Source organism: Callospermophilus lateralis, chromosome 1 (assembly GCF_048772815.1).
Source record: "Callospermophilus lateralis isolate mCalLat2 chromosome 1, mCalLat2.hap1, whole genome shotgun sequence".
Taxonomy (NCBI): Eukaryota; Metazoa; Chordata; class Mammalia; order Rodentia; family Sciuridae; genus Callospermophilus; species Callospermophilus lateralis.
This window is the reverse complement of record NC_135305.1, coordinates 94499677-95076326: the sequence shown is the minus strand read 5'-3', so window position 1 is coordinate 95076326 and position 576650 is coordinate 94499677. Positions and strand designations below refer to the sequence as shown.

At 37.8% G+C, this 576650-nt stretch overlaps 1 protein-coding gene across 2 annotated transcripts; it reads right to left on the bottom strand.

Moving 5' to 3' along the window:
* Positions 1–99361: 99361 nt before the first annotated feature.
* Positions 99362–569849, bottom strand: Pou6f2 (POU class 6 homeobox 2). Of its 2 annotated transcripts, XM_076864071.2 has the most exons (10): positions 569745–569849; positions 466286–466457; positions 356039–356130; positions 352841–353069; positions 220934–221352; positions 149406–149546; positions 125358–125564; positions 113102–113270; positions 103371–103539; positions 99362–99866 (listed from the first exon to the last, which is right to left on the bottom strand). In XM_076864071.2, exons 1-10 carry the CDS (start codon positions 569847–569849, stop codon positions 99362–99364), a joined length of 2208 nt encoding a protein of 735 aa, XP_076720186.1. The 2 variants fall into 2 exon arrangements, with proteins under 2 accessions (XP_076720186.1, XP_076720189.1); XM_076864074.2 differs by lacking the exon at positions 569745–569849 and having other exon boundaries at positions 99362–99758; positions 466286–466451.
* Between the last annotated feature and the right edge of the window lie 6801 nt (positions 569850–576650).

The following is a 576650-nucleotide window of genomic DNA, read 5'->3' as shown; positions in this document are numbered from 1 at the left end:
ATCTGATCCCTGTGATAGGGAAGGAAGGTTGAGGCAGAATCGGGCAGAGGGCCTCAGATTGTAATATAGATCTGAAAATGTCTTGGCCAATGTGTTAAGGATCTCTGGAGCAGAGCAAGAGGCATCCTGCATTTTCCATGCCTGGTTGGTTCTGACTAATCCTGCCATACTCAATTATTGGTGGAGGATGCTCAGGAAGAGTGTGGCCTTGGTTAGAGATCTGAGGCAGATCCTGTGGACATTAACAGTTGGAGGCTACTACTAACTTTGCCTTCAAGAACCAGATGATATTTCAAGGTCCTTCTGAGGTTCTTCCAAGTGTGTGATTCTATTTCAAAATAGCATTTCTCTCTCTCTTTAAAAAAAAACAAAAAAGGACTGTAAATAACTATGACATCGCCTGCATAAATTTTGGTGTCACTGTGTGAACTTACTCCAGAGTATTTAGTAAACTTATCTTGCAGCTCAGTGTCTCTTATATTAATACTGTATAATGGGGTCAACCTTTAGGATTCATTGTATTTTCTCCTCATTCTTTGGCTTATCATTCATCCTTGTCTTTTCTTTCGAAGGCTTCAACAAATCTTTTTTATGTCCTATTTCCTATCTCCTGCTAAGTTTCATTCTTTATCTCAGTCTTCCACACTTTATTTGTGTCTTTTGCAAACTGTTCTTTTGTAGTTGACATAATAAACTCTTAAGAGGGCACAGACCTTCTCTCAAATCTTCTTCAAAGTTTCTAGCATACTGACTTTAATCATTCAGTCTTTGGCAACCAGCCAGCAGAACTGATTTCCATATGCCAAGGGAAATAGTTTTCCCATTTTTTCCTTGTCCCATCTAAACTTTCATATGTTCTATCCTTAGTGGTATTCAGCAACTAATTCCTTTGGTACCATCTTAATTGCTTATATCGGCTTTGCTCTCAGGCTATGTAATATGTATTAGAAAAATAAAATTGTTGCTCATGGTAAAAATAGATGAGAAAGCATTCAAAATATAGCTTCTAAAGAGAATACTTTAGAATAAGAATAGTAGATTTCTGGTTAGCATTGCGATCCTTTATTTTAAGAGTATTGTGTCTATAGAAGACCCCATTTATAACACAACTATCAAATCTAAGAAGAAAAGCATTAGTCTCTTATGGATTGCTTGTTGAATATTAAACGAGATGAAGTAGAAATTTTAGACAGGAAGACTGATTAATAGTCTATTAATCAGGGACAACTATGTCTAATAGCATTTAAGCATGTTTATCTGTCTCATCTTTTCATAAAGACCCTTCCTCACCTCCAAGCTCTCTTATAGCTATTGCTCTATGCTTCTCTTTCTCTTTACAACCAAACTTCTTCAAAGAGTCACTTGTGCATCTCTCACCTCTACTCATGTAATTTGACTTCCAAACCCTCTGTCATTTAAAATGGGACTGAGGAGGTAAAGGCAATTTCCACAATATTTTTGCAGTTGATTCTCAAATGTCTCCCTCCTTGCTCTCCTCTGTGCAGTAGGTGAATGTGTCTAACTGCCTGCAGAGTACCTCTGCTCAGATTTACCATAAGAATTTTAATGTATCATATTTGAATTTATCCTTGTTTTTCCTTCCAGTGTTCTTCATTCCCCTATGTTCTCTACTCAGATTGTGGTGACAACACCTATGACATCAGCATCACTTGGCAGCTTGTTAGAAACAGTCTCTGGTCTCAACCCAGAACTATTGAATCAGAATCTGCATTCTTGGGTGATTAGTATTCATAATTGAGTCTGAGAAGCATTACAACTCATTGAATGGCACTACCACCTACCCATTGCCCAAGTCAAGAACCTGACTCCTTTTTTTCCTCTTTATGGACACAGAAGCTTGTTTGCCATGTCTTAAATGTATGTCAGATTTGTCCATTTTCCTCCAATCTCACTGCCACTTCCCTAGTTCAGGGTTATAATAGCTTCCTTAACTGATCTTTCTGCCTCATGTCCCATCTTCCCTCCATATCATTTCTCTGGTCAGTCAAAAGCATTATTCCTAAGATGAAATCTGATAGGGCTATCCCTTGTTTACTTATCTTCAGCACTTCCTGATTGTGCTCACGATAAAGTACAAATGCCTTTGTGTGGCCAACAATGCCTTGTGTGGTGGAGCTCCTTCTCTCTGGCCTCACTTCTTGCTACCTTTCACTGGTACACACCTATTTTCAGGCATTTGTTATGTGATTTTTCTTCTGTCTGGAAATGTGCCCTTTCTCTCTACCAAAGGTGACTTATTTTTCAGTTTTTAGCTTAGATGTCATTTCATTTCAAAGTTTTCTCTGATCATTTGGGTTAGTTGTACGCTTCACATATGTACAGTCTTTACCACTTTCTCATAAATACCTAATTGTCTACATTCTCTACTATACTATATGCCCTATGTGTTCTAGTTATCTATTGTATTCCTAATGCTTTGTAATAATAAATCAGTAGAAATAAATACTTATTAAATGAATTATTATTTAATAATTTATTAATACTTAAATATTAAATAATTATTAAGCATAATTTACTAAATAATTTAATTAAATTCTTCAAATACCACATTTTAAGCAATTTCAAGTTCCAGTTGTAAATATGCAATAATAAACTATAAATACAGATTAAGAATGATACAGAAAAGATGAATAATACTTTCAAAATCTTTTATGAATTTTCAAACTTTTCCTAATCTATTTTATAGCTATGTTTTAACATTTATTTTAAGGTTTGTATATTTAGTTGATTTCAGTATGCATTGTTAACATTCTTATTCTTGGTTTTTCCCATATTATTTTTCTAGTTTTAATTTCCCTCCTAGTTTTGAAGTCTTCAGTTTTTCTAAGCAGTGACTCATGAGTAGGATGTTTTCTGGGTTTGTGTATATCTGATGTCAAGGTTGTTATTCTTGTCTCCTTTTTCTTTGATTCCATAACCCATACTATTACTTTAAACTTTTAAGTCACGTTGTTATAAGCTTGTTCTTTAAACAGATATATATTCCACACAGACAGGTATAATCTGAGAGTCCTTTAATGGGGATATTTAGCCCAGAAACATTTGTTAAAATTTGACCATGTATTAGATTAGAAGGATGAAGCGATATGCAAAAAAGATTTATTTATTCCTTTCATGAGGACAGAGAAGAGGGTGATAGAACTCAGGGGAATGGGGGCGGGTCCCTAGGAACAAAAAGGTTGAAGAGTTATATGGCTGTCAGGAGACAGGTAGGGTGTTAGTGATGATTGTGGTAGTGATGGCGTGGGCAGTGGAGATGAAGATCGTGGTGGTGATGGTGGTGGTGGTGGGCAATGTTGGTAGTGGTGGCAACAGTTGAGAAAGCCTCTGGCTTCGAAGAGTATCAATGAACTCTTCCCTCATTATCAAAGGTGAACAATCAGGTCTGACTCCTTTGGACCCCGAAAATACCCCTTAGGATTTTTAGGCATAACATAGAAAAAGTCCCTAAGGGAAAGACTGATGAAAGGAACTCCAGGCAGTTTTGATTATCAGTAATTGTTTCTCTCCCACCCCATGACACATTTAATACAGTGAATAAATCACAGGCTAGGCACCGTGACAGGTATGGTGACAGAGATAAATGAAGTTTAGCTTCTTGTCTTCTTCCCATCTTGGTCTTTTCTTCCCATCTTCCAGATTTCTCTCTCTTTGGGCCTCGTAGAGGAGTCATAAGGGCTTCCCATTTTCCACAAGATCCAGCTTCTGTGCAACTGGAAATGTATTGCATTATTTTTAAGTGACTCTTGCTGTGAAGGCCATGTAGCCTGTTAAGGTCTTGGTGTTATGGGGCCAACACTTTCCCATGGGATGATCTCTTGAGCTAGTTTTCTCAGTACATCTTTGGAAAGGAACAATTATGAAAAGGCCCTGTTTTTTTTCAAGGAGTTTGTCTGGAAGATTCTCACTTTTCACCCCTTCCAGTGTTATCAGAAAGATTACTTTGGAAAGAAATGTAGATCTGTTCCCCACTAGAAATATAGTACACATTGCTAATACTATTGCTTGGTTCTTGTCTCCTTCCTGGCTACCCACAATACTATAATTCCTAACCTGTTAGAACATGAGTAGGGCCATATATGACTTATGCTGGCCAGTGACTAGTAAGTCACAAGGATACTCTTCACCTCCCACTTGGGCCATAAAGCTCTTGCCTGAGCTCCAGCTTTCTCTCCCTCTGATGTAACAAACCTAGTTGTCACATAGAAATGGTGGAGCCACAGATAGGGACAGCCTGGATCTCTGAGTTACTTCCCAGAGGAGCTGCCCTGGGAAGCTGCTGGATCTGTGGTAGACTTTGTAGGTAGAAGAAATGAACTCTTATTAGTTTAACCATTATGATTTAGGGGTTAGCATGCTACCTGGCAGAGCCCTACAAATACAGGTACTATGTGTGCTCTGCCTGATCTACCTGGGTGTTTCCCCCATACACTCCATGGCTTCAAACAGTACCTCAGTATTTCAGCTCTTTCCATCATCACTTCTGAGGTTTAGACTTGCATATTTAACTAAAAAATGGATATCTGCACCAAGAGGTTCAATAGGAAGCTTATACTTAATATGTCTAAAACTGAACTCATTGTTTTTTTTTCCCCAACCTTGATCTTTCTTCTGTATTCTTGATTCAGATAGTTCTACCACCATGATCTCTTTCTTTGACATGCAATATTGCATGAATAGTTAAACACAAGATGGTCTATCTATGTGAAAATATCTACATAATATTACTCAGTCATAAACATAAATGTATTATTGATGCATGCTACAACATGACCGGACCTTGCAAACATGCTAAGTGAAATAAGCCAGTCATAAAAGGTTATATAGTGTATGATTGCATCATACGAAATATCCAGAATAGGCAAACCCATAAAGAGAGAAAATGTGATGGTGTTTGTCAAGGTTTGTGGGGAGGGTGAAATGGATAGTGACTACTAATGGGGATAGGATTTCTTTTTGAATAATAAAATATTCTAAAATTAGATAATGTTGATTTTTGCACAACTCTGTGAATACACTAAATACCACTGAATTGTACACTTCCAAGGATGAATTTCATGGCATGTGAAATATCTCAGTTTAAAATAATTACAAGTGAAGAAGAAAGAAATTTTGAAAAATCAATAGATTACACTTCTGGATAAAGTAGAATACTGAAAATCAATTTTGAAGATAGACTTATTTTGTTGTACATATTTCACCTAAAAAATAAAATGCACCATCGAAGTTTAGAGAGCATAGTTTCTCTAATACTGAGCGAACATTAGCATTCATACCAGTAAAGCCATGTTCAAGAGAACAATTTATGTTAAGCAATATTATATCAAGATGGCTAGCAGACATTGCTGGTGGGAATGCAAATTGGTATAACCACTCTGGAAAGCAGTATGGAGATTCCTCATTAAACTTGGAATGGAAGCAATATTTGACCCAGTTATCCTACTCCTTGGTATATTTCCAAAGGACTTAAAATCAGCATATAATAGTGATATGGCCACATCAATGTTTATAGCAGCTCAATTCACAATAGCTAAACTATGGAATCAACCTAGATACCCTTCAATAGATGAATGGATAAAGAAAATGTAGTACATATATGGAATATTGTGCATTAGCCATAAATTAGCCATAAAGAAGAGTGAAATTATGGCATTTGTGGGTAAATGGATGAAACTGGAAATTATCATGCTAAGTGAAATAAGTCAATCACCCCAAACCAAAGTCCAAATATTCTGATATGTGATGCTAACACACAATAAAGGGGTTAGGGAGGGAAGAATAAAAGTTCATTGGCTTAGACAAAGGGGAATGAAGAGAGCAAAGGGGTTGGAAGTAGGAAAAACAGTAGAATGAATCAGACATAACTTTCCTATGTTCATATATGAGTACATGACCAGTATAACTTCATATCATGTACAACTACAAGAATGGGAAGTTATACTCCATGTATGTATGATATATCAAAATAATACTCTACTGTCATGTATAACTAACAAGAACAAATAAAAATAAAAAATAAAAAAATGAAAACAAGTAAAAATAATAACAACAACAACAAGATGGCTAGCAGAGTGAAAGTGGAGAAAGGGAAAAAGCTCTAAAAATGTAAGTCGAAGTGTACACAAATGCAAGATTGAAAATACAACATACAAACCTGGAACTAAAAAATGGTTTTTGAAACCTTAAAGTTGTTATATTCACCTGTGCAATTATTTATCTTATAATTAGAGTCTAACTTGTTAAAAAGAGAACAGATTGTGAGCCCTGATAGTAGATTGCTTGTTTTCAGTCAAAATTCAGCCCTATAGTTTCCAGCTGTGTGATCTTGGACTTAATGTTCCAGTGCTTCAATTTCTCATTCATATGTTGGGGATTATGCTATAAATTATAAGATGTTCCGTTTCATCTTGGACCACTTAAAAACACTGCAATAAAGCTGGGTGCAGTGGCACATGCTTGTGATTCCAGCAGTTCAGGAGGCTGAGGTGGGAGGATGGCAAATTCAAGTTCAGCCTCAGCAACTTAGCAAAACCCTGCCTAAATAAATAAATAAATAAATAAATAAAATGAAATGAAAATAGAAGGGTGGAGGTTGGAGACGTAGCTCAGTGATAGAGTGCCACTGGGTTAAATGCCAGGGACTGCAAAAACAAACAAACAAACAATAAATGTAAAAATGCTGCAATTAATTCACAATAAAAAAGTCATGCTAATAGGTATATTTTACCTATTAGCATGGCTATCTTCAAAAACTGACATCTAGTTAAGTGTTCCAGTATTTGTTGTTATTGTCTCCCCTTTTTTTGTTCTCTTTGCTTACAACATTTTCTTACAGTTTTATTTTTTAAAAAACTGATTTTCTCAGTTTGTTCTTCTAGTTCTCTATTTTAGCTTATTTTGTCATGCATTTTCCTCGAAATCAAGCATTTCTCTATTCCATTCTTTTTTGAGATCAGCTTGAGGTATAATTGACCTATAATAATTTATATATTTTAATAGTGTATAATCTGATAATTTTTGACATATATATCTACCTGTGAAGTCATCAGCACAGTAAAGATAATGAACATACCAACCATCCCAAAGTTTTCTCATGTATCTTTTATTTTGTGGTGCTGGGGATCAAACCCAGGGCTTCATGCATGCCACTCTACCAATAATCCACATCCCCAGCCCTCTCATGTGCCTTTCTAATAATTTCCTCATGCTTCTCTTTGCCCTTATACCTGCCCATCCTCAGGCAACCATATATCTACTTGCTGACATTGTGGGTTAGTTTATTCTAGAGTGTCATAAAAATGAACTAATAGGGTATGCATTGTTTTTTTTTTTTTGGTATGGCTTATTTCATTCATCATACAACAGAACCATACAACCCCCATAAGAACATTCATGTAAAGGCCTTTATATGGGCATGTGTTCATTTCTCTTGGGTTAATATCTAGAAATGGTTGAGTTATATGGTTGGGTTGTTGTTGTTTTTTCTTGTTTTAGTACTGGGGATTAAACCCAGTGCCTCGCACATGTTAGGCATACGCCCAACCACTAAGCTACCCCTTTATGGTAGGTTTGAAGAAGTTGTTAAACTGTTTCATGAGATGGGTGTAGCATTTTGTAGCATGTGTCATCATCCAGCAATACAGGAGAGTTCCAATTCCTTCACATCCTCACCAATACTTGCTATAGTTGGGATTTTTAATGAAAACCATTCTGATAGGCGTATAGTGGTGTTCTAATGTAGTCTTGATGTGTGTTTCCCTAATGACTAATGGTGCTGAGAATCTTTTCACCTCTGTATCTTTGATGAAACATCTGTTCTCTTTCTCCCTTGTTTTTTTCAGTGTTGGAGATTGAACTCAGGACCCCACACTTGCTAGGCTAGTGCTCACAACTGAGCTACATCCCCACCCACATTCTAATCTTTTGTACTGCATGTTTTTATAATGGACAGCCTTCCTTCTCATTCCCTTACAGAATCTAATTCTTTTTAAAGAAACTGCCATTTCAATACTGTGATTTGTTGTTGTTGTTCTCAACCGAGTTAACTTCTTTCCAGGAGTCAGGAAGTGATGACATTTGTGAGATCAAACTATTGATGGCCAGATTGTTGTTAGGACGCTGTTTATGCTATCATACAGAGCAACCTCTGTGAGATCCTCTGGGAGCTGATTTCTCTTTGGATTTTAGTGCAGGAATAGTTGTGTTTCTATAGAGTAAAGATTTTGTTTTTATCTTAAGTTTATATGAGTCATGTAACTGATTGTATTTTGCTTTCTTTGTGAACTGCTAGAATCCTTAGACTTAAATTTGTGGCTTACCTCTGGTAAGTTGGGTTTAATGGCTTATATTGTATGCATAAACTTCACTCCTCCATCCATCTTACTTTCTTACTCTGTTATGGTTTAGATATGAGGTGAAAGCTCATGTGTAAGACAACACAGGAAAGTTTAGAGGTGAAATGATTGGGCTATGAGAGCCTTAATCTATTCAGTGTATTAAACCATTGATGTGGATTAACTGGTTGTAATTGTAGACAGGGTGCAGCTGGAAGAAGTAGATTATTAGGAGGGTATCTTTGGGGTTTATATCTTGTCTCTGGTGAGTGGGGAGCTTTCTCTGCTCTCCTGTTGCCATGTCCTAAACAGCTTTCCTCTGTCTCACCTTTCCATCCAGATGTTCTCCTTCATCTTGGGCCTAGAGCTATGGAGTTAGGTATGGATAGACTGAGACCTCTGAGACTGTGAGCACCAAATAAAAATTTTCTGCTCTACATTGTTCTTGTCAGGTCTATTGGTCACAGTGACAAAAAGCTGACAAAAACATACTCTTACTTTCCCTCCATATTTTTAATTGATTTTATCTTGCAGTGTTATGTAATTTTGAAAGATACCTTCAATACCTGTTTGTGTGCATGTGTGTATGTGTGAAAAGGCAGGGTACAGAAATACATGCTAACACAGGCTTTTATTTTGGAATAATGTTAAATTTTTAAAAATGTTGCAAAGATAGTACAGCCTTTAGTCTGTATAGCCTTTAGCCTGTTTCCCCATTGTTAACATCTTATATTACCATGGTACATTTGTCAAAACTAAGAAACAGAACATTAATACATTACTATTAAACTCATGACTTTATATGGATTGCATAAGTTTATTATTATTATTATTATTTTGCAGTATTGGGGACTGAACCCAGGTGCACTCTATCACTGAGCTATATCCCCAGCCCTTTTTATTTTTTTATTTTGAGACAGGGTTTCACCAAGTTGAGCAGCCTGGCCTTGAACTTGTAATCTTTTGCTTCAGCCTCCTGAGTAGCTGGGATTATAGGTGTGTGCTGAGCACTCAGTTTGGATTTCAAGTGTTTTTAAAATTTATGTTCTCTTTTCTTCCAGGATCCAACCCAAGATACTACATTGCATTTAGTTGTCATGCCTCCCCAGATTTCTCTGGTATTAACTTTGTTTTTTTAACTTTGATATTTTCCCCTTGCTTTTCATGACCTTGACAGTGCTGGGGACTACTGGCCAGGTATACTATAGCACAGGTCCCATATGAGTTTGCCTGATGTTTTTCAGAAATTAGATGAGTTATGGGCTTTTGGAAAGAATACCACAGATGTGAAGTGTCCTTCTTTTGTCACATTGTATTAGGGGTATATAATACCACATGACATTACGGGTGATATTAAGGTAGTGATTGCTTGGTTCTCCATGGTAAAACTGCATCTTACTTATTTCCATATGCTATCCTTTGGAAGTGAATCACTGAGTCTGATCTACCCTTAGGCTGCCTGGAAATTTTCCATAAGGAAGATTTGATTTGCCTCTCATCTTCCATTTTTGTGATTATTAATTTTTAAAATATATTTATTTTTTATATATTATCATTTGTTTAATATATTTCTTTTATACTTAAATTTATGCTCCAATGCTACTTTTTTGGTTGTTGATTAAATTGTTCTAGTTTTGGCCATTGACTCTTTCAGGTTGTCTCTTTCATCCTTTTGTCATTCTTCCATAGTGTTTCTCTCTCTCTCTCTCTCTCTCTCTCTCTCTCTATATATATATATATATATATATATATATATATATATATATATATATATCTCAGTTCTAGGGATCAAACCCAGAGCCCTGTGCATGCTAGATAAGTGCTCTACTTAGCCACATCCCCATCATTTTGTTTGTTGAGATTTTCTTACTTTCTAGTATTACGAGATTCTCCAGGCTTATCTTGTGTTTTCTCTACTCTATCCCTTGATTCAACCATTTCCCATTTCTTCAAGGAACTTGGTTCTTTTTATTGCATGCATTTATCAAGCAAGATCTGGGAGCTGGTTGTTCTTATTGTTACTAGGGGTGTTATTGCTTTTAGACTCTCTGGAAATATAGAACTAGAGAGTCTGTGTAGGTAAATATACAAATATATTTTGTATATAATTATTTCTGTGTCTATTCAACTATGTATGTGTTAAGCTAAATGTGATATCTCTGACTGTAATTCAGACCACAGAGTTCATTCTAGCTTTCTTTTGTTGTAATCTATAACTTTCTTGTCCAACAGTGAGAAACCTGGCTCCCACCACCCACCATCTATTTACTTATTTCCTCAACCCTAGCCTACATAAGAATGGTCACAGAATTGTTAATGCATATCTGTCTTTCGTACATTCAAAAAATTTAAAGATATTTGCTCATCTTCACTCTTTTAAGAACAAATATTTTCATTTTATGTGTGTACATGTTTAAAATGTGTATATCTAGAAGGTGGAAAGGGAATTCCGATATGTTAACTTCAATTTGCCTCTAGATTGAAGAATTTGATATTGTTCAAATTCTTTTTTCATTTGCTTGACACTGTTAGGTTTGATTTGTATGAAATATAATGGAGTAAAACATGGTTATTGAACAGGTATGGATATTAGGACACATTAATTGACCGATGACTTACTTATTGAGAGTATATTTTATTTTGACTTGTAGCATGAATATTTAGGTCAGTTTTGCTTAGACTGAGTGTTATCATACAATGTTTGAATGAGCATGAGCTTAGGTCTTTTTTTTTTTTAACCTTTTAGGACACCACTGAGTTTATTTATTTATTTATATTTTATTTATTCTAATTTGTTATATATGTCAGTAGAATGCATTTCAACTCATATTACACATATAGAGCACAATTTTTCATGTCTCTGGCTGTTCACAAAATAGAGTCACATCATTCATGTCTTCTTACATGTATTTAGGTAATGATGTCCATCTCATTCCACCATCTTTCCTACCCCCTGCTCCCACCCTTCCCCACCCTCCCCTTTTCCCTATCTGAAGTTCATCTATTCCTCCCATGCTCCCCCCAATCCCCATTATATATCAGCATCCTTGTATCAGAGAAAACATTCGGCATTTGGTTTTTGGGGGACTGACTTATTTCACTTAGCATTATGTTCTCCAACTTCATCCATTTACCCTCAAATGCCATGATTTTATTCTCTTTTAATGATGAGTAACATTCCACTGTGTGTGTGTGTGTGTGTGTGTGTGTATATATATATATATATATATATATATATATATATATTATATTTTCTTCATCCATTCATCTACTGAAGGGCATCTAGGTTGGTTTCACAATTTAGCAATTGTGAATTGTGCTGCTATAAACATTGATGAGGCTGCGTCACTGTAGTATGCTGTTTTTAAGTCTTTTGGGTATAAGCTTAGGTTTTAGTAAGACTTAGATTTCAAAATCTTACTTATACCATTTCTTAGCTTTGTGCTGCTGGATATGTAATCTAGCCTCTTTGAATGCTCTTGTCTGTAATGTAGGAGTAATTGTTCTTTTTGCATAGGGTTGATATTAGGATTTAGTGGAATTGCATAATTGTCTTCTCAAACTTTGGTGCTTTGCTCAATAAATACTGGTTTCCTTCCCTTTCCACCATCTCCTGAAATTTGTGATTAAATTAATCCTTTTATTCGGGGACATTCATTTTCTACAAAGGAACATTTCTTATCTGGAAGATCAGTGCAGACAATCCCACTTCATTAAAGAGCTGATGATTTAATAATTTACTTAGAAACAAGCTGTGACTTTCATTAGGAAACTCATCTGACATACGTGCAAAGAACCACTATTATTTTCCGACTGGCAAGAAAGCTGATGGAATATAAATACTTTACAAATGTACACTGAACAAGTTGCCTTCATGCAATGTCTGTACCTGAAGAAATATCATAGAGTGCCCCGCAGTAGATGAGGCTCAACATATAATTTGTCACTTTCCGACCACTTGAAATATGGTCCCATTTCTTATACCCCATGCTTATTTGATAATGTCAGTCTGCCTCTTTATTTCAGTCGCTGAAGTGACACAGGCTGGTTTTATAATTTGCCAAATGATTGAAGGTGCCAGGCTATTACCCCAATAACATCTCTGATTTCTAGTTCTTAAAGAAGAAGAGAGGACAGTGAACATTTAGCTCGAGGCAGATGTGTTCTGTGAGAATGTATATTCTCAGCAAGTTGTTTGTGATTTTTTTTTTCTTCTGTACAGCCAGAGGTGCAGAGGGACATATTTCAAATTTCCATTGGCAAGGAAGGGCTCCCTGTTCTTTTATACGGATTTGTAAAATTCCATCCCTTTGAATCTTGTCAGTGATCCCTGGACATCCTCCAGGCTTTCTTTCATAAAGCTTTCAACACAGATAGCTGAGTGGGCCGGGAAGGGAAAGGATATGTGGTGTGTGTTTGCCTGTGTGTGCGTGTGTGCTGTGTGCCCATCTGAAGCTGCCTTGATTGAAATGCCAATATTCTGTCGCTTTCTGGTCTGAATTTACTATAGCAATAAAATGGAAGCGTCTCCCCGCATAGTGAAGTGTAGCAGTTGAGCCTCACCATTTATTTACCTGAGTCAGTTTAATGGAGATCAGTGCTCTGTTCTTTTTGGTTCCTTTTTTGGTTCCTTTTGGTGCCAGCTTCTCATCGGCTGTTGAGATTAGGGAAAAGCATTTCCCCGGAGCTGTGTGTGACAGCTCTCCCTGTGGGAAAGGGCAGGAATCACATTCAATCTGCAGGGATGACGGGTGTGAGCAGAACTTGCCAAGAGTTTTATTGTTTTAAAATGTCTACATTTTTCTAGTTTCCACTTCTTTCGGAAAAAATATATCACAAAATATTGGCAAGGCGAAGTTTTTGCTTCTTCCCAAATCATCAGATAAGGGATAATGGAAGTTGTCAAGCTATACAAACTATTTTGTGGTCTGCAGGTTCAAAAAACACACTTCATAATTGTTCTCAGAATTCTGCATGACCTGAAGCTTCTGAAGTTTGAGAGAGAATGACAGAAAAGCAAAATTAAACAATAGTTATCCTACTATGAGAAAAGACCTTGGATATTTCTTTTATTCTTTGGTGGCATATTTGGATTCAAAAGTTGACTTGTCCTTTAAATCAGGATTCTGAAAAAATAAAATTTTGGTAATAGACACAGCTAAATATAGTCACATGTCACATAATGACAGTTCAAGGAATGATGGTCTACATATAGGATGGTGGTTCTATAAGACCATAATGAAGCTGAAAAATTCCAATTGTTTAGTATTTTTACTGTACCTTTTCTATGTTTGTATATGTTTAGTTACATAAATGCTTACCATTGTATTACAATTACCTACACCCTTCAATATAGTAACAGGCTGTACAGGTTTGTAGCCTAGAACAATAGGCTTTGCCATATAGTCTAACAGGCTATATCATCTAGGTTTTTGAAAGTACATTCTATGATGTTCACACAATGAAGAAATCACCTAATGACACATTTCTCAGAATGTATCTCTATCACCAATTGGACTATAAGTTTGTTTATTACATGACCTCACATGCATAAAGGAACAGAGATATTATGGTCTGGGTGTGAGATATCCATCTAAGAAGTTTATTTTATGCAATGCAGGAATGTTCAGAAGTGAATGATTAGGTTATGAGAACTGTAACCTAATCAGAAGATTAATCCATGTCATGGGTTAAAAATTCAAATGAATATTAGGTGGAACTATAGGCAGGTGGGGCGTGGCTAGAGGAAGTAGTTCATTGGGAGCATCCCCTTGGGGATTATATATCTTGTCCATGACTCCTGTTGCTCTCTCTGCTTCCTGGATACCATGAGTTGAGAAGCTTCCCTGTGCTGTGACCTTCCACCAAGATGTTCTGCCTCACCTAAGGACCAGAGGAATGGAGTTGGCCAGCCATGAACTGAACCTCTGAAGCTGTGAACCAAAATAAACTCTTCTTCTTCTAAGTTGTTCTTGTCAGATATTTTGGTCACAGAGATTCAAACTTGACTATAACAATATTCTTCTTCATTCATGACTTTTTTTACTCTGTACATGCTCACCTTAGGGATTAATTTTACTCTTGAGGCTGGTAGGTTTCATATAGTGAAACCAGTTGACTTATTCATGAATTCTTTCTCTGAGTACTGAATGCCAAATGCCATATAAGATTGTGAATACAACGATGGTTCAAATACATTTCTCAAACTTGACTATGAGCTTCTTGCAAGAAAAGAGCTGAGAGTTAAACTAGGGAAAATACATTATGAACATCAGAAAACCATGACAGACAGAAAATGAACTGCCATTAAAATATACAAATGAAGAGAGATGAAAATGAGTTGTTCCTTGCTGGATGCTGTGGCATATGCCTGTAATCCCAGGGACTGAGGAGACTGAGACAAGAGGGTGGCAAATTTGAAGCCAGTCTCAGCAACTTAGTGAGACCCTAAGCAACTTAGAGACTCTGTCTCAAAATAAAAAAATAAAAAGGGTTGGGGATGTAACTCAGTGGTAAAGTGCCCCTGGGTTTGATCACGTGTGTGTGTGTGTGTGTGTGTGTGTGTGTAAAATGAGTTGTTCTGAGTAGGGCAAAATAATGTTTGGTGGAGGATTGAATAAAATCTTTGAGAAGACATTTGAGCTTAACTTCAAATTTATAGGAAAAAAAGAGATACATTCCAAGTGGTCAAAGATATAGACATGGAAAAGCAGAAGGCAGAATGTATTATTTCTTGTGGTGGTGAGTTGGGGGGACGAGGGAAGGAGAAAAGGACAATTCTGTAGCTCAGGGGCTGTTCTGGAATTAGGATTTATGGACTTTATGGAGCATGTCTGGCGATCCCAAGAATACAATAGGGTAGGCAGCAAGGGGTAGGGGTAGGGAGTTTGGGGCTGTGTGGTGTTTTCTGGTACCATTTCTGACACCAAATGTATGTCATTTTTACACACCATTTCTCTCATACCAACTGGCTAGCTAACAATCCATTTTAATTTTGATACTATCTACCTGAATTAGCATCAGATTCCACAAGTGGAGGGGTTCAGTCCTGTAAGACTTTCCTTAATTCAGGCCCATGCTGACTCATACTTCTGCTCAGCCAACTATAAATTTGGGAATTCCTTTGACTCCACCCCTACCTTGCCTTGGGCCAAGGTAATTCAAGAATTTTCTAGAATGACTCACAAAAACTCAAGAAAGTACCCTACTTGGTATTAAGATTTAGTATAAAGGCTACAGCTCGGGAACAGCCAAATGGAAGAGATGCATAGGGCAAGGAATGAGACGGGGGAATGGGGACAAAGCTTTCATATACTCTCTAGGTATGTCACCTTCAGAGCACATCCATGTCTCACCACCTGGAAGCTCCCACATCCTGCTATTTGGAGTTTTTAGAGGAAGTTTCATTGCATAGGCATGATTGATTAAAGCATTGGCCATTGGTGATTGAACTCAATCTCCACCTCCCCTCCTCTCCCAAATATAACTTGAAGGAGGAAATATTTATTCTGCCTCATGGTTTTAGTCCATAGTTGCTTGACATCATTGCTATGGGCCTATGGCAAGGAAGTACATGGAAGAGCAAGAAGAGCTGTTGATCTCATAGCAGCTGGAAAGGAGAGAAAGGTGCCTGGGACAAGAGCTACCCTCTAGAGCATAGCTCCAAAGACCTACTTCCTCCAACTAGTCTCCATCTCACAAGGTTTCTGCAATCTCTCAGTAGTCCATTCAATGATAAGCCCACCAATGGATTAATCCATTGATGAGATTAGAATCTCCATGATCCAGTCACTTTCCCAAAGCCCCACTTCTGAACATTGCTGTAATGGGGACCAAACTCCATCACATGAGTCTTTAGGGTATGTCCCCAAACCAAACTATGATAGAGGTTAAAAGTTTTAACCCTCTAGTTTTTTTTTTTTTTTTTTGTCTCAGCCTTCATTCTGAGTTACCTCATGAGCATATAAAAGTCTGTAAGTTCCAAAGGTTTTGGGCGCTCTGTGGCAGAAATTTGGGACGAAAGGCTAAACATTTATTTTTTATTATACTCAATGATAGAAACTATTGACTTCATGATCTTACCAAGGAGGTCAGTAGTGTGAGCAGGGAACAGCAGGGAGCTCTGAGGTGACACCAGATGACACCACTCAGTCGGGTTAAGTGTGCTGGTGGCTTCTCTGGGGCGAGGGTGAGGACTCAAATTAAGATTGTAAGTGGGTGTGGGGGAAAGGGTCTATAAGACCACGTTAAACAGTTTCACAGTGTCCTCTGTTTCTGGGCTTTAATTTAGGAAAAGTTAGAAGAGAAAACGAGCTTACTATACATGTCTCTGTTGCTCTTTTTAACAGATAATTTCTATTGTTGGAGCAATGCTCTCAACAAGAAAGGAAACAAGGCCCAGCTACTGTCAGTTCTGGGATAATCATCTGGAGTAATTACTTTCTCCGCCTGGCTGAGGATGATCCATCTTGTTAACAGTCAAAGTGTAAATATATGTGTAGAAAGATTTGGAGAACATGCTGACAAGCTGGCTCGAATCATTTAAAATGTTCTCACTTTTTGCTGCTGCAGAGGCATCTTTGAAGTCAAGAAATGAGCTGAACGGCCCCCACCATCAAAGAAGCCTACTCAGGACTCTACAAGACAGGGTTAACCTTGTCCTTTCCACTCATAGATTGCTAAAACCTAGCCAGGGTGACAACCCTTGAATCCCTGAGAAATCACCTTTAGAATCTATTTTGCAAAGACACCCTAATGCTTTCTAAAGTATGTCTGAGGCCTTAAAACTGCTTGAAAGGGGGTGGGTGGGTAGAAGGTACCTCCCTAGGAGCAGCACAGCAAGAAGAATGGAAGGGAGAAAGGAGCTAACAGTAAGAACACCTGTCACATGCTGGGCTTCAGGATGGGTGCTTCACCTATGTTATCTCTTCAATTTCTCTCCAGAGAGCTGTGAAGTTGGGTTTGCCCTCTCTGATTTACATACAGGAAAGCTGAGGGAGGACATTGTAAAACAGACTAACATGGTCTTGTAGACCCTTCCCCCCACCCCCTTACAATCTTAATTCAAGCCCTCACCCTTGCCCCAGGGAAGCCACCAGCACATTTAACCCTGACTGAGTGATATCATCTGGTGTCACCTCAGATCTCCCTGCTGTTCCCTGCTCTCACCTACACAAATAAATAGGAAAAAATGTTAAGGCCCTAGATTAAAAATATAAAGAGAGAAATTATACAAGAGTTAAAGTATAATTTATAAGAGATAAATTATAGTAAGCATATATTTTAAGAGCTTCACTTTCACAAGTAGTTAAAGCATTGCAAAAGAAAATTTTCATGTTATCATTAATAATAAGAAGTAATATTTAAACTTGATGTAGGAAATGTGTTCCTATACATTGCTGTAGGAGAGCAATTTATAAATTTCTGACATTAGGTCCATCTCTGACATATGGGGACCCATGACATAAGAATAAATGGAGGTGCATATGCCATTTATCTAAATATTTAAAATATGTAATTTTATTCAAAGAATGCACTTGAATATATCTCCATTAAATATGTAAATGAAACTAGAAGAAATGGAAAATTAAAATATTCTCTTATATGTATATATTTAAGGTTAGTTTTCTCCTAAAATATTCAGAATGACCTTTTAGAAGATAGAATTATAATTAATGACTATAAGAATTCAAAAATTATTTGAATCAATTTATTTAAAACAATCCATCTTTGTTTAATTTTTAAACATTTAATTATATAGTAATTAAAATTTTATAAAAATTAAAATTAAAAAATTGCTCAATGTCAATGTGATTTAATTGCTAATGTAGGGAATTGTACCATGCTTATGCATGTTAGATCTACATTTACAGAGAAACAAATTTAAGTGTCATATAAATTGCTGCTTCTCAACTTTTATAAATACATCACAGATTCCTGAGTAGTTTAGGAACAATGAATTAGAGCATGAATACATTGTTTTCTAAAAACTTGTTGCATTTATGTTGAGAGAAAGGGCTTGTCAGGTTAATTGATCATCCTCCCTCTTAGGTACTTCCTACTTCTCTGAAGAAGTGTCCTTTGATGTGGCAGTGACATAGTTCATAATCTGACTATTATTTAGAAGCAGTTACTTTGTGTTTTAAGGACATCAGAAAAAAGGGGTAAAGCTGTCTGTTCCTGGGCTCTGACTGGTCTCATTCACGAAAGGGGATACTTAGAGTTACGGGTTTATTGTATAGATTGCATCCTTGTTGTTTTCCAAACATCCATGTGTTAAAGGCCTGTTCCCTTGAGTGGTGCTATTAGGAGCTTGTGGCACCATTAAGAGGTGGGACCCAAAAAACATGAGCCGAAATGAACTTTTCTCTTTATAAGTTGGTTATCTTATGTAATGACGTAACAGAAAGCTGACCGAAACACAGACAATTACGTGCCCTGCATCTTGGTTGATCCAGGCACCCGTGTGTTCTTTAGCAAATTCATCTGTGTATGCAAGACTGCATGTGGGCATGCGCACGCACACATGCTTGTGGTTTGTGATATAGGTGAACCTATAATGTGTGGGACTTAGGGCAGGATTCCACGAAAAGTGGAATTAGAGGCAGTATTAATACATATCAAAAGCCTTAATGATCCCTTTGACTCAATGATTCCATTTTTAAAAAAACTAAGTAAATAAAGAGTGAATGCTAGGAAATATGGACAAAGACTTATATACTACATTGCTTATTACATCATTTTTTAAAATGTCCAAGAAGAGGGGGATGGTTAGATTTATTGTGATATCTAGGTGGTAGAATGCCACATTGGCATTAAATATTTCTGAGGATTATTTAAAAACATGGAAATAATATTTACGATTATAGTGTTGAATGAAAAAAAGCAGTTTACAAAACTATACTATATAAATATGATCCTAGTTAAAAAATTATTTACTATGTAACTAATTTTAAGGAGCAACAACAAAAACCTACCAGGAAAAATTAATTCAATTATTTAAGTATTTTACATTTAACATTATATATACTTACACCATCCCATACAGCCCTCACTAAGCAAATGTGCCCATTTAACTTTAAATTCACTAAAATTAAATGAAATTGGAAGTAGAGTTTCTCAGTTGCACTGGCCACGTTACAAGTGCTCAATTGCCACACGTGGTTTGTGGCTATTACCCTGGACAGCAGCTCCTTTTTCAGCATGGCAGGAAGTTCTGCTAGAGAGTGCTGGTACTAGAGAATATCTGGATACATAGATATTTTTGAAGGTAGGTAATGGGAAAATACACAGATTAGATGGCTGCATCCTAAGCAAGCAGGTTCCAGAATTCTCTTCCCTGCTCTCTTGTTTGCAAAGACAAGTACTAAACAGGTAAGCGCACAAATAAATATATAGCAAAAATAATAAGAGGTGCCTTGAGGGGAAAACCAGAGAACAAAAGTGATTAAGGTGTATAGGGCCATGTGGGTGGGATGAGGGCATCAACTGTTAGCAGGAGCATGAGAAGGCAACAGTTAAATCAATACCTGAAGAGTGAAAATGAGCTAGCCAGGTAGACGAGGAGGTACAGTGGAGTGTAGAGAGGGTGGTGGTGGGGTTGTGTAAAGGCGTGTGGCCCATTTTGAAGTTTGGATTTTACTTAAATCCATAGGAAGTTCCTGAATATTTCTAAATACAGGAATGAATCTATCTCCTTCAAGTTTTAAAAAGATTACACTGACTACAATCTGGAGAATGTGTTAGAGGGATGTCAAGAGTGAGAAGAAATGATATACCTCACCCTTGGTTAGGAATCCTTCCAGCACTTTCTTAAAACACCTGGTGATTATTTGAATCTAGTACAGGTGATCCTGTATACCCATGGGTTATATATCCATGGATTCAACCAACTGCAGATGGGAATATTTAAAAAGAATTGTATCTGTGCTGAACATGCACAGACTTTCATATCTTTTCATTATTTCCTAAATGATGTAGACTAACAATTATGCACATAGTATTTACATTCAACTAGGTATTATAAGCAATCTGGAATTGATCTAAAGTATACAGGAGGATGTATGTTGGTTATATGGAAATACTATATCATTTTATATAAGGGACTTGAGCATCCTTGGATTTTGGTGTCTATGGGGGTCTTGGAACCAATTTCTGATTGATACTGAGGGACAACTGTATTTATTTATTAATCATAATTACAGTTTTCTGTTTCCTCTGCCAGCCTGAGAGCTCCTTGAGACGAGGGATTGTGTCTTTTATCTCTATGTCATATGTCACATAATAGGTGTTTAACAAATGTATTTTTTGAGCAATGAAAAAAAAGTAAATGGAACTGATAATCACATCCAGCTTTTTTTTCCTCTAAGTCTCTAGTTCTCTAATCTGAAAAGAAAAGTCTCCATTAAAGAAATATACAACTATAAAATTCTATAAACCATGTGTAGTGGAGAAGAAAGGTAGTTTTGATCGATTATCTATCTATCTATCTATCTATCTATCTATCTATCTATCTATCCATCCATCCCAAGGATTGAACCCAGAAGTGCTTCACCACTGAACCATAATCCGAACTCTTTTTATTTATTTATTTTTTTTAAAATTTTGAGACAGGGTCTTTCTAAGTTACTTAGGGCCTTGCTAAGTTACTTAGGGCCTCACTAAGTTGCTGAGGTTGGCTTTGAACTTGCAATCCTATTGCAGCAGCCTCCCAAGCTGCTGGGATAAAAATGCATCTGCCTCTACCATGCCTGGCAGAAAGGTTGTTTTCACTAAGGCACTGCTGTCAGAATTCTGAAGGGAAGAAGGATGAGCAGGGTGTGCCATGTTCTGAAAGTAAGTGTGGATAGGAGATGAGGTGATAATTGCGTGGCTGGAGCAAATTGATTCAAAAGCAATTTTTAATATTGGAGTTTTTCTGAATCATGAAAAAAGATTCTAAACATAGAGAGAAGATAGTCAAATCTTCCCATGTTCCTCAGTGTAAAGATAAGGCAAAGCTCCCTTGGGGCAGCACCACTCTCAGAGCCCACTTTGACATGGGTACCTAAAGCAAGGTGCTAGCAAGCTCGTAGCACTCAAACATGGTGCAATGAAAATTTACACATCAGGCACTGTTTCTACAGTATAGTGTGAGATGCAAAATACAAATGGGGGCGAATGAAATTAAAGATAGGTATGATAAAACAAATTCGGTGTTTCATATAGTCATTTTGGAGAAGGGAAAAGTTTTTAGATTGTAAACATGAATCACAGTGAGAACAGGGTCCCTTTGGCAGAGCATCACTCACTGAAGAGTAATTCTGCTGTTGTCGTGGGGCTCTGCGTGGAGGGTGAATTGATGATGATCCCTTCTTTATTGAGATTTTGGGCTCACATCTCATTTATGTTTATGCCTGCCAGATGGCAGAGCCTTTATTTGTCATTGTATTTCTTTGATGTTTCTTGATCTCTGAGGCTCGAGTGCACAGATGCCGAAGTGGTACAGTAAGTATGTACCGGAAATGCATTGGTAAGCACTAAGAGAAAAAGACAATGCCAAGGGCCGGAGTTTATTCTGCAGGATAACAGGGATGAATCGAAGAAAAGGAAAGACTGATGTTCAATATCTGAAAAAAATATCTTGACCATTCAACTTTAAGAATAACTTCCCGAGGGAAGCTGTGAAAATCCCACTACTTGAGGCATTTGAGAATAAATTGCATGCTGTACTGGAGATTCTCTTGCAGGGAGTCAAATGTACTGTGGTCCAGGGAGTGAACTAAAACAGTCACAAAAACTTCAGAAGGATCTTTTGTGGTTATGATTCTGGGAGTCAGGTCTTGATTTACTGAATCTTTTGCTACAACCAATATGATTTCCCCCAAGCTGATCTGAAGATTGAATCTGAGCCTGAGTGCATCTGTATGCCCATGGTCTGGGCATCTAAGAGGCTGGTCAATGTGGCATCACTCTTACAGAAATGCACTGGCGGATGGTTTTACCTTTCTTTCCTCTCTCTTGTCTTCCCTTTCCTCTCTCCCATCCATTAGATGAAAATAAATCATTCTGGTGGGCTTTTTGGAGTGCCTGCAATATGCTGCTAACTGCATTGTGGTTTAGCATTCAGAAAATATGGATTTAAGCCCATCAGAGTCAACATGCGGCATGGGAAATGCTGAGGTCTGCTGACTCTTCCACAAATGGATAAGCTTCACAACGTGTGTGTAGTTGCTATGAAAATCCCTCCCTGCTCCTGTATCAGGATGCCTAGAGATGGGTTAGGTGTTTAGTCTTTTTTTTTTTTTAATGGCTTTTGCTAATGATATGATGTAGGAGAATGAAGGTTTTAATTCCTTAAGCACAGACCAAACCTGTCATTCAAATTCAGCTCTGAGAGACTCCAGAGATAACATGTTGAAGGCTCAGGACTCATTCTTTTTTCTTCTCCTTATTAATTGCAATTCACCTACAAATGTATTTGGGGAAAGTCTCTGAAGCTGGAGTTGGACAGGTTGCTGAAATAGCCACAGAACTGGATCTAAGGCAAGCACAGGGGCCCAGGTCAGTCAAGAGGCCAAGAAGGACTTGGAAGTTAGTTCTTAGGGAGTTTTCTCCTGATTAGTTCAATTTATTCCATACTATCTCAGTTGACTTGGAGGTATAGTCATTTCTGACATATTAATTTGGGTCACTTATGGTTGTAATATTTACAGTTGCAGTCACTTGAGCATGAACAGGAAGTCCATTCTACAAGGGAACATGCATAATTTCACTGACACAAGAATTTGAATGACCAACACTTGGAGGTAGATGTGCTTGAGAGTCAGTTACCTCTTGAGCGACCAGCTGGTTTCCAGCCTCTACCTAGTGTAGCAAACCCTTTTTACTCTCCTTTCTTCTAGGTAAGGTTTGAAGACATAGCCTTGGTACATGCCATGATTTCTTAGATGCCTCTTGACTGCAAGCCCAGCCCCACGCAAGTATGCATGATCATAAAAAAGACCCTGGGAGTAGTTAACAGGACAAATTGGAGCATATTCAACCTTATTTATTCATCTTTGATTTTGGGCCAGACCTTGTGTTAGGTATCATAAGAAATACAAGATTAGTATGACCAGTTTTTGCCCTCAAAGGAAATACAACCAAAAGGAGAAAACAAACAAACAAAAAAAGAACAACAAAAACAAACAAATGATCATCATATAAGGCAATATCAGAGACCACTACTTTGGGATGTTTTCCAACTCCAAGGACCAATTCACTGATTCTCTGGACATCAGCTGGGTGTTAAACAATTAATTCAATTCTGTTCTGTGGAGTTAGGATACATTTCCTTCCTTGCACATGTGTATATCCAGCAACCCAGAAGCTCTCTTAACCCCATTATTTAGGAGATTTTATGGAAACTCTACTATATAGGCACAAATGATTAAATCATCTCATTCTCTCCACGCTCTCCCTTCTCTCCAGGTTGGAGAGTGAGGCTGAACATTCCAAACATCTAATCAAGGCCTCACCAGCCCCAATCTTGAAGTTATTTAGGGGCCCAAGCCATTAGTAATCTCATTAGCATGCAGAAGACACTAGTCACTCTGGAGATTCCGAAGATTTTAGGAGCTGTACCAGTAACCAGAAAAAGATCAAATATTATTTATTATTTATAACATAACCACCATAAAGATATTAACAAAGAAAGTGATATGTGGCTTTAAAAAGAAGAAAGATCCTAACCATTTTAAGACCTCATATTGCAATATCATGTAATGCTAACTGACTTTTCCTGCCCTGGGTTTCACTTCTGTGGCAAATTTCATAGGCACTCTTCTGCCTCTTCATTGGTATCCTCAATCCATGAAATGGATGAAAGTCAATCCCCCTACCCACAACGCCAAGAAGAGTGTAAAGTACTTCAGATCTCTTGCAGAATAGGAGTTTCTTGCTGTGGAGTCTTATTTTGCTTGCCGTTCTGTTCAGTTCTTTATAGAGCTTAACGCTGTTGCCATTTTTTTTGTTGTTGTTTCTAGAAACCACAATAAGATGAGGAGATTACTGTTTGAAACTTGCAATCCCATTATCTGTCAGTATATGAAAGATAAAAAGTGCCACGACTGTATCCAGAAAGTCATTTTTCAGTGGCCATAGGTGACAAGAATTACATTTCTTTACCAGGACATCTTGATGTGGCACATCATAAATATTCAGGTTCTGTAGACTTTTAAAAAAGATATATAATATCTTCTTTCCTGTGTAACACTACCTTCAAGGTCAGATTCAGGATGACTCAGAAGCAGGAACCAAGAATTCTTATACATGAGAAAAAAAGGTGCACTTGGGGAGTGGGCTGGAGGAGATGGAGGAAGTAGAAGCTGGAAAGTGAAGTAGGCTTGGCTACTTCACACACATACATACTTACACTCACACACACACATATACTCACACACACACATACACTTACACAAATACACATACTCTCACAACCACACATTCACAATCATACAATCACACACACACACTCTCACACACCCACTCACACACATATGCACTCACAAATACACCCACACAAATATACTCACACACAACCACACTTATACCCACTCACACACTCACACTCAGCCATGCATGTACACTTACACACACATACTCATAATCACACACTTGCACTCACACTAACACACTCACACATTCACAAACACAAATACACTCACACACATACGTACACTCAACACATCTCACAATCATACATGTACACTCACATACAGTTACACTCATGCACACTCAAATACTCTCACAATTGCTTGCATTCACATATATTCATATCACACTCTCAGGCACACCCACAGACACACACACTACACACACTCACACACATTTACACATGTTCACACACACTTATACAATCACGACGCTCACATATACTCACATACTCACAAATCATGCACACAAGTGCACACACACAAACAGACACACTTTTGTGCACATACACAAACACACTCTCACACACACAGTTACACATGCTCACACACACTCATACAATCACAACACTCACATATACTCATACACTCACAAATCATGCACACAAATGCACACACACACAAACACAGACACTCTTGTGCACATACATAAACACTCTCACACACACACTCACACACATACATAGTCACACATGCACACTCACAAAACACACTTTCACACACACATACACTCACACGAATACACTCACACTTATACACACTTACACACTCACACGATCTATAAACACAAACTCACATCACTCACAAGTACTCTCACACATCTACACCAATACACACAGACACACACATTCAAATGCACTCAAAAAATACACTCACATACCCATACCACTCACACTCACACACACACATACACACTTAAACTTATACCCCCCACAAACTCAGAAACTCACATGCACACATTCACAGATACACACATATACACACACTCCCATACATATGCAGTCACAATCCCAACTTTCACACACACATTTACATGCATATGCACACTCACATACTTACACAGTTACACCAACACACACTCAGTATAATCACATACTTACACATACACTCACTTTCACAATCACACATGCACACATAAAATACACACACATTTACACACACTCATGCACATTCACACACACTCATACACACATAGTTGCATATACTCACACACACTCAAACTCATGCATACACATACAATCATACACACATATGCACATAAACACACCCCACACAGACACACACTCTCACAATTACACACACTAACACACACACACTCCCTCACATACACACCCACACACTCCCTCATACACACTCATACATATACACTCACATATACTCACGCATATACACCCACACACTCCCTCACACTCACACATACACACCCACACACTCCCTCATACACACACATATACATTCACACACTCCCTCACACACACTTACGCATATACACCCACACATTCCCTCACACTCACACATACACACCCACACACATATACTCACACCCACACCCACACTCTCACACACTTACATTCACAAACTCCTGCTACACACTCACTCAATACATACTTATACACACTCTCCCACTCTCCCAATCACACTAACACACACACATACTCACAAACTCAGGCACACATAACTACATTCATACATACACTCAATACATATACTCAACTATTCACATACACTTAATACATTCATGCATGCTCATACACAGTCACACACTCACACATACAAAAACTCACCCACCCACACTCTCATAATCACTGCCCCCCCACAAGCTCATACACACTCACACATGCTCATACACTCTCACAATCACACACACACATACACATAATCACACACACTCTCACAATCACACACATGCACACACAACACACACCCACACCAACACACACCCACACATCCCACTCACTCACTCACACTCTGGAATCATGTTGAAGGACATCACTGTTACACGCAGGCAGATGGAGCACTGGCTCTGGTCCTCATCCAACAGTGCCTTGCCCACCAAGGGTTGTGCCCACCTGGAGCCCAGCCCCATACTTCTGGACCATGCTCCAGGAATCAAGGACAGTGGAATTCCTTGCCCAAACATCAAGGTCTGCCTGAGTTTCCTCCTCAGGGCTTTCCTTCTAGGGATGATCCTGGGACTTGTGTGTTCAATGAGTGGACACCAGGTGGCTGTGTGGCAGGGACTGGTGAGGAGGGATAGCTAGAGTGTGGCTGGGTAAACTGGGGTGCCCATAGGCACATGGAAAAGATCCTTTACAAACTGGGCAGAACCAGGAGAGACAAGAGAGCAATGGGTACGTTGTGGGCTCCTGTACATCTGCCCTAGGACCATACATGTGAGCAGTAGGTTTGTGTGAGAGTCCAGGCTTACAAGTTTTCAAACAAAATTGCTGAATGTGCAAATAGTTCCTGATAGAATTGAGCTGGCTTGCCCCACGCTAGGTTTCACCCTAATTGCTTTTACTTCTGTCAGGTCGTTCATAGATAACTGGTTGATGGTAGTGTTAGGTGGTAGTTACTGATGAATGGTGGAATGCTTGGCAAGGTCATGGGTTTACTTTAAGTTACCTGTGACCTTAAGGTTTTCTTTAAATTATTGCTAAGGCAGATGAACAAATAACTTGTAGTAGATAATTTGTAGAAAAACATCAGATACACAGACCTTTACCGTAAGCAAATAGAAGCAAGAGGAGGTAATAGGGGAAATGTGTCAAGAAAGAGGGATTAGTGGGATTAACTCTTGACAGGGTCTGATGAGGTCAGGGTAAAGATAGGAATTATGGCCATAAGTATCTCCATATATTATAGAAGGGAGTTTTCTTTAACAATGCAGGTATACTAAGGTAACTTCTGACCAGCCACTTACTAAAGGACCCACATCAACACAGGACTGACTTGTGGATGAACTCCTCCCCCCCCCCTTCCCCCCGCAATAGGGCCACCTGACAGTTCTGGAAAGGAACAATTAGGATCAAAAACTCCAGCCTGAAGCAGTGAAGCATGCCTATAATCCCAGCAGTTTAGGAGGCTGAGGCAGGGGGGATTGCGAGTTCAAAGCCAGCCTCAGCAATTTAGCAAGGCCCTAAGCAACTCAGAGAGATCCTGTCTCTAAAATACAGAAAAAGGTTGAAGATGTGGCTCAGTGATTAAGTGCCTTTGGGTTCAGTCCTCTGTCCCCCAAAAACAAGACTAATAACAAAACACTCCACTGCCCAATGTGAAGGAGAAGTTGAACACCTGATTGGCAAAGAGTGTAGAAGGTGGTCCCCAATTCTCAAGACAAACATCAAATAGTGATAAATTTGGAAACGGCATTGTTTCCTATGTCATTCTCTGCTCAGAGATGACCTGCTCTCTCTCGAGGGTGCTCTTTGCTTGAGCCTGGCTTTACTTTCACTCCTCTGTCACTTAAAGTAAAGTTCTCTGGCAGGACTTTCAGTGTCTGACTTTAAATTTTCTTTCATCAGAACACAAGAACCAAGGTTTGGCACTTCAGCTCCCCACTGTCCCGTGAGTGGTAGCACTTGACCTCTGAGTCCATTGCCATGGTCCTTGAGATGCTTGGATAACAAAAGCAGAGAAAGGTTGGCCTAGAATTTAGGCCGCGATGTCTACACATGTTATGAAGGAAGAGGGTGATGTTCCTTTTGACTCAGAGAGAAATGTTCACGGAAGCTTTGGAATCAAAGGAGACCTGTCCTAAGACTTGGGGATACTGGCTCCACACCTCAGGAGGCTCCACTCTTTGAAGCACCTTTCTCAAACTTCACTACCTCCCCGTCTTGTGCTGGGGATAGTCAGGAGTCAGTAGTGCCATTCTGGTGGGACTCTCTGGCCATATGCTGGGCTGCAGTTTGGTCCTGGTAGCTCTTTCTCCCATGTGGGGTCTTTCTCCATCCTTCACTGCAACACATGTGGGGTCCTCCAGGCATCTCAGGAGCTCTAAGCCTTGTGCCTATCATGTCACTGGGATAATGGCCAGAGGCCCTATTCCAAGAGGGCAGCCTGGAGAGCAGATAGCTCCTGCTGGCTGTCAAGTATTTCTTTTGAAAAATTGGGCTGCCAGCTAGTTATAATATGCTAATTTTGGTGACTCTAATCATAGACACAGAAATCCTGCCCTGACCGCAACAAAATTTGCTACATGCCCTAGTCCAGTGCTTGTGCAGGTATCAACTTCTCTCCCCAACAGTATTTCTTCTAAATCTGCAGTCTTCCGTAACAAAGGTTCAGATTCTATAAAAAGCAGAAATCAAGAATCAGGGAGGGAAGTGCTAGGTTTAACTCCTCTGTCTTTTTTTGCAGGGGGCAGGGGAGGGATTGAACTCAGGGATGCTCAACCACTGAGCCACATCTCCAGCCCGATTTTTTTTTTTTGTATTTTATTTATTTATTTATTTATTTAATTTAGAGGCAGGGTCTTACTGAGTTGCATAGTGCCTCATTTTTTGGGGAAGCTGGCTTCGAACTCACAATCCTCTTACCTCAGCCTCCAGAGCCACTGGGATTACAGGCATGTGCCACCATGCCCAGCTCCTCTGTCTTCTTCAACAGAGATGGCATAGTGTCCTTACTTCTTGACTGCATGCAGCCTTGCCTTCAATTTCCATACTCAACAGTAGTCTGATTGAACTCCACAGACAGGAAGGTGTGGAGATGGCTCGACAATACGGGTCGGTCATTAGTAGTGACTTCAAGAAAGTTTGTGTCTGATTCCTGGCAGAAGCTAGGGGAAGAGGTGCCTTGAAAGGAGCATCTGTCAATAAAACCAAGTGTCTGGCACATTCTGCTAGGTCTACAATGAAATGCCCCTCACCACCCAAAGCATTGGTTGTTTCTTCCCTAAGTAAGGGTGCATGGAAGCGAGGTGAACATATAGCCGTGGAGTGGGTGATGCTAATAGCAGCTGCCAATCATGCAGAGAGTTGCAACTCATGTTTGCTGGGCATGTTATTTTTGTTATCTGGTTTAATTCTATTGATAAAGTTTGAGGTGGCTCCTGTTATTATTTCCATTTCACAAACAAGTGATTTGCTTAAGATTATGTAGCTAGTTGGTGGTGAAGTTAGGATTTGAATCCCATTCCATCTGACTCTTGGTGACTAGAGGGCTATCTTTTGCTGTGGGGAGAGAATGATCTGTCCTGGAAGGTTAAACTTAGGGCCTAGAGGGCATCGCTGGGGCTCAGGAGAGAGACCTCTTGGATGACTCCAGCTGTTTTTAAAAAGCCTTGATGTACTTTCAGCGAGCAATTTCTTATTCCCATGTCTTATTCAGAGTCAGTGGCTTTGGAGCACCACACCCTTCAGTGGCTCTTAAAAGGTAACTGAAAAGTGGGTGTAAGTTATTGACATTAAAAAAAAAAAAAGTGTATGTATGTGTGTGTGTGTGTGTGTGTGTGTGTGTGTGTGTGTTTAAGCCAAACACTTCAAAAACCTTTCTAAAATTCCTCATGGGAAATTCTGTTATCACACTTTACAGAGTTACAAGGAACCATGCTCATTCAGGAAACCATAGACAGGTCAAGTTTGCTTTAGAGAAATGAAGACAGCTTGGGAGCCCTCCTATGGATCAGATCCAAACCAGTCCACAGTCAGCCATCAATGCAATTGGGTCATGCTGGTCCTAGGTGATTTGGAATAATATGCCTTGGGTTGGAACATTTAAGAAAACATTAATTTGTGTGTGTGTGTGTATATATATATATATATATATATATATATATATATATATATATATATACATTTTTTTAAAAAAGGAGGCTTATTTTGTTAAATAGAGATTTATGGAAACTTAGAAGAATACTTAAAATATGGCTAGATGGCATAGGAGTATGAGAAAGAAAGAAAAAAAAAGAGTGGAAATGAAATGGAATCCATTTCAAGGCAAACACAAACACCAACAAACTTGGGAGTTCCTTATTCTGTGGTGAAGTCCCAAAGAAGCCCCAGACTCATCTTCACGTCTTCCTGGGAACCCTGTGTAATCTTTACACTTAGAAAGAACTAGCTTAGCTGGTCCTAGGGACTCCCTCCCCCATCACACAGGTACTTCTTAAGTCCTTTTTCAGAAGCAGAGAGGTTCGGTTCAAATCTGGGCTAAGATTTTGCTGTGTACTTTTTAACAAGTTACTGATTCTTTCTGAGCCTCAGATTCTCCAGAAGAAGAAAATGAAATTCCATTTCTTCATATAGTTTTGAGGCATACCAAGAGAATATACATGAAATCCTTAGCATAACATTCACACCTTGTAGGCTCGGAGCGAAGGCTGTCTTTCTTTTTTCCTTCCTTATCTTAAAAAAAAAATATATATATATATATATATATATATATATATATATATATATATATATGTGTGTGTGTGTGTGTGTGTGTGTGTGTGTGTGTGTGTGTGTGTGTATTTTAGTTGTAGATGGACACAATACCTTTATTTTTATTTATTTATTTGTATGTCGTGCTGAGGATTGAACCCAGTGCCTCACACGTGCTAGGCAAGCGCTCTACCACTGAGCTACCACCCCAGCCCTCTTCCCTTTATTCTTCTTCTTTATTTCATCAAAATCGTTACAGTGATTTAATCAGTTTGATCCTTCCTTCCTTCCTTCCTTCCTTTCTTTCGACTGGTCCAATCTTAAACTGCTCTGCTAGAAGGATACAGAGGACAGAAATATTTACCTGGGGGTGAGTGTGTGGGATGGTGGTGGAACTTCAAGGTACTGGGTGCAGTTCCTGGTAAAGATAAGCCCCAAGGTGGATGATGTAGCACATGGCCATAGATGCTTAAAGGCATGGGTTTTAGGGGTGGCCAAAGGAGAGGGTGAGTGTGTGTGTGCGTGTATGTGAATGTGTACTGGTTTGGGTATATCTGTGTGTGTGTGCATGTGCAGGTATGGATGTGCAATGAGAGAGAGAGAGAGAGATAGATAGAGAGAGAGAGAGAGAGAGAGAGAGATCGCTTAGAATCAGAAAGAAAGGTCTGCAAGACTTGCTGCTCACACCAGAGGTTAAGAAAATAATTAAGAGAGTCCTTCTCAAACTTTTGGTGTTCATTGAAGACCGGAAGCTTCTTTTCCCTTCTCAGAAATCCCTTGCGGGAAATGAGGATGTAAGAGAAAAAGTGCAAGGTCTCCTTTGAGAGAGGTCCCTTTTCTTCCAGTGTGAAGGGGCTCCCCAGGAGTTCTGGTGAGGAACAGGCCTCTCCTTTCCCTCCCCCACTTCTCCTTCCATTCCTCTTGATCTCTGTTCTTTCTTCATCCAGCTCCCCACCCCAGCCTCCCGCCCTTTTTTCCTTTCTGTTTCCTTTCACCCTCCTCCCCACTTCTCCTCTTCCCTCTCACCGTGTTTTGCTTTTCATCCACAATGAGGGATGCTTGGTGGATGGCATCTCTCTTTCTCTTTTACTTATATTCCAGTAAGACATCCCTGCGAACGCTGAGCCACGTCTGTTCCTTAGTCTCCTTTTTCTGGAAACCATGATTTATTTAATGTTTTTCTAAGACTTAATGAGGCTCCTATTCTCCTGTGGAATAGTCCCACAGACTGAGCTTCAAAGCCTGTTGTTTAGAGGCGCTGTAGTTTTTCCTTCTATCACCAAACAATTGCCAGCCTCCTTTACTTTAGAGGAAATGTAAAAATAAAATAAAATAAAATAAAATAAAACAAAATGAACAAACAAACAAAACTCATAAGGACCAATCTACAACCAACCTACAAGCCCTTGCCTCTGGGCTTGTGCCTCACTGTCATAATACAAGTGTAGCTTTAAAACCTGAAAAAAAAAAAAAAAAAAAAAGAAAAATTACAAGAGGTATTATTTGTATTCTTGTTAGCCATAGCCTTTATATAAAAGAATGCCTCCATAATAAACGTAAGATGAATTGGAGTCCAAACTGATTTCCAGTAATAAGCCTGGACAGGGATTATACTTTTAGATTATTTACAGCTTGTCAGTGCCTGGGGTGGTGAATTATTGATGCCATGATTGCTACAGTTGGTGAGACAAAGCCCTTCCTTGAAGGCAGCAGCATCAATAGCAGCCGGGAGGTTGCAGCGCTTGACACCCAACCCCAACTTTCTCCAGCAGAGGAGCAGTTGTCATTGCTGTCTCTTCAATACTGGTCGTTGCTGGGAGAAATGTTCATCCAGCATGCTGCTAGATGGTTATCTTGTTTCTTTTGAAACAAGTGAGTTTAGGGCCAAACTTTGCTATTAACCAACTGTGACACTCTGGGCCAGTCACTTAGCTTCTCTAAACACCAGTTTTCTCTTCTCGAAAATAGGGGTCGAATACATACACAAAATTGTAACTTCTGTAAGTATGTACGTAAGTGAAGAGCTCAGTGCTGGTCCTTAGGAAATGTTTAATAAACAGTGACTCTGCAGCAGATGCAACATACATGAAGCCATCACCTACATCTGGCCCTGAGCTAGGGTAATAAGGCAAGTGTTCCTAAGACTGGACTCTTTCATTTTGGGAAATGAGGAAACTTTCTCTGAGGTTTGGGCCCAGTGGCTGAAGAGGCCATTAGTGGCCCTGAAGATGGTTGAATCCATATCTTGGTAGTGAAGAGGGGTTCTTCTGCTGGCAGAAGGTAGGTAACCTGCATCCAGATGTTGCACTCACGGAATGGGGTGATTACATGCACAACTACTGAGATTCAGGTAGACCTGAAGCTAAGTGTTTTCTCCTATTCCTTCACCTCCTACAATAGGTCATTCACTAAGTCCTGCCTCTTGTTTCTTCTTTCTTTTTGATACTGTTTTTTATGGTTTGGATGTAAGGTGTTCCCATGAAAGCTCATGTGCCAGACAATGAAAGAGAGTTTGGAGGAGAAATGATTGGGTTATAGCCTTAACCTAATCAGTGAATTAATTGCTAATAGGATTAACTGAATGGTAACTGTAAGCAGGTGGGGTGTGGCTGGAGTAAGTGGTTCATTGGGGACATGGCTATGGGGTATATATTTTGTATCTGGAGAGTGGAGTCTCTCTCTGCTTTCTGATCACCATGTGAACTGCTTTCCTCTGTCACACGCTTCTGCCATGATGTTCTGCCTCACGTTGAACCCCGAGGAATGGAGCCGGCCTTCTATGGACTAAGACCTCTAGAACTGTGAGCCCTCAAATAAACTTTTCCTCCCCTAAAATTGTTCTGGTTAGATCTTTTAGCCACAGCAGTGGAAGAGCTGACTAAGACACTGTTCTTGCATTTGACTCAATCCCTCCTGCCCAAGATATCGCCAGAGGCTTTCCCCACCTTGCTCCATTTTTAATCTATAAAATATTTAAAAGTAACTTCAGTTACTTTAAACTATAGAACTTTTAATTATAGGAACAAAGGAGATCCATTGTAGTAAAGTGGGAAAATAAAGAGAAGTTAAAAGGAACAAGTTCAAATAATGACTCTGTTTAGAGATAGCAATACCTGTGACGTTTTCCACAAAAGCATGGATACATTTTAAACAAAATGGATCACAGGGTGCAGAGTGTTTTGCCCCTTCCTTTTCCACTTAAGAATATGGCTATCATGGCATAAAAAATTACCCCCAAATCTTAGCAGCTTAGAGCATTAAACATTTGTCTTCTCACCTAGTCTTAGGGACACCCAGGAGTAACTTTGCTGGGGTCCCTCAAGGAGTGCAGTCAAGAAGTCAGATGGGCCACAGTCACCTGAAACCTTGTTTAGGGTGGGAGGATCTGCTTCCAAGCTTCCCCTGATGGCTGTTGGCTGGAAGGCTCAGTTCCTTGACTCGTGGACTTCTTCCAGCATGGCAGCCGGCTTCTCCAAGGGTGATTTGGGAGACAGGAGGAGCAGGGCAAAAATCACATTGTCTTTTTTTCCCCCTTAGGCAGAGTTTTGAGATATGATTCACATGCCATGCAATTAACTCATTAAAGTATACAATTGAACAATTAAAAAATTGTTCAGATGCCCCTGGATTTACTATGAGGTTACATTCTAATAAACCCAGCACATGTTGAAAATAAAAATTGCATTCAATACCCTGCTAAACCCATGGTAAAGTTGAAGAACTATAAGTTCACTATGATAGAACTAAGTCCAGATAAACCCATCACCAAGTGGAAAAAATCATTGAGTTGAACCATCACAAGTTACAGGCCATTTGTATATTCATACGATTGTGTGGGTATCACTATTTTTCTAATTCTAAAATTCTTTTGTCACTTCAAAAAAATGGAACAGGGGACTGGGAGTAGAGCTCAGTGGTAGAACAGTTGTCTAGCATGTGAGAGGTTCTGGGTTCAATCTCCAGTACCACTGTGTGGAAAAAAAAACTACACACAAAATAGTCACTCCCTATTCTCTCCTCCCTCTACCCTCTGGCAACCACTAATCTATTTTCTGTCTATACATTTTCCTGTTCCGGATATTTCATGTGAATTGGATCATATAATATCTAGTCTTTTGTGTCTGACTTCTTTCATTCAGCATAAAGTTTTCAAGGGTTACTTATCAATACTTTGTATCAAGCATGTATCAAGACTTTCTCTTTATTGAAACATTGTATGGATATTTGTTTATCCACTCGTTACTTGATGGACTCAAATTGATTACTCAAATGAGCCGTTTCCACTTTTTGGCTAATAGGAAAAATTTGCTATAAACATTTATGAATAGATTTTTATGTGGAAATTCATTTTCATTTCTTTTACATATATACCTAGTAGTGAAATTTCTGGGTCATATGGTAACTCTATGATTAACATTAACTGCCTACTATTTTCCAAAGCAGCTGTGCCATTTTATATTCCTACCAGCAGTGTATGAGGTTTCCAACTTTTTAACATCCTTTGAATATGGCCATCGGTGTAGGTATGAATTGGTATCTCACTATGGTTTTGATCAACCTTTCTCTAATAACTAATGATGTTGAACACCTTTTATTTCTTATTGGCCATTTGTATATGTTCTTTTGAGAACTGTTTTTCATTCTTTGCCCATTTAAACAGTAAAGTTGTCTATTATTGAGTCGTTTGAGTTCTTTATGTATTCTGTTTACAAGTTCCTTTCAGACAAATGCTTTGAAAATATTTTATTCCATTCTCTGTGTTATCTTTTCACTTTCCTGATGATAATGTTTGTAGCAGGAACATTTCTGATTTTGATGTCATCCAAGCCATGCTGTCTGCTGTACAGTACATACATGCAGCCCTTTTCTATATTTTACTTGTTAGAATGAGTGATTATGTTGGGCCCACACTCAAGGGGTCAGCAGGGAGAAATTTCTATTTTTCTCTTTCTTAAAGATTTGTGGTAAAAAAGCTGGGTGTGGTGGCACACATGTGTAGTTCCAATAGCTTAGGAGGCTGAGGCAGGAGGATAGTGAGTTTAAAGTCAGCCTCAGCAGAAGTGAGGAACTAAGAAACTCATTATCATCCTGTCTCTAAATAAAATACAAATGGGGCCAGGGATGTGGCTCAGTGGTTGAGTGCCCCCGAGTTCAATCCCCGGTACTCCCCAACAACATTATGGTAAAAAACACAATATTAAATCAACCCTACAAAAAAAAATTAGGTACACAGTACACTATTGTTAATTTTATGCACATTACTGTACAGCAGACACCTAGAATTTTTTCATTTTGCATTACTGAAACTTTATATTCATTGCAAAGCAACTCCATCCTGCCCCCTCCCCACACTCCTAGCAACTACCATTCTACTTTCTGTTCCTACACACCTCATGTAAGTGGAGCCATGAAGTATACTTTATACCCATCTGTGATTGGCAATTTTCACTTAGCACAATATCCTCCAGGTACTAATCATGTTACAGCATATGGTGGAATTCATTTTTTAGGGCTGAATACTATTCCATTGTATGTATATACTGCATTTTCCTTATCCATTTGTCTATGGATGGACATTTGGGTTGTTTCCATCTCTTGGCTATTGTGAGCGATGACGAAATGAACATGTGAGTGCAAATGTCTCTTTGAGATCCTGTTTTCAACTTTTTTTGGATGAATACTCACAAGTAAGATTGTTAGAACATATGGTACAGTCAGGTATCATGTAACAATGATGGACTGCATATGTGCTGGTGGTCTCATAAGATCATATCATTTAGTGACTCTGCAGCCGTGAGTACACTATGATACACAACTATGAAATCACCTAACGGTACATTTCTTAGAATGTATCCCTCTCATTAAATGATGCATAACAGTAATTCTACATTCAGTTTTTTGGGGATCTGCCTTTTGCAGAGTAGCTGCACCATTTTCCATTCCCACCAACAGTGTACCTGGGTCTCCATACTCTCACCAACACTTGCTGTTTTTTTTTTTTTTTTAATTTGTCTGTCTTAAGGTATGAAATGATATCTCATTGTTGTTTGGATTTTCTGAGCAACTTTAAATATACCTATTGGCCATTTGCATGTCTTCTTTGGAGAACCATCTATTCAAGTCTTATGTCCACTTGAAAATTGAATTATTTGTTTTTTGTTATTTGCCTATACATTTTATTATATATTTTGCATGCTAACACTATCAAATGTATGGCTACAAATGTCCTCTGCCATTCTGTAGGCTTCTTTTGCACTCTGTTGATTGCTTCCTTTGCTGTGCAGAGGCTTTTAAATTTGATGTAGTTCCACTTGTTTTATTTTTGCTTTTGTTGCCTGTGCTTTTGGGGTCATATCCAGGAAATCATTGCCAAGACCAGTGTTATAAAGCAGATCACACTCTGCCTTTTGGAGGAAAGAGAATCAAAGAATTTGTGGACATATTTTAAAACTACCACATCTACTAATATTCATTTAAAAATCATCTTTAGTGGCCACTGAATAATCTTATCTGCAACCAAAGTAGATTTAAACTGTGACTTCACCATGCAATTGTCTAATGATCTAAGGTTTCTTAAATTCTTGCTTCCTAAGTCTTCTTAGGTGTAAAATGGGGATGATGATACCTTTTTTTCCTGTTCTAACATCACATCATACATTCATGTTCTACAAAATTATGTACTAGGATTGGGCCAATCACGTAAAGCCCGTGGAATTCTATAACCAGATCACCAACAAAAACAACAATCTTCCTTATGAAAGTACTGCACAGGGTTGACACCTAGAATATGCAGATTGCTGTACAGCAGATCTTTTGCCCCTTTGACACTGGGGCTTGTGCCTCCTCCTCCAAGTTACAGGTGCTGTAGGGCATTGCTTCCACTCTTCATTAATCTACCATTGGAATAAAGAAGATTTGTTTTCTTAGTTTTTTCATCTGCACTCATAGCTTTGCTGAATAGAATTACAAAGCAGAAAACCTAGTGATTTTTGAAACCTCTATACCAACCTTCATTTGTACTAACGAAATGTACTTTGATCCATTTTTTCTTTTTCTTTGAAGTCTTCATTTACTGCTAAACCTTGTCTTTTATTTGGAGAAAGCTTGTCCCTATCACTTTAAAACATGAGTGTATTTAAATTAATACTTGATTTAAAATGTTCAATCAAGCACAGATCATCACTCCTATTTGCCGACTGTGTATGAGCTAATTCATACAAATGAACAGGCTCTGCAACAGCCTCATGAGGTCGTGAAATTGAGTCCATCTAAGACACCAAGTACAGTGCTGGGCGAGTAGTAAGTGCTTAAAAAATTTTAATTATTTTTTTTATTCTTTATTTTTTATACCTTTATTTTATTTATTTTTATAGGGTGCTGAAGATCGAACCCAGGGCCTCACACATGCCAAGTGAGCACTCTACTGCTGAGCTACAACCCCAGCCCCTAATTATTTTATTTATAAAGATATTTGCTTCACCCATCTTCCCTTAGTTTTCCTTCTCTATTTATACCACCAAAGAACTTATTTTTAAGATGATATAATTCTCAACTTGGATGGTACAGAGACTTCCTTAATGTTTTTTAGGCCTTGAGTTCTTAATTAGTTATATGTGAGAATTTACAAATATATTCATTTATCAAATGCATTCCTATGTAGCATAGTCTCTCTTTAATGAATAGAAATGTTTAGCTGCAATCATTTTTTGGTACTAGGGATTAAACCCAGGAACACTTAACCATTAACTACATCTCTAGCCCACACACACAGACACACACACACACACACTCTCTCTCTCTCTCTCTCTCTCTCACACACACACACACACACACACACACACACACACTATATTATTTTGAGACAGGGCCTTACTAAGTTGCTTAGGGCATCACTAAATTGCCAAGGATGGCTTTGAACTTGTTTGTGATCTTCCTCCTTTACCTCCTGAGCCCCTGAGGTTATAGGCATGTACCACTGTATCTGGCCACTGCACTCAATTTGAGGAAAAAGTATAATGATAAAACACACACCTAATATTTTAGGTATGTCCTGGATTCTGAGTAGATATTTACCTTCTGCATGTACTTTTATTTTCAGAATAGCTTTAAGGAACCTAGGTAATTCTTAAAGTATCAAAACTTCTATTATTTTTTTGTATTTTTCTCAGGGAAGGGTGGTCACTAACATTCCTGTTACATAGGAATATTCTAAAATATAAAAGGGATCTTGGCACTTTGGTTAACCCTGAGTTATGGATAAAGCCCAAATAGGGAGTGTATGTCTTTCCTCAAGCATTTTAATTATTAGATTGCACATTTTTAATAACAAACACTATATCTATTGGATTTTCAAGTAACTGTTATTTTGGCTGTATGAAATCCAATTCATTGATATTTATAAATCTATCATATCTTAAGACACTGTAAATTTTTCTAAATTTCCCTCTTGAGTTTTTTTTTTTTTTTTTTAATAAAATGATAATAAAAACAACACCTAAGATTGTGCTGGTATTTACAGTGTTCCAAAGACTTGTGATTCATTGAATGAACGGCAATGCCCCAGTTGTTCTTTAATCTGAACATTACCTACATCTATGAATTTGAATTTGGTGCTCTGTTAATGGTACTTTTGTGTAGTTAGGACTTCAAAAAAAAAAAAAAAAAAAAAAAATTCACAGCTTTCATTTGGCTAAGAGTGATTAGAGTAGTCAGCACCAGGTGGCGCTAAAGGACTGAACTTGGAAATAGACCACTTGGTCCTCTTACCTGAGCACTTGGAAAAGTGATGCTCTCTGTATTTGAGAGCTGTGTTAAAAGAAGGGCAGGCATTGTCCTTACTGTGCGCTGTTACCAGTAAATGCCAATGACTGCCTCTGTCAAATTCTCTTGGTGGTCCCTTCTCTGGAGAGTTTCCACTCCCTACATGTATGGATCACATCATGATTTTACTGATTTCTCAAATGGGGAAAAAAATACTTACAGTTTTTCCTAAGGGAGAAATGAAAACAAATCTCACATGAGGTGGCTTTTCATAGTGGCTTCTGTCTTGCTCTCACCATTGTTGGTATGCTGGGATGTAGATTGGATAAATGTAGCAAAAAAGAAAACATTCTCCCAAATACCTTTGCTCAGGAGTAGATAGTGCAAAATCATTCCCACCAGCTTGGGTTTTATTATTTAGTGCAACTTTCCTTTTCTAGAAGTCTCCAATGCGCTCCTAAGTGTTTTTCTCTAGGGCGGTTGCCAGAAGAGTAAAATCTCAAAATGGAAACCATAGATTTAACAATGAAAATAAAATCTTTCACTGGCCTTCAAAGGGGATAATAGAGCAGAAAGTGAACCGAAAAGCCCTGCTACAAGAGAATGTAAACCCAGGAGCCTGAAAAAAAGAGGGAACCAAATTAAAGAATAACAAACATTCCTGGAAGGAGTCAGTATACAGGAGTCTGCTCCATTGGGCTGAGTTATTGGAACATTGAGAAGGGTGGGACTTTGGGGAAGTGACTTTTAGGTGGGGAGAAGAACAATGTTTAAAGACTGGCTGAACTTTCCATCTACAGCTCTTCCTTTTTTGAAAGTCAACTCAAAACACAAGCCAGTAGTTATGCATCTTGCTATTTACTTGATTGACATGAATCCCTTACAAAATGGGTATGGGCACTCCCTTGGTGGAATGGTCTATATCCCCAAGGGCTAATGTGGAGTACAACTTTTGAGCAAAGTAATTTATCCTGTATCTGCATTCCACCATCTTGGCTAACTTGATTTGACCCAGGCACCCACAGTGTGTTGTCACTGCAAGTCCTTGTGGATGGAATTCTCCTGCCATCAAAGGGAGGCTTAGGGTGGAATCTCCCAAGTGAGGTTTCCTCAGAACTGGGTGAGGGGCTTAGAGTGAAATGTCTTATTCTTCTGTCACCATTCTCTCTTCTTTTCAAGGTCCTCTACAAGACAAAGGAAAAGAAGAGGTGGTGGAAAGGGTGAACTGCCCACTGTCTTTGGCCAAATGATTGTCATTTTGCTAATATAATCTTGAGGATCAGGTGATTCCTTGGCCAATAGGAGCGGCTTTTTCTCTCAGGCCTCTGTTTGTTTGTTTGTTTCTTTTTTTTTTTTTCTCTTGAACATTTTTTCTTGAAACCACTGGTTTAGGACATTTTGCTATTGATTGAAACTCATTCAGCCTATGAGAGCAGTAGGAACAAAGGGGGATATTATTAGCTTTTTCAGAATTTGAATTTAAGGTTAAGGATATAATTAAGATAATCTTATCTTCCCATGGGTAGCCAGTGATTCCACAGAAATACATATATTACTCTACATTGCTAGGTTACCTTTCATTCAAGATCTCAAAAGGATGCTAGAAACGTGGGCTCATAGAAACAGAAGTATAAGACAGGTTTAAGGCAGGAAATCATATAGAAAAACAAACAGTATTTTCAGACCAAAGCACAGATCTTGACATTGGCAGTGATATGAACTCTTTGGGTGTGTTTCTCATCAGCAAAATGAACATAATGTAATAAATGTGTCTGTCCTCCTCACCCTCGTTGGCCTTGGGACAGAGGAACAATTCTTCCGTTACTGACAACCCCTTATTTCTCTGTGCTAAAATCCAGACTTTCTAATATGACCCAGAGAGTTTTCATTCACCGTTTGTGTATGTTACCCCAATACTCCCTGGGTGTTCTCCAGTAAGTCTGTTCCCCACAAAAGACTCCTTCATTTCTCCAGTGAGGAGTGCCCCAGGCCCTCCCCACAGAGAGGAGCTTGCAGGTCTCCTTTCAGGGTGAATTTTCAAGGACCAACAGTAATTCTTGGTGCTGGAGGGACCTGAACCCAGAGAGGAATCCTTTCCTCAGTCCTGGGACCACAGCACAGCTGCTGTGCTCAGGGTGGCCTTGGTGTCTCAGGGTATTAATTTAGCAGTTAGTCTTTTCTTGACTTTGTAGGATGATTTCCATTGAGGTAACTGACTGTTTGGTGGTTACAAAGAGGCTGCAGGGCAGGAGAAGCCCTCTGTGGGTGTTATCCTGAGGTGGTTATGGTGAGCTGCCTCGTCTAAGTCTATATTGCTAAATAACCAGGGTGTGGACGCAGACACTCCGGAAAAGGCCTCAGGATCCAGACTTGGTGTATGCCTGGGCAAAGTCCTGCAGACAGCACGAGGAATGTCTTTTATTCTCCTTTCAAAGGTGACTTCCTCCTGTGCCTGTAAGCTCCCCGACAAAGGCCTGGATCCTTTTGTGAACTTCTGAGTAGATTTCAGTAAAGGTGTGACACCCGGGGCATGTGAATTAATACTGTACTAAAAACACCCCTCTATGTGGGAGGAGATTTTGGGCTGGGGCACACCAAGAGCCCCCGGTGCCTGCCTTCTGCCCATTCCACACTGGACAGAGCAGAGACAGGTGCTGTTCTAGTGCACAGCAAAAGGTACTTAGGAAATATCTAACATGCTGAAGGAATCACTATAATTTAAAACAGTGCACTAAAATGAGGCTTTGAGAGAATTTGTGTGTCTTCTCCAGGTTTGTTAATAACTGTGAAGTCCTAAATGCAATGCGCTACTTAAAAATCTCCATATCCAAGCTACTGTGTGTGTGTGTGTGTGGGTATATGTGTGTGCACACCCGCTCAGTGCTCACTTATTGTTAAGCTGTTTGTATTTTAATGAATGTATTTGTAATGGCAGGGGGCATATTATAGATGCATTTTTCCTTCCGTCACTGGAAGCTTTTAAGGAGTCAGAAAATTTGAACTAATAGAGATAATGTTTTATGTAGTCCCTCAGTGCATCTGTTCAACATGTAGTCAAAGGAGTTCATTGAAATAAATGCTGTGGTTGAATTTTTAACAACGGCTGCATAAATATGCAGCCATTTATAACCTTTATGCCCATGGGAGCCAGGAAAATGATCTGTGTAATTAACCCCTTGATTGATCTGGTCTTTCAGCTGTCAGGTTGGAAAGTCTGATTTCTCTCATAGAGCAAGAGGTATCTGTGAAGCTGTAGGTCGAAAATTATTTTTTTTTGTGGCGGGGGGGGGAGATTATTTTAGGCATCAAGTTAACATTCATTTGACAAAATTCATAAGTTTTCTATTTCTACGAATGGATAAGAAAATGTGGTATATATACACAATGAGCTTTAGTCAAAGAACAAAAATATGTCATTTTCAGGAAAGTGGATGGAGCTGGAGACCATAATTTTGAGCCAAACATATCAGACTCAGAGAGGAAAGTATTGAATATTTTCTCTCATATATGGAGCAGGAAAGAAAGGGATGTCATGAAAGTAGAAGGGAGGCTATTACGGTAAAGGAAGGGAGGAGGAAAAGGGGGAAGGAAGTAAAATTGATCAGATTACATTTTATGTGCATATGAATATACTACAAATCCTACCATTCTGTATAAGTAATATGCAACAATAAAAGAAGGAAAAAATTATTTCAGCTCCTTAAAAGTTTTCAATATATTTTGAAAGGATTGGGAGGCATGAGGAGATCATTTGGGATCTCACATTGGTTACTGGAATTCAGTAGGTATGACAAATTAGAATTTGTAGGTGGCTCATTTTTTAGTTCATTTTCTGGTGCTACAACAAAATACCTGAGACTGGGTGATTTGTAAAGAATAGAAGTTTATTGGTCCACAGTTCTGGAGGACAGGAAGTCTAAAAGCATGGTGCCAGCATGTGTTCAGCAGCTGGTTAGGGCATTTTGCTGGCTTAGGGCATCCCATGTTGGGGCAGAGTAATTGTGCCAGCTCAGGTCTCTCTTCCTCAAGTTAGAAAGCCACTAATGCCATCATAAGGGTCCCTATTTCATAAACTCATCTAATCCAGTTACCTCTCAAAGGCCCCATCTCCAAATGCCATATACATAGGAATTTAGGGAATAAGTTTCCAACACATGTAAGAGTTCCCTGCCACCCCCATACACATCTTGGGTAATCTCCTTCCCTCAAGTGTGGGTGGAGTCTATGAATATGATCAGATGTCAGTGTCTTGACTGATTCCGATGGGATCATTATCATTTCATTCTGTAATACTACATTATATTATCAATAGCTTCATTTTAGCAGACTGGAGAGATTCAAAGCCAGATAGATCTCCTTCTAGCCTTAAAGATCCAAATTCCCATATTATAGAGAGGGTCATGCAGCAGGGAATGATGGACAGCCTCTAGGATCTGAGAGTCACTCCAACAGAGAGAGAAAGTGAAAGCCTCAGTTCTACTACTACAAGAACTAGATTTTTCAAACCACCAGTGATCTTGCAAGAGGACTTCAGGACTCAGGTAAAATTACAGCCCCAGGGTCTCACCAGGCAATGCAGTGATTTCAGCCTGGTGAGACCCTGGGCAGAAGACCCAGCAACCTGGGTCCCAACTCCTAATTCATGGAAGCCTAATCCTGAATGATAGTGTATATGTGTTGTTTTGTGGCAATCTGGTATACAGAGAGCAGAAACAAAATCCGTGGTTGTGGGGCAGGATCTAAGAATTAACACTGGAAAGGTGATGCTGAGGCTGCTGGTCTGGGTACATCTTTGAGAACTACAATTATAATTCATTTCCCCTGGTAGTTGATTTTATCAGTGATGTCACAAATGGACACTCATTATACACTTCTGGAATATAACAAGGGTTAACCACTAGGGACTTCATAATGTATTATAAGCCACACAAAAAAATAAGCCCTATGATTTAAGACTTTACAAAATAATTTAAGTGTGATAAAAAAAAGTACAAAATGTCATATTGGAAAAAGCAATTAGGTTCAGGGCTTAGGAAATGAGGGTAGGAAAACAAAGCACTATATGGTGAGGTGGAGCCTGACGTGCAAGATTCATGCATCACATCTTTGTGACAAGAAAGACAAATATTTATTCCTCTTTTTGTGTGAATTCAGCCCCATTTATGCTGATTATGAATGAACTTCACGTTATGAATAAATTTCATGTTATAAATGCATCCCAATTAAAAATTAAGTGAAAATTTCTAACATCACATAGGCTTTTGACTCATAATGGGGTAGGGAGGGGGAACATGGGACGAATAGATGAATTCTAGATAGGGAAAAGGGGAGGGAGGGGATGGGAGGGGGCAGGGAATTAACAATGATGGTGGAATGTGATGGACATCATTATCCAAAGTACATGTATGAAGACTCAAATTGGATGTTAACCTACTTTATATACAAACAGAGATATGAAAAATTGTGGTATATATGTGTAATAAGAATTGTAATGCAAAAAAGGTACATGTATAAAGACATAAATTGGCGTGAACATACTTTATACAAAGATGTGAAAAATTATGCTCTATATGTGTGATAAGAATTATAATACATTCCTCTGTCATGTATTTTAAAAATAAAATCAATATTAAAAAAACCCAACATTTTGAAACATTGAATTCAGAAGATATGAGAATCCAAATTATTTTTATTAAGCTAAATCTATTAAGCAAAAATCTAATAAGCCATATTTATCATATAATATTAAACAGTTACCCTTCTACTATTTTTATTTTGTTTTTTTGGAAAACAAATTTTTCTATAAAACCATGTTATGTTATATATGTATCATATTATAAGTTTTCTGTTTATAATGTATTTAAAATTGTTATCTTCAAGTAAATAAATATTTTTCAATTAAAAAAAAAGAGTATGGAAGCGGGCTGGGCTTGTGGCTCATTGGTAGAATGCTCCCCTAGCACATGCAGGGCACCGGATTCAATCCTCAGCACCACATAAAAGTAAATAAAATAAAGGTATTGTGTCCAACTTCTACTAAAAAAAATATTTAAAAAAAAGAGTATGGAAGGCGAGATACACATTCATGATTCTCCAAAATATTGGCAAATTCTCGGGTGTATGCATATGTGTATGGTTATCAAGAGCATCTCAACAGTAGGCAGAAAAATGGGTCCTGTGCTTCTAACTCTGTTCTAACTCTTTCTGTGACCAATGCTCCCTCTCTGTCTCTGTTTCTCCTTTCCTTTCTCTCCCTCTGTCCTTACTTGTTTTTGTCGAGTAAATTTTGAGGTTAGGAACATTCCCCTCCATTGAGGTGTTCTTAGTAGATCAGAACAGCGAGAGTCTCTCTCAATCCTGAGGCATTTTATTCTCTTAGTAAACTTGGTTTCCCTTACTCCCCTGGCCCCGGGTGTAATATAAGCTTACTATTGTGGCTCTATTAGCTAAACCATCTGGATTGTTGATGTTTTATTTAATACTCTGCCTATTACCCAAATATGATGATTCTGCTCTCTCCATGCACTTATGTTGCTTATTCTAATGATTTTCTTGTTCTGTTGGAATAGGAGGAAGGAATGTGAGTGTGTGTGTGTGTGTGTGTGTGTGTGTGTGTGTGAGTGTGAGTGTAGGGGACAGGGTGGTGGCAGTAAGGAAGTGGAGGGAATTGAAATAACCTTGTGGTGGGAGAGAAGGCCTGAGGCACTGTGGAGTCATTTGTACTTCTGGGATGTATATTACTATATTACATTCTTTTATTCAAAGCCACATGCAGATTACCTGGATAGGATATTTTTTTTGTTCAGCCTTCTTGTAATGATAACTTTACTTCTATAACTTTTTTTTTTTTTAATAGTGATTCTTTCCTGTAGCTCAGACACCAGACAGAAGGTAAGTCTTTGGGCTTTTCATCCCACTGTGGCACCCTGTGATTTTATATGCCGCAGTGGAGGCTCATGTCTTTGTGAGTCAGGCTAGTAATTAAATTTTTTACTTTTCTGAGTGAGATGGGAGGTAAGGAAAAAAAAACAACATTTGTTACATATTTTTTTTCATTTTAATTTTGTATGTCCTTCCCCATTAGTAAACCTTTCCAAAATATAAAATAAAATAAAATGAAAATTTTGTGTTTGGGACAACTCCTGGGGTCTAGGGAATCATATATAATCATTCCTCAGTATCCATGAAGGATTGATTCCAGAAACTCCACAGATACCAAAATCTGTAGATGTTTATGTCTTTTGTATAAGATGACAGTATTTACATAGAGTCTATGTACATCCTCTCAAATACTTTGAATAATCTCTAGACTATTTACAATACCTAATACAATGTAAGTAGTTGTTATACTGTAATGTTTATGAAACAATGACAAGAAAAAAATCTATACATGTTCAGTACAGATATAACTGAGAGTGTTTTTTGAAAAATATTTTTATGGGTTTATTATAATTATACATAATTGTATTATTTGTTTCTTTTTGGTAGAGGGAAACCAGTAAAGTAGAGGAATTGGGGAAGAGAGGAGGAGGTAATGGGAAGTGAAGATGACCAATGATATATGTGCATCTACTGATATGTCATAATTGGTTTTTTTTGGTGATAAATTTTTTTTTTGAATTCTTTATATGTTCTGGATGTTTTTGTTTTTTATCCCTTTGTTGGAAGAGTAACTAGCAAAGATTTTCTTCCATTCTATAGCACATTCCTTCATACTCTTGTTTTCTTTGCTGTGCAGAGCTGTTTAGTTTGATACTATCCCATGTATTAATTCTTGGTATTATTTCCTGAACTTCAGGATTCCTATTGAGAAATTTGTTGACTGTGTTTATATTGTTGAAGTGTTGGTCCTATGCCTTCCTCCTCCAGTTGCAAAGTTTCTGGTCTAATTCTTAGTTCTTTGATCCATTAAAAATATTTCAATCATGGTTGTTTAAATTCAGAAATGTGGAACCCACAGATACAAAGGGCTGGCTGTATAAATTTGTCAGGCATGTGCATGATTCTTCCTTGGAGCATTTGTAAAGTGATTGGATTGTTTGTGATACTCTCTGTTTTGTAGCTTAGGAGATGGAGGTACAGAGATATTGTCAGGTTCCAGGTTAGTGATGGTGATACTGGTCCATGTTGTCAGTTTTCAGACAGGTATGCAGCTTTGTAGAGAAGATTAGAATCTAAATACTGTGTTTTTTGCATTTCATTGTGAATGCTCATATAAATGTACAGGATTAAAGAGCCTGATATTTATGGCTTAGGAAATCTAATTCCATTTCCTCTTTGGTGCAATTATTGGCCCTTAATAATCATGCTCCTTGACAGTGATGTTTGTCTAGAAAGTCTATATTCAAATTTAAAAATATCATGTAAAAATGTGGATGTGTAACCTATGTGATTCTGCAATCTGTATTTGGGGTAAAATTGGGAGTTCATAACCATCTTGAATCTAATGTATGAAATATGATATGTCAAGAGCTTTATAATGTTTTGAACAACCAATAAAAAAAATATCATGTCCTAATGAATTTACTTGTTTCACAGTGATGATTTGAAGGCAAGTAGAGTTAGGTTCATGGTTGGAAGTTAATAGAAATTTAAAACTCTACTGTGAAGTTTTGGGTTTCTATAAGTTCAACTTATCTAATGGATGGAGATATATTCCCTGCAGGAGTAACTTCTCTGATAATGACTCTTGTCAACCCTGGTCCAGACTAGTCAGGCAACTGTGACTGGAAATATGTAACCTGCTGGCTAAGAAGGATAATAGGATATCTTTATTGTGAGTTGATGTTGGATCAGGGATCTGAGGTTTGGGTGTAATTATTAATTAGTGATAATTAATTACCCTGAGCACACCTTATTCAACCTTGCACTGGTATTAGATGATCTTGTACATTTATCCAGGAATAGCTTTAATAACTTTTCTGCTGCTGCCTTGGCTGTGGATCTGGGCTCCTTCTGAATGAGTATTAGACAACATCAATAAACCTGCTCAGTAACTCCTAGGTAGATATGGATGTGGTATAGCCTGGGGTAATTACCTTGAAACTAAGGGGAGAAGAAAGATTTGGTATCCTGAAAAGGGTCTGCAGCACGAAGGGAGACACAATTTCATGAAACCAGCATAGGATTTCAGCTTAGTCATGACGGGGCTGCTTAGGCATGAAGGAGAGGCTGTGCAGGAGAACTAGTGTCTCATTTAAATCTCTCCAGGGCCAAATGTCCTGAGCTGCACTTTATCAGACATTAGGGTTTCTCAAGCTATCAAGACTTTTCCAAGGTCAAGTAAGTACCACCAACACTCCATGTAACATCACCATTTTGAAATTCATAGTGAATATTGACTTCATATTGATTTTAGAGAGTATTCTTCAGAATAGGATATAATTAACTTAACTGAACATTTGTTTCATATTTGACTTTGAAAATGCTCTTAGTTGATTTGTTCAATGGGTGATGCAGTCATATCTGGTTCAGACTCACAGTCTTGTGTTTTACTTCTCACTGTCTGTAGATGAATTGGTGACCTTAGGTATGTGGGCTAATTTATATTTTTCAAAAGCCAGCTACATTAGCAGGAACACCACTGTTCTTTCTTCTCTCTTCCAATTTTTCCATGACTTGAATTTTTTCCTATCTCTTCAGGCTCTATCAATGAAGAAGATGAGTAAAATATTTTTTAAAAACCCTGGAATCTGTTACTCTAAGATGCTGAATAAGAATATCAGGAAGAAATCATAAAGACCATTAATATATCTAGGAAAACAATTTCAGGTGGGAAAGAAACATATCAATTTTTAAAACTCTTGACATAAAATGCAATTTAAATATTACCCATTTATGATAGGGATGTCTAATGTTCAATGACAGTCAGTTCATTTCTCTTTTAGGGCACACAGATGAATGACACATCCCTGCTTGCAATGAGGGGTCCAAATGACTAATTCTGGACAATGCATTGTGAGTAGAAATGACACATTTAGTTTCCAGGCCAAAGCATTGATTGCAGATGTAAAAATCTCCAGCTCTTTCTTTCCTAACTTCTGTGGGTTTTTGAGGGTTTGTGATCCAGATAATGTCTGGATTCCAGAGTGTTTTCTGTGTGGAGCACAGTGGCCATGGAGAGTCACCTGGATCCACAATTGACTATGTGAATGGAAATTTTCTTTTTGGCGATACCAGTGAATTTAATAGATTGCAATTTTTACAAAACCCAGCCTATCCTGAGTTATCATAAAGACAGAAAGCAATAATCCACATTTACTTTTAAGATTTAGTGTTCCTTTTTGTAAAGTGTGGTGACTATTTTCTAATTTTCAGGGATTATGAAGATTAAGTACCACAGAGCATGTAAAAAATTTAACTGTGTGTGTCTCTAAAAAAAAATTGCAAATAACTTTTAGGAGTTAAGTATTATAATTGTCTGTTGGTTTATTTTCCAGATATGTCTTTTATTTGGCATGCAATTTGCAAATATTTTATCTGTTACTTGTCTTTTCATTCTCTCAACAATGTCTTTCAAAGAACAGGTTTTTAAATTTAGTTTGGTCATTTGTTCTTTTATGAATTGTGCTTTTGGTGATACAACTAAAAAAATCTTTGCTTAACCAAAAATTACAAGAATGTTTTCCTATGGTCCATTCTAAAAGTTTTATAGGTTTATTTTACATTTAAGTCTGTGTTCTATTTTGAGTTTTTTTAAAATATATATGACATAGGTGTGCATCTGGTTTCACTTTTTTGTACATGGATATTAACTTATTCCAGAACTATTTGTTGAAAGGCTATTGTTTTGCAACCAAATTACTTTTGCACTTTTGTAAAAACAAAACAAAACCCCCCCCCCCCACCACCAACAAAAAAACACTTGTCCATATAAGTGAAGGTCCGTTTCTAACTGTCTTCTCCCAATGATTTTAATGTTAATGTCACATGGTCTTTGTTACTATGGCTTTATAGTAAATCTTGAAATCACCTGGTATTAGTCATCCAAATTGCTCAACTCTTTTACAGTTTTTTTTTTTTTGTGTGTGTCTATTCTAAATCTTTTGTAATTTCATGTGAATATTAGAGCCAATTTGCCAATTTCTAAAAAAGAAAGCCTGGTGAGATTTCAATTGGAATTGCTTAGAATCTATAGATGTAGTTAGGGAGGCTTGATATCTTAACAATATTTAGTCTTCTGATCCTTGAACATATTATCTCTCTTCATTTATTTAGGTATTTAATGGTCCTCACTAATGTTTTATAGTTTTTAGCATACTGGAATTTTAGAACTTTTGTAATATTTGCACCTAAGCATTTTTATCTTTTGAAGTTGTTATAAATATTATTTTAAAATTTTAAGATGTGACAGTTAATGACTAGAATATAGAAGTAAAATTGTTCTCTCTATATTAATATGGCATTCTGAAACTTTGCTAAATTCATTTACTAATTCCAGTAGCTTTCTTGGATGGAATCCATAGGATGTTATGTATACATGAACAAGTTATCTATAAATTAAAGAGATTTTACTTATTCTTTTCCAAACTATAGACCATATGTTATTTGTCTTGTCTTATTGCACTGGCTAGAACCTTAAGTACAAGGTTAGGTGGAAATGGAATAGATAGAGGTTTTTCATAGTTGTCTTTTATCACAATTAAGAAATTCATTTTTGTTACTAGTTTATTAAGATATATATATTTTTAAACAAGGAAAGGATGTTTGCTTTTGTTAAATGCAATTTCAGTATCTATCAGTTTTCTTTAAGCCAATAGCCAGAAAGATAGTTAGCTTCCCTTTCTAGTCTGCAGAAATGATATTCAATTCTTTGTATGGATGCCTCTTTTCAATTGCCAAGGACATTAATTAGAGTCAATCAGAACTGTTATCACAAGTTTTGCTTATGTCTAGACTTTTCTGACATATAAAAAACTAAATTATATTACCTCCTGAAATTCATTTCTTACCCTTTCCCAACCTACTTCCCCCCTCATTCTCTTATTTTTGTTAACAACACAACTATTCTTCCAGTTAGAATAAGTTGAGTCATTCCTGACTAAAATAGGAATTCTAGCACGTAAGGTTTTTAATTTAGTATAATCAACAGTTAGTTTTGTCACTTCAGACAAATGATGTTACTACTTGCCTTACCGGTTAATTGGGGTCCTTTGAGAAGCAAATGCTAATACAGAGTAGACATGCAACTATTGATTGTTGTAAATGATTGTGAGGGATGGAGGGAAAGGAGCAGGAGAGGATTGGATAGTCTTTAGAGTATGATGCAGGTCTGACACTCCTGAAAGAGATCAGGAAGGAGGAGAGATTGTATAGGAAGAGGCTCTTCAGCACAGTTCTACAAAAGTTTTATTCAGCCTTCTGGGAAGTTCTTGAGCTAAAATTACCTTTAAAGAAGCTCTATTTATAAAGGGTGGACCTTTCTTAGTACCCTCACTGTGCTCAGTCATTGACTGGGAGCAGCTTGGGAGAAAGATGGCCCTTTTGTGAACTTGGCAGCAGCTGAAACCATTAATCATTATGCTCCTTGCAACAGAAAGTACAAGAAGTCCATTTGCATTGTGGAAACATCTCATTTGTTCATTTGTGGAAGATGGCAGTATTAGACTTCAAAGTTTAAACTGACAGTCTACAAATACGTTTGTATTTGGGGTACAGCACACTTTAAAAAAAGTTTAACTTAAAAAATTAGTTTCTTGAATATAAAATTCTTAAATTTAATCTAAAACTTGCATGTCTAGATTCTGGTTACATGAGTCATATTCCTGCATGGCCATAGTCAACCAGAGCTGCATAGAAGTCATGTTCTTTGGATGAGTCTCTTTATTTTATGTCTGGCCCCACCCTTCTGCTTCCTTCATTTAAATGTACCAGCTAAGCTCCTTTAGTTAAATGGTAGGCTGTTCATCAAAGGAAGAACTTGAAAGCCAATTTGATAAGGGGTGTGAGAAGAGAAGAAATATAGAAAGTTACAATTGAAAAGGGAACAATAAAAATAGTCATAGGACATAGGACATGAAATAGTTCACAAATGCATGTTAAGTGGCTGCATTTAAAACTACAAAATCTTATGATTAAATTTTTATGTACACCCTCAATTATTTTCCTAAGGTAATTTCTTTTTAATTTTTTTTGTAGTTGCAGACGGACAGAATACCTTTATTTTATTTATTTTTATGCCGTGCTAAGAATTGAACTCAGTGCCTCACATGTGCTAGGTAAGCTCTCTGCCACTGACCTACAACCTCAACCCCTAAAGTGTTTCTAAAAGCCAAAGTGTTCAACTTTGAAAAGATTGAGAGGTATTGGTAAATTTAAAGATGCACAGTAGCAAGGTACGAGGGTACTATTTCCCTAAAACTCTGCAAATCCTGAATCATTTCTTTGCCCATTTGAGAGGGCACATCTTCTCTTGTTTTGCTTTAATCTTCACTTATTCTATGACTGAAGGTCTCCTTTCAGTTGCAATAAACCTTATTTGCAACATCTCATTTATTTTTCATTATTTGGAGAGTCTCAAATTCATGATGTTGTGATATTTCCCCTGACTGATAGATGTCCCACCTTTGTCATTAAATCTTTAGTAGTGTAGCAGAGCCCATTAGTCTAAGTTCCTTTGAGAAGTAGAAGCTAAGACAGGACTATAAGCATCATGACTCATTGGGGAAAACATCTGTGTGAGAGAAAACAGAAAGGTACTGGATAATGCTGGAAGAACCATCAGGTTACAAAGCACATTTGATCCTGTGTGAAGGAGAGAAGGAAGGAAGCTTGGGTGAAATGCCCTAGACTACCATACACTCCAAGGAAAGATTGGCATGGCTGTTTAGGTGCCTTGAGCCAAAGTTGTTTGTAAGAGGAGCCCTGTGTCTACCCCAAAGAGGCCTGTCTTAGTGTTTCTGCTGTGTGGAGGTGTTGGCTGAGGGAAGCCCATGGGAAGTGTCACCTTGGCAAATACCATGACAAATCCCAGAGCATGGCAGCTGGGGGCCTTGGTTATGTACACATCCTTTATGAAGATCTGTGTGGTTCCTCTCAATTCTTGCTTACATTTTTTCACCCTTGGGAGTTCTCTAATTCTCTAGCAGGCTTGTTAGAATATTATTTGTAGGAGTGACTAAAGAGCCTCTTGAAGAACTAACTCATCCTGGGGGGAGGAGATGGCCAGGTTCAGTGAGCTGGACACAGACATGACTGGGGAGCAATTCCGAGCATGGCTTCCTACCTAGCTCAGGCCCAGGGAGGGGGAGAAAAGTGGAAAGTCACAAGCAATAACTAAAAGATCTGATTGAAATTCTGAAAGATGCAAGCAACATCACTGTTGTTTCTTCTAATCAAGTATAACACACACACACACACACACACACACACACACACACAAGGATATTCTTCTTATTTATGACTCAGAATCCTAAACAGCAGCTGCTATAGGGCTTGGTGGGAAGGGAATGAAGCTAGAGTGGTGTCCAGGGATTGGAATCCCTCAGAAGGAGAAGTACTATTTAACCCAGAGGGAGGGGAGGGAGAGAGAGAGAGAGACAGGGGGGGAGAGAGAGAAAGAGAGAGAGAGAGAGAGAGAGAGAGAGAGAGAGAGAGAGAGAGAGAGAAAGAGAGAAGGAGGAGAAGGAGGGGGGAGGTGGGGGGAGGTGGGGAAAAGTGACTTTTACAGGATTCTGATGAGCCACAGTCGTATTCCCTGGGAACTCTCAGAGATAACTGTGGCTGGGTTGTGGGTAAGAGTTCTGGGAGGCCGGTTGGGTAATTACTTTTATTTAGCCTTGGAGTCATTTCAAGGTGTTGCTCAAGGCCTTTGTATCAGTCAGGCTGGGCAAAGTTATGTCATAGTAACAAGTAACTCCAAACACAGTGGTTAAAACAACAAAGGTTTTTTCCTTGCTTATGGTACATCCATGGTGGGTTTGGTGAGGGACTTTCTTCTTCATCATTACCTTCTTCATTTCATGATTCAGTCTAGTAGAACAATCATTCTGGAACACGGCAGGCGACCTGGCTGAGGGGAATGAGAAAGGATGTGGTGAACTCACAATTCGACTGTCAAAGCTTCTATCTGGAAGTGGCCCACATGACACATCATTCCAAACCACTCACATGCCTGCACCTGGGTCCAGTGGGGTGGAATTAGTTCCCTGGGTATGGAAAAGAACACTAGTAAAGGATAACAAGTTCTATTACAGACACTCTTTAGGAACCCCACCTCAGCTATATTCAGGCTTCAGGGGATTGACATGAGACCCTAAAGGAAGGAGGCAGTTCTCCAAATTAGTTCTAGACATCTCTTTCCTCTTCTGCCACCTCAGCACAATCATGCTGAGTTTATTTTGGTTTTAAGGACATCAACTAGCTGGTCCCTCTTTCTAGGTAACTTCTCCCCCAGATATTTGGAAGATAAGCTTTCTCTTGTCATGTACATACCATCTTTAAAATCACCTCCTCAGAAATGTCTTTACTGACTTTCTAATCTCCATGGCCTACTCCACCCATTTAAGGGCTCTTCTTTTTGCTTCACCATATAATATTTTCTTTTTGGAATTTCTGTCTATCAGAAAACACACTCTGACTGACAGTTTTGGTTTATATTTTGGTTTATATTTATTTATATTTTGCCTGTGTTCCTTCACTAAACTATAAGCCTCATATTTATTACTATTTTTTTTTTTTACTAACCAGGTCACAGGCTTTTATGATAAAGCAGAAAGAGATTGGATTCGAGTGGTGTAGGGGAAGGAGAAGGAGCCGGAACTAAAGCAAAGCCTACTTAGATGGCACAATTGTCAAGAAGACTTGGGGCACAGAATTAGGAGAAGGAGGTTTAGAGAATGAGCTTTTCTGAGAAGATATGTGATAAGGGAAAAGGTAGCACTTTCCAATGTTGAGTGTATTAATTTCCTTTAATACAAGAAAAGGTTAACGTACTACTCTTGAGTTAATTTGATTGCAACAATAATGTATGCATTTGATCATAATGGATTGAAAAAGTAGTCTGGATTTTACAATCCAAATTGTAGCCATTGTTAGAACGTTACCCTCTGCTGAAAGGCTGGTTGCATTTGTGGCTGTTATTAAAGGTAATCCCTGGTGTAACACAGAATGATTTTTGGGTCATCTAGCTAGGTTTGAGGATTTGGGTATAATCCCTCATTCTACTGCCCATGATTCCAGAGCAATACTTGGCCCTTTATGAGCACTGAAGAAATGTGAGCTTCTAGGAAGGCCACAGTGTTCATGGGCCAAATGGGGATAAGATGGTGTTGGAGAGGTGAGCTGATGTGCTCCTTCACTTCTGGAGATTGTCAGTAAGCAATGCTGGGAGTCAGGGAGAGAGGCTGTTATTCGAATGAAGTATTATACTTGGACTTGCTTTTTTTGGAGAGTACAGTAAAAAGAGAACATTCTAGAAAGCGACAGAATAGGGACAGAGGCCCTGGTCCCTATTTTTGTAATGTGTGAAGTTACAGGTTAATATCCTGTCCTATAAATTGTAAGGTTACCCAGGGCATTTTTGGTGGTTAAGTGCTAAGTAAACTGCATTGAAGGCCCAGAAATGGGCTATTAAGAGAGACGTGACTGCACAGATGGATCTCAGCCTGACAGCCTTGTGATGAGTGAGTACCTGCTTTGGCAGGTGGCCAGGCAAAGGGTTCAAAGTCTGAGCATCTTTGAAGGAAGCATCACATTATTTGAGATCAAAATTCCAAGAGCAAAACTTAATTGGTGTCCCCTTTTGTGTTCCTAGTTGGGATAGTGCTAAAGAAGTGGGGCTTTGTCTAACCCACTTAAACTTTGCTTTTCCAAGAGATCTTGACCACAACCTTGATAGCACTTGTATACTCTGTACAGATTCTTGCAGACCACTTTCAAGTAGGGAAATCCACATTGGGAGGACAAACTCTCATTTAGTAATTAAGACATGACCAGGAATGAAAAAATGTGAAAATAAAAGTCATATGTTGAACAGTTGAAGGAAAAAATTATTTTAAACTCTTTTTGAATAATAGCACATTCTCAAGAAATCCCTAGAATTAAGTATTTTTTTGGTCAATTATTTAGTAAGTGCCTAATTTGCTCTTCTGGGAAAGAAAATTACATAGTTGTTCCTAAATTATTAAACAATATTTTGATGGCATTGACAGAGCAAGTAGCGAAGTATTGACCAGTTACTCTGCTATAGGAAAACTTTGGCTCAGCTCTGTTTTATTCTGCAAGGTGAAATTGAAGAGAGAAAAAAAAAAGTCATTAACTTCTATGAACTACATCTACAAACTCTGATGGAAAGTCACACATAAAGTTCACTGTCCTTTATAAGATGAAATAGAAAAACCCACAAACTAATTATTTTAAGAAATGCCTAAATGAACTTCAAAACTGAAATCTGATTATCATTCAAAGTTTCATTGTTCTGGCTTCTGAAGGGAAATTTAGTTTGGGGGTAAGATTTTTTTTTTTTTTTTTTTTTTTTGGCTACCATGGATTGAACTCAGGGACACTCAATCACTGAGCCACATCCCCAGACCTATTTTGTATTTTATTTAGAGATAGTGTCTCACTGAGTTGCTTAGTGCCTCACTTTTGCTGAGACTGGCTTTGAACTTGCAATCCTTCTGCCTCAATATCCTGAACTGCTAGGATTACAGGTGTGCATCACCATGCCAGGCACCAGATCTGTCTTACTAAAGTTTTTCTTTATGGGATTTCATACTCCAGCCAATCTTTTTTGACATTGTAAATTCATCTCTATATTTTTTCCAGCACCTAGAATACTGAATAAATGAATGATCTTTTTCATTAGGTCGCCTTCCATATTGCATTCTTTAAGAAGGAAGAGTTTGGGGAGGAGAGAAATAGAAATTAGGAAAATAACTGTCTTTTGGCTCATTGAATTTCTGCAGTCATTTGGTTTGGACTGGTGTTTGCCTTGTGGAGTTGTTCTCTGAGTCTGGGACCTGCAGTATTTGATGAGTGAGGAGATATGATATTTTAGGAGAGTTCTTGACCAAAACTTGAAAACTGGCCTATTTCTCTTGGTATTAAGAGCTATCCAGAAGCATTATTTGGACATAGAACCTTTATTAGAAAAAAGACAATTCTTTTATGGAATACCTACCAAGTGCCTGTAATGTGTCAGGTATTTATGTCCTTAGTTCTTATGTTGACTCTATGGGGTGATTATTAGTTCAGCCCAGGTTGACCAAATAACTTGTTCAGACTCACAGGAAAGGAGAGGATTGGCAGGGAAAATTGGGATTTATAAATAGTTATCTACCACATCAGTTATAGGAGAGTGCTTAGTAGGGAGAGTGATCACTCCATTTGAGGAACTCATGTTCTAGTTTGGAAGACAAAGAGGATGCATATGGAGGAGGATTCTAAGTGCTGGGTTCTACCAGTACCAGTACCAAAGCTCATCCTTTTGAAATAGGATCTCTCTTTCAGATGGCTAATGGGCCAATATTGCCATCTATCCTAGATGGTGGCCTATGCTAGATTCATAAAATCTGACTGTTCCAATAACTTAAGAAAACGGTGAAAGAAAGCACAAAACCACACAGAACTACCTTTTCAAAATCTGGGGATGGCTCTGTGACCTTAGGGGTCTGTGGAAAGAGAGAGAGCTGCTGGAATTCTTTATTCTTATTTAGGGGACACACAAAGGGAGGTTTCATGGAACATTCTATCCCTAAAAGGGCAAAGGGGTAGGATTACAAAAGAACAGATCAGTGTAACTCAACTCTACATGGTGATGCCCACTCCTGGAGCCACACCTCATTATCTGAGTGGGGGTAAAAGTCCAATGTATTGCGGGGTGCAACCCCTTTACTCAGGACCTAAAGGTGTGTACATAGTTCCTGTCCAGAGCAGCTCCCGACGGGCCAGGAAGACAAGCTATAAAAGTTTAAGTAATTTTCCTAAGAATTCCCCAATTAGATCTTGATCCCAGTTCAGTTCAATCTCAAATCTTATGCCTCCTTATGTGCTGTTGCATGCTTTGACGCACAGCAGAGACCTCCAAAAAATATTTTCAATAAATAACCTATGTCAGCATACCTGGTTAGGTGTTATTGAGATGGAAGAAAGGAATGGATACTGAGAGCTGAGTGTATTGGCAATAAAACTCTGTGAACCAAAGTAGAGGTGGGAAGGACAGGGTGAGGGTGAGACAACCTGGAATTCAGCTCTGAGAGGCGCAACTATCATTTCTACAACTGAGAAAGAGCAGGGTTGTGTGTGTGTGTGTGTATGTGTGTGTGTGTGTGTGTATGTGTGTGGTGTGTGTGTGTGTGTGTGTGTGTGTGAGAGAGAGAGAGAGAGAGAGAGAGAGAGAGAGAGGGAGAATGTTTATGAGAAAGGAATGTCTTGGTGCATCTGGGTGGTCTCTGTGGTAGTCCTTCTTCATAGTTCTTTGGTGGCTTCCACGACTTCCAGGCTTCTGAGTGTGTCCAAGAAGCCAGAGGATAAAGCAAAGGGGCAGGTGGATTCATGGGTTCTCTTCACTGAGTTCTAGGCTGCCTGCGCTCATCCCTAGGGGTTCCATCTCTGTAACTCTCACAAAACAATGCCAAAGATGGAACATTCTAGACCTGCTTCATGGCAATGGCTGCCTTGCTGAGTTTTACTGCCTCTCTTTGCAGCCAGTTAATCAGGCAGAAGCTCATTCAAGTGACTCAATACAAATGATTCAAATAATTCAGTGACTTTTTCAGAGGACACATATGAACATTGCTTAAGAGTGGTCACAGGCTTTTACCAGAAACTATCTGTCCATTTTGGTAGGCTTAAAGCTCCCACATTCTCAATATATTATTTGAATTCTCTTCTTTTAGAATGTTTAAGGTACTCTTTTAAGTTAGTGGCTGATGTATCCTGAATATCTTCTTTCCCTTCCATCATGGTTTCAAGGCTGATTTGGTTCAGTTTATTCCAGTCTAAACAAGGGCTACGCACAGGTACTATTATTTAAGCTCTGTCAGCAAACATTATTATTCAATGGAAAATTTTGGCATCAAGTGACTTAGAGTTAAAAAAGTCAGAGGGGACCTAACAGTTGTATTGGGCAATCCCTCACCCTTTAAGAGCTACCACATTTGGAGACTCCTCAGGACTTTCCTCAAATATCTCTTCTTTAATACAGAAACAAAATACTTCATCTTCATTGGGAGTGGTAGCACACACCTATAGTCCCAGCAGTCTGGGAGGCTGAGGCAGGAGGACTGCGAGTTCAAAGCCAGTAATTTAGCGAGACCCTGTCTCAAAAAAAAAAAAAAAAAAAAAAAAAAAAAAAAAATATATATATATATATATATATATATATATATATATATATATATATATATATAGGCTAGGGATGTGGCTCCTTAGTGCTCCTGGGTTCAATCCCCAGTATCAACAAAACAAAACAAAACTGAACCTGCATCTTCAATGTCTATATTTATATGAAATACAACCTCCTCCCTCTTGTCTGCAAAAGGGAATACCATGTACTCTGAAAGCATGATCTTTCCAATTTTTGAAGTGATTTATGAAGTCCTGTACTTCATAAAAATACTAGAAGAAGTAGAAGAGTTGACCAAAGGATCCAAGTTTCTGGATCCTTTATCCAGTGTTCTAGTTCCTATATTGTACTATAGCAAGGCTTGCTATGGGAGTGTGATATTCTAAAATAGAAGATAGAAGGGTGCTTTTCAGTAGATCCCCAATATTCAAGATCTTTGCATGAAAACAGAAATGTTTTGTCATAACTCATTACAATGCCAACATTCTTCAGTCTTCATTTGCTTGGGAAAGATATCAGAGATTGTGGTCTTAATTCCATTGAAACTGTTCTTTCACGTTTAGAGGGGCTAATAGTGACAGTTTTCTTCCTATTTGTTTAGAAGCCTTATTTCTACTTTATGGTAGTTCTAGAAAATCTTCAACCAGGCCAAATAAAAAGCATGATTATTATTTGTTATTAGAGTGTTTTGGTGTTTAATGTGGTTTTGATATATTTCTCTTCATTTGCAAGCAAGAGTCAGGACAACTTCTTATGTAACTGTGTCATCATTTATTTAGTTTCTCAATAATATATGCTTTTTAAAAAGAGAAGATTCAAATAATAATATTCTAATAATTATCTTAATAATATAACATTCTAATATAATTGCATTTTAGGGTCACTAGTTTAAATACCCAAAGGGTTCAAGCTTTTCCAGAAAATTGTTGTATGGGAACTAGATGCTTTTGGTTGGCCCTCAGGCTAGTGTGTACCATCCTTTTGGTGCTGGCATCTGCCTTCTCCTCTAAGTCCCTTTCCCCTGAACATGGACTATTGTCAGGGGGCGAGCTGTTAAACTGGGATAACAAGGAGATCTCTGAGTCTGGAACACCAGCCCCTGCACGGCAGTCTTGAAGCTTTTCTTTTTATAAATGCAGGTTTCAAGATGATCTCCTGCCATCTCAATATACTCCTGAGTAAGGGAATTCTAATGAAGTCACAATGGGGGATAAAGCTCAGTCCCAAGGTCCTCTCCTGCAGGGACAGTTTCTGCCTCCTGGTAGCCTGGTTGTGTGAGCTGTGTGATTGATGCCTTTGTTGTTGTATCTGCAGGGGAATGGTGCTCCAAAGAAAGAGGGGAGCTTCACCTTGGCGATTTCTCTCCCAGCCAAATGAATACAAACATCTAATGTCATGACCCCCCTCCAGTTTCTTGCATTCAGCATGTTTGACACTGTTCGCAGCCCCTGTGTGGATCCAGAGTACATCAGCAAGTAGATTAAAATGTTCTTTTGCAGGGCAGATGAGGCCTGTGTCTTGGTGGGCACAGGCAGAGCAGGACTGGAAGCTTGGGTGGGGATGCTACAGGACCAGACCTTCAGGGCGTCAGTGCACATATGAATTATCAATGTTACGTGGATTTTGTTTTGTTTTAATTTCCTGTTCCATTCTTGAAAAGTGAATCAAGAATTTTTGCACTCTTTTTTCAAAAAGAATGGACAGCTTGCTGTCTGAACAGAACTCCTTCCCTTGTGTTGGTTTTTGCAATGATAAGCTTATTGAAGAGACTCCAGGAGGAGAAGAGAGAGGTGTGTGTCTCTTAGGGAAGAGTGTAGATGAGTAAAAATCAGAAAAGAGAAGGAAACCTGATCATTGGTACCAAAACTCCACGGTTGACAAAGTTTTCTGTACCTGTATAAAATAGAGGAACTACCTGCCCTCAGGGATGGGACAGGCTTGAACTATCAGGCCTTCAGTGGTGACCAATACAGAAAGGTGTCCCTGGATATTTACTTTGCTGAAGTTTCTGGGGCCTTTTAATCCCTGTGTGTGTGTGTGTGTGTGTGTGTGTGTGTGTAGAAATACTCCTAATAATAACTAATAGTCCCAGAATCAGTTTTAATTTGATATAAAGAGATTAGGACAGTGACTTTTATATATACTGTAGAATTAAATTCAACCCTACTGCTGATCTAACCAAACAAGTCAGGAAAGGTCCAGAGACCCACAATATTAGTTCAACTGAAGAGCTGGCACTTGGCCTCTTGAAAGTTTTTGGTTGAAGAAACCTAACAAAGAGGAGTGTGAAGAGCGTTACTTTATATATGACAAAGAAATTACATTTCCATTAATATTGCAGGTCACTGCTTTGAGGGAGGGGGAATCCTTGTTTTATTTTAAGATTTGTAGTAGGGTTTATTCTAAGACTTAGAAAACTCAAGAGAGTCGGGCCTTCCAGACAAATGCATTTGCCTTGATGAAACACATTTGCAATAGCTCTCCAACAATGGCCTAGAGACTACTCCCAATTCACATTGGACTTTAAAAAAATATATATTTTTTTATCCTGTTTTGAAAATGGACCAGGTTTGGGGCACTAATTCACACAGCTACCACACCCACTCTTTCTGCCCAGAGAGTGAGGAGAATGAATGGGTCAATCAGCTGACATATTTCCATCCAATTTCAAGGATAGAATGTGTTCATTTTCTGACTAATGGCATGTCATTTTGCAGAAGGCTTTGGTCGCGAATTAATCCTGGAATCAAAACAGATTTTCCGGGGAGCAATCTTCCATCAAGTATTGATTTTTTTACACTCATGGAGTCTGTACTCCCTAATTTAACCTGACAATGATTCTGCACAATGGCCTGGGAGCACCTTGGCAGCTCACTGAAGGAACTTTTACTGTCTTTTCTTTCTGAAAAGTAGAAGGGAAAAAAACCTCACCAGCTAGTCTGCTCAGTCGCTGGGGGACACTTACGACTTGATACTCTACTTCTGGTGATTTGGAAGGGGCAGAAAGCTGCCTTCTAACTTTTAAAACAGGGCTGGGAGGAAAAGCTTTGCCTTGCACAGACCCTGTTCAAAGTACCATATTTTTTAAACTGCCAATATTACATCAATCTGTAATATATCGTTCAGTCTTGGCTAATATTTTCAAATAATGCCATCTTATTTTGTCTACCAAACATGAGAAAATGGGACACATTTTTCAAAGAGGAGCTTTTGCTTGTGAATTTCAGTAAACTTTTTTTTTTTCTTTTCTATTTTCTCAAAGACACTTTTGGATCCCTAAATTCCTTGGCCCTTATCTGATCTTTGTGAACTTAGCTAACATTTTTGAGCTTTAAAGGGGACCTTTGAGAGCTGAATAAGACATAGCCCCTTGCTTCAAGGAGCTTAAGGTGAGGAGAGCCTGGATAAAACACATTCTGGATAAATAAATGTGGTATAAATGTACAATGGAGTATTTTCAGCTATAAAAAAGAAAAAAATTCTGCCATTTGTGGCAAATCTGGATGGAACTGGAGGATATTATGTTAGGTGAAATAAGCTAGGCACAGAAAGCCAAATACTACATGTTCTCACTCATGTGGAAACTTAAAAAAAAAGTTGTTTTCATGGAAGCTGAGAGTAGAATAATGGTCACAGTGGTTAGGAAGTATAGGGGAGATGGGATTAGAGGGAGATCAGATAGCAAACTACCAAGATACTATTACATAGGAGTTATAAATTCTAATATTCCTCAGCATAGGGCAACTACAGTTCACAAGTTATTATGTATTTCATAAGAAACTAGAAGAGAGAAGTTTGAAGATTTCCAACTCAAAGAAATAATAAATGCTTAAGGAGAGGGAAATGCTAATTAGCCTGATTTGATCATCTCACATTATACACATGTATCAAATCATCTCACCATACCCCATAAATATGTACAATTATTTTGTGTCAATAAAAAATAACAAATAGATTCCATCTATGTCACAGACTATAACCTATGGAAGACATGGACATGAGTCAATGTGGTGGTGAGAATTTACAGTGAAGATGAGACCACATCTCTTTGGGGAAGCTTGGACAGAACTTTCTGGATAAAAAGACTTTGAGTTGGATCGTGTGTGGGAGACCATTAATAAATGCTTACTGAATGTCTACATGTTCCCCTGTACTTCCTAGCTTCCATTGCAAGTGGGTTAGGATCATGTGACCATTTCTGGCCAAAGTACTATGTGAGAAAGAGAAAGGAGTCCCTCCTAGACAAAGGTAGATTTTCCTCTTCCATCTGCTCTTTTCTCTTGCCACAGTGACTGGATAGAGAACAATCTGATCTCCAAAGTCCAGATTTGGTTTTGTGAGAGCAAAACATAAACTTGTGCCTTATATAATTTCTAAGAAATTTGGGTTTATTTGATATCACAGCATAGATTAGAAAAATGATAGGATGGATAGGATTACTTAATATGGAATGACACCAAACTCCAGAGTTGTGTAATTAAGAAGGCTTTTACATAGACAAGAATTTTGATGGGCCCAGAAGCACTGGGTTCATAAAAAGTAAGTGCTTAAGTACTTCACAGAAACCAGTGGCAAGTTTTAGTGATGCTGAATGAGCTTATACTTAGTAAGATTTTATTTGAGAGTAGGGGACGGACAGTTATTACAGATGGAAAATAGAATCAATAAACTGGCTGAATAATGCATTAAGCAGTTTAAGGGAGTCCCTGAGTCATGGGTAGCCTAATAGATCAGTATGATTTGGAAGTCATATCCTTGAGGTTCTATATCTTCAACCTAAATAAGAATAACATTATCATCAGTGCATTCATTTATTAGGAGAAGTAAAAGTAGAATTCTGGCCCATGGGGAATGTCTAGGTGGGGAAAGATGCAAGGATTATATGGAGAGAGGAAAGAAGGCAAGTGAGGGAGTGATCGGCATTGGGTTAGCAGGTCAGAAAAGGCTTTCTGAAGTCTGAGATCTGGGTTCAGGAGGAAGTGAGAGTTCTAGGTTGGAGAAGAGGAGTTGGGCAGATTGTCCTGCTTGAATGAAAGAAGGACCGAAAGGCCTGAGTTACGGATAGATAGAACCCCTAGAGAGTTTGTGTGAAAGCAATCCCAGGAGTCCTAATCAAAGGGGAAGGAGTGGATCTAACTGGGGGAAGAGTGGGAAACTCTTCTAACACACAGTGATTCCATTAGGCCAACTATTCATCTTATCGAACCAAAAGGTGGGCTTACCAACCCATTGTGTTGCTGCCTTTGCTGCCATCTTCATGAACATTAGTTTGTTCCTATGTCAAGTCAGAATTAAATTAAGTGAGATCAGTTATATAATTCAATTAGTATGATATTGGCCTTTGGTAGATTCTTTTTTTAAATTTCATTGATAACATTATAACCACTCTTTTGTTTTTATCATTAAATCATTATACATTTTTATTCATAGAGAAAACTCTTTTGGTCGATGATTAAAAAAAATAAGAATTGACCTTGTCTTTGTCTTAAACCATTTCAGGCCATGTTTGTTTGTTCTCTCATAAATCCAAAGTTCTGAGGTATCTGGTGATGCATCCCTGCAATTCTAGCGATTTGGGAGGCTGAGGCAGGAGAATCTCAAGTTCAAAGCCACTCTCAGCAACTTAGTAAGGCTCTAAATAACTTAATAAGACCCTATCTCAAAATAAAAAATAAAAAAGGCTGTGGGTTTGGCTCAAGTGGTTAAGTGCCCCTGGGTTTGATTCCCCGTCCCCAAACAACAAAACAAAACAAAAAATAGAAATCCGAAGTTCCAACTGTTGAGGACAAGGCCATTGCTAATATTTGTGGCTTTTAACAATTCACTTTTGTTTTTGCCATTCTTCTATCATCAAAGGAGTTGTTTACATATGTTCCACAAAGAAGCAATGAATTTACCAATTCATGTTTAATAATTTTTCAGAAATTACAATTTTTCACAAATAGGCCAAATACATTAAATACTATTTTGGACATTCTCAGAGGTCTCCATCTTTCTGTCTTAGCACCCCAAGGGGAGAGATTATGCAGCTTTTTCTCTTCTGGAGGGAAACTGCAATTATTATGCCTGATTGTCTTGTATTTTTAAGATTACAGTTTATTAACAAAATATTCAATGAAGAAAATAGATCAAGGGGCTGGGATTCTGGCTCAGAGGGAGAGTGTTTGCCTGGCATTCATGAGGCACAGGGTTCTATCCTCAGTACCACATAAAAATAAAAAAATAAAATATTGTGTCCACTTATAACAAAAAAATAAATATTTTTTTATAAAAGAAAATAGATCAAATTTCATTGGAACAAGTGAACAGTATAGAGGAAACTTTACAGAGGCTAAACCATAAGTTGTAACAAACAGTCATATAAAATCCCTTGTATTTTAAGCAGTGATTGAAATAGCAATTTCAACAGCTTTACAAGTTTTAGAAAGAACTGTTTTTTCTTTCCTACAAATAAAAAAAAAAAACTTCGCTTAAGTTGAAAGAGTGTCACCTTTTTTTCCCCATCAAAGTGCTTCTGTACATTAGTGAAGCACGTTAACGACCTTCACTGTTCGGATTACGGAGTGCTCTATTATATATATGTGCGCAATAGAGGTAAATAGCACTTTTTATGAATTTCAAAATTTCTCCTTTTTAAAAACATACCAGTGATTCTACTGCACAGAAAGATATTTAGACTTGAGTGAAACCTCTTTCTGATTCTCAAAAGACAGTAATATTTTATTGTATTTGCGGTCTGAGCTGCATTTTTTGAACCAGTCTTCAAAACAGCTAGGGCAGCTAATTCCTCCTGCAAATTTGTCAGTGGGAGAATTTTGCAGAAGAGTAACCACTGGTTGTTATCATTTCCTTCCTTCCTTCCTTCCTGGCTCTCAGGGGAGATGACCTAGGATCTGAACTGTCAGAGACATGATATATTGTCTTCTTTGCCTATGGTGATACACCACTTCTGGAAATTCTGGAAGTTTCTAAAAGCTTAAAACTTGAAGTTTTGTGTAGGATTTTAAGTAAAGAGAGGACTTACACTGATGATTCTGGGACTTGGAGGCCATGTTGTTGGATGAGAAAAAATAAGATTAAGACAATAAGCATGGACCTTTAGCAGAGAGATTAAAGTGTGGGTGGCTTTTTTTTTCTTTCTTTTTGAAATAGGGTCTTCCTGTTTCACTGAAACTGGCCTCAAATTCTGGGTTCAAGTGATCCTTCTGCTTTTGCCTCTAGATTTTGGAAATGCACCACTGCACCTGGCTAGGTACTGAATTCTTAATTATGCAGGCTGAGTTTAATTTCTATCTCTGATATTTTCTTGGGTAAGTTACTTAAGCTTCCCCAGATTTTTTTTTCATCTTTATGATGGAGGATATTAATGAGGTTATTACGAAAACCAAATACACAAAAATACATGCATATATACACACACACAGGTTTTTTTTTTTTTGGTAAAGCATTTAATTCAGTTGCTGGCAGAAAGAGCTTAATAAGTGGAAGTTATTATTCTTGTTAAAGCTAAATAACTTTTCCCAAACTATTATGATAGGCTGGAGAAAGAAATATTATACACTTGTTCCTCCATCTTCATAGATCCTGCATTTGTGGATTCAACCAACTATGGACCAAAAATATTTGGAAAAAAAAGTTGTATAAGTACTATATATACTGAACATATACAGACTTTTTCTCCTTGTTATTATTCCCTAGACAATATAGTATAACACATGTTTACATAGCATTTACATTGTATTGCAATCTAAAGATAATTTAGTGTATACAAGAGGATGTGTACAGGTTATATGCAAATGTTACATCATTTTCTATAAGGGACTTGAGCATCTATGGATTTTGGTATCTGGATTTGGTATTCAACTCCCCCATGGATAACAAAGAATGACTATACTCAGATAAAATACAAAAATCCAAACAAAAAAATGTGATTTCCTATAATCTAGTCCTCTGTTAAAACAAAATGGAGAAAAACAATGCTTCAGTTCCTCTTGGTCAGGTCCCTACTGTGGGCCTAATAGAGTGTGGGCTGGTTTGTGTTGTCTATCTGGACATTTAAAACAAAGACCTGACTCTAAATAGAGACCTCTTTTTTTTTTTTTTTTCCTGAACATCTGCATCGAGTACTTCTTGTTAGTTGTTGAAGAAATCTAATTGGATTTAGATTTTTAAATAGAAAATAACAGGTAGAAAAAAATGACATTGTGAATGAAAGCCAAGGATCAGTTGGACTGTGTGTGTCAGAGTTTTAGCTAGTTGTCAGAGGAACGAGGGTTCAGTGTGAGTTAGTTATAGCAGTGGGAAAAAAAATTAAAACACATTAACACATAGAATTCATTTGCATAATTTACAGGGAGAAGAAAATAAAAATCAAAGAATTGTATTTTATTTTGATTTGGCTATTTTTTGGGGAAGGGGGATTGGAATGCACGGTCTGTTTAATTCATTGTTTTCTAAAAGGTTCACCTATTCTCACTAAGTGATAGGCAATGATCATTTTAAATGGTAGATTTAAAATTTTATATTAAAAAATATAAACAGCCACACAGTAGAAAGTAACATTAAAAAAAAAAAACAAAACACAAAGCTCTATATCAGAACAAGGAGAAAAGTGAACCTAGAAAATATACCTAAAGAAAAAAGACTAACAGGTATGGTTTTTAGTCTTTCAATATATACAATACCCAATAGTAATTACACAATAAAACATTTGCAATTGGCATGCCCCTAAGATGTTTGCATTTTAATTAGGGGATTTTGATCCTGTCTTATCAAATAAAATTTTCCTAACAAAATTTGCTTGACTTGGGCAAAATGTCTGTTGTGCAATGGGAAAACAAGAATCTCCAATGTTAGAAAGAAATCATCTTTGTGGATTTAATTGTCATTGACAGAAAAAGGCCATTGGGCTGGAAAGATAATCATTGTTCAGTCAAAAAGCATTATATAGTTTGAAATTAAGGAAAAAAATTCTATTAAGTTAAAATAGCTGGAAAATGAAATCTAATAAAGAAAATATTTAATTTAAATGTTTATTTTATTTTATTATCTTTTTGGTCAGTGAACTTTTTCACTGCACATGTATGACTAAATATCACATGTCTAGGCCAGGTAGAAATTGATATTTATTGATAAATGTCAATCTTGAGAGAAAAAAAATAATGGATCTACTGCTTTTAAGTTTATTGTCTTTCCATATCAATCCATGTTATTTTTTGCCTTGACTTAAGAAGAAGTCTTGTTCATTTTACCTAGAGGCCCAGGAAAGCTCTTCTCTGGTAAGATGTTTGGATCCAACAGTTAATTCACTGGCAAATTTGGATGAGATCACACCAGGGAACATTCCCTCTCTTTTGGACCTATCTCAGATGAGCTGTCAGCTCCTCTCCCTAAGCTGAAGCTGCTACTATTGCTTGGTTTCATTTGTGAGTCTACTCTTTTGTTTTATTTTCCTTTCTTCTTCTTTTTCTCACTTCACCAGTTTTGAATGGTCCTTTCAAAACCCAGCCCACTGCCTATGGGCCTACCACTCCCTCCTAATCCTCACTCCTCACTCTGGAGGACCATAACAGGTATGGCTTTTTATTTTCTAGGCCATTTGATTAAAAAATATTGTGAAGTGTGGATGTAGACAGTCTGGATTGGAGTGGGCTTTTCCTTCTTTCCCTGAATCTGAGGCTCCGTGCTGAAGATAGGCTTCATCTCTCATATTTACATTCATGGGTCTAAATGGAGTCCCCAGGTTACTATTATTTTAGTGATTGTCTTAGTCCATTTGAGCTTCTTACATAGAAAAAAAAATCACCTGGGACTGGGTAATTTATAAAGAATGGAAATATATTTCTCACAATTCTGGAGAGTGGAAAGTCCAAGTTCAAGGCACCAGCAGATTCGATATTTACAGGGAACGTTGCTGTCTGCCCCCAGGGGGGTGCCTTGTAGCTGTGTGCTCACATAGTGGAAGGCAAAGGAGCAAAGCAAGGAAACACTCTCTCACATCTGTTTTATGAGGACACTAGCCCTATTCATGAGGACTCTTCTGTTGTTCCTGTGCCAGTGACATAGGTCAAGAATTTAGCCTGAGGTATTTGAAGATGAAAAAAATTGTGCAAAGCCATATCTCATGGCCTTGGCTTTCTCTGTGAAATAGGAGGCAAATTCTGTGCCTCAATGCAAGGCCAGGATGAAGAAAAGTAGAACAGTATACCTCAGGCCACTCTAGCTCTTTTCACTAGGTCTATCACCCCTCAGAAAGCTCCCTAAGTACTTTTGGAGTTACCACCGTGTCTTTCCATGGTCAAGGATACTCCAGACCTCTTGCTCCTATGGATGTCAAAGTCTCCATAATGCTTACTGAATACCCGGATTCCTGCCCTGGCCCTAGTGGTGGCTGCTGCTGCATGACCAGGTATAAAGTCTTCTCCTTTGATCCTTAGCAGCTCCTCTGGGCTGTAATCCTGCTCACTGCTCCTTCTGTCCTGGCAGTTTCCTGCTGCTGGCCCCTCTGTGTGCTCTCTATTGGTATGCTACAAAACTGTTACCCAGACCTTGATGAACTTCAGAATGAAGAGAAACAGCTCCATCAGTTTTTGTTCTCACTCTTCTTTCTCCTTTGTGTACACATAAGCACAGAAAGACTGGCTTAGGAATACATTTTAATAATAGCCACTGAATCCCCACCAATGTTCCAATGACTGAGGCTTTGTTACAAGCTCAATACCACTGTGCCTTACATGACTTCTGTTTGAAGGGATCTATAGATTCCATCATTCTCCCTATTGTGCAGTCTAAACCCAGTTACAGATATAACCCATGTCCCCTTATAAACAGACTTCAGAGGACCCTCTTTTAATAGTTCCCTTGACATATCCAGACACATCGGAACATGACAGCAGCAAACTAAACTTAAGTTAAACTCCATGCCAGGTAAAATTTTAGAACAACTGCCTAGGGAGTAGAAAGTGTACAGACCAGAGAAAGTTACAAAATTGCTGAACTCCACTCATTGCTCCACAGAGACTGAAGATCTTCGATTGAAATGGTACTGTCCAGCATCCATATGCAATTTGTACAGCTCAGCTGGGCAGCCCAGGAAGAAAAGGGAGGTTTGAATTGAATCAGGGCTGTGGATGAGCAGGGCTGGTAGGGCATAGTAATACAAAGCGTGAGGGGATTGAGGAGGTTTGTAAAAGTGTTTTTGGAATGATCGATTTTGAAGCTCAGCTGGGTGGAGCAGAGAAGGAAGGGGAGTTTGAGAAGTTGAGAGAGTCATTTGTTTAGCAAGTACTTATTGATCACTGACAACGTGTCAGACCGGCATAGGCATAGGTTCTGGGAAAACTGCCCTTGAGAAACTTACAGATTAGTTGAAGAGGTAGATAATACATCGTATGGAGCATTAACTTCTATGATAATCCAGGGGACTGGAGGAGGGCAAAGGAGGAGCATCTAACCTTGTCTTGGAAGATTGACTGAAGGAAATTACACCTACATGGGACCTGGGAAGCAAGAAGAGTTAGCCAGGAGAAGGGAGGGGAAAGTATGCTCTCGGGTAGAACTACCAGCCTGAGTACCTCTTATCTTAGAGATAAGAGAGAAAGAAGATGGCAAGGTCAGTGCAGAGTGGCTAGAGCTGAACTATTGTGGAAGAGTGGTAGGGATAAGGCTAGCCAGGTAGATGAGAGGGCAATTTCAAAGCTATCTACCTAATCCAGTCCTTGGCCTTCACCATACTGCCTCACCATCAAGAGAGAGCCCACTGTGCAAGTTTGTGTCATATTGATTGTTCTCCACTGACCATAGCTGATTAGACCTAAGGATCATGGTCATATTCACAGAGGAGCAGAGAGACCTGATTTGTAGAGAGATGGAACTGAATCAGAATGTGAAGAGAGAAGGGGAAGAGATGGAGTGAAGGGGTATTGTGTGTGGGGCAAATTTATTGAGATCCTAACTCCGTTTTTAGATCTTGGGCTCTTGGACATTCTTCTGTCAAGTTGTAAGTAATTCCCCGCCTTTTGCACTCAATCTTAGCTCAAGTGGGTTCTGTTTGTTGCAATCGAAGGAGTTTTGATTAGGCTCACCAGGGAGAGAATAGAAAATGGAAGAAGAAGGCCTAGGTCAGAACGCCATGAAGCACCAGTATCAATAGTTCCCTTAGGGCTAGCTGTCAGTCACAGGCTTTTCTGAGATGTGGTTTCCTTAGCTATGCAAGTGACTTCAGATCTTACTAGGCTTTTCGTTTTGTCCAGAGATCAGCAAACTATGGTCTATAGGCCAAATCTGGACTACTTCTTATTTTCATAAATCGAATTTTATTGCAACATAGAGATGTCCATTTCTTCACATGATGTCTGTCTAAAGAATTGAGTAGTTGTAACAAAGGCTCTGTGGCCTGCAAAACTTAAAATATTTACCATCTACTCCTTTATAGAAAGAATTTACTGACTCTTTATCTAGTTGATTTCTCTCAGGATGGTGTTGCTACTCCAGCAACTCTTTGATAGATTTATATCTTAGATATTTCTATGATTCTTTGTATTCTTATCCCCAAACCAGTTCTTTCTTTGACTCTAATTGTCTGGCACCTTGAGCTTGTCAGGTTTAGATGGAAAACTTACAGTCTCTATTGACTGAGACATTTCTTCTAACATACAGGATTTTCTGGGCATCCCATTCTTGGTTCACTTAGAGGCATCTTAGCCTATTCAAAGACTTTTAACAATGGGTTGGTGGCAGTGGTCTTGAAGTGACCCTTAGCCTCTCATTGCTCAGAGGCATTCTCAGTATTATCTTTTACCAGTGGGGGCTGAAAAAAATTTCCTCTTTCAGTTTGCAAGTCCTTAAATGTGTGGATTTTCTTTTCCCTTTCATTCTTACTGGGTCAATCAGCTTTCTGTCACTGTGATAAAATATCACAGGTAATCAACATACAAGGAAGAAAGGCTTACTGTGGATTAAGATTTCAGAGGTTTCAGTCCAGGGTTGTGTGGCTCCATTGCTTTGGGCATGTGGTAACATCATGGTTGGTCGGGAGCATGTGGTGGAGCAAAGCTGCTCTCACTCATGGCTAACAAGAAACAAAAGAGTGAGAGAAGCCACAAAAAGGATCCTAGGCTCCTAATATCCCTTTTAAGGGTATATCCTCAGAGTCCTAACTTCCTTCCACTACACCCCACTTCCTAAAGGTTCCACCACCTCCCAGCAGCACTGTTGACCAGGATCAAGCTTTCAACACACGGCCCTTTAGGGGCCATTTAACATCCAAGTCATAATACTAGAATACACGCATATACTTTTATGAGCTTATCCTTTCTCATGATACCACGTCAAGAGCAGCTGACAAATAGTCATTGAGTACTACTAGTGTTGTAAGTACAATATTTACCTTCCAGACAACCAGAAATGACAATTTTATACATTTCACCACTTCATGATGTGTATCACCATTTTTCTGGTCTACGATAATGAAGTCCTCAATTCCAAGTGATTTCCTACTAAGCCTAAGCTATGTATTTTGAGTATTTGATAGAGCGGTACCTTACTTGTAGGTAACCACTGAAGTCCGTCTACAAAAATCCACCAGAAACACACATATAGTCAACAAAATTAAATTTACTAATTTGCTGCAGTAAGAGAAATTGCACACCAGGGGAGTCATGAGGTGGGAATCTGGGTAAGTGGAGTCAGGAGAGACGTGTTTTAGGATCTGGGCTTATGCTGGGTGATATTGAGGAAGGCTTGAGGAAGTGAGAGCTTGACTGAGTGCTCTCAGGTATTGGGGGTAATTTAAGGATTGGGGAATTTTAGTAATTTTAATATAGAGGGTAAGAGGGACATAGCGGGGTTAGGATTATCACTGGTAGTAAGCAGGGGTACTTGTGTGGGGTAGTATTGTGTCCTGTCCATTAGGATAGTCAGAAAGGAAGATGAGGCCTCAGCATAAAGAACGGATGGTGAATAGCTACTGCCCCAGGGTGTAATCACCTTGGTCAGAGACGTTGCAGAGAGAGGGGCTCAGTGGAAGATTTCCCACACAAGGGTGGGCTCTGTACAGATTGGCTCTAATCATGTCAGGCCCGAGTCACACTGTGATGTGAGAACTATCTTGTCTCTAATTTCTTCTCCTTTCTACTGTTCTAGGGGGCAATGCAGAAACAAAAGGGGAGCAGAGAACATAAGACCTGCTTTCCTTTCCTTCTGAAGACCCTAGTCTTTGGAAGACCTGAGCTGAGAAGGGGAGAAGATGTAATGCTAAATTAGTTCCTAAATTGAGACTGTGTGGTATAAAGTGACCATTGGACTATCCTGGACAGGGAGCAGGGATTCAGAGGGCCTCTGGGGCATGGGGGAGACTATGTCCACTGGATATGGCGGTGAGTTGTGTTTGGTTTGTGCACTCTCCTGGTGACTCCTTTACTGTTAAGGTCTGTAAACAAGTCAGATTGGCACTGTTATTTTGCCAGAGAAATGTTAGAGTCTGTAAACAAGTCTGCATGGTGCCTGGCAAAATGCCAGAGGGAGTGGTTTGTGAAGTAACAAAAGCGAGCCATTAAGTGTGGAGATTCCTTATTGGTTGACTGCTGTATCTATTTTATGCTAATTAGATAAGCTGTGTAAAATGTATAAATATCGCTCAGATCCTACAATAAAGGGCTCCCACTCCTGCTGCATCAATCTACACAAGTTATTCGTCACCCCCTGGTTATTTTGCCCAGCCAGCCGGGCTGTTGCACTTTACTATCTTTGGCCACTAGAAGATGAGCCCTATGAGGATAGAGTGTTGATTCTTGTGTAATGCTATATTCCCAGCAAATTTATGTGTCTGGGGTGTAGTAGGTGACCAATAAATATTTCTGTGAGTGAATGAATGAATGAATGATGTTTACCCCTATCTTCTCACTTAGTCCCCTCATTTTTATTAAAGTCATAGCTGGTTATATATTTGGTGGTAGCATCCCATACCTAGACTAGATTTCTTACCAAGAAGATGCTGATCTGGATATTGGATGAGCCAAGATTCTCCATTTACTTAGATCTGGCTTTGGGTCATCAATAATTTTTTTGTTAATCACTGACCTGAAATGGTTACTGTGATGTAGTTCTTTGCTTCAGGCCCAAATTACCAAGGGAGCCTTGGCTATGCTTGCTCCATGTCTGAAGTTAATTAGGTCCAGCCTGTGAAGGTTAACTAAAGATACCTTGATATAGGTTACCATCATCTGGGGAGTAATTATGTATATCTTCGTCCCACTAAGAAGCCGTTAAATCATAATCTATGGATCCCAAGGATATTTTTACTTATCTTATTAAAAGGAGTTAGGCCACACCGTGTATTGTCAGACTTGAGTGATGAATCTTATATGGTGTGAGCTATAAAAGTCACATATGGTAGGACTACATATTGACCTATGAGGAAGGTGAACTGGTTAATTACAGGAAGGCCAGTTACATTTGAATTTCAGTTTAAAAAATGTTCTTATGATACTGTTAAAGTTATTAGTCCTGTCAATGCTATTATATATAAGAAATACATTATATGTTGTTTATCTGAAATTTGACTTAACTGAGTTTTCTATATTTTTATCCTTTAAATCTGGTAATCATATAGGAGGAATTAGGAAAATTAAGTAATTGCTACTTGACTATAATTTGAGAATCCATGGATTGGAATACCCAAATGCTGATCAGTGCTAATTTGGAGCGGGTGGTTTCTAGTCAGGGCTATTGGCTGCAAATAGCAGAAACATACTCTGGCTAATTGAAACAGAAAAGGAGTTTGTTGGTGGGATCTAAAATAACTTGCAGAATCAATGGGAAGGATGTAGCCCTGGATTAAAAAAAAAAAAAAAAGGTAGGAACTGAGAGGGCTGGGAAGTCAAGGGCACAGTCAAGTCCATACTGCAGAAGGATCTTTTTGGGAGGTGCCTTTGTAGTCATCTGCTCTTCGTATCTCTATTGCAGGCTCTTAGCTCTGTAGCAATCTTTACTGGTCTCAGCACCTTCAAATTATTTCTTCAATGTATAAAGTCCCTGGTGGGAACATCTGTGCTGCCTGGTCTGGGCCATGTATCTAAACACCCCAGCTGCCAGGGAATGGAGAAAGTAACTCCCACTTTGGCTCTTTGGTGTTCGGCTCTCTCTCTCACCAAGACATAGACAGTGGGAAGAGAGCCCCCAAAGAGGAAAGAATTTTAAATTGAAATATCAATCAATGACAAATAGCCACTACTGAGGACTGAGCTAGACTTCTCAGAAGCCTGGAAGTTTAAGAGAGGCAGCGCAGAGTGGTGGGAGTTAGATTTATCTCTCCATCCACGCTGGGCCAGTAAATGCCTGGGCCCTTAGGGTCACTTGGCCTCTCTGAGCCTCATTTCTTATCTGCAAAATCAATGGTTTCTGGATTTTGATTTTCACTAATAAAATTTCAAAGGGAATATTGGGGATTAGCATAATATCTTGCCAATTTTTTTCTTTGTCAGTGGGAATATTATTTAAAATAACCATTCACTGCTATCACCAACATTTTATCAGATAAAGATGTTTTAATACCAAAATTTAGGAAGGATATCATATCAGAATATAAATTAGTTATTTAAGTTGAGTTAGTGTTTAGGAAAACTTGAACAAATAAAAAGCTATACCCTTGGGTTAGTGTTTAGGAAATACCAATAATGACTTTTAAGATCTTTTCCAATGATGATTCTGTGAATTTCTGAAGACCAGAGAAGGGATTTTGTATAGATTTGTGGCATTGCAAAGTTTTTCCTTTTGATCCTTGAGCAAACTTTGTTTAGATGACCTTCAGTGCATGGCATAAATCCTACCTTTTAACGTGCATTAAAAACAAAAACAAAAAACTTCTTGAATGGCAAGAGGAAACCTTTGGGACAGGGAAACTCCTCTGCTTTATATTTCTTCATGTTACTGTCATAGAGGTGCCGAGAGACCTTGGCAGTGAGTACATTTCTATAAATCCTAAAAATCAATCAGCTAATCAATATTTGGGGAGGGCAGGTAGATGTGCCCGCTTAGGGGACTAAATGCCTCTTCCAGCTTGGCCTTTCTTATTATTGAGGAGACATTGATAAACTGGGGATGAGCAAAGGATCATAAAGAGAACCCTTGTCTCTCTCTCCTTCCCATTCTTTTCAAAATCATGCATTTTGAAGGCAGGAATCCAGGGAATTGAATATGCATGTTCTGAAGGAAGAAAAGCACCTTTGCATCTATAAATACTGAGGAATAATCATGGAAGAAAAGGGACAAGTTATTGACTGTAGTTACAGTATAGTGGAGAATAATGGGCCCCATCAGAATGAAGGAAACTTTTAAACTCTAAGGATACAACTTTTTTTTTTTTTTTAACAATAGGAGTGAGGAGAAGCCCCTTTCTGGATGTTCAGAGCCAAGCAGATAAAAACTGAAAGGGGTTAGCACGGTGGGTGATACTGCCTTCACCAGGGGCTTTATATGGCCCTACTGGGTTGTTGTCTACAGCCCTAAGATCTATGATTCTATTTTCCTTTGTAGATTCTGCATTGAGTCATTTTGATTTCTTCATTTCCCCGCTCCCTTTCCCTCCTGTGCCTGTGGTTGTTTCTTTAAAATGTTATCTTCTGAGTCCAGTTTGCTTTTCTCTTTGTGCTGATCCTTTTGGTCCATTGAATGCATAGCTACGTTGTTTATTCTGATGTTTTTCCTTGCAACTATCTCTTGCTGGCTTGGATGCTGGGCTATTTGAACATGACATCTTTCTTTTCCTCACTTTCCTTACCCCAGGTCACCTGTTGCTGTGTTTTGGAAAGTGCACCACTAAGAACATTTGGTTGGTTGTATTGTCTTTGTATGTAAAGAATGGCTTGTTAAGTGTGGGGACATTTATCCTGAGATTGTGAGGTGAAAATACTGTTTCCTAAATGAAAACCCCAATATTGACATACAACAACAACACCGTAAACAGAATTGTCCATCACCATAGCCTCTTTATTCCAATGTTAACTGCCAAATGTCAAAAAAATTTTCCTCTTCTGGTGTTGCCTTTAGTGCTCATTCATAAATCATATCAGAAAATTGATCTTATTGCTTAATAATCACACATTTTTATGTGACTAAAGATTGTATTACCATTATTACCCAATTTATTTAATTAAATGAGTTTCCTCTGACTTCAAGTACAGGATCACAGTTGACGTATTTGACAACACAGGCTCAACGGTAGAGATGCCCTTTATGAACAACAGATGTTATCTGTGCAGCAATATCATTCCTCTGAATATCAATTCTGCTTCCAAACATTTTTAAAAACAAAAATACCCTACTTTATGCTTTAGATATGGTTTGCACATGTCACCCCAGAATTCGTGTGTTGAGGTTTAATCCCTATTGTGAAGCATTAGAAGAGGAATCTTAACTGTGTCTAGAGCTGGGGCTTTGGGAGGCAATTAGGATTAAAGTCATTAGGGTGGAACTCCCATGATTGAACCCTGTTGACTTTTGATATGAGTTGGATATTTTGGATATGAAGTGTTCCCCAAAGGGCCATGTATTAAAGCTTCTGTCTCCAGTACACAAATATTAAGAGATGGGGCTTTTGGGAAGTAACTGGATTATGGGGGCTCTGTTCTCATCAGGAGATTAATCTATTGATGTAGTCATAGCTACAAGGACTATTGGGAGGGGGTGGAACCTATAGAAGGTGGGACATAGTCGAAGAGACTGAGTCCTTGGGGGCTCTCTCTTGTCCCCAGCCCCTTTCTGTCTTTGCTTCGTAGCGACCATAAGTTGAGCAGCCTCCTTCACCCACATGTTCCTGCAGCCATGATGTTCTAACTTGCCTCAGGCCCAAAGTAGTTGAGCTGGATGACAATGAACTAAAACCTCTGAAAACATGAGCCAAAGTAAAATTTTCCTCCTTTGAAGTTGCTTATCAAAGGTATTTTGTTCTAGTCAAATAAATCTCATTAACACAAATTTATAAGTGGAACAAAGATCAGAAGAGGAACAGAGATCAGAAAAGGTACACGTGTCTCTTTCATGTGATGCCCTGTGTTATCTCAGGATACTGCCAGTGAAGACCATCACCAGATGCAGTTTTTCAACCTAGCACCTCCAGAAATATGGCCAAAATAAACCTCTTTTCTTTATACAGTAGTGTGCCTCAAGTCTTTTGTTATAGTAATAAAATGTACTTATATATCCACATCAGGTAGAATTTGATTTCTTTTTTGAATTCTGGTGTCCAACTATAGCTGCTGTACTGAGGGCATGCCCCATTATGTGTAGTCTTGATTATACTGTGGATAGGGCCCATCTTCTCACTATTGAAGGTAAAAGGCCACCATAAGAGTTTCCTTTCCGTAGTTTCTGACTTCCAAGAACATAAAAGAGGCTTGGCTAATCAGATACTAACCTTGAGCAAATTCAAACAATGCAAAAATCTTTTAGTGTGTTCATTTAAGATACAAGCAACATCAGTGTTCTGGGTTGAGGGTTATGGTATTATCATTCTCAGAGATCCTAATTGCCTTTCAATAAAACTCATTTTTTATTTAGGAGAGTCAGAGATGATTTCGGTAATTTGAGGCTGAAGGCATTTACTTAGAATCTTCAAAAAGTTGGCCTTAGACTTTGAGAACAAGCAAATGTCTTCATTAAATTACAGAAGCATTACTGAGAAGCACCTTGGCAGGCTAGAATGTGGGCCAAACCAACAAAATTATGCATTTGGATTAAAAACTAAATTGACTTCATAAGGGTAGAGATCTTTTTTTAAATTAATTTTTAAATATATGACAGTGGAATGCATTATAATTCTTTTTTTTTTTTTGGTTTGGGGCTCGAACCCAGGGCCTTGTGCATGAAAGGCAAGCACTCTACCAACTGAGCTATATCCCCAGCCCTACAATTCTTATTACACATATAGAGCATAATTTTTCATCTCTCTGGTTGTATACAAAGTATATTCACACCAATTCATGACTTCATACATGTACTTTTGGATAATAATGTCCATCATATTCCACCATCATTTCTAACCCCATGCCTCCTCCCTTCCCTTCCCACACCTCTGCCCTATCTAGAGTTCATCTATTCTTCCCATGCTCCCCCAGGTAGAGATATTATTTGCAATAGTTCATGTGACAGTGTTCTATGTTTTAATTTTTGCCCAAAGCTCAATGTGAGAGTTTTGAGAGGTAATATGACTGCCATCCTTGGAGAGAACGTGACTTGTGCTTGAACCTTGCATTTCCCCCTGGTAAACCCAAATTAATTTTGAGAGAGTTCAGTCAACTTTCTCTCCTTATATTATGTTTTTTCTACCTCTAATAATCTGTACAAAATTTAAAAATTTGTTTGAAAAAAAATGTATTTAAATCCCTTAAGATTATTTAATACTTTTGTGTGTATCTTCCTTTATGAAATTAAAAGATATTATAAAAAGAACTATAAATAAGGAAACAAATGCCTTATGTGTAGTAATTAGATGTCCATAGGATGGCATTTTATCATTGGCACATCAGTTTTGTATGAATTTTACCGTTTTAGCCTCCAAGTATATATACACATATTGTGTTAATCAGCTTTTCTGTGATCAAAACACCTGAGAAAAACAACTTAAAGGAGGAAGGATTTATTTTGGCTCCTGGTTTTAGAGGCTTCATCTCATGGTTGACTGGCTCCATTGTTTCTGGACCTGTGGTGAGGCAAAGCATCATGGCGGGAGGTCATGGTAGAGGAAGCTGTTCACCTCATGCAGTCAAGATGCAGAAAGAGAGAGAGAGAGAGTGAGAAAGGGCTAGGGAAAAGTTACAGTCCCCACAGACATGTCCCCCAGGACCTATTCCCTTCAACCTGGCCTCACCTCCCATAGCTTCCACCGTCTCCTAGTAGTCCATTCAGCTATCAATGGATTAATCCACTGATGAGATCAGCACTCCAATGATCCAATCCCTTCCCCAAAGCCTTACTGAATATCACCCATTACATTGGAGTCCAAAAGCCTTCAATACATGAGCCTTTGGAGACAATCCAGATCTGAGCCATAACATACACCATTCTTCTCTCTCTCTCATATATCTCTATATCACATACATGCATATACATATAAAAATAAATATATACATATATAAATAAAATAGGTGTTATATATTGCTTTACTTCACAGATGGGGAACTAAACTCAGAGAGGTAGGTTACTTGCTCAGGTAATACTATTTGGTGATACAGCTAAGATCTTAACTGAAGCCTTCTTACTTCAAACTTCATATGGGACCACAACATCACCTGTTTATTGGAAATAGGTATATGTACTGATCACATGGGATTTATTGAATTTGGGAATCAACATTTGAATACTGAAGGTTGTCAAGGCAATGCATGTATTTGAATTGATATAAGTTGATGTCAAAATAGACCCTGAGATTTATCTGAAGCTTTTACCCACTTTTAATAACAATTGGTGCATTGACATCTGGTTTGACATGTAAAAAGCTTGGAAGTCATTACTCTTATCTTCACAAGAAGGAGAAAGCTGAACAAACTGAAAATCAACCACTCTTCTTAAACCCATCAGAGAATTGAACTCACAGGGGAAATTGTTGCTCTGAAAACTGGAGACACGGGGAAATGAAGACATTACAACTCACCAGAGAAGTCTGGAACCTGTACCAAAAGGAACACTGTAAACTGTAGTAGATGAGTTACTGGAGGCTGAGTGGGGACAAGCATGAGGGTTAAAAACTCTCAGTCCTGGGGGAGGGAGGAATTTATAGTTTCTCCAATTTTACTCCAGAATCCCCATTAGATTCTTACCCTGAAGAGAGGAGAAAAATCTCCTCATGCTTCTTGCTGGGGGAGGGGAAAGTGACCATTTTGAAATAACCCTGGCCTCTCTGTTCTTCTTAATGATGCCTGCTCTCAAAGAAAACTATTTTTGTAGAGCGTAACCCACTAGGGTGAAGGGAAGGGAAGGGAAGGGAAGGTGAACTCTTCTAGGACATGCCATTAGTGACATGTCGCCTCCTCCAGCCATGTCCCACCTGCCTACAGTTACTACCCTGTCCATCCATTCATACTAGGATAGACTGATTTGGTTACATGTCTCATAATTTAATCAGCTCAAACCTAAATAATGCTCTATAGGAAAAAGTGGACAACGTGCAAAAAGAGACCGTGAATGAAAACAGAAGTGAAAACACAAACAAAAGATCAAAAGGAAATAATAGAAATAAAAAATATTTAGTAACAGAAATGAAGAGTTTGTTTAACGAGCTCATTAGTGGACTGGATCATGGATGAGAAAAGAACTAAGGAGTTTGAAATATGTCAATGGAAACTTCTCAAACTGAAAAAGTGATGAGAAAAAGGAATGAAAAGAGATGAAAAAGGATATTAAAGAATTATAGGCCAATTACAAGATGTACAATATAGGTGTAATTGGAATATCAGAAAGAAAGAAAAAGAAATAGAAGAAATATGTGAAGTAATAGTAGCTAAGAACCTTTTGAAATTATTACAGATACAAAATCACAGATTTAGGAGGCTCAAAATCTGGATTCATACCTAATCTTGTCATTCATGCTTCACACTGAGGACATATCATATTAAAACTGCAGAAAATCAAAGTCAAAGAGAAAGTTCTGAAAGAATCCAGAGAGGAAAAATACCCTACCTATAGAGGAGGAAAGTTAAGAATTATATCAAACTTCTTTCACTAATGATCCAAGTGAGAAGAGAGTGAAATGGAGAAGTTAAAAGGCTGAAGGAAAAACTACCAACCTAGAATTCTTTATGTAGTGAAATTATCCTTCAAGATTGAAGAAGAAATAATAAACTTTCTTAGACTAACAAAACTTGGAATTTGTCACCAGGAGGTCTATCTTGCAAGAAATGTAAAAATATATTTTTTAGAAGGATACAGGAATGTAGCTCCATGGTAGAGTTCTTAACTAGAATGTGTGAGATCCAGCATTGGATCTCTAATACAGAAAAAAACAAACAAACAAAAAGACATCTTCAGAAAGAAGGAAAAATACTCTGGTTCAGAAACTCAGATCTCAGAAAGAATGTTAGAGAATAAGTAAATAAATAAAATACAAATAATATACAATATTTTATTTTTCTCATTTTAATTGATCTAACAGAAAATAGTTTGCTCAAAATAATAACAACAACAACAATGTATTTAGTTGGTATAGCATATGACTAAATGGAAAGAATGGTATTGGTATTTAAGAAAAGAATTGGGAATACAGGATAATTGACTACCTGTGAAACAGTATATTATTTGAAAGTGGAGTTGTATTAATTATAAATATATTTTACAAACTCCAGGGCAACCACTAATAAGTTAAAGAAAGTATGATTGATATGCTAAGACAGGAGAGGATATGGAATCATATAAAATGCTCAATTAATCTCCATCATGTCGGATTAGGCCCTAACTTCCTTAATAAGACTCCTATAGTGCAAGAATTAAAATCAAGATTCAATAAATGGGATGCATTCAAACTAAAAACTTTCTTGTCAGCAAAAGAAACAATCTGTGAGGTGAACAGAAAGCTTACTTCTTGGGAACAAATTTTTACCCCTCACACATAAGATAGAGCACTAATCTCTAGGATATATAAAGAACTCAAAAAGCTAAACACCAAAAATACCAAATAACCCAATCAATAAATGGGCCAAGGACCTGAACAGACACTTCTCAGAAGATGATAAACAATTAATCAACAAATATATGAAAAAATGCTTATCATCTCTAGTAATTAGAGAATGCAAATCAAAACTACTCTAAGACTTCATCTCACTCTAGTCAGAATGGCAGCTATTATGAATACAAACAACAATAAGTATTGGAGGGGATGTGGGGAAAAAGGTACACTCATACATTGCTGGTGGGACTACAAATTGGTGCAGCCAACATGGAAAGCAGTTTGGAGATTCCTTATAAAACTGGGAATGGAAACACCATTTGACCTAGTATGTATCTCCTTGGTCTATACCCAAAGGACTTAAAAACAGCATACTACAGGGACACAATGACATCAATGTTGATAGCAGCATAATTCACAATAGTTAAACTGTGGAGCCAACCTAGATGCCTTTCAGTGGATGAATGGATAAAAAACCTGTGGCATACATATACAATGGAATATTACTCAGCAATAAAAGAGAATAAAATCATGGCATTTGCAGGTAAATGGATGGAGTTGGAGAAGATAATGCTAAGTGAAGTTAACCAATTCCCCCCCCAAAAAAACAAATGCCGAATGTTTTCTCTGATATAAGGAGGCTGACTCAGAGTGGGGTAGGGAGGGAGAGCATGGGAGGAATAGACGAATTCTAGATAGGGCAGAGAGGTGGGAGGGAAAGGGAAGGGGCAGGGGATTAGAAAGGATGGTGGAATGTGATGGAAATCATTATACAAAGTACATGTATGAAGACACGAATTGGTGTCAACATACTTTATATACAACTGGAGATATGAAAAATTGTGCTGTAATAAGAATTTGCAAAGCATTCTGCTGTCATTTATTTTTTAAAAAATCAATTAAAAAAGAAAAAATAAATAAATGTTTTTTATTGGTCAATAATAAAATCTCCAAATCCTCCCTTTCCTTTTCTTGATAGAGGTCCTCACTATGCAAATCTGATGGCATTGATGATAGAAAATGGGGGATTAATCTTAGAAGAGAATTAAAGAAGATACTGGGTTAGACTTGAGATGTCGCTTGAGTTACTCCTGGGCTGTTGGTATACATCATGAGGTCAATACATTTCCCCATATATCTGGAGCCCATGCACATGTGTTTTCACTTGAGGGTTTCCAAGGATTACAGCCATGAGGGGACCAATGCTGGTGGTCATATTGTACTTCAACTTGGTGGATATTTGTTGATTGCTTAGTATATACTGAGTCTAGGTCCTGAATACTCAACAATGAGTAAGATATGTCCCCTGAAATCCCAGAGCTGGGCAGATGGACATATAAACAAATTACTTAAAGGGTGAAAAGTGAGTTGTTGGATGTCACACTTTATAAATTGTCTAGTTTTTAATGCACAGAGGTAAAAAAAAAAACAATGGTGTTGGGTAGATTTTCTTTGGTTTCTGTATATTTAAACCTGAAAAACTGTTGCCAATATTTATAAGTTAGGAGAATTCACATAAAATAAAGACTTTCACTATTTCTGGAAAAAGTAGATCTGCCAACACTGGCCCTGTCTTCCCACACATTGACAGTAGGCCAGAGTGGAGCTATAGTCATATCTTTTAGATAAAGCACACATTTTCCATTCACCACACTCTACCACTCCCTGTCATCACTGTCATTGAGGCCAAGTGCCAGTTACTTTTTATCCTTTTGCTTATATTGCTTTTCCTGGGTCATCTGACTGATAGATATTATCACCCCATCTCGTTAGCATTCTAGTTTATAATCTCTGTTACAACTTGACTTCCCGAGAAGAGCAATATATACACACACGTCAAATGAGTAGCATTTTATTTATTAACCATATTTAAGGGAAGTTTCAGTTTATGTGTGATGTTCTTAGCAGCCCCTATCAAAAGTGTCCCATTGGTGCATAACCAAATAGTTATTCAATCAATAAATATTCAGATGGAGGGCCTCTGACTCACAGACAAGGAATCAACTTTTTCATGTCTTTCTGGCTTAGAGAAGATTTGATAAGACTTACGATAGTTTTATTGAAAAGGTTCAGCATCCTTTGGATTCCAGACACTGAACTTGTCTCAAGCTGGCCAGGTCCCTGCTTTCTCTTAGAGGTCTGGGCTGGTAAGCATCCATGGAAGGAAGCACTGTGGTGGTTTCTACTTGCAATTGGGGCAATCATGCTTTGTTCTGAGATTATTAGACTGGAAGGGTAAAAAACCACTGTGGCAGGTGCTAGGAGTGACACAGTAATGATGGGAATAAATAGAGAGATACCATGAAGTTGCTCAGGCAAATGCGAGGGCAGCTGGGGTAAGGAGAACCTGCTTTTAGATCTTTCAGTCCAGACAGACTTGGTCTTTTATCTTCTTTTTCCCACTTGCTAGCTGTGCGATGTTGGGCTAGGGATTTAGTCTTTCTCCGCTGCTGTTGCCTCTTTTGCAAAAGAAGCTAAATGGTATCTCATAGCAGTGTTGCATAGATTAAATGTGGGTAAACCTATAACACGGTGCTTGGAATACTGTGAATTGTTCAATCCAAAATGGTAATTATTATTCTTGTGGTTATAACCAGTATGGGTGGTCAGAAAAAACACAGGATGCTGACTTCAATTTGAATTTCAGGTGGACAACAAAAAGTTTCTTTCTTTCTTTCTTTCTTTCTTTCTTTCTTTCTTTCTTTCTTTCTTTCTTTCTTTCTTTCTTTCTCTTTCTTTTTCTCCTTCTCCCTTTCCCTCTCCTTCTCCTTTTCCTTCTCCTTCTTCCTCCTCCTCCCCCTCCTACTTCTCTTCCTCTTCCTCTTCTAGTGTAACAATGTTCCATGCAATATTTGGGATATACTAAACATTTTTTGTTGTTGATTTGAAATTCAAATGAAACTCCTATACTTTTATATGCTAAATCTGGCAATCCTAACCAGTATGCTCCCAAACTTCATTCATTAATTTAGGCAACAAACATTTATTGAGCATCTTCCATATATATCAGGCGCTGTTTGGGGGACTTACAAAAAGAATATCCAACAAGGATCACTAACTTCGAGGAGGTTGCATTCTAGTAGGAAGAGACAGATAACAAACAATGAATATACTAAGTAAATTAAACTACGTACGTAACTAAACTATTTAGTTATACGAGATGATTACAAGTACTATGGGAAAAACAAGAATTGGAGTAGTTTAAGGGCTTAGGGAGGGCTGGGAGATGGTGGTGAAAGTAGTAATATTAGTTTGGGTGGTCTTTTTGGCTACTTTAAAGATTGATTTGGGGGGCTAGGGCTACAGCTCAGCGGTAGAGTGCTCACCTAGCAAGTGCAAGGCCCTGGGTTCGATCCTCAGTACCACATAAAAATAAATAAATAAAAGTATTGTGTCCGACTACAACTAAAAAATAAATATTGAAAAAGGATTGATTTGGGCAACAACTGAAAGGAAGTAAAGGAATAGGAGCTTTCTGGGCAGAGAGCACAATTCCAGGAGAGCTGCTAGGCCAGGGAAGATGCCAGGCCTGTGCCAGGAGAAGCAGGAGGCTGAATCTACTCGCCTCCCACAAAGAGCCCAGCCACAAAGCCGGAGGCTCTGAAACCCCACCAGTAGAGTGAGCAGCCCTCTCTCAGTGAGCAGCTGCTGCTCTTGCCATTATTTCAAAGCTATAAACTTCTGCCCACCTTCTGAACTCTAATCTGGCTGGCAGGAGCTCTCTTTCAGCATCTTGGGACCATGAAACGGGCCAAGTAGGTGAGGCAACAAGAGGCCAAATTGAGATCATATCAGTGACCTGACCTGAGTGACTCCTTGAATTTTGTGCCACTGGGGTCTCACCGCTTGCCTCTTCCTAGTCCTGGCCCTGCATCTGGTCCCTAAAGCGATGGTTCCCTCCTGCTTCTTCCCTTTTGGCACACATTGGATCTCTCTTACAGCTGCTCAGGACTGTGCTGATCCTCTCTGCCAGACCCTTCCTCATCATGGCTATCTTCATGCAAGATGCCCACTGTGGGTTATGGGGGAGCCACGATCTCTTAGATATTCTGCATAGGTTTGAATCTCAATGGTAAGGTGGGTTTGAGGTCTTTCCCATAGAGCTCCTAGGCCTTGTGCAAATCTAGGATGTATCTGAGAAGCTGGTCCAAGGGTCTGTGAATGCTTCATGGAGGCAAGGAGTTTCTGGAACATTCCAAGATGATGCCTGAGGTGAGTTTGCCCAGAGAGATAAGGATGTAATTGTGTGTGATTTATTAAGGAAATACTTCCAGGAAAAACTGATCAGTGTATGGAGAAGCAAGATGAACAAGGGAACAATTTCAGGCAGATTCCCAGGGAAGTGGGTGTAGCATGAGCCCTCAATTTGGATCAACCTGGAGTGTGCATAAGCTTCACAGGTATCCAGACCAGAGGCAGGGTAGTCATCTTCTAGCCCCACTGGGAGGGGGACTAGGAGCATAAACTCCCAGGCAGTTGGGGGGTCTGCGTTTCTGCAACAACAGTGATTCTAGTAGCCTAAGATGTCTTCCGGAAGGATTATAGGTGCTTGATTTTGGAGACAAAACTCCCCCCATCTTGGGGATCGAATTCAGGAGCACTCTGCCACTAAGCTACATTCCCCAGGGCTTTTACTTTTATATTTTGAGACAGGGTTTTGCTGAGACTAGCCTTGAATTTGCAATTCTTCTCCCCCAGTCTCCTGAGAAACTGGGATTACAGGCATGTGCTGTGGAGGCAAAGCTTTTTGAAACAGGTGGAGGACACACAGAAAAGGGGTAAGAGAATCTTAGCAGTTCAGAGGGGAGCTTCTGGGCATCATTACACCCAGAAGATGAAAGGAGAACCTATGAACTTCCCTGAGACGATTAAAGTCTTATGGGAACTTTGGAACCCTGAACCAACTTAACTGAATTGAACAAGAACCAACAAACTACAGTCTGTGGATCAGATCCAGCCGGTAGCTTGTTTTATCAGACCACAACCACACCAATTTGTTTACACACTGCCTTTTGTTGCTTTTGTGCTACAACCATGGAGTGTGACCCTTGGAGTGTGACACATTTACCATCTCTGATCCATTAAAACCTTTACCAGTTCCTGTAATAGGGCCTCATCTTGACCGCAGCTCCAGATAATCAGTTGCATTGTTATTATATTTTCGAGATTTAGACTTTTCATCTGGACCTTGGAGGTGAATCAGGTTTTGGATCTGAGAACAAGGAAGAAGCAATAGGCTGGGAGAACATGAAATGTAAGAAACGTTCCTTCAATCTAGATCAATCTTGAAAAGCTGAGAAAGTTAAGGGGTATTTTCAAGAAACAGCTAATTTTCTTGTCTGGATAAGTGGATGATGCTTCCTCCTCTTCTTGTTTTGGGAAATGTTAAAGACAAAGGAAAGTTAAAGGAAAGAAGCAGAAAGCAAAGGACTTAGAGGACTTAGAAGAGGAGGGACAGGGACCATGTGGTTTCTCTGACAAAAAAAAAAAAAAAAAAAGGGTAAGTGTCATTGGTGTCTCCCCCAGGGTTTTGCTTTCTTTAGAAGTATAAATAGACCCTTTCAGAGGTGGATGCTTCTTCTAAAGGGGAATAATGGAGAAACTTCAGTTCTTCTGCTCTTTAGAGCTTACAGATCTACTCATTTTTCCTTTTTGTTCCCTTTGAGGAGCCTGACCATTCTAGAAGCAGAAATAAAGAATATATGCATATGAATTCTTAAAAACACAATATATTTTGTAAAGACTGGTTGCACTGTGATCTCCCAGGAGCCTGTGGAGTTGCACAAAACTTGCAGTAGGAATTTGAACATTAATAGCACAGTAATAATGTGTTATAAACTACAAGTGAAGCTTGTGCTATTGGAAAGAAGCAATAATTTTTTTTGTTGTTGTTGTTATAGGGGTATCAGGGTGTCTTTCATCAAGATAGAGAGCAGAGAATGGTCTTGATAGGTATAAGGCATTGCTTCATTAGGTACATATACATAAAGCTTAGTTTGTGCATTATGTGGTCTTTGAAGGCATTAGTATGATTTAGATTTACATGAAAATAAAACCATTCTTGAACGTAAGGCAGTGGGTCTCATCTCAAGAAAGAGTTCTTAAGGTCAGCCCCACAAGCCTATCAGTACTAAGATATTTATATTTCCATGACGGAAACCTACTTTTCTTCCCCAGTGCCTCTTGATTGGTTAGCAAAGCCTGTGTGGAAGCAGTCTCTAGCATTATGTTTTCCCAAGACAACCAAGGGCTGTTGGGTTTTTTTCCAAGATCAGTTGCTTGGTGGGTCTCGTTAGGATTCTGGGGAAATAATTATTGAGTTTTGGCAATCCACATACTCGTGTGGTTTATCAGAGAGGTGGGATTTCAAGATATATGAGTTTTATTTTTATTTCCTGATTTACCTGCTGTCTCTGAAGTTTGAGACAACCACTTAAAATAACCCATAAATATCAAAATAGACAAATATAAAGAAAACCAACTGAATATAACATAAATATAATATGCTTACAATGAAAATATCTTTGTTTATTTCTATGCTATAATTTTCCTACAATGAGCAAAGATTACTTGTATAATCAAAGCTATCAACAACAATAAACCTAGCAGGAAAAATATTCCCTAATGGATATGTTTTCCTTCAACTGACATCATAGATGTGGCCCAAGGAGTCACCAGATTCAAAGATATAACATGGACTTGCTGAGGCCCAGTGATCCATTTCAATGATGCATTAATTAAGGAGTTTAGTCAGTCTAAATGTAAGCAAGTCTCAGTGAATCTTCCCCTCTGAGAACATATATTAGTAGCATATCTTGGTGGACCACAGATCTCAGCTAACAGTGCAAAGTTTAGAAATGAGAACAGTATCCATGGTTTCTTTCCTGAGTTTATCTAGCCAGCATCTTAATCAGATGGCTTTCATAACTACTGTCATTGCACATGGTTTTTCTCCTCTTTGAGGTTCAGGTTTTGGAACTACTGTAGCTCTGGATCTGTTTAGACCCGGAAACATCCCCTCTTTCAGAGATGATGTCCCAGTAGTTTAAGAACAGAGCTCATGAATGCATACAGATATCTTCACACAGTTCCCAGCCTTGTAGAACAGAAAAGGCAGTGGGAAGAGTATTATTTGTTCCCAAATGACCATCTCAGCAGGTCTAGTAAAGCTACAAGTTCTTCACCATCAGCAGAACAACTACAGTTCTTAAAAGTGGCATGAGAATATCAGAGAAGGTTCTGAGTAGACCCATTGAATTAGGTTTCAGGCCAGCTTCCCATTTCCACTTATTGCATGTTACTCACTGGCAAGCAGGATTAATCAAATTACATCTAGTATCCACTGACTGTCTCCCACTTTTCAATTGGTTTTAAATTCATTTGCCTTTGGAATGATTGGAACTCTTTGTATTCTTAGGCCCTAAATTGCAGTGATAATGAAATGAAGCCACATAATTAGTAATCCCTAATTTTCTTTTATGCATCTTTTACTATTTCTGCCAAACACTAATAATTTGGGTAAAAATCATTTAAGTCATAATGGACTTGGTAATTAGAGAATTGGAATTTATCATCCATAACAGTAAACTTTTCCTAGATTGCTACTCTATATTGGAGTTTGAACTTTTCACTGGTTATTCAAAGTCATGGTGGTATCAGAAACCATTTCTCTGCCATTTACTCTGTACTTGCAGTACTGAGTGCTCTAATTTCTAATGTATTAAAATGCCAGCTCTACCTATGAACTCTTGGATCTTGGTCGAGACTTTTTATCTTTTATGATTCTTAGTTCTCATCTATAAAATAAGAATTGTCACACTTCTACTGGCTTATGTAAGGAGCAGATAAAATATTGTATTTGAGTTTGCTTAGAAAATTATACAAATAGGAGATTACTATTGCTCATACTAGACAATGAAGATCTGCCACATACAAATGAAGCTAGTTAAAAAATTTATTATCAAATATATTACTGTTATTGGCAAGTCAGGTTCATAGGTCATTCAGACATCCATCCTCTATACTGTCAGTGGATATTCTATGCAGAGCACCATTGAAGAAATTTTAGTAAGTTTGGTGGGGTTAGGACACAACTGCATAAACTGAGAACTGATGAGAGATCAAACTGAAGAACAAGCATGGATTAGGTCATGAAGGGCACTGTGTGCTGTGTTGGGCTCCTTTGTTTACCCTGAAGGCAATGGTAAGCATTGGAAAGATTTTCAACAAAAGAGAAACAACATTCATATTGGCCTTTTAGAATGACTTCTCTGGTGGCAAATATATGACAGGTGAGGAGACCAGAAGGAATGTATTATGGCAATCTTGGCGAAAGGTAGCTGCACTAAGTATTAGCAGTGGGGGATAGAGACAAGGAGACAGATTCCAAAGGAATTCAGGAGGCAGAATTCTAGGATTTTTGGTGACTTGGTGCATGCATATGCACGTGTGTGTGTGTGTGTGTGTGTGTGCGTGTGTGTGTGTGATGTGCATATGTGCATGTGGTGTGTGTACATATGGGTATACAAGACTTGGCGTGACTCTTGGACATTTTTTTTTTTTTGGATGGCTGATATCTATTCATTAACAAGGATAAAGCAAACAGAAGGAGATAGGCCTCCAAAAAGAGGGCAAATTGCTAGAGATGTTGAACATTTTTTCATATATTTGTTGATCAGTTGTATTTCTTCTTTTTGAAGTGTTTTTTTCTTAGTTCCTTAGCCCATTTATTGATTGGGTTATCTGTTTTTTTTAGTGTTAAGTTATTTGAGCTCTTTATATATCCTAGAAATTAATGCTTATCTGAGGTGCATATGGTAAAGATTTTCTCCCATTCTGTAGGCTCTCTCTTCATGTTACTGATTGTTTTCTTTTCTGAGAAGAAGCTTTTTAGTTTAAATCCATTCCATTTACCAGAATGGCAATTATATCAGGAATACAAGCAACAATAAATGTTGGCGAGGATGTGGGGGAAAATTTAGACTCATACATTGCTGGTGAGACTGCAAATTGATGCAACCACTTTGCAAAGCAGTATGGAGTTTCTTCAGAAAACTTGGAATTGAACCACCATTTGACCCAGCTATCCCACTCCTTGGTTTATATCCAAAGGACTTAAAATCAGAATACTACAGTGACACAGCCACATTGATGTTTATAGCAGCTCAATTCACTGTAGCTCAATTATTGAACCAACCTAGGTGCCCTTCAATCCTTTGGTTCTGTAGTATGGTCATCATGAGACTGAGCCCCACCACAGACAGAATGGATAAAGAAAATGTGGTACATATACACAATGGAATATTATTCAGCTTAATGAAGAATGAAATCATGGCATTTGCTGGTAAATGATGGAACTGGAAAATATCAAGCTAAGCGAAATAAGCCAATCCCCCCAAAACAAAGGCTGAATGTTTTCTATAATATGCAGATGCTAAGGGGGGATGGCTAGGAAATAATAGAGGTAGTTTGGATTAGGCAGAGGGGAATGATTGGACATTATGACCCTATGTGCATATATAACTACATGACCTGTGTGATCCTACATCATGTACAACCAGAAGAGTGAGAAGTTATACTCCATTTATGTATGATGTGTCATATGCATTCTACTGTCATATATAACTAAGTAGAACAAATAAAAAAGAGGGTAAATTATATTCATGATCTTCTTTAAGAAAACATGGAAATATTTCTTCTGTTTTAGAAAGATTTTCATCCAATATACTAAAAATCTAGGTGTTATCATTTTCCCTTGATCATGGCCTTCCTCAGTGTGTAGAAGATAAGCCAAATGGATGCTCCTTTCAGAGGGCAGAACAACAAGGAGCCAGACTGATTCCTGTTTGTTAGTGACAAGTTTTATCTATATGTGTGACACATAGCTTCTGGACTCTTTCCAACCAAAGACTTTTGATCAAACTCAACCATTGTCTTGCTACACGTGCCCCTGAATATACTGAGGGTATACAGTTGGTTTATTAGAAGATTATTATCAGAACAGTATTTTATATCATTTGAAAGAGATTCTGGTGGTTGTTTTCTAAGCCTGTGCTATTTCTACACATTCATTTTCTGTTTCTAGAGTCAGCCTCAGGACAGTTTTTCATCATTTTAATTTTGAAATTTATTTTTGTGAAATATTATAGTTTAAGAAACATGGGATGATTTTACTTTTTGAGAAAAATTACTGTTTTTTGTATGATGAGGATGTTTCTTGAAGGCAAAAATTCTATTTATTTCTGAGTCTTGAGCACATAGAATTTTCTGGTACATAGAAAGTACTTAGCAGATATTCGTGGAATATGGAAGGATTAAATTTAAATGACCACTGTCTTTTTAAAGAAGACATGTTAGTATACATAATGGGTATAATCACAGGTAGGACCTTTGCCCAGAATATTTTTAGAATATTTTATTTAGAAAGAATGCTCAAAAATGACTTTCTCTAGTCTTTTCCCCACCTATGAAGGCAGAAGCATTAATATTTTTTGCTCCTGTTAAAGTCATCTTGGAGCTTCCTGCCCACTTTGCCCATCTATAATGCATGGACAGTCAGATTTTGGATTCTGTTTATTGTCCCAAAGCACATCTTATCAATCATAACATGAAGTTGATATATAGATCCCCATGTAGCATAGGAAACGCCTACTAAAGATCACTAAAAGTATGGAGAGTGTGATTCTAAATGTTAGGTTTTTTACTGTTATTTTTAGCAAGATGTTTTGAATTAGTAAATTATATAACATTAACTCACTTCTCCTACCCACATTAAACTTCAAACAGGAGCATATTCTAAATGCCAGAATTTTCCAGAATATGCAATTACAGAGATCACTTAAAAGCTGCAGAACTCTGCCATACCAGGCACTCAGCTGGGTGTTAGCAACAGACTGTGTTGGCACTGTTTTTTTTCTGCCCACTATCATGTCTCATCTTCTGTCTTCTGGTTTTACGGTGACTCCTCTGTCAATCCTTTTGGTCCTGTAGTATGGTCATCATGAGACCCAGCCCCACCACAGACAGGATTGAGGCTGACTTAAGAGCACTGTCCCCCAGCATTGCTGCTTAGTGTAGAGACAGATTCGAAAGGCATGACTCAAAGCCCTGGGGTTGATGGATAGAGAATCTTTCTGAGAAGGAAGCCAAGAGGGACAGGCTGATGACATTCTTTAAGCCTCTGTATCCAGCTGTGCTGATATCCACAAGAGGACTTCCCATTAAGTCCAACAACACAGTATCTTGTCGTTTATATGACTTTGAGTTGAATTTTTATAATGTGCAACCAAAGGAATCCCGATGAATGTGGCATTTCTTTTGCAGAAATAAAATAATCATGATATTAACCAATCTGCCTCGAACCCCTTCCTTTTCTTAACACTTGGGGTTGTAATGTATGCTTATGTAAATTCTTATAATTTAAGTGACATATTTGACTGCAAGACACATTTAGCCTAGAAGCTCATGTCAAACAATTCTTTATTTTTTATGGTACAAATTAAAAGTGACAGATCTGAAGCTGTTAAGAAATACACAAAGTGCAGCTTTACCGACCATACAGATATTGCTCTAGATTAAGTACAGTTTTTTTTTTTTTTAAACATTAAGCAACCTGTGCAGATAAATCAGCTTTGGTTTCAATGTCAGAGCAAGTAAGGAGCTTTTAAATATCCAGTTTGGCTTCTTGGTCACAAGTCTATCATGTCAAGTTCTCGTCATGATGATTTTCCCAGAACAACCCAGTCTGTTTCCCTGCCCTCCCTCCTGCTGCCTGCTCCAGGCATGGAGAAGCAGATCTCTTTGCGGTGCCTCATAAGTGACCCTGGTGACCAGTCTAGATCACAGCACATAGGACAAAAAAAAAAAAAAAAAAAAAAAAAAGAAAGAAAAAAAGAAAAAGAAAAAGAAAAAAAATCATTTTCTTAATAACAAATAAACATATGTGCCTCACATAATTTCAAGTTGAAGACGAGCAAATCACATGACAAAAAGCTCATTACAAAATGTTATCCAAACAGATTTTTACAGTCAAACATGAAAATGAAAATCAATTTTCTTTTTCTCCATTTTTTGTTAAGCTTGATCATTAACTGGGTACAAGTAGAGTGCTGAGGTAAAACATTGATGAACAGTTTGTATTTTTTTTTTCTTAAAATAGGAACAGTTTAGTATTGCGAGATTGTCAGCAACATTTAGCCGTATCTATACAATGTGCATATACCTACAAATATTGAACTTTGGTCCAGCGTAGAGAAGACGAGCAAAGGCAATTTACGATTTCTTTTTGGTTATAGCTTGAGTTCTTTGATATGCCTCTACTTGTTTTTTTTTTTTTTTTTCCTAGCTCCTTTTGCTTTTTTGTTCTCTCTTTTGTGTTGTGTTGTGTGTGTTGTGTGTGTACTGTGTGATTATAACACAAAGAAACAAAACCTTGTAAATTCAAGTGAAACTTCAGCTGTTCAAAAAAATTTTCTTTGGGTGAAAGAGAAAAAAAACCCCACAAACAAGTATAAAATATAGTATCCATTGTCATTTTTTCATCAAATAATGAAGAAAATGAAGAATGCAATAATTTAAACATATGTGCGAAAAATATTGAAGCTTGAAGTACAATCACATATGCCCAAAGTGGCTTTTATTTTTTTTGTTGGTGATAACCTTAACCTTCAGTTCATGGAAACATAAAAGACATTTAAATGTTATTGGCATATGAAGTTGTTTACAAGTGGAAATAAGAAATGTCATAATAAAATTAAACAATAAGTATGGTCCCGAAGACTTATGAGTTACACAGTATAATTTATATTTCTAAGAATCTGTTCAGGCACCTTTTTTTTATGCCTTGTAGCAAAAAATTTATCTGTAAAAAATTAATATAAGAAGCATTACAACACCTTATAAATAATTTATAAAACAATACAAAATTATAAAACTATAAAAAAAATCACTGCACATGAATGGTTTTACGACTGTGGGATGAATGTATTTCTTCTTTGTTCTACTCCGGATGATCACTGTTATTTTATATTTTCACTGTCCTAGTTATACCCTCCCAATTATAGATCTCAGAACTGAGCAGGCCTTATGTAACTGCTGCCGGCATATTTTTAAACATTTAACATCCGTCATATGTTATCTTGTTAACTTCTCTTCTTGGGGAGCTTTTCTTGATGGAATTTGGAACAGGTCCTAGGAGAATACAAAATCTGTTTTAATCAATAAAGTTTTGGGTTTCTGTGTTGTTGGTATTTGTGCAGTTTTTGAGATGGTAAAATGGGTACCATGATGTTGTTGGCATGGAACAGGCTAGTTGTGGTCCAATTAGCATCAGACTGGTGAAATGGAAACACCTTTACTAGCAACTAGTTCCAATTTCAGGATTTTTTTCTCTTTGTTGGTAGTTTTCTGACTGCTGCATGAATCATCTGAGGGGGACAATTATACTGTCCCAGTTACATGACAGTAAAGGAGCCCACGGAAGAAACTAGAAACTCCTAGGGGAAGGGAGTGCATTTGAGGAAGGAGATGGTGTTTCTAATTCATTGGTCAATTTGAGGTGGGGTTTCTCTTTTTCCCTCCCACAATTTACCTCTAGATAGTACATGAACATTATTATTAATGAATCACTCATAAATATTTACATTTTGATTGCAGGCAAATTCACAGTTCTCTTTTGTGTGCTTCTTTGACAGAACACCTACATACACCTTGGCGCAAATATTAGTTGCAGGTTCCAAGTGTTCAGCTGCATAGCCCTCCTCACTTCTCAGCACATTCTTTGGGCTTCTTAGGGTATCATGACCCTCAGAATCTCTTGAGCAAGTTATTTTTAAAAATGAACTAATCCTCTAGTTCTAATAGTGAAAGCTATTCTGATGTGTCATATGAGCCACTTCTCTATATTTTTCTTTTGTTGGAGACACTTAAAACTTCCTTCCTCCTCAAGAGTCAGCCCCCAATCCAATTGTTCAAATTCATCTGTTACTTTTCTGCTCTGTTTATCTATCCAAAGAACAATCGATTCCCCCCACAAGTCTGCCATCACAGACTTGATGAAAGAGATAGCAGAGAAGATGAGATTAACCGGATACTCGATGGCCCTTAACAATGATTTGGTCGCTATCACTTTCTTTGTGGCCTGTTTCTTTGTGTGGGTGTATATGGGTGTGTTCATGCCTGTGTGTACTTTGACTGAAACCTTGAGACATTTCTTTGGCTATCAGACTTCTGAGAGAAATTGCTTTGCACAGAAGCATAACATAGATGTAAGTATTGAACCAAATGTGCAGCTTATGTTTATATTACAAAATTAGTTTTGGTCAGCTCTCCATATACGTGGCCAACAGACTGAGAAAAATCCCAAGCTCTGGTGTGGACAGTGAGCACAATTACAGCTTATGCCAGTGTTGACAGTTCAACGAGCAAAGCCCTAGTTATTTTGGAGTCTCTCCTACATTTCAGTAGGATCTCAGTGGAAAAGACACGGTTCTTCCCCACTTCTGGGGCCTTCCAGCAGACCCCCAGAGACCTTGGAGATGGAGAAATGGAGGAAGAAAGTGAAATGTGAGCTCCATTTTCTTTTCTCAAACCCACAAGTCATAGTGAGAAGAAAGCAACAAATGCTTTGGCACACGATCCAGGATGCCCCCCTTAAACAAACAAACAAAGGAACATAAAAACACCCAGAAAAAAATAAGTCCCTACCTCCCCTCCGGCAAAACAAACCGATAGTGAGCCTTACTGAATGGCTTCAACAATGGTACCCACCCCGTTGGTGGAGACAATAAATGGGAAAGATGGGAGAAATCAGGCTTCCTACTTTTCTGTTAGTACAAATGTAAAAATCTGTAACACAACTTTACACGCAGAGAAGAGTAGACAAAGATCGCTTTGCAATGCCTTGTTTCTGACTTTGGTTAATAGGTTTCATAGTGAATCAGCACTTGGTACCTGAAAGGATGTAGCCCTCCTCCAGGTGGCAGGCTTGTATTCGCTTTGAACAGATACAAGTTTTTGTTGTCGTTTTTTTTTTTTGGTTTAGTTTTGTTTTTCTTTTTTTCCTTAAAACGTGTTCACATTTTCATAATACACAGCAAAAAGTATGTGGTTATTTGGTTTGTTTTAAAAAACTGGCTTGGGGGGGGGAGACAGGTGGGGGATGGGAACTATCCTACCACACACACCCTCCGTGTGGTGTATTCTTTGTTTAAAAATTTTCAAAAAAAATTTTTTTTTTCTTTTTTGGAAAACCAATGGACACATAGAAACCATTCTGTCCACTTGGTAGTTTTCTTAGTCTTTTACATACAATGATGATGGTGACTGGGGTGCTGTTAAATTTAATTTTGATTTTCTTTCATCTTCATCTTTTTCTTATCTTTTTTTCTTTTCTTCTTCTTTTCTTTCTTTTTTTTTTTTTTTTGGTGGAGTCCCAAAGGTGGGGTTTCGTTTCTGTGGATTTTTGCCTCTGATTATGGGTGGACGTCTCTTTAGGAGTTTTCTTCCAGAGAGTCTGTTAGGGGTTCCAGAGGGACTGCCGTGGTGGGCTCGTGCTGTTTTAAGCGTTTAATTGTATTCTTCAGGGCTTGCCTCTTATTGCAGAACCAAACTCTAACTACTTCTCGGTCATAGTTCAGCTTCTCAGCAATTTCGGTCATTTCCTGCCCAGAGGGGTGTGTGTTCTTCTCAAAGTGGGCATTGAGGATCTCAAGGGCCTGGGGTGTGAAGGAGGTGCGCCGCTTGCGCTTTTTGGACGGTTCACTCCCGATAAACTCGGTCAGGTTCTGCATACCTGCTCGATGGCGGGCCTCAGCCTCAGCCATCCACCGCTCAAGCACCGGCTTGATCTTCTGGGCACTTTTAGGGGTGATGTCCAGCTTTTCAAACCTGGCAGGATACAAAAGGCCAGGGTTCAGTTTGGCTGTCAGACTGCTAGCTATAGTGTTCTCTTGGGCTTCCTGTGGTAGGAAAAAGTGGCTTCTCAGGATGGTGTGTCTGGGGGGAGAATTGAGAAAGAACAGTCTTACACTGAGTCCTCTGCCAGGGTGGGCTTCCTGCCTGCCTGCCTGACTGCCTGGCAGGGCGAATTCACTCCAGATTAACAGCCAGCAGCAAGGTAGCCAGCCCCACCCAAGCCAGCGCCCACCCTCCCAGCGTGCTCCATGCCAGTGCATGCAAACCACACGCCGTGCACACAGACTAGGGCCAGGGAGAGGCAGAGACGGCAGGACACCCGCGCCAGCACAAGGGGAACACAGACAACTCCCAGGCTTCCCTCTAGACTCTGAGATCTAAGCTTCTGTTTCAGTTGCACCAGCTTGTCTTCCCCAATCTCAGACTTCTTAAGGCAAAAATTAATCCTACGAAGTGACATCCAGAAAAACAGTTGTCATGTCTTTCATTTAAAATGATTATGATTTACATTTGGTTTTCTTTAAATTCTTCCCAGTTATCTGGGTTATGAAAATATTATAGCTATTAGCATAGTTATGACAACTGGGGTAAGTTCTTTTTTATGGCTCTATTTTTTTTTTATTGTTCTTTTGTGTCTCATTTTAACTTCTCTCTTGCCCCTGCCCCCCACTCTTTGGTAACAATTTTCACCATATGTAAGTTAACAACATGCCCCCTTTCCAGGTAAAATATAGCCCAGTTGCTACTTTACAGTTCTGGCTCAAACAGCTGGACACATTGTAATTACTATGGAATACCCCATCCTGGATGTGCTAAGGCCACCTCACGCCTTCCAATCACTGTCCAGTGTAATGGTGTTCTTTTGCACCAGGGTATCAAGCTGTGTTTAATGTGCGATATCTGCAAACTGTACTTGAATGATATCATTTTCTGTAAATGAGGTCTTCTATATGTCAATTGCCATCAGCAATTCTTTGCTACATTGACTTTAAAAAATATGAAGCATCCTGAACAAAATTATATAGAGTGTTTTAAGAGGTCATCCTGGTACCAAATCCATACTCACTTTCAATGAAAAACAAAAAGTACCAGTTCTTTTTATTCATTTGTTTGTTAATTCTAAATCCAAATTCACAACCCTGCAGTATTAACAACTTAGGGTACATAGAATTCCCCTGTCTTTTAAAGTGTTCTATGTTGTTGAGATACAACAGTCTGACTGCAGAGTGCACCTTATTATAACAGTCAGTTCTCATAGAGCTGAAATGAACCTGCCTTAGTCACAACATGTTTTATGAGGATGCTTGCAAAATGACAATAAAGGATAGGCTTCCTTTATGTGCCATAATCTCATTTTTGGCAATATATTTTTAGATCTCTTACATTATGACAGCAGCACAAATAGTATCGAATTTTAATGCAATTTCCATGGCATTCCCTTGCCTGAACAATTCAAGAACGTATTTATTTTTGAAAAAATCCAACTTCCCTGTACAGGTCAAGAAGGGAAGAAGTATATTTGTTTTCAATACAAAGTGAACTAAGTATTTAGTATCATATAATGAGTTTGTCACTGGTGACAAACAGCTCCCATTGTTAATAATCAGCCATATACTTCATTTTGGCCTTATTTACCAGTTAACCATAAAAGCCCCAAAGCTTGAACTCTTGATAGCATTATAATAAGCTTTACTGCATCGTGGCACCAGGGGGATGGAGCTTGTGACAGCAATGTTCAGTGTATTGGAGGCATCTTATTCTCTGTGCTTCTGATAAGGAGGGACTAGAGGTAGCACCTGGGAGTCACTGCAGCTAATTAGGCAGAAATTTTGCCTGAATGTGCAGGCTCCGGTGCACATCCCTTCCACCCTTTGAATTCACTGCAATTGTTCCAGTGTAAGATCTTGATTTTTTCCAAGACTTTTCTTTATTTGTTCTTGGTAGCTCCTAAAATGACCTCACTGAGAAACAGGAGGCTGAATCTGGAGAAAGGTATCTGACCTGCCCTGTACAATACTAAAAATTGCGAAGGTTTCTGCATTCCAGTTTTTTTTTTTTTTTTTTTTTTTTTTTTTGTGTGTGTGTGTGTGTGTGTGTATGTGTGTGTGCCCTGCTCTGGGAAGACTTTAGAAATCAGCATATTTGATTGGGAATGCCCAGGAAACACTAGGTGTGTGAATTCAAACATTAGACAGCACTTTAATCAATAAAAGGAAATCACATTTTAGGGCTAAAAATAAGCCAAAGAAGAATTTAGCAACAATAGCAAATTGGCAACAACTTGAAAACCTGTGGCTGCCTTTATCATAAGGCTGTCAAGATGAAACAAAATTAATGTTTCCCAACAGGGAGCAACAGTATTCATATCATTGATGCTGCTTGTTAGTGTTGATGCTTCTGTACATGTTGTTTGGAATAACATATACAAGCCTTGAAACAAATTTCCCAGCAGTAGTATCCTTGTATAGACTGAATAAAGGTTATTTTCTACAGGGAGGTATCTTATAAGAAAAAACAGTAGGGGAGACCATAGAAGTGAGAGGATCCTATGGTGCTTTTTGTATTTAACAACAATCAATGGGTTTTATGGAAAATCATTGAGCAAAATGTGAGCTGCAAGCTACTACCCCATACTGATGTTATTTATAACCTTAGTCTTAAACTGCAGGAAAAGTACACTTCCGTCCTTTGGGGAATACATTAAAAGTATAAAGAGCAGATAAAAAGACAGCATTTCATGGATCACCAAGAACAAAATCCACTTAAATGAGTTTAGAGTTGGTTTCTTGGCTTTTCCTGATGGAGGAGGACTCATAAGGCATTGCCCAAGAGGAAAAAGCTCTTACCGAAGTGCCTTTGTTACCTCATGCATAAACATGGGATTAGTGCAACACACACATGCATGCATGGGGTCTGCTTCTGACGACTTAACCCGGATCAACTTGAACACAACCAAGGCTGGATTCTGCCATTTATTTATTTATTTATTTTTGGTGGGGGATGGGCACCATCAGGCCAGATTCTTACTACCCTTTTCTGAGCCATTTAAAGCAGCTGTTGCTTCTTCTTCTTCTTCTTTTTTTTTTTTTTTTTTTTTTAAATGTGCTTTAAAAGCTATGTCTAGGAAGGCAAGTAAAAAGTTCCTTCAAGGTCACAAGATGGTTAAAAAATATATTTTTAAAAGATGTGTATTTTCTTGGAAAATCCTGATAACCACCTCTAGACAGAAGTTGTGGCAGCTTTACAACATTTGCTCAGGATACTCTGTGCAGCCAGGATTCAGTGGCTCTCATGCACAGGAGCAAGGGCCCAGAAGGAAGGCTCCTAGGCTGGGGTAGTATATTTCCAATAAGACCGCCTTGGAAGTTCTTTGTGAGTTGACAGGAGTTATTAAGCCAGAACCCCTCCAATCAGCTTTAGCATACTTCTTTGCATCAACAGCACCAATCCCAACATATAACTACCCCAAACTTTGTTCCCACACTCTGCCCCGCCAGCTTTGCCCACCCAGAGATGAAAAGCTGAGCCGCAAGGGCAAGGGGCCCAGGCCGGCCAGGACAGGTGACAACATGCGGCGCGGGTTACCTGCAGATGGCTGACTGGCTGTACGCGGGGCCCTCTGTAGCACTGAGAGCTTGTCCCACCTGAGTCTGGGTCAGGCCAAGGGACAGGCGCCGGATTTTAAAAGCTTTGGCAAATTCTCGAATCTCTTCCAGATTAACCCCATCCACCTCACCCGCTGCGGTTTGAGGATCTGTGGAGATGTTTTTAAAAATAGGATCAATATGTCAACACGCAACCGAGTAATATCTGTTTGTTAGGGTATACAAGAAAGTGACTCTAACAGCAGAATGGTGGGGAATCCAACATCCCAGAATGTTTTCTTTGTCTCCCAAACTCAACTCATTATACCTCTACAAATCATCCTTCTAGATGTTTCTATCCTGGATAAAGCCACATCCGGCTCACACTGCCACTTCCACAACACAGAAACATGCTTCTTAGGGCTTAATAAATAATAGTGCAGGGAGGCATTTACTAGGGGGCTTGTAACTCCATTTAGCCCATAAATATGTTCAAATATTGTGCAAAAAATATAGACATGTAAAGGTTTCCATTTGAAGTGTCTTAATTGGGATCTTTAAGTGCTAAAAATTGCCCTTGAAGAAAATAGTATTTTGTGTTTTTCCTTTACCTGGTCGCCATGCAGCCAGGCTAACAGATGATAATGTTGCCTAATTTCTTACATTCACATTAGCCCTTCAGAAAAGCATGCTTATGAAGCTGTGAGAATAATATTATCTTTTTTTTTTTCCCCCATAGCAGTTTACTGACACAGCTGCCTTTGTCCCCTGAAAGGGCACATAATAAAAAATGCCTACCACAGGAAGGCTCCTTTGGTGCAGGATAACGCGGTCAATTTAGGACTTATCAAGGGAAATGACACAACAGCTGGAGAATGAAACTTTTCCCCCCCTGGCTACTGATCCCTGGATAAATGAAAGCATACACCAAGCTGGAGACAGCATGGGTTGGGGATGGTGGAAGATTTCAAAGTGCTGCTCAATCCTGCCTGTAGCGAAGCCATTCTCCCTGTGAGCTGTCTCTATTGTTCTTCACCTCATTCCTCGGACTTAGGTGAAAAGTTTCTCTCTTCCTTTTTCTGCACAATAACCCATCAATTTCAGTAAATTTGAGTTCTTGTCGAAGGACTGCAGTAGACTATATTATGCTTCTGTGTTCAGGTGTATAGACACTCCAGTTGTTAGAAAAAGAAACAAACATTTGCATCCCAAGTGACAATTTTTAAAGGACTTCTAAATAAATACGTTAAGATCTGTGGGAGTGGGAGAGGGGGTTGGAGCTTTGTGTATAGATTCTCCTCAGTACTGGGGAGGGATCCTATCAGCCAGTGGAAAATGGTCTCTGTGAATAGAATCTGCAATACAGCTATATATTACACCTTCATCTTTATATTTAAAAAAGAATTCTGGCCAGGTGTGGCAGGTACCTATAGTCCTAGCTACTTGGAAGGCTGAGGCAGGAGGATCACTTGAGCCCAGGATTTCAGGGCCAGCCTATGCCACATAGTGAGACCCTGTTTCTTGAAAAAAAAAAAAAAAAGAGTCTAGTGGAATTTTCATTTCGCTAGTCTTAAATTCATTGTGGGGGGATGGAAAAGTAGTATAGCCACTGCAATTGGTCTGTATTTTTCAAAGTGACTGCTAGGGTTCCTGAGTGGAGAGAGGAATCAAATGTTAGAAACATTTCCAGCCCCTCTAGAGTTGATAGTTTTTTGGGGATTGAGGTTCAATACTACTGCATCAGAAACAAGCAGAGAAGAATCTGAAATTAGTGGTGGGACACCCACTCAGGGTGTGCAGAGAAGGGAAAGGAGACAAGGGGGAGGAGTCATCTGGTCTTACCCATGAGCAGCATTCAGAGAAGGGAGAGACCTTATTCTGGTCAGTGGGAACAGGGTGCTGCTGGACACAGCAAGGTTGATTGGTTGGTTGGTTGGTGGAGTACGAGCTCACTTGGTGGATACTTGAGTGTAGCAAATTCAGACTTTTTGTATATGGGCAGGGGTCCAGGATTTTGCCTATAAAACTGGTTTGGTTGTTAAGATGAATTAAAATCCTACTTTTTCTTCCAAAATTTCCTCCAGAAGTCTGGCCAATATTTACTTAATGAGGACATCCACTAAGTCATTTTTGGGTCATCCCCAGTGGAGATTGCCCTCTGGATCTTGGATTCCACCCACACAGTAGCATGGAGTGACTTCCAAGTTTCACTAAGGATTCTGGGGGGTAGAGGAGGTCACATTCATGTGCACAGCAGCCTTGAGCCCCATTTCTTATTTCTTCATTAAAAAATCCCTAGAAGCAAGAGTTGGAAATGAACAGCATGAAAATAAACCCAGTTTTCTAGTACTTGCAAATTTTTTGAATTACTTGCCAATATTTAAACATTGATTTCTAAAGAAAAATCTGGATTTTCCATGTTCTTTTGGCTGCACTGGATTTCCATTTGCAGTTGGTAATGCTCACACTGCCAGGACTGATTCTCGTTGCCCCTTTAGCCCCATCAGTGTCCTCATCTCCATCCTTCTTCAGACCATGCATCCCATGGTGGGTTCTGGGGAGGAGGTAGGAGGAGTCTTAGCTAATGCAATAGCTGTGACTCCCCAAAGGACCACAGTACATAAACAGAAGAAAGGAGAAAGGAGGGTTATTAGGATAAAAAAAGTTTATAAAGCTTCCTTGCAGGGGTAGTGGGGCAATAATAACATAGCAATCAAGGAACACTGATTTAGAACAGAGGGACAGTTGGTACAGAACCGGTACAGTGTGGGAAAGGCCTGTACAGTCAGGAACGAGAAGAGAGGGGCTTGACAGTTCTATAAGGGTAGATAGTGGAGGTTCAGAAATTAAAAAAAAAAAAAAAGCCAGAGGGAAGCCAGAAACTTTCCTTGTAACAGCATGGCTTTTAGGAAGGTGGTTTTCTTACTTTGGCAAGCAAAAGAGCCACCTGGTGGGCTGGGGTTGTGGCTCAGTGGTAGAGTGCTTGCTTAGCATGTTTGAGGCACTAGGTTCAATTCTTGGCACCACAAGAAACTAAATAAATAAAATAAAGGTATTGGGTTTATCTACAAAAAAAATGTTAAAAAGGTGGGGTCCAGGATTATGCATTTTTAACAGGTCCTACATACAGGTGTCAGTAGATGGCAGGGATCTGCTGACTCATTTGAAGAAATCTTTCTCTGGTTTGCAAGGTCGGGATGTGGCATCCTCTTGGTGCCATTGTTTCTCCTAACCCTTAACTGTTACTGTTGAGCTGCACTGAAGTCCTGCTCTCTCACCTTTCTAGGACTGATAGGCCAGACAGGTCAGGTGAGGGGGACTCCTGAGCAGGGGTTCCTTGCTCCTTCCTCCTGACTCCCTGACACACCTGGCAAGTGGCAAAGATCTGTGAGTCAGCTGGCTGGGAATATCAGTGCAGTCTGTGGTCAGGGAGAGAGTTTGTCTCTGAGCAAAGCTAAACAGCCCTTGTGGGAAATAAACTTTCTGCTTTTATGGCCCCATCTCTAGATCAACTAGAATCAGTTGAGGTGCCCAGCCCATGAGGGACTGGTATTTAATCTGAAAGGATTTCTCTGGTCTGCTTCAGTCCCAGGGCCTGTGCTGCCACCAGACTAAGCAGTGCACTGCAGGACCAGTTTATGACTTGGGTAGCAATTTTATGTAAATGCATCCTATCATCTTTCTTCTCTTCCCCTGCTGCCTTTATTTATGTTTATGTCTTCTTATTGGTTCTTTGTGACTTGGAACTAATTTCTGCAATTGTGTAGGTTGCTTTTTTTTGCAAGATCGTGGACAATAAGAAGAGAAGGAAAAGAAAAGTTGTGGATTCTGAGCTCTCTGTGCCTTGAACAGTCTTCTGTGGATGATCCAACATTTACTGTGAAGTTTAAGGAGAAGTGGGCGCCTGAGCCATGAGCCATGAGTCTCCAAAAAACATTTATTATACCAGGAAGCTGAATTCCTTCTTCTTCCTCTCACACATTTCCCACTCTTGCCTTTTCTCCTGATTTAACTTAGGTGATAAGATAGGAATTCTTGTGAAATTTATACAGGATGATCGTCTGCTAACAAACTCTCCAAGAGGTGGAAACTCAGCATCTCTTTGTGCAATTTGTTGATTGCTGGAGATGAGTTGCTTAGCCTTCTTCAAATTATGTTCCTACCCATAAAACTCGGATGGCAAAATGTATTATATAGGTTGCCCCATGGATTCCAAGACTATAGAAATCTTTCCATCCAAAGAAAGTGTCCACCCTTGTACAAATATTTGCTTTATCTTGATGATAACATGTGGGACTTGTCCTCACACATTGGAAGGATTCCTTAGCTGGTGTCTATGTGTTTGGAACTAATAAAAAGACTGATACTATTATTTCTTTTATCTCAAAATTTGTCTTAAACACTTGAGGTTGTTTCACTGTTGGAACAGTTCCCCTTTCTTAAGGGATACATGCCTTTCTGTTTGAGGAGGGGAAATAACAGGTGAATATGGCTATTGGAGGCTTCCCTGGAATATTACTTAAGCTCTCAGCCTTGCTCATAGTTTGACATTCCATGCTAGGATAGACCATCCTGGGTTTCTCTCTTCCATTTTCCTGACTCTGGGCAGGTTGAGTTACTTTTAAGATGACTCTGAGGTCACCTTGATTGGGATAGCTGGAACTCTCAGATCCCTGCAAGGCAGATCTGGCACCTTTTATTAGGTCTAGTGTAAGTTGGTCTAGAGTTTCTCTGGACTGGGGAGGAAGTGTGCCTTTTATAGAAGTTTGCTTCAGATTAAGTCAGTCCAATATATTAAACACAGGCCCAGAAAGCAATAGCTATGATGGCCAGGGTCCACCCTGAATTTGTAAAGAGGTTAACTGGGTTGGAGATTTAGGATAAACTGGACTTGAAAATTGGCAATGACTCAAAAGTATAATGATGATGTTTCCTATATTAAATCTGGAATGCATGGACTAAAAAGTAAAGAGATTTTTTTAAAAAATGAAAACTAAATGTAAAGCATGTGAAAACAAACCTGTTTTGTAGAATCTGGTGCATGGTTACTGGGCTCATATTCAGCTGAGTGTTCAGGATGCACCAGGATAGATCATTTTTGGTGGTGGTAGTTTTGCTTTTTAAATTTAGCTCCTTCCTGCTGTTAGCCTGGGTACCTGTGTAAGGGGTTGCTAAATAGGCTGAATAGTCACCAATGCACCAACATCATCTATCTATGACCACTTTCTATGACCACTCATTATAGGAGTAATATGCATCTTTAAAGAAGCTGCCAGAAGTCTTATCTAAATATCTTATGTAAATACCCATCTACTTTTTAGAGCTACTCTCACAGCAAATAATGGACATACTTACCAAATATTTCTGAAAAAAATAAGAAATCATTTGGGAATGTGCAAAGCAGTTTGGGATAACGGCAGGCTTGCGATATGTTGACTTCACTGGGTTATGGAAAAAGGAATGAATTATGAATCAGGAGTTTCACTATGCTGCAAGCTCTCACCATCTTATGTCATGGTTTTTGTTTTTCTGGAGCTAGCTATCTGTTTTTTGCTGTCCAAAGATCAAACTTACAAGCCATAGGCTTAGAAAAATTATATTAACTTGTATTAGACAAAGGGGAATGAAGGGAAGGGGAGGGAATAGGAGAGACAGTAGAATGAATTGGACACAACTTTCTTATGTTCATATATTAATACATGACCAGTGAAACTCCATGTCACGTACAACCTCAAGAAGGGAAATTTATACTCCATGTATGTACGATATGTCAAAATACACTCTACTAATGAAGCAGGTGGCATCACTATACCAGACCTTAAACTATACTACAGAGCAATAGTAATAAAAATGGCATGGTATTGGCACCAAAATAGACTTGTAGACCAATGGTACAGAATAGAGGACACAGAGACAAATACACATATATACAGTTATATCATATTAGACCAAAACATATATTGGAGAAAAGCTAGTCTCCTCAACAAATGGTGCTGGGAAAACTGGAAATCCAAATGCAGCAAAATGAAATTAAGACCCTATCTCTCACTATGCACAAAACTCAACTCAAAGTGGGTCAAAGACTTAGAAATTAAATCAGAGACACTGCCTAACAAAAGAAAAAGTAGTCCCAAATCTTCATCCTGTCAGATTAGGCCCCAACTTCCTTAATAAGACTCCTATAGTGCAATAAATAAAATCAAGAATCAATAAATGGGATGGATTTGAACTGAAAGTTTCTTTGCAGCAAAAGAAACAATCTATGAGGTGAATAGAGAGCCTACAGAATGGGAGCAATTTTTTACCACACACACATCAGATAGAGCACTAATCTCTAGGGTACATAAAGAACTCAAAAATCTTAACTAAAAAAAAAAAAGAGTTAATAATCCAATCAATAAATGGGCCGAGGAACCAACAGACACTTCTCAGAAGATGATATACAATCAATCAACAACATATGAAAAAATGTTCAACATCTTTAGCAATTAGAGAAATGCAAATCAAAACTACTTTAAGATTTCATATCATGCCAGTCAAAATGGCAGCTATTAAGAATACAAAAAACAATAAGTGTTGGCGAAGATGTGGGGAGAAAGACACACTCATACATTGCTCTTGGGACTGCAAATTGGTGCAACCAATATGGAAAGCAGTATGGGGATTCCTTGAAACACTTGGAATGGAACCACATTTGATTCAGCTATTGTACTCCTCAGTCTATACCCAAAGGACTTAAAAACAGCATACTAAAGGGACATTGCCATGTCAATGTTTATAGCAGCACAATTCACAACAGCTAAATTGTGGAACCAACCTAGATGCCCTTCAGTAGATGAATGGATAAAGAAACTGTGGTATATATACACAATGGAATATTACTCAGTATTAAAAAGAGAATAAAATCATGGCATTTGCAGGTACATGGATAGAGTTGGAGAATATTATGCTAAGTGAAATAAGCCAATCCCCCAAAACCAAAGGCTGAATGTTTTCTCTGATATGTGGATCATGATCCATAAGGGGGATGGAGGAATAGATGAACTTTAGATAGGACAAAGAGGAGGGAGGGGAAGGGAAGGGGCATAGTGGTAGGAAAGATGGTGGAATGAGATGGCCATCATTACCCTAAATACATGTGTGAAGATATGAATGGTATGACTCTACTTTGTGTATAACCAGAGACATGAAAAATGTGCTCTATATGTGTACTATGAATTGAAATGCATTCTGCTGTCATGTATAACAAGTTAGAATAAATATAAATAAATTTTAAAAATACACTCTCCTGTCATGTATATCTAAAATGAACAAATTTTAAAAAGTATATTAAAAAATCACCAACTCTTCCCCCCAAACAAAAACCAGCACATAATCAAAACCCAAACCCAAACCCACCCTTTTAAAAAAATAGTACAGTTAATAAATGTTCCAATATTTGTTTGAGTTTTCTTCTATACTTTCTGAACATCCAGCTAATAGAAATTATATCTACCTCTGATGATAATGAAGACTAAGAATATTTTAACAGAGACCAAGGTGCATAGGTTTCATGATGTCCTAACAAGTATACTTATTTGGTAATTTGAGCTCAGATGTGGCGGTCTTTGCATATGAAGATGCTGTTTTCATTAATAAGGTATTAATTTGGCATTCTTTTGCCTGGAGTTGACAAGAAATTTGCATGATTTTTTTTTTGGCATATGGTAGGTTGGTGAATGCTAGGATGAGAGTCTTTGACAATGACACGGAATATTCATTGACTATAACGTTAGTCGAAGGTTCTATGATAATTCAAAATAATATGCAACCTATGTTTGGTCTTTTGTTCCTGGTTCTTGGTTCCTCCTAAGACTCATAATTTCTTAAGTACTAGGGGTGTTAGGAGCATCTTTTGTTCTAACATTTGGACTTTGTAGTTCCTGATGCAAAGCTCTAAATCTCTGGGAATTTCTTTGGTGGCAGGAGCATCTTTTGTTCTAATGAGGTAACTGTTGGTTGGATCCTGATAGCTTCAAGATGGGGATTAGTCATCAGAAAGTTATGATGAAAATTTGGGGGAGAGGGGCTGGAGATTGAGTTAATAACCAAGGATGCCTATGTGATGAAACCTTTTATAAAAATTCATGAACTACAGGGTTCAGAGAGGTTCTGCATTGATGAACACATCCATGTACTGGGAAGGTAGCATACCCCAACTCCATGGGGACAGAAGTTCCTGCACTCAGGATCCTTTCAGGCCTCATCTTGCATACTTCATCTACAACTTTGATCATATCCATTATAATGTTTCCTCAAATTCTATGAGTCATTATATCAAAATATTGAACCAGAGGGATATAGTCCATAAATAACTAGATCATACATACATTATACCATTCATTCTGTTGATGGGTTTTGAGACAGAAGATCAACAACTAAATAACAAGCTCAATATCTATTGTAATAAGTTTAGCAATGGGTTTATGCCAAGTCTGACTCCCAGTGGTACTGCCAGACACTCTCATGCAAAGACTCTAGAGCTAGTGTGGGCTCCTAATTCAGGGTCTGAGTGTAAGTTTGGAGTTTTTTGCTTCACTAGTATATGATGAAGAAGCCTCTCTACCTCAAGTCTTCATATTTCAGATCACTCACCATTTACTTAGAACTTAGATGTTTCGCTGGCCACCAGGCAATTGAAATCCCATCTCGCTTATTAAGTAGCTCTGTTACTGAAAAAGCATCTTTCTGGTCTAAATCACCTATACAATTGAATGTATATTATTATTTTCTTTTTTGGAGAGGCTACTTTGCATTACCAGATTTGCCCCATGGCATGTGAGGATCCTACTGATTCTGCTATAACAGGTCATTCTTGACCTTTGACGAAACACAGATACTCACTTGCATGTAGTCTTACTTTATGGCACAGTTGCCTTTGTAACATTATAGCCCTTTAATCCCATAACTGCTGGATTTTTTGTTCCTGGTGAATTGCAATCTGTGTACATGTTCTTTGCTTTATGTATAAGTAAAAATTGTACTAAAAGTGAATAAATGACATTTAAGGAGACCATTACCCCATTCATCTTAACATACTTCTATTTGCATGTGAGAAATATGCTGTCTTCACCTGGGGACAAATACCATTTCTAAAAATTTTATACATAGTACCCAGCTCAGGGAGGGAGACTTGCAGGCTTGTTTTATTTTATGAATGGTTGTTCAGAGATTTCCATCTGATTCCAGCCCATGCAGCTTCCACCACATGCCACTGGAGGCGGCTCATTGTGCACACACACCCACCCGCCCACAGGCACGCTCTCTTTTATTTCCTCTGACACCTACAAACAGAACGGCAGGAGACTTCAAACACACAGAAAAGCAGCTTGACCCTCCGGCTGAGTGCCTGTTGTTGGTTATTTCAGTTCTGAGCTATGTGGCTCATGCCCTGCAAGCTGATCAGTTTCTACCTGCTGGAGGGACAAGACTGACTCAGCACATCAGGAGCCCTTAGGATGGAGCCTGGCCCCCGAAGCACTAATCTAGAGGTGCTCTGGGGGCCTGCTGCCCATCATCTGGCCCTGGGCAAGGACTACATTTTAATATTGGGCAGGATAGAGAGAGAAAGAGAGAGAGAGAGAGAGAGAGAGAGAGAGAGAGAGAGAGAGAGAGAAAGAGAGAGAGAGAGAGATTGCAAATAAGCCAGAAGAAGGCAACCATGATTTAAACCGAGCCAGAAAGGATACTTACTGCTGACTAACTGGCCCACGCTCAAAGCTGAAGAAGAGGAGGATGAGGAGGAAGAAGAGGAAGCCTGTCGGACGGGACTTTGAGACATGGATGCTTGGCCGTGAGCCAGGTGCAGAAGATTGCCTTGGGCAGCTGCTTGACCCACTGACGTCTGGGAGGGTTGGTGGAGCTACACGAGGGATTGTAAAAAAAAAAAAAAAAAATACACAAATGAATGGAAAATTAGGGGGTAAAATGCCAGGAAACAAAAGTTTCACTAGGCTTGAATCATTTTATTTCCAAGAATATACAGTCTTCTTCTTAGGAGGAACATAGGATTTGCAACCACAGGCAGGATTTAAAAAAAAAATTATATACTATGTTGCTGCTTGCCTGACAGGTATTTTGTTAGTAATTCTAAATATATTATTAATTCCATATTTGGCTTGCTCGAGCACCCAATTTTCTATACTCCTCAGCCATGGCATGTGGCTGGACTCTTTCTTCCTGTTTCTACAATTGCAGCACACTTGACAGGCTTCTCAAGTATGTATGTATAAAACGTAACACAATTAATTCAAAATGCAAAACTTGAACTTAAAGATGTGGCCATGCCCTATCATTTTGTCTCAGGGAGCTGGTAATTAGAGGAAAATTCCAACTTAGGCTGAGCATATATGGAAACTTTCTGCTCTCCCAGATCCCAGAGTCTGAATGGATTACTGTGGGGTTGATAAAATGCTCTTTGATGTTGTATAGAAAATTAATAGAGAATTGTGGAAGTCAAGATGAAAATATTCCATAACACCCACAGCTCTCAGTTGTTCCTTTCTTATGTTTTGCCAGTCACTCTTTTGGGGACATTCCTGCCCTCTCTCATTTAATTTTCACATCAGCCTGTGGTATTGGTACAATTTTAACCCCTCACCTACAAACAGGAAGCTGAGGCACAGAGGGGTTAAAGGATTTTATAGGTTCGTCCAATTGGTGCCATATGTCTATAGGCATAAGAAGTCTGGTCCTAGGGTCTGAGCTAATACTCACAATGTCACAAGAAAGAATTAATTTTGATTTTTAATATTTTGTGTACATCAAGAAAGGCTGTCTTTATATCTGTATATTCATTATTCCTTTACTGGTTATTGCAGGAATATTGCTATGAAGAATAAGAGTGGCTCAGCTCAGGAGAAGAAGGAAAAGAGGAAAGGAAGATGACTGCAAGTTCTAGGGCCACTTGGAGAGATCCCTCTCCATCTTGCATTGTTCTTATAAAGACATTGCACTAGGGCAGTCCAGGACCCTAAGCAGGTGGGTAAGTGGCATTAGCAGTAGCCACCTTTGTTGAGTGGATACATGTTGACTTTTTAGTTAATAAAGTGCTCTTAGATTCATCATTGCACTCACAGAGGTGCAGCAAGATTTTTATGAAAGGTGGCCAGCCAGGGAGCAGAATTAGCTGAGGCCCTGAACTTTAGCGGCAGAGCCACCCACAAAATAGACACCAATCTTGGATCATTTTCTCTGTATCTAAAAGCCAGCCTGGGTGGTTCAATTTCACATTTCTCACTGCTTTCCCACTGTGCATGCTCGTTATTTCATTGAGTTTCGTTGAGATATAATTCACACATAATAAAATACACCCATTCTAAAAACAAATTTCATGAGTTTTGTCAAATGAATGTACCTGTGAAATCTCAACAATCAAGACAGAAAACTTTCTTATCATTCCACAAAGTTCTCCTTGTCCTTTGCAATCAATTCTTATCATTCCACAAAGTTTTCCTTGTCCTTTGCAGTCAATTCCCCCTAACTTTCTGCCCAGACAGCCAATACTTTGCTTTTTGTCCCTATGGGTTGTTTTTTTGGCATGGTTCCAGAAATGGAAGCATAGAGTTTACACCCTTGGTGGATCTGGCTTTTTTTTTTTGCTTGGCCTGCTGTTTTCAATCTTTTTGTTGGATGCTTCACCAGCTCATTATTTTTTATTGTTATGTCGTTTATCCATTCTACATGGGGAGGCATTTGGATTGCTTCCATTTTAAGGCATGGGGATATGATGAATAAAGCTGTTATAAACATTCATGTTCAAGCCTGTGTGTCTACTTGTATTTTTTATTCATTTATAAAAATATGCATGATTGGAATTATTGGATCATATTGTAAATGCATGGCAAGCATTTTAAGAAATTCCAAAACTGATTTCCAAAGTGGTTGTACCATTTTCTATTTCTACCAGCAATCCAGGAGAATTCTAGTTGCTCCCCATCATCTCCAACACCTGGGATCATCAATCTGTTTAATTTTCTACAGTATTTTTAACCATCAAATTAACATTTACCTTCCAAGTATTGTTAGTGTAGGGCTACCTTGGAAATATGCTTAAGGAGATATTTTTTCCTCTCTTCTCCCCTTGATAATGATTAATAGTGACTCCTCCAATTCATATGCTATTCCTCTGCAGCAGATGTGCCTGTTATGATTATGATAAGCAAACAACTGGTCCAAGCTCCCACTCCATAGTTCAAGGTTCTTCCCAGAATACCAACCTCTCCCTCATATGGAATTGCCTGCAATTACATTTCAAGTGAACATCCTTATTCAGTTACTCTAAATGGAGGCTACATTATGAACCAAAGATGATCATGATGGTCATAAGAAACCACATTAATATGCATAAAGCATCTGCCTAAGGTAATTAGCCAATCTGCTGAGCACATAATCAGCAATTGAATCCAGTAAATTTTATACTGTAGGGATACATATTAAAGATTAAATCTATTTTTAATTTACTTCATAAAATGTGATGGATATTTACATGTCAGTCTACCCCCTCTAACCTATTGAGTTGTCCTTCTAAAGACTATTACTTGGCAAAAGCTGTTTACAGTTTGAGTTACTTAATCATGAAGTCGTCTTCAGTTTTACCATTCTATCAATGTTTTATTGGCTTTGGGTATAGTAAACTACCATCAAGGAACTGGATAAGACAATAATCAATTTGAATATTTCTTCCCCAGACATGACTCAGTAAGGAAAAAGATTGCTAGGTTGAAATATCACTTAGGTGTCACTAAGGCAAGCTAGGGCTTATGCATGAAGCTATACAGGAGAAAAAAATTGAGAGGAAAATAAAATAGTTCTTTTAAGAATGTGTTTCATGTTTACACAGCCAAAGGGAAAATGTAATCTAAGATTTCTTAGAATGTGAGAAAGATACTTTTTTCCCCCCAAAGTAAATGATTACTTCTTTTTAGGACACTGGGGTCCTGAATTCTCTCTGGAGTTCAACAACCCAGAGAGAAACTACAAAAGTTCTTAACGGTTCTTACTTTCCAGGAATCAAGGAGATTATATTAGCAGTAGCATCATAATGAGCCAGTTGCCAGTGTAGACACATGGTCTGTTAATTCTAGACATGCTTGTAAGCCCAGACAAATGGCCTGCTATGCCTGCCACATCAGCCCAGAGGTGTCCTCTCCCTCACAGCTTCTTTCCTCAGAAAAAGGGAATGTTAGAGGCATCACTTCTTCTCTTTTTGTTCCTCAAATATGAAACAGCACTATGTGTTTGATATTCTTAGTAATTTTGACCTGTTCTTTGGCCATTTTATCTTTAAAACATATTTATCAAATACAAGAAGACAAAGCAGAGATTCAAATTATTTCATGAAACAACTCTGGGGTTCAATATGAAAATTTTACTGACTTTAAGCATCATGAAAAAGATGTTATTTAATTATGTTTCAGATACTGACAATTGTGAAAATCACGTATACTTGTTTTGCATCATTATTGGCAAAAGAAACAGATGAATAAATCCTAAAACAAAACTGGCCACAAACATTGAAATTGTTGGCCAAAAGAAAATTCAGGAAGTTGGGAATAATAAGAGGCATGAAGGAAAAGCTTATTCCTTTTCCATCCTATAGAGAGAAGATTCTATAAAGGCAGTTCTTTTGTTACATTGACTTAATCTTGAAAGACTACATCTATGGGTACCATTTATTGGTTGCTTTCTCTATATTCTTACATACATTATTTTAAAAGTTTTTTTTGTAGTTGTAGATGGACAGAATGCTTTTATTTTATTTGTTTATTTTTATGTGGTGCTGAGGATCAAATCCAGTGCTTCATGCATGCTAGTCAAGCACTCTGCCACTGAGCTACAGCCCCAGCCCACATACATTATTTTTAATCTTGTCAATAACCCTCTTTTTAGGTGCTGGTGATGTTGTTATACAAGAGGAACAGAGATTTAAAAAGCTGAAATGACTTACTTGGGACAACATAGCTCATATGAATCTGGGTAAGTCTGACTCAAAAGCTACCATGCTTGCTGCTCTCAATTCAGGTCTGTCATCGGAGTTGAAAGGATACAAGTCAGGAAAATGGCAGGAAGCTCTTTTTGGGAAGTGTGGCAACAAATGAGATGGGTTCAAACAGATGGATCTTGGCGAGCTACCCTTTAGAGTTGATCATCCCTGGTGTAGATCATCAAGATGTAACCATTTGAACACAGCTTGCTTGCTTTTTTTCCTAATATAAAATTTAAAGTATTTTATAGCTTGAATACTTTTTAAAAAGTATTCTCTACATGTCCAAAGGTATTTAAAATTTCTTATTATTAAGAAAACATGAAACTCTCAGGTGGCTACAGGATAGTCCAAAAATTTATTAGGATTTTAGTGTCATCTGGGGACACATCTCAGATGGAGTTGCCTACAGATTGTCCTTTACCCAATACAATTAATTCTGGTTTTCTGTAGTACTCCAACTTCTTTTTCTCAGCACTGTATCCTTTTTATACCACCATATTTTCTATTTACTCACTACACCCATTAAACTGCAGAAGGAGCCGGAGTTTGCCTGGGTCTGAGTTCACATAATGACTTTCTTGCCCTTTTTTGAGCTGTGAACCAGGTGCAAATAGGCAGGGGCATGGGGAGCCAGCACACAAGGACAGGGAAGGGACAGTTCTCGTTAGCCAGAGGAGGGAAGATGTCCATCCCACACATGGAATGACAGACAGGGAGGACAAGACTCAGAGGCTGAAAAGCTTTATGCTTCCCACTGGCTCTCACAGGCTGGCTCTGTTGGTTTGTTTGTGTTGGTTGGCACTGCCAGGGTGTTTCATGTATTCAATAAAAAGAGATTGAAATAGCACACAGGAAAGGCTTTCTTGATTTTCTGTGCCACTGCTCCCCATGTATCTTCCGTGTGCAATGCAGTATATCCTTAATAATGTTTTTAGTTTCTGGAATAAATCACCTTCCAATTAAACTTCTGATTGATATAAAAATAAGTGGGTGTACCAAGTGTCTTGGAAAATGGAATAAAATGCAGAATGTGCTAGATAAATTGGGAAAGGGAATGCCTATAGACAGTAAAATTCAAATGGGATTAAATATAGAGAAATACATTTTGGGAAGAAAACCTTTCTAAACCTGCAAAGGCAAAAGGGAGGAGGTCTTGCCTTGTACAACTATGCCAGGGAGTCGGGATAAGTGGAGGTAGAACCCTCCGTGTGGTACAATGGACGCAGTAAACAGCCCTGAGAGGTCCCACAGCCAGGGCATTTGGCAAAGGTATTGGGACTCCTGTTCTCTCCCGGCACAGGCTGGCATTTATTTGAGTGATATATATATATATATATATATATATATATATATATATATATATATATATATATTAGAATAGCTTCAAGAGAAACTAAATCAGTGGCTTCAATATTTAGCTTCATCAGAATCACCTGGAGGATTGTGAAAAAACAGATCACTGCATCCCATCCCTAGAGTTTCAATTTGGGGTTTAGGTCAGAGGTGGGGTCAAAGAATTTGTATTTTTAACAATTTGCATTTCTTCTACAACTTCTACGGTTCTGCTGTTGGTGGTGGTTGGGGGACCACACAGGTTTTGGAAGGAGCTTCTCTTGGATAAAGGCTAAAGAGAGTGGATTTATTATGTCTAGACAAGAGAAGCCAGAACCCAGATACAGTAAAAACCTTTACTAAGTTGGAGGATATAATGAATTCCTGAGTCTTACTGAGAAGTTTGCTCTTCTGCAAGCAGGATAAGAGTGTAGGTATTACATTTGCTGAATGATTTGAAGTTGACAGGGGATACTCTTCCTTGAACAATTTTTGGGGCCTGGAACATGATACCAGGAGAGATTGCAGCTATATATGTGGAAAGTTTAAAACAGTAAGGAGGAAGCTGTTTTGTAGCATTTTGAAAACTTATTCCTTCTATTCCATGACTCTAAACTGTGTCCTTAACATTAAGTGGGAAGAAGAGTCCCACATAGAAGTTTCCAGTACATGTACCTATTATCTGGGAATGATGGTGGGGTAAGTAGGTCAGAAAGGCCAATGGCCTAGGGCTGGGGATGTGGCTCAAGTGGTAGCGTGATGGCCTGGCATGCACAGGAATCTGGGTTCAATCTTCAGCACCACATAAAAATAAAATAATGATGTTGTGTCCACTGAAAACTAAAAAATAAATATTAAAAAAATTCTCTCTCCTCTCTCTCTCTCTCTCTCTTAAAAAAAGAAAGAAATGCCAATGGCCTCAAGAAAAAGAGAGGAAAGCAGTGTCCCTCAGTGTCAGGCACTGTGAGGATGTGAGGTAGTGAGGAGAAGAAGAATGAGAGTAGGACTTAATGGAGATGCCCCCAAACAGACAGGGATGACCAAGGCAGTCATAGATAAACATGGAACATACAACAAGGACACATGACAGAATGGAAGTTAGGTTCTAGTGCAGAGTAGAACATTAGGGATTAAAGGAAGCTGAGATAATGAGGTGGGAGAGTGTGGAAAGAGGAAGGGAATGAAGTATGAGAAAGAGACAGAGAAGACAGTACTGCATGGAAGTCCTTCCAAATCTCTCCTGCAAGCACTAATCTGGGACACATTGGCAAATGACAGAAGACAGTGGAAAGACACAGAGTGCCTGGGCTGGGTGTCTCTGGAAGCATGGCTCCAGGATGCTGGTCCCTTAGACAGTGAAATGTGACAATTAAGAAGCAATTAAATGAAAAATAATTGACTGGTCTCCACCTTTTAGGTGTAGACTTTGAATGACGGTACAGTCTGTTGAAAGTGAATGGAGCGTGCAGGAAAGCAGGGAGAAGGGAGAAACACAGGGAAGCTGCCCCAAGGAGGGATTCCTGACAGTGGATCCAGATCACAAAGGATGAATGATCAGGATTTTGCCAGTCAGGGAAGAGGAGAGGACATTCTTGGAGCACAGAATATAAAGAAAGCATGAGCCATTGTCAGCTGAACTTGAAACTGACAAGGTGAAACCAAAGAGGTGAGATGCTGAAATACCTGGCAGGAGGGTCAAAAGGCTGCTTTGTTTTGGGATCACTATGAAGGGAAACCCCTGTACTATTTTAGATCACTTGTGGATGGAAATGCCTCATTTATATCTTTTGTGGGTGGCTCCAAGAAAAAAAATTCGGAGACAGTAACTCAAGCCAGGACTGGGGAAGAAAGCTGATTTTTAAAAACTGATGAGTACATTTTTGCATTTACTTGGAAACAAAATGATGGATTTGGATAATCACACAGCATTTTAAGAGAATTAATTTAAACAAGCCATTTTTCCATTGGCTTTCTATGAACACCAAGATTACTTTTTGAAGAAAAATTGAAGGTCTTCATGGATGGTGATTTCCAAGAATTATAGCTATGGTATTTAATTTTTGAAAAGTAAATTTCAGTGCTATGATTTTCCAACTTATATTTTTCTTTCAAATATTTTTACCTCTTCATGATCCTAAAATCTCCCCTTAACTTTTGTTAGTATTTATTCAAAAGAAGAAGAAATATGCACAAAAATGGGGGTCTGTATGATTTATGAAGAAACTATTAGTTCACAGTCAGAGGACAATCGGGGGAAAATAAGCCAGGGAACTGGAATCCATTCTCTTTCTTTAGGTCTGTTGTCATAAGCGTCAAGGATGTAGAATAAAAGGTTACTTTTGAGCTCCACTAAATATTTTCATATTAAGTAATTTTTCTATGTGCATAGATTTTTATTCTTTTTCCACCTAGTCCTTTTCTGGCTTTTGTCTTCTTGTGTTGCTCACCAAGCATCTCTGATATGATACTGTGGAAGCTATATTCATCTGGGGATTCTGGATTCTATTGTATTTTTTTTTTTTTAAAATACTGTTTGTATTTCAGACAATAACTGCAGGTTTTTCTTTGTCTATCACCAGAGAAATAAAACATCAATAGTGATAGATTCTCCATTCTTAGATTTTATTCAGGCCCCTTTAGTTAATGATAAGCAGATGTAAAATAAATTAAGGATGCAATTATTATTTTTTAAAATTAAAATGAATCCTTTCAGGTCAATTGGTCTTTCAGTCCTATGATTCACTCTGTGAAAGTGGACTTCCTTCTGAGTATGGGTTAGGGGACTCTCTGCTCCTATAATTTATGACTTATTTTACAGTCAGTACTATGCTCTGTGAGATTTGTCATAAATCACTTGAAAAAATAAATTGAGAAACTTCTCCAATGGATGATAGAAATCTTTTCTTTAAGAGTTTGTCCGTATGATATTTCTTCAAGTTAAAGGGTAAAACTGAAAGAAAAAAAAATTGAAATATATATCCTTATATGTCTGGTTCTGAGCCTTTAATTTTTTGACTCTGGGAATTTTATGATCCTTTGACTTACAGTCTTGAACTCAGACTTGCATATCTGTTGATTCATCCAACTCATTAACTTTTCTTATGTTCTAAAGCGTTTCAACCAGAGCCGATGACAAGACATGAAGCCATTCATTATTTTCATCATCTCCCTGATATTTCTGATCAGATTTACCATTGGTTCCTCGGTTGTTCTGGGACTAGGTTAGCCCTCTGATTTAATTAGAACAAGAGACCTCTTGGTGCCTGCTGTGACTTGGGAATTGAAGGTGTTTCTCAAATCTCTCTTTTCAGCTATGCTCGTGTGTTCTCTCGCTGTGCATGCACATATTTGAGAGCGGCATGCACATACATGAGAGGGAATCCACTGTTTAGACATTGTGGCTGATGCGAATTGGATTTGCAAGGTATATCCACAAGAAGGTGGCTGTTTTTTTTTTCCCCAGTTGCAAAATTTCTGATACTGCAGCGAAGAGGACAGGTAAAGGTGGTAGTTAGACCTACAGAGGATCATTGGTTCCCTCCATAGTAACAAGTTTTCATTCTAAGGGCTCACAGGCACAGTGTGAGAAGGCCCTGGAAGTATGTCTGGGCTCATGAGAGAAACAGTGGACATGGGTTACTGATGGCGACTGTGGGCAAGGAGTGAAGGAGTGGCACCATTTCTTGTTTATGCCCTTCTCCTAGAGCAAAAATTATAATGCTTCAAATATGGAGCTGAAATTTTATGTAACAGCAGTAGTCTATCACCCACACAGCTACCTTTGAAATTCAAGGTGAGAGTGAGAGCTACTTTATATTAAATGTTAATGATTTCTAACTAATTCATCACCTTTTTGGCAATTTACAACTTGGCTTTGCTGACAGAAATAATTTTTAGCATACTGTATGAAAAGAGGCAGATCTCCTCATTTTTCTTCCGACAGATAATTATGAACATATTTGGATGAGGTAGAACTAGGCTTAAAAGGCCATGAAAGATAGAGAATCTGGCCTTCTACTTGTTCTAGGTAGAAAATCAAATGGACCTTTGTAGATTGTCAAAGAAATTAGTATCTGAGAGACACAGGGAGGGAAAGTCCTTAATGGCAGTTTGGTAGGGACTGCTTTACTGCATGGGATCTAGGGAAGGAGAAAGAGGTGGTGCCTGGAACTGCTGTATCCCTAACCTAGAGGCTGTGTCCAGGAAGTATACTCAGACCTGACTCTGTTTTTCCTGTATTGATATCCTCATGACACTAGCTGCAGACCTTAGGTAGGTATTTCTGTAAGTCTTTAATTAATGTGCATCTCCCTTGCTAGACTGTTAAACTCCCTGAGGGAAGGACTCCTTTTGCCTTGCTCACCGGCATAGTTGAACTTCCTGGTTCAGAGCCTGACACATGGTAGGCAGTCCATAAATATTTTTATTAAACAGGATTTTAAATATTAATTGAACAAGCAAATGTATTTTCCTTTCATAGCCTCTGAGTGCCACCAAGAATGGACTCTTTTTGTAGTTAGATCAGAAGCCAAATGGAGACAATGGCTGGGGACTCTGGGAGGATTTTTCTGTATTGTTGTAGTTGAATTATGATATTTTTGCGTTCACCCTCCCTTTCCTTTGGAATTTACTTCCTTGCCAACTGCTTTGTATTATTCAGTTTCCCAACAACACATAAAGGCATCTGCTTGGCCACGCACTTGCTGCTGGTGTCCAACATTCCCTTCTGCTGTCTTTCTTTTGATAGTATACCCTCTAGTTTTATATTTGGGTCTTAGCCTTGTCCATCTCTTATTTCTTGACTTATCCATTAAATAGACTACTTGTTTCAAGTGTTTAAAATAGAGAAGACTCACACTTTAAAACAACATAACAGAGAAAGAGTGAGTGATTGCTCTTTTTTTTTTTTGCTGTACCTGATTCCTGATACACAGCATTTAATACTTGTCCATGTGCTACTTTTTTGAAACTCTAGCATGCTAGATCACAGTGCTCCAGGATCCTCTCCGACTTAGTATACCATAGTTTCTCTCCTCCTTTTTCTTCTATCCCTTAAGAGCTGGTGTTCCTAAGATGATGTATGGCTCTGCCCTCCTTCCCTTGCTCCTCATGCTTTCTCTGATGTTTCATTTATTTTCAACTACAACAAATGTACTCATGACTCTTGGATCTGGCTCCTCTGTCCTGAGCTCTTGTATGATCCCAGACTTATTTTCAGCTGTCTAGTACCCACTCTCAATAATTCTTGCTTGTGTTTTATTATCATCTCCTCAAGGGCTTGTTTACAATAGAAGTTTCATCACTTTAACCTTCATAATGCTATCAGAGTTGTTTTCCTGGAAAAGAAAATAAAGCTGAGCATTCCAATCTCCCTTTTCAATGTCTGTTATAGAGTCCTAAGACTGCAGGGTAAACCTTATGTTCATAGTCATCACCAACATCACAACTAAATTAGTGCTTGCTCGGCCAGGTATTATTCTAACCCCTTCATATATGTGAACCATTTCACCTTTATAAGTACCCTGTGGGGTAGGTGCTGATATATCCCCATCTCACAGACAAGGAAACTGGGCCACCAAGAGGACATGTAACATGTTCAGGATCACCCAGAGGACAAAGCCCATCCAGGACTGTCCCTATGCTCCAATCACCTGAACCTTCCTCCTGCTTCTCAACATCCTGCCCTCTTGCCCTACCTTTGTGCCTGCTACTCTCTCTTCCTGGAATGCTGTTAACCCTTCATTTGCCTGGTTGACTCTTGCCCAGTGGTTCCCAAATAATTTTCTCTGGGAGGACTTAAAACTCTGGGGTCTAAGTTGGTCACTACCATCTCTGTGGTCATAACTGACCTGTTATAGGTTATTCTCTGCTTTGTTGCACAATAAAGTATGTGTGTGTGTGTGTGTGTGTGTGTGTGTGTGTGTGTGTTTGTGTCCTCTACAAAATCATGAGTTCCTTAATAGCAGAAATCATTTTTGGGGGGTCTCTGTTTCTTAGAATTTAGCAGAGTCCTACTACTATATAGTATGTTATTAAAAAAATGTTTCTTAGTAGAACCAATTAGCCAGGAACTCCATGAGGCCAGGAACTGTGTTTATCTTCTTCAGTGCTGTATGCCGAGCCTCTAGCAAAAATACACAGGCAGTGCTCAATTGATATTTAATGACAATATGAACCGATTCATCATCGTTTTAGTAAAATCAACCAAATACAACTTCCTATTTTTCATTCCCTCATTTGAAGGCAGTAATCCCAGCATCAACTTGGGTGCTCTTGGTGTTTAATTTTATTCATTTCCAGTTAAAGTGTAAACACTCTTGGTTTCTTTTTTACTTCATTTAAGAATGTCTGAAAATTAGATATAGATAAAAAAACACATCTCAGTGAATTTTTAGGCCACTGTCTGTTTATAATTTATATATTCCCATTTTATATTAGAGAGCAATTTAGTTATTTACTACATTCTAAGAATGAGAAAGTTGTGTGTTACTTTTTAAGTACAGGTATGTTAGGGTTAGTGAGGTTAAATATTTAGTAATGCAAGAATTACTTTTCATTGAGACCAAAACAGAGAAGGGAGGTAAAGAGAGGTGTCTGGTAGGGATGGCAAGTTTGGTGTGGGAACTTTACCTGCTGGCCTGGTTTTATTGGGGAGAGTGTGATGCCCTGGGTGTTGATCACAGGCAGGATCTGGTTCCCGATGACTGTGGCGATGATCTGGCCTTGGGCATTTGTCAGGAGCTGGGGAGTGATAGGCTGTACTTGAAGGCCCTGAGTGCCACTTGCTGCTTGGCTTGATGGCCCTGGATTAGGCATCAGTGGAATGGTCCCAATAATCTGTAAAAAATAAGCCCACATGTAAGGAGCTTGGTTCAGTTTAGGGTCTGCACATACAACCAAAGACCACATGGTACCCTGGGCCTTGTAAGATGGTTTCCAGGAGTAGGTCGGAAGGGTATGGAGTTGTGAAAAAAAAAAAGTAGCAGGGAATGAGTATTTAAAGAAGAGATAATTCCACATAGACTGCGTTCACCACAGGAAGGGAAATATATCTTATTTAAAATTAAAATCAAAGCAATGATAAATGCATAAACATGCAATTTCTTCCAGGAAAGTACAGACATCGGCTTTCCCTCAGAACCAGGGAGAGGATGGTTTCCCAGCAGTCAAGGCCCTGGCCCCCTGGAGGACTACATCTCTTCCCCACAAGGGCCCCACTTGTCCTGACCTCTGGGGCTCCCCTTCCACAGGCTGCTCCCGACATCCTTTCCTCTGCCCTCTCTCTCTCTCTCAATGCTGGGGTCTACTTCCTGCCAGCAGAATGTGGGGCTTCAGGCATCCTGGTGCTCATGGTGGTGGAGAGCTCAGGCTCTGGAGACAGGCGAACAAGATTGCCCTCCCAGCTATGCCACCTACCAGCCATGTCACATTTGCCAATAGACCTAAGCTTTTTGAAGGCTTGAGAAAATCAAGATCATAAATAAATGTTTGAAATTCTTAGAGATGAAGGGACTCTGAGGGGGTGAAATCGGAAAAAAAAAAAACCATGCATTTTAAATGATGCATTTTAAACAAGAAGGGGAGCTAAAGGATGGCGATTTGGGCCTCTGTGAAGGTGACGGGACAGGTTTTCCTTTGCATCTGCCTGTGGCTTCAGGAAGTAAATAAAGGGAACTGACTTTGGGAAGGACCTGCTGGATCCAATTGCTGTGGAAGGATGGAAAGCACCACGGAAGGGACCAGCAAATGTCCAATGTGTCCACAGAAATAAAGACCTTACCCATACATTGTTAAGAAGAGGTTTAATCTGTAAAAACCAAACTATGATGTGTTTCCAAATATGGTGGACTTTTCTAAGGGCAGACTTGGGGGCTTGTTATGCAGATTTTTTTTTTTTTCCCTGCACATACCATATGCAGGATGGTTAGGCAGTTCTGTTTTGTGGGTCATTGTCAAAGATTGCTTCTCAATTGTGACGCATGGTGACCTGGCCTGTGGGTCACCAAGACATAGTCATAATAATGCCTCAGAGAGTGCTTTCACATGTATGATTTCATTTCATTCTGTATTCTTCTGACAATTCTATGAAGTGGGTATTGGTTATGCCTTTACTTCATAGATAAGACATAGAGGTATAGGGAGGAAAAGGAACTCCACAGAATCACTTAATGGAGTTTGTAAGTGACTGGTAGAACTGGAATCTGGGTGTGGCTAGTGCCAAATAATTGCTTTGCCCTTTGTTTCTTGGGTCGCCCATCACCTGGAGATACCAGCTTTGCGACAGTGTTCACATCCTGATTGTAATTTCTCTCTAGGTGATAACCTGCTTGTGGACTGGGTTTATAAGTAATACTGTTTCCTGCCCCCATAGCACCTGCACAGGGCTTTGAAGGTAGTTTCTCAGTAAACAACTCCTCAATGAATAGTTTTTAGAATCAGCTACCACTGGATCTCCATATGCAACCCAGAACCACAGGAGAACCGCTAGACCACATTATTGGAGGATAGGTCATGCCAGAGAAAGCCCCCTCCTCACCTGGCCATTGCTTCCACTACAGAGGCCTCTGAGGGATGGTTCTAATGGAGGAGTTGTACGAATATCAAGTATCAATGGCAGTTGTCAATGGACACTGATAGAGCTCCAGTAATTACTCCAAGATTGTTTAGTCATCCCTAAGGGAGTTTCCAGGCCTGCAGTCTCCCCCAGAAAAGCTTCCATGTCCATACAGCAGCATCAGCCACAAACACGACCCCACTGCAAGCAAGGTCAGGAGTAGTCCACATCAATAGATCACAGCACATAAGTACTTTATTGATGAGTGGTCTTGCATTAAGCTTCCCAGGATTGAAAGATTAATTCCTGTGACCCCCACAGGTGATGTAAGAAAGGCCTGGGGAACCAACCTCCTGTCCTAGGCTACTTTAGATAACTCCCCTTTCCATGCATGTACAGAGAAAACTCAGCAAATGATCCACCCGCTCTGGCTCTCCCCAGTGTTTTAGGCCTTCTCAGACCTGCTCCATCTGATTGGCCTGAGCTGAAAGCCTGTGAATACTGGATGCATTTATGAGGCAGGGTCTGGGTTCTATTTTAGGCAGAATGTCAGTGTGTTTAGGAGTCTGTGGGAGTAAGTAGCCCGAGAGAATGCCTCAGAGTGAGGCAGAGCACATGACAGTTACGGAACACACTGTGATGAAAAGAGAAGCAATCTGCCCCGGGATGATTGACAGGAGTCTGTGCTGCCTCCGTGGTAACGAGATGCGCTTTCTGGGTGAAAGGAGAGGCAGAAAGGCAAATGCAAACGACTCACCAGCCTCTCCTCTAAGTACAGCCTCACTTCCCAACCCTGAGCTGCGACATCACTAAAACATGTGCCACTTATGTCCTTTCCACCTCTCCTCTCTTTTTTTCCTAGGCGTTAGCATCATGTATCAAGGATGGGACAACAATAGTGTCAGAGCTAGAGGAATCTGTAATGGCCTGACTGAAGGAGCCCTTTAATAAAGGGAGTTTGCCTGTGAGGTGAAGGGCAGGGGCAGGAAGGTTGAGAGCAGAAAACCTTGTTGAAGTTATGCATTTATCATTTTTCTCCCCATTTCAGGGATGTTAGGATCACCATGTCAGCATGCCAAAAACTTGGCAGTGCATTGTGGGGAGTTTTGTCACATTCTCTATTGTATCACAATATGCTGGTTTTAATTTGCTTTCTTTCATTGAAGGGTAGAGATGATCACACACTGGATTGTCTAAAAATGTCCTGATGAGTCTATTTTGCTTAGGCTGGCTCTGATTCCTCTTAACATCTCTACATATCTGATCAGAATTCCTCTATGGACTTTGATTTCACAAAGAGTTGAGAGGTGCCCAGGTGGCAAAGATCTGAGATTCCATATTCATAAAAAGTCTGTTTTACTAGTAGAGGTTGTATTTTAAACTAGTCTTTTTGGCAGGAATTAATAAATGGAATGACACCAAATTAAAAAGTTTTCTGCAATGCAGAGGAAATAATTAGGAATGTGAAGAAAGAACCCAAAGAATAGGAGAAAATCTTTATTAGTTACTCTTGTGACAGAGGATATAAAGAGATAAATATATAAAGAGATAAAAAAAACTTTACTCCAAAAAATCAAATAACCCAATTAAATAAATGGGCAAATGAATTAAATAGATACTTCTCAAAAGAAGAAACACAAATAGCCAACAAATATATGAAAAAAATGTTCAACATCATTATCAATTAGGGAAATACAAATCAAAACTATACTGAGATTTCATCTTACACCAGTCAGAATGGCAGCCATCAAGAATACAAATAACAATAAATGCTAGATAGTATATAGAGAAAAAGGAATACTTTTACACTGTTGGTGGGACTCTAAATTAGTACAACCACTATGGAAATCAATATAGAGGTTTTTCAAAAGACTAGGCATGGAACCACCATATGACTCAGCTGTACCATTCCTCAGTATTTATCCTAAAGAATTAAAGTCATACTACAGTGATACATGCATACCCATGTTCATAGCAGCGCAATTCAAAGTAGCCAAACTGTGTAACCAGTCTAGCTAGGTGTCCATCAACAAATGAATGGATAAAGAAAAAATTATACACACACACACACACACACACAATGATATTTTACTCAGTCATAAAGAAAAATGAAATTATGTCATTTGCAGGAAAACGGATGGAACTAGAATTGAAATAAGTCAAACTCAGAAGGTCAAAGTTTATATGTTTTCTCTCAAATGCAGAAGATAGAGAGGAAAAAGGACAAGAAAATTTAGGGGTGATCACATGAAAATCAAGGCAGATCAGTAGGGGAAAGGGACCAAAAGATGGGAGGAGGTGGAAGGGCTGAGGAGTGATATTCGCCAAATTATGTTATATTTCATGTATGTACTAATGTGTAACAACAAATTCCATCATTGTGTACAACTATAATACACCAATAAAAGATGTGGAAAAAATAAAGTTAGGCTTTTTTGGGATTTAGTGGATGTAATTGCATCCACACATATTTCAACTAAATCAGGAAATTAAAACAGGTTTGACAAGTGGATAGGTGATGTCTTATTTGAGGGCAAAGGTAGAAAGAGGATACTTTTGAGATATTTTTATCTGAAAATTAGATTTTAGGGGAGTTTGACTACTCAGATCCCAAAAGTTCAGAACTTACTTCTAAAAGAAGTCCTGATGGCGGTCAAGCTGCTGAACAAATAAGGTGACTGGCTATGACTCATGTTCAAGTCATTCAATACTCAAAACTAATTCATGCTCTTCTACAACACTGAGGATTATGGTGGAGCAGCTGGGTTCCTATAGATCTTCCTTTCTATAAGCATTGCATCATATGCCATGGGGGATACCAAGGAGATGCAGTTGGTACAGGGTAAGGGTAATAAGACATTGAAAGCAAAGATTCTACCAATTCAAGGGGAAAAATGAAAAGTATTAAATGAGTGGACAGGAACTATCTGATGAAAATTTCTATACCTATACAGCAGGTGCGCAGAAGAATATGGAAGATAAACAAGTAACTTCAGAGGAGGAAAGGTGGGGATGGTTTAGGAAGACTCACAGAAGATAGGGAGGTTGAATGGGATTGGGTAAAGCAGCAAGACTAACCTAGAGATGAGAGATAGGGAGGATGGTGAGCTCTCCAGTTTGGAGGCCAGAGGAGGCAACAGGCCAGCATGTGTCAAATTCCATCCAGCCAAGGGGTTATGATGCATGGGCTTTGATGCGGTTGGGAAAGAGTGCAGAAATGGAGATATTCTGGTATGAATGTGGCAGTACGGATAGAAAGGACTAAAGTGGTGAGAGACTACAGACCACAAGACCAGTTCCTGGAATGCTATTGCAGTCATCCAAATGTGAAGCAAAACGCCCCCATGAATCCTCAGCATGGAGGATGCTTCATTCATTGACTTCCACTTCAATTCAAAAAGCACAGCCTACCCTATGCCGAGCTGGCAACATTAGAAATTTTTGAGTAAAGTTATTGCCCCATCAATCCCACAGCAAATAGCTCAGGCATCGTTTGCAATGATCTTCTGTGTCATTGCCCTGACTCTCTACCAGTAATAATTCATCTCTGATGAATACTTTAACCAGACTGAGACCCATACTGATATTAGAATGATAATTTGTGACCTGAAAGAGTTCCTGCTTCTGTGACGGGAGACTTATTTGGTTGTTGCTGTTCATGTCTACCTGTCCCTTTCCTTAGATGTGTTAACAGTATAAACCACAATTTCACATGATGCAAGAAAAGCCAGGTGATTAGTGTTTCATTAGCATCCATATTTTAAAGATTCCTATTTCCATGCGTATTTATGGGTGTCTTACACCCAATTGGAACTAAAATTTATTCAGCAGCAATTATAATAGAAAGGATCATAAAGATTATTTTGTGATTGTAGCAAGTGCTTGCAGTTTAGGGTCATATAGCTCTTTTGGGTCCTCAGGTTATCAAAATGCCCTGATCCACCTCTGCCTAGTTGTTAAATGCTCTGAATGCATTCACCGCTACTATGGGGGTGTCATCTGCAACAGTCTGAGAGTAGTGTCACAGAAGTGCAGGCAGTCGGACAAGTCATCTGATGGGCCATGTGTTGTTACCATCTATGATATGTTGTTAAACTCTGCTACAAGAATGTGATTGCAGATGTCAAATTGACAAGTAATTTTGTTGTCCATGTCTTTAAGAACAGGAAACCCGTCAAAGTTGTAAAATCAGTAGCTCTCTCAGGGCTTTCAATGCATCAGCAGAGACAGTTCCTTTCCAAATATTTGTGTAACCTCAGCACTTTTTGGTCAAGAGGCTTTTGTTAACACTACCATTACTTTGTCCATACTTGAATAAGGAGCTTAAAGCATTTGAGAGGCAGGGAGCTGGTGGGGAGCAACCACCTCTTGGAAGCAGCCAATCACTTTCTTCTTTTTTTCTCCTCTGGCTTCAGCTGTTCTCTTTCTTCCTCCAAGGGATGATTTTATCTTCTTAAATGATACATTCATTATAGGCTCATTGTGCTCCCAGATTTAAGGTTAAACATGCTTGGGATTATTTTGGCAACCCTGATTAGGATATTGATTCTGAGGAGGGTAGGGGAATACCATTATTTCACAAACAAAATTTAATTTCCAAGATGCCATCTAATGCCTTCTTGCATTTGGCCATGTCCAAGATGAAGACCAAGAGAAGTCCAAATGTTGAGAGGGTTTCTGGTGGAGAATCTGAATCAGAGTGGTAAAGGCATGAAGATAAGCAGATGAAAGCCTCCAATTACAGAAGGACATTAAACCAAAGGGAAAAATCATTAAAAAAAAAAGGCATTAAAAAAGTAGTTTTAATTTTGCAGGCTGTGACAATCAGTTGGCTTTGGCTTCCTAAAGCTCTGGAAGTTCCAATGTCAGGAAGAAAGAATGTCAAGATGATTAAGAATATCTAGCACGAGCATGGGACTAGAGAATGGCTATGGGCCCAAAGGTGGCATCATAAAACCAGGACATGAGTTGAATTATCTTAAACTACTTTGTAAGCAATAGATGGCACACATTTTTAATAAGCAACTGTGAGAAAGAACATTTTCAGGTGTACATTTTAATGCTTTTATTGTGGGTGTATGTAGGTACTCTACCCCTGGGAATACCCACCTACTTGATGTTTTCCATTGTCAACTAGAATTAGAATCCCCACCAGGTGTTCTGCTGTTTGATTCCAACTTTAAAAAAACACTCACAGACAAAAGCAAAGAATTGGAGGTGTCAGGATCTTTAAAATGGCATTTTCTTTCACATTATGTAAAGAATAATTTGCATGAAAACTGATATTATAAAAACAGCAATAACAACAATAAAAACAACCCCTCGTTTTTCCCTAAAAGCTTCTTAAAGCCTTTAAAGGTAATTCTCCTTAATAGAGGAAACAAATTCCTTACTGATTGTGTTTAAGCTCAGCTTTCCTATGAACTAGTGGAGATTGCTGGTGAATTACTTTATCTTTAGATTTTTAGTATTCTCATCTGTAAAATGGGAATAATGATGTTCACTGCTTGAGGTATGGTAAATACTAAATATGATAATGCATGTGAAGCCCCCAACACTGGGCTTTGCCAATCACATAGGTGTTCAACAAATGTTCATTCATAACTTATTCTGCTTACATGCGTGTATGGGCATTTTCACAAAGTTGCAAAAGCTCTTTTAAAGGTTATATCACCATGGAAAGAGTTTATTGCTAAGAAGAGAAGACAGTAGCTTAACATGAAACATAATTAAATCTTCCCTGTCTTAAATAGAGTGCTAAGTTGGAAGTTTCCATGTTGGTACCAAGATTCAAAAGGTGTTGTATTTCAAATGAAAGACTAGACTATATGCTGACTACATAGAGGGGGATTCTGAAAACCAACTAGATAATTCCAGAACTAAGGCCTCCACAGTGGACATGGAGAACTTTTGAAATTCTGTGCATCTTCTCCACTTCCAGGGGTGGGAAATGGGGAGCTTTCTCCTTACCTTAAGGTTAATAAAAGAGGTTGGATCAATATCATACTCTCAAATTTGGGGACATGTACCTAAAGAGTACAAAGACAAGACGCTGTGGTTTTTGAGCTGAGAGGGGAGAAGGAAGAAAAAGGAAGAGAAAGGAGAGAAAGAGAGAGAGATTAGAAGGAGAAGAAAAAGAAAGAATGAAAGAAAGAGAGGAAGGAGAAGAGGAGGGGAGGAAGGAGAAGAGGAGGGGAGGAAGAGGAAGAGGAGAAGGGGGAGAGAGAGAGAATGAGCCCTGCATACAATAGGCATTAGTTACACATCCATTGATAGCAAGGGTAAGAATATATGTTTCTCTAGACTCATGAATCTGAGCCATTAGATGGTCTAGAGGACCCTCTGGAGAATAGGCACTAGGACAGCACCAGAGAGGGCTTTGGGGAGCAGATCTGGAGTACAGCAAGCTCTGAAATGGAAGTGGGCAGGTGGAAGAAAACACATGGCCTAAAGAAATGTGCTTTTGGAAAGCCCCTTCCAGACCTGGGAAGAACTCATGAAAGAGTTGGCCTGAGCCATTTGCTCTCCTGGGCCACAGATGGCTGAGGCCATCCCCTCTTGTCTCCCCACTTCAACCTGGTGGATCAGAAGCATCATTAACAAGTGAGGGAGGAGGGGAATCATTCCAACAGGGACAGAAAGAGGGACCTGGTAGCCCTTTCCCACAGTAGCAAGCAGCAGAAAGGAGGCCTAGCTGGGGGGATGCTGCTTCCGTTAGTGGCGTTTCAAATAAGATCTCGAGGTTTGATTGTTGTCAGGAAACTGGGAATCTAATTTTCAATTTAAAGTGATCATAGAAGATTGCATTCCCTAAGAATACAATGGAGCACGGACCTGAACTTCACCTGGAAGGACCATCACCACGGTTAAGGTTGGAAGGAACTGTCCTTCCCTGAAATATTAAGTCAGAAACACTCAGAAAGGTGATTTCACAATGCCAAAAGTTTGTCAACTAAGAATGCTGGAGATATAGAGGAGAAAAGAAAGCAAGGAGTTTGGGAAAGGAGAAAAGAGAACTTAACAAGCTACCAGAGGTAGAGAATTTCAAATTGTGAACAGAAAATGTATTTTCTCATGAACGATGAATTTGATTTATTTCTGAGAGGTAAGTGCCTGCTATCTATAATACTGATTGTTGTGAACAACCAGAGACATGAAAAATTGTGTTCTGTATGTGTACTATGAACTGAAATGCATTCTGCTGTCATGTATAACAAATTAGAATAAATAAATAAATTAAAAAAATAAATTCTACTTAAATGTGTTAGGTGCCAAAGTTTCTCTGAGGCTTTTGAAAATCTTAAAATTATGCCAGGGAAAGCCAGTGCCTGCAAAGGGGACAGTAGTGACAATATCTAAGGAAATGTCAGAAGGAAGAGTCAGAAGCAATTTGACCCGGCCATTTGGCAATTATGTTAGCAAGGTTATTCTCATGAGTAATCAGCAGTATTTGTAAAGTACAATAAAGATGTACTTTTGTGGATCTTTCTTCCCTCTCTTTTCCTTAATTAAATGTAAAACTATCTGAAACTCCCAGACACACTCTTGAACACATTCTTTTATTTGTTTAGTTGTTGAGACCAAAGAAATCTACTGTGTGTGCCTGTATTTTCCAATTGCAAATGATAAGGTGGGATGAAGGAATCCTATAAGATCTTAATGATGTAAGACAGGGTGGATAATGTCAATTCCAAGGTTGCTTTACAGGAACAATTTGCTTATAGGCCACAGGCTGAACCCTAGTTATGCAGCCCATTAGCAGCAAACGTCACAGAAGAAACTCTACATCTCTCAGGGAACTGACAGGCCTCCCAGGTAAGAGTCAACTCGATTGATACAATGATCATCCTTATTGGACCTGAATCTTTCTCAGGTTCTTTGGCAAAATGAAGTTAGCAGTCTCAGTGCTGTTCTGAGCAGGTGACAGTTCCCACTATGGTAATACTACAACTGAATCGGGCATACTCTGCACTCTGGAGACAAGTTTTTTTTTTTTTTTTTCCTTAAAATTTTTATTTTAAGATGCTCCATAGTATCTATACTCACATAGATTACTGTAATTGTGAGGTTTGCTATTTTCTCCCTGGGGTTCCCACTCAAGTGTTAGGAAACATCAATAAAACATTAATCAAAACATTAAATTAAATTTACACAGATGATTCTACACTGAGATGTGAACTAAATGGTCTGTTCTTGGAGGGACAGGTGGGGTAGCAGTCAGTGTTCAGGAATTACATCCTTTTCTTGATAAAAGCATAGATGCTTGCCATTAACACCAGTTTTAAAGTTATGTCTGAAAATTATACACTTACTATATTTAAAAGCACATTGGCAAATTTTGAATTATATAAGGATTCTTGTTTTCTCTATGGTGCTATTTTCCTTCTGCTTTTCTGCATATTTTTTACTCAGCTAGAAGGTAGTATAATGAAGATAGGACAGGAGAGAGTCAATTATACAAAACATTATCTACAGCTATTGTGAAGGTTCAGTTGGGCATTGCTATAGACTGAGTCTTTATGTCTCTCCAAACTTCACATGTTGAAACCTATTTCAAGCATGATGGTATTCGGAAGTGAGGCCTTTGGGAAGTAATTAGGCTATGAGGGCTGTGTGACTAGTGTCCTTATGAAACAAACAAACAAACAAAAAAGAAAAACAAAACACTTCCACTATGTGAGAACACAGTAAGAAAGATGACTGGCTGTGAACCAAGAACTGGGCCCTCTGCAGATGCTGAATCTGCTGGCACCTTGATCTTGGACTGATCCATCTTGAGAACTGTGAGAAATAAATTTTTGTTGTTTATAAACCTCCAAGTCTATGGTATTTTGCTATAGCAGCCTGAGTGGATTAAGACAGGCATGGTGTTAGAATCAATGATTACTGGTTTCATTGATGACTGGGGAGAAATATTCCATAATACAAAGTGGTTCTCCCAAGAGACCAAATAAGCAAGACTCAGAATGGGAAGAGTTTTAGAATTTAGAATTTAGATAGTAGAGGATAGGAAAGGTAGCAGAATACAACAGTTACTATTATGGCATTATGTAAAAATGTGGATGTGTAACCGATTGATTCTACAATCTTTGTAATGTTTTGAATAACCAATAAAAAAAAAAGAATTTAGAATTTAGCAAGAAAACAAAAAAAATCTCAAAATTCTCCAAATTTGAAGAAGTTCAAAGGAATGAGAATTTGGGCAAGGGAAGTGAAATATGGAAGGACTCTTTTGGAAATGAATGGAATTTGCCATTTTGTTCCACGTTTCAGAAATTTATTGCTGGTTGTTAGCACATAGATTTCCCCCTGAAAGTGTATTGCTTATGGTAGCATAGTTAAAGGTTTTGAGTGTATGTTTGGCTAGGTTTGTACAAATATTAATATTTTACATATTAAAAGTATGTCTTATAGTTGTAGATATTGGCAGCATATTCATTGGCAGAACCCCTCTGCTTTATTCCCTAATGGATTCAAAACTAAGAGGTTGTTTTACTCAGGCATTTACTCATGTACAAATTGATCACTCATGTACACCTACGTATTCATTCATTCACTTAGTATATCCTTTCTGAGGGCCTTCTGTGTGCATGGTACAGGGCCATACCACATTGCACTCATGTCCACTAAAAAAGGTCAGGAAATTACCCAGCCATGTGAATTCTGCAAACCTTTTCTTTTGGATTAATAGATTTTTTTCTGTAAATCTTGTTCTCACACGGCACTAGCAACTCCCCAATGAAGACAGCCTAGTCTCCCTGTGGGCAGGATAGTCAAGATGGTAGCAATTTATATAACCTAAAACTTCTGCTGTTGACAAGACTTCTACAGTAAACTACTGCAATTATCAATGACTTTTGGTGGTCTTTGGAGGTCTCTCCTTTTGAAAAATGATTGTTTACGTGATCAGATGTTTCAACTGGACACCTGTGTTCATTGAAATAGTTTCTTATTCTCTCTTGAAAACTGGTAGTTTTTTTTTTTTTTAACTCTTCAAGGAAGGCCAATATTATTGAAAATTCATTTCTGTATTCCACTTAGTGAATACCTACTGTGTATTTTTCTCAGGTACTGTTCTAGATCTTGGGAATTCGAGAAATATGACTATTTTAAATCTTGCTTTTAAACCACCCTGACTACATATGAAAAGAAAGAAAGGAAGAAAGGAAGGAGGGAGGGAAGGAAGGAAGGAAGGAGGGAAGGAAGAAAGAAAGGTTGGTGTCTAAAATGCCTCCAGAGGTTAGGTAACAATCAGAACTGTTTTCCAAGGACAAAAATTGCTGGTTTCCTACAGGAGAGCAGAAATGACAGGCATATGGTTGGAATAGAACCTCCTCAGTGATCAGACTATAGTCATAACCTCTGTACATTTTGTTCTACCTCAAGAATTCTATGGATTTCTTACTTGGTAAACAGGGATTCCATTCCACCATGCTCTCACAAAGCCTCCCCTTCTATGAATATATTTTAATTTTCCTATCTATAAAATCCTAATTAGAATAAAAAAAGGACATTTCAATTCATGGTTATTTATAACAAGAGCACATACAATATTTCATAAAAGCAAATTCCTTCAAGCCTTAGTTTTGATTTGTAGCTTCTCATATTACTTATTCTTTTTTCTCACTTTATTTATTTGAATATTACTTATTCAGTGGGATAAAATGAAAATATTTGTAAAGATGATCTAATACTTCCATTTTCAATTCTCTTCAGTGGTTTTACATTCTCATTATATTTGTCCACTGGAAAGTTCAAGAATTTTCTATGAACCAGAAAACAAAGACAATTTCTTAAGGATGAACTGGAAACATTTTTTTCCATCATCATTTTCCCTTTTATCAAATGATTACAAATTAAACTGTGAGTTCTTTTCATGTTCTCTGTAACTGCCAACATTGTAGAATTGCAAAAACAGTTATTTTTTTTTTCTTTCAAAAGAATATCACAACTGGGGTGAAGCCATCTTTTTTGCAGAAAGACCAAGTTTGTGAGCCTTTACACGGCTTTGCCTAAGACTTTAACTTTTAATATGAGCAAAAAATACTTAGAATTTGGAAAAGTATTTCTGCTTCTGCCTGTTGGTACCAGATTAAGAGACTAAATCAGATTAAAGTTATTTATTGCTTGGGAGAACACCTTGACTCAAGGCTTGTCCTTAGAAGCTTTAACAAACATTCCCAAATGAGGTCCTAGACCTGTGAACTGTTTATTTTATATTTTTTCTCCAAATGAGAGAGAGAAAAAAAGAGCTACCGCAATGATAGCAAAAATCTAATCAGGGACCAGTGATTTCCAATATTCCAAATTCATCCTTCATTGAAATAAATTCTTATTCAATGGAATTGGTGAAGAAAATGTTTGGCAATTGCTCAAGAAAGCGCTATACATATTTAGCATCTCCTAGTTCTGTGTTTATACGCAGTGAGCGCACTCAGGCTGTAAAGTTGAATTTAAATTAGGATAAACAACAAAACAAGACTCTAAGAAAAGAAAAAAAAATAGGGTGGAGAAAGAGGCCACTCCAAGTGCCATTAAAGATGCATCTGTTTATCATCATCCAGTTCCATGAGTCCAAGATGATTCATGTGCTTTTTATGAAGAGAATATCCATTGTTGTGGCAAAATTAAACGTATTTTGATACTTGCATGCAATATTTATCTATCTGTTCAATCAGAAAAAAGTTGTCCTCATCACTCTAACATATATTACTTTTTCAATTTCCTGCAAGTAATGTTTTCTTAATGTTCTTTAGGGTGAGACCACAGATTTTCTCATTTCTCACAACAAAGACCACAGTTCATTAGAATTATGCTGATGAGTTTTTCTCATAAAATTGCATCCCCATTTTCATAGATGATCAATCTGCACCTTTATCCCCAATGATCAGGCAATTTTTGATAGATGGAAGAGGGCCAGATGTACCCTTCCAACTGAATTTCTCAGAGTTTCCTGGCTCTTACTTTAAATGTCCCTAAAAAATATACATTTGGTATTTCAAATTTGGTCGTGAGGAAATGTGATTTATCATCACTAACACAATGATTTCCTGACTGTCCTTTTGTAGGCTCAATGACTTTTAATTAATGCCAATAGAATGAATTTTTGGGATTTTACATTACTTTTGAAGTATAGTTTTATCAGGAATATTTTTCTTTCCAGTCTTTCCAGATGAAATAATTCATGAAGTAGACATTTATGTTATTAAATAGTGGAGAAGTTGATGTAGTGATACTTAACATCAAAAAACAAGTGAGTCATTTAGTTATAGAATCATTAATTTAATCAACATCTCAGAGTTAAAAAATAATATATTTAACTTCTTTAAAATATTTGGAGCATTTCTAGCAGTGTATGTTGAAACAGCTTTAGTTCTTGAGAAGAACAAGTTCTTAGTGCTTTCTGATTCATCTTAGTTCTTCACTGCAGAAACAAGTCAAGGTACATAAAACCATAGATAACATCCCCACTTCTACTGTTTATTTGCATGTGAGCCAAAGGGGCAGAAGCTCTATTTTTATATATCTTAAAAGATATGATTTTATGTTTTTGATTTATCAATAATCAAAATGAGTTCTCAGAGTCCCCAGATTACCATGTCCTGAGCATACGATGCCACTCCCTTTTGTGTTCATTTAAGAAATTTATGTATCACCTTCTAAACATAAGTATTCTTTCTCTCAAGGACACTTTCATATTTAAAAAATAGTTCTCTTATAACCCAGTGATACTGAGAAGATCCTCACATTAAAAAATCGTCTATGTTTAAGTTGCAACCAAATCCTGAACTTCTATGTGAACTTAAAAGAGATGTTTGTTTTTCTCCCTGTACATATCACTTGTTCCCTCCCTTTGATTACCTGGGATGGCTTCCTAACATTACTTACAGATTTATTGAAGGCAGATGGGAATGTTTTTATTCTAGGGCACCAGAGGAAATCAAGGTACTTACGTGAACCTTGTAAGTAATATAATCCTGATTAAATAAAGCATTTTTTACAGAGAAAAGGGTGCTATTATGTCCAGCAGCTGCATAGTTGCGTTAGGGAAGCAGGCTGGACATCATCTAGCTGACTGTTGCTTTAATCTGGAGGAAACAAGGTTGTTAAGTTTACCTGGTTACTAACAGTATGGTCAGCAGATTCAAAATTGTGAAACAGGTCCTCACTGCATGTTGGAGGGACCATGGTTTCAAGAGAAATATGGTCAAGGGACATGCTTAGCATTCACTATTGAAGTGCTAAATGTTTAACATCCTTTATATTGTTAAGTCTTTATAACAACAGTGAAATGTTAAAATAAATTGAAAGCCAAGTAAATAGACAGTTGTCAGTTTAATTTGGCAGGCACTGTATTAGATACAGTAATGCTGTATGGCCCACTTAAAAGCCTTACACATAAAACTTTAATATATTAAACAGACCTTTAGATCTACCACCCTAAGAGGATTAAAAAGTGTGTGTGTTTGTGTGTGTATATGGGTGTGTGTGTGTGTGTATGTGCACACATTTATACATATCACAGGCTTTTTTCTTTCCTCATGGTTAAAATGCCTTATGGGAGCCAAGAGACCTATGATCTGCCTGGGCCAATTCTGGCAAGATGATATGCAGACCTGAGATAGACTTTCTAAGGCTGACGTACTGCTTTAGAGACTTACCTCTCTAATATCTTTGATCAGCAAAAATAATAATGGTGAAAATATAAATAAAATAACCTGATTATTTATAGCAACAGTTTCAAAGATATGTATTTATGTACACCTTCAAGAAAAGTCTGAGATTGAAGGGTAAGAAGTCTAGTTCTCATTTGAAGATGGAGAAATGAAAGTTTTAGAGGTTCTGACATGTCTATGGGCATCCAGGAAGTAAAGTAAGAAAAAAAGAGAAAATCAAGAGAAAATCAGGGTGGTATAAGAGAATGGGTGGGGCCTCTGGGCCAAAATCTCAGTTCTGCCACTTACAAAGGGTTTTATTCCAGGGAGTCACTTAACCCTGGGCATCTTGAGAGTTGCACAGCTGGGATAATCAAACCTAACTATGAATTGCTCCAGGAGGATTATTGATGACACCAATCCCATGGTGCAGGCTTAGCGCAGGGGAGATATTATTTTCATTGTTCTTTTCTAGAAGTTGCTTGGCCCAAGGGAATATCCAGATAAAACTTAGCACTCATCTAAGAGTTAACATGGTTAAAGAACTTAGCATGCTGAAACGAGTCACATGATTATTATTATTAGGGAGAGAATTTTGCCATAAGGATGCAGTAATTGGAGTGCAAATATGCTAGTGAAAAAGCATTCAAAAAAAGGTGGTTCTGACTAGAGCTATAAATGGCATCTTTAAGTTACTACCTGTTTAGAATTATAGCTCTTAATTGGGATCCTTCAGGAGTTAATTGGCCCCTCTCCTATTCTTCAGAAAGAAAGGATGTGCCAATAGTCTTGACAGAGGGGCCTACGTGAGAGAAAAGATTTCCCTATTTGCAAGAATATGAAGAATTAAAAGCAAAGTAAAGAAAAACAAAACAAAACGTTGCTGTCATCAGGGCAGGAAAAATGACCGCACAATATTCTGCTTTAGGTGAAAGACTGGTCCTCTCTACTCAATCTCCAGGGGCAAAATCCACACTGGATTTTAAAAAATTGTATATTCCTGCCCACCCATTTTATTGCACATAAGAAGTTGCACGACTGAGTTTTGCTGGTGAAGAAGGGTGGAAAGAAAGATCTCAGAGGAGGCTTTTAAAAATTAAGTTGAACAGGTTTTTGGATTGAGGATACTTACATGTCGGAAATGGAAGTGGGGAATGAGGGGGTGGAGGGTGAGGCGGAGAGAGGGGAATGCGTTTGGCAGCTCTGGGGAGATCTGGATGAACAATAGGCTGCCTGTTGTTCAGGGATGAGGGACTGCGCTGTGCTTCTGCTGGTGACGCTGCGGGGCTCTGAACCCTGATCAGTACCGCGTGTTGGCTGCAGCCATAGAGCCACTCTGGTGGCCAAAACTTCCAGGAAGTTCAGAGTCCGCAGAATCACTGCTATCAAGGCTCAAAAGCACCATTTACCCAAGAAAGCAAGGACCCAAAAGCTGGACTTCATTGATTCATCAACCACCTCCCTGGACTCCACTTCTGACCTGTCAATTAGCAGATTACAAAACTCCAAAGAGAGCGTCTTTTCAGCATGGGCCTTGGGACAACCACACATTAATCTGCACTCGGTTTGCATATTATGAGTCCCAGGGAGTGCTTGGAATGGTCTGAGACCCCTTATTTCTGAAACATGATAAGTAGGCAACAAAGCAGCAGCACAAAAGCAAAGCCCGTGTTGCAAAGCAAACCTCCTTAGGAGGAAGTTCTTTTCTGATTTAAATGAATATTTCCGCATTTAAAAAACATGGACAAGAATGAGTGTAAATTATTTCCCGTAGCATTTTTCTAAAGCCTGCTCGGAGAGTATAAATTCTGTGAAGTGATAGGTTGGGGAAAGAGGGTTTAAGAAAGTTAAATTCCGCGGGGTGGCCCGATTGCCCATCTCCACCCAGGAGAATAAGCCACGCCAGTCTCTGCAGCGCAGGACCTGAGTTCGTGGTGGACACCAAGCTAGACAGCTGGGCAGCTCATCTAAACCGGGAATCCTGGTTTGTGGAGCCTCTAGAGGGGCTTATAAGGCTCACACTTAAGGAAAATTGCATTAATGCAATTGCTTCTTCTGAAATGAGGAAATAAAACTCTTAATCGGGCTCGAAGGGCAGCTTCGAAATGTTATTAGAAAGATCGAGGTTGTTTATTATTGTTGTTTTATCTTTATTACTTCAATGAAGCCTGGGTAAAATTCTTATAATGTTAGTAACCCCACAAACATATATTTCCCAGTCTCTAGGCAGAGCAGATTTTTATAAATGTTCTCTAAAAAAATGCTACTTGGAATATAATTCACTCAATGGGATTTAAGTTTTACACCCTTTATATATATATCAAACTTCATATGATGACATTTGCAAATGAGAAATTAAAATCTTTTGTCAGACTGTTTGGAGTTTTGGTTTGGAAAACATAGCCGAAACCATTAGTTAAGCATATTATGTAAATAGATTGCTCTGTTCATAATCTTCATGAGAAAACACACAGTTGCCAACTCTGAACTTTGAATAAAATAGGTTTGGTTCTTATTTATGTAAAATGTTTACATATATTCTATTGTTTCTCTGTATTAAAAACAGTATCATTTTGTATGCAGTTTGTATCTTGCTTTCTCAATATTTTGTAGTAAAAAAACCTCAAAACTTGCATGGAAAGGAGTCACCGATTTATCAATGTAATTACTTTGGGAATGGGAGGAAAGGGTATCAATTTTAAGTTTGTCTGTAATTTTGTGGGAGGGAGAAGGGATTGAACTCAGAACCTCATGCATGTTTGGTAAGTATTCTATCACTAGGCTGAATCCCCAGCCCAACTTTTGTTTCTTTTAAAAATGAACAAGAGAAATGAAACTAATATGGAGAATGTAAACAGGATGTTTTGTGGGGTTTTTTTGGTACAGTTAATTGATATACATTTTATGCATGTCACCATTAAAAAAGAAATACAACAATATATGTGAAATTCCCTAAATTCTTTGTCCATTGGCTTTGGCCCATTATGTTCAATGTACCTCTTTTGCTTTGGTCACATGGTCAGAATCACACACTATTTACCACAGGATTGGAAATAGTTTTACACATTCGTGCAGCTATAGTTTTGTTGGTTTTTTAGCAGATCTAATAAAACCTATAGAGGGCTCAATAGACACTTATTGAATACATTCATTTATCTCTCAATCTTTTGGCTGAGAATAGCATATGTTATAACTTTATCTTTGTTCATCTTGTAGTGATTTGCTTTAAAAGATTCCCATCTTCCTATTTAAATTATGTGCTAAATTACTTCAGTGGCACATTGCAGGGTCAACTGCTGGCTTTTCACTTGAAAGGGAATAGGTATAATTTATTAAATGCCTGAGACATATCAGGAATTGTGCTAAGCACTTTTCCTATTATCAAGTTTAACCCCATGACAAATACATGTGAGAAACCTTATCATTTCCCTTTTACTGATGAGAAAAAAAATGCCCAGAAAAGTTATATAACTTATCCAAAGCCACACAACTAAAAAATGACAGTGTTTTGTATTTTGTAGCTAAAACCCATGCTTTTAGCTACTCTGCTGCCCTCTGGAGATATTATTTAGTTCATTATTACAATTCAGAGGAGTATCTGTATGTAAGCATCATGTTTCTTCAATTCTAAGATGTATATTTTAAAATCACATTTTAAAGTGATAATTGGACAGTTGGTGTGTACATATAAAGTGCTAGTGATATTCCTGCTTCTCCATACACCTTTCTCTAGCCCACAGCAGTTGAATATACAGGTAAGTCAAAATCAATGGTTTGTACAAGCCACAATGTATAGGCTATAGGTAGCTTTTCTTTCATCAGCTTGAGATCATTTTAGAAGGCAGCTTCTATCCTGCATTGCTACAGCAAATTCTTCTGTCTCACCAAACCAATTCTGCTCAGCCAACATTTAGTCATATTACAGTTTGTCTACTATTGAATAACCTGTGTGGGTCTCCTTACCTTTTTTATTCTATTTGTAATTAAAAATAATGTTGTTTAGTGTTTTTTTTTTGTTTGTTTGTTTGTTTTTACTTGACTGGCAAAAGGGGAGGGGGTCTTGGAGTTTACTTGCTACCACTTAAGGAAACTTCACAGTGGTCGAGGACTTAATTTCATCAGGAAACATTCTCAGCTTCAGTTAAAATGTAAAATGCTTTCTTTAACCCCAGGATAAAATAAAATTTCATTTGCTTTTACTTTTCTGTAATAATGCCAATAAGGAGATATTGCCAGGGGCACAAGGGAAGCCAATTCTATTGCTGAACAAATCGATGGAAAATCTACTTGCCAAATCCTGAACATACTCACTGAATGTGTATTAGGAACACACACACACACACACACACACACACAACACACAACACACACACACACACACACACTCACACACAAACACATTCACATTCCCCCAACCCACTGCTGAACTATCCAGAATAAAGATGAGATTTCCTTAGAATAACTTAACGCCTTACTACTAACATTCTCACTCTCTCAAATGCCTCACACATAGATACTAACACAGGTTCATGTGAAGTTATGAACTGAAAACACGTATCATCTTGATTAACAGATAGCATTTATGGAGTGATAGCATTGAGAGAAGATTGTAACTCTGACTCCATGCTAAGCACTTTAATCCTAGAGCTGGTGTCATTATTTTTCAGATGAAGCACTGGAGGCACAGAGAGAATATGGACATTGACCAAGGTATCCTGACTAGTGAAGGAGAGTCTGGCTCCAGAACCCTTTCTCTTTACCTATACACTGTATTGCCTCTTGCTGCATATGCAAATCAAATATGGTTTTCTAGAAAATGCTAAACAAAACTCTAAGTGGTGATGAAAAAGATAATTCTGGTCAACATTTATTGACTCTTTACCTGTGTACTCAGGCACTGTGGTAGGCTCCCCCCAACCATGGTCTTATTTAATGCTCCCAACCTAGGGGCTTAGATTTTATCATCCTTATTTTGTAGTCAGGAAGACTGAGGCTTAGAGGGCTCAAGGAATTTGCTCTAGGTCATAGAGCTAGCTATTGGCCAACCTGGGATTCAAAGATTCACTAGAGATGTCTAGTGCTTATTCCATTGCCTACCAATTCTTGCATGAACTCCCGATCCACTAAGAGAACTACTGTCTGTGTTCATAGCAATGCCATATCCAATATCAGTTTTATGACCACTAATAACCAGGAGGACATTTGCTACCTTCCCGTCTTAAAGTCGAGTCTGACCTAGTTTTAAAACCTTTTAACATTCCTGGGTGAGACATGTACTTTGTGACTTAGAATGTAGCATTTCTGTTAAAATGAATAACTCTATTAAATAGTAGTGCCTGCCTTTTGAATTAATGGTACATGAATGGGAAAAGTTAGAACTTATAGAAATGACAGCTTTACTTTCATATTTGCTCAAATTACTGGTTCTGGTGAATCGAAAAAAAAATGGGAGCAGAAATAAAAACCCTTTGATATAGTGAGATTTCCAATCTGTCTAAGTTTATTGGAATACAGTTAATGGAGATTCCAAGATGGGGAAACAAACTGCTAGTCTGTGAGATTTCTTCTGTTGAGAGTGGAAGGCCAGGACCCTGAAGGAAGATTCTGGCATGTCTCCTCACGTGGGGTGGGCATCTGCCCACCTGAGGCAGTAGACGTGGTACCACTTGTGCTGAGTGTCAGGGGCTAGCACAGGTTGCAGGAGGTATGACTGTTTCACATGGCTTCCATTTGAAGTTTAAGGCTGAGAGTGTGGCTTGGGTTGGTTATATCACTGACCCAAGATCATAAGACCAGGAAGAGGCAGTCCCAAGTAAGTCTGGATTCAAAGGCAGTGTTCTTACCTACTGGGCAATCCCATCTTTTGTTTCCAAGTAGCCAAAAGAATCTTAGCAGGTGGAGAGTGAAGATCAGGGCATTTTGGAATAGAATTATCCCACTTGATGCCTTCTCTACACACCTAACCTCACCAATCAGCATAACTATCCACAAAAATGTGCTTTTCAAACATAGGTTTAGATTTTAATGCAAATTTCAAAAGTTAAAAAAAGAAGAGAAAGAAAGAGAGAGAAAGAAAAAAAAACAGTTGACCTCAAAAGCTCTAGTAAAATAGTCTCTAAATTTATAAGAGTTTTCTCTGTATACCTTTTCTTGGAAAATTCTTTGGAGACTTTTAAGAAATTGAAATGGTATAGTAATTCTAGTTTCCATGTTATTTTGAACAAGGTTAATTGTATTAACCTGGTTCTAATGTATTCTTACCTTTTGTATTACCCTTTTATATTACACACACACACACACACACACACATACAACATAAACCAAATAATCTTTGCTTGTATCATTTGGGTATAATTTGACTACAGGCTGTTTACCTCATCTTCAAAGGCTCAAACACGTATCTCTGTGCCAACAGATGCAGGGTATGCACCCTTTTCTGGGAAAATGACTGTGCTTATTCCCAAAGATTACAAAGATTAAGACAAAAAAATAGTGTTTCATGAATGTGGCCAAATCATCTGCTTGAGAGGTATTTTAACTCTAGGACTCTTTCTGTACTAGGAGGTGGATAAGATACCATAGGACACGTGTTAAAACACAGGCAAGATGTCATGAATGGGCATGATTAGTGTGTCTGTAAATGTAATTTTTTTTCTACTTTGAGAGGTTTGTTTACTACATCAAATACCATAGCAGAGTTTCTAATTTTCTCTTGGCTACCTTTGGGCTGGGAGCTATCCCTGGGCTCAGAGGCTAGCAAAGATTGTAATTCTAATCCCTGAGAATTTGTAACTGGCTAAATGATCAGCCATTAAATCTTCAGAAAAATAAACTCCTAAAAATTCCTTCTACATAATAAAGCATTTTACCCATCATAAATACTCAAGTGGTAGAATATGGTAGTGCATTTTACTTGAATGTTGGAACAGAAAAATCAGAGGGAAATACCCATCCAGGGAAGTGTGGTTCCTATCTTAAGCTCTTAAAATTTACATCTCAAGGGCCATGCACCTGGCAGGAGTGAAAGAGGGTGTTCTATTTCTGGGCACAGCTCTAGGAAGCATCTTCCAGGACCGAACTGATGTGAATATGAGTTATAGATATTAAAACCAACTTTTCCTCCACCCCAGCAACCTCATCCCTCCAGAAATCTTAATAGGCTTTTGAGAGCCTCCATTTGGAGCTGGCTGCATAAAATGATCCTTTGATGAAAAGGGATTGGAACAAGGGTTAAAGCAGACATTGAAAGGTTACTGTAGAGGGCACAGTGTTCATACAACCCTCCTTTAATATGTGTGGTTTGCACCTGTGATAAGATGATTCATTACATGGGGCCTGTCTTTGACAAGCTCCATCGTTCAGCCCTCTGGGTTCTGACGGGACAATCCTGTACCCGCCCAGGAAATATAACAAGGTCAGCTTTTTCTTTTACTGGGACATAGATGAAGATGGTTTAGCTTATAATGCATCTTTGTTTACTCTTTATGTAAAATAAAAAACAGGGTTTAAGACATTGCAATTCCTGCTCTCCACATAGCAGGCCAAGCAGAGTACATAAACAGTCTGCAGGATAAATAAATAACTCTGAGAGAGAAAATCTTTATGAGGATGCAAGTTCCCTGTGTTTTGTGATTATAAGCAGCTACATTGGAGAAGCACGTACCCTAACAGTGAAGCTGGGTTCTGGGTCAGGCTTTCCATTGGAAGATACCCCCAATATGGTCAGATTCCACTTGCTTTGTATTTATGCACCTTTTAGGTTTTTTGGGTTATCCGAAGCTCTGGTGAACATGACATGGGCACATTAGCCATGGAAAGGAATGGACTCTTATGATAGGAGGATGTAACTGGCTCTGACAGACTAAAGAAAATCTACACCCAAGAAAGAGACCACCCAGCTGCTAGGAGAATCAGCAAGAGGCCAGGGCCACAGGGCTGACTTGCAATTAGCATCTTTCTAACTCATCCTTTTGTCGCTTTTACAGGACTTCTTCCTTAGTTTCCCCTACACCCAGAAGTTGGCTTTACTGAGATTTGTTTAGAAATCTATAGCAATCAGGGAAGGAAACTTACCAGTTTCCTCTATTATATCCAAGTTTTTTTTTTATTAGTGCAAAATAAAAAAGCAAAACTGAAATTTTATTTTTAAATTTAACTTTTGTTTGTTTGTTTCAAAGAATGCCCCAGTAACGAGAGTTAAATTCTTCAACTAAGGTCATAACATGAGTCATTGTATAAAAATAAAAACAAAATAAAACTTTGACATCCCCGGGGAAGGAAAGAAAAATCTTGCTTCTAAAATATAGAAACACCTCCCAACCCTTCTCCTATTCTTGACATTCCTAGTAAACATTATTTATTTGCCTCAGATAGATGCGGTTACATATCACTGTCATGCAAAAGAAATTCATTTCCTTTCCGAGTTCAATCTGCCATAAAAATTCACTCTTGTTCCCATCTCCCACTCACCTGTCCTTGTGCATTAGTAACTAGTTGACCTGTGACCCCCTGAAGACTGGAGAGGGCATTGCCAAAGGCCTGTGAGCTTGCTATGGAGCCCATGGCTGCTGCAGCCGCTGCGGCCTGACTTGCTAGAGGATTATTAACCAGCTGCAAAGAGAGAAAAGATCAGGGTGAAAACCACCGAGAGGCACAGGCACAGCACACGGACATAACATTCAAGTTGGAGGGGAGATAGTTTTCGCCCCAATTCTTTCATGCAAAGGGCCCCAAACACACTGGCGGGGCCTGATGAAGAATCCCTTGGAAGCTCCAGGCTTGGGGAAGAATGGAAACAAGGCTGGAAGAAAACCTCCACCAACAGTGGGCTGCTTGGTGGAGTGTGTGGGCTTAAAGCTAGTCCCAGGGGGAATGAGTGTGAACCTGGAGGATAGAGAGATGATTTTGGAGGAGTCCCTGGATTTTGTCCTCTAGAGTAAATAAAACTCTCAGGAAATGATCTACTTTTCTTGAGACAATCATGGGAGTAAAATAGGATGGGGTAGGGAGATTTGTGAATGATTTGTCACTTCCACAGGAGAACTGCAGTTTCTTTTAGAGTTGATGGTGAGGCAGATGTCCCAGCCCATTTTCTTCTTTAAGGGGAGTCAGAGTTACTAGAAATGGAAATCTGTGTGCTCAGAGGACTAGTCCAGGGCTAGGACTTTGGGGGGGCTCACTCTGACCATAGGACTCAAGGTCAAGGAGAAGGTCCTTTAGTGAACTGTCAGTTGATCTTTACTTGCTGTGTTAGCTAATATATGGTCTTCTTTTGGCCTCTTTACCGAAACAAGAGTAAAACAAAGAAGAAAGAGAGTGGGGAGAGAGACCAGCTCAGGGAGGAGGTTATGGCTGCCAAAATCTGTTTTTTCCATGGAGACCAATTCAATATTCTTTATCCTGCCAATTTTCCACGCCACAGGTTTTCAGGCCTTCTGACCATGAGGCAGAAGTGTGGCTTGAACTGAAATCTGCATTTAGGTTAATGACTAGATATAAATTCAAGAAACATTTAAACTATTTTCACAGTATTGGTTTTGATACATGAATTTCATTTGTATTTATTCTAGGGTGTTATTTTTTCCCCATATAGTTTCTCTCAAGTACAACAATTGTTGTGTATAATAATGCATTTTCCATCACCAGTTCCCACATCCATGAAATTCCTGCATTTTAGCAGAAACCTGCCAAGGCTAAAACTTGGTAGGAAAAAAAATTAATGCCATACTTAATTCAAGTTCTGGTTGCTCTTCTAAAAATGCTTTTCTTCTTCTTCCTCTTTTTTTTTTAAACTTTTTTTCTTTAATTTCTTCATTCTCTGTCTCAACCTCTCTTTTTTCTCTCCTTTCCCTCTTCTCTCAAAACATATTTTATGACTTAATTCCTTTGGAAATTTTTAATCATCTGATGAGGAAGAAAATACTAATTATCAGAGGAAATGAAAAGGAATCAGAATTTAATAATTATTTTTTCATTAATGTGATATCCTTATCTTATTCGTTTCTTTCCATTGACCTTGCACATTGTCTCAGAAATGGAAATCCACTTTAAGCTCATTATTTTGTCTTTTGCCTTTATCTCTCTCCTAAAGATCAAGAACAATTATATATATAATTATATATATATATATATATATATATATATATATATATATATATATATATAATCTCATTCTTTGGCCTGAAGAGAAACCCTGTCTTATCCCAGATTGCCACCGTGGGATTTAAAATTTAGGTTGGCCTTTGTCTTGGTTTTCTGGCTGTGTTTACAGAGTGTTTACATAGTGAGTAATGGTATGTGCTGAGAGAAAACTTTGTGTTTAGTTCGACCACCGAGAGTGAGAAGAGTTCATATTATCGCTCTTACTTTTGTCCTGGTGTCAGGAGACTGCTTGGGGGACCTGTCACAGGCAGCACAGACACTGTTCATGTGTGCTCCATTCTCAGATCACTTGCCAAATACTGTGTTCACATTTCTTTTATGCAATCAAGTTGAAATCGTAATGAAATTCTTGAGTTTCAGGGAGATCTCAGAATAAGCTTCTCAACTCAAAGAAAGAGTAAATTATGTGCAATATGTTTATCCTGTTGAATAGGCCATTTTGTCCATGAATTTTGGATGAAAAAAATTAAATTCCGTGCGTGTGGAGTGCTCACAGAAGCCAAGCAGTTATCCCTATTTAACTTAGAGAAAATATTTTTAGTAATTATAGGACATTTCTCTAATATCTAGGTCAATCAAAAGCTCATATAGGAAATTATGGAATAATACTCTCTGGATATAATACAACAGTAGAGATTGAGAATTCACCATGTTTAGAACATTACTTCAGCTATGGTCCCTGGTATTTGCTGAAAATCCAGGTATTGCATAAGGATTAAATAATCATTCTGAATATACAGCAAATTATGTATTTAAAAATGTGCTTCTGAATCTTTGTAGGTTAGAAATGGGTACACTTGAAGTGCTCTGGAAGGTTGCTTCAGCAATCACAAATATACAGGGTTTGTTTATTTGTACTGTTGATTCCTCTATATCCTGGTCTTAGGTGGAAATCTAATTTGTTCTTTTTGTTGTCTTTTTCTCTTTATGGAGCAAATGCCAACTCAGATGACTCTCTTACTTCCCATCTGATTTCCTGGTAGGTCTTTGTGAAAGGTATCTGTGATTTGGGGCAATGCCTTGCTGGCCCCTAACTCTAGAGTTAGAACTACAGGCACAGAGTGTGGTGCATATAGATAGTGGACAGTGGATACAAGTCAGTTTGTAGCTGATAACATTTCAGGTGAATCATGGGTGGTGTCGATGGATGTAGCTTCATAAATATCTTTTGGCTTTTCTGTCTGTGACTGCTGGGGCAGGGATGTAATGTGCATTAAGATAAGTGGCAGGGAGGGGGAGGGGGATAGACAGGAAACCATAAGTGTTTTCCTCATCACCTCAGGTCATGTCACTCTGTATTGTCCCCAGTCATGTCATATTAGCAGTGTTCCTATCAATACTTATTCTTGATTGGAGACTCAGGGTAGATTTAGACAGCGGCAAACCCATGCACAATAAATGCACATAATGAGCATGTTAACGTTCCAGGGCCAACTGGATATTTTGAAGCTGCTGCCAGATTTATGCCTTCAGATCTTTCATTGCCAATGTACCTAACCAGCAAAGGATGGCCCAAATGAAGTCTGACTGTATTATACAGTCACATTTTCAGCAGATCAACTCAAAAGACGTGCTGAATTCTGGTGCATGCTTGTTTATAAATGCAGAAGCTCTCAAAGCAAGGATTTGCAGAAGGCAACAGTTCTTATGTTACATCCAAATGGATTCTGGGCTTGAATACATAAAGCTACAATTCTGGAATCTGCAGCTAGTCTAAAAACCCACTCATAGAATCACTGATTTCTTGACATTTTCCCCTAGAATTTTACAGAATAAAATAACAACATAAAATTTTAAAATAGTTTTGTCACAATGAAGTAGAACTCCAAATGTTACCTTCCTCCTGCTCATCCATTAGTATAGCTCTGATGCAAGACAGTCCTGTTTTGTGACTGTAAGTAAACCATGCCTCATTTTCTCATGAGTAAAATGGGTGTAAAAATAATACCACCCACAGGGTTATTATGAGAATTAAATAAATGAGGCCAATTTTGAGAACACAATACTTGGCATATATTATTTTCTTAATACATGTTAGCTAATATTCTCAGAGTTCATGCTGTGCATGAGAATTTTGAACTAATCAATTTATCAATTTATTAGGACTCACCCCCATAAATATCTTCTTACCTTGGTAATTACATGAACAAGAATAATTATTCTGTATTTTTTATAGCAGTTCTATGTTACATTTTTTTTTAAAAGGGCTGCTTGAAGGAAGTTAATAGCCACCTAACACAATAGGTAATTAGATGAGGTGAGTTTCATGGTTTAAAAGACAAATGCTGTTTTAAAGTATTTTAGAATGAAGGGTATTCAAAAACAGTATTTAAAACATGGCTCTCTTGCTTGTTTTGGAGCTTTGCTATTTGATTGGACTTGGTCATTTGTAGAGAAAGCAGTGTTATGATTCTGAGGCCAAGGTTGGTAGTGACAGGCCAGTACGAAAGAACATTGCCTTTTTAATAGTACATTATCCTCAACTTTAGTTTCCATTTCTAAAATTTACATAAGGACATTCATTTTGGAATTTAATTCCTGCTTCATGTCAAAATATTTTGAAATAGTCTCACAGTTGCTGATTTGATGGTGATAGCATTAAAAAAATTTACTAAAAAATAATACCCTTAAGATTTGTAATGAATTACTCTCTGTTCCCTATTCATGTGGATACTGGGTGCTTACCTCAGATTGAGAGTAAGCCCATATTTCCAAATCTATATGCTTTGTGCATCTCTTTATCCCTGTACACATTGCATGGTGATGAGGAAAAAAGAACTTTTAATAAAGTCTCCCCCAGGACTCTTTGATGACATCATATGTATGACAATATAAAGATGTCCCCATAAATGCCATCACGACTGGGCAGAGGAGTGTTCTTCTACAGGTCTTGCCTTATCCTCTTTCTCTGAAAGACTCACATCCTGCATCCTGGCAAAAAACTTAAGTTTTTTTTGAATCTGAACATTAGTATCCATAATATTTTTCATGAAAATATGCTGATCATATTATTTTATTATTATGAATCTCATTTACAAAAATATGACAATACAATGAGACAATTTGGCTGTGATGTTACATTCCTATGTTTATGCCTTTATTCTGGGAGGCCCTTATGAATGCATCAGGCTCACAGTCTTTCTTTGGAGCATAATTGCCCATGATCTATGGTTCTATCATTCTCTTCATGAACTATGTGGATTTTATAGATTATGGATTTTTGAGCAGTTCTTTTTGCTACTAACTTTTCAATTTAGAACTCTGGAACTGTGGTGTCATTTGTTTTTAAATGAGGATATTCACAAATGCATTTATCACAACTTATTCTTCATTTAAGGTTCAAAATGACTCACAGTGGCTACCTAGAAACAAATGGGGCAATTTGATTTCATTTGCATATATAAGACCTTGACTTTTCCTCTACCCATGTGTGTGAAAAAACAAACATTCCTCTTGAATCCTTGATTCTTTTTAAACCAAACCAATTCTTCCACTTCTTGCCCTTAAGTCTTCTTTTAAAAGGTCAAGGAAGGGGCTGGGGAGTAGCGCACTCACCAAGCAGTAGCGCACTCACCTGGCATGCGCAGGGCGCTGGGTTCGATCTTCAGCACCACATAAAAATAAAATAAAGATCTTGTGTCCACCAAAAACTATAAAATAAATATTTTAAAAAATTCTCTCTCTCCCTCTCTAAAACAAACAAACAAAAAAGGTCAAGGAAATACTGATATACAAAAATTGGATAGGTGGACATACTCTTCTCAATGATCTACTTAATGTGTGTTTTATCCTGCAAAGATTCCCCCCTTACTTTCATGGTTGTTTAGTCAGCCAGTCAAGAGTCACCACTGACTCCACTCCACATTGCAGAGGAGTCTCTGAGATTTGGAGTGACTTGATATTTGCAATGATTACTCTGAGGCACGGCAAAATCCTAAATTTCTATCATGTATATTTTCATTTTTTTATTCAAATATATAGGTACACATGATCCTGTAACCCTAACCCTAGCCCTACCCCTAAACCTACTCCCACACCTAACACTACATCAAAACACAAATGCCCTTACAGGTAAAATTATTTACATTTATATGAATATTCATAGATATTTTGATAGATGAATTTATATAGTTACCTATAATATTATATATACCAATATATTTTCACCAATGAATTCATGGCACAAATTTGAATCAAAATATCAGTAGGGCGATAGACTGAAGCTTCTCTGTTTGTGAAAACATATACATTTACATAGGTTTTCTGACATAATTTCATGTATGTTTTCATTTTTTTATTCAAATATATAGTTACACATGTTCATTCCCTAGCCCTACCCCTAAAACTACTCCCACACCCAAACACTACATCAAATTGCAAATGCCTTCCTAAAATATTTTGATTTGTCCATGTAAAATCATATTGACTTCTATATAGTTTTAGAATTAATTATATTTTATTTTTATGGAAAACTACAAGTACACTAATTTGCTATTAGTGCTCCAATACACAGCCATATTGGTTGGCAGAGGAAATTTTTAAATTACCTAATGTTTCTGTTGGGTTTCTCAGAAACAGGATAGGGAAGAACAGAACCCTAATTCTTCAGGGAGTGTTGGACTATGAGTTGGGACTCAGAGTGATCTCACCCCATGGCAAGCTGGGCTTTTACCCTCCACACCTGACAGTCATCTGTTAATAGCTCCTGGGGTGCAGATGAAGGATTGGCAATCCCCAGCCATGGTTGTCTCTTAGCTCTTTTTTAAAATTGGAACTTGGTACCTGAAGGAGTCCTTGGAAAAAGAACCATAGGTGCTGGTTGTTGAAAGCCCAACAAAGGGGTAGGAGTAACAAATGGAAAAGAGGAACTCTGAGGGACTTGGGTGAAACATTATGATTTTGTGGCATTATGATACATCGGTTATCATCCTGCTTTCTGGGCACAGAGCTCCTAAACCCTTGGAATTTCTGAGTGATGAGGTGAGAGAAGCATGTTATTATCCATATGTCCCTTTTAATCACACCTGAGTTTATGCTAATAAAGTAGCTTTTGCAGGATTTGTGGGGGGACCCTGGGCAAAAGGAACCAAGCATGTAATTAGATGGTTAGAAATTTAGCCTTGCCCCTAATCTCCAATAAAGGGAGAGGGGCTGAGAATTGAATTACAATAACTGAAGATCCAATTAGTCATGCCTACATAATGACACCCTACACAATGGGGTTCAGAGAGCTTACATAGCCGGGGAGGGTGGCACACCCCAAACTGCATAGGGGAAGAAGCTCCTGCACTCAGAAACCTTCTAGACCTTGCCCTGTGCATTTTTTCATCTGGTTGTTCATTTGTATCCTTTATAATAAACTGGTAAACATGCTTCTCTGTGTCCTGTGAGCCATTATAGCAAATTATTGTACGTAAGTGGGGTGGTGGTAGGGACATCTGATTTGCTGCCACGTTGGACAGAAATGTGGGTAACCTGGGGACCTGCTACTTTCATTGGCATCTGAAATGACAGTCTTGTGGGACCCAGCCCTTATTTGTAAGGTCTGCATAACTCCAGCAGACCTGATGGGAGCAGCTTAGTCCACGCACATGACCTTGATCAGAATTTCACAGATATGTGGATTGGAAGGAATGGGCCAGTCTGCTTTGAAAGGGAAAGCAGCATAATATAAAGATTAGTAGCTTGAATCCTGAATTCAGATTCCAAGGCTGCTCTTAGCTAGCTGTCTCTGTGTCCCAGTTTCTTTAGTTAAGTATAATGGAAATAGTGGTAATGACTTCATAGAATTGTTGAAAAAAGTACATGAGTCAGGGCTGGGAACACAGCTCAGTGAAGAGTGTGGGCTTTGTATGCAGAAAGTCCTGGGTTCCATTTCTAGCACCATTAACAAAAAATCTTATCTACCCATCTATCTATTAGAGTCAACACATTAGGTAAACACCACAAGAGTTCCTGGCATATCAGAAGCCCCAGATAAATTTTGTTATAATAACTTTGTTACTTCTTGGAACTTTTGGTCCTACTGATGTTTTGGGATTGAGTCCCCTAATTCCATTACTCCCTCCAGGGCAGTCCCACTGGCCTTTTTGCTGATTCTCAACTACCTCAGGGGATTGCATTTGCTGTTTACACTTCTGGAACCCTTTTTCCCATTCACATATCTCATTCTCCCAAATCATCTCCTTAGAGACACTTTCCTTGACTATTTTATCTAATAGCATCCCCTTTCTTGTAGAGATACATGAAAAAACAGTTTTAGAGGGAAGGTATTCATATATGGAAGACAGCTCTTGAGTTGATTATTGTAGAAGCTGGGTGGTTGCAGTGAATGGTTTGAGTTAAAAAAAAAAAATCCTTGTAGTGTGGTGGTGGAGGTGGAGTGGCTACGAAGCCTGTATCCTCCAGTCCAGGCTTGTGAACTGAAACAAAGCCCTTTGTATATGGTGGGCTGAAGCTAAAGGGGCTCTCTCTCCAGATGAGAATGGACTCTATGTACTCCTGGGCATGAGCAATGCTGCTTGGAGTCCAGGTAATAGTGTGATATTAGTTAAGGAGCTGCACTCTCTCCCCTTATGTGGGCTCATTGAAGGTATTAATGAGGGTGTATTGAGCCACTTGGGTATTTAGATGGTTTTTAACTCCTGAAGGTCATTGATTCCAGAGTTAAAAGTAAGGATCCACTCAGGTAGCTTTGCAAAGCTTGGATATCATTGCAGATGGACATGGGTGACTGTCCATGAGCAGATGTGGACATTCTGGGGAGTATTCTAGAAATACACTGGGGAGAGAGTGATAGATGCTGCAGAGGGCCTGGGTCCATGTTATGTGGGATAATTGATGAGATATGCACTGAGGGTGCTCAGGGACACTAGATGGAGAGGAGGAAATAAATAAATCTAGCCGACACACTATGATTTGGTGGCAAGCCGTTAGAAAGCTCTCCAAAGAGATGCATTTCTTTTTTATTTTTAAATTTACTGATAAAACAGTCAAGCCTAGAGCTGAGGGAAGAAACTAGCTTTCAACTTAACCCAATACATTTATTTGATTTTGAAGTAGAGAGGTCAGCATTATGGAAACACACCAACTCTAAATCAGATTTTACCCAAGTTATATGTAGACAAATACTGTGTTACTACAAGCCTGCACATCTCATTTCCTTTTCTGTCTAGTCCTCCATTTAATAACCTGAAAAATCCATCTTTTTATGGAGTTTCATGCTATTTTCTTACTTATATACAATAGTGCTACTTTTACCAATTGCCTATTGTCATGGCACATTAGTTAGGTGAATTTGTTGATATTTTGAAAATTACTCTTTCCGTGTTTTTTATTCTATCATCCAGTTTAAACAAGTGATTGGGAACACTCCTGTGATGAAAGAAAAAAAAGGCAATCCTTTAAAAAAATTTTTTTAAGAAGTAAATTGTTGCCATGGTACAGCAGTTAGTATGATTCTAGTTTTTAAGCTATGGAAAAGTGCAATACACTCTTCACTCACCCATGCCTAATTTACTTAAGGTAGTTCCAATACTACTTAAGTGTCCATAAGGGAAAATAGGTCCTACACAGGGCAGAAGAAAGACAAGAAAGGATGAGGGACTGAGAGAAAGCTGAGGCTGAGTTTCTGCCTTTAGGAGGCTTCAGTAAAATTTTTATCATCAGCTGTTTCCTGGTAACCATGGCGCAGGCTCTGTGCCAGATGCCAGAGGTATGGAGGTGAATAAGACAAGAGTGTCTTTCCTCACCTTCCCTAGCCAGCGCTGTAAGAAAAAAGGACAGGGAGCTCAGACAAGGGGTCCTGTCCAGACCCTGGGGAATATTCTTTGGAAGGGAGTCCTAAAGGATGACTAGGAGTTTATGGGTGGGGAGGTAAGAATTGGAGAGGAAAAAGCTTCTCGACTTCTGGGAAAAGCACAGTTAAAGATGTGTAGGACAGAAATAGGATTTTGTGTATGTGGAGTTGTTAGTGTGGAACTTTTGATATTTGGGGAACTTGAAGTGGAAGGCGGAAAACAGCCGATAATGAGATAAGGCAAATTAATTACTGCTTTGGAGACTCAGTTGGTCTGGGTGAGAGTGGATGAGACTGGAGGCAAAGGGGAACAGGAGGCTGCGAGGAGTGATGACAGAGGGAGAGGTTGCCCTTTGTTAAAAGGAGGGGTTCAGCTCCTGGTTAAATTTGTGCACAGAAGTAGTTTGTTATTCATTCATTTATTCATTTATTCTGTAAACACTGAGCATCAACTGCATGTCAGGTTGGATGGTGTGGTTTCTTCCCAAAGTGCTTTCAGATGTTGGGAGGAGGTAACAGTTATGCAGGCAGATAATTAAGACCTGGTGGCTACAGGCCAGGGGAGAGGTAAACTCAGTGAACCATGGAAACATTGGGGAGCTGGCTAGCTCAGTAGAGGGAAGAGTAGGGGGTGTCAGAGAAGTTTCATCAAAGAATTAACAGGAGGTCAATCCTGCATAAACTGCAGATCAACTAGGCAGATGGGAGAAGACAGGCAATTAGAGCAGAAGAAAAAGTACAAGGTTATGGGTTCATCAGAAACCCCCCTGAATGTCCAGAGCACAGTTAGGGCAGAAGATCAATCTAGGAAAATTCCGAGCTGAATTCTGAAGGCAAAAAAAAGAAGGTAGGAAACAAACTAGGAAGTACCTATGTGAATGTTGTGCATGTGTTATTGCCATGTGTATACACAGCCTCCTGAGCTGTTCTCCTGTGAACTGTTGCTATGAAAACACCTAAACACATATCTTTTTGCAATATTATGAAGATAGCCTCACCAGATTTGCAACCTGTGAAGCAACACCAATTGACAGTCCTCAAGTCATACAATACTTTCATTTATTTTATATAAAGGGAAATTTAAACTGCTGACTGGCCAAAAATTAACAATTAAATTTGAGTAATAAAAACAAAGCCATCATCGTTTAAAATACAGAATGTTCTGTTACAAAAAAATTATGATGATAGATTATAAGGGACCACCATCATATCTATGGCTGGGCTCATATGTTATGACCAAGCCTTGTCTTTATAAATTTTAATTTTATCCATTAACTAGAAAGGCTATACCAGTTGATAATAAGAGCTCAGATTTCTGAGAATCATCCTAGAATAGATAGAAGTCTTTTATTTACTTTGGGATTGTTTTACTTTTGAATATGCATATTTTCCACAGCTTCTATTTTTTTACTGAAGCTCAAGAAATTTCTCATAAGTCCTTCTAATTCAATTTATCACTAATAAAGAACACAACATACGCCTCCTCTTCCTTTCATCTCAGTAATCACATTGGTTATTAAAAACTGCTTGTAACAAATGTTATGCATAATATCTTGGTCTCATCAATCCATGATCAAATGGAAAGCCTTCCTGAAGCTGTTACTGAATTTTATTATTATGCATAATGGCTTGCTTGCCTCATAAAATCTATTTGCTGAACAGCTGTTCAAGAATCAAAGGATATGTTACTCTTCCCCCAAAACAATACTACATTTGGGCCATAAGTTATTTTTTCTCCAAGGACCACTAGAAATCAACCCATATGTTGTTGGTCTGTCACTAAATCTTGGAACAACATCTTTCTTGAATTTGCAGCAAGAATCAGATATACCATTTCTGTTCATGTCACACGCCTCTTAAGTGGATGTTTGTATGCAGCCCTGAGTTAATGCCCATGAAGGCTCACTGAAAAGAGTACAGGGGTACTTTTGGCAGATGGTTAAAGAAGTGACTCTGTACATCACAATAGCCCATGGTCAATAGCAATAAGTATGTGAATACCCAATATTGTGACTCGGCCACAATATTGGATGTGCTGCAGCTTCAGTGCTCCCAAAGAGAACCATACCATTAGAAAAAACAAACAGTCCAAATTATTAGAGAAAATACGACTCTGCAGAAGTTAAGTACATGAAAGAGAAAGCAAAAAACATGACCAGAATGCTCAAAGGTAAATAAAATCCTTCTGTGCTCAGAAAATATATTTGTTATAGGTTGTTCTAAAAACATTAAGCTAACAATAAGAACCACTACCTCTAGGAGCCGTAAGCCAAGAACATATAAAAAGTTGTTGTATAGATCGTTTGAGAAATTCCCATTAATAAAATTGAACATAGGTTAAAAAACATAGAGCTTAATCTCACCAAGAGCAAAAGCAAGGCTGTGTTGAAATTTTCCACATTTAGGGAGAAGAGAGAAGGGAGTAAATAACTGAAGAAGCCAATCTTTCCAATCAGCAGAGAAAATATTTTTAAAAGTTTCTTGCTGATCCTGTCCAATGCTGAGAAATGTTTACACATTCATCAGCAGAAGCTAGATAAGTAGGAATGCAGGGGGAAATGTGGAATCACCTGAAGTCAGGGCACCTGGGTCCTCCTCCTGAGTCAAAAGTTCACAGGTCATTCCACCTGCCCTGAGTAAACCTCTATGTCCTTGTTCTTAAAATGAGACAATTGAACCACATCAGTGATTCTCAAATGTGATCCCTGAAAATGCAAATCAAAACTACATTGATATTTCATCTCACACCAGTCAGAATGGCAATCATAAAGAATGCAAATAATAACAAATGCTAGACAGGAAGTAGAGAAAAAGGAACACTTTTATACTGTTGGTAGAACTCTTAAATTTTTACAACCACTATGGAAATCAGTATGGAGTTTCCTCAAAAGACAGCATGGAACGACCTTCTGACCCAGCTATTATCCCTCCTTGGTATTTATCCTAAAGAATTAAAGTCATCCCTTAGAAGATGGAAAGATCTCCCTTGTTCTTGGATAGACAGAATTAATATTGTCAAAATGACCATACTACCAAAAGCACTATAAAGATTTAATGCAATTCCAATTAAAATCCCGATGACATTCCTCATAGAAATAGAAAAAGCAGTCATAAAATTCATCTGGGAAAATAAGAGACCCAGAATAGCTAAAGCAATCCTTAGCAAGAAGAGTGAAGCAGGAGGCACCCCTATACCAGACCTTAAACTATACTACAGAGCAATAGTTAAAAAAAAAAAAAAAGGCATGGTATTGGCACCAAAATAGACTTGCAGATCAATGGTACAGAATAGAGGACACAGAGATAAACCCGCATGAATACAATTATCTTGTATTAGACAAAGGTGCCAAAAACATATATTGGAGAAAAGCTAGCCTCTTCAACAAATGGTGCTGGAAAAACTGGAAATCCATATGCAGCAAAATGAAATTAAGCCTCTGCCTTTCACCATGCACAAAACTCAACTCAAAGTGGATCAAGGACCTAGGAATTAAACTAGAGGCCCTGAGCCTAACAGAAGAAAAATGGGCCCAAATCTTGATCATGTTGAATTAGGCCCCAACTTCCTTTATAAGACTCCAATAGCCCAAGAATTAAAATCAAGAATTAATAAATGGGAAGGATTCAAACTAAAAAGTTTCTTCTCAGCAAAAGAAACAATCAGTGAGTTGAATAGAAAGCCTACAGCTTGGAATCAAATTTTTACCACTTGCACATCAGATAGAGCACTAATCTCTAGGATATATAAAGAACTCAAAAATCTTAACACCAAAAAAACAAATAACACAATCAAGAAATGGGCCAAGGAACTGAACAGACACTTTGCTGAAGAGAATATACGACTGATCTACAATTAGAGAAACGAGAATCAAAACTATTCTAAGATTTCATCTCACTCCAGTCAGAATGGCAGCTATTAAGAATGCAAACAGGGGCTGAGGTTGTGGCTCAGCAATAGAGCACTCGCCTAGCACGTGCGAGGCCCTGGGTTGGATCCTCAGCACCACATAAAAATAAATAAAGATATTGAGTCCAACTACAACTAAAAAAATAAGTATATTTTTTAAAAAGAATGCAAACAACTATAAGTTTGGGAGAGGATGTGGGGAAAAAGGAACACTCATATATTGCTGGTGGGACTGCAAATTGGTGCAGCCAATATGGAAAGCGGTATGGAGATTCCTTGGAAAACTGGGAATGGAACCATCATTTGATCCAGCTATCCCACTTCTCGGTTTATACCCAAAGGACTTAAAAACAGCATACTACAGGGATGCAGCCACATCAATGTTTAAAGCAGCACAATTCATAATAGCTAAACTGTGGAACCAAACTAGATAGCCTTCAGTAGATGAATGGATAAAGAAATTGTGGTCTATATGCAATATTACTCAGCATTAAAAGAGAATAAAATCATGGCATTTGCAGGTAAATGGATGGAGCTGGAGAATATAATGCTAAGTAAGCCAATCCCCAAAAACCAAATGTTGAATGTTTTCTCTGATATAAGGATGCTGGTTCATAATGGGGCATGGGAAGAATAGATGAACTTTAGATAGGTAAAGAGAGGTATGGGGGTAGGAAAGATGGTGGAATGAGATGTACATCCTTACTCTAAGTACATATATGAAGATACCAATGGTGTGACTCTACTTTGTGTACAACCAGAGAGATGAAAAATTGTGCTCTATATGTGTAATATGAATTGAAATGCATTCTGCTGTCATATATAACAAAGTAGAATAAATAAGATAAAAAATTTAAAAAAGGAATTAAAGTCATAATACTATAGAGATACATGCATACCCATGTGTATAGCAGCACAATTCACAATAGCTAAACTATGGAACCAGCCTAGGTGGAAAAATGAATAAAGAAAATTATATATATAAAATTGCATTTTCCTTATGTATACATTTTACTCAGCCATAAAGAAAAATGCAATTATGTCATTTCAAGAAAATGGATGGAACTAGGGACTATCATGGTAAGTGAAATAAGTCAAACTCAGAAGGTCAAGGGTTATAAATATTCTCTCTCATATATGGAAACTAGAAAAGAAAAAGGAAGAGAAAGGTTAAGTTGGGGGTTCAGCAGTGATTGTGTGAAAATGAAAGGGAGATCAGTAGAGGAAAGGGACCAGAGGGTGGGAGGGGAAAGAGAGCTGGGGAGAGCTGGGGAGTGATATTGGTTGGAGCATGTATGAATGTGTAACAACAAATTCCATCATTAGGTACAACTATAATGCACCAACTTTTTAAAAGTTGGGAAAAATATGATCCCGGAGGGGCAGTGAGGTCACAATGGTTCTTAGGTCCCTGCAGAGAACTCCTGATGAACAGGGGAGCACTGGTAAATCATCCCTCTTGGCACTCCAAGGATGGGAGTAATCAAGATTTCCCTCCTCCAGCCAGAACTCCATATGGATTAAGTTGAAGGCCACTTCAAAACCTCCAGTGTAGGTCAGATAGAAAGGGCTTTCTACCACTGGGCCTCTCAGAATGTGTCCTGAGACCAACCACATTAGCATTACCTGGGAACTGTTAAAAATGCAAATTTTTACCCTGCTTCCCAGATTGCTGGCTCAAAAACCCTGGGGACGAAAGCAGAAATCTGGGTTTTAATGGTGTTGGAGGTAATGCTGATTTACACTGAAGTCTGAGAACCTCTGAAGTAGGTAATTTTTAAAATTCCTTTGAAAGGTAAACATCTATGGTTGTGTCAGTCAGTTTCACTTCACTGTGGAAAAATGCCAAAGACAATGAACTTATAAAGAAAAAAGTTTACTTTGGCTCACAATTTCAGAAGTTTCACAGTTACTTGGCCCTGTTGCTTTGGGCCAGTGGAAGCACAGTACATCATGGAGGGAGTGTGAGGTGGAAGGAGCAGCTCTTCTCACAGTTGACTGATAAGCAAAGAAAAAGAGGAAGGACCAGGGTCCTGGCATCTCCTTTAAGGATACTCCCCCTTGCTTCCTAACTTTTTTCCAGTAGGATCCACCACTTCACAATTGCACCACCAGCTGGCGACCAAGCTTTTAACATAGGCCTTCGGGGGAATATTCATGATCTAAAACACAGCGATAATATGTTAAAATGGAATGAAATTTGGGACAGTGCTGTAATTCTTTTGAGTTCTCCTATAAGAACTAGTAAATAAACATATTAGTTAAATACAATTTTCTAAGTTTGCTTTATCAAGTGGAAATATATGGCTGGAAATAGTATTTAGTGAATCAGGGCTTATAATAAGTTTCCAACACAACTGTGTAGTTCATTGATGGTTCCAACAGCCCATGGTCAATAGCAGTAGGTACGTGAATACCCTTGGGTTGAAATTGGAGTTAGGGGCCTTTCCAACATGATCAAAGCTGTCACAATGTTCTTGCACAAGAACAATAATAAAATTTTAAATTTATAATAGATTTTTAATTAAAAAATCAAATTACCTGATGTTAGGGATAAATAGCTGCAATTCAACCACACAAAGGTTTTTGAAGACCATAGTAAAGACTAAGAACTGACATTTCTAAGTTTTGTCTACATACTGAAGAATACCCTTGTGGGAGGGGGCATAAAAAGGGTTGATCATCATTGTGAAATTTTGGCAGAGAAATAGCTGCTGGGGATTTGTATGACTTTGGTATGAAATTCCAGAATAATTTGAGGTTGCAGGGGTATATATTCTTGGCATGGACGGTGGAAAGTTTTATTCATGTTGCATTTGATTTTTCAGATTAGCATGTATATCGCTTAATTCTTGTTTTAAATGTCACTTTTTAAAAAATGACAGCACCTTTTAATACTCTATGCCTGTATGCTTCTCAATTGCAACACATGAAGGAAAAATAAAGCAAAATGACTCAGTATAAAAAGCAAAGAAAGGAAAAAAAACCAGATAATTATTTTATGGGAAACAAAAAATAGAATAGAAAAAAACTTGGCATGTTAAACATGTTTACTGTTTCAAGATTTTGATTTCAAAAACTTGGACAAATTGAACAAGATAGTCACATGAGGTTTTAAGGAAAAAGTCATCGAGGAACAAAGGGAAATGGAATTTTCAAGAATCTATCAAAATACAATGGAAGGTCATAATTTCTTTAGAAAAATGTATTTTTTTTTCTTATAGGTATACATGATAGCAAGCAATGATATCTTGACAGAACTCTTGAGCAATTGCCAAAGTGTGTTTTGTGAAACCCTGGTCCCAGGATTTGCTCTGTACTGTTTCCGGAATCAGATAGGTCTGGCACACATGGTATGATACATATGCCTTCAGGTGACTTATAATGCATCTTAGCATGTTATCTGATGATCGTGCCCCCTTTTCATGAAACACCACAGGGAAAGCCCCTTAGAACTGTGTCCTATGCTATGCTCTCTGGGAAAAGCAGGGAAAATGTATTACTTTGTTACCTACAGATTTAACAAATGGACTAATGGAATATGCTGGTAATACACCTTGGCTATTCTCATCAACTATTCTAAAGGAAGGACTTTATCTTCCAAATCTAGATGCTCCATAAACCACCTAGGTCTGGAATGCATTTCCTCTGGTGCTTTAGTTAATGTTCATACGAATTGGTTATGATAAGATTCATTGATTTTAAAAAGTATTATGGAGATGCATGAGCTTTGAGGATTCACAAACACATCTGCATTACCATTAAGTGACCATGATGATAATATTTCTGCATTACTATTAAGTGAAATAGAACCTGTAAGTGAGCATAATAGTGTCTGATGGTGTCCTCACAATCACTGCTTGATGTAGCACCTTTTATACCCCACAAAGGGGAGCTCTGAATGAGATTGAATGCGATGGAAAGCAAGCACACATGTCACAGAAGCAACTCCTAGGAGGAACAAACTGGATGATGATTTCCTGGAGGTAGGTTGGAATAGGGCCACGTGTGTCCATTTCTAAGGTCACAGCTCTTTAATTCTCCCTCTGGCTAATTTGTTTAATTCTTGTTCCAGATTAATATCCTGTACTCTTGTCTATTCATAGATGCCTTAGTAGATAATTGCTGAATGGTCATTTAGCCTTATTTTGTTTATAAGCCTCAGTTTAAAAAATAAAATTTGTTTAAAAAAATGAAACTAAAAAATCACATAATTTCATATATATATATAGGATACTAGGGTCATTTTTTGTAATTAAAAAGCAAATGTATACTTTAGTCTTTTATTTTACTTAATTCCTATAATCATAACCTTTTTTTATTAAACCTTAGAAATATTGGTAGATGAATTTATTTGCATCTACAGATGAATTGCTTCACTTTGCAATTTCAAGAAAGAAAAAGCCACTGAAAGATATTGGTTTGGTTGTATCCAAATTTCTGAAAAAAAGTCTCTAACACCTCTAACACAAAATACAGTTATTGTAAATTATAATTAAATCTGACAATGGAAAGCTTGTTTCTAAAATAAATCAACTTTATGTTCTAGAATTGTCATTGCCAAAATTGTGTGGAAGCATGTCAGAATTAAACTAAAAGAATTATTGTTCTTGGAAATAAATTTATTTCAACAGGACACAATTTTGTGTTACTGTATTTTTCCTTAATTTTCACTTATGTGTATAGAAAAGTAATTTGATTCAGCGGCGTGTTGTATATTGCTGAAATAAATGGCACTCTGTGTTTCTCCTGGCCATTGTCAGCAATACTATGATTGCTGTAGATACATTTCTCTGTGACAAACATCTTCTTCAAAAGGGATAGGGAGAATCAATAAACTGATGTATAGAGATGTCCATAAATTGCCTAAAGTAAAACAATAAAATTATGGTAAATAAACACAGGAAATGTGGTGGAAATTGCATTCCATTTCAGAAAATTTTTGAAACAATCCTATAATTTTCTAACCATTTTTAATGCATTTCTCTCTCATGAACTTTGTCACCTGGTATTCAAACAGTAATCAAGCAATACATTATAAAATAGGTTATTTCAAGTAGAAATGATTTCAAATATAACATGGAATTCATGTACTAGCCATTAATTTAACAGAATAGATAGAAGATGAACTTGGCAGTAAAATAAGTACTTTTCCCTGTTTCTGATTTTTGTTTTTCTTAGAAAACTAAGTCAAGGGAATTCAATTCACCATTATAAAAGTCATTCCACAGCAATTTTTCTTTGTTTCAAAATCATGTTTATTGGCTTCTTTCACTTAGCAATATGTGTTTACTTGATTATTTATTTATTCTTAGTGGTGAATATTCCATTTTAATATACATTTGAATGCTCCAAATGTATCACATTTTAAAAAATACATTTACATGCTGAAAAATATCTTGGTTGCTACCAAGTTTTGACAATCATAAAAAAGTTGCTGTAAACATCTGTGTACGGGTTTTTGTGTGGATGTAAGTTTTCAACTTCTTTGGGTAAATACCAAGGAGTGTAAATTACTAGATTGCAAAGAAAGAGTGTGCTTAGTTTTGTAAGAAACGGCCAGCCAGATTGTCTTCCAAAGTGGTGGTACCATTTTGCATTCTCACCAGCAGTCAATGAGAGTTCCTATGGGTCCACATTCTTATCAGCGTTCGATATTGTCAGTGCTCAAGATTTTGGCCACAGCAATAGGTGTATGCTAGTGTTGCATCCCTAAATGGAAGAAGCCAATCTGAAAAGCCTACAACTCCATGACATTCTAGAAAAGACAAAACTATGGAGACAACAAAATGATCAGGGGTTGTCAGGGGTTAGGGAAAAGGAGTAATAAATAGGCAGAGCACAGAGGATTTTTAGGGCAGTGATCTCTGCATGCTACTTTAATGGTGGATGCATGTCCTTATACATTTGTCCAAACATCACCAAGAGTGAACCCTACTGTGAACTATGGGTTTTGAGGGATAATGATGGCTATTATATTATATATTATTAATAATTATTGATGATGATTATTATATTATATATCATATTTGAGGGATAATAATGTAGGTTCATTAATTTTAACAAACATACCCCTCTTGTGGGGGGTGTTGATAATAGGGGAGACTATGCATGTATGGGAGCAGGGATATCTGGGAAATTTCTGTGTCTTCTGCTCAATTTTGTTGTAAATCTTATGCTGCTCTAAAATATATAATCTATTTCAAAAGTCACCCAAAATAACCCCCAAGCTATTTTTTAAAATATTTTTTAGTTGTCAATGAACTTTTTTTTTTTTTATATGTGGTGCTGAGAATCGAACTCAGTGCCTCACTTGTGCTAGGCAAGCACTCTACCACTGAGCTCCAACTCCAGGCCCAACCCCCAAGTTATTTTGAAAATTAAACAATGATATCAACAGGACCTTCAAATAATGGAAGCAAGGAGATGACTTGAATTTACTGTGATCTGCACTGATGCCTGCGGAAATTCCCTTCTCCATTCCTGTGATGGTTACGTTTTCCATGTGAGCACTGCCACGTAACAGTGAAATGCTTAACACGTGGTTGATCCTGCTCTCCACCCACTTTTATTTAAAGATTGAAAGACATCTGCTCTGCTTTTTCCTTGAAAGGCCTTAACCTGAGGATGCACAAAAGGCCATTCACAGTGAGGCCCAAATAGACAACTCCAGCTTCATCTCCACTCTGCCTCAAGGTTAGGGAGCAAGAAAAATGGCAGAACTCTGGAGTCACAGTGAGTTCTAAAGGGTGCCCTGCCACCTGTCACCTTGACCAAGTTCCAGGTGCGTTTACCAGAAAGCAGACTCTAAGGGTGTGGGGTGAAGGGTGTTAATGAAGACTGGACCCTGGATGACCCAGGAGGAAAGGAGTGGGGTGGGGCAGGGTGTAGAGGATTTGAGCTCCAGTGTAGCTGGACCTAACTGCCAATCCCATAGGGCTTATCATTTGTCCTATTATAATTAATTATAGCCTTATCTGACTCCTTCATGGCCTCCTAGGACCATGAGCAACTCAAGCGCAGAGAAGATGTCTTATTTCTCTTTACTTCCTCCCGCTACTCTGAGTGCTGAGCACAGTGCCTCTTTAGGTAAGCAATGAATGTTTGTTGAATGAATAAATCACACGGAAGGGAAAGATCAGTCATTAGTCACACACGAGTAGCTTTCCCATTCCAAGGATTTATAGAACCTATTGTTTCCTTTTCTAACTTTACCCATGGGAAGTCCAGAGTTAAATTTAATGAGCAACTATAGAAATGATATTAACCTAGTCATTTGGTATCTTATTTTCCTTTCACTCTACATCGATTTTGGTGTTTGTTTTATTGACTCTGCTTATGAGTATTATATGTTTTTGATCATAAGCCCTCTCAGATCCCTTTTGAATGAAGGCAGGTTATAAATTATGTGTATGCAAAAATAATATCTTCCTGGCCTTCAAAAACATTTAGTTACGATGACTATAGAATCAGAAGTCATCCCTCTACTTGAAAGGATTTATTTATTTATTTTTCTCATTTAAAGGATTTATTGATAGAACACAAAGGTTCCAAATGTGTCCTGAATCAACTCGTCCAAATATATTTTTGCATATGTTCTATGTTTATAAGAAGTTCAGGGGGAAAAGCATTATAGCTAAGGTATGGTAGAGATCAAGCCCAAAATATGGTCCATGATGGAAGGAAGCCATAGATGCTGAACCAAAAGGGAAATAAGTGGAATCATTCATTCATTCACCCTTTCACTCAGTTATATTTACGAGTCCCTGTCATCTGCCTGTGCTGTTCTAGATGCTGGGGGTATAGAAGGAGCAAGATCAAAGCAGGGGAAAATATACTTTCCCTTTTTTTCCCCCTTGCTTTCTTATGGAAGGAGAGAGGCAGTAAATGTGTAAACAGTAGACAAAATAATTTTAGGTAGCAGGTTGTGCTAGGAAGACTATAAAAGAGGAGAATGTGATAGAGGGACTGGATGGGAGACAGAGAACAGATATGTTAGATTGCATGGTCAGAGATTTCCCTGAGAAGGTGAGATCTGAGGCAAGAATTTAGAGAGGAGAGGAAGCCAATCTTATAAATATCCAGATGCAGAGTCATGTAGAGAGGAAACAGGAAGTACAAAGGCCATGGGGCAAAAACAACCAAGGCTGTTACAAGCCATAGGCTTAGAAAGCATTTATAACTATTTGGATATTTGTTATTTTAATTTATACTTGGTACACATGGCAGATTTATCTTGGTAAAGAATCACAGAAAGAACTACAGGTTCCAACTGACTCTTAATAGTTTTCAACTCATTTGTAGCCATATTAAAATCCTTATAACATTTTAAAAAGTTTCAACAAAATACACTGCAACTCAAAGCATGTGCTATTATTTTTTAGATATGAGGTGTGCCCCAGAAGCTCATGTGTGAGACAATTCAAGAAAGCTTAGAGGTGAAATCATTGGGTGATGAGAGTCTTAACCTAATCAGTGCATTAATCCACTGATAGGGATTAACTGAGCCATAACTATACGCAGGTGGGGAGTGGCTGGAGGAGGTGAGTCACTGGGTGGTGTCCCTTTGGGGTCCCTGGTGAGCAGGCACACTCTCTGCTTACTGACTGCCATATCCCCAGCAGATTTTTCCTTTCACTCTCTTCTTCCATGATATTCTGTCTCAACTCAGGTGCAGAGCAATGGAGTCGGCTGTCTATGGACTGAGACCTCTGAAACTGTGAGCACCAAATGAACTTCTCCTCTGGAATTGTTATTGTCAGGTGTCAGGTTCTTTTGGTCACAGTGGAAAAAAAAAAGCTGATTAAAACCTGTATACACTAATATTATAGTAATATTTAGCCATTACTATCTGAACATCCATCCCTCTATTTATAAAGATTTATTTATAGAAGGCAAAGCTTCCAAATGTGTCTTGATCAACTTGACCCAATATATTTTGCACCCATTCTGTTTATGAAGAGTATGGAAAAAAGTGCTATAGCTAAAATATGATAGAAAGAGTGTGTAAAATACAGTCCACAGGGAATAAAACTTAGCTGCTGAACTCAAATGAAAGATAAATGGGATCATTTACTTATTCATACACTAATATGCACATGCTTTGAGTTGTAGTGTCTTTTATTAAAACTTTTTAAAATGTTGTAAAGATCTTAACATGACAATCTGTCACTACTATTGCAAAAAAGAAATGGCCCACTGTCGTGTCTGGTCCAAGCCCTGGAGCATTTGATCCAAACCAAATACAAGGATTTCTAAGGATGGAGTATCTGTTCTTTTATGAGCCACAACCAATAACATTTCTTCTCCAGACTTTAGTGGAACAAATGAGAACCGCTGGGGCTAGTTTGGATTTATCCTCCACTCCCTGACCTCGAACTGGGCAATGCTTTGGATTATTGAATCAGCCTTTATAGCAAAGATCTTTTGAGTTTCTTCTGTTAGAATGATTTGTAATTCACTACTTACTTAAAGATCCCTGCAGATGGTCCCATTTATAATATTTAAATTAAGTGTTTTAGGGAAAAGATGGTAGAATTAAATCATTCTGCTTATGCAGAAATGAGTGAGAGAGGACCACTAAAATTGAGAAGCATAAAACAGAATTCGGAGAGAGAGGTAATTGACAAATGAAATGGAAGCTCAGAGAAGTTGCCCAGGTCTTCCAGGTACAGGAAACTCTCACTACTTACAACCTGTGTGGCTTTCCCAGCACTCTTCATAATGATGTTTTTTTTTTTTTTTTTTTTTTTTTTAAATCTAATGGTGATCAGTCCTAGCATAGGTTTGCTATATAGATAGCCATACCTTCATATAATCTATCTGGATTTTGGTTTAAAAAAAATGAGCATCTCTGAGAGATTTCTCTGTACTCACTATTGGTTTTTATATTCTATTGGTAAAGACAGAAGTGGCCAAAGACATAGCTCTTTATGTGGAAGAGCTTACACATTTGAGTTGATCTAATCAGGGGTCTTTGATCTCCTGATCAACTAAATTAGCATTTTAAAATAAAAAATGACTAGACTAATGCAGGACATAGTGGTATTGAAAGTTTCCAGTAGCAAGAATTTAGAGTGAGATTTTTATTTGGTATGTCATGGAAAACCTTAGCTGTCTGGGGACCCTAGAAGCATGAAACATATGAGTTTACTGAGACTTCTGGATGGCTGTGGAGTTTTTAAAAACAATTTTAATCTTATACATGAAAATATTAGAAAGTGAATTGCTAGTTGCATGAGTGTAATTCCAGTGGCTCTGGAGGCTGAAGCAGGAGGATTGCAAGTTGGAGGCCAGCCTTGGCAATTTAGCAAGACCCTGTATCAAAAGAAAAGAAGGAAGGGGAGGAAGAGGAGGAAAAGGAGAAAAAAAACACTGGGAGTGTAACTCAGTAGTAGAATGCCTCTGGGTTCAAACTCCAGTACTGGGGTGGGCAAAGAAAATGCATTACTAACTTACTAACTTCATGACTGTTATGGTTTTGGCCTGAAATATTCCCCACAAAGCTCCTATGTTGAAAACATGATACCCAGTGCAGGAGACTTTAAGAAATGATTGAATCGTGAAGGATCTAACCTCTGTGGTGAATTATTCCATTTGCCGGATTAACAATTTGAATGGACAACTGAGTGGTAACTCTAGGCAGGTGGGGCATGGTTTGCAGAAGTAGGTCCCTGGGTGTGTGTCCTTGGAGACTATATTTAACCTTTGTCCCTTCCTTTTCTTTTTCTCTCTGTTTCCTGGCTGCCATAAGCTGAGCAACTTTCCTTTGCCATATCCTTTTGCTGTGAGGTTCTGCTTCATCTTAGGCCTAGAGCAACAGAGCTGGTTGGTCATGGCCTGAAGGTGTGAGCCTAAATAAAGTTTTCCTTCTCTAAGTTGTTCTTTTCAGGCATTTTTTGTCACATCAGTGCAAAGCCGACTAACACAAGGACCTTCTTTAACGTTTATCACTTTTATTACATAAGATGTATGTGTTTCTTATTAAAAAAAACTATAGAATAGAAACAAATAATGTATAAGTTAAAACTACTCTAACCCCCAAGATAACAATGCTAACATTTTGGTATCTGTCCTATTGGACTTCTTCCTGATGATGCATAGATAAGCAAGAATAAGAGCACACTAAAAGTAATTTTGCAGGAATGGGATATTTTTAAATTATTTTTTTACTTATTTATCATGTGTAATTCACATCTTTCCATACCAATATACTTTCATGTCTTTCTGGTTAATGGAATGCCTTATTTTCATAATGACTTCAAAGTATTATGAAAATCGATGAGTACTGTATGAATTGCCAGGTTTTCTGGCCCTGGATTTATCTTCATAAGATGTTTGAGAATCTTGATTTGAAAAGCTTTGTAGTCTTAGAATTACTGTACATGTGGACCTTCTCTGATTCAGTGCCTAATGCCAAGCTCTCTGGGTAGCATCCCAGCTCTTTTAACAGGCCATGATCACATTCTCTCTTGCTCAAGTTCTTTCCTTGAAAACCTGCCAGATTCAGCTCCTTGCAGTCCCCCTTCAACCCTTTTAGTCTTCTCAGCCTTCCAAGGGAGTGTGGCTCTGTCCTGAAATGTTGCTCATCCTCCATGCAGGAGCCTGTATATCCATGCAAGAATTTCTAGGTCCAGTGCTCTGTTTCTTGTCTCTGGGATCTGGGGTTGGGCTGGGGTTTATTCCAGATGCCTGTCTCTCTCCATCCATTCTCCTGCCATAGCTTGTCTAGGTTTTGTCAAACTCAGTGCTGGTGGTGCCCTCTTTGCTATTGGATAATTTGCTTCTTTTGCCTCCACTTCTGATATGCCCAGAAGTTCTGTGCACAATGAGCTGTGTTTCTGCATCTTCCCATTATGACAGGTGATGTCATTTTTCTCAGTGTCTTTGGACTTGCTGCTAAGAGCACCTCTTCCCTTTCTTATTTTTTGCTTTTAATTGGTGGCAGTTTTGCACCAGAAAACCAATCTTATTGGATCTGGGTCAGAGTTTTAATGTCTTCTTTCCTTTAAGAAATGTGCATAAACATCTTGACAAAGATCTAATGTTTTTTGCATTATTATTTTTTTTGTTTGTCTCTTTGTTTCAAAGAGACAAGTTGCTGGACAAAGGAGTTTCCAATACGGGTGTTGTCACCTGTTGTGAGTGAAAAATGTTTTTTTTTTTTTATAGTTTGCTAGGAAATTATGTAGCTATTAGCTCAAGAGAATTCTTAAAGATATATATAGATTCTAGAAGAGTTTGTATAACTTTACTGCAGACATAAATGGGTTGATGAATAGAAATCAGGAATCTAATCAACTGATTATGGGAATCCATTTAATAATTAGGTCATTTTTATGCTTCATTTGGGACAGTAACACTGTCCCCTGCAATCATGCAAATATCCTACAGGGAGAAACACATGTACATACAAATCAGTCTTTTGCAATCCATAGCAAAAGATTTCATTGGGTTGCTTTTTAAAATAGCTTTGGATGGGATAGTGAAAGGCAACCCATGGTGAAATGTCTCGTGCCTGAAATGTCTTGTGCCTCACCAAATGCATAAAAAAGGCAAGAGAAATATGTGAATCATATTTTTCCGGTGTCACATCATGCCATGGATTTCCCACGGGAGAATCTACCTTTTCTGGGGAGTGAGGAAATTAAAGTTTAGGTGAATATTCTTTCCTTCTAGATTACAGGGTGCTGGAGAAAATGGTGGGCTGGGTACCAGTAGAGTTTCTGAATTTGAGGATCACTGTGAAGCCTGTTTTAGCAAAAACATTATCAAGTATCATAGTGAAAGGGCCCAAGAGAGATGACTTCTAGGAGACAAAGGGTGGGAGACAGCACTGCAGCAACTTTTAATTGCTTTGTCTCTGTACAGACGTTTATCATAAAAGCAGATACATTCTAATGTATAATGAAAATAGGTAAAAGCAGTTTCAATTCATAATGATGTGATTTTTTCCAGCATCTGGCATCCTCACACTTACAAATTTTTTATTTGATAGTTTAAAAATCTCCTATAAATTGCAATGTAAGCAGTGAGCTGAAAATTAAAAGGGCAAAACAAAGAATCATCTTATTAGGCAAACATCAACATTCTTAGAAATACAGAAAGAATCCTGCAAAACAGAGTTTTTATACATGGAATAATATTTACTATATAACAGTATTGTCAGATGCTTAACATATACTATCTAACTTAAGCCCACACAACCCTGAAAAATAGATTTTTATCCAAATTTTCAGGTGAAGAAATTAAGGTTTAACACCTTGTCCAAGGGGTACAGGAGCAGCTGCAATTAGAATCTAGGTCTCACTCCCTCCAGGATTTTACTGCCTTTTTAGAGTATAGCAAATAAAAGAAAATTTTGTAGGCCAGGTTTATACAGCTCAAATTAAATGGAGCTATGAAAATATTCAGTGGGAGCATCTATACTTCTCATGTGAATAATATGGCAATTTTTTTCTGAGTTATCTATATTTCTTCAATTGGGTTGGGATGAATAGATCATTTCTAAATAAAACAGGAGAGCATAAAAAAATGAAATGAATGGGCTCAATCCCAGTTGAAGCAAGAAGAGTAAAATACATTTCCCTGCTTGAAAGAAAACGATTCATCTATTTGAGGTTCTATAAATGCCCTCTTTCAGAAAGGCATACAGTGCTGTCTAGAAGGGCATTTTACCTCAAAATGACGAGAGCTTTCATTTTGAGAAGGAATATCCTCTCACACGTTGACCCAAGTGAACATTTCTCTCTGGAAATCAGGGGAGTTAGTGTTGGTGACCTGGGGAGGGGTGGGGGAGGGCACGATGGTAGAACCCAGAGGAGAAATTGGCCCTGGATCTCTTTTGTGTTTAAAAACATTTTTAAAGAAAAAAGGAGAACAGTAGTAATCGTCATGGGAAACCACAGAGAGCATGTAGGATGTTTGTCTCTTCTGCAGGATCACAGAAACTGGGTGGATTTTGACCTGTAGAACTTTCAGTAATGGGTCGTGCAAAAGGAGAAAACCCATTTGTGTCTATTCTTAATATCCAAGTTAAGAGGGTGGGAACTTAAGGGAAGGAGGTGAAGCCATGCTACAAAATTAGGTAAAGGAGGTGGTAGGTAGTTTGGGTACAAAGGGGAAGGGGCTAGCTAAGTACATAGGCTATCCAACTATAATAATGACTAGAAAACCATGAGCATAAAATCAGAGGTTGATTGCTGGACAAAGAGCAAGGTAGCAGAAGCATTCTTACATCAGGAGAGATTTAAATGCAGATGATTCCCTATCAGGATCTATGATTCTAGCTCTATTTTTGCCAATCTTCAGAAAAATCCTAATTGTGTTGTATTTGCATGGTAATGATGCATGGCACCTACAACTTGGCTTGTTCAAAGCAGAACTCCTTTCCTCTGCAGTTCCTATGTATTCATGCCCACCTCCTCTCCCTCCTCAATTTTCAGGGCCCATCAATGACTTAATTTTAATATTGGCTTTGAAAAGGAACTGCTTCTCTTCCTTCTTACCACTGCTGTCAGCCTAGTTTAGGTCCTCATTTCTTCACATTTGGACTATTGCAAGATCATTCTCCTTGAATTGCCTCTAGCATTTTCCATGTTTAATTAGTCCTCCCCACAGGGGAAAACTCAAAGAACTACATAATTCAGACACAACATGACTGTCAGACACTTCTGGGCTCACATCCTTACTAGGAATGGCTTACTTAGTCTTTCAAATGATCAGAAACAGTTTAACAAGGATCTCAGGTTGGTCCTTCTAAAATTTGAAGAGTTTCTTCTACTTTCTGAATGACCCTAAGTTGCAAGGATGATAATGTGTAACCTTGGATAAATGTCACCATGTTGGAGAAAGAAGAAGTCTTTCAGAGGATCTGGAGAAAACTTATTTTTTAGAAGGCTCAAAAATGGCAACAACTCCTATAAGACATGGAAGAGAGGCCAAGATAGGACTTGCTGGAATTTTCTCTTGACTTGTAGGGTTCATCTTTTCCATGTCACATCATGCTACACCAGCTACTCCAGATGACAGCATACCAAGCCATGCCACACCATGTCACCAGAATGTTTCACCAAAGTATCTAGAGAGCCAACTTGGTCTGTAGTATGGATTGGCAGCATCTTTGTGGGAAACACAGATCAGGAAGACTGGGAAGAAGGTGAGTGATGGAACTTCAAGAGCTATTGCATCCAAGATGGTAGCATTGAGGACAGAGAGGAGAGAAGGAATTTGAGAAGGAAAATATGGCTCTGCACCCACAAATCGTTGTTTCTGCTCAAAGATGTTCCTGGGACAGAGACTATCTATCTCTTGAAACATTTTTGTCATTAGAAGAGGTAGATTGTTCTCCAAGGTCATTGTATCAAAGTCATTCATGAGATGCAGCAAAACCTGGGTCTGCTAGGAAAAGAATGTTGAATTATCTTCTTAAGTGTGGGGAAACAAACCCTTCATTTGCTAAAAAATTATGTTTTATGTATAATTAAAATATAATTATGAATATATTTAATATTTTATTTAAATTATTTAACATAATTTATATATAATATACAGTTTAGATTCTCAGTTTTTATTATATTCATATAGTTTGTATTTATATATTATTTACATAATATACAGTTATCCCTTAATATCTGTAGGGGATTGGTTCCAGGACTCCCCATGGATACCAAAATTTACGGATGCTCAAATTCCTTATATAAGATAGCAAAGTATTTATAACCTGTACATAGCCTTCCTTGTGCTTTAAAGCACCTCCAGATTACTTATAATATTTAATACAATGTAAATGCTTTGTAAATAGTTGTTATGCCATACTGGTTAAGGAATAATAATTTTTAAAAAAGGTCTCTGCATATTAGTATAGACTCAACCACATTGTAAACCTCTGCATAGTACACAAGCCAAGGTTGATGGAATTTGCAGATGTGGGACCTATGGATACTAAGAGCCAACTGTATAAATTAAGTAAGTTATCTCATTATAATAAATACTAAATACTAAATATATAATTTAATAAACTAATTTATATAAAACCAAATATATTGATTTTATTAAATGTATAAGTATATTTATTAAATAAATATTAACTATGTTAAGTATATCAGTAAATATGTGCAATTATAGTTAATAAATATGAATTACTTTAACATTAAAATATACTAAAATAATATTAAAATAGAATAAAAATAATACCAAAAAATAATAAAAGCTATGTCCATTATAGAAAATGATATGTTTAATGTGTTGTTTTGAGTTTTTACATCTATTCTAGACACTGGAAGCTTCTAGTACTGTGACTGTGACAATTTCAAGTAGCACACGATGTTCCAGTAGATTCTCTATTTAGAGTTGGAAGAGAACTCAGAAACCATCTACTCCCTGGGCATACATGGATATGTTTCTTGAACATTCCAGACTTACTTTCCTACTCTGTGAAATGGGCAAGCACTAGAATGTTACCTAGGTACTGGGTCCAGACTAGAGAATCTTCAGCACAGTGTGCAGCTGAGTAGGTGACAAGAAGCACCGAGATTGCCCTCTGGAGACTCAGGGCTGGCTGTTGCCTATCTTCCCTGGTGCTCTCCTCCTTCGCTGCTCCTCCTGTAAATCCCCCTCATGACCATTCATTTCTCCAACACTTTGCATTTGTTGGGTTTCACACTTAGTTGTAGCAATCCAGAAAAAAAAAAAAATGAAAAAGTTTAAGACTCAAACCACATCTCTTTACATTTGCCATCCTAGGAGAGATCCAATGACACTTTTCTATTGTACATACCAAGGAATGGTTTGTAGAGTCCTGCACACGCTACTATAAGACAGATTAACCACCAATTTGCAATATACTTAAAATGGGCAGAATTGAGTTAAAAACACAAGCAATAGTTTATTGAGCTCTTTTTGTGGGCACACAGAAGACTTCATGCTACTTGTTCTTTTCTTCTTCAAATAAAAAAAAAGGGTTGTGAGGTAGGCAAATAATATAGCCCCATTTTACAGAAAAGAACATTGAGTTCAGAGAGTTTAGATAGCTTACCTAAGTTCACACATCTAGTGAGTGGCACAGTTGGATTTGAATTCAGTACAGTCATGATCCTCTATTGACTACTTGAAGGGGACGGGGAAGAATTTGATGGCTGGGGGAGCAATCACCCCTCCACCCATCCCCCAATTATTCTTTCTGCCAAAGTGTCTCCTATACTTTGAATACCCACCTGGACGCTCATTCACAGGACAGATTAAGGTAAGTCTCTTGGGACTAAATTTTTCCACTAGGACTAACTGCTTCTCCTGGGATGGGGCGAGATGGTATTTAATTTTGTTTTCTACACTCCCCTCCAGAGAATTTCCATACATGTCCAGTTAACCAGAAACTTTAAATATTAAAAAAAAAAAATTCTAGGAAACATTGGCCTGGGCTAGAGAATTCATTTGTCCATTAACCAGGCAAAGGAAAAGGCAAGGATTGAGCAAGAAGCCAGAAAGAAGAAACCAGAAAAGAGCTTTGCTTGGCCTACTTATGAGGGAGCCTTCCCAGAAGGTGCCGGGGCTTGGAGGACTCCATGGTCTCTTTAGGAAGGGGGGGACATCCCAGACCCCCTGCTCATCACCTGAGTAAGGGCTGGAGAGTAAATGAAAATAGCCATCCCCAGAGAAAAATATTTATTCATTTAATGGCTGAAACAAAATGCCATCTCTGCTGTGATAACAAAAGGTTTAAAGTGCATTACTGTCGTTTCTCAATACACTTGTGGTCTGGCTCCTGGGTCAGATGGTGCAACAGTCCATGTAATCCCCTGAACGGAAAAAAATTAGGCTCAAAGTGCCAAATGGACGCCCACAACATAATATCAGGTAAAACAAGCATATTCCTTCATCCCCTCTGTGCGCCCCCCCCTTCCAAAACCTCCCCAAATGTTAGAGAAATAGAGAGAAATTCCAGTCATTTCTCATTACTGTGAAGGTCAGCCTGGCTGGGAAAATTGTTTCTGCTTTACAATTCCCCAAACTGTAGAAAGCAGTTAGACTTCTGGACAAAAACTAATGTTGCATTCAAAGGGAAAAGAGGCTGAGACGGCATTGCTGCAGTAATAAGAGAATTTTTTACTCTTTCCACTTCCCTGTGAACCTAATCAACTGTGACATGAGAAAATATACTGGGCTCACCCAGCCAGAATCTGACTGCCACCTGAAAATGTCCTCAATATTCCACTGTTTGGGACTTTACAATGATCCTTCCGACATCAATTTTGTGCATGTACATCAAAATGCCATTAGAAATGCCTCTCCACTCCCCGTTCATGGGCCTGCCCTGGGCCTCCAATCCAAGACTGCCAGTGAAGACCCCCGTGTTTGACTGATGGCTTCTTTCTGTTACTCATCTGAAAACATTTGCTTATATGGAAAGGTGTCTTAGGGGAAAACAGGAGATCTAAAGATCTCTCTCTGCTGACTTCTCTCCCCGCCACCCCCAAATCTCTTGACTATTGTTAGATGGGGACTTTAGGAATCTGAAGGGCTTTAAGAATCTGTTTTCAACCCTTGATTAGTATTTGTTGACTTACTGAGTTCCCAACCTTTCCCCCCAAGCCCAGATAATTGGTTAGTACCTCATAGTAGGTTGAAATTTAAGAAAACCTAAACGTGCTAGGTACGGGGGACTGCCTGCGTAATCCCACTGCTGTCAGATGCTGTGCTGTGTAGGCACAGCGTAGGTGGACAGGTACTAGAATTGCTTTTTACTCTTTCTCCTCCACGCCACGTGTGTGTACGTTTTCTGGGCTTGTACACAGACACATACACATGCATAAATGATGCACAGCCAATTTTGACAAGTGCTGGGCATATATAATGAGCTTCTTGCTGACAGTTTTATTATTTTTCAGTTACCTAAAGTTGAACAAATCTAATGTGACTCCTCACAGTGGCATTATCATCTCCTCCCTTCTCCCTAATATTTACGGAAATATTACAAGTGTTTGACATATAAATTCAGCATTTGACTGACTTTAATAACCATGTGATCAATAAGAAGTGATATTTTTATAGTCCAAGTTCAATATTTAAAGGGTCACGGGTGGGAAATCTTCATCAAAACAATAAGGCAAGATCTTTTTTATTTTTCAGGTTTCATCGTTTCTCTTTTTAAAAAACATCTTCTCTGTGGAATGGCTACAATTAATAATTAAGATCTATTAAAAAATTGGCCATATTTACAAAGGGTGTGGATGTTCTGGGAGGCATAGATATGATACATTGCTTCTGAATGGCTTGAGTTTGGGGATACGGAGAAGAAATTCAACACAATGAACATAGATGGAAACTGGATAGAAAATCAATGCATGTAAATCTGGGAGCTTATTCTTTACTCAATAAGGATACCAATTCTCAGCCTCTTTGAAAAATTATTGCTTCTCCAGTAAACTCACACAGTTGGCTAAGACTAGGTAGGCAGTTCTCCATCCCCTGTGTGCTAGGCTTTGAATCATTTCTGAAGCTAAGTAGCAAATTCTTCCATTCCTCATTTCTCCTTGCTGCATATTTTTCCTAGGGTATTGGGTCTTCAGAATAAAATGAACATTAATAATCTTGATTGTTGGGTTACAATTCAAGAGCACATCTCTTGGTTCTTGGAATGCAAGAACGTGTCTCCCAGTTGAGTTGCAAAAGGGTTGGTCAGCCTCCGAGGTCAATCAATCAATTTTCTCGCTGTTCTTACACCCTTAGAAAACACTCAGCCTCCTGGCATCTTTAGGCCTTATCTTCTCTGTGCTCCTCTTTTGTCAGTAACACCACATGCATATCAAGTCCAAGACTCAGTACTCACTGAATTCCAGGCCCTGTTCTGAGAACATTCCAGATCCTAACCTATAAGGTTGAAACTTTAATCTACATTTTAAAAAGAAGAAAATGGAGGAACTGAAGAATTAAATAACTTGCCTAAGATGCTGCAGTTACTTCAGTGAGAAAGTCAGAGTTCAGACCCAAGCAGTCGGGCTTCAGCCTCCTTTCTAACTATACACTAAATTGACTCTCATTATCTTACTGACTCTCATTATCTTTATTTTTAGGGACCATTACTATCATCATCATCATCAACAACAACAACAACATTATTTTATGGTAAGATTAGACAAACTACTGCTCAGGATTCAAATCTGGCCCACAGATAGCTTTCGTATAGCTCACCAAGCTAAGAATGATTTTTACAGATGATTTTTTTTTATTGAGTAGACAATGATGAGACTTGTTTGAACTCTAATAAGCGAAACAATATCCACTTGTATTGGTTAATTTTATGTGTTAATTTGACTGAGCCAGGAAGTGCCCAGATATTGGATCAAACATGAATCTGAGTGTTTTTATGAGAATTTTTTGAAGATAAGAAGCAAATTCTTGAATAAGTAGACTGAGTAAAGCAGATTACCTTCCATTATGTGGGTGGGCCTTGAACAATCAGTAGAAGGCCTGAATCAAACAGAAAGCTGATCCTCTTCTTAGTAAGAGAGTTCTTCTGCCTGTCAGCCTTGGGACTTGAAATGGGACATAAGTTCTGCATATTTTGGACTGGGGGTGGTGGTGAGAGCCTCCATAGTCATATGACTCAATTCCTAATCTCTATACCTCTAGACTGATAGACTGAAAGATAGATTCTATTGTTTCTATTTCTCTGGAGAACCCTGACGAACATGACCCCTCCCCAAATAATTGTATTCTTCTCATTAGTAGATCTGTATTATAAAAATTTTACTTAATAGTTATTATTACAATTCAAATTTCATCCCTAAAAAAACTGGTGGGAATTTGTTTTCTCTTTTTATGTAAGTATATAAAGAATAGTCTTGATTTTGGCTCTTACCTGCAGAGTCTAAAATATTTTCTATTTGGTTCTTTACATAAAATGTTCACTGACTCCTGTTCTGTAGCAATGAGTCTGCGGTTGAATTTAAACTAGCTAGTTAGTTTGATCAATAGTCTGTCTTAAGTGGGTGTTTGGCAGAAATATCCGTGGAATCAAATGACAGAGGTTAACCACAGTGTATCCAGCATGGTTCTCCTCTTGGGTGTGATTGAGGAAAGCCACAGAGCTGGCTCAAGGGGAAAGCCTGTGGGAGTGATGTGAGAACTGGCGAACTAACCCTGAGCAGAGAAGTCAGAGATGAAAGAGAAAACGGGCCTCAAATGTTCTTGGTCAGGTTTCCTCATGGACTTATTTTTTTTTTTTTTTTTGGTGTGGGGGGGTACTAGGGATTGATGAATTCAGGGGCACTCAAGCTCTGAGCCATATCCCTATTGTTTTTGTATTTTATTTAGAGACAGGGTCTTACTGAGTTGCTTAGTGCCTCACCATTGCGGAGGCTGGCTATGAACTCACTATCTTCCTATTTCAGCCGCCCAAGCTGCTGGGATTGTCATGTGCGCCACTGTGACTGATTCATGAACTCAACTTTGAGAACCAGTCCTCAGAATCTGGCTTCTATTTTCCTGGTAAACATAGAGATATCCTTGATTCCATTAATGGTATGAGTAAGCATTCTTTGTTCCATCTGTTGTACATATCTGTACAAAGGAGAATTGTACCCCTTTTTTATGTTTTGGAAATTCATATTACCTATGAGAAAGGAATTATATTAGTTAAGATTCTTCAGAGAAACAGAACTAATAGAATGTGTGTGTGTGTGTGTGTGTGTGTCTCTCTCTGTGTGTGTGTGTGTGTGTGTGTGTGTGTGTGCATCTATGTTGAGAAAGATTTATTTTAAGAAATTGGCTCACATGACTTAGGAGAACAGCAAATCCCAAACTGGCGGACTCGAGACCCAGGAAAGAGCCAATATTGAAGTTTGAGTTCAAATGCTGTCTGCTACAGAATTCCCAAATGCTTGGAGGAGGTCCAGCTCCAGTTTTACTCAAGATTTCAGCTGATTGGATGAGGCCTATTACATTTGGAGGGAAATCTGCTCTATTCACGGTCCACCATTTTAAAATGTTCATCTTACTCAGAAATATCCTCACAGAAACACCCAGAATAATGCTAGACCAAATATTTGGCACCATGGTGCAGTCAAATTGACATGTAAAAATCACCATCACAAAGACTAATTTAGGTGAGGGTGGAGAGTGGGCATTATTGGCCAACGCTGTGGTATCCATTTGCAGCAAGAGAGAAATTATCCAAATGAATAAGTTCTACTGATTCAAACTACTAGGAATGTATTAACTGTGTTCCTCTGACTTTTCCTGGCTTTCTACACCCTGACAAAACTTTAGACCCCTGCTCAATTTCCACCACCTCCCAGGAGTTTCTTGGACAACTGCAGTCCTCAGTGAGCTCCTCTTGGGTCTCTGAGAGCACCTGCTGTCTGCCCATGAGGTTCCATCCTTCATTACATTCTTTTATGTTGGTTGCTAATCTTGCCTTCCTGGAAACATCCTTATAATTTATATCAACAACAATGACTGAAAGTCATCAGGAAGTTGCAATTATGTCCCCCTCCTCCACACTGGGCCATTCACACCCCTGCAGTTGTCCTTCTCACCAATCTGTGAAGTCTGTGAAATGCCTCCTTTCCCAGGATGTTGGATGATAATATGAGATAATGTTTGTGAAAGTACTTTGTAAACCACAAGGCATGATACAAATAGAAGATTTTTATTACTATGATACTCTGTTTAAGAAGGCAGAGGATGGGAGTAAAATGCTTTTAAAACATTTACATTTTACAAGTCTTATAGTGCTAGCACTAAAAGGTTTAACCCTTAGCTTTTCTGGAAAAATTTAGCTATGAAGAAGAACATTTCTTTGAGGGTTATGGATAGCCAAGATTTTTTTTTGAGGGGTTATTCTATTATTCTTCCATTGTGTGCGTGTGTGTGTGTGTTTACTATGCACATTCTTAGATTTTAAAATTACATTTATTTTCATGGCATGGGTATCTATTAGACAATGGTTGTTCAGGTTCATCGTATACTTGAACAGTTAAATTTAAATGCAACTAAATGTTCTGAGAGGAGAAAAGCAAATAATTTCCAAACTATTATTATTGGTGATGATTAAATTAGCTAAGATTAATTTATCGACATTTTTGATTAATCACTTAGAACAGCGTTTCCCATGAGTGAATAAGGCCTAAAGGCCTTGTGATTCTCCAAATATCATCCCTCTCCCAGTCTCTGTCCCTATTTTTGAGAGTAAAATGCACCCCCAAGCTTTTTGTATCCCTGAAAAAATTGCACTTGTCTCTTCTCTGGGCACTCAGAGCTCTCACCATGGTCTACAGTGCAGGCATCAGGGGTAAACCATGATATCTCACGCTGTTTAGCTCAGGAGGGCCAAGGATCCAAGATCAACCTTACACCTGGATGTTTTTCTCCATGTGGCATCTGTATACTCCATCTTCCTCCACCTCCCCAGGTCCAGAGACTCCATCTCTGTAGTCTCTGGAGTTCTTGGTTCTTTGACAGCCAGATTACCCATCTCCTTAACACTTTCTCAGAATATTCTCTGCACGTTTTTGCCCTAGTAGAAGTCTAGCTCTCCCCAATGTCCCTGCTTCCCTGGAGTCTCCTAAGTGGTGTTTTTTTCTCTACCCATTCCTTGGGTTTCTGGTCTGGAGGTGGGGCGGGGTACTGCTTGCCCACCCTCACTACTTTCAGGTCTTTTGCCCTTCCATCTCTTGGACAAACCAAGTGTTTTGAAGTTCACCCCCTTCATTACACTCTTTGCTGTTCTTGCAATAATTCCTGTTGGTTCTTATGTCACCCCACCCCAATCTTTGAAGGTTTTCTTCTGGCTCTTCTTCATTTTCTATGGAACTAAGACTGCTGTGGTTAAGTATGTGCGTGTGTGTGTGTGTGTGTGTGTGTGTGAGAGAGAGAGAGAGAGAGAGAGAGAGAGAGAGAGAGAAAGACTTTTATATCCTTTTGATTTCTGGTCTCTCAGTTGTTGGACCTCTCACCCCTCATTGAGCATGAGCATGTCTTCTGTCCTACATCAGCTCTGGCATTGCCAACAACTGCACTCCTTCTATAGTCTCAGTTGTCAGATCCCCACTCTCTAGCCTCTCTCTCCTGTGTTTGTAGCCCTTTCCCTCCCACCTCAAAGTTCAAACTTTTTTTTTTTTTTAATCCAGACCAGAATGTGGATCCTTGGAAGAATCCATGAATCCTCCCACCTTTCTTGTCACAACTCCCTATTCCCTTGAGTCCTTCCTTCCTTACCCAGCTGAGATTTCTTGGCTCAGCTTCTCACCTACTCTGTCCCTACACCCGTGCAGGTGACCTTGGCTGGAGGAAGAGCTCACTACCATGCCAACAGCTTCCCCTTTAAATACACAACCACGGTCCTCAAGGACTGACTCTTGGTGTCACCCAGCAACCTGATGGCATCTCCCCCTACTGCTGGGATTGTTCTACATGGGTCTCATTTCTCTCAAGACTCCAGAACCTCCTCTTCTATTCTCACACTCAGCCACTGACTTGTTCCTCATTTCACTGAGAAAACAGAATCAAACAGCAGAGGATTTCCACACACCGTTTTGCTGCTGCGCATACCCACCTACAGCATGGGTATTTGTGTTCTGTTCCTATGGATGAGCAGGGCAAGCTCCTCTCTAGAGAAAATCCTCCACCAGTTCAATGGATCCCATGCTTCTTTCCTAGTCGAGAACCTCCCTGATGTGTCTCATGAAATCTTCCACCTCTATCAGATCACTAACCATGAACACACAAATATAAAATTTCAGTTTTCATCTTAAAAACAAATCTCTCTTAAGCCCCGTATCTCCTGTTTTACTATATCATTTGTCCACTTTCTTTCGGAGAAAAATGCCTACACAGAGTTGTCTCATGTGTGTGTTTTACACAGGGCTTTGTGTCAGAGCTCTGCCACTGAGCCACACCCCCAGCCACAAAGCTGCATATCTTTGATGTCTCCAATTCTTTCATTCTTTTCTGAATCGACTTTAATCACTCCAAGTCACTACTTACTTACAGATGATAACACCAATGGTTAATTCTAAACTAGCTGACATAGTTATCATGTTCTTCTTGAAACATCTGACTTATATAATCTTCTGGGTACCCCTTATGACCCTCTGGACCTTGACCCTCTTCTTTGTGTTCTCTCCATCCATTGGCACGTGTCTATCCCACTATTGAACCTATATCAAATAGCAACCTCCTACTTTAGCACTTTATTTTCCTTTGACTGGCTTTGTTATTCTCTCCTAGAAGTCATCAGTGTTTGAAAAACTCTATGTTTAAGTATTTATTTGCATTTTACTTGTATGCACCCTTAATTCCTGCCCTATCTCCTAGTACTTAGTAGATGCTCAATACACAGTTGATGGATGAATGAACTACTCAAAGGATTAAAATGACATCAGAAATGTAGTTAGACACTGAAAGAAAATGGTTTCCAACCAAGAATTGTGTATCCAGTGAAATTAAGCTTCAGGATAGAAGATGAAATTAAAACCTTCCACGATAAACAAAAGTTAAAAGAATTTGCAGCTAGAAAACCATCTCTTCAAAACATCCTCAGCAAAACACTACAGGAAGAGGAAATGGAAAAATAACAATGAAAACCAACAGTGAGAGGTAGTACCATAAAAGGAAAAAATAACCAAAGAGGAAAAACAAACCATGTTAAGTAACATAAATAAACAAATATGGCTGGAAGAACAATCCATATCTCAATAATAACCCTAAATGTTAATGGCTTAAACTCACCAATTAAGAGACACAGGCTAGTAGAATGGATCAAAAAAAAAAAAAAAAAAAGATCCAACAATATGCTGCCTACAGGAGACGGGTTTGATAGGAAAAGACATACATAGACTGAAGGTGAAAGGTTGGGAAAAATCATATCACTCATATGGACTTTGGAAACAAGCAGGAGTGTCCATACTCATATCAAATAAAATAGATTTCAAGCCAAAGTTAATCAAAAGGGATAAAGAGGGACACTACATACTGCTCAAGGGAACCATACACCAACAAGACATAACAATCATAAACATATATGCTCCAAACAAGGGTGCAGCTATGTTCATCAAGCAAACTCTTCTCAAGTTCAAGAGTCTAATAGACCACCATACAATAATTATGGGAGACTTCAACACACCTCTCTCACCACTGGACAGATCCTCCAAACAAAAGTTGAATAAAGAAACTATAGAACTCAATAATACAATTAATAACCTAGACTTAATTGACATATATAGAATATATCACCCAACATCAAGCAGTTACACTTTTTTCTCAGCAGCACATGGATCTTTCTCAAAAATAGATCATATATTATGTCACAGGGCAATTCTTAGACATTATAAAGGAGTAGGGATAATACCATGCATCTTATCTGATCATAATGGAATGAAACTGGAAATCAATGATAAAAAAAAGGAAGGAAAAATCATGCATCACTTGGAGAATGAACAATAGGTTACTCAATGATCAATGGGTTATAGAAGACATCAAGGAGGAAATTTAAAAATTATTAGAGATAAATGAAAACACAGACACAACATATCAGAATCTATGGGACACAATGAAAGCAGTTTTAAGAGGAAAATTCATTGCCTGGAGTTCATTCCTTAAAAAAAGGAAAAACCAACAAATAAATGATCTCACACTTCATCTCAAAATCCTAGAAAAAGAAGAGCAAAACAACAGCAAAAGAAGTAGAAGGCAAGAAATAATTAAAATCAGAGCTGAAATTAATGAAATCGAAACAAAAGAAACAATTGAAAAAATTGACAAAACTAAAAGTTGGTTCTTTGAAAAAATAAATAAGATCGACAGACCCTTTGCCATGCTAATGAAGAGAAGAAGAGAGAGAACTCAAATTACTAGCATATGGGATGAAAAAGGCAATATCACAACAGATACTTCAGAAATACAGAAGATAATTAGAAATTATTTTGAATCCTTATACTCCATTAAAATAGAAGATAGTGAAGGCATCGATAAATTTCTTAAGTCATATGATCTACCAGATTGAGTCAGGAGGATATAGACAACCTAAACAGACCAATATCAATTGAGGAAATAGAAGAAGCCATCAAAAGACTACCAACTAAGAAAAGCCCAGGACCGGATGGGTATACAGCAGAGTTTTACAAAACCTTTAAAGAAGAACTAATACCATACTTTTCAAGCTATTCCAGGAAATAGAAAAAGAGGGAGAACTTCCAAATTCATTCTACGAGGCCAACATCACCCTGATTCCTAAACCAGACAAAGACAATTCAAAGAAAGAAAACTACAGACCAATATCTCTAATAAATCTAGATGCAAAAAACCTCAATAAAATTCTGGTGAATAGGATACAAAAACATATCAAAAAAATTGTGCACCATGATCAAGTAGGATTCATCCCTGGGATGCAAGACTAGTTCAATATACGGAAATCAATAAATGTTACTCACCACATCAATAGACTTAAAGATAAGAACCATATGATCATCTTGATAGATGCAGAAAAAGCATTCGACAAAGTACAGCATCCCTTTATGTTCAAAACTCTAGAAAAACTAGGGATAACAGGAACATACCTCAATATTGTAAAAGCTATCTATGCTAAGCCTCAGGCTAGCATCATTCTGAATGGAGAAAAACTGAAGGCATTCCCTCTAAAATCTGGAACAAGACAGGGATGCCCTCTCTCACCACTTCTGTTCAACATAGTTCTCGAAACACTGGCCAGAGCAATTAGACAGACGAAAGAAATTAAAGGCATAAAAATAGGAAAAGAAGAACTTAAATTATCACTATTTGCAGATGACATGATTCTATACCTAGCAGACCCAAAAAGGACTACAGAGAAACTATTAGAGCTAATAAATGAATTCAGCAAAGTGGCAGGATATAAAATCAACACGCATAAATCAAAGGCATTTCTGTATATCAGCGATAAATCCTCTGAAATGGAAATGATGACAACCACTCCATTCACAATATCCTCAAAATAAATAAATAAATAAAATACTTGGGAATCAATCTAACGAAAGAGGTGAAAGACTTATACCATGAAAACTACAGAACCCTAAAGAGAGAAATAGAAGAAGATCTTAGAAGATGGAAAAATATACCCTGTTCATGGATAGGCAGAACTAGCATCATCAAAATGGCAATATTACCAAAAGTTCTCTATAGGTTTAATACAATGCCAATCAAAATCCCAATGGCATTTCTTGTAGAAATAGATAAAGCAATCATGAAATTCATATGGAAAAATAAAAGACCCAGAATAGCAAAAACAACTCTAAGCAGGAAGTGTGAATCAGGCGGTATAGTGATACCAGACTTCAAACTGTACTACAGAGCAATAGTAACAAAAACAGCATGGTACTGGTACCAAAACAGGCGGGTGGACCAATGGTACAGAATAGAGGACACAGAAACCAATCCACAAAATTACAACTATCTTATATTTGATAAAGGGGCTAAAAGCATGCAATGGAGGAAGGATAGCATCTTCAACAAATGGTGCTGGGAAAACTGGAAATCCATATGCAACAAAATGAAACTGAATCCCTTTCTCTCGCCATGCACAAAAGTTAACTCAAAATGGATCAAGGAGCTTGATATCAAATCAGAGACATGGTGTCTGATAGAAGAAAAAGTTGGCTACGATCTACATACTGTGGGTTCAGGCTCCAAATTCCTCAATAGGACACCCATAGCACAAGAGTTAATAACTAGAATCAACAAATGGGACTTACTCAAACTAAAAAGTTTTTTCTCAGCAAAAGAAACAATAAGAGAGGTAAATAGGGAGCCTACATCATGGGAACAAATCTTTACTCCTCACACTTCAGATAAAGCCCTAATATCCAGAGTATACAAAGAACTCAAAAAATTAAACAATAAGATAACAAATAACCCAATCAACAAATGGGCCAAGGATCTGAACAGACACTTCTCAGTCAATCAACAAGTACATGAAAAAATGCTCACCATCTCTAGCAGTCAGAGAAATGCAAATCAAAACCACCCTAAGATACCATCTCACTCCAGTAAGATTGGCAGCCATTATGAAGTCAAACAACAACAAGTGCTGGTGAGGATGTGGGGAAAAGGGTACACTTGTACATTGCTGGTGGGACTGCAAATTGGTGCGGCCAATTTGGAAAGCAGTATGGAGATTTCTTGGAAAGCTGGGAATGGAACCACCATTTGACCCAGCTATTCTCCTTCTCGGTCTATTCCCTAAAGACCTAAAAAGAGCATACTACAGGGACACTGCTACATCAATGTTCATAGCAGCACAATTCACAATAGCAAGACTGTGGAACCAACCTAGATGCCCTTCAATAGACGAATGGATAAAAAAAATGTGGCATTTATACACAATGGAGTATTACTCTGCATTAAAAAATGACAAAATCATAGAATTTGCAGGGAAATGGATGGCATTAGAGCAGATTATGCTAGGTGAAGCTAGCCAATCCCTAAAAAACAAATGCCAAATGTCTTCTTTGATATAAGGAGAGTAACTAAGAACAGAGAAGGGAGGAAGAGCATGAGAAGAAGATTAACATTAAACAGGGATGAGAGGTGGGAGGAAAAGGGAGAGAGATGGGAAATTGCATGGAAATGGAAGGAGACCCTCAGGGTTATACAAAATTACATACAAGAGGAAGTGAGGAGTAAGGGAAAAAAAAACAAGGGGGAGAAATGAATTACAGTAGATGGGGTAGAGAGAGAAGAGGGGAGGGGAGGGGAGGGGAGGGGAGGGGGAATAGCAGAGGATAGAAAAGGCAGCAGAGTACAACAGACACTAGTATGGCAATATGTAAATCAGTGGATGTGGAACCGATGTGATTCTGCAATCTGTATACGGGGTAAAAATGGGAGTTCATAACCCACTTGAATCAAAGTGTGAAATATGATATATCAAGAACTATGTAATGTTTTGAACAACCAACAATAAAAATTTAAAAAAAAAGAAATGTAGTTAGAAATCTAAACTGCAAATTCAATCAGGAACCTGAAAAAAAAAATTCCCCAGATAATGAAGACTGGGTCATTCTGCTATAGAATCCTCTGTGAAACTAAGTATCCCATGAATCCTTCTGGCTTTACCCTCCTTCTAAACAAATTTGCCCTGAAATAAGGAGCCTGGCAGGTTCTCTCTTGGGTTACTCAACCCTTACAAGGGTTGGGAAAAAAATGATGGCATCCCCTTTCCCCTGGGCTACTGATAGCTTTCAATAAGAAATAAAAAGGCATGGCCCAAATTCATGTTATCTGAATTTTGGTTGGGATTTGAGAAACTCAAGATGTATTTTAGGGGAACTTTTTTTTTTTTTGAGCAATTTAAGACTAGGTTATAGTTTTGTTCATGTTCCCCAATACCGCAGCTGCACATCTCCAGACAAGGTGACAGCAATGGAGGCTGAGCAAACTGAGAGTCAGTGCCACCAGGAGATGGCTCCAGCCCTGGCACTGCCCTGTGTGGCTGGCACTTTGTCTGCAAGCAACTGGGGAAGGGAATGCTGTCCCTGTGTGACAGAGGCACTTTCTGTGGGCTCCTCCCTCTTGTCTGACCCACTCACTTCTGCAAATAACCTCAGATTTTCTCTAGAATCAGAGCTCAAACATTTGTGGGTGTTCTTTATTCAGACTCAAGAACTTGCAATTTCATCATGACCCCTTCAAACGGCAAGAGTGGGGAGAAGCAGTGAGAGAAGCACAGCTTTTAGTGCTGTTTCCTGGCTCTCAAAGTAAGTTACATAAAAAGGAAAAGAACAAACTTTAAAATGTTTTTGAACTGTCATTTGATGATGTGTTCAGCAATCTTCAGAAAATAGGTACATGTTACCACCACATTAGGGAGAAAATAAGTTAAATAAAAATTTCCAGCAGCAAGCCTGAAGGCTATCATATTGTCACTCAATAATCGGTTTCTGAGAATCCCCAAATGCATTTTAGTAGGTCTGCAAGCTTTTAGCCTGTGGATCACACACAAGATGCACACACCCAAAAGAAACAGAGGCAGTCAAATTGATGGATTCTAATTTGGAAACTGAAAAGTGAATCTTCTATTGTTTTTGAAGGTTAAAAAAAATTGACAGTCTTGCCTTTTCTCCTGAAAAGTTAGACATAATTATGCTTTGTGGTGGGAGGAAAATAGCATCCTTGCTAACACTTGAGTTTTAAAAGCTACTTTGGGTTTACTCACTCATTCTTTTAGCAGTGAGTCCAGAAGTCTGCCTTTCAGAGGTCACCATAAGATGAAGCAGTGAATCTTGATTTATATTATAAATCAGGGCTAAGCATGTTGAATACTGGGAATCACCATGTGCAAATAGAAACTAATTTTGTAGCAAGGGCTTCAAGACATTAAAATCTTTTTCCTGTTTGCGGCACATTCTTTCTTTCCTGTTAAATTTCTAAGTCTTCCAGGCCAAATAGAAAACACAGACTCTCCATCTCTTCAGACTACCCTTGCATCTCAGGGGTGCTGAGGGTTTGACCTGACCAGAATCCCTGTGCATAGCGACAATGCAAAATCAGGATCTCCAGAGGAAACAGGGTTCCATGAGGAGAGGTGTGTAAGTGATCAGGCTGAATTCAGTTAGCAGAGAAAAGGGGAGAAAGGGAGCAAAACTTAGATTCATCGAGTGACTATTGTACTCTAGGTACTGAAAAGTGCTTTACACACACAATTTAATCTTCATGAGCATATCATGCAATATTTGACAGTTGGAGAAAATGTCAGAATGTTTATATGACTTCAAATTTTCTACTTAAAATCATGTCCCTGGAGTTTAGAGAAACCATTTATTTTGCACTTAATGTTTCTATGTTCTTTGTTTTTATTTTTTTTTTAATTATAAGTTGACAGTTTATAATTATGTATATTTATTGGGTTCAAAATGCTGTGATACTTTAGCAATGCAATGTAGAATAGTTAAATAAAGTTGGTTTGCATAACTATCACATCAATTATTTTACATTCTTTGTGGTAAGAACAATTAAGATTTACTCAGCAATTTTCAAATGCAAAAATATTATTTTATTAAATATATTTTCAATGCTGTGCAATAGATATGAAAATTTTCTCTTATGTAAGGCTTTGAACTCTTTGACCATCATTTTCCCATGTTCCCCACCAACCCTCAGACTCTGACATTCTTTTATTCTCTGTTTCAATTAGTTTAGTTGTGTAAGATTCCAAATATAAGTGAGAACATGCAGTGTTTGTCTTTCTGTACCTGGCTTATTTTACTTAGCATACGTTCCTGAATTCCAGACAAGTTGTATGAAATGGAAGGACCTCCTTCTTTTTTTAAGGCTGAATAATATTCCACTGTGTTTATATAACAGGTTTTCTTTATCTGCTCATCTGCTAATGGACATCTGGGTTGATTCCTTAATTTGGCTGTTGCGTATTTGAATATGGCTGCAGTGAACAGGCTAGTGCAGACATCTCTTTGACAAACTGATTTCAGATATTTTAGGTAGGTCCCTAGAAGTGGGATTGCTAGATAATACGTTAATTTTACTTTTAATTTTCTGAGAAATTTCCATGCAATTTTCTATAATGGCCATGCTGATGTACATTGTCACCAACAAAGGATCCCCTTTTCTCCACACTCTCACCAACATTTATCTTTGGTCTTTTTGTTAATGGCCATTTGGACAATAGTGAGACGATATCTCACTGTGGTTTTGATTTGCATTTCCCTAATGATTACTGATGTTGAACGTTTTTTCATGTCTTTTGGCCATCTGTATGTTTTCAAATGAGAAATGTCTATTTAGGTCCTTTGACCATTTTTAATTTTTTTCCTTGCTATTAAGTTGTTTGAAGTCCTTGTGTATTTTGAGTATTAATCTCTGATGCAAGGTTTGCAATTATTTTCTTCCAATCTGTCCCTGCACACTGTTATTTCCTTCACTGCTTAGAAGCTTTTCAGTTTGATGTAATCCCATTTGTCCAGTTTTGCTTTTCTTGCTTGCTGTTTTCTTTGTTTTAACAACTGTGTGTAACTTGTATCTCATTTCTCACTCTAAAAATATATTCAGTATATGAATTAAAAAATCTTTACCAACACTAATTTACTAATACCAATTAGCAAAATCCTAATTAATAAATAACTGCGTTGTGAGCACTTTATTTCAAAAGGGACATTTTCCTTTGGTTAATATTTCACAAGTGCTTTAACAGTAGGAAGATGCTATCTGAAAAATGCAATTCTAAATAAGGATGTTAACTATCATCTTGAAAAGTGCCTGAATACTTCACTGCAAACAAATCTTGCACATAAAATATAAAAATTCTTTGTGTTGCATTTGAAATCTGATAAATATTTATTATCAATGCTGTTTGCTTTTAATCTGTTCAGGATATCATTTCTCTGGCTTCTTAGTAGTTAAACAAAAATGGCATTTACATTACAATATTGCTTGCCAACAATCTCATTTTCTGGTTTAGTCAGCAGCCCTTCACGCTTGATTAGTCTTTAATTATACAAATACCTACATATTAAAAAAAGTTTTCTTTTTTCCATACTTTGAGCATGTAATTATTTTCTCTTGCATGCAATAACCTTTAATTTTAGGATTAAGCAACTGACTCTTTTTAGTATGGATGGGCCTTTTCAAGTGTTAAAGCAAATTTGGTTATTGTATTATGAGAAAAATTAACTTTGGGGAACCTCTCATCAGTGCATTTGACAGCTCCCTGATCAACAGAAAACATCCTGGGTATCTGAAAGGTAAAACAAGACTTCATTTCTCCAACTTTTTCCTATTTTTATGTCTTTGGTCTAGAAACATGATAACTGAATCAATCAAAGCCTACAATGTACCTATTTTCCTATTCCCATAAATTAGGGGTAAGAGTATATGTTTTATGTACAAATATTTTAATACAAAGGCTGTTTATAGTTACAGTAGAGAAATCCACAAACTGCCAACTTTTATGATCAAAGATTTTTCTAAAATAAATCCATAGAATATTTAAAAGTAGAGAGATTTCTTCTTGAGCTAGATGATGCTTCTCTCTATGTGCCATGACTAACACTTGGGGCCAGTGAGAAGGACAAACTACCAAGACTTAAAAGTGGCGCTTACCTCTCAAGGCCATGTTTAGTGGAGATGGGGTACATCCTTCCTATACGGTTCTCTGTCATATACTTATTCCTTATTAGTTTCCTACACTCTCTCCTCATACCAAACTCAGAAAAACATAATTTTCTAATGAGAATCATCACAAGGAACAAAGTAATGTGAAAACATCACAATATTCCACTAGTCACATTAAATATGCACCATGTTCTAGGTTCCATATGAAGCAAAGATATAGATGTTACTAAAACTCACAGATGTGTTAAACCAAGCCCATGCAATGAGGCTTTAGCTTGTGTTTAAAATGCCACCAAGACATGTTAACTTTCTTTTTTGTTGTTTTGGTACCATGGGTTGAACTCAGGGGCACTTGACCACTGAGTCACATCCCCAGCCCTATTTTGTATTTTACTTAGAGACAGGGTCTCACTGAGTTACTTAGTGCCTCCCTTTTGCTGAGGCTGGCTTTGAACTGGCAATCCCTTTGCCTCAGCCTGCTGAGCTGCTAGGATTACCAGCATGTGCCACTGTGCCCAGAACAATTTAACTTTTTTCCATTGTCTATTCCAAAGTTTAATTTGCTGGGTGATAAACTCATCTTCCTCTCCTGTCCAGGTTTTTATACAGAAGTCCAACTTCATTTCCTTTTGTTCTGTTCTCAGGAACATTCTATCCCCACAGAATCTCAGAGTTGGACAGGACCAGAAAGCTCATTTGGTCCAACAACACTATAATACAAGAGAACCACTAAAGTGGGGACCGGTTCTCTTGAAGGGTCCCTTGCCAGCTCCCCCAACAGCACACCTTGTCTTTGCACAGGTCTCTTAGGAAGCTCTATTTTATGGAGTGTGTACCTGGTGGTCACAGTTCTACCACAGTAGGCACCTTGGTCATTTAATTGCTGGGATACAGCAATAAATAAGACCCTGTGTTAGTTTTAGTAGAAAATAAATAAGCAGATGATCAGATGATCAGATATGATGGGTCAAGTAGTGGTAAGGGAATTTCAACTCTCCAATGAGACAAAATTTAAGCCACGATCTGAATGAAGTGAGGGAATAAGGTGGAATCTAAGGGAAAAGTTACCAGACAGGGAATACTAAAAGCTAAGTATAGAAAATCTTAGGCACTGAGTATAGAAAATCAAACATTAAAATAGTGTAATCATATCTATATACCTATATAAAATATGACATGTCATATATATGGTAATATATAATATAGGTCATGCATATGATTTTATATATATGATACATATCATCCTCTGCCTCAGATCTCTAAACTTCTGAAACTCCTATCCAAATTCTTCTGGATATTTCTGTTAGTATTTATCTTCATAGTTCTAAATAATAAGCTGATTTTTTTTCCCAGTTTGCTAATTTTGGACCTCATCTATTGACATCCCATTCAAAAGATGAAGACTGAAACTGGCATTGCCTTCTCCTAATTTTCTCAATCCTCCCACAATTTATTATTCAATCAGCAACTATGAAAGGATGGTCTATTGGTACACCATAGCTACATTTCCTTTCTTACCAGTTTTTGTTTTTACAATGCTAATGATTGCATTTTTTTGTATAATTGCTTAGTTTTCTTTGTCTTATTCATAGCTTCCCAAACTCACCCCAGGAACAGTAAAATCTATTTGAACACTGTTTTCTATGAGGTCAAACACCAGGTATTCTCCTAGCTTCTCTTCTGCTTCCTTCTCTCTCATCCCTTCCCCACACCTCCTTTCCAGGGACATCCCTCTTTGGATCCTCTGAATTCTTACTCCAAGCTGGACTGATTGCTTTCTAAATCTGCTGTGTAACTGTCATCCTGGGATTCTTTTTGGCCTCTTTCTATGGTAAATCCCCAATTCTCCTCAGTTTTGGTTTACTCTCTTGCTTTGGTGGAATGCTTCTTCTAGGAGATTGATGACGGAGGCATGACAGATAGATTTGAGATAAATTTTCCAGAGATTCTGTATCTGAGTCTTTAGGATACCCTCCCACTTGATGGATAGCATGACAGTATATAAAATATAAGTTGAAAATCATCTTCCTTTAGAATTTTGAAGGCACTACTCCATTGTCTTTCAGTTTCAAGTTTTGCTATTAAAGTCCAAAGCTATTGATTTCTGACTTTTTTCTCTCCTGAAAATGTTCACTATGGTATGTCTGAGATGGATCTTTTTTAACTCATTAGATTGGACAATCAGTGGAATTTTCAAAAAGGTAAGATCCTTTAAATCTGGGAAATTATCTTGAAAAAAAAATTTTTTTTTGGTAAGTTCATTTCCATTTTTTTTTTCTGTTCTAAGAAGTTGGACTTCTTGGGCTTGATCTGCTATTGTCTTCCATTTTAGTTGTTTTTCTTTTTCCCTTTCTCTGTCTTTTTGTTAAAATCTATTTATTTTGTCTACAGTTTTTATTGGTGCATTAGAGTTGTACGTTATGTTGGGATTTTTTTTTGTTGCATATTCATGCTCACAAAATAACCATATAGTTTAGCCAATATCATTTCCAGTATTTCCTTCTTCCCCCAGTGCCTTTCCTCTGTTCTACTGATCTCACTTCTATTTTCATGAGATTTCCCCTATCTTTCTTTTCCTTTTTCCTCTCTAGCTTCCATATATAAGAGAAAACATTTGACCCTTGATCTTCTGAGTTTGACTTATTTCATTTAACATAATATTCTCAAGTTCCACACCCATTTTCCTGCAAGTGACATAATTTCATTTTTCTTTATGATTTAATAAAATACCACTGTATATATCTACTGCATTTTCTTTATCCATTCATTCACCAGTGGACACCTAGGCTGGTTCCAAGTTTGGCTACTGTCAACTGTGCTGCTATAAACATGGAGATGCATGTAACTCTGTAGTAAAATGACTTTAATTCTCAGGTTAAATATTGAGGTGTGGCATAGATGGGCCATATGGCTGTTCCATGCCTCATCTTTTGAGAAACTTTGTTGTAGTCTTTTTAAATCTTCTAAATAGTCTAATAATTTTTTATTTCTGTTATAAGTATTTTAATTGCTGTCTATATGTCTTTGGAGCACCCACATTCTGTAGGTGCCTAGCCTTCTTTTACGTCTAAATGATATTAATTTTTAAGCTTTCACAAAGTTTTCTTTCCTGTGTTGTTTCTGTTTCCTAAACATTCCTTCCCCTTGCCATTTGTTTTATTTTCTAGTTCAGACAAAGTCATTTCTCAAATATCTAGTGATTCTTTGTTGTCTTTTCATACATGGGAATGAGGCAGGGACTGGGCCATGCTGTTGGAGATCCTAAATACCTATAACTGGGACTTTTTTTCCTCTGGTCAGCTGGGGAGTCTCTTCAGAAAAGAATCTGACAATTTTCTGCCCAGCAGGTGGGGTGGTGAAGAGGTGGAGAGGTGATGGGATGCCTCACCCTTGAACACCTGCACATATCTCTGAGTCATTCAGTGGGGACAGTCTCATTATTTAGGTTACATACTTTCCCCAAATCCTCCTGTAAAAAGCAAATAGCTCTTCCCAGATGTAACCATGCCTTATGTCCCTGGATCTAGAGTGTCTCTCATTCCATTTCTCTCTGCTGGAGAGAGTGCTGCCCATCTGCTTGGGTTGGGGAGGGAATTAACGTTCCAACTGTCCACTCCGCTGTCACTTAGCGGATCTCCTGTTTTCAGCAAACTGCCACCCTCATCACTGTGTTCCGGGCAGCTGGTGTCTCCAACCCCTATGGCTTCTGGTTTCCAGAGTTCCCTTGATCCTTATTGTGTCCCCCACTCATACCTTGGTATTTAGCTTTTTCAGCTCAGTTAACTCTTTCATTGGCTTTTCAACAATTGATTGACATAACTTATCTACTATTATTTTTTTTTCCTCTACTTCTCTTTGCCCTTTTTGGATTTAAACTTTTAGGGTTTTTTTTTTCCCCCTTTAGTATTATTTTAGTTGGGTTTGGTGGGTGTAGAGATAAATGCACGTACTTAATCTGTCCCATTTAATAGGAAATCTTCCCCCTCCTTTTTTTTTCTTTTTTTAGAATTGGAAGGATCTTTATTATTTTTAGTTTTCTAGTGCCTTTTCCATTTTTCCCAGTTCTTCAGATATTAATTCCCCAGTCATTTACTTTTTCAGTTAAAAACCTCAGCTTCTTAAAATACTGTTTCCCAATTCATTAACCATTTTTGTGCGTTGCCCTGAGCCTTAACTAACCTACCTTGATCTAACATGTTATGCACAATTCTCTAAAGCAGTAGTTGTTAAATCCTGTTGGTCATAAAAATCACTGACCCTGCCCCAGAGATTCTAATTTTGTAGTTCTGGGTTGTAGCAGGGGAATTTGCAATATTAAAGAATCTCCAGGTAATAAAACTTTGCTATTTAATTTGTTTCTTTTGGAAAAAATTAAACACAGAGAAAAGAAGTCACTACCATACAACTAACTGTCCTGGACCCACCATCACCCAGTTTCAATAATTATCAACTCATGGCCAATATTCTTCCATCTGTACCCCACCCATCTACTCTCACCTATATTGTTCTTTTGTCTCCATTTCATTTTAGAAAAAAACTCCAGACATGCTATTATTTCATTTATAAGTATTTTAGTATTTATCTTCAAAGGTACTCAAAACAAAACCAAAAATGTTATATATCACCATCACACACTAAAAATTGTAAACTAAACAAGGCCTATTATGGTTTAGATATTAGGCGTCCCCCAAAAGCTCATGTGTAAGACAAAGAAAGAAAGTTTGGTGGTGAAATGATTGAGTTATGTGCCTTAACCCAACTGGTGAATTAATCCCTTAATAGGGATTAACTTGATTACTGGGTTATGTAGGGTGTGACTGGAGGAGATGGGTCCTTGGGGGGCTTGCCTTTGGGGTTCATATTTTGTCCTTATTGTACAGAGATCACTCTCTATCTCTCTCTGCTTCCTCGCACCTTGTTCTTCCCAGTTGCTTTCCTCCACTATGCTCGTTTGCCATAAAGTTCTACCTCATCCCAGGCCCTGAGGAAGGGAGTCGGCCATCTATGGACTAAGACCTCTGAACCCATGAGCCCGCAAGTAAACTTTTCCTCTTATAAAATTGTTCTTCTTGGGTCTTTTGGTCACAGCAGTGAAAACACGGAATAAAACAAGGCCCTACTATGAAATCACTTGCTGTGTCTTTTCATCTATAGGTTCAATTCCCCAGCTCTTCTCTTCCTCCTCCTCCTCCTTCTTCCTTCCTTCTCTCTCTCTCTCTCTCTCTCTCTCTCTCTCTCTCTCTCTCTCTCTCTCTCTTGTTTAAGAAACCTCTCCATGTGGTTTAGAAGGGTGGTCAATCTCTCAAAGCACCCTCAGGGGCCACAGAGTAGGAGGGGAAGCTGGAGCCTCATCCTTGTTTGTGAAAACTTTGGCCCCTTCCTCTTCATGTTACCAGCAATCCTTTTAATTACATTGTATTTTCTAGGAAGAACACAATATATTTATACAAATTATTATTAATTCCATTTTCTCACTAAATTAAAAAGTCATCCAAACTTAGCGTCTGCATTGAGTGGAGTGAAATCAGGGGGAGGCAGTTTGGATAAACACTGGAGGCAGCAGGGTGAGCACAGCTTTGGAGTCAGGTGCTCAGTGCTGCATTCCCCACAATTCTAGGACAATTCTGAGGGGAAGTGGGTGCTATTAGTGATTGCACTGGATGACAGACAGAGTCTGGTCCTTGTTAAAAGGAGGTCGGAGGTCTGTTGTGTGGAAGCCAGACAGACAAATTCAAATCTAAGCTCCACCCTCTCACAGATCTGAGGGCTTGTGATGAATTTCTAGTTTCCCTGAGCCTTGGCCTCCTCACTCCCATAGTGACTGTGAGGCCTAAGTAGGACATGGCACCTGGCACATAGTAAATGCTCCACAGTGTCTTAGGTTTTCAAACTGGAACATCATTTTTGTGCTGGGGGATTCCAGATGTGTTTTTCCACTAACAGTGGAACTGGGGGGAAGTCAGAGTCTGTCAGGTGAGGGTCTCAGGCATTCAATGGTGAGGTCTGAGGGCCACCCAGGTGGACGATCCACTTTCATTTTTCTCAGCTCTCCCTGTCTGCTTTATAATACTTTTATGCTTAGGAAAACATGATTTAACCCACAGATCAATCAGATCTATAAAATATTAAGAAGGTCTGCTCTTCTGTCTATTATACTCCAAATATCAAGAACCATCATGTAATGGCAAGATAGTGGGGAAAAAGAAACAGATTAATTAGAAAATGATGGTCCTTAGTTTGTTGTACGTTTCCTCCCAAATGAAAGAAGCTGATTTAAAGCAGTGTAAATCAAGCCTGCATTTCCCAAAGCCCAGTGGGAAAGCAGTACAGGAAGGATGGGGTGAAATGATTTCAGAGTAATCATAATCCTGATGAGATCTAAGGGCTTTATAACATAGCCCTATGCCAACATTCTAAATACAACAATAAATAGGTACTGTTTCTTTCATTAGTAATTGCTATCTTCATCAAGCAATTTTGTAAATAAATTTTAGATAGTCTGACAACAGGCACTTACATATTTGTGAGATGAATGGCTGCTAAATGAGAAATAACCACTTATGACAATTGAGAACCCTTGGACAGAGAGAGCTGTGGGACATAGTGGCTGCTTTTATAAAAGTAATTTATAAATCAAGTAACAAAACAAATGTGTCCATAAAAAATTAGAGGAACAGGGGAAAAGAAATATTCAAAAACACATGCCAAGTATCCAATGTGTGAGTTCAGCAACAGGATAATTATTGAAGGCTGGAGCACAGAGTGCACTTTGTGGATGGAGCCCGAATTGGGGTGAGCCATGAGGGAACAGTGGCTGGAAGAAAAAAACCTTTCAGGCAACCAGTAGGACACTAGTAAAGCCAGCAAGGCAGACTGCATGGGACACAGCAGGGGATGGGGAAGGACATGAGATGGGGAGAGGCCAGGCTGAATGCAGCAGAGGAGGTAGGTGACAGGGAGCAGGGTTGGGCCAGAGAATCCTCCTAAAGAGGCCAAAGGAAAAGTTTGATCATGGAGGTTGCTGTGGTTTGAATGTGTGCTGGAAACCAAATCCCCAATGCAATGGTGTTTAGAAGGGGACCTTTATGGTTATGAGGGTTCTGCCCTCATGAATGGATCAATGTGGTTATCATGGAGTGGGATGGTTAGGTTCAGCTTCCTCTTGATCTCGGTCTCTCTCTCTTGTCAGGTGATACCTTCTGCCATGTTATGATACAGCAGGAAGGACCTTATCAGATGTGGCTGCTAGAACTTGGGCTTCAAGCCTCCAGAACAGTGAGCCAAAGAAATTGTTACAATTTACCTAGTCTCAAATATTCTGTGATAGATGCACAAAGAGGACTAAGACAGAGGTGATATGAACAAAATGTTCTTTAGGTAGATTAATTTGACAGCAGTGTGCAAAGTGGATCAGGGAGAAAACAGAAGTGGGAAGAGGAAGTCAGGGAGTGTGGTGACCGCTCTGCTCCATGACCAGACGTGGAGGACTGAGAACAGTTCCAGGCACCTGAGTTGTGGAGCTTGACAGTTCCCAGTTTCTCTGACCAGGGACTTGTGGGCCTGACCTCTGACCTGCACCTCCCTGGGGGACACAGCTCTTTTCAGGGACCCAAATTAGTCAATTAATCACTGTGGGATTCTGTGCTTCCTTCCCAAAATTTATCTCACTCTTTTTTACTTTCTCTTTAGAATGGTCTATTCATTGTTGGCAGGACTACTTTATTAGCTTTTAATATTATCAATTAGTCTCTCAATTTAATAGGTTGGTTAAACTATTACTTTGATGTGAGTTTTCAACTATATAGGTAATGGTCTATTGTTGAATCTGCAAAGTTTTGGCAAGGGGTGTGTGTGTGTGTGTGTGTGTGTGTGTGTGTGTGTAGGTGGGGGGATGGGCATTATTTTTTGGTTCTTTTTGACTGTTGAATAGTGTTTAGGTATTCATCATTACATGTAGTAGGTTGGGATACTGTTCATCTTGCTTTCTGACCTGGTATATGCTTAAGAAATCCCACTTCTGCCTACCTGAAAAACTGGATTTTGGGGGACAGGATTTTAAAAATTCTTATGTCCTTGTTGCAGCATAAGAAATACATTTTCCAGCTGAGCACACTGGCTTATCCTATAATCTCAACTACTCAGAAGGCTGAGGCAAGAAGATAGCAAGTTCCAGGCCAGCCTCAGCAACTTAACAAGACTCTGCCCCAAAATAAAATAAAAGGGACTTGGGATGAAGTTCAGTGGTGGAGAGCTTGCTGAGTACGTGTGAAATTAGGGTTAAATTCTCAGTGCCAGCCCCCCAAAATCTTTACATCTCAAGCCAATCCATACTATGTACACACCCACAAATATATATATATATATATATATATATATATATATAATAAATATAATATATATAAATATATATAATATATATACACACACATGCACACACATATATACAATTATATCTTTCAACATGCACGCCTATGTAAAAATATATGTACATATATATACACATATATGTGTATGTGTGTAACTTAAAAGTTTCAAGAAAAAAACACATAGCCTTACTATGTGTATTATTTGCCCCCTGGTATTTCCTGTTCTCTTTTATTATTTTCTTTAAAGCTGGTTACAAACCACATAACTGATTTAATAGTCACTCATAATGTCATGATAGAAAATACCGTATTTTCCCCCAATCTGAGCCTACAGTCCTACCTTATTCATCATAAGAATCCATAGAAAGGCCCAGAAGGCACAAGGCTGCTTTGTCTTCTATTGTCAGCCTATTTTCCTATTCCTGGTTACAAAATGTACCAGATTCATTATGGCAGGAAGGAGGGAGGATGTGAATGTTACACTGCAGCCGGTAGGGAGAAATGGGGGAGGGAGTGTTTGTAAACATCTGGTCCAGTGATAAATAAATGGGATTTGGGGAACTCATCATGGGGTCAAAAAGGAGGGTCTTACTGCTCCACGGGCATCTGACCACTCCTGGGAAGGGCAGTAGACCCCCTTTCCCTCTTCCTCTCTACCCACTTTCATTTCAAGATGACCCCCTCTAGGAAAGGCTCAGCTTCCTTCACTTAGTTCTCTGAGAAAGAACCATAGAGATAAGTCTTATGTAACTTCTAAATCTAACTTTTGAGAATTGCTAGTGCAATATTTAGATCCTTTAGGGTCCCCTTCTTTGTATCTCTAATGAGGAGGTCATTTGATCAACACTGGATAAACCACAGTCACATTCAGGGTTCACCATCAAAACAATATAGACTGATTTGTTTTCTTAAAAATATATACATAGTATAATCCATCAGCCTCACCTTTGAACACAGGGCATGGTTTGGTATCAGGTGGCACTTATTTAACAATGAGAATAGCAGGGTCCTGCGCATGCTGGAACAATCAGATCTTACAGCCTAGGAGTCTTCCTCTGTGGTGACACTTTAGATTATTTCAATCCATGCCCTCGTCCTAGAGCCAGGTTGGCAAGGAGATTTTTTTCTAAAGGTTTTCTCCCATTGCTCAGAGCCAAAGGTTTTGTCCTTTGACCTTTTGATTCCCATTCTGCATCTAATCAATGTCAGGTCACCCTGAGTAAAACTAAAAGGAGGTTAAGTGGAAAAGCAGAAAGCACAATATCCAAGCCCAGGCCCCCAGTCCATCCAGCCGAGTTTTAAAAGCTCACCATTTTGAAACAGCACAATAGTACCATCGCTTGGGTAAGAGAATATTTCTTGTTTACCCTCCCTGCCACCCCCCCTCCCCATTTGTTTGGTGCCTGATTTGTTTCTAGTTGCAGCAGGGAGGTCAGAGCAAGCCAGGAAAATGAATGGAATCAGCCTCCTGCCGGGCCGCCTGGAGCGGGCGGGTGTTACGGATCAGCGTAAAGCCAGCTTCCTCGGCCGGGCCGGGCCGATGTAACTCACTGGAGTGGCAAATTACATCAGACCTACAGCTGTAACCCGACATTATGATTAATTTGATCAGTAATTTCTCCTGTTTTTCATTTTAATCGGTGTGACTATTCTGCTGTGGCAGGTCTTTCAGATCTAATTAAGATAAATTTCCCAGTAAAAGACTTGGCAGACTTTCCGAGTCAAATCCAGGCATCAAGTGTGAAGACCTGCAGCCCCAGTCAATCACCTTCGGGGAGGGCCGGGCCCTCGCACTCGGCAATCAACCATTCACACTTAAGCAAATTCATAATCTCCAGCACTGCTTAGTCATTCTCTCAAAACGTCCTAGGCAGAGAAGGAAAAGAAAGAAAAGCCCCAGACAATGTCGTTCTTTCCTCCATGCTTACCCTCCGCGGATTTACCCTAACTACATGAAAAACCTCCTCAAGTGGACACTATACAGAAACCCTGGGTTGGTCTTTCTAAGAAAGATTTTAAATAAATACTTACATACACACACACACACACACACACACACACACACACACATACCAAACAAATACTAGTATGTTGTACAAATATTGACCTTGACTATTAAGATTGACCATTTATGTGTGTGTGTGTGTATGTCTCATCCTTGAATGCAAGCACACAGTCATGTACATATTAGATTTGGGTTGGCAGGGCTTGAGAGTTTATTTTCCCAATTTATTTTCTTTTAGGTCACCCCAGGCATTCATTTATGCATCCCAAGGCTGATATTTATACAAGTTCTGTTAGGTTTCTGTTCCTTAAAGATGAAGGTGTTAATGAGATTTCTTCCCAAAGCTGTTTAATATTATAGCCGGACTTGCCTGTCCAATCTGGTATAGCCAGACATTGGGCAGGTGTTAAGGATTTGTCAGGGTTACAGGGTCCACATGCCTCCTTGCAGGAAATATAAAAAGACAGGCCAAGAACTGCAAAAGGGCAGGTGGTTTTGAAGTCTGTCTTCCATTTTTATCAAGAAAACTTTGCTCTACACAGATGACCCTGTTCCTACTTAGAAAATAAATCCCCCATTCTAGCAGGAATGGTCATTTCAGAACACAAACATGCGACTGGAGTCGAGATGCCAAATTGGAATGTCATTTGGTATACAGTCCCCCACCCCCATTTCTCTCAGAGGGTTAAGAATTTCACTACCACTATAGGATATAAAGAATTTCTACTACTACCATATGACCTAAAATCAGGTAAAAAAAGACAGCCACATTCTAACTTTGATATGGTCTCTGAATTTTGAGGATGATTTTGCTACTGTTTTGCATGTATTTTGACTCTTGATCCCTGAGAAGAGGGTTGAGATGATGGCTTAGGAGAAGGCTCCTTCTCTCCCTGCTGAGGCAGACTGTCTCAAGTGCATGTTCATTGCTGCGTGCAAGACAATCAGAATGTAGGCAGGTGTGATTGTTAGAGGCATATAACAAGGTGATTCGGGGCCTAATAATTAGTATGAGACCTTCAGACTTCTCACAGGGATCCTGTTGGCCACCTTGACTCTAACTTAGTGGTCACAGACTATTATAACCTCTTGATAGTTGTGTTTCAATTGGTAGAAATGATTTCAACACAACTAGTACATTTATTAAACAAATAAAGAATGTAGTCTTGTCCTCACCCCCAACCTCAGAGATTCTGATGCTTGAGCAATGATAAGATCAAGATTTAGATCAGGAGGAATACTTAAACTATGTGAAAGACCATTCAGGTGGGAAAATAAGAATGTTTCCTCCAGAAGAACTCTCTATCCCCAACTTTGTCTGCAAGGAAAGAAATGACTATGTGATTTAAATGAGATCTCTTTTTTATGAACCCCACAATGGAAAAAGAGGCAAGGAGCACAGTGAACAAAGTTTTGATGTCAGATAGACCCCTGTTTGATTCCTGTCTTCTCCAGGTCCTCATACCTCATTCTGAATCGGAGCTAAGGAAGGAAAGAGAGGCGGGGTTAGGAATAGGAAAGACAGTAGAATGAATCCGATACAACTTTCATATGTACATATAGGAAAACACCACAATGAATCTCCACATCATGTACAACTACAAGACTGGGATCCCAGTTAGAATAAGGTATACTTATTGTTTGTATAAGTATGTCAAAATATACTCTACCATCATGTATATCTAAAAAGAACAAATAAAAGGAAAAGAAAAAGAGCTAATGAGACTGGTAGGTTCACTGAATAGAGCTTTACTACTCAAGATCTGGGCTGAGGACCATCACTTGGTAGCTGGTTAGAAATGCAGAGTCTGGAGTAGGCTGTCTATCCCAGAACCCTGGAGTTAGAATCCACAGTTCTCAAGGTCCCAGGGGGATCCATAAGCAATAAAAGTTTGGGAAGCCCTACTGAGGAATAGCAGACACAGCATCTAGCAGCAGATGGGGCATCTAATAAGCTCTCAGTCTGCAGTGATTGTTCTTGTTTTGAGAAGATGCTAAAGGTGATAAAAAGATTATTTCCCTTGCTTTGTTTTGAAGGTCAGATATAACTGTCTAGGTTTGAGGTCCCCCCCCCACTTTCAGATATGGGGATTTTAATTCAAGTTCGGAGTTTGGGAGAAGCACGAGTGGATAACAAAGCAGAGATATCATTGTTTTCATTCCCTGATGGAATGTGAACCTGGAGAGGGTTAGGGCAGAAGTGATAGGGGCTTGTTCTTTTCAGAAATGAAGAGCCAGTTTTATTATGATAGCATAAAAGTCAGCACCAATTTGCATAGCCAACACTTAGTGAATAATCTGGAGCTTATTTAGAGACCATGAATGGTCATTCTCAGCCCTGGCTGCATACTGGGATCTCCTAGGGAGTTTAAAAATGCTGATGTCTAGGTTCAATTAGAACCTCTGGGTGGGACCCAGTCATTGGTATTTTTAAAAGCTACTCATTGATCCCAATGCACAGCCAATGTTGAGAATTACTGCCAGAGTTTGGAAATTTCCTTCTGAATAAAGAAAGGAATTGGACAAAATACAGCTACAGGAAAATGGATATGACCTCAGCTCTTAGGAGATGGTGTGACTTGAGTTAGACAAGTGAAGGGAGGGACAGTCCTCGGCCAGCCAAGGTCTCAAGGGCCCTGAAAGTATTTGATTATAGGCAGACCTTTTTTTTTTTTTTTTTTTTCTGGTAAGAAGATATTCAGTATATCTTTTAAGGAGGCTGACTGGCAATGAAAATGGTGTTTTAAGCTTTGAAGGTGCTTAAAATGGATTCCATGTGATCATTACACAAAGGGAGCTTGGAAAGCACCCCATCTTTGCTTTCTGCCTTTATTAACTTTTTGCTGTTCAGGTCAGTTCCAGGGTCCATTGGCTTTATCCCTAGATTGATCAGATTGCTTCTGAGCGTGCAGAGGATTAAAAGTGGTAACTACCTTAAGGAATATTACTTCTGGGAAACTTCAGACAGGAGTACAAGATTATTTTTCTGCTAATTAAAAAATTGAACTTTCTAAGACTTCCAGAGTGGAGGGCTTTCCTTGGGGGGAAGCAAGAGAGTTTCTCTTAAATATTCTCTTCTCTGAACACTTAAACATTGTTGTGTTCTCTTTAAATGCCACATTTGCAACCTCACAATACAAGGACAGAGAGCTCAACTCCCAGAAAGAAGAGTCAGTCTCTGGGAAGATATGGAGTCCAGCTGAGAAAAAGAAGGGGATTCCTAACTTGACTTCTTTTTTTTTATGACAGTTAAATATCTTCTGGTGTTGAAAACTAAGTGGTGGTGCCGGGCTGATCCCTGTCAACTGACAGTTCAGACAAAATATGTCGGGCTGGGAAAGTTGCATTGATTGGAGCCCAACTGGGCTTTCAGACACAGCCACCAGTTCTGAGAACAGAGCTGACAGCATACAAATGCAAACTGCTCCCTCCACTGAGCATTCATCTGTGGCCTCACAGGCATCCCCACAGAGTGGCCAAGGACAGGAGAACTCTCTTTCCAGGAGACAGTCACTCAGAGGAACACCTGCACCTTTGCCATGAGAGTTCCTCTTCTGGATAACAGAAGAGACTGGAGCAGATATTCTCAACAATGGTGCCTTTCTCTGACTTCCTTTGCAGCCATAGGGCCCTGTATTGACACTGGAGACCATAATGCTCAATGTAGTTCTTAACAGTGGAGAATGAAAGAGAAGAGAAATGCCAGTGCCTCCAAGCGTCCATTTCTAAAGACAGGCATGGAAAAAGAGCAGGATGGGATTCTGACAGCTAGGATAATGCCCCACAGACAAACGGCGTTTTGACAACCTGGTACTTTAGATGACAGTAATGGCTTGCCAAACAGATTTCAGACTGACTTGACCTTTAGTTTGCAATCCAAATCCTATTAAAAGGACTGGGAGATCTCTTGAGCACTGGAAGTACCTGTCAAAGATGGGGAGGGTGGATGGCATTAGGGATGTGTGGTCCAGGAAGCACCATGCCCATCATTTGGACTGGGGAACATGACTCCAGGTTTAGTGGTGTGTGGACAAGAGAAATAATACTCAGTGAAGAAAAGGAGGCCAGAGGGAGGCCAAATGAAGAAGGTCTGTAAGACTTCAGATGCTGAGGAGCTACCCAGTAAGATTCTTTAACAGAGTGAATTTGCTCACTGCCAACTCATTGCCTAAGACTTTTAGGACCATCCATAGGTTTGGCTTTTCCTGTTCTTGCTTTGGTTTTGAGGTATTCCTTTCCCTCTATTTTTTTTTTAATCTTTTTGTACTTTTCTTCCTGGTCCTACCTCAACCTCTTGGATCCAGTCTGTGGATTTCTGCATATTATTCTGGGTAAGGAAATGGAAGGTTATTTTAGTTGTGCTGATCCTACAACTGTTAGAGAAAAAAGCTAAGAGTTGTGGTTCCTGAAGGATTTTCCATTGACATAGTATTAGCATTATATGAAGAAAAGGGTTCAGTGGTTATGTAAACTTCAACATTCCTTGGTTAACTAAGGTTGGATGACACATTTATTCCAGGATATCTTTAGCTTTCAGCATTCTAATATTCATTGAGGGAATATCTAGGAGCAGCATAACAATATGCCTAACCCCCCCCCCCCCGGGGCTCTCTGTCTCCATCCATCCACATTGGCTTCTGTTTTCAATAAAATTTCTATGGACTAGTGTTTTATGGAAGATACTTTGGCCCTTGAGAGCTTGTTTGGAGATTCTAGCAGGGGAGTGCAGCTACTTGTATACACTTGACCAAAGAATGGTCCTCCTCCATTGGGGAAGTCATCCTCTTTGACCAAGTGCATAGCTAAGGGAAGGACATGGAGGTGAGGAAGAAGACACCTGCCTAGCCCCCCCCCCCATCAGCCAAATCAACCCTGGTGATCAATGGGGTAACAGATGTTGCACCAGGTCACCCTCACATCCCATGGAAGATACTTTGGGAAATACTGTCTTGGAAAATGCTGGAAGCCAAATAAAGGAATTATATAAATAGATCTCAATCAAAATAGAGATTGCAGAGTTGGCTGAAATATAGATGGAGATAATTTGAATTCAGTTCAGCTCTGGAATTCCAATTCAATCATTCTTTGTGATGTTTAAGAAGATGCTATAACTTTTTGAGATTTTGTTTCTTTAGATTTGAAGAAAATTTTTACCTTTTTTGGGTTGTGAGGATAAAATGAAAGGTTGAAGCACTTTTAGAGTACAAGCTACATAGAGCTACTTTGATAAGTGATTGTTATTATTCTGGTTAGAGGTATAAATCCATGAGGTCATATATAAATAATATGAAAATTCACTTTTTAAAATTTAAAACATTATTACTAGGAGTATTTACTGATTATTGCATGTGTGAAATGGATTATGGAAATATGCATATACAATTATTTCTTTCCATGGGATTCAAACCATTTTGTGGTATTTCATAAAAAGAATGTGGAACTGGGTAGGTTATAAACTGTTTATATAATAAGTGACCGACCAAGTCCCCAAAGAGAACAGGTGGCTTGTCCAAGGTTCTAAAGCTAGGGGGAAAACTGAGATGATCAGAATTCTTTCTCTTTACCTACATGTTAGAAACTACAACTTGGGAATTTAGAAGGAAAAAAAATTATGTTTTGTCCTTAATATTGATGGTGGAACTTAAGCTTGTGGGTTTCAGTGAGGAGGCTTTAGGGTGATGTGATTAGGCAAGATTAGGATTACTGAGTACCTAGCAACCACTCAATTTCCTGCTCTAAACCCTTTGGGGGTCTGTACTTCCCAAATCACCTTTGTGCAGGCTTGCCCCATGTTCAAGCCACCCTTTGTTAAGATCCTTTCTCAGAAGTCCTCCTCACCTCTCTGACTCAGAATGACACTACAAAATTCATGTGCAATTATTAGCTTCATTCTAGCTAATGTGAGTTTTCCGGCATATTTTTATTGTGTACACATGCTTTTTTTTTTTTGGTACAATGGATTGAGTTCAGGGCTGCTTAATCACTGAGCTACATCCCCAGACATTTTTTATATTTTATTTGGAGACAGGGTCTCGCTGATTTGCTTACGGTCTTGCCAAGTTGCTGAGGTTGGTTTTGAACCAGCTATCCTCCTGCATCAGCCTCCTGAGCCTCTGGGACTACAGGTGTGAGCCACCGTGCCCGGCTACACATTCATTTTAATATCTTCATGTCTTTTGTTCACCTTCATGTGCATCTGTTTGTCTCATATTCCTACTTAGACTATGACAGGTATAGTCAAGGAAAGAAAGATACATTGGCATGAGCTCTCTTACCAGGAATCAAATTAAATGCTGTCATATAGTCATTTCTTAACCACCACACCAACCCTCTAAACTCTGAGGAACTGAGTGTCCAGCACAATAAGCATTTGAACACAGATCTGTCTGCTTCTAAAGACCAGGCACTAAGACCCCCACCTTGTCTGTTCAGCAAATCTTTCCTAGGGCTACCACGCACACACATAAATGTTCATGGATATTGATAAAAGTACTAACTGTCTTTATAACCTAGAGAATATTTGCTTGCAAGCCTGTGCTTTGGAAGTCAATTTAAAAGCCCATGGAAAATTTACTCTAAACCTGTGGGAAATGAATTGAGGCTAAAAGATGAGGAATAACATGATGATAAAAGTACCAGAATATTATATTAAGTTCACATAAATACTGGCTAAGTTTTGCTCGTTCAGAACAAAGTGCCAGCCAGCACATTTTGGGCATCTCAAATTGCCACTGAAACCTACATCTATGCTCACGAAGGCAAAGCTGTTTCAGAAGCATTCGAGGATGGTTTATCAGCCACCATCCAACACACAGTGATGGGACTGGATGGTGTGAGTGGCTCCAGACTCTTCACTGAGCTCACTGCAGACAGCCCATGGATCTGCCCCCTGTGATGATCAGAGTGGGCCTATTTTCTTTGAAAAGTTATAACTTGCCATGTTCAAATGCTGCAAGAATCTTTCTGCCTTCCTTTGAGTCTGGTACCCTTTCCATCTAGCGCTACTTGACGAGAGCTACCATACCCAGTGGTGTGAATGTCCCGCCTGCTTTGTTCAGCCCCTTTCTACATGATTTGACTAATTTACAGAGAAGTACACAGGAATGGTAAATCTAGACAATGGCATAGAAGCACCGCAGTGTATTAGTACATTCTTGGTAAACTAATTTTTTCCCCTGCCACTCTCAAAGCAATATAAACTTTGTTGTTCCTCCTGGATCTCAAATGCTTGTAATAAATTCTTTGAAATGTCAGTAATGTTGAACTGAGGGTTTTTTTTTAAAGGAGATTTTCTTTCATAAGAGGAAAAATTGTCCCTTGAAGAGTATATGGATAAATATATTTTGTTTATTTTATTCAGTGCTTAATACAGCTGGGGAAAGGGATTCCCATTTCCCACCTGACCCCTTGCTGAATGAATGAGTCGTGAATGAAGCCCTCAATCTTCTGGATGGTAGTACGAACATAAATACATTCACACTTTTTCATATCTTTGGACTCATCAACACTTGCTTAACAAATTTATAGTACATAAAGCATTTCCATTGGTATATTATATTTAATCTGCACAATAATTCTCTGAATTTGGATAGATCTTCTCATCCATGACAATCAAGTTTTTCTTAATTTCTTTAGTTCAAGAGGAAGCCTTATCCACCCTGTGTAGACTCAGTTTCCAAAGGTCCCTCATGGCTTGGATTACTCTGGGAGAATGTTGTCTACATAGTGATAGTTCTATCATTTTCATCAAACTTACTTAATTTCATCATATCCTAAAATATTCAGTAAAAACGTCATCCAAAAGAGAAATTGGTTTATGAGTTCTGTGCAATGGGGAAGATATGACTTTGTAACCCCCTTACTGCCCTGATCTTTTATCCCATATGCATATATATATATATATATATATATATATATATATATATATATATATTAGTGCAAAATTCTGTGTATTTTTCAAGTTCAACTAGAAAGTTGGAGCGGAGACCTAGTCGAAATTTATAGTGGACAGAATGCCAGTGACCTTGGAGAATGTTTGCTAAATCATTTGTACAACTAGTAGCAGAATTTGAGGGGATGAGGGTGAGGTTAATGAGACACTCACCTCAGGCACAAAGGCACAAAATGTGAGAGTATTGTCCCAAAGCACAGTATTAAAGAAACAACAATCACATAATCTTTTTTTTTTTTTTTTTTTTTAATTTGATACTGGGGATTGAACCCAGGGATGCTTGTGTTAACCACTGAGCTACATCCCCAGCCCTTTTTATTTTTTATTTTGACACAGGGTCTCACTAAGTTGCTTAGGGCCTCAGTAAGTTGCAGAATCTGGCCTTGAATTTGAGATCCTCCAGCCTCAGCTTCCTGAGCTGATGGGATTACAGGCATGCACTACTGTGCCAGGCAAGATGAATAACATCTTGATGCAATATTTAAAAAAATAAATATGAATGCCCTAAATTCATGATCAACAAAATATCAGTGTTACTGATTTTTTTCCTTCTGTCTTAAATGCCAATGTACCTCAGAATTGTTATTGACTCAGCATTTTAAAATTTGAGATTTTGTGGATTATGGATTTTGGTCTTTCATTTTGATTTTTGAAAATGCTGCACTGAAATATTTTCTTGATTACTGCATTTTTGAGGGGGTGCATCCTTAAATTCTTCCTCTGAAATGAGGGCCTCATACCCTCACCTTAGCCTTGGCTGTGGAGAGGAGAATTCTGCAAGTGATTCAGCCTATGTGGGTATAGAGATGTCTGAGTGTTATTAGAATTTACAGTGGCCCCATGAGGGGTTATATGAGTGTTCCTGTATAGGTCACCCAACATTAAACAGTATTAGGGATGTTTAATATAAAACTCTAAATAGAACTTCAAACAGAATACTAGAAAGTATTTAATTTTACTGTCTTCCTTTATAAATGAGATATCTTAAATCCACAGAACCTTAACTAATATTGTGGTAAATTGATCAAGATTAATTTCTGGGGAAAGGGAGAGTTTGGATGAGGGCACTGGACCTTTTCTAAATTGGAGGGAAGGACCCAAGATTGGAGACCACTTGCTTTAAAGGACATAATAGACATGTAGATCTGACCACTTCTCAAGGGCTTGGACTCATTGTTTCAAAAAGTAATAATGTACTTCCTTTCCCCATCAAATATATGCTTCAGGACTTAGTACTAAAATTTGTCAGTGGGAAAACATCCCAACTGAGAAGAACAGAAGGCTATGTCCACTGCGTATCAGAGGTATAATTCTTAAACAGTTGTATTGCTCTAAGCCTGAGTGGTAACTAGACCTTTATATTAGTAAATGCACATGTTTGAGACCATGTTTTACCTTATCTCTCGAGCACCACCACCTCTGGAGAGGGGACCATGTCCCTCATTCCTCATACAAGTCCTCTTATTTCCACTGATCTCTGTCTCCCTCTGTTATCTATTAAAATGTGCAATACAAGAAAAGGAAAAGATTATCCTGCTTCCTGCCATGCAAGACAGTACGCAGAAGGCCAAGGTTAAATGCAGCATTTGGTTTCTTAAGCTTCTCTAATGTATAGGTATGGGAAAAACAATCTGAAACCAGAGCTTATAGTAGTGACTCTCTGAGGATAAAAACTTGACTTTAATTTGGACTCTCTTACTAAGATAAAGTCTGCTTCTGCTATCATTATCCCACTTAGGTTTGTCTCCCGCTCTCTTTCCACTCTGCCACCCAGCTGAGTGGGAAGAAATTCACCTGACCTTGAAGAATGCTCAGAGAATCTTCAAGACCATCAGGCTTTTAATAGTCAATAAAATTCCAGAGGCCTACCAACTTAGAGCTTGTAGACGCATCAGGTGAGAATAATGAAGTCTAGAGAGTTACAACTTGTTCAAAATTGAGAGTTAGTTGGAGGCAGGGTCAGAACTAGAATGAGACCTCTAACCCTCCAGCCATCCTCATCCCTGGACACGACAACTAGCCATCAACCAGGCCCAGTTTGATTCCAGACCACCCTGCAGGGAATATGTGCACATTAGGGCATTTACAAAATGTTTAGGATCTCCCCAATGCAAATAGAAACTCCCAAAGAACTTTGCAGGAAAAACCATCTCAAAGGTGATAAAAAGTAGAAATCAATTTCACTATTCTTATGCATAAGTGATCTTTATCCAGATCAAATTTATGTATTGGAAATAAAATTGTTGGTTGTTTTATCAACACAGGAGTGATTAGAACACGTCTTTTCCCTTGCAAAATTGTTTCCATTTATGCTTTTATTCTGCTCCTCCCCAACACAGTTAGAATTCCTAGTTTTTGATATTGATACAGTCTGTGACTGGTGGGTTATAGCAAAAATAAGGTGTATGGACTGACATCCACCCTGAATCCAAAGGCTGAATTCATCTCACAGATGTATCTTATTTGTCTCATACAGTTTTAAAAAATTTGACTTTGAGTTCTGCACCTGCATCTACTAATTTTAATGACTACCTGACTCCTGAACACCAGTGTGCTTGCATTTTCTCTTTAGAATTTCTCCCCTGTGCCTCCCGGGAGAGAATGAAGTTTTGAGTTGGGTAGGTCTTGAGTCTCAATGGAAAAGCTACAGACAGACCTGTAGGGACCAACTTCTGTCATCTACTCTAGACCCCCAGCCCTCCAGTATATCAGAGTGATCAAAATTAATGAACAGTTATTCCCCTACCTTGGCTTCTCTGAAGGGATAATACTTTCTACTCATACCTGTCTTGAAACAACAACGTGGTTTTGTAAATGCAATCTATTTCATGGAATTGAGTAAAGAGTGAAATAAAATTATACTGCAATTTCACAGAAAAAAAAACCTGACAAGAGCTATTTGGAGAATTTTTGTCTAGAGTGTTACTACCCGTCAGTACTATTAATATATATTTTTTTTCATCATAAGAAATGACCTCACCCAAATATACCTTTATAATCTACTTTAATGCATTTTTCCCCCTGAAGTCAGTATCTGTACATTTTAGACATAATTGTTATCCTTTAAAAAAAATTTAAGCAAAAACCCTTTTCGTGTGCTGGCTTTCCCTAATAAAATACATTGCATAGTTCTAAACTAATATTTCTTAGATAGATTTTGAATAATGTAAAAAGACAAAGCCCATATGAAAATAAAGAATTGTAAAATGAGATTTAGGCTTTCATATGTGAATTTAGTTGATCTTTATTCCCTTTATAATTTTTAAGCAAAAATGCTTTATTCTACTTCATGAAGATCATTACCTTTGAGAGTTAAACATCTTTGCAGTGCCTTTTAAATAGTTTTCTTTTTAAAATGTTCAAACATTCTGGGCTGGGAGTGTGGCTCAGTGGTAGAACATTTTGAGTAGAATTTACAAGGCCCTCGGTTCAATTCCCAGTACTTACAAAAAAATAGTTAAAACATCCCATATTTCCCAAACTTAAAACCCCCACAGCTAGTGTTGAAAAAATACTTAAACTATGAAATTCTTCATTTTCCTTACATACAACTGTAGTCAAGGGGAAAAAATCCTTTAATTTCTATAGACATCTACTTATTCAAAATTAATTTTATATTTACTCAATAATATTTAAAAAATTTGTATCAAGTCACTTTTTTGGTGGTTATCTATTAGATCCACTGAAGTTAGTGTAGTATCTACTCTGTATTTAAATGACTCTAAATATATTTATTAAAAGGTAAAATTCCAGCGGTGAAAAAATTAGAATATTCTCTCAAGGTCGTAAAGAAATGTAGCTCTGAGTCTTTATTTGTTGTCAAAAAACAAAACAACAACAATAACAACACAAAAACCCTGTACAGTCCCTGGATTTCCATGGGAAGCTGTTAGGAGAACTTTTAGAACTTCTCCTAAGAGAATTTATTCCCAAGAGGTAGAGTGGTCACCACACCTAAAGTCCCATCACCTGGCTGGCAGATATTAAGATGCTGGCAGGATTTGGGGAAGGCTGTTTTCCACAGAGCTCCAAGACAGTTTTTACTTAATGGGAAAGAGTGCTGGACTATATACAACTAGCTTCAGATCTAAGTTATTTCATATCTCAGCACAGGGCCATTTTTTCTTTCCTTGGTAATTTTACCTATTTTGGTGCCTGGGACATAGCAAGTGTTAGAATACATTGTATATAGGCATATCTAATTGAACTGTTGCTCAAAAGCATTAAAACTCATTCTTTGGAACAATAGAGTTGAACTCCAGATGTTGAAAATGTTAGGGTTGGTTTAATTATGCATTTTGTAAATTATATTATGCCTCCTCTCTCCTTAGATGTCAAGTGTCTAGTGAAGGTGTTTTAAGCTTATGTTCATTGCCATGCCAGATGTATTAGATAGTCTCTCCCTTGTAAGATTTGTGAAAATACAACTCCAACTAACTCAGGAAAATGTTCACACTGGAAAGTTGCCTTGGCCCCAAGTGCCTGGAAAAACACAATTACTCATCTCACCCAAGTGTGTTCATTTCCAGGAAAACTTTGGACCACATCGAGAATCCAAGTTCAAAGGGACAAAGATATGGGACAATAAATAAAGTTGGTCCAAACATTCTAAGTCCCTAATCCACCTGCCTTTTGTTTGAGTATGAATATCTTGATGGTGCGTTATTTCCCCATTCAGTAGCCTCGAATGCCATCTCTATTGCCATCCTCTGGTTGGGGAAGGCAGGACAAGGCCCACCATGAAGAGAGAGTAAAGTGGCATCCAAATGAGCACACACATTGCTCACCGTGTTGGAGTTTGTCACTGTACTCTGAGTATACTAAGTCATCTGAAATCTCAAATACATGATCATATAAGTCAAAGTCTGGATGGCTCAACTGAACTATTAATTTCTAGATCTGATGCATTGACATCACAGTTATTATGTAGGGAAGTTAATTCATTTTATGGGTGTCTGTGTGAAAAATGTTTTCCAGAAGTTTCAAGCTATATATTCCTGAAGGCTCCTATTTCTTCCTCAGTGGTGGTAGGTTAAAGATGAGCTTTCATGATTAACCCAAAGCATTCATTTTTGATACCCTCAGCCTCACAGTAATAAAGGAAATATATAACTGCTTTATTATTTTATAAAGATGCATATTTGCTGAGGCTGTAACACTAACAAGTCTGTGGAGTGATGGTTGGAATCTGGGACATAAGACTGGGGCTAAATTTCTTTGCCCTCCTAACCCCGGAGAGTCTTTAGAAAAATAAAAACAAAAGAGCAGAAAGTACTTAAGGTAAGCCACTGCTGTATTCATAATATAGAGAAATAACCACCATGCCTCATGGACAGTAGATGCGGTTCTCCACGGGGCTACAAAACTGTGCTAGTAATAATTTTAATTGGATGCTATCTTTGCTGCCTTCAAAAAGTATCATAAAATGGAATTATTACAGGCTACAAGTGCACTTACAGAGCTGGCCTCTCACAGAAGGAAAGAGATAACATTTATCCTTTGGAGGGCAACATCAGTGGGCTTCTATTTGTTTCGTTTACATGCATCCCCAGCTACCTGCTATTTGCTTCCTCTTCCCTACGTCTAAGAGATCAATTTGAATTAGACGCTGCAGAACAGGCTACTAAGTTGTGCTGGCCTTTTGCCTTTGGGGACCGCGCGTGACACCTGGAAAGGTCCTCTGTGCTCCTGGGGGTGGTTGGAAAGCCTACCTGTAGAGGATTGGGTGGCGTGAGTGGCGACGGAAGGCCATGTCCTGGAGATTGACTGGGCTTCTGAGGGGGGCTTGCACTCTGCTGGGTTGGAGATGGCTGGTTCTGGTTCTGGGGGTGGGAGTGGGACTGATGCTGCTGGGGCTGAGGCGCCTGTTGCAGCTGAGATGGAGGAGCTGGCAGCTGCTGGGAGGCAGGTGGTGGCTGCTGGGGCGGGGTAGGCTGGGGCTGTGGAGGCTGCTGGGGCTGCGAGGGCGCCTGTGGGGCTGGCTGTGGGTGCTGGCTGGTTGGCGGTGGAGGAGGCTGCTGTTGCTGTTGCTGCTGCTGCTGTTGCTGTTGTTGTTGTTGTTGCTGCTGCTGCTGCTGGAGCTGCTGGAGCTGCTGGAGCTGTTGCAGTTGGGAGTTCAGGGATGAGGTAGCTACAAGGAAAGAGAGTGAAACAAACATGACAAAAACATCCTGCTGTGTCTGGATGGCTTGTCCCCAGTCTCCTTGAGAGAAGGTTTGCCCTCTTCCACTGAAGCTCTTTAGTGTTTAAGAGGGTTGGGAGGTCCTGGGAGAAATAAAAACACTTCTTGGGATTATTTATTTATTTATTTTTAACAAATAAGGACCAGAATGTAATACATCAGACACTTCGTCTTAAAGGTATTGGGAATTACTATAAAAGCATCACTTTTAAAGGGGGTATACAAGGAACAGAGATGTTTTTAAGGAATCTCTTTCTCTCCTTTTTCACACTGCCTGTGAAATATACTCATACCAAGATCTGATGTGGATTTTCAGAGTTCAACCAGTTAAATTCTTCTGGTAAGCGCTTGACTGGCGTTAAGAACAGAATACTAATTGTAATCTCCTTTTCATCACCATCAATACCATTAATCAATACAATTTTCGCTCTTTACTCAGACCTCTACCAATTTGCTTAGGTATCTTAGTTTCAAGTTTATATAGTGTTTTTTTCCCCTTTATTCAAAGATTATTTCTCACACTTGGACCTCTTAGTTTTGCCAAAAAATTTAATTTTTTTTCCTGCTGATCAAAGAGACAGAGCCCCCAAACCAGAGGAATATGGTAGGTGACTGTGAAATACATAGTGTGATGATTCGACACATTAGAGAGTACTTAAAAATAATCTCCATTCCTTGCACACCTCCTTGAAAAGTAATTCTTTTAAGGCATTAGTACCTCAAGGACAGGCAAGGAAATGAAAGAACAAAATCATCTTTCAAGATTTTCTTGTTATAGGAGAAGAGTTGGTGGGCTAAGCTATCTTAGTACTGAGAACACAAAATTTGTTCTCGTACCCATCTAGCACTTAACAGTTTCTGCTGGAGGAAGCCAAAGCATAGACTAGAGAAAGTTACTGCTGAAAACCAAGTTCACTTTTCCTTTGCTTAAGTCTCAGCCTACATGCTTTCTAACAAGACCATGGACAATTAATATAAGGAGTAATGTTGAACTAGCAGGCCTTGGCTGCAAAGTTTTCCTGCTTCTCTTCCACCTATAGTCAAGATTTCCAAAAGCAATAATTCCCTTTTGCAACATTATACTAGTTCCTGTTTTGAAAAAAAAAAGCTCATTAAAAAAATTCTAGTGAAAATTATATGATATGATTTGGCGTATGATATACCTGCCTTCATATAAGTATGTTCATGAAATATACATGTGAATCCAAACATAACGAGGGCACATGAAAAACTTTCTCTGTAAGAGAGTTAATCAGTGACAATTTTGGTAACGTTAAAAATCATTTTGTAAAATTTATTGAATACCTGTTAGGCACTGGTAATGTGCCAGGTAATATGTAGGATTTAAAGAGGAAACCTAGTCCTGCCTCAAGGAGTTCACAATCTAAGTAAGATTAATTCATAAGAGACAATCTGGTTTGGAGGTGCCTCTTATAGAGAGAGACCTGCTAAAGGTACTTGCTTATGCATATGTGTCCATAGATAGAAGTGGTCAACAGTGTAAAACTGACCAAAAGGACTGGACTGGGAGAATAAGGAGACAGGATCCTTTGTGGGCTAATAGGGGCCAAGACAATGCACAAGGCAGGTGTTTGATGTGGGCAGAGAGAGAGCTCAGGATAGTGAGGTGAAGGAAGAGAGGCTATGTCAGCCTGGAGAGACACCTGAATGACAGCATGGCTTTTAGGTGACACAGAACTGAGAATGGACTGTTTCAAACTCAAGGGAGTTTTGAGTGACTTAAACTGCAGAGAAGGTAGAAAGCCTTTCTAGTAAAAATGGTGTGAGTTTGAATCCTCACAATTAACATTGTATTTGATTTCAAACATATAGATCAGGTTTGTTTTCAGGAATTTATAATTATATTGGTGAAGTGATATCTTGACTTTTCCTGGGGGCACCAATTACTAATTCTGTGATCTTAGGTACCATGAAGGGCATCCACAATGGGCCAGTAGAATAGCAAATCTTCATCGTGTTACTGAATCACTGTATGTCTATTCCAACAGCCCAGGGTTAAGTCTTGTCTTGCACTAAGCCTAGGGTGACCTAGACCTTGTAACAGGACTCCAGAGGTAGAGATAGGCTAAAAATTACCCAGTCATTGGAAATCTTAAGAGAAAGTCCTCATTTGCCATTTTCCCTTCCCTCTTTATTCTACAAAATCACATTTGTTGGTAGATTGGGGAGCCCCACACAATTCTGGCCTTTCAAGGTCTTCTGCAATCTGGGGGATCCTCTTCCTTTTGGTGCAGTGACAGACTTTGGAAACCTGATTGCATTTGGCCTCTTGCCTAATTCAAATCAAGCCTGTATGGGCTTCTTTCAAGTGGGGCCACATATGCCAGTGCTTATTTTCACGGTTGACTTAAATACCATACTGTTTCATTTTGGTTAGAAAAGCATTTATCTAAATCAACATTTAGAAACAGGAAAGACTGGGGAATATTGGCAGATAGATATTGGCAGACGAGTAGGTGCAACAGACCCTAACCTACTAATGAGACAGGGTCCCAAATGTGTCTTCGATGTTTTATGTCGGTGAGTTCACGTTGCTTGGATATTTCTTTCCTGTAACAGCAGCTTGACTGGAAAGGCATAAACCTAAGCAAAATGCTTTTGAGTTACATAAACTAATTTGGCATCTGCAAGCTAAAAAAAATGATGGAAAATAAAATGCATTCAGGTATGTAGTGAATGAAAAAAAAAAAAGAAAGCATGAGGGAATGTACAAGACATAACTTGGCTTAAAAAAAAATTGCCAAAGCCACCTACTCAATACTATGAAAATGAAAAAAAAAAATTGAAAATACAGTGCCTCTAAATGGCTCATGTTCTAAAGCATGGTCAAATATGGTCACAGAAGTTTTTAAGTGTGTGAAGTTAGGAAGGTTCAAGGGTATATTTGAACTAAAAAGAATTATTGTGGATAAAATGATGCTTCTTGGCGTAAAACTCTGACCATAGGCATGAAGATTAAAGATTTTTACTTGTCCCTGGTATTTATGTCCTTTTATGATTGTTTCTTATATCTTGTTACTCACCGTGTAGGCCAATGTTAAACGTGAAATTTAACTACAATAATAGCAGTTGTGAGAATAGAAGAGATGCACAGAAACACATCTTGAAAATTTAAAAACTTACAGTTTTGAAAAGGAACACAAAGCAAAATGCCAGGGACTTGAAACTTCCCCAATAAATAATGTAATATGAAAAAAGAGTAGCCAAGAATTCTGTATTTTTCCTATTGTTCACTTTTGATATTTCCAGTAATCAGAGACAATTTCCCATTTTGAACATTTGATAAAGTTTTCCTCAGTAAACTCCACACTTAGCCCATTTCTCTGGTGCAAATCTCATCCTAGGGAGAGAAAGAGTACCAAGTCAAAGCAAAATTAGCAACCTTGAAAATATCATGATGTGTGAAAGAAGCCAGATGCCAGGGGCCACATATTGTGATTCCATTTATATGAAATATCCAGAATAGGTTCATACATAAAGACAGAAAGCAGAATAGTGGCCTCTGGAGTGTGAGGTGTGGGTAGCATTGGGAGTAACTGCTCATGGGTATGGATTTTCTTTGGGGTAATGATAAAGCTCTGGAACCAGATAATGGTGATGGTTGAATGACATTGGGAAGATACTTAATGCTACTGAGTGGTACACTTTAAAATTATTAATATGACCAAATTTATATGGGCATTTTAATATAATAAAAAAGAGCTCGTTCAACATTCATACACTGGGGACCAAGCTACACTGACTGTCTTGGGATGCCACAAGGGAACGAATAGTCCTCTTTTGCTTCGCAGGGCTTTGTGGTCCTGAGCATTCAGGGCAGCCACCAGCAAAGGCTATGCTGAGGGAGCCACAGGAGAGTTAAGTTTGCATAGCTTGTGAGTGCTCTGAGCAATTCTGTCTTAGGTCTGCAGCTTCCAAAGCCTGTTAACATAACAGAATTATATAACAGAATTACAGGTGGGGCAACCTATTCCTTCCTAAGGGTTGGAACAAAAGTAACTATTCACTTGTAGACAGTGAGCAAGTTACTCCATGGCTGTGCTCTTGAGAAGAGGTGGTGCAGGTATCTAGCTCCAAAGACTAAACTGAAGGATGTCTGCTTGGTGATAAATTGTTCAGCCCCTGGGAGATTTTGTACAAAACATAAAAATAATAATAATAATAATACTTATTATTATTATTATTATTATTCTGCTACAGGCTAATCACCTTTTTAAAAGCCTGCTGATGTGAAATGCAAATGTGCATTCTGAGGATGAAGATGTGAATTTGGGTAAGACCCACAGCCACGAGTTATTTATTATTAAAAAGAGAGACATACATGAGGGTGGTAGGAAGGGACAGTGAGAGGTATGAGGTGGGGAAGGGACACAGCATTCTCTATTCATGTCACAAATTTGCCTCGATGGCAAGACAATATTTCCTCCCCTCTTGGATATGGGGTGGTGGCAACACTGTTTTCAGACTCTGTGCCATTTTAAGGGAAGCAAGTTGGCATCAGGTTGTATTATCCACAGAACTCTGACCTGCTGTCTCTAGAGGATCATCAGGTGGCAGCTGAGAGTTCTCTAGCTGGATTTGTTCTCAGCTCGGGGGCAGTCAATCTCAGATCAGCCTCATTTAAAAAAAAAAAACAAAAAAAAATCATTGGGCCCATGAACCAGTGAAAAGGGATCTTATGATTTCTCATGTTGTCTTTGTCTCCTTGGTCTGTATTTATTGTTCACTTTTGTAGCCCACTAAAATCTCTAGAAGAAGGAAAAATAGCCTCTTAAACAACCTAACAGGAGGAATCCGAGTTACTGAATTGGACATCCACACACAGCCATTAGATAATAACATCTAAGGCGGATGAACCAGGAACCATGTAGTCTACACTAGCATGCAGAAGTTTTGCAAAGCAGATGGGGAAAAACATAGATAGTTGAGGACTGAGGATTTTAAAAAAGCACAGAAGGTGAAAACTTGCTGGGAAATCTGCCTTGATTCTTGGCAATAGTCAGAAACAAGCAAAATCAATTCTGCCTCAAAGATGATGATGTGTAACATCTCACATATGGTCAGTGTTATCAGCTCCAAAAATATTGCTACACGTGTCCTTAATCTGTCTTTTTGCTTCTTTTGCATGTAAGGCAGAGTTCTCAGTGTTTCTTGAGATGGCCAGGGAAAACAAAGAGAAAAAATTTCTCCAGGAAAAATATCCCTACAAATTTCCATCAGTAGCCTGAGTCACCCACACCTTTTACTTAGCTTAGTTGTTTCCATAAACTCTAGCAGCCTATCTCAATTCATGGACCAGAATCACCAGGGGAGCTTGTTAGGACAGTAGTTTCCAGAGAGTACAGCAAAATCTGCATTCTAAAGAATCATCCCAGGGGATCAGGAGCCTTTGTCCTTGGGACTCCCAGCAGCCTTTACTGAATCACAGTAAGCTGGGAGGGGGCAGCTCTTCCCTTGATTTTCAACCAGAGCAATTTGCTAATTCATCTCCCTCCAAAACTTTGAGGAAACTTCATTTAAACAATATTTTCTACCATTGGGGTGTGGGGGCGGGGGGAGAAAAAGAAACTAATAATGGGTTGGAAAGAGAAGAAAATAGGCAGCTAGAAATCAGATTTTTCTTCTTTTGGAAATTAGGGCAGTTCATTAATCACTGTTGCCTTTGTTGACATTTTGGGGAGCACTCTTGTTGGAGTACATTTAATAAGAGTTAAATCTGAGACAAAACATTAGATTTCAGGTGACTTATTAAATGGGAAAGATGAAAAGAGAAAAACAAGGGCCCTGAAATGAGAAGGAAGATGTTGTGGCAGGGCTATTCCCAGAGGAGCTGATCCTACCCAGCATGTCAGAGCAGTAAGGACTCAGAAGGGGCAAGTGGCCCCTGGATTCCCAGAGGGAATTGCTGACCCTCTTTCATGGAAGAGCTGGTCTCCCTACCATCCCTGCCTTCCTTTTGCAGCTATGCCTAAAATGATAGAAACATAATGGAAAGGCACTCCTCTTCTAAAGAAACTGAAAAACCTGCGTGGAGAAGAATTAGGATTCCTAATGTGGATGTAGCACCCCAAAGTAAAGTGCTTCTCCTCTCAGTCCACAATCTCACTCTAATACATTGAGCTCTCCACGACTCTCCTGAGTCTTTAGGAGTCCTTCCAGAGTCCTAATGAGTGCCAACCAAGATAAGAGAAACAAGGTCCACACCCAGATAATTCCCACATGGAACTGCAGAACACCAAGGATGTATGTATCTCAGTTCCCAAAAGATTTTGGAGAGAAAACAAATGTCTATCTACAAAGAAACATAAATCACACTGGCATTATTACCATACAATTGCCTTTTATTAGTAAAAGTTTGTAGCCAAAGTGAAAGGAGTGATGCCTTCCAAGCTCTGAAGAATACCAGTGACTCAGGAGGCTAAGGCAGGAGGATCACAAGTTTGAGGCCCCCCTCAGCAACTTAGTAAGATCCTGTCTCAAAATAAAAAAAATAAAAGGGTTGTGGCTATAGTTCAGTGGTAAAGTGACCCAGGGCACAATCCCCAGTACCAAACCAAACCAAACCAAACCAAACCACAACAAAAAGCTTCTAGGGGAGGCTGATCTCCCATCAAGAATTCTACCAACTATCTGGCAAACGCAAGGTCAAAGTAAGTCTGATTTTGGAACTTACAAACACTTAGAACCCTTATTTTTATATACTTTCTTACAAAGTTATATAAGTACATTGATAAAATAAAATAATAACTAAAAAAGAAGAAGTCCAGGAAAGTGTATGGCAACCCAAAGTGCATTATAAGGGAGCCCTGCTATGACAGCTATCCAGTAGTTCTAGACGGTGACTAGTCCAGGTCAGAGCAGAAGGGCCTTTGGTGAAATATCTGCAGAAAAAAAAAATGGTGATTCTAAGGAAGTGATAAAACATTTAGACATTTGGGAAGAATTTGGGAATGTTAAAAAAAAAAAAGAAGAAGCAGCTAGCAATTCATAAAAAAAAAAACCAAAAAACCAGAAGTTGTTTGGAAAAGTCAAAATCCAGTTGTTCAAAATGAAGCAGCTGTTCCAAATTTGAACAAATCATTAAGCTTCCAGGAGAAAAACTGAATGGATTCAATACTATAGGAAAAGTGATATAGTAAGCTTTCACTTGCTAAGAGAGGTATACATTTCTTCTTATATATATAAAAACGATGGTCGAGAGAAACTTCAGAGAAAACAAGAAAAAGGAAAAAAGTGCATTGTTTTATAAGAAATAATAAATGAAACACACAATATGTTATGGTTTAGAAGTGAGGGTTCCCTCTAAAGTTCATGCGTGAGATCATGGAAGAGTTTTCAGAGATGAAATGATTATGAGACGTGTAAGCTGATCAGAGGATTAATTCACTAATATGGACTAACTAGGTGGTGACCATAGGCAGGTAGGGTGTGGCTGGAGAATGTTGGTCACTGGGTGTATGTTTTTGAGGTGTCTAGTTTGGCCCTGGTGTGCAGGGCTTCTCTCTGCTTCCTGGTTGCCATGTTCTAAGCTGCTTTCTTTGGCCATGTCCTTCCACCATTATATTCTGCTCCACCTTGGGCCCAGAGCTATGGAGTCAACCAACCATGGATTGAACCTCTGCAATTATTGAGACAAATCAAAATTTTTCCTCCTCTAAATTGTTCTTTTCAGGTATATTAGTCACAGCAACACAAAAGCTGACTGACTAAAACACCCAATTATGCCATAAAATGTGGCATGATGAGCCCTTGCTGGAATACAAAAGGATGCTCTATATGGATATTTTCCTGAATGAGGTTAAAACATAGACTGAAAAGGACATCTAATCATGACATAGTTCTTCACTCTGCAGGAAGTAGCCACACTGGAATGGCTTTCTGGCTTTCAATTGTTGGAATGACCTATGAACAAATCATGAAAGATTTAATGAGGACACAAATGCTGTCCTCCTTGACCATGTAAAAATGACAGGTTGGTGACGGGGGGGGGGGGGGGAGGGGAGTAAGACTCAGAGTGTTAAATGGGGAACCAAGAGATGTCTCTATAGTTGGCAGAACAAATAGAGATTTAAATATGCAATTTATAGTTTCATATGTGCTATACTTCTATTAGCAGGAGGGAAGAAGAGAAAGCGAGCAAAACCCTCATTCACTGCAGCAGGAAATGAACATATAGTACACGAAGTCAATAGATCAAGAATGGAGATCAAGGCCAGGCATGGTAGCTCACATCTGTTCCCAGCAGCTTGGGAGGCTGAGGCAGGAGGATTGCAAGTTCAAAGCCAGCTTCAGCAATTTAGCAAAGAACTAAGCAACTCAGCAAGACCCTGTCTCTAAACAAAAAAACCAAAACCGGAATAGAGATCAATTGGAAGTTTAGTATTTAGAAGTGTATAGGTAAACTCATAAGGGCTTAAAAAAGGATTCAATGTGAAGGCCCTTGGGGAGTAATCTGCGGGTGTGAGGAGTATAGCTGAGAACTCTGGATGTCTTCATAAGCCCTCTGGACTGTATGCATTACACTAATTAATTTTTTTAAATCAGTTTTAAAATTGTGGCTACATTAGGTAAGATAACTATGATTTTTTTAGGCACCAGGTACTATTCTAAGCACTTGACATTAAATTTTTTATTGGTCTTGTCAACCAATCTTATAAAGCATGTCTCCCAAAATTGGATTCTTCCAGATTCAAGACCCAGAGCCAAGGATTCCAGTGCAAATGCTTTATTAAGAAAGAGCTTCTTCTCCTGGGAGAAGCCAGGAAGGGCAAAAAGTCAAGCAAGGCAGAGATTTTATATGAAGTTCCAGCCTCATCCTGATTCCAGGGAGCTCAGAAGCCTAAATTGCACCTCAGTCCAATCCTATCTAAAGTGCCCCTCCATTCCTTCTGTCTTTGCATGTCAGTTAGTCATTCATTCCAGGCAGGGATGGGGCATCTACTTCAGGAACTTACTTCATGTGCGGGGAGTGACTTCAGTGCCCAAGAAGCAAATAATTCCTTGGAATCAATGTATAGTATTTTACAATGGTTTTCAGAGGCAGTCCATAGTATATAGCAGGCCACATTAGGGTACTCTTAAAAAATGGAAATTGCCCTCAGGGAGATGAGACAAGATATGAATTTCTAAAGAGTTAATCTATAATGGGTTGGTCAAACTACATTTATTTTAGGTCCTCGTGACCCTCTCTTTATGTGTGTGTGTGAATGTATGTGTGTGTGTGAATGTATGTGTGTGTGTGAATGTATGTGTGTGTGTGAATGTATGTGTGTGTGTGAATGTATGTGTGTGTGTGTATGTATACACACACATACATATCATATATTATAATATATAATTATATATTTACAATTTTATATACAATATTAATATATTATATATATTATATACACATGTATACATTTACCTAATTTATATATTTTATATGAGGGTCTCTGGAGGAATTGATGAGCTATTTCCAACATAAAATAAGCATAAGCCTAGTGGAATTTTTAAGTTTATCCCTAATAAGACTTAACAAACTAATCCGTGTATCAGGCTTATCCAGTGTGGTACAACTGGTTAATTCTTACTGAAGGGAAAATTTAAGTTTATTTAATAAATACATTTGATCTATAAAAATGTATAAATGAGTTAAGGGAGTGTGTGCATATGGATTTCTTAATAAATGCAGTTTCCTTGAAAGCAAACTGTTTCAGATAATATGTTAGAAAAGGAGAAAGACATACAGAAAAAGAAATAAAGAAAATATAGAAATATGGAAAAGGGCCTTAAAGGGTGCCAAGGTGAGGCTGGAAACTGAGGCTGGAACACTCTGTGACCAGATAGAGCAAACTGGGACCTCACTGAGATCTCTCCAGGTTCTGGGAAAGCATCATCACTATTAATATTAAACTTTTAAGTAAGATATTCCTTAAGAAAAAAAAGATTTAAATAACTCCCACATGCCTGATTTCACTGAATTTTAAAGTCTTGTTCAGGTGTTAATACAATAACAAATCAAAACACATAGGATTTGAACGTGCATTTGAAAGTGAATTCCTGGGGATAGATTCTACATGTTCCTTGATTTTGCTTTATTGATGTTTGCATAACCTGTAGGGAATCTATATGCTGCATACGGGAACATCAATTTTTGATTTGAAATCCATTTGCTCAACAGACGAGACCAAATTTACCCAGAGAAACCTAACCCTCCATAACTGGTATCCTTTGTGCGTGGATTTTGGCAGAGTTTTGGTGAAGAATACTGCAGAACGGATGGGATGCTCCTGGGATGTCAGTTCTCTGTGCTCATTGTCAGTATGTGATAATCAAGTTGTTGTGGTGGTGAATTGGTTTGTTTGAGAGGTCTGAGATTCACAGGATGCCAGTGTCTATACCTCACTAATTGATACTATATGAGGTTAAGAACAGAAAATTCAGTTCTGTGAAAGAGGAAGCAGCTCAAACAAATGCTCATGTAACAATTGATGCATTATTTTTATCATATGAAAATGTGAAAAACAGTTATTACATTCTTGGTGATCTCTTCCAAGAAGTCTAATCCACCTTCTGCTGGAGATTAAAATTTTAAAATCATAGTCAACATTTATTGAGCATGATTTTTCTAGGGAAATTTTTGCTTCCTTTATTAAGGTTGAAGAGAAACCATATTCACCAAAAAGCATGCTGTGGATATGGTGAAAGAGTGAAGTACGCACATTTTAGGTGTCTATGCTAATAAAACAATAAAATAATTTTTTAAATTTAGCAGACAAAGCAAGACGCACCCTGGCTTTCAAAACATCAGCATTTGCCTTTTGCTTCAAACGGAGATTTGCAGCAGAAAATATTACAGGCAATTCATTGGCTACTGAGCCTGGTTTAAACACAGCACTATGTTCACTCAAATTTCTTTTAGGCTATAGACACATGGGCCAGTGCTTATTTTCATGGTTGATTTAATCCATCCCCTCTGCCAGTGTGGGGATTATTCCCTATAGTTATTCTCCAGTGATCTGTCAGTTCAGATTAAAAAAAGTTAAGTGACAAAGATGTGCTGGCTGATTCTTTTAGAAGGCTGTGGAAGCTAGAGTGTATAGCAAGAGATTTATTTTTAAGAATCTGACTATGTTCTTCCCTTTTTAATTTTCCTCGTATCACCACAAACCTTCCTTATCTAGGCTGAACTTTAAACTCCCTAAACAGGCAATTCAATTTTGTTCCTGTACTACAACTTCAGGGTTGCCAAAAAGCTTTATAGATCTTACCTTATTGGTTCTTGCTTATTTTTTGATAAGAGATAGTGCGTGTTTCCTCTCACTTTACAGATGAAGAAATCTAAGCCCTGATTCTAGGACCACATGTATCCTAGCTTTGCTTAGCTTTTACAATAAATAACAATACTTCCTTTAAGTGACATCTATTTTTGTATTTTGAGATAGAAGAATTAAAAATATGCTCTTCCCAGATTTGCAATTCTATTCTAGATTTTTGAAAAGAAACTTGTCATAAAATGACTTCATGTGGCAAAATGCTACTCTCATGTAAAATGTTAAAAGTTACTCATATTACATTGTAAATATTATTACTATTCTCATTCTTATTTTCTCTTTTCATCTCCACATTTGAATTCTTCAGTAGAAAGGTGAATATAATGCATGGGTAATTTGGTATATTTTGTATTGATGTGCAAATCAGTCATTCAATTCATATACTTCATTTGAAAGCCTTTCATATGTACTAACTTAAAAAGAAGACAACTAAGAGTTTTAATGAAACAATTGCATATTGATAAAATCTACTGGCAGAGAGAAGTCATCAGAAAAAGAATCCTGGGAAAATACTTAAAAAGCAATAGATGCTGGAATACTAATAGATCTAGGATGACCTTACTGTCACATCACCTGTATGAGTGCTAACGTATTTTTGTCAGTGTAATATGGATTTCTACCAGGTTGGTTGATCTTATTCATGGGGGAAAAGTAATATTATTTTTACTTTGTTTAATGCAGTATGGGAAAAAAAAAAGGCAAACACAAATGTATTGGTAGGATAGGCTACACTATAGTAACAAGCAATCTTGAGTCCCATTGGCGTAGCCTAACAAGAGTTATTTCTTTATATGTTGAAAGTTGGCAGGGGGCCTGAGCTCATTGTATTCACTAGGTGTACACACTAACAAGGGTCCGCAGTCACTACCTTGATTGAACATTGCCAGGATGAAGCCAGAGGAAACGAGAGTTTTTGAGGGTGGAGTGGAAGACTCCAACCCGGAAGTAACCCCCCTCATTCTCTCACCACTCATTGGTCAACTCTAGTTATACCGCACCAATCAAACTCGATACCAGAAGGTGTCGTCCTATCAGTTCCCGCAAGGGGGAGAGAGGGAAAAATGTACCACTTTCTTTCTATTTTCATTTTCCCTTAGTTTAACTTCATATGCTTTGGCTCTCTGAAAGAGGCTGTTCACTGGCCTCTAATGTCTTGCCTTTCCTATTCTTACTCTCTCATTCATTAAATCAATTAATAATATCAAGTCATGTGCCATGTGTCCATCTGCCACTAGAATGGGATGATCCCATTGTTTTCTTAAGGGGATGTATGATAGTTGCCATGGTCAAGAAATGCACCATAGTACTCAAGCTAATATTTGGGAATAAATGCACTCTGCCTTCAACCCCCCCTTTATAGACATATCCTAAACACTTCTGAGAATATTCACTTCTAGCTTAGAGTGGCATAAAGTTGGTGGCTTAGGGCTGAATACAGTCAGCGGGCAAGGATACTCCACTCCCACACTTATGGCAGCAGGGCTTTAAAAAAGTTTGACTCGAGGGAAAAGATTGAAAAATCAGTAGTGCCTCCACAGAGTATGCATTGCCCATTTTTATTTAAAAAAACATTCAGAGAGTCTAGCAACACGGCTCTGTATGAGAACTGGAGTCAAGTAGCAGCTGCCCTTCAAGGTAGGGCTGGTACTCTTATAGCCAGAATAAATTGCTTTCCTTTGCACTCCTATGAAGGGATGTCATGCCATACCTTGTACTTTAATTAATAATGTGTCTCTGGTTGCTTCTTTTGCCAAACAGCTTCCTAAGAAAGGTAACCATTTTCATTCATGATTTTGCTTTTGTTTTTTGAAATCTTCCTTCCTTCTCTGCCGACAATCAACATATAATAGATGGTCACTAAATAATTAAAAATGGTCATTGTAGAAAACTGTAATTTGGTCAATTGCTCACTTTAGCTTATTCTTCATACCTGGCATGTATCATATATTTGCTTTGGTTTGGCTCACAAAAGGAGAGATATCAGGGGAGAATTCCAGAAGTTGAAGAAATCAACTGCTCAAATTTCTAGGAGTGACCATACAAATCATGTGATCTCTGAGTTTGCAAGGAGTTGCAATTAGATTTGGAAAATGTTATAGATTTATTTTTTAAATAGTCAAATTCCTGAATTTCTTCCTTCCTTCCTTCCTTCCTTTCTTTCTTTCTTTTTTTTTTTTTTTTAATAAATATGCAGGCCAAGGCAGCTACTATGGTGCACCTGGAGCTAGGCTCCAGGGATTCTGTAGGATAATTTTGTTTCTAGACTAGCTACTTATTAAAGGAAGTAAATGAGAACCCATAAGGATTCATGATTTGAAAGTGTGCTATATGAATGCTCCATGAAATATGTATATAAAATGTAGTCAGAGAAGAAATGACAAGCTTAGAAAGCCCCCAAAAGGTTATCTGGATAAACAGGAAAGTGCCTCAGGTGGGTCTCAGATGGACAGATTAAATCTTAATCTTAGAAGAGGAAAAAAAAGTCATCCTAACCCAGGCTGACCCAAATTCCACCCAATCTGGAAAGAAACATAATAGAGAATATGGATTAAGAGGGTTTGAGTTTAAGGTCAAGTTTTTAGTGTGTTTGGGCTGGCAGGATGTGAACATCAGCCAGGCATAATAGATGTCTACCCTCTTGAGTGAGTGGTGGTGGACAGTCAGAGTCTCAATGTGGATGCAGGGCCCCCAGAAGTCTCCTGTTTCCACGGCCACGCTCCATTCCTCACCATCAGCAAATGCCTGTTCTGATCTTACGGGAAACTGGGCAAAAGCATAGGATGAATGAGCACACACTCATGAACAGTGTTGGTAAAACAATACCTAACTGATCCTTTCTTCTTAGAATGAATTAAAACATTAAATACTGATCCTGAGCAGGTTACAGAAGAACTATTTAGAAGAATGTGGAATTGGAGTTTTATGGCAACATAGCATCTTGAAGCCATTGGCTACTCACACCCCTGCTGAAGTTGCTCGTGGTTGCTAACTGAACCCATGCAACAGTCTCCTCTGTATCTCTCTCAAAGCTTAGCTCATCATCCCGAACTCTCTTTCTCCCTCTCCCTTCCCTGTTTCTTCTTCACTAAATTTGTTCCCTTCCTTCTCTTCTATCCAAACTCCCCCCTTACTCTAAAACAAATTGAAGCGTTTACCATTTGCCAGGGAACATGTAGAAAACTGAACTTGCAAACATGAATTAAACTTGGCTTCTGCTTTCCCACACTCCTCCATTCACTTCTATCTAGGAAAACAGACACATGAATGCCCAATTATCATACAATGTGATAGGATAGTATTTTTTTTTTCTTAGTTAATGATTTTCATCATTTTCCCGGTTCTCCAAAATAAGTGCATAGCCTCAGGTTTCACACCAAAGCTCTTTACCATTTATTCCCAACTCCAGTTTCTGGCTTTGTTTCCCATTATTCTTCTATCGTAACCTCACTTTCTACCTGTATATGGCTCCATGCTCACACTTAGCTTTTGCTCATGATTTTCTCTGATTTCTACAATGGTATCCCCACCACCTTCCACAGCCACCTCTGGTTTTCTCTCTATCATGGTTCTATACAGATGCAGCTTGACTTCACGATGAGGTTATGTCCTAAAAAGCACATCATAATTTGGAAAATACCTTGCCCAAAGTGCATTTACTATGTCTTCCATATGAACACCATAGCTTAGCCTAGCCTACCTTAAACTTGCTCAGAACATTTACATTTTCAGCCTCAGACAAAATCATCTAACACAAAGTACATTTTATAGTAAAGTGTTGAAAAGCTTGTGTGATGTATTAAATAATGTGGCAACCCAGTACACTGTGGAATATTGGTTGTTTCCCTTGTGACCACGTGGCTGATTGGGAGCTGAGGCTCGCTGACACTGCCTAGCTACTAGAGGAGGGATCTTACTGCCTTTAGCTGGCCTAGGAAAAGACCCAAATTCAGAATTCAAAGTATGGTTTCTACTGAATACCTATTGTTTATGCACCATCTTTAAGTTGAAAAACTGTAAGTCAAATGATGGTCAGTTGGGGACAATTTTTATTTATTTTAAATCTCAGCTCATCTTTCTCTGTAGCCTCTTCTGCTCCCTTTCTACACCCAGTAGGTACAATGATGTGACAGCCATGGTTGTGATAGTGCACATCTCTTTCATAGTTGTTAGGCATGCTGGATTGCATTAGAACACTGCTGTCTTTGTTCTAGGGCTGTGACAAGCCTTTTTGGATAGTGAATCCCTTTGAGAATCTGAAGAAATAAAAAAATTTACCCTTTCCTGAGGGACATATTCATTCTTATAAGTTTATTTATTCTTATAAATTTGACAATCAGCAGATTGCAGACTCCTCTGAAGCTCTTCCAGAAGCAACCTACTCGAGGCTAAGACCTTTTGCGGGGAGATGAGGTTACTCATCAGGGTAAAGGGCTTCCAGTTTTCCCTTACTGGTACACACTGATGGGGTAGGTGGGTCTTCTGACAGACTGAGAATTGGGCCACAGTGGAGGAGGGCATTCCAGTCTCTTGGTGATTTCTATTCCCTTTGATCAGGTATTGAGAAGTCTTAGCTGTGCCCTGACAAGAAGCACTAATGACTCTGTGCTTCATGAAGAGACATTCAGTCTGAGTGAGCACCAAGTGTAAGCCAGACCATCTAGTAGAAGGATCCTCCCTGAGTTTTCACTCAAACCAGGTTTAAATATCAAAGCTTAATCATATTCTATTTTGGGGGCTGAAGATGGCCCTATGGTGGCAGATAGCAGACACTACAGTGCATTGCTGGACCAAGTGCAGATTTTGAAAAGGCCATCTGGGAATTGGGTAGACATCTCTGAACTCTTTGTCTACGTTATAAAAGAATAGGATTTAAAATAGTGTTCTTTGGAAAAAGCTATTGCTGTTCTGTGAGTCCTACCTTCCTCAGAAATAAAGGCTATTCACTTTTATTTCACGCGAATGAAGGTTGGCTTTCATGGAATGACTGAAGGGGCTTGTTCGTGTCCTTGAATTAGGGGGATAAATCAGAACCGCATTGGCCTTCTGTTGGCAAACCCTAACTGATCAGGAGAGGCTGGTTGTCTGCCCTGATGGGGAAGTTAAGGAGGGGTGGAGGCTGTAGGGGCTGGCACTTAGTGCTGTGTGAAAGTTTCCTTGAGGCCAAGTGTGAGCCATGTGTGTGAGAAAGCACTGGGGTGGACCATCTGAGAACTTAGCTTGAGAGAGGTGAATAGCTCTGACATAGAGAGGTTAGAGAGTGCATCACCCACCACAAGGGAGCTGTATTTGAGCAGCCAAGATCCATAGATTTCCACAAAAGCATGCCCCAGAAAAGTCAAATGTAGACATCTTCAAGTCCGGTAAGCAAGAAACCAGCGGACAGTAGTGCCAGTAAAGTAGCAACCTCCTCATTTTTCTTTTCTTTAAAAGGGCACTACACTAATGATAGGGAAGGAGGAGCTGAAACTTCAGGTGGGGAACAAAGAGAGGCAGTAGACTGACTCTTCCCCAGTGGTGGTCTTTCTGCTTGCAGCTCTGATGAGTTGTAGGATGTGGGAGGTGAGGGGAGCTGAATTTTCAAAGCAAGTTGGAGTTTTGATGGTTACGTACATCTGCACTTTCCATTTATAAAAGTCAAGTAGTGTTTGCATGTTTGTATTGACCAGGGAGGTTGTGGTCCTCTGTGAGTGGTCCTCTGGGGGCAGGGGAAGGACCAGCCCTGGTGAATGAGTTTAGAGTTGACAAGTCATGCTTGTTCAATATATGACTGTGTAAGCTTACCGGAACTGAGTTTTGGTTTGCTTCTTCTTAAGAGAGGAGGTGGGTTGCTTTGCAGAAGATCATAAGAACTATTGGTCTGAGTGCACTGTGTTCTCTTCTCTGTTCCCTTTCTCTTTCTTCCTGATGGAGCTTTTGTGAGTCTAAACCCTTTGTTGGAATCATTCATCTGGCATTCATCAGATGTTTATTTACTACTTATTATAGAGGCTGTCAAACTTAAGGGTGCAGAGTGACCACCTAGAGTACTTGTACAAATGCTGGTTCCAGGGCTCTACCTCTATAGATTTTTGATTGTTGCTCTCCAGTGAGCTGAGAAAGGGCACCCTTTAAACAAGCTTCAGACACAGGGGGATACTTAGTTCATTCATGATCCGCACTGCTCTTAATAGAGGTCTAGGTTCAGTGCTGGGTGTCTTAGGGTGCCACAAAAAGCAAGATACATTTCTTACCCTTAAAAATGAGTTTAGGGGGCTGGGATTGTGGCTCAGAGGTAGAGCTCTCCCCTGGCATGCCTGAGGCACTGGGTTCGATCCTCAGCACCACATAAAAAGAAAATAAAGATATATGTCCATCTATAACTAAGAAATAAATATTTAAAAAATGAGTTTAGTCAAAAATATATTTTTATAACAATGTTCTTCAGAGATTAACAGAAGATTAAAGACAATTTAAATGTTCAACAATAAGAAAATGGTTAAATAAAGCAAAGTTCATCCATGTACAGCAATGTATTTAGGTAAAAAGTTCCAATCCTATACAGCAAATTACATTGATACATAACAAAATGTTAAAAAAAAGAGTTTAGTCAAATAATCAAATCAATAAATGGGCAAAGGAGTTGAATAGACACTTCATAGAAGAAGAAATACAAATGGTCGTCAAATACATGAAAAAATGTTCAATGACACTAGCAATTAGAGAAATGCAAATCAAAACTACACTAAGATTTCATCTCACTCCAGTCTGAATGGCAGTTATCAAGAATGCAAGTAAAAAGAAATATTAGTAAGGATGTGGGGAAAAGGATACACTCATACATTGCTGGTGGGACTGCAAATTGGTGCAAGCACTCTGCAAAGCAGTGTGGAGATTCCTCAGAAAACTTGGAACCACCATTTGACCCAGTTATCCCACTCCTTGGCATATACCCAAAGGACTTAAAATCACTTAGTGACATGGCCACATCAATGTTCATAGTATCTCAATTCACAATAGCTAAGCTATGGGACTAACCTAGGTGCTCTTCAACAGATGAATGGATAAAGCAAATATAGTACATACACTCAATGGAATATTACTCAGCCATAAAGAAGGAAGAAATTATGGCATTTACTAGTAAATGGATGAAACGAGAGACTATCATGAGCCAATCCCCCAAAACAGAAGGCTGAATGTTCTCTCTGATACACGGATGCTGACTCACAATAAGTGGGGTAGGGTTTGGGGGGAGGAGTGGTGGTTTACTGGTCACTGGATTGAACAGGGAGGAATGGGGGAAGGGAGGGGGAGATAGGAATGAGATAGGAATAGATAGAATGAATCAGACATAACTTTGCTTCATATATGAAGACATAACCAATGTAACTCCATATTGGGTACAACCACAAGAATGGGAAGTTATACTCCATGTAATCATGATATGTCAAAACACATTCTACTGTCATATGTAACTAAAAACACATTAAAAATTTTAAACCAGCTTAGTGGCATATGCAGACAACTGGCAAGTTGTTGACATGTTTAAGCATGTATTTCTTTGGAGGTATTTTAAAAACACAGGACAGTAATAAGATTAGTGTTTGAAAAAGAGAAAGAAAACTCATGGTACATGCCAACAAAGAAAAGTGTTCTACTGGTGTAAGAGTCAGGCTGGGAAGAAAGAGACAATGAAGGGTAAAATTTTTAAAAGGTCCACTCCAGGGAAAGAGCAACTTGTAACCCTAGAATTTCTCTGCTAGCATTCTGCCAAATATGTAAGATTCAGAGCTGGCAGGATCCTTAGAACTCGTCAAACACGACCTCACTGTTTAGAAGAAAGGAAAATGAGACTCAGGACCTGAAATGTTTTGCTCAAGTGAATAGAGAGGAAAAGATAGGATGATTCATGTGTATTTGGATAATCACTTATACTGAGAGTAATCTTTTATTGGCTTAGAATTAGACTTAGAATTCTGAAGGCATTTCTTCATCTAATAGTTAAAATACTTGTAAATATGATCTATTATTAAATGAGAGAAGTAATTAGAAAGGCTTATTAAGTTTTTTTCTTAAAGAAATACTTTATCTAAGATAATGTAAGTTTAAAAAATCCACATGGTTATTTATTATGTCTCATCTTTGACCATAAATTATTCAACCTGAAAAATATCATTGGTACAAAAGCTGAGCTGTGTATATATCTTCATTTGTTAATGCAACATGTATTCACTGAGTGCCTACTACGTTCCAGGTACTGTGATTACTTCCAAAGCAAAATTGGCATTCGAAAGAAGGAGGTATTCACTTTAGAAGGACTACAAGCTCTCTCTGGATGTATACAACCTTCTTCAAACCCTCAGTGAGTGTCAATCACGTAGACAGCTGATTTCTAGGTCCAGCCAACTGGGAGTGAGTTTTACATGCTATGAAGTTAGAGGATCCATGGGGAAATTTTTTTCCCTCCAATGCATTCAAGGCCTGGTAAAGCAACTGGGTGACACTACTTCCTTCTATATAAAGCATGATTTGTTGCAGAAGAGATGGGTCGAGAAAGAGAAATTCCTGTTCTGAAATAAAACATCTTGCTTATCTTGAGTGAAGGAAGGTGAGCTCCGGCTTCTTTGTTTGGAATCCTCTCTTTCAGACTGAGACAACCTCACGTTAACGGAGAGTTTTTACAATCTCAGGCCATGCTTGCATATGTGCCTTCTGGTTTTGCCCCCTTTTTTTTTTCTAAGTAAAAGAATTTCAAGAGAATGAATATTCAAAAGATTCAAATCTAGATTGTCAGAGTTTTTCCTCTTTTATTGTTATACACTTGACAAAATTAAGTTCTATTCTGAAATGCACAATTACAACAACCACAGCAGACAGGATGGCGTGGAGCATTGGGATGAGGAATCTTTTGCCTTTTCTTAGACTAACCATCATTTCAGTCAACAACAGACTGCATACATGGTGTTGGTCTCATAAGATGATGTCACCATAGTAGCCATCTTAATGTTTGTGTGCATAGACTCTGTGGTGTTCGCACAGCAATGAAACCACCCTAAGGGTGCATCTTCAGAAGAGATCCCCATTGTTAAGACTTTGAAAGTCTGCAGATTCAAGTTTAGGAAGGGTATCAGGAAATCTAGTCTTTCAGATAAGTCAATTCAAAGAGAATTTTGTACTAGGCTAAATTCAATGCTCCCAAGTCTTAAGTCTTAAAAGGAAATGATACAGAGAACCTGGCAAGTGTGTGGACTGCTTGATATCTCCAGACTGGATTTGCCCTACACCCTAAGGCAAAGCTCACTCACATTGCAACCACTGGATAGGAATTCAAGGGGTTTCAGACACTAACTCGGTTCTTAGGATATGTCATTTTACCTGAGAGATCCTAATCTTTTGTTGTCCTTTCTTCTCATTTGAGTGCCTAGATCAGGTAAGGATGGGGATCGAGGACAGCTCTGAAGAAGATCACAATTATGCTTGGTTAATATTAGGGCTAAAAAAGGAGGTAAAAACACTCGAACCCTACTAGTATTTAGAGGGTCACGAGCAACAAGATAAACTCAAATCTGTAAGTTCAGTGACCCGAATGGTACAGACTGAGCTTTGAAAACAGGAAGACTGAATGGCAGCAAGATGAATATGGAGCACTCTGAATGGATCAAGGCATGTTATTTCCAAGATTTCTATTACTACTGTTACTGCTATTACTCTCAGTGCCATTAGTTCTACTATTTCCAGTGTTATCAGAACACAGTCCTTGAATTCTGCTTCGTTCTTCTCTGCTTCATTCTGCTCTCAACCAACTCCTTCCATTTTAATTGACAGGATTTTTCTCACAGGACGGGAATATCAAAAAGATGAAACAATCCTTTTGATATTGGCAAAATCGCTAAGATTATTTTACCAAACCATAGGTGTTTTGTCTATATAATTAGAAAAATTGGCGCGTCTACATGGGTGTTATAAAGCTAAAATGGAACGGTGTATGCAAAGCCCCTGGGTCAATGTGGTCCATGAAGGAGGAACATAGAGTGCTCGTTCTTTCCTGTTCCTTTCTCTTAATCCAAATTATTCCTGCCACTGCGGACTCCAACCTGAAGGGAGAGACCTGTGAAATAGGTGGGGGAGTATGAAGGAAAAAGGAAAATGCAATAAAGAGGAGTAAAGGGAAGACTGTTCTCCAAGATAGCAGGGCTGCACTGCTCTTGGAGCTATGAAGAGTAGCCTTGGTATGAGAAGCCTGGCTCCCTGGAGGATGCCGAGGAGCAGAACTACCCATAAACCAGTGGGTATTTACTTTTCTCACAATATGGAGTCGTCTGCCTAAACACACAAATCAACACAATCAACAAGTTAACCAGTCTTCACAGCATACTTACATACCCCATGTAACCTAGGACCACCCTCACAAAGACCCCTGGTGGTTTATGTGTACATGTGGCTTATGGGACCTGTGCCAATGACCACGCCTAAGGCGATCCTGGAGTCTGTAAGCCTCCCTGGGAAAATCAACAATGTGAATGCTAAGGACGCATTTACAAGTGGAAAAAAGATTCTCAGAGATGGTTTATAGAATTAGAGCAACAAAACTGCCCGACTACCCTAAGCTGTTCATAGCTCTCTCCCACTCAGCAGTAGATGGGAAATGTAGACCTTTCTTTCTAAGGCTGTAAAAGAGGATACTAAAACTGACAGTACTGTAAATCTCAATCATGGAAATACGATGAAATGCAGTCAAGTATTGTACTTGAGACCACAGCGGTTTGGGGTTTAGTTATGTTTTAATTTTGATCACCTGAAGCTTTACACAGACTATCTTTAGGAAGGGAACCTTTGTCATGGTTTCATGGCCAAGATATTTTTTAATAGTTGTCTCCTTTAAAGTTCAGGAGGCCAATTGATATCTTCAGGCTTAAGAAGGTCCATTTCTGATGACTGAATAGAAACAATTCTTTTCTTCAGAGCCTCAGATCTCTCTAAAGCCTTTGCTACAGTTTAGTTTATGCATCTTATAAAATAAAATCATGATTAATTTAAGCTCCAACTTTTTGGGCCAAAGAGGTATGTTTTTAAATTTTTTTGGGGGGTGGGTACTAGGGATTGATCTCAGGGGGACTTGACCACTGAGCCACATCCCCAGCCCTATTTTGTATTTTATTTAGAGACAGGGTCTCACTGAGTTGCTTAGTGCCTCTCTTTTGCTGAGGCTGGCTTTGAACTCGCAATCCTCCTGCATCAGCCTCCTGAGCCGCTGGATCACAGGCGTGCACCACTGTGCCCGGCAAGTGTTTAAATTTTGACTATTGCATTGAATGTTAGTATAAATTCCACGTCTTGTCAAATAAACTCAAGAACAAGAATAGACACACAAAGCATGAAGCTTAGGAAAATAATGTTAACAAAACAGAAAAGCAAATAAAAACATTTATTTCAGGGTCTTTCTTACAACTCCCCAGAGAAAATGTGCCCTCCAACCAAAATACCCAGGGCAGACTCAACTCTTTTTTAGATTCTTCAGCTTATTTTCCTAAGGCCTTTTATCTTTACCACAAGGAAATATAGAATTTCACTTCAACCATGGCCCATGTCTGGCTGGGAGGAATTGCCTGGAGATCATATTAATGACAATTTTCAAAAGAAATAGGAGATGACCTGCTTAGTCGATTATAGCAAATGGATTTCTCCTGTTGGAATTATGGCTGAATTGTAAATCTCTTCAAGAAAATCCAGGCAACCAACTATGCAGAGCTCCTACCTACTAGTAGTGCTGCAATTCAAAAACTGGGCAAAGCAGCCAGGGAGAGATCTACAGTCGGTACTATGATTCCAGTTCTTGAACAGAAATGTCTGCCAACACCATCCCACACTACAAAACAATGGAGACTGCATGTTCCAGATGTGCATAGCATCACAGAATCTCAGAAGAATGTGGAGACCTTTGGACTAAATCCCTTTATATGGTAGAAATTTCTTCCATAGGATCCCTATCAGACAACACTCAACATCTTTCTTCACAATCTCCAATTGACAGGGACACTCACTGTTCAAGAGGAGGCTGATTTCATCATTAGCTCAAATTGTAAGACGATTTTCTTGGAAAACTGAAAAGGTACCTCTCTGTAAATGCCCCAATTCTATTTCTGCAGCTCTACCTGAGAAGTCTTTTTGACATTCCTACTAATATATTAAGGGTCAATTAACATAAAGTCTAAGTATTCATCAAATTGCCCTAACATGATTAGGTTTTCAAACTCTTGAGGGTACTGCTCTTCACCTTGGGTTCACTCTGATCAGATGTCAAGGCGATGCGTGGGAAGGGATAGACTTCTAGCTCAGGATTTGTTTATTTGCATACCTGCTATGTTCCAGTCGCCATTCTAAGTATAAAGAAACCGACAAAACTGATAACTATTTGGGTCTCAGAGAACTTTATTCTAGTTGAGGGAGATAGATAAGAAGCAAGATGCATAAAGGAAATAGAGTAAGTTTAATGGTGAAAAGTGCTAAGGAGAAAGGTCAAACAGAGAAGAGCCAAAGAAGGTGCTGGGGGTATGGGAAGTCTAGATAGGGTGGTGAGGAAGGCCTCTCCAAACAGGTGCAGCAGTAAGACTTTCAGACAGGAGGAGAAGAACCGCAGAGGTGGGGGCACTGGTGTAAGGCCAGTGGGGTAGTTGAGGTGTCTGGAGATCTGGAAGGAGGGGAGCCAGGCTGGAGAGCCTGAGGCAAAGGGTCAGGTACTGGGGAAAAGGGCAGGAAAGGATAGGGAAACCAGAAGGTACAGGATCTTGTAAACTGTTGAAAGAATTGTGGCTTTGACTCTGACCCAGGAGGGCTCTTCACCCACCTCTTCATTGAATGGATTTTAAATGGTGCTCTGTACCCTGGGCTCTTGAATAGCAATGGTTTTAATGCCTGGGCGATGGCTTGGCTTGGTACAAAATACTGAAGACACTCTTTCCCTCAAAACATGACATCACCATCTTCTGGAACTGAGTATTTCTGTGGCGAAGCTGGAGACTAGCTTAGTATTTGTCCTTTCTAAATAACTAGCTTTTGCTGCCTGCATGCCTGAATAATAATGAAACTTTAAGTTCAATAACAATTCCAAAATAAGTCTTATGGCAAGCATTCTGTGTTTTCTCCAGAATATATATTTTTTCACCCTGATTTGGCCCTTTCTTTATTTCCACGTAATTTCTCCTATGACATCTTATGTTCTTTTTGGAAAATCAATTATATTTATGTTGGATCACATGTTTATGCTCCAAATATTTTTCCCTTTTCGTTGCTTTAATCTATAGTTCCTTTACTTCTACTTGCCTTGCTCAGAGATATACAATACCATTGATCCTGTTTTTGGCTATGTGTATTCTGTACATTGATGTTTTTAATTTATTAATCCTTTCTTTAATATTGTTATTCTGATCTATAATGTGTTTCTGTAGCCCCTGAATTCTTTCTTTAAAATGTCATTCAATGGTACATATCACCTCTTTGAGGTCTTTCCCCACCCTTTCTTTAATTTCATGTTCTTTCATTTCCTTTAGAGATGAATTTTTCTTTTTTGGACTTTCTTCCTTCCAGGATAAATTCTTCATCTTTTGCATGTACTGTTCCTTCATTTGACATCTAGCCATATTGCGTCTCTATCTTTACACGTGGCTTTATCTATAATTATGGTCATGGCTCTATCTTTATACCTGCCCTACATATCTAGCTCATGGAATTATTTCTATCTTGTCTAACACTGTAATATAATTTATCCATCCATTGTTTAACTAATTAGTTCAACAAGTATTTACTGACCCCCTAGTCAGTGCTGGGTATATTTTGGGTACTAAAGATAAACCAGGGATAAAAACAGACAAAAATCTCTGCCCTCAAAGAGCTTACATTCTAGTGAAGGAGTCAGAAAGTGAAGAATAAGCATATATGCATAACAAGTGGGTTCACTACATAGTGTGTTTAAAGGTGAAAAGCGTTAGGAGAAAATCGGGGGCAAAGCCAATTTTCTGACTCTGACAGGAATGAGTAACCATGGGAGACTTGAGCAGAGAAGTGAGTGGTAGGACAGGATACGTTTTTTTTTTTTTTTTTTTAAAGGAAAAGCCTGGTTGCTTTTTACATTTATAGTGTACATATGTCCCGTGTGGCCACTCTGTTTTCCTGTATAGTGTGAGTGGCCTCTAGGTGACCCTTTTCTTTCCTTATCAGGGATCCTCTGTCCCTCAGGAGATTCAGGGGGCTGGTACATTTCAGTGGTGGAGGGAGTAAGGTAGAGGGGAAAAGAGGTCAGCTGCAATCCTGGATGGCCACCTGTCATTCACTCCCTGCTCTCCTTTTCCAAAGATTGTTGCCAGGATGACTTTATCCAAACAGGATGTGTCCTGCTTTCCTGGAGGTGCACCCCCAGTGGATCTCCTAATGCAGACAGAATCCCTTTCTCTGGAAACAAAGGAAGCCAGCTCCAAGCCTTCCTTGTCCTGCTCCATTTCTTCACCTTTTCTTCCTGCTGTGGTTTCCATAGGTTTGAGTGAGTGAGTCATCCAAAGCTTCATGTGTTGGAAGATTGGTTCTCAGTGTGGCAATGCTGAGAGCTGATGCAATTACTGGAAGGCAATTAGGTCACTGAGGTGGACTCAGGCACTGGAAAGGATTAAGATAGTTCTGTGGGATCCTGGTAAGTTCCCTTGAAGCAGGTTATAAACTTGCTTCATGTCTTGCCATGTGACCTCTTCCATATGCATCTCTACCATTGTGATACATGTGTTTCCATGAGGCCCTCCCCAGAGGAAAAACAGATGGGTCACTGGATCTTGGACTTTCAGCCTCCAAAAGTGTGAGCTAAATAATCCCCTTTTCTTCATAAATTATCCAGCCTCAGGCATTTTGTTACAGTAACAGAAGGTAACAGAAAATAGAAAAAGACACTTCCCAAGCAGCTCTCCTCACTTCTGTTTTAGATAGAGGGACAGGGAAAGGCAAGAAGTGGGTGGGGACCTTCTTCTGATGGGGGATAAGGCAGGGGACTTCCACTATACTCTCTCTAGGTGACACCTGACCCATGTATTCTCATTTGCCTTTTTAAAAGACAAACCCATGTGTTTACTCTAAGGGTTTACAACATTCCTGCCTTCCTACTGGCTGGAGAACAAAAGTAGTATGTTGTACACATGTAATTTTTTTTTTTTTTTTTTGGTAATAGGAATTGAACCCAGGGTACTGTACCACTGAGCTACATCCCCAGCCCTTATTTGTTTGTTTGTTTATTTATTTATTTTTGGAGACAGGGTCTCACTAACATGCTGAGGCTGGACTTGAATTTGCAATCCTCCTGCTCAGCCTCCTGAGTCACTGGGATTACAAGCATGTGTCACTGTTCCCAGCTATGTACACATGTAATTTAACATTGTCCTTTAATATCACAAAGTATAAACTGAAATGTGGTGTTTTCTTAATTTCAAAAGAAATCAGTCCTGTTTCAAGGATGAATCTTCATTTTAATTTTTAAGGCAATGACAGATGTTTTTCATCCACACCTAAGGATTTGGATTTTCTATCTCAAAACTGGTTGAGAAAACATGGGTCTTTTATCATCTTTGCTTCTAGATAGCAACCTCCTTTGTGTTCCAGAGCCTCATGAAACAAAAACTTCAGCAGACATTTGTGTATAAACCAATAAGGACACATTCCTTCCATTTCTTCGACACATAACTGTTATTTTAAACTGTGTATAATGTGTAGAGATTTCAGCTACTTTTCGACCTTGGAAAGTTATTATTTTTTTTAAAGATTTTGATCCAATGCACAGATCTGAAAGGCTTCCCATCCTTTACAAGATTTTTTCCTTTCTCTTTCTTCACTCATTGTAAAATGCTGTGAAGTATTGCGCTACGGGGCTATATACTCTGGATTGCCCTAGATTCAGGGAATTTAGAACTGAGGTCCAACGGTAACCTTAACTTTGCCTTCTTGCAGGGTTACAGCAGCCTTTTGTTAAGTGATCACATCATCCAAAAGCTAAATTCTCCACCGCTTATCTGCCATTCCACCTGCAAAACCCTCTTTGAAGTTGATGGGGCTCTGGACGCCAAGGGGCCAGAGAAACTGTAGGAGAATTAGGCCCTGTGAATTCCCAACTACAAAATGACACATATATGTGCATTTCTTATCTGTGAGGAAGGGTTTAAAAGGCCACAATTTAGCTACTTGATGGTGCCTTCTGGAGGAGCTATACAGAGGAAAAGAGTGTGAGCTCTTCCATTTGTGTAAGTCATATTCTATGTCATGTCACCAACTCGTATATAGTTGTTGGATAAAAGCCTCCATTGTACAGGAAAGGTAACCTTGTAAAAATGACAAGCGTAGGCTTTCTCTGTGTTTTATGCAATTAAAATGTTAACCTTGACATTATGCTAGCCCTCCAGTTTTCTTTGTATGTCCTTCAGTTTGCAAACCTGAGGATTTTTTTTTTTTTTTTCTGAAGTGTGAATTGTCTACGGTGAGGAGCTCTCCTTGCCTGTGTCATCTTTATGGAGAACCATGGGGACTGGCTGTCCCAGTGGATGGCCCCGGCCACTTTCGGGGTTTCCTTCATCATCTCTGTTCCCCCATTTCTTCCAGGATCCTTCTTTGCCATCTTACTCTACTTCTATTGAGTGATTAGAGAGGGGAGGCGGGGGAGAGAGAGGACAGATGATGGAGATTGGTCCTTCCAGGGCTGACATTTGTCCCTGGTAGCATCTTTTCACTCATGGAGGGTATGGTATTGCTCCTTTAAAAAATCTTGTGGTTTAATCTATTCCATTTTTTTTTCTATAATCTGTGCCCTTTTCCCCTTGTCACATACTCCATACTTTTTTGTGGTGCTGGGAATCAAATACAGGACCTTGCTTGTGCTAGGGAAACTCTCTGCCACTGAGCCATGTCCCAAGTCCTGCTTGTCCTTATCTGTAACAAGGACTGCTTTAAAAAAAAAAAAAATAGGGAAATGCCAAAGGGGGAGGGGGGACAGGGTGCAGCCTCTTAGTGGCTGTTTGCAAGCAGTAATAATCCTCCTAGAAAACCTCATAAAGGTAGCGTATGCGTAGGCATAGACTCTTCAAAGCCTCTGGGAAAGGGCCCAGCACTGTCCGTCTGATGACATGTCTGACTGAGATATTTTAATTACAGTTGGCTTGTCTGTTGTTTCCTTCCACTTTGGTTCCCCTTCTTGTCCCCACCTTCAATATGGGCTACTTGGCGTGGCTGTGGGCATTTATAAGGAAGTGGAGTTAGAGATATATTTAGTATTGATTGAGCAGGATGTCTTTCTGTGGTTTTTAAGCTACTGCTAGATATCTTGGTGTAGAAAGGGCTTTGTGCAATATTCCCATCACCCATCTTTGTGACATGAACAGCCACCCCCATGGGAACTGCTTCAGTGGTGTCTGGCGCTGGAAGTTTGTGGATAGTCAAGCTGAAATGTGTAGCCAGAAGGTAGTCTGAAAACTTCTTCCAAATCCTACAACGCTTATAATGAAAGTAGCACAAGAGAGATTTTTTTTTCTCAAATGTGACAATAATCTTAAAACTTTACATTGCCAGTTATAAATGAAGCTCTCAGAAACTTTCAAAAAGGATCTGTAACTTTAAAATAGATTAACCATGACAGAAGCAACACAGAATTATCCTTCAAGAATCTCTATAGAAGTTGATATTACACAACTTTGATCATCTGAAGAGGCAATCGAAAGATATCAACTAAAAATGTAGGAAATACTATACAGTATAAGAGATTACATTGGAGGGTTTTGTGTTGGTGTTTATAGTTTCCCCAACTTTGACATTTGTAATTTGTTGTTATCTTTCTCCTCATCCTAAAAAATGCTACCTTTAATATGATATTGTGTATTCTTAATTTTGTATTCTTTTTCTTAAAGACAGCTCCTCAAATTATATTAAGATTTTAGATCTATACCTCTTACCTGCTCCTGTAGAAAGAATATTCTCATTTATTAAATATTGAATTAGCAAAAAATATTTTTTAAAGTGATAGCTGAATGTCAATTATTTTAAGTGCATACTAGTAACTACTGATGCTATCTTCTGAGGGCATTTTAGACTATAAATTAAGGTGTCTTGAGCCATCGTTTGGTGGGTCTCTTGAACACCTGAAATATCCAATGTCCTCATACATCTCACCAATGACTGATGCACACTGAACCTCTTCTAATGAATGCATCCACAGTTCTGATCACAAATCACAGCTGAGAGTTTAGAATGGCGAAGCCAATTTAAAACAGGAGTAAGGAAATAAAAGGGAAAAAAAAATCTTAATCCAACTTGAGTGGAAACAGTCAATAAACAGGGCCTGTGGCACAGTAAATGGAAGTCATCAATTCCAATTTGGACAGAAGTTCCCAGTCCAAAGATTGTTAGAAACAATTATGTTCCATGCCTGCTAGGAACATACATAAGTGGAATCCTTTTCTATTTGGAGAGGAAGTTCTAGGTTTTTGGTGTTCTGCAGCAAATTCTAAATTCCTGACTAGTTTTTTTTTTTTTTTTTTGAATTGAGTAAGTAAGGTATTCGGATGAAGAAGTGACCCTCAGAGTAAGCCTAGAGTTAAAGTCCTCAAAGTAATGCTTATGAGAGATGCCAGAGTGTAATAATAAGTTCTCGAAAGTAGAATCAGAAGGAAGAGTCTCAACTGGCACTTCCATGGTGTTATTATGGTGGTAGGGTGGTGTAGTTGGGGGAGGATGAGTTTTGGAGACTTGGGTTTAAATCTCTAATATTTACTAAGTGACCTCAGCTATGTTACTTAACTTTCTGAGTCTCAGTTTCCTCATCCATAAGCAAGCTAAATGGTACTGACCTGCAAGGATAGTAGGAAGGATAATATCTGTGGGTAATGCTGTGGGTAAAGTATCTGGATACTGGTAAGTCATCAAGGAATAATAGCTACTGTTTCCCGTGTGGGTTTATTATACCACTACTTTGAAGGTCAAAGTCTTAGACTTATCAATAATAGCTGCTTTTATAAGCAAAGCATGACTTTATTTCCAACACTGCTAATTTATTGGTTACTGACAGTCTGGCAGTTCTGGTTGATTTAATGTGTCAGGTTCTCTTGATTTGTGGACGTGGTTTCTATTTGTTAGAAGCCTGGAAAATTTAAATATCATTCACATATAGAGGATTTCATGGACTGAATCTGCAAATGTAACATTTCTCCCTGAAGTTAAGTACCTATAGAGAAAAAGGAGAAAAATGGAAAAGAAATAGTAATGATAAGTGCTATTCTCAAAGAAAAGGAAATTGAGTCTTGTTCCAAGGTGGTTAAAGAATTTACTATTCTATTCCAACAAAGAAAACCATTTATTGAAGCTTTTTAAGAGTAAATTCAGCTCATTTCTCTTTTCTGTTACAAACATTCAGTGGAAATAACATACATGACAACTCAAGGTATCAGGCTTCAAGATGTTCTTAGCACATTGAGGAACATTAGCAAAGGCCTGTTTGCCATCCTACATTTTCAAAGAGGTATAATATTGCCAATTTAAGCCAACAATTTCCCTTCAGGTTGTACTTGTGTGTTCTCATTGGAATTGCACAGCGGGGGGAATAGCCTGCTATATCTGTCTCCACATGTGTACGATACGTGAAAATCTCAAAATTTTAACACTGAGGACTATGACTACTAATAGAAATCTCAAACATCAAGAAATATGCAACCCTTGCAGTACACCTGTATAAACAGCATGATTGTGGCGTGAACATTCATGAGCAATTTGATTTATGTTGGTCACATATCAATAAAGAGCACTGTTCTGAAATATGTGTTTTTTACCCATTAAGAATTAAAACAAAGGCATTGTTAGGTTTGGATATGAGTTGTCCCCCAAAAGCTCTGATGTCAATATAGAAGTTGCAATGACTGGATTATGAGAGCTGTGTCACAATTAGTCCATTCTAGTTTGGATGGACTAACTGGGTAGTAACTATAGGCTAGTGGGGAGTGAATGGAGGAAGTGGGGACTCGGGGTATGACCTAGAAGGATTCATCTTTCCTGCAGCCCCTTTCTCTTTCTCTGTTTCCTGACTGCCCGCCACCTCCTGCGATGCTTTCTCTGCCAAATTCACTTCCACTGTGCTGTTCTGCCTCACCTTGGGACCAGAGCCATGAACTGTGTTGAATATGGACTAAACCTCTGAGATCATGGACTGAACCCCTGAAACTATGAGCCCAAAATAAAGTCTTCCTCATCTCACGGTATTCATATTAGCCCCTTTGGTCACAGTAATGAAGAGCTTTTGAGTTAAACAGGCGCTTTTGAGTTGAACACACTTTAGAAAAAAGAGAGATATGAATCATTGTTGATTATAAAGCAAAAAGTGCAAAACTAGGGACATTATCCTGACTAATTATAGTCTCCTGGGCAAGTTACTTGATTTCATTAGCCCTTAGTTTTTTTCAAGAGTCTAATGGAATAATATCTTCTTAATAAAGTTACTTCGAAGACGAAATGAATAATGTTTCTTAAGAGCTTATCTCAGCATTAAATATTCAACAATGATAATTATCATTATTGTTTTAGCTTATAAGACACATATTAGATTTTAGTATCAAACATGTTAACTTATGAATTTTTGTTATATATAATTAATCATCATCATTGTTATTAATTATCATTATTATTTTATTCTAAATATAAGTTATGATCTTGGCTAGATAAAGATTAGCCCAAAGCTATAAATCTTTTATTTAACTAAGAAACATATTTTATTTAACTAAGAAACATTTGGCTAAATAATCTCTGTATGATTCCACTTTCTAGAATTTATTATCACACTTTGGCATCATAGTTATCCTTATCCCAGGGATTTTTCTTTCTTTCTTTTTTTTTTTTTTTTTTTGGTACTGGGAATTGAACCCAGGAGCACTTAACCACAGAGCCACATCCCCAGTCCTTTTTTATGCTTTTTTATTTAGAGATAGGGTCTCGATAAGTTGCTTAGGACTTCACTAAGTTTCTGAGGCTGGCTTTGAATTTGCAATCCTCCTACTTCAGCCTTCCCCGCTGCTGGGATTACAGGTGTGCACTAGGGCACCTAATTCATTTCTTTTGTTTTCTCAAAAACAAAGACATTTTACATTTTTATATATCAAATCTTTGAAGATTTTCCTTTATGGTTTTGTTTCTTTTACTTTTAGAAGTGCCTAATCACAGTTGAGATGAGATAAATGTCACTGAAGGTGTTTACACAAGGGGGTGACTTTATCTGGGTTGTGATATGGTAAGTGAGTGATATCATATCTGGGATAGGTTAAAGTGGGTTGAAAGGAAAGATGGGGAAGGTGGAGTGTAATAATCTTGGCAAGAAAAAAAAAAGTCAAAGCAGCTGAAGAATGGTCAGAAAGAGAGCAAAATCCCTTTTTGAGCCTTAGAGATTTACTGACAAGGTTTCTATGCAGATGTCATGTCAGGCATGGAATCCACCAGAGGGAAGGATTTTTCTGGAATCTAACAATAACTTGCCAGATTTGAGACATACCTAAATGCTCAGTTTGCTTTCTGACATGGACATTCCAATGGATTTATCAACCTTACAACCACCCATCAGTTTCCAACTATTGAATTGTCTTCATCCTGCTCACCTGCCCTAAAGAATGCTAAACCAGGGGCTGTGGCTGTGGCTCAGTGGTAGAGTGCTTGCCTGGCACATGTGAGGTCCTGGATTCAATCCTCAGTACCACATAAAAAAATAAAATAAAGGTATTGTGTCCACCTACAACTAAAAATATATATTAAAAAAAAGAATGCTAAGTTGCACCAACCCACTTCTTGTTATGAATGCACAAGCTATTTTCTCTGCAAAATGTTCATTTTTGTCTCTGGTTGAAATTGCATTTTCACAATTTGTAAATCTGTCTTGTGCCTAAATAAAACTACTTTTACTTTTACTTTAACCTCATTTGTGATTTTCCTTGTTTCACAGAAATAAATGTCTGGACTAGGTGGTATTTCATGAATTTTATTTCTTCTTTTATTCTCTAGAAAGAATTAGGGATAATTTCTTAGAATGAGTGACTTTTAAAATTTCTTTGCCACTCTCCTTTTCTTTCCTACAAACACATAGATCACATGAGTATTCTTAAGTCTGTTACTTGTTAGGAAGAGGCTATGCTAGGTATGCTGTATACATCATCACACAAGTCACAGCTGGCGCTGAAATTCTGTTTACTGAGGGAAAGGAAGTTAGCCTAAGTCCCAGAGCATCATTCCACACAATTCAATCTGCTCTTTCCAATAGTTGTAGAGATGAGAAGACTGTAAAAAGTTAGAGGATGAAAACAATTATAATTTGAAAGTAGTAGGTGTTTCTACACATCCTTGTAAAATAGCCAGGTAAAGGATCTAAAATGCAAAGCGGAATATTGCAGTAATTTGGTTTCTGTGCCTTGAGAGCTGACACATACAAGAAGAAGTTTTCTAAGGTTCCCCTTCTAGCAGCAGCAGCATCTCTAAGGCATTTGTTAGAAATGAAAATTTCGCTGACCTCACCCTGGTCCAACTGATAGAAAAACATTTTAATGAGTCCTTCTAGTGATTTTGATGCAAGTTTGCTTTGAGAGCCACTGGGCTAGAAAAACCTCACATCTAGGTCTCACATTCAGTTACTGGAGAGTCAATAATTATTGCACACCTACTATGTGTTCAGTTCTCTAAACACTTAGTGTACCTTGACTATAAATGGCTCTATGACAGACGCTGAAGAGTCAAAGAAAGAAAGGGTTCTGGGACACATGTTGCTTTGCAAAACGTGATTTTGATTTTATTCAGGTTCTTGGCTTGCATTGATTGCTTCTTTGAAGTCATGACAACTTATTGAAATCCCATAATTTTGTAATAAAGTGTTAAATATCTCATGTAATTTATGGCATGCCAGTATCCAAGCGCTGTTGCCAGGATAAGTACACTGTGGAGTGTTCAGTGGTTTCTCTGAGTGATCAAGTGGTTGACTGGGAGCTGCAACCTCCTGCCGCTGCTTAGCCTCACAGGAGAGCATCTACTGCATACTGCTAGCCCAGGAAAAGGTCAACATTTAAAACTTGAAGTATGATTTCTACTGATTGTCTATTGCTTTTGCACCATTGCAAAGCCAAAAACTGTAAATAAAACCATTTTAAGTTGGGGATTATCTTTACTAAATCCTGTAGTACAAAAAGAAGGGTACCTAGAGCCTTTTCACTCTATTAATCTTCAAATGAATGATTTACCCAAACACTATGGCTTTGTAACAAAATGCACAGGAGCATGGAGTATAGGGAAATCGATGTGATCTCAAAGGCCTGCATGTTTGGTACCTGGTCCATTTGTTGTGTTCTGTGTTCCTGGTCTTGGACCCTCTTTTTTGAGAGTCTTTAGGTTACTTTAGTTCAAAGCTTATTGGACAAAAACTTGCCACATAATTTTTAAATTTTTGTACCAGGGATTGAACCCAAGGGTGCTCAACCACTGAGCCATATCTCCAGCCCTTTTAATTTTTTATTTAGTGATAGGGTCTCCCTAAGCTGCTTAGAGTCTCATTAAATTGCAGAAGCTGACTCTGAACTTATGATTTTCCTGCCTCAGCCTCCTAAGCCTCTGGGATTACAGGTATGCCCCACCACATCTGGTGCCTCCTAACTTTTCAATTTGTGTCAGAGAATGTGAAAATTGAGAAAATACAAAAAATTTCAAGAGGGAAGAGGATGGTTTTGAAAGCTATAAACTTGAGAAATTAACTTAATTCTCATGAAAACTCGCAGAGTATGCATTAAATAAGTGGTTGTTAGCTGCTTAAAAGAGAAAAGTTGGTACCAGATCTGGCACATGGACCAGGCACAGTGGCACATGCCTGTAATCCCACTGACTCAGAAGTTTGAGGCAGGAGGATCTCAAGTTCAAGGACAACCTGGGCAACTTTAGACCTTGTCTTGAAAAATCAAAAAGACTGGGGATATAGCTTAGTGGTACGGTACTCTGGCTTCAATTGCTGGTACTTGGGGGTGGGGGATAAGAAAGCAAGAAGAGTCAAGGCACGGAAAGCAAAGCAAAGGAAAAGAAAGGAAGGAAAGCAAAGGAAAGGAAGGGAAAAGAAAATGAATAGGAAGAATTTTTTTCTTTCCTGAGAAACTTAGCAGTTTTATAGATTTGGGTGAAGCTATGAACAAATTGCTGTACTTTGGATTTAGGTATGAGATTCAACAGCATCCCTCACATGTCCATTTGAATAAAGTTGGAAAATGTAGGATATTGGTGGCTTCATAAAGTCCAAAAATCGCCGAGCAAGCAAATCTAGAGGACTTTTTAATGGGACCCTGTCAACCCAGACAGAGCTCTCTGATGCACCTCCTCAAAGATCTGTCCTTGGCCCTTTACATTTAACATTTTCATTAGTGACTAGAATAAGGGTGGAGAAGAGACGACTGACACGGCAATGACTGACAGAATGAGGGTGCAATGAATTCATGACAGGCTGGGAATGATGCAACAAGTCTGACAAAATAAAGTCTAATGAAGAACAGTGAGCAATCGATATGGTTGTTTAAAACACACACACACAGAGGCACACAAGGATGCGTGCACGCATGCACACACACCCATATGTTGTGTGCATGTGTGCCTCTGCAGAATCACTATAGAGTAGAGACCCACGGGTAATAGCAGGACACATTAAAAAGCCTTACAGGTTCTGATGACAATGAGCAACAACCTGGTCAACAGATCAACAGGGTTGGCCAAAGCTGATGCGATCAATAAAAGAACGGAGCCCCGAACAAAGACTGTAAAATCCACCTGCATGCAGGGCTGGCAGATCCTACTGGGGGATATTGTGTTCAGTTCTGGATGCCATGATTTACAAGGGGCACTGAGAAGAATTCTATCATTCCTTCCTGATGCCAAAAGACCCTAAAATAAACAAAACCAAAACTTCTAGAAAGTTGTCAATTCTAATTTCACAGGATAGCCAGGAAAAGAAGCCACAGATTTATTAAGTGAACACTGGAAATCACTTTTGGATATCTGGATAGCCTTTTGGGTAGCTTTCAGAGAGGACAGCAATGTAAACAGTCTGAGAATAAAAAAGGTAAAATTACAGTATAACATTTTGCTGAAATACAGACAGGGTACAATTTTCCTTATGAAATTAAAAACAGCATTCCAAGGAAAAATGACTTTTCAAAAGTGATGATAAACTTTCCAGTAGAGAAAGTTTGCTGTGGGCTAAATTGTGCTTCCTCCCAAATTCACAGGGAATTCAGAATGTGACTATTTTATAGGTAGGATCTTAAAGAGGACATTAATTTAAAATGAGGTCGGTAGGGTGGGCCCTCACCCAGTATAACTTGGACTTCTGGAGTTGAAACCACCCAGTCTGTGGTAGTTTGTTATGGCAGAAAACTAATACAGAAGGTAGGTGGGGGTTAAAGATGATGGCTCTTCCCCAGAATTTGTCACCTGCCATGAGGACTGGCCTTCAGTTGTCAGCCCCTCCTCCAGCACATTACACTCTGCGGAGGCACTGGATACTTTGAAGCACCTTCCTGAGGTCCCTGCCACTCTCCTACGGGCTTTTCATTCCCTCCCTCACCTCTGGGGTTCTTGGTTTGTGTCCTGTTTGGGATGCCTTCATTGCGTGCTTAATTGAATTCTGGCCTCGACTTTACTTCTGATGATTGATTACCCTGTGTAGTGGAGCTGTGTAGAGCTTTCAAAGTTTTATAAAGTCAAATTGATTCATCTGTTTTTCTTGTACTATTCTTGGGAAGGATGCAGTTGTACACTGGGGGTTGAGGATTTTATTAGTGACCGAAGGCCATTGCTTACTGGGAAACATGGCAGGTCCTAGATCCTCCCAGAGCTTGGCTTGTCTTTGGGAGGTAAATCGGTGCCTTGACTATCTAGGCAGAAGTCAGAGAGGCTTCCATGGGTCTGCTGCAAAAGGCAGGCAGGCTGGATTCTGCAAAAGAGGATCCATCTCCTGGCTGGCTGGATGAAAGAACCAGGCTGTCTGGCAGCAGAAACATGGCCTGGAGCAAGCTGCGGAGGGCAGATGCCCCAGTGCTAAGTTAATCAAGCTGTGGCTCATCACTTTTTCCCTTACAGAGAATTCTCCAGAGCTTTTTCTGCCTGAGGGACCTCGAGATCAGCAAAGGCCCTTTTCAAGTTGAATAAGGACCCACGTGCAGAAAGAGCACAAAGGCCAGTGAGACGGGGAATCTTTCAATGTTGTTTAGTTTTTAAGCAAATGCCCCTTAAATCTAGTATATTTACCTCTCACGACTTTTAGATTTTGCCTTTCAATGAAAGCTGAAGTCTGTAGTAAACTTGAAAGAATTCAAGCCCCTCATTACCTATTTAGTAGTAGTTTTCTGCTGGGCCCTGCTGTGAAATTGACATACTTCTCCCTGTTTTTGTTTTGTATGTTTCAGGGTCTTTTGGCAGTATCAAATGCTGTGGGCACAAGTCGGGGAATTGGGTTTATTAATTCTTTGGACTCCCTCCTTAAGTGAACCCAAATAGATCTTTATAACATAGATAAAATACAGAGTAGTAGGCGAAAGAGTCAGCAGATAAGTTCATCTAGTTATTCAAAAGGATGAAAAGAAATATGAGAAGTAAGTGATGAAAAATTAAATTATAAGTACCTGACAGGCCAGACTCAGAAAGCGGGTGAGGATAGTTTAATTTGACTGTGAGGAATCCCACCCCACACTGCCAGGGTTGGCTCACAGATGAGGTTGCTGCAGCCTTGCACCTGTTTTGTAGAAATATTTGTCAGGACAACGTAGAATTATTTAAGCCTGACTTAGGAAGTGATAAAAGTATTTCTGAATGGTCTTGCAAACTAATTCAGGCCATGACTGTATATGTCATTGTAATGGGCTTCTTGTCCTTCTGCTTTTTGTTCCTAGTGGAGACGGCTCTAAGACAAGACTATATAGACATTCTTCCCCTAAATATGGGGTCATGCCCCAAAAAACCCATTGTAAGTTGAAAATATCCTAATTCTAACATGCCTTTTATGCACCTAACCTAGTGAACACCATGACTCAGCAACTCAGTATGCTGTAGAGTGTGGTTGTTCCCCTCATTAGTGGCTGAGTGGGAGTTACAGCTTGTTGCTGCTGTCCAGCATCCCCACAGAGGATCATAGGCATATTGCCAGCTCAGCCACATTAAGAAATTTACATAGGATCTTTAATAAATGCATATTTGTATACCATTGTAAAGTCAAAATATCATATCAAGCCACTGTAAGTCAGGAACTGCTCAAATTTAATAAAATAACTTTTATTATAATATGACCCATGCCATTGCTTGTTAAATGAAGGTTTCAAATGATTTTTGTCTCGTAGTGCAAGTGAAATGCAACAGGACATCAGTGATGGTTATGGCCTCAAGGTGCAAAGTTCCAGACTCCCACAGGCATGCTGAATCTAGTCCAGGCAAAGAATGTGTGTGAGAGGACCTCCTTCTAAAATAATTAAGCACCAGTACACTTGTATATCACTGGTGGGACTGCAAAAGGGCGCAACCATTATGGAAAGCAGTATTATAGAGATTCCTCAGAAAACTTAGAATGGAACCACCATTTGACCCAGCTATCTTACTGCTCTGTTTATACCCAAAGGACTTCAGTATTCTACAGGGACATAGCCACATCGATTTTTATAGTAGCTCAAATCACATTAGCTAAACTATGGAGCCAACTGAGGTGTCCTTCAACAAATGAATGGATAAAGAAAATGTGGTATATATACACAACGAAATATTACTCAGCCTTAAAGAAGAATGAAATGATGGCATTTGCTGGTAAATAGATAGAGCTGGAGAATATCATGCTAAGTGAAATAAGTCAATCCCCCCAAATCAAAGGCTGATGTTTTCTCTAATGTGCAGATGCCAATTCACAATAAGCAGGTATGGGGAAGAATAGAGTTAATTTGGATTAGGCAGAGGGAAGAGAAGTCAGAGTAGAGGGTATGGGGGGTAGGAAGGATAGTAGAATGAATTGGACATTATGACCCTATGCACATATATGACTACATGACTGGTGTGATCCTACATCATGTACAACCAGAAGAATGAGAAGTTATACTCCATTTATGTATGATGTATCAAAGTGTGTTCTACTGTCATATATGACTAATTAGAACAAAAAAAAAACAGAAAAAATATATAATTTTTTACAGGATTTCAAATAGAGATTTTGTCCTGATTATTATTTCTGAATTATGGCTTAATTTAACTCTTTTCTTTTCCAGCTATAGATAGACAGAGGCTTTCAAAATTATTTTAGACTCAAAAGCTCTCTAGGTTATGCATATTATTCTGATACCTTTGAGTTAAAATTCTTCTAGCCTGCAGTAAGATCAATTTGCTAAGCTTTTTGATAAAGAACTTAAATTCATTCATTCATTCATCACCAGACACAGGCCAGGTGCTGGGGAAACAGCAGTGAAGAGAATCAGGCATGGAATCTATTATCACAGAGCAAAGAGTCAAGAGGGAAAGCACATTAGCCCCATAATCACACATGTGAACTCAGAAGTGTACCTTCTGCCCTTTGGGAGGGTGAGCCTTCCTGAAGATGGGTCTTTTCCAATGAGGCAGGGAGGGAACAGGTTCTACACAGAGGGAATGAGGTTGGTAAAGACTCTGCTGTGGGAAGGAGTCAGGATAACTGGAGGAGAAGGCTTTCAAGGAAGTGTTTAGGTTGTGTTTAGGGATTTGAGGTTTTAGCCCAAGAGCTACGTGGGCATGACATACTAAAATTTATACTTTGTGAACAAATTCGTATTTTGAGTCTGGTTGCAATGTGGAGAACAGATTGGATTTGGGGAGGGGAAAAGGAGAGCTGAGTAGAGGACTTACATGGAAAACATGCGCGTTAGGGATACATTTATGTCTAAGACATGCTATCTTGTTTTCATCAGTACTTAGTAGGACAGTCAAACGTCGAGATTTAAAATTTGTTTTGCAGGGAAAATAGTGAGGAACGTGATTAATTTTAGAGTTCTCATAATTAATGAACACCAAATAATTCTTTTATTTTCTTTATTCTGACAAACATAAAATTTGGAAAATGCACAACAGGAATTTATGTGGGCAAATGGGCTCCATTTGGAAATGACTAAACGGAATATTGTATCTTTAGTTTTCTTCCTTTTTTTTTTTTTTTTTTGGTACTGGGGATTGAACTCAGGGGCACTTGACCACTGAGCCACATCCCTAGCCCTATTTTGCATTTTATTTAGAGACATGGTCTCACTGAGTTACTTAGCACCTCTCTTTCTGAGGCTGGCTTTAAACTCACAATCCTCCTGCCTCATCCTCCTGAGGTGCTGGGATTACAGGCATGGGCCACAGTGCCCACCCTAGTTTTCAATTTCCTTAAAACTATGATGTGATCTTTTTCACATTAAGCTATTACAAAAAACATTTATATGATTAATTAACTAGCCTTGAGGTGTGAGGACTGATAATAGCACGAGTCTCTTGGTTAATTTCCACTAGAGTGTGAAAGACTAATGACAATAAAATGCAGATTTATGGAGGCAGGAACCACTATCCTCTGGTCTTGTGTCAGGAACATATTATTAACATGACTTGAAATTCAGTTAATTCTCTTAAGTTGCTTGTGTTTTAAAGGAATATGTTTAATAATGTGTAAGGAGACATTCCTAATGGATGAATTTGGCACAAAAGGTGTAGGATCATTTTAAACAGTATTTGGCCTTCCTGATACCATTGAGACACAGTGTCACCTGGGGCTACTGTATCTCAATATTGGGACGACATTTTTCTTCCGCATATTCAGCTTATTGACATTTCACTATTATATTAATCCTGAGAAAGGAGAGACTGCTCCTTATGGAACTGAATCACACACCCACAGTAATTTTCCATTCAGGAATCTGATAACTATACATTGTACATTGAAACTGTGCAACTTGGACTAAGTATTTCTTTTATAAAAAGAAAAAGAAAACATTTAAAATAATCTTTCTTAGGACAAAAGAATGCAAACTCATAAATGGAGTCTTTTGATCTTACAGTAGTTGGTAGCATGACCCACAGATGAGAATTCTTTCATAATCTCTTTCTCAGAATCCATGAGGTACTGTGAATGTTTTGCTTTACGCACCAGACTACAGGGCTATTCTCTCTGGACTCAACCTGATCTCACTAAAGAGCATCCTTAGACCCAACTCTGAGATGTTCTGATACTGTGGGTTCAGTCCAGCAAGTGTCCATAGGAGGTCTTTCCTTGAAAGAGGAGGTCAAATGCCACATCGGTCACATGCTGGTCAGGCTGGATAAATATCAGTCACCTATCTGGAAGCAGTACAGGTCTTGCAGTCTTTTGGGGATCTGGTTTTAAAAGAACAGCCATATCCTGAGCTCTGGAAAAATGAGGATGCATTTGGTGAACCCAATAGTATCACAAGTAGCCAAATAACATTTTTAGTCTGTAAAATTTAAAGGTAAGATGGACTCTTCTTTTTTATTTAACCAAATTTAGATTAACTATGCTTTATGTTCAGACACACAGTTTTGGACCACCTGCTACTTCATAGGTACTTGGGTCTAGGTAGGCAGAGGAAAGAATAGTGTGATCATGTTTTTGTTTTGCTTATTTGAGTTAACTCTTTGTTGTTTTGAGGTGCTGGGCATAGTAGGCAAGTGCTCTACCACTGAGCGCTTAAGCCTCCAGTCCTAAGTTAACTCTCTTTAATATTTTTTTTCCCCAGTGCATTGTGAATTACAGTCCTCCCTCTGTATTGAGGGGTTCTACATCTACAAACTGAACCAACTGAGGATGGAAATTTTTTTTTTAAGAATGCATCTGTATTGAATATGTATAAATTCTTTTTTCTTGTCATATTTCCTGAACATATAGTATAACAACTGTTTACATAGCATCTACCTTGTATGAGGTACTATCAATCATCTAGAAATGATTTTAAATGACTGGTGGATGCTAGTAGGTAGTATGCCATTTTATATAAGGGACTTGAGCACCTGTGGATTTTGGTATCTACCAAAGGACAACCATAATATTATTAGGAAAATTTGTGCACAATGCATATTGTTAACAACTTGGGTAGGAAACCCCCCTTTTTTGATACAGGGGATTGAACCCAGGGGTACTTAAACACTGAACCACATTTCAGTACATTTTATTTAGTATTTTGAAAAAGGCTCTCACTAAGTTGCTTAGGACCTTGCTAAGTTGTTGAGGGTGGTGTTGAACTTGCAATCCTCCAGTCTCAGGCTCCAGACTCACTGGAATTATGGGCAAAAGCCACCACTCCCAGCTGGAAAACCTATCTTTAAGACTTCTCATTAACAAGGAATATTAAGTGAGAATAAAAACTGAGCCAGCTACTACCAACATGGTTGTGTGTTTCTCAATGGACAAATGATTCTCCCAGTGAAATGATCTCATTAGTTCTGATCCCCGTTGGTTTAAACACAGGCACCGTTTTATTTCAGGTTCCTCTAATTTACTTAGCCTGTTCTAGCTTTTTTGGGGGAGTGGGTGGGAGGGGTACCAGGGATTGACCTCAGGGGCACTCGACCACTGAGCCACATCCCCAGCCCTATTTTGTATTTTATTTAGAGACAGGGTCTCACTGAGTTGCTTAGTGCCTCACTTTTGCTGAGGTTGGCTTTGAACTCGCGATCTTCCTGCCTCAGCCTCCTGAGCCGCTGGGATTACAGGCGTACACCACTGCACCTGACCTGTTCTAGTTTTTATAAGCAATAAATGCTGTTAGCAAATTGTCTCCTCATTCTAATACCCAAACGGTCTATCTTACCATTTTTTTCTTTCTTCCCTTTTACTTTTCGAATCCTTTGCTCTATTCTTGTGCAGACCAAGCTGTACATTTCCATCAAGTCTTCTCTCACTGCTTTAGACCATACTGGTCTCAGCATCTCTAGGAACAATGAAATTCACTCTGCTTCATAGAATTGCAGCAAAAAGAGATGTTGCCACTCATTAGAAGGACTTTAAGAATAAACTGTTTCTTTCTCTCTTTTTTTTTTTTTTTTTGAGTTGGAAATTTTAATTTGGTCTTAAGATGTTGTCCATATCATACCACATTTAGACTTTCACAAGACTTGGCCCACCCAACTCTCCCTTCTGACCATGGTGACACCCAGCCCAGAGAGCAGGCCCACCAGTCCTTGGGAGGAAGCAGGCCCATTCGCCTTGGCTAAGAGCGGGTCCACAGTGATAATGTTCTGTGTGGATCAGCAAGGGAAGCCAGAGGAAGAGCCAGACAACAAAAAAGGAAGGAGGAAAGGAAAACAAATTCAAGGGGAATAACGACGAGCCCCAAGTGGCCTTATTATATGAATAGACTGCAGATAACTACATCTTTCCACCACAGCGCTTCATAAATTCTGTCATCTTGTTAGGATTGTCAGAAGCCCACTGACCTCACTTCCTCCATTAACGAGCTCGCCCTATTTTGAGGGGAGATTCTTTACGAACACACAGCCCAGCAACACCTCATAACCAGCTTGTCAGCCTTGTAATTCGAGAAGTAACGAACTCTATGCCAAGAAGAGGGAGGGTGGTGCCTCTGAGGCCAGCTGACCAGCTGAAGCCAGCCACAGAGAGGTGCCTGGCGCCAGAACAAGTGGGCAAAGGCAATAACAACTACTAGGTTTGTGAAGCGGCTAAAAGCAGAGTTTAATCCCTGCTTACCGAAAAGGTGTCAGAGGTAGATTGGTGGCTTTACACGCAATAACCACTTTTTTTTTTTTTCCCCGGATGCCTCCTCTCTTCCATAAGACGGAGGTGGCAGGAGTGCAGACTCAGGTTTGGAAACGTACTCCTGAAAGGCCTGTCTGTGTACACCGCCAATGCACAGCCCCATGCATGCTCCAGCCCCGCTACCTGATTCTCTTATTTCAGGCTACATGAAGAAAATGGTTTTACATTCCCAGTGATCCAAGATGGATTAAATGGTCAGAAATTGCATGCCGCCTCTATGAGACTGAGTTTTTGCTGAAGTCTCCAGTATAGTCATGAAAAAGAATCTCAACTCTATAAAGGCAAGAAAAACTCCCCACGGTCAACTTATGCACCGGGCGAGCTCCATAAAGTTCCTCTTGCTGACTAGCCTGGGTTTTAGTGTCTCAAGACAAACTGCGTCAAATTATATATAAAAACAAAGCATCGCCAATGCCAAGGAAGACCTTATCTCTTATTCCTAAGGTGTTTCTTCTTGCTCCCCAGTGAGCCACATTTCACCCCTGTTGATTTACGCTCTCTCCGTGGACAGAAAGGTGGACGGAGCACAAAGTGTTTAGTGCTTGCAATGGTGCCTGGTACAGATAATGAAAACAGCTCTGTGGCTTGGACTCCCTGCCCTTTCTTTCCTGTAATGATGGCACCGGAACCCTTCACAGTGCATGCCATAATCAGAGCTTGCGGACAGGGAATGGATTCATCAAAATTCATTGGATGTATTTTGGGGTGGGGAGCAGAGAGAGGCAGGCGGGAAGGTGGGCTCACATCTTACCTTCCCTCTTCCAGATTTCACATCCAGCCCAATGCTGGGTGGATGGTGTGAAGGGTCATCCATTATATCCAGTTGCTATTTTGGTCGGCCACATAAAAAATATCCCTGACAATTCTGAATTGCATGTATAAACCATTTTATGGCTGTTGGTCTTCTTGTTGCTCTCTCCTCTCTTTCTCAGCTTTTTTTTCCTCCTTCTGAGTATCCCATATTTCCTCCTCTCTGCTATATCCAACATAAACATTTATCTTCTTGGACCATGTATTCAGAAAAAAAAAAAAAAGGTAAAGGGAATAGTAAAAATACAGAGTCAAATGTGAGTGGCAGTGCCATAATTCTTTATGAAGTAGCAGGTAAGATTGATTGTCAAGGGTCAAAAGGCTAGGTCAAACTCCGCTCATTCGTCAGCTGAATGTCATTTTTGTTTTCCCTGTCACCAGATAGCTTTAAAAAAAATTGCAACTCCTTCCTCATTATCTGGGACTTGGCTCCTTTTCTGCCATCCAGTATTAATGAAATCGTGCTTCAAGCCTGGCCCTCATCTTCTAAGGTTCTTCTTCATGTTCTGCCTTTCTTTTTAAAGCACTACAGAGAAAGCCCCATTTCAAAGGCCATTTTCTCCCACAGCCACATTGGGAAATTGCCATCAGAGTGAGAATGATTTGAAAACACACGCAAAGTGTAAACGTTTGGATGAACAAAAATGTAATTAAATCATAGCAGGTGCAAAGCTTGTGAGGCGATGTAATTGGATGGTGGCAATATCTTTGCATCTCATAAAGAGGGAAGCAGAATGAGATGTTATATCTAAAATTATGTGTCGTAAATAAAGAAAAAAATTCCCCCCTTATAATTACAATGGGTCACAACAACATAATGCAGAACCTAAAATAATGCATTGATTTTGCTGGGCATCTAACATGCCATCCACAGCAGGTCAAATGTAGGTTAACACTATCAAATAATTTCACCTCCAAAAGACTCATTTAATTAGCTCATGTTTAATTATCCTAAAGTGAACGAGAATGATGATTCATTAGATGGGAATTAATTTGTGAATTTTTGAGCAGAGATCTGCCAAATGCTATAAGTTGTCAGTTAAAGGTGGATATGTGTGTGTGGGGGGGACTTATTAAATACAAATTTATATCTACAGCTAGATAACAGCTAAAAGTTTAAACCTTAAGCAAGGATTGTGAGTTTCTTATTTTATATCTCAGTGTTGTTGTTTTTTTCCTCGATTCTCTTTTTCTCTAAATACTGTTAGTGCAGAGGCCTGGACCAAAATGAATTGATAAATCTAAATTAGAATTTTCTTTAGAGCAGTGACAGAATTTGGAGCAATCATCTAATCTTCTCTATAGGTATTTGTAATTTTTGTTAGCACATCTCTTCCTATCGGTTAGCAACTATATGGTGTGACTGAAGTCTTTTATGGGCCAGTGAATTCCTCTTTATTTCTATTTCCAGATTATAGCCTCGCCATCCCTAAAGAAGGGCAGGATCCACAGAAAGTCCTACTGAGTGTCTTAGAGGTTGGAAAGAGAAAGCATGGCTGGTCTATAAGATTGATACACTTCCTGACGAAGAAGATAATGGTGATAACAAACTAAAACCTTCAATGAAATTCAGTATACACAGGAATGGTAATTAACTCTGAATATCACATCACTGGATGTAGTGGCCCCAAGCAAGTTCTTGAAATGTGGCACTTGCAGTAATTCACCACGTTCAGCCAGAGGACCCTGAAATTTTCCATAGCACATTTCTCCCTATTGGTTGGCAACTCTATGGTGATATGAAGTCTTTTATGGGCCAGTGATTTTCTCTTTATTTCTATTTCATGATTACATACAGGGGTTCATGACACAGCTATCTTGAGAATCTGGAATACAAGAACAAGAAGCTCAGAGAACAAAGTGTACAGGGAGGAGGTTTTGATTCTTAAAGGAGATGGGTGGCCCTGGGGACAGAGGTTGAGAGCACTTTGGACAGTTCTCCAAGAAGGAGACAAAGCAAATATGAAAGAGGTAGCTGACCAACTAAAATTAGAAAGTGGATTCTAAAAACTCAGAACCCCTATTTACAAGAAAGGAGCTAAAATAAACTTGTTGAAATGTTCATATTAAAAATATCTTAAGTTGCATTGACTCAACATTTGGTGCTTATTTTATAATTTCTAATAAGAAGAAATAGCTTCACATTTTGTTCTTTGAATCTTATGCCTATTCTTTGTAAACACCACCAGGATTTCTTGAGGTGGGTACCGAGGCCTGGGTCCATGTTGTTAAGTGGAGACCGTTCAACAGCAACACTGCTCACCTTGCTGACAGTAAATGCAGAGGAACCATCCAGAGATGACATAATATGCTCCACGAGGATCACCCCAAATTACAATAATAATGGAAATGCAACAGTTCTGACTATAAATGGCCTAAATTCCATACCGTGAGGCTAGGGTATTTATTCTAATGGACTATCAAAACCAGGGCCAACTATTTCAAACCATAAATTCAGATTATTGACAAACTGTTAAACACTGACTGCATACATTTTCTTTTAAAAGATCATTTTGATGTTGTTGAATGACCAGCAGCCACACTAGAATTGCAAACAGCCAGGAACCGAGTACCTGGTACACATGCCGGTGAAAGACGACAGTTGATATTTTTCACAATTGGATCAAAGTGCTAAAATACTTTTGACAGTTTTTAATGTGGGCATCCATGAAAAAAATATGAAGTCCTACTTTTAGATAAAACAATTGTACAACTCTAAGATCAGGAAAACTTGGTTTGATAACACTCTATATAATAAAAATTCTAGTTGATTAAAACCCAGTAATTTGAGTTGGCATATGGTGGGTGGTTTTATGGCCAGAATGGTGTCCACATCAAGGACACACCAGCATTTCTGGGCCTGCTCTCTACCCTTCAGTGCTGGGGCTGGAGTGGCCCCAAGCAAGTGTGGCATGCATTAGGTAGTCCAGGGGCAGCAGGACCTATGACCAGGCAGAACTGGTATCCCCCAGAGACAGCTGGAGGGAGGCACCAAGGTCAGTGCGCCGGTGCGGGAGGGATAATAAGCAGAAAAGGTGGAGATGGGGGCTGGCTGAACATAACTCAAGATGTCCTCTTGAAGAAAAGGAGTTATATTTAGGCAGTGCAGGTTTTGTTTAGGGCAAGATCAGGAACAACGTTCAGAAACTGTGGGAAGGTGGGCTTTGGGGCTCAAAATAAAGACAGGGATTTAATAATTTGATTATAAGCATGGAATATGCTCTCCTGAGAATCACTGAGTAACGATTTCTAGGGCTGTGTGGGCAGAAACTGGGCAAGAACCCACTACAGAAGGAGACCCAAGATGGAAGAGGGCTTGGACGAGATATCCTCTATGTTTATATATAACCACTAGTTTCACTGATCAATAGTCGTGGAGCACCCTCTGTGTGCCAGACACTGTGATTCAGTGGAGTATCTGGTCCTGCCAGCACCCAGGTGACACACTGATTCAATTGCTTTTTCATCAGGTTGATGACTGGGGAATGGATAGAAAACTTGCCCCCTTGCTCACTCTGATCACTGCAGGGACTGGAGGATAGATGGTTCATGATCTGTGCTTCAAGGATGGGCTTGCACATCCATGAACCAGGTGGTTATATGTCTGCTCTGGTTTGGATCTGATTTGTGTGTGCCTTAAAGTTTCATATGCCAGAAGCTTGATTGCCAGTGTGGTGATGTTGAATGGTGGTGGGACCCCTAAGGGGTGGTTAGATCACCTCAGTTGCCATCCTTGAATGGGATTGATGCTTGTGTTGGTATAAAATACTACTTCTGAGGGTGAGTTGTTATGAAATGAGGAATTCTAAGTGAGACCACATGATGCACTTGGCATTTTGACTGTTTCCTACCCCACTTCTCTGCCATGTTGTGGTGCAACCACAGGGGACCCCTCACCAGGGGTTGAAAAGATGGAGCTGCCCAATCTTGGACTTTCAACCTCAACAATTGTGAGTTAACTTGATCACTTTTCTTCGTAAGGTACCCAGCCTCAGGCATTTTCTTATAGTAACAGAAAATGGACAAATATCTAAAAAGCACTCCAATTATTCCCTTTATCATGATTTGAAGAAGGAAAGTACCAGTATTTGTTGAATGTCTGTTACTTATGAGTCACTATGCTAGAAGCTCTGCATGCATATTGGTTTGTCTTTCTTTGCCCTATGGGATAGGAATGACCCTGCTACAGATGAGGACATGGAAGCTCAGAGAGGTGAGGTGATTTGTCCAGTATCATAAAGCTGGTAACAAGCAGAGCTAAGCATTGAACTCAGGTCTTTCTCAATACCAAGATGAAGGCCTTGATACTACACCTTATTGCCTCTGAGGATAAATAGGTTCACTGGATTGTTACCATTATCTCTCCAAATTTAAAGCTTTGATTATAATTGAAAGATTAAATAATTAAAAAACAATTAAAAAGAGAAGATAATTTAAAAGCTGGGTCTTTAATTACTTTTCAGTGTTTAAAATGTATCTGTTCTTTATCGTATTTAGGCAAATTGTGGTAATTGCTATGAGGCAAGACCCTTTCCATCTACTCTTTGCATGCCTGTGAGTCCAGAATTTCCAATCTGCAACCCCCCAGCCCCCACCAGCAGCTTTGATACAGGGCTGCTGGGTTCTGAAATGCTCTGTTTCTTCCTGGCTCCTGGAGCTGCAAGGCTCCTATGAACCTAAGAATAACTAAACAGGTAGGATTCAGATCACTGGATGGTTGGCCCAGGATCTTTCTCTACATGAATCTTCTGGAATCTGAATGTGAAAGGGAAGGCCAAATATATTGAAGAGGAAACAGACCCTAGATAGAAGAAAAGATAGGAAAAAACAGCACATAGCTCACACTTACATAGTACTTTACATATATTATTATGGTTAATTTTCAAGACAACTCGGTGAGGTTTGTCGACTCTGACTTTCCTCATTTTTCAGACTGGGAAATTGAGGTACAGAGAGAACGAGTAATAGAGCTACAAGCAACTACAAGCAGGAGCTCAGCTTTAACAAGTCATTAAAGCTTGTCAGAGGAGGCATAGCATAGTAACAGAAGAATCTAGGGAGAGGAACCAGAATATTGAAGAGGTCTAAAAACTATATCACAGATGCAACCCTTTAGGAAATTTGGACATTTAGCCTGGATTTAGAACTATTATTTCTTATGATTTATTTGCTTCAGTTATTTAAAGAGCTGTTTTGTGGAAGGAAAAGTAGACTTGTGTTTATTTAGATAACCACTTGCAGACATTGCCTGTTTGGCTATTAATCTTGAGAGATGCTCTGTGGTAACAGAAGTGAAGTCGGGAACACCAGAATGATGCTTTGTGCCCATTTCTCTTCGACATTCACAGCATCCAAAGACTCTAAGAAGTCCCTGGGCTGGCAGGCTGACTTGACAGCTGTTAAATTAGGAATTTCTTTTTTACTTGACTACAAACTCCCTATCTCATTTTAAAAAAATGACTTCTTAACTTCCCATGAAACTAATTAGCATCCCCAGGACACACTTTGGAAAATGCTGATGTCGACAGACAAGTTAAGGCCAATGAGTGAAAGTTTCACGGAAAGATTTCAGAGTAATCTAAAGGAGAACTTTTTAAGTATCTCATCTGTCTAAAATAATAAACTCCCCATCATCAGGAATGATCATAGAAATGGCTAGAATAATGTATTCAGGAGAAAGTTGAGCACATGTCTGGAAAGTCATGCCATTTTACAGAATAGGTTGGTGTTAGAATACCACTTGTGTTTTACCTGGTCTTGCTGATTTTTCCTTTAATTTGACAGTAATGTTAAACTATACAACAGTGGCATTAGGAAGTGATGTTACAAAAGGATCTGCAAGTGATTAAATTATTTTAGATTCACTGCTAAGCCAGGATATTGTCTCTTACAAACCACATGAATCCCAGTCATCCTGCTATAGAAATTCTTCCACAATTCTTCACCTGCATGCCCTCTCCAGAGTCTAAGCAGGATAGATACGTGCCCCCATAAACCACAGTTTCAGTTTCCCTCCCTATTCCCCTTATTCTGTACAACTCCCTCAATGGTTGTTGTAGGGGCTAAAGTTCCTTTACCAAGAGAAAAATTGTACATTCAACACTAGAGATTGCTTCAAGTGTAACTGCTGGTGGGAGGAGGGCTCATCAGCACCTCCTCACTCATTCATTCAGCATTTCACTCCATCAGTCTACAGTTATGGAGACTCAACATGTGCCCTGTGCTGGGAAGAGCTGGGAATACAGGACTACATGCTTCTAGGAACTACATGAATCAAGGCTGAGGTCACACACATTCCTGAAAACAGGCTTTGATATGAAGAGGGCAAAGAAGGCCCTGGGAATGAGAAGGATGCCAAGGAGCCAACAGGGAAACAACAGGGAAGGAAAGATATGGAGTTTCTGGGGATGGTGCTGCAGAACTTCAGCATCTCATTTTGTAGGAGCCAAGGCCAGTTCTTTTGAGTTATATGTAACAGTAGAATGTATTTTGACATATTATACATACACAGAGTATAACTTCCCATTCTTTTTAAAAAAATAATATTTTGTTCTTTTTAGTTATATATGACTGTATATTTTGACATATCATATATACATGGAGTATCACTTCCAATTCTTGAGGTTGTACATGATGGGGAGCTACACGGGCTGTGTAGTCATATATGAACATAGGAAAGTTATATCCTACTCATTCTACTGTCTTTCCTATTCCAATTATTTCTCCCTTCCCTTTGTTCTCCTTTGTCTAATCCAATGAACTTCTATTTTTCCTCCTTGCCCTCTTATTGTATGTTAGCATCCACATAGGAGAGAACATTCAGCCTTTGGTTGTTTGGGATTAGTTTTTTTTTCCACTTAGCATGATAGTCTCCAGTTCCATCCATTTACTGGCAAATGCCATTATTTCATTTTTCTTTATGGCTGAGTAATATTCCATTCCATTGTGTATATACACCACATTTTCTTTATCCATTCATCTATTGAAGGGCACCTAGGTTGGTTCCAAGGCTTAGCTACTGAGCTATTGTGACTTGAAATACTATATTGATGTGGCCATGTCACTATGGTATGCTGATTTTAAGTCCTTTGGGTATATCCAAGGTCAGTTCTTTCATAGCTTTTCATATAATTTCAGATTTCTTTCCTCTTAGCTGATTGGGATACACACACAAACACATACACACACACACTTTTTTTTTGAAATTATGGAGTTAGATTTTGAAATATATAAACCACAGTTTCAGTTTCCCTCCATATGTATATGAGTGTGTATAAACACACACACATATATTTGTATGTGTGTGTGTGTATTTATTTATTTCAAAATATAACCCCATAATTTCAAAAACATCAAGGTTTTAATTCCTTAACTTGGGAACATTTTAGTTTTGCGAAATATTAAGATCCACAAATTTTGTGTTCAAATTTTAGAAACATTTGGTAACCATTGGGTATTGCACAAATACCAGTTTTCAAAGTAAGCTGGCAACTCTGCCTATATTCCCAAGTAGGAATTCCTTATCATGTTCTACTGGCTATGGAAACAAACCACATATTCCAAGGGCCTTTTAGCTAGAGGATCAGTTAGTCATAAAACTTGGGTGACTGATACACCAGGTATGATGGATCTGGGAGTCATCCTAGGTTTCTGGGGTAGCTTCGGAAAATATCCTGTCCCTTTGTCAATCCACACTGCATACTTATAACCAGCCCTGGTATCAGAGTTTTCCTTGGGAAATATGGTATCTATAGTGAGGAGGTAGAAGATGAGTTATAATCCCTGCAGGAGAAAAATCCAACAAATATAGTTGCGAAAAAATAAGGAAATAAAAACCCACACAACAACGCACTTGTTGATTTGGGCTCTGAAGACCTAGGGGTAAGATCCAGGCATTGTCATTTTCTGTATGACCAAGGTAAGCCATTATTAGAACAGCCACAGTTGCCTTCTCTGTCACATGCAATGTTATGTTATCCCCATGAGGGTTTCACTCTGAGGACTGAGAACTGTGTAGATCCCTGTGGTTCAACTTGGCACACAGGAGTTAAGCCCCCAGGGTCCAGGGAACTCCACAAACCTGGCCTTTGAGAAACAATGCCACCTAGACCAACCACGGCCACCCTAGGTATCGAGGATTATGCATACCCAGGAATCTCATATGGTCAGAGTAGGAGCAAACAGCCTCAGAAATGGCTGATCTATTCTTACCAACCTTGCCTGAACTTAACTAAACTTAGGAAAACATGAAAACCATTTCTTATTCTTCAAATGGCATGGGGAAATCTGAAACTTTTATGATTTTAATGTCAAACGTTAAAATCCCAAACAGAAGGTATTTGAAAATGAGAATGTAGGAAAGAGATAATGTATTTCTGCAAAGGATAGAGTATCTTACTCCCACTCAGAAGGCAATACCACTATTTTTAAAGAACAAAGATCAAATTAAATGTTCAATGCCACAATGTGCTGTCGCCAAGTATGTCAGTATATTTATGAACAATTCATAATTTGAACTGTTTCCCAGACAGCTGGTCATATGTACGTTAAAGCAGTCATAATAACCTGTCAGGAGAAATTTCCTACAGCACATTCATTGGAGAAAATACGGGTGAGTGTGGAAGCCTTTTCAACCCCCACCAGATTCCTTTATCTCGTGAGTGGCTGCCTCCATAGCTGCAAAACCCTCAGAAAGTGCAGAGCTTCCAGGGTTTTTTTGTGTCCCCTCCTTCCCTCCTTGTAAATTTGCTCCCTACTGTGTCAACTCTGGGCAACAACATGTATGTGTGTATGTGTGTGTGTGTGTGTGTGTGTGTGTGTATTTATCTCCCAGCTCAGCCTGAAATGTGTTCAGTGGAATCAACCAATGCAACAAACATACTGAAGAACTATCTTAATCATGCGCACGTCTCAAAAATTTATCTCACAATGAAGTCTCCTTTGCAAAAGAATCTCTCTCTCTTTGATACCAGGGATTGAACTCAGGGGCACTTGACCACTTAGCCACATCCCCAGCCCTATATATTTTTTTTTTTTTTTATTTTATTTAGAGACAGGGTCTCACTGAGTTGCTTAGCACCTTGCTGTTGCTGAGGCTGGTTTTGAACTTGCTATCCTCCTGCCTTAACCTCCTGAGGCTTAGGAGCTACAGATATGTGCCATGGCACCCGGCACAAAGAAGTCTCTTGCTTCCTGATAAATGTAGGGCTTGGATAGTGGTGCAGGGGAAGGGTTCAAACTAGGGGGCACACAGATGGGATAGGCACCCTGGTTTTATCCCTTATTAGCTATGTGTTGGCTGAGTCACTTAAATGGTCTAAGCTCATCTACAATCATCACAATAATAATGTATGTCTCACATTTGGAGAGGGCTTTGGGGCTAAATATTTAAGATGCTAGGAAGGAAAATGAGTCAAGTGGCTGAGTGAGTTATCCAGAAATAGCAATTATTTACCATGTTCAGAGAGCAAAATCTTTGGGTCTTGGGAATGAGTTCAATTAAAGAAAGCTTTAAAAACTTGTGATTCTCAATAGCTAAAAGTGGAAACAATCCCAGTATTCAGCTACATCTAAACAGAATGTGGTGTATAATATAATAGGATATTACTTAGCCTTGTAAAGGAAATTCTGCCACATACTACAACATAGCTAAAACTCAAAGACATTATGGTAAATGACACAAGCCAGTTATATGAAGTGTCTAGAGCAATAAAATTCATAGACAGAAAGTAAGATGGTGGGTTCTAGGTGCTGAGTGTGGGAGAAATGGGAAGATTTTGTTTGATAAATATAGAATTTCAGTTTGGGATGATGAAAATGTTCTAGAGATGGTAGAGGTTGTGGTTGCTTATCAATGTGAATGTACTACTGCCCCTGAAGTGTATACTTAAACATAATTAAACTGGTAATTTTTTATATATATATATTGACATAATAAATTTAAAAAAGCATAATAAATAAAAAATGTAATGATTTGTAAGTGAATTTGCTTTCATATGTCTTGCATTCTGTTTATTGCCCTGGTATTTCCCATTAGGAAGTACTAAAATTCTTTAAAAATGTATTGATCTTGCAAAGTGTCCTTTAAGCCTGAAGAGATTTTGTATCTGGGGTTCTCTGGATACTAGCAACATCATAAATGTTTGGAAATTCATTAATATCTGCCAAGTGGTGAAGATCACCACATTTTTAGGAGCCTGAAAGAAAAAGGCATGTGATGATCCTCTTGTAGGCAGAAGATGTTTTCCCTCAAGGCTTCAGTCACCTGGTGAAATCTCAAAGCAATCAATATGCTAACTGATTTCCTCTTGGTTGCATTAGCTTTCTTCCTCTATTATGTTGTCCAGTTATCAGTATGAGCTTTCAGTAAAAGAACCCACCTATCCCAGTTCACTGCCCTCTTAAATTACCTGTGAGGTATATATTAAACACATAATTTCAGAAACTACTCATAATCATTTCCAATATTAACATGCAGCTGTAATTGCTCCTTTGGCAATTTTCAGAAGCAATTGAAAGGAAAGTAAGTTCCAGAGACATGGTCCATTTGAATCTTTTGGGGGTGTATACTCTCTAGTAGCAGATTCTGGGTCTCCCATGAGATTTGATGTGAATGCTTAGGGAAAGAGAAGGAAAAGAAGCAGCACCCATGGCTTGAATGCGCACTTCTGATCACCTGTTGGATTCCGGCATTGTGCCTGAGGGAGGAGTGGGAAGGCCATGGGCACATACTGTAGGGGGACTTGGACTTAGTCTGTACCCAAACTTCCCATTTGTTATTTGTCATTGGTTGAATTAAGTTCTTCCAAGAAGATATGTTGAAGCTCTGATCTTCAGTACCTTAGAATATGACCTTACCTAAAGAGATTTCTTAATGGGTAATTCTTGAATGGGTAATTCAGTTAAAATAGGGGCTCTTCTCTGATATGAGCTAGTGTCTTGATAAAGGGAAATTTGGACACAGACAGACACAGATTAAGGAAGGACAGCTATGTGAAGAGGGAGGACTGAAACAATGCATCTATAAGCCAAGGAATGGCAAAGACTGCTGGCATATGGCTAGAAGCTAGAAAGAGGCAAGGAAGACCCCCCCCCCCTCCAGGTTTTAGAGCAAACATGGTTCTGCCCACACCTTGGTTTTGGATTCCAAGACTGCAGAACAGAAAGACAATAAATTTCTTTCTTTCTTTTTCTTTCTTTTTTTTTTTTTTTTTCTGTTTTAAGCCACCCAGTGTGTGGAGCTTTGTCGTAGCAGCCCAGGGGAACCAATACACTATTTTATTTAAAACTAACCTCTGCAGACGAAAGAAATTAAAGGCATAAAAATAGGAAAAGAAGAACTCAAATTATCACTATTTGCAGATGACATGATTCTATACCTAGCAGACCCAAAAGGGTCTACAAAGAAACTATTAGAGCTAATAAATGAATTCAGCAAAGTGGCAGGCTATAAAATCAACACGCATAAATCAAAGGCATTCCTGTATATCAGCGACAAATCCTCTGAAATGGAAATGAGGACAACCACCCCATTCACAATATCCTCAAAAAAAATAAAATACTTGGGAATCAACCTAACAAAAGAGGTGAAAGACTTATACAATGAAAACTACAGAACCCTAAAGAGAGAAATAGAAGAAGATCTTAGAAGATGGAAAAATATACCCTGTTCATGGATAGGTAGAAGTAACATCATCAAAATGGCGATATTACCAAAAGTTCTCTATAGGTTTAATGCAATGCCAATCAAAATCCCAACGGCATTTCTTGTAGAAATAGAGAAAGCAATCATGAAATTCATATGGAAAAATAAAAGACCCAGAATAGCAAAAACAATGCTAAGCAGGAAGTGTGAATCAGGCGGTATAGCTATACCAGACTTCAAACTATACTACAGAGCAATAGTAACAAAAACAGCATGGTACTGGTACCAAAACAGGCGGGTGGACCAATGGTACAGAATAGAGGACACAGAAACCAATCCACAAAACTACAACTATCTTATATTTGATAAAGGGGCTAAAAGCATGCAATGGAAGAAGGATAGCATCTTCAACAAATGGTGTTGGGAAAACTGGAAATCCATATGCAACAAAATGAAACTGAATCCCTTTCTCTCGCCGTGCACAAAAGTTAACTCAAAGTGGATCAAGGAACTTGATATCAAATCAGAGACATGGCGTCTGATAGAAGAAAAAGTTGGCTATGATCTACATACTGTGGGGTCGGGCTCCAAATTCCTCAATAGGACACCCATAGCACAACAGTTAATAACTAGAATCAACAAATGGGACTTACTCAAACTAAAAAGTTTTTTCTCAGCAAAAGAAACAATAAGAGAGGTAAATAGGGAGCCTACGTCCTGGGAACAAATCTTTACTCCTCACACTTCAGACAGAGCCCTAATATCCAGAATATACAAAGAACTAAAAAAATTAGACAATGAGATAACGAATAACCCAATCAACAAATGGGCCAAGGACCTGAACAGAAATTTCTCAGAGGAGGACATACAATCAATCAACAAGTATATGAAAAAATGCTCACCATCTCTAGCAGTCAGAGAAATGCAAATCAAAACCACCCTAAGATACCATCTCACTCCAGTAAGATTGGCAGCCATTAGGAAGTCAAACAGCAACAAGTGCTGGCGAGGATGTGGGGAAAAGGGTACTCTTGTACATTGCTGGTGGGACTGCAAATTGGTGCGGCCAATTTGGAAAGCAGTATGGAGATTTCTTGGAAAGCTCGGAATGGAACCACCATTTGATCCAGCTATTCCCCTACTCGGTCTATTCCCTAAAGACCTAAAAAGAGCACACTATAGGGACACTGCTACATCCATGTTCATAGCAGCACAATTCACAATAGCAAGACTGTGGAACCAACCTAGATGCCCTTCAATAGACGAATGGATAAAAAAAATGTGGCATTTATACACAATGGAGTATTACTCTGCATTAAGAAATGACAAAATCATAGAATTTGGAGGGAAATGGATGGCATTAGAGCAGATTATGCTAAGTGAAGCCAGCCAATCCCTTAAAAACAAATGCCAAATGTCTTCTTTGATATAAGGAGAGTAGCTAAGAACAGAGTAGGGACAAAGAGCATGAGAAGAAGATTAACATTAAACAGGGATGAGAGGTGGGAGGGAAAGGGAGAGAGAAGGGAAATTGCATGTAAATGGAAGGAGACCCTCAGGGGTATACAAAATTACATACAAGAGGAAGTGAGGGGAAAGGAGGAAAAATATAAGGGGGAGAAATGAATTACAGTAGAGGGGGTAGAGAGAGAAGAGGGGAGGGGAGGGGGGAGGGGGGATAGTAGAGGATAGGAAAGGCAGCAGAATACAACAGACACCAGAATGGCAATATGTAAATCAATTGTTGTGCAAATGATGTGATTATGCAATCTGTATATGGGGTAAAAATGGGAGCGCATATCCCACTTGAATCAAAGTGTGAAATATGATATATCAAGAACTATGTAATGTTTTGAACAACCTACAATAAAAATTAATTAAAAAAAAAAAAAAAATAAAAAAAAAAAAATAAAACTAACCTCTGGTACAGATTCTAATTTTTCTCCTATTTTGGGGGGGTGGGGTGGGTAGGAAGTGAGGCTCAGAAAGGCAAGGGCTGAAATAAAAGTCATATATGTGTCATGGCAACACTTTTCTCAGGCAAAACTATTTAGGTTGTCTAGGAAGGTTGGGTGGTGACATCTGTTTTTTAGCTTGGAACATGAGTAGACATTTGCTGGGTGGAAAAAAGAGGGCATTCAGGGTGATGTGAAGGAATGGGGTAATGCAGAGGAGATGTTCTGAGTGATTAGCATATGGGATGTAGAGCCATGAGGACCATGAGCTGAGATTTGAAAGGGAAACACGAGCTGATTCTAAATCGCAGAGTATATCAGTCACACTAGGCTCTTTGAAGAAACTAGAGTGGGGGGGAGCAACTTAGTTGGGAAGTCTAAATCCCAGTTAGAAACACGGATTGAAATTTAGGCTCTAAGAAGGGTCAAGGAGCAGGAAATGAATTTGGGTGCCATTTCAGAGACAGAATCTAGAATGTAGGCATTCACAGGGTTGGAAATGACTGGAAATGAAGGAGAAGGTTTGAGTCTTACTTCTCCAGCCTGATGACCTATGAATGGGGATGGCTTGACAGAAAAAAGTCACATGCAGAATGAAGTTCAGCAAATTTGCTTCTTAGCTAAGTTGCATGAGGATATGATGACATATACATTGTTTCTGAATAGTCCCTGGGTACTGGCATGTAGAGAGGGCACAGACATGGAGCAATAGGCAAAGGGGAATTTCTGGTGCAAATGATCAAAGGTTTATCTGATAAGAAAGAAGGACCCTGCTATGGTTTTAATGTGTTCTCCAAAATTCATGTATTGGAAACTTGATCTTTAAAGAGCAATATTCAGAGGTGGATCCTAATGGCAAGTATTCAGGTCTGCCCTCATGAATGGACTAAAACTGATTGTAAAAGGGCTTAAGGCTAGAAGTTTGATCTCTTTCTTCCACCTTCTTGCCTTCTGTCCTAGGATGATGTAGCAAAAAGGCCCTTATCAGTTATTGGGATTTAGATATTGGACTTCCTGACCTCCAGAACTGTGAGAAACAAATTTATTTATTTATTTTTTAACAAATTATTCAGTCTGTGGTGTTCTGTGATAACAACATAAAACAGACTAGGAGAGGCCTTGAGACAATAATAGGGTTTCTACAGACTACAGGAGAGAGAAAAATACAAAACTGAGTGTTCAGATTGGGCCATATGCAATCCAGCCAAACTGATGAGGGCAAATCAGAATCCACTGAGCACCACTGTTCATTGCATCTGCCCTATGTAAAGCATTATTCAGAGTATGGGTATTTTTTGTAAAGAACGGGTAGAAGAATATTTTAACCTGGGCCCTGTGGAATCCATCTAACCACTTGGATAATGAATAAAACCAGCTAGGCAAACTTCCCTTACCCCAACACTGTACAGAAGGTGACCATAAGCATGTCATTATATTGGTTTGTGCCTAGATCTATAGGAGGAACTCACTTCTAGTTTCTGGTCAGACTTGAATGCTAAAGTGTCCTGCAGCTCATTTTTCAGGGGCTTTTCTAAAGTATCCATCTCTGCTTTGTCTCAGGTTCCTCTTGCTCTGTGAACCTAGAGGAACCATTCCTCGTCAAAGGTCTCCTACCCTGCCCTGCAAGGCAGGTAGACTTCAACAAATTCCCCAGAAGAACTTCTCCCCAGCTACCTTAGTGGCCACACTCATGAAAGCCTGTGAAAGGAAAGTTAACCAGAGCACAATCTTTTCCCTCCCCTGGGTCCGTCCCGGCTCAGTTGATGATGAAAAGTCTTCTGAGATCCTAGAGACTTCAGACTCCCTCAGGGCTGAAATCAAGCCACTGGTGCTTGGAGATTCAATAATATGTGTGTTTTTTTTTTCTGATTATGTTGATCTATTAGCTAGGGTATTTGAAAAGCAGAGAACTTCCTTTCTACTTCTGTTTACTGGAAATTGTACTGTTTCTTAAATCTTATTGTTTTTCCAACTGAACGAGTTTCTCCAGAAGCACAATGCTGCTAGCTATATTTTGGAAGAGAATTTTATATATGGTTGGCTCAAATTAAATGCTACTGGGCAACAATAAATATTTTGGTGAGAAGTCTGAAGTTGAAGTGAAGGGTCACCAAATTCTTGAAGGTGGTTGTTTTTATTAAGCAAATTAAATGTGTTGGGAGTTAGCAAAGTTATCATATTTATATGGTTATTATTTATATATTTTTTATTTTACTCTTTATGGTTTAATCCAAAAGGATTTTAACTATATAATCTTTTTACTCATTTACATTTTCATTATAATTTTCTTGCCAATATAGACTTCTATAAACTGAAGTCTTAACTTTTCTGAGGCAGCTAACATATTTCACTAAAAAAGTAGCTGGCAAACTGTAGTCTACTGGAACAAAAGAAGGGGAGAACTAGTTAGTAAAAGTTTACTCTTCCATGGTGACTCCTTCACACTTTCTTTCTCTTTTTCTTTATTTCATTAAAGTAAATTCTAGACTTTACGTGGTTTTTGTCAGTTTTCCATTGATGTCCTCTTTCTGTTTCAGGATTCCATCCAGGATACCATGTTATATGTATTTGTCATCTCTCTTCAGTTTTCCTCAGATCTGCGAGTTTCTCAGTCTTTCCATATTTTTCATGACCTTAAAGTTCTGAAGAGTACTGACCAAGTTTCCTGTAGAATGTTCCCCAGTCTAGGTTTGCCTGGTGGTAGGGTTTAGATATGAGGTATTCCCCCAAAGCTCATGTGCGACATGGTGCGAGAACATTCAGAGGTGAAATAATCAAATTATGAAAGTCATAACCTAATTAATCCACTGATAGGATTAACTGGGTGGTAACTGTAGACAGGTAGAGAGTAACTGGAAAAGATAGGTCACTGGAGATATGCCTTTGGACTCATGCTTTGTCCCTAATGAGCAGAGTTCTATCTCTGCTTCCCAAGCCGCTTTCCTCCTCTACACTCTTCCGCCGTGATGTTCTGCCTCATCATGGGCCCACAGCAAAGGAGTTAGCTGTCTATGGACAGAGACCTGAAATTGTGAGTCCAAATATATTTTTCCTCTTCTATTTTTGTCAGGTCTTTTTGTCACAGTGGCAAAAAAGCCTGTTATTAAACCTGATGTTTTTAGCTTAATTCAACAGGGTTAAGGGTTTCTGGAAAGATCACCACAGAGATGACCCTTTTCATTACCTCATATCAGAAGGCAGATACCATCCACACAGCGTAACTGGTAATATTACCCTTCCTTGTTTGCCAGGTTTGTTACTAAAACAAGAGTTACAGTTTTTTGAGAATACAAAGTCTAGCTCCTCCTGGGGGTAGGACAAGATCAAACTCCACCTCCTGGAGGGTAGGGAGCATTTACACCTGTTATTTGGAATTCTCTGAGGAAGACTAGAGACTCCTTTTTATCCTCTTTTTATCTGTGACTTGCCCACAGTCAAACTTCAGGGTTTCTTGGTTAATATCCTACCAAGAGTTATTCTCATACTTTTCCCCACCATTTCCCCATTTCCCATTCTTTCCTTCTCTAAAATGTTCATAGTTTACTTAAAGACATATTTCATCCTTAGTATCAGGGAAGCTGTAAGATGAGTGGCTCTTACTTTCTCACTGGTTGTTGTGTAGCTAAAGTGGAGTTACTGCTTGTTCAATATGTACAATCCAGGTGCTAAATTTTCTCCTACTTATTGTAGAAAGGAAGAATTTGGGAAAGGAGAGTTATACCTCCATTGAATAAATCACCTTTATTTAAAGATTATCTTTCCTTCAAAAAAAGTAAGTTTTATATATAATTATGGATCCAAAATAAAAACAGAAAATTCACTTTTTTGATATGGGATTTAATGAATGTTTGAGGAACTCAATCTTGAAACTTAAGTTTATTAAGAATGTTTAGTGTTATAATAGCATACTTATTTCTGGATAGCTCCAAAATCAACAAAAAATTTGCTTCCATCCCTGAAGTAGAGCTAACTAGGTATTTGATTTTTGTTTGGCAAACATTTATTAATTGGGTTGCTACTATGGCTCTGGCCCTGAGAGCAGTCCTTGAGTTTGCTGAGGTATAAAACATGACCTGTTTTTCAAGAACTTCCAGCTTGGTAGAAAAAGAGGACACGAGTTCCCTGGCCCAGAGGCAGAGATTTGACAAAGCTGGTTGGGAAGACTCACGCAGCTTAACTCTGATGGACACGAACGCAGGGTTACCTTTCTACATTAATTGGGAGGATAAGGAATTAACTACTTCTAAATGCATTTCTATTTAGTAATTATGACTCATCACTCTGTAAATAACTATTAGATGCTATGTCTTCTTTAAAACCACAGAACAGGGCTGGGGTTGTGCATGGTAGAGCACTTGCCTAGCATGTATGAGGCACTGGGTTCAATTCTCAGCACTGCATATAAATAAAATGAAGGTCCATTGACAACTAAAATATATATATGAAGTATGTGTGTGTGTGTGTGTGTGTGTGTGTGTGTGTACAACATAGAACAGCTTCTTCACTATCACCTTAGGTTATCTTTAGATACTTCCCACTTATTTTCTATGTAGCCATCATAATATTTACATTTATCTCCAAATCTTCCACCTAAATGTTTTTCAGAAGCACTAGTTTTTTCATAATCTGATTTCTCTCTCCTTCTAACACACACACACACACACACACACATACACACACACCCCAGTTCTTCATCTTCTTTATAACCTTATGGATCCGATAGTACCCAGCCTTCTACTCGGTCAGAAATAATCAAATCTCCTGGTTTTTTCTTCCACAGCAAATTGGTTTTGCTGAAAACATTTCCATTTCCAGGATTTTTCAGTTAAAAAAAGAAGAAAATAAATCGAATGACTGGTTGAACTGCTCCTGGATGTCTCACCCCCACATTACAGCAAATTATCCCTCCTGGCAGAGATAATGTTTGAAAATGAGCATTTAGGCGTGTTACTGATGGAAAGTTGTGGCACATGGAGCAGGTTTCCTGAGCCATGAGAGGGGAATTTTGCAAAGCTCACGCTGCTGCGATAATCGGCCGCTCCCTATGGTTCACACAGCTGCCAAAGCCACTTTTGCAGGCACAGTGCCAGGCCTTGGGCATCCTGTAATTTTTTGACTGTAGGGACTACTGCCTGGTCATAAGGGTTATTTGTTTCACTGATTGAACACAGGATAGTAGACAGCACCTGGATTTCCTTTGTTAAAAAAAAAAAAAATTCAACCTAGAAAATTTTCCTCTTGCTGTTCTTTTAGATCCAGGGTCAGCAAACTTCTGTGAAGCACCACATATAATCTCTGTTGAATCTTCTCAACTCAGCCATGGCGTGCAAAGCAGCCATAGACAATGCCTAAATAAATGAGCAAGGCTGAGTTCCCCTAGAACTTTACTTATGAACACTGAAATCTACATTTTACATCATTTTCATGTGTAATAAAAGGTTATTTTTTTCCTTTTGATTTTTATCACAACCATCTAAAATGTAAAGCAAAACCATTCTTAGCTTGTGGTATATAAAAATAGGTGTGAGTGGGTTTGACCCACTGGTGGTAGTTGGCTGACCTTGATTTGATTATGGCTAAAGGCTGCATCACCAAAGGGGCTTTAGGGCTATACTGGCTACCAGCTGGAGAAGAGATGGCTCTATGTTCTATGGAATATGTGATGGTAAATTAACTGATCCAGGACTCTGAAAAAGAATCCCAGAATCCTCAAGGAGGAAAAGATCTTTGAGAACATTGGAAAAAACAGCTTCTTGAGGCCAAGAGGAGAAAGTGAGTCTCAAAGCAGTTAACTTTTTGAACTGAAATTATGTGAATAGTTGGGATTATAATGCTGGTGTTTTGACTTTCTGATCTAGGAATCTCTATTATTTCATATTTTAGAGACATGTGAGATAATTTATAGGAAAATAAAATTTGAGTGATACTAGGAAATTCTACTTGGATCCTCCACATGACCAATAAGGATGAATACATTGTAGCTTAATTTACTAGCATGGCAAAATTCAGGTCTATATAATCATAGCTACCACTAACTAAATATATTTCCTTGAGGCAATGCAGGACGTGGGTTAGAAGCATGATCTCTGATCTCAAACGGCCTGGATTCAAATCCCGACCTACCACATACTCTCTTAGGGATCTTGGCAAACAGCTTCTTTAACCTCTCTGTGCCTCAGTTTCTTCACCTGTAAAATAAGATTATTCTGAGGATGAAGTGGGCACTTCAGATAGTACCTGGTACATCATAGTGTCTGCACTCTCCCATCATCCTCAGAGTGACCCTTGAAGGCGGGTATTATTAAGCTCATGTGATGCATGAGGACACCAAGGCTTGGGGAAGCATCTTGTCCACGGGGTTTCCACTGGAATTTAAAGCCAGGTCGGCTCCTTTTCTTAACTGTGATGCGACTCTGTCTCCCATAAAGGAAGGACAGGAAGAAAGAAACAAGGACTGCCATAGGATCACCCTGAGAGCCCTCCTGTATACTGTCGTGAGATCTTTCTTAATGATTATTGTTTTAAGCTACAATACTGATAAAAACATCTTCCTGCTTTTTGAGACATATTGGGAGCTTAGCTTGCCTTGCTCACGGTATTGAAATTCCACCTTTGGTGAGTTGGGAATGGGATGGCATGGTTTTATTTTCTCTACTTTTGGTGGACTTTATTATGACCACAAAAAAATATAGTCAACATGGCCCCTGACTGCAGGACTCCTACCCCTGTTGTCACATTTTCCCATGCAAAGAATCCATAAAGGAGCACATCACAAGTCCCTGCTTTGCTCCAGGAACTGGATATAAAGCCTGGGCAGACTGTGCTCTAGCAGGCTCAGGGGTCCCCAGGAGAAGACATGCCAGGCAATCCAGACCTGTCTCCAACTACAAGGACAAGGCATCTGGAAGGCACCTTCTATGGCCCAAGTTAGAAGCTGCTGATAAAGAAGGATCACTTACAGGGTGAAAGAATACCTTTTAAACGAATTAAAGGGTGAATTCAAGGAAACAGTCTGCATTTGGTGACCTGTCTTGTTGAGGCCAGGCTGGGCCTCCAGCAGACCATCTCTAGCTGCCAGGGTCGGGGTGGGGGACTGCCCCAGGGCTGAAGATGGTCTCTGGGAGAACCTGGGAAGAATCTATTTTTTCTTCCTGATCCCTGAAACAAATGAAGTCCTGAACTAGGAGGAGCTGTGGAGAAAATGTCAGTGTCACGCTGAAAGAGATAGCCTTTGTGCTGGGGATAACTGGCACTGCACTTGGCTGGACATGAATCCTGCATTGTGTCGGCTTCGACCTTCCTTCTCTTGCTCTGGGCAGGTAGTTCTCAACTATATCACACCCACTCCCATTTCTTTGTAACATATTTTATAAGATTCCCTTACAGCCTCAATGGAAAGAATAACCTATCTATAAACATACTCCTAAAAAAATTTAAAAAATCAATAGACTCCCTCAACTATAACACAAAGGAGAGATAAAAGGAAGACAATTTATACTAAAATAACACGCATTTCCATCTGTAAGAGCTTGGGCATGACTATACCGAAAGTCCTAGTGAAGTCATTGGATTTTTGTGCCTATAGGTTAAGTCCTGTGAGGATGACAGTTATTCCTCACAACACCGGAGCTGGAGAGTAACAATTCAAATACCACCAACCATGTGGGAATTGGAGACTTTTTCAAGTGATGAAAACCCTTGGTAAATCTGGGGGTGAATTTGAACAAAACACAGATCCGTCCTCCCTTGACATCTGTGGAGAGTGCATTTCTATAAAACTGAATGTGTATTAACTCCGTACAAAAATTGTTTTGGATTTATCTGGAAGGTGGACTCAAGGTTCTCAGCTCAGAGTTACCATGCAAGGGGTCTTCATGAATGTGAATGTCTGGCAGGCAGGATGTTTGAGTCAGGTTGGATGGGGGGATTCTTCACTGTGCAGGACCGGCCCACACATTGTCTTCTTTGTCCCTCACCTATTATTCTGCAGAATACACGACAAAGGAGCTTTTAAACACTGCCATTTGGAGTGTCCTATGGACCCTTCTGCTCAAGCAACTTAACAAACAGGTCTATCTCTCTGCTTAAAAAAAAAAAAAAAAAAAAAACACTGAAAGTCACCAAGTACCTTTTGCCTCAGTGATTGGGCGACTTCTATTCTTTGGCCTGTGTCAGCCATTGCTCTGGCATGTTTTGTATGATCGTTCCACAAGTACGCACACTCGTAAAGATAACATCAGGCAGATCTAAACCGCCACCAATTAGTGTCCGCACACAGAAATTCCGGCTTGGGTGGGTGCAGAATGGGCAATGTGATTTTATTTTATCTACTTTCCATTATCTTTGATGGACTTTACAGCAGTAACAAAATCAGACCGTCCAGGCTTGTGACTCCGTGACTTTCACACTCTGTTGCCACATCTCCCTATGCAGACAACACATAAAAACATGGCCTGTTATCTCAGAGGCAGAAATTGAGAAAGTCACTAAGAGCTAATGTGTTCTGAATGAGGATATCGAAAAAGAAGCCCAGCCTGGATCAGATGCATCTTATGGATCAAAGTCTGTAACTCCTATTCAGACTCTCCTTAAAAGCAATTTTGTATAGAACTCATCTTCTTTATTTAAAGATGACAGACAAGGGGCTTGGGCAGGCAAAAATCTCATATCATGAATAAATTAAATGCTGAGAAAAATTTGTTGTGAGGAATTTGAGCGTCAACAGACTAGCTTATTAGGGTTAATAATATGTGCTCAGTTAAACTAAAAATTTAGTGAAAACTCAACAGCTACTGTTTATCAGTTAGGCATATTATTTTACAAAGGGAAATCTTTTTCAAATCATGCCAATTGTAGAATGTTATTGGGACTCCTCTATGCCACCAATTGGAGCCTTAAAGGACATGCAGTGATAAGCAACAGATTGGGGCTCCCTGCTGTCTTTCCAGGGCTTAGTATGGGCCTTGCTCAGAAGAGGCTTTCAATTATAAATACATATTAATTTGAACATAAGGGGTGCTTAAAGGATATGACATCTACAGGAAATAACACTGGTATATTGGAAGAGTGGAGAATCTGGGAGCCAAATTCCCTTTATTTTTTACCATACAATTTGTATGTCTGGGTGTGTGTGTTCTCTTATTCCCAGTCTTCCTTACACAGTGCCTCTTAGACCACTTGCCTCCTCTTTTTTTTTAATATATATATATATATATATATATATATATATATATATATATATATATATACCACTTTACTCTCAAGTTATTTTGCTCTTCAGGCAAGCACAATACCCTGGACCCTGCCAAGTAATTCTTGATTGTGCTAATAATAAAATGCAAGGCAGCTTGTTTACAAAACATGGAATCTTCATCTCAAAAATCCCTCTACAGAGAAATCATTATATAGCCCCAAAGTCTAGGACTGGCTTGAAGTGATTTCCAAAGGCCAGATAAACAGTACAGGAGTGAACATTAGCCCTGCTGTGCTTGACTCACTGGGGTTTCCTGGAGCAATCGACGCATGCAGGAACTGTTTGCTGATGAATCACAGGTAAACTATTCTTTATCCCAATGCTTGAGACCAGAAGTTCTTTTGGATTTCAGATCTTTTTGGATTGTGGAATACTTGGACATACATAATAAGGTATCTTGGGGACGGAGCCCAAGTTTAAATATGAAATTCATTTATGTTTTACGTATCCATTATACACATAGCCTGAAAGCAATTTTATACTACATTTTTTTGTGTGCTTGCATTTCTACGGACACCTATCACATGAGGTCTGATGTGGAATTTTCTACTTGGGGTGTCACATGGGTGCTCAAAAAGTTTCAGATTTTGGAGCAATTCAGATTTTATTTTATATTTTGGATTGCGATGGTCGACCTGTATTACATCCTTGTGGTGCAAAATGATGTTGATAATGACCTCGAATCCTTTACCTCGGTCAGTGCAGACTGTTGTCTGACCCTGTTCATGAGGCTTTCCTCCAACTCCAATTAAAGTTATCTTTCTTGGGTACTTTTTAACCATAAGAATGACATTAAAATCTCCTATGAATCTTTGCCAAGGGAACTCAGCTGATAGGTCAAATACAAACCCAGCTGGATTCCGATCTCTGAAAAGGGCTGGTGAATCGCAGTGTCTTCAGGAGAATTCTTCCTTCTCAGTGGGGTGAGATGCTTTGATACATCTGAAAACCTATGCTTCCAAGGAGAAGGCAGATCAGCCTTTTTTTTTTCCGTCATGACTTGATATCTTAGCAATTAGAAAATGTAGGGACTTTGAATGGGAAGGGTTAAGCGGACTTTAACTGATAAAGGAGGATTCTTCCTGGAAACTCCTTGGAGACACTCGTAATTAATTTGATCTTCTCCAGTCATTAACTCAGACTCATAGTGGCTCGTCCGCACACTGCTCTATTAATTCACTGGAGATCACTTTCTGGGATTCATTTAGTTAAGCAGCACTGTTGGATTACATTTTAAAACCTTAAAACTGGTTGTAATTGATGTCTGTTTATAGAAGCTTACTTTAATGGAGTTGAAGCAGGATAGAAGACGCGCCCACCAAACTGAGATGCTGCTTTACATCATAAAACCCAGCTCAGAGAGTACCAAGTTGAAGAAAAATGCTGCTACCGATTAAAATAATTATTATTAAAACAACTTAGTATTTTAATATTAATCAGAGGTTCTAAACTGTGGAGCATCTCAATTACAAAAATATAGATAACTGATTTGAAATTACATGCTCCTTGTGAAATGCACATGCAAATACGTTTAAATGGATGCACTTTACTTTCAAATGAACTAAATGTAGTTAATAATAATGGTGATTAGATTCTAGGAAGAAAAGTCTTGGGTATGAGATATTTGTGAAATCTGATTTCCTCCCTGGAGAAAGCAGGTGTAGAAGGAGTAACACCTGGGTTAGATTTCTCCAAGCTGGACTGCTGGCAAAGCCCTGGGCACTGGGTGGCTCTGGGGAGGTGATGATGTGTTACTGGGTGTCGCCAGTCGTTTGAAACCTGGTTCTCGGGTCTGGAGTTCACACTACAGGTCTGGATTTCCCACTCAGCATGATCAGAATCATGGGGTTCCTGAAGTTCTACTGGGCTGACGTGTGTGTGTGTGTGGGGGGGGGGGGCAGTGTCTGTATTTTTTCCGTAAAACAGCAAATCAAGAACTGCCTGAGGTGTACATTCTGACCTTTTCCGTTTCTTTCACTAGGCTGGCTTTTCTCTGCCTGGTCAAACTTTACCTTTCTTTCAAAGTTCAGCTTACAGCCTAATGACCTCCTCTAATATCCTTCTCTGACCACACCTGACAATGAAAGCAAATATTTTCCTGTTGAATAGACATCTGCAGCTTTTCCAATCAATTTTGGACACTCCCTAGATTTATTCTTTAGAACAATTCTTTGTGGTATTTAGAGGGTATATCAGTCACCAACACACTCATAAACACACACGTGCATATAAATGGCATATGTGTACACACACACACACACACACACACACACACAGTTGGCCCTTTGTGTCTGTGGATTTCATATCTGCAGATTCAAGAAATTTAAAAATTTCATTTGTACTGAACATATGCAGACTTTGTTCCTATCATAATTCCCTAAATGATTTAGTATTGCAACTGTTTATATAGCATTTACATTGTATTAGGTAATAAAAGTCATCTAGAGATGATTTTAAGTATATGGAATGATGTGTTATATGTAGTATACAAATACTATACCATTTTATAGAAAGGACTTGTGCATCTGCAGACTTTGGTATCTTGGGGGTCCTGGAACCAATTCCCCATGGATACCAAGGGATGACAGTATATACACATACTCTGAACATCTAGATTTTTCATTGATTTATGATCAGCTTATACAACATGTATCGAAGGATGAGCAGGCAACAGGCTCTATAATAATCGTGGGGCTACAGACTTATACATAGGAGGGAGCCAGATAGGTAAATGACTTATAGCCTCACCCATCAGTCCTGCAGGCTTGGCAGAATCACAGAGGCACAACCTGGGACTCACACATCCAAAACAATATGAGGAATAATTTTTTGGGGGGCTGCAAGCCCATTTTTGGAGTCAGAGAGGTTTTCTCAAATTGTTATTATAACACCAGGATCAATTTTTCTTATCAGGCAATTTATTCTATCTAAAAATTGACCAGATCCCCATGTCTGGGCCTTTTCCCCCCTATTCCTTAGTGTTGCCCTCCTGAGGACACACACTCCAGCTCCCCTTTCTAAACCAATAACACTTTTCTGGAGGAGATAGGCGAAGAGATGGCACAGTGTATGTGTGGAGGGGGTGCAGTTGGTGACTAGGGTCCAAGTCCATTTGAAAAAGAGGCCCCTTTTCACCTCCTTGCTCCCAAATCTTCTCCCAGAACATGTACACTAACAGAGCACTTTCTGGGTGCCAGGCCCTGTTCTAAGAGCTTTATGGATCCTCTATTTTGATTTCTTGGAGACCTGGCATTGCTCAGAAAGACCTCTCCAAAGTCAGCTCCTTCTGCTGCTGAACAGAAAAATTAGCGAATTGGCTCCAGTTTCCAGACTGAGGAGTTGAAGAATTGAGGGAATGCAGGACCGGAAATGGTCCTGCGCATCTCCTTAGTACACAAACCCTTACTACGTGCCAGACACTGTTCTAGGTTCTTTTTTGGGGTGTGGAGGCAGATACTGGAGATGGAACTTAGGAGCATTGAACCACTGAGCCACATCCCCAGCCCTATTTTTGTATTTTATTTAGAGACAGGGTCTCACTGAGTTGCTTAGTGCCTCTCTTTTGCTAAGGCTGCCTTTGAGCTTGTGATCCTCGTGCCTCAGCCTCGCAAGCTGCTGGGATTATAGGCATGTGTGCCACTGTGCCTGGCTCTGTTCTAGGCTCTATAGATACAACAATAAATTCAACTTACCTTCATGGATTCACCCATTTCGGGGCAGTGGGTAGTGATAAGAGTTGGTGGAGAATAGATAATAAGCAAATGATATTCAATAGTTTGTCAGGTTGTAATAATTAGAAAAAATATAAAGCAGGGAACATATGCAGAATGTGTGTGTATATTAGTGCATGTGTGCATGCATGTGTGCGTGTGAGATTGTATGCATATAATCCCAATAAGTCCATTCTAAATTGAAAATATGGATAAGTAAAAATGCATCTAATACACTAAACCCACTGAACATCACAGCTTAGCAACACAGTGCCAGGTAGGAGACCAGTTGTTTCCCCTAGAGGGTTGACTAGGAGCCAAAGGTCTCTGCCCAGCTCAGTATAGAAAAAGCATCATATGACACATTCCAGGTCCAGGAAAAAAATCCTAATTTAAAATTTGAGGTCTGGCTTCTGCTTAATATGTATTGCTTTCATACTATTTCAAAGTTGAAAAAACTGCAACTTATACTATACAGTGCATTTCACAACACAAAAGGCCAATATGAATTATAATGGAATTTCCTCTTTTGATCTTTTCTATTTTCCTTGTTCAATGAATATGTATATGTATCTATGGGTATCTTAATTAAACAAATACACAATTCTCTGGTCTTCAAGAGTCTATTTAAAGCTGAAGGTACCATTTAAGGAATATTTTCAGAGTAAGATGCTAAAAGAAAACAGGCTGACGGCTAGAGAGAATGTGATTTAAGCTTTTTTAAAATATAGATACACTATGGATTGTTAGAAAAAGCATCAAACATTATGAATAGTCAAGTCTGAAGTTATAAGATTGTTGATGAGTTCAAAAAACATTTTAAACATTTTGTTACCAGTACTGAAAAGAGAAAAAGAAAACAACCTTTTCCTAATTTTATGACAGATTAGAGGTGATTGTAGTTTTCTTTTTGATGCTCTTCTGTATTTCTGAATTTTAAAATGGTGTGTACACATCTTTATAATAATAAAAAGCATACAAAAGACATTTCTAAAATATGGCCTGAATTTCTGGGGACAGCATGTGGTTTCACAACAAGAGAAAACAAATTGCCACAATCATCTTTAACGTGATCTCATATCAGACGAGCTGAACATCATACCTTAGGAAACTCATAGAAACTTGTCTGTTTTCATTCAAATACAAGTGAAGGGAAATGGTGATTTTCCAAGCAATAGCACTCTTGTTGTCAGAAGAGAAGGGAAAGGGACTTGGATACTATTCACAGAAAATGCACGGGTAATTTTGTTAAGTATATGTTATAGGTTCTGGTGCATTTTATATTAAAAAAAGTCTGACTCCATGATTCGTGTAGGTTTGGAAAAAAAAATAAAACAACTACAACTATGCTATAAATAAAATGCGTGAGATTCGACACTAAAGAAGTTTATGATCTGATGTGAGAGTACTATACATTTCTGGGGTGAGCACTTGAAAATTTTCCAGTATGGTGTTGATTGGTGTATGATGATGCTTGCCTTAAATATTAAAAACAACAACAACCTCACATCATGTATAAAAAGAAGGAGCATAGGATTGCTCCTCACAGCCTCATCATAATTGTTGTGTGCTTGGTGCTTGTGGGTTAAAGAGTTGAACAGGGATCCTATGTGGATTCCATGGATGAACTTTTGCCATATGTGTTGAGGCTCACTGGGAAGAAGACAAAGCCTCCAGGATTGATCACCAACAGGCATTCGATGGGAATTAAGCTTGTCAGGAAATCCAGCTGCTGTGACCTTAGGCACAAGCATACTGAAGCCACATAGGGTCTCTTACTCTTGTCTGGTGAGGCCTTTCTTTCCCCAGGTTTGATTGTTGGCAGTTGGGTCTCTTTTCTTAGGGTCCCACTGAAGTCTCAGAACAAGCCTGTTTTTCTGCCACAAATAGGGATCTTCTGAGCCACTGTTTTTAGCTTAATATGCAATGGTTGAAGCTCCTCTTGGGCTATAAACTGGTTTGAGGCAAAAGGTTTTGAACCATTGTAGACCTCCCCAATCTGGCACCACTGAGTGACTTTTTTCTTATCCTAGACCTCTTTTCTACCATCCCCCACCCTTCTGCATTTTCTTGCAGCAGCCAACACAGAAAATACATCTCTTGCTCTCCCTCACATCCTGATTCCCATGACGCTTAAAATCAAGATGAGAGAAAATATTGAATGTGTTTTAGATTTACTGGCTCATTTCCTTCACATCCACTCTGACTTCTTAAAGACATAAGTACTAGTGAATTTCCTGGTTAAGCCAATCTGCATAAATATGACAAAAATAAAAACTCATTTACCTGAACAGCATAGTAAGAAACAAATCACAGTACTATAGAGATGGAAAGGGCCTTAGGGATTACTAGTTCCCTTGTGCTATTTCTTCAGTGAAATATGATAGCCTAGTTAGTGTCCAAGTTCAAATCCTGCCTCTGCTGCTTACAAGCTGTCTGCTTTGAAAAATTACTCAAATGTTCTGTGCTCAATTTTTTTCATGTGTAGAATGGGACTAGAAACAGGGCCTTCCCTAAAGTCTCTGGAAAGATTCAAGGAGATGCTTCAAATAGATTGATAATAATGCCTTAGAAAAGTGAGAACCACTCACTGGTTCTTCCAGCTAGCCAAAATGGGTAGTTCTAAGCAAACAGAGAAACACATCTAACTTGGGTGATCATTGGAATGATATAATTATATGAAGTGACATAGGAATTAGCAGAGAAGGTGAGAGGGAAGGATTCAAATATGTGAATGCCTGAGTGGAAGGAGAAGGTTCTGATGAGGCAGGAAGAGCATCCTAGGATGCCCTGTTCCTGCAGGGCTGGTGACCTGACTGAGCTCTGGCTTCTTATAGAATCACAGAACCTTTGCCCAAGGTCATCTTCAGGGCGGTTTTTATTGTTGGCTGAAAGGGGCAGGAGACAGATTGCTGGTGCGTGGTGTGTTTGTACATGTGTGGTGTGTGGCATACACGTGTGTGTGTTTGGTATACATGTATGTGCTGTGTGGCATTTGTGCATGATGTGTGTACAGTTTGCCTGTGTGCTGTGTCTATATGGTTTTGTACCTGGTGTGTGATGAGGGATACATGTGGTGAGAGGCATGTGTGGCATGAGTATGTTGTGTATGGAGTGCAGTGTTTGTGGTGTTTGGTGTGTGGCATGTGTGATGTGTGTGTATAATGTATTCTGCATCCTCAGGTGTGTGGTGATATATGACACGTGGTGTGTGTGTGTGTGTGTGTGTTTGCTGTGTAGGTATAGTGTGTGGCATGTATGCGGTGTGCCTGCTGGAGGCTGCATGTGTGTTTAAAGTCTTGGGTTGCTTGGGCACCCGAGCTCTGCGTACTTTACAACAAAGTATGGAGGTGGGTGGGATAAGGGACTCAAGTGAGCAGAACACAGATTTTCCTAAGGGGCAGAGAAAGCTGTTGGAGAGGAATAGGAAAGCATGAGAGAGAGGACATGGAGTAGCCTGATGAAGGGCTCTAAGGTAGAATTTTTTAGTGGATATTCAAAGATGCCTATGGAAGGAAAATCCAGAAACTCAATGTGCAGGAGAAGAGGCATTGAGGTGGAGGGGTGGGAGGGAGAGGTTGGATAAGAGAAAGGCTTCATTTGGAAAATCAAAGGGCAGATGTGGAGAGCTCCATAGGCTTCTCCAGAACTCACAAGGCTGTTCTCAAGGCTCAGAAAAATTAATGTGCAGGCCCAGGATGCCTATATCTGCAAAAACCCAGTCACCACCTGCCTGCAGAAGAAAGAAGCTGTCCTTACAAAATCCTGGGGCTGGGGGATTGGGCTCCAAGTGTTCAGGCCTGGGTCAGTTGCCATCCTTGCTGCACACAGTGGGACCACTCCCTCCAATCCCTGCCTGTCCTCTAAGTTTGCCTCTTGCTGCTTGGCCCCACACCACTGCTTTTGGAACTACCCTGCCATCTCCCTCTGATAGCCACTGCTTTTCCTCTCTCCTTAAGCATAATCTGTGGTTTATGCCTATTTTAGGAGGATGGTCTCCTTTCAAGGGCCAGAAACTTCTCAACACAGAGTCAGGCTAAAGAACTTATCCAGGATTACTTCTGAATAAACATTGGCTTTAACAAAGCCGTCGACCGTTTTATTTATTTATTTATTTTTATTTTCTCAAAGAGGACAAGATTGAGATTGGAAAACAAAAATCAGCTGCTGCTAAAGTTCATCGACTGTGTTGTTACGGAGGCAAGGCTGGGTTTTTGTCAATCTTAGTCTTCAAAGGTCTTTGCTTAATGTGGCTTCCAGATAATCATCCAACTTTTGATAGAGTGATTACCAAGTAATGCTATCAAATAACAATCATGATTAAACAAGTTACATGAGCCCTCAGGCCCTGAAGCAATTTCTGTGAAGAGTGAGTTTGTCCTTCAAATGGCATAATAAGAAAAAAATTAGGTGTAATTCAGCCAGAACAGTGTGTTATGGTGGGAGAAGTGTGACATGTTTACCCGTTGCTAGCGGTCCACAAATGGCCTATGATTAGCTTTCTCTTCTCAACTTCCTTCCCTTCCACTGACCTTCTGCATTCTGTCCTAAGAAATAAACAAGGTGGATTAGAGCTGCCACCATTAGATTTTCTGTCTACCTGGCCCACTTTCCAACAAGTCCTGCCGCCCCTTCTTTTATTTCATTCATTAATTTATTCACCATCTAGAGTAGAGACCAATCAGAAAACAACTTGTGGCTCTTGGTGATCTTTATGCCTAAGATGTCAAAAAATCTGTTGAACATTTTTTGAGGCCAGAAAGAAATGAACAATGAGCAGTTGTGTTACCATATTATAGATTGTTCTCGATGGTTCTTTATAGAATGAAACAACCAGGGAAAAGATGGGTGGGTTTTTATATCCTGGATCTAACATAAAATTCTTAAAATGTGAGACTTGGGGCTCATGCCAGCTACCAACGAGGACAGAAGGACATGAAATGCAATGTAAAAATAGCATATAAAAATTTCTGAGTAAAATCCAAAGCTCCAGAACAAAGGTCCTGTTAATATTCTTATTTTTCTCATTTGCACTCAGTAAGTGTTCTCAAAAAGTAAAAAATAGATCAGCTACTTTCAAATCTCTTAGAGTACAATGGGGCACTGTTGCCTCTGGGTGGTTTTCTTTTCCCCCTATTTTGGGAGACAAATAGAAAAATAAAAACATGTAACTATTGTTTCCATTGTAAGTTACAGATATAGCCAACTCATCTATGTGTCATCGGATAGTTAATTGCACAACCCAATAGCTTACCTTATACTTCTCCCCAGAAAATCTGGCAACAATATGAAATAGGAGGGAAGCAGTGGTGGACCTAATAATGTATTTACAAAATTGTAGATATGAATAGAATTAAGCATGGATACTTTCTCTTAAATTTTTGTTGCTTTTGCATAGAAGTTATAGATGTCTGAAAGCTTTGGTGTATATAAAACATATTATGTAAAAGAATAAAGACAGTAAGTGTGGGGGTGCCATGCATGTATAAGTTCCCCCTGTGAGCACTCTGCTTCATAGGAGCACAAAGCTTTCGTAATGTGGATTTTCTCAGTGGAATTTGTAATGCTGTATGTAATTTTTATTCAAATGCATAAATATTATCTTTTGGTTTTCGGTGTTTTAGGCTTGGAGTTGCAATTGAAAGCTCTATTCTAAGCCTATTTCTCTCTCCTTCTTAATTTTGCTCTTTATTTCCTAGTGGGTGTCTTCCCAAGCTGGATAGGTACAGATGGAGCATGAGGTTGTGCCTTTACCCTCACCCAGGGCTAATTTGTGGGTGTATAATCATATGGAGACACTACGTAGGCAGTTTAAAGGAGGTTGATTATGGCATTTATTATAATGATTTTCAGACGGGCAATGAAAAGAAAAACCAATATGAATAGGAATTTAAATTTTCACTGTGTTGGGAAGATGTTTTCTCCCTTAAAAAGTTGACAGTTCTATCTAAGGTACATTAAATTATTTGAAATTCTAACCAGGCTTTGCAATAGCTAAATAATGATTAAGTTTTTCAGAATTTTAGTTATTCTTGACTTCAGGTACATGCATTCCCTACAATATATTAGGAAGTGTATGATTCACAATACTAGAAAGGGTAAAATTTCTCTGTTTCCTTCCTTCCTTCAGGTACCTATGCTCCTTTGTTCTCAAGGTGAAGTTTCCCAAAATATAAATGGGTAGTTAGTGAGCTTAGCTTGGCTTATGGAAATAAGTAGATGAGACAAGACTTCATTTGGGAGAGTTTCTCATTAAGTGAGTTGATAAACTCCTACATATATATGTGCCAAATAATGATAGACTCCCATGAGGTATATTAGTTTACTATTTGCTGACATAACACATTACCACAAACTTATTCATATAAACAACACAAATTTGGTATTTTAATCCGGAGAACAAAAGCTCAAATGAGTTTTGCTCCACTAAGTTGAGGATGTCAGCCTGGCTATATTTCTTCACAGATGCTCTAAGAGAGAATCCTTTTCTATTTCTTTTCCAACTCCTAGAGGTGACCTATGTTTCCTGGTTGTTATGATTTGGATGTTAGGAGTCCCCTAAAACTCATGTGTGAGACAATGTGAGAGGGTTCAGAGGGGAAAGGATTGTGTTGTGAGAGCTAAACCTAATCAGTGGATTAATCACCTGATGGAATTAATTGGTAATTGAAGGCAGGTAAGGTATGACTGGAGGAGGTAGGGCATTGGGGCTTGGCTTTGGGGTACATATTTGTTTCTGGAAAATGAAGTCTCTCTCTCTGTGTGTGTGCTTCCTAATCATCATGTAAGCTGCTTCCCTCTGCCACACTCTTCTGCCATGATGTCCTGCCTCAAATTGAGTCCCGAGGAATGGAGATTGCTGTCTGTGGATTGAGACCTCTGAGACTGTGAGCCCCAAAATAATCTTTTCCTCCTCTACAATTGTTCTTGTCAGGTCTTTTAGTCACAGCAGCAAAAAGGGTGACTAAAAGATTGGCTCATGGCCTCCTTCCTCCATCTTCAAAGTCAGCAATGCCTGATTGAGTCTTTCTTTCTATTTTGTACCACTTTGTCTGGCTTCCATCATCACACTTCTTTTTCTGCCTTCCTCTACTGCTTTTAAAAAATATTTATGACTACATTGAGTGCACCCAACAATGCTGAATAATCTTCCCATTTTAAGACTCGAAGGTTAGCAGCCTTAATTCTTTTTGCAACCTTGTTTTCCCTTTTCCCAGTAACATATTTGCTGATTCTGGAGATTAAGATATGGTCATATTTGGGGTATGAGGTAGGAGGAATTATTCTTCCTACCAAAGAGTTTACTGTGGAATACATTCTACCTTGAACTTTCTGTCTAATTTCTTATCCTCTAAAGACTAGTAACTTCTCTCTCTTTTCTGTTAGTCTTATGAGCATCATCTCTTGGGGATTTTAATGGCTCACTGGCCATCGAGCATTTGTTCTTTTGTTCCACCAGATTCCATCTTTCTGGTCCTTAGTACAGTCATGCATTGCCTAATAATGGGGATTCATTCTGAGAAATGTGTTCTTATGGAATTTTGTCATTGTGCCAATATAATGAAGTGTGCTTATACAAATTAAGATGGCTACAAATTTACAGGTGATGCAATCTTCTGGACCACCATTGTATATTAGTCACTATTGACCAAAACATCATTATGCAGAGCAAGGCTGTGCTTGTTGAGGGACTACTGTGTGTAAGGCCAAGTGATTTACAAAATAGATAAAGACGTCTACAAATAACAAGGTAAGAGTGAAGACAGCTTTGAAAGAGCAAGATGACGTGGTCCATAAAAGAACAGAATATCAGAGGATCTCAATGTGGAACAAAGAACTATTAAGGGGGCTTCAAGAAATATAGCTTGGAAGGGCAGAAATCATTCTTGCTCTCTTAAAACTATTGATCCATTGGTAAACGAACATTGTGGCCTATTCTACACTCCTAAGTGATTTTTAATTTTTTCCATATGTGGAACATTTTACTTACTCAGGAAACACATAGAAGACATAGGCTAGAGGCTTGAAAAGCAGAAAGATACAACTCCCCTAGATGAGCACATTGTCCAAAATTTGTGCAGGTTGGGGAACTACATTAAAGGGGGATGTAAGAGACAGATCTACATATACAGCTTCCTAAAACAAAATCATCTGGACTCTTCCAGAAAGTCCTCAGCTCTAGACAGATGGCTCCAAATTCCTTTCCTCACCTGCGACTGTCACTTCTAAAGTTAGACCGGTTACCAGTAAATGGTAACTTATTTGGCTATTGGTTAATCTGAATCAGGCATTTAGTTGATTTAATTTTTAAATAACTTGAGTTAAAACCTTTATATTTCCCAAAGTAGTTTACATTCTGCTCCATTTCCCCAAATATTAAGAACTAAGTCATTTATTATTAACTCCCCATTTATTGACCATCATTTATGTGTCAGATTCTTCACTCAACACCAGACACACAAAAATGAAAAAGGCATGCTTCTTTGTCATGAATCATAACAAGAAGAATCAAGCATTTTCTTCCCATGAGGCATATGTAATAATTGAGTGACACATATTATCTTCTACTCTCTTAAAGGAAATGTTTATAATTTAGCTTTTCCTGTTTAGATCTTTTAATATTTCCCTCTATTCCAATAACTGGGTTTTTCTGATTATCAATGTCTGAGTCCCAATTAAAATAATTTTAACAACAGTAAATGTTTATCATTAAGTGAGAATGTTGGGCCAGGTATAGTGGCCACACCTATCTCCCCCGCAACCCAGGAGGCTAATGCAGGAGAATCGCAAGTTCAAGGGCAACCCAAGTAGCTTATCGAGACCCTGTCTCAATATAAAAAGACCTGGGGGTTTATCTCAGTGGTAAATTACCCCTGAGTTCAATTCCCAATATCTGCCTCTCCCCTAAAATGAGAATGTCACTTATATTTCAATTAAAAGACATCACAATTCATTTTTAAAAGTTCTGATAATTTCTTTAAAGCCAAAGTTTCATTTTTTTTCAAGGATCATTTCAAACTAACATTTCTATTTGAATACTCAATTATCCACCAAGGATATAGTCACACTCTTAAAGTTATCTAGACATTTTATAAACCTACCTTATCATTTACCTTCTCTGTAGATTAGTCTGTATGCAGTTGCTGTTGGATGGCAAAGTGACTTGGATAAGTTAGATAGAATTATTCACTCTGCTGAGAGTTTATGCCACCACTGAGACCTTGAACTGGCTCTGCTTTCTTCATGAAGTCTCATTTGGTATTCTAGAGAGTAATCAATTCTCTCTTAGAAGATTTTTTGTGATGTGGCTCAAATGTATGAGCATAACTGACTGTATTTCTCTTGGAAATTTGCAATTATGAAGTGGGAGATCTTTAGCAGTGGGCATTGAGGCTGAAGTTATGTAAGGACCAAGAAAGCAAATGGAGAATGGTCAAAATGGCTATGGAAGCCAACTGTGTAGTTGAAGTCATGAATAATTGGAGTCCTACAATTTGACAATCGAGGGGAAGAAGCAGATGCACAGAGAAACAGAGATGCTAGATAAAGGATAGATGCCACAGGAAGCACAACATGGGGTTCTAATGGCTTCTCAAGGTTGGTTCCCCAAGCCTCCCTTGTCTTGGATTCTTAGATCCTCAGGAGATCCTGATTAATATTTTTAATGGATGCCATCTTACTGGAAACAACCTGAGTGAACCTCTGTTTCTCACACTGAAGGAGCCAGACTACCATGGACTCTTTTCAAGCCAATTCATATTACAAGCTGTGATTCTCCAATTTGACAGCTTTTGGTAATACAAGAGCTGCCTTCTTTTTAGAAAGAATGTTGGCTTGAGGGTTATATTTATTAGGCATTTAAACAAGAAAAAGTAAATCTCATTTTCCGTGGCTTTCAAATTATTGTATTCCATCTTTTACACAGATGTCTGTACAGCCTCACTGTACGCAAGTGCCTGTGCTGGGTAGGGGTGGAAGGTCTCTTAGAGAGGCCAGTGCCTGCCTGGGAGCTGTCCAGCTTCCAGTGAGGGTGGGGGAGATGGCACGGAGTGAGAAAATTGTAACATAGAGTATGCAATGACAGAAATACAGAGCAGCAGACACTTCCCTTGCATTGATTTCCCAATGACCCTACAGTGTGTCCTGACTTTAAAATGGGATCCCAACAATTCCTTACACTTCACTGTCAGGTATTTACAATATGTATTTTAGGCAATATAAAATTTAATAAATGAATGGAGATGAACCCATGCATAAAGAGCCAGAATATTAAGAATGAGTAAACTCAAAGAGAAAAAAAAATGATGAGGAATAAGCATTGTAGGAAACAGTTAAATAACTTCACTGTAAGTTTGAAGGAGGAAAGAAATAGAGGTTCCTTTGCAGCACTCCATTTTCAGTGGGTATTCTAGACATCATTACGCCTCTTCTTCTCTCCTCTTTGTGCCTTCCTCTACCCGCTCTGCCACTTTGCATGAAACTGGGGTCCCCCCAGCTTCTCGATACTGTGACCTATATTACATGCTTCTCATTTAGGCTACTGCCGTTGAACTATTGTTCTGGGGTTGGTAGAGATTCTATAATTGCATTCCCTCATTAGAAACTGTGTGTTTATTTATTAAAGCTGCACACTGCCCAAAGGCAATGTACAAAAAAATATAGAAATACTAAAATTAAATAAAGGCTATTACTGCTGTTATTTTATAAAGCTTGTCTATCACAAGCCACTGTGTACATTTATAAGATAGAGGCCCTGTTAACCAGGTGATCTCAGCACATCAATCAGCAAACTTTGTACTTGATTCCTGCCTCTGTCAGTACACAGGTCCTCTCTATCCAAGGCTCCACTGTGAGGCAAGAAGGCAAAGATACATCTAGAGTCTTGCATTTTCTAGAAAATTCTTCAGCCTCCAAGCCAGCCCTTCATAGCTCCTGGAGTTATTCTGCAGAGCACAAACACCCTAGAGAGCATCTCAGGGACCAAATGGAGGTTTCTGTACATAAATGGGCTTTTTTCAAACATGGGATATTCAAGGAGTGCCCATTAGGGGCAGTGTCTCTGGAGCTGAGAAGCCAGCAGGACTTCCTGGGTCAGACACTACCCTGCTGGAGCTTACATTCCATTGGGGAGGCAGAAAACAGACAAATAATCAATGAATATATGGTCTATCATGTGATGTTAAGAGCTATGGCTAAATTAAACTGGGAGAAGGCATGAGTTGTCCCAGTGGGAAGGGAGTTTGGGGGTGCTATACTTTGGTTAAGAAGGTATCTCAGATAAGATGACATATGCAGACCCCTGCAGAGGCTCAGCTAGAACTGAAGCCATATCAGACGGAGGACCAGGTAAAGGGAAGTGTGTTGGTGTACCTGCCCCAGCGATGAGAAATCTCCAGGAGCTCTGGGGACTGACTCTGGCTGTCAACTCCTTCAGTGTCCTTCCCCATCATGTTCTGATCTCTGATGTCTCCACAGAGAATTGAAGAGGATGAGAAAAATGACAAGGACAGCCACACATGCGGAAGGATGTACAGCTGGCCGTCACACTTCAGGTAGGCCATCAGTTGGACAGGAACAATTTTAAGACATGGGAATGGATTAGAGGCAAGAGGCTCTGATAGGAGCACTGCAGATTCTGCTGCCAGCCTTTTAACATCTCTCTGTCTCCCTCTGTTTTTCTCTTGGTTATAACCAAATTTCAGGGTGAGGGTGAGGGATGGTGAAAAGAGAAAGAAAAAAAAAGAAACCTAAAAATGAGGAAGGCTCTCTCTCCCCACAACACCCTTGTCCTGTACCGGTGCTTAGTTCAGCAGATTCTGGTTCCTGGTGTGTACTATCTTAGTGCATGCCCTGGGCCCCGTGCCTTTGTGCAACAACTCCCAGGATCCCAGAGTTGCAAATGCACTTGCTAAATGAGGAGAGGATTCTCAGAGTGGGAGATCAGCTGATCTGGGGGTCATTTTCTCATTTTTATTTCTTTTTCCTTAACATTAAATACTCATGTATCCTTATTCTGACCAAATGCTACTTGAGCCTATTTTAGCGGGAAGAGGTTAGCAAGTAAATCATTAACTAGGAAGCTTATTGCCTTTGCTCCACACATTTTTAGTTTCCTATAAAGAACAAACAAACCAGATCTTCCTCCTTCACACTCTAGCCCTGAGACCGAGCTCTCCTGGAGCTCAGGCTCACAGTGTCATTTTGCTCATTCTCCTTGGACGAAATTCATTTCAGAGAACACTGCTCACTATAATAACTTGGATTTTAAGTAGAAATATCTCCTGCGATGCCATCAACTGGAAATAAAAAGAATAATTTTCAAAACTCTCTGCAAACAACAAGGAGCACTGATGAAACTATTGATAGGAAGCAGGCAGCCACCTCTAGAAAGTAGGCACCTTCCTCTAGAACACAGGCAATCTTCTCTAGAAAGCAGGCAGGGGAGGCATTGAAAGAATTAGAAATGATAGAATCCATTTCTCCATCCTGAACAATGGAACTGTTCTAGATGAAGGCAGGACCACCCTGCTTTAAAAATAAATCGCATTGTGGTTAGATTTACATAGATGAAGGCTGCCTATGTGGGAAGTTTATACCTTTAATTAGAAGCTGTAGAAGTTTGGAGTGTTTTATTCTGGGTTTAATACCTCTCTTCCTCCAGGTTAGCAAGCTTCAAGGTGAATGTTTTTATTGTTATTCCAAATGGTTACACAGAGGGGAAAAAGTGAGTGCCTTTGCAGTTATTCAATAGAGCAAGCCCTTGCTTGGCACAGTGATTTTTATTTAAAAGAAAATGGTGTTCTGGTTGGCTCTATCTGGCCAAACACACACACACGCGCATGCACACACACACACACACACACACACACAGAGATATTGGTATAGACACTTAGATATGGATAATCCCTTCAAGTCAACTCAACTTAATCTTGAGAATTCTTCATATCATAATATAAATTAATTACATGAAATACTTGAAGGTTATGTGATGGAGCCGACTGGCAATTATGCCACCTGGGATTAAGGTGGGCTCAGACCCACTAGGGCAGGATTATACTTTCCTCGATCATTTCCACTGGCAAAATCTCAAACAGAAGGATTGTACCTCGAACAGAACGTTTTCCATCATCAAGAGATGAGATAAAGAGCTATTAATGAACAAGGAGATCTCAAACAGGGCCAAAGTAGGTTAAATGGAATGCGGCTATTAAGGAGGGCTAGTGTTTCTTGTACCTGTGTATCAGTGAGCCACATCTTTAGATAAGGCTTTCTCAGCAGGATATCAGATCTTATCAAATGTTGTTACACACTATTTAGTCTCTGGGGCGACACAAAAAGAAATGACATCAACCAGCGAAGGTAACAAAACAACATGGAGAAAACCAGAAGGCGGTGCAGTAGGAGGGTTCGGGTGGGCTATGCAGCCATTACCACGGGGATGCTTTTCCATAAAGCCGAGTTTTACCTGGAGCGTGAGTGAGTGAGTGTGCATGGTGTGGGGGGTTTTCTGAAAAGGAGATGTGAAAATACAGGAGAGAAGTAGAAAATAAAATTGCACGCGGGCTGCAAGATGGGAACGCTATTTGTTTTCTCTGGCGCTGGTGGGGCGGCACTCTCTCTCCCTCCAGCTTTTGTCCTTCAGAGCTGCGAGAGCCCACGCTTTACTGCCTGCAGGTTGACCATGCATTGTTATTATACAGTCTTCATGTTCACATCATGTGTCATCTGACCAAAGGAGAGTCTACAAAGTGAAAGGCTCATGCAAAATTTATGCTTATATGGCTGTTTCAGTCAGTGGAAAAATCAATACTGCAGGCTTGATGCACAGAAATGACTGAGTACTCTCTGACTGACACTAAAAGCACCAGGAGATTGAGAGCTGCATTTGCTGTTCAAGGGATCGAGTGTATTAGGGCTCTTGTAATAGTCTGCTCACCTTATATTAGCCTTTCCTTGGGATTATTTTTTGATAACAATTATGATTGTGGGGTTTAAGGCAATTACACTATTACAAAGAAAAAGCTGCTTTTTATGTCCTGTAAAGCTGTCATATATTTCACACCGCAACTGCCTTCCAATTATTTTGCTACAATGCACTTTGGAAGCAAAATGTCCTAACTGATATATATTAGTCCTTTATGTTTTATAAATAAAAATCAAAGCTGTAATGTAATCCTTCAAAAGGAGCTTCTCAGTTTCCCCAGACATGATTTTTAGAAAGAACAGAGCTGTAATGGGTGCTGCATGTTTTGATAGAGGTGCGTGACTACATTTGTGGTTCAATGGGAAGAACACACATTCCAAGGGTGCTGCCCAAGACAGGAGAGAGACTGTGTCTGAACTCTGGTTTAAAATGTTAATAGCATCTGTTAAAGCAGAAGTTTAGGGAGGCTTACAAGTTGGCGTTTAATCATGAAGCAAAAAAAAAAAACCAAAACAATCCTTGAAATTAATGCAGTCAGAAAGGAGCTCAACGACATGTTGTGACAGCACATTAAGTAGTCAGCAACCACACAGGTGAGATTTCCTCCTATTCTTCAAACACTGTTGAAGGAAGATTTTACAGCTGTGCTGGGGCCCAGGTGTCAGACAGGTGGGGGGTTAGGGAAATATACAGGCTGGTCCCAGGAACAAATATACACCAGGAAGGAAAAAAAGAAATCACAGGCTAAAATGACCATCATAATTAGGATCTGGAGGTAAACTGGGTGTGAGGAAGCTTCTTGGTGGTAAGCCATAAAAAAATCACACGTGTTTATTCTTGTCCCAGGGGTGGGTGAGAAATTCTATTGTTTCCAACTCTAACAACTATCAAGCAAGAAGGGCCAAGTCAGCTCAGTGGGGATAGGAGAGCTCCCCTGTGGCAGTTCACAAAACCAATCATCTCCGCCTCCTTGTGACATGTAACTACACTGGGCAACCAATGCAAAAGAGTCCAACTTCTAAATCAATGGTGTGAAGGCATCTTATGTTTGCATTCCCAAAGCAAACAATAGCGTTAACCTGAGCTGCTAGAAGCATAATGGCTATCCTGGTGATAAGGATTTAAATATGGAAATGGCATGTACTGTGTGTGTATGTTCCCAAAATTACCCACCAAAAGACTCAATTCATATGAGAGTCAGCAAGGGCCTTTGAACCGAATGTGAGTGTGTGCCTATAGTCACAGCTACTGAGGGAGGCAGCAGGATATCTTGAGTCTAGGAGTTTGAGGCCAGTGTGGCCAACATAGTGAGATCTTATTTCACCTAAAGTAAGTAAACACATAAATTAAACAAATTTGATAAGACAAAGCTTTGGGAAGCTTAAAACTCAATACAAAAATATTTCCATGATTATCATGTTGCCACATTGTCTCAGAGAGGAACAGAATTCTGGACAATCATCACCCTTGTGCTGAGATGGGGAGACCCCAGGGAAACAGCAGGGGCCACCTTCATCTCTGTGCTTCCCGGAACACATTTTGCCATTTTAAAATATTATCTCCCTGGTAATATTTTTTTTTCTTTCTTTCTTTTCTAAATTCATTTATTTATTTATTTTAATTAGGTATATGTGACAGCAGAATGCATTTTGATTCATTCTACACAATTACAGCACAACTTTTCATTTCTCTGATTGTACACAATGTAGTGTTGCACCATATACCATATGTGCAGTCATACATGTACCCAGGATAATAATGTCCGTCACATTCCACCATTAAGTATTTGATTTGATTTTTTATTTTTAATTCAGAAGAACCTACCTTGGCAACTATCCCTTTGTTGATGCTTAGTCTGAAAATGAGCTCACTGGCCATAAATACTATTTTAACCCCATATCTTGCTAAGCATTTTTCTGGTGCTGAAATGTCTTCAATATCTTGTAATAAGCCAATTTGTCTGCTTTTCCCAGAGTGGTAATGCCATGGTGTTCTTTTCCCCCTAGAAAACAGTTGCCACGAGTTCTACCAAAATCAACACACTAAATCCTGTCTTTAATATTGGATTTCCACATGGGATAAATACTAAGGATTTAAGTGTACCTTGTGATTTCTTAAGAGGATCCCTTTCCAATTGCCAGGAAAAAACCTAACTTCTACTTAGAAACAGCAGTGGGAAATTAAAAGAATCCAGAGATGTTCAGAAAACAACAGAAACTTTTAGGCTCTAATAGGAGTACCACCTACTAGTGGCCCTGGAATATTGTGTGACAGGTGACCATTAACTTAAAAATTCTGTCCTCTTGATCTTGATTAAAGCAAGTGTTAGCCTGGACAGATGAGTAATTTCTAGAATTCCCTCAGTCTCTTGTGAGAGTGAGATTGATCATTAAATAGATGTTGATGAATACATGATATATTAGTGAATGGGACAATGCGTCTATGACTAGAAAGAGCACTGGATTTAAGGTCTGAAGTCTTCTACCTAATCTTTCTCTGTCATTTCTTGGTGTGACATTAAGAAAACTTCTTGGGCCTCTGAGCCCCCATGTCTTCATTTGTACAAGTAGAAATAATAATCCCTAATCAAAAATGGTGTGAACCAAATGGTATCGTTCTATGAGAAAGCACCTAATAAAGAGCTTGGACTACCAGGAGGCATGGGAGAAGGATATGTTTCTCACCTGATCCTCAGTAGGATGAAGGCTGGCTAGAAAAACCATCCTGGATTTGGGATGAGCTGGAATGTATATCAAAACTGAACAGAGAGACTTCCATCTCTCTCTTTTTGGTTAGAAACATCCATTGTTTCTAACAATTGGATAATGAAACACTGAGTGAAAAAAAAAATATGTCCTGATTCATGAGATTCCTTGGGTCTCAACTTAGTGCTTTTGTCTCTATTGGCATCACCTGGGATGAGGGCGGTGATGGTGGATGATGTTTATTAAACCATTTACAGGAATTAGCTAATTCTCAGAGAGTCATCATCCTGTTGCTTTCATGAGACACTAGGTTGTTTTGTCATCCCAATTTCACATGAAGGAACCAATGCTCACACAGGTTGAGTAACTTGCCTGAGGTCAAATGACTAGGGCTAGAATTGTCACCCAACACCAGGCAGCTTGACTTGCTCACTCCATTGTACCATCTTCCATTAGAGCTCCTTAAATGTCACTCTGAGGAGCAGGTCCACCCAAACCATCATATCTAAATGTTGTCCCCTCTCTTTCCTTGTCTGATCCTGATACTCAGTTTTCCTCCTGCGTAGTCCTTATCACAATTTGTAATTATATGATGTTTGTGTACATCTTTGGCTAAATGACTTGTCATCCCAGTATAATGTTCCCTTAGAAAATAGGCCCTCTTTTAGTTTCCTATTGTAGTCCCAGTGGCTATGACAATGCCTGGTGCATAGGAGGGACTCAGAACATATTCACTGATGCAATCCCAACATGAGTTCCTTAACTGTATCCATAAAGGTTGACCAACATTAATCCAGTGAGAAATTTAAAGAATGATACAGGTGGCAGAAAATCTTTGGGTTTAGTTTTCATCATGCTGAAGTCTTGTTTGATTCTTCATCTCTAAGCAAGTACACCAAGACTCACGGATATGCAGCTCTCTGAAATGTTCATGATAGAATTAAATGTAATCTGGTGTGTAGTACTTGGGATAACCAGGGTTTTTGTTGGAGATGAAATATGATTTCCTGCAAAAACTAAGCTATTTTCAGATGGAAAGAAATTTGCATTAGTGTTCAATTCTAATCCAGCATGTGAAATTAGAAGACTGCCAAACAAACAAGGATATGTAAGAGACAGTAGTTTGTTGCTAATAGTTTCAGAGGAAGAAGAAAACTTGGAAAAAAAACCCAAGTTATGAGGAAAGATTTTATATCAAAATGGTAGATATTGCTATTGAGATGACCTCTTGGGCTAACATCAGGGCTAATATTCTCTCAGTGAGTCTAAATAATACACAATGGTATTGGCACCAAATTAGACTGGCAGACCAATGGTTTAGAATGGAGGACACAGAAATTAACCCACAAATTTACAATTATCTTATATTAGACAGAGGCGCCAAAAACATACATTGGAGAAAAGACAGCCTCTTCAACAAATGGTGCTGGAAAAACTGGAAATCCACATGCAACAGAATGTAATTAAATCCCTCTCTCTCACCATGCACAAAACTCAACTCAAAGTGAATCAAGGACCTGGTAATTAAACCAGAAACCCTATGTCTAATAGAAGAAAAAAGTAGGCCCTAATCTCCATCATGTCGATTAGGCCCCAATTTCCTTAAAAAAACTCCTCTAGCACAAGAATCAAAATCAAGAATCAATAAATGAGATGGATTCAAACTAAAAAGTTTCTTCTCAGCCAAAGAAACAAACAGTGAGGTAAATAGAGAGCCTACATCTTGGGAGCAAATTTTTACCCCTCACACATCAAATAGAGCACTCATTTCTAGGGTATATAAAGAACTCAAAAAGCTAAACACACACACACACACACACACACACACACACACATAAACAAACAAACAAAAAAAAAAACACAAACAAATAACCAATCAATAAATGAGCCACGGACCTGAACAGACACTTCTCAGAAGATGATATACAATCAACCAACAAATATATGAAAAAATGTTCAACATCTGTAGTAATTAGAGAAATGCAAATCAAAACTACTCTAAGATTTCATCTCACTTCAGTCAGAATGGTAGCTATTAAAAATGCAAACGACAATAAGTGTTGACAAGGATGTGGGGAAAAAGGCACACTCACACATTGCTGGTGGGACTTCAAATTGGTGCAGCCAATATGGAAAGCAATATGGAGATTCCTTGGAAAACTGGGAATGGAACCACCATTTGACCCAGCTATCCCTCTCCTTGGTCTATACACAAAGTACTTAAAAACAGTATACTACAGTGACGCAGCCACATCAATGTTTATAGCAGCACAATTCACAATAGCTAAATTGTGGAAGCAACCTAGGTACCCTTCGGTAGATGAACGGATAAAAAAATGTGGTATATATACACAATGGAATATTACTCAGCAATAAAAGAGAATAGAATCATGGAATTTGCAGGTAAATGGATGGAGTTGGAGAATATAATGCTAAGTGAAGCAGGCCAATCCCAAAAAACCAAGTGCTGAATGTTTTTTTCGGACATAAGGAGGCTGATTCGTAGTGGGGTAGGGAGGGGGAGCATGGGAGGAATAGACATACTCTAGATAGGTCAAAGGGGTGGGAGGGGAGGGGAGGGGAATGAGGTTAGAAATGATGGTGGAATGAGATGGACAATCATTATCCAAAGTACATGAATAAAGACACAAATGGTCTGAATATACTTTGTATACAAACAGAAATATGAAAAATTGCGCTCTATATGTGTAATAAGAATTGTAATGCATTCCGCTGTCATAGTAAAACAAATTAGAATAAGAAATTTTTAAAAAATACACAATGGAGAAATGCCTATTTTCATGATTTATGGAACCAAAGTAGACTTTACCTTTGTTTGATGGTAACTCACTCAACAAAATTCTTAATTTTGGCAAGTCATGATCTAAGCCTCATGTTAATTCTTTGAAATACCCAAGAGGCTATTGAATTTGAACATCACCTGGTTTTGGTACAAAAGTGGAGAGAGTGATAATCACATATCATTTATACTGTTTTGGACATCTTCAGGACAATTTTTTTTTTCATGGGCTGCTGTGAAACTCAGAGACTCATAAAATTCCTTTGAAAAAAGTAGAAGCTTCAAGAGGTAATTGTGGCTGCTACTGACTTCCTCATCAGAATGTAAATTTTTAGAAATCAAGCCCTTTTGATAGAAGAAACATTTCCAGTCATGGGACAGCTGTATAAAAATGCCAAGGAAGACCTGATGGTAAGTTTAGATCCTCTGAGCTGGAGATTTTGATTCTGTTAATGTTTAGTGTGAATGGAGACAATTATATTAATGTCTGGCTTGGAATTTGGACCCTCATAGAGTAGGTAATATTAGCCTATGATCTTTAACACTATTTAGCTTGTATAAAGAGTGTGTGTGTGTGTGTGTGTGTGTGTGTGTGTGTGTGTGTGTGTACAGGACTGAATTATTCGTTTACATGGGATTTCTTGATATTACAATTTCAGGAAAAAAAGAACTATTAGTAAGTGGCAACTCTGTTCTAGTCATTTCCTACATGTTAATGTATTTAATCCTCACAATAACCCAAGTTTAAATATTCTTTTGCCCACTTTATAGATGAGGAAATTCCATCATGAGTAAATAATTTGTTAAAGTCACACCAGCAGAGAGTGGTATCAAAGATGGATCTCACCATAGAATCAGACCTTTCCTCAGAGAAAGCCAAAAACTATATAGGTAAAGATTTTCTGCAATATGGGAGTATGTTGAGGTAAAAATTTGAAGTCTTCCTTTGAGGAGCAACTTCAAATATGTCTATGCCTCAGGAGGACACATCACAATCAAGAGTTAGTGACAGAAATCAAGATTAGTTATAATATCTCATCACCACAAAATTGTTTTCATATGAGATTTTAATTGAATGTTTTTCTACCCCATATTTTAATGTCATTTAGAATATAATAAACATTTTTTTCCCTTGAGAGAAAACCTGTCTCTAATCTGATAATGGACATTGCTAGGTAAAGATTAAGTCAATTGATGGAAACCTATCAAACACTGTTACCTTCTTGATCAAAAATTTTCCTCAAGTCTCAACAGATATCTTGTTTTAAGAAGTTGAAGACTGATGTTATTGAATCTTGAACTGTCAATGACCTATCCACTTTCTGGCACCAAAAATAGGCTTGACACTTCCATACCACTTCCTGCCCCTCTATTGACCACATACAAATCTTTGCTGGAGAACAGTTTCAAATGCCTGTTTCAAAGAAGGTACTAAGGGAGGGGGGGAAAGAAAAAGCAAATTCTGTTTCCTGACTGACTTTGAAACAAATCGGATGGATTCTGGGGACTTCATTTCTAGGGATTAGTGTACTATCCTGACAAAGCTGGGCTTTTCACACCTTACAATATAAAATCTCTAAAAATGTGTCCATTTTGATCTAGTGGCACAAATTGCATTGGTTCCTAGACTAAATTATTGATGCTACAATTAGCACCTCTTGTCTCTTCTTGGGAGAACTCAGTGAAATAAGTCTACTCTAGCAGAGCCAAGAAATGAGAAAGGATAAAAGAGCTTTGTGTTGTATTTCTTGTTTGTTTTCCCTTATCCTTCTTGCTCTGTAGAAGTGGTTTCAAAGATGGGTGCTGCCATGCTCTTGAGGGGCATAAGTGTTCACAAGAAGTGATGCTGTTTCTTCTACTGGAACGTGGAGTGGAACGAACTTGCATCCAGCTAAGTGAGAAAATGGCTCAAATACACACTGGCTAAGCAGGCTGGAGTTCAGGGGAGCTGTCTTCAAAGCAGCCTGCACTTGGTAGTCCTCTTTTTCCATCAGCAGAAGGACAGATTTGGGAAGAAATCACAGAAAATTGATAGTGAACCCAACAGTCTGCTAAGTCTGGGTACTACCACTCTTGATCTAGGTGGATGAATAAGGAAGCACGTGGTCATTTTACTATGGTCCAAATAATGGTATATCATTGAGAAGAGTGCTGTATATCATTGAGAAGAGTTACACTTGATGTCTTTGTCAAACCAGTTTTGATTTTAAGAACCAGAACTATGAAATGGGTACACGTAGTGATTTCTTTTAAAAAGTATTTAAAATTTTTCATTGTCATTGGGGCAACTTCTACAGTTTATTGATTTGGCTAATTTTACAAACATTAATGGAGGTGCTTCTACAAGGGCAGGGTGGTGTGGCTGTATCAGAGGAAGATTCTATTAAGGGCAGAATTCAAATCCCCCAGCTGCCATTGATGAGTTATGTGACCTTAAGTGGGTGATTTTGCTTTCGGTACCTTGTTTTCCTTATATGACAAACAGAAGTGAGACTAGAACCCATTGTTGGTAGTGTGAAGATTGAGTTCACACTTGTGAAGTATACACACAGGACTGCATGCAGCTGGTGTATCATAAAGGATGGTGATCATTATCAGTATACTGAAAATACACATATTTTCAGACATAATGGAAGGTGCTTTCTGTGTTCAATATCTCTCTGCTAGGACAAATATACTGCTTAATTATAGATCTATCACCTTTTCTTCACCTTGTGCTTGGCTTACAAGTACCCATCTGATTTCCATATCATGAATACCTTCATCCCAGACCAAGATTAGTCTTTCTAAAGCTTTACTTTTACCATATTATGATCCAATAAGAATATACATGCTCATGTGCACACGTGCGCACGCACACAAGCACACACACCAAAAACCATTCTCTTTACCAAAGAAGATATTTAAAAGGCAAATAAGTCCCTGAAAGATGCTCAACATTATTATCCATTTGGGGAATTAAAACTAAAGTCACAATGAGATGCCACTTCATATTTGTTAGAATGACTGAACTAAAAGAAGAAAAAAATAAATAAAGCAAGCTCAAACTGACAACACCAAGTGCTGACATGGATGCGATGTCACTAGACTACTTACACTTTGTTGATAGGATTACAGGAAAGCACAGTCACTTCAGAAAACTGGCAGCTAATATACACTTAACAGTAATCCTACTCCTGAATATTACCCAAGAGAAATGTAAACCTATGTTCACAGAAAAATCTGTATGCAAATGTTTTTAGTGGGTTTATTCATAGTTGCTGAGTGAATGGGAAACTGTTCCAATATCCTGTAGCTGGGGAATGGAAAAATAAACCATGGCACATCCATACAATGCAACCCTACTCAAATGAAAAGGACTAATTATTGTTACATACAAATGAATCTCAAGTGTGTACACTAAGTGAAAGGAGATGGACACAAACAGTTACATGTTTATGGCATTCAGGAAAAGGCAAGACTAGAGACAGAAAACAGATCAGTTGTTAGGGTCTAGGGAGGGGCTAATTTACAAAAGAAAATGAGGAAATGTTTGAGAAATAATCCTATCTTAATTGTGGTAGTAGTTACACTGCTTGTGTGTTTGTCAAAACTCGTGGAACTACATACCTAAAAGAGTATGTAGTTCATAGTCTTTTTCATAAAGTAGATTTTTATTTTTGAAAAGTAGATAGATAACGAAATAGATAACGAAAGCTGGGCGTGGTGATGCTTACCTATAATCCCAGCAACTTGGGCTGAGGAAGGAAGATTGAAAGTTCAAAGCCAGCCTTAGCAAAAGCAAGGTGGTAAGCAACTCAGTGAGACCTGTCTCTAAATAAAATACAGAATAGGGCTGGGGATGTGGCTCAGAAGTTTAGTGCCCCTGAGTTCAATATTTGATATGTGCCCCCCCCTCCAAAAAAAGATAACTAAAAAGCTGTAATCCCTGAGACTTGAGGCTAAGGCAGGATGATTACAAGTTCTAGGCCAGTCTCAACAATTTAGCAAGGCCCTAAGCAACTTAGTGAGACCCTGTTTCAAAATAAAAAATAGAAAGTATTGGGGATGTGCCTCAAAAGTAACACACTCCTGGGTTCAATCCCTAGTACCAACCAACCAACCAACCAAGCAACAAAAACCTCCTTTTCGTTACCAATAGTACATGATTTAGTCAATTAGCTGAGCACTAAAATCTATTCTTCTAAATTGATCCTTAATTATTGTCCACTATTGACCTCTCCTCTCTTCATTCAACCTCCCTCATGCCATTGATACTTGCTATATGTGTTTCTACTTCCCTGTATTGGATCAAACTATCTCCACAAATGAAACGCCTTCACAGCTCTTAACCCATGTTCAATCATCCAGGTCCAGGCCACATGTCATTATCCCAGTGACCTCTTTCTGCTCACACTAGTCCACAGAGACATCCATAGTACTCATCTCGGCACTTATTCTTTTGGGTCACTCAGTTGACATTTTAACATTTGATTTTTTTTTATCTGCATGCCTTTTGTTTCTCCATTCATTCATTCATTCATTCATTTTTAATCAGGCAAATATTTAATAAACAGATACTTAATACTGTAACAATCAATATGATTGATGATGTAAATTTATTCTTCTACTTTCTTCTTTCTAAAAGAGCACTGCTTTTGTTCAGGGAAAAAAACCATCTCCCCCAAATTATCTAAGACAATTATGAACCCTGGGTCTTTTGCCAGCATGTTCATGTGACCTGTTTTGGCCAATAGAAAGTGAGAAGAAATCTACTGGAAAGTGTGATGTGACACCTGGAAATGCAGTAACCATTTTGCAGCCACTGGATGAGCCACCTGCAAGAAAGCTAATGTGTCAAAGACAGCAGGGCACAACATGGAAAAAACCCGACTCTTCAGTAATACTATTGACCCCCAAATAAACCAGTAAAGATGCTGTCTACCTTTTAAATCCCTGAAATTTTCCTGGTAGATCATTTTGAGTTACAGTTTTTTCATATTGTTGAAAATATCTTGTTACTTGAAAGAGTCATTAAATAGCATAAACTTGGTTGCTATCAAAGAAACTCTTGATAACTCAATAACAGGTCTGTAATTATAATAACCATTATTCATACCTTTAACAATACTTTTTAAGTAACTACATTGCACCAAGCACTATTTTAGATACTGAAGATACCATAGTGAACAAAACAAAGACGTGTTTTAAAATCAATAAATATTTTGAGAAGTTTCTCATTCTGTAGATCTTTGGGTCATGTCATATGTAGGATTTTGAAGTGGTTGGTAAAAGAACTGGTCTCCAGGCTTCCAAAACTAGTACAATCATAATTCACAGAATTGAGAGGAATATTAGAAATCAATGTTCAATTTATAAAAGGCCTTCAGTTTCCAAATGAGGAAACACAGGCGGAAAGGATCTTGAGTGGCTGGTCCAGGGCCGCCCAACAAGTAGTGACAGAATAAAGAACCAGGATTTGGTACACAACACCATTACCCTTTCCACTAAAGCAGAGGCCTTTTCTTTTGATTACTTGCAGATACTGAAAATCCTTTTGAAGGATCATTTATCTTTGCACAAACAAAGATGTCAGACGGAGGAGTCCTTTTAGTGGAGTGCTTCAAATATGCACAGCTCCGCCTGAACACAGGAAATGGTGTATTTTTTAAACTCAGGCAGAGTCAGCATTAGATAAAACCCCTCTCCTGGTCCTTCAGAGAAACTCTCATACCCTGTTCAAGAACACTTAGCAATTTCTGGTCTAAGTGGAAGAAGTATCCACTTGGAGACATGGTAGAAAACAGCCTTTCTTAAGAGAGTTCCCTGTCGTGAAGTTTTGCTGGGTGATAATTCAGGGGATTGCCTGTTCTATGAGGCCACAGTTTTCTACCTATTTCCCATTAAATTTGTTCAAGGAAAAATTTATAGAATATGGTTTTTAGAGACTTGTTATATGATTGTTTTCATATTTGGTATCAACTGGCCCTAAAAGAAGCTATAGTTATAAGCTTCTTTGGAGTGGAAGCAAGAGACCACAATTTGTAATAATATTAATCTCTTACTCAATATTAATCTCTTAGTCCAGAGCTTTGCATGGGGCAGGCACTGTTCAATTGCTCTTTGGGTGTTACTTTAATCCTCAAAAACTCCACGAGGATGGTATATAACTCTATAACCCCTTGCCGGAAACTCTTGGTACTGATGCTGTGAAATTAAGATTAAAAAATTTTTTATAAAGTTAATATGGAACATATACACCATTCATCACAAAATATCCCTAATATGGTCTAGGGAAGCATTCCACATTCAGACACATTAATATTCCTGCAACAAAACTTATTACCTCTCACATGAAGTGGGGTAAGCAAAAACTAGAAATATCCAGATACAAGTTGGATTGACTGTGCCACTAAATGAATTATGAAAATACCATTGCTTTTTGGATTTTTGAATTGTAGATAAGGATATTTAGATTGACACAACCATTTGGCCGTTTTACAGTGGAGGAAACTGAGGGAACGTGAAGACAGCTGCTGCGAGTCTCATGCCTAGTTGTTGGTGGAATCAGGTTGAACCTCCATGGCTTCAGCTCTTCTCTTTCTTGCTCATATTACTTCAATTCAGATACACGCCCAGAAAGTACACTTAACGTAAACACACTGCTAAATGAACTTTTACAGACATAACTATCATCTTCAGCTGTGATAAAGGTCTAGACCATCTCAGTATCCCAGGGAGCTCCCCTTTTACTCCTTCCCAGGGACCACTGTTTCCCCTGGTATTCTGAAGTGTATCACCATTAATTAGTTTTGTACGACCAAGAACATTACATACATGTGACTATATTTTATGGACCTTTTACATCAGCTTTTTTGCTGGATTCCTGTTGCTGTGTGTAGTATTAGTTAATTATCTTTATTGTGCACTATTTCACTGTATAAATAGACCATAAATAGTCACCCATTTTCCTTCAAGGAACATTTGAGTTGATCCCAGTTTAAAACTAGAGTCTTAACTATCAGACCTACTGCCACCAATTCTCAGTATTTAGCCCACCTTCAACTTCCACAGAGCATCATCACAAAAGAGGTAAACAGATTTCCCTAGTTAAGATGAAGAAAGCTGCCCTGAAAATTATCTTAACTTGTGTTAAACTGTTCTAGATCTGCAAACATTTTTTTTTGGGGGGGGGGGGTCATGGGCTATACGGTAAAACTTTTTGTTTCAAGAACCATGTCATTTTTAGTGTAATGACTTGATTCTGCCATTGTAACACAAAAAGTGCTACAGACAATACGTAAACAAATGAACTTGGCTGTGTTCCAACAAAGCTTTATTTAGAAAAACAGGAGATGAATGAGATTCATTCAGGAGGCTTAGTTTGTCAAACCTGGCTCTGTCTTCCTACACCTCTCATGGTCTCACTTTATCTTTACAAGATCTGACACACTATAGCTTGGACATTAAATGTCCCCCAAAAGTCTGTGTGTTAAAGGCATGGTCCATAGTGGTGCTATTAGGAAGAGGTGAAAATTTAAAGAGGGTGCACCTAGTGAAAGGTCCTTAGGTCATTAGGAATGTGCCCCTGAGGGAGACAGTGAGACCCTGGCTCCTCTTTGCCTTCTTTGCTCTTTGATGTAAGTATGCAGGTCCCTCCATGTACTCTGGTTATAATGTGCTGCCTCACTACAGGTCCAAAGCAACAGGGTCAGACAATCATGGATTGGAACCTGAAAAACTATGAGCCAAAATAAGCCTTTTTTTCTATGTAAGTTAATTTTGTTACCAGTGATGGAAAGCTGACTAACACACCCTTTGAGCAAGTACCATCTTTGTGTTCATTTTAGAGATGCCCAAACCAAGTTTAGGGAGGTTTAATAACCAGCTAGTTCATGGCTAGTGATTTGAATCTAGTGATTCTTTTGCCACATTCAGGGATCCCAGAATGAACCTCATAGTATTTTATTTCTTAAATTCTATGCAGATGTTTGTGTGTTTGGGGGCATGTGCCTTTTTCTGTAGAGAAGATATTTAGCTTCTATTAGCATCTCAGAGACAACAGGAAGATCCAAGACTTAGAGAAAGTTTTATCAACGTGAGACACAGAGAATCAAATAATTTCTTGACATATACCTAGTCAAGGTACTTTTCAGTGTTCAAAAGTGATGCTACATTTAAATTCTGCATCCTAACCCTATATTTTAGAAAGAAACATTCTTATTTATTTAAAAATATATGAGTTTTCATTTGAGAGGCATCTCCCCCTTCGAGTGAACACACAAGTATCATTTGTACATGTAGATAAGTAAGTTTGCTACTGAAATATACCACAGTACTACTGTTCTTTCTGAAGGACACTACTACTATATAAATAAGAATGCTTGAGCCAGGTGTAGTGGCTCATCCCTGTAATCCCAGCCTCAGGAGGCTGAGATAGGAGGATCATGAGTTCAAAGCCAGCCTCGGCAACAGAGAGGCACCAAGCAACTCAGTGAGACCCTCAGTGAGTCTCTAAATAAAATATAAAATAGGGCTGGAGATGTGGCTCAGTGGTCAAGTGCCTCTGAGTTCAATCCCCAGTACCACCCTCCCCCCCCCCAAAATGCCTCTATCTCCACTTAAATCTGTATGTAAGTGCCCATAGCCCCCTTTTCTGTATGGCTTTTATTCAGCCAAAGTACTTCTTAGATTGAAAAGAAGAGGGAGACAGCAAACACATAATTGTTAGCTGTATTTCATGTTCACAATTCCTTTGAGAAAGGTCCTAATTAGTCTAAGCAGTGTTTAATGTAAATCAGGTTTCACTTTCAAAATTCCAACGGCCCCATTCTGACAGAATGTAGATTTTTTATGCTACACATAAAACATGGATGCCATTAAAACACTGTAATGACAGGCGGGGGAAGAGCAGAAATCAATACATGAAAAGTTACTGAAATTAGGTAGGCCTGACCTCTCGCAGCAGTCTTGGAAAATAACCCTGAAAGAACAGACTTTCTAAGGTAGACACGTAGAGCTGGGTCCTCCTGGCTTTCCACTCACTGATGAGCACCCTCTCTCTTCAGCTTAATTCAAACTTCTGCAAATGTGGGCTCTGACTTATGGCTGTTTTCACAGAAGGCAACAGGAGGAAAATTTTGAAGCACTTCACCACGTGAGAAACTTGGTGCCAGACAGCCCTTGGGACACTGCTGAGATTCCCAATGCCCTGATTTATTTCACAATGTAATTCAATTATTGAAAATAGACAGCATTTTTATGTCTTCCAATCCTCTTATACCCCCAATCACAAAAGCCAGATACTTTCTATTAGCGTTTAATAGCACGTGGTTAGCAGGGTGTGTGTGGGGGAGGGTGGGGACACTTGCGGATTTTGCACAAACTATGATTAATTTTTATTAAGAGGATACACTTATATATCATAAACTGACAATTTATTTGAAGACCTTTTATTTTTTTCCCTGTGAGTTGGGTAGCTCTCCTCCGTGCAGAATGCAGAATTGTATATGAGATATTTGAGTGTCTAAAACGATGTATGATAAATGAAGTAGCATGCTACTTATACGCTTATCATGTTCCCTGACTAGCAACAGGTTCAGCAAAGGGCACAGCCAGTAAATGAAATTTTCCACCAGGACAATATATCATCACAAGAAATGTATGCGCTGGAAACTTACAAGCTTGCTCAAGATGCGGACAAGGTGTGAAATGGTAAAAAATGAAAAGCAGCCGCATCATACAGCAAATTTCAAATTCAAGTGCATATTGGTTGAGGCTGATGCTTTAACTGTTTCAAACCACAAGAGTGAGGGAAAAGACGCAAACACTATCTGAAGGCAGGAATAGGTTTCCATGATTACCTACACCATGGCAGCAGAGAAAAGCAAAGGGTACAGAAGTGTACCCTTCAAACTGCCATGATATTAATTTGAGAAAGAGAGAGACACTTTGGTTATATTCTCCCAGGAGTCTTCATCAGATTTAACCTTGAGAAAGTCCCTTAATATTTCTGCACCTCAATTCCCTTAGTTGCTAAAAAGAAGACGGGACAAATAATGTCTGAAGTGTCTTTCACTTAAAGAAATGTCCATGGTTTTGATTTTTATTTTTGAGCCCTCAAAAGGAAATGGTCAGAGTAGATTGGTTTTTAATACATAATATATTAAAAGTTTCCTGAAAGAATGTTGCAATTGCATTTTGTTACTTAACCCAAGAACAAAAAAAAATCTACTGGAGGGAAGTTTCAGAATATGCAGATGTGCCTGTTCAGTATTTTGTTTCAATAATGATTGTGTCTTAGAGTATATCCCTACCTTCTTTGGTCTTCCTCAAAATCATCAAACAATATTCCTGTTGTTTTTTTTAAAGACATTTGTGCAATTCAAGCAGTACAGGCTCATTTCCCCATGTGTGTTTGCATCAGGTGACACCAAGGTCCTCTGTTGATGGGCGCCATGCATACAATTTCCCTTTGCTAGCTACTTCTGGTGACAGTGGAAAGTGACAGTTGCAAGGGTGAATTACCTGTAGCGTAGTGTCAATAGGTATAAATTACAAAAGACCTAGGTGACAGCTATTCTAGGGAAGGGCTCCTGTATGTTAAAAAGCTCCTTGGAGACAATGCCTAGGGAGTCAAAGGATAAAATACAATCTGATGTAGACTGAGTCTTGTCAACACCAAGGACCTGAGAAGGAAAAACAAGCTTAATCTCTGTGAACTGGAAGGAGAGAGGTGGTATTGTCTGGCGGTAGAGGCAGGCTCACTGTGGTTTTCATGTCACCATCATTGACCAACAATGTGACCTTGAACAAAAGAAGTGATAACTACCACACACAAATGTCATTTGTATAAATGAGACAGTATTTGGTAAGTCCTGAGAACAGGACTTGATATTTGGGGGAAATTTTTTATTATGATCTTCCCTGATACCTGTATGACACTACCATTACGTTTTCCTCTTTCCTCTAAAAGTGAGGGGGTATGTGGGTCATAAGGACAGGCTGCAAGAGAGGTGAGTAAGAGAGCAGCGGGTGTTTACACAGTGATGAAAGGAAAAGATAGAGTAACAGTATTTAGGATGCTAAGAGTAGCAAATCCTAGAATCTGCATCTAGGTGGTATCAAGTGCAGCTTCCAAAACCCAGCAGAGTTGGCACCTACAAGGTACCAGAAATGAAAAAGTGGGGAGGCGGATGTTTTGTTGGATTCAAATGAACAAATGGGCTTCTGAACCCAGTGAGAAAGCCAAGCCTGGAGAGTAATGCAGAAGACAGCTTATATTCAGCTAAGCTGGTATCCTGTCTGGATAGCTCTACTTCTAGAAAACATTATGTGTTATAGAAATAGAGGGAACAATAGCATTAATGATGCATGAAAAATTCAATGTGTTGGCAAAAATCTGATATTAGTAGAATGTATATTTCTTGAAAAGTCTCTATTAAATAGTAGTTTTGCTCATATGAAGAAGGGATGAGTGACATCACTGAAACAAAAGATGCTTTTGTACCTGGAGGGCAGTTGCCCATGCAGTAGCCAATAGACAGACAAAAACAGCAAGAAAAGTGAGTTTTAAGAGCATTTCATACCTATGATCTCATTCCTTTATTCCCGAACTCCTTCGAGGGATGAACACACAGCAACGTGGCTACATTTTGTCTTTGCTTGAAAAAAAAAATCACCAAACCCAATAACTGATGGACATTAATCTTCTACACAGTAAAATTTATAGAGGCTAAGCTCAAGGGCACCCAGAGCCACAGCACTGTGTTTAATATCAGGGGGCGCCATTCCCACTGTGCTCTCTGGAATGAGGCCGTCAGGGGGTGTGCACTCAGAATTCAGGGAAAACAAGTTCCATAGGGCAATACCGAGAACACGTGCTAATCAGAAGCCAGGAAATATTTCCATTTAGTCTCTCGTTTTTCCTTCAATAATCTAATTTTAATCACAAGGAATCCTTAGAGTATTGTCCTATTCAATATTTGAGTGGGCCAATTCATCACTAAAAAAGAAGTTTGAATGTTTTTTTCTAAGAGAGAAATTACAACATCCTGGGCTTCTTGTCCACAGGATGGGGCTCTTATGGTGCTGAGTGCTCAGCATATAGTAAAGATGTAGTTTCCATAAAATTTATGCTAAAACAAGCAGGATAGGAGGCCCACATATCTATGGGTAGCATAACATTAAAGATTCAACAATGCCTTTCTCTGTGCTGAATACCATTTAATGAAAAGTCTCTGAGGAAATATCCACATGCTCTGATTTCACAACTGGGAGCCTAGAAAACACAAGTGGGGGACAATTGAGCAGATGGATTGATATAATTAAAGTCATCGGCTTTTATGTTTTTTTAAAGACTCTGCTGTGCAGGAGAAAATGAGTCACCAGGAAGTTCAGTAATGGAACCATATCATGCGGGGTGACACTCACAGGCTTTCTTTTGGGGGATGGCTAATGATCACAGATATCTGGCCACTGACGTTAGTGATGTAGCCATGGGAAGGAGCCCAGGAAGATCCTACTTTCAGCTTATTCTATCTAGCTCATTGCCTGGACTCTGGACAAAACTCCTGCTTTCTGCAATGAGGGAGGGAGGAAGGTCATCCTAGGGAGGGACCCTTCCTCTCAATTGCAAAGAAAGAGAATATAGCAGGGCAAAATCTTTGTAATAATTATTTCTAAAATAATTTTTAATTAAATTACTGATAGCATGAGCAAGTTAATTAAGAAGGCAGTTAATACCCTAGATACATGTATGACTGTACATATGATATGGTGTGACGCTACATTGTGTACAACCATAGAAAAGTAAAGTTGTGCTTCAATTGTGTACAATGAATCAAAATGCATTGTGTTGTCATATATACCTGATTGAAATAAATTAATTTAAAAAATAAAAAAAGAAGGCAGTTAATAATAAGGAACCAAAATGATAACTTAAGATTTCATACTACTTAATAGAAATATTATTTTGGTAAGACACCATTTCTTTAGTTCCTATTTGAGTCCATATTTTTTCAAATTATTTCACAAATTACCTGTTTTCATACCTACTTTTCCTGTTAAATTTTGACTTCAGCGTTACTCACGTTAACATATTTTAAGGTTGGGAATGCGGGTTTAGGTACTGTATAACTGATATCTCTGAGCATAGCATCAGGTAAGTAGTTAATGAGACATATGTCGAACAAATGTATTAATAAATTGCACATAACTTTAAGAAAGCATCTTATATACAACAAGCTACAATGTCATCTATAATAAGGTAAAATATTTTTATAATAAGCTTAAAAGCCAATAAATACTTGAGGAAAGAATGGAAATATTACACACAGTGTCAAGAAATTTTGTAGATGCCCTTGAGAGAGCACAAAACTTCATTTCATGGGCAAGTCCTTAGTTTAATGCCATGGAAATTGATCCCACACCAGAAGATTCTTTGCCTTTAGCATGTGCAATATTTCAGGCAAATGACATGGGCCATAACTACTTCAGATCTTATCATGTCATGGTAAGATTAAGCTATTGTTATTGCAATATTTGCTTGATGTGCTGAGTTCAAAGAAATCATTGGCAGCAAGAAGTTAAAGGAAATCTACCAACAATTTCAGTGTGTACATTATATTAATCTTATAACTGCAATTATACAGCACTATTCAGATGCATTCCGTAAGTATTTGAGGACCTATTATACATTGGAAAGAGCTATACCCATTCATATAAAACTGAATGTTTTCTCTATAAGAATTCTCAATCTAGTGACCATGAGTCTTACTAAAGGCATTTCCCTTTGTTCTCCAGGTTGGAATTACATTGCCTGTCTTTCTAGTTGATGACCTTGAACATTTATCAAGAGTCAGCTCTTTATTTTGATTCAGGAGAGAAACAGGTAGTCAATACTTGGTTATCTTTCCATATTTTTATATTTTTATGAAGTCTCTGTAACCCATATACCTGTGTTTTATGCTTGGAAAGAAGAGTAATAAATAAGAATTTAGTTAATATCTAAAAAAATGTCAAAAATAGTTTAGTTCCTATGGGAATTAAAACAATAATAATTTTTGTCTGTCTCAAATTGTCAAATGCTTGTATATTTCTGGGACATATTTATATTAATTTATGTCTTCATAGTAATAAAATTCATGATAATGATATACTTTGACTTTTCAACCCAAAGAAATAGACATTATAGATTTCTATTTACATCTATGTCTTGAAAATAATTTTTAATTGTTTTGAAAAGGTTAGTAATAATTTATTTATAACAAAGTAGTAGTCATGAGCAGAGACGCTGGAATCAGAAAAACAATTCAAATTTCAGCTTACTTAAATTCACTTGTGTTTATTGCTTGCTTTATAGTCACTTGATATAAAACACTGTCAATTTCTTAGTAGTTAAACACATTTTTAATTTTTTCACACCATCATTCAATGAGGGCCATTGGGTGTCTGATCCACACAGTCATTCAGGGATCCAGGCCATTCTTTAGGTCCACTTGATCCTCTGCATCTGATAGAACATGCAGAGGATTGCATAGGAGAAAGTTTTAGGATCAAGCCCTAGAAGAACATATCTCACTGCAACACTTTTCTTTGACCAGGATTAGTCACAGAGTTCCATATAACTGCAAGAGAGAATGGAAAGTATAATCTGTGTGTTCAGGAGGGAAAGGAAATGGGGTTTGGTTGATCATAGAACTCTCTCTGCCTCACTATTCAATCTCTTACAGCCAAAATTTCATCACATAGGAAAAGGCATAATTATGCATATTTCATAAAGTAGTGATGATTAAACATGATGTCTATAAAACATTTAGTAAATGCCTGGAATTTAGTAGGTAGTCAAAAAATGTTATGATCATTGCTGTTTTCCTAGAATTCAACTTCACTCGGTTAGAAATTTATTATGAATCTAATTCACTAAAATGCTGAAATACTGAAGTAATTTTTCAATCAAGCTAACACCACTAAGACTCTAGTTATCAGAATCTCTAACTAGAATACACTTTAATTTTGAAATTATAAATTCAACCAGGCTATTTATTTTGTGTCAATTTTTCTCCTTTAACATTAAGTATGTAATCTAAGGTTTTTCAACATTGGCACAATTGACATTTTGGACCAGATAATTTTTTTAAATAATATTTATTTTTTAGTTATCGGCAGACACAACATCTTTGTTTGTATGTGGTGCTGAGGATCGAACCTGGGCCGCATGCATGCCAGGCGAGCGCGCTACCGCTTGAGCCACATCCCCAGCCCCTTGGACCAGATAATTTTAATTCCTTTCCTTTCCTTTCCTTTTTATCTTTCCTTCCTTTTTTCTTTTCTTTTTTCTCTCTCATTTTCTCTTTCTTTCTTTCTTTCCTTCCTGGGGTTTGAACTCAGACTGTGACGCAAGTGCTCTACCACTGAGCTTCATGCCCAATCCTAGGCTGGATAATTTTTTATTGTGGGGTATCCCATACAGGAATGTTTAACACCATCCCTGGTCACTACCCTATAGATGCCAATAGTGCCACCAGCCCCAGTTATGACAACAAAAAAATGTTTCCAGACATTGCCAACTCTCCCTGGGTAAATGAATCTCTCCAGTTAAGAACTATTATACTAATTCTAGCCTCTTTTAACTTCATTAATCAGAGACCTAAGTCAGGTGAAGGCCAAAATTTCTTAGAAATTTTGGCAATAATATTCATCAGCTACATAAAATAGCCATATCCAGTATATTGACCAGTACTGACTAGTACTCTTTTTTTTTTTTTTTTTTTTTTTGTACCAGGAATTGACCCGAGGTGCTGAGCCACATCCCCAACCCTTTTTTTTTTTTTTTTTTGGTATTTTATTAAAGACAGTGTCTTGCTGTGTTGCTTAGGTCCTCACTAAGTTGCTGAGGCTATGTTTGAACTCATGATCCTCCTGCTTCAGCCTCCTGAGTGGCTGGCTGACTGACATTCTTCTGCTTATTTAAGAATCAGTTTTAATGTTTCTATTGAATCCTTTATGATTTCCCCCTTTCTAGATTTATCTGCAAAGTCTTTTGTTGCTCAACAAGAAATGACATCGTCAGAGGTTTGAGGTTGTTCCTGTTAATCAGTTCATCAAGTTTTACTGAGCACCTATTACTATCTGAGTACTACAATTATGTAATTAAGCCATGATACCTTGAGCTTTTTAAAGAGCTATGGGAGCTATTTTAAATCTTCCCAATCAATGGCATGTAAGCTTGACTCCCAAGTTTCTGAAGCAGTGGATGGGTCAGGGTGCTACAGCTCAAGTTCAAATGTGGACTCTGAGCCTTCCCAGTTGTATTATTTGGGGAAAATGTCTTCATCACACTTGTACCTTGGTTGACTACTGTGAAGAGTGAGGACAAAAATGCCCGTATCTGAGTGCTTGTGAGAACTACATAAGAAATATTTTGTGAGTGCTTGGCCTTTAGGGTGTGCTCAAAAAACATGAAGTGGATTTGAGTCAGTCCATTGGCATTAAAAGCCTCAACATACATCAGTTAGTATGAGTCCTTCCTCTATGATGCCCAGAATCGCATGCCTTGTTTAGGGCAAAGATTGAAAGGTAGGTACAGAGATACTTATTGCTATTGTAAAATGCCTGCCTGGTTCTTTAACACATACATTTTTTCACGTAAATAACTTCTCTTATGTAGATAATATTCAGATTGCTGCTAAGAAAACTTTGATGCACATTTATTTTTCATGCATCATCAGCTTACACAATGAAAAAAATCAATCAATGAATCATTGATGACATGGGGGCCTCGGTAATTAATATCTTATTAATGTAGTCAATCAGGCTAAAGGATGAGGATAAGAGGTGGAGAAGGCTTTTCTCCCTTCCAAAAATATTTCCCAAGCCTAGTTAACTGATGCCTGATGTGAGTCTTTGCTTTCCTATGTTTTGGGAAGGATTATTGAGAAATGATTCCTCAGAATGAGCAAGCACATTGGAACCTTTCCTGAATCGAGATGTGAACTAGGAAGAGGAGACACAGTGACCTGGATAGTTGATATCAGAGGAGGAGGGAAGAGAGTGCGATATTCACAGGAGAGGGCAAAGGAACAGTGAGGGCTCTGAAATAAACTTGTTCACAGTTTTGCCTGAGACTGACCCTTGGAGCAAGTTTTATCAGCAGCTCTTCAAGACTGTCCTCCGAAGTAGGTCTGGAGGATACAAACAACAGCTATCCTATTATTTTCTTTCTTGAGTTCTTATATATTCATAGGCAAATGTCAGAAGGGTTTCTGTCTTCTAACCAGAGCTCTCAATCCACCAGAAGCAGCATAGACTAAAGCCTCTCTTTTCTAAACAGGAACCTGGTGCTGAAACGGATCTCCACATCCTGTCCCCCAAACACCACTCACTGCTTTGTGGTCTACAAAAATGGCCACCTGACCACTAGGGATTCACTTGTGGTTAGGAAAAGATGGGATCAGGAGGCTCTCAGCACTGACCCTGGTCCCCAGAGCCTCTTTACCCCTTGACACTTTCTGCAGAGCCCAAAATACATTTCTAGAACAGCAACTGCAAACTCATCCATGAGCCCGGGAGAAAGGGTCCAAGGCTTCACAGCTATTAATTAAAGTAATTATTCCCAGGGCTACAATTACAACCCAAAAGATTCCACTTAGCATCTCTTTCTTGAATCTCTTGTTTCTGTAATACTGATGTCTCTAAAAGATTCATTTGTGACCACTTACTGATTATATTTACTCCAGTATATTGTTTCAGATGGACGGGACGGAAAGCCAATACCGAGTATTGACCTTGGCGGCATCCTGTGATTACACGGGCTGCCCCAGCTATCATTAACCACCCCATTTTATTTTCTGAGTGCCACAAACACTGTTGGTGACAGATCCGTGACCTTTTCCCTAGAAATGTCATGAACTGAATGCATGGCAGAAATGACAGAAGGGATGGATGTCAAACGCTTGCTTAAATGCTACGTCAGCACCCATAGCGATGGTCTTGGGTTCTGACGTTAGAGGACATTTTGGTGAGATGGCTACTTGCTTTCCATTTGTACAAAACAACTAAATACCAAGAAGAAAACGGGAAGCAATTGGTCATCTCCTACCTATAAAACCAGATACTTCTAGCCAGATTTCAGAAGCAATTATTAATTTTTTCAAAAGAATTCAAGTTGGAAGAGAAATTTCAATTTGCCACCAAACAAAAAACAATGGTTACTTTGTATATTTTAAGTTTGTAACTTCAAAGCATAATTAAATATGTAATGCAGAACTGTCTTATATGTCTTATGTCTGATTATGTATATGCATAGTGAAGTCAAAAATAGAAATCCAAGTATTATGGATCAAATTATTAATCTCAGAACATAAAAATGGCACACAGGAAAATGAGATAGGTAAGGAAGGGGGGAATTCAGCCCTATCTCCCCAACTCTCCCCTACTCCCATACCTAAAATAGGGTAGTTTCACAGAGGTTTCCTACAGCCTGTTCTGAGAGCCATAGTCTCAATTCTGGCTATACATTAGCCTCCAACTGGAAGTTTTTAAAATGTATCAATGTCAGACAACACCGTGGACCCATTAAGTCAGAACTAACCAGAGGTATCAATCCACCAGAAGCAGCATATAGGAACTGATATTTTTTCCAAAGTTCCCAGGTGATGCTAATGGGCAGCTTCAGCTGAGAAGCACCTCTACAGTTACAGAGATAGAAAGCTGTTGTTCTGGTTGATCTAAATAGGACACATTATTTTAACCTAATAAGATAACCAGAAAGTTTCCTATTAGAGAAAATACTGAGAAAAAATGAGAAAATTTCACAAATGAAAGACACTTGATTAAAATAATTGAAAATAAAAGAGAACTATTCAGACTACTGATCCTAAAGGTAAGGATTTCTTACTTTGAATAGATTTATTTAAATATAGTACAAGTATCAATTTAGGCAAAAACCTTTATCTTTAGAAATTTTTAGAAATTCTGCCTATATTCAGCTGTGGTTCATGGAGGAAAGAGATGAAAGGAGAGAAAAGAGACAGAAAATGGATTTTAAAATTCTAAGGCAAATAATTTCATGGCTTATGCTTTAGCAAAGGGTCAAAGTATTTAAACTGTATCAAATATTTAAGGTACAGTAATTTAGAAATTATAGACTTCAAAAAGTCATGGCCATCTGTCAAGTATAGTAAATGTAAAGGAAGGAAGAACAGCATATGGAATTAAGCACATTATTCTTTCCCTCTTTCAAAAATCACATTAGCTCATTATTACTGAAATAAGACATTTATTTTTCTTCTTCTTCTTTTTTAATCAAATGGAAAAGAAAGAGTCTCAAACTTTCTTTTCTAGAACAAACTTCTCTGGTCACAGAAACAATTGTGATTGCTTTCACAAAACTAGAATAATAAAAGGAGAAAAATGGACTTTTGGATGACCCATTTCTGGGAAGATAAAAATTTACTATTTTACTAACATGTTCAAGGTTTTGATGAGATAATAATCACACTTTTGAGACCAAAAAAAAAAAAAAAGTGGTTTAAAATAAAAACTTTACACTCAATGCACTTGGCTTCTTTCATATACATTTTGAAGCCTCTTTCCTGGACATCGCCTAAACAATGCAGAACTAAGGAGAAGCTGCAGTGTTGCTTTTAAATGTGCGGGTAGATTGTATTTGTGAGCGTTTGATGTTCTTCTTTAATAACCTCAAGTAAAAGGCTGAATGCATTCAACAACAGTAGCTGAAAAAAGTGCAATGAGTCATATTATAGGAAAATGGAGAAAAGGATACAGGCCTCTCCACTGAACACAATCCTATATTGTAGGCAATCTGTGATAACACCCTTTTCATTTCAGTTCAGTCCCATAAAATTACCACTAACATTACAACTCATGCAGAACACAGATAAATGTAAAAATGTCACAGAATTCTTCCAGATGGGACTTTTAGTTCCACTAGATCACCATCTACTTTTTTACTTGTCTAATATTTCATTACAACCTTCCATAAGTTAATTTTCTTTCCACTGACCATGTAAATCACAAATCAATTTTCATTTAAAATGCCTGACTACAGATTGCTCCTGAAAGCTCAGAGCATATGCTTCAGTGAACTCTCCAACATCCTTAATGTACATTAGAAAAATGTTGTGTTTTTTTTATAAAAACCCTTCTTTTAAAGGAATTAATATTACATTAAAATCTGGCATGAGACCTGAGGCATCCTAGTTCCCACCCAAACGCAGATATATTTTTAAGGCATGAAATCATATGTGGCCAAATGTTTGTCATGACAGAATTCACCAGTATGGCAACATTTTACCCCACATAAAGTATAGCACCTTTACCAAAGACACACATGCACACCCATACATGCTGATTACATGCATAATCATGAGGTTATATGGCCCAGTTTTTAAGAATAAAATTATAAATCAAATTTAAAGTCTCTTTTATAGCCAATAATTCTTTGAGTATTGTAGATATGGAAATTTTGCCTTGGTAAGAACACTCTTGGAATCCAGGTTTCTCTGCAGTGAAGGAAGAAGGAGTTCATCCTCAGTTCTCAGAAATATTCAGACAGAAAAGGTGTCTTGTGCTTTTGTTATGAGACCATAAAATATCCTGATTCAAACAGTATTAAGTTGGGGGAGAGCTGGGAAGTTACAGAATAAGTAACTCCTTATACAATAGGCCTCTTCTCAAGTTTTAGTAGTTCAATTAAAAGTTTCTTACTTTAATGGTATTCTGAATTGAATAGATTTCATGTCTGACAATACTCCTGATCCCTCCTCAGAATATATAATATTCAGAGTGGTTTAAAGCTTTGTTTTATTTAAAAATGTATCAATGGTATACCTATGTGAATACAATCTTGAAACATTCCAGGTGAGCTTTTGGAGTTCTCATTTGTATTTTTTTTTTCTCTTGGTGTGTTTGGTGCTGGGCTGAACCCAGAGCCTTGCACAGGCTAGGCAAGCATTGTACCATGGAGTTCTCATTCTTAGAGTACAGTCGGCAGATGATTGTTAATCAGGAAATCACACTGTTATAAGATATGTTCTTTGGGAACATTCAGGAGGAAATCTCTGACATAGAAGCTGTTCCAGGTTGCACAGAGAAAACTGCACTTACAGAGTCAGGCATAGAGACACAGCCATTTTTACTGAGTACCCTCAGAATATCTGAGAAGCCATGATGGTGGGTGGGCATGTCCTTTTTCTGTTCCTGCTGTGGGAGGAGATGTGCTGTCATTGCAGGGAGTATGGGACTGATGGACTGATGTGGTTTATTTCTGTTTTTCTGACAGTAGTGATTTCTTTTTTTTGGTCTGTATTTGGTTATTTACTATCACTCTTTGTACCAATAAATTATATTTTCAAATTTGCTGGTTGGGGTAAGGCAGCATCTGTACCTCTAAGATATGTGTATTGGCTGAAGTATGGGGATTGGACACCCTCAACATTCTACCCTTGCTATTTATCTTCATTCTTCAGCAATTGAGGGAGTTTATCTAAAGTATATAACTGCACAACTTAGTGTGAGCTTGAGCAGAAATGAAGGATCCATTAGGGATTTCAATAGCTACTTTTCCTCTTTTTTCTTTCTTTAAGTGAAGAAATGTAATAGCATTAGTGTTTTGAACGGCAAGGTATTCTCAGAACAAGCTTTTGTCAGTTGGAAAAGCACTGCCTAGGAAAAACACAACTTTCTGATTGGAAGTTGGCCAAAAATTAATGCTCTTTTATGATCCACTCATTAATCTGAAAAAGTATGCAATATCATTTTATGAGCACCAATGACTTCATGATTTTAAGGAGCCTTTGTACACCAGCTCTTTTCTTTTGAGGTGACCCGGCTACTTTATCCTGCACCCTGTTCTTTTCTAGAGTCTGGGGCAGAAAATGCAAAAAATTGCTGACAAAGTATAGTTCTACTAAAAACTGCTTATCACACTTGCCTTAAAAAATACATCCATTGCACATGAAAATGATTTTAAAAATACACCAGAAATATTGAAGAAATATATAAGATTGGATGGAAATCTTAAAGTACAGAATTAGTGTGCTTCTGTTAATATAACTGGAAGCCTTTAATGGCAAAAATTTTGGCTAGAGTAAAACAAGAACTAGAAATTACTAGAAAAGTGAACTATTCGAACTATTATAGTTCAAATTTACTGGAAAATAGTTCCTTGTAGAATGAAGCATGGACATGGTAGAAACATTCTTGGCATTGAAAACTGGGAATTAAACAGTACCCCAGCATGGAAGAAAGTCTTAGGATTCAGGAATGCATTGGGCTTGCTCTTAAAGTTAGAGACAATTTCAAAGTTGGAAAAAAATGCTGCAGAGGAAAAGAGAACTATTGTCCAGATTCCCTGCTGAATTCCAAGGGTTAGCATTTCACTGATCAAGCCACTTCTTGAAAAATTTCCTCTTAACTATACTCCCCCCTCCCTTCCAGGAATCTTTAATTGTATTAGAAGTCAGTAGGAGGTCTGGGGTTTTGGCTCAGCAGTAGAGTGCTCACCCCTTGTACATGTGAGGCTCTGGGTTAGGCCCTGGGTTCAATCCTCAGCATCACATAAAAATAAATAAAATAAAGGTGTTGTGTCCAACTACAACTAAAAAAATAAATATTAAAAAAAGTCAGTAGGAAAAGAGGATTTGTATTGTATGAGGTTTTTTTTATGATCAAAATTGCTAGTTTTCACTTGTACATATAATATATTTGCATATACCTAAAAATGTAAATCCAATTGCAATTATATAAATATTATAATGATAATATTTGCCATTTTAAGACCATGAAGACAATACAAGGCAACTTCATTCTCAAGTTACTTTAAAATTTAGTTTCATGCTTAAATTTGATAAAGCAATATAAGAAGTTAATAGGTAATTGTTCTCTCAAAAATGATCCTTCAAGTTGCCATTTGACTCACTTATCCAACTCCTTGGTATATATCCAAAGGATTTAAAATCAGCATACTACAGTGAACACAGCCACATCAATGTTTATAGAAGCTCAATTCACAATAGCTAAGCATGGAACCAACATAGCTGCTCTTTAACAGAAGAACGAATAAAGAAAATGTGGTATATAAACACAATGGAATATTACTCAGCCATAAAGAAAAATGAAATTATGGCATTTGCCACTAAATGAATAGAACTGGAGACTATCATGCTAAGTGAAATTAGGCAATCCCAAAAAAACCAAAGGCCAAAGGTTCTCCCTGATATGCAGATGCTAACACACAATAAAGGGGGGAAATAATTCATTGGATTGGATAAAGGAGAATGAAGGGAAGGGAGGGGGATGAGCATCGGAAAGACAGTAGAATGAATTGAACATAATTTTCTTATTTTCATATATGAATACATGACCAGTGAAACACCACATCAAGTACAACCACAAGAATGGGATCATATTCATGATAAGTTATACTCCATATATGTGTACTATGTCAAAATACTTTCTACTGTCATGTATATCTAAAAAGAACAAATGAACAAAATAAAATAAAATAAAAAGGGAATATTTAGCAACAAAAATAATGTCCTTCAACCACTGAAATACCACTTTATACCCATTAGGGTTGATATTATCAACAAATAAAAAGCAAAGCAAAACAAAACAAAACCCAGGAAATAGCAAAATTATTAGACTGTGATGGTTAATTTTAGGGGTCAATTTGAATGGATTTAGGGATATTCTGATAACTAGTAAAGCATTTTTTTTCCTGGTTATATCTGAAAACTTCTAGAAGAGGTTGACCTTTGAATCAGTGGATTGACTAAGGAAAACTGGCCCTCATTCAATGTGGGTGGGCAATATCCAATTGGTTGAGGACCTAGATATAACAAAAAGGCAGACGAAAGGGGAATTCTTTCTATCTTCTGAAGCTTGGACACATTTCTTCACCTGCATTTGGATATCCATCAGAACTCTAGATTCTGTGGCCTTTATCAGTGCCCCTGGCTCTATTCCCTAGATTCTCAGGCCTTTGACATTAGACTGAGAGTTGCACTACTGGCATCCTTGGTTCTGAGGCTACTGGACTCAGGCTGAGCCATGCAATCAGCTTCCCTGGATCCCCAGCCTGCAGAGAGACTATCATGAGACTTGTCACCTCCACAATCACTCTGTCTGACCTGACATGGAAATCTTTCCTATTTCCAATAGGTAGAAATTATAGATAAAGTACATGAAAAAATTAATACACAGAAAGAAAGGGCAATTCCCCGGCATCAGAAATAAAGAATAGTAAGCCCTTTGACTGAGATCTGGAACCCTAACAACAGACAGGTCTGAATCCCTTGGGTTGAGATTTGGACACCAACTCAGAGATTAAGGCCTGGGGCCCAAGCAAGGACAGGTGTTTGAAATGAGCTCCTGGTGAAAATTCAAATGCTGAAAAAGCTGTCCCAAGAGTGAAAGGGACATTAGTACCTACCCAGGGAGGTAACAAAGATATTTGTCTCAGTTGAAAGCTCTGATTAGGGAAAAAAAATGAGAAACTGAAATCTAGGGCTATATATTACATAGTGCAGCATCGTAATTTATACTGTATACCTGGTACTGCTATCTCTAAACAGAGAGATTGTTCAGTGAAATCTGCTGGACATTTGGCAAAAGCAAATTAGCTTCTTATTAGCAATACTTATGCAATCCAGAGTTTAAAAGATTTCATAGGAAAAACGATCTCTGCTTAAAGTGAGTTCAAAATAAAAAAATTACCAACAACGAAACTAATCTACTGTGAGGAAGAGAGAGAAAGCAATAATTAGTTAAAATCAGCATATTTAAAAAAATTAAGGAGAAATGAGGAAAAATGAAAGAAGAACAAAGTAAAACTTCTAAAAATGACAAATATGGTTTTTAAAATGAAAAATCTTAGGTTAAACAGTAAATAAAAGTGCAGAGAGAATTAGTAAAGTGGATGGTAGATCCAAGGAAATCACAAAAATGTAGCTTAAATTTAAAAAAAGAGAACATATGTGAAGAAGATTGAGAGACATAAAAAATAGCATGACGGATTCAATGTACATGTAATAATATTTTTTGGAAAAATGTTAAGGATCAAAGTACCAAGCAGGCTAAATAAACATAAATCCATACCAAAGTCTTTCAGAATAAGGTAGGAGAATCTCAAAGAAAAAATGTTAATTGATCTTTTTTTTTTTTTTGGTACTGGGGATTGAACCCAGGGGGTGCTTAACCACTGACCTAAATCCCCATCTCATGTTTATATTTTATTTTGAGACAGGGTTATGCTAATGTGCTTAGGGCCTCTCTAAGTTGCTAAGGCTGACCTTGAACTCTTGATCCTCCTGCCCCAGTCTTCTGAGCTGCTGGGATTACCTGCACGTGCCACCAGGCCCTGCAATCATCTACAATTTTAAGAGGCAATTTATCTATAAAGGAATGATAATTAAGTTCACATCATGTTTATTAACAGTAAAAACAGAGGTCAAAGTTGATTTCTTTACTTTCTAAATTAGAAACAACTGCTAACCCAGAATCTTAAATTCAGCTAAACAATTAAAAAATAAGGGCAAAAGGAACATTTTCAAACAAATGAAAGTCAGTTCGTCAGAGACCTTCATTAAAAAATCAGAAAACTCTGAAAGGAAGGAACATGTTTCATGACACACAATGACGAGTAAAGAATTTGTCAGTGGAATGAAGGCTAAGTGAGTTTGTAAATACAGTAGTATTCAGAATAACCAATGCTGGGGAATAATAATATAGAACACGAGAAGGGAAGATGAATAAATTGTGATTATTATTTGGAGGAAAGATGAAATTCATGGTTAGACTCTAGAAGACAGTAGCAACTAAAATAATAAAAATAGAGAAATAAACATTTCTCATCTACTTGTGACCCAGAAGATGAGAAAAAGAAAACAATCTATTAGAATGGACAAAAAGAGAAAAGGACAGGAATAAAGCATGGTCAAAAAAGAAGGAGAAAGAAGAGGGGGAGGAGGTGGAGGCAGTGGAGAAGGAGAAGGAGAAGAAGAAGCTGCTGCTGCAACCCACAGGATAAAGTAATTGAAATAGATTAAATATATCATTATCTACATGTATCAACATGGATAAATTCTCAAAAGGAAAATGACAAGAGAAAAAAGCAAAACACAGTAATACATCTCCAGTGTGCTATCATCTAAAATTTTAGCATATTCAAAAATTCTAAATATTTCATGTACATATAATAAAATTATAAACCTGTGAACAGGATGGCTAGTGGTTAGTTCTACAAGGGAAGGAATGCTAGAGAATGACTGTGAGCATAGGCAGAGGAAGTTTTTAGCATTATACATAGTTTCATCTTTTAAGATAAAAAATTATAAGCAAATAAAGTAAAACATCAACATCTGTTAATTTGAGATCATGCTATTTCATATAGATATATATTAAGCAGTGCTATACATATACAATATTGAAGCAGCTCCTATAGATCAGTCCTGTCGAAGAGAAACATAATGTGGATCACACAGTAATTTCAAATTGGTGTCCATACTTTAAAAAGTTAAAAAAGAAATGGGTGAAATTAATTTCAGTAATATATTGTATTTAACTCAAGAAACCCCAAATATTACTTCAACATGTTATCCATACAACAAGATTGATGGCATGCTTTGTAGTTGTGTGACTCTCACACTTAGAGCCTATCTCAGTTTCAATGAACCACATTTCAAATGCCCAATAGGCACATGGCTACCATATTGGATTTTGTGGCTGTAAATGATAAAAGTAGCTGTCATTCATTGTGCATTTACTAAGTGTCCAGCACCATGGCAAACATGTTCTACACAGTATCACATTTATCCTTAAAACAACTCTAAAAAATAGCTGAGAAAAAAATTAGTCAGGCATCAGAGAGCCTTGCCAGGCTCACAGAGCCACAAACAGCTGGGCTGGAATTAAACCTGGTCAGTATGATTCACAGCCCCTCTATTAACCAGGATGCTCAATGTTTGCCTAAGGGCAGAGGCTTTGTCCTAATTGATCTTCTCCTGACCATTTAGCTTCTATATTAACTGAGCACCTCAAATCTTATTCTTACTGAGCACTTGGATTTTCAGTTGAATAATTGCCTTATCTGGGCCTAGAGATGGTTACCACCTCTTTTCAAGGGGCTGGAAAATGGGATTTAATATTTGCTCTGACTCAGAATCACTTCAAAATGAGGCAAAATGCACTGGAGCAGCAACTCTCAAAAGAATGGGGAAGACTGATGTCATTTGAGTTGGTGTGCTATTGCCGTCTCAGAATGTTTTGCTAGTTACCACTGTTCGACTATTTGACAAACTTCTGTCTCTCCTCCATGAAAGTCTCCCTAGCTGAGAAAGTTGTGGACCTTTCGTGGTTTCATAATAAACTGGAAGTGAAGAAGGTACGAAATCAAAGGAAATAAAACTCTAGCTGCTGTTGCTGCTGGGGCTGCCTTCTGAACATGGCTTATACAATATTTCATCTGTGCTGACACCTTTCACTCTCAATTATTTGGTTGCTGTCAAAACAAATCAATCAAATTATAGCACTGTGTCTTCATGTTACCATTCCATTGTAAGTTAGCAGCATTAGCTTTGAAATATATGGAAGAATAAATTTTATCTCTATTATTTATTTAATGCAACTTTCTCCCATGTGAGTTATTTTCCAAACACTGCAAACTCAAATTATCTTTTGTCAAATGTTAAATATATATATATGTGTTCTGATAAGAATTTCTAACATAATGACACACAGGGGAACTGAGATGCATAAAAATGTGTTAATAGACCTATACATTTGTGCCAATCCCAATCCAGTGACAAATGGCAAACATACTATATATATTTTTCCTTCTAATTTTGGCTATAACCTTCATGAGCACATTGATAAATATGACTTAGAAAAAGGTGATACTAAACCAAAGGAAAAGGTTAACATGGAATCAAAGTTTTTTTCAAAGATGAATTTTGATTGCAATAAGATCTAGTTTTTCCCAGGTAAAATGATTTCAAAAAATTAAAACAGCACTAATTTAAACTATAGTTTTTACGAAGCACAGATACCTTCCTCCATAGCACTGGGGCCAAACAGAACAGTGTTACTTCCCCAGCCTTACATGACTATAGTAGGCACAACCTAAAGGTTCTCAAAAAAAGAAGAAAGGAAGAAAAAAAAGGACTCAAACATATTCACTTTGAGGTTCCAAGGCTACAACTATCTTTTTTTTTTTTTAAATAATAGATTTAAATCAAATGAGTTACTTTACAGCAAAAGAGCAAAACACTGTTGAAGCTTTTATGTACAAGTTCTTAAAATAGCTTCTTTATACATGGAAACTTGGCATGTCCTTAGAAGATTAGAAAGCGAACTGACATATAAAGTTTTTTTATTTTCTTCTTGTTGCATTCTGGCTATCTAAGGGGTAAGTAACAATCAAAGACTCCAGTGTGAATGTGGAGACTATGTCCATTGGAAAGGATCCAAACACAGAGACAATTACAGGAGCCCCAGCAAAGCTGGTGCAGAACAATCAGACTTGTTGAAAATTCTTTCTTGGCCTACATTGTGCCTGTGCCTTCCTTCTCTAAGGCTGGAATTGGGGTATTCCTTCCCCAACCTCTTCTTACCCAGAAATCTCTTTTCTCCCTGGCTTCAGTCTTGTATGTTGATGGCTCATACATCAGGATCTCCAACACCAATCCTGCTCTGAATTCCAGATTCATACAAGTCCAACTGGCTACCTGGTATCTCCATTTAAATTGGAAACTTTAACTAGTTCCATTTCAATAGGAACTAATCATGTCATAGGAACAAACAATTTCCCCTCTCTTTCCTCTTATCCTTCTACAATCAAACCATCACTCAGTCTTTTCAAACCCACCTCACTAACATCTCCTAAATCACTTCACTGCTGTGTATCACAGCCATCCTTTCTTCTGGAATTATGGATATATCCTCCTAACCAGATTGGAGTGCCTATTATGGTGCCTGGCAAATAGCCGATCCTTAGCAGGTATTTGTGAAAATAGATCAGTCAATCTTTGGGCACAACCAATAGAAGAAAATGAGGTTAATATGTTCCCCTAGAGGGGGCTGAAGATAATAGCTAGGACTTCTCACCGGGAATCTACCCTGCAAAAATTACACACACAGGAGAAGAAATGGTTTTTTTTTTTTTTTTTTTTTTTGGAGAATGTTCACTCTCCATTCTCTAAACCGTGGGCAGAGGGGAACTAGAGACCATCTTTCAATTCCTTATTTTCAATATCTCCCCCATTTCAATATACTCCTCCTAACCACACACACTTTAAATACAGAAGTCCTTTTTATTTTGGTTCCAGAGGAACAGTAAGGAGGTAAACCCAGTTGTCCTTTATCCTTGGTAATGGAGTGAGACTGAGAAGAATTTCAAGTAGTCTTTTTCCTAGACCAGGCAAACATCAGCAGTGTTGTGGTGGCAGCCATCTTGGAAAAGAGCTACTCTATTTTGCTAACTCTGATGGCTGGTTTGGAATCGAATTCAGTTTGCACATCCTAGTGTAGACACATTGCTAGATGCCATCGAAAATCCTGATGGATTTACAGTCTTATTACGTGCAAACGGGGGATCACATTACTTTCCTGTCTTTTGCTTTGAAAATAAATGCTTGGCTTTGCTTTGACATTTATGTGGCAGCTGGAAACCATTATCCTTTGACAATGCTTTATTCCATTGACAGTATCTCTTAAATACGCAGTATACTAGTCATACTCCTCATTCATGTGCTTCTAGTTTAAATCCATGCCCCAGTGCCTTAGTGACGCCTGCTTCAAGGATAATGTACTGCAGAATGGGCTCACCAGGTATTTTATAAAAAGTCTGAAGTCTCAGAGATACAGAGGTTTGAAAACTGCCAAAGTAAGACACATTGCAACTACTTTTCATAACTTCTTTATGGTGGATTTGGTATTATTGTATGGCATGTCATGTGTGGCTCTTCTGAATCACATTGCAAATAAGAATTTATGCACTAGGTATTTTTAATGTCGCACTTGGTGACAGCAAGCTGCGTATCATTGCATACTAAAAGCTGGAGTCCTTTCTTTTTATTTCTGCAGCAGGTCCTGCATTGTCCTTTTCTGTGTGTAGTATTGGATCTCTGCTCTTGTGTTCACGATGCCACTGTGGAGGCAACCTTCTGAGTGTGGTCGTCACTGGGATAGCACAACAATAAATCACAAGGAGAAGCAACTCACATGGTCACCTCTCGGTACCAGAATGTTCACTGCACCTCTCCTCTCCCTCCACACCCTGTCAGTCATTGCTCCTTCAACCGATATGCTCAAGCACATTTAAAGACAATTTTATTAACACTAAATATTGCTCATGCATAGCAAATGCATATAATCGTTTTGAGGTCCTATTGTTTTTAATATGAGAATTACTACACCTTGAGTTGAGTAGCTTTTTAAAACACAGCAGTCAGATCTGTAGCCCTAACCTTAGCAATGCTCATAATGATGTTTTGGAGCTGTTCTTCCACCTTAATGACTAGAAAGTATTCTGATTTTAAAATAAAATTGCCAATGTAAACACTTTGGAATATTGAGATAATAAAAAGAAGAAATGGAGTAATTTATAATCTCTCACTACCAGCAACTCTGTTGCATATAGCTGACCTTTAATACCTGCAGCTTCTACATCTTCAGATTCAACCAATTATGAAACAAAATTGTAGCTGTAAACCTGTACAGAATTTTTTGTCATTATTTCCTAAGCAATACAATATAACAATTATTTACACAGCATTTGCATGTATTAGGTGATATTATTCATCTAGAGATGGCTTAATGCATGTGGGAGGGTATGTGTAAATTATGTAAATAAATAATCTAATACTTATTTTATATTTAATACTAATATATCAAATCTATATAATAGTTATCTAATACTATCTAATACTTATTTTACATAGGGACTTGAGCATGGGTGGAGTTTGGTAACCCCATGTTCCTGGAATAAATTAGCCTAGATTCTGAGAAATGACTGTATTTATTATTTTTTTTTTTTTTTTTTTGTGTGTGTGTGTGTGTGTGTGTGTGTGTGTTTGAGCTTCTTTTAAACAATGGGGACCAAATTATATGCATTTGAAATCTTTAATGGAAGAATTTGAGTCTTTTATTTCCACAAAGTTTCCCCTGGTTTTAACTCCATTAGCAGTTTTATATTCATACTTTTAAACAATGTTTTCAAATAAGTTGACATTTTATTAAGTACCGTGGCATCCACTTACTCCTCATCTTTCTTTGAAAAAATGAAGTGTATTTTACATAAGGTAAAATCCCCAGTTTTATACAAAATCGAAAAACATACAGAGTTGTGTAACCACCACCATGATCAAGACAGAGAGCAGTTGCATCAACCCCCAAATTACCTGTGTTCCTTTATGGTCACTTGTCCAGATCTGTCCCTAGCAACCACTGATCTGCTTTCTGTCACTACAAGTTTGCCTTTTCCTGAATATTACTTTAAAAAGAAGATAATCTTACTTTTTAAAGTTCTGTTTACTATCTGAAATAGTCCCCGATTTTTAAATACTTGTTATCCATTTTTATATTCATCATTTGAATTCTAGTAATTTAAGAGATTGTTTCTGTGTCTGGAATTATGGAATCTCAGCTTTGGAAGGAATCTTAAAGTTCACCTAAGTCAAATGCCTTGCAGTGGATCTTCAATGCAATGGCTGTGGAACAATGTAGCACTCACTTTGTAATATAGTTTCCAATTATGCCACTTTTCTCCTTCTTTTAGGATTACATTTGTCTTCATCTCCACTCCACTGGTAGCTGACTTGGCCAGGCCACTTACCTGGCCAACAGGATGTGATTGAAATTGGTGTGCACTATCTCTGGGCCAAAGCTTTAAGAGCCATTCATTGTGGCTGGGCCACTCTATTCTATTTGCAACAAAAAAAGGAGCCAAGGGGAATCCCAGGAAGAGTTACTTTTTCAGCCTGGATCCTAGAATTTGAAAGATGTGAAGCAGAGTTCCTGCCCACCTGCAGCCAACATGTAATATGAAATTAATACACCTTGGATTTTGAATGACACTGGAATTTTGTGCTTATTACTATAGCATAATCTATTGAGAGCTGAATAAATCAGACATCCTGTCCATCAGGTTGTTCAGCATTTCTGTATCCAGAATCTGTGTGATTAACTGTTCTTTGTACTTAGAACTACTTCTGGGGACACTCTTCCTCCAGATATTGTACAGCTTAGTCACTTGTATCCTTTAGGTCTGTGCAATGAAGAGACCTTGACAGATGACCCTGTCTAAAGTTTCCATCCCTGTCACCCTTTACTCCCCAACTATCATACATGTGCCTTCAAGGACTCTCTGGTTTTACTTCTATATCCCCATTTAGATCAAATCTTAGTATACACACTATGAAAGTTTAGCAAGTGTTGAATAAATGAAAAACCTTGCATTAATAAAAAACAAATCTGTTGCCAAATGGTATTTTTTTTAAACTATCCAATAATTAAATCTATGCAACCAGATGCGTAGTTTTGACTTGTCTTCTAGTTCTAACTCATGGTCTGTTTTTTTATTTTTTATTTTATTCTGGTAAAAAGATTTTGATCTTTCATACTTTTTATAAGCTACTTCAAATCCTTAGAATTACTAAAGTATAAATAGGTAAATGCAAACATATATTCACAGCAATATCATAGTATAATGGCCTTGTCTTCAAGTATGTTCACCTCTAACATCAGACTCTGTGATGTTCACTCTCTTACATAGGAGTGGCCTGCAAGGTCCTCCAGTACTGTCCCCTTCCTTCCTCTTCAGTCTAATTTCTTGCCATATGGGACTTTTAACTTTTACTTGAATAGCAACCAAACTTCATAGGACCTGACAGAATTCATTCATTCTCCTCATGCCTCCTTATCTAGGTTGGATGTTCTCTATATTTCTTTTCACTTGAATACCTCATACTAATTATTTAAAATTTATTTATTCATCCATCCATCCATCCACCCATACATGGCCACCTATTACAGGTGAGCCAGGCACTGTCCTCTGTTGTTGGGTCACATTAGTGAACCAATATGCCCATGACAGGGCTTCATTCTAGGCACAGAGTGAGACACCATCAATACATATTACAAGTGCATCATGCACACAGATTCTCCTCTATAACATCAAAGCTAAGCATTACAATGTTGCTGCCTGATGGCTACAATAGGCATGACAAAAATGCTTGCAAAAGAAGGAAGAAAATGACTCAAATATTTTGAATTTTCATAGATGGTGATAAGGAAATAAAGAAATCAGGTTAGCGGGACAGGAGTCCTTGGCATGGGGGAAGAGGAAGCAGGTAGGCTTGATGCTCTCTGGGGACCAAGCCCATCAGGCACAGAGGCTATTCAAACTCCCTTGAGTGTGTCCCAAGAATGCCAATTCAGCCCTCACATAGAGGCCTGAATTCAAAGAAGAGGGTGTGGGGGTGAGAAAGAAAGATAAATTAGACTTGAGGTTCATGTGTTGGAAAAAACCTTGGCACATGGAACTGACTTTAGGCAAAAAGATCAGAAGCAGTTTCTTTTCTGAATCTCTTTTCCAATGAAGCTACAAATCTTGGTTGGGAACTTCAAGCAACCCTTTGGTCCCTAAGTTTCCATAAGCCATAAGTGGACTGAGAAACTACCCAAAGATGTTTCTACACCCTCACCAGATGTGGCCAACATAGTATGTGTGGGGAGGTCAAGTTCAAGTGCAGGAGGGTGGTTCCAGAGTCCATCCTGGGATGTAGTCAAGGGACAAGGAAAGCAGTGACCAAGGATGCCTCCCTAGAGATGCATCAAGGAAACTCTCCACGAAGGGGACCTTCACAGCGGTAGCTAACTTGGATGTTGGAATGACCGAATAAACAAACCATGGCATATTTTTATAATGGAGAATTGCTCTACTTGAAAATTAAAATAAATGAACAATTGATATACATACAACATGGATGAATTTAAAGACATTATGCTGAATGAGAAGAACCAGATAGAAAAAATATATATACTATATGAATCCATTCATAAGACGTTCTTCTCAAATGGATGCAACTAATCTATACTGACAGAAAAGGGAGCAGGGGTTGCCTGGGTGGAGGGAAGGGATTGACTGCAAAGTGACACAAGGGAACATTTGGGGATAATGAAATGTTTTGTGTATTGATTGCAGTGGATGGAAGCTGCGTGGGTATATAAAATTATCAGAATTCATTGAACTGAGTGCTTAAGGTCCATGCATTTTCTTGTATATAAATTATACACTAGTGAAAACAACACTTCCTAAAACAAAAAGAAAATACAACTTGCACAAGAAATTACTAACCCACAAACTATTCCATATATCTTCCCAAATATATACATAGGAGTGCTATAGTTGGAATATGACTTGTCCCCCAAAGGATAGGATATTTGGTCCTGAGTGTAGTGGTGTTGAAGTGGTGGAACCTTTAAGAAGGGAGCTTAGTTAGAAGGTAGTGAGGTTATGGGGATGTCACTCTCAGAAGGGATTAATACTGATCTTTCACAGTGAGGAAGTCTCATGAGAATGGGTTTTACATATTGAGGACATCCCTTGGCTTTGCCCCTTATATACACAACTAGTTCCCTGCTGTTCTGATGTAGCCAGAAGGCCCCTTTCTAGAGGACAAACCTATGAAGTCGCTCAATCTTGAACTTTGAATTGAGCTAAGTAAACCTCTTTTCCTTATAAAGTTCCCAGTGTTAAGTATTCTGTGATAGCCACACAAAGCAGACTAATTCAGAGAGCAGAGAAAAACCAGGGAAGGATTGCTGCCAGAGTTAAGGGCAGGAAAAACATCCATCGTCTTGATTTTTTTCTTTTAACTTGCCTTAAACCTAATTGCTTTTCCATGTTCAGGTTAAGCAGTACTCTCTAATGTATTTTTGGTCATTAATTTAAATGTTATGGTTGACTTAACTGGAATGTTCACACTTTGATATAAATCTCCCACATAGCACATTTATATTCACCATTTATGTTGCCTACAGTGATTAGTAGGTCATTCGGGCTTGGGCTATGAGAACAAGTCACTAACCTGAATCATCTGTCCTAGAAGGAAGACTTACCTCTGCTGTCCCATTAACTCCTCCGTGGCCACTGTCAGTCTCGTTGAGGCTGCCTACATTTAATGCATATTTTCTGCCTAAGTTTAAGAAAAGCAAAAGATCCCAGGATATTGGCATGAGTTCCATAAAGGGGATTTTATTTTGCCACATCAACTAATAATCTCTACTTCCTTCCCAGGACAACTGCACTCACATTTTTTAGTACCGTGCCTATGCTCCAAAGTCACCAGTACAGTGGAAGACACTGACTTGTAAAGGAGTTTAGGAACTGCATGACAGAACAACCTTAGTAATTTTCTTTCTCTGAGGTCTGTGGTCATTATTAGTCTCAGTTCACAGGTGTGGGCTTGCTGGGATGGAAGTCACAAGAGCTTGGTACAAAGAACCCAGAAATGGAGGCACCCTGGATGGATGAGTGGAAGAGAAAAAAGGGAAGGACACAAAACCTCACCTATTTTGTGTAGAGATCTAGGGTGTTGAGAAGTAGGTCATTTCTAGGTCTCATCTGAGTGTTTTGAATAGAGCATTTCTGGGTTTGGATCTTATCCAGAATGTCCAAACATTTCTCTTTGAGGTGGTCAGAATCTAAACCCCTCCTTTTGCATGTCAGAGTTCAGAGGGGGTTTCATTCTCAGTCCATGCCCACAGGAGATCCTACTGGCCTATGCAATTCCCAGTCAACAGGCCAATATATAGCTTTCCATGCCCACTGCCCTTCAGGTGAGGGAGGCCTGGTGTGATCCCTCAGCATGCTTTCCCTGGTTCCATATCACATCGTCCTGGCTTCCACCTTATCTCCCACATTATAGTTAATTGGAATAGGAATGGACACCTCAACATGGGTTCAGTCAATCTCCAGATTTGGCCAGTGACCTGTGAGGTAGTCAAAAATAAAAAGGCTCAACCCAACAGGAAATTTCTTTCTTGAATACTCTGAATTTTAGATAAACATAAAGACAAGGATAAACATAATCACTGTGGAGATAGGGATAGCAATGGAAAGTTCCTAATAGGTGCACGAGTAGGAAAGATGCATGTGAACTCAAAGGAGACAAAGCATATCATGAGTGAACCTAAGTTATGGGTCAGCCAAAAGCCAACCCATGCAGCAGAGAAGTGTTCTGGAGGGAGCAGGAGAAGATGAGAGACAGATTAATAACCATGGAGGATAGACATGTGCCTGCTGTAGGTAGCAGGCTAATATTGCCTGTAGCCTACTGGATCCTTAGAGCCTCTAAGGCTCATGCTTCATTCTGGGTTAGGAGGGGACTGGGTTATAGAGTTGTTCCTGGGACCCTGCATCATTTCTAACTCCTCACTCTCATGTATCTCCTTGCAATGAGATACCATTATTTACTAGAAAGGATTGGATCTCTTTGTTGCATAGAAGAAAGATCTGAGGAGAAAAGGAAAACTAGCCCCTGGCCGTATAGATGTGTTTCCTGCTGGGCATTGTATCTCTTTATCAGCAAGGCAAAGCTTTTGCTGGGTAAAATCTTAGCACAAGGGCTTCTATAATGCTCCCATTATAAATGAGAACTCCTCTTGGTCTTGGAGACTTGGATGTCTTAAGAGAAATAAAAATGTTCCTAATAAGTCATTCATCATCCTCATCTGGAGTCTGGAGTAATGAGTGAGAGCAGAAGAATTAATTAGGGCTGTCATGTAGGATTCTCAGAATCTAGTAGAAAAGTGCAGCCAATATTGGGGGATGCTACAGACTAAACGTTGTGTCCCCTCAAAATTTATGTGGTAAAACTTAATCCCCCAAGGTGATGGTATTAGGAAGCAGGGTCTTTAGAGATGTGATTAGGCTACGTGATTAGTTCCTTATAAAAGGGACTCCAGAGAATTCCCTTGCCCCCTCTTCCCTGTGAAAGAAGACAGCATCTATGAACCAGGAAGTGAACTCCATGAGATCGGAACCTGTGGACACTGGAATTCTCAGTCTCCAAAAATGTGAGAAGTAAAACTTATTGTTTATAAATCACCAAGTCTATGGTAATTTTTGTTACAGCAGCCAAACAAACTAAGACAGTGGGAGTTGTCAAATGAATTTTGAAAATAGCTCCTTAGACTGTCATTTGAAAAACTTTAATATGCCTAGGAATCACCTGGAGATCTTCTAAAAATGCGGATTCTGTTCAGTGGGTCTGTGTGGAGATTGGGTATTTGCAGCCAGCTCCTGTGCGATGCTGAGGATGATGCTCCGGAAGCACATTCTGAGGAGACTGTGATATGAACCCTACTGCCTGGGCAGAGAACAGCAGCTCACCCTGGTGTCACGGCATGAGTGCTCATTAAAACACATGTGAAGCTTGGCCTCTGAGGCCCTGAGAGCTATTCTGTGTTACTTGATAGAAGATGCAAATGAATAAACTCTCCATCACGTTAGTAAAAAGGAAAATATTTGAAAACTTATCCCTGAATTCCAAACCATTAAGAAACTGATAGCAGCAACTTTTTCTTTTTAATTCTTAGAAAATTATAGCTTTGGAGCTAAAAGAATGAGAAGGCTGGAGGGTTGAATAGAAAGGTTGAAGAACAGTCAGACAATTCCTATTGGCCAAGTTATCTCATGAATAAAAACTTAACACTTTACAATGAGTAAAGGGGAAGAACCCAGGGCAAAGTGTGGCATATAGGAACAGAACTTCATTTGGACTAGGTGTATTACACTTAAATCTCCCTCTCACACTGGCCAGTCAAATTTGTTTTATAAAATCACTGGGGGAGGTGGGATGTCAATTATAAACCGGCAGAATTTCCAACCATTTTAAAAGAGTCTAAAAGCTGAGTTTCTGTGAGCATAGGCTATGAGAAGGCTGTTCGTTATATGAAGGTGTGAAAGGATTTACAAAATTTCCATCCTTGAGAGACAATGTGACTTGAGAACATTTAGGAATGGTTCAGTTTCAAAGAGGACCAGGACTCTGCAGATGATTTTCTTCCCAGCCAACCACTCACTATCCCAAGTGCCACTCCCTTCTGCATGCAGTACAACCTGGGAAGTGGCACAGGCCATGAACGCTGCGTCAGGATCTCCAAGGGCTGCAGTATGTTGCCTAAGGGAGGTGAGGTAAACTTTAGGTTCTCTTCTGGTAGACTGATTACAAGGTGACCACTAGTATTGCCCTTTAGGTGGTGGACATTGATCTTGGGCACATTGGAGAAATGAGACATCCTGAATACTATCCTTATTGCCCTTGGACTTCCTACTGGGCAGCCAGCTTTTCCTGGTTTGCTTGGGATTTTTCAGATTTGAACACTGTCTGTCCTGGGAGACCTCCCAGTCTCAGGCAAACCAGGAAGGTTTTCTTCTTAGACTAGTGAGGTGTGGGTGGTAAAGAAACCATGTGGAAAGATAAGAAAGAGACAGAGAAGCCCAAGGAAAGATGTAGGTAGAACTTCCTTGTGTCCTGACAGTGATTTAGGATTTGGCTTTTTATTTATAAGGGCATTCAAAAAGAAGGTGTTGGAGGAGGGGCTCAGTGTTAAGACAAATTAGGAGCATTTCCCATAATCTGTTGACTGGTTCCTGGGAGGTGTTTTATTTTAATGATCACAGCACCCCCTCACCCCAACATCACTGAAATTTCAAAGGCGAAGACAAAGGGGGAAAAAAATGTTTGCTTGTGCTTGTGGAGCGGGCAAGAGCGGGGCTGTCAACTCCAATACACTTCTGAAAATGATGCTGACGGGGAAGTCGTGTCCGAAGCACCAAGGGATAAAACGAGCCAGTGCTTTTGTTGCCCCTACTTAATTAGGTCACAAAACTTGGGATTCATCTTCTGAAAGCAAAGGCGCAGAGAAGAGCCAAATTTCAAACCATAAACTCATACTCAAATTTGACATTAAAAAAAAAAATTCTCGTAGGAAGAGGTCCACATTAAACCAATCATTAATTTTGAACCCTCAAAATGAGAGCTACTAGAATCCTAAGACTATCAAACCATAAAGATACTTGTTTTTTGCTCTGACTTTGGTGTCCATCTTAACCAAGCAGGATTAATTCATGGCCTAGGAGCTCTGTGAGCTTATGTTTATTTATAATATTCAATATTCCCACAAGCACAAATGTTTCAAATGGAAGACTGCATTTTGATAATGCCCATTTCTTCATTAAGATTTCATCATCCACCTACATTAAAAAGCCTCTCCCTACACTTTGTTGCTTCTGCTTTCACCTTGTATATTCCTGCTTTATTTACTTAATCTCGAGTTTCTGGCTTCCCAGGCACTCTCAAAATCGAAACAGGCAAAGTTTGTGCATTAGCGTATCCTGAGCATGCATGATTTATGAATGGCAAGTTTCTTGGCACAATTTAATGGCCTAAGAGAGACTTTGTTTTAAACATTAAAATGAAAGTTAAGAAGTGGCAACAATGGGTGGGATATCAGAATATTCAGAGTGCAAATAAGTTCAGGTCCAGAGCTCACCGGTTTTTACTTTGTTTCTTAGTCTGTGAACTGAGCTCTGACCAGTTTAATAAATTATATAGGTCCCTGACTATGACCAGTTAAAAAAGTATTTTAAATTGTTATTCTGATAACATACTTGGCTAAACCCACATTATGAAGAAAAAACTTGTTAACATTTTCATAAATGGAGATAACAAATATCTTTGACTAGTCCAAACTAGTCCAAAGGAAGTTAGTTTTCTCTTTAGTAGGAATATTACTCATATTCAAATCATTTTCCATCATAATAATTCTTCCTTTGATGAAGTCTTTTGTAAATCCATCTGTCAGTATTTCAGATCTTTTTTAAAGAAAGTCTTTTAAAGAAAGACTTTCATAGTCTCAGAAGAATTAGCATCCTTAGCAAAATTAGAGTTGCACTCCTGTTATGTGTCATATGATTTAAAGGCTCAATATCCAAGTATTTTCTCATTACAAAAATATGGGGTTGAATAATAAAATTTTAAAATAAATATAATTCAAATGTACATAGTAAGCAAAATTATCATTAAATTAATTATTCCAAAAGATGCCCTGGGTATCCTCCACCCACTTCACACAAGCAAGAAATCTCTAAATTTTCTTTGCATGTGGCTCAATTAAAGAACTTGGGATGTTTTAACTTAGGCTTACAAATAACAACACAAGCATTCAACAGTTGCTCAAAAATTGTTCCAGAAGACCGGAAAGTTCTCGGTATCAATGTTAAGAAATGATGGCTGATAAAGCCCTAGCTAGAGCAAGCTCAGGATTCATAGACAACTGGCAACATTGCTTCCAAAAGAAGTCTTTTATTTCCTTCATGATGGAAGCAACTCTGAACCACATTTATCATTCAGGGCACTTTCTTTCTCCACTTTAGAGAACTCTTGCCAATGTGTAGAGCCCTATACCACATAAGGACTCATGAGTTACCTTGTAGATTTTGCAATGGCAGAGTCATAATGCCTCCAGCTGCAGCTGCTGCTACCAGCCCTTGGATGTTGGTGAGATTTGCTGTAGGCAGTGTGAGGACCAGTCCTTGCTGACCTCCTAGCTGGCCGGCCATGTTGAAAGGGATGAGGATAGGCTGATTGAGGGCTGGAGGGCCTCCGGGCATCACGCCGGCCACAGCAGAGGCTAACTGCTGTGCCGTCAGAAGTGGCTGCAAAGAAACAAGAGAAACCCAGCTCACTTTGCAGTGGAACCAAGGCATGGGCTTTTAAAGTATATTCTTTCCATTTTGGTAGGGTCAGAAAGTTCCTGAAGAAGAAGCAAAGATTCACACTCTATCCCAGAAAAAGAGATTTCTGTCAGAAGAAAAATTTGGAAATCACATTTCATTTATTCCTTTGAAATTTTTATTTAGTTTAGACTTCCTCTGAGGTGTTCAAATACCTTTAAAAGTAATACCTTACACTTGTATAATAGCCTTCCAATGAATTTTCATTTGATTCTAAACTTTCATATATTTGAAACTCTCCGATAATTTATCCTGTGTGGTTCTGGGAGGAGCTCATTGAAGTTGGTGGGATATTTCTGGTTCAAAAATAGTGATGAAATACTATTTTCAGCTATTAACAAAAATAGTGTAAAAGACTTACTTGATGCTAAAAAGTCTGTAGTGATACCATTATGCAGATGAATGACTGGAGGACATGTATACTGACATAATCCTTTTGGAAAGCAATTTGGAAATACATAGAAAGAGCTGCAAATATATTCATTCCCTTTTGACTCAGAATATACTCCTAGGATATAGCTTGAAGATAGAATTCAAAAGGAAAAAAAGATAAATGCATGGAAATATGCATTACATTTTAAAATGCATCAATGTTGGAAAATAGTGTATTACAGAATGAAACTTGATGAGACATTGCATAGTCATTAAAATGGACTATGATGATACTTCTTAAGAAAAATGGAAGATGTTTATAACAGGAGAATATACATAAAACCCATATAATTATTAATTAAGTAAATAACTATTATGAAAATGGTGAAGTCACATGTGTAGAACATCAAGATCTAAAATGGAATATAAAAATAAGAATATTTATTTTTTACATTTTTAAAATAAAATCTTTAAAAGTTCTCTTATTATTCAAACACTCTTTGCGTAATTCAAATGATATTTTAAAATACACATTTATATCCATTATTGATCCAATAACCATTGTTTGAGGTGGCAAGGCAGCTGCTGGGCACGAGGTCTGCTTAAGTGTTGGAGTGAGGCCCTCATAAGGGTGTTGTGGTGAGGATCTCTGCCCTGGCCTGGCTAAGTGACCTCAAGAATCATTTCATCTTAACATCTTTAATCTAGGACTTTATTATTCTCCTCTGGGAGCTACTGTGCGAAACCTAATCCTAAATTCAGTTTTATTCTGTAGAACCAATATAAAACTCTTATCAATGGTTTTTAAATGCAGTATGATTCTATAAAGGAAAGATGATTAAATAGAAGCATGATACAAAGCCCAATATATAATAGCCAGGCACTATTCTAATGCTTCAGTTATCTTACCAATGAGGTACAGAAAATTAGTTACTTGCCCAAAGACCCACTTGTAGTATGTGTGGGGAGGTCAAGTTCAAGTGCAGGAGGGTGGTTCCAGAGTCCATACTTTACCCCTTTCACCAATACAAAGAACAGATGTAGAAGAATGGGACTACTGCATTTGAATAATGAGGAGAGGAGTAGAAAGGCTGAGCCCACCTTTAGCCATCCCTCCTCTGTACCCTCCATGTCCCTTCAGGGACACTTTGGAGAAGCCTTTGGGCTCCAGCAGCTCAGATTTAGAACCTCTTCTCTAGACCCCATGGACCTAGTTCCCAATATATTTTCACACTTTATCAAATTCACATCAAATAGTTGTATGTCTCTTTTTAAAAAAAATACAAAATTACTTTAAAGAGCAAAATAAACAGACTTTGGGTGTAAGAATAAAATTATATGGTGACCCTCAGACTCTTGGTATGACATCACTGCCATGAAATATGTTAAATGGGAAGGTAAACAGGCAAGTCCTAAGATGACATACATAGATTTGAAGTTATTGGCCTGAAGGATTTTTAAAGTGGATTTGTGGGCTGAGAGCAGGCCATGTCCCTCCAGTTTGTCACAGTGCCACCGTTCCTCACTGTCCTGGATCTGTTGCGCTATGTACCTAATCTGGAGGTATTGTAGTGTGTTAGAACTAGTACACTTGCAAGCACATCTGTGCACACACACATGCATGATGTAACAACAACATTATACAGGGTATAACACAAAGAAAGAAGTTACTGAAATTTCCATAAAATGCTCTCTGGGCTTTGGTAACCCAATAGATATCTACCCAGACTTGCTCTGAGATGGAGGATAGGATCTGAGGCTAATAGGAGACTTGGTAGCAACTAGAACAACAAGACCAACCAAGCTTATTTCTTGGGCAAGCCCTCGATGTGCTGAAAGTGATTAATTTCCAGGAACAATATGACAGTGGAAGGAAAAGTCCCCAAAATCTCCTTCCATAAAAATAGGATGAACTCTGAAAGCTTCATACTAAACGACAGAGGTTAAAAAAAGCTCCTTCTTTTATAATTGTGTTCTACATCTCCATATAACCCACACCAGGCTGCAAAAAACAAATATTGGACTTTAAAAAATAATGAATGTATTTCTTTATTAATGCAGGAGCTATGTGTGATGTACAGTATTGTCAAACCCAATAAGCTGAACTTGCATTAAAATTGCATTAACTTTTTTTTATTAAATCACATCTTGTATTTCAAAAATGGCTATAGTAAGGTTGAAATAACTTAATTTTCTTCACACTCCAGTCATTAAAGTTTTACTTTCAAGAAAACTGCACAGTAACCAAGAGAACAGATGGAGTGGGTTTAAGAGGGGGAAAAATGTTTCCAAATGATTAAAACAAACTTTCCTTAAAGAAGAGAGAATAGTTTTGCAAATGCATATTCTTGGTGGTATTTAATAAATAATGTAGACATACAGCTTCCCATACGAAAATTTATCACCATCTTTGCTCTGTTGGAGTTAATTGGATTTAACTCATTATTATTTATTTGGTTATTTATATGGTTAAGTCATCCTAAATGCAGCCTAATGGATAGCAGTTGAAAGATACTGACCTGTGGCCCAACGGGAAATGGGGGGTGAGTCTGGCCAGTCTGGTGTTGGTCAGGAGTGCCTGGGTCTGATGGTGCCGCGTTGCCCCTGGCCCCTGAAATTCAAAAGAGACATGCTCCCTTAATATGAGATCCAGCCTGGGAACCGCACATGACCCCGTTTCCCTGTGATGTCACAGAGCATTAAGGGACAAATGATATGACAGAGTAGTTTATCAATAGTTCCAGTGCTCAAATCACTTGTCAACTGCATAAATGATGCAAAGGGACATTCAAAAAGGCCAAAGTCATAGCAAGGTAGAAACCGAGGACAGTGGAGAAAGCAATATTATCATCAGTTGCACCAAGAGGTTTGCATCAGACATCAGTGTGCGTAGTGCCTGGCAGCGTGTGGTACACATGGGGAACTGTGTCCTTTGTGCACAGGTGAGCAACAGCTTATCTAATTTTCCAAAGCCAAAATGGTTCGATCTTAGACATGACCAAGTCCATCTACATTATCCCCTAATATGACTTCCCTCTTCTTCATACCCTAATCCCTCTTTCCACACATGCTGCAGACTCTGAATCTTGTACATGCCTTTTCCTAAGAACAAAGCCTCTTTCAAAAATCACTTTTCAAAATATTCCAACAAGTACATGGATTTCCTTCAGCAAGTTTCTTGATTGCTAATTGAAAGAGGAGGAATCCCATAGTAACTCCTAGGAGCCCCCTCTATGCTAAGCACTGAACAAAACTTGTTTCCTGTGCTGAAATCCTTTCAGACTACAAAGCAGGAAACACCAAAACAGCAAATCTTTAAAGCCCTTTGAACACTAGAGTCTCTGTGTGTGCTTATGTGCTTTGTTTCAGGACAAACCGTAGTGTTAAGACAATAGTAGAACAATAAATATGTGAATACACAAACAAAACTGGCAGCCATTTTTGAAGGTTTCTAGTTGGTAGCTTTTGTTTTCTTGGAGTTTTCTAATGGGATGGTGGAAATCCAATTCCAAGCAAACCTTAACAAGATCCTCTTTCCTGATGTTTGTCCTATGAATAGCAAGTGGAAGACAATTCAAACCCTGTTTACTGGCATGCTATGGACGACCAGGAAAAAAAAGATATGATTCTGTCACACTTATAAATTTTAAAGAAGGTATTATTGGCTCATTTAAAACAAATTCTTCTATATATTCTCCAAAGGGACAGACTTATAAATAATGGAAATGTGGAAAAAATACTTCAGCACATTAAGCTACAAATAAAATTGACTGCTACATATTATTCAATTGACTTCTATCTCCACAGCGATGTGTCAATCATAACAGCATTTTATAATAGGATTAAGCAATAAACGTGCAAAGCCATTATGCAGAAATCTGAAAATCTGATTAATTTGTAATATATTTTTTTGTGCAGAAAGTCAGGAATGGACATTGCTTGGGGAATACTTACAAGCATTCTATTGAAATTTCTAAATTGATTTGGAACAAACTAATAAAAACACAGACTTGCTGACATTTTATAAAGTGAATTCTGTCAAAATATGTTTGGCATTTTAATGATCGCTGTCATTTAATAACAAGGGTAAGATGACCTATCAGAAGCTGCCAGCAATTTCCCCATAATGTGAGAAGATCTTTCTTCTAAATTTTTTATATGATTTACTTATTATGCTTGAAAAGCAGAGCATTGTAAATGAGAAAGTGCCTTATGCAATGTAATCTCATGGTGTCTGTTCTTATATACCCAATTCCTATTTTGCCTTAAAATTCTCAGCAGAACTTTATGACTGCAAATAAGTTACCTGGTCCCAAAATGATGCTTTAAGTCAAACATTCAGATTAGGTTAATCTGCAAATGGCTAAAAATTTTCACTGTTCCTAAAAATTTGTTGCTTCCTCAAATTTGTCAGGTATGGATTTTTTTTTAACAAGATTGTAAAATGCAAGTTTTATGATGCACAGGAAAAAAAATGTAAAGCCCTTTGTGTGTGTGTGTGTGTGTGTGTGTGTGTGTGTATGTATCTTAAATTTTAAGAAAATTTCTGTACTATATAAGCCCCTCTGTGTAATTTTTCTTTTAAGTGTGTCAGGCCCAGTTTGGATTCTTCCTAATGCATGCCATTACAATGTTTAGGATGGTCCTATACAGGCAATGTGTGTACAAAAAGTGTATTTTTCCCTGCAACTTTACACAGATTGCATTTGCTTACATTTATTCTTTGTTGCTTTGAGGCTCTCTCTGGTGCTCAGCAGCTTGTTCCAGGGCTGGCTATTCTTAAAAACCATGTTCAATGCAGTCTGGGGGCAATTCCACACAATTTCATGTGTAAAATGAAGTCTTTCACAGGCTCTAGAGGAGATTATGTATGCTCTCTTGCCTGGATCAAAAAGTAATGTTTCTTCTTAATGCACATCTCCATTTTCCCCAAACATGTGTATCATGCTTAATCTTGTAGGACCATAAACTAATCTGTCTAGTTGGAAGGCACTCCTGAATAGGGACCTTCTCAGAGCTGCAGGGGAATCCAGCAGTCAGAATGAATAAATGACATTGGTTAAAGGTTTCAGAGATTTGAAGCCACCCTTAGCTGTGCATTAGCAGAGAATTTGAGGTTAGATATTTCCAGGAGCATGGATATAAAAATACAAACTTGAATGGGTTGGGTAAGTTCCTTCTGACCTAGACTCTGAAAAATATTTTACATCTCTGGGGACCAAGGAATTCCAAGAAAGTTCCTTGAGGCCAGTTCTGAAGGGAATTCCTGTGCTTTTTACACAGCAACTCCAAGCTCAGTGGGTCATGGAACTAGGCTGCAGGTTCCCTACTTCTTGTAGGGATATCATTCATATGTGATGAGTATTCACTCAATAACAATAGAGGTTGGCAGAGGTATAATTCCTTTAAGATCGATGTTGGCATCAATGAGACTACTTGCAATTGTTTAACATTAAGCCTTGGAAGTATCTTCAAATTACTAGCTTATTGGCAAATCGTACCTCAATTAATTGGCATATTGCTATAGCCCATGTGCTAATGACTTGGTCTCAGCCTGGGGCACTACTGGGAGGTGGTGAAACCTTTGAGAGATGGGGCCTTATGGAAGGAAGTTGAGTCATTAGAACTGTGCCCTTGAAGGGAACATCAGGGCCCTGGCCCTTCTTCTCATTCTCTTTGCTTTCCATCCACTGTGAGGTCAGCAGCTTTCCTCTACCAAGTGCTTCCCCACCATGATGTGCTGCCTCCCCACAGGCTCAAAGATATGGAACCAATTGATCATGGACTAGAACCTCTGAAATGGTGAACCAAAATGAAATGATGAAACTTTCCTCATGACACAAAGCCAATGAACACAGACAGAAAGGAAAAGCAGTTTGGTGGAAGGGTTATAGGCAGGGATGTTTTTAAATGTTTTTAAATATAAACTCTGCTAGGTTTATATTTAGCTCTGCCACTTAACTAAGAGCACCAACTTGGGCTTGTATCCTAATTTCTTTATACATCAGCTTCCTCTTGTAGAAGTCAGGGATAATGATGGCACCTCCATCATAGGATGGCTGTTGTGAGGCTTAAATAAGCTAATATATAAATGTAAATAAGTACGTTTCTTGAAATGGTGCGTGCTTGTTATACAAATGCAATTTTGGTTGGGTCCTATACTCTAATAAAATTTGCATTTAAACTAATAATATTTAATACTATTTAATCTGTCCATTATATTCACCTCTTCTGAGGCAACTCAGTACATATTCCCATTCCTATGTGCACAGCCCACTCCTTCCTACACATCCGCAAAGGTTTGCATTACCTCTAACTATTACTGTGCACTATTAAATGAATGTTTGGAATAGAAATAAATAGTTGAGTCTTTAAGAGGCTGTGAAATGAGATGTTTATAACAGTCATCCCTCAGTATCCAAAAGATGGTTTCCAGGACTCCGCATAGATACCATAGCTCAGGGATGCCCAAGTCCCTTACATAAAATAGTGTAGCATTTGCATAAAATGTACCCATATCTTCTCAAATATTTTAAATCATCTCTGAATTACTCATAATACCTAATACAATGTAAAAGCTATTTAAGTAGTCATTATATTATATTGTGTAGGCAGAAATCGCAAGAAAAGAAGATATATATATATATATATATATATATATATATATATATATATATATATATTTGAATTTGTACTGAATATATACATATATATATTCAGTACAAATGCAATTTTTCCCTGATTATTTTCAATCCATGGTTGGTTGAATCTGAGATTATAGATCCTAGAAATACAGAGAGCCAACTGTATAATATTCCCTTTAGTTTATGGTTGCATAATCAGGAACTATGGCACCAAGATACCAGCAAAGAGCTTCCAAATTCTCACACAGACCATGGCTAGGACTAGAGGCCCACACTTGAGACTGTGAATCATTTGTGGAGCTTCTCAAACACCCAGAGGGTCACATTCCACAGGAGGCTATTGACAGAGATTCTAAGAGGTGGTTTCTGTGGACATTTCGACTTAGCTGCCCACAAGGGAGTCTGAATCTCCTCAGCACTGAGGATACCATGTGCAATTAGTTTTATGAATAGTGGATGCATCTTCATCTGGCAGTCCCCATGGCTTTCCAAGTTTTTTTCTCTTGGAACTTTGTCTCATAGCAATTCTGATTGACTTCTAGCTCAGAAAGGGGGAGAACCTTCTCAGATACCTCTCTTTTGTTATATTAATTATAATTAATTTTTGTAATATATTAATTATAATTAATTCACAGGTAACTCAAGGAGTGTAAAAACTGATTTTAAAGAACCATACTCCAAAATTTTAAATAGCTATGTAATATGTGTTAATTCTTTGAAAATACAGAGAAACCAGATTTAAATCTGTTACAGAAAGGACAGTGAAGACATTGAAAGACTGACTAGGAGTTTGGGGAGTGTACTTGGCAAAGACTGGTTTTTAATTATTAAAATGCCTGCTGTCAGAGACCATTCATTCCTACAACACCATCTTTCCAGGTGTGATCTCACATCTGAAACTTGCAGTTTCCTATAGATTCCTCTGCCCTGGAGGAACATGGTGACTCACAGAGTTGAGAGGGATGACAGCCCAACACTCCTCCCTTTAGTGCCTCCCTGAGGATGGAGACTCCCAAGCTCCCTCTCCCCACCCTGCTCAAGTTCAGAGTTCCTGAGTGGCTGTCACTGATGAGTGCTACCATGTTCCTCATAGCAAGTTCATATTTGTTTTGCAAATTGTTTTTTTTTTTTAATTTTGTTGTAACAAGTTTTTCATTAACGGAGGCAAATAAGGCTCAGCACCTCTCAGCTACTCCAAAAGCAAACAGATGTATAATCCAGAGTAGATTTTTGAATTTACTTCTTTCAAAAAAGTCATTTGAAGGAACACATATAATATTTTTCACCCTAAGTGGGTATATACCTTCTGAAGCCTTATCCCGCTATCTTTGTGAAGAGGACATGGTGGCTGCAGTAGATTGAAAAGGAAACAAACTGCAAATAGGACTTGCTCATCCCTGATGTCCCCACCATGTGTTGACCATCCCTTTAGCATCCAGCACGTAAGATTCCCTTGTTAACAACCAATGCATTTTTAATGAATCAGGTTCTTCAGACATCTGAGTGTGGGCTTCTGTCCTCTATGCATTAGCACAAACATAATCACATGAAGGTCACAGGGATCTCTCAGCTCTTTCTGTTATTTCGTACCTTCCTGCCCACTATTTGCAGTTTTAACCAGTGACTGAGGTGATGCAAAGGTCACTTATTATAAGATGGACAGTTGAATGCATTATTATTTCATGTTGGACAGGTGACCCCCAACTAAGCAGGGCAGAAGGCCTCTCTAAATTAAACTTCCTTTTCTTTCAATTTCTTCAAGATTACTAAATGCCAAGGAGGGAGTGGAGGTCTCTATAAACATTTTTTCAGAGCCATTGTTTGCCATTTTTTATTGCTAGTCAGGATTTCTTTATGATATGGACACACATGTATTTATGTACAGAAAAACACTATACTGACTCTTGGCGGAATTTGAGACTCTAAAGTAATAAAGGTGATTCTATAAACCAAACTTGAAAATCAAACATTCATTAATTCACATAAGGATTTGTGTGTTTTTGCAAATTGTGTTGTCAGGTACTTATAACTTTGCTCATTGAGTCCTGGAGAACAGAGAATGTCTGATGATATTGATGAAAAAACCAGATTGCTTTATTCTAGCTAATGACTTAACTGGCCTCTGGTGGAGAGAGGCCACACCTTGCTCTTTGGGCAAGGGGTCTAGAACCTGTGGTTCTAAATGCTGATTTTTATTTTAATGCTGCAAAGAACCACGAAAAATCAAAGGGACACTTGGGACCTTTAGATAAAACACACACAAACAAAACTCCTTATGAATTGTTCATTTGTATTTGATTATCCAAAGATATTTTTGTAATATTACCAAAATTACTCAATAATCAGTTCTACATGTGGATTTAGTATCTGTGTACTACAGAGAGTTTAGAGATATTTTTTCTTTTCTCAAAATTTACCAAATCTCCCTCCAGTCTTCCCCCAACAACTTTTTATCATTTGTTTTCACATCCATCTAATAAAAGCAGCATTGAACTCCTGTGGTATCCAGGCCAATAAAGGTTTCAATTTCTGTAAATACTTCTTCTCGGAGAGAGATGAAAAAGAAGAGAGTCATCAAACATACTTTAGCAAAATTCCATGACATACTGTTGGCAGATAGAAAGCTCTGGGGTAGGGATTATCCCTTAAGTACTGCTATCTCCAAGAGTGTAAGTTCTTTTTGGATAAAGACTCCTTCTAACCCATCTTTGTATCTCCTGCAGGCCAGCTCTGGTCCTTGGCATGTAGGCACATATGTGCATATGTATGTGTGTGTTTGTTGGTGTTTATGTACATTGTAGTGAGTTAGAATTTTTTTCTTTGTTAAATTTTTTTTTAAATTCTAATTTGTTATATGTGACAGCAGAGTGCATTACAATTCATATTACATATGTAGAACACAGTTTTTCATCTCTCCACTTGTATACAAAGTATATTTACATCATTTGTGTCTTTTTCATACCTGTACTTAGGATACCTCCTTAACAAGACTCCTATTGTGCAAGAATTAAAATCAAGAATTAATAAATGGGATGGCTTCAAACTAAAAAGTTACTCATCAAAAGAAACAATCAGTGAGGTGAATAGAGAGCCTACAGCTTAGGACCAAATTTTTACCACTTGTACATTAGAGCACTAATCTCTAGGGTATATAAAGAACTCAAAAAGCTAAACTCCAAACCAACCAACCAACAAACAAAAAACCCAAATAACCCAATTAATAAGTGGGTCAAGAAACTGAACAGACACTTCTCAGAAGGTGATATATAATCAGTCAACAAATATATAAAAAAAAGTATTCAACATCTTTAGCAATTAGAGTTAGGATTCTTTACTCAGATTTTAAACCAATTGAAATGGTTTGTCTAATTTTTTAAATTTTTTTTTTTTAAAATTTAAGTCTTACTCATGTCAACATACTTCTCCCAGGAAACTAGCACATCTTCTGACAAGGTCATTGCTTGGGGCCACCTTCAACACTACATTCAAAGTGAAGTTTTCCCTTCCAAATGATTGACAGGTGCTCTGTTTACGATGCAAGTCATATATAGCCTGTATTTTATGCCCATCTATGGAGTCTCCTTTTCATATTTCATGCTGTTCATCCTATGCCAGTGCCAGCTATGAAATCTATGGGGCTAAGTGCAAAATAAAAATGCAAGTCCCTGACCTGGAGCTAGAAAGTCAATCTCTCCTTCTTCAGGGCTTCACCCCAACATTGATCATTACAGAAGGCCAAGCTCCCCACTGGGATGTGCTAAACACTTGGATCAGTGTTGATTGGGAAGACCCTGCTGGGAAGTGTCTGACCTTCTCATCACTTGAACCCTGGTTCTTGGAGAAAGGCAGAAGGGAGAGTATGACAGCCACATTCAGGCTTCCAGGGACACCAGAGGCAGGGAGTGGGCAACCCACACCATCCTGCCCTGGGGAGAATAGGTAGCCCCTTCCTATCTCTTCTCACATGCTCTGTCATCTCATTAGGGTTATTTACAAAACATAAGTGCAAAAGCAAATTATTAAGAACTTCAAGGTATAATCTCAGATCATTAGACACCAACTGTGAGACTGTAGGAGTCACCTAACCATGAAGGGGGCTCTGCTTACAGCCCACTCTTAGTTTCCATTGAGTCAGTGCCTATACAATCCGGGTTACTAGTTTTTCATCAAGACACTGCATCTCATAGAGGGTCTTCACATTTTGAAAATTGCACCTAAGTTTACAACTCCTTCAAGAAGGCTACCTTTGTATCTCCATACAAATTCTGAAGTGTATCTTTACAGGTATTTAGATACTTTTCTTTCTTTTCCTTTTTTTTTTTTTTTTTAAGATAGGGCATTGCTAAGTTTCCCAGGTTGGCTTTGAATTTACAACCCCCTCCTGCCTTAGCCTCCAGAGTCACTGGGATTACAGGCATGAACCACCACACCCAGTTCTACAGAAAAGTTAAATATGACTTTTTTCCTCCAATTGGAAAACAAACCTACACTCATCAACACATCTATTATGTTCCATTATCAATGACCCCATAAATATGACATTTGGTAGAAAATTAAGATAAAATTATTTTGTTTTTTTATCACCTGCTATTATCTATCTGATGATAATGGAGACAGAGCAGAAATTCATTTAAGGGAAAAAGCATATGAAAGAGGTCACATGGCTTTTTCAGTTGTAGATCTACCTTTATAATAGTGCTATGCCTTTACTAATACCAGTTTTCTCTCCTTACTGGCTGCAAAATCAAATTGTCCCCAAACTTTACAACATAGATACTTTAAGGCAGTCTGACTAGCTTAATTTAAAAAGTCACCCAGTTTACCTACCCACAGTAAAACAGGCAAGAATTACTTAGAGCTGACTTTAAATGTGATTAGAAAATGGTCAGAACTGTAAATAATGATTTTTGAAATTTCGACACTAGCTTGGGATGCAAGGGAGAGAGAAAGTGTGTGTGTGTGTGTGTGTGTGTGTGTGTGTGTGTGTGTGTGTGTGTGTTTGGGGGTGTAGAGATGAGGCTGAAGGGAAGGAAGCAGTTTTTTTTTTTTCCTCACCTAACACCTGAATTATAGTACTGCAGTGTACAAGTGGGAGTTTCTGAGAACCTTGCAGTTCTTTTTGCAATATCCTACCCCCTTCCCTCTTCTAGCAACATTCTGGTGTGTCTTCTAAGATCTGCAAGGCACCCTTTTCAGTCCTATGGACCTATAAGACCACCCCCATCAAAGATCTCATTATGAGATTTCAAACTGTTTTTAACTCACTGAGATTATCAACTGAGAAGCCTCACCTGGATACTAGAAAACCCAAGGCTGAAAATGACACAGAGTTTGGATGGAGCTAGGTACATCATAGTGACATGAGCCCAAACTCTGGGCTCAGCTGAAGTTAATGTGGAAACTACAGTGATACATCATTCCCCTCTCTTCTTCCAAGACTCTAGATGCCTGCCAGAGGTCTGAACTCTGCACAACCCTTCAGCAGCAAGTAGGCTACTAATCTGACGTGCAGAATATGATTTAACCATGAGCTACAACAGAATAAATCATTATTTCAATTGAAAATGATGGCCTCTGGGTGCAGTCACTTCTGATAATAGGCATGGTACAAGATCTCAGAGACCTCCGACACAGTAAGAGTGTGGTTCTCCATCCACAGTGGCCGAATTTGTGACTGCCAAGGGCAGGTGATCTGATTATTACAGACCAATAACTTCCCCAGACCTTGCGATTTCACAGGGCAGTCAAATTAAAGGAGAACTTTAATAGCTTTGTAGACAGAAGGATTTTAACATTTAATTGTGCCAAATAAAATGATTGTTAAAAACTGCAATGCTTTAACATAATAATTCTACAAAGATATTTAATGTTCTTTCCCTACCCCAGAGAATGTGTTTTCCATCTAAAGGAAAATCTTTTATTAAGTGGAAGAAGTTTAACCTAATGAAAACTCCTAGAAATATATATATTTTTTTCTGCTTTACCTTCAACCAATGACTTCTCTTGTAGATGGGTTGGGCTGTCACAGCATTTGGGAATTTGTCATCATGGTAGGATTGGAGGAAGCACCACATGTTCAATCTTTTATTCTTCTAGGCACAGGGAATATGTGACCAAACACTCCTAAAAAATGGTTCTTCTTTTGAATAAATAATTCATCTCTTCTCTCAATCCGTTTTTTAATTTTTAGAGACAAAAATATAATTTTCTTTATATACATAAATTTCTATGTACCAGGTCATACACTAGTACTTTGCATATGGTATTCTATCAACCCTTACAACAATCCTACTAGGGGTTTATAATCATTATGTCTATTTATACAAGAAAGTATCCTATAGGCTGATTCATTGTCTGTTATGCACACTAAGAAAACGCCAGAGACGCAATGGTATCCTGAGCTTTCTAATTGATGAAAGCCCACATCTTCATCCATTTGGCTGCACTGCTGCTCAAATATTTTATTTACTACGTATTTTACTATGTGCCAGACACTAGGCTCAGTTTTTCAGCACATGCTCCTCAATGGGGTTACGTCCAGATAAATTCATTGTAAGTTGAAAGTATCACAAGTCTAAAATGCATTTACTGTACCTAACCTACTGAATATCACAGCTTAGCAACACAGTGTACTATTGTGTAAGGTTTTTCTCTCCTGATCACATGGCTAACTGGGAGCTTGCAGTCTCTGTCCAGCATTGCAAGAGAATATCAGATTGCCTATTGCTAGTCCAAGAAATGATCACAGTTCAAAAAAATCATGGTTTCTACTGAAGGCGTACAGCTTTCGCTTCATTGTGGAGTTGAAAAATTGTAAGTCAAACCATTCTAAATTAGGAACCACCTGTACAGATTGTCTCATACTTATCACAGAAGTTAGCCCCATGTTAACCAGGTGATCATTCCCATTTTATACATTTAGACACACTCACTTATGGTCACACAGTTAGCTAGGAACTGAACCCAGTTCCATTTGACTCCAAGAACACACCACACCATACATCCAATGCAAAAATTTCAGGGAGGCAGATCACAATAAATTACCAACATCATGATAGAAATGTGTTTCTCAGATTTTTTTTTCTTGTGTACCTAAGGGAATCTGGCTCTAGAGAATTCTAGGTTCCCAGTCTGGGAAAGTAGGTGATGGAGAAGAGAAAGTGGCAGAGAAGCAGAGGAAGGTGAAGAATGGGCTCTACCACAGACATGTTTTTCCTGAGCTCCATTTTGTTTCTTGGACAGACTTGGCCAAACTTCTAAGAAATAAGCACTCGCAAACATTTAAAAAATAAATTTAATTTCAAGCTAAATGACAGCTACTTTCTTAGTTTAGAGGTCTCCACAGTTGAGGGCGTGAACCCTTGACAAGCAGCATTGGCACTATTAAGAAAGGCAGACTCCTGGGTCTCAGTCATCCTGGTCTCAGACCCCTGATTCAGAATCCACATTGCAACAAAATACCTGGGTGATTCACACCACATTAAAGTGTGAGAAGCACTAGGTTGGAGTTCACAGCTTTTCCTCTTCCTTCCTTCCTTCTATCTTCCATCTCTTTCCCCTCCCCTCAGCTCTTCCTTCTTTCCTCTCTCCCTTTCTTCCTCCTTCCTTTCAGTTTTTACTTGGGCAGTATTTAAAACATAAATGCATCTGTGACTCCAAACTTTTTTCAGACATTTGCACTAGTATCTTAAGTCCCTCCTCACAAGAATCAGGGTTGGGGGGAGAAGTGTGGGGATATAGAGAGGAAAATCTTCAACAGGAATACTCTCAATCACAGTAATAAGCCTGGGCCACTTCTCACCCCATGCAACCTGGTGGGAGGACGTCCAAGGAAGAGGTTCACAGCAGGAAGAATTGGCCCCACATTCTTAAAGGAAAGCATATTTATCCTTTTTAAAACACAACAAAACGGATGCCAAATCTAGCTCAATATCATTGCTCTGTGATTTATGGCAATTTTCCTGACCACTTTCTCCTTCCATATCCATATCTTTACTTTTCCATTTTGTGAGGATCCATGAAGATAAGAGTCTGGCCTATCCATTTCAGTTATTTGCTCTCAGAACATCACATTCTTTGCAAAAGTAGCCAGAGCGCCACTTTAAAAAAAGGAGAATAAAAATTTTAAATCCCTTAAAGTGGAAATAAAACTGCATTTCTGCACAGATACTCCAAAAGGGTAGCATTTGCAATCACTCTTGCGTGCGACTCAAGATTGGTGAAAGTAGGGTCATTTAGAACTCAGCAAAGGACAGGAAGGAAATACCCCCAGAGGAATTACATTGCATGAAATTGTAGCATCACACCTAGTTAGCAACCCCTTACAGTAATGGAGCCTGTATAACAGCATGACAACTCAAAATTGTTCAGGATGGGAAGGATGTTGCACAACACAAGAGGAACAAATAATCAAGAGCCACAAACCCTTCTTTGGAGATGGGGTAGCAAAACATTGCATCCCTAATAAGATGAAATAGGTCTCAAGTAGGAAAACTCAAATTAATGTCCCATCAATAAACTGTGGGTTAGATAATATTTTTCTCCCTGAAAGTTTTTCATAAAAATCCAAACAGCCAAGTAAGTCATCCAATTCATGTGTCTCTGACCATTTTTCTCTCACTCAGTCTATTTATTTCTTAGCATTACTGTAATTGAAAAAGCACCTATTGCTAAATGATGCTATTAACTTAAGTGCATTCATAGAGTGTTATATCACTAATAGACTTGGGTCATATTCTTTTATTCTTTTAGCAAAGCATTATTTTGTTGTCTTCTTGTTCTAAAGATTTGGTTCCACTTAAAATCATATAGAACAAAAGCTTCAAGGGCTTGTTCAGATTATCTTTAATCATGTTTTAACTCCATTACATGATAGTATCAAGTGGGTAGTGATTTTCAATAATTATATTAGCATAATTTGGAGCCTATGTCAGAGCATCTATATAAATATGCCTATGGAAACATGACTTGGACTCTGATTATAACCTACATGTTCTAAATCTTTAAAAAAAATACTACTTATCAAATTTACATTTGTCTTTAGAACTTTAGTATTGCAATTAAGATAAGAAATACAGCAAATCCATGAATATAGTGGTCAAAAGGTAAGAGAGTAGAATTGCCCAATAATTTAAAAATAATTCCATATGACATCAAATCTAAAATGCTACTGATATAAAACTCATGAATATTTTATGTTCCACTGAGGAAGAAGAAAAATTGCCAATGAAACCAGGACATTCCACTGCTTATAAGACACATACCAATTCTTCCTGGCTCAATCTTCCTTTTAAGATGTCACAATGCCTATAATGTCAGCAGCGCGGGAGGCTGAAGCAGGAGGACCACAAGTTCAAGGTCAGCCTCAGCAACTTCTAGAGGCCCTAAGCAACTTAGCAAGACCCTGTCTCAAAATAAAATATAAAAAGGGATAGGGATGTATCTGAGTGATTTAGCACCCCTGGATTCAATCCCTGGTGCCAAAATAAATAAATAAATCACGTGGGTATGTGAGAAATCTGCATATCCTAGAATGAATGGAATACTTTAGCTCTCATTACTCAATGGCTTTCAATTTATCATGGCACGGAGAACAGGCAATAGAATAAAATGGAAATTTACATACAATCTCAAAATATCCTCAGGATTTGATAGGTTAGAATTTATAACTAGAATAGTTGGATAAGGTACCTTATTTAGCAGAAATAAGTTGAATTTAGAAGGGATAAGGGAATGAAAAAAACAGTTGTAGGGTATCAGCTAAAAGTCTGACAACATGATTAAAGATTCTACACCTGTGGTCTCCTTTAATCTTCATACTAACCCCATGATACTAGAATTAAAGTAGAAATCCTCTGGTTTGTTTGTTTGTTTGTTTTGTTTTTAGAAAAGGTGGGTGGAAGAGGAGATGCTGGGAATCAAACCCGAGTCTGGTTTTTGTCACCTCAACCCCAAATGCACTCTAGGCAAACCAAGGGATCATGTGCAACCTGTGAGTTTGTGCAAGGAGGAACATCTATGGGTGTCAATGTTCTTCAGGCACAGTCCCATCAGGTAGTTAAAGCAAATCTCAGGATGGGATCATTGAAAAGAGGAATGTGCACTCTGGGGAACCAGGAATGGTCTCAGCAGTATTAGATGTAAAGGACGGAGGTCCTTGTTAGGTGACTTTAGGGAGGGTTCCAGAAAATGGACCTTTCCTCTGAACTGGATGCTGTCTGAAATTGGAGGAAACCTAATAATCAATTCCTTTAAAAATTCTTGTGTAGAAGGTAGGGAAAATGAAACCAGGCCAACCCATCACTGGGGAAGAACCTACATCTACTCCTCGCCAGGATGGGTGACCACCGAGTCACTGGTGGTTTGGACAATGCTCTTGACTTGGTGATTATGGAGTGCCCTGGTTTTGTCCCTATCCACGGTGAGTGTGGCCTTGACCAAGGCAGGTGTTCTATGAAATCGGTGGTATTTGGCAGGACAGCATCAAGGCCCTGCTGTGAGCATCAGCCCAGCACCAGGCACCAAGGGACATTTTCTTTTTCTGAGTTAAAGAGGAAAAGTTCCATTTTGAATGCCCCACGTCAGAAGGGAGATGTGGATATGCTGTCTGAGGCTAATTACAAAATCTGTGTACAGGCAGAAATGCTTAGTAGCAAAGCTTCTCCCGGACAGGTCAGCTATCAGCAGAGGAGCTTATGCATTTTTGGTTGACCTGTATGACAGTTTCTCATCTCTTAGGTTTAGGAAACAGAGTGGCACTTTGAGTCTAGATTTAATTCTGATCAACAGAGCCATGTTTTTGTAACAGAATCCTTGGATAATATGACCAGATATTTCTAGATGGTTTAGATATCAAGAAAGAGAAGGTGGAACAGAATCAAATGTGTCTAGACTTAGGAAAACCAGATTCTGAAAGATTCAGGAAAATCATCTCCATTATCTCATATCCGGAACTCACTAAGAGAGACACACGTACAGAAAGACACAACAGGTGTCTTTATAAATCACATTCTGAAAAGACAGTATAAAGTTGGACTGCTTATGTTTTCATCTTTGCTTCACATGGGCTACCTGTGTGACTTTGGATAGATTACTTAGCAACTCTGATTTTAAGTTTTCTCAACTATAAAATGGAGGTGATAATAGCACCTGAACTAAGATTTTGAGATTTAAATAGATTACTGAATATAAAGATCCCAACATTGTGCCTAACATGTGGTAAAAGCTCAACAAATGTTGGCTGGTGTTAACATGTATTATTAGTGTCATTGCAAATGATATGACATACAATTGTCTGATCACAAATGATTTTGGTAAAGAAGGAAAAAGGAGGGCATTGAAATCACTGTGGCCACAGAGAATGCCTCCTCTAACCCAGGGCCACTGTAGAGGAAACTGTAAAATCATGTGGTCAATATCTAAGAATGAAATCACACATATTGGGAAAAATTCAGGAAGACCAGAGAATGAGGATGATTTCCAGTTCTAAGTTGCTACATCTAAAAATTCTGAGCCCCATCCAATGTACCTAAACATGTGCATCTCCCTCAGTTAAAAATAAACAAGCCAACAAAGGAACAAACAAACAAATGGTAATTTCCTTCTTGAAAACTCCAGTTTCCCAGCTTGACTATATCCATTCACATTATCTTCTAATCACACATGTTCAAAAAACAAACCTTTATATTACTTTTGCCTGGTTCCTCTGCCTCACTCTCCAAAGGCAGCCAGCTGACCAGATCCCACATGTCCCTTTCCAGTATGGCTGGCAACTGTCTCCCTGGGCTTCCATGGCCCTCACTGGCATTCATTCAGACCACAGGGATGACTCTGACTGGTGCCGTCTCTGGTCCACCCCACACCCAGATGACAGTGAAGACCTGTCCATAAGGTCACAGAGCAAGATGCAGCAGATGCCTCCCCCACCATCCATACTCCCTAGAAGCAGGGCTGAGACAGGAGGGGGGAATGGGAAGTCAGGGAGGCATTCCCCATTAGGATACCTGCCACTGATAGATGCCAGCCCTGGGGAAGGATCTAGAAAGAGCTCTGGAAACACAGTGCCTGTCTACACAACAGATGTGTTGCCTCCAGCAAGTCGCTTGATCTTTCTCAGCTCAATTTTGTCATCTGTAAAATTGAAATGAAAAGATCTCTTTCTCATAGGGTGAGGATTAAGTCCACTGATCCACATAAATAAATTGCACGTTTGCAGTTTCTGGTACATAGTAAACATGCAACAAATGCAAGCTTTCTTAAAATTTGTCTTTGGAGAGAGTTAGAGACCATCTTGGTGATCACATTAGAGTCCATCAGGGCTCCAGAACACAGTACAGGCAGCAGGCCTGGGAAACCTGATTGCAGCTACTTGATCTGACACGAGGCTGAGATTCTGAGCATTAGCCTCAAGCATTGTCAGTGCCTCAGGGTCAGGGCAGAGCTCACAGGTGTGTCAGGTGAGGAGCACAGAGCCAGGGATAGAACAGAACCTGACAGCACCTTCCCCAGTGGTTTGCAAAGGCTCTGTGCAGGGGGTGGTGATGCGACTGCTCAGAGCTCAAAGCCCAGGACTGAAATGCATGCAGTCATGTGTGACGGTGGTAGAAAAAGAATGAAAGAAACTGTATTCCAGCATGGAAGGTAGAATTTTCAGGGCAATGTCTGACAACATTGGCTTTGACCAAATAGAGTTTGGTTGGTGTTTGGCAGGGTCCTAAGTGGAGCAGAACTTGGGTCCTAAGTGGAGCAGAAACACAGATGTATACATAGGTGGATTTTAAAAGTAAAAACCAAATTAATAAATAAGGACCATCTTCTTATATGTAATTTTGTATAACAATGAGGGTCTCCTTCCATCTTCCATGCAATTCCCCTTCTCTCTCCCATTCCCTCCCACCTCTTGTCCCTGCTTAATGGTAATCTTCTTCTCATGCTCTCCCTCCGGAATTACAGTAGATGGGGTAGAGAGAGATGATGGGAGGGGACGGGGGAAGGGGGATAGGAAGGGGATAGGAAAAGCACCAGAATACAACAGACACTAGTATGGCAGTTTGTATAAACATTGATGTATAACCAATGTGATCCTGTAAGCTGTACACCTGGTAAAAATAAGAATTCATACCCCACTTGAATCAAATGTATGAAATATGATATGTCCAGATCATTGTAATGTTTTGAGCAACGAATAAAATAAATAAATAAATAAATAAATAAATAAGGACCAGATAGCCAACAGCCATGAGGAGGTGGTGATAGCCCTCAGGGGACATAAGTAGGAAATGAGTGCTCAGAGCCCTGGGTTCTGTTGGTTTTCTTGCAGCCTCCAATTATCTGCACTTGCTTCCCAGTAGCTCACTGGTCCTTGACCTGTAGGGAAGCTATACTTGGGGATTCTGAGTCCAAGATCCAGGCCTGAATTCCAGGTCTACCACTGACTATAAGCTCTAGAGACCTTGTCTAAAAATTGTGCACTCATGCAACATATATATTAAGTCCCTGGTAGGTGCAGGGTATTTTGAAAGATGCTAGGGATACATTAAAATAATACTATATGGTCAAACTTCTTATTACTCAAGGAATTCACTCACTTCCAACCAATATTTAGTGCATGAAGACCAGATGTGGTTGTGGAGCCTCTAGGGCTTACAGCATAGCAAGGAAGCTACACATTAAACCAATGATTAAAAGAATTATTTCAATCATGCTAAGTGAAATAAGCCTATCTCAAAAAAAAAAAAAAAAAAAAAAAAGACAAAGGCCGAATGTTCTTTCTCTTTGATAGGTGGATGCCAATACACAATAAGGTGGGTAGGGAGGGAAGAACAGAAATTTTGGATTAGACAAAGGGGACCAAAGGGAAGGAATGGGGGATGGAAATAGGAAAGATAGTAGAATGGATGGGACATAAGTTTCCTATGCTCATATATGAATATACCACCAATGAAACTCCACATCATGTACAACTACAAGAATGGGATATATAATATGTCAAAATAGACTCTACTGTCATGTATATCTAAAAAGAACATTTTTTAAAAAAGACCAAAAGAAAGAATTATTTCATATCACCTGGACAAGGCTATAAAATATGAAAGAACTGGGGGCAACACTAGTATGTCCCTCTCCATTTCCACTAGTAGCTCATCAAAATAAAACACTTGAGAATATTTGATCTTACTCTTAGAAAAGTTCTTTTGAGGCATATCCTTTATATGTAAAAACAAAAACAAAAACAAAAACAAAAACAAACTTTGAAATATTATCCTAATGGCCTAATGGACTGGTCAACAAAAGTGGTTGTGTAAAGATGTCCTCTAACCCAATTGTATCCATTGACAGGTTTCCTGGTGTCACCCTATAGTAGGAGGGAGAATCATTAAGCCCCTCTGCCACTGGACACCACAGGACTATTTACTGTACGTCTCAGCTGGGCCCAGCACTCCCTCCTTTACTGCCTTTCTCCCCCTCCTACTATAATGCCATCCTAATGACCATACCGAGGTACCCCAGCAGCTATCACAACTTCCTTAGGTAACAATGGATAAACATCAGCTTGAGAAATTCCAGGTCTATATTATTTATGAAGCAGCAATTCTCCTGTAAATAACCCAGTTGTTAAAATGATATGTATCTATGTAATTGAGTCTTCTGTATACAAATAAATAAGACTTTATTGCAATGTCAGAAGTTAACAGACCAGTCAATAAAATCAATAACTCACTTTTTCTTGCTTATATATCTAACTTTTCTCCACCTTTCCTGTGTCCTCTGTTTGTTCTGGTTACATATTACCACTCAAAAGAAAATACAGCTCTTGGACTACTGTTTATTAAGTGCTTGGCGAGGGAGGAGGTGGTAAACAAAGGGGAAAGAGAAAAACACCACTACACCTTCCACCTTCGTGGTGTTTCAGATTTCACACATACTTATTAAGGAAACTAAAGAGCAGAGAGAAATGCCTTGTTTTATAAGTCAGAGTGCAGATATTTTTCAAAGGAGTGCCCCACTGAAGGCATGAAAATCAGATGACAGCTATCCGCTCGGTGAGCCTCTCCAGGTCGATACTGCATTGTCCCCTATTTGCTGTCAAAACAGCCCTGCTGGATTAGAGCTGCACCATTTTGCTACCACCGCAGAGATTGTGTCAGCATTTCCCCTTTAAATCCTTAGTTTTGAGAGGTTGGTAATTCAGCTGGAAAAATGTGCTCTGTAGGCGCCTTGGCATGTCCTGTCTCTGAAGGAGGGAAGAGGTTTAGCTGGAGTTGGGAAGTTATTATTATTTTTTTTAATAAAGCAATTTGCTTAATTGATCTGGCCCTTATTGAGTTCACTTTAAAAAAAGCTTAAAGGGGCTTTTGGGGGGATATTTTTCCACTTATTAAAAAATCCAATTAAACAAGTTGGCATTGATCCAAATTTTCCTGCACCTGAAGGGGGAATGATAGCCAAAATAGAGAAAAAGAAAAATTAACAGATTGGGTCACTTAAGTCTTCAGGATGATTCTCTTTCTGTGCAAATAATTCCATGATTTGTTGACCTATTTGCACACACCAGCTTATCTTCTCCCGTGGACAAGATAGATACATGAATTTGTTTCTTTACATTATCTATTGAAACAGAACCGGGTCTCCTTTTCCAGGGGGCATTTGCAAGACTTGATCGAGAATGCACCTGTCAGCCTGGACTTATGAACCTTAATCAGGTGGTTGGGATGCTGGATTCTTAGCAGTTTTATGTTGAAGGGATGGCAATGTTTGTCCTTTGACTTGGAGCTTGACACCATAATTCAGATTTGCACAGGATGTTCTGTGTTATAATAAGGAGTTATATTCATTGTCATGGGTCATAAATAGTAATATTAAATGAAAATTCACCCTGGCAAATGGAAGCTATAGGATACATTGTAAGAACTCTTGACATCATCAGGACTAAGAAAATGTGTGAATTATTGGTCTAGAGAATAGACCAATAATTTCTATCAACCCAAATTCCAAAAAACCACGATTTCCCCTGTCTGTATTTTTGTTGGAATTAAAAGTTCAAGTTTCAACTTATTAAGTGTGAAGTACATATGAGACTCAAAGAGACATTGGTACTACCAAGGAAGATAGGGTCAATGAAAACACAGAGAGTCAGGAACTATTAATGAACAGGGGAGATATAAACCACAAAGTGGACAGACTCCCAGGAAGATTGAGTTTATAGAATAACACCTTAAGGAGGCAGTTCCGCAAAACCAGCAGTTTACAATTGCCTTAGAAAGGAGACCAGGAGCTAAACCAAGGGGGGAGCACTCAATGAGATGAAGAACAAACATGAGGTTCACTGTTATCTGGTGGCCACAGAAGAAGAGATTTTGCAGGACAACAGAATCAGTCATCTCAATTGTGTTAGAGGGGTCAAGTCAGAAAAGAATACAAGAGACCCATTATATTTGCTAAGTTAACACATGCTAGGTACTTAATATTTTAAGTACCTTCATGAATAAACCCTCTTACGAGCAGTTTCTTTAGAATAATAGCGACTGAGACTACATTTTAGTGAGTGGTGAAATTCACAGGAAATGAGGAGGTATACACCATATGTTTTCACAGGCAGGAGGACAGTTCTTTCATAATAGTATATAATGTTTATTGAGCACTTACTAGGCACCAGGCATTTTCTTTAAGTACTTAATGTCATTAATTCATTTTATGCTTCCAACAATTTTTAAGTAAGTGCTATTATTCCCATTTTACTGATGTGTGATTTTCAAATGTAGGTGGTAGTCTATTAGTGAGATATGAAATAGGTTTTGTGGGTAGCAACCAATACTGAAAAAAAAAACAGAATAAAAAGTTACATAGAATGAAGCAAAATACAATAGGAGATAAGAGTGCTTAGCACCTATTAAGGGTAAATATTATTTCAAGGAATTTTAGTTTCAGTTTGTATTCTATTTACAGCTATACTCAATTTCAATGTGAAATGGGTTTTGTGCTATAAGTTGAGGTCAGAAAGTTTGAGATCCTCTGTTATAAAGCAGAGAGGGATAATGTGGAGTAAAGTTTTCTATTATGGTTGTTTTTAAGGAGTTATGATGAGTGGAAGGAGACAGCTACAAGGGAAAAGTTTTTGTGACTTCTGGTTCGAATAAATTTGAAAGCCCCGGGCTCATGGGACCAAAGGAATCCGTTGTACCAGTGGGAAATAAGGTCCTAATGGAATAAGGTCCCCAAAGGAGGTGTGAAGGATGGACTTAGAGCTTATATGAGGAAGTGGCTTTAAACACAAGGAAGGAAACATCATCTTTTGTGCCTAGAAGAAAAGAGAATGGATGTGTATGGAGGAAGCCAATGAAGACAAAACTAATGACACCAATTTTCTAAAGGAGAGAGGACACCAGCTCATCTGCTGGGAGAGAAGTAAAATGGCTTAAATTTGAGAGGGGTATTTGGTGATGTTTTAGATGGCCCTTGAAAGGAGTGGGAACAGGAGCTCTTTGTGAACAAGTAACTAGTCGAAGAAGTTACGGACCATGGCTTTTCCATGGCTCCAGCCTGCAGAGTCACATGAGTTTGTGTAGTGAGTTTAATGGAGACTCCCTAAAAGATATGGTCATATCCTGCCCTTTACAAGTGAACACAACCTTATTTGGGAGGGTGAATAGTCATGATTCAAAGCAAAAGGATTCTGGGTGATAACAGTTAGGCATGAGGGTGCACGTCCAGAGTGAAGGCCAAGTGCACCTGAGTGGAGGTGGCTCAAGAATGGACAGGAATGAGCAGTCTCTATTCATTCTTGTGCCAGGAAGAAAGGACTGCAAAGAAATCTGGGTCCATAGGGAAGAGCCCAAGTTTGGGTGAAAGCTAGGAGGTAAATGATGCTTTTTGCAAACAAGATAGTGACTCCAACCCTGGAGAATGCACATCAGAATCACATGCACACCATCACCTAAATAAGTGAGGCCCAGCTCCAACAAGGCTGCTCTGATTGCTTGAACTTAGATATTAATAGTATTTCAGGTGCCACAGGTGATACCAATGTGTACTCAACTGAGATCCAAGGGTGGGACAGGTTCTCATGAAAAAGAAAAGGTGTTCTGGGAGGCAAAGGGGAGAGGGTGGCAGGAGGGTCAGGGATGGGTAGTTGGTAAGGAGAAGAGGGAAATCACAGCCAGTCCTGGGGCCCAGTGGAAAATGAAAACACAGGATCTCCTGCTCAATATGATGAAACATTTCAAGATAGGGACAACAAAGTAGTAAACTAAACAAGGCACCCTTCTGACCTGGAGGTCCCCATGTACCTGTGCTGATCAAACACTCCTGGAACTGATCTGACTCACATCACCCAGAATAGCAAAGCACAAGGCTGGACTTTTCCCATAAAATTTGGAGGTTGAATCCTTGGTGCAGACACTAGCTGATCCCAGGAGCTGGAGGCCTGATCGAGACAGTGATTCGTAGTTAGGTGTGTGGCAATGTTATCTGTACTGTGTACGTAGCAAGAGGAAGCATGTTTGTTAAATGAGTGACCCTGGATGTGCTTTGTAAAATAATTCCTCTATTGTCTTTGCATCAACTCAAAAGGGTTCGATCGAGGTTTCAGGAGGCATATTCTCCCTTTTCTTGTATATTCTTTTTCTATGATTACAGTTAAAACAAAATCTAATATCTCATTAATTCTTCTGAATAGACCTTCCACTGAGAAAGCATGTTAGTTCGTTCTGGCTTTTCATGCATAGACACAATCACCTGGGCTTATTTGCCTCTGTCTTTGTGCCGTGTCCTCCATTAGCAGCCACTTCCCTGTTGGAATAACAGTCAATCTGCCTCTCCAGTCTCCTTCAAACCTCAGCTCAGAATTTACCCTTCTGGGGAGCGCTCCATTACCAGCCAAACATCCCCCCATCTCCCCTCCTTCTACTACTATTGATCCCTTTACAATTGGGCAGCACTTTTAATTTTTCAAAGAGCTTTCACATACATTTTCTCATTTGACCCTTACAACAATCCCGTGAAGTAGGTAGAGCAAGTATTATTATCCCCATTTGGAAAATGGGAGAAATGAAATACAACGCACTTAAGTGGTGGGCCTTAAGTGATATGACATGCAGCTGGTCAGGCCAGAACTGCATCGTCCTCGCTCCCCAACAGCTCTGGGAACATTCCAGGAAGTGAGGAGTGATCATAAAACTTTGTCCATGTGAATTTTCCACTCCTATTCCTACTCTCTGTAAACACTGCTCTTGGTTGCCTCTGGACCCCTTCTGCTCACCAAGTGTGATCTGTGGGCCAGCACCAATGGCAGGACCTCAGATCACGCTGGACCTACCAGATCAGAGTCTGCATTCTAAGGTCCCCAGGTGGCTTCTGTGTGTCAGAGATTGAGAATCAGTGCTGTAGATTACACATGCCTGTGTGCCTGTGGTCTCTCTGGGCCCCATGCATCATTACAATAACACTGAAGGTTCACATTGCTGAACACTTGTTATAGGCTTCCTCAGTCCTCACCACAACCCTAGCTAGGGGAGAGGAGGATGACTACATTGTAAAATGTGACATACATTTTACGAACAGAAAACTTTGCCTAAGCTAGTAAAAATGGCAGAATTAGGATTTGAATCCAGGCAATGTGATGCCAACATGTATGTTCTTAAGAGTCATGCTGTTTCCCCTCACTGATTAAGACCTCTCTGGTCTTTTGGGATCATTCCACAGCATTCAGGACAATGGTCTCAACACAGTAGCAGTTTTCCTTTATTGACCCGAATTGAATGAAATATAAGCACATTGTCATAATGAAATCACAATCCAATCCCAGCCACCTGGAGGCCAGCACCTGAGAAACATGCATCAGTAAGGTCTCACAGAAGACTCTATAGCTAATTAAGGACCACCATGCTTTTTTAATTATGAGAAAATAACTTTCATTTACCCAATAAAACTCAGCTGAGTATGCTCTGTACACACACTTGATCAGCCTACTGTTGTGATAGGATTAAAACACCTGGGATAGTTGGGCACAGTAGCACACACCTATAATCCCAGCAACCCAGGAGACTGAGGCAGGAGGATTGTAAGTTCAAAGCCAGCCTCAGCAACTTAGTGAGGCCCTAAGCAATTTAGATCTTGTCTCTAAATAAAATATAAAAATGGGCTGGTGATGTGGCTCAGTGGTTAAGCACTCCTGGGTTCAAACCCCAGTTTTTAAAAAAAAAAAGGGCTAGCCATTTTATGTCACGGTCAACAAGAAAACAAGCAGAAGGGACACTAGCAGTAAACAGGACAGAAATGAATGGGCACTGTCCAGAGGGTCTTTGTTAGGGCTAGGCTACCAGGAAAGAGGCAGGTTGGTTCCCCGACAAGCAGCAGCACCAGGGACTCTGTTGCTGGTGAGGTCACCACAGTCCAGTGTCCTTTTCTGCCTTTGCTGTCTCTGAACTTGATGACCATGATTCTGTTGGTTTATGGAATGGAGCCCTTTTCATGGATAGACTCAACAGTTACCAAGATCACAAAAGTCTGTAGACATGAAAATGAAAACCTACTAGATTAAATTTTTAAATGATACATTCTTTCTGGGTAGTCTATGCTTTCCAATTGAGAGAATTTCTGAATCTGTAGTTTGAAAGTATATTTTATATTATAGCTTTTGATATAATTCTCATCTTACTTATAAAATATTATAATGTTTAGAAAATAAAGATTAACTTTGTAGGGCTAGGGTTGTGGCTTAGCAGTAAAGGGTTTGCCTAGCACATGTGAGGCCCTGGGTTCAATCGTCAGCACCACATAAAAATAAATAAATAAAATAAAGGTATTATGTACAACTACAAAAATAAATATTTTTTTAAAAGGATTAACTTTGTAATCAAACTATAAAATTTAAACCTAGTGAGTAATTCTTATTTGATAGAGATATACAAAACAGGGTTTCTCATGAGATAAGGCTGAAGAGTGGATCATACAAAAGGGGGAGGATGCTAAACTTTGTATATTTAGAGAAAATGTTTTAAAGTTTGAAAAGAATTGGATACAGATTGAGCTACATGGAATATAATTTATAATTATAAATTTATGCTTATAAATATAGATTTACAGCAAAAGGAGTAGAATGTATGTTAGGCTTTTTCATTCAGATAAATTATTCATTTAAACATGTACCATTAATGTAATAACTTCTCATAAAAATACTATGTCAAAAGTCTTATTACTTTAAGATCCCTCTTAATTTGAAGATTTTAAAAATTTAAAAGAAAGAAAAACTGGGAACCTTATATTTCACAGTATCAAATTACTAGAGACTAAGTTTATAGTGACCTAGTGGATGATTCAGGTCAAAGTCTTGGGCCATGCTGAACCCTCCCATTCTTGAAGCAACTGGTTTCTGACTAAACCAACAGGCAAAGTCAGTTGAAGGTGTCTTTGCCTCTCTTTCATCAAAAGAGATGAAATGCAGGATAAATAGTGTTGGTTTTTCTTCTTTCTAAAACCTTGGATGATATCACTCAGCTATTCTAATCCCAGAGGCGGCTCTTGAGCAGCACCTGGGTTTCCACCACCCAAGACCGCCCCAGGCAGCCCTGCAAGACAGTCCTGATGCTCTTCCTCAAATCATGCTTGATGGTGGTTAGCATGAAGGTTGGAAAAGACTTTGTATCCCTGTGCCGAGCTCTGTGTGTGTGGCGGGGAGGGAAAGGGGTCCTGGGAAAATTCTGGTAGCTTCTGAATCCTTTAAAATTAAGTGCCAGAGGGAGAGGAAAGGCCAGTGTCTGAGAGAAGTATAGAATGAATGATGGCTACTCTGTTTCCCCCATACTGATCCAATTTTCATTCTAAAAATGGATTATTTTATGAGCAGATGCAGTTATCCATGCATTGTATTTGAAGACTGGTAAAAGTGTTTAAAACTGAGTGAGCTATGGTGTAGGAAGGACAGACTGGTTGAAGAATAAAACATGCTACATGTGGTAGCTCATGCCTGTAATCCCAGCAAATTGGGAGAATAGCTTCAGCAACGTAGCAAGACTCTGTCTCAAAATAAAAATCTTAAAAAGACCAGGAATATAGCTCAGTGGTGAACAACCCCTGGGTTCAATCCCCAGTACCAATGAATTTTTTGGTTTTCTGTGTATCCCCCCATCCCGTGAATAATGTCCATTTCTTCTAATATGGATGAAATGGGGTGTTTAAATTATGTGTTTTAACTTTTATTCCAGTAGGCACCAATGTTTCCCTGAGTTTGAAGAGACTAAGTGCATCTTTACTTATTTCTTATGCTTAATGCTATGAACCTTCATATTACTGTGTTTTTCATGGTATTTGAAAAACTTTGATGTTCTAGGATTTGAAAACGTGGTTTTGTTTCTAATGTAAGATGTAGAGTGTGTGTTTGTACATATTGTATTCTGTTTAATTTTTCTTTGGTTGTATGCTCACTTATGAATGACAGACATTTCAGAACCAGGATAGTAAATTTACGATCAGTCAGACATCAGCAGAGCAGGGATGATCAAAGAAGCATGTTTTGGGAAGGGAAAGCCTTTCCTTGTGATCTTTCCTAGCACTGCCATATTGGTCCAATCCATGCAGCAGGTAGCTAGCAATTCAGCAGATAAATCTGACAGGAGAGGGGGCTTCGTGAGGGTGCTGAGTTACCACCCTGGCAGGCAATGTCCAGTCATGGTACAGCATTCCCATTCTCATTATTTGTGATATCAAATATAAAAATTAACATTTCTTACAGCTAAGATTTCTCAAAGGAAAATGTTAGGATAATATAAAAAATTGTGGAGCAGTTTGGCAGTGGAGACAGGCTCATTCTTTCTGACAGGAAGAGAAACATATAGCTAAAATCTTGCAATGGGGAGAGATGCTCTTCCTTCACCCACCATTCATGAACACACTGCTTGTGAGAAAGGAGACCGAATCCTGCATGGTGAAGGCTCTGAAGGCCAGTAATGGTTTTGTGGCAGAAACAAATGCTTTGTGACTGGCTAATAAAAGGATGCGGAAAGTGAGGAAAGAGGAAGAAGAGAATAGGCTCAAGGAAGAGTACAAGAAGAAAACATTGGCAAAAGTCTGTGTCTTTGACTTGCTGATTGACTTAAGATAAATGCAGTCATGGGACATTTTTGCCAAATGAAAAGTGAAGTTTATGGATTTAGTCATACATAATCCTTCTGGAAGTGGTGTAGATACTGAATGGACAGGGGTGGAGGAGAGTCAGATTTCAGGGGTCTTCTGAGTGCATATTGAGGGTACCTGCACATGAGATAGATAAATCAAGAGAGGAAGCACATCTGGAGAAGTGGGTGTTCAGGATGGCCATGTACAAGGGCATATTATGATTTTTATGGACTCTTAGACATATTTTCCTTCCTGGATTTCTTCTTCCATTAAAAAAACTTCAAAATTATACTTTAAGATTGCATGAGTGGAAAGACAGAGATGGTCTAGGCTGGATTCATTATTATATTTAAATAATGCTATTATTATCTTCTTTTTAAATTTTAAACAAACTTAAAATGAAAATATTTTCATGGGCTCCTAAAAGAATCACAGTCCCTCAGCATGATGCCTGCTATGCCTAAAGAATAAATTGGCCCTCAATCCATGTCATGACTTTCCTGCAATAATTCCTGTCTTTGACTCTTATTTGGGGTAAAGTATTAGTATACCTTTTTCCATATTCAAAAAATGATCTAGCCTGGACAATAAAATATATTGTCACCTTTTGGTGATGCACTGAGTTTTGGACAAGATTAGTTTTGACATGTCTGTTGGGACATCTGAGTAAAAGTGTCTAGGAGAGACCTGGAAGTATGGGTGGCAGGTCAGAATGATCTGGAGTCAACACAGAAAGTGTAGAATTGTCAGTGTCTAAATACCATTAAAGCCATGAGAATGAGCACATGAAGAAATCAATAGAGCACCTAGAGGAGCGCCCCCTGGAGGGATGGCAGAGGAAGAGGACCCCATAAACTACACAGGCAAGAGGGGAGAAAGCACAAGAAAACACAAGATAGTGTGGAACCTCAGACCAAGAGAAAATTTGATGATGGAGAGAATAGACAACAGCACCAAACACTGAAAAGAGGTCTTGGGAGAAGACAAATAGAAAATATTTGCAGACTTTAGTTCCAAGGAGCACATCCTGGCTGAGGTGAGAGCAGCATCCTAGCAATGGGAAGGAGGGTATGGAATCCCGATCTCAGGGACTGGAGGAGGATGAGGTGGTGGCAGAATGGATGTCACCAATAAGACAGTCCTTTTAAGCATCAGGGCTAAGCTGGGAAGAGAGAGATCATGAAATAACTGGAGAGGATGTGGGATCCAAAAGATGCAAAGGACTTGTGTAGACATAAGACCAGATGAAGGAGCCAGCCCAGCGTGAACAGTGTAAAGCCTGAGAGCAGAGGGGACTCTCGGAATGTAACTCCACCACCAATGGGGAGGCATCTATGTAGTCAGTCACTCTTAAAGACAGGCCTGATTGTACTCACAGTAAAAGACTATTGTGGGCTCACACCCACTCTTTAGTACCAAGAACTGATACAGAGAAGTAGCAATTTACAAGAATGTACACTTAAGCGACTCTGCATTCAACAAGGTGATCTTGGTTATGCTTTTAACTGCATCCTACCTGCCTACCTGGAGAGGGCCTGCCTCTTGTTCATCAAGAGTGTTTGCTTCTAACATAACATTTTCCATCAGCTTTTTTTTAAAAAATATTTTTTAGTCATTGATGGACCTTTATTTAATTTATTTATTTGTATGTGGTGCTGAGAATTGAACCCAGGGCCTCACATGTGCCAGGCAAGCACTCTACCTCTGAGCCACCACTCCAGCCCCTCCATCAGCTTTTGTCATGTTCTCTTAAGTGCAAAGAATTTGTGATTATAACTGAGGTCCTTCTACTTGAAGGACTCTAACCCATCTTCAGGGTCAACTTAAGGGCAACTTCTATACTCTCCTTGCCTACATCAGCTGTACCAGTAGGGCTGTCCCATCTGGCAGAAACACTGATGTAGACACTTGAACCAGTGTGAGAAGCCAGCTCTCTGGCCCAGAAATCTTTACCAAATCTCCTGTTGTCTCTGTTTTAGTTCCATGCAGAGACCAGAACATTAGAAACTGAAAAGAAGATAACAGGCCTAACTCTATGCTAAACAACCATAGAAATATCATGATGGACACCAGGTAGCATATTTACCCATGCTAAAAACCATGGCTCCTTCTGCATTCCCTCCCTTGTGGAAGAGTACAGAATACATCATCCAACAATCCATGAAAACCTATAGAATCACAGAGGACTAGCATCCACATAGGTTGGAAATAACCAAAAGGCACATGGTTCCCTATTGCTTTGGTCCTCTGGATTGTGTGTAAAGGGATATTACTTCTCTCCAGAGCACAGGACCATGATTATCTTCTACATAACTCATCCTTAGAAAAAATAGGGACAAGATTAAAGGAGAATGGTGTAGGATACTGAAAATTGTTGGTTAAGTTAGAATTGAATAACCAGCTACATGTTTTCAAGATTCTTATAAAGGACATTTATTAAATATTTACTTCATAGATTATTTCACCAGTTTCTATTTCATCTCTACACATTATCATTATTATTCCCATTTTGTAAATAGGCAAACTAAAATATAGACAAGTAATTTGCCTGAAGTTAACTAGTAAGTGACAGAGCTAATTTAAACTCTAGACAGAATCCACCCTCTTATCTACTACCTATACTATCTCTTTATAGCTGAGTTGTCCAAAATGATAGCAACCAGGTACATATAGCTATTGAGCTCTTGAAATAAAAAAAAGACTGAATAGAGATGTGCTTTAAATATAAAATGCAAAGAGAATTTCTAACACTATGAAAAAATACATAAATATCTCAGTAATTTTTATACTGATTGCAAATATAAAATGGTAAAATTCTGGGTATTTAGATTAATTATATTATTAAAATTAATTTCCTCTGTTTCTTTTTACTTTGTAAAATTTATTTATTTATTCTAATTAGGCATGTATGATGGCATAATGCATTTTGATTCATTACACACAATTGCAGCACAGCTTTTCATTTCTCTGGTTGTATGCGATGTAGCATCACACCATATGTGCAGTCAAACGTGGACCTAGGGTAATGATGTCCATCTCATTCCACCATCTTTTCTTGTTACTTTTTAAATGTGTCTATTAGAAAATTTAAAATTGTAAGCTTAGTACAATAGTGCATGCCTATAATTCTAGCAACTTGGGAGGCAGAGACAGGAGAATTGCAAGTTCAAAGACAGCCTCAGCAGCTTAGAGAGACCCTGTCTCAAAATATAAATAAATAAACAAACAAACAAATAAATAAATAAATAAATAAATAAAAACAAGGGGATGTAGCTCAGTGGTAGAATACCCCTATATTCAATACCCAGTGTAGAAACAAAGGGGGAAAAAGGAAAGAAAGAGAACTTAAAATTATATCTGTGACAGCACTTCTCTGTCATATTAATAAGGTATTCAAAGGGAGATGCCTCTAGTAAGTCCTATGAATGGAGGTGGGGCTGAGGTGGGTAGTATGATTTTCATATACTTCCTGGGTTACAAATGCCTTGAAAAATAATGTATCCTAGTTAAACATTACCTTCATGCTATTAAATTCTGTAAAGTAATCCAGTAAATCCTATAGATTAAGCCATTTATGTGACCAAGGGCTTAAACTGATGTAGAAGTTCAGGTCAAAAACAATGTTTCATGGACAACTGGTAACAACCTAATTGCCCAGCCATAGGGAATGGTTATGTAAATTATAGAACATGCATGAGATATGAGACGGAGTGCTAAGTAAAATATTCAGAATGACACATCTAAAAAGTTTGCAATTATACTGGGATATGTTTGTGATCTCATGTTAAATGTACTGTATTAATCTTAATTACATGGACACATATGTACCCAGAACAAGGAGAAGCTAGTACCGCAGAGCATTATAACTGTCTCTTCGGCAAGATAAGGTTTGGGTGATTTTTAAAGAAATATTAATCTCTTATCACTTTTCTGATGTTTCTGATTTTTCTAAAAGGGTGAAATGTTTCTTTTATAAAAAATTGTGTTTTAGCAGAGCCAACTGACTCTTCTTTTCCAAAATTTCTCTGTTCTCTTTCCTCAATCCCCTCAAACCAAAGAAATCAGCAACAAACAATGAAGTAATAACAAAAGTTGCCCTATGAACTTACTGTTGAGCAGAAGAATGTATGTCAAATACAAGGAACTCTCTCTTGACTTTTAAAGTTTTTAACACTTGAATGTTTTGAAAGATAAGTGATTTTCAAAGAGAAGATTGAGTTGATGGTCCTGCTACCTCGAACAGGGCAGAGGACAGGGTGACATACATTCCTCAGCACCACAGCAGGGAAGGAAAGAAGGATGGGTGTCCCAGGGCTAAGTACTCTGAAATTTGGATTTCTTGCTCGACTTTATTAAGGACAGCCATTAACCAATTGAAGGATTATCTTTGTCTTAGGGTTGAACGCCTTTTCTTTTTTTTTTTTTTAATCCAACAACCTCTTTTCCCCTTTTTTTGACACAATATTTTTGAAAACACAGATAACACTGAGAGATGCTTGCTTAAAATATGTAAGAAAAATCTAAATCTAAATGATAGATGTCTTATAATTTACTGATTGTTTCCCAGATTAAAATTCGTCCTATGCATTAAAATTTGAATATTCTGTCTTTAAATATAACTATTAATACATTCTGACTAAGGAAAATTGTTTAACCTTTAGTTTATAATTTTACAGTAGTATTTTATAGCAGAACTTATAGGATAAATAGATTATAAAATACATCTAAGATATATTTAAATGCCATTTTAATTCTGATTTTTGCTTCATTTCTGCTGAAAAGTCATTTAAAATGGTTAATAATTTCCTAGGTACATATAGATTCTTGTATTAATTGAATGATGATTCATTCTCTATTATTCCTACTTTATGATTAAATATATAAAACAATATTACAGTGTTAAAATTGCATATTTATGCTGTTCAAAGCCAAGAAATTGGAAAATTTTTAGCTCTTCTGCCATATGAATTCATTCATAGTACCTAGAGTTAAAAGATTTAATAAAATTTTTATTGTAGTCCCTAAACAGCATGTAATTTGCAAAGGATTCTGAGCATTTTCTGATTTTTACTTCATTTTTCCTTTTGAAGAAGATAGACAAAAATATTAAAAATATGTATTTTTGCCAATATAACTCTATAATATGCAAAATTAAAAGTATATTAGGCATAGAATATACAAAAACATGATAACCATTAGAATAATTTACCTTGTAATTCAACTTTATATTTACAAAATATGATAACAGTTTATGAAAATAATTTTATTGTAAAAAATATGGCTGTTTCATTCTGGGCACTCTAATTTCATTAATTTATCAGGCCATTCAACAACAACAACAAAACATTATATCATGCTGGACACTGTTTTATGGGCTACTACAGGTCAAAGATCAAGTGGCTGTGGTAGAAGTCCTAGGTGTATGTACTTAGTCCCCTGTATCTTACGAGGCCCAAGAAAAAAACATAGAAATGGCAGGTGAAATGTTGCACACCTGTCATCCCAGCAACTTGAGAGACTGAAGCAGGAGAATTGCAAGTTCAAGGCCAGACTTGACAATTTAGTGAAAAACGATCTTATCTCAAAATAAAATATGGAAAAAGGCCTGGATATGTAGCTCAGTGGTAAAGGGCCCCTGAGTTCAGTCTCCAGTCCTAAACAAACAAACAAACAAATAAATAATAAAAGAAAGGAAAACAGAAAAACATAGAAGTCACATTTTTGTCATTGAAACTTTGAAACATTGTGTGATTTGTTGTAACTTTATTCATTGCAATGGGTGTGTGTGTATATGCACACATGTGCACACACATATGGGTATATGGTAACCATCTTTCCCTTCCAACAGGTTTTTATTATGTTGTTGATATTCCATTTGGTGGGGGCGGGGATGGACAATTTATAACCATGTCTTGGCTCAGGCGTGTGCTTAACAAGCATAACAATTCTCCCAAATGTTCAGACTCAAAGCATAATGGCTTTAAAATGTTGAAGTCACAGAGATTAAATAAGTTTGTAGTCAACTTTTTTAAGAATAGTTTTCTCTATGAATAAAACACAGCAGGCATTAAAATAACCATGGAAAAATTAGATGTGGGATCTAAGGACAATCATTTGAGCAAAATCATTTTTTTCATATTGTTCAAACCTCTCCCGTAATTTGCATTCTTTTCATAGCCAGACTTAGTTTGAGAATACTACTGAAATGTACAACTCAGTTAATTCCACGATGCAGGATTGTTAAACATAAAATAATGTACTAAGGTAGGGCAGCCTGCCATCCATCACAACAGACAACTCAGGAAACAGAAAAGCACTGCATTTTCAGAGTAAAATGCAATATAATGACCATTGCTTTGAAATGGATCAATCTGGCCACACTGGCGCAGCTGCACGGCATTCAAAGCAGCAAATCACCAGCAGCTCTGGTGCGGTAGTTTTCTTCCCAATGTCATCTCATTTTATCCCCTCGGAAAATGGCAGCAGGGACAAAAAAAGATGCAGGAGAGACACATCAGGTTTTCCTTCAGCGTCCTTTCTATTGTGTTAACAACTCTCAATTGGGCTAGCAATTTTCCACTGTCTTGTATTAGGAATTACACTGGCACAATTTGCACCTCTCCAGTTAAGCTTGCTCCGGGCACCCACCCCAGGCCCACTTCCCGCAGGTTTGCAACTCAGTCACAACCATTCATGGTAGGCCACAGACGGGCAGAAAGGACTTATGATCAGTGGTTTTAACAAATCTCTATTGCCTTAACTCATTTAAGTCTTTCACTTTTATTATAGTCATGACTTTCTGTCTTGGGGTTTTTCCACATGCAGAATAATGCCTGGTGGGAAGTTAATGATTGTTATAATAGTAGAGAATACTGGAATGTAAAGAGTGTTGGCTTGTTGAGCCATTAGTTACCTTAGAGATCTTAGAAAAGTCATTTAAAACAGATAATACTTCAGGTTCTAATTACCTCATAAAGTTGTGATGTTGAAAAGGAGAAACCAGATGTGAAAAGAATTGGACAAATACGATGATGCACTTTGTCATATAATCAGTCTTGAGAAAATAAATATAGGTTTTAATTGATGCTTGGCCAAACACCTAATTTTATTTTTCCTAAGATTCTAAAAATATTTTATAAGATATTGTACCAATATAGACATATGTTTTGTGGTATCCTTCTCAATTTGAAAATTTACAACATGCCATCCATAAAAAAAAATTTCAGATGGACTAAATATTTACTTGAATTACTTGTAAAAAGATAATACATTCAAGGAAGTATAAAAATAAAATATGAAATATGGCAATCATTCCTGAGTTAGAAAAGACCTTACTTTGCATGAAATGAAACCAAAAAAGCTAAGATGAAAAAGTATAGCACACGTGACTGTATAAAAAGATACAACTTCTCTGAGACACAAATGAATTTTGACAACAATGAAGAATTGGAATAAAATTTCCCATCTATACAACATTCAGACCATTAAAATGCACAAAATATAGCATTGCCTATATATCTTCAATAAATAGATTAGTTTGTAGAAGGCAAAGGATATGAATAAATATTTCATAAAGGAAATAGAAACAGCTAATAAACAAAGGAAAAGATATTTAACATGAATGGCAACAGAAGACATGTGTAAAATGGCACAGTCATTGTAAAGGGAACTATCTAAAATAAAAGATGTTCATACATGAGATCCAGAAACTCCATTCCCAGGTATTCTTCCTATAGGAAGTCACACTAATACCAAGATGTGTATAGAGGGCATGTATTAAGAACACATTATCTGCAGAGGTAAATATTTTAAAGGTGACCCAAAGCTAAATCAATTGAGAGTAGACTATTTAAATAAATTATGAATAATCTGTAAAATGAGATACTAGGATACTATACAGTTGTTAAAAGTAAGCACTGCTGTAGGGGAAAAATGGAAGATTCAAAATAATATGCATAAGAAGTGCTCAGTTTGTAACAAAACATGATTATATTTACATACAATAAGTATATACTCTATGAATATAGACATATATTCATGTACAATATAGACAGAGTATATATTATATTATCTACCTCCATATAAATCAAGTTTGAATATGGAAAAAAAATTGAGGAGTTTAAACCAAACTATTCAAAATTTTTACTGGCAAATAGAGTGTGAGGCATGAGGGGAGGAAGGAGGGCAGACATTTATATTATGTAACTATGCTACAAAAATGCATTAACAGAAAAACCCATGAAAACTTCCCAAGATAAATGCAGAAATGTTTGGAGGTGAAATGACTGGATTTTGGACCCAAACAGTCCAACCTAATTTAAATGTCTGGGTACTAACTGTAGGCAGTAGGGGTGCAGCTGCAGGAGGTGGGTCACTGGGTTCATCTTCCCTTTGCCTGCCCTGCCCCCATCCATTTTTCCTTCCTCTAAATTGTTCTTGTCAGGTATTTTGGTCCCAGTAACATGAAGCTGACTAAAACAATGAGTCTATTGAGAAATCCCACTCAAAGTGGGACATTACTGGTCACTGAAATGTCTCCTTTCTCCTCCAGGAAGTGAATCTACTTGGAAAGGAGATTTCTGCCTTACTAGGGGGAGGTGAGCACTCCAGTTCTGCTTTCCATTGGTCAGTTTAACAGTTCAACAGCCAGAGACAAATATTAGGGTAAACAAAGATCAACAAGGGTCATACAGCAAAGAAAGGGCCCCAGAGGACCCTGGGGGAGAAAATCGGTAGGGAAAGTGTCCAGTTCCCTCCGTGTAAGATTTTTCTAATGACTGGTGATATGATCCAGCTTTTACAGGTAATAGTTAGGTCAGGCTGACACTTGGGCTGTATCAGAAATGATACCCACTATACCTCTTCCTAAACACATCCATCTTCCCCAAAGAACCATTTCCCAATCAGTGCCTTACAGAACATTTCTTCCATGGAAACGGTAATTTCGTGGGACAATAGTTTTCATCATCAAGTAAGTTTGAAAGATACCGTGTCAAGCCAAATTTAACTTGGTGAGAAAATCTAACAACCTTTACTAAGTAAAATTCACTGTGAACATCCGTGAAGTGTTATCATGTACAACATTTTCCAAAGTTATTTTTTTTTCAATTCATACAATGGGATTTTATTCAGCTATTGAGTGGTTAGAAGATTTTTAAAAATTTTTTTTAATTCGTTTTAATTAGTTACACATGACAGTACAACCAAAGTTATTTTTAATTGTGGAACCCATCAAGTTTTCCACAGTGGAATACTCTTTGGGAAAAAAGGAGCTAACATAATAAAATGTTTTAGTTATTAGGGGCAATGCTCATTCATTTATTTATTAATTTGACCAGTATTGATGAAATAGCTTGTTTGTGTTGGATATTATGCTGGGCACTGTAAATGTCAAGACACATGACACAGTTTGGTGGGTGACATAAATACCAATTGCAGGGTGGCTTGGTGCATTGAAAGAGATGTGACTGGTATGGAAGGAGTACAGAGAAATAATGTGACTGTTCCTGCAGTGAATGAATGGGTAGAGAGGTTTTTCTGTTGGAGTAATTAGCTCATCACAAAGCAAGAATTCTCACTATGAGCTGAAACACCTTGCCTGGATTTGGTGAGGTTGTTAGTGAGAAAATCTTTCCTCACTTATGATTCACCAATTCTGATATTTTTTTTTACATTAACTGGTCAATTATTACTTTTTAATCTCTGGATCTTATTTACTTCCATCTCTTATTTACAATGCTCTTTCCCCCACTCATTCCTCTTTCTCTTAGGTTCCTAGGTTTTTTTCTCCATCATGAGTTCAGCTACTCTTCTTTCATAGGAATCCAGGTGTTGGAAATCTTTTATATCAAATAAACTGCATTTATTTTATCATCAAAAATATTTTCATTTTATTTATCAAAATATATGTGACCCTGCTTCAGCATATTTCCCCTTAAAAAAATTTCAACCTGACAAAAGAAATGTGTTATTTTAGTTGTTTATTATGAGTAGATTCTTATTTGGCTTTTGAAACAATGAAAGCCTTTCATTACCTGCCATTAGCCTTCCCCTCCCTAGGGGTCCAGGGACTCATGTAAAGCATCTCTGTCTTAGGCACTTAGTTTTTCTAACCAGTTTAGCTTCATCCTTTCATACTGAGGAAATAATCCTCCTGTGTGACCTTCAATTAATACTGAGGTCAAGGAGTAAGCAACTTTGGGATGTTGAACACATTTATGTTATGAGGATATACTTAAGTAATTCATTTTCTAGATTTCTCTATTAACCACATAATTTGGGGAGGGGGAACTGAATTGTTTATATACTCGGAACAAAAATTTTGTGTTCAATAATCACTAATTTTGCCAAGATTTCTCTGCCTAATAGGGGAAAGCTATTGGCCTTTAAGGATTTTTGGCTTTTCTCTAGGAACTGTCACAATTTCTTGAATTGATAGATATTTTTTCTTTTTTCAGTAAACATTGTTTTTGTCTTTGATTAAGAAACAGGGGTTAAGAAACTCATACTGGCACAGGTTAAAGATAAATACCTAAAAGTCAAGTAAATGCAAAGTGAGTAAACTCAATCACAGACAAACTTTAGGAGGCACATAGGCCAACCCGGGGCAGTTTAGGATTTTTTACATCCAGTCATCTCCACTCTCCTAGAATTCCAGGTCAGGAACTCCCACGTCACTGTTTCTGCCCTTTCAGAGCTGTCACTTGTATACTCATCAAGTGGCTCTCGATTCTTTTTAACACATAAAAGGTAAATCTAGTTCATTAGGAGCTTCTAATTTAAAGACGCTTCTCTCTGTGATTAGTTGGGGTGGGGAGGTTTCATCTCCTGAAGTTACAGCAGGAGGTTGGTGTCTCCTGTAACATGATGGGTCACGCTTTTAAAACTGGTGAGTCGCCTAAAACTCTAGTGTACTAACACATAAACAAAAACATGAAAGAAGGTCAAGTACCATAGCTTCAGGAAATGGAATGGGCATGGAGAGGTAAGGGAGGGACATGCTCCAAGCCCTGCAAAAGGGGATCCACCTAAACCGGCCAGTCCTCACAAGGGGATGTGGAAACTTGGACAAGTCATGTAAGCTCTGTGGCGTTGAACTTTCTCATTTGCAAATCAATGCTACTAATTCCCTCTGGAAGACATTATTAGGGAATTAATAGGACACTATATAAATCACTGTCCCTAAGCCAGCTATGCTGGGCATGTTCCCAGGGCTTATAAATATTAGCACAGTTCCTTTTTACACCTCTGCCTTGGCAAGTCACTGAGTTCCATTCTGTTATACAAAATAGAATGCAATGGGGGTAGGTTATATGATCCCTAAGATCTCCTCAGGCCCTCAAGGTCAATGAGTTTTTATCCTGTCAAATATACCACACCCAGAGTCACAGTCTGGCTTAAAAGGGTTAACTAATGAAGAAGGGCTAGTCCCACCTGGGACACCACTTTATGAGGGGCTGGGGACGTGATGCTGCTTTTAATCAAGCACATTAGATTATAGTCAGGATGGAAAAGCCTTATGAAAACATGGGGTGTGCCTGCCACTCATGGCAGGCTGCGATCCCCAGGGAGCGTGACACGTTCAGTGATCCTAGTGAAGTTGTAATCTTAGGAAATACAAACCTTTGCATAATTTAAATAAATAGGCCAAGAATGACTTCAAAGAAACAGAAGTAATGGGTGGTATGGTGGTTAATATTAATAAGAGTGAGACCGTCCTACTGTCTCTAATGTGGAGGTGGGAATTGAGTAAAGAAGAGTGAAAGAGACTTAGCTGGTTTGCGAGAAGGCTAACAGCAGTTGTAAAGCCTTGCATAAAGAAGTAATGCCCAGAAACAGAATTGTCAATATACACCCACTTTTGAGTCCACTAGGAGAAATGGACTACAGCTTCTTCTTCGCATTCTCATCCCCCTCCTTTATATATAGGTATAAGGCCAACACACCCTGTCCCTAGCTCCCCTACATTGAACTACATCTGTATAACTGTCTTTGTGAATTTGGGGCTGGCTTCAATGCCAGCTGATGAGCACCATCAGCTCTGGATGGTAAATGCCTCCCAGACTCCCTGCTCACTTGACACTGCACCCAGGCTGGCAGGAAGTAGGATTTGGCAAGCACAGAGCCTTCTGACATTCAGAACCTTAGAGACCAATAGGTTCACACCTTGATCCATAGTATCCTGCTTGGAGTTTCCAGGAGTGACATGAAAGAAGAGAAGGTAGAACTCTGAGACCCACATCCATCCTAATGAGTATGTTTTCATTCACTCTATAGAAATGATATCATTTAAAAAAGGGTGGAGAGAAGGAAAAGATGGTAAAAACAACAACAACAATGGTTTAGCTGCTATATTTTAATGTTGTTGTTATTATTATTTATGTTTTTAAATTACTAAATAAAAATTAAAAATATTTATGGGACACAAATGATGTTTCAAAATATATATACATTGTGGAATGGCTAAATGGAACTAATTAACATATATATTACCTTACATGTTTATTATCATTGTGTGTGTGTGTGCCTGTGTGTGCCTGTGTGTGTATGTGTGTGTGCGTGTGTGTGTGTGTGTGTGTGTTAAGAGTGCTTAAAATTCTTTCTTAGCAATTTTCAAGTGTGCAACACATTGTTATCAATTATGGTCACTATGTTGAACAATAGAATTGAATTTATACCTTCTTACTGAAATTCTGTATTCTTTAACCAACATCTTTGCAACCCCTGTCCCTGACCCACTTCAACCCCAACACACCTTCTGGTAACCTTTGCATGACTTATTCCATGTAATACAATGTTCTCCTGGTTCATCCATGTTGTCACAAATAACAAGATTTCTTTCCTTTTAAAGTCTGAGTAGTATTACATTGTATAAATAGACCACGTTTTCTTTATCCATTCATCCATCAATAGACACTTAGTTGACCTCATCTTAGCTATTTGAACAGTGCAGCTGAACATCGGAGTTCTGATGTCTCTTTGGCATTCTACTCCTTTCCTTTGGGTATATACTCAATAGTGGGGTTTCTTTAATCATTGTATTTCAAAGATGAAACTGAGACCAAGGGAAGTTTTAAGGCAGTTGGTCAAAGTAACCTTGTAAAGTCTTAAGCAGGGACTAAACCCCCATATCTGAAACTCAATCACAATATTTTCCATACAGACGTAGCCCCATGATGCCCGGTGGGCTGTGCTCTCATTTCTACCTGCCCCTAGAAACTCCTCCACCACTTCAGTCACCGTTAATGGGCAGCTTCTTATCTCCACTAGAGGTTCAAACAGGGGAGTTAAAGCAGCTCCTTTAAGTCAATACTAATGGTTTAGACACAATTCTTGGGAGCTTTTCAGATGTCATCTAATTAATTGTCCAGTCAACTTCCTACAACAGATCAGGTCTTGATATTCACTTCACTCCTGTCAGAATCTGTTTGATCAGACCCTCTCTGACACATTGCATTTCCAATTGTCTCTGATTAAGAAACAGGGCTTAACCTCATGCTGGCATAGGGTTAAAGACAAATATCTAAAAGTCAAGCAAGGTACTGACACAGTAGTGTATTGATCCCCCAGACGGTGGGGGAAATAGAGACACATGGTTTCTCAGTTCTACTTTGTTCCTGCCCCAGTCTTCCCTTTATTATGAAGTCACAGATGCCTAGAAAACTCAGACTCCATAATTGTATTTGCCCAATGATTTTGTTATTTGGGGCTATATTAAACTGTTTTAAGGAAAATGCTTTATTTATTAGAAAGTCTGAGAAAAGCTAACTAGTATTTCCCTTACAAGTTTACCAGCAAAATGATAAAATGACTCAGAGAAAGCCAGACTATTTAACTTTGTTTATAGTAAACTTTTACTGCAGAACTATAGTTTTGCATGTTTCATCCTGTTGAAGTTGAAGAGGTGCTCCAGGGAATACACTTTGAGAAACAGGGCTCCATAGCAGTGATACCATACTTGCCTCACTGGGATTTATCTGACTTGCTAAGTGAAGACTATTTGATCTTTGAAAAAACAAAAAATTCAGATATAACAAAACCTCATTGTGTGAATGAAAAAAGGACTTATTTCCCTTCAAGCCTTGAGCTATTGTGGAAGAAGTAAAACTTTATTGTATTTTATTGACATAGAACAACATCATCATGAAGCCTTCTCAAGTTGGCAACCAGTACCACTTAGTGAACATGTATCATTGTAACACAAAACATCTATTGTTAGATAATAAAATGCAAAAAAATAAAATAAATTCTTAACTACTTTAAATGCAACTCTCTGCAACCCTTGAAGTCTTATTTGCACATTCCCTGTCTCCATCCCTTGAGCTTACTACATGCACTTAACTTCTCTATGTACTGCAGCCACAGATTATATCAATGGTCTCTGACCATGGGTCTTATAAAAATGACTGCTGGTCACCATGGAAACTCTATGAGAGGGATAGATGGATCAGCAGAAAGGCATCCCCACAAATAGAAAAATCCATTCAAAGCATGTATCGTGATGAATGGTGGGTCGGGTGCATCCTTTTCTGTCAAAGGACAGCATTCCTGCACCATGACAGGTAAACAAACATTAAAGATGACCAGTACACTACATTAAGCCAATGATGCATGTTAAGGCTTGGATATGAGGTGTCCCCCCAAAGCTCCTGTGTTAATTCATGAAGGTTCAGAGGTAAAATGATTAGATCAAGAGATCTGTAACCTAATCAGTTGATAAATCCATTTGATGGATTTGTAAATTGAATGGACTAACTGGGTGGTAACTGTAGGCAAGTAGGATGTGGCTGGAGAGCATACCTTTGGATTCAATTTTGTCCCTGGTGCCTCTTTTGCTCTCTCCTTCCCATCCTCCATGATGCTGTGCCTCACCTTGGACCTATGGAGTTTGCTGACCATGAACTGAGAGCTCTGAAACCATGAGCCAAAATAAACTTTTCCTCCTTTAAGTTATTTCTGTCATGTATTTTGGTCACAGCTGCCCCAAACTGACTTAACACGATACCTAAGAAGACATCCAACTCTTAGTCCCTAAATACCACAGAAAAATAGACTTCAGCAGGCCCAGGTCTGTCTTATATGATCTATTTATCTTTTCCCTTATTCTTCATCATTTTAACCCATTATTCCCTACTTTCCATAGTACTGCTCTCATATCATGAAATTTTGGGTAACAAGGCATCTGTCTCTGATCAGTGGGGACCATGAACCAAGTAGTACCTATATGGCTTTGCTTTAAGTACTTAAGAGATACTTGAGAGATACTTTATCACTCTACACAGGACATTGTGAAGCCAGTACCTTGAGCAAATCACTTGACCTCTCTGAGCTCCTATCTTCTCATCTATAAAACAAAGATGCCAATATGGATTTGCCTAGCAGGGTTAATACCTTTTTCAACATATCTGTCATACAGCTGTCTTTGGCAGATTGAAAACAGTGGAAATACTAAATTTTAGTACTACACTTTTACTGACCTTTGCAGAAATGAGACTGAGTTAGAACAAAGAAATATACTCAAGGCAGACTGAGATGACTCCAGTAGCATATCAGCTTCAATGACCAGTTGAATGTTCTTTTGAAAAGATAAAGTACTATATGGAGTATAAGGTATTAAACCATCTCCCTTTCAAAAGATTTATGATGATAAATCTCTGAATAGATAAGAAAGGAAAAAAAGAGAAAAAAAGTGGAGGAAATTATAGTTAGGAGTTGATGATGACTAAAGGAGGTGATAGACTCAGATAATGAAGATGTGGTGGTAATCTTCTCTTTGGTACCTACCTTTCTGCCTTTTCTTCTTCCACATTCACGGTTCTCATTCTCTGGCCAAAACTTTCATCAGAATTTGTTATTACTTTATGCACAAAATGTGAAGACAAAACTAAAGGGCTAATGAAAGATACCAGTAACTGCCATGAATTCATTTCAACAAGTAACTACTATGTGCAAGACTCTGTTAAACACCAAAGGAAGTACAACAAAAGGTAGCCTTCTCACTCACCAACTCTCTGACAAAAATTATGCTCTGGGTTCTTACAACATTTTCAAAACTCCCCTCAAGGGGCTTAAATCTAGCAATGGGATTTTACAAGTTCACAAATATCATACAAGTCAGAATGTAATTTAATAATATCGATACAAGATAGAAGAGAGCAATTTCTGGTGAAATAAGCAGCAAAATTTTCCTAAAACATTTCCATTATTCCCTTCTTCCTTTCTTTTATCTATCATATATATCATATATCTGTGTCCATCTATCACCTATCCATCATCATAATCTTTTTATTACCATTTCTCACCATGATTCTTAGTATAACACCCATTTTAATATATGTCCTATACATTTTTTTTCATAGTGCTTTGCATAGAAAAGGTATGCAATAATTATCTGGAATGAACAAAATATGCTTATGTGTGTACCAGATTAGAAAAGCACATTTCAAACATTAAAGAAGACTATAGAGAAATTTAAGATGGTCATCAAGAATATAAAGTAGTATGTTTACAATAAGTTTTGGGAGGGTTATTTGTAATCAGATGTTCCACAGTGCTTAGATTTGAGGAGCTTTAAGTCTAATACCTAACCTTGGATAAACATTAAAAAAATGGATTGGTAAAGAAACTGAGAAGGGAAAGGAAGTCTTCATACCTTTGAGTAATTAGAGAGTGCTAATGTAAGAAAAGAAAGAAGCCTACACGAACCTAATACTACAAGAAAAATAACAAATGTGACAGTGGAGGAGGGTGTGTGTGATGGTCAAGTTTAAATGTCAAATTCACTGAATTGAGAGACACCCAGATAGCTGGTAAAGCCTTATTTCTGGGTATATCTGTGAGGGTGTTTCTGGAAGAGATTGGCATTGGAATATTAGACTGACTAAGGAACATCTCTCAATCATCTGTCCAATCTTCTCGGGGCGTGGATAAAATAAAAATGCAGAGGAAATTTGCACTTGCATCTCCCTCTCCCTCTCTTACTCTCTTTGTGTGTGTGTGTGTGTGTGTGTGTGTGTGTGTGTGTCTGTCTGTCTGTCTTCTGGAGCTAGGACACTCATCTTCTTTCCTTGAACATCAGAACTCCAGGTTCTCTGGCCTTTAGACTATAGGACTTGCACCAGCAGCCCCCTAAGTTCTCAGACCTTTGACATAGTACCAAGAATTAAAACCATCACCTTTGGACTTGGACTGAGTCATGCTTCTGGCTTTCCTGGTTCTCCAGCTTGTAGATAGCTTATTGTGGAAATTCTCAGCCTTCATAATCTTGTGAGCCAATTCCTCTAATAAGTTTCTTTCCATCCATCCATCTATCTATCCTACTATTTCCGTCTCTCTGGGAAATCCTGAGAAATACAGTATCTAAAATCCTTCATAATCCCCAGTCATATCTACAAATTGGGCATAACCCATGAAACCTGAGGACTGCAGTTCACCATTATATCCCCTGTCCTGCTATATACAATATTTAATAAATTACTTACTGAATGCATGAGTGAATGAAGGACACTTTCTATAAACACTTAATTGAGTACTATGAGCAATACAGTTTGTTTTGTGCTTAGTGTGTGCTATCTCTTTAACCTTAATAACATCCTAGGAAGAATACATTATTACTTCCATTTTACAGATAAGGAAACTGAAACTTAGAGAAATTATGCAATTTGCTAAAGTTGAAAAACATTGGAATCTGGATGACCAATTTTAAACTCCATGAACTCTGCCTTCCTGAACAAACGACTAGCATTCTGAATTTTAATCTACTATATTAAGCATCTCACTCTAAGGAAATAAATTGGCTGCTAACCACTGAACATTAATTTTTGTTGCTTTATTATGGTTCTCAGATGAAATAATAGTTAATTATTGGGAGATTCACCAAAACTTTGGCAGCTTATTGGAGTCATCCCTCCAACAATTATTTGTCTGTTGGAAGAGTTAATCCAACATGATTCTCTGTAGTTGTGCATGATTCCAGATGTAAGACAGAATCACATGTTGTCATTCAAACCATTTGCCAAAGAAATGTATTTAAAACATGCATTGTATGCAACAAAAGAGCCAAACCTTTAAAATGTTTTATTTGCCAAGTAAATGTAGCTGTAAATTAATTTCTTACAATCACTGTTTATTAATATTTAATATATTTATATGAAGGATACCACTTGACAATTCCCTATACATTCAGCATTTAATAATCTAGAAAGAGCTTATCTCCTTTAACTCACTGAGACTGGATTTGCAATAACTAGTAATGTTAAATGTATTTTTAAAAAATCAATAATAAATAAATGCATAAGCACTTCCCTCTAGAATGCTTCTGATGTTATTTACAAAATTAAAAAAAAGATGACAGACCCGCAAGGGACTTCATAACCATTTCATTACCACCTCCCTAATTGCATATGGTGGAACTGTGTAATCTGTTTATTGAAATTGAAATCTTCAGAACAGATCCTCCCCATAGACATTAACAATAAGCATTTCATGCAATAACATAGTACTTAATGTAATATTAACATTATATGCACCAGGCCTTAACCGCTCCTTGGTTCTCCTGCTGGAATTGAACATTTTTAACACTCTGTGCTCTGTCTTGGTATTCAGTTCTATATCTAATTTACAAGCTGTAAAACACAATATTCACAGATTACAATAAATACAAAGAAGTTCTAAGGATATAATTGTGGTACTAAGATAAAAAATTGTTTTGTTTGAAGCAGACACACAAAAACATTCTACTTGGAAAATGTTTAAGGTTCTTACGTTTTGGTGATAAAGAAAGCAGTTGTGTTGGATGCTGCTCACCCAAGTGACAAAAAAGCATCACTCTCACATCAGGGGAAGGCATCTGACCTACACAGTCCATGGCTGAAGTCCAGATACCTTTCCGCAACTTCCCCTTCTTGAAGAGGTAATCAGGGAAGAAGAGGGAGCCCTGGATGAGGAGTTGAGAGAGCTATTTTGGTCCTGAATCTTCCTGAATGATTTTGCATGATTTTGAGCAGGTTATTTAACTTCTTTATATCTGAAGTTTCTCATTTTTCAATACACAGGATGAACTAGACTTTCTTGAAAATTCCAACCAAATACAAAAGTCTATCTATGACTAAAACTTTAGGTATAACAACATGTTTATAAAGCTCACTTAAAATTTTTTTTCCATTATCCTTTAACCAGTTCCTCTTAAATTTGAGGCTCCTGTCTCAGTAACAAAACAATTATAATAGTATTCATTTCATGCTATACACTTTCCTAATCTCTTTTTATATATTTTCCCAATTAATCTAAAGCACATTACTAGACATAAACTATGCAGACATGCTGAAGACTAAAGACTGAACTAAAAGGGTAAAATCACATAAAATGGCAAAATGACTATTGAATAATAGAAAAGCCTCAAAAGTCAATGACAATTCACCCAATTCTCTCACGATCATTCAGCTAACTAAATGATCTAAAGCGGGTGTATGGTTAATGTGGGCTTTTGCAAAATGCATTCAGCTCTCGAACCCTAACCCACTCATCTTGGACACAGCATATGCAGTTCTTCATTATTTGTGCTACATGCCTGTAATGAGCAAGAAGTTCACAACCTTGGTTTTACCTGGTAATTCAGAGCAAGATATGGACATTCCTTTAGATCAGTATGTCCCTGTTGGTCAAAGTGTATGTTTGAGATGTATTTTTGGAAAAGTGACTTATAGCTATTAAACATGAAAAAATAATTTGATTTATTAAATTAAGGGTGGGAATTACATTTTGGAGATAGGAAGGGGAATTTGTTCAAGTAAGGTTCCTTAGGGATCTCAACTGCAGATACTTTTATCTTGTTTAGTGAGTGGGTGGTAGACTAGTGTTTGTCATATTGTTATTTACACATTTTATCAGAACTATATAAATTAAAATTTCATGCTAAAAATTAAATAACATATTCACTTTTAAAATGAATTTTCCACTCTCAAGTCTGACTTCCTTTCAGAAATCTTAGGGGACAAAAATTAAGACCATCAAATTATAATGTGAATTATAAAATTGACTTTTTGTGCATTATTTAATTCATCCTCTAATACAACATGGAGTTGCATCAAAGTAAACCCAAACGGTAATCATGAACACAGTTTAAAACAAATACTACAGAATACATAGGACAGAGATTTGCTAGCAAAGGTTTTCAAAAGTATTTGCAATTTCAAAGCTTACAATTTTCGGATTGAATTTTTCCAAGTGGAAATTATACTCTTAGGAGAATGGCCTTCAAAAAAAATATCCTCTTATTCTTCTCCTTTTGTTCCCCAAAATGAAAACTATTTTTGACCATTTTCATATAAATTTAGAAGGTGAGGCATTCTGGCTATGGTGAAAAAGATTTTTAATGTCATTTCCATCTCACCTTCTTCCCTTTCTCACAAAAAGTTAGTCTGGCTCGTAAAAAAAAAAAAAAAAAAATCTTTAGTTATGAACTCCTTGAAAAAAAAAATCAATGGTAGCAAGAGAAATATTGGTTTGGAATTATCATTTCTTTTCAAAAGTTGCTAGGTTCCTTTTCAAAACCCCAGACACATTTTCCTCAATCTGCTCCTTGCTTCGCCTGCTTGGATGTGAGATTGCTGTATCACTCATTCATTGTACCATGTTGCTCATTTAAGAGAGTCAGTATTTAACTTTCAGAAATTCTAGGTGTGGTTCTTTTTTTTTTTTTTCAGGATGAGGGGAGAACTTCTGTACTGGGTCATTTTATCCCATAGGTCCCCCTCTCTTGCAAAAATTTCAACTCCCCTACAACCTAAAGCATGAATGACCACAAAATTTCAGTCATGCAGGATATATTGAACCATTTTTCTATTTATGTGATCACTATAGAAATATAGCTGGTTTCTCAACTCTTCTGGTTCTCCCTAGTTTTGCAACAAACAGAATGATAACCTTGCTTTGAATAAGGATAAGTATATCAACCCATCCATTGCAGTAGTATTTTGTCCCCCAGTCTTCTTAACTTGGTCAGAGACTTCAAACAGAGAACAGAATGAATGTGTGCACCATTCAGGGTCACCAACACTTGAAAACAACAGCTCTATCAATGGTCAAATTTCTAATCCAATAAAGTTTAATAAAATGTATTACCTATTAGCAATGAGCAAAGATCCTTAGAGAAGACCTAGGTATAAGCCTTAACCTTAGGGTTACACAGAGCCCATGACAGTAATGGTTCTTTTAACTACTGCTTATAATTCATGTGCCCATAACTAAGCATAAGGTGCTATGTATTTTTGTCCATTTACTTCTACAAAAACCTTATGTGGATGTTATTATTCTGGGACCATGGTCATAAAGCAAAGTAGAAGCAGGATGCAAATCCAGGTCTACCTTGCTCTAGCACCCATACCCTATAACCACTATCATAACTCACACAGAGAAAGAGAGAGTAGACTATTGAGGTGACTGGGGAAAGTAGGAAAAACAGGCTTGATTTCAACAACTTCACTGCATTAATGTTTGTGTTTGGGAATCTTTGGGTAGAGAGTACAGAAATAATTACAGAAATAATTTCCTCAAACACTGTTAGAATGATTTGGAATTTAATAATTTCTTAAAGACTGTAATCACCATGGAATATCCAGATTTCTAATAGATACTATTCATACTTGTATGTACTTCCTACCTTCTGGTGAACAACATGTTAAGTTAGCTTTCACTTACTTTTGCTATCAGTGACAAGGTTACTCATCTAGTCTCTTAGCTTCCCAGAAACCTGGCTGAACACATTTGTCGAAGTGTTACCCTCTTTTCCAAAGGCCAATCATAGTACTGGACTCAACTATTGATACTTACATTCTTTTTGGAAAAACAAGCATCATACAAAGATAAAGAGAAAATAAAAGTGAACAAGCAGTACTATGACTTTGTGTGATCTATTGAAATTTTAAAAACGCATAAGCTCAATAACTGTACCTATACTTTCTTTTAATTAATCATCAAAAATAATAGTAGTTTGAGGAAACATTAATTTCCTTTCACCAACTTACCCTAAAATAAAAATACATCCAAACATTTTTGTTGACATCCAGCATCTCTAGACAAAAACATAATGTTTTAAAATGATTCCCTAAATTTTCATGCTCTTGATCCCCCCTTTCCCCATATTGTAGCAAAATCAGTGAAGCCACCTTGCCTGGGAAGGAGCTACATGTGTCACATCAATCCCAGCTGGATGTTGTGAAAAAATGCCATATCAGTTCAAATACAGATCAAAATATTTTCTTAAAGCAATAGGAACTGCCATCATTGGTGTTGAATGCTCAGAATTGCCCTTCAACCCCTCTAACCTTCATAATAATATATATATAAACAGATATATATATATATATTCTTTTCTACATCAACCTTATATTGGCTGCTGGTTTTGACACTAAGTCTCCCCAAACCACCTTTGTCCAATGCACATCACTGCAGAAACCATTTCTTATTGGCTAAAAGCAGATAAACCTGCCAAAAGCCAGTGCTTATTTCTTTCCCAAGAGACCACACTTGAGTAAGCGTAAGCGAACATAACTCTGTGTGTTTTCTTACCCAAAGTGACAGGCAGCCAGAGAACAGAAGATCTCCGTTTCTTAACTCGGCACCCTGGATTTGGATGATTTAACTATATATAAAGGCAGCACTAGGTTGATTTGAAAGATACATTTTATCAAGTTGTCAGCTTTCCAGGGCCAACTGTTTCAGAATCACTTATAAGTAAACTAGAAAATGATTTGGATTGTAGGAAATTTAAACCTTACTTTCCCAGAATGTTGCAGCAAATAGCTGAAAAATAGACATAGAATCAAACTCTGAAATTAAAGTGTCCTGAGTGTGTCTTGCTGGCAGTGAAAGGCTGCATGGTCTAATGGATGGAGAGCGGGATATGGAGTCAGGGGACCTCGGAAATGATTTCTACTCTGGCAGAAAAATCACTGAATGACCTTGGAATCTCAGCCAGCCTGGTCACAGAGAGAAGACCAGACTTCTTGGGCACACTCCCCTCTTTTTTGCCCAACTGCCACCCTTAGGGGCTCTGCCAACAGGAGTAGGGAGCATTGTAGTATAAGGATAAAGGGGGAAGAGATCTGCAGCACCATGCCTCTTTCTCATCTTTCCCCAGCAGCCAGGAGGAGAGGCAGGAGCCTTTGGGAATAGAAAGATCTTTGTGATTTTTTTCTGGTCCCATGAGACAAGTAACTTCCACAGTCAATCCTGAAAATCCAGCTGCAGATCACTTAACCATCCACAAGGCCAGACGGTAATCGGGCCCCATGGATGACTCAGGGAGTCTTTGAGGAGGATTAATCAGGTATCAACTGCCTGAAACATTTTTAAAAAGGATTCCATGCATCTCAATTATAGAAACATTCCTGATATTTTTAGACTCCAACTTCAGGCAGAAGTTTACTCAACTAAAACTCATGGTTAGCTACATTTTCTAACCCTATACAAGCATCCATATATCAATAAATAATGTGGACAATGTCTTGAACCTGAAAGTCACTCTTTATCACATGTTCTCCTGGTTACCAAAGGAAGATGAGGTACCCAAGTATTACTTGCATCCTAATAATTTTATCATTTTATTTCATTGTTTAATTTTATGCATTTTTTGGATCAAACTGAGGGCCTTGTGCATGCTAAGCAAGCACTCTACTACTGATCTACACCCCCAACCCTAGGCTGATAATCTCACCAGCCACAGGCACAAGGAAAATAACTACTTATAGGAATCTTATTACCATATATAGAAAGGGTTATGCACAGTTTCATTCCTTATTTATTCCTGATTCCAATTCTCCGCCACAAACAGTGGATTTGAAGATTTGAGAAGCAGCAGATTTGAAACCCTCTCTCTCCCAAGACCTCATAGCATCTGTGCACGGTCAAGGGTTTGGAATTATCCGCAAAAGACCATCACTGCCATAACACCACATTTTAAGGAATTAAATAAATCCAGTCAATTCAGAAGCCGTATACCTACCTTATTTAAAGTTAGATAAAAATATAAGTTATAAGGATTGTGTCAAATATTATCTTCTTTTATTAAAAAAATGACCATAGATATTATACTGCCATTGGATGCCAGATGATATGTCATCAAAGTCTCTGTACAACAAACCCTGTGAAACTCAATTGAAGTACTTCAGAGAACCAACAGCTACATCAGCTCAACAGGGATTTGAACTTGTGGTCTCAGGGACTCCTGGTCTAAGGAAGCTGATGTTGAGATGACTAAGTCATCCCCATCACTAATGGGCCCCCAGAGAGGATACATGTGATCAGAATGATTTATTGATTAATGCTGACCTCTAAAACTACTTTAGGACAGGCATTGGAAACATAAAACCACTTTTACTGTGCTATGGTTCAGGCAGCTGTTACTTCAGCTTTGTAAAATGCCATATGGGACTGGGATCAATCATTGCTAGACCTTTCAGCTTGCTGACCTCCATCAGGGAAAGAACCTTCTAGAAAACCCATGTTTAGTAGCAGAGAAAGCAATGCCACTTCAGCAGTGTGTTTGGGGTCATGATGAGAACCTGAAGGGCAGAGTTCCCCACTTTTCATAGGATAGAAGTTTTCTGTAAAAATTTTTAGGTGGGAAGAGTCGATTCCATACAGTCTCCAAGGAGTTGTATTATCAGAAAAGAATATACATATTTTTTCTGAATGAGGAGTCTTACTTCAAGTTTATAAGTTATCTCATAACTTTTCAAAAGGTATTTTGATGAAATTTTGTCAAAATTCCCCACAAGTAAGACTATGGCTGGATATAGACTCAACTATGTGGTTTATTCAACCATTAGGTTAATGAATGAGGGTTCTATAGTGAATAATACATGTATAAGCTCATATCTCATTCAGAGATGGGATGATTTGCCTTAGGACCTGAGAGAAATAGTAAGGGATGGAATAAAACAAATTATTATATCATGGAATCGCAACTCGTGCCTCAGCAAGAGTCTGATTCCTCCTACTTCCCTTCTCATCTACTTTCTCAGGATCCCCTTTCATTAGCAATTCTCTCTCCCTCCTGCACCCTCAGCTGCTTCTCTGCAATAAATATGCTCAAGTATCTACTACCAAAAAACAAAGCCTCCATCCATAACAATGACCCTCTGATCAATTCTTTCCACCCTTTGCTAACAAAATTCTTAAATGTTAGCAATAAATATTATCCACATCATGCCCTTCTTATCACTATTCTATCCCCACCATTCAATGCTTCTTATGACCTTTGGATGAAGTAGGATCTCTGGAGTTAGATACACGTTTGGAACGCCAGATCTGTATTTCACTGGTTATGTTGATTTAGGTAATTTCCTTGATCTCTTTAACCATTTATTTCTCTTTTGCAACTGGGTTGATAACACTATTTCTGCCAAAGACACTGTAGTCCAGTGAACCCAAGAGATAGACACTGGAACAAATCAATGATCATGTCAGAGAAAATTAGAAATTCTTTATCAAAATTGAGAGGAGAAATGTGGAACTTGGAGCTCAGGAAAAGGATAGGAAACACAGGAAAGCCAGAAATTAGAACAGTCAGGAGGTAAACTAGCTTCTGAACCTTAATGCCCAGGCTGGTGCCTTGGTCCTATCTTATCAATTTTCAAGAAGGTCCAACCCAAACTTGCAAATCTACTGTCTACAGGAAAGTGTCCATTGGCAGAGGCCAGCTATACCCTAGTTCAAGGTAAAAATTCCTTTTAGTTCTGTACCAAGCTCTCTGTTGATGAGCAGTGGAGCCTATCCCAATTATGAAATGGTTCTTTATGCTCCCAGAGGGCATTCATGGTATGGTGAAATTCATTAAAAGGGTATGTTTGTGGGCAGTGCCTAGGAGTAAAAAGAAATGATAACTCCTTTAGAAAACATTTGAAATATTTAAAAAGTGCTTTTAAATTTTGAAGTGTGTGTGTGTGTGTGTGTGTGTGTATGTGTGTGTGTGTGTGTGTGAGAGAGAGAGAGATATTTACTATAATAAGTGACTGTAGGGTATAGATTTCCATCCCCTCTAGGTGTGTGGGACTTGTGTGGAAGGGAAATTCCCCTAATATGAATTAGACAATCTAAGACAAGGTAACATGTTGGTACTCTGGTTTGAGAGAAATTAATCCAATACAGCCCATGATCCCCTAATAACCCAGCCCTTCCATACTCTCTAAATTACTATGTGAAGAGTCCAAAAAAAAAAAAAAAAAAAAAAGAACATGCAAAAACAATGTAGCATTTTTCAGAGGTGGAGGGGGGAGAAAAGGAAAAGAAAAAAATTGGAGTTTCTTCCCTTCTCTAGTACTCTCCCATTCATTTCAAAGTATGTTTTATAAAATCCATGTTTATAAATGAAAACCTATTTACTTCTTTATTCTTTAGTAAGTTATAAGCAGTCTTTGCTCTCATATAGGTTAAATTTGTGTTTTTCCAGATTGTTTGTGTTCTGTTCCCTCAGGTTCAAATAGCTTACATGTTGTCTTCTATAATTAAAAACACATAAATGTACTTGCAGATGGATTTACTTGATTATGTTGTACAGTAGTCCCTTTTTATTCACAGATTCATTTTCCAAAATTACAGTTACTAATGGTCACCCAAAGTCCAAAAATAGTAAGTGAAAAATTCCAGAAGTAAACAATTCACAAATTTTAAAACACATGCCATTCTGAATAGCAAAGGTCCATCCTCCCGCTTAGAAATGTGAGCCACCCCTTTATTCAGAGTATCCATATTGTATATACTATTCTCCCGTGTTAGTCACTTACTACAATTTTGGTTATCCAATTGACATTGTGGCATAGAATGGGCAGATAAGGGGAGATTACTACATTTGCTTTTCCTGAAAATATCAGATAAGTACAACCTAAAATTATTTTTAATAATTTTAAAAGTAATCCATTCTTATTTATAGCAAATTTGAAAATTATAAGAGAAAATAAAAGAAGTTACACAAAATAATGTTTCATATAAGCTTTTTAAAAGAATTATACAGTAGGAAAATTGACCTGTTTTTTTTTTTTTTCTTTTTCCCTAAAATAGATGCAAATGGGGAAAGTACTCTAAAGAAAGAACCACTGAGAAACTGGCCTGGTGTGTCCATTTAAGTGACCAAATGTGTTGCTGTGTGAAAGAGTTAAATTCTTCATGACATAAAGTCATTGATGTCTTGCCTTAAGCCATGGATTCCACTTGAGTCAGAATGGCCCAGACTACTTGAGCTCCATGGAGAAAGGAGGCTAGAATAGGCCCAGGATTCCAGAGGAGAAGCAAGAGGAAATCTCCAGAACTTCAGAGGTATATCCCTGCAATGTCTCTAACATCCCCAAAGAATAATATAGCCTTGTGAAATCCTAGAGAATTAGTTATAATAATTACATCAAATGACAGTTTTGTCTGAGATCTCACATGAAAAGGAAGACATTTAGAAAGACAGTTGATCATTTTCATGGGGTATTCCATACCATTTAAACCATGAGACTCACTGAGGTGTTGCCCCACTAGAGACAAATTATAGGTTAATTGTTCACCCACCAATGTCCACATTGACTTACAGATATTTCTTTAAAAGCAACATCCAATGATCTAATTAGACAATTAAAAGATGAAGAGAGGATAGAAACTGGTGAAAGAAACGGAGAAGAGCCAGAGCCTACCCAAAGGCTATTAACAATTAAGACAGATCACTGAAGAAATTATAATGAAAATCAAAGGAAATATGACTTTGCCTTAAAATTGGTAGATTTACCCACAGTTTTTCAGAATTAATTATAGAGTGTGAGGAACTTTTGCACATAGCGGACACTTCTAACCCAACATGATTTTATCTCCAATACATGATAGTAAAATCTAGATATTTCCTATCAAAACTGAATTTTCAGGGCTGGGGTTGTGGCTCAGTGGCAGAGCCCTATCCTCCTGTATGTGAGGCACTGGGTTCAATCCTTAGCACCACATGAAATGAATAAATAAAATAAAAGTATTGTATCCATCTATAATTTTAAAAAAATTTAAAAACTGAGTTTTCCACATATTTATTCTATAGCATAATTCATAGGACAGGAGACCATAGTAGTTCTTTTAAAAGGCTATTAAAAAAAAAAAAAAAAAACGAGCTCTACTTGTGTTCCATTTTGTGTTCCCAGTGCTCACCTGGTAGTTACTGGGTAAATATTTTGAGAAGGAAGGAGAAAGGGCAGAAGAAAAATAAGGAGCAAGAACTGTTTTGATGTTATGAGCTATTTGGCTTGTGGTGGTCATTCTCATATTTAGACCTACTAATGATGTCTTGCCTGATTGCACATAGCCCCTCGATTCAACTTTTGAAAATCTTCAGAGGTTTTTAGGCAACTCGGGTTCTTCCATCTGTCAGTGACCCTTAAATAAGGCCACAATAATCAATGTGGTTGTTCAATAGTCATTCCACATAGAATGAAAAATTAATTCAAGTTTAAACTCTTTAATCTAACAGTCCAGACCCTTAATAAACTTCCTTTTATCAACCCCACCACCACACGATTTTTATTTTAATAATTATCTGAGTATCTGCAAAACCTGGCAGACTTAATCCTGGGGATTTAAAGACTAATACAAAACCCACAATCCCCAGAGCTCCCAGATCCTTTTCCCCTTCAGTAGCTTACTCTTACTCCCCAGATATCCACTTCTGGTCAGTCAAGACATCTTGCTTATAAAGGAGACACAGTTTGGATACACACTGCTCTTTTTCATAGGATACTTGTTTCTACTTCTAAAAACTCTCTGTCTTCTTTGAAGTTTATAGTGAGCAGGGAACTTTCCATAAACCTTCACTGATTCAACCTAACCTGACTTCAGCCAATCTCTTCTCCATACTCCTTTAGCAGTTCTCAGGAAGTTCTACGTAAGCATTTTGTTTTGGCTTGGGTTTTGTTAATATAACAAAACACCTGAAACTAGCTAACTTTAAAAAAGAAGTTTATTTAGCTCACAGTGCTAATGGTTCAAGGGCATGGAGTGAACATCAGCTCAGTTCAGGTGAGGACTTTGTGACAGATAGTATCACAATGGCAGGAGCAGGTGCAAGAAGAAGAGATGACCTCATCTAACAGGAAGCCAGAGGGATAGTGGAGTTCAGCAATCCCTTCTGTGGATTCCTCCTGAATTGACTTCCCAAAAGGACTCGTCTCTCAAAGGTCCCACCACCTCTCATATTACCACATTGTAGACCAAGGCTGCAACACATGAGCTGGTGTGGGACAGACCCCATCTAAACCATAGCACATTTTATCTCTTCAATTAGACCACATCCTGTGCAGATGAGCTCTATATACCTGTTTTCCCAAACACCTGTGCAGGCCAGTGCTATAGAGTTGTTTTCCCACTTCATGTACAAAGAATATAATGCTTAACACACTGAGGTGTTCATGTCATTTTATCCACCTGGTCTGTTTGGCAGCTTCTTGGGATTATAAACTTCATCATCATGGTGGCCAACTTGGAGACCATTAATGGTTCAGAACTTCCTAAAGTGGTTTTGAGGCATAACGTCCTCTTCTCATGTGCTTCTCTCTAAAGACATTTCAGATCTTGAGACTTTCTTCAGAAAGAATATTCCACTGGGATATAACTAAAGGAAGGGGTTCATGTTTGTTTTATTCTATGCTTTAGCCTTAGAATCAAGATCAGAGATGACACATATAATAATTCTATAAAAATCGGGTTAGTGAGTAAATGATTACCTTAAATTAAATTTGCATTAAATAAATTACATATGTTCACATATATGTATGTATGTGAATACATATATATGCATATATATGCATAGTATAAAAATATGTAAAAACAAATATATATTATATGCATATGTCTATATATGAAAACATATATATGTTTTCAGAAGCATACGACATATGGGAAATTGCATATAAAACTATTAACATCTGTTAGCTTAACAAATGCAGAATTAAAGAGAAGTGGGTAAGGAAATGCTCTATTTTTTCTTGTATAGAAGGCAAAAAAAAAAGATGATCAAAGAAAGAGGATTTTAATTACAAATGCAAAATTCTTCTAGAGCCAGGGCTAACTGACTCACTGTATTTTGATAGCCAGGAGTTTTATGATTCAACAAAAAAAAATCAATAAGGAAACAAAATCAAGGATATGTGTGTGTGTGTGTGTGTGTGTGTGTGTGTGTGTATTTGATTTTATGGAAAACCTAATTTCATTGTGTGCTGAACTTTATTAAGTAATGGTTTTATTTGTTTCAAAAAAAGTGGTTCTTATCTTTTATGTTTCCATTAGTCACTAGAGAGAATTCTTTCTCTTCCTTTAAAACAGACTTGCAGCTAAATGCACAGGGACATCTACAAACTTGTGAACAATTTCCAGCAGTTCATTACCCACCCCCCTGCCCTACAGGAGGCATAAACACTACAGCACAACAAATATGAACACCCTTTTCTACTGACTCATGAAATAATGTTCTACAAATGATGAGCAGACCAATAGCTCTTTGCAAAGGCAGAATATAAGCTGCCAGCTGTCAGGCCAGGCCTCCATGCTTTTCACAGAACTACCCGTTCTGTGAGCTGACCAGCGCATTAGAACACACTTTGGCATTTTATTAAAAGAGCCAGGTTGGGTTTGGCATGACAATATTTTTAGTGTTTTTTTTTTCAGTCTTCTTTCAAGGCTTTCTAAAGTTCTGTCTTTAAAAACCTTTTATTTATTTTTTGCAATATAAATATATACTGTGATTATTATTGATAATTTACTGTGGGGCTGAGAAAGAAATTTTAAGACTATGCTATTTTGATTTTACTTGTAGTAGCAAGACATGTGCTTTCAGGACAGTGAGACAAATGAGAAAGTGCCAAAGATCTCTGGAATTATGTTTAAGATGCAAAAGTATACACTAAGACTTTAGTAAAATGTGGCCATTGATATGTTGACAAACAGAGCTTTAAGCTTTGGAGACCACTAATGGTCTCCCTGTCTTTCCTCCTGCATTCCAAATTGTGAAAAGGTCCAAATGTCTAGTTGTGACTTGGAAAAATCCTAAGGACAGGGTAAACTTTGTACATAGAAGAAGAAAAAATTTCCCTCAAACTACTTCCGATGGTTTCCTGATACCTGAAATTTCAACCAAGTTGCTTTACTAAGTCTTCATTACTCATCAAATTAGATGTATTCTTAAAAAGGCAAGATTTTGCATTCATGACCAGTTCAGCATGCATTGTTCTCAAACTTTCCCAAATGAAAGGAGGAGGATAGGGAGTGGCCTGGAAGAACACAAACCCCTGGATCTTGACATCAAAGTTCAGAGACTCTGGTGTGGATTAGGTAACAGCACTTCTGACTTTAAGACTGAATAATGGTGGTCACAGACACCACAGTCGAAGTGGGGGTCTGGACTCCTTCTGACACCCAGGCATGTACTCCCACACTGCAGCAACTTTCTAACTGGACCTCCTGCCTCTGTTCCTGACCCTACAGCCCATCTCCACAGACCCTCAAGAGCCCCCACAGATGCTTCACTGTCCTCAGAACAAATTCCAAATGGCTGAGAAAAGTTTAAATGATTTTTCCATCTCCCCTTCCATGGTAGGCAGAATAGTACTCCACCCTCAATTATATCCATTTCCTAATCCCTGGAATCTGTGAATGTTGTAGAAAAATAAAAGTTTCTGCAGAGGTAATAATAACGATCTGGAGACAGGGAGATCATCCTGGATTATCAAAAAGAGGAAGGAGAAATAGGGCATAGAAGAAGAGATGGAGCACGGTGGCCACAAGGCGTGGAGCGCCAGCATCTGCCAGAAATTGAAGAGTCAAGGAATAGGTTCCCTACAGAGAATGAAATCCTGTCAACACCTTGATTTTAGACGTCTGGCCTCTAAACTGTGAGAAAATGTGTTTCTGTTGTTTTAAAACACCTAGTTTGTGATAGTTTCTTAGAATAAATTAATATTCTCCTTTCCTAGCTTCTCTCTCCCCCATCCATTCTGTAACTAATAGTAGTTGTCCCCAAAAAGAGTAGTATTTGGCCTCTTAGTAGTATTTAGCATGAGCCATGTCCACTCTCAAGGGACTTCAGTTGACCTCAAATTAGGAGGTAGAGAGGGATGGTAAGGTAAAAAGTGGAAGTAAACTTTGATTCTGTGCTTACATTGGCAAAAGTAGGAGTTACAGGGTACAAACCTTAGTCTACTTTCTATTGCTATAACCAAATACCACAGACTGAGTAAATTATAAAGAAGATATTTATTTAGCTCATGGTTCTGGAAGTCCAAGAGCATGGTGCTGGCATCTGTTTGGCTTCTGGTGAGGGCCATACTGCTAGGTTGGTGGCCTTATAGGGCCACTAATGCCATTACTAGAGTCACACCCTCATCTAATCCTAATTACCTCCCAAGTACTACACTTCCAAAAACCATTGTCATATGATCCCAACATATGAAATTTCTGGGACACATTTGGTTTGAATGTGCAAGCTTTTACATATTCACAATACTCTGTGGCTTACAAAGGGCTTTCCCTTCTGCTATTTTATCCTTAAAATAATCCAACAATATAGAGAAGGTTAAGAAATAACATCACCCTTTTTAAGTGTGAGAAAACTAAAGCTCAGAGAGTGGATTTCATGGCAACTGCTTAATGAGAGTTTTAGTCTCCTGACTCTGTCTCTAGTGCTCTTTCTACTATGAATTTCTGTCTTCAGTGTCCTACAAAAAACAGCATTGGCAACTGACTTTCATTCCTTGTTCAAATCACCTACTTACTGGTTGTTCTTGAGTCCTTCCTAGATACAGAACAGTCATGAGCAAAAGCCAGACTCAAATGTCATTCCAGGAGGATCAGCCTGCACATCAAGAAGTGACAACTCACAGACAAAGCCAGGAACATACACCACGTCCCTCCTGTCCATTTTACCTGGCTTCAGAAGCAATGCAGAACCATTTCAAAATCTGCTCCAATCCAAAGAAAACCTCTTCTTCATGCACATTAAAAGCAACTCCTCAAAAATTCTTCCAAGACTAGCTTCTGAAATAGACATCACCCGAGAAGGAGAATTGAGCACAGATGACTGTAGAAACTAGTCCTAAGCTTGCAGAACATCATCCAGAGTATCAACAAAGGCCACCAAAAGGAGGAGCACTGTGGCTTTTAGTAATTTATAAAATCTACGATAAAATACATGGCAGTTATTTTTTGTGGAAAAAGAATGGTTCTTGCTCTTATAAATAAATAAGGTAGCAGACAGCACAAGCAGAGAAGAGCTCTAAACCAGGACTCATAAAATCAGCAGCCAGACTCAAGTCTAGAAGCACTGAAATGATCCCATACGCCTCATCTCCCAAGATGCTACCCTTTGAGGTAAAGACTGTTTCTCATGTTATACATGAATGAAGTTAGACTAGGCAAACACTTCTAATGCCTCAATAATCTTGGAGTTATTGCAATCCTATCATTGAGCATAACCTTCAGCAACTGCTATAGGATCAGTAAGATGGGATGGCTTCCTGGACACAGCTGATAACATAATTTGCAATGCCCCATGAGAAACGAAAATGCAAGGCCCCGTGTTCAAAGATTATTAAAATGTTCAAGATGGTGACAACAGTATTAAAACAAATTCAATTCCTTCTGTGCATGGGCCCAAGTGATTGCACAAAGTATCATGACTACAACGCTGATCCTGCAATGAATGACAACTCCTTCTCTTGACAGGTGACGAACTGTAGTTCACTGGGTCAAAGCAAGAGGAGGTGGGCAGAGGAGGCTCACTGATAAAGATAGTCCCCATATTATATGCTCACATATTCTCTGTCTACAGTGTTGTGAAGGTTCTCATAGGAACTCCTTAGTTGGGCCTGCTCCACTACCCACTTCCACCACCTCAGAAGCTTCAAATTAAGTGGTGGAGATCAATAGGTATACGTTTAACTGTATTTCATCCAGGAGTGTTGTATATAGAGATATGAAGAGACAGGGATTACAACATTAATTTCTGTGGTTGGGATCCACAGAAGAACTGATAGTTGAGCTGGGCATAAAATGACATAAGGAGTCTTATTTTTAATTTTTATTTTTATGTTCATGTTATGTTTACTAAAATCTATTTTTGTGATAAACAACTAGAAAATTTGAGAAGTTTCAACTAAAAGACACTATAAACCCACCATTCTAGAAGAAATCACTGTTAACAATTTGATATATTTCTATGATATTTTACATGTATGCATATTGACTAAACATAGTTCTGTACAGTAAATAAAGTTTTAAATCCTGCAATTTGAATATATTAACAATATATTTGAGTCATTCAAATGATACTTTTTGATAATTTCAAAATATTCTAATTTATGGAAGTGTCATAATTTATATGTATCTTTTTGGTTATCACTGAAGTTGATTTTAAGTTTCAATGCTGCTATTATTAATAAGAAATGTTGTAAGAAACACCTATACTTTAAATAACTGATCTGCACCTCTGATTAGTCCCTTCTAAGATTCTTTCAGGAAGGATTATTAAGTAAAAAAAGATTCTTTCTTATTAACTTGAAATTGCCTATTTTGCAAGCATGTTAAAATTTTTCTTAAAAGGTTATACCGGTGTGCTAAACTTAATTACATCCCAACCACAATCAGTTCTTGAATATGCCCATACCTTTCTACCCCAGGGCTTTGGCATATGCTGTTTTAATCACACTGCCTAGAAGCTTCAGATATCCTAGGACTCAGAAAGTATCTGTAAGAGTTCTTTGATTTAACCTTTAGTTCTTGGGACAGTGGTTTGTTTTTCCCAATGCTTAAATCATTATAATACAATCTAGTATTTAGTATAACAAGTCCTACTTGTCTCCCCTGCCCCCCAAATAACTTACTTTTTCAAAATTTTCAGGGTATTTTAAATATTTTGTTATTTAAATTTAGGTTTGGTCAAGCCAACCAGGGACTCTCATATGAATTTTGGCTGTAATTACATAAAAATTTGTAAAAAAAAAAAAAACAAAAAAAACATGGTTTTATTTTATAGCATTCCCATTCAAGAATGTACTACACATTTATATTTATTCAAATGTTCTTTCATATTGATCAATAAAACTTCATAGTTTTTACCATATAGATGCATTCCTTGATAATCCATAGCTTTACATTTTCTTACATATTTAATGCTGTTATATAGAAATACCATTGATTCTTGTATATTTATCCTGCACCCATTCCATTGTGATGAACTTGCTAATTAATTCAAAACATTATTTAGTTGTTTCCCTGGGTTTCCAAGGTGTGTCTAATCATACTGTCATCATAGAACCATAATTTGCTCTCCCTTTTCTCTTGTTAGTCCTAGTTTTATTTTTCACTGTATTTGCCTGAACTCCCAGACAATACCCAGTAATGGTGGTGACAGTGAGAATTCATCTCCCACGTCTGGCTTAAATAGGAATACCTCCAGTGTCTCACACTGAAGTATGATGTTAGCTCTTGGTTTCAGATTTCCTCTAATGGGTTAGTATATGCCCTTGTATTCTCAGTATTCCATTTTAAAAATCAAGAATGGATATTTAATTTTATTGAACATTTTTAGCCTCTACTGAGAGTGATGTTTTTAAACTTAGAAGACTTATTGATTTGATGCTAATATTAAACTATCATTATTATCCTGGAATGAGTATGAATGAATAATTCTCTTAATGTACTGTCAAATATAATTTCCTGGTCATGTGCTTGCATTTTCCATCTTTATATGTGCAACTGGTATATTGGCCCCTTCATGTGGGTTATCAGTTTGATGCTTGATCCACAGCAAGTAAACTCCTCAAGAGCTGGGATTTTGTCTTTTGTTTTTTCCCCTGCTACACCCTCTGCCTAGGGCTGTGTCTGGTACATAGTCAGCATTCGATAAATATTTGCTGACTTAATGCAACATATCAGGGGCTGTATCTTATTAGTTTCTTCAAGCTGTTTCCTGAACTTAATTTTGCTTTCTGTTTTTGTTCTCAACTGAATTTTCCTCTTCTCTTCATTTTAATTTCAAACTACAAATTTTTTTGTTCTCAAAACTTTTAAGGTTATTTATTCTTATTTATTATTCCTTTATTATGGAAAAAGAAGCAAGTATGAATTTGATGATAATCTTGCCTGCATCCTGTAAATTGTTAGTTTTGTGCAATGGTGACACTTTTAAAAAACACAAGATTTGGGGCTGGGGATGTGGCTCAAGCGGTAGCGCGCTCGCCTGGCATGCGTGCTGCCCAGGTTTGATCCTCAGCACCACATACAAACAAAGAATTTGTTGCCGCAGTCTGGCTAGGCACAAATCACGTGCCACTCAAGCAGGAACAAACTTTATTTCTGAACTCCCCCTAACGCGCCCGCCCACGCGGCCCTTTTAGGAACACCACACACCACAACCAAAGTTGGAATGGCCCCTGGCATTTTGCCAGAAGTAATGGTGGCGAGGTGAGCCATTAAGATGATGATAATTAAGTTAAGCTGTGTATAATTGCTGTGACTGGATGATCCTGGATTGAAACAGGTTGTGTATTCAATTGTATATAGACCCCTGCTGTCCACCTCCGAGGCCAGCTACTTTGGAGTTCTCCTGGGGATTCCTGGGGAGTTCCCATTGGTTGATGAAGTTCCCGTGGAGGGAGTTCCGGTTGTGGTGTGTGGTGTGTTCGGGAGAAGGCCTCCTGGGTGGCGTTCGGGGGAGTTTGGAAATAAAGTTGTGTCTGCATGTTGTGTCTGCCGAAAACTAAAAAGTAAATATTAAAATTCTCCCTCTCTCTCTCTCTCTCTCTCTCTCTCTCTAAACAAGATTCCTCCAGACCCTATTAATTCAAAGTCTCTGGAACAGGGCTCAGGTATCAATATTTAGTGATTCTGATGCATGCAGCTAGGGGTGAGGGAAAGTGATCTGTTAGGCCAGGAGCTCACCTACACTGTTTGGGGTGGGGTAGAGATGTGGGGAACCACTCTGAATGTCTTGTGCCTTCCATCCTGAAGCAAGAGGCTTTGACTGATCACTACATTTCTTAGTGATCTGGGCGTTGTCCAGTTCAGGAAATTGAGGGCGTATCTTCAGGTGTAGGTGAAACCCCTTGGGTTGAATTACACTCACCTGTCCCCTGTACCTCTGCCCCTTCTGGCCTTTTTTGGATGAAAGTTCCTAAGAACAAGGATCTCCCCAAGCTCACTTCTGAATGTGCTCGCTCTCTCTCGCCAGCCTCTGGTGACTTTCTCTTGCTCTTCCATCTGGGGAACCTGAGGCCCAGAACGGAGAAGCTGTCCTGAAGCTTGTTTAAAGGTAAAGTGTGTGTCTGTGTTTTATTTAGTGTCCCTGGAAATTCACACAAGCGACCTTAAGTTCAGCTGCCTGCATGGGTGTGGGGCAGCAGTAGAGGGATTTAGGGGGGCAGATGGCTTTAAGTACTGTGTGAAAGGATTTGGCTTTGTGATGCTGATACAAAGTCTAAAGTTTGTAACAGAGTTAAAGTTTAGATCCCACCTTTAGAACAATAATTCTGGAGCTTCCCTATGAAAGATAAAATGAAGAAGGGCAGAGAGGAATTGTGTTATTATCTTTCATCACCATTACCACCATGATCATGATTTGTAGGCATTATAGCAGTGGTTCTCAAGGTGTGGTCCCAGATCAGCAGCAGCAGCACCTGGGAGAGTGTGAAGATGAAAGTTTTTGAGTCTCACTCCAGACCTACTAAATTAGGCACCCTGGGGATGGAGCTAAACAACTTGTATTTTAAAAAGCCTACCACATAATTCTCATGCATGCTAAAGAACTACTGGTTTATAGCTGATTATTTAGCAATAAAGTAAATGGCTTTTTACGTTCACTGTAACATAAGAAAAAAAAATCATTTAAACAATTTAATGCAGAGTGCTTTGAAGTAACTAAACAGATTACATCATTGAAAAAATATTTCATATTCACATCTTTGAGTACATTCACCAAGACACCCACAGTTATTTTTAAACATGGTAAGGAATAAGACCCAACCTTTCCTCCAGAGCCACTCTCTTGACTATTCATTGCAGACACAGGCACTGACACAGCTTTGCCCCCTCTTACACAGCACTTCAGAAATCATAGCAAATGATGTGGGTGCTCTTGACTCAACGCACAACTCAGAGGCTATATGCAGCAGCTGACTTTCTCTGACAGAGGGATAGTCTCTTATTAGTCATATGCATGCTTGTGGCAGGTGAAGCCCCAGCAACAGCTGACTATGTTGCTCAGAGACATCATGAGGTATGATGTGGCCAGGCTCTCCTGGATTCGGTAGTTTGCAATATTATTTTATTGCATGCAAATAATGGAAAACACTTTCTGAATTGGTATTTGACAAGCAGATTCCTGCTTGTAGGCAGAGCCGTGGGACATAGAAATGTGATGCTTTGTGAAGTGAGTTGACTCATTTTATTGTCCACAAGAATCAATAGCATTTCTGTCAAAGAGGTAATGTGACACACCATCAAGATGTTCTTCACATACATGATGTTGACATAACATCATATGTGAACTTTACACAAACGACCTCAAGTTCTCTCTTCCATGTCAGCAGTGGGGGAAAAAAGTCAAGGTCTTGAAAATGTGTTCTTGAGTGAAGTACAGTCACAGAGGGAAACAAAAACCATGCTTTCAGTAAATAGGACAAAATAATTCTCATTTTCTTTCCCTCTTCCTCATCCTCACCCCAAATCTGTCTCCATAAACACAGAGTCTAAAGGCTGCAGGCTACTCTTATCCTGAACTCCTTTTTGTCAGATCAATGACAAGTCACGTTAACAGTGGTGTTTAATTCTATCAATATGTGACCAATTGTGTTAGATTGTTTGGCCATTGATTTCACTTAGTGCTACAGTTGAGTCTGAAAGGAACTGCTTTTCCTTACCTTATCTCACACAGTGACAAATGCTGAGTGTGGACTGTTGCCTGGCTTGTGCATACCAATTCCACGTGAAGAACACTGGGCCCACATACCAAAGCCCAACAGCATGATACAAATATACGTCTGAAACCACAGGGTCATTATTTACCCTTTTGATTAACCTTAAAAAAAAAAAAAAAAAAGCCTGGCCTTGAACGAACAAGTGAAGTGGTAAGAAATCAGGAGGTATTCAAATTAAGCAACTGAAAAAGAAAACCCAAAAACTTCAATAGAAAAGCTGACCATAAAAAAAAAAAAAAAAAAAAAAAAATGGAGCTAAGAACAAATTTGAATTCAGAGAGTTAGACTGTGATGCTCTTCTGTTGCTTCAGTCCTACAGTTTTCTAAACTGGCCAGCCCAATTATTTTTGATCTGGAAATAGGGTCATTACCCACTCCTTCCCTCAATTCTTTAGTCCTGTTAAGACATTTCTCCTTTGCTTTCAAAATGGCTGTCCCTCATAGGAGGTTGGAACAAATCTCTCTCTACAGCTAGCCAAAGGAGCCTCTCCATTATCCAGATGAAAAATGAGAAGATACCACCAAATAGTGCTAGTAAGTTCCCAAACTGCCAACCCACAACCTCTTGAGTTACAAAATTTCTTAAAATGCACTTAGGACATTTAAAATACCCATTCCACACCCAGGTCATCCACATGGAGACCAGCTATAAGAGAGAGGAGATACCAGCTCTTCAAAGTGACCTTGGCTTTAGTGTCTATGCTCCTTGGTCAGTTTAGGTGGTCAGAGAGCATATTCCTCTGAATGCAGGGAGGCCTAACAGCAGCGCACCACCGCCAAAGTCCTCAGCCCTTGTGAGCTGTTACAGCACTCAGCTTATCAATTTACTTGCAAATGGCTCCCTGAAGTATTAACCCAGGTTAATTATTCGTCAAATATGATTATGCAATGGTAATGTAAAAAATCGGAAATGCGGGATGGAATTTTTCACTCCAGCGGTTTGGCAATTGTGGCAGCTGGTGGAGGAGCTGGAGTAATTACCAGGCCATTCCAGCTGGTGGATCAGCACTCTGGTTCAGGAGGGGAAGGGGGAAAAAAAAGCAATAAAGGACCCGAGGAACGGGAATATGAGCCGTGCCAATCGACGTGGGGAAAATTTCACAGCTGCTGGTGGTGATAAATGAGAAACGGTGGCCCTACTTCTAATCAATACATGTAAATGCTACTCATTACAGCCTTTATACACACTTCTCAATTAGCCTTTCCTCCCACTGGTAACAAGGAATGTCATGCTTTCTGGACTGTGAAAGTGGTTCCGCGCTAGCTTCACCTGCAGCGGTGAGACACAGCCACCAGGCTCACAGCGCGCCGGGCAGCAGGTGGGAACGCGCAAGGGCCGGATTCCTCCTCAAGCTGATGCCCCCAAATCCCCAGTGTGCCCTTTTCATTAAGCAGTGCCTTTCCGGATGCCACTTGCTCACTGCGGGGCGGGGCACTGACAATCCCACCCAGACCCTATTTAGCATCTAACACCTTCAGAAGCATTTTAGTACGTGGTCCAGAAGAGATGTTTTCTAAACAAATTATTTTCCTCCTATTAAAAAGAAGAAGAAGAAGAAGAACATTTTTAAGTCAATTGCCTGAGTAATAAACTTCATTACGATTAACTCTTCCACATAGTCAGTGAAATGATCTATAGAAGATTTTCTGACTTGTTGTATGTGGTTTCATTTTACTTTTGTGTAGGGAGATAAGAAGACACTTTAAACTGGAAAATTCCAAGCCATAGTGAGCTTAGCTCAGCATGTTGTTTGTACCCTACATAACATCTCTCAAGTGAATTTTTTTTTTTTACAGCTATGATGCAGTTCCTCGAATTGTCAACTAAGTCAAATATGATGGTCCACGTATGTGTAAATCAGGCCTCCTGTTTTTTAAAGAGTGAAGTCCTTAAGGAGAGAAAACAAGTGTCCAGATTCACACGGGCAGCGTTTTCCTGACTCCCATGTGGTGGGAAGTAATTTGAATTTCAGTGCCTCTGTTTGTTTTGATTCAACTGATAGGAAACATAATTTTTTTCCCACAGCTAATATAGGAAATCCTGTAGAAAACACCTCAAAACACACACACACACACACACCTTTCTTTACTTTTTTAAAAAAATAATATTTACTAAAGTCCATGTTGTGAAAAGAATTTGAAAATAATTATAATAGTGCCTTTAAAGTTTGAACTATTGCTTAATGAAAAATAAATCCATCAAATTGTGTTAAAAACTGTAAAGGGCTAGAAGCTTGACTATCATCTATCTATTATGGAGCAGCAAACTGATACCCAAAAATATTTTGTTACTAATTTGAGAATGAAGTTCCAATCACCAGGTAGCCATTAGGGCAAAAATGTCCATTACCTCAAAATCAAATTGTGTCAGTCCACTGTCCGTTGTTCTGAGGATGACCTGGGAGGAAGCAGGTGGAGTGGGAGATCAGTAGTACCTTTAAAGGTTTTCCTAAAGAACGATGTACATATAAGTCAGTTTGGGTCAAATTTTGCTTGACTGGTATTTATAGAGCATCCACGATATGCTGAGGACCTGGTTTGTGAGCAAGATGGGCACAATTTATGTTCTCATGGAGTTTGGAATTCCAACTGGCTTCGTTGAGATTCCTTAAAATTCTTTTTCAAGGAAAAAAATGAGACAGCCATTTCCAAAGAAAACAGAGAAATGATGGCCAGATGCAACTCAAAACCAATGTTTCTGACCTCACCAAGAAATGACCAAAAGAGATCAAATGAGACGGAGATTCTCCCTTGAATCCTTCACTGGCTTTTCATTCAGTCTGGACTCCTAAGGGGCACTCATATCTTTTAAGATATGTTTATTTTCACCATGATATTCCAAAAGCAATATCCACTCTTATCCCAATCTTGGATTTCATACTGACTGCATTTAGAGAGTCTTTTACTAAATAAGGATGCTGGCAAGAGATTTGTTCTTAGAGTCCAATCTGCTGCCACAGAATTTCAGCTGAATTCCTTTTCAGAGGTAAATGTACTTTCTTCACTCTGCAGAAAACTTAAATCAGAGAGCAGGAATAAGTTGAGATTCTAATAGGAGATAAGAAATGGCTTATATCTAGCTGCTAGGCTGCCTGAGAACACATGGCTATCATAGATCCAAGCAACTGGCTATCTTTGGTTTTCTTTCTTGTTTCCTAGTGATACACACATTGAATAAGAATAAAAATGCCACCAATTTCATCCTGTGCACATTCAGCACTGATGATAATCAGATTTTTGAGTAAAGGAGTAAACAGTGACAGTAGAGTAGAATTCTGTATTTACACACAAGAAGTCCAAACTCAGTCTGTTTTCAGGAATAGTTCCCATAGATTATCATCGAATTAAGATACACATCTACTGTAATCCATTTATATGTAATAATTCACACGTTCCAAATTTTGCTAATGTTCAGCTTAGCTGCCTAATCTCTGTCCAGCCCCAATGTACAATTCATACCTAGGATTCAGTCCGTCTGTATTTGGAAGGCAGATCTCACCATTAGTAGCTTGGTTAAAAATAGCCTTCTCTCATTAGGGTTCAGAAATGTCATACTGCCTCATATTGAATTTAATCTTAGGTAATATGGTTAAAAGGAAAATAAATTCACAAAAGGAAATAAAAATATAAATGCCTATACACATAAATAATATTGTCTAAACTGCTGCTTCTCTCTGGAGCACATACATAGCTCTTATTATTCCTTGCCTTAAAACTTCCAAATGGCTTTCCATTAAAGCCAGAGTAAACTCAAGTCCTTATAGTGGCCTACAGACCATATGAAATTTATCTTCCTGCCTCAGGGCCTTTGCAGCTGCATCCTGAAACAAACTCTCCTCAGGTACTCACATGACTCAATCTCTCCCTTCAATCAAGTCTCAATTCCAAAGTCCCCTTATCAAACAACTTTGCAGATCCCTCCAGTGTAGCATGGCACCATTACTCTCTAGTTCTTTCCCCTGCTTTATTTTTCTCCATAGCCTTTGTCTCCAGTCCTTTTGTCCTTTCTTTCCCACTAGAAGGACAACTCCATAGTTTGTCTTTTTTACTTCTATATAGTGTTCCTATTCCTTACTGCAATGCCTAAGAAATGATATACCCTGAATATTCCTTGAATGAATATATGAATGAATGAAAGCTGTTTGCCTAAGCAAAGATACTATCAAGATCCCTCTTATTTCTCAAGTAGACACATATTTGCTAAAGCATGCTCATGAGTCCCTGTCTGTTTAATGCTCTGCTCTTACAGAAGCCACAAGCCACATGTAACTAGTAAGCTAAGTCGAATTGAGATACCCTATCAGTGTAAACTACACACAGACTCCAAAGACTAGGTACAAAAAGGGAGAATGTGAAATATCTTATTAATTATTTTTTATTTTTATCTCATAATTTCAATTGGCATGTTGAAATGATGGTATTTTATATGAGGTTAATAGAAGAAATGATAAAATTAATTTCTTCTGTTTCATTTTAGTTTTTTAATGTGGATACTAGGAACTTTAAAATTACCTATGTGACTTGCATTGACCACTGGATAGTGTTAGGTGAAAGCATATTTCACCTGCTTCTAAAGTTCTTAATCTATTCTTTAGCCTGCTGCTCTAACAAATGACTCTATTTACCTTACATATAAACATATGTTGGTACAGATTATTATTTTTGTATGTGTGTAAGAAAAATGATACACATAATTGTTTTCATTTCTCATATGCAGAAGTTCAGTGTGTTGGTGTTCAGGTGAGGGGCTGTGAACCACCACTATAATGAGGGTTTGGGCTGTCTTTGAACAGTTGACTGGGACATGCTTAGGAATATTTCAGGCCGGATTTGATCATTTTTATTTCTTTTTTTAAATATATATATAGTTTTAGAAGTAGTTGGACACAATCCCTTTATTTTGTTGATTTGTTTTTATGTGGTGCTGAGGATCGAACCCAGGGCCTTGCATGTGCCAGATGGAGCGCTCTACCGCTGAGCCACAATCCCAGCCCCTTGATCATTTTTATTTCTAAGTGTAGTAGACTGGGTATGGCAGAAATCTACGAACCATGCTGCAATTCAGGCAGCCATTTCAAAAAGAAAAAGAAACACACAGCATAGACTTAACTACCATGGACTCCTTCAACATCCTGCTTCATGACAGAGTGCTCATGGACAATTAGGGCAACCAACATGGATACCCAAGTGAACCAAAGCAACTATCACCTGTTTGCAAATCCACACCTTAAACCAGCCTGCCCTGCTCACACCTGACCTTCCCTGGAAGTTTCCCTGCCTTCTAAGCAATGGTATTTGGTCAAACCCAACCTCTTTGGTTTGTGGATCCTGAGGAATCCAGGCCTTGTCTCCTCTTTGCTTTCCTTTTCCCTGAGCCCTTTGAATGTGAGACGGTTTGTACACGTGCCCACACTACTGGATATTTTATGCCTTAGCCCAGACTGAAATCACTATACATAGGCCCAATGTGCAGATAAAGATGTGTGTCCTTGCTGTCTCATGTAAGAGCTGATAATGAGCCAGACTGGAATGGAAGCTGTCACTTTGCATTGCATCAGAGCGACCTGAACAATGTAAAGAAATTAAAAGCTCCCGGTGGCAATGGATCCCATTTCAGTCATTAGCTGCGTGGGAGGGACAGGCACCATTCAGGAGGCTGGAACCAGTGGGAGTCTTGGGTCCTCAGGGAATTTGCCGTTAATGCTGCTTTATGCCCCACTTCTTTTTAATGCACACCAAGAACAAATGAATTGCTATTCTTTGTTTTTTATTATTATTTAGGTCCAGCTACTATGGATGGAGAGAGATAAAAGGAGGAGAAAGCAAAAGCAAGACAAGGGGGGAGAAATACCAAATGCATTAATCTAGCAGTAGAGAGCAAAACAAAATATTTTTAATAAATGTATATGCAAAAGTATATCTGTGTGTTCATGTGAGAGGTATTGTAACATAATGAATACAAAAATGTGATTTCTTTATACTTTTCTCTTCTCTCTCTCTCTTTTTTTGAAGCTGGCCTGCTGAAAATGAATGAGACTAGCAAACCCAGGACTGATTCTTATTTCAGGCTCAGAAATATGAAAAAAAATGTAATATATTTTTTAACAGAAAGTCTCAGAATATATGCTTCAATCTTGGAGTTTCAAAAAAGGCAGCGAATCAGGCAGAAGGACAGAAGGTTACAGATTAGTACTGGTCATTGCTCAAAGAGTACGGGTTATAAATAATAAAGGAGGAAAGGGTGAAGGACACTAAAATATAACTGGGACCCACAATGGAATAATCAAAGCAGAGAATCTAATTTCAGCTTTAAAAATACCATCTAACATTGAATTCTCACTGTATAGGAATCTTTCTGCTAATGCATTGCCACGGATCCACAGAAATGCCTACCCCACAAGTACATGGTTCAAAGTTTCAAGATAAGTACTGGGCTGGAACATGGCTTCAGATCTAACAATGTGGTATTTTTTCATTTGTAGAGAGAATAATAATATTTTCTATGGATGTTAAAGTGCAATTAAATAGAAGGAAAGAAACAATAAAATGGATTATAATAGATATTTTTATATCAGGGTCCAGAACCTACAAGTTTAGATATTATATAAATTACATCAGACATAGATATTTTATAGACATTTGACATTATTTACACATAATTGAATTATTTGGCAAATTTCTCAATGTTGCTATAGGCAATATAAACTTTTTCTTCAGTCATACACATATACCCTTACACAGAAAAATATAAAGTACGGAAATAAAGAAAAATAAAGCCTGACCAGAAGTACCTCAGCTAATTGTCTCAAACTGTGGAAGCCACCTAGATGCCCTTCAACAGATGAATGGATAAAGAAACTGTGGGATATATGCACAATGGAATATTACTCAGCATTAAAAGGAAATAAAATTATGGAATTTGCAGGTAAATGGATGGAGTTGGAGAATATCATGCTAAGCGAAGTAAGCCAATACCCAAAACCAAAGGCTGAATGTTCTCTCTGATAAGTGGATGCTGATCTATAATTGGGAGGGAGGAAACATGGGAAAAAAGGAGGAACTTTGATTGGGGAAAGGGAAGGGAAGGTAGGGGAGGTAGATGGGGGCAGGAAAGATGATAGAATGAAATGGACATTATTACCCTAGGTACATGTAAGACTGAACATATTCTGTGATGCTGCATTGTGTACAACCATAGAAAGTTGTGCTGCAATTGTGTACAATGAATCAAGATGCATTCTGCTATCATATATACCTAATTAAAATTAATTAATTAATTTTAAAATGTAAGCAAACTCATCTTTGAAAAGAGACCTCACTTTACAAAGATAGGAAAATATAAAATGCATCCCTGGTATGGATAGAATTGCTTGGTGAGCCAAATCCACTGGATTCTTATGGTTGTTATGCTACAAACTTAGCCTTCACCAATGGGTTTTGGTGTTGTCACTGCTGGGTTTTTTGTTTGTTTGGTTTGGTTTTGGTGGGGATACTAAGGATTGAACTCAGGAACACTTGACTACAGAGCCACATTCCTAGCCCTATTTTGTATTTTATTTAGAGACAGGGTCTGAGTTGCTTAGAGCCTTGCTTTTGTTGAAGCTGTCTTTGAACCCATGATCCTCCCGCCTCGGCCTCCCAAGCCACTGGGATTACAGGTGTGCCTGGCTGTTAGTTATTTTTTATATGCTTCTATAAAGTGAGGCCTCAGGATGAGTCTCTGTTAATTTAGAAGCCCTGAGCCTTGAAAACTACTATTGTCTTTTGAGTCACAACCGCTACAAAGATAATAGTGAGAGTCTTCACACTGTGTGGGAAAATATTCTTATTCATTTCAAAATATAGATGGCTATTTCATAAAAGTACAGTTGTTGATCACTTTTGCATGGTACAATTTCATTTCTGAAAATGTGCAAAATTAAATAGAATTTCCATATTAGAGAAATTTGGTAATAGACTGAATTCCCATAGCAAACTAAGCCAGTGTTTTTTATTTCTATTGTTACAGTGTTTTCCCAAAGTGGTCAGAGTAAGTAAAAATTTCCATTGATGTTGACTAGTTAGTCTGCACTGGATCCATGCCTGCATTCATAAGTCAACAACAGTCGCCATTCCTTGGAGGAGGAGGATATTAAAGTAGAACAAGGCTGGAACATGGTTTTGATTTATTAGTCATTGTGGGTATGATCTATGCAATTTATATTATATGTCTATAGACACTTATATTATTAATTCACAGATTTCAAAACTAGTTACCTAATTTTTCTTCTTGAATATATGAAACTGTTGAAATTTCAGAGTATATAACTGTAAACAAAAATTTTAAAAAATAGAACAAGGGTCAGATCAAGGAAAGCTAAAACCTCATCTCCAAGAAACTGAGGAGTCGTTGCTATGAGGCACAATAATCATAATAGATGTCTTAAAAATGCCCAAGAGATTCTGAAAATGATCATGAGATAATAGAAGTGTTGTTGTGTTTATTGTATTTTTAATCTTGGTCGACCCATAAATGACAGTAGATGAAGCTCTACAATAGTTTTGAAAATGCCCCAAATTAACAATCAATTGATTCTCTAATATCTGAGAAAATTATGCTTAACTGTAAGGGACTGTATTTTAGGAGTGGATGTTTTTAACTCAGGCCTACCCCCAAAGAAAATTGAAGGTATTATTTTCACAAGCATCTAATCATAGGTTCTATTTCTTACCAACCTTTGAACGCTTGATTCTGTGGTTATTAACTTAGGTCTGTGTTGTGGATGTTCATAGTTCTCTGAAGAAGCAACTAACCTTTCAGTTGTCCCCAGGGGCTGGGGATGGGTATTCATTGCCAAGGGAAGGCAAGATGGTAAAGACAGAGCCAGTGCACGTCACATAAAGCACAGAGAGACAAGGGCTTCTGGGGCCTAGATAACTCATTTGCATAACTTCAGTTTTGATTGGGACCTACTATTTTTGCCTGCCTGCTGTTATTACAGCTGTTTTATGCACATCAGCTCTAATCTGCTCAATACTAAACATGGGTCAGTATTTACATATGAGGAAACCCAGACTTAGAGAAAGTTAAGTAGGTTGCTTACATCACACAGCTCTGAATTGGTGGGATATAACAGGTATTTCTATCTATGCCCACCCAGTTTCAGACCTTACTCGAACCTAATTGGCAAGCAGGGAGAGATAGAAGTGATTAGTTTAAAATAAATGGAAAAGAAAATGGAGCATCAGGGAAAGGCAATGTTCCTGTTTGCTTTGATTCCCTCCCTTCCTGGAATTATATTCTCCCTCAAACCTTCTTTAAAGATATTTTGACTGCTTATTCTGTCTGAGGCCAATGCCAAATAGTTTGCAAACTTTACATTACACAGTGGCTTATAAATATTCCTATTCAACAGATGGAAAAACTGAGTCTCTTTAGAGGTTAGCTTACCCAGGCTTCCTGGAAGGTAGTGAAGACAGCTTTTGAGGGTGATATGGCTGCACCAGACCACTCAGTCATTCTGTTCCTTGTGCTGTACCCAAATTCCAGGATGTGTGAATCACATGGATTTTATAAACTAGTTACATTCTAAACACATGGGATGTTCATAGCTTAAAGGTAAGTTGCAACACAAATGTCAAGGAGGACCGAGCACGTCTGCAAAATATGTGTGCACATTTCATAAAACATTGAACTATTTGCCAAAGGCTCAAATGAAAGACTTAAGATTAAATTACCAATTAGGTATGAGATGGAAAAGGAATCAGATCTCTCACCCTGGGTATAATATCAATGATCACTACCCAAACCTGGTTACTTAATATCTATCTGTATATGGCATCACACACACTAATTTATTACACAATATCCTTTTTCTCCTGGGTGGACATTCAAACTTTTGAACAAAGATATGCTGGCTAAATGCATAAATTAAATGAGAAAACTGAAAGCCCGTTATATGCCTATCATAAGGTAATGAATGAGGAAGAACAGCAAGAAGCACATGTTTTGACCGAGAAATGTTGCCCAATCTTTCCTGATCAATTGGGAAAATATTTACAAATTACTAGTCTTAACTATACCACTTGGCAGAGAATTCTGATGAATGAAAAGTCTGATGTGATATTTGTGGGAGAAAACATTTGGTAAGGAAAGCCAACACTGAGGGCTTTGTCTTTGTTGTGAAGTGAGGGAAGTGTGGAAACATGGATTAATGCACTTACAACTTCTTTTTTTTTTTTTTTTTTCCTGACACAGGGTCTTGCCATGATGCCCACCTGGCCTTGAATTCCTGGGCTCAAGCATCTTCTGCTTTAGCCTCCCAAGCAATTGGGATTATAGGCATGTGACACCAGGCTGGCTTGGATTATTGCATTAACTGGAAAAAAAATTATGAGGAAGATATTATCATTCCTATCTAACAGGTGAGGAAATCGAGATTCACAAAGAATAAGCAATTTGCCCGATTCTACAGAGTTTGTGACTGGTATATCTGGGAGGCAAAGCTAGGGCTGGTACATGTCAAAGGTATTCCTGTGACTTTTTTGTTATTATTAGTTATATATGACAGCAGAATGTGTTTTGACATATTATACATAGATGGAGTATAACTTCCCATTCATCTGGTTGTACATGATGTGGAATTATATTGGTCATTTATTCATAAATGCATATAGGAAAGTAATGTCAATTCATTCTACTATCTTTTCTATTCCTATTCCTGCTCCTTTCCCTTCCTTACCCTTTGTTTAAGTACTTCTACTCTTCCCTACCCCAACCCCTTATTGTAAGTTAGCATCCATATATCAGAGAGAACATTCACACTTACAATCAGCATACTACTGTAATGCAGTCACATCAATGCTTACAGCGGTTCAATTCAAAATAGCTAAACTGTGGAACCAACCTAAGTGCCCTTCAACAGATGAATGGATAAAGAAAATGTAGTATATATACACAATGAAATATTACTCAGCCATAAATAGGAATTAAATTATGGCAATTGCCAGTAAATGGATAGAACTGAAGAATATCAAGCTAAGTGAAATAAATCAATTCTGTGACTTTTAAAACTTTTTGACAGCAATGTCTCTCCCCATCCCCCCTTATTTACATATAACTAAACAACAGTTTTACAGTAACTACCCTCAAGTGCCATGCATTTTGACACTTTTCTACTGTGGATAATGGTAAGAAATATTTCTAAAAAATTGAAAAATTAGCTAGTAGGCCTAGCAGAATCTTACAGATTGGCTAGAAAGTCTTTCACAGCATTAAACGGCTGGTACAATCTTTCTCCAAATTTTGTGATTCTCATCCTGGCATTCCTATATCAAATTCCAGTGAGAATTGAGACATCATAAAATGCAGGGTTTTCATTAAGAAGGTTCTATGGGGTTGTTTTGTGTTTTTCAAACTCTGGGCCATAAATATTATGTTCTATTCCATAGTATCCTCAAATATTATATTTTATTCTATTTTAAAATGAATGCTGTTATTAGTCTGCTACATTGATTTCATCACATTGAGTGGAAATCAGCATCCTAAAAATGAAATCATGAAGAATGAAATAGAAACATTTTTAATATAAAGATCACCTTGTTGAGCTGTCAGTAAATTAGAAAATTTGGGTTTTCTCTTAAGCTATTTCTATCACAGAATAGCTGTGAAAAGCAATATATTTCATTAATCAACAGGTTAACATAGCCCCCAGAAATGTAAGTATAGTAGTGCATTGTTTTTTCTTGAAGATATGAATTTCCACAAAGGGCAGAAGTAATAGTATATTGAACTGGTTGGCGTCCTAGTCTAATGTTATAAATAATTATTTTAAGAATATAGGATGTTATATAATTTGATAAATGAAGTTCAACATAGCATTTAACAGAATTTGTTTGATACTATATTATCATACTCAAAGAATTAATGGGTTGCTGGTCAGTAATTGTCCCATGTGATGTGTGCCAAAGTCTTGTCGAGAAAAGCTGGTTTATAAATTCTTTCTACCATGTGACACTTGTACTTGGCTTACATTTTATGTCCTGCCATATCAAATGAGGGCCTTGTACTCCCCTGCCCCAAGAACTTCAGTTTCTCATAGACTTCATTCTGTCATATGAATTGCAGCCCTTGATTGGGACACATCATCTTATATTTGATTCATTTATGACATACAGTCTTGTTAATCTGGAAAAAATGTGGCATAAAGAACCAAACCCAGGGCTGGGGCTGTAGCTCAGTGGTAGAACACTTGCCTTGCATGTGGGAAGCCCTAGGTTCCATCTTCAGCAACACATAGAAATAAATAAAGGTAATGTGTCCATCTACAATTAAAAAATAAAATTTAAAAAAAAACCAAATTCACTAATTAATTTATTTGTGGGCTCAAATAAGAATATTTTCCTTAATTCAGATTTTCAGGGTTTAAGTTCCTTATAAATTTTTACTAAAGGAACACAACACATTTTTTAAAGTCAAATAGTACAAGGCTCACAGAGAAAACTGCCTATCCAGCTCCATCCTTCCATAATCATTAATTATTTCTCTTCCACATCTATATTCTAAATAATAGGCTCATCATGATATTTCTTGATTTTCAATTTTAGTCATGATTTATAGGTTTTTTTTTTTTGCAGAAAGAGAACTAATTTCTCTTTACTGGTTTCTTCTTCTTCTTCTTCTTTTGGCCCTCTCTCAAAATAATTGTATCATTATGCTTGAATAAATCAATTTGTGATGTTTGCATTATTATCATGTATTTACTACTTATAATGGAGTCCCTGACTATATAATAGTTATATTTAATTATTTCTTAAAACGTTTTAGTAATTAATAATCACCTTGTCTATTTGATAATTTTCTACCTGAAAATCATTATTTCTTCTCCTATACTCTTCCCAAAATGCCCTCAACATCATCGAACACATCTGGCATCTAACAGAGCCCTTTTTTGACCTTAGAGACACCTAGGACATCTTCGCATTCAATGTCAAACAGACACTGCTCTCCAGGCCTGGCTTCCACGTTGCTCCTAGGGATTTTCTCCACCTCTCTTGATTCACATCCCCTTTAATCAATCATTCGTTCTCTCTTTCTCTCTCCCTCCCTCCTTTCCTCTGTCTCTCACCTTCTTTCTTGGTTTATCCTCTCATTTTGATGGAGCACATCCTCCAGTAGCTTTCCAAGAAGCAGTACGTGGGAAACACAGTTTTTGAAAGTTGAATAGGATGGAAAGACTTAGAAATGTAAGCATTACTCTATTGTCTTCAACCTCTTTAATGACTTTTGAGAAAACTTGGTATGACCCCAATTTTTGAGGTATACTTTTTGTTGTCCCTGAAAATGTTTAATATGTTCTAAAATTTCACAATGATTTACCTTGGGATGATCTTTTTTCCTCATGGTGTGTGGAGTATTTAGTGGGCCTTTTTGAACTGGTTGTTCATGTCCTTTGTTTATGAGAAATCGTTTTTGTATTATTTCTTCAATAACTGCCTCCTTCCCTTTTGTCCACTCTTCTTCTGATATTACTATTAGCTAGATCATGAATTTCCTGATTCCACTTCTCATTTTCTTTTCAATTGCTTCTATTCTATAAAGAATCTCTACTGCCTGAAAATAACTGGTCGGCTTCACTCTTTTCTAAACCTTCTATTGAAATTTTTATTTCTGGCACCCTATTTTTAATATGCCAGAACTCTCTCCTGATCTGTCTCTTCTCAGCAGCTTCCTTTCTGGTTTCATAATTGTAGCATCTTATATTGTAGAGGGAACTATTCTCTCTAAGTTTGTTTGGCAGGTGCATTGCTACTATTTTTTCAGAGTTCCTCTTCCCCATCCTATTCCTTTATCATCTATCTTTCTTCAAATATCTGGCAACTCTGGGCCAGATTGTTCCATCTATGCAAAAGTGGGATTTACATACGATTTGTTCAGCTGAGAACAAGTCATTTGATGGTGAAAACACTCACCATCAAAACCTGGAGGTCTTGTCTATAGGACCAGCCCATTTTTTTTCAGAGAAGAACCCTCTCATCTTCAGAGGTAGGATATTGGAGTAGGGGAATGGGAGCTATCATTGTGCATGAATAGTTAATAACACTATAGAAATTGAGTAAGGAGAGGGAATGGATGGTCCACCTTCTGTATGTCCAGCTCTTGGCTAGAACCTTTGTTTTCAGTCCTGGGGGTCACCCATTTGTGGGGCTGGGTGTTTCTAAGACTGAATACTCTCTGCTTCAGTTACCCCAGAGAATATGGGTCCTATCATTCCTGGATCAGAGAGAATTATTCACTTCAGGAGCAGTCTTGGGACACTAACTGCTCTGTATAGGTTTGTCCACCAATCCTCTTGCTTGAGCTGAACCCCAACCCTCCTGTGCAGAAGCACCAGGTGCTCAGTTCCAGGGAGGTTATCATATGAGTTGGCTTCCCTCTTGAATTCTCCTCCTGCAGGGAGTAAGGGCTCATGTTTCTCTGTTTGTCTACATCAGTCATCATTTGTTCTTTACCCTCTTCAGAAAGTTAGCTAATATACTTATTCAAGGTCATTTCTTTCCTGATTCTCTTTGTCCCGGGGTTTATGCCTTTTTAGACTCCTTTATGCTTATGCTTGTTGGGTTTCAGTAGGAAATGGAGAGAAATGCATGTGCTCAGTCTCCTGGGTTTAACTCAAAATCTGCTATAAGGTTTTTGGTGGGTTTTGTTAGTTTTTTCTAGCCCTGGGAGTCAGTTTCCTGGAGTAGATAATGTGACTCAAGTTCATACTTCCTCTAGAGGCATTTACTCATACTCTCCTTTGCTCCACAGCCCCAAGCCCAAGCTTTCAGCAACTACAGGGAAGATTTATTATCATAATGATTTACTATGTAACCAGTGAAGCAATAATTCATTTGCTATTAAGTAATTTTCTGGGTACACACCACTGAATTCTCTTGAAATATACCTATCTTTCAAAATGTACAAAATTGATATGCAACTGAATACATGAATCTTCTGGCTGTAACTCACTTCAAAAAAAGGATCTCTCAGGCTTCCTATACAAAAAAGGTGCTCATCTTATACTGTCATTTTAGAGAAATTGGGATAGGCTCCCAATTCACCTCTGAACCTCTTCAATACATCTGTTTGATATATCGCCTAAAATTCTGTTCCTCAAAGTTGAATTTGATCTATAATCAAATATATATTTCCATAATATGGAACAGAGCAGCTGCTGCATATGTATGTACCTATACATACAAAGTGAAAGTGTTCTTTTCAAACAACACATTGGCCCAAGTCTGAGATACCTATGGTTTTTATCTTAGCAAATACAGAAAAGTTCCTGTTCTCACTTCTAATATTTCCCTGGAATTCAAGAAATCTTTATGCATTGGGCAAGTCCTGGTCTGCTCTTAAAACTAGGGAGAAGTTCCCCATGTGAGACAGAGTAGCAGGCTCTTATCCTGGGCACAGAGAGCGGTGACAGGTGGCAAGGGGAGATGCTGGATTGGCATTATTTTACTTGGAAACTAGAAAACAAGAAGCAGAGGAAGAGTGAGATGAAATGTAAATTGAAGGTAACATACAAAAAAAGGCTTTTTAGTTTTTGATGAAAGCTGAACTTTAACATGAGGATAAAAAGAAGTTTGTTAAGAAGAAAAATGTGATTAGGTGTCACACCTCCTGAGAGTTCTTCATGGAGCAACTAAGAGATCTGAGAAACACTGGTCAAAAGCTTAGGAGACCTTGGCTGGGTCTGGCTCTCTCCTTGGTGGCTGAAGGATCATGGACACTCATCTTAGCCTCAAAGTTCTTGTCTGATGAATGAAAAGCAAGGTCAATAATGTCAAAGGTCTGCTTCCTATGCCTTCCTGATATTCTGATATTGGGTATCTCTTCTGCCTTTTCACAACCAGAAACATATATATGGTGTATGTGTACATATATGTATATATTTATATATAATTTATATACATATGTGTGTATATTTAACTGCTAACCTATGTTTTAGCCACCTAAACCACTATAATTCATATCTGTGTAAATCAAGGGAGTATAGGCATGTAATGCAAACTCATATACACATATGCCTATATATCTGCCTGCATATGTATTCTTATATATATGTAGATCATCAATTTGTTATGCATATTTTTTGGGGGTGGGGGTTCTGGGGATTGTTATGCATCTTATAAATGTTTAAAATTCTCCATCTAAGGTACTTTTGATAATTTCTACCATTACCTGGACAGTGCTCACAGCACAAAAAAATATTAAAAGACAATAAATTCTCTTTGGTATAAGATTTACCAATTTCATTTTTATGGTATAAAACTATAAGTCAGTACTTTAACAATAACAACTTTCAAATTAAAACCTGTCTTTAATACCATCAAAAATCAATTCCATCTCTGTTTTCAAAAAAAAAAAAATCATCTTTTCCTTAACTTGAAGTGATGATTTCCATGTGAATGATATTGTTTATCTGTACTTTCCCCACATTTGACCTTATTTCTTCTAAGAAATATGGAATATTGCTTTGGGCTTTTGAAAGGCAGGGGGCTGGAAGAAGTTTCTATTAGAATAATCTCCACCTAAAGAGGTTTTAAGACTCACCTATCCATTGACCCATGAAGGGTAAATGCTAAATTCCTATAGTCAAATATTCATTGTAACCCTGTAGAAGAGATGAATGAGCTTGCCTCTTATTTAAATTATTGTATGGCAGATAAGAATTTTACTATCAGTTGAAAGGTGATAATCATGACCATTATCACCATCACCATCACTTGGCTGTTAACAACAACAAAAATGACAAAGAAATTTGATTTCACCCAATAACATTCTTTATAATTTTTTTATGTATATAGTCTAGGCCCTTTCTCTATGTCATTCCACATCCCAATATATGTTTAGCTTACTACATACTGATGCATTCATATTTATTTATTTATTTGTAAACCTTATAGCCTAGCATCTCAAATTAGTGTTCAGTAAAAACATTTCTTAGGAGATACACCCCACTGACCTCTACATATTAAAAGTATGCAATTGGCCTTTTCCTTGAATTTTTTCCCCCAGTGTTGGCAATGCATTTGTGCTCTTCTCTCTGACCTTGCTTACCTTCAGTCAGTCCTGTGACCAACAGCAACACATCATGTGGGAAGCAAATGTCTCCATGCATCTGTATGACAAGCAGCTCCATGTGGTTCCCACATTCTTTTGGTCTAGGGTGGATTTTGTCGAGACACTTTACTAGTTTATAGAAACTAAAGATGAACCATTTCTAAGGCCCAGTCCCTGAGGAGCCAATTTGCAATAAAAAGAAACAAATCTGGGAAGCAGATGCAAATAATGGATCTTTCAAATTTCTAGGTCTTTCTGAGTTGACTGGTTTAGTGGCTAGATCCTTAAGAGTCCTGATTTGACCTTTATTCATTTTAGCTCTTGTTTCCTCCATATAACTTTACCAGAAAAGAAAAACAACAACAACATCAGCAAAAACCTATTTCCTTGACTATCTCCTCTCCTTAAATATTCTCCACCATTCTTATTTTGATTTCAGGAGAAAACATGAAGCTTGCTTCTCCCTGGTGAGCCGCTCAGCAGCCCTGAGTCTTGGAGCCAGGACTCTTTACCCTGTGGTAAGATTATATGGTGGTGGTATTTTAAAATTCTAGCAAATTTACCCATTCATTTTACTCAGTGTTCCTGGTGCTTAAAAAAATAAATATAAAACTAAACAAGATCAAAGTACTTTCTTTTCTTGGAATTTTGCAAACAAATACTTTCATAATGTAGGTACCCAGAGACCCCTTCCTGATCAGAGTTCTTGAATTTATATTCAAAGGAATGATCTATTTCAGAAGTTTTCCCTAAATTTCTTTTTATTTCATATTTCTTCTGTCATTTGTATCCAATATGACTTAAGAATCAAACCAGTATATCCAGTATATCTGTGTGAGTTTTTTGATCCCTGGAAATAATTTTTTTTCCTGTAAGAATAAAATTAAAATTTAAAAATTTCAACTATCTTACAAAAGTCAAGAATAGTTAATCAGGGGGTTAAAAATATAAACATCTCATCCATAATAGCTTAGGATGGCAGTATCTTTTCTCAGGGGAACAGAAACTTTAGAAATCTGATTAGCATTGCTAATCAACACAAATCCTTTCAGCACACAGTTATTACATAGCTACGTAGCCATGTCTAATTAATATTCCAGAGTGCCAGTCAAGTTTCATTTTTGTTCATTTGATCTATGAACTTTTTCAAGTAAAACACTGATTTGGGGGATATAATTGGTCTCTAGAGAGGATAATGTATTTTAAAAAGTAAGGGGGGAAAAAAACCCTACTCAATTCTTTTTCTCTAAGCAATTTTATGTGGGTACTAACTGAAATAACTCACCAATAGCTTAGTTTAAATACTGTTTTTGAATATTTCCTTTTTAACTTGCCTTATTTGGGGCTATAAAATAACTATGTTGAAAAAAGAATGGACAAAGAGAGACTTTGTGATAAAGCTTAGTAGAAAGAGTATAAGCACACAATGATATATAGGTACAGTTAGTAGACAATAGGGGGTTTTTGGTGTGACCTCCAGTATACAGAAATATCCTTGTTATAAAAATATTTCTTTGTAAAGGTATTTGTTCCAAATACTTTTACAATACCTGTGTATTATATTTGTTCCAATGGGATTTTACCTGAATTCATTCATTTAATAAACATTATATGACTGTGTGCATTTTTCAGTTATCACATTTGAAAGGCTAATTTCAGTTCTTTAATTTCTAAACCTACATGTTCAGCCAGTTTTCAAATGGGCAGACACATTTACAAGGGTTGGCTTGTGCTTTGGGTGTAATATGCTAGTGAGAAGCCAGGTGCTCACAGAACATAGAATTGGAAGGGTGACTGCAAAGGTCATCTGAATGTCATCTGTAACAACTCTCAGCATTGCCCAGAGGCCTCTAATGATGAAGAAATCATCTCTTCCTCGGGAGGTGATGTTTAAGTTTGGACAATTCTAGCTATTAGATCATTCTTCTTGCATTATTCCAAATCTAGCTCCCTACAACTTCCATTTTTTGAATTTTGTTAAGCCCAGAAGCCACCAGGATTAAGCCTAATATTTCTCCAGCACTTAAAAACTTTCCAATGTTTGCAGACTTCTCCCATGTCCTTCTATACTTCCATTTGTGTGGGTTGACTATTTTGTTTCATTATTCAGTCTTGTGCAACATGGTTGTGAATTCCTTTATCTTTCAGGGCACTCTCTTCTGATCACACTCAGGTTTCCACTATGGAAAATGAAATCACTTTACTTTTAGGGGCAGACCAGGTCATTTTGGTCCATCTACTATATCTCTATATCTATATTTATATCTGTACTCACATCTAATCTTGATATATAAGATTACGATGCAGCTACTGAATGTAATAGGTAACATCTACCATTTTAATATTTCTTTATTTCTTTACACAGAAAAATATTAAAGAAACAAATAGACTTGGCCAAAAGGCAATACATCAACAAAAATAAAATTTCATTTTAATTTTACAATCCAGAGAAATTAAATACTAAGAATAATTCATAGACAGCATCTTCTCTTAAGGAAAAAAATGGTAGTGGAAACTAATTACCACAATGATCCTTTAGAATGTCCATATGATGTCTCTTGGGTCAGATAGATCTTAGCAAAACTTTTAATCTCTTGCAGGTTCTCATAAACCTACAACTGATATGATATGTCAAGATGAAATTGAGTGAGGTTTCTAAACATGTTTTTAGGACTAATAACATACAATCAATTATGTAGTAGTAATTGCTTAACAGTAAACCCCCAGGGAGAAAAAGTATGCATTCATATGCATACATATATTTAGCATAAATTGATACAAGCAATGTGTAACACATAGTTTACAAATAAAGAGAAAATACTATTTGGTTAAAGCTTTGTACACTTACAATTCCATAACATTATTTCTTATAAGAGCCACTGTCAGGGCCAGTGGCCATGCAATCCTAGAGATTTGGGAGGCTGAGGCAGGAGGATTACAATTCAAGGCTAGCCTCAGCAACTTAGTGAGGTTAGCCTGTTACAAAATGAAAAAATACAGGGGCTAGAGTTGTGGTTTAGTGGAAGAGCATTTGTCTAGCACATCTGGGTTTGATGCTCAGCACTGAATATAAGTAAATGAATAAAGGTCCATCAACATCTAAAAAATATTTTTTTAAAAAATGAAAAATACAAAAGGTAGGAGATGAAGCTCAATTAAAAAAAAAAAAACAAGGACATCGTTTAGGGCTGAGAATATAGTTCAGTGCCAGAGTGCTTGCCAATATGCATGAAGCCCTGGGTTCAATTCCCAGCACCACACACGCAGACACACACACAAATCTATCAGTTCTTATAATTCTATCTCCAATAATAGAGTTACAAAATCAGACTCCAGATAAACACTTGATCACTATCTGATTCAGTTAAAAACTATTCATGTCATTGATAAACATTCTGAGTGTTGGTTGATATTTTTCATTTCTGTTAACAAGGTGAAAGTGAAAAAATGAAGATGTTTATTGGAATTTTACTCATTTGTCAATGACATAACTGATTTCTTTGTGGAATCATGTTTTCTTCATACATGTTATTAGTAATATAATACCTTTAGAGACAATACATTTTTAAGTTTACTCTACATTATTAGTGTTTACTCCAACAGTTTCTCAAATTTAGATGATCAAAAGAAAAGTAAAGAAGCCTTTCTCAATTTCTATCATGTAAATACTCTCTCTGTGGCCAATTCAAGCAAGGTATTGAACAAGAGCTCAGAAGAGTCACAACAGCACACAGATAGTATTTCTACCATGCAGGCATAATAAACTTGAATAATTTTAACAGCACAAATAATAACAAAATAGAGTAAGATATCCAGGAATTGGTGAGTTTTGAGTATTGATTATCTTTGTTCTTAACATACTTTATATAATTTTAGGATTATACAATTTGATTCTTAACAGTGTTTATGCTAAACCACTGGCTCACAAAGTTCCTGAAAATGTAGCAATTGTCTCTCACAAGTCAAAATGAACTGACTCCAGTACACCACAAGTGACTGATCCAGATAGATATCCAGATTTTCAAGGTTCTTGATCTTCTAGACTCCTCTCTTGGCTTTGTAGAATCATTGATTCAAATTGGGAACCTCATTCAAAATAACTTCACAATTACTGCCACCTAACATGCACCTTTCCTCCTGGAGGTTAGAGGCACCAAAACTATATCTCTAATATTTATTCAAAATCATTAAAATACATTATAAATAACTCTATAAAACTAAACTATCCTATAAAAACTACCAATGCTACAAAAATGTTACAAGTGTGCACACAAGAACTAACTTCATAGAATTAGCTAAAATCCTCATGGAGCAGATGGGAGGAAAGTCTCATTGTATGCATGGTCACATTATGCTAATATTTATAAGGCAGAATTTATTCTTTCCAAATACCATCTCAGGCTAGATAGCAATGCCTTGGATCAATACCAAGAAATGCAAGTGTGGCAATTTTGTATCTATTAGTCAGTATTAAAATGGTAATCATTGAATATGGAAATATTCTTAACTTCATTTGGGAAGTAGCAATTAACAGAAGAAAATAGGAAACCTATTTAGTTGTGGAGACAACTAAAGACTTCCAGAAGGTGATTTTTGCTTGCATTGTTTTTTGTTTTTTGTTTTTGTTTTTTTTGAAGTTTTCTTCTAGTTTTAATTGAGAAACTCTTACACTAATGCTTGAAAAGAAGATGTACTTTTTGTCACAGATTATTACTCCCCACAAAAATCAAAGGAATACAAATAAATATATGTGTTATGACATACTCAATACACAAATCTCTCTACACGTTTATTTTGTCAGGTTAGTGATTTTGTTTAGTCTTTATCTACAAAGCAAATATTGAAAGAAAATTCTGAGTGTAAAAGCTGAAGATCTATCTCATGGTTATCATGAGAACAAGAAAACTTTTCTTTAGGGGTTGCATTCATTTTATTTCATAACTCCTCTGAGAAAATGAAATTGTGTGAAAACTCCCTGGGAGTATGTGCCACAACTGGAAAGTGCTTAGACTGTAGGAATGTGATCAGGTATTTCAGGACATGGCACAGAGACCCCAGAGCTTCCTCTGGGTCAGTGGTCAGAGGTAGTACACATGCAGGGAGACATGCAGGCCTGTCTGGATCCTGGGTGGAAGCCATAGTGCTGAATTCTCCAGCTGATGTTGAAAGAAAGGGAAAGGATTGGCCCCTGCTATTTATAGTATGGATGCTCAGTTAAATCTCAGCTAGCAGGGAGAGGGAGCATGGGAGGAAGAGATGAACTCTAGATAGGGCAGAGGGGTTGGAGGGGAAGGGAGGGGGCATGGGGTAATTAATGATGGTGGAATGTGATAATCATTATTATCCAAAGTACAGGTATGAAGACACGAATTGGTGTGAATATACTATGTATACAACCAGAGATATGAAAAATTGTGCTCTATATGTGTAATAAGAATTGTAATGCATTCTGCTGTCATATATAAATAAAAAAAAAATCTCAACTAGCATCCAAAGTAGAAGGGGGATTATTAAAGGAGAGGGGGAAAGGAAAGAAAGAAAACTCCTAGCTTTCTGAGGCCCTCAACTCCCTCCCACAACTGAATATGCACCACATACAGTATATGAAAAGACTAAAACAAGTGCTTTAAGCCCTTCCATGATCATGGAAACCATGTGAGGTGGGTGGTATTGTCATCCTTACATTCCAGATGAAGGTCATAGATATTAAGCAACAGCTAAGCGGCAAGGGTGGGGAGCTGAGAGTGATTCTAGAATCAGTTCTTACTCCATCATGCTACAGCTATTTGTTCCTACAGTTTATATTCTACCCTTTTCCACTTAGTTCTATTTAAGTAGGACAGAAGAAGCTGGACACCTGAGGAATTTTCAGAAAGCAGGTTTATTGACTTCAGGGTTCAGAGGATTTTTCCTCTGAACAGAGATTTTGGAAATTCTTTAAACTTTATACCCATGGAGTGGGGGGAGACTTGGTAGTTCACATGACAAGTGCCCTCTATTCCATCCTGTAGACAGGTTTTACAAGTTTTTACCAAGAAAATAGAGATAATATCTTTTCATACAACAAGCTTGCAGACGTTACTCTATCACACTTTTTGTGTGTGAACCTGGCATTTACAAGAAAGAGGAAACTACCAACCAATAATCTCTGTAGACATCTTGCTGATCTGGTAAGAGGAGAAGCTTAATTATGGTGAGGATCTTTTGGGTGGGGTTACTTGGTCTGCTTCATTAGGAGGGTCACCTATACCGACTAATTAAACGCAGTTGTCTCCCATTTCTAGTTGGGTTTTGTCAATGGAGGAAGGGAAGACAATGGAATTGGAATGCTTCCTTAGTGCTTTCCTGTGGGGTCTTCTTGGGAAGGCTGTATTCTTCAACAGTGGTGGCCCTTTCCACATGACTTGGGTAAAGGGAGAGGGCAAGGATCCAAAGCAGTTAAGGATACAGTGTTACTAATTTAGGGCAAGGGGTTTCCTCTGTCCTTTGTGTTTCCCTATACTGTATCCAAACTGCTGTGAAAAGCATGGTTACTAAACTTTCCTTAATTTACTCACTTTGAGTATGTCATCTCTTTTCTGTCAGGATTGTGCCTGACTAAAACAACCCCTGGGCTAAGGGCATAGCTCAGTGTTAGAGAGCATGCTTAGTATGAACAAAGCCCTGGATTCAATCCCCTGCACCAAAACAGAACAAACATACAAAGAAAATCATCGTCGTAGTACTATGCTATGTGTAAACAAACTGTTGGTCTTTAGATAACTACTCCTTTCGAAAGAAAATATTTTTCCATCCTACATTGGTCAACATCGTTATATTCTTTTGATCTATGGAAATTTACAAAATGTGGGGAAGTAAATACTGGTATCTTTTTTTAATAGAAAGAGCTCATATAAAACAATAAAAAAGACTTCCAAATAAAAAATTAAAAAACAGACAATTCACCAAAAAAATTGCCAACAGCCAAAAGTCCCACAGATTATTCAAGTCTAATTAGTAATCAAAGAATGACAAAATAAAAGAGATACTATTTCTCAGCTATGCATTCTTTAAGACCAAAAATAATGATAAAAATCAGATTTAGTGAAAGAATCAAAAGATGGACAGTCTTAAAGCACTGTTTGTGGGTATAAATGTACATATACTTTCTGGAGAGTCTTAAAATATGCATAGTTATTGGCATAGTAATTCTACTACTATTAATTTACACTAAGGAAACAATTAAGGATATAAACTGAATCTAATCAACAAAATTTTCAGTTTAAAAAATTGGAAACAATTTAACTGTCCAATGATAGAGGAATAATTAAATAAAGATGACACACCCATATGATAAAAGACGTTCTAGCACCAAGTCACCATTTTCTGATGCCCTCCTCCCCTTCCCTTTTGGGCACATTCCCTGGTAGTTTTATGTACGAAGGTGGGAACCCCACAAAGTTTCATCCTGGCTTCTCGTGTATTGCCCCAGGGGGACAGGAGGGTTGGACAATATTGAGACATCAAAATGAGATTGGAGGCTGGAATTCTCATAATAGTGAAAATACTTTAGCGTTCAGTTCAAGACGTTTTTCAGTTGATAAAGACCTGGCCACTATTTGAGCAACCCATAGCAATGGAGCTAATTTTAATGTGTTGAGTCCCACCTAGAATAAACACACCTAATTCTGAGTTTTGATGGAAACCTTTGCTCCCCTACTTTACTCCATAGAGTCAAAAAGAATCTGATATATCATTTGTATATCCCTTGGTTTTGGTCAGCTTTTTCAATTCTGCACCTGAAAGACCCAACCAGAACAACCGTAGAGGAGCAAAAGTTTATTAGAGGGCTCATAGTTTCAGAAACCTTAGTCCATAGAAGTCCAGCTTCATTCCTCGAGGCTCAAGGTGAGGCAGAACATGGCAGAAGTGTGTGGCAGAGGGAAGCAGCTCACATGATGATCAGAAAAGCAGAGAGAAAGAGACTCCACTCTCTAAATACAAAATATATACCCCATAGCCATGCCCCCAATGAACCACTTCCTCCAGCCACACCCCACCAGCCTCCAGCCACCACTCAGTTAATCCTACTAAGGGTTAATTAACTAATTAGGTTAAGGCTATAACTCAATTAGTTCTCCTCCAAACCTTCTTGCATTGTCTCATGTGTGAACTTTTGGGGGATACCACATGTAAACCATAACACCCTCTGTCTAAAACATCAAGAATATACTCATTCTTGCCTGCTGTGACTCTTCTAATTATCATACCTTAGGAACTGGGGAATCAGCTTTTATAAGAATTCAAGATGCTTGAAGAAGGAATCTCCTAGATATTACTAGAAAAAAAAAAATCCTGAAGTAAAACAATCTTCAAATATACAATGTTTAATTTTAAAATATTTTTAGAAACTTGTGTGAATGACTTTCTTATAAACAACAATAATTATGTGAAATATTTTCAAACATAGCTGCTTTCTTTGACCAGTTCGTCTTTCTTTAGAATGTCTAGTGGTAGACATAAGGACTCAGAAATGGTTTATTATAACTGAAATTTCTGTCTGTTATTACCAAAGAGAAATGTATTGAGCTTAATATGTTAGGTTTGGGAAATCTATTTTCATTTGCTATAAGCAATGGTCTGTCATAAGTGTGGACATAGTGGACTTTCAGATTCTATCTTCCATCTGCCCCTGATACCCAAAGATGAGAGACTGCCTTTATTTTTTTTTCATTTTTTGAGTAAAGACCCAGTTTCCAAAATCTAAACTAAACCCCTTAATCTCTATGAGGAAAATAAAAGTGATAAAAGAAAGGTAACCTTCAGTAGAACTGAACACACAAATATCTAGAAGATATTGAGCTACACTCATTAAATGTTGTAAGATGTTATCTCCCACTTAACCTTGCCTCAAACAACATCCTCTGATCCATTACAATATCTGCTCACTAATAAGAGGATACTGCCTTCAAAATGCATTTACTTATTTCAATTTATTAGAAAGGGAATAGACATACAGAAATAATATTACCTTTGCAGTGGTTTTAAAATTTGCCCATAAATATGTTGGCACTCTTCCTATCAAAATGCAGAATTTAATTTCCCTCTTTTTGAATCTGGGGCAACCTTAATGGCTTGATTCTAATAAATAGAAAGCAGTAGAAGTGGTGCTGTTGACTGAGGCCAGATTAGAAAAATTCCAGTTTATGAAAGCCAGATTCCACCCGGTAGTCTCTCTACCTGCGCCCCCTACCCTGCTGTGCTTGTCCTTAGAACTCAGTCACCACACTATGAGGAAGCCCTGCTCACATGGAGAAGCATATTAGACATTCTGACCAACAACTCCAGCTAAGGTTCCAGATAGCCATCAACACCAGCTCACAGACATGTGAGAAAACAAACCTGCAAGTGACTTCAGTCCCAACCTTTAAACTGCCATAGTTGACACTGAGTTGAACAAAAATGTACTATCTCTGTCAGGCCTGTTTAAATTGAAGATCTGTGAGCAAAATAAATGTTGTCCTCATGTACACCTTTAAGCTTGAGGGAGGGGTAATGCAGCAATAGACAATGACAACAACTATATAATGGTAACCACTGTATTTGTGCATTAAGACTCAGCTGTACTGCTAAGGAAACTTTCTTAAAGGTAATGGGGCTCTGCCTGGGTCTGAGGCTAAGCAGGAGGAATGAATAGCAGTTCTAGAATTTTGAACGTAGGTCATTTCCCTCAACTTTTGCCAGCATTGCAAATTCAGAAGGCAGATTTCAGCATCTGTCATTAACACTGCCTGTCCCTGCCCCTTTCCCTATGAGGAAGGACTAAATCTTTACTTCTCACTAGAAAAAGTTATGGTTGAACATGACTCTTCTCATTCTATTCTTTTGCTCATGCAGTTTACCCTACTTGGAAAACCCATCTGTTCTAACTTTGAGATATCCGTTTTAGAAAAATACCTTGGCTAAATACAGTCCATATATCATGAATATGCCAATATTCCTCAATGGCAAGTAACCTGAAACCACTTTGGCTGACTTAAGCAGAAAAGAGAAAGAGAGGGAAAAGAATGTATTATAAGGGTATGGGGTGGCTCACAGAGTCCAAGGAGAAAGCAAAAGAAAGATCTAATTCTCTGATAAGCTATTAACACCGACTCTTTGGGGGAATCAAGGTGGTAAAAATCAATGGGAACTTTCTTGGGGCACAACTACCTAGACCCAATCCAGCTGCTTGTCAATTCTTGGGCACTCAGTACAAGAATTACCTTCCAAGGAGAGAGCACTGGGTCATCTGCTTTGGGGAGGTTAATATCTCTTTGTTCAGGGTAAGATAGAACATCTTGCTTGATGGTCCTATCAAATCTGTATCCAATGGAAGAAGAATAACTTGACAAAATATTGTCTACTGAGTGTCCACTAGAATGGCTGATCCTACCAACAAAGTCATGCTTTTCCCCCATTATTCATTCTACAACATCTGGCTCTTCCCTCCCAAAGCACTTATCACCATGGCAAACTATTGAATTTCCAGGCAGTCATTGCTTAGTACTTGAGTTCTCTACCATTTGCAAAGACCATGAGAACAGGGCTCAATTCAAACTTATCACTGTATTTTCAGAACCTGGTAAAATCCTCAATAAATATTTGTTTACTATGAGAACAAGCTCTTTGTTATTTTTGTTTCATTATTAATATTTGCTGATATACACATGTGCATGTACACGTACGCGCGTGCATACACGCACATATGTATTCTTACTACTGTCCCTAGGTAGGATAGTAGACTCCTGTGGGTAGTCTATTTTCCCTTAATATTCAGTGAGTATTTACCAAGTGTGGATGATGTCCAGAAACATCCAATTCAGAAGCAGTTCAATTCAAAAAACATTTATCTGGCACTTAATATATGCAAGATCTATTATCTGTCCTCTAGGGGCTTGCTACCCAGCAAGGGAGGCAGACAAATGCACAAGTCATTATAATACTAGGCAAACACTGAGAATGACTGCAAAAGAGGTGAAAAAAATGAGAGAATAGTTGGAACACAAGGGAAGGCAAGATTCATTGCAATGTGGGAAATCAAGAGGCTTAGCCAAAATATTTTGACCCCAAGAAGAGGGGGAGAGGGCAGGCTGAGGCACACTCAATAACTGTTAATTTTTTCCAAATTAACCTCTCAATAAGTTCATTAGAAGGAACCTGAGAACATTTCAAAAGATAAAATGATTATTCACACCTGGCCCCTTTCACCTAATTGCAATGAAGCGATACTGGCTGACAATGCACTGCTATATAGAGTCTATAGATTTTATTTTTTCTAAAAGGCTGATAGCAGATAGGGGAAAATAAATGAAACTCTGAATGATCACAAGACCAAGGTGTTTTTCCAAAAGATATTATAAAATTATTGCTACTTTCCCAGAAAAATTACCTTAAGGTAGAATGTAGAAGCCTGTTTTAAGCTTTAAATGAAGAAGGTATGCTGCAAATTCTTTTGTATAATTTTATTTTTAATTAATAAATAATTGTATATGCTTATATAGTATGATGTGGTACTTTGACATACATATACTTGTGGAATGATTAAATCAAGCTAATTAACACATTTTACTGTAAGAACATTTAATAACTATTCTTTTGGCAGTTTTGATTTATAAAATACATTATTAACTAAAGTGACCACACTGCAATAGATGCTAAAATGTATTCTCCTAATGAAAACTGCATCTCCCCACTCCTCACCCCATTTTTCCAGCCTACACAGTCTTGTTTAAGACCAGGAAAGTATCAAAGATCTTGGGGAAGAAAGATTTTTGAACTACCATGAAAAATAAAAGCAGAGAAATCTGTTTTTAAAACAGTCTTGCCTAGAGTGAGCAATTATCTCCTTACGTGCTGAATTTTAGTCTAAACCAATTAAAAATATAACTTAATTTTAATAAATATAAAATATTATAACTATGTGAAATATTGAAATATTGCAAGATTCACCTGCAGTGAGCAATGTTCCCTGGAAGGTCTCTCAGGTAGTGACTAGAAGGGAATGGTACAGGGATCTGAGCTAAATGAAGAAATCTGGACCTGGGCTGGGGATGTGGCTCAAGCAGTAGCATGCTCCCCTGGCATGCGCGGGGCACTGGGTTCAATCCTCAGCACCACATAAAATAAAATAAAGATGTTGTGTCCACTGAAAACTGAAAAATAAATATTAAAAAATTTTCTCTCCCTTCTCTCTCTCAAGAAAGAAAGAAAGAAAGAAAGAAAGAAAAAGAAATCTGGACCTAATGCAACGCGAAGACATGGGGTTTCTTCCCTCAGTATAGCATAAATGCCTGAACAGAGGAATCTTACATGAGCTTCTGCAGCTTTGGATTGAACCCAGAGATCCTTTACCACTGAGCTACAACCACAGTCCTTTTTATTTTTGTTTTGAGACAGTCCTTAAACTTGCAATCCTCTTGCCTCAGCTTCCCCAGTTTCTGGGATTCAGGCATGGGCGTTAGCAAGATTATCATTCCTACACCAACACCCTCCAGTAGTACAGCCAAGTGTGAACAGATCTAAGTTTGGTTACCCAGTGACAAGACCACAGCAAGACCATAATATCTAGGATATTCTACAAATTCAGGGAAGAAAGTCAAAATAATCTAATAGATCCAGCACATGAAAGAAGTATTCATTGCCATTGTATTAAAGGAGGGTTTGTCTCTTCCACTTCATAATAACACAAATGTGCATTAACTCAATCTGGAAGCATGATTTATTTTTTAATATCACCATAAATTTATTGAAATTGATTGACACATATTAAGTAAGTGGTTTTAAAAGGGTCATTAATTTTTGAGAAATAAACATGAGACATAAATATGTAATTAAACACAGCTGCCATGGTAACAATAGCAACAACAAGAATGTTCCCCTTATGTTCTTGACTTCTTTGGTGTATATTGAAAGAACTAAGTTTTGGTAATTTCAATCAAAATCTCTAAATAAAGGTAAAAAATGTATTTTCCCCCAAATATGGCTTCCAATGTCAATTTAAGCTATTAAACTATTAAAAGCATGTTTGAGTCTTTGAAATGTTGCGATGATAGATTTTGTTTTTAGGATCGCCACCTTCATTTTAGTTTGTTCTTTTAAAATTGAATATGAAGGGTTTGTTCATTCTGGAAGACTAGAAAACACTAAATGTTGGCTATAAAAATTTCCTAAGGAAGGAGGCCACTGTGGATTTCTAATTTCAGCTATGTCACAACAGCCAGTACTGGATTAAACCTTGGGAGACGTGTTTCACTTTGGGGATAGAAAAGAGCTTCCTGCTGAGACAGAGAAGATGTACAAACTAACGGAATCCCTTACTTCTGGAGCAGAAATTATTCTGCCTATCTTGGGTTTTGGCTTTTATAGGGACAGTTAGATCAGGAAAGCGGATCTTATCTTAACTCCCCTGCCAGCCTTGTCTGGTCATCAATATCTGATCCACACTACTTTGAGGGCCTCCATTAGCGTAACAGTTCCTAGGCTTAGAATGACACATTGGTCTAACAGGTGAAGGAAGGAACTTGTAGTCCTTAAATATTCTCACGTGCAGGCACTCTACTTTCTTTTAAGTAGTTTTCAGTACCTTATCAGATTGGTATTTCAACTCTCACGTTACAGAAGAGGAGGCAGAGGCATACGAGCTCATACCTCTCTGCCTAGGTCAAGAGCAATAATTTGAATCCAGATTACAATACCTTCCCCTGCACCATGCTTATGAAACCCTCACGTGACTTTGAGGGGAGATTTTTTTCTCTGAAATTTTCTACAGCCTTCTTGATATGGTCACAAAAGCATCCTACAAAAGACCTCAGAGCATTTAACTGGAGACAAAGGCTCTGTTCTGAATTGTGGCAACAATGTAGCCAAGGTGTTTGGCCTGGGAGATGGCAAATTCCCTTGGAGTGACAGCTTCAGGGAAGTTCACCCAAAGGTAGGCAGGCAGCCACCAGGGTATCTGACCGAACCACAGGTTGGTTATAGAGGCATTTGCTGCCGCCCACAGACATCTGGTTTCATATCGCTTCTCAATGCCAACATTATTTTTAAAAGCTCTATTATTTGACAGAATCACACACTGCAACATTTTAAATTTAGAGAAGAGTAAGACACATCACCATCCCTCTTCCCTCCTTCCCACCCTCACCCACATGCTCTCCAAGAAGATAGTGAATTACTGTCCGCTTCATTTATGAGTCTGAATCTTTTCCTGAATGGGCTTTGCAAGCGGGCAGTGACTAATGTTCTTGAGGAAGACAGGGATGATGTCATCAGGAGGAAAAGAGCCCCAGAACTTTTCTTTGGCCGGAAATCCCTGAAGACTGATTCTTCTTTAGGGAGAAGCAAATCTAATCGCAAAGGACATAGAATTTTCATTGTTGGTCTTCTTGTGTCTACTGCAAAAAATTAATCAATTTCTTTCTAAAAACGGCAAAATCCTTTTCAACTCTTAATAAAGTGTGTTGTTCATTGAGTGCTAGTTACATTCCAGGCACTCTACAGGGCTCTATAAGTGTCACTTCATTTCAACTTTGAGACTGCCCTGAGTGGTAAGTACCATCTACACCTCCATTTAGTTGGGGGGGAAGCTGAGGCTTAAGCACGTTAGGGACTTTGCTCAGCCAGCTGGTAAGTGGCAGAGTCAGGCTTAAATCCAAACAGACTGGACTTCAGAGTCTTGAGACACTGCACAGTATTATGAGATAAATGAGAATTTGAGAAGGAGAATGAAGGTAGGAGAAACAAGAAGGAAAAGCCATTCTAGGTCTTTTTTCCACTCTCCTGTTGGACATATCACAGAATATCACAGAAACACAGCATGTGTGTTTCACAACATACAGACCAAACTTTATGGTAAAATCATTGTGAATGTAATTTATCACTTTTATGTGATAATATTTTTTCTCAAATAATGAGAATTCTGACCAATAACAGCCTCTGTAATGCATGACTTTGAAGATTAAGATTTCTTGAAGAGATACTAAAAATGATGAAATGAAATAGAAGGTTATTATATAATGCTGATTGTGGGCTATTTGAGAGTGGGGTGGCCATATCTTGCTAATTTTTGCATTCTGAACAACTGTCATAGTAGATGAACTATGCTATCCATGCTGTCTGGTATGTTCTCCATGGAGTCCCCAGAACACAGGACAGCACCTGCCACAGAGAAGGTTCTCAGCAAATATTTGTTGAATGGATGAATTTACCACTGAATGTTAAATACATAAACTGTATAGTACAGAACTGAACCTAAAATAAATAGAATCAAATGGGGTTTTCATCTCTATTATGTGCAATAAAGACACTGTGCATATGTAAATCTCCTTCGTTTTGATGCGTGAAAATGGTACACAAGTAAGAAGGTCAGTTTCAAAACACTTCTCAGCAAAGAAAAGAAATATAAGAAGTGGAGACACAGTTGATGAAAATTCCTAGGAAAAGTAATTTCAAAGATTCAATATAGAAACGATCCCAGGATATCATGGTTTTATTTTCATCAATTGTTTTATTTTGAGAGGAAAAGCTGGTTCTCCTTACTTCTATGCCTCCAACACACACACACACACACACACACACACACACACACACACGTTTCTCCTGTGTGACTATCAGAAAGCAAAAGAGGAAATTTGATAAATTTTGACAATAAGAAGAAAAACTCTTATTCTTTAGTAGGCTCTCTGGAAAGGAGGATATATATATATACTAAGAATGGCATAAAATGATATTGTAATTCCAAAGACTTAAAAATTTTGATAACCACTATAAAATAGCCAAATAATTAAATTTATATTGAAAATATCATCACCTTTTATCTATATATTATATACATGAAATCAATTTTTAAAGTATTAGAAACAATTTCACACGTATGTTTATTTCACCTGATAGACACTGATGTACTATTTTTCTTTTACACTACATGAAGTACTTCATTACAGAAGCTAATTGCAAATATTGTGAAGCTAAAAGCATTAAATTATTTTTATGTTCACTTGTTAAATGTTCAAAGATGGCCACATTAAAACAAACAATTTTGGCTTTCAGTCATCTATTTTAAAATTTTAAGTCATCTTTTTTTCTAAACTGCAAAAGTGTATTACCAAATAAACTGACAAAACATCTCAGCCACTAACATAAACGTGCAATTTTAATGCCTTCTAATCACACAAATCAATATGAGATTTTTGTACTTGTGCATGACCTTCTTCAAATTATCCCCCCATTTTGGCTGAATCAGAGTGAGTGTGGGCTATTTGATAAAAAACCCTAAGTGTGTGAAATAAGAGCCCTTGCTTCTTCTGCCAGACTCCTCTTGACAGAAAGATGATAGAAGCGTTACATCCCTGGGAGAGTAAATGCAAACTGACAAGAGATGAGCCTTTAGATGTTGAATATAATCTTGAATTGTGCTTGAAGTGTCTTATTATCTTGTCTTTTGATGTCTGAAGGGGTGGCTCATTGTTAGAAAAAGGAAAACCCTCACGCATCTTTGCCATCTTTAAAAATTGTTTGGCCTTTAACAACTGCTTTTCCAACTAATGTCCATTTCTCCTGACAATAAATATGGCAGGTCGTCGGCAAGTGACAAACAATTTACTTTACATGCCACACTTTTATGGGTTTTGAGAGCTCATGTGGAAGTGTATTTTTTTTAAAAAGCCCACAGAAATTAGCAGTATTACAAATGTTAAGGGGAATGAGCTCTGCGTGCATATACTGATGTGAAGTTACTCATCAGGGCTATTGCCTGCTGTTTCTGGTTTCATATCTCACTGGTGCCAGATTCACAATTCGAGTTCTTTATTTATCATTGGCTAAAAATAGCCAGGGAAAAATGAAAGAGCAACAATCAATTCTGACAGATTCCATGAAGAAAATGCACGAATACAGATTTCCAACACATGCTGAAATATTCAGAAGAGTATATAAACAAACCCTGTTTCTAAGTAGGAAATTGGGGTCGACAATGGGCTTCCTGCCTTTTGCCTCTTATCTCAGAACCTTCAGCACTTTTTAATTTCCACCGTCACTTTGAGTACCCCTCGCCCTTCGCATCTACCATTTGCTTCGTGGTTTTTTGTTTTAACTTAAAAGTTTAATGATGTTCCCGGTCAATAGGAGTCCTTAGCAGCTAAATCACAGTCAGGCTAGTTTTCTGTCACCCAGCCAGATTTTGTGAAAGCTTTCAAGATCTTTTCTCAGACCTCCGTCACTCTAAGAATCCATAAGAATTCTCAAAAGGACCATAAACCGTTACAGGGTTCAGGTTATTGTATCATTATAAAAACATATTGATACACTACAGATGACAAGACATGTAGCTACCATCCAGGGTAGCGCACCCGTCTCAATGCCATCAGCAGTCTCCAATCTGACCAGCTTCATTTCTTTTTTTCTTTCCAAGCAGGCAGCCATAGACATTAACTCGTTTAAAGCATGGTATATAATTTTTAACACCTCTCTGATTTGCTTGCAGACTCCAATTGGCTTATTAGAAAATTACCATGAATACACAATATAATGGAAGAAGTAAAGATTCCAAGTTGCAGCAAAGAAATTGGCTAGTCTACATGAAAATTTGTACAATTTCTTAGGTTAGTTTTGCAACTAAAACCTGCCTTAATCTTAAGAATCAGAATAAAATGAGCCAATTAAAACTGAAAACAGCAACGTATATTTCCTCCCAAAAGTTAGGAGAAGTTTTCTCACTTAATCCAGATGATTGTTTTTCCAGATGTTTATCCATTCACAGATTTCAGTGCAGTGCATAGATTTAATTAAATGGATCTATTAAAATGTTAGTTTTATGTTCTATTTTGCTCATACTTCTTCCTTTGCAATCTGCATATTTACTTTTTGATATGTTTCTATTTTGTGCTAGTTTGGTACATGGAATAGATATATTGAAGAAAAAATGAGAGTTTTGATAAAGTGCAATTTGCTCCCCACACCACTTCCACACCTATATATGTTTAAATACACGAAAGTATGTTTTTCCATTTGATTTTTTTATTCTCTTCTACCCTCAGTTGATTTTGGCAAAAAGTCACTCTGCAATAATAATTTTTCATGCTTTTCAAACAGCTTCAAATGTTTGCATTTTTAAATCAAATTAATCCCTTAGCCTCTCTCCTATTCTGCCAGTGATGATTCTCTCCTGCAATGAGTAACCCCAAACCATTAATTTGTAAAAATAAATCTTGCCATATCGGTACTAAAAGACAAATCACCACATATGTGGCCATCAAGAATTGCAAAAGGAGATTAATTATACCACACTATTTTATGGTACATGGTTAAAATGTGATTTCTTTGTTTTGCACCACCCACCCACCCACTCTACCTTGACACAGATACATGTAAATATATTTTTTAGGCACGTGGAATTCTTACAGGAATGTGTATCAAAAATTGTGCCTACTATTGAATAAATTACCTTTACTTAAAAAAATGATAAAGGTTTATATTGGCATATAAGGATATCCCACAAATGGACAAAAAATTAGGATCTCAATATTTTGGTCCCAAGTGTCTTCCCTAAGTAATTTTGGTATGCTTTTAAAAATACATAAATTCTTTATAAGCCAAATAGTTTACAAACTTAAATTACTCTACTGAATTAAACTGCACAAATTCTGAGGAATCCTGTTGTCTCCTCTGCTCAGTGAAGAGCAATATATAAGACGACACTGGCACTTAGATTCTAGCCTAACCATGGCTTAAGCAACACTGTATAATTAGTTGGTAAACTATTAATTTTGACAAGTCTACTTGGGAACTATTTTTTGAATATACAGAAGCACAGTAGAGGTACATTTAATAATGTATGGATAGCATGAACTAAAAGAAAAATCACTATTATAAATGTATTTTATAAGAAAACATACTATAAATTTGGTAAAACAATCTGAAGCAACATGTATGAGAAAATAAGGAGATAAACACCCTCCATGCCAACAATGCTTTTCATGGATAGCATTGTATTTATTCACTGCATTCAGAGTGCCTGGGAAAGAAAATATAGGGAAACAAAAATAAAGTATGGAAGTGATAAAAAAAAATGGGAAAAACACCATCGTTATTTTTAAACTCGGTATTGACCTTAGTCTTTAAATATGGGTTTCTTGGCTTTCACAAACTTTTGTCACAATTGTTTTCTCTCTCTCTCTCTCTCTCTCTCTCTCTCTCTCTCTCTCTCTCTCTCTTTCTATTTCATTAATAGAATGCAATTAAAGTAATACAAGATATTTGGAAAATACACTAATCAATAAAAAACACTGATTGTTTTACAGGAAAAGAAGAAACACTGAGAAAACACTAATGCCAAACACCATATGTCAGAAAAAACATGTTCATTTAATTGTGAAGTCGTTTTGTGTTGGCTCTTTGGAGCATATTTTATGGGTCCTAAAAATACCCTCATATTCTACCTTATACTCAGACTAAACTAACAAGTTTTTTGGAAGGTTATTTTTTTAAGACAAGTTTTAACTGTCTTAATAAATGCAGTTTTTCATTATAGACTCTTATTCCGAAGATTCTTATTCCAGAGATTCTTCTATATAGCCTTCAGTTCAGGAAACTGCTTAAGCAACTAGCTGAGGTGTAATGACATTACTTAGTTTCTCTTATTGTAATCTGATCAATTTTTCCTCATAGTTTTCAATAGTTTTGATGACAGTGCAGTCCTCTCATAAAAGAGACTTAGACTGTGTTAGTCACGTTGCTACATGTTTCTAATTCTTTAAAAATTATAGTATATTCTTTTATGTATAAGACCTTTAAGGCTCTTAAAAAAGAAAGGCTGTAAAATTTTTGAGTATAGATTTTCTTTTAGATTATTAAAAAAAATACAGACATATAATATACTAGGGAAAATAGTAGCAGTTAATTATTAAAAAGAGATCTCAGGTGCTATGTATCTTGAGTAGTGTGTTTTTAAAAATTATCTTTTAATACTTAAAAAACAAAGTTAAATTCTGTTACTCTGAAAATGAGAAATTTTATATAACCAAGAGAGATTCAGTGTTATTCTTTCTGGCATCTGCATCCACACTAAAAAGCCTGAGTCCATTTCTAATAGGTCACAATAGTATGACAACATAGAGTAAGAGATGTCACCAAACAGGTCCTCCAATGTTCCGTATTTGGGGGAAACTGACAATCAGAAAGTGGGAGTTTGCATTTAAAGGATTAAGAATCAGGTCACATGTTAAGTAATCAGATATGCCCCCATATAGCCAAAGCCCAAATACTCCTTTATGAGTGAATTTTACTGTAAATATTACTTGATGGTATTTCCCAGGAAAAGTCTAGCATTGATAGATTTAGAACCTCATTCAGAGTCAAGGCATGATGAGGTGTACGTTCAACTGTAAAATACCATATGAAAAATTAAAACAAATTATGCTCAGTTGTTTCTAAGAGAAAAGACATTTGAAATGTTAAAGGACAAACATTTAAAAAGTAAGACCAAAATGGCACGTATAAAAGGACAGCTGAACAAAAACACCAGCAAAGTACAAAACCTAAGAAAACAACAAACAAGAAAATTTCAGAGCCACGTTGGATATTAAAGAGAAACCTGGCCGCTGGAGAATGGCAACTGTTACTATGAGCTTTCCATAGCTACTTCTGCCTTTGGATATTTTTTAAAAATTTATTAACCTGACAGCAGGAAACTTTATACAGATTGCCCCCTGACAGGGTGCCAGTTTGGTTTAAACACTTTGCTATCCTTTTCTTTAGCATAAAATATCAAGAACCATGTTAAGTGGAGCCAGGTGCATATTTGGGTAAATGTGCCTTCTCCTCTGATTGCCTCTGCATTCCCAGGGAAGATCTGAATAATCAGGGGCAGCCCAACAGCAGAACTGAACTCTCTACCTTCCTCTTCACATCTACTTTCTTTTTAATGTGTGAATGTGTGATGTATTATTAATCCCCAAACATAAACCAGCAAGGTCGTCAATCAAAGAGAGTACCAGTTCTCTCACAAATTATCTGTTTATTGTATAATAACAAACAAGGCCCACTTGAAACAGTCAACTTAAATCTTATTTCTGAAGTGGGAAAAAATTTTTATTTGGTCATTTCTTGAAAAGAATAGTGCTAAGTCTATAATTAAATTGGGTAATTAAGAAAGAAGACAATTGACTTAAGGGCTGAGCCTTTAAGCTTGAATCTGGAATGCACCTCTACCTATTAATTATGACAAAAACTGGATTAGGTGAACTACAGAAACACTCTAATTCCTGGTAACCTTTAAGTCAGAAACATCCAAGATACTCAAAAGACTAAAAAGGAACATTTAAAGGGATGATGGTGTGCAGATTAATCTGATTTCTAATACCTTGTCTTATTTTCAACTTATAAACCATTTAACAACAAAATATGAGAGCCACAGCATTAGAAATAAAAGGAAAAAATACCATACGAGAATTTTGATTTACTAATGCATTAACATGTTGCATTCTTGGGTACTGTAATATTGAACTTTCTTCTTTAAACGGAGGCCTGCCCTGAGCAACCCAGGCATGGCAGAGATAGCAAAGGGAGGTACTAAAAAAGTCCCCAATGAATCTTCTGCCACATACTCCATTGAAGTGCCACTTAGAAAAGAGCATATCTCAATGAACGAATAAGCTGAGAAGTTTAAACATCGGTGCTTTTCTATCCAGTTTTATTTTTATTTCAAAGCTTACACATTAATGCTAAAGTAGATTTATTTACCAATGCAGCATTATAATGAAAAAAAAAAAAAACCACCAAACTAAATTTGTCTAAATATACACAGCCACACACTGATTTTTTGAAGAGGTATCTCAGTGCTTTAGATTTTCTTAAATGTAAGAAATGCATCTAAGTATGTATTTTCCCCCTCATGTAGTTAAAGCAGCACAAAAAGGGCCTGTTTGACTATTAAACTATAATTGTTTTTTGAAAAATACCTTATCATGCACCCTACTTATTTTCACAAACACGGGTTTCCACTGATTTCTTTGAAATAACTGTTTTTGCATAGACTCTATTATCCAAATTATTTAGTCGACTCAAAAATATGCTGTTTTAATATTTTCCTAGTAAAACACACTTTCTTCCATGAAAAAAAGAGTATGAATTTTCAATTGATATAATATCCAAACTTTTAAAAATATAGAAGCATGGTCCAGTCTTTAAATAAATATATTTCTCTAGAGAGTATTCCTCATCATTTCCCAGCTAAATCCCTCTTGGGCTTGAGTCCTACGTACTGATTACTGGCTCCAGCATATTTTTATCAGAATATTATGAATACTCAAGGTATTGAAACCTTGAGAGAGATGTTTAAATACAGTAACGAAGACAGTGATCCCATAATGAAGGCCTCCCATCACGCACAGGCAAGAGCAGCACCACCCCCGAAGTGCAGTCCCCATAATGCCCTGCAATGACCTCCACGCTGACCTGCAGAGACCACTGTCTCAAGGGGTGACAGACAATTTAGTCCTTTATCCTTTTGTCATTGAAAACGACTCCACTGCCATAAATTCTAATCAAGTCAAAGTGGATGGCAATTTGAAAAAAAAAAAATCTTATAATGCATGTTTCTGTGAGAAAGATCACCTAAAGGAAAAGAAAAACACAATAGATAGTGTATTTCCTAGCATGGAGGAATCCCTGGCCCAACTTTCAATCCTTTTCTAATAGTTTACAGATAAATGGCATTGAAAATACCCACTCTCACAAGTATCATTGCATGCAATTTCTTTTAACCTAGAAAAACAAAATATCATAGGAGAAAACCAATCACACATTTTTTAGTTCAGGTACAATGTTTATAAATGTTGTGTTTCCATCTCAGCTCAAGTTTCTGAGCTGTGTGCCCAATTCAGGTACAGTGTAGTGCAACTGAGAATAAGCAAACCGAGACTAACACCGCCACCCAAGGTAGTTGGAACTTGAAGGAAAGCAATCATGAGATTTAACTTTAAATAATAAAAATTTTTCCCAGGAGAAACACGGTTAATAAATCATCTTTCAAATCTCAAATATATATGGGGGAAGTATTTAGGGCATGTTTTATGAGGTCTCACTTCTTTGGCTGGGAGTACATGGGGAAACTTTAGTACAGATATTTTTCTGGGGATATATATTACTTTTATCTTTTCTGCAGCCATTTTCCTGACCAAGTTGTTGATGCTACCATTTGAATTTTAGCATCCAACTTGACTGAATGTGGAACAATGAATTCTTGATGGGCATAACTAAAAACGAAGCACCACATTGACACAAGTGCTATAAATGTCACTAGAGAAACACAACAACCTCTTCCTTTGGAGATTGTTTGTAAAAAGCCAGTTTTGAGAATCGTATCCAATATGTACATCACTAGTCACATATTCAACGACTGGCCCTATGTGGTATCACTCACTTGATCACACAGCTAGAGCATCATGAGACATAACGCCAGATTCTCTGATAATGCCTAGACGTACAAGCCTGTGCTCCCCTGTACTGCTTCCTGTGGCTCAGAGCTTAGCATAATACAATCATGAACTGCAAATGGAGACGGTTATTCTACAGGCTTTACAAGAATAAATAATGCACCACTTAATGATATCACAGCGAACGACCTCACCACATGTTCCTCAATGAAATGTGGATTCATCTCTCCTAAGTGTACTTTAGTTTCCATGGCTGTTCAAGTTAAGCAAAACGGTTCCTCTGATGTAATTACTTTATAAAGCACAAGGGCCCTTTTCTGAACTTTCTACTTAGGCTGGCATATGGCTTCTTGTTTCTCCTTCTGGTATGCTGAGCGGCTCAGAGCACTGAAACGTTCTGCACCGTATGTTTCCCTTTGGATGCTGTTAAGTGCAGAGGTGCAATTTAAGGAAAGGCATAAAAAGCCCAATGGTTCCTGGAATTTCCTTTGTTTATCCATAGAGGGCATCAGTATTATCCTTTCTCCTGCAGTTTTGGGCTAAAGGTGCCAAACTGTGAGAGAAACAGGCTCATCCTCTGGACTATTAATTTCAACAAGATACAGATGAGGGAATAGGCTATAAAGAAACCCACTTATACTGAAATTTCAAGAATAGTAGGAAAATTGAGCTCTTCTTATCCCCTGTTGTTGGGTGATGTCTCTTCGTGATATTAAACATGTCAATGTGCACATTATTTGCCTTAATCTGCCCTTTTCATCAGAGGAACGTAGTTTTCAATACTACAATATATGATCTATAAGAATGATAGTGCACATTAGAAAAATCATTGCTTAGAGAAAAACATGGATGCTCTCAACTATTCCGGAAGAATGCACTTCTTCATTATCAAATAAAGAACATAATCAGAACTACATCTAAAAGCAAAATATAAATCCCTGAACAAATGCACATCAAATAAAATAAGAGTCCCTTAAATTGTGTCTTCAATGTTGCTAAAAATTCTAAGAATTATTCTAGAAAGTTTTAGTCAGTTACATAAACTAGAATTCCAAGGCTAAGTTCTAGGAATATTTAAAAGTAAGAGCACAATAGACCCCATAGCTAAGGAAAACTTACAAAAACATTGAGGTGTTTTCTTTCTATCTAATGCTATCTTCAATTTTTTCTCAAGTGTTCCAACTGTTAATCTACTGATTTCTTCTTTACCTAACTGGGAAAGATTCACATTGTATTTGAAAAGTAGTCTAGAGACCAAAGACAATCAAGTAAATACAAACAGAAATTAAGATATAGGATGTAGATTTTGCTGGGTTCTTTCTCACAAATTTACAAGTTGAGAATCTCAAAATAAAGGTGGGTACCTTCCAAAACTCGCTATGATTTTTAAATTAAACTATACCTCCTTAGCATATGGCTTACCATAAAGATTTCACTTAACACGCATTTTCAGTAAAGTTTTAATTCAAATCTCTTTGACCCTCTGGCATTTTTTCAAAGCTTATTTCTCTACACATGCAAATCAGCAAGAAGTAGAATTTTTAAAAAAATCTATTAACAATTTTCAACATTGGAATATCTAAATTAATGTTGAGAAGCCAGACTAATCATTGACCCATTGATTTATTTGAAAGAAAACAAGTTGGGATTATAAACCCAAATCTACACATGTATTTATTTTTTAAAAAACACATGCAAAGTTAATGAACAAATAACTTAGTATCTACAGCTATGTTGAACTCAGAATTGATTACTTTCTAAAAGTCAAAGTGCTTACTTAGAATACTCATCATCAGAAGAGCTAGAGCATGGTTTTGCTTTCTTCTATTTTATAGTTTTATCTGACTTTTCTCATTAGCCTCCCCAAATGAGTGTTTTTAGAACATAACTCTTGCTATGTAGATAAAAACTTGAACTATAATGAAATCTGCAATCTGTATTTGGGGTAAAAATGGGAGTTCATAACCCACTTGAATCTAATGTATGAAATATGGTATATCAAGAGCTTTGTAATGTTTTGAACAACCAATAAATAAATAAATAAATAAATACTTCTTTTGAGTGAAAATGCTAAAACCTTAACATATAGGTTTGGAAAATTTATATCAGAGATAAAACACTTTTGAAGAAAAGGTAACCTTGCAAAACTTCTTGACACTTGAATCTGTCATATTCTTAAGTACAAATCAGTGTTTTTATCAACAGAAAATTTAAAAGGCAAAGTTTCTTTGAAAGACCTCTCTGATGTTTGAGTGAGTATTTAAAAGTAGGGAGAATCTCTGTGGAAACTGGCTAAGAGTCACACAACTATCAAAGCAACTAAAACAATAAATAAATAAGGTCTATTTCTTAAATAAAATTAACAACTCTCTTAATAAAGTAGTCTGTGCAATGATATTGTTTGTCTTTGAAAGTTCAGGCACATGAACTGTTTTTTAACTTGAGAATATGCAGTTCTCTGCATGACATTTATATACCTATATATAAATGGTTAGTATATATACAGATTTGTGTGCTTGCACACACAGACACACAGAAAAATAATTAAAAGCAAATGTTTCAGGAGCAATTGTTCTGAAAACCTAATGTCACTCTGAACCATAAAGTGCTTCTCCAGCAGAGACATCTATCAACATCTATCACTCAGGCACGCGCCTCAACAACCCGCTCCCCTTTCTGATTAGAGATCACAGTTGCTTGAGTTGGCTTACAGACTGTCATCTGTTTGAATGACAGATGTCTTTGCTGGAGTGGCACTCTGCTTGTTCTTGTTTTGTTTATGAAACAAAGATTCCTGAAAGGTCCCATGTGCTGCCTCCCCATTTAGGATGAGGCTATAAACATAATGTTAAAGGGAAGAGGTGCAGGGGGGGGATTCAAGAGACCCATTTTCTTCCCTCAACACCCTTTTAAAAGAAGAGATATTCATTCTGACTGGGATGACAAAATGTTTATTTCTTTGAGCAATTCCCGTAGCCACCTTTTGTTTACCTGGCATAGCAAGACTTGTATCGATATTTTCCAGTTTTCCTCTCTAGTCTTTTGACTACAGATAATAATTCTTTACTCTCCTTCCCCTTAACAAAAGGCTGCGAAGCAACCCGAAACCGAGTCGATATTTATTCAATAAATGTTAACCAATTCTTACAATGAAACTGATTTCCTGATTATCATTACCATTTTCTTTTTTCTTTTTTCTTTTTTTTTCCTTTTTCTTTTTTTAAAAAAATAATTTCCAGCCTGGGGAATGCCAGCAACATTTGACAAGTCAAAATGGGCAGCGAATAAGTTCCTTGTTTGTAAAAGTTTGGAGGACATCCTCGCAGGCAGCTGGAATCGGCTTCGGTGGCTTAGCACCTCCAAGATGCGAAGCTCCTCTTTAGTACTTACGAGAAAATTGAATGAACAACAGGGGGAAAAAGGGGGGGGGGTGTGAGGGGCTGGATTGCTCTTCCGGACAACATGGTAGGACTGAAATGAAATACCTAGACAGACTTACCGAAGAGCTTGCTGGGAGTGTCCTCGCTGTCATTTGATTCCACAGGCGCAAGCAGAGGCTCATTCAGCTCGCTGTCTGAAGTAGCAGCCTTGTCCTCACCTCTCAACTCCGCATTCATTTCACTCCGCGCTGACAGCAAGGGCTTCCTGACTTGTCCAGCTATCATTGGATCCTAGGATGGGGGGAAAGAGTGAAGGGGAGGAAAAAAAAGTGGCAGCTTTAGAGTGCGTGTCCTCTCTCTCCCTCTCCCTCTCTCTTCTCTCTCTCTCTCTTCCACACACACACTCTCCCTCTCTCCTCTCTCTCTTATCTCTGGCTGCTCCCGCTGTTATTGCTGGCTGCAGTCAAGTGAAGAGCTATTACAGATCCGATGAGTTCTCCATTACTCCCCACCCTATTAAAGCTCAACTAGCATGTGAGAGATTCAGGAGGCTTCGGAGGAGAGAGAGAGAGGAAGACAGAGAAAGAAAAAGAAAAAAAGAAAAGAAAAAAAAAACTTCTTTGAAAGCAACCTAACCAACACAGCTTTAATTGTGGGATGTGCTTTTGTGCGGAATGTTTTTACACCTTGTTCTGTCTTTAATGCAGTAAGAAAAAAAGAAAGTGCTGGGTTTGTACTTCAGCAACATACCTTTTCAAAAAGAGCACCCTATGGAGGAACCACAGGCTATTTTAAGAAGCCTTCTCCCTGGGGGAGAAGCAATTAAACCCTATCCCAAGAGCAGAGAAAAGAGATAGGGAGAAAAGAGACCTCAAAATGCTTTCAATGGAATAAAAGATATTTCTTATGTAAATTCTATAAGCAGCCTTAGAAGTTGACTTCACTGGTCCCAGATTGGGGACTGAAGCTAACCCCAAATCAAATGAACATTTTAAAGCAAACAATACACAACAAAATATACGAAAATTGATTAACATTTTTTAAAGGAATTGGGAAAATACTTACAAACTGTGTTCAATAATTCGGATACTTAGAGCATCATACGCCCAGAGCATTAAAGAAAAAGAAAACAAAAGCACCTCAAAAAAAGGCAAACTTTCCCCCCAATAATTTAAATCTGCTTTATCTTCAGCTCATTTAGGAAGACATGTTAAGATCAGAAATATTTTTCCAAGTGTAGCCTTTTTTCCATTTGCAAACTAAGATGCATAATATTGCTTTGACACAGATATCGGATGCAGAAGGAAAGGAAAAGCAAGAAGTGCCCTTTTTTTGTGATCTGGGAGCTATTTATTGCCAAGTTCATGCCTAAATGGTTCCTGAGCAGGAAACAGGTGACCAGCACAGGAGCAGGTGGGGCGGCTGCTCCCGGGTCCCATCATTACATTGGTTTCGGTATGCCTGTGGTTGTTTTTTTTTTTTTTTCTTTTTAATGTATTCATGCCTGAAAAGTGAATTTGATATGACACATGATAATCTATGAAAATGTTAATCAATACAAATAGTTTAAGCTGTCATCAAATGCACTTCTTTAGTCAATACTCATACCACTGAAAACAATGTCACTGTCACCAGGGCTTAATTTGCACAGCACTTAAATATTGGACTCTGTGCATCAATGCACTTCTTCTTCAAATACTGTAGGTAAACACATTTTCTCCCTATTTAAGGCTAAAGCACTCAGCACGCATTTAGCTGAGCCGAATCCTCCCTTTTGAATACCTTGATAGGTCCACTGGAGGGCAAAATTAATACTTAATTGAATCTCACAGTCATCAAAATAATCAATACTTTTTTATTATTTATTCTTTACAGTCTGTTGACTGTTTCAAACCTCTGAGGGAATGGTGGAAAGGATTCATGGCTTTGAAACACTGTCATTTAACAAGGTAATTTTCAGTGGGGCATTAGGGGTTGTGAAACATATAATAAAACAAAAATGGTGGCTTATAATAGGAAGAAAGAAAAGAATTATATTTCTGCCATCTAACAAAACAGGATAAATAAAAAAGCAAGTGCAGAGAGAGAGAGCGAGAAAGGAGGGGGACGAGGGAGAGAGAAAGACTGGCTTTTGAAGGGTTTTATCATATCAAGAGCAGAGCCAAGCTTTCATAATGCTGACATTTCTCATCCTGACAATCCTAAACAAGTGGAAAGGATGAGATCGCAGATATCATCTTTCATCACATTCCCCAGCTTAAGAACCAACATGACAGCTCCTCTCCCCTTTACACTGTTAATTACTAAATAAAATACTACTCTCTGTCAGCATCAGATTATTGCAGATAGCGACCACAAACATTTCTCCATTGTTTTTCCCCCTCTGAAATGGTGATACCTACCTTGAACTCTTTAGGAAATAGATTAGGCTTGTCTCGCTATATTGTAAATATTTGAAATGGAATCAATGTCATCAATGTGGTCGATCCACAGTATTGTCAGCCTAAATTTGCTGGTGATAGATTAGCATCTCATTCACTGGATTTGGTCTCTGGGATTTGGAGTGCTTGGAACTTAGGTGTGGCAGGGGGTGGTGGTAGGGGGTGGGTGGTGGGGGGAGGCAGAGGGGAAAGGAGACACAGAATTCTCAAAACCTCCCCAGATTTCTTTCCTGGATATTTAAGAAAGATGGCATGTCTGAATTCCTCTGATTCAGTTGTAGGGTGGAGGGGAACAACATTGCTTTCCCTGATGGCATTTGTTAGTAAGCTTGTCACATGATGCAGAGAGTCCAGGTTAAAATTCTCGAACACACTTTTTACTTTATAAAAGGTTGACGACTGTCTAATCTGAAGGAAGAGGTGTGACTTGTGCCTTTGAAACATCTGGTCTCTGTGGCTGCCCTGCTCATTTGAGCATTTTTAAAGGTAATGTTAATGGTAAACTTCTGTTGAGACTAGCATTTCTATGATAAGCCAAACACGATTATTCATGTGTCAGTGACTATCTGGGTAGATTTAAAAAGGAATATTCTCTTGCTTTATTTGAGGAGGGTCAAAATTGAGTCCCAAATCACACTGAGGAGCTAACATGCTGTCGCTAAGTACTTAAATCTTTAAGATGTTCAGTCCAGCTGATGTACGCAAAGCAGGTACTGGCAGATGGTATATATTCACTGATCATTAGCTTTTCTTCCTTAAATTATTTTTATGTACCTCATACATGGTTAGGTTCCCTACTAGTGCCTCTCAGTGACGTAAGCTTGGAAAATTCAGAGTTTATCATTGAAGTACTTATTTGATTTTTCACCTTACAAAACACTTTGTTTTCCATGATGCAACTACAGCATAATATATATATATATATAGGTGTCTGAGTGTGTGTATATATACATATATGACATGGTTAAACAGCAAACCCCTGTGAGGCAGAGAACAGATTGCTTTTAATCACAGCTGCAGTCACTGGGGGGTCCATTTGAAAATGTGTCACCAGCAGTAACCACTGAGTACAGTCTTATAAGTGATGGGGGAGTACCTCTTTTAAGAAGCACTCAGCTTGGAAGTTATTCTTTCCCTGCAAAGAGCTATGGCAGTCTGTAAAATCCTTTCTTCTGGAATGACGAAAGCATTTTCCAACATGCACCTTTGGAGATGCTTGCAGAAAAGCAAGAGAGTTGCAGCTTCAGAGTATACCAGGATCACTGCAGCAGCAAACAGGAACAGAAATAGATAGTGCAGGTGAAAAATAAAATATAGTTGATAAAGATTTCTTAAAATTCTGAAACTTGAGACTTCTCTGCAATTTGTTTAGCAATCTTGATAGAAGAAATTGACTAGTTCAATATGGAACAGTGTCAAAGGTACAAGAATGAGACATAAGCTATGCAAATAGAGGAAACTGACAGCAGTCATCAGAGATCTAAGAACTCAAGATGGTGAAAAAAAGAGAAACTGAGAGGTAGTTTCCAGTATCAGAATCTCAAAAAAAAGCTTCACCATGTCCTATATTGAATGAAAGGACATCAATCAACATCAGAGTGACACAGTAATTTTTAAGTCTCCTTTAGGCATTGTTAAAGAATAAAAATAAGACCAATTTATTAAATGCCTTTAACAGAGAAGCTTTTCAGAAGTATCTAGTGTTTTGTGACAGAAGTTCAGAGAAGCTAAATGACTTGACCCAGAGACACACAGCTAAGTGTAAAAAGGCATTTTAAACCCTAGTAGATTCATCTTCAAAGATCATCCTCTTTTCATATTCATAATAGGCACCCTGTGAAAAAACAAAAACAAAAAAACAAGACTCATGGGTTTAGTAAGGATTGGGCATCCCAGAACTTAAAGTATGAACCAAGGAGTCTGTGTGTCTATGATGGCTGTTAAAGTCAGGGTGATCAATTCCCAGAGCAAGCTGTGCAGTAGCTTCTTCCCTACAGAATAAAGGAACAAGCTGGATGTAGTGGTGCATACCTGAAATCTCATTGACTCGGGAGGCTGAGGCAGGAAGATCATAAGTTAAAGGCCAGCGTCACCAAATTAGCAAGACCCTGTCTCAAAATAAAAATTAAAAAGGGCTGGAGAGGTAGCTCAAATAAAAATTAAAATGGGCTAGAGATATAGCTCAATGGTAAAGACCCCTGGGGATTCAATCACCAATATCAAATGTGTGTGTGTGTGTGTGTGTGTGTGTGTGTGTGTGAACAAAACACTTTTCTGGATGATTCTGCTTGGGTGAAATCTGTGGGACAATATGGTACAAGAGACAGGACATCAAAAAGCATCCAATAAGTAGCCTCATGTTCAGCATCACTCACTAGTTAAATGTAGCAATCCACTTAACTACCGAGGACCTTGATTTTCTCATCTGGAAAATGAAAAGATTGGTGGTGGGGGGCAGGGGGTGGTGGGGGTAGGACAGTATTTTCCAAAGAGCATTCCACAAAATACTTTTCTTAGAGATGTTCTAGCATAAATGAATTCTGCATTTGTACTCATATGGAAAATCAGCAGGGAATCTACCAGGGAAGAAAACCATCTAACTCTGCTTAACCTAGAATTTCCCCAAATTCCTTGATCATGGAAGGCCTTTTCCCTACAACCTTTATCATGCTATTTAATAGACCCAGCATGTGCCAGCTTAGATTATCTGTAAATGATAGCATTAAATTTTAGCAATTCTACAATAGGCAAGAAGCCTTTTAGCACATACCTGTCCAAGTGCATCTCACATCCTAATATTACCCTAACTAATATTCCTTAAAAATTCATTTATGTGCAACCAGTATACATTGTATATGGTTTAGAAGGTAACTTCCAAGCATGTGTATAGGAACTGCATATACTCTCACCATAAACTAATATCTCATATTCTTTAACATAATGTTTAATTGGAAATTTCTTAGTATATTTCCATTGTAAAACCTTTATTTGAAGAATAGATACAGGGCACTATATTAAGGTAGAGAATTCAACTTGGGCTTACCAGGCTGCTAAAAATAATGCCAGATAAACAAAGATATAATTCAGCTCAAGGTCTTCAATAATTTATCCAACAGAGTTTTTGTAAGCATAATCATTCTCATTTTATGGTCAGAGAAACTAAAGATAGCAAGATCATTAACTCAGCAAAGCATCCGTGTCCAGTGGCAGCCACGCGATGGAAATACCAGACCCCTGTAAACTGAACTTGAACTAGGTCCAGTATATTTTTGTGTATATCCAAACCAACTACAGCAGTTAGAGCCGCTTTTGGGAAAACGTAAATAAGATAAGCAGGCTTTTAAAAAAGGAGAAAACAATTTATTTGGTTTTGAAACATCAGAGTATGGTAAAGTTATATACAACAGATCTATTTTAGAATTAATAGAAAATTATATACACTGGTAAGAAAAATAATGTATTAGATTTCCCACCCTCTTAAAATGCTTCATTTTAATTTAGGGGATATAAACAAATTACATATAGCCAATTTAAGATGTAAACACAGCATCATATTCTGTGTTTAATTTCTCCCACTGAGAAGAAGTAAAAATCAAAATCCTTTGTAATTAAGAGAAAGAAACCAGGCTATGGTGGATTTGGTGTAAAGGTAACTTCCAAGTATGTGTTTTGCTGTCTTAGTCATAAAGAAAAGCAATTTTTCTCTCTATCAAGTACCAAATATTAAGAAATTTAATTGTTAATATATTTACTATACTGAAGAATATTTCTCCCAAAAAGTTTAAGGATTTCTAATTTTTTTACCATTTAATATTTCCTTATTCTATAAATAAATTTTAAAATATTCTGTATTTGACTTTTTGAGTTAAAATTTTTATTTTTATGTTTTTTTCTATTGATATCAGTATATAGATTTATTGTTGAAAAGTTTGAAATCTTAGGAAGATCAAAGAGCAATACCAAAAGCACCATAAATTCATCCTCCATTGATTATTTTATTTCAACTGTGGCTTCTTGGACAGCAAACCAAAATTGTTTTGGGAAAAGCAGACAATTCCACATTTCTAGCAAATATTTAATAGAATTCTTCATCATAATTAACTTAATGACAAAGCTTATAGATAAATATTCTTGATTGTTTCACAGATTTTCACAGAAAAATGTTGATCTCAACCTGGATCCTGAACCCAACATTCTCAATAACTGTCCCTTTCCCCTGTCCCATTATAGTTAGTGTGGCTGAAATTTTATGTAATCCTGTCTCCAAACAATCATCCTGTGAAAACCAAGCAAAGCCTAGGGACCCTGCTAAAGAAACTACAGGGGACCTCATGGATGATCCCTGATCTAGCACTAACTACCAATAAGACAAGAGAAAATTGCTACCTCTTCTATCTTGATTTCCATACAACATCTCATGGGTGATACTATAAGACTGGAGTGAGGTCATATATAGATAATATATATGAATGTGTTTTGAAAGAAAGCCTTACACAGATATGCTATTCTCTACAATACTGATCCCCACATTAAGGCATCTGACTGTGGGTTGCTTCTCCCTTCATGCCTTTGGTTTGGAGCAAGAGTCAGTATATCATTGAAGCCCAAAACCCAAATATACACTGCTGTGGATGCTGTGATAGTTGTGTTCAAATCTTCCCTTTAGAACCAAGGCACTCACTTCCTAGCCCCCAACGTCCTCAGGAGCTGCCTCTTCGGAGATCATATCCCTTCCTCAGGGGGCAGCCTGGATTTTGCCTTGTGGGCTGCAAAAACCTAACATACACAACCTTCCCTATTACAAAAAAAAAAAAAAAAAAAAAAAAGTTTGCTGATTCCTCAGCTCCAACCTTGATTCAGTAAGATACCTTAATCAACATTTACATCCAGGACTGCTATTGCCACACTCCAGACTTGGCCACCACCACAAGCTCTGCAGCTACCTCACCTCTGTTCACTAACACTCCCTCTTCCTACATTTTTCTATTGAGTATAGTTTATATCAGTTTGGGTAGAATTGATGCCTTAATGATCAGCAGCATCAATTGAAGTTAGAAGTGGGCTCTCATTTAGTTAAAGAAGTCATATTTAATATGTGTATATTGGCTAAAATATTTTGGAGACCTTCCCCATCATTGAAAGAAACTAGGGAATACTAAGGATCTATCAAGACTTATTGCCTGTGTTCTTGGAGCTAGTAGCTTAAGGCTTGGTCCCAAACTGTCCCAAATCGAGTCTCTGGGTCTGAGGGATTAGTTGTCTGATGTTGTGATGCTGTGAGAGAAACAGATCTTACCTCTAGAAACATGCCATATTTTCATTAATGAACGTTATGTGCAAGGTACACTAGATTGACCTAAAATAGCAGAACTCTGACCTCATCATATTTATAGGCAGGTTGAATGAACTGTTTAGGGATGGTGGATAATAAAATTCTGTTTAATAAATAGATGAATGAATGGCAGTTTTTGGTCTGAGGGTTTGTTTTTGTTGTAGCCAAATTGCAAGACTTTGAGAACTTAGCAAGCTCCCAACCACCACTGTTACTAATGTTCATTATCTACCAAAAAAAAAAAAAAAAAAACCCAAAAACCTTAGAGTTGTGTATGCAATTTTTGACTTAGACTCCATGTGACACAACTCACCATACTGGGTAATGAACTCCTGGTTAAATGAACACTATCTTAGAGGCAGGCAAAGTCACTTCAAAGTGAAATAGGGTCCATAACCCTGGTTCAGAAGGTGCCCTCTACCAATCCCCAACACTTCAGGGAATATTTGGTTAAAATGAATGTCCAGAATAATCTCAAAAGGAAAAATTGATACAGAAAAAATATTTGATTTTCTTTTGTGTCAGAGGAAGGTGTTTCAATTACCATTGATACATTTTACATATGGGCACAGGTTAAGAGTCTCTTGTCTTTTACTTGAACTTCAGATAAGTATGCAATTTCATTCTCCCCTGCCAATATTCATTCACCCACGGTCTCTATCCCTCTTCAAGTCTCACTTTGAGTTCAACAGCCCCTTAATTATGCCTATACTTAGAGGCAACTCCAGCTGTATTTAAAAACATACGAGCAAATAAATAAGCAAAACAGTTCATCAACACTGCCTGTAGGTTGAGATAGCAATATAACAACCAAGCAAGCAAGAGTCTCTCAGTTCTGGAGTTCTGCAAAGCATCCAGAATGCAGTGCAGTTGGATACACCTCCTCTGAATCATCACCTTGAACCTGTACAGCTTCTTTGCCCCTAGGTGGTTAAAATGACTCTATGGACAATGCTTCATGTATACTTATCTGTTAAGAAAGGAAGACACTGGTATTGACAACCTAATAGCACCGTCAATTCAATTTCTGCTGCCTTTGTGTAAAAGCATCAATAAGGGTTCAATCCAGGCTCATCTACATCTGGTCCTTTGGTAATGGGGTTATACAGCAGTATCGACATTGCATATACATACCCTATATTCATACATTCTTCATAATCTGATGGCTTCAAATGGGTATCAGGATTTAATCAGAATACTACTCAGATTAAAGTGAATTTGTATTTAACATTCTGAATGTACAGTTTCTCAGGAGTCACACAGAATGAGCATCCAACTTTTGTCCTAATTAAAATGTACTTTCTAGTGTCTTAAATATCCTAGCGAAAGTGTGTGTGTGTGTGTGTGTGTGTGTGTGTGTGTGTGATCTCAACATTTGTAAAGTGCTGCAAAAATGAATGACAGTCCATTCCCAGAATGAAAAGACCTGGTCTCTGTCCTAGGATTTTCAAATAGCATTGAGAAGCCTTAAGGTTTTTAGGGACTTGCCTCCAGGACTTCAAAGGGAAGCAGGGGAGGACTAAAGTGATCATTCCCAGTTTTTAAAAACCATATGGGCTCCTCTTGTCCATTTTATATGGAGTCTTCAGTACTCTTGAAGAAAAGGTTTCACAGGTCTGGCCATATTGTATATTTTCAATGTATTTTATGTGATAAAAATAAAATTGTGGCCGCTTTTCTATTGGTTAATCTTTGACCTTCTCAAAATACTTAGGCATTAGATCCTACAGCTGAGATATTTGAGACCTTGACAGCTAGAGGTATCTCAGAATCCCTAAAATTGGGCACTGTGTCTGATACAAAATTGACTCTCGATCAGTGTGTTTTGATTGATTGGCTGTTAGGAAGGAAGGAAGGAAGGAAGGAAGGAAGGAAGGAAGGAAGGAAGGAAGGAAGGAAGGAAGGAGGGAGGGAGGGAGGGAGGGAGGGAGGGAAGGAAGGAAGGAATGTATGTCAAGGGCAAGAATTGTCTGTGATTGATACTTTTAATATTTTAAACATACATTTAACCATATCTAAAATGACATAATATGCAGCTAAGCTTCCCTGGATATCTTACCTAACTAGTTCTACATACACATACACACACCAACTCATATTCTGCCTCCAAATATGGAAGTGAGTTAGGCTTGTATGATTCTGTGACTTTGTTTTACCAAAGGACAAAGTAAAAGAATGTAATATCAACAGTGGAAGGAAAAAGAAGGTCTCCTTTCTCCTCAGATGGAAGTTGGATGGGAGAAAAGCTGCTACCACACTGACTCAGGGAATAAGCTCAAGGAAGCAAAGGCTGCAGAATTGAGGGGCCTCAGATGGGCAAAGGGCCTGCCTCCACTGAGCTCAGCCTCAGGGCTCTGTCCAAGCCAAGTTTAGCCTGAAAGAATTTCAGACTCACCAAGGAGAGTCTACTGCAAAATTAGCTTTTGTCCCCAGCCTCTTCATAGTCATTCAGGAGCTGTGTCATCAAACAGCATTTTCCAAATATGATTTTCTTACAAATATTCTTATTCTATTTTTTCCTTAGGAAAAAAATACTCATTTAAATAAATATGACATTAACTATGCATATACCTCTAATTCTGTCCTTCCATTCTGGATGAAAAGGACGTACGCATGAGAAGAAAAACTTTTTCTTCACAAAATATCTGGTTCCTTATAGTTTCAAATTTCCATAAATAAATAGAAAAATCCATCCTGCCCCCTGCTGACAGACTAATATTCCTAGAAATCCAGTTCAAAACTTGGTTGTGTCCATAATATCTTCTGAGTTGAGTACAAATTCCTGCCTAATAAACCAGTTTATCACACATTCAGGCCCTGACCTGGCTTTCCCTAGCCTAGGACCCCGAGCTGGGCACTGCACAATCATAGAATGTGCTGTTCACATGATAATGATTGTAAAATTGCTAAGGTGATTTTTCTGGCATGTGTCAATAAAGTATCATGGTGTAACTTGTACCCAAATGCCCTCTGACCCACAGTGAGCTAACTGCAGTCAGTCTCACCCAGGATCTTGCCAGCCCCAGTCCCAAAGTACCAGAGGTTAGCCCTTGGGCACTAGAGAGCCTGTGCTCAGGCATGAAGTCATCTTCCACCTGCTGAGCAGTCTGGAGCAAGGGGACTTGTATCTCTCTGAGCCTCCAATTCCCTAAGAGGAAAATGGGGGGTAATAATAGCATCTGCCTCATGGGATGGGTTTTCAGATTAAATAAATAATTCACATAGTGCTTAGAACAAGCAGGCTGCATAGTTATAATAGATTTCTATATTGCTTGTTCCCTGCTCTTTGTCTGTGGCCTTTGTGACAAGGTGTGGATGTTTGTGTACTTTATTGTGGAGAAGCTCCTTAGCCTACATCAGATTTTCAAAGGGACTCATGATCTACCTCTGCATTCACTCCCCACCACATACACAAAAATAAATCAGTAAGTAGCCACCACTTAGCAGTGGGAAACCCATCTTTGTATCCTTCCACTCCAAACATGAGGATGGTGCTTGGCACATAATAAGCCTTCACTAAATAGACATTGATTTTATTTGAAAAACAAAAACAAGAATCGATATCTATAGAAAAATAGAAGAAAGGTTAAAAAAACTGTTAGGATTTAAAAACTAAATTACTTGGAAGTCTTTGAAAAGGAATTTGCTCCATAAATCCTAAGGCTTATTATTTTAAGAAACAAGTAACTGTCAGGGGGCTGTAAATTCCATAAAATTTTATCTCTGAATTAAAACAGTATCTGGCTTTTAATTTTATTTCACAAGGTTGATGTCACCACGTTCTTGAAAGGAGCCATCCCACTTCTGTTCAAAAGGCCGTTGCCTAATTGATTTCGCTAATACACGTTTGTTTTTTTCTGTCCTCTGCTCCCAGGGCAATGGCAATGCCTGGCGCTGGAAGACTTCCTGTGGGTGGGTTGCTCCTGGGGGCTTCCACCCCTTCCTCCCAGCCTGGGCAGCTAGCTTTCTTGGTGCCTGTGGAGTTTCCTCTGAACTCCAGCTCCTGCGGATCCCTGCCCTCCCTCTCCTGTAATCCACTCTCCTTTAATATTCCAGGGGTGACCCTTGAGTGTCCTTTGAATGCCTCCCCAATTCAAAAGGCTTCTGAGCTTTTAAGATGAACAGAGATAACATAATTCCAAGGAGTTGGGGGTGGGGAGGGAGGGAGAATGTGATTGGAAAGATTAGCTAAATCTTCTCATTCCTGAGGATTTGGGCTTTTGCAAATACGTGAACTGGGAGCTTTGTGTTTTGTGGGTTCTCCCCCACCCCATCAGCTATCTTTATTAACTTCTATTAGAGATATTTTCCTGATTTGTTTCTGACCTAAACTATAAACAGAGGCTTACCTAAATATTTCTTTAAATCTCTGGCCTTGGAATTTGAGGGCAATTTAAAAACCAGGTCAGTCTTTATTAATATTTATTTATGTCCTTTTTAGTTTGAATGGATTGGGGATGATTCTGAATCAGGGTCTGCTTAAGACAAAACTGACGCAATTCAACAAATAATTATTGACAGTTCTTTATATACAAGGTGTTGTGCTAGGGACTATGGGGAATGGAAAGATCAAGAAACATTTGGTACCATCAAAAACTTCACCAACTAGTAGACATCAGTAAAGGAAAGGAGGGATGGTGTGTGGCATCTTTAATGTGCCTTAGTGTATTTTCTTTTAGTTATAACAGTTTCTTGGTACTTATATTCCTTCTCTGTAAAATGTGATGTGATGTGTTCTAAGCACATGGATGAGGCATGTGCACACACAAACACAACATCCTTTCTTTGAGCACTGGTTTGACATCATTTTGGTTACTAAGAAGCAAACATTTTGTTCCACCCAGGGAGTTTTAACTTTCTAGGCTTAATTCCTAATTTTAGGTAGAAAACTGACAACTGGTGACCCACTACCTCCCACTCTGAAAATCACACCTTTAAACAAGGAACCTACACATTCATTTGTGGGATTGCTGGCAGTAAAGGGCTGTACCCACAATGGAGCAGATGAAATATCTGAGTCACTTCCGTTTGTCACCGAGAATTTTTAAAGAATTGCCAGGTTAATGCCCTCAAGCACTTACCATAGCTAGAATGGATAATGTATTATCTAAAGGAAAACAGACCTATCTTAACAAATCAGTAAGACAAACCCCTAAAAAATCATATCAAACCAGCTATGCTATAGACTTTATAAGTGATGAGTTTCTTTGAAGTAGGTTGAGACAGCTCCATCTGTACCATTCCCACCCAAATACCATTAATTTGCTTAGACAAACGTGTCACAGATTGAATAAAGACAACTTCAATTCAGTGCCAACTGAATTATCCCAAACACAAGTATGTAAGAGCAGTCTGTGCCAGTGACAGTAATGTGCCAGTGCCCCAAGGAGGCCCAATCATCACTGGCTGGAATTGAGGAGCCTCATTACACAACCCTCCTTTGTTCTACTTGATTGAGCTTCAGCACTGTATCTCCACATGTACATGTATTTTGCCTGGAATGTTCTGTTTCCTACACAAAACAAATAAGAAATGGAATATTGCTGGGTTCTCCTATTTTCACATGCTTCAAATCCATGGGCCCACGTATCCACCTTCCTCCATGCCCACTAACAGAGGCTCCTGTTGGGATGGCCTCTAGGATTGTGCTATGTCTACAAGGCTAGCCCTTGGCTTTCAGATCTTGAGAGAGCTCCCTGTGGGCACTCATTTTCTTACAGTGTCAAGCAAAACTAAAATCAAGCCTGCAGATTACTTAAAGTAAGCAAAAAAAAAAAATTATTAAAAATAAGCAGACATTACTCATCCATGAAGAAAAATAAAATTATGGCATTTGCAGGTAAATGGATGGAACCAAAGAATATCATGCTAAGTGAAATAAGCCAATCCCCAAAAAACAAAGACTGAATGTTCTTTCTGATATGCAGCAGCTAACCCACAACAAGAGAGAGTGCGGAGGGGAAGAATAGAAGCCCATTGGATTAAACAAAGGGAAACGAAAGAAAGGGAGGGGAGGGCAATAGGAAGAATAGTAGAATTAATGAGACACAACTTTCCTAATCTTGTATTTGAATACAAGACCAGGGTAACTGCACACCATGTACAACCACAAGAACAGGCGCCTAATTAAAATAAAATTATACTCTATGTACCTATAATTTGCCAAAATACATTCTACTGTCATGCATAACTAAAAAGAACAAATAAAAAATAAGCAGAAAAGTAAATTCAAATTAGCATTGAGATAGGAAACAAATTTCCAAGTTTTTGATATAAAAGTATAGTCTTTACAAAAGATTTTTAAACATTGACTATGTTTTTAAAAGTTCAATGGAAAACAATTTGATTTGCTGTTGTAAAGGATTATTTGTATTTTTTCTTCTCATTTAACTTTGATATTAATAGTTTTTAAATAATATTTGCTCATTCTTTAAGCATATATGTATTGAGTGAGCATTGGATGTCAGCCAGTTTTCTAGGTGATGGGACCATATCAATGAACAAGACCCAACAAGTCCAAAGCAGTTTTGCAGCTGAACTTTTTGTTTATACCTTTATTTTATTTATTTATTTTTATGTGGTGCTGAGAATCGAACCCAGTGCCTCACACATGCTAGGTGAGCACTCTACCGCTGAACCATAACCCCAACCCTTGCAGCTGAACTTCTAATGAGGAAGTCTAACAAAAGCTAAGTAAATAATTAAGTAAATATCATGAAGTTGGGTAGTGATGTGTGCCATGAAAAAAAAAGCAGAATATATATTATGCAAAGAGGTATGAGTGTGTTACCTATCCAGTGATCCCACAGTATCTAAGGGGGATTGGATTTGTTCCTGGATCAAAATTCTTGGATTGCTCAAGTCCTTTATAAAAATGGTATATTTTTGCATATATAAGTTTTCCTGGATTCTTGAAATCACCTCTATATTGCTTATAATACCTACCACAATATAAATGCTGTGTAAATGGTTGTTATACTCTATTGTTTAGGAAATTATGACAATAAAAATGAATTTTTATAACAAAAATTCAGTACTGGTGCATTTAAAAATATATATGCATATATATTTGTGTGTGTGTGTGTGTGTGTGTGTGTGTGTATTTATTTATTTATTTATTTATTTATAATCTGTCATTGGTTGAATCTGCAGAAGCAGAACCACAGATATGGACGACTGAATAGGTGATAAGAATGGACTCACAGATAAGAGATCCTTGGGCAGAAACCACAGGGACTGAAAGGAAAGTTGTGTGGAAACTGGAGAAAAAGGCCTTGCTCTGGGATCCTGTCAGGTGCTATCTGGGGACCAGAGAAATCTATGGGGCTGAGGAATGAGTGGGCATGGGTGTCAGAGAAGTAGATGACAACAAGGTCATGTGAGGCCTTCTGGGCCACTCTGAGGACTTGGGACTTAATTCCAAGCCTGAGGGGAAACCACTGAAGGTTTTGAGCAAGACAGGACAAAGTCATACTTTTCCTTTGGAAACATTGCTTTGTAAGGAGTTCAAACTGGTATTTGGACCCCAAATAAATTTTAATTAAAAATAAAAGATTGTAAAAACAGCCCACTAGCCATATAAAAGTTGTTATTCTTCTGGAATCAGAGAATTTTTCTATGACTCAAATCTCAAATTTCAATGACAAAAACTCAAATTTAAACCACATTTTTTTTAACTAACTTACCCCAACACTCTTGATATCTACTTATTTTTGTGTGTGTGAAATTAATCACATGAATCATCTCTCAGATTTACCTGCCTTTCCAGAACAAGCACCAGCTGCTTCCTTCTGGTTTGTTTGACTCAAATGGCTTATCACCAAAGTCCCCTGGGGCACAGGCCAGGGCATGCAGCATAGGGAGTCCCTAACATTGGAGCAAGTCCCTAACATCACTGAAGCTCATTCTTGTTGACACTTGACTAGCTCTCAGCCCAGTCTTAGAAAAGTTGCTTCAACTTCTCTCACTTTCCAGTGGAGCTTAAAAACCACCTACAACCTTGAGCTTCTCTTTAGGACCCTCCAGGTGTGATGTCCCTCCCCCACACAGCCAGGCATTGTTCTAGAAGGGGCCTCTCCTAGCTCATTCCAAGCAAGCCTCTTCTTGAGCACTTGGTGACTTGCATTTGGGACATTTTGACATAGTCTCACATGATAAAAAGCCCCTTTTCCACTATTAAGGGCTTATGCTGACCTTGGTTTAGGGATTGCTGCTTTTAAGAGCCCTCTTCTTAATGTAGCTTTCGGCTGGTGGTGACACAAGGAAGGAGTGTGTTTAGGTCCCAACTTGAGGCCTACCCCATCAATTGACATTCATTCTGAACCACTCAAACCTGCTGGGGGCACTGTCAAGAAGTTTCTGTATCCTATATAGTTCCTCTATCTGTGATCCTCCAATCCTCTGGATAAGAACCATGTGTGTGGAGGTCTTAAATATTGATTCCAGGGCCCTTTCTCATAGCTGCTAACTCAGAATCTCAGAGGGTGGAGCTCAGAAATCTATGCTTTTAACACATTTCTCTGAAAATTCTTATGAATCCTAAAGTGTGAGAACCTTTACACTGAAGGTGTATTCTGAGGATTAAGAAGGAAAAGTGTTATTAAGTTTTCTCAGCATTTAGAAGCATGCCATAGCAGTATACAGATTTGTAATAATTTGAGAGAAAAGCTTTTACCATTTCCTCTAATTCTGTCTTCTGAGTTATAAAACTTGGGATCTTGAACTACTTATTTCATATTTTCTATGTTTCAGACTTTTCTCCTTTCACAATTGTCATTTGATTTGACAGGCATATTACATTTTAAACTCCTTTTTTATCCATATCTGCATCGAATTTCTGAAAGTTATGTATATAGTTGTATGTGTGTATATATATATCCCTATATATACATAAATGTTCATGTTTAAATGCATATGCAATATGTATGTATATGAAATCCTTATCTTTCTTAATGTTTTTTAATCACATTGCATAAACAAGTTAGTATCCTGTTTTTATAATTTACTTTTTCATTCAATAAATATTTGCTAAGGGCCTAAGTTGCTCTTGGCTAGGTACTGGCCTCATAGTGGTGAGCCAGCTAGGAACTATATTTGCCCTTTCTGACATTATTATATTATATTGTAACCATGTTCTCAACACTAAATCTTATTCAAAATGGTGATTTTTCAAACAGCTCCATAATATTTGCTCTTATGTGCTGTGAGTTATTTAACTCTTCTAATTGCAGAGTATGCTGGATGGTGGGCTTTGAAATGAGGTACGTGCACATTTTACAAAACAATGCATTGAGGTGCAGAAAGAAAGTATTACAATTCTATTCTTATTTTAATATTTTCAATTCTGTGTTTTATATGGTTTTTAGAGGTTAAAACAAATGGCATAATATATATATATATATATATATATATATATATATATATATATATATATATATATATAATATACACACACACATACACTCACACACACAAAGAAAACATTGTAGCTGGGGTTGTAGCTGAGTACCAGAGTGCTTACCTAGCATGTGTGAGGCACTGGGTTTGATCATTAGCACCACATAAAAATAAATAAAATAAAGGCATGCTGTCCATACACATCTACCAAAAGAGGTTTTTTTTTAATAAAAAAAGAATACATTGTAAAAATTATTTTCATTGATAAGAATGGATCATCAAAAACCATGGAGTTCCCTTGGTTTAAGATGTGTCCAATTATTCACACAAAAATAAAAATTTGACAGTTTTAAATACATTCCCAGGGGTAAAATTATAGGTTAAAAGAGTGTGGACTGATGCCAAATTGCCTTCAAGATCAGGTGGTGGAAAATTTATGCTCCCAGGGTATGAGAAAGGCTCTCTTGTATTATATTTAATTTTTTTCTAATTTATTAAATGGAAAATGGCATTTTATTAATGTTTTAATTTGCATCTTATTAAAAAGGTTAAAATTTTCAGGTTTATTGGCTAATTGAGCTGTTCTTTTTATGAATTACTCACATTCTTTGCCTGTCTTTCTATTTCGAGGGTCTAAGTAATTTTGTCATTCAACTTGTTACAGATATATACAAGTAATAATTTTTTTAAAAAGTAGCTGACAGTCATTCTTTTGAGTATTGGACAATATTAGAGATATATACTTTATTTCCAAACCTCTCAACAACCAAGCATATTATTTTCTCCATTTCATTGGTGATGAAATTGAAATTGATGAAGTTAAATGAAATAAATTAGTTGCCAGTCAGATTTCTGATTTCAAACTGTATTAATACCAAATATTTTTCTATAATTTATTTCTTTGATTTTTATTAATGTTGATTTTTAAAAATATTTAAGAAAATTTATCCAGTCATATTTGTCTTTATGTTTTATTCTATACCTTTTATGATAAGGAAATCCTTCCTCAACCATGAAAAAAAATTACCATTTTTAAAAATTTTCTATGATTTTTGTTTTAAAGGAATTGTATAATTTATCTAGATTTATGATTGTATAGCATTAACTGAAAATCTCATATTTCCCCAAATAGTCAAATTTTAAAGCACAATTAGTTGAATAACCCATTATTGCATTATACTTTGTGTTTTAAATCAAAAACTAACTTCTAATGGAATCTCAAGTCTGTTTTTGGACCATATATGTGTGAAGACATATATGTTTTAAGTGTATCTACATATTTATATAATAATACATTCATATTTTGCATATTAATAATATAACTTACATATAAATTATAATAACATTTTTATTATTATATAATTATATATGATATATAATATATAATGCATTTATTATGTAACATATATTAGGACAAAAATTCTCATTATATTCCATTCCTTTTGGTCAAAAATTTCTTAGATGTTCTCAGATGTTTATTTTTTAGATGAACTTCAGACTCAATTTTCAAATTCTCAAACGCAAAGAAGAGAGAATTTTAAAAGTTGATCTATTTATATTACTATTTTTGAAATATTGGTGTTAATCCATATTTAATTAAATTTCTAAGAATTTCTGATTTGTGTAGTTTTAAATTTTGTTATTTGATATGCAATATTTTTCTTGGTTTTCAATTGCATTTTCCATCAATGAAGATGAACTTTTTATTAGTTGGGTTTCTTAAATTCAGCTTAGAAATTTTTGTTTGTTTGTTTGAGCTTTGCTGATAAATACCTACTTATTCTTCGATTTATTATTTTTATAATATTTCATGTTGTTTGTCCCTTATTACTAAGATAATCTAGATATTTTTTCACAGCAGAGTTGCAGTCCATACCTTATACAGAAATTTAAAAAACATTTATATGTAGTGTCATAGTCAATATAGTTCATGTTGTTTTGTTTACCTTTATTTTTATTTTCAGGTATTTGTAATTTTTTTTGTTTTATTTTAATTTTTATTTTCCTTTGTTGTGCTTATTTTGTTATTTGAAATTTTTGTTTCCATATTTGTGTTTTCAGGTTTTTTGTTTGTTTCATTCGCATGTGTTTGTATTGATCTTTGTTGGAAATTTGGAAGTTTTATGTCTTGTTTTTAATTATACAATTAATTTAATATGTATATATTAGTTTCAATTTTTAACTATTATAATTGACAGTGTAATTTAAGAAGCTGTTTTAAATTTTTTTAAAAACCTCTAAGTTGAATTTAAGAAGCTCAATTATATTGTATAAATTAAGCACTACTGTCTAAGATTTTTAAAAAGGAATGAGTTTATGTAGCTTATAAAACTACCAACACAGAACTCAGATTCTAATTCTTTGATTTAGTATTGTGTACCAAATTACTATTAGTACAAAATGTTTATACTCTCAAATATTTTATTTCAATGGTATTTTATATTTGTATTCAATTCCTTAACCAAATTTACAATATTGTGTCCAATTCTTATTCAATTGGCTTCAAATCCAGCCTTAGTCTAATTTCTTCACATGTTCTCATTTTTTTAGTTCTTCGTTTTGATTCATTTTATTAGCTTCTTAGCAATTTTTCAAAGAACATTATGTGGGTGTTGGATTGTCTGAGTACTTGTTTATCTGATAATATATTTCTACTGCCTTCACACATTAAAAACATCCTGACTAAATTTCTTCTATTGCCACTTTTGGTTCAAAACTGTAGAGGTTATTTAAATGTCTAGTTAAATTTGTTTCTAATAAATGGGAATGTTTTGAAATTAAACTGTTGTTTCTTTGCAAATAGCTTTTTTTTTCTGCTTTCCTGCAGTATGCTTACAAAAAAAATATTCTGTTTCTTTTTGTTTTTTAAAAAATTTCCAAGATATCTCTAGCGTAGGTCTTTTTGTTGTTGTTGTTGATTTTACTTTAACTGAGAACCCTCTCCATCTTAATTCCTCAGTATTTCTCTCTCCTCTTAATCATGACTTCATGTTACATTCTTATATCCAATTTTCAAGAAGTCCAGAATTACTCTCCACTGTCTTTCCTTAATATCCATTGTATATCACCTCATTTTAAGCTCCTTTGGTTCTGTTTTGTACGAGTTTTGATCTAACCTGCGTTGGAAAACCTGTATTTTGATCCTCTAATGTTAATTTTTATTATGTTGCTCTGTCATTGACATGTTTCCTTATTTTACTAATTCCCCTTAATACCTTACTGTCTTTCATCAGTCCTCTTTCCTGGTATGAGTTCTAATCCTATGACAGAAAGGCTACAAGTTCTTTTAAGTGTACTAATGAGTTTTTCTAAAACCACTGAATCTTACCATGAACCATAGTTAAAGGTTTGCTGTTTAGAGTGTTCATAATAAAGTTTCCTTTTCTGTAGCATCTTTATATAGGTTTAACATTCTTCTTCTTTTCATTTTTTTTCTTGTTTCTCTGTACACCAGAAAAAAAGATCTACAGTATTATTTACTGAGCTAAAAGGGACTCCTGTCCCTTCTTCAAAAGCTCATTTAAGTGAATCACCAAATCTTTGTCTGAGATTGACAGTTTGTTATACGTAATTTCTGATCTCATTCCCAGTGTCTTCCTTTGTGTTTTCCTTGTCCCTACTAGGATTGATTCTTTTTGAGAACCATTATCACACTAAAGATTATGTATTAAGTTTTTATCTAATATGATTTTGTTGGACTGACACTGGATCTTTCCCTACTCTGTCTACTTGCTCACATTCTGATGTATCTGAGGAAGTACAATCACTAGCACACAGGGTTCTAATTGCAGCTTCCCCTATTCAGGGTGCTTTTTGTGGCAAACTTCATATGTCAGAATAGAATGGGCAATTGTCTTAACCCTCTATTTTCTATGTAGTTGTTCCTGTCAATAACATAGTACAGATGTATAGAAAAAAAAGTGAAGAAGAGTGGTGAAAGGTAGATTAATGTTCAAATTATCTCAATTTGTGTTACTCTTACGTTCACTAATTCAATAATTCTTGGAGCATCATTTTATAATCCCTGAGATCCTTGAGGCCTGCTGAGGGAGACTTCAAGGTCAAAATTCTTCCATTGCAACACTATAATACTAAGTATTTCATAATAATAGTTCAACACTATTTGTTGTTCACTGTGTTGACATTTGCTCTCATAAAGCAAAAGCAATGAAGGATAACATGGCTGGTGCCTTGGTATATGACTTCATATGATGGCATCAAACTAACTTGTGGTACCCAAGAACGCCACTAAATTTTTAAAAAGAACAAGCAGCCAGTATTACTTTCAAAAGCCCTTCATGGAGTGATGAAAATATTAATTTCGTTAAATTGTATCCTTAAGTACATTTTTGGAAAATATTTTGTACCATGAACTGGGAAGTACACATAAAGCACCTGGCTGCATGCAAAACTGTAACAGTTGTTTCAAGGAAAATCTCATCTATGATTGTTTAAGTTGCATATGTGAAAAGCTATAGTTTTTTACTCTTTGGTATTTTAGGCAGATACTTCTTGGGAAATGAATGAACGGGGTCTATCATTCCAATTGAAAGTATTCATATCCAGTGATAAAAATTTGAGCTTTAGAAAGGGAAAATTAAAAGTTTGGAAAACTTTTACCCATTTCCAAAGTTTGATAACTTTTAAAGTTAAAGACTTTTCTGGTACAATAAGGGGTTATATTAAACAAATATGATTTTCATGTTGTATAACAGACAGATGTGTCAACAATTGAAAGGGCTGCATAAATGGTAACCAGTACTTCCCCAATGACCAATGCATGATGCAAGATAATGCACTGGCAAAAGATTCATTCACAGTACAAAACAGTGGATTAAAATGTAAAGTTCAAACAATTCATTAATATCTCTTGCAGCTCTACATTGTGACTGAGCTTTACAAAAATACTACGTGTCAGATTTAACCACAATTATTCTAAAAGCTTATTAAAAAACTACCTTATTGACCAACTACAAACCTGCTTCATAAACCTCAATCAAATGAACATATCTCAACAGAATAGCTGAAAGAATAGAAACAAGATTCCAACTGTCTTCTATGAAATTCCTATTGAAGAGACTTAACATAATGTAAAATAATATCACTCTAAATTATTTTACCTGGGAAATATAATGTTTTAAATAAAAAATGTAAACATATGCTTATTATTATACTAAATGCATTCATGCACAAATATGTGAAATTTTCCTTAATTTGAATTTCCATTTTGATATGTATAAAACAGATATCACCTGTGTGAGAGCTCTTTATAGTCTTCAATAATTTTTAAAATTATGTGATTCTGAAATAAAAAATTTGAGAACTGACACTCTCCTTCCTATGATAAAAAATTCTAGGAAATAGAGTGGCAGTTTTCAATTTTTTTATTTCAGAATTGAGTTTCTGAAACAGAACACAATAGAAAAAGAGAGTGTTGTACTCCCTACATCACGGTACATAGTATTTTTGGACCACTAAGGGCATTTTTTATTCAGATTTCATTTATCTTCACGTTAAAATTCCTTTCAGAGTTGGACAATAAATAGGTGGGTTATTAGTCCTACTGGAAATTTTCATGTTTATATTTTCAGTTTTTTTAAATATTACAATGAAAAATTGATAACCTTTTTCCTTTTTTAAATGTGATGTAATTCCAATGTTGTAAAAGTTATCATGTTAAAGTATGCAATGGTACAAAATGCCTTTTAGTATATTCACAAAGTATGCACTATCACCAGAATCAGCATTTCAATACCTTAGAACAAAATTCTTTAGCAACAAGCCTCTTCTCATACCCCCAGACCTAAGACACCATCAATTTTCTGTACCTATGAATTCAGCTGTTCTGGAAAACTCACAAAAATAGAATTGTTACAATTTAGATTTGAGGTGTTCTCCAAAATTCACGTGAGAAATAATACAAGAAAGTTTAGAAATAAAATTATTGGGTTATGAGAGTCTTAACCTAATCAGTGTATTGATCCACTGATAGGGATTACCTGGGTGGTAACTGAAGGCAGGTAGTGTGTGGTTAAAGGAGGTGGGTCAAGGGGCCTGCTTTTGGGATATATATTTTGTCTGTGGTGAAGGTAATGTCTCTGGATCTTGGTGGCCATGTCCTGACCTGCTTTCCTCCACCACACTCTTCCACCATGATGCTCAGCACCACCTCAGGCCCAGAGTAATGAAGTCAGTTATCTATAGACTGAGGCCTCTGAAACCATGAGCCTTAAATGAACTTTTCCTCTTCTAATTGTTCTTGTTATGTCTTTTGGTCATAAAGATGAAAAATCTGACTAAAACAGGAATCATACAATATGTGACTGTTTTGCATCTGGCTTCTTTAAACTTAGCATGCTGTTTTCAAGGCTTGTCTATGTAAAAACAGCATACCATATTCATTCTTTCTTGTGGCTGAATGCACTTATGCAGTATGAATACATAACATCTCACAGAAAACTGTTTCATGTGTCTTTCACAGTTTACAGAAAACTATATGGATCTAGAAGAAATCTACTGTTTTCAGTTTCAGGGGTATTTTTTTTTCCTACCAAAGTCCAGAATCTACCTTGCACTTTTGATTTTGGCCAAATATATAGAATCTGACAAAGACATCCTGACTGGAAACAGTTCAACGTAGAAGGGAAAGAAGGAAGAACTCATGATTTGAAGGAAGGAAAAAAAATACATTTGCTTCCAATTGAAGAGCTTAAAGACAAACACTAGCAACAGGAAGAGTAATCTCTTTCTTTAAAAAGGTGGCGTGCCATTTCATCTTTTGTCATACCCAAAGAAAAGTCATAGCATCACATATCTTTTTTTTTTTTTTACAAATTTACTAATAGCATTACAAAAATGCATTCTAAGAGATGCACATTGAAATACTGTTTTCCTCTTGCTCACCGCTCACACTTAATCCCCAAATCTAATTGGTTCATTCTTCTGTCTTTTGGCTTTGTTGTCTACTGTGTCCCCACAACACACCACTTATAGTCCAAGTCACTGTCAGACAACCATTCTGACCCCCATCCAATCTGCTCTCTCTGCACTCAAGTGATCTTTTAAATAGCAAATGTGATCATGTCATTATTCTCCCTGGAGAGATTCCAACCTCCCTGAAGACTCTTCAGTCACTTCCTATCACCGTGAGGGTAATAAATAATCATTACCTGTTCTGGCCTGGCTGGTTCTTCTCATCCTCAGTTTCTCCAAAGTTTTCAGTGTGCTCTCTTAGCTACGGTTTTCAGTTCCCCGAAAGCTCTGAGCTTTCCCCAGAGCTTGTGCTGCTAGGGGCACTCCTCTCCTTCCTGGATCCCCAAGGCAGTTAACAGATCTCTCCTACCCAACTTCGAGTCTCTTTTAAATATCCTTCCTCAGGGAAGCCTATTCGGAGTCACCAATACCCCTTCTTCCCAATATATGTCACTTACAACTCTACACACATACTTGGAGGGTCATCACCTGTATGAATTCATATTTACTTACTGTCAATCTCAGAAAGTGAAATAAAACATAGGGGTGTTTTTGTTTGTTTGTTTTACACTTTTTAAATCACATTTTTCTGTTCACTTTTTTTCCAAACTTTTTATTGATATATTATAGTTGTTCATATGGATGGAATTTATTGTTACATATTCATACATGCACACAATATAACAATATAATTTGGCCAGTATCACTCTCTAGCATTTCTCCCCTCCCTTCCTATCCCCCACCTCTTGGTCTCTTTCCTCTATTGATCGATCTTGATTTTTTAGAATATCCACCCCACTCTTAAAATGTGGTTATCTTTAAGGTATCAGAGATCCATATAAACCCACCCCTTTTAGATTTCTTCTCTTTTTTTTCATTTTATCTAATTCTGTCTGCACAATATTGGAAGTTTAAGTAGATGGCTTAAACACCCTGTGGCTTCTAGACTCATTTGTAAAATGGGAACTGTCACATCACCAATGAACATGTGAGTGTCAGAGTTGATAATGAATAATGTAGCTTCTTATAAAGAATTGTATAATGCTAATTAATAGAATAATAACAATTATTCATTTTGCAAAAGGCATTGTTTGACTTGTTATACATATGAATGTAAGAAATAGAAAAGTTCTTCACATTTTTTAGAGGAAACTTCTAAAAGTGGGAATTTGTTGTGTTGTTGTTTCTCTTTTATTTTCATTTTTACAGTATTAATGAATGAACCCATAGCCTCAAGGATGCTATACCAGGGCTGTAACATGGAGCTACATCCCAGTACTTTTTACTTTTGAGACAGGGTCTGGCTAAGTTTCCCAGGCTGCTCTTGAACTTGTGATCCTTCTGCCTCAGTCTCCCAAATAGCTGGAAATTCAGGCATGCACTATTACACCCAGTTTAGGGATTTTTAAACATTTTTTCATTTTGTTACTTTGTTGGCCAGTGCTGATTCCTTTTAGGCCAGAGATATGGAGTATGTAAAAAGTATTACTGTACCATGTTAGTCTGAGAAGACGTTTCTAAAACCCTCAGAAGAATGGTAAAACTGATGATAAAACGCAGAAAAAATGGGCAATTATCTATAACATATGCTACATGCTAATGTGAATATGAACACACAAATGAAATATCCATTTCATATGTCCAGACAAAGAACATATTGGTGATGGTGTCAAAGGTATATGTATTTAATACACCATGAAAAAAGAAAAGTCAGGAGAAAGATGAAAAAGGGAAAGAGAAAAAAAAGAAGGAAGGAAAGGAAAATAATTACCAGAAATTTCTACCAAAGAGGCCCTGAGTGGTTGAAGTTACCTGGAATCCAATGTAGAAATGATGATTTGACAGAATGCACTGTCAGCTTCCCCAATGAATGCTTACTTTCTGGAATAAGCATAAAAGGCCCAGAGGATAGAGCTCTGAGGCAAGTTTGAGGTTATATTTCAGAAGGACATAAAGCTCCTGAGTCCTAAAGGGACTTTCATCATAGATTAGCCCTACCAAGGCCTTTCAAAGAGTGTGATAGAGTCTTCTTTTTAAAAACACCCCCAGAGTTTCTGATTTGGGAGCAGGCCCAAGAATTTGTTTTCTAATAAGCTGATTCTGCTGGTCTAGGAATCAATCTTAAGGAAGCTTTGCAAGCCTATAACAAGGACAGAAAATCTTAGAAATAGAGTCATGGTTTAAAAGAGCTAGGAAAAAAAATAGACAAAGCCAAGATCTTGCAAGGTTCTGGCACACACCAGGGATCCCATAAATATTGAATGAATGAATGAATGAATGAATGACATCATTTTTAACTAAATGTTGCTATGAATGGCCTAAAGAGAAAGTACACCACAGTTTCCAGGAGCAGAGATTTCACAATCAAATATATGATATATCATGCTTCAAATCTTGCCTTCCCACTTACTGGCTTTATGACATTTTATTATTAATTAATTTTTCATCTTTATATTGTGGTTATAATATCAACCTTATAGAGTTGTTTTAAAGATTAAGAAAAATGCCATCAAACTAACCTAGAACAACACCTGTCATAATATGAAGATATAAGATCTAATGCTAGTTTTCTGATGCTGTTCCAAGGCTCTCCAAAGTAGCATATGTCACATGATAGATCATGTGCTTCAGAACTGGATCACCTGACACTCAAATAATAAGCATTCAGATGTCCATCACCTGCCACAGTTATTGGTAGGAAAAGGTCTAGGCAGTTCAGGGCTCATGAGTATGTGAAAGGTGAATAAACACAAATGTCAGGTATAAATTCTATAGTTAATTAACACACCTTCCAATTTCACGTTATTGTGCATACAAAGATACCCCGAGCTTCACTGAATGAAGAATAAATGAACCATGGAGAAATAAAAACACTCTTGAGCTTGAACTAGGAGCTAGGATAAAACCCTTTCTTGTGAACTTCCAGTCCATTCCCCTACCCTCTAGCTCCAGATTATTGAGAACATGCTCCAGTAGCTGCTTCAGCAGATGAAGCTTCCTTTTCCTGGAGAGGATCCCAATCCAAATCAAAGGAATAGCTAGATCTTGGTGAAAAAAAAAATCCTCTCCTATAAAAGTCTCAAAGAATATTTCTAAATGCCTTAGTCAAATATTGTTCAATTCATACACCAAACGCTTTTGCTTTTTACACTCAAGATTAATATTTCTGTCGAGTATCTCTGAAAAGCATAAGTAGGGAAGTATGATCATTCCTCAAATGTTCTGATGTTTTTCCTATCAGATATCTCACTCCCTTGAATAGTATGTGCATATAAAAGTAGACTATTGAGCATTAGCCTTTACTGGCATTTTCTACGCAAATTCTTTCAAATATGTACACACACAAAAAAATACAAGGCAACATGAAAACTGGCCAGTCTCACAGTTTGATCTTAAGCAAAAATGGGAAGAAGGTTGGATGTGTTCACACCACTGTGATAGATTGGTGCTCTTTACCCATCGTATTCTCCTCCACCTGCCTGTGTTGATTTACCCATCCGAAACCTACTGTCAGTAAAAATCTGAAGCTCATTTGAATTCAAACATACAAGAATGAAAACAGATTTAACTCTTTTTTATTTTTCCTCCCAGATGTATGAAGCCCATCTCAGGTTACTAGACTGGGCGATATGAGTTTCCCTACAGCTTGGGCTACGCATGGGAACCTAAGTGAGTAATCCAAGATGCTGCAGAGTATGGGGAAACAAAAACCAAAGCTAGTGGATTGATAAGATGAGCAGGTCACCAAATCTTTGCTCCAATCAGTCACTAAAAAATTGGACACATGTATCAAAAATAATTTCCAAGCCCTAGAAAATGATCAAATGTTAGAACAAACTGATAAGTACTTATGAAGTAAAAATTACTGAATTTTGGTAATAACAGTGGCGATCCATGATATTCTTGTCTAGGCTGCCCCCATTCCCTTCTCCCAGCTCTTTCTTCATGGTGGTTCATATAAGTAGGGCAGGTGCTAAACAACCAGCAACTCAACTATAGAAGCAGGATAACTTGATTTGGAACAGTAAATGGGTCTCATACCCAGCAGGTGTCAGATATAAGCAACAATCACCAGGCCAAGTGAATTGGAACAGCCAATTCTGACAGCCTGAGGTTGCAATCCCAAGTAGGGGCTCTAGTGGAGCAGCCAGAAATTTAAAAGAGAGATACAGAAATGAGACACCCTATAGACAGTTGATATTCTTATTTGACTGGAGGTGATGATAATATACACACAGGAGAGATAGGAAGAGGCCAAAATAGTCATATATCCCTGTCTTAAAGCCTTTGGGCTTTGCCAAGGAGATACCAGAATGCCTAGTGGGAAGAAAAAGAAGAAGCAGAATTTAAAAAATGCATGAATTTTGAATATGCTCCTGAACCAACCTGTAGATCCATCAACCAAGATTGAGGGATTTCCTGACTTGAGCTGTTTGAGCCCAATCTCTGACCAGTCATTGGTTAGCCACTGGGTTATATAGAAGTGGGCAGCTAAGTCAACCTTAAAAATATGAACAAGGGGTGGGAGAGAAAATTGAACAGAGTATTCTATACACATTATAAAGGAAATGAATTCCAAAAATTTAATCTAAACAAGTTACTAAACAAAGATGTTAACAACTTTTTAAAAAATAACTGAAATAATAATAACCCTCTAAGAAGGAATAATCAGAATTCATAGTTGATACAATATGATAACATAAAATATCCCATACTTCCAGTTATACCACTCCTTGGCATATATCCAAAAGAGCTAAAATCTACATACTACAGTGATGCAGTCACATCAATGTTTATGGCAACACAATTCACAATAGATAAGGTATGAAACCAATATAGATCCCCTTCAACAAATGAATGGATAAAGAAATTGTGGTATATAAACACAACAGAATATTACTCAGCCATAAAGAAGAATAACCTTATGACATTTGCTAGTAAATGGAAGGATCTGGAGACTATCATGCTGAATGAAGTAAACCAATCCCAAAAGACCAAAAGTCAAATGTTCTCTCTGATTTGTGGATGTTAACACACAACAAGTGGCAAAGGGAAATAGAAGTAGAACGAATCTGACATAACTTACTTATGTACATATATGAATACAATACAGTGAATCTTCACTATCATCTACATCCACAAGACTTGGATCTTAATTAGAATAAAATATGTTTTATGCTACATAAATATATCAAAATAGATTCTCATGTCATGTATAACTAAGAAAAACAATAAAATAAAAAATTCATCCCCACCCCAAAATATCCTATCTTAGATAAAAAAGTATGAATTCAGAAGAAACAGAAAAATGTTATTCACATGGAAGGAAAGATAAAACAGTTAATAGAAATTGTTCTGAGTATTTTCAGACATCAAATTTAGCAAAGTACTTCAATTCAGTATTACATATATGTTCAAAGAACTAAAGGAATTACAGTTAAGAATTAAAAGACAGTATCATAACAATGGTTCAAAAGTAAAGAGCCACTATAAATTCAGAAGTTTCTTTTAAAGCCAAATGGACATTTTGGTGATGAAAAAATAAAAGAACTGAATAAAAATTTTACTTCAAAGGCTCAATAGAAGATAGGTGATAGCTGAATTATGTTAGTAGTATGCCAAAGTAGATTGTAATAAGATTCATAATCACAGGCCACTATTTGCTGACCTCTCTGCTAAGCCATAAAACAAGTCTCAATAAATTTAAAGGATTAAAAATCATATTATGTATGTTTTATGTCAATAGAAATGGTTAGGAATCAAAAAAGTAAAGAGATCTGATAAATCTCCAAGAATTTGGAAATTAAATGCATTTCTAATATCCATGGGTCAAAGAAAATGGAAAAATATTGTTGAATGCATGAAAACAAAAAACAATAATAATAAAAAGTTAAGGTATGCACCTAAAGCAGTGCATATGTAAAGATTTGTAGCTACATCAAAAAAGAGAAAGGGTCTCAAATCAATAACCTAAGCTTTTCCTCATTAGCAAACTAGAAAAAAACAGAAAATGAAAAAATACAGATTAATATGGAAATCAAATAATAGGGAAAACAGTGAAAGCAAAAAGTGATTATTTTAAAATTCTTCTTACAAATACAGAGAAACAAAAGGCATTTAACAAAATCCTACATTCATTCGTGAGGTTTTTAAAAGTTCTTAAAAATTGAAGTAAAAAATTTTTCAGCGTGTAACAAAAAAATTCAATGCATTTAGATTGAAAAGGAAGAATTAAAGTTGTTTTCATTTGCAGAAGTCACAATCCTGTATGTAGAAAATTCCATAGGAAAACACACACACACACACACACACACACACACAAACACACACATATACACACACACTATCTCACTACAAGGTTGCATGATATAAGATCAGTATACAAAAATCAACTCTAATTGCACTAGCATTAAACAATCTGAAAGATAAATTAAGAATAGAATCCCATCATAATGGTATCATGAAGAAAACATTAATAAATCTAACCAATGGTGGGATTTATACACTGAAAACTACAAATGAATGAGATAGAAATTTTAAAAGGTACAAATAAATGGAGACATGTTTTATTCATGGATTAGAAAAATTAACATTGTTCAAATGAAAAGTCTCCTCACAGTTATTTGTATCAATTCATGGCAAATTCTATGAAAGTTTCAACAGATTTCTCAAAATTGAGAAGTTGATCAATATACAATACAATTATGTATAAATGTAAAAGCCTAGAATAATCAGAACTTTTAAAAAAATAATAAAGATGGAGAACTAATCATTGAAATCAAAAGGAATTTTTTCAACTTCTACCCAAAAAAATTGAATGCATTCAGATTTGAAAGAAATAATTAAGGTTGTTTTCATTTGTAGAAGACCTAATCTTGTATGATTCAAGAACACAAAGAAAATATGTGTATGTACCTGAATTACCTGGTTTTAAAACTAACTATCAAGCTATAGTAATCAGGACAGTATGATATCGATGTAAATATAGATCAATATAACAAAGTGGGATTCCAGAAATAAACATTTATAATTTGAGCCAATGATTTTTTACATAAGTTCCAAGACAATTTAATGGGGAAATTATAGTCTTTTAATCAAATAATTCTATGATAACTGGATTAACTGCATAAAAATAGATAAATCATACACAAAAAATAAACTCAAAATGGACCGATCTTGAGGCATTTTTATTATCATAATCAATGGGAAGGCAGGGAAAAATGCTAATGACAAAAAAGATGGAAAGCCCATGAATACTGCTAAATTCTACAATGTATAAGACAGTCTCCCACAACAAAGAATAGTCTGGCCCAAAATATCTAGAATGCTCTTATTACAAAATCCTGTTTTAGAAGAAAATATAGGAGAAAATCTCTGTGACTTGGGTTATACAAAAAGTTCTTAGATATGGCACAAAAGTTTGATCTACTTTAAAGACAAAACATACTATTCATTAATCAATCTTTCCTCATCCCTCCTTCCCCAGAAACTCTCCCCAGCTTCTGGTAAGCATCATACCATTCTCAGCTTCTAAGAGGCTAACTAAATTATGCTCCATCTATGAATGAGATCATGTGGCACTTGTCTTTCTGTGCCTGGTTTAGTTCACTTAATGTAGTGGTCTAAGTTCCACTCAAGCTGCAAATGACAGGATTTCCTTCTTTCATGTGGCTAAATAGTAATCCATTGTGGCTACATACCACAGTCTCTTTATCCATTCATCAGTTGATGGACTCAGATTATTGTTTTATCTTGGCTATTGTGAATAATTCTGCAATAGACACAAGGGTGTAGATTTCTCTTCAACATACCAATTTCACTTTCTATGATAACTATCCATTCATGGGTTTGCTGGATTATACACTACCTCTCTGCTTTTTGAGGAATCTTCATAGTGCTTCTTATAATAGCTATATTTATTTACTTTCCCACCAATGGTGTGTAATCATTCTGTTTTCTCCATATGCTCACCAACACTTGTTATCTTTTGTCTTTTTGAAGCATTTCCTCAATGTTTTCTTCTAGTAGTTTGTTTCAGGTACTACACTTACTTTTTAAATATATTTGAGTTGATTTTTGTAACTGGTGAGTCATAATTATCTATTTCATTCTTTTGCATGTGTATACTCAATTTTTCCAGCACTATTTATTGAAATGATTGTCCCTTACAAAGAAGTTCTTGTATGGTATTGCACAGGAGGATGACTATAGGTAAAAATTATTTCAAAAATGAAGAAGAAAAGATTTTGAATATGTTTACTGTAAGAAAATGACACATATTTGAGGAAACAGATATTAACTCGATTTAAACATTACACAATGTATACAAATATTTAAACATCATATGGTACCCCATTAATATGTACAACTTTCAAGTTTTTATGTATCAGTTAAAGTAAATTTACTTAATAAAAATTAAATTCAACTCCTTTTTCAAAAGAAAACATTTATTAAAATTATAACATTGTGTGCCATTAAGAAAATAAAACTACAAACCACAGGCTGGAGGAAAATATTTGAAAAATTATATGTCTGGCAAGTTTTTGTATCCAGAACATATAACGAACTCTATTTAAAGGTAACAATTTTTTTTTCTTTTTTTTTATTGTTGGTTTTTCAAAACATTACATAGTTCTTGATATATCATATTTCACACTTTGATTCAAATGGGTTATGAACTCCCATTTTTACCCCATATACAGATTGCAGAATCACATCAGTTACACTTCCATTGATTTATATATTGCCATACTAGTGTCTGTTATATTCTGCTGCCTTTCCAATCCTTTACTATCCCCCCTCCACTCCCCTCCCCTCCCCTCTTCTCTCTCTACCCCCTCTACTGTAGTTCATATTTCCCCCTTGTATTATTTTTTCCTTTCCCCTCGCTTCCTCTTGTATGGGATTTTGTATAACCCTGAGGGTCTCCTTCCATTTCCATGCAATTTCCCTTCTCCCTCACTTTCCCTCCCACCTCTCATCCCTGTTTAATGTTAATCTTCTTTTCATGCTCTTCGTCCCTACTCTGTTCTTAGTTACTCTCCTTATATCAAAGAAGACATTTGGCATTTGTTTTTTAGGGATTGGCTGACTTCACTTAGCATAATCTGCACTAATGCCATCCATTTCCCTCCAAATTCTATGATTTTCTCATTTTTTAATGCAGAGTAATACTCCATTGTTTATAAATGCCACATTTTTTTTATCCATTCATCTATTGAAGGGCATCTAGGTTGGTTCCACAGTCTTGCTATTGTGAATTGTGCTGCTATGAACATCCATGTACCAGTGTCCCTGGAGCATGCTCTTTTTAGGTCTTTAGGGAATAGACCGAGAAGGGGAATAGCTGGGTCAAATGGTGGTTCCATTCCCAGCTTTCCAAGAAATCCCCATACTGCTTTCCAGATTGGCTGCACCAATTTGCAGTCCCACCAACAATGAACAAGTGTACCCTTTTCCTCACATCCTCGCCAGCACTTGTTGTTGTTTGACTTCATAATGGCTGCCAATCTTACTGGAGTAAGATGGTATCTTAGGGTGGTTTTGATTTGCATTTCTCTGACTGCTAGAGATGGTGAGCATTTTTTCATGTACTTGTTGATTGATTGTATGTCCTCCTCTGAGAAGTGTCTGTTCAGGTCCTTGGCCCATTTGTTGATTGGGTTCTTTGTTATCTTGTTGTCTAATTTTTTGAGTTCTTTGTATATTCTGGATATTAGGGCTCTATCTGAAGTGTGAGGAGTAAAGATTTGTTCCCAGGATGTAGGCTCCCTATTTACCTCTCTTATTGTTTCTTTTGCTGAGAAAAAACTTTTTAGTTTGAGTAAGTCCCATTTGTTGATTCTAGTTATTAACTCTTGTGCTATGAGTGTCCTATTGAGGAATTTGGAGCCCGACCCAACAGTACGTAGATCGTAGCCAACTTTTTCTTCTATCAGACGCCGTGTCTCTGATTTGATATCAAGGTCCTTGATCCATTTTGAGTTAACTTTTGTGCATGGCGAGAGAAAGGGATTCAGTTTCATTTTGTTGCATATGGATTTCCAGTTTTCCCAGCACCATTTGTTGAAGATGCTATCCTTCCTCCATTGCATGCTTTTAGCTCCTTTATCAAATATAAGATAGTTGTAGTTTTGTGGATTGGTTTCTGTGTCCTCTATTCTGTACCATTGGTCCACCTGCCTGTTTTGGTACCAGTACCATGCTGTTTTTGTTACTATTGCTCTGTAGTATAGTTTGAAGTCTGGTATCGCTATACCGCCTGATTCACACTTCCTGCTTAGCATTGTTTTTGCTATTCTGGGTCTTTTATTTTTCCATATGAATTTCATGATTGCTTTATCTATTTCCACAAGAAATGCCATTGGGATTTTGATTGGCATTGCATTGAACCTATAGAGAACTTTTGGTAATATCGCCATTTTGATGATGTTAGTTCTGCCTATCCATGAACAGGGTATATTTTTCCATCTTCTAAGATCTTCTTCTATTTCTCTCTTTAGGGTTCTGTAGTTTTCATTGTATAAGTCTTTCACCTCTTTTGTTAGGTTGATTCCCAAGTATTTTATTTTTTTTGAGGATATTGTGAATGGAGTGGTTGTCCTCATTTCCATTTCAGAGGATTTGTCCCTGATATACAGGAATGCCTTTGATTTATACGTGTTGATTTTATATCCTGCCACTTTGCTGAATGCATTTATTAGCTCTAATAGTTTCTTTGTAGACCCTTTTGGGTCTGCTAGGTATAGAATCATGTCATCTGCAAATAGTGATAATTTAAGTTCTTCTTTTCCTATTTTTATGCCTTTAATTTCTTTCGTCTGTCTAATTGCTCTGGCCAGTGTTTCGAGAACTATGTTGAACAAAAGTGGTGAGAGAGGGCATCCCTGTCTTGTTCCAGATTTTAGAGGGAATGCCTTCAATTTTTCTCCATTCAGAATGATGCTAGCCTGAGGCTTAGCATAGATTGCTTTTACAATGTTGAGGTAAGTTCCTGTTATCCCTAGTTTTTCTAGCGTTTTGAACATAAAGGGATGCTGTACTTTGTCAAATGCTTTTTCTGCATCTATCGAGATGATCATATGGTTCTTATTTTTAAGTCTATTGATGTGGTGAATAACATTTATTGATTTCCGTATATTGAACCAGCCTTGCATCCCAGGGATAAATCCTATTTGATCATGGTGCACAATTTTTTTGATATGTTTGTGAATCCGATTCGCCAGAATTTTATTGAGGATTTTTGCATCTAGGTTCATTAGAGATATTGGTCTGTAGTTTTCTTTCTTTGAAGTGTCTTTGTCTGGTTTAGGAATCAGGGTGATGTTGGCCTCGTAGAATGAATTTGGAAGTTCTCCCTCTTTTTCTATTTCCTGAAATAGCTTGAAAAGTATTGGTATTAGTTCCTCTTTAAAGGTTTTGTAAAACTTTGCTGTATACCCATCCGGTCCTGGGCTTTTCTTAGTTGGTGGTCTTTTGATGGTTTCTTCTATTTCCTCAATTGATATTGGTCTGTTTAGGTTGTCTATATCCTCCTGACTCAATCTGGGCAGATCATATGACTTAAGAAATTTATCGATGCCTTCACTATCTTCTATTTTATTGGAGTATAAGGATTCAAAATAGTTTCTGATTATCTTCTGTATTTCTGAAGTGTCTGTTGTGATATTGCCTTTTTCATCCCGTATGCTAGTAATTTGATTTGTCTCTCTTCTTCTCTTTGTTAGCATGGCTAAGGGTCTGTCAATTTTATTTATTTTTTCAAAGAACCAACTTTTAGTTTTGTCAATTTTTTCAATTGTTTTTTTGTTTCTTTTCCCTTAATTTCAGCTCTGATTTTAATTATTTCTTGCCTTCTACTTCTTTTGCTGTTGTTTTGCTCTTCTTTTTCTAGGATTTCGAGATGAAGTATTAGATCATTTATTTGTTGGTTTTTTTCTTTTTTTAAGGAATGAACTCCAAGCAATGAATTTTCCTCTTAGAACTGCTTTCAATGTGTCCCATAGATTCCGATATATTGTGTCTGTGTTTTCATTTATCTCTAAGAATTTTTTAATTTCCTCCTTGATGTCTTCTATAACCCATTGATCATTCAGTAACCTATTGTTCATTCTCCAAGTGATGCATGATTTTTCCTTCCTTCTTTTATCGTTGATTTTCAGTTTCATTCCATTATGATCAGATAAGATGCATGGTATTATCTCTACTCCTTTATATTGTCTAAGAGTTGCCCTGTGACATAATATATGATCTATTTTTGAGAAGGATCCATGTGCTGCTGAGAAAAAAGTTTAACTGCTTGATGTTGGGTGGTATATTCTATATATATCAATTAAGTCTAGGTTATTAATTGTGTTATTGAGTTCTATAGTTTCCTTATTCAACTTTTGTTTGGAAGATCTGTCCAGTGGTGAGAGAGGTGTGTTGAAGTCTCCCATGATTATTGTATGGTGGTCTATTAGACTCTTAAACTTGAGAAGAGTTTGCTTGATGAACATAGCTGCACCATTGTTTGGGGCATATATATTTATGATTGTTATGTCTTGTTGGTTTATGGTTCCCTTGAGCAGTATGTAGTGTCCCTCTTTATCCCTTTTGATTAACTTTGGCTTGAAATCTATTTTATTTGATATGAGTATGGACACTCCTGCTTGTTTCCGAAGTCCATATGAGTGATATGATTTTTCCCAACCTTTCACCTTCAGTCTATGTATGTCTTTTCCTATCAAATGCGTCTCCGGTAGGCAGCATATTGTTGGGTCTTGTTTTGTGATCCATTCTACTAGCCTGTGTCTCTTAATTTGTGAGTTTAAGCCATTAACATTTAGGGTTATTATTGAGATATGGGTTGTTCTTCCAGCCATATTTGTTTATTTATGTTACTAAACATGGTTTGTTTTCCTTTTTGATTATTTCCCCCCTTTACTGTCCTACCTCCCACTGTTGGTTTTCATTGTTATTTTCCATTTCCTCTTCCTATAATGTTTTGCCGAGGATGTTTTGAAGACATGGTTTTCTAGCTTCAAATTCTTTTAACTTTTGTTTATCGTGGAAGGTTTTAATTTCATCTTCCATCCTGAAGCTTAATTTCGCTGGATACACGATTCTTGGTTGCAACCCATTTTCTTTCAGTGTTTGAAATATGTTATTCCAGGATCTTCCAGCTTTCAGAGTCTGTGTTGAAAGATCAGCTGTTATCCTGATTGCTTTACCCCTAAATGTAATCTGCTTCCTTTCTCTTGTAGCTTTTAAAATTCTCTCCTTATTCTGTATGTTGGGCATCTTCATTATAATGTGTCTAGGTGTGGATCTCTTATGATTTTGCACATTCAGCGTCCTGTAGGCTTCTAGGATTTGGGATTCTGTCTCATTCTTCAAGTCTGGGAAGTTTTCTCATATTATTTCATTGAATAGATTGCTCATTCCTTTGGTTTGTACCACTATACCTTCCTGTATTCCAATGACTCTTAAGTTTGGTCTCTTTATATTATCCCATATTTCTTGGATGTTCTGCTCATGGTTTCTTAACAGTCTTGCTGAGCTGTCTATGTTCTTTTGAAGTTGAAATACTTTGTCTTCATTGTCTGATGTTCTATCTTGTAAGTGTTCTACTCTGCTGGTAGTATTCTCAATTGAGTTTTTAAGTTGGTTTATTGCTTCCTGCATTTCTAGGATTTCTGTTTCTTTGTTTTTTATTACCTCTATCTCCCTGTATAGTTGATCTTTTGCTTCTTGGATTTGTTTATGTAATACATTGTCGAAGTGGTCAAAGTGATCTTTAGTTGTCTGATTTTGCTGCCTAATGTCTTCCTTGAGACTCCAGATCATCTGAAGCATGTATATCCTGAATTCTTTATCTGACATTCCATCTGCTGAAGCTATTACCTCTTCTAAAGTTGAGTTGACCTGCATTGCTTGTGGTCCTTTCTTTCCTTGTCTTTTCATATTGCTCGTGTTTCTTTCTGCTTGGTGAAACTGTTGTGTTTTTGAAATTTTCCCCCTATATATTTATATTGCTCTTGTATAGTTGAAAAGTCTCCCTTGCAGGGGCGGGCGGCGGCTCTGCTCCTCTTCCAATTGGGGTGATCTGTCTACCACGCTGGCGGGCCGCTGGGACTGTTCTGCTGGTTGGTCACAGGTCTGCCTACCTTGGATGCGCGGGCAGCGGCTCTGCTCTGCCCCTCCTCCAGTTGGTGTGACATGTCTACCACGCCGCCAACCCCTGGGCCTGTTCTGCCGGTTGGTCGCAGGTCTGCCTACCTTGCAGGCGCGGGCGGCGGCGGCTCTGCTCTGCCCCTTCTCCAATTGGGGTGACGTGATACCACGCCGGCGGGTCGCTCGGCCTGTTCCGGGCGTGGGCGGTGGCTCTGCTCTGCCCCTACTCCAGTTGGGGTGACGTGTCTACCATGCCGGCAGGCCACTGGGCCTGTTCCTCCGGTCGGTCGCAGGTCTGCCTACCTTGCGGGCACGGGTGGCGGCTCTGCTCTGCCCCTACTCCAAATGGGGTGACGTGACTGCCACGCCGGCGGGTCGCTGGGCCTGTTCCAGGAGCAGGCGGCGGCTCTGCTCCGCCCCTCTGGCCTCCACAATATTCAGCAGGACCCGGACCAAGAAGCAGTTTCTGCGGGTTCTTTATCCCTGGGCCAGAGCAGTTCCGGGAGCCAGAATTCGGCCTCTCCTGGCTCGGTGCATGCTCCAACAGGAGCAGGCTCCAAGAAGCAGTTTCCACGGGTTCTATAGCCCTGGGCCAGAGCAGCTCCGGGAGCTGGAACTCGGCCGCTCGGGGCTCGTTGCGTGTTCCGATAGGAGCAGGCTCCAAGAAGCAGTTTCCGCGGGTTCTTTAGCACTAAGTCTGAGCAATTTGTCTGTGAGATGCAGACAAATGTCAGCCTGAAATTACCTGTTCTATAGCTGAAAGAGCTGCGATCAGTCGAAAACAGGGATGGTGACGTCAGCTCTCCAACAATTTAAAAATGGAAAATGATTTAAATATATTTTACCAACAAAAAATACACATAGCTAAAATACACATAAAAAGAAACGTCTTTAGTCATCAGGGAAATGCAAATTAAATTATGTACCCAATAAAATGATTGTAATTTTTAAAAATATGGACAATACCAAGTTTTTGTTAGAATGTGAAGAAACTTCACCCCACATACATTGGTGGTAATGTTAAATGATACAGCCATTTTAAAAAGCTGCATAGTAGTTTTCTTAGAAGTGAAACATAAATATATCAATGTAACCTACAAATTCCACTCCTAGGAACCTACCTAAGAGTGAAAACATATCTATACCAACATACGTATATTATATGTAATGCCATAGCAACATTACTCATAATAACAAAAGACTGGAAATAATTCAAGTGTCCATGTGCTGCAAGTAGGTAAATAAAATCTGGCAAAATTTCAAGTAAAATGGAAAATAAAATGGGTAAATAAAATGTCTATAAAAGGCAAATCTGCAGTGACAGAAAATAGATCTTTGGTTCCTAAGGCTAGCGGTAGAAGTGGTGGCTTTCTGGATATGGGCATCAGAAAACATTTTCAAACGAAGAAAATGCTCTTAACAGGTTTGTGGTAATGGCCATGCCACTCTAAATTTTCAAAATTATTAAATGTCCATTTATAATGAGTAAAAGTTTGGTATATCACTTATGTCCCCCCAAAAAAGAGATATTTTAAAAGATGAAAGCTAAAGACCTTAGTCCCAAAGTGAGAATACAGGTAATAATGGAAAAGAAGTCAGAAGAAACCAAGAAGATTTATAGCAAATAAACAGAAAAGTGGCAAAGGTCATAAAGTATACTAATTGTGATGTGCCTGGAATTGACAGGAAGCGAAAATAACGAGCTATAACTGTGCCCAGAAATTCCTCCGCCCACATCCTGGGGATAGATTAAGGCTGGGTAACCTCAGGTTTGGATAATTAGCCATACATTATGGAGGAGTCTAGGAGGGAGTGGGAATTTCAAGACCTCTCCTCTGGTTCCTATCCATTGGGCCCTGGAGCTGACCATGGTGCTGACAATTTCTCAAGATGTAAGTACAGGGTATGAATTCATGATGCTCATTGCTGTAAGAAACTGAAATTGATAGAGGAGCGTATAGGCCATAGTTATAAAGGGATTAAAACCTTCAGGAATGTCATTGCAATGAGGGGGTTCCATGTGTATCCAGAGAAATCACTAACCAAGTCCTGGACTCCCTGTGCCAGTTTGTCTTAACACAAAGTATTCCAAAACAGGTAGAATAAGATTTGCATCTGGTGAGGGTTCAGAAATGGGACAAATATGTCCCTGGAATGATCACAGATAGAATTCATTTTTTGTGCTTTCCAAGAAAGCTGATGATAATATGTTAATGTTTCCCAGCTAAACCAATCACAATTACAAAAAAATCACAGCCTTCATAACACATCATATGGAAAAAAATGTCTTTTTTTTTCTTTCTGAAGATACCTGGAGCATATTTTTTCCTGTAGAAAAATGTTCATATTTATCAACTTATTCATGGTGTTGGTCAGCAATTTTTAGCCTGTGAGAAATGACATCCTGTGTTGACCACAACAACTTGTAAGAACAGAAATAGATTTCTAATTTAATCACATCACAGTATTGGTCAATCTGAGAAAACATTTATTATTTCATGACACGGGGGCAATATTTTGAAAATAGCTTTGTAAATTTCTATCAGTCTCAGAAAAACTAATGTCTCTTAATTTTAAATCAAAATGCTACAGTTTGCTCCTTCATTAAACACAATTTTCTCAAAATATTTCAAGGTATTTCATTGTCAAAATGGAACAAGTAAGCTTTAGAAAAGGTCTTTACTTAAAATACACTCATGATCCCTGTTTAAGTATAAATATATAGGCACACATTCTTTTGCACAATAAATCTCAGATGTGGTGTGCTTTAAAGCAGCATGAAAATCATTTGGAAAATGATTTTGTGGGAATAATGGTACTTCATAAAGGTAAAACAAAATGATAATGAAAATAACTCGCCTGGTTCTTCAAAATTTTTGTGCAGGTTATATTCACAAACACCCTTTCTTCACTTTCAGGTTCCCAGGAATAAATAAAACTCCACTAGGGTGCTTATTTAAAATTCACTTTTGGGGTCTCTACACCCTGGAAATTCTACTTCAATATGTCTGAGACAGAACCTATAAGCCCAGTGGTTCTGATACAGTAAAAGAATGAATCACCGCTGCAGACTGTTGAGCAACTTCCAGAGAGATGTGCGTCCCAATGCCTCTGTACTTGAGCCCAGGTGTGTTAAACCCTATGCAAAATGGTACATTATGGTGAGTCAAGAAAATTTTGACAATGGAGGACAAAAAATACAAAATGGATCTCCATTCCACTAAACAAGCAATCTGAAAACTTTTTCTTTTGATGATCAAAATATGATACTCCTCATTTTATGATGGGGTCACAGTCTCATAAGCCCATCATAAATTGAAAATATCCCCAAAATACATCCAATACACTTAATCTACTGAACAACATAGCTTAGCCTAACCTACCTTAAATGCACTCAGAACATTACCACTAGCCTACACTTAGGCAAACTCATCTAAGACAAAGTGTTTTGTGATAAAGTACATGGCATCTATTGAATACCTATAGCCATAAAATGCTGGCAACACACTATGTCCTAGAGTGCTAGTTTTTTTCTCTTCATGATCACATGAGTGACTGGAAATAGTGGCCACTGCCAGAGCCCAGTAAGATACAGAGTATATTAATCACATATGGCTACCTCAGGGAAAAAAAATCAAAATTCAAAGCACCAATTCTTACTAAATTGTTTTCACGTTCATGCCATTGTAAAATCCAGAACCATCTGAGAGCATAATAAAACCAAACCCAAGCCAGGTAACATCTATGTCTTCTGAGTATTCAAGCAGGACAATTGCTAATAAGAACTCCCTGATTACTGAACAACCATAAATGCTTGGCAGACAGAGGAATCTGTGTGGGCATTACCATGTTCTTTTCTGGTCATAAAATCCAGTTGGTCTGCAATTACTCCAATGTGACACCTTATATAAGCTAGAAATCATGTCCTCACTTTAAACATTGCAAATCAATAAAATTACATTGCAGTCATTGACAACACATACAATTTTGCCTGTTTGATGCCCCATTACTGCAACAGCATTCGCTTTGGTTTGGAAAGCAGTCCCTCACTTCCTTAAGTGAGTATTACAGGGCAGTTTTCCCCCCTCCTCAGTCTTCTTGCCTGGCGAACATATTTATAGATAGCAGAATAATGTCACACAAATTGCTCTCACAAATAGTCCTTGATATTTTGCAGTATTGGGGCCCATTTTAGGCCAGATATTGAAATTTCCAAGAGTCCATTTACTCCCAATGTGTTTTCTTGCCATTTGTACACAAAACATTGGTGACATTCAGAACTGAGTTCCTGAATTAAAAATTAAATATTAATAATTAAATATCATGTTAAGCACAATAATATGCAAATAACTTGTTAAAACTTTGCTTCTGTGAAACAAATATAAAATCCCCACAAGAATAAAATTAAGGAAGATGTCTTTTGTGGGATATTTGGAAATCTAATACTCTATACCAACTCTGGGTTCAAATTTACAGAAAACATACACACATCAGGAACCACTTGCCCAGTTAGGATCAGATGCTCAGTTTTATTCATGCCCAGGTAGGTGTCTCCAAGTTCCCCAAAGCTGAGGACTCTAAATGGAGGATGAAACGTAAGAGAGAGCCTGAAACAAAAAATGTCTAGCCCTTCTGCTTCATTTAAACACAGGACAGCATGCACTGATGGCATGACTTAGCCATCCACATGGAACTGGAAAGCTCAAACACAGGAAGAGCAGGCACCTCACAGAGTCACCTTGCATTTACTGATTAAAGTGACAGTAAGCACAAACTAGGTTACATTGCAGTAAGAACTTCAAAATCTCAGGAACTTAACACAGCACTTTTTCCTGTTCTTGCTCCATGTCGAGTATTGGCTGAGTGTGAGGGTCTGTACATCACAGCCACTCAGAGACTCTCTGACAGAGTTTTTCCCAGCACATGCTTCCATGATCACTGTAGCTGATGGTCTCACAGCCCCGACTGAATGTTTTATCTGGGCAATAACTACTTCTCCCTACAGTCTACAAGTCAAAACTCATCAAATGGCTCTTCCCAGCTTCCAAAGGATGAAGAAATGCAATCCTCCCTCGAACCAGGGAAGTGTAGACACAGGAACACGGGCCACAATGGACAGTGGCCATAGAAGTCACTGCTCATTTAGCTTTCTCACTACATCTCTCTCAGCTTGGTCGCATTTTAATTGCCCATTTTTTTTCTTCTGCTTCCTCTAATGTCTTATTTCCTAATCTTAAAAAGAATTGAAAAGTCACCTCCATATGTATGTGGGGACAACTATTCTCTCTGTTCCTTCCACCCCCTCTCCTGCTCACCTTCTTTCCATATGGTCTGCATCCAAGGAGTCAAGAGGCAGAGCCATATGGAACTATGACTTCGAACACTGCAGCCACACATTTGTAAATCCTGCCCAGTAAATGTTCATAAGTCTTACCAAATTAGCCATTCCTCCACCAGTGGGGAAAAGAAGAGAAAGAGATCACGGCAATACTCTTTGGATCTTCATGTGGTAATAGAAGTCCACAAAAACATATGGAGAAAGTCTAAAGACATTACCTGATAATTTCATAGCCTTAGATTGGAGATGCCTTTGTGAATCTAACATGAAACCTGGATGCTACAAAGCAAAATTTTAATTCTCATAAAACAGAAGAAGCCTCAAATAAGATGAAATAAAAAACAACACATTGGAAAAATACTTAAAATACACATTACAAAATTTCCATAATGTATAAGGGATGCCAACATTCTGTGAAGAATGTTGATTATATTTATTCACAACTGTTTTCTGAGGTTATTGTAAATAGGATAATTTCCTTGATCTTTCTTAGCAAACCCATTATGTCAATTTTAAAGACATAAAAATGAAAAATAAATGTAAATTTATGATTAACCTCACTGGTAATTAAACAGTGTAATGATCATTTTGTTTTTAAAAATTTTTTTAAAAAAATTTAAAGATTGATAATACCAAGTGGTGGTCAGAAGATGGGGAATTGGTTGATCTATAAACCAGAACAATGATTTGAGAGAACAATTTACCTTCAAACTTGAAATTTGCATGCCTTTTGTCCAAAGGACAACCTCCACTTCCAGAAATGTCTTTTAGAAAGATTTGCACAAATATATAAGAAATATATAAGGAATTAGAGCCATAATACTGGAAACAATACTTACAGTATATTGCTAAGTAAAAAGCAAGTTACAGGATAAAATATGTAGTACAGACCCCTGGAATACTAGGAAACCAGCTCTCATTAAATAAGGAAGTCTTAATTAGTGTCAACTGATTTTCATCAAGGCTGCTTTCAAGCTATCAACCTTTAATAGCCAACTTGAGAAATTCCACAGACCTTTGTATGGAACAATTTTATGTTTTAAAAAATTGCATATGGGTGTAGGAGTACATAAGTATATAAATGAGTATGTGTGTGCGTGTGCGTGCGTGTGTGTGTGTGTATACAGAAAAAAATTTAGTAAGTATAAATATAGTGGAACAGGAGGCAAAGTATCACACTGTGGTTTTTATACTTGGATGTTGTTTAAATTTGTTCCACTTAACATCATTTGCTTTCATAATTTCCTTATATTAAGATTGAAGTATTTATTATGATAAAAGTCATACATGATTACCATAGATAAATGGCAAAATATGAAAGAAAAGAAAAAGAAAAATTATTTACAATTATTCCACTTTAATAACCACTGGTACTATTTTGGTGCATTCTTTGTTCCATTTGGTTTTCTTAGGAAAACATAACGGGTTTACTTTTTATGAGTAATTTGTTAGCTCTAGGTAAATGTTAAGACTCCATTTCTGATATCTCCTTAGAAAATAATGCTTTTTATTATCTTAGGAGTGGCATTAATTATGAATTAAAGATAAGATTACAAAATAGACCTTAAGGAGAGGATAACTAGATTTTATTAAATGCAATTCAGGTCAACACTATGCCAATAAATGGTATCTCTTAGATTCACTAAAAACATATTAGATAGATTCTTAATGCTAGTATAGAAAAATATATGTTAAGATATTCATTTTATATTTTACTACATGTGTGTTGTTTTACATGCAAGAAAATTATTGGCCCTATGAAGCTTGCAACAGAAACCAAACACAGTGAAACTTGGCTAAGTTAATACCAGACAAAAGAGTTGGAGGTGAATAAGAAGGCTTCAGAGAGATGTCAGAACAAAAAGAGATATTATGGAGAAAGCAAGGCCATTAATAAATGGAAGGGATGATGAAATTGGTAGTGACTAAAATGGCAGAGCTACCAATGGCTTTTATATATATATAAATATCAAACTTTAACAAGAAAAATAAAGCAAGCTAGTGCAGACATTTAGGAAGTAATGAAAATCTTGTCAATACAGCTGCTGATAAAAAGCAGGTGAGGGAATTCACTACAACCCACTTAAGCCCAGGATTCCAGACACCTGCATTCACCAGGGATTTGAAGTCATCGCATTGAGCTCTGTACCTTAATCTGGTATCTCACCAAGTATAGCCCCAATCAAACTTCGGATCTCATTCCAAATACATTCTCTATATAACCCTTACCCATTGCTCAAAAACTGGAAATGCAAATTATTATATTCAGAGGTATCTCAAGACCAGAGACTGGGGTATTATCTGTGTCTTGAGCCATTTGTTGTATTTAGGACTATCAATTCTCATGCTCATAGTTCTTCATCCAACCTATCCCCACTTCTAAGTTATTTAAGTGATTGATAGAACTTCAATATTCATTGAACTAATTAGGATTACTTGGTATCACTATTGTACCTTTCTTTACTCTCTGTAATTATGGAGAATGCCTATAGAGAGTAAGTAAAGAAAAAAATATAGTCTCTCCTTTTTTATCTTAAGCAAATGCAATTAGTTGATGTATCCATAAAAGGGCTCATCTATACTTTATAAAATTAAAGTTGTAGACATCAGAGGACATAGATGACCAAAAAAAAAGAGAGAGAGAATGTTAGATTTAAATGGAAATTAACTAATAAAGCTTCTCAACTATCGATTCTTTTTCTTTTAATAAAAATTGTGGACCACAGAGTAAATGCCCAAGAATCAAGGAAATTAAATATGATGCCAACATTCTGGAATCTCTTGTATCTGCTGTTCCTAAACAGAGTTTTTGACATTGGTAAAATAGCAAGAGAAATGTTGAGAAAATCAGATAGAGAGTAATGGAATCGTGGAACCAATAAACTCAAATCAGTAGAGAAAGAGATACCCCAGAGGCCCTAATCTGGACTCGAGTCAATATTGTGATACAATTGTCCAACAAAACGCATGTGAATTCAAACTGGCTTGAATCCATACCTTTAATCCACATATTTATATATCACTTTTTCCCAAGGAACTATAAGCATTTTATGAGCAGTTTTGTTTTCCATCCTTATTAAGCACCCACAGTTCTTATTTTTGTCTCCTGTGGTAACATAGAAGAGATGCTCTTATTTTGCACAAGACAAACCACAAAACACAACAAATAAATGGAGTTATTTTCAATGGAGTGCACCCTATACCCAACAAGATTTAAGTAGAGGACTGAAAGAGTTAATCAAATTAACAGGAAAAACTAAAATGTTTGAATAATAAAGTATGAATAATAAAGCAAGAGGGTTTTTGTTTGTTTTTTTTAATTTAATAACATTATTGAAGAAGTTTTTAAGAGATCTACAGGAACGAATAAACAGTTCACTTAATTTCAACGTTATAACAAAATTAAGTAATATAGAAAAATGGGAAGACATTTATCCAACATTCAAATGTGAGTGTTGATTGTGTGTGTGGAGGGGATCATTACTATTGGTTATAATCTTTAAAACCAATTCAAACCTTTAGGGACTCACATGCATTTATTCTGGGCAATAGAAAACTACCATCTTCTATGATTTAAAAAGACTTTAAAACATTCATAAGGGTATTGAAATTCCTTAGAAGTAGTCAGCTTAAATCTCCCCTGAATTAAACACATATTTTAATGTCCAGAGGGAACTAAATGATCTCAAATATGAACAATCCCATCTGTGGAATTAACCAACCTTAGATCCAAAATATTCAAAGGAAAAAACTGCATCTACATTGAACATGTATAGACTTCCTTGTCATTATTATTAAAAAATAAGGTATAACAACTCTTTACACAGCATTTATGTTATCTTAGTTATTACAAGCAATCTAGAGATGATTTCAAGTATATGGGAGGATATTTGTAGGTTACATGCAAAGAACATGCCATTTTATAAAAGGAACTTGAGTGTTCTCAGGTGTAGGTATCTGCAGGGGGTCCTAGAACCAATCTCTTGATACTGAGGGACATCTACATATAGAGGAAGACAACATGTCAGGAAAATGTGAACTGTAGTGACATCTTGGTGAGACAGAGTAATGACTCCAGATATTTCTTACAAGCGGAAAGAACAATCCTATGCCATAAGAGGGAAATTCCAGAATTAGTAAGCTGCTTGCTTTCTTAATTTTTGAATGCTGAGTTAGCTACAGTTAGCTACAGCTTCTCCGTAGAGCTAACTGGTCTCATCAGTAAATTGGGAGAGTAAAATATTGCAAAAAGGGTCCTATTCTTCAAGACCATCAATATAGACCTACTATACATTATAGTTTATGGTAGATTTATGGGAAGCAGCTTATTGCACAATTCTTGTCCAAATTTTTAATTTGGGGTGATAAATGCTGGGCCTGGGATGCTTATTGACTCTTGGCCTTAGGAAAACCAGAAAAATATCAAAACCACCACTGATGGTACTTCTAAACAATCAGGGCAATGGGACGAAGCACCTCTCCAGAGAGTACAATCAGTCACAAACTCCCCTAGAACTAAACCAATTTATGAAAAAGATCAACAAACATGACTTGTTGGTCTGTGGTACTAGAAACACAGAAGGGGAACTCCAAATAAAACTGAAACCAAGTCAGTGCAGAATGATAACCTGTACCCCTGGTACAGGCTGGAGAAAGCAAATATAACCGGAAAGGGGGATTTTCCCAGAAATAGCAACAACAAATGTCTTTTTTAAAAAATTAAGACAAAAAAAGGAGACAGCCTTCATCTCTGAAATCAAAGAGAAGCCAGTCTGGGTCTAAGATGTTAAAAAAATAGTTCATGAACAATTGGTCTGGGTGAAAATATGAGCCTGGTGATGTCGCCAAGGTCCTGAGACCCCTGTGCTATTGAGTAAAATGCTGGTTGCATAAGTTAGGGCAGTGAAGGGGACACTTTAATTTATGTGCTCAATTTTTCTGAGGTCTCAAAAAAGAAAAAAATGAAGGGTGGGGGAAAGGGATGAATGAGGTTAATTTTCAGGGTGGCACATTCAGGGATGCTTTTGAGATTAAGGGTTTTTCCATTACCTCAGTATCCTCATCTGAGGGAAAAGTGATTTTACAGCAAGAAGCATCCTCCTGGCAGCCTTAATTCACCCTCCCGAAAGGTCTCGGGGTCTTTAAATAGTAACTGGGTTTCTAAATTCATTTTTCAAATGAGGATTAAGTAAGAGAGATTTCAAACATCATAATCAATGAAGGGTATTCTTTTATTTTACCATGGATGTATAAATGAAAATATTAGCACACTAATTTTTTTCAAAGTTAAATGGAATAAAGAAATAAATTATAGTAATCCATAAATAGAAGAATAATAAATATGAGATTCAGATTTTATATAAAATATTGCAAACTATAAAATGATATATATTGTAAATTCATTTTTGCAAAACATGTGTTTTTCCATTTACTAGGCATTCCTCTTTGCAATATAAGACATGATTTTTTTAAAAAAATCTATTGCAGAAAAAACTCAATGAATCCTATTATTTTCACAAATAAACTTAAATCTGGAAAGTAAGAGCCACAACCACAGATTTGAAAATATTCCCCCTCCCTCTCATTTTTAAATGGCATATGTCTAAGAGAGTCACTCGTAAAACAAAGAAAAAAAATTAACCCTGCCCCAAAAGTAAAATTTTGTATTTAGTAGAATAAATGTAAATGGAATCATTCCCAACAACTAATTATATAATGAAATCATTTGTTACATATCTTGCAGGTATCGATGATATTTCAGATTCCTGAGATTTAAGATTCTAGTCCATGGAAATATACTTTTAAATGAAATTTTCAGTAGCTTATTTCTAAGTTGTTTTGGGATTATTATAATTAAGTAAACAAACTACACAGAGCTTGGCCAAGCAGGGCTCTAGCATTCCTGTTGCACGGGAGTCTAGAGATGATAAAAAGAAGAATCTTGATTCTTGATGAATAAGGATGATAACATAAACCAATATATTACAAATTGGCCCTATATACAAGAACCCACACTTAAGGCAAGGAGACAGCTATCCCTATTACACAAGCCCCACTAACAACATTCTGTGGGCAAAGGCTTCTCCTGTTCCCATTACATCATCTTCTTTCCCACATACTTGTTATTCTCGGGTGGGGTGGGGGTGTATTGTCCAGTTCAGCAAATAAATTTATAGATCTTTTGGGACCTGGACTTGTGACTTATACTATTACTAATGTATTCAATTAGTTCTTGATTAAAAAAAATAAAATAAAGTTTATTTGAATGCAAACGGCTGCCAGGTTCTGTGTGAGGGAGTGTGAGCTTGGCTTTGGAATAAGGGTCAATAGTAATTTCATCTTTTTTCCTCCCATTTTCTTTCACTAAATTAAAACCCCAGAAATTTGAATTAAGTTTGAATGAAAAGTTAGGCAATACTGATATCTTTCAGAGTGGTGGGGGGAGGAACGGGGGGCACTCTACTGTCAAGTAGTAATTCAGAGGCCAAATGTGTTTTAACTTAAGAGAAAATTAAATATTCCTTAACTTCTCCAGCTTCCTGATCATTAAGAACTGGGAATTTTCTTCTTTTCCTCAATAAACTGGAAGCTGATTCATAGGAAGAAGTAAAGTTTCACTCTAAATAAAATGCTGGATCTGGCAGTTGCTTTTGTCTTTTTCACTACCAGCCCCCCTTCAGGATAACAGCAAAAGAGGAGAGTCCTTGATAGACTTGCTTAGAATATTTTTATAAATCCCAGTCTTGTCTCACTTGCCATTTCCCCAAACAGAAAGCAGCAAGGCTTCCCTCTGCAGTCTGTTTCCCTAAATAACATACAGCTCTTCTTAGCAGCAACATGGCATGATGGAGAGAAACCCACAGAAGATCCCTTTGCGGTCCAGAACTTTTATTCTAGTAGGAAAACTACATTTATAATTTGGTGTTTTAAGTAGGGATCTGCTTGCCACTGCAGAATGATAATTTGAAGCCTCAACAAGAAATCAGAACTCTTCTGGCTTTACAGGTCATCACAAATTTTCCATTTACTTTCCAACTGGAGAAAACTTCTTAAAAATCGTTTTATAAATGGTAATGATGAAAAAACACATGCATTAAAGGATCCGCCTATGTATCTTCCAATCAGAAAAGCCTGAAGATGGATAGCTGGATGGGTAGACAGATATAGCAACAATTTGGAAATATTTTGGTTTAATAACTATTTGTTGTTTTTTTTTTATTTTAAAAGGGTTCTTTACCTTTCATTCATTTAAAAAAGCAAACTAAACAGAGAACAGTACAGTATTCCCCTAGCAGTCGAGTGGCTCCAGATCTTCTTACCCAAATAACAGGCGCCAAACTTGAAAATTGTATTTGCAGACGGCCCCTCCCATCCTGCATTCACAATGTCGAATCAATTTTGATAATAAACAACCTATATGCATTGCAATCTACTCTTGACCTGAAAAGCTGAGAGACAAACCACATTTGAAGCTTGAGACTCACACTCAGCAGTGTCCACTTTAAATAGAAAAATCACATTGATTGCAAGAAACTCAAGGCTCATTTTGGTCCATCGATTCCCCTAGTGACCTTCCGCAGCATCAAAGCCCAGAGCGAACCCAATCTGACCCCGACTTTATGTGCATTATTATATCAAGAGACAGGAGCTACTTACAGTCCATGCCATTGTCTCCATAGATATGTAATAAAGTATTCTAGGACCGCTCCTGCCGAGAACCCTTCAGGTGAACGTCATTTTCTTCTCTTTCTTTCCTCTCTCACACAGGAACACATACACACTATCCTCCTGCCGGTATAAAAATTTCTCCTTTACTGAGCGTTTCTTTCTTCTTGATAGAGAAGAACTCAAAAAGCAAGTTCAGACTTTGACTAATACTCACATAACTCCCAGTAAACAACATCCTTCACCCAAATCCATAACTAATAATAACACTCCTTATTAGGCTCTTCTGTGAAACAATATGTCTAATACAAAGCTCCTCTCCACACTGTTTTAATTATAATAAATCACCTTCATTATGATGCATACTTCAATATAACATGTCGGCTGCTTAGCTACCTCAGTTACTCCCATAATGAGGGGAGAGCAGACGTGTACATCGCGAAGAAAGTTATTTACACACATGCTGAAAAATTCTACAGCATCCCATGGCTTTGCAGTACGAATTTCAACAACTTTTATCTTACCTTACTGTTCATAACATCACAGCTGAGAAGACAGGGGGGGAAAAGAACAAGAAAAAGCACCACATCTGAAAAATGCTGTTTACACAAATAACAGTACCCTGAATACATCCACTAGCATGGAAAAATAAGTCCTTGCAGTACAATCATTTCTCTATAAATGTATGAAAGTATTTTACTGCCTAGTGCAACAAATCAGCGAGGAGATGCTAGGCTGTGGTGTGCAAGTTCCAAGGGACTACGTGTCAAAGTCAACTTCCCAGGCAGTCCCCTGAGAACTGTGCTGGGCACATTCTCCTGAAAGGTGTGAAAATCTGATTTTCTAAAATGGATCAGTAATTCTCTATGAAGGGGGAAAGGATCGATAAATCTTTGCTAAGTAGATTGTAAAGGAAAAATTATTCTTTCAGTGACAGTACATTAGGATCCTCCAAACAATCTCAATAAACTAAAGACATAGCATTTCTCCACTAGCTACTTTTGACTTCTGATATATTTTTGTAATCTCGGATCATTCTGCAATGCACATACATTTATATTTGCTAAGCAATGTTCCGTGTTGATGTTGATTTATGGTATGTGCCATTATAATGTTTGGCTGTGACTAGGAAAAGAAAATTATTAGCCGCTTGTAACCTGATAGATGTGATACAAGGAAATGTCATTATAGCTGTACACACATATATGTTTCTAACTATATCAGTTCACTGGGTAGCCGCATGATGTGATTTTGGTATTCCTCAGCCAAATATATCTCTGTTGTTTTTAGGTAACCATTCATCAATATATAGTGTATATTCTCACAGTGCCTAAAAACACCTGGGGTGTGATATGCTTAGGATCATGGGCTCCTAACAATCCTCCAGGATTATTTCCACCACCACCACCCCCTCACACACCCCAGGAAAAGACCAAGAAAACCTCAGATACCAGTGTCATTGCTCTCAATGACACTGAACTGATATAACAACCAGCCCTTCCTGACCAACACCTTCGCCATTTGCTCACAACTGGGATGTGGAAACTCTTTACCACTCTGAGGCTAGAGAATCCTTGCTAAAGAATTTAGACAGAAGATGTGTGTCATGAGAAAACAAGCCTAGGAATGGACTGACGGCTCCCAGGAGGCTCTCTGGTTATAGCATCCTGAGCTGTGTGTGGCTGAGATTTCCCCTGCTCTGTGTTAAAGGGGTTATTAAAAAATATGGCCTGTGTGGTAGCGAGGTATGTCAGGGGCCTCAGAGCACACCAATTGTCATGTGTCCTGCAATACCCAGATAGAACAAAGCAGAGGCTCAGCATGACAGGCTTAAGTCTAAATTTCTCTGTGCTTAGGCAAGTTGAGATCAAGATTCACATTAGGATAGCTTCTATTCACAGGGAAAGCTCTTCCAAGGGATGCACTAATTTAATGAATAGCATCCTTGGACAAAGAAGGGGAGAAGAGGATTAACATGCTAAATTGTAGCAAACAGATATGATAAATATATGCAAAACTTGCTCACCTGAATGTTCACCTATGATACAAGAATTACATACATCAGTATTTGTTCAGGGATGGAAGCTGTATGTCAAATTTTTATACAATGCCTTCTTTCCCACTTTTTAACTGAATAATGCTATACTGGTGTTCATTCACATTCAAAAGAGAGTGACCATAATTTCTTTTGGCATAGCGAAGGACTCACTATGTTTATAGTCCCCCCTGCCAACTACTTTTGTAATGTTTTCTGACTAGAAAGTATAAGACTTCTAAGAAGCAAGGTCAAGTTTCTCTATTTAGTCCAACATCCAATGCCCAAGGTCAAGTTTTTACATAAAGTCCAACATTCAATGACCACTGGTAAACAAGATGCAACAGGAAGTCCATGGAGTAGCAAATGAGACTAAATTTTTAGTTAGTGACTGTAAACACTTGGGGGAAAGGTACCTTCTTTGAAAAATCCTGAATAGAGCATAGGTTTAGAAATAATGTTTAGCATCCTTTCTGGTTTACAAGTCAGATTCAATAAGACACAACTATTGAAATAAGAAACCTCAAATTCCCCCAAGATCTTGTAATAGCATGAGATCCTAAGTCATGCCTTTGCAAAAACAAGTGAAATTCTAAGAAAGCTAAAAGATAGAAGGGAAGAAAGGCCGTCCCTTTTCAAAGGAGAAATAGGGCTGCTTGATAAATTCTGATGGATAGGAGGAATAGGTGTTTTGTTACATTTTCGTATCCATATGGCACATTAAAATAGAATGTATTATCTGATAGTTTCAATTTACATTTAAATTTGTATTGTATCAAAAAATGTATTTTGCTGATCCTAATAATTATCTTTTACTAAACTTATAATAAATTGGCTTATAGATAACTTTTCTAAAATCAATATAACAATACATTTGGGCCAAATTATCCCATCTTAAACAATAACATGAGCCAAATATGATTGGATTGGAAGATGTTTTATGAGAAAAGGGAAGTGCCTGCCATGTAGAAGAGAATTATTTCACCTACATTCTTATACGTAGAATTATTTCACATACATTCTTATATCAAGGATTTGGTAAAAGCTAGCATTTCTTGTGTACTTTGATTTATGCTGTGAAACATGTTCTTCTCCTCTAAATGGCCAAATGATGCCCTTTTCCACTCCTTCACATCTCTGCTTCAAACAACTACAAAGCAAGTTAAACATACCAAAGACAGAAATGCAGTATTGTTAGGGCAGACAGATGCAAATGGTGGGAACAGAACATGAGTTTAAGGGGATAATTCCACAAAGTGGGCCCACAGTCCTGACTCACACAGGCTTTCTCTTCCAAGAAGGATATCCTGTCCAATACTTCTCTGCCTGGCTTAAGTGGACAGGGTTTGTCACATTCCTCAGCAAACTACCTGTTATCTGCAGGAGAAATGCAGGCCTGAAATAATATTGATAAGAGGAACCCCAGTTACTCTGAAGGGGGGACACTTTTGTGATTGTTTTCACAGATCAGATCCTAAAGCTCATGAGGCAAGGATAATTTCTCCTAATCATAAAATCGTTAAGAATTTATGGTTCAAAATGCAATTAGAACCAGCCAGGATGGACCAATGTGACCTAGAGCTGTCAAAGCAATGGGAACTTGAAAGTCTTATGTCATTCTGCTGTCAGTCAAAAGTCAAGAGGTAGACCTGGACAGGACTCGGAAAACTTCTCTGGGATCCCCAATAAAATTAGAATACAGAAGAGGCACAATGTCCATCTCCATTCTGAAACGACCACTCTCTCGCTTGAGAGTGTCCCCTTTCCCTTTTCCTATCCCTCCCAGAAACTCATGCCTGCTAGTGAGTGACATGTCTGAAATCTTTCTGACTTGATGGCAAGACTTGGGGATTGAAGTGGGAGGTTTTTCTTCACACTGCCTCAATTTCCCAGAAGGCTTCAGCCCTTTAACAATACTAGACGATATAACTAAAGAAATTTTTTAGAATGTAGCACAGAATGACTAGCTGAAGGGAAATAGAAAATTGAAACTAAGTACAATGGCTAGAATGGTAAGGTCTAACACGCTTTTTTACAGAGTCCCAAGAGGAGGAAATGGAAAGAATTCAAGGAATGCAATATTTGAAGAAATAATAAAATTCATAATGTTTTGAACAACTAATAAAAAAATGCAAAAAATAAATAAATAAATAATAAAATTTGTTTCAGAAGTGCCTTAGACACGGTGGCCTGTGCCTGTAATCCCAGCAACTTGGGGCACTGAGGCTGAAGGTCACAAGTTTGAAGACAGCCAGGGAAACTTAACAAGGTCCTCAACCACTTAGTGAGATCCTGTCTCAAAAACAAAACGAAACAAAAAAAACTAAAAAGGACTCAGGATATAGCTTAATGGTAACATGCCCCTGGGTGCAATCCCCAGTACTAAAGTTAAAAAAAGGAAAATAAAAATTTCCAGAAGTGATGCAAGATATGAATTCACAGATTCATAAAATATATCATTTCCCAAAATAAATAAACAAAAAAGAAATGCAAACCTGGAAATACCTTAGAGAAACCACAGAACACCAAAGAAACAGAATTCTGTATTTATAAAAATTATCTTTCAAAAACGAGAGTGAAAAAAGAGACATTTTAGTTAAGGGCAAACACAAAATGTACCCTCAACAAAGTGTAACTATTTGAGCCTTGAAAAAGAAATATGGCTTAGGAGAAAAATGAATTAAAATGAAAGACATTGTGGAAATCATATTAAATGTTAAACATGCAGATAAATCCAAGCAAACATTGTCCAACTAACATGATGACAGAGACTAACTTGTAGAGTTATAAAGAAATGTAGAATAAAAATATGGGACACCAACACCAACAGCACACAAGTTAGGACAGGAAATTAATTAAATCAGATTTTTAAAAAATATTCTTTTATTATTCCTTAAGAAAGTTAAATTACTTGCTTTTGATACGGTAAGTATGCATGACAGAAATACCAAAATGTAATCACTTGAGAATGGTAATAGAAGGCAAAAGTTCTAAACTTGGTAGAGGGACAAAAGAAAGAATCTTAAAAACTGATGAGAAATAAAAAAATAAAAATTGATGAGAAATAAAAAAAAAACCTCAGAAACTAAAATTGTCTAAGAAAAGTTTTAAAAAAGAAAGAAAAATGCATAAAAAATTTAATATAGTAAATAAAAAGAAGGTGAAAGAAATAATCCTAATCATAGAGCTGTTTTCATAAATGTAAAGAGCTTTAACTTACTTTTGAATAAAGATACTGTCAGGCACTTTCAAAATAATCTATATGTTGTTTACAGAAGAGAAACAAATCACAGGGACATAAAACATGGGGATGTTGATATAAAAACTTTGAAAAATATATACCAGATATGTATTAATCAAAAAAATTAAGACAAACTATATTTGCTTAGAAAAAAATCTTCAAGACAAAAATTATTATTAGAAATAGAAATGAAATTATCAAGAGGGATTAGACAAAGGGGAATGAAGGGAAGGGAGGGAGGATGGGAATAGGAAATTCAGTAGAATGAACCAGACATAACTTTCTTATGTTCATATATGAATACAGGACCAATGTAACTCCATATCATATACAACCACATGAATGGGAAGTTATACTCCATGTATGTATGATATATCAAAATATATTCTACTGTCATGTAAAAAGAACAATAAACATAATAGATAAATAATAATCATACTTGATGATAATCAAATAAATACAAATTGTTTCACTTGTGAAAAATAAACAATAACATACATTTTTAAGCAAATAAAATGAAACAGAAATGATCACTAGATAATAATAAAATATGTATTCATCTGACAGATAAAGCAATACTAAACGTATATATATACCTGGTCAAAATAACCTAAAATATGCAAAGAAATAAGAGAACATAGAGAAAGATTTTTTAAATCCTTAAAAAAAGGAAAAAAAAATTTCCAGAAATGATGCAAGATATGAATTCACAGATTCATAAAATACATCATTTCCCAAAATAAATAAACAAAAAGATATATACTCTACTATCATGTAAAAAAAACAATAATCATAATAAATAATAATCATACTTGATAATACTTGAGAATGGAAATAGAAAATTCTAAACTTGGTAGAGGGATAAAATAAAGAATTTAAAAACTGATGAGAAATAAATAAATAATAATTGATGAGAAACAAAAAGAACCCTCCGAAACTAAAATTGTCTAAGAAAAGTTAAAAAAAAAGAAAGAAAATGCATAGAAAATTTTAATATGTAGTAGATAAAAAGAAGATTTTCACTTATCTCTACATTTTTGCTAGGACAAACAAATACAAATTATTAAAAATACAGAAAATGTAAGCAATATAATTAACAAACTTGAATTAATGAACCAGTATATAACTGAACACCTGATAATAAGAAAACAAATATTCTTTTCAAAAACATGGAATAGGTATGCAAATTAATTATTATAAGGTAAATCTCAAAAAAATTCAAAGAATCAACTACAAGCATGCCACATTGTCTGGTCAAAATGGGATTAATTTAAAAGTCAATATCAAAATATTTTTTTAAATCTCCATATATTTAATAATATTTATAAAATCCATTAAGTAATTAAGAGTCAAATAAGAAATCATAATAGAAATTTAAGATAATTAAACCTGGATTATGTTGAATATAAGTAAAGCTTGTGGCATACAGACAAAAGATTCTTCCAGGGGAAATTATAGACTCAAATGCATATGTTAAAAAAGGATTAAGCCCATATATTGATGAACTAAACATTCATCTCAGTAGTGAGAACACAATAGAATGAACTCAAAGATAATAGAAGGAAAGAGCTAATAAACATAAGAAAATTTAGTTAAATATAAAAAAGATTAAATGAGGGCTGGGGTGGTGGCTCAGTGGTAGCATGTGTGAGGCACTGGGTTCGATTCTCAGCATCACATATAAACAAACAAATAAATAAAGGTTCATTAATAACCAATAACAAATATTTTTAAAAAGATTAAATGAAATTCTGTCATTTCTGTTATAGATAAAACTGCAGGATTTTATGTTAAGTAAAATACGTTGGGCATAGAAGGACAAATATTCCATATTCTCACTTAAAGTTGGAAACTAAAATGTTGATCTCACAGAAGTAGAGAAGAGAATAGTGGTTTCCAGAACCTGGAAAGGGTGTTGAAGTAGGGGGATAGAGAGAGAGGATGGTTAACTAGTATAAGGGTGCAACTGGATAGCAGGAATCATTTCTAATGTTCTATAGCACAGCTGGATAACTGTTCTTTGATTCATGACAATTAATATTATAATAATAATATTGGGATTATATATTATATATAATAATAATATTGGGATTATTATTATATATATAATAATAATATTCCCAAGTAGCTAGTAGAGAGGATTTAGAATATTCCCAGCATAAGTATGCTTCTGACTACCCTGGTCTGATCATTACACATTATATACATGTATTAAAATGCCATACTATCCTCTGTGTACATGTACAATTGCTACATATCAAACATGAAAAAATGTATTTCAAAAAATTATTCCATGCATAAGAACAGCAAGAATTGTTCCTTTGGAAAAGCTAATAAATACTTACATATCAGGCAAAAATGATCAAGACAAAAAGAGAATGCACAAGTAAACATATTAGTAATAAAACTATGAATACAGATTAAAAATAAAATAGTTATTAAAAAGTTAATAAGAATTCAATGAAAGATGTAAGTAAAAAAATGCAAGTCTCAATGAAAATGGACAGTGTGGGCTGGGGTTGTGGCTCAGTGGTAGACAGCTCGCCTAGCACGAACAAGGCCCTGGGTTCGATCCTCAGCACTACATAAAAATAAATAAAGGTATTGTGTTCAACTACAACTAAAAAATAAATATTTTTTTAAAATGGACAATTTATAAGAAAATAATTTTTTTAAAAAAAACCCTCAGTGATAGAAAGCAAGAATAACCCTCACCATTATTAAATAGAGTTCATAATGTATGTGTGCACACAGTATCTCAGATGATTCTACAGATGAAACTTCTAAAAAGTCATACTAATTTTTTAAAACTCATTTAAAGAATAAAAAGACAATATTCTCTTAATCAATGAAGTCAGTAAAACCTTAATACCAAAGCAGAGTGGGACATAGAACAAAGACATTTACATACTAATCTCATTTGTGAACTAAGATGCAAAAATTCTATTAAAATATTAGCAAATAGAATCTAATAGTGTATAAAAATGACACTATATCATTACCAAGTCATATTTATCTCAGAAATGCAAGTACAGTTTAATATTTTAAAATCTTTAAATACCACTCACCACACTTAAATAACTAAAAGTGAAAAATTATGTACTAATTTTAATGTATTCAGAAAAAGTATTTGATTAAACTTCTATTAAAATTATAAAATATAAGATAATAATTTTAGTAAACTAGGAATAAAAGAAATTGCCTCTAACATTTTAAAGGAATTTTATAATACACTTATGAGAAACATTATTCTTGATGGTGAAAATAGGAAGTATCTTTAAAATGAGAATCAAGTCAAATATTCTCACTATCTCTATTTTATTAAAAATAAGAGTTGACATCCTAGTTCAACAGGAAACAAAATTTAAAATATAAAATGATGGAGAGACAAAAATAAATATGTAAATTTTTAATTGTATATAAAACTCAGAGAACATAAAATAAAATTTTAGAAACGGAGAACTCTTTAAGATGGGTGGCATAAGATCAATATACAAATATCAATTCTATATATCAGTATCAACAATTATAAAGCCTATGTTTAAAAAGGTACAAAAAGTTGGAAATTTTCTGTTAAAAAAATAAAATCAACATAACTACATGGTACCTAGGAATAAATTTGAAAAATACATACAAGACCTGTACAAAGAGTACTGTACAAATTTTCTGTTGCAGTTTACAAAATATTATAAAAGAGATTAAATATAAATATAATAATCAGAAGCCATACAATGGTCCTGGATTAGAAGACTAGTTATTTCCATATGTATTAGAAAAACATAGTCATTCAAATCAAAATGTTTAGGCTACTTCTTATACCATGTATGAAATAGTAATATTTAAAGCAGCCAAAGCAAAATTGTCAAATGTTTAAAAAATGTGAAAAAGTATTATTAAACTTTGAGGAAGTCTAAAATTTCTTAAGCAGGATACTCAAAGAAAGAAACATAAAATAGTTTTAAAATTCATTTGATCAGCATCAAAATTAAAAATGTTTGTGAAAAGTCATCATGAAGAAATTTAAAAATACAAAGTAAAATATTTTTAGAATTCATATAACCAACAAAGGATTGATATTTAGAAAGTATAAAGAATATATAATATGCTAAAACAATAGAAAATATGGGCAAACTACATGAATAGGCTTTTCACAGAAGACAAAATAGGAATGGCAAAGAAACATATGAAGAATCTCTTACCCTTGTTAGTAATCAGGAAAATACCCCTGGAGAACCATGAGATACAATTTAATACTGCTTGGCTTAGGAAAAATTAATAATTTGATTATATTGAGTATTGAAGGAAATGTGGATCAATGAAGATTCTTAAATATTGTTTTCTGACAATAAAAATTGAAATACCAATTGACATTCTCTTTAAAATTTGAAAATAATCATTTCTTGGGTAAAAATGAATGTCCCAGAATACAAAAATAAAACTCAACTGTACATATGCAAAAAAGGGATGGCAACATTAAATCATAATACGTCTTTGGAATATTTCAAGGAACTGTATACCTGTCCATGGATGGACCACAAGCTGTATGTTTATGGGCAAAGGAATAAAATGTGACTAGCAACTTTGACAAATGGCCAGTGCAATTCACAATGCACTACTTTTAAAATGTTAAAGAATTTGTGCTTTGCCCTGCACACCAAATATTTTAAAACATTTTTAGGCACAGAGCCCCTTGAAATTGAGAGACAAAAACATAAGACGCAAAAGAAGAGCTGCTTTGATTGGAATTGAAGGTCCTTGAACCAAGAGTACATAGCCCCTCCTTCTCTCCATGGAGATACCTAAGGCTGTATTACAGTGTTCCCAATGTTTGGGCACAAGTCGTAAAAAGGTTGTAGTGGACAATAGGGTTTCAAACCCTGCAGTACCACAATCTAAAAGCATCATATGATGTCTGTGCAATTGGATGATGGCAGAATGTCTATGGAATATTTTTAGAGAACACCTACTCAATGCACAGGGAAGATGTCTAGAAAGATATCCAGTTGTAGTCTCAAAGTACCCAATGTGTTTGACAGAAGCCTCAAAGGTCTCAAGCATACAAATATATTTCTCATTATTCATCCCAATTGCTCAAAGTACTCTGGAAGTACACTATAATCTTTTATAAGCAGTTTACATACATTGGTTTCTGCACTATCAAGAAAAATTGCTTGTGTCTTTTATTAATCCTAAATAAAATCTAGTTGATAATGACTTTAATCATCAGAAAGTTGGACAGTCAAATGGTAAACAAAAATAGAGTAAAAAATCAGTCAGTTGTCTAAAATCATCCCTGGGTTGGCTATGATCTACATACTGTGGGGTCGGGCTCCAAATTCCTCAATAGGACACCCATAGCACAAGAGTTAATAACTAGAATCAACAAATGGGACTTACTCAAACTAAAAAGTTTTTTTCTCAGCAAAAGAAACAATAAGAGAGGTAAATAGGGAGCCTACGTCCTGGGAACAAATCTTTACTCCTCACACTTCAGACAGAGCCCTAATATCCAGAATATACAAAGAAGTAAAAAAAATTAGACAATAAGATAACAAATAACCCAATCAACAAATGGGCCAAGGACCTGAACAGACACTTCTCAGAGGAGGACATACAATCAATCAACAAGTACATGAAAAAATGCTCACCATCTCTAGCAGTCAGAGAAATGCAAATCAAAACCACCCTAAGATACCATCTCACTCCAGTAAGATTGGCAGCCATTAGGAAGTCAAACAACAACAAGTGCTGGCGAGGATGTGGGGAAAAGAGTTCACTTGTACATTGCTGGTGGGACTGCAAATTGGTGCGGCCAGTTTGGAAAGCAGTATGGAGATCTCTTGGAAAGCTCGGAATGGAACCACCATTTGACCCAGCTATTCCCCTACTCGGTCTATTCCCTAAAGACCTAAAAAGAGCACACTATAGGGACACTGCTACATCCATGTTCATAGCAGCACAATTCACAATAGCAAGACTGTGGAACCAACCTAGATGCCCTTCAATAGACGAATGGATAAAAAAAATGTGGCATTTATACACAATGGAGTAGTACTCTGCATTAAAAAATGACAAAATCATAGAATTTGGAGGGAAATGGATGGCATTAGAGCAGATTATGCTAAGTGAAGCTAGCCAATCCCTTAAAAACAAATGCCAAATGTCTTCTTTGATATAAGGAGAGTAATTAAGAACAGAGTAGGGACGAAGAGCATGAAAAGAAGATTAACATTAAACAGGGATGAGAGGTGGGAGGGAAAGGGAGAGAGAAGGGAAATTGCATGGAAATGGAAGGAGACCCTCAGGGGTATACAAAATTACATACAAGAGGAAGTGAGGGGAAAGGGGGAAAAATATAAGGGGGAGAAATGAATTACAGTAGAGGGGGTAGAGAGGGAAGAGGGGAGGGGAGGGGGAGGGGGGATAGTAGAGGATAGGAAAGGCAGCAGAATACAACAGACACTAGTATGGCAATATGTAAATCAATGGATGTGCAACTGATGTGATTCTGCAATCTGTATACGGGGTAAAAATGGGAGTTCATATCCCACTTGAATCAAAGTGTGAAACATGATATATCAAGAACTATGTAATGTTTTGAACAACCAACAATAAAAATTAATTTTAAAAAATCATCCCTGGGTATAAGACAAGACACTTGGATTTCTGTCTCTTAATTTGGCACCTCGAAAATGGACCTGAAAATACCCACACATCTCCTTACTGCCCTGCATTTCAGCCTAAGAGCTCCATCACCAAAGTACAAATACAGGACATTGTGGGCGGTATTATCAATATTATTATAATATTAAACATAAAATTAAGTAATTCAAGTGATAATTAAAAAGTTGCATATTGAAATAAATATAAAAGAATATTTAGAGTCTCAGAGTTAATTACCACACTGACCTAAACAAAAATAATGGTTTTTTGTTTGTTTATTTGTCCATTAGACCTTTTTCCTTTCTGGCTTCAGCTTTTCTATCTGAAAAGTGGGATAATACCTACTTGTCAGGATCATGCAAAATAACATAAAACTTATTGAATGGAGACTGAGCCATGGTAAGTGCTTAGTAAGTGATAGCTGTAGTATAAGTTGGAGAATGTAAGACCTTCTACATTTATAAACTTCTTAGAAAACCTTCCTAATAAAAACTCTCCAATGACAAAAACGGAGAATGCATTTGGACATTTTTATATTATGTTGGAGAAAGATTCCTCAACCACAGTTCTGTTGATATTTGGGACTGGATAACTCTACATTGTGGGGAGCCTGCTCTGTACCCTTGTAGGATGCTTAGCTATATCCTTGCCTTCTACTCACTAGATGTTAATGGTCCCCTCTCTCAGAGTTGTAACAAACAAAAATATCTTCAGTTATTACAGATATTGGCAAACATTTACTAGGGGTGCAGAACATTTTAGACAATATTCATAAAGCATCAATTACAAAAGAAAAATATATCAAATTGGATATTATCAAACTTAAAAAAAATTAAACTTTTTTTCAAACATGAAAAGGCAAGCAAGAGACTAAAAAAAAATTTCGCCAATACATATATCTGATAAAAGCTAGCATTCGTATTTCAAGGCCTCTGCAAAACAATTATTTTTAAAGAACAAATTAAAAACATAGGCTTGAATGTTCAACTACTTCATGAAAGCAGATACATAAATGGGCTGTTGGAAAGTGATTACACAGCTCTAAAGAGGTGGTCAACATCATTTGTCATCAATGAACTGCAACATAAAGCTACAGTGAGATACCACAGCACATCTGTTAGAATGGCTGGAAGTTAAAGACTGACCATTCCAAGTGCCACTAAGGTAGAGGCAGCTGAACTCTTGTACCCAGCTGTTGGGTGAATAGAATTGTACACCAATAGAAAGCTGGCAGTTTCTTATAATGTTAGGAAATACCTACTCTATGATTTAGCAATTCTACCCTTGGTATTTGTGCACAAGAAATGAAGAAAGCAAACACAAAAATACATGTACAAGAATGTTCATAGCAGCTTATTCATAAAGTCCAGAACCAGAAGCAATCCAAATGTCCAACAGATGAATGGATGGATATGGTGGTTTAATCCCCCAGCAATAAAGAAAAAGAAAGAAGTAGAAAGGTGTTCTATTGAGTGAAAGAACAGAAACCTATAGAACACACTATATGATTCTATTTATAGAAAACTCAAAAAAGAGGCAAAAATAATGAGGAAGACAAAATTTAAAAAGTGGTTGCCTGAAAAGCAGAAGTACTATGGAGCTTTCTGTGCCTCTCTGGTGTTCTGTGTCTCAGTTGGGGTAGTAATCACACAGCTGTACATGTGTCAAAACACAGAGGAATACATCTGTGTGTTTTCCTGCATAAAAAATGATGGGTGAGGAAATAACCAGATTGAAAAATCTGAATAACAGCAATAGGAAAAAGTGAATGTAAGAAACCTGAGAAATTTAAATAACCATATATGTTCAAGTCATTCCAGTGAATTTTGAGAAGGCATTTTAATCAGAAAGTCAGAGAGCTGCCCAGTGTGAAAAATAAGCAGCTAACAAATAATAAAGAAGTCAAAACAGTGAGCGGCAATACCAGAAAGAAGAAAAGAGGAAAATAATAAACAGTGACTATCATAAAAGAAAAGAGGATAAGAAATTGGAAGGAAAATATTAATCAGAGATATAATAAAAGAAATTTTCCCGGAGGTAAAAAATGTCATAAGTCTTTGAATCTCAAGGTCTTCCTAAGAGTCAGATGGATTTATTTCCTAAGACCCTATCCCTTAAAATATGCTGCAAATTTTCTGAATTACCACAACAAAGATACAATTCTGAATATGATTAAAATGAACTATTTTCTTGGTATACTATTCCTATTTAAATCATCATTTATAAATATTTTCATGGAAATATTAAGATTATCTGAACCTATGTGCTTTTTGTAAAATTTATTTAAGGAAAAAGGAACTAACATAGATGTAATAGAATGAAGAGAATTTGTACTACACAGGAAATATTTTGGCAATATAAGTGGTAAAATAAATATTAAGCCTAAAATATCGCTAACAATACATTTTTGAAGCTTGGATAAATTATAAAGAAAGGATTCTTAAAAGAAAAAAGTAAAGAATTTTTTAAGAAATTCAAAACTGAGGGACTGGGGTTGTGGCTCAGTGGTAGAGCACTCATCTAGCGCGTGGGAGGCCCTGGGTTCGATCTTCAGAACCACATAAAAATAAATAAACAAAATAAAGATATTGTGTCCAGTTACAACCAAAAAATAAGTATTAATTTTTTTTGAAAAATGAAAGAAATTCAAAACTGAAATTTAACATACTTTCTATAAAAAAATGATAAACTAGGGTGGAATAAATGAATGCTAAATTTTGTCAGTCTCTGGAGAGGCCACAAATACATTTTATATCTTTCCACTGGGGGAGAAAAACATATGTAATCAAACATGCTTGTTACAAAACCTAATATGACCCATTAGTAGAAGAGAAATAGATGTAGGATTTTTAAATAAGCAATTAAAAAAAATCTGATCACTCCAAGGGAGAAGAGCAAAAGGAAAAAAAAAAAAGTAACCATAAAACATAAAGAAATAAGTAAGTTTTAACATATTGAATTCCAAGTTTTCAATTCTGTGACTATGTCAATGAAATTGATCCGGGTGCATTAAAATTGGTTGAAAGTCATAATCTGTAGCTTATATGTTATATTGATTAATATTTTATATTGCAATTATTATTATATTCTTATTGTATAATATTTGTTGTTGTATTATATATTATATTTAAGTTTCTGTACATGTTCCACATCTGGGACAATGGGACAAAATGGGTTAATTATTCCATAATGTAAATATATGTCAAAACATCACACTTACCATACAAATATACAATATGTACAATTACTACTTGTCAATATATTTTTTTAATAGCAAGTAAGAGTGAGGTCAAAACCAGATTGATTTGCATAATAAATAGAATGAATTTAATTTCTCTATTAAAAGAGAAAGAATCCCAAACTGAAGTTAGAAAAGGAAAGCAAGAGGCTGTTAAAAAAAAGCATTTTATATAAAATACAAAAGGAAGGTTGAAAATAGATGAAGACACAAGAAGCAAATGGAAACAAGGAAAGCAGGTAGCAATATTTTCATGAAAGTATAACTGAAGCAAATACATCAAAAGGGATATTTCATATTTTATAAAAGGTAAGTCCTGCCAAACAGTGTGTCAAAAACTTTGTTCGTTGAAAAAAAAGATCTCACTTCCAAACACATTAGGCAAAGAAGTTTTAGAAACACAACAAGAAATTGGCAAAAACTACAATCTTAAGGGACATGACAGATCATGTAGATGAAAAAGAAAAAGTACTTGAACAACACAATTAAGGAATTTGATTTATTAAGGATAAAGTAAGATAGAGAATATTGTGTCTTACAGCCTAAAGATACATATTATTTTGAAATATTCATGGAACAGTAATGAAAAGAGAAAGAGACACAGAGGCCCTGGTGAAGTCTCTCTCAATAAGTTTCCCAAAGAAAAAGTACCAGTTAGCCCACACTTTGTTCTCAATGTCATAATTCTGGAACTTAATACAGAACTTCTACACAGACTCTGGAAATGAAAGAAATCGTGTCAACCATGGACTAAGAAAGCAGCAGGAGTAATATGATTGTTGCATAACAATGTCTTCAAGTAGATACTTAAGTATTTAAGTAGACAGAAATTATGCATTTCTTTCTCATATCAGTCTGAATATTTCATCTCACTGGCATATAAAAAACTTCATTATTTAATCAGGGAGTGAATGAGAGAGTTTCTTCTGATACCTATCAATATTTTCTTGACAGAGAGGCACTGGCTTCCAGCACAAAGGGTGAGATGCAAGAATGGGGACCAACTTTCTCTTGTTGTCTAGTAGGGCAAATCCAACCCCCTCACCTGCTCCCGGTTACGCACATCCTTGAATGATCTTGACATAGGTGAGCTGCTGAGGAAACTCATGTCAGCCACGTTTAATAATTATCCTACTCCTTCATTTATAAATATAAATGGATAACTCATGATCCCCAGATATATGAAAAAATCATAGTAAAATTAATCAAAAACAATCGCAAAGAAAAAGTCAATTCATTAATATGGGAGGAAACAGAAAACAATTCGGGGAAAAGAAAGGAATCTTCAAATAATTTTAATTGGTTTAGTGGGAAAGATTTGATCAGTTATTTTATCCATAGAAGATCAGGTTGTAAAATAAAAGGAATAAGGGTTTGTGAAAATTCAAAATGTAATTCCTGGCAAAACATGGTGACATACACTTGTAATCTAGCAGTTTAGGAGGCAGAGGCAGGAGGACAGCAAGTTCCAAGTCAGCCTCAGCAACCTATTGAGGCCCTAAACAACTTAGCAAGATCTTGTCTCAAAATAAAAAGGTTGGGGATGTTGCTTAGTGGTTAAGCACCCCTGGATTCAATACCTGTTACCAAAAAAAAAAAAAAAAAAGAAGTAATTCTTCACAATTTGAAAGCTCGATAGAATACTAGATGAAAAAGTCAGAAAACTTTCCAGAACCCTTTTGGGGGAGAGATTCAAATATACAGAAAATGCAGAAGGAAGTCAGTAATAAAGAGATGTGCACAACTGATCAAAGGAATAATAGAATAAAATTACCCAAAGCTTAAGTAAACCAATAGATTTCATCTGGTGCTGAGCAGAAAGAAGAGTTGGAAAAAATCTAAACACATTCGTATAAAATTCTATAACACCCAGATTCTAAAGAAGATCCTAAAAGCTTTCAAAGAGATTGTGACACTTATCTTCATAAGAACAAAAACTAAATTGGTTTCAGGTGTCTCATAAGCAATGCTGAATGCTGAAACATCAAAGCAATGCCTTCACAAGTTGAGTGGAAATTATTTGGAACCTGAAATTCTAGCAATTGGTCAAGAGAAAGACAAATTATAGTCACTTTCAGACATGCAGAAATTTGTAAAAATTTACCATCTATAGATTCGTTCTCACAGAATTATTATTATAGACCTAAAAAACAAAAGCAACAATAGAATCCAAGAGTAAGAAACATATGAGATTTCGGAAGCTGTGGATCAAATAAAAAGGCAAAATAAAAGGAAATTCTAGGAAGATGGGTGTGCCATGGACCTGGAACTTTGAATCCCAGAGCTCTGAAGAGCATCTCCAAAAAGCAAGTGAGTCCTAATATTCATTTCTACATAGAAGAACTGAATCTCTTGATGAAAAGCTAAAAACACATAGAAATATTTAAAATTTAAATGTTCTCTTTTTCCTTCCCTTCTTTCTACTTTCATTGTTTCTACTTTTAGTGGAATTTAATATCATATTATATCTTGAATCACTCTATTTTGTTGAATATTTCAAACATTGAAGTTTTTTTCATTTTTCCATTTAACTTATAGATAAGTAGGGAAAAATCTTAGTTCTTTGGCTTTCAATCTCCTATGTGATTCTGTTGCTTTAAGACATGAATCAGAACTCAGGATTTTAATTTTAATTATAATTTTAATTATAATTGAACCCTGGGTTTAATCCTAAAAATTCAGCTAAAGGGCAGGTTTGTAAATTTGGCAAGACCAATCAGAATTACCCTATATCTCCTACTTCACAAAGAGAGCATTTCTGAGATTAAAACTGTTATGAAAGGAACTAATTTCAGAGAGATGGGGACAGAGAGACTGAGCCCTGACAGAATTATCTGAACCTCAAAGTTCACCTCTGCCTAAACTTATCAGTTATGTGAGATAGTTACAATCTCTTGCTTAATAAAGTTTGAGTTTTTGTCATTTGCAACTAAAAAAGAAAATCAGAGTAAATCTCTATTTAACACAAATCACAAGAACTTATCAACAGGTTGGGAAGAAAACAAAGATGCTTAGGATCGCCATGAGCTTTCTACATTGACTTGAGAATATGAGCCAATTCAGGAAGACCAAAAAAGGAAATGAAGTATAACTATTATAAAAAAAAAGAAAATAAACCAGGCATAGTGGCACACCCCTATAATCTCAGTGACTCAGGCGGCTGAGGAAGGAGGATCACAAGTTCAAGCCAGCCTCAGCAGCTTAGCAAGACTTTGTCTCAAAATAAAACATTTTAAATGGGGGACTGGGGATATAGCTCAGGTGGTATAGTGCCTACCTCACATGCACAAGGCCCTGTGTTCAATCCCCAGTACACACACACAAAAATAAATAAATAAATAAAAAGGGCTTGGGATAGTGGCTCAGTGGTTAAGTGTACCTGGGTTCAATCCCCAGTACCCCTCCAAAAGACAAAATAAATTAACACTAGTTGCAGATCTGATGAAACCTCAGGAGAAACACTAATAAGAACTAATAAGAGAATCATGGGTGGAAAAAATCCATTCAAATCTGCCTTTCACACACACATAGCATGATATTTAAAAAGCGACTTAACAAAAAATTTTAAATACCTTTACATAAAGGAGAAGTCATGCAAACATTTGCGGGGAAGGCATTTGGGCAGAGAGAACAAAGAATTCAAACCTCTCTGATGAGAACATACTTGGCATGTTTGAGAAATTGCAAAACTGCCCACTACAGCTACACTAGTATAGACAGGGAACATGAAGTACAAAGTGAGATCAGTGATTTGTGAGGAGGAAGAAGATCATCCAGGGTCTTGGTGGCAGTTGGAAAGAATTTGACTCTTATTCTGGGTCATATGGAGACCCACCAAGGGTTTTCAGGCCAAGACTAACATAATCTACTTTAGGTTATCATAGTATTGCTCTGGCTGCTCTGTTGACAATAGACATCGAGGGGACAAAGAACAGTTAGGAAACTTGTGATAAGGGCTGGGGATATGATTCAGTGGTAGAGTGCTTGCCTAACATGTCCAGGGTCCTGGGTTCAATCCTAGCACCACACAAAAACAAAACAAAACCTAACTTGGGATAATCCAAATAGCAATAATATCAGTCAAAAAAGATAATTCAGGTCAAGTTAATAGCAGTGGAATTGGTACCAAGCAGTCAGATTCCAGATAGACTGCAAGTCAGTAACAAATATACAACATCACGTGTGCTCATGCCACCCACAGGAACAATTTTGCCCTTGTTTTGTAAAACTGTATGTATTTATATCTAAAGAAAATTCAAGGAGAATACCAGTGCATGGATTTAATAAGTGTTTATTGAGTATAGCATCCATGTGTTGGCCACTAAGCTAGGCCATGAGACAAGGAGGAAAATAGTTCCTGCCCCAAGAAGCTCATAGTCACATGAAGAGGGAAAATACAACATAGTATGATAAAAATTGAGTAATCGTGTAAGCACAGGAGAAGCTCTGGCCACAACTCCAGTATTTCCCATCCCACTGGGGTCTATGACATTCAATGGTTCCCTAACATTTCCTGGACTGAACCAAAAGTCTTCAGCAGGGCCCACAGAGTCTGGCTCACTCCATCTTTAAGGTTCCACTGCTCTCTGTGCTTCTTTAACAGTGGCCACCAGCCTTTTTTGATGTCCCTTGAGCCATAAGTGCCACGTTCCTTTTGGCCCCAAGTAGGATGACCATGCCTTTCAGTGGCTGACAACATTCTTGACACCATCTTGGTCATCCCCACTCCTGCTTCCCCTGCAACCTCAGCTCCTTGATTCCCTCACTGACAACTCCCTCTGATGTGTGTTCAGACCATTCACCTTCCCATTCTAACACGTACTACTTTATGTGATTATTTGATGAGCTGGACTTCTTTTATCTGGACTGTTAAAAAGACAGGTTCCTACTGGTTTTAGTCCTATCATGTCTTCCATTCCCAGAACCATGCTAGACTCACAGTGGGGATTTAATAAATATTTATTAATTGGATGGATTAAGGTACTGATCATGACATTATTTGTTGATCTTTTCTTAAATTAAACCATAAGTTTCTATGGGAAGAAGCCATGTAAATTTTTCTTTTTATTTTCAGCATTCAACAAAATGCCTACCACATAATAAAGGCCGAACAAAATATCTGTTGACTGGTGAATGAATAAACCAGTGAATAAAATGAGATGAAAGAGCAAATGAATGAACAAATTAATCTTTAAAACCAACTCCCACTGTGAATTTAATGCCTTTCTACTTATGTTGTGTATTCAGATCTATAGATAAGATTGTCATTATCAGCATCATCATGATTTTTTTTTTGTAAGGTGGTAGGGTTCGAACCCAGCCCTTTACACACAATAAACATAAGCACTACAGAGTTCACCCCTGGCCACTATCATAATATTGTTTCAAAACCAGAAGGAAAAAAACAAATTCTCAGAACAAATTATTGAGTATCCAAATATTTTTAAAATTCTGCTCCTGAACAAAACAGAATATTTTGACACAGTTTCTAAAAGGATTTTTTAAAATTCAGCGTGTCTTTCAAAATGCACAGTAAATGCTCGGTACCCTCAGTGGTGGTCTGAATAGAGGTCATAAGGAGAAAAACAACAGTTTAGCTTCAGACACCATCCTTTCACCAAAAGGCTTGTGAACCCAACTAACAAAAAAGAAGGGTCAATCACAGCTGAAAGAAGGAAGCAACAGCCTCATGGAAACAGTTCAGCTCTTGCCAAAAGGAGCTAAGAAGTAGGGAAGGCCCATCACTTATTAAGCCAGGGATGTATTTCTATTGCCTACTGTGAAAAAGGGCTCTCCAACATTAGTGAAAGAATGTTCTACACGGCCCTTGAACTTGGGCAGAAGTCAGGAAAAGAACTAGGGGAAAAAAAAAAATTCCTGCAGAGTTTCCTTTCCAGGTTTGAGCAATAGCAACATGTAGAGAATGACAAAAGAATAAAGACAAATTGACAAAGTATGAAACATCTATAATTCAGCTTTGTCTGAATCCATGATTCTGCACATAATATTTTGCTGGATACATCAGAAAAATTAAGACTTGCCCTGCACATGGACTCCTCATGCTACTCAATAATGTTGTCTTTGCATTACCCAAGAAATACAAGAAAGATTTTTTTAACATTTAAAGTTGCTAAACATGCAGTACATTATTGTTATGTATTAATACAATAGAATGCAACTTATTTCTCCCATAAATATGTACAATTTTATGAGTTGATTTTAAAAACAATAAAAGTAAGAGAGTAAAATATAAAAAGTTGCTTAAACAACATCTAAAATTTTATCATTTCTTTAAAAATAATTTTATCCACTTATTTTTCAGCACATTCACTTTTACAGTTATGGCATCTACTCTCCTGAAAATGTGAGAACTCTATCCTCGTGCCATTTCCACTGGCCCATCTGAAACAGTCTCCTGTGGGGAAATGTTCCTTTTCCCCAGCTTTCCTGAACTGCCAGCATTGGATTCTGCCTCTCTGAAAGTTCTGAAGCTCAACACTGGCTTTTAAGAAACTGCTTAAAGATAGTCTCAGGAGATGCACAGTTAATGGCCCCATAATGAGTCGCTTCTCCTGGCCTGAAAAGATATTGCCACCACATCCATATTTGATTTTCTGGAAAATCTATAGTTGCGTAAGCTTCATGCATGAACCAGTATATGCTTATTATAAGCCTTTCGTTTTTCTTTTTGCAACTCATGCAGACTGCTCTGAGGGGAAAAATCCAGAAACAAAGTAACCTGACAAGCTGAGTACATAAATTAAGTACATAAATTCTTTACAAATAGGGCTCTTGATAGTACACTTAAAGTACAAATAGTAGTTCTACAGCACACCCAAGGAGTTCATTTTTAAAATGAATGAAATGATGCTGGAAAGATGACATTTTAGAATTACTTTCCCTACTTGTTGACTTACAGCAGCTCTACTTTCTTAGTGTTTTTAGACAAATGCTGTTATTTAAAAGAAAGGGACTCTGAATATTTGCATAAATAAATATAAATAAATGCTGTCTTCTTTCTCCTACATAACGCTGCAAAATACCACGACCATGGCAAAATGTGTTGATTATCCCCAGGGTTCTGAAACTCCACTGACCAAGATATTCCAAAGGGTTACTCCATTCTGCAAAATCATATACCTAATGTAAAAAGAAGAGATTAGAAAGCTGGAGATAAGTTTTGTTCCTACATCATCAGCAATGACCTAAGTTCTTTGCTCAAGTATTTTGTGCCTCCATGACAGAATACACTACCTGCAATTGAAACTTCCTCCTTCTTGACTTCTTCATAAGGAAACCATGAGTCTTTTGAACTAACACTTGAAAATACTTTGAGTTTTCTAAATACAGACACATTTTTTAACAGATTTTTATTTGTTCTAATTATTTATATATGACAGTAGAATAAATTTTGACACATCATACATAGATGGAGTATAACTTCTCATTCATCTGGTTGTACATAGGGTAATAATGTCCATAAATACAGATATATTGAAATACAAATGTGAAGTAAAACTCAAAGATCTAGAGTATCTTTTCCTATTAAAACTACATCCTACCTTCTTTTAAAAAATGAGATAAAAATAGCAGAAGTTCCAAAAAATTCATTTATATATACTTTGTATTTAGTATATGAACACTAATGGGCACCCTATGGATATCAAACTAACTAGAAATCAAAACAGTTCATGAATTAAGGAATAATTCTGGTATAATGTGAATCTAACCTTGCGGAGATGTAGCAGATCCAAGCAAAGGGGGAATCTTCCTCATTGGATCAAAGCAAACCTGACAATGTTGTCCCCTCCAGTTTCAACCATGAACTCAAGAAATTATGGGAATTTCCTATTGGTAGGCATTCTGAAAAAATCAAAATACCTGAAGAGCACTCATTTGCCACTTCCTCTTGGATCATTCTAAGAACATTCTTTCAGCCTCTTGCCAATAAATGCAAACAGGGTAATACAACCCAAGATAATTCATGCCTAGATGAAAACCCCAACATTTTATTTAAATGATGACATTGCAAAGAAAACTCAGCTGAACTAACACACATACTTTTTGAAGGGCTTGGCAGATGGAATACTAACCAACCAAGTTCTACCTCTGATGCAGCCATAAATATTCCCTGGAACTACATGAGAGAGAGAAAAAAAATCTTTTAAAATTTAATTTTAAAATGCCCTAATGCTAGTCCTCTACTTTATCTTTAAATAAAGGTAATTTTGAAGGTGAAGCTGCAGATTAACATGCTTTAAAAAAAAATCCCTGGACTCTGCTATTAATAACTAGAATGAGGGACTTAGAAATGTGATCAGCTGTAATGTGCTTATGGATGCCCTTGACCTCCACACTTTTAGACCAGACCTCCCCTTACCACATCCTCCCAACACCATGATACACCACATAAATGCTGGCACAGCACACAGCTCTCTTCTTTCCATTATTTTCAGGTGGAAAATCCATTGTCTTAGACTGTACGATTAAATGTTGTCTTGGGTCCCTGCCAGAGATTAAATAAATATAAATTTGGCTGAAGAGAGCTTCTTTTTGTAATGTCTATTTTACTACTTGATGCCAAGATGTGATGAAGAAGTCCAATTGTTTCTGAATATAAACATAAACTTGCAGAGATCTGAAGAAGCCTTTATAAGATGAAGCGACTCTTTAGCATTATTTAGAATGATTTGCCTTAGGAATAACTGTGCCAAAACAAAGAAAAACCTCAAAACCCAAAACTAAACCAGAGAGTAATCCATTCTTTTGCATTTATCCTCTGACAACATGGAATCGTATTCATTTCAGGAGTAAAACAGAAAAACAAAACCAAAAATCCGTACCGCGGTAGGAAGGTCAAGATAGCACGCGGCTATAAACCAAATCCCCACACGCATGTCCCTCCCTTTTCCCCAAAAGCATTTCTAGTAAATACCCATCCAGACAAAAGCCTCCGTTTCCCTATTGCTTTTGTGTGCTGTGGCAGGAAGCACTTGTCGGCTGTGTGAGTGAAAAATAACAACTGCAGACGCTCAGACACATGCCACAATGTTCCCGTGGAAATCAAACTCTGAGAAATTTTTTAAATGTTTTCAACACATCAGCATGAAGCATCGACCTAGTTGGAATCACTTAGATCTAAAGCAAATGCACTGATTGTTTTCACAGCAGGCTTTTCTTCTTGGAGCCGAAACAGGCACACGAGTGAGGGTTGTGCGGAAAGGTTTTCAGCCCCCTGCCTTGGTCTGCTATAGCCTGTGACACGATCGATACCAGGGTGAGCAGCGCAGGAAGCTCAGGGAAGATTATGAAGATGAGGTGAGTGACAGAATTACCTTACAGGATTTGTTCTTTCTCTCACCTTGAAATTCATCTGCCTTAGACAGAGATGGAAAACCATCAGGGCAAAGACCAAAAGCCAGGGGTGGAAAGAGGATGAAAGACATCAGACATGTGTGCTGAGAGGCTGGCCACTGTGTCTTTTTACATGTTACCATCATCAGGAAAGGGCAAGTCCTGTGGCCAATCAGGGGTGGCCTCCTGATTAACAAGAACACAAATGCCAGCATCTCTCCTGGGGTTTGGAGAACAGCAGGTGCACAATAATTGGTAGACATGATTTCCAATAGATTTTTATCACTATTAATACAATTAATCCTCCTATTTTACTTTTTATCCCCCAGATAGATACCATTCATGTAAATAATATGCACAAAGTATCAGCTTTCCAGGTAAAATTGTGGAATGGAATAGGGAGAGGATCAAAGGTGTCCTAGATTCCCATCTTGTATTTCCTGAGGCCCTTCTCAGCCAGGCACCATAGTCCAGTTTTCTTCCCCTTGCTCAGAGGCAGTGAGATGCCTAAGTGATTGGGTCAGTTCATCCACAGGGCTTGTCCTCGAACTTAACAGAGGTGCCAATTTAGTAAAGCCCATTTTCATTCCAGATATTCAGTATGCAAGAAAACTGCCACCCATTACTCTGATTAAACAAACTGTCCTGGTCAACCCAGCAGAGATGACAATGTGTCTAGTAATCATATTAACAATTACAGGATCTCACTATAATCACATACACAATCCAAAAATTTAATCCTAGAGTTTTGACAATATATAAGAAGTGTGCAACAAATTCAAGGTTATTTTTTGGTGTTTAAGTCACTGGTAAACATAGAAAAAAATAAATATATGTAGGTCTGCTTAATTATTATCACCAAAACATTTGAAAGAATTTTTTTTTTTTTAATTTGGTACCAGGGGTTTACTCAGGGGCGCTACCACTAAGACAGGTCCCCAGCCCTTTTCATTTTTTTTATTTTGAGGCAGGGTCTTACTAAATTGCATAAGGCCTTACTAAATTTCTGAGGCTGGTTTTAAACTTGTGATCCGCCTGCCTCAGCCTCCCAAGCTGCTGGGATTACAAGCATGAGTCACCACACCCATCTTTGAGGGAATTTTTATCTGGGATGTTTTATTTATTTCTGGTCTTTTTTTCAGGTGCATAATTAGTAACTTTCATATAACTGATTTTTTTAACTTAACATCATATGTTATATCATAAGCATATATCCAGATAATTTGGCTTCTCTGCCTCCCCACCCATACTGAAGATTAAACCCAGTGCACTCTACCACTGAGCTCCAGTCTCCCAGCCACCTCCCCCGTGCCCTTTTTATTTTGAGACAGGCTCTCACTAAGTTGCCCAGGCAGGTCTTGAACTTACAATCACCCTGCCTCAGTCTTCCAAGTAGCTGGAATTATGGCATGCAACACCACACCCTGTAAGCTTCTTTGAAAACAATTTTAATGTCACATGATCAGTGGATTTACCTTCACATATTTAACTGCTGCTCTCTTTGAAGACATAAGATGTTTGGTTTAGTGTGTATGAATGCTAATAGAATGTTTTTATTCAGATTTATGAGTATTTCCTTAAACTAGAAATATTAGATCGAAAGCCAAAAGTTCTTATTTTTGTGGCTTATTTCAAAATAGCTTCATTATCGCTAAAATTCTAGAATTAAGAAAAGGAAAAATTTCTCAAAATATCCTAAAAGTAAGCGATTAACATTTTATTATGTCCTTGATGGCTTTTTGTATGCATACATAAATATTTAGATATGCTTCTCGTGTTTTTTATTATTTATAAAACTGATGCATGTAGTACATAATGGGTTATAACCTGCTTTTTCCAGTTAACTAAATAACTGAGATTCTTTCCATGTCATTAAGTCTTCCAAATTCAAAAAGAGAATTAAATAAGTTGTGTTGGTTTTCCACAAGTGCCCTCCCATAGATTATGGATGAAGCTGAATATAATAATAGCAATTTAGCAGATTCTAAAACACTATATTTTCTAACTTAACCACATTGATATCTGATCCTTAATGAAAACTTTATATGTATATGGTGAAAATGTTTGGCAGGAGAGGGAGAAGGAAGAGGGAGAAAGTGTGGTAGGGAAGGAGGAAATGAGCATCAGAAAAACATTCAGAAATTCTCCCTGAAGAGAAAAATAACCTGTAGTACTTTGCAAAAACTGATCAACTCAATAAGTTACCAAAGTAGCAAGTCAGTCATTTTTCTATCTAATACTTGTAAATTGTTGACCTCAAGGCAAAATCAGTTCTATATTAAGATTCTTCTAGAATTTATTATCTACCAAAGAAAAGGCACACATTCTAGAAGTACTGCTAGCATCTTTGCTACTAACTGTATTCTTTCAATAGCAAATTGTGGGAATTCAAAGGTAAAATCAGACAACTTATTTAATACCATCCTGTTTGCTATTGTTTCTAGGTATTCTTGAATAAAATGTTAAGGAGCAACACAACACTTAACATAACTCTTATTTTTTATCATAGAGTAGTTTTAAACCTCACTGAGGCTTATCACCATTATCACCAAAACCATCACCACCATCATCACCACTGCTACCATCATCACTGCCATCACATTGTCACCATCACCATCACTATCACCATCACTACCATCATCATTGCCACCATTACCACCATTACCATCACCATCACCATCATCATTGCCATTGCATCACCATCACCACCACCACTGTCATCATAATCTCTCCCATTCCATCATCAACTCCATTCTTCATAAACTTTTAGGACTTAGCTTAAGTATATCCTTCTCACTTCTCCCTATCTAAAGTGGATTCCTCATCTGCATCATCAGTTTTGTGTTGTTATAACAAAATACCTGGGTCTGTGCAATTTCTACAGAAAAGAGTTTTACTTAGCTTACAGTTTTAGACACTGGTTTTAGCCAAAGATCAGATGGCCCGATCATTTTGGCCTCTGGTGAAGGCCTTGCCTCACAGAAGATGGCATCACAGTAGGGAGAGTTCATAAAAAGATCCCAATACAGCCAAGCAAGAGAACAGAACAAATCCATCCTGCTTTTATAATAATCCACTCTCAAGGATCTCACGGGAACCATGTTAATCATTTCCTAGGGCAGTATCCCCAGGGTTCTAAGTACTTCCCACCAAGACTCACCTCTTCAAGGTCTTACCCCTCTAAACATCACCACACTGAGAACCAAGCTTACGACACATGAACACTTAGGGGACATATTCAAGCCCTGTCATCATAGCCCTGTCTAAACCACAGTACTGTCCTCAATCATAATGTACCATCTTAGTAATATTTTTTATTTCCTTCCTGGTACTTTTCACAATTTGGAAATTTTTATTCATTTGTTTGTTGTTGTTTCTCAATTGTTTCCTTGACTACACTGTAAAATAGGTCAGGATAGGACCACAACTATCTTAGTCATTGTTCTGTCCCCACGACATTATATAGTGCCTGACCAATTAGCAGGTAATCAATAAAAATCACAAGAATTAATTAATATATCACCTGGAATCAACTCTATAATCCAAAACAAAGAATGGAAAGATAAAAATTTGCCCAAGACTAAGAATCATCTTTTAAATATCTTGTCTCAATATGGAAATTCAGTGCTTCACACTCATAAAAAGTCATTTTTACAATGTCCACAATCCATGCAATCACAAGTACTCCATAAAGATAGAGAAAGTAGCCTGGTAGATTGGATGGGTTAAGAGGTGAGAAAGAAAGTGTTCACTCAGAAACATCTCTCTAGACTTATAGTGAAATATCCACCATTAAATTAATTTGACTTTTGTTCCATAATGCCATGGAACCCATTTTACTATGCGATAGTTCACATATGTTCTCACAGTTCCCCTATGAATTCATATATAGGTTATTTGAACAAAGAAAATTGTTGAATATGAATTCATAGGGGAACTGTGAGAACATATGTGAACTACCACATAGTATTTGTCTTTTAAACTTAGGTCATTTTTGACTCTCCAAAGACTGAGATGTTGGAACATATAAAGAAAAGGAAAGACCACATGGTTGATAAGGAAAGATCAGTCTCTGTACAGGTGACCCTATGTACAAGAGTGGGAAGGAACATCTCCCTTTAGCTCTAATCTTTTTTGTATATTCATTTATAAACAAAATTTGGGAATATTTTTATTCCATTTCAACATAAGCTTTTGAGTGAACAATTTATAATTTATGGGGAGAAATAGATCAGAAGTGTTCAATGTTGAGACCAGGGCTACAAATGCAAAAGAGAGAGATTAAGATGTGATTATAAACTGGGCGGGGTGGCACACACCTCTTGAGACAAGAGAATCATGAGTTCAAAACCAGCCTCAGCAATGGCGAGGCGCTAAGCAACTCAGTGAGACCCTGTCTCTAAATAAAATACAAAATAGGAATGGGGATGTGGCTCAGTGGTTGAGTGCCCCTGAGATCAATCCCCAGTTCAAAAAAAAAAGATGTGGTTATAAATTGGGAAGGTGTGTGTGTGTGTGTGTGTGTGTGTGTCTATGTTTGGAGGGAAGGAGATACAGATGAAATGAAGAGAACATTTATTTAATGGAAGAAACACAGTAGAGAGGAGTGTGATACTAGTTGCTCCTGAATAATCTACATTGGTAAACGTATTTGCTTCACTAGACAGTGCAGATGATCACTAGATAAAAAGTCTCATAAGTAAATCAATGTTAAACAATAAGGGGCTCTCACTCTAGAAATGCAAAGGTACTACAGGGACCTCCTTTAGACACTGCCTTTGTAAGCTTCAAGTAACAGGAATGGAAGATCTGTTGGCTCAAGGTCAATCTGCTTAACCAGTGTGCTTCAGGATCCCCCCAACTGTTCTGGCTGAAACCTGGGAAAACAGGTTAGCACTTAGCTCTTCTTGACTTCCCCTAACTGTCCCTGCACTGTCCCTCTTCCTAGTTTCTCATTTACAAACCTGAATCACAAGAAATAAAACGAGACTTAGCCATTTCTCCAACTTTCAAGAAACTCCCTTCAAAAAAATCTGTAAGTAAGAATAGAAATTGAAAATTTATAATATTACTTTAGGGAAATAAAACAACCATGTATCATGTTTGGTTGCACTGGACAAAATGAAAAAAAAAATCTATTTTACTATGTCATTGTTCCTAGGAAAATCTCATATAATCACACCAACTCTTGCATTGGTCCCTGTTTTCAAAATTTGATTATATTAAAAGGACTCCTGACAAACAATAGTCAGTATAAAAGTTAAGAAATATTATTAATGTTACTAGCAAAAAAAATTATTAAGCCCCAAATTATTCACATAAACTTATACTTGTTATCAACCAAATCAGGAGCCCAGGGTCAAAGGAGGAAACTAGGTATGAAAATGTTGTGTGAAGCTGCTTCTGCACAGATCAGAATGACTGGCAAGAACTTATTTTAGGTGGGAAAAGCCTATGATTCCCACAACAACTGTAACTTAACCAGTTACATATATAGTATATTATGACAGGGAAGTTGACACCACATACAGAAATACTAAATACTATATATGCTTGAGGGGTACAAGTTATTGTTACTGTGGGAGCTGTAAGTTCTGAATGGCAATAAAAATGGAGCCAGAACCACCTGAAGAGCCTTGGATCAAGCCTTTATGGAAACTCTGTGCATTCATACAGTTGACAGATCTTTATAGAGTGCCTACTATGTGTTAAGCATTGTGCTAGGGGTTTGAAAAAAATATGGCCCCTGACTCTAGTAGCTTATAAAGAAATACATCCACTGGGACTTAATTGGTCCTACAAGGAATGTTTGTCCTCTGTGGCTAAATAGTAGATTCCACATCTTTCAAATGTCATATAGAGAAGCCCATAATGTAGAAATGCTATTAGAGTTTACACCCAGATGCCTACTACTTCAACTCCAGCATCTGTCTTCTAATGCTACCCTTCTGATGTTCACTCCTATTATTTACTGTCAGGTCTTTAAACTTAACGTGTTAATCTGTCCTTTCTTTCCTTGTCCCCCTCCCAATTGGCCCTTTTAACAACTAATAAATATAACACCAAAAGTCTTTATTGCCTAAACTTTCTTAAAATTTTCTGTACACTAAAAATTCTTTATACAACATTTTTATACTTATTTATATACATTCAGATATCTAAATGATATTTATATATTCATGACATCTCAAAAATATCTATATCTATCTATCTACATATCTAACTACGGCTATACTTTTTAAAAAGAGATCATATTGTATATAGTGTAAACTCACTCTTATTGGGAGCTGTGGACTGCAACCCCATCTTCCTGAATTGTTAAAATTCACTTGAGTACACCTTAATCACTTAGGACAGCTCAAGCTAGAATGTACCTGGTAAAGAATAAGGAGAAGATCACCTCCACCACCCCTAACCTCAGGAGGTTTCAAGGTCTAGGAGATAGATGTCACAGGTAATTTATAAACTGGAATGAGTAGTAGAGCAATAAATAGCTGCATGTATTGTTCACATGAATGTTGGGTAGAGTTTGGGGATATGAAGAAAGGAGGAGATAAAATAAGACAATCATTGTAAAAATGGTCACAGAAAATAGATGTACGTATCAAGATAATTTTGCAAAGAGCAATTTCTGTTTTGCCCATTTTTCTAAATGGAAAAAGGTGTTATGCTTAGAGACCTATCAGAAATACACTGAGGGCTGGTGTAAATGTTCAGAGAATGGGGGCTCTTCTAGATTTGGCCACTGACGTTGGTCAAATCTGTTAATAACAAGGGATCAATTGGACTTGATGATCTCTTTCCTGTAAAAAAAATATATAAATATGTAAAAAAATATATAAATATATAAAAATAATACTTTTTAGAGAAGGAGGGCTTTATCATACCTGCTTATATGTATCCATATTTGCTATCAGTCTCAAAACAGCTGGGACATAGTATTCCCAGGGCTAAGAAATTTGCTCACCAAATACTCAGTAAACATTTGTTGAATAAATATTTTTTAACAATCTGCAAAATGTTTGTGTTCAGTGGGTCTAGGTGCAAGGCTGTGTGTTTAACCAGCCTGGGGCTATGCCCAGAGGATGGAAAGCACCAAGGGGATACATCAAGGATGATCTCTTAGAGGTCATCATCCACGGCAAATAGAGCACAAATTTTCAGTAACCCTGATTCAAGCCAAAATGTGGATGCTCTGAGGATTCAGAGGAGGCCAGACTGGCTCAGGCAGGCAGGAAAGGATTGCTGGATGTGCTGCTTCTTCAGAAAGATGGACAGGATGGAAGTAAACAGAAATCATGGTGGAAATCCAAAGGGATGGAGAAAAAAAACTTCAAATGTTTGAGAAAAGTGAGTAATCTATTCAACAAGGTAGGGTTCAGAGTCTGGGAGAGTGATGGCAAGGAAACAAACTTGGGAGAACGGGTTGAGGTGTCACATGACCTCGTCACTGAGTTTTTGAAGAAGTGAATTTATCTCTAGGAAATTCTCTAGCATTCAGCTCAAAGTTAGACAAAGTCAAAACAGCAGGTGGGAATCTGGGTTCCTCCTACTCCAACTCCAGTCAGAGATCCACCGGCTTGTCTCCTCCATACTTAGGGTTTTTATGAAAAAGTTGTTTGAATATAGAAATATTTGAAGGTTACTGAAGTTAGGAACCACAGGAACAGGAAGACAAGAAGGAGGTTACTTCAATAACCAAAGTGAGAAGAATAAAACTCTGAAAGGGAAGGGATATGAAGAATGAACTCAGAGATTCTCAACCCAGATAGATCCCAGGAGCTCTGCAGATTCATTAAATACGGAAGGAGTAAAGATGCCTGAGGGGCCAAGCTTAGGTGGGATGGAAACCAGTGACATTATTTGCAGAAAAAAAAGCAAGGGAAGAGGTAGGGACCTATAAGCAGACCTCCTGCTTTCAAATCCTAACTATGTCACTCACTCGTGCTGAGATAGAGATGGTGCAAAATTCCTGGAATAAGAGTCAACTAGGTGCTTCACTATTATTCTTTAGGCAGAATGAGTTTGTAGGAAAGAAGGCTCTAGCATTCAATAAGATACTGTGAGGAGAAAGCTTATGCAGGTATGATAAAATGTAAAAATAATTAAAAATGGACAGAGCTGGGAATGGAGTAGAGAATAAATATATAGAGAAATGACAGTTGAAGTTACTAAAGTTGACAGGAATATAGAAGGGAGAAGAGAACTTGGTGTCAAACATGGTATCCTCTCATTTCTGGAGAGGAGCAGCAAGTTAAATAGATGGAAGAGGGGTAAAGAAAACTAGCATAGAAGTTTTGGGTTAAGAAAGCCAATCCAGCCAGGCACAATGGTACACACCTGTAAATCCAGTGGCTCAGGAAGCTGAGGCAGGAGGACTGCAAGTTCAAAGCCAGCCTCAGCAATTTAGCAAGGACCTCAGCAACTCAGAGAGACCCCATCTCTAAATAAAATACAAAAAAATGGCTAGGGATGTGTTTCAGTGGCTAAGCACCCATGGGTTCAAACCCCATCCCCCTCAAAGAAAGAAAAGAAAGCCAATTCATTAGAAAGTTCAAGAAGCATAGTCAGTTACAACCAGGTAGGAGGAATAAATTTGGGGGTTCTATTGCATATAAGCTGACTAGAATTAACCATGATGTACATTTTAAAAAGACTAGAAGAGAGGATTTAGAAATCTCACAACAAAGAAATGCTAAATATTTGAAGTGTTAGATATGCTCAGTACCTTGATCTGATAATTGTAAAACACATACATGTATAGAAACATCAAATTATATCCAACAATATACCATCTATTAATTGCTAATATATAAATAATATAATTAACTAAAAATAACATTTACATATTTATAGAGCACCAATATATAAATACATTATCAACTAATATATTTATATATTTGTAGAGTATTGCTATATGAATATATTAACCCATATTTATAGGATAATAATATGTAAATATATTATTATTATTGTATTTTAATTAAAAATAAAATTTTTAAAAAGAAGCATAGTCAACAATATCCCACATAAAAGCAAAAGTGAATCAGGACTTCCATCTCTTCTACATGGAAAGTTTAAGTAAGGAGGGAGCAAGAGTAAAAGGAAACATACATGGAGTGAATGGGTGACAATATAATTACCTCGTGTGTGTAGTGTGTTTTTTGTGCTGGGTACTTTGCTTATTCTTTATATGAATTGAGACCCTCCAAAGAAGCAATTTTTATCACTACATCTTCATTGTCCAAGAAACTGAGGCCCAGAGAAGCCAAACAAAGTGTGCAAGGTATACAAGCTATGAAAGATGATAGGGTTGCCATTCAATGCCTGCATTTTGATATTCTACTCCTTTCCCTTTGCCATTTAACAATATTGCCTTGAGTATGCATGAGGAACCAATGTCAGAGAGTGGCCAGGTGAGAAAGACAAATTTCATGGCAAAATTCTTTGAAGTCAGCTTCTTAAAAATATTTTACTATTTTGAGTCTGAGGAGTCTCAGAAATTTTCTAATTAAATTGTCCTGGCTTGTATAATACTAATATTATGCAAGACACAGAATAGAAAGATGTTTATGAATGACCATGGCATCTCAGGGAAGCAACTCAGTAACTTTGATTTCTTTTTAAACAAGTAATGGAGAGACAAACGCTTCAAAATGCCACTCAATGAGCTATGTAGAAGGAACCTTGGGAATTAAGTATTCAGCTTCAGATCTTATGGTTAATATAATAACCTGCATTTCACTGTCTTCTAAGGATTTCTTCTAGGGGAATCTTTTGTGGAAGTTCCAATAAGAAGATTTGAGTGCATCATTCTGTCAACAGGGGACTGTTGGGAGTCAATGATCAAGAATGCAAGATGGCACCAGGCTGAGAAAAGTTTAAGTTTGCTACGTTTAACAACAGGATGATGTCAGGGGCTAAGAGTAAGAAGATCAAAATGGCAGGTTGTGAGATTTTATCTGGGAATTGAGGATAGTATGAATTGGAATGGGAGTTGAAGATGCAAGGAGCAGAATATAGGCAAGAAGTGAAAAGAGGCCAAATCAGGAAGGAGAAAGGAAATAGTGGACAAAATTGTGAAATTGAGAAAACATGATAGAGCCCGGAGGATCTCTGACCCACAATCCTTCTTTATCCAGAGGGCCAATGACCAGTACCACACACAGCCCTGTCCCAAGCTCTGCTTAACAAACTATCATGGGTGATATAGAAACTCATGTGAAGGCTTTCTAATCCTGCTGTGTCTCTGACCTGGGTTTAATAATAATAATAATAATAATAAAGAGTAGCCATTTTGTTTGGGGCCCAAATCCTCACTTTACAGCCTTATTCTGCTAACTGGAATTTTCTTACTATTTTGCAGGATTATTCTTCCCTTCCTCTCCTGGAACCTGCAGAATCAATTCCCCTTCTTATTTTCCCCCTCTCTATTTTGCCTTTTCCTCCTTTGGGACCTCCCAGGCTCCAGTCATTGTACCCCCGAGTCACAACACTCTAATTTGCAGGACCTCTTCCTCTCCCACTTAGCCAACAGTATGGCTCCCTAACCACCCAATTCTGGTGCCTATTGCCTGTTACTAAGCCTCAACTATAAAGCACTCCCTCAGCTTACAGCACCTACTTTCTTAGGAAAGCATCTATTCCAATGTAATCGAATGCAGGAAAATCAAGAATAGCAAAGATAACACTAACAAAATTGACTTTTTTGCCTTTTTGTTACCCTAAGACACTTTGAATCCTATGTAGACAAAAGATTTTTTCAACTGTGTAGAAATATCACAGAATAAGAATATTAATATTACCTAGAACAGTAAAAGGTACTAAGGAGCCATGAGAGTTCAATTTTGCTTCCAGAGGAAGAGTTCAAGCCCTGAGAAAATACTGTTCCTCTTGTCTACCAAGGCTCTGAAACACAGGATAGAAGACCAGATGTGTCTTCAAGAAATGCTATGATGACAAGACAAAGTGGAAGGGCTCTAGAATTTCACAAGCTTCGACTCTGGTGAAAAGAAAAACAATAATTATTGTCATACAGTATAAAAACAAAAATGGAACTGATTTGTGTATACATATGTGCTGGTGTATAAAATCCTGAAATTCAAATATTCAGTTCAGATGTTAGATGAACTTTCCTTTAGGTTGTGTCTGGACTGATAAACCCCTGAGAAATCCCAATTGTACCCTCAGATGTTATCTCTGACATTTTTACATTTTTCTTTATAATATACCATTTCATATTTTATAACATCACACAAATCACATAATTCTAATTTTAAACGTGAAAATGTTAACTGTCATGTATGATTTATTTCATTCAAATAAATGAAATCAATTGCACTTAATTTTTTACTGATTTAGTCTAAATTTTACCTTTTTAAAGAATTTTAAAAAAGAATTTTTACCTCAACCTATATTTCTTTTTCCTCAATTTGTTGTACAAACTGGTAATACTTACTTCATTAAAACAAGAATGTTACATAGACAGATGGATAGATACACACACACACACACACACACAAACACACACACATACACAAATACACACACACACACACACATATATATATATATGTAAAATCTTCATCATTATGTTTAAAATTAAGCTGGGAAACTAAAAATAATCAAAATGTTAAGGGTATAGATATGGTAATATCCCTATATACAGAAATATAAAAAATGGTTCATTTACATGACTTCACTTAGACATTATTTTAAGAAAATTTTATTCAATAATCAATTAGAGTGGATTTTAAATTCATGCCATTATTTTTCAAATACCCAAGTAATCTTTTTATTCATTATATTTTATTATTCATTAACTTTGTCAATTGGTAAATACACATGAAGTTTCCAATTAACATGCTACTCTGTGGCCTTTTGTATTAAGTTTTAAAACATGATTTGAATAATCCTTTTCCAGACTAGAAAAAGATGGTAACTGCTCACAGTCACTGGACTTGGGTTGCACAAAGCATTACTAAAGTGAGCATTAACAAAATTCACCCAAATAATATTTTTAAAAATATGTTTTAAAAGTGGCATACTGTTAGTACAGACTTGTCTTCAACAAATTTAGTAAGAGTATTTCCTGTTAGGTTGTTAGGTTGAGGGCACATGCCCTGTAATGCCAGCAACTTGGGAGGCTGAGGCAGGAAGATCTTAAGTTCAAGGCCAGCCTGGGATATGTAGCAAGGCCCTCTCTCAAAATTAAAAAAAAAAAAAGGCTGGGGAGGTGGCATTGTGGTAGAGCACCTCTGGCTTCAATCCACAGCACCATAAAACAAAAAACAAAAAAAGAAAGAACATTTTACAAAATTCCTGAAGACTATGTATCAGATTTATAAGCTGCCCTTCCAGTCAGGCTTTTTTGGTCATGTCTAATTTATTTGATTCCCATACAACTTAATATTTATTCAGTCATGTTTTAAGATTCAGTGTTATGCTGTGCCAAAAGTAAGCATCTGCTGAATACCTTACTGGTGGCTGCCTAAATTTAATGCCTAATGTAATATGAAAAAAAAACTATAAGGGCTGGGGTTGGGGCTCAGTGGTAGAGCACTTGCCTTGCATATGTGAGGCACTGGGTTCAATTCTCAGCACCACATATAAATAAATGAATAAAATAAAGGTTCATTAACATTTAAAAATTAATAAAAAAGAAATTATAGAGGAAGAAGCCCCTTTCCTTTAAAAAAATCAATATCAAAATGAGAACCTAATTTACACCTTCCTTCTGAAATCAAATTGGGAGCAGAAAACACACACACACACACACACACACACACTCACACACACACCTGAAGAAGCCTCGCAGAGTGGCAGACACCTGTAATCCCAGCAGCTCGGGAAGCTGAAGCAGGAGTATCGAAAGTTCAAAGCCAGCCTCAGCAATTTACCAAGACCCTAAGCAACTCAGCAAGACCCTGTCTTTAAATAAAATGCAAAAAGGGGTTGGGGATGGTTAAGTGCCCTTGGGTTCAATCCCCAGTATCAAAACAAACAAACAAACAAAAAAACAAGTTTTTCAGACAAAAAAGTATCAAGAGGTCACAAAATGGAGCATAGGCAACATAAGGCTTCAAAATCATTTGAGAAGAGCATTTTGCCAAGATAGACATTAAAAGAGGGGCAGCTATGATGAAGTAGTCATCCCACAGCAATTATTGAGCTCCCACTGCACATCAGGAGACACCTCTGGAAAGACATGAGAGATGTTAAGGAAAGCAGGGCACAAAGGAAGAGAGGAAGGTGAGCATCTAGAGAGGAAAATCTGTTCAGTCACTGACAATTCTTTCAACTCTTCACCTCCCCTAAGATAGTTATGGTTCAATTTCACAGGAAGGAAAGGAGGAAGAGAAAGAGGAGGAGCAGGAGGAAAAAATAAAAAGAAATATTTCCATATCCATCTACACTAAAAATACAGAAAATTCAGGACCTCTTTTTATTGAAACCCCTTTGATTGGCTTTTCAGTCTGACAATGGCTCCAGTAAGATACCAACAGCATTCATTTCCTGCAAAAATAGGCAGGAAGGAATTGCCCGGGTAAAGGGTGGTGGGAGAAGCTTTGTTCCCTTGACAGAGTGCTTCATAGGAATGCACTTATCATTCATGAGAGGAGAGATTCTGCAACACCTTGGTGCCTGACAAGAGTCTTACATCCACAGTCTCCCACTTCAGTGTGTGAACTTCACTTGCTGCTTCTTTGCCCCACTTCTAGTAGGAGGCAAAAGCTCTGGCTGTCTCCACGAAATCCAAACTTTCCTATGGTAGGTTGTGCCAAGATCAAAATTGTAAAATTGTAGAGACATGAGAAATTATCAAGTCATAATTGCAGATTGAAAGCCACAGTTTTCAATAAGCTTTATAAGTAGTCAAGTAAAAATGACCTCAGGAATTAAAGAAAACCTCTTATTTATCGTCCCCTGAAAACTTTAATTTATTCTATTTATTTAGGTACTGGGGATTGAACTCAGAGGCACTCAACTTCTGAGCCACATCCCCAGCCCTATTTTGTATTTTATTTGGAGACAGGATCTCGCTGAGTTGCTTAGTGCCTTGCTTTTGCCGAGGCTGGCTTTGAAATCTCCATCCTCCTACCTCAGCCTCCAGAGTCACTGGGAACACAGGTGTGCACCACCAAGTCTGGCACAATTTTTATTAATATGTTTTAGTAACTTGTCCTAAACTCAAATAATAGCTGGTAGGTCATGTGCATGCTCCTCTCTTAATTTGGTCAAAAACATAATTTGAGCCCCAGTATTGTGATATGGTATAAAGTTAAGGTGCTGGCTTTAAGCAAATAATCAGAAAGCAACAGAATCTCTCACCTTCTGACAAAGATTTGATTCCACCAGAAGGAAAGAAAACCATCAAAAATATTGAAGGAAGAGAAACATGACTATATGAGAACAAAACCCTCAAAGATTTGAATGCACAAAATCAATTTCTACCCTTTTCTGCTATCTTGGAGCCTGGCACGCAACTCACTTCTACTTCCATTCAGTGGGTTCAACCCAATTTCCCACACTGCTGGCTCTTGCAGTAGATGCTATCAACACTCAGTTCATTGGTTTGAACAATGACCATGTCTCCTCCCTTTGATTCAGAGTGCTCATTGAGAGGAGGGCTGTAGGTGTGGAGAAGTGGCAGTGCAAGATTTAAAATCTACTATGGTGAATTACACACTCTAGGAAAACAAAACAAAACAAAACAAAAAAACACTGTCCTTATCTTTAACAAGGGTTATGTTCCCTTCTGATGTTTCAAAGCAAGTATGTTGCTGAAGATCATGGCTGTTCATTTCACCCAATCTTCATATTATTTCCTAACCATATATCCATGAGGTCTGACATAACTGAAGTATTTATAAAAGAATGAAAGAAGATATTTGGGAGAGTAAACCCTACATGGTCCTCCATCCATAACTCTCAAATACAAACAAGATTAATGTTTGGTGAAAATTTCCAACTTCTTGTTAGAGAAGAGATTTTTCTTTTGCAGACCCCCTTCCGCCTCCACAATCATAAATACTATTTTGTGCCATCTGACAACAGGAAATTTAGTTGGAAATGGTTTAGTAGGATAAGAGATACTCTTCATTTAATTCAATTTCAAAAAACTGAAATGGGAGAGATGCCACAATAATATAAAAGGAGTTTTCCAAACTTGAATTAAGTGTAGTTCTTTAGTAGAATCCCTGATTCTCATCACCATAATCCTTGATGATAACATTAAGGATTATATTTAGGACAGGAAAAATGAATTTAGAAGTGCCTATGTGCATTTGGACAGAGTTAGTTGAATTTTTGTGAAAAATAGATACAGAAAGAAGACATCTTGTAAATTTAACACTCTGACTTCAAATTTCATTTAAAGAGCCCAAAGTGGTAGTGCATGCCTATAATACCAACAGCTCAGGAGGCTGAGGCAGGAGGATCGCAAGTTCAAAGGCAGCCTCAGCAAAAGCAAGGCACTAAGCAACTCAGAGAAACCCTGTCTCTAAACAAAGTACTAAAAATAGGGTTGGGGATGTGGCATATTGGTCAAGTGCCCCTGAATTCAATCCTTGGTACACCCCCCAAAAAATTTAGTTAAATGATAAACTGATAGATACATGCTTGATAGAATGTTAATCAGTTAGAAGATGGACAAAAGAGTTTTTGAGCCTATTAATCTCAAATAGTGAGGATTTGGTCAGCATTATAATAATATAAACCTGTTTTCGAACCTTCCCTGAAATTGTCATGGGAATTTTGTCCCTCTAACACAAAGACCCATGCCTCTTGGTTGCCCTATTTTAAGTCTGCTCTGGCTGAAGGAGGGTCTAATGGAGTATTAAGAAGCCAACTAAGGCCAGTGTGACTCCTTGTTCAATTAGAGATAGCTCTTTTAATGGAAGCCTACCAAAGAGCACTGTCTTGCTCTTCTATTTACCATCTATTCTATTATTTTACAGTTTATGAAAGAATCATCTTTGAGGCTACCATGTAGAGCCACCATGCATAACAAATATGGATGTTAACAATAAATTTCTTGTGTACAGAATAAGAAATAAATGAGTTGCGAATTCTTAGGAGAAAGGGGTAGGGGTATAGAAGAAAAAGAAAGAAGTACGGAAAGGAGAAGGGAAGGAGGGAGAAGAAGTAAATGAGATTTCTCTGTAGTAAAATCTGCCTTTGTAAAGACTTGATACTAAACATCCTACTTTCCACAGGTAATATTTTGAGCCAAATCTGTGACTTTGTGAAAGGTTAGGATTGACACCTGACTTCCAACATCCTTAGACTAAATTCTAGCTTGGCCATTTACTATGCATGTGATCTTGTACCACTTCCTTAGTCTTGGCTTCCTAATCGGTAAAATGGAGACAACATACCTACTTCATAGACCTGCTATGAAGATTAAATTATATTTGCAAAGTTATGGCACCTGGTAAGTTCTCATTAATTGGTAGATTATTTACTAATGTTATTTTTGAGATGGCTAAATATTTAGCCCTTTTCTGAATGACAGATGTTATTAAATATTATTTCAGATATTCAACAAAAATTACAAGATTTCCACTGAAACACATATACACACACATGATTATAAGACTACATTCCTTCATTTCTCTTCTGCTATTGATTTATGAGTGTGTGTTGGGGGGTATAATCCAATCTTCATTGGCTCATTTTTGGATTTAAAGTGATATTTAGGACTAGGGTTGTAGCTCAGGGGTAGAGCGCTCGCCTAGAACGTGTGAGGCCCTGGGTTCGATCCTCAACATCACATAAAAAAATAATAAATAAAATAAAACATATTGTGTCCAGCTTCAACTAAAAGTTTTTAAAATAAATAAATAAATAGATATTTATCTAGTTTAAGAGATATTGTGATAGAGTGTATTTAAATCTCACCTGTGAAGCTTCTTTTAAAAAACTTTTTTTAACTGATTAATCAATTTATCCATGCTGGGGATTGAACCCAGAGTTTTGCATATGCTAAGCATTTACTCTACCACTGAGCTCCTGCAAAGTTTTTTTAAAAATACCAGTATGTGGTTTTCATCCGGAGAAATTGACTCAGAATTTCTGGAAATGGATCCTGCACATCAGTAGATTTTTAAAGGTTGCCCCTGGTGGTTCTAAAGGGCAGCCAGAGTTAAGAATTGAGGTAGAAGGGAAACAGTGAACCTTTCAGATCTCACTTCTTCCTCTCGCTAGCATTATGGCTATAAAAAGAGATCTATAATCTCTCTGAGCCAGTTTCCACTTCCATAACACAGGAAGCATGATTCACACCTACTTCTAGAGCTGTGGGTTTCATGAGATTGGGAATATCAAAGGCGTGCTCTACAGTTTGTTCTTGAGACTCTATTTTGAGCTCCAGAGGAAGTAACCAGCTTCTTTGAAACTAATAGATGAAGTGGGAGTGTTTCTTATTCAGGATACTGGCCCAGGCACCTAGAGGAAGAAGAGAGGAGGCAAAAGCATGTATCTCCCCAACAGGCAGCGCCATAGAACCAGTTCTGGACATCTGAGCAGGGGGAGATGTCATAGCTCACACTCTCTTATTTAAATTTAAGATGTCATCACTACCAGCTTCACTTTCTTCTCAGTATACATAAGATAATGTGATTAAAATTGAGTAAGCAGGGGCATATCCTAAAAGAAATACAAAATATGACACATTCTCTTAAAAATTTAAGTAGTATGTATTTCGTCTAATTTATCAAAACACTAAATTAGTAGAATTCAAGGACCAAATCTGATTAGTTTTAACTGAGCCCTTCTCATGAACGCATTATTTAACCTATGAATCAGAGTTGAAAGATTGGTCTGACAATATAACATATAGAAAGCAGGAGTTTAACTGACATTAATTACCCTGAATTTCTCCTGATCTCTTTTTCACTAATCTAGATATACTAACAGAATCAAGCACTAGAAACATACATCTATGTCAATTATCTTAATAAATAGTATTCAGGCCCATGAAAGAAAATAAGTTATGCATTTTGTTCAACTGAGTTGGTGGTGTGGAAAAAAAACACAGAGGTTGTAAGTTATAATGCATCCTACTGAGAACTGGCTGCATGTCATTCTCTCATTCTTAGTTCTTTATTGCTAAGCAATATTGTGATCTTTATTTTTATTTTAATTGATTTGAATGTTCTACATATAAATGATTAATATCTTCCCAGATGGCATAAATCTACACATCACTTTAAAATATTATACTTTATTTTCTCTTAGAAGATAATATTTGTGAGTTCTTTTAGTAAAGCAAATCCCATTGGGAAGATTCTGGGAACTTTTCTGTTAAGAAAAATGAAACATCTCTACTTGCTAGACTAATTGCCATGTTTAACTTATTTTTTAAAAGCTAGATGCTTATCAAGAGAGAACTGGTTAAATAAATCATTGAGCATTCATAAAAGGGAATAGCACAGAAGTATGCAGATCTAGAACCAGCCACAGTGATGCACACCAGTGGTCCAAGCTACTCAGGAGGTTGAGGCAGGAGGATCATTTGAGATCAAGAGTCCCAAGCCAGCCCGTACAACATAGCAAGACCTTGTCTCTTAATAAAAAGAAAAATAAATAAATAAACAGCTATTCTAGGTAACATATAAAGATGTTTGAAATATATTTTTAAATGTAAAATAAAGTTGTAGGACTGGATTGCATATTTAGTATCTATGCTTATATTTGCATAGAAAATTTCTGGAAGGATATATAAGAAATTGTTGATGGTTATCTGTGGGAAGAGGAATGATAGGGTACTTGATTTTCCACTTTATACTTTTCTGTGTTGTTAGAGTTGTTTGCCGGAAGCATGCATTATTTTCATAATTTTAAAAATATACTATGTAACTGCCCTCAATTACATGCATATATGAATTGTGTTCATGTTCTGTGAACCTAACGGTTCTGTCAACTTCATTCACACACTCCATACTCTACCTGAACTAGCTGTTAAAATTCTTTTAGATAGAAAATGATAGGAAGGGAGAAAACAATTCCGGCTGGTTAAGTTCTAGCACTCATCAAAGTAACTATATAATGGAAGTATAAGCCTCCCTTATTTCTGTAAGGAAATAAGCACAATAATCATCTCTTTGCAGTATACTAATCAACTATGTACTCAAATTCCTATGATAATCTTTTTTGAAAAGATTTGTTTGAAAGTTGCAAGGTATTTTTTCATTTTCTTAAACAACTTAATTTCAATAAACTTTGAAAGTTGCAAAGTATTTTTTCATTTTTTTAAACAACTTAGTTTCAATAAACACCAAAATAATTCATGTGTTAAAATTGAAGAGACAAAATTTCTTTAGATGATTAGCAATTAAATAATCAATTATTTCTAAAGTGTGAAAGTAAGTGTATTAACTAATTAGGTTGGCAGATTGCCTCATTTTCTTCTTACTCCAAATTCTTTAGATCCTGGAAATCTAAATGTTAAGTTTGCTTACAAATGAAAAACAAAAAAAAAAGTTTTCAAAAACAACCAACAACTTTAGCTCTTGAATGTGGTATTAACATTCTATTAAAGAACAAAATATGATTGTTTTAGATTTAACCAATGATGTTACCCTTTGTTCCCAGAAATCTTGGATATTACTATAGATGCTTTTTATATTAAAAACATTAGAAACACACTAAGAAATACAACTAAAAATGGGTAAAGCTCTGTTAGAGAAAGATTTGAAACAGAAAATGAATACAGCAGTGATCTATTTTTAAGACCTTTGAATAGGGGCTGGGGATGTGGCTCAAGCGGTGGCGCGCTTGCCTGGCATGTGTGCGGCCCGGGTTCGATCCTCAGCACCACATACAAACAAAGATGTTGTGTCCACCAAATACTAAAAAATAAATATTAAAATTCTCTCTCTCTCCCTCTCTGTCATTCTCTCTCACTCTTTCTTTAAAAAAAAAAAAAGACCTTTGAATACCATCTGCTGAAATATATGAACAGAGAGAAATTTTCAAAGTTGGGGTTCTTATACCATAACCAAATTTCCTCAAAACTTCCTATTTTTCCCAAATTCTGACCTGGGGCATTTCATCCCACAATCATCACTTCTGCCTACAATTCAACCAGCCTCTTGTCAAATCTGGCTGCAAGATTAAGTTTCCCGATTCAGAATTCAATATTGTAACCCTAAGGATATAAGATCCAAGCTGGAACATTCTGTTTAAAAAAAAAAAAATGGATAAAATTGTTTCAGCCCAGAGACCACAGTTTGCCCTGACCATGATGATGAATCATCAGGACTGACACTAAGTGAAATGAGTTTGATGTTCTTGGCTTTATTCGTGCACATTAAGCAGCATTTTACATTTGTCCCAACTCTCAACCTTTCGTAAGAAAGGTTGAAAGAGTCTTGTTTTCTTGTATTATTTAAGGCTTACAAAATTAACTACCTCTGTCAGAAGCAAAGTTTGGCCAGCCATAGTCTAGTTTTGTGTGACTGGATCTTACATTTGCCTTCAATTTTGGAGGAAGGAAACTGAAGATCTAAGAAATAGCTACTCTTTTTTTCCATATACTTTCAGAATCAATTAGGACTTCTAGTACTTTTGCTTCTGTGCAGGTATACTATTTACCTCTCAATATTAGCAATAAAGTATTTAGTTTAAAAAAACTGTATATGAATTCTGCACTGGAAAATATATTCTTTATAAATGATGCACTTTGATCTTTAAAGAGGAGTTTGTCTGAGTTCTTCTGATCAATGCTAAAAACACCTTTTAACAAGTATTTAGTGTTTTTAAAATACACTTGTTTCTCTAAGTTTTGAAGTGTTAGAGATAGATGCTCTGTTCTTAAAATAGTTTCTAATCATGCGTTAAAAATCAAAATCATAAAATACACAGAGTCCACATCATATGAAGCCCCAGAAATATCTACTGTAATAAGTTGATATTGCACAGCATCGGAGCACTGGTTAAACTCTTATAAAATCTTCAAAGATTTTGTTGTTGTTTAAATATTCTTTGGGGCTGGGGTGTAGTTTATGACTGATCACTTGTGCCAGGCCCTGAGTTTGATCCCCCACACAGGAAAAAATAAATTATTCCTAAATTTTGAAATTGATTTATAATGCAAGTACTACAAAGGTTCTGGTTTTTGTTTTCCTCTTGGCTTTGTTTTTCACTTTAATTTTTCTAGTTCTAAAATATTGTTTCACTATTCATGTAATCTCAACTGCAGGGTGAAATGAAGTAAGCTTACAAAATAGCTCAACAAAAAATACTAAGAAGCAAGTATGATGTTGAGTTTTCCGCTTGCTTTGTTTTGCTTCAGGTCTTGTCTCTCTTTCCGGTGTTCTTTCCTGCCTGGGCAGCACACAAAGATTCACTTTTCACTTATTACTCATCACTGACTCTGGATTACAGTGGAAAGGAGAAGAAAAGCTGGTGGGGAAATGACAGTGAAGGAAGAGGACAAAATGCCTGAGCACAGCATTTGAGTGACCCTATCCTCTTCATTTAAGGTGTCACCACATTTATTTGCATCTTTGACCCTGGGAAGGGAGAGCTGGAAATTATATGGGTTCCTCTTCCCATGGGAATAATCTGCGCCTTAAGGGGGGGAAAAATTGAAAATAGGTGAAATTTTAGAATATTCTGTTGATCCTCAATTTTTCCCCTTGATCTTATGATTAGGAAAGTGCTGCTGAATGCAGCTCACCCAGAATCAGTACCAAGTGTCAACAGCTAATCTCCCTCTGGTGAAGAAAGAGTCCTTCATATCATGGGAGTTTTAAAGCCAGTGATAAAACAAAAAGCTATTTTCCAAAGACCAGGCAACTTGAAAACTAAAGTGTTTTAAAATCCAGAAGATTTCCTTTAATATAAATAACCAAACATGTTTTCAATTATTTTGCAGCTACTTATATACAACGGATTTATATTTACAAAAAAAAAATTAGCTCTGCAATAACAATAATATGATCTTTGACACATGGGATAAAGAAAATAACAAGCATAGGGGGAAACAGGAAAGAATCTGTCAAATAAAAATTAAAACAATTTTCACCATAATTGGCTTGCAGTGTAGAATTGGGAAGCACAAGAAAAATAGTGGAAGAATGAATCCTTAGAAAACACAATGACAGTGTCTTACAATAACCCTCTTCAAACTGAGATTCGGAGAAATGTGTAAAAAACAAAACTGGCACAAATCTTGATTATAATTTTGGATCAGCTTAAGACAATATGGCTCAAGAGAGCAATTTGCAAGTACTCACAAAACAAGACTTGACTCAGTAATTTATTTTACTGAAATCACAATTCTACAAACAAAAAGGAAAGAAGGAAGGAAGCAAGCAAGAGAAGCAAAGAGAGAAGTAGGAAGGGAGGAGGGAGGCAGGGAAGAAAAGAAGGATGTGGAGAGGAAGAGAAGGAAGTGGGGGGAAAAAAGCATAAATGCTGGTTTGAGTTTATATTTAGGACAGCTATTATCTCCCAAATAATGGACTGGCCTTAAATACACATTAATTTAAAAGTTACCTAATCTTTATTTTCTTTCAGTGTTCAGATTATAGTTAATATTTATTTTCAAATTATTTCTTTAAATTTGATCCTTTTTTTATTTGTATTGTATTTCCAACTCTACTTCCTACTCCACAAATGTTTTTTAAAAAAAAGCAACAGTTTACACAGCATAATGCAACTGAAAAGGGGAGGTTTTCAACATTTGCAAGCATGTTAAATTCTAATTTTGGTGAACAAAGATGAAAAGAGAAAGATGCTTTAAACTGTTCAGTAACATGAATTTACACAGTAAAGAAAAAAAAATCTGTGAAGAAATGCCTTCTTTCACTGACCTCCAAAACAAGTACTTATTACATGCAAACTTTCTTTCACAAGCATTTGTATTTGCATTGTAGTAACCTTTCTGCATTTTTGGAGAGAAGAATCCCAAGGCTTTAAATTCTTAAGCATTAGAATGCTTAAGATGCCTGCATAGTACATATAGAAAGTTTGCTTTTGGGAATAGAAAAAAGAAAATTCAGTTTTAAGACCTGAATTATTTCCTAAATAATGGTTGCTTAGTATTATTAATATTGTTGTATAATAGCATTAATATATTGATAAACTTTAATGGACAAAACTGGCTTTACATTTAAATGCCTGATCCAACTTAGAACTATTCTAAAGGTAGAAAAAAATGAGGACATTTGATAAAACATAAAAAACTGATGTAAGACTTTCCTCTGAGTGGAGAGTTAAACAAAGTGGTTGAGGTCAATAAGAAGTACATACTACAAATTCCATATTAGTGAGTCTAGCACTTACCAAAGGAATATGAGCACCATTTTGTGTTCATAAAGAATATAATCCTTAATTTGTGCCTTTCTAGTGTTATAATACCTTAGCGGCAGGGGATGAGGGGAGTAGTCTTAATTAAATTAGATTCAAGCAGTAATGATTTCACACCCTAAAAATATTCTTATTGAAGAATAAAGCAATATGTCGGGTTTTTTTTTAAAAAAGGCATTCATACACACAAAAATAAAATTTCTTAGAGTATGTAAGAGTTATGCTTGACATATGTAAAATGGAGTTAGATTATCCCCAGAGTTTTATTTTTATATATAGGCCATAAAAATCAGTCTAAATAGACTGAGGACAATCTGCAATTTACTTTCTGCTAGGATTTCCTTTTCCTAGATGACTTCCATCTCACGTCAGCTTGAGTATGTTAAGTAAGCAAATTATTCTTAAAGCCACATGGAATACATTCTGAAACAAGAGAGAATATTAATAAATATAATACAGAAAATTAAGTGTTCTGATACCAGAATAATGAAATATTTTTGCATTTTGACATCAAAACACATTAAAAAAAAAAAAAACAGGAGTTTTACTCTGTTGTACGCCATATGTACCTTCAGTTACCCACAGTCCCCTCTGAACCATTAACACACTTAGGGAGCACTCTTGGACATTTGCATTAGATTTATAATGCACAAATGTAAAGTGCTTTAAATTGTCTACATTTACCTGGGGGAAAAGATCCATTTTACAGGTAGGAACAATTGAAATACTCTTGATTCTAATGGAACTTCTAATTCCATTAGAATATGAAATGCTGGCATCTTTGATCTTCTACCAGTATTTAGCAATGTCACAGGAAGTGCACCCATAAGCACTTTGATCCAATAGTGTCTCTCCCATTCCTAGCAAACTCTTATATATACTTCATATTTTTATCTGATTTTTCTCATCTATAGTTTTTATTAACACCCAATTTAACATCCTCTGTTCTGGAACATTTACAAAAGTCAGACTATAAATAAGAGTATAGACTATGCAGCCATCCCAGACCCTCAAGTCTGCACATCAGGAATTGTAGGCTGGCCAGGTCCCCTGGGGACCAAAGTGCCAGAAGGAGTACTGGACATAGTGACCTGTCTGCATGAGGTGAGAAAAAAAAATAGGAGGTCTGCAATACTGATGAACTAATCTGTCACAAGCTCAGGTCCCCCAAAATGAAAAGATCTGGTAAACATTTAATGACCAGACGAGGTGGAAATGCAAACCTTCATTTTTAAATGATATTCAAACCCATGGCTCAGAAGTTCCTTAATTGTTTGAATTGATTTGAAAATCATCTGAAGGATAACAATCCATCCCGTTGTTCAAGGGGTTAGGAAGCTTGCTACAGATAACTGCTATCAAAAATCCAGTTTGATTTCCAAAAACTGTTTGAATGTACCAAGTTTCTTGATCTTGATATACTAGGCAGGGAGTTTGTTCTTTGGAGTACTAGACTGCTTAATTGCTTGCTGGAGGGAGGGAAAATCCTGGGGGAAAGGCATATATGAGCAATATCTCCTCTGTGAAGCCAGTAGTCTCTCCCCAGCTGGATCATGGCCAGCAACACAGAAAAGTCTGCTCTTCCCTCCAGTGGAGGGAACTGTAGATATTTGATCCTAGAGGTGAATGAAAAAAATCTAAAGATCATATTTCATGGGAATCTTTCAGTATTCTGAATGGAAACTAGAACTGCAAAGTGGTTATTTGCTTCTCCAACTCAAAGCTGTCTAGGAACAGGACTCAGAGACAGGTGATAAAAAAGAAAAAAAAATTATTATTTTAATATGTATTGGAAAAGAAATCAACACAAACATTTGCATGATCAAATGGGACTGTCCACCCCTGCTGAGTAAGTATAAGAGGGTATTAAAGTCAAGAGTTGAAAAAGAAACGATCTCTTTCTGATAATGGGTGATCATAAAGCAATAAAAATTATTTTCTCTTTCTTTTCCTTATTATTAGGAGTAATCATTTGAGTAAATGTTCTTATCTGTGTTGTAACAATTAAAATAAATTAATTTCAAGCATGTATATCACTTTTCTTTTGTGCTTATTGATATGGGCTCCATTTATATTTTCTGACTTTCAAAGTATATATGTAAGACAATAAAATATTTTTCCTTCCTTCCAATTTCAAACAAAAATTAAAATTAAGCATTTTAGTGTGTATATTTTAACACAGATATCATAACAATCTTAAGGAAAATTGCTTTTATAATTTACTAATGTGACAATAAGTATATTTTTAAGCAAATAATTTATAAGAAATGACATCAGAAAACATGTGGCTACTTTAATGCAACTATTTACAGAGTATTCATTACAAGTTATTAGCATATATAGTTCCTGGACATAGAGAACTTTAAAAAAATGATTGAGAGCATACAAAATACAGAACTATGTAATAATAACAACTGATTTTTAAATTCTAACAAACTATAAGTGTAGTATCTGTAAAATATAAACCAATTCCTTTTAAAAAGTGTATGCCAGAACCATTTAAAACTCTACACCTTTACAGATGATTTCCAATAAACAATTTTGAATAATAGACTAGAAGTGTCTCCCCTGATTTTTCACCAGAAATATACACAAAGGGAAATTCTACCTCTTATTTGGGACTAAAGCAGAACAATTTGGCATAGTATTAAGTAGTACTATTTATATTATTACAGAATAGAGATGTAATTGAAGAAAAAAGTTTTATTAAACAGAACAGGACAGTTGTCAGGGGCTCAAGTTTTATTTGTACACAAAAAGGTCACTACTTTAAAAGATATTAATATAATTCCCTATGCCAAAATTATTTAGCTCTATCTGATAGATGTACTCATCAAGGAACATGTATAATGACTGAAGCAGGTACTGACAGTGTATAAAATCACTTTGCATATTTTCTCCTGACAAATGTATGCCCAAAGACTTCATTTTATATATGCCAGTAGAACAAAAAACAACTTGAAAGTTTTTAAAAATATTTTTTCTGTTGAAGCTACTTTTTTAAAAAATAGAGTGAGCCTGTGGAAACATGGTATTATATATCTGACATTTTCCATCTAAAAATACATTATGAGGCATGCTGGTATTAATAAACCATGTGCTTTCAAAACCCTGAAGTGCTTTGCTATAATTTTGTTGAAAACAGAGTAAGATGGTATATTTTCCACCATGCTATTAATATACAGCAAACACATTTTATGTCATCACCTTGCCAGCTTGTCTTGATTGGAAAGTGTGCAAAAAATAAAAATAAAAAAACTTTTAAGAGTTCATAAATATTCGTAACCATATTCTGATTTATGAGTTAAATCAGAATTCTTAAGCAAGCATGAGTAACTCAGGGAAATTTTAGTCAAAAAAAAAAAAATTACCCCCCCAAAACAAATACCCACTACACCATATATATTCCCTTTTTCTTCACCCCACCCCCATCATAGTCAGAAAAATCAGCCTCCCTCTGCAGCAGGGTACTATGATTCCTTTCACCACTTCAGTTATTGGAAGGCAAATGAAAATACAACGATCTTTTCCTCTTCTCATTTAGCTTACAACGCAAACATTTAAACACAAACATAAACTACCGATTGAACAGAAAGCACCAAGCAGAGAGAGTAGGACTCACTGACCCATTTGGAAGACAAAGACGACAGAACAGGAAAGCTCTAAAAATCAGCTTGTGAGGCCTCTGAGAGAGATTCTTCTGGCATTTCATCACAGCAGCCCCAGACCAGTTCACCTCCCAGGATACGAGGAGGAGGAACTAAATAGAGCTGTTTATTAAAGCTGTTGTGCTGGATTGCATTAGGAACCGCGAGCGGACCACCTGGACCTTTCAGATTGTGGCAGTGTTTAATTTGCAGCCTGTCCCCCTGCAGCAGCCAAGACGACTACTACTACTACATTTACCAGGCTCCATCACACATTATCAGGGTTAGAAGTAAAGGCACTTGTATTTCTATATTTACATTTTCCATATGGGGAGAAGGAGAGAGAAGAATATAGACCAAATAAAAATACTGAATAGCACTAGAAAAAAATTTTAACAACTACCTTGGAAACATATAACACTTTATTCTCTTCTCATACTTTATTTCTTTCAGAGATCACAATCTAAACAGAAAAAAAAATAAATTCTTAGGAATGGATTTTTTAAAACATTCAGACCAAATCATAAATTAGATATGTTCTTCGATTTTTGTTGTTGTTGTTGTTGTTTTAGTTTTTGTTTAAGAGCAATCGCATCGAAGTTTTAAGCTGAGGTTTGCTGGCCAGATTTAATGGGTGCCTTTTGCCTTTCGCACTTTCAGCACTACACTGGCAGGTAGCTGAAGATACAGATAGAAAGATGGTACAGTAAATATGAATTATGTGAATCATATGGTGAGACCCTTGTGGAAAAAAGGGGAGTTGAGAAATGGCTGACTCCATACCTGACCAATTACAGCTTGCATGGTCCCCGTGTCCTGCTGCGCTGAGAGATCGCAATCCATCATATGTTGTCTTTGAAAAGGAGAATGGGGGTTTCTGGCATGCATCTGTCAATCAACTTCTGCACTCACAACCATCACCAAAAGCAAGGGGAAAAAAAGTCAAGCTGCTCCACCAAATAGGATGAAACTGTCATGTGACCTCCGGCAGACAAGCACACACACATTCACTACCTCCATAGAGCGTAAGAATTTTCTGTAGATATGAAATGACATTGACAAATATCCAATACCAAGTAAATAAAGTGAGACAAACAGCTATTCACCAAAGACAAAACGTTGACTGTAATCTTCTGCTAAAGGTTTTAACAAACCTATAAGGATTTTTTCAAATGCTCTAAAAATCTATGTTTAAAACAAAAAATTAACTATTTCATGTGAGTGATAATTATTAAGACTTTAATTTTCACTGCATAAAATGTAAAAATTATGATTCATTACCTTATTTCTCTTTAGCTGCCCCTAATGATTTTACTTCCAAAATCTCTAAATGACTTTTTGACAATACTCAGTAATCACTGCAGTTTTGTATAAAGTCCTCTTTATAGAAAAGCTTCAAATGTTAACCATCACATAACACAGGTTCTTTGATATTTGTTTATTTGAAATAGATATATACAATCATTTGTGTAAACTGTGATGACCATTCAAATATAAAATATTCAAAGAGTGTAAATAGTAGTCACTAAACTTTTCATCTTCTAAAAGGTTAGGAAATGATTTACTTGCAGCTCATCTAAACAGACGTAATGTGATAACAAGTATTTTAGCTTTTTTTTCCATTGAATTTAAGCTATTTGATCATAAACACTCTAGGACAGACTGCAGTCTATTATGGGTCAGTTATTCTGAGATATGAATATGATCTAGTAGATTTTTAACCCTTTCAAGATTAAGATCAGAACTTTGAAGACAACCCTGCAGATACTGCAAAGTTGTTCTCTGAAAACTCAGCCATAAACAGTATCCATTAATTTGGTGACTTTTTTTTTAGTTTAAATTTGTCCACTTTTAAAAACTGAAGTTCATTAGTATATTTGCCTTAACTTTTCGAAAAAAAAAAATTCCAAGAAAATTTTGTGTTTTTAAAATAGGGATTTTTTTCAAGGATCAAAACATGCTCTGCTTGAGAGGTAGAGAGCCAAGAAACATTTAACACAATATATATGCTACTGTGTATATTATAATATTATGTAATATCCATAGGTTAATTAAATAGAACTTCAAGTGAAAAAAAAATCAATTTTTAACATTTTCAAAGACTATTTTAGGAGAAAAAAAAGCGAAGGATTGAAGTCCCATAGATTTCCCATTAAGAATACACACACACACACACACACACACACACACACACCAGCATCCCCAAACAAAAGAAACCCTGCACCAACTATGTAGCCCTTTGGGGAACTAAGGAATGGAAAGGTCCTACAAAATATTCAAACGCACGGTCCCCGCTGAAGCCCTTTCCATCCATGACCCTGGAGACGCACACACACCGGGTGTTCTGAAATCACCCCAAATCAGCATCTCACAAATTCATCACCTCCCCTGGCCCAAGATGGGAAGCAGAGGCATCCCAACCCGGAATACATGGGATCAGGCCGCATTTGCCCGAAACCTGCGGGCTAGCAGAGGGCAGGCGGGGCGCGACTGCTCAGGCGTCGCCTTCTGGGACCTGCTCCTGCAGACACACACGCGGTGTGACGGGACCAGGAAAGTTACGGAGGAGGGGCTAGTTGGACTCGCTGGCCTGGGCAGAGCTCAGCAGCTGCCCTGGCATCTAGGACTCTTGGGTAACCCACGGCTAAGCCTGGAGCGCGCCCCCACCCCGAACCGCCCCTGGCGGCGCCGACCCCCACGTCCTCCGCGCCCGCGAGCCCTGCGCCCTCTGCCTGCTCCTCAGGAGCCCAGTCCAGAGCGCGAGTAGGGAATAGGGGTCAGATCTTCTGGGGGCGGGGGTGCACTTGGGGCCTCGCTGCCCGGCACCCTCTGTAATGCAGATTGTTTTCCACCTGCTGCCATCTCGCTGGCAGCTCAACTTTCCCCTGGGAGCTAGGTTTCCCTTGTATCTTCCCTGGGATCGGGGATGGGGGGCGTGGAGGAGAACACCAGGCTGCATCAGACCAAATTATGGTGGTTCAGATTGGCATGGGGAAAACACTTCCTTATATCATGTGTACAAGACTATCTGGCCCATAATAATTAGAATTATTACAGTCAGCATTGATGAGGGCCTGAGCCTGGCACAGTGTCCCACAGGTCACATTACTAGCTCATTAAATCTTCACAACAACCCAGTGAGGGAGGGACAGTTATTCCCATTTTACAGAAGAAGCTTAAATAAATAAATAAACATATATATATATATATATATATATATATATATATATATATACAAATAAATAAATAGACATTTCTCAAAACTAACAACAGCGTGATTATTTAGACCCGCTTTGAACCCAAAGAGAACTTTTTGTATGAAACCAGAGTCAAATAAGATTCTAAATAATGGCTACCATATATGAAGCACCGACTCATCCAACAAATATTTACGGGCCTGTATCTGATGCCAAGTACTGTATTAAGGACTAGAAATACAGCAGAAGAGTACAATCGCTTTAAAAACATAACAAAAATAAACTAAGTGCTTAAAAGATTTGTTTGTGGGGATTGTTTGATTCCAGCTGATAGAAGATGCTTATATTTTTCAGGTACCACAATGTTAAGGCATCTCCATCCATTCATTACCCAGGACCCGCTGTGGTCTTGGGCAAATGGCAACTTCTCTGAGTCATAGGTTTCTTGTTTTATACTAGACATAATAATCCCTCAAGGATTTAGGGAGATAATGTTTCTTGAAAGCTTACTAGATTATAGTACAGGGTACCAACAAATGTTACTTTCCCATATGAGAGAACTATAACGAAGCAAGACAGATGAATTCTGCTGGGGAATTGAGGAAGACTCTGTGCAGATGGTGCAAGGCTTTTGGTTGTGATATCAACAGAAGGCAGCTTCTGTTCAGGGCAGGGGAAATAGCATGAGCAAAAACCATCTGTTTCTCCATCAGTGTGGGTGGCACACGCTTTTAAAATTTGGGCAATGGAAAATAATTGGGAGAGTGGGATATATCAACAAATGTTTACTCTCACTCCTACAGTAGAATTTAGGAAAGGAAATTCCTTCAGTGAAAAACTCACCATGTACTTCACCTCATCTCCTTTCTCCTCTTCCCATGAAATTTTCAGAAATGGTAATAACTGTCCCTCCCTCACTGGGTTGTTGTGAAGATTTAATGAGCTAGTAATGTGACCTGTGGGACACTGTGTCAGGCTCAGGCCCTCATCAATGCTGACTAGTAATAATTCTAATTATTATGGGCGTATATTTCCACTCTTGCTCTCTTTAGGTGTAGATTCACTTCAATTCAACATGAGCTGCCTTTCTCTGTTGAGACCTGTTCTTTCTCCCTATTTAGTAGTTCATTCCCTTTCATTTACAGTTTTAATTTATTTGTTCATTTACTTTTAGTCCTTGCTTTTTCATACTTTTTTTTCCAGTCTCTAAAAGATTGATCTTACCATTTCTCCAACTTGAGTTGTTCCCCCCCCGCCCCCCCCCCCCCGTCTCCCATCCCACCCCCAACCCATTTGACCAGAGCCTCCTTCCTGGGTGATGCTTTTGTCAAGCATCACACAGTTTCCAAGGTGTATGCCAGGTGGGCATGAGACAGCCTAGTAGGTATTGATATTCACCATTAAACTCCTCATTGACTTCCCTTTCCCCATTCATTAATTTGTTCTCCCTTTGCTCCTGCCCTCTTTTTCAAGGTCAGTTTTCTTATAATTTTATTTTGCACCATCAGCCTCTGGGATGATCCATTACTTCCTCAGTTTTCACCCCCACCCTAACACTACATTTTTATCTAGACTTTCAAGTTTTGTAGAGCATTCCTCTGGAACTGTCTTTTCAATCACTATCAGTTTCCTTAAGCGACATTAGATGGCTTTGACTTCCACAGGACATTGACCAGTATAACTAATCTGTATCCTGGGATCTTTTGTTGTTGTTATTTTCATATTTCTAGAGAGCTGAGGACAGGAAAAGTATCAAAAGCAGAATGATTATTTTTAAAAGCAAAAGAGAGGAGGAAAACACTGCAGAAGATCCAGGCGCTGCAGAATTGAGAGGGGCTTGAAAACACTAAGCCCAGGCACTGTTAGTAGTGAGGAACTATGATTTACAGTTTTCTTCTACAACATAATTTGGGAGCATGGTTTTTCCCCTGTGAAACAGTGACTAGATATTGTCTTTAAAATGAACAGCTGAGAAGTTCAAGAGCCTGTTGACTCTTTACAAAGGAAGATCTATGAATACACTAATGCATGATCTGACCTCCAGCTTTGTTATCTTTTCTACCAGGTGACTGTATCCAGAATAAAAACAGAAAATGTCTTCCCAGGGAACTAATTGTTTCTTAATTCCCATTTGCCCCTTCCACAAAATGCTTCAGTTACAGTTATCATTTTGGTCTTCTAGAATGTATTTCTTCAACCCGAACATGCTCAGGAAAAGGCCCTGAAATAAGTGCTCTGGGGCTTCACTGTTCTTTTTGGCAGTTTTGGTGTCTGAGCCTAAATGATAATACATAGCTTCTCACAGGAATTCTCCACAGTGGTACAGACACAGTCTGTTTACTTACATCCACAGGCCCTGGAGGAGGGGCCTTTTCTTCATGGCCACACCTCCGCTGCCTAAAAAAGCTAAATAACACTGTCCTTTTATTCCTTCTATCAATAGGTTTACAGCATTCAGACTTAGTTCCATTGTTGTGAAAACAAACATTTTTAAACGGATATCTTGATGAAACCAGATTCATTAAAAGGACTTCACCACTCACCTCTTCTTTTGGAAAACCCATTACTATTCTGACTTTCTATGTAATCATCATCAGCAATAACAATAATAATGATAATACATATAGGAGTGTTATTCAAGGTGTAAATTGCAGACTCAGAAGGATTCCTGAGGCTCTTTTTAGGGGGCATGTAAGGATAAGACTTTTTCAAAATGATACTAATATTACACAAAATAGTGAACAGAATGGTAGATACTGTTTTACATTGTTGCAAATCTTATTCATATCTGTTTACTAGAAGACACTTGGGGGTCTCTTGTCTGTTTCTCCATTCAATCTGCTAGGAAGTCACACACCATTTAGCCTTAGGAACACTCCACTGTATACTCTTCAGAAAATCAGACTGAAAAAAAGAAAATCTAATATTAGTATGTAATGTAATTATTCTAAGTAAATAAACTTTTTAAAATTTCTCATCTTTGATTTCTAACATGGTAAATATTGATAAACATAATTCTCCAACACAAAAGCGTTTAGGGGTTCTAATTAATATTATAAAGAAGTAAAGAGGTCCTAAGACCAAAATGTTTGAGATGCAGACACAACAGAGTATTACAATTTGTCATGTGTTATTCTAAACAGTTCATTCATATTAACACATTTAATCCTCACTTTGACCCTAGGAAGTAGATATTTTTATCTTGATTTTATGGATGAGAACACTGATGGAAGCATGACATTGAACACTATAAAAACAAAGATTCTTAAAGATGAATGCATCTGAAACAGCAAGTTTATATGCAATGACTTCTGAATGGAAATGTTTTTAAAAAAATCGTTATGTATTTTAAAGTTATTTATTTACTTATATATTTATTTTATAGAATATTCATCTGTGATCAACATCAAACCTGTGTCCAAGTAATTCAGGAGTGTCCCCAGAGTCTGTCACATGCCTCAAAGTAAAGTCAAAAGGATGAAGGAGTACCTGATTCTGCTTCATCTCTATTGCTAACTCCTTTATGACACTAATTCTGAATGAAGGCATTGCAATTTCAGTGCTTTTCCCAGTTACATCATTTTGTAACAGCCAAATCTCCACGTTATTTGGCAAACATGATCTACACAGGACATTAAAAATTGAAAATCCCAGATGCAGTTCTGCACACCTGTAAATCCCAGCAGCTCAGGAGGCTGAGGCAGGAGGATCACGAGTTCAAAGCCAGCTTCAGCAATTTAGCAAGGCCCTAAGTAACTCAGTGAGATCCTATCTCTAAATAACATATGTGTGTATAAAAATATATATATACACACATATATATATATACACATATATGTGTGTGTGATTGAAACCTATCATTTTAACTTAAACATTCATTTGATTGTAAAACTATAGTTAAAGCACAAAACAAGATGACAGCCATCAGAAACAGAATTGTAGGTATATAACCATGTTAATTATCTAACCCTGCCATTTGGGATGATCCTCTTGTAGAAAGAATATTATTTCTTCAAGAAAATATTTGATACACTATTTAGAAAGAAAGGTCCAAAGGCAAGATGGAAGAAGATATAAAATAAAAATAAAAATAATAGACATTAAGAATAAAAGTATGTATCAGGGAGAACAGGAAGAAAAAGGGAGAAAAGAACAAGGGAAAATAGGAATGCTGAAGCCTGAGCTCTTTAGAGTGGGTAAGAAATTCCCCACTGTATTCCCTGCGGGTAATGAGACTCTTACAAATAATGATAGTCAATACTCAGGCTAATCAGGTAGGTTCTTGTTGTTTTTGGTGTTGTTTATTCTTCCCTGCATGGTATATACAGTTTGATTCCCAAACTTTCAGCAAAATCTGCAGAACATATAAATTCTTGGATGAAGGAACATGTTTCCAGGGAAAGGAAGGTCTGATCAACAGCAACAGGCAGAGGGACAAGCTACGGAAAGTGAGATGTAATGAGTTCAAACATTCAGCAGAGCCAGAAGAAGT

Bases quoted from the DNA above. Each gene is read 5' to 3' on its own strand.
- Pou6f2 (XM_076864071.2), bottom strand. From the start codon at position 569,849: ATGCATGCCAGAAACCCCCATTCTCCTTTTCAAAGACAACATATGATG. The intron at 221,353-352,840 runs GTAACTCATGAG...CTTTCCTTGTAG, and splicing joins GCCATTGCAAAATCTACAAG to CTACCTCATCCCTGAACTCC. The intron at 149,547-220,933 runs GTAGGCTTTCCA...CTCTCTTTGCAG, and splicing joins CGCCACCCAATCCTCTACAG to CTGGTTAATAATCCTCTAGC.